The sequence below is a fragment of the Corvus moneduloides genome, chromosome 10, assembly GCF_009650955.1.
Source record: "Corvus moneduloides isolate bCorMon1 chromosome 10, bCorMon1.pri, whole genome shotgun sequence".
In the NCBI taxonomy this organism is placed as follows: Eukaryota; Metazoa; Chordata; class Aves; order Passeriformes; family Corvidae; genus Corvus; species Corvus moneduloides.
Genome location: NC_045485.1, coordinates 18943290 through 19492555, shown reverse-complemented (window position 1 = coordinate 19492555; position 549266 = coordinate 18943290). Strand labels below are relative to the sequence as shown.

The 549266-nt window shown below is 52.2% G+C and overlaps 25 protein-coding genes, 2 long non-coding RNA genes and 2 other non-coding genes across 85 annotated transcripts; 13 read left to right on the top strand and 16 right to left on the bottom strand.

Moving 5' to 3' along the window:
* Nucleotides 1-7313: 7313 nt before the first annotated feature.
* On the top strand, nt 7314-27715 carry SENP5 (SUMO specific peptidase 5). Its single transcript, XM_032120023.1, has 10 exons — nt 7314-7387; nt 13156-14726; nt 17850-17955; nt 18104-18251; nt 18871-18918; nt 20828-20905; nt 24180-24317; nt 26004-26087; nt 27464-27514; nt 27605-27715. The coding sequence occupies exons 2-10, from the start codon at nt 13775-13777 to the stop codon at nt 27713-27715; spliced, it is 1716 nt and encodes a 571-aa protein (XP_031975914.1). The 5' UTR covers nt 7314-7387; nt 13156-13774.
* Nucleotides 27716-118785: 91070 nt separating this feature from the next.
* Nucleotides 118786-130300, top strand: LOC116448939. The gene is made up of 2 exons (XR_004242166.1): nt 118786-127443; nt 128660-130300. It is a non-coding gene; the product is annotated as an uncharacterized LOC116448939 (long non-coding RNA).
* A 14602-nt stretch (nt 130301-144902) lies between these two features.
* On the bottom strand, nt 144903-157272 carry LOC116448696. The gene is made up of 2 exons (XR_004242074.1): nt 157124-157272; nt 144903-145168 (listed from the first exon to the last, which is right to left on the bottom strand). It is a non-coding gene; the product is annotated as an uncharacterized LOC116448696 (long non-coding RNA).
* Nucleotides 157273-157593: 321 nt separating this feature from the next.
* Nucleotides 157594-188401, top strand: EPHB3 (EPH receptor B3). Of its 4 annotated transcripts, none has more exons than XM_032119501.1 (16): nt 157594-157690; nt 174120-174184; nt 174556-175228; nt 182352-182507; nt 182658-182993; nt 183763-183887; nt 184045-184213; nt 184306-184411; nt 184825-184877; nt 185044-185166; nt 185265-185512; nt 185756-185971; nt 186063-186212; nt 186307-186500; nt 186666-186821; nt 187126-188401. In XM_032119501.1, the coding sequence occupies exons 1-16, from the start codon at nt 157609-157611 to the stop codon at nt 187232-187234; spliced, it is 2961 nt and encodes a 986-aa protein (XP_031975392.1). In that variant the 5' UTR covers nt 157594-157608; the 3' UTR covers nt 187235-188401. The 4 variants fall into 4 exon arrangements, with proteins under 4 accessions (XP_031975392.1, XP_031975391.1, XP_031975393.1 ...); XM_032119500.1 differs by having other exon boundaries at nt 184780-184877; XM_032119502.1 differs by lacking the exon at nt 157594-157690 and adding an exon at nt 160742-160853 and having other exon boundaries at nt 184780-184877.
* Nucleotides 188402-210008: 21607 nt separating this feature from the next.
* On the top strand, nt 210009-212438 carry POLR2H (RNA polymerase II subunit H). Of its 2 annotated transcripts, XM_032120138.1 has the most exons (5): nt 210022-210148; nt 210522-210605; nt 211321-211414; nt 211782-211865; nt 211985-212438. In XM_032120138.1, exons 1-5 carry the CDS (start codon nt 210076-210078, stop codon nt 212100-212102), a joined length of 453 nt encoding a protein of 150 aa, XP_031976029.1. In that variant the 5' UTR covers nt 210022-210075; the 3' UTR covers nt 212103-212438. The 2 variants fall into 2 exon arrangements, with proteins under 2 accessions (XP_031976032.1, XP_031976029.1); XM_032120141.1 differs by lacking the exons at nt 211321-211414; nt 211782-211865 and having other exon boundaries at nt 210009-210148; nt 211985-212082.
* A 269-nt stretch (nt 212439-212707) lies between these two features.
* On the bottom strand, nt 212708-214897 carry THPO (thrombopoietin). 2 transcript variants are annotated; one of them, XM_032120137.1, is made up of 5 exons: nt 214681-214885; nt 213769-213896; nt 213600-213686; nt 213231-213395; nt 212708-213127 (listed from the first exon to the last, which is right to left on the bottom strand). In XM_032120137.1, exons 1-5 carry the CDS (start codon nt 214757-214759, stop codon nt 212945-212947), a joined length of 642 nt encoding a protein of 213 aa, XP_031976028.1. In that variant the 5' UTR covers nt 214760-214885; the 3' UTR covers nt 212708-212944. The 2 variants fall into 2 exon arrangements, with proteins under 2 accessions (XP_031976028.1, XP_031976027.1); XM_032120136.1 differs by having other exon boundaries at nt 213231-213686; nt 214681-214897.
* A 7331-nt stretch (nt 214898-222228) lies between these two features.
* On the top strand, nt 222229-229974 carry CHRD (chordin). Of its 2 annotated transcripts, none has more exons than XM_032120135.1 (23): nt 222229-222373; nt 222698-222801; nt 223302-223425; nt 223818-223955; nt 224032-224149; nt 225049-225145; nt 225249-225390; nt 225464-225604; nt 226079-226161; nt 226250-226397; nt 226495-226601; nt 226686-226802; nt 226884-227046; nt 227139-227380; nt 227467-227580; nt 227814-228026; nt 228109-228202; nt 228316-228372; nt 228463-228566; nt 228713-228815; nt 228934-229088; nt 229254-229347; nt 229499-229974. In XM_032120135.1, the coding sequence occupies exons 1-23, from the start codon at nt 222244-222246 to the stop codon at nt 229564-229566; spliced, it is 2856 nt and encodes a 951-aa protein (XP_031976026.1). In that variant the 5' UTR covers nt 222229-222243; the 3' UTR covers nt 229567-229974. The 2 variants fall into 2 exon arrangements, with proteins under 2 accessions (XP_031976026.1, XP_031976025.1); XM_032120134.1 differs by having other exon boundaries at nt 223299-223425.
* Nucleotides 229975-231589: 1615 nt separating this feature from the next.
* Nucleotides 231590-244634, top strand: CLCN2 (chloride voltage-gated channel 2). Of its 7 annotated transcripts, XM_032119888.1 has the most exons (24): nt 231594-232253; nt 236692-236836; nt 237300-237431; nt 237546-237674; nt 238199-238332; nt 238419-238496; nt 238605-238683; nt 239284-239409; nt 239477-239561; nt 239670-239771; nt 239856-239940; nt 240018-240173; nt 240612-240681; nt 240866-240976; nt 241204-241417; nt 241515-241648; nt 241767-241918; nt 242002-242107; nt 242176-242249; nt 242683-242733; nt 243334-243372; nt 243585-243689; nt 243762-243848; nt 243928-244634. In XM_032119888.1, the coding sequence occupies exons 1-24, from the start codon at nt 231699-231701 to the stop codon at nt 244132-244134; spliced, it is 3156 nt and encodes a 1051-aa protein (XP_031975779.1). In that variant the 5' UTR covers nt 231594-231698; the 3' UTR covers nt 244135-244634. The 7 variants fall into 7 exon arrangements, 4 of the variants coding, with proteins under 4 accessions (XP_031975782.1, XP_031975779.1, XP_031975780.1 ...); XM_032119891.1 differs by lacking the exon at nt 239856-239940 and having other exon boundaries at nt 231590-232253; nt 239536-239561; nt 239979-240173; XM_032119889.1 differs by lacking the exon at nt 242683-242733 and having other exon boundaries at nt 243928-244134.
* On the bottom strand, nt 244595-246895 carry LOC116448875 (heat shock protein beta-7-like). Its single transcript, XM_032119897.1, has 3 exons — nt 246426-246895; nt 245473-245624; nt 244595-244944 (listed from the first exon to the last, which is right to left on the bottom strand). The coding sequence occupies exons 1-3, from the start codon at nt 246871-246873 to the stop codon at nt 244756-244758; spliced, it is 789 nt and encodes a 262-aa protein (XP_031975788.1). The 5' UTR covers nt 246874-246895; the 3' UTR covers nt 244595-244755.
* On the bottom strand, nt 246795-252857 carry FAM131A (family with sequence similarity 131 member A). 4 transcript variants are annotated; one of them, XM_032119895.1, is made up of 6 exons: nt 252515-252857; nt 250818-250942; nt 249952-250045; nt 249509-249691; nt 249182-249310; nt 246795-248807 (listed from the first exon to the last, which is right to left on the bottom strand). In XM_032119895.1, exons 3-6 carry the CDS (start codon nt 250019-250021, stop codon nt 248362-248364), a joined length of 828 nt encoding a protein of 275 aa, XP_031975786.1. In that variant the 5' UTR covers nt 250022-250045; nt 250818-250942; nt 252515-252857; the 3' UTR covers nt 246795-248361. The 4 variants fall into 4 exon arrangements, with proteins under 4 accessions (XP_031975786.1, XP_031975785.1, XP_031975784.1 ...); XM_032119894.1 differs by having other exon boundaries at nt 252519-252645; XM_032119893.1 differs by lacking the exon at nt 252515-252857 and adding an exon at nt 251016-251793.
* A 1421-nt stretch (nt 252858-254278) lies between these two features.
* EIF4G1 (eukaryotic translation initiation factor 4 gamma 1) lies at nt 254279-272887 on the bottom strand. Of its 9 annotated transcripts, none has more exons than XM_032119490.1 (35): nt 272806-272887; nt 271626-271686; nt 270247-270355; nt 270063-270149; nt 269731-269763; nt 269111-269131; nt 268392-268565; nt 267951-268050; nt 266093-266205; nt 264930-265022; nt 264782-264848; nt 263538-264419; nt 262454-262542; nt 262064-262250; nt 261557-261690; nt 261167-261304; nt 260803-260976; nt 260526-260723; nt 260121-260267; nt 259790-260026; nt 259604-259708; nt 259040-259193; nt 258835-258932; nt 258635-258737; nt 258413-258515; nt 257483-257739; nt 257275-257390; nt 256927-257099; nt 256666-256791; nt 256493-256574; nt 256168-256266; nt 255919-256053; nt 255749-255830; nt 255532-255672; nt 254279-255416 (listed from the first exon to the last, which is right to left on the bottom strand). In XM_032119490.1, the coding sequence occupies exons 3-35, from the start codon at nt 270319-270321 to the stop codon at nt 255235-255237; spliced, it is 4905 nt and encodes a 1634-aa protein (XP_031975381.1). In that variant the 5' UTR covers nt 270322-270355; nt 271626-271686; nt 272806-272887; the 3' UTR covers nt 254279-255234. The 9 variants fall into 9 exon arrangements, with proteins under 9 accessions (XP_031975381.1, XP_031975384.1, XP_031975385.1 ...); XM_032119493.1 differs by having other exon boundaries at nt 258413-258503; XM_032119494.1 differs by having other exon boundaries at nt 261167-261286.
* Nucleotides 261051-261125, bottom strand: LOC116449129. The gene has a single exon (XR_004242250.1). It is a non-coding gene; the product is annotated as a small nucleolar RNA SNORD66 (small nucleolar RNA).
* Nucleotides 262331-262408, bottom strand: LOC116449128. Its single transcript, XR_004242249.1, has one exon. It is a non-coding gene; the product is annotated as a small nucleolar RNA SNORD66 (small nucleolar RNA).
* Nucleotides 272888-274159: 1272 nt separating the features above from the next.
* On the bottom strand, nt 274160-281426 carry PSMD2 (proteasome 26S subunit, non-ATPase 2). The gene is made up of 21 exons (XM_032119951.1): nt 281260-281426; nt 280476-280532; nt 279949-280113; nt 279580-279701; nt 278981-279205; nt 278719-278877; nt 278303-278447; nt 278054-278114; nt 277644-277790; nt 277367-277473; nt 276849-276976; nt 276685-276772; nt 276250-276412; nt 276033-276134; nt 275800-275945; nt 275501-275584; nt 275200-275368; nt 275008-275102; nt 274739-274865; nt 274533-274651; nt 274160-274451 (listed from the first exon to the last, which is right to left on the bottom strand). Exons 1-21 carry the CDS (start codon nt 281392-281394, stop codon nt 274269-274271), a joined length of 2727 nt encoding a protein of 908 aa, XP_031975842.1. The 5' UTR covers nt 281395-281426; the 3' UTR covers nt 274160-274268.
* A 1395-nt stretch (nt 281427-282821) lies between these two features.
* ECE2 (endothelin converting enzyme 2) lies at nt 282822-291208 on the top strand. Of its 5 annotated transcripts, none has more exons than XM_032119417.1 (19): nt 282822-282934; nt 284622-284711; nt 285087-285231; nt 285419-285634; nt 285709-285833; nt 285978-286124; nt 286201-286266; nt 286439-286627; nt 287042-287184; nt 287300-287414; nt 287667-287777; nt 287969-288067; nt 288155-288232; nt 288399-288502; nt 288840-288950; nt 289257-289324; nt 289975-290165; nt 290247-290342; nt 290467-291208. In XM_032119417.1, the coding sequence occupies exons 1-19, from the start codon at nt 282893-282895 to the stop codon at nt 290641-290643; spliced, it is 2313 nt and encodes a 770-aa protein (XP_031975308.1). In that variant the 5' UTR covers nt 282822-282892; the 3' UTR covers nt 290644-291208. The 5 variants fall into 5 exon arrangements, with proteins under 5 accessions (XP_031975308.1, XP_031975310.1, XP_031975307.1 ...); XM_032119415.1 differs by having other exon boundaries at nt 282825-282934; nt 284625-284711; XM_032119416.1 differs by lacking the exon at nt 288840-288950 and having other exon boundaries at nt 282824-282934.
* Nucleotides 291209-291720: 512 nt separating this feature from the next.
* LOC116448659 (mitochondrial ubiquitin ligase activator of nfkb 1-A-like) lies at nt 291721-295086 on the top strand. Of its 4 annotated transcripts, none has more exons than XM_032119424.1 (5): nt 291721-291819; nt 292267-292404; nt 292627-292714; nt 292792-292912; nt 293665-295086. In XM_032119424.1, exons 2-5 carry the CDS (start codon nt 292291-292293, stop codon nt 294356-294358), a joined length of 1017 nt encoding a protein of 338 aa, XP_031975315.1. In that variant the 5' UTR covers nt 291721-291819; nt 292267-292290; the 3' UTR covers nt 294359-295086. The 4 variants fall into 4 exon arrangements, with proteins under 4 accessions (XP_031975315.1, XP_031975316.1, XP_031975314.1 ...); XM_032119425.1 differs by lacking the exon at nt 291721-291819 and adding an exon at nt 291831-291910; XM_032119423.1 differs by lacking the exon at nt 291721-291819 and having other exon boundaries at nt 291839-292404.
* A 5102-nt stretch (nt 295087-300188) lies between these two features.
* On the top strand, nt 300189-304178 carry CAMK2N2 (calcium/calmodulin dependent protein kinase II inhibitor 2). The gene is made up of 2 exons (XM_032119428.1): nt 300189-300431; nt 302878-304178. Exons 1-2 carry the CDS (start codon nt 300263-300265, stop codon nt 302946-302948), a joined length of 240 nt encoding a protein of 79 aa, XP_031975319.1. The 5' UTR covers nt 300189-300262; the 3' UTR covers nt 302949-304178.
* On the bottom strand, nt 303859-309260 carry EEF1AKMT4 (EEF1A lysine methyltransferase 4). The gene is made up of 3 exons (XM_032119427.1): nt 309051-309260; nt 307925-308208; nt 303859-305530 (listed from the first exon to the last, which is right to left on the bottom strand). Exons 1-3 carry the CDS (start codon nt 309220-309222, stop codon nt 305228-305230), a joined length of 759 nt encoding a protein of 252 aa, XP_031975318.1. The 5' UTR covers nt 309223-309260; the 3' UTR covers nt 303859-305227.
* Nucleotides 309261-309322: 62 nt separating this feature from the next.
* On the top strand, nt 309323-312403 carry ALG3 (ALG3 alpha-1,3- mannosyltransferase). 2 transcript variants are annotated; one of them, XM_032119420.1, is made up of 9 exons: nt 309323-309488; nt 309922-310021; nt 310109-310256; nt 310402-310562; nt 310700-310820; nt 311071-311276; nt 311504-311580; nt 311768-311912; nt 312014-312403. In XM_032119420.1, exons 1-9 carry the CDS (start codon nt 309338-309340, stop codon nt 312201-312203), a joined length of 1299 nt encoding a protein of 432 aa, XP_031975311.1. In that variant the 5' UTR covers nt 309323-309337; the 3' UTR covers nt 312204-312403. The 2 variants fall into 2 exon arrangements, with proteins under 2 accessions (XP_031975311.1, XP_031975312.1); XM_032119421.1 differs by lacking the exon at nt 309323-309488 and adding an exon at nt 309585-309684.
* Nucleotides 312404-312779: 376 nt separating this feature from the next.
* On the bottom strand, nt 312780-327188 carry VWA5B2 (von Willebrand factor A domain containing 5B2). Of its 2 annotated transcripts, none has more exons than XM_032120108.1 (22): nt 324518-327188; nt 321083-321238; nt 320524-320685; nt 319974-320199; nt 319715-319869; nt 319164-319295; nt 318927-319051; nt 318617-318793; nt 318424-318534; nt 318097-318299; nt 317681-317795; nt 317420-317605; nt 317182-317341; nt 316816-317105; nt 315491-315716; nt 315061-315405; nt 314853-314990; nt 314657-314776; nt 314328-314405; nt 314060-314129; nt 313727-313835; nt 312780-313430 (listed from the first exon to the last, which is right to left on the bottom strand). In XM_032120108.1, exons 2-22 carry the CDS (start codon nt 321219-321221, stop codon nt 312822-312824), a joined length of 3876 nt encoding a protein of 1291 aa, XP_031975999.1. In that variant the 5' UTR covers nt 321222-321238; nt 324518-327188; the 3' UTR covers nt 312780-312821. The 2 variants fall into 2 exon arrangements, with proteins under 2 accessions (XP_031975999.1, XP_031976000.1); XM_032120109.1 differs by having other exon boundaries at nt 319986-320199.
* Nucleotides 327189-327575: 387 nt separating this feature from the next.
* Nucleotides 327576-330709, top strand: LOC116449004. Of its 3 annotated transcripts, none has more exons than XM_032120124.1 (2): nt 327576-327678; nt 328834-330709. In XM_032120124.1, exon 2 carries the CDS (start codon nt 328858-328860, stop codon nt 329983-329985), a length of 1128 nt encoding a protein of 375 aa, XP_031976015.1. In that variant the 5' UTR covers nt 327576-327678; nt 328834-328857; the 3' UTR covers nt 329986-330709. The 3 variants fall into 3 exon arrangements, with proteins under 3 accessions (XP_031976015.1, XP_031976016.1, XP_031976017.1); XM_032120125.1 differs by lacking the exon at nt 327576-327678 and adding an exon at nt 327709-327794; XM_032120126.1 differs by lacking the exon at nt 327576-327678 and adding an exon at nt 328291-328378.
* A 164-nt stretch (nt 330710-330873) lies between these two features.
* On the bottom strand, nt 330874-335063 carry LOC116449006 (PHD finger protein 13-like). Its single transcript, XM_032120127.1, has 5 exons — nt 334873-335063; nt 333184-333276; nt 332288-332888; nt 331932-331970; nt 330874-331820 (listed from the first exon to the last, which is right to left on the bottom strand). The coding sequence occupies exons 1-5, from the start codon at nt 334972-334974 to the stop codon at nt 331594-331596; spliced, it is 1062 nt and encodes a 353-aa protein (XP_031976018.1). The 5' UTR covers nt 334975-335063; the 3' UTR covers nt 330874-331593.
* Nucleotides 335064-337259: 2196 nt separating this feature from the next.
* ABCF3 (ATP binding cassette subfamily F member 3) lies at nt 337260-348042 on the bottom strand. Of its 3 annotated transcripts, none has more exons than XM_032120110.1 (21): nt 347928-348041; nt 347584-347731; nt 347430-347509; nt 347054-347109; nt 345269-345387; nt 345031-345153; nt 344492-344758; nt 344207-344287; nt 343603-343662; nt 343247-343303; nt 343020-343042; nt 342387-342442; nt 342053-342253; nt 341821-341897; nt 341534-341578; nt 341071-341203; nt 340388-340476; nt 340096-340187; nt 339413-339545; nt 338969-339056; nt 337260-338152 (listed from the first exon to the last, which is right to left on the bottom strand). In XM_032120110.1, the coding sequence occupies exons 1-21, from the start codon at nt 347998-348000 to the stop codon at nt 337994-337996; spliced, it is 2160 nt and encodes a 719-aa protein (XP_031976001.1). In that variant the 5' UTR covers nt 348001-348041; the 3' UTR covers nt 337260-337993. The 3 variants fall into 3 exon arrangements, with proteins under 3 accessions (XP_031976001.1, XP_031976002.1, XP_031976003.1); XM_032120111.1 differs by having other exon boundaries at nt 345269-345366; nt 347928-348040; XM_032120112.1 differs by lacking the exons at nt 337260-338152; nt 338969-339056 and having other exon boundaries at nt 339525-339580; nt 347928-348042.
* An 857-nt stretch (nt 348043-348899) lies between these two features.
* Nucleotides 348900-376723, bottom strand: AP2M1 (adaptor related protein complex 2 subunit mu 1). 10 transcript variants are annotated; one of them, XM_032120114.1, is made up of 14 exons: nt 376656-376719; nt 366133-366245; nt 362502-362507; nt 360476-360741; nt 358981-359063; nt 355419-355424; nt 354723-354858; nt 354485-354626; nt 353787-353798; nt 352062-352181; nt 351404-351539; nt 350582-350679; nt 350324-350435; nt 348900-350013 (listed from the first exon to the last, which is right to left on the bottom strand). In XM_032120114.1, the coding sequence occupies exons 2-14, from the start codon at nt 366204-366206 to the stop codon at nt 349879-349881; spliced, it is 1326 nt and encodes a 441-aa protein (XP_031976005.1). In that variant the 5' UTR covers nt 366207-366245; nt 376656-376719; the 3' UTR covers nt 348900-349878. The 10 variants fall into 10 exon arrangements, with proteins under 10 accessions (XP_031976005.1, XP_031976014.1, XP_031976004.1 ...); XM_032120113.1 differs by lacking the exon at nt 376656-376719 and adding an exon at nt 375699-375742 and having other exon boundaries at nt 349550-350013; XM_032120115.1 differs by lacking the exon at nt 362502-362507 and having other exon boundaries at nt 349550-350013; nt 376656-376723.
* A 524-nt stretch (nt 376724-377247) lies between these two features.
* DVL3 (dishevelled segment polarity protein 3) lies at nt 377248-410719 on the bottom strand. 3 transcript variants are annotated; one of them, XM_032119763.1, is made up of 16 exons: nt 410498-410719; nt 389436-389505; nt 385900-386021; nt 385401-385507; nt 384689-384824; nt 384340-384433; nt 383891-383960; nt 383459-383598; nt 383185-383261; nt 382618-382685; nt 382208-382258; nt 381937-382086; nt 381048-381179; nt 380651-380818; nt 379829-380041; nt 377248-379542 (listed from the first exon to the last, which is right to left on the bottom strand). In XM_032119763.1, the coding sequence occupies exons 1-16, from the start codon at nt 410662-410664 to the stop codon at nt 379118-379120; spliced, it is 2190 nt and encodes a 729-aa protein (XP_031975654.1). In that variant the 5' UTR covers nt 410665-410719; the 3' UTR covers nt 377248-379117. The 3 variants fall into 3 exon arrangements, with proteins under 3 accessions (XP_031975654.1, XP_031975656.1, XP_031975655.1); XM_032119765.1 differs by lacking the exon at nt 410498-410719 and adding an exon at nt 392983-393126; XM_032119764.1 differs by lacking the exon at nt 382208-382258.
* A 3583-nt stretch (nt 410720-414302) lies between these two features.
* Nucleotides 414303-433059, bottom strand: EIF2B5 (eukaryotic translation initiation factor 2B subunit epsilon). The gene is made up of 16 exons (XM_032119723.1): nt 432892-433059; nt 431633-431757; nt 431078-431263; nt 430804-430981; nt 429523-429603; nt 428794-428871; nt 428401-428713; nt 427605-427750; nt 427177-427315; nt 426625-426726; nt 425876-425983; nt 424901-424991; nt 424008-424131; nt 418714-418839; nt 417106-417216; nt 414303-416027 (listed from the first exon to the last, which is right to left on the bottom strand). The coding sequence occupies exons 1-16, from the start codon at nt 433042-433044 to the stop codon at nt 415962-415964; spliced, it is 2127 nt and encodes a 708-aa protein (XP_031975614.1). The 5' UTR covers nt 433045-433059; the 3' UTR covers nt 414303-415961.
* Nucleotides 433060-449273: 16214 nt separating this feature from the next.
* ABCC5 (ATP binding cassette subfamily C member 5) lies at nt 449274-519860 on the top strand. 8 transcript variants are annotated; one of them, XR_004242161.1, is made up of 40 exons: nt 449274-449379; nt 450562-450736; nt 463392-463552; nt 463799-463954; nt 464690-464837; nt 469506-469739; nt 469849-470022; nt 471320-471467; nt 471966-472114; nt 472733-472840; nt 475077-475427; nt 476896-476967; nt 477097-477221; nt 477814-477886; nt 478433-478636; nt 479303-479446; nt 481169-481274; nt 481963-482147; nt 483195-483341; nt 483662-483791; nt 484322-484475; nt 484590-484718; nt 485915-486101; nt 487054-487143; nt 489453-489642; nt 490366-490525; nt 490950-491028; nt 491638-491751; nt 492804-492968; nt 493661-493744; nt 506627-506767; nt 507415-507566; nt 507989-508105; nt 509275-509510; nt 511793-511906; nt 512921-513033; nt 513728-513836; nt 515233-515460; nt 515733-515987; nt 516562-516873. XR_004242161.1 is itself a non-coding variant. In XM_032120000.1 (40 exons), the coding sequence occupies exons 2-40, from the start codon at nt 450608-450610 to the stop codon at nt 516832-516834; spliced, it is 5919 nt and encodes a 1972-aa protein (XP_031975891.1). In that variant the 5' UTR covers nt 449274-449379; nt 450562-450607; the 3' UTR covers nt 516835-519860. The 8 variants fall into 8 exon arrangements, 7 of the variants coding, with proteins under 7 accessions (XP_031975891.1, XP_031975890.1, XP_031975894.1 ...); XM_032120000.1 differs by having other exon boundaries at nt 463395-463552; nt 515733-515875; nt 516562-519860; XM_032119999.1 differs by having other exon boundaries at nt 515733-515875; nt 516562-519860.
* A 3467-nt stretch (nt 519861-523327) lies between these two features.
* CAPN10 (calpain 10) lies at nt 523328-536144 on the top strand. Of its 3 annotated transcripts, XM_032119728.1 has the most exons (14): nt 523328-523417; nt 523808-524015; nt 525365-525496; nt 525750-525946; nt 527199-527416; nt 527928-528069; nt 529616-529782; nt 530330-530613; nt 531084-531286; nt 531658-531913; nt 532966-533165; nt 533743-533788; nt 535141-535166; nt 535722-536144. In XM_032119728.1, the coding sequence occupies exons 2-14, from the start codon at nt 523872-523874 to the stop codon at nt 535783-535785; spliced, it is 2079 nt and encodes a 692-aa protein (XP_031975619.1). In that variant the 5' UTR covers nt 523328-523417; nt 523808-523871; the 3' UTR covers nt 535786-536144. The 3 variants fall into 3 exon arrangements, 2 of the variants coding, with proteins under 2 accessions (XP_031975619.1, XP_031975620.1); XR_004242117.1 differs by lacking the exons at nt 532966-533165; nt 535141-535166; nt 535722-536144 and adding an exon at nt 532834-532936 and having other exon boundaries at nt 533743-533790; XM_032119729.1 differs by lacking the exons at nt 533743-533788; nt 535141-535166; nt 535722-536144 and adding an exon at nt 532834-532847 and having other exon boundaries at nt 532966-533114.
* Nucleotides 536145-536591: 447 nt separating this feature from the next.
* On the bottom strand, nt 536592-545298 carry LOC116448795 (cytochrome P450 2J2-like). The gene is made up of 9 exons (XM_032119732.1): nt 545128-545298; nt 543953-544115; nt 543295-543444; nt 541725-541885; nt 540667-540840; nt 540291-540432; nt 539432-539619; nt 539158-539299; nt 536592-537419 (listed from the first exon to the last, which is right to left on the bottom strand). The coding sequence occupies exons 1-9, from the start codon at nt 545296-545298 to the stop codon at nt 537241-537243; spliced, it is 1470 nt and encodes a 489-aa protein (XP_031975623.1). The 3' UTR covers nt 536592-537240.
* Between the last annotated feature and the right edge of the window lie 3968 nt (nt 545299-549266).

Sequence of the window (549266 nt, the reverse complement as noted above, 5' to 3'; positions counted from 1 at the left end):
GGAATGTGAAGAATGTCCTTCAGAACTGCAGATGAATAATTGCTCAACAGCCAGAATTTCAGTAACTCTGAAAATCTTCCTTGAACAGAAATTCAGCCTGGAGTGAATCACTGGTCACTGGGGTGAATCTGGAGTGTTTTGTGGTTTTTCCTCTTGTGAGTTAATCCAACTTTATTCCAATTTAACATGTTAGCTAGACAGGATCATTGTGTGGCTCTTAAACCAAATTAACACATTTTATAAGATTCTAAACCACATTCTCTTCTGGACCACAAATAAGTGTTCAAGAAATGTAAGTTAAAATAATTATCTAACAGGCTTTAAATGAACATCTTTCCCTCCTATCCAGAAAAATTTGAGTGCAGAATTTGGATCACTATTCATAAAAGCCTATAGGAATATTTACAGGTATCCTTCTTGAAACAAGTTGAGCCCTTGATCTTTGTAACATCATTGCAGGTGTATTAACTATTATATATATTATTATATATATTAACAGCACTGCAATGCAGAAATGTGAGAAACTACTAAAAATCTCAACTAGGTCAACTAAGGATAATTTTGTTCAAAACAATAGGCAGAGTGTTTTCATAATTCAAGAAAATATTCATTGTACAGGAGAGATGACTTCTGTTTTTAAAAAGGGAATTATCTGGCTAGGGTTTAGCTGAGCTTTTCCAGTGACTGCAGCGTACATGAGGGTAAACATCTGCCTTAGATGGTATCTTCTGGGTCCAGAGGTTACCACCTGAAGTCTCCTATCACATCCCTGTTCTGGGAGCTCTGGAGTCTGAATTGGGATGTCTCTCCGTTGTCTTTGATGATAAGTTAGGGAAGAAAGAAAGAAACTTTCTCACTAAAGGTAGATTCATCTCCCTCACCTTTAACTTGTAGGAGCTGTCTGGGTGTGTCCACAACGAATGGAGAAGGAATGGTTTCTTCACCTGAAGATTCATCTTCTAATCTAGATTTGAGGACTTTCCACTGGAGGAGGATATACTTTGCTGTTCATTTCAGAAGCCCTGGCAGCAAGGTCAGACTGGATGTCTCCTTTTACACAGTCAGTTTTGGTTAATACCACTACGTATTTCAGCACAGTCGGATCCCTGATATTTCTTGTGCTAGAATAACTCCAGTAACACTGTACAGGTTTTGCTTGGGGGTTGTTCTTCTGCATGGTTTTTTGTTTGTGTGGGGTTTTTTTTTTGATTGGTTGGTTGGTTTTTCATATGCTCAAAGAGCACAAGGAATCCTTTAAGGAAACCTGTTTTCCCTTTTTAGTCTCAGACATGAGCAATAATCCACAATCTTAAACCTTCAACATTTATCAGTATGAAGTTCAAGTGCTTACAGTCACTAGCCCTAGGCCAGCCACACTGGATACCTTCCAAATGCAAACAACTGATGCTTCAAACTGCCAAGGTTCCTTATTCACCTGGGGCTCAGCCCAGAACAGGGATCTTTCATTGGACTCTAATGTGAGAGTTTACATTTGTTTTAAAGACACCTACAGAAGAGATTAAAGAGGTTCAGCTCTTTTGGCAGTAGCATGTGGCTTTTTCTACAGCTTTTCCAGGGACTGCGTGGAAACAGAGGTTATGTCTGAACACTTTCAGATCCTTCTATGTGGTCAGGATACTATCTGCTTGGCTTTTAAAAAGTCCAAGGACACAGAATGAACTGATGTCTCTGGGGCAGAGGCTGACAGTAAGTGCTGATCTGCTGTGTCTCTTGAAATATCTAAATCAGGCCATGCCTATGTTTATAAGATGATAGTTCCTGTGTTGGAGTGGCCCCTAGCTTGGGTTGGGGCATTCCCCTTTCACTTGTAACTTCAACTCAGAAAATGGGCACAGGTCTGAATAACAAACTTGTCATCACAAACGTTTTTTGTAGGTGCCAGGGCTCCAAGTATACTGCCTAGATTTTCTTTTTGGGTTGGTTTTTTTTGGTTTTGGGGATTCTTTTTTGAGTAGGGATGAATAATCTATTTCATTTGTCAGTCCTAATTTGAAAAGCAAAGTTCATTCTGTGTCAAAAGCCTTAGGTATGGCAGCCCAGCTCCAGATGATATTGCATAAATGTCTTGATAGGACACTGGGAAAAGCTGACATCCTTGCTTACATCATTTTGAACTCCCCCTTTGACCTTACTTTCTCCTAGCAGATTCTCCCAGGCTAAGAAAAATCCATAAGCACAATTGCCTTTCACTGGTCTGAAAACATGTAGGAAGGCCCCTCCAGCACTCTCATTTCTCTCTGAAGATGGTCTCGGCTTCTCCAGCCTCTCCTGAGAACAAAGGTTTTCACTGACTGAAACATCCTCATTTCTGTCCTACAGTGCATGTTCTCTATCCTTCTCCATGTACAGGTCTGGTGCCACAATAACTGTAGCTATATCCTGCTTTAGAAGGAGTTTGGTAATTACAATAATACTATCATTTGGGGAAGCTGATAATCAAATCTTTGCTGGTTTTTACCTCTTTTTCTTTCAAGTTAAAAGAATTGAAACAACAGCTTGGTCCTTCTTAATTTACTCCTTATTCCATTTCACTCTTTTGTTTCTGATTAAACAACCCCTCACAATCTGATATCAGTGAAAGCCAGCAGAGTGTCAAAAGCAAGTCCCACGTCTGGCTGCCAAGCAAAAGACAAAATGTACCAGTAGGATGCTGTGCAGCAGCAGTACTTCCAGGAGGCAGCCTTCTTCCAGATCTTGTCCCTGGTGTGTCACTGCAAGAGAGAACACAACCAACATGTTTTAACGAAGAATATTGGCAGATGACTGAAATAAAAGAAACTGTGTTTATTCTTTCTGTAACACCATTTGTGTTACCATTTGGACTAGCGCCATTTAGACATGTTCAAGGGGGATTCCCACCTACACTTCCAGCCTTGACCACTTCAGCCCCTGCCTCTGGTGGTCCCTTTGCAGCTCCAGAGAAAAACTGGTGGGTATTGCTTCTCTTTTTTTTTTTTTTTGTTTGGTTAACAGGGTTTTTTTTATCCATGTGGATAAATTCAATCATTCAGTTTCCAGTGAGCCTCATGGATAGTTGTAGTGGCACCATGGGAGACAGTGGAAGGGAAAAGAGATGCAGGAGTAAAAAGAGTGACTGGAAGCAAGAACTTCCTCCCCTGGCTTCACTGCCTAAATAAACATGAGGAATTGTACCTAGAACTAGCTTTACATTACCTGCTGAGCAGCTGGTGAGCTACAGAGCACAGCAGCGGTTACCTGCACATTTTCTGGGTTTCAGAAGTGGGCTCTGCAGCCTGTGCTGGTACCATGACGACACTGCCTGTGGTACCTGGAATAGCTCATTTAAATATAGCCTGTACATGGTCTCCATGAGCTCTAATCTGTGCAGACATACAGTAAGATATAATTATGGATTTTCCAAGTCCAAAGCTAAACACTATGTTAGGGCTGCCTTTCTTTCACTTGCACAGTCCCTTTTGCAGTTATATCTGGGGCCTGTTGACTTTAATCTCTTTGTTTTCAAAACACATCTGCAGGGCAGGCAAGCAGCCCTGTCTCTGTCCTGTAGAGTGAGATCTGAGAACACACTCAAAAGCAGCAAGAAACCCTTGGGACTTTACTACTCCACCTGTTTCAGGGCAGCCATCAGTGCCACAGCAGAGCCAATGGGCTGTGTGGCTCCTCATTCGTCAGCGCAACGCTGGGTATCTGCACTTCACCACCTGAGGGTGGCCCAAGCTATTCTGACTTGCACACAAAGTGGACAGGGAGCAAGAGCATCTTGTGCCCTGCAGCCTGGGATAGGAGGTGACCACTGTGGGGGAAGCACTGTCCTGAAATGCCAGATACAGGGAGGGTTACTCTAGGAGTTTGTAGTGGAGCAGAATATTGATGTCAATGCACACCATTCTCAATCACTAAGCATCCTCTCTCCTTCATGAAAATTAGCCTTCCCTCTGAAATCCTTGTCAATGTTGTAATTATGAAAGTACAGATATTTTAAATGCAGCTGAGTAAATGTGCAAGTCGTGGTGGCTTCATGCTTTAAAAGCTCTGCCTATATTTATATAATTGGGTTATAATCATAGAGGAGGAACTGAAAGCCTCACTCTGCAGTGGTAGAAATGTCAGAGGTGCCCTCACCCTCACCTCTGCCAGAAGTTGCTGTGGGTGAATTGTGCAGGCCATGGAGTAGCCCTAAACAAGCTACCAGAAGTCTGCCTTTAAAATATTGTGGGTTTGGGGTTTTTTAATCAGGTCACTTTGCAAATCCAATTTGGAGTTTGCCGCATACTTTATATGGACTGTCCTTGCTTTGGGGTAACCAGCATGTACTAAGATGTGCAGCTGGAAAATTTGCAACCCCTTAAATGAGGTGTGTGCAGATCTACATGGCTCTAGTGGTATAAGGCTTAATCTTTACCAAGTCCATTAAATTTGGGGGAAGAAGAAATGCCACTTTTACTTTATTGTGAGATAGAAGTCAATGTTTAAAGTCTAGAAGATTCACTTCTGGGATATGCTGAAATTATCTTCTTTTCAGAAGCTGCTGTGCACTTGTCCTGGGAGGAATAAGTGAACAAGTAGAGGTGGAGGCAGCAGAATCCTGGGCAGGGTGTGACCACAAGGGGTGGCCATGGGGAGAGTCAGAGCTTCTCCAGCTGACCAAGGTTCTCCTCATTAACTAGGCAGGGCTGGAAGTACTGAGGCAAGATTACGCAGTGGGGCTGTTTCCTCTCAGGGGAGCTCAGGCTACCTCTGTTGTATTATCGCTTCCTTCCCACCTCTTGTACCCCCTGTGCCATAGAAGCATTAACGTCATGAAACTTCTCATGGCCTGGAAAAACTTCAGACTTCCAAAGTATGGGCCAAAGAGTAGCTGCATTCCATCATTATGTGCATAGTTATGTTCAGGTTAGAGTTCACCTGCTGTGAATGTACCTTTTTTCAAGCTTTTTTACTTTGTTGTAATTTAACAACAATCCTTTCCATGTATTTAATGACAAGTATGTGCTGAGACCTACAGATATTTCTGCCAGTATAGTCTTTACATCACAACTTGAAGTTATGTGAAGGAATGTGCAAGTTCTTTGGAGTGGTCCTTCATTTTATTCTGATTCAGAAGTGGAAAAACAGGCAGGGACAACAAAGAGCAAATTTAATTTTCCTTCTTAAACCCTGCCAGTTCGAATAATCTCTTGCTGAGTTTCCTGATGTGGCTATTCACATTCCTTCGTGAACTCAGACTGGCTGTTAGCAGCCTCCAAATAAAACATGGTTATATGGCGATTTACCTTGGCCCTATTCTTGCTTGGCGGCATGAGACACAGAGAGCAGCCAACTGGTTCGGCTCATACATGTCCTCTTCCAGCAACTGCTTCCTGTACAAGCCCACTGCTCTCCAAATTAATGGGATTGTTGCTTTAGCTCAAGATGTAGGAGATTTAATTCTGGTGTTTGTGTCAGCGATCAATGAAGTCAGGAAATTGCCTTTACAGAGCATTCAAAAGCCCTTTTATTCCGAAAGAATCAAATCCAGGCTTCTGTTAAATGCAGTAAAGGCTGCCATCATTAAAACATTGAGGCTGCAAGTTTGGCCACAAAAATGTTACCGTAATGCAGTTGGTATTCAGTCCTTTCTGTCAGCATTGCCAAGTCTGGCTTTTATTTATTTATTCATTTTCACAAGTCTCATGTTTTTCAGGCATTCCATAAAGGCTCAGTGTTTACAGGCATCTTACTCATCTGAGAGTCTCAGCTTCCAGTTTTCAAGGATCTGCTATTAGCCCTCACGGACAGGGAGGAAGCAGGAACGTGTGATAAGGCTGATCCTCACAGGCAAAACCAGAAGGCTCATAAAACCCCACATTTAAAAAGTCAAATATGATTTTTTAAGAGGATCACATGAACTTGGTCTCTCATTTATGTGTCTCAAGTGCCTGGCGTAGACTCTACTAATGATTGCCTGGGTCAGGCCGTGATTTAAGTGCAGAAGTGCTGTTAGATGCAGAGAGCTCTGCAGCACTCAGATGGATTGGGGGAGGAATCCTCTTTCCATTTATTATACTCCTGTTTTAACTTCATGGCCCGAGCCTTGCCCTGTGCACCCTGTTTACTGTGTGTTTCATAAAGGCCAGAGGACTCATCCTGTTGCTCTGAAACTGCTTAGCCCATCTTTGGCTGGATTTACTGTTCAGGAAGAACAAACGGTTGCTTAGGAAAGCGCTGTATTTAACAAGAGAGCCGGGCTGGACTTTTTTCAAACAAACAAAAGCCAGCAACTCTCAGCTTGGCATGGACTTTGCCATTTTGTTTGTTCCATCACCCCATTGTCTTCTCTATCCCTTCTTTTTTAAAATTTCTTTGTTACAGCATTTCACAACCCACAGCCTGGATACTGTAATTCCTGAAGGAATGCACAGCATAATTAATACTGCATGATCATAAAATAGTTCACCTTGTGCAAAGCCATAGCAGAAAACGATGCATCATGGCTGTTTCCCAATCTTTCCTGCTTCACTGGTTTCTTTTATTTGGAGAAATTCTTTCAGCTTCTCCTCACAGGGGCTACCCAGCGAGAGGAAGTGTAACCTTTCTCCACCCAGCAACAAAAATGCAATGGTTTTGGAGCACTTCCCATTTCCATGATGTCTCTGTACAGTGCAGCACAGAAGCTATCCGCCTGTACCTTCTTCCCCAGGCTGCAGGCAGGGGAACTGGGGTACAGAGATGCTGGATGACCCACACGGGGCAGCACACGGAGAAACAAGCCCTCCCTCGTAGAAGCAGCAGCTTTGCCAGACTGCTGGGGCCAGAGTTAACATCAGAACTTTTTAATGTGGGGGTTTTTATCAGCACTTCCACATATCGAGATATTAATTAATGGGTTATTTTAAAAGGTCAGGTTGCTGAGTTTCTTATTTTGTAAATTGGGTTTTTGAGAAGCACTTCCACAGATCGAGATTATTAATTAACGGTTTATTTTAGAAAGTCAGGTTGGCATTTTTAAGTGTCTCATTTCCGCGGCCGTTCCGGGGCACAGCGGCGGCCCTGAGGTCCCGGCAGGAGCAGGACACCAGGGAAGGTCGGTGTCACCTTTGGCACGGCAGCTCACACACCCCAGGGGCGGCCCGCGGGCGCTTCCCAGCGAACGCGGGCAGGAGGGGGAGCGGCTGGGCCGGGTGGGGCCGAGCCCCGGCCCTGCCCCGCGGGCCGCCGGCCCGGCCCCGCTGCGCTGCGCTGCGCCGGCTGTCCGGGCGGGCCCTGCCCGCGGTGCCGCCCGGCCGCTCCCCGCCCGTCGCAGGGCTGACGCGGCGGCGCCGGCGCAGCTCCGGCCCGACAGCGGCGGGGGTGGAGCGGGGCCCTGGCGGCTGCCGGGCTGAGCCGGCCGGCGCCGCGGGCAGAGGTGAGCGGGGGGCGGCGGTCGGCGGCGGCCCCGGCCCGCCCGGAGCTCGGCCCCGCGGCCGCGGAGCGGCGGGGCCCGGGTGCTGTCAGCGCGGGGCCGCGGGCGGACGGGCGGAGGCCGCGGGGCGCCGCGTGTGGCTGCGCTGCCTTCCGGCCCTCGCTGCGCTCCGGCCTCCTGCCCTGCCTGCCCCGCGCTGTCCGGGGGCTGTGACCGGGCCAGCGGGAGTCGGGGAGAATCCAGGGATGTGTGCCCTGGGCAGCACGGGGAGGCTGTCCCTGGCTACACGCTGTGGGAGTTGGGGGGTTATGGGGTTGGGAAGCTGTAGAAGGGAGTTTTCAGTTGTTGCAAGAGCTTTGCTTTTCCATCACTGGGCTCTCGACCCCGCTTCTCTGCTCCCAAGTTGTCTTCTGCTCCCAAGTTGTCTTCTGCTCCCTGAGACTCCCAGTCCCTGCAGTGTAAGAAGAGCGCTTATCTGCTCCAGTGCTGTTGGCTCTCCCTCAGCCCTTCCAAGCTGTGCTGGCCGGGAGGGACGGGGAGCTCAGCAGCAGCAGCTGTGGGTGCTGAGCCACGGGGCAAGCACAGCAGAGATCTGTTCCTCAGCTAAAGGCTGGGTTTAACTAACGTGCTCTACCATTTCCAAACTCCACTTGTTCTAGCCCAGACTTCTAGCTCAAAAGAGAGATGGATTGCCTTTGGTAATACCCTCATCTTTACTTACCCTTGCATGTTGCTAATATAAGAAGAGAAATCGTCTTTAAAAGCTGCAGGAAAAAGTGTTTAATACTTGTGGAAATACGCTCTCTTAAGGAAGGCCTTCAGAAAGCATCAGGGAGACCCTTGACCTCAGACACATGCACGGACCTCAAATGAAATACCAGTTTCTGTTCCTTTCACAGAGCTTGGACAGCAAAGTTTGACAGACTGTTTCAGCTACTTTCATGCTTCTGCCTTGCAGAGGTGTTCAGGAAGGGACAAAGCTTGAGTCACATTTCATTAAAATCAGTCTAAAGTCTGAAGATTAAAAAATATTTATATCCTTATGCTTTGCTTGTACAAAAGGATCTTAGGGTTCTTTAATCTAGAAAATTTCCATCTGTGATTTGTGACAGTATTTCTGTTAAAAGTTCTGTTATCTTAAGATACATATCTCCATTAATCTAGTTTTGCCTAAAGGAGGATGTTTCTGTAAGTAAATTATATCCTCTTGCCAGAAATAAATCTAGTAGATGTGTAGCCAGCTAGGTGAGACTGTGAGTTAGTTCCCAGAATTGCTGATTGAGAGAAGAGTCCTTGGTAACTGTAGGAGTTCAGGCCTTGCAGTGTGACCGTGAGGTCACCAGCTGCATGACCTGCTGTGTTCCTGTGAGTCAGTAACTTCGGACTTTGGCTATTTCTGTATGGTCTTGTGCTAATGAGTTATGTTTTGTCAATGTGCCTTTCCCTAGGGCTTGCTTCACCTCTGGGACAAATGTTTGCTTAACTGTCAACAGAACTGTGCTGGTCAGAAAAGAAAGAGAAGAGGGGATAGTTGCCAGTGCTGTGAGTCTGCTTTTACATGTGCTAATTGAGTCATTTCAGGCTTCCTGACCTTATCAGCTTAGCTCTGGACACGTGGTGGTTTGAAGAGAGACACCCTGCTCCAGCTTCCTCTCTGTCTTTCCAATTTTGGATTCTGCTTGGGGGAGGGAAGGCATCTTGCACAGACTGTCTCAGCTGCACACCATAGTCTCAGGCTGGCCTTCTCTTTCCTGCTTACCTCCTGTCTTTGAGAGCTGCCCAGATCTCCACTGGGAAAGGCTGAGCTCTGGGTGTTGTAAGAACTGCCTCCCACGGGAGCAGGTGATGCATGAGTTACTCCTGCCTGCACAAGGCCACACTCTCAAGGCTGTTTGCTTTATTTACATTACGGATGCTCTTAAAAACAAGCTTCTTTTATCGAAGAATTTCCACATGACTCTTGACCTACTGGGCACCCTGACACAGCCCTAGATGGCTTGTGGTGATCTAAGCATGAAGGAGCAGCTCTTCTGCAGTGCTGTGGGTTTGTTCTCCACTTGTGTGGACAAACGGTTTTTGTGGTCTGACGGTTGAGGTGTCAGCTAGTAACCTTTGGTAGGGTCTTGTCAGCAGCATTTGCTGGGACTGCCTTTCCCATTTTTGTGCTTTTCAGTTAAAACCTGGGGTCTCTACACCTGCCAAAAATAAGTAGGACTGCCAAGGACTAATGAGTGGTTAAACTAAGAGGCTTATAATGGGTGAGAGATATGAATGTACAGTGTCTTTTACAGTACCTAATTTCACTGAAGGTGATGTAAGTTGCAGCCGTGTAAGTTGCAAATGGAGTGATCTGCTGATTGATCTAAGGAAAATACAGTGTGTGTGTGTGTGTGTGTGTGCGTGCGCTGGATTTGTTTCTCATAAAGGATCGAGGGCCTCATGTTCCCCCATTCCCTTGCAAGTGTGCAGTACTTGATGTCAGATTGCCACAGTCATGTTTGCTTGTAGCTTACCAGAGCTCTTGGGATAAGTATTCTGAAAACTGAGTGGTTCCCAAATATATTTTTTAAAAATTCGAGTACAAAGCAAATTTATAATCAGAATCTGCCATTAATACAGAGATGTAACAGTTTGGGGTTGTCTTCATCCAGTGCAAAAGAGACTGTGCCTTTTAATATTTAACCATTTTCAGATGGTGTGTCAAACACAGCTAAAGGGGTGACTTACGATAAATTTCTTTCACTTTTGGTCTTTAGGACGTTTACATTTTGGGCTTTTTGGGTTTGAGGTTTGCTGGTGTAGTACTGGCAGCATCCCTGTGCAGTGGAGGTGTGGCTTACACTAGCCAGATGACTCTGTTAGTGGTGCAAGTTCTTCAGTTCACAGGTTTTTCATCTGTGTCAATGAATGGGGCGAATATTTCACTTTCTTTTCAGGTTCTTAAACTTTGGGTGGTGCTTGCTTTATTTTTTGTTTTACATTGCTCACTTCAGTTCCTTTTCTAGCAGTGCACTTCTAAGCTTTCCTTTTGTCTTGCTGCTTTATGGTGTCAAGTAAACCCAGTGACACTCCTGTAGCACTGGTGGAAAGTAAGTTATTCAAGCAGCATCTGGAATTAAATATTTGCATATGGATCATCTTTTGTCACTCTGAGTAACACTGCCGTTAGAAAAGGGAACTGTTTCAGCTCCTAGGACTGGGATTAAGTGCTCTTTGGAGGCCTTTGGTTTAAGGGGATCCAGACTCAAAACTGATTACGTTCGAAAAGGGAGAGGGGAGGGCAAGAAAACTTCACTTGGATTAAATGGCTTACTCAAACTTTATTCACACTTTAAGGAGAAACTTTTTTGTATAGAAAAATTTCATAATGTGGAGAAATTGGCGTGGGCATCACAGACAAACATGAAATATTTTTTAATCCTGTAAATTATAATTGAAGCAATTTTAATGATTAAGTTAAAAATGAAATATAAGATCAAGTATGTAGAATAGCTTTACTAACATGTTCCTTTATTTCAGTTTTAAGAAGCTGGATTTCATGACACCAGTGAGCAAGTGATCTATTTCCATTGCTGTTGCAATTGTGTTGAAACTGTGGCACCACTGTTGTCTCCATTCAGGTTTGCCTCAGGTCCTTTTTGTTACCAGGACTTGGCTTTGCTAGAATCTGGTTCAGTGTTTTTCCCGCTGTGATCATTAGTTCAGTCTCCTATGGGTGGAACGGTGGCAGCTGTAGGAATTTCAGCTCCTGCGTAATCCATGGCTGCTCAGAAATCCAGTGGTTGCTCACCCTTGTTCCATGTCTGAGGAAGTGTCCATGGAGGGAGGCTGTTGGGCTTGGCTGTGGGAGAGCAAAGAGAAAGGCAATGACTCCAAACTGTTCAGGAGTGTTCTTGAAAACTGGCAGCTATGTGGCACCTATTGCGGAGCCTGAGAAGATGAAACCTTTGCTTTCATCTGCTGTGCTCTCCTGGGAGCGCTCAGCACTCTCTGTGTTGGCAGATGCCCCTTGTGTATGGGGCTCTGTTGAGAATGTTGAGATTTGGCTGGGTTTGTTTGTTTTGCCTGGATGAAGTGTGGCTGGAATAAGCTGTCCTAGCAAGCCTGTGGTTTGGCTGATGTTTACTGAGGCCACTCAAGGAATGTTTTGTAGGTGCTGCACACAATAGACAGACATGCAGAGTTTGTAGTGGAAAAGCAGGCATAAACTACATCTAGGGTAGAGAAATATGTGAGTGCTAGATGAGCAAGTACAAGAAAATTGGTGTGATGAGATGTTATGTCCTGATTTTTCTGATAACTTAGTTGTGTGGTGAGTAATAGAGGGTTACAAAAGAGCCAGGGCCTGTTGCAGTGCTTTTCTACTGTTAAGCTGTCAGTGGAGGTAGCCAGGTTTCTTTCTAGGTTGTAGGTCCAGTGAATTCTGGACAGTTTTCTGTGTGGTGGGAATATCTTATGCAAGTGATAAATTATATTCTTTGTCCTCTCTGCATTTCCACTCCCCTCTCCTCCACAAAAAAATAATTCTAAAAATGCCAACTGCTGTTCACGTCTAAGATGAGTAGAATGAAAAAATGGAGAAGAGCTTCTTAAATCAGACTTTGAATACCTGGTTTTGCAGGTGTCATTCGTATTTGCCTTAAAAGTCCAATTGTTAATGGTTTATTTTCAATTATAGACTTCTTTTTTTTCAGCTATGCAGCCTATATGTAATGATTAGGACAGACATGGCTAAGGCAAAACTTCTTATAATAGTCTGTCTGTCAGACTTATTCTGACTTACAGAGGGGCAAGACAAAGTCAATTTCTGAATTTGAGAAAAATACAAACTTGTAAAATACAGGATGGGATGTACATGGTGAGGCTGGGGTAATTGACTTGAGGCATCCCATGTTGTGTGTGCTCCTTATGCCTTCCCCTTGTATTTCTGGATTCTTCTAACTTTCAATTAATATTTTTAGCTACATAGTGAAGATAAACAGATATTACTATGCAGGCTTTACATGCTTGTGTAGTCTCAGATACATCCTTATTGAACACTTCGAGATGCAGGTTTTTAGTGGGGAAGGGAATTTTGAAGATGATTAACTGCTGTGCTGCATTGGTACTGCTTTGTTAACACAAAGATAAACACTGATTATAGAAGCTGATAGTGGTGGTGTCATATGGAGAGAGATATTGCTGTAAATACAGAGCAATCCAGGAGTAAACTGTGTCATTCTTTATCTAGTCAGAGAATCAAAATTTCTGTGGCTGTTTGTGCTTTGCTGTTCCTTTAAAGGAAAACTTTGTGTGAGCATGTGAAGTGTTTTCAGAGGCTGCTCACGGTTATTGCACAAGAGTAAGGGCTCCTTTGTACAGCGCTGGTGGGGTGGGGTACCTGCACACACTTGTTGATTACTTGGACTTCAAAGTTTTGTTTTTCAAAAGGCTTTTGAGGCAAGCTGGTTAACTGTGCTTGCCCTACGGCCTGGGCAGCAAGAGAGGTTTAACCTCAGGCTAGAGAGGTGCATGGGATGGGTGGGAATTACCTGTTTATTGCTTTACCTCCAGGGAAGGTAAATGAGAAGAGCCTGTTTACACACCGAACCATTGCAACTATTGCTTGTTTTTCCTTTTGATGCAAGTGAAAATGTCTTAGGGAATCTGAGGTTGTGATTGGAGGAGGGGTGGAATTTTAGATAGGCATGTGGCCTGAGGAATGTGCCTTAGTGTTTTGCTATTATGTTACAGTCCAGATAACACTGACTTAATTTCCCTTATTCTTTCAGCTGGTTTTCAAGATCATAATGCAGCAGAAAAATGAAAAGCCATAAAAGACATCTGCTTTGGCAAAGAAGTCAGCTGTTGGCCGAGTCTGGAAGATGGACCACTGGTTTTGGGAAGCGTGGGAAATACTGCTTCCAAAAGCAATTTTTCCTAACTTAGAAGAAAAGACAGAGTGCTCAGCTATTTGTGAGCTTAAATCACAGCAAACTGTACAGAAGACTGCGGTGCAGAAGGAGGACACTTGAGCTCCAAAGCAGGTGGGCTCCTGATGTGCTTCTAAATGCAGAAACCTGTCCAAAATCTACTGTTGAATCATACAGCTTTCCTTACAAAACTACTGAGAGCAAAAAGATCCTGTCCCTATCGCGAAGCTGAAAACTCGTCTGGAGAAGCAGTAAGGAAACTCAACAATGAATCCTTTCAGAGTGAACATCCCTTGAATGAAGAATTTGAAACTGTTGCTGTTCTCAATAGCATCTCTGGCCATATCCATTATGTCTCATGTGGTTTGCTGGAAGGTGCTGCCTTACCTGTAAAGAAAGGTGGTTTTGTGTATAGTGGGGAGGAGAGCAATAATGAGGGCAACACAGTCCTGGTAGTTTTAAACAACTGTAAAAGGAAATGCTGTTGCAAAGGGTGTGGAATGGAACTTGTGGCCCCTTGACAGCTCTAAAGAGGTCCAAATTTAACCATCATACTGTAAAAAAGAGATTTTTATTTATGATGCATAAGAAACTTTCTATGATTAGGTTTTGGTATAGAATCATAAAATTCCCGAAACTTCGAGCAAGAGGCAAGGCTTGTAAATTAAGAAAAATCAAGCGAAGGTTGGTGCAGAAAGTTACAAGGGACCATCAAGAAACACTTCAGCCAGATTTTGAAAGTGGATTGTGTCATTTGTTTTCCTCCTGGAGATCTAAAAGTAACCGTCTTTGGAAGCGCTACAGCTTATCAGATATGAACAATAATACACCCAAACCTTTAGGAGAGGAGAATGAAATATGTGCACCTGAGATCTGCCACACACAGGATGTGTCTGCTGAGCCGTGTTCTGAGGCTGCAGAATCCAGAGGGCAGGATGGCAGTGTGGATGCTGTCCCACCAGAACTGCATGTTAGAGCTTCTCCAGAAGCAGAAACCTTGCACCAGGTGGAGAGCAACGGGGCTCTGGCAGAGGATCATTGCTCTGACATTGTCATCTCTATGACAGGAAAAGAAATTGCTGTTTCAGATCAAGGTGGTGCAGAATCCAAGGAGGTTGTGGGTGTAGACGGAATGACACTGTTGCAATCCTCCTTGCAGGATTCTGATGTCAGTGATAATTTTGCAAATGGACCTTTATCTATGGAGCTGACACAGAATGAGGACAGCTCTAGCCAGATGGAAGTAGAAGGCTCTTTAAACTTAGACATTTTTAGTTCGAAATTACTAGATCACCCTTACTGTAAAAGTCCTCTTGAGGAGCCTTCACCAGAAAGCACAGGACTGAAATCAGGAACTCGGAAGGGAGGCAAAAGGAACAGTCAGAAAACTTCCCGGGTGGCTGATGAGCAGTTGGCAACGTGGCTTTGTGGTATACCTTTTAAATACCTTAGGGCATCCAGGAGTTCCTGAAAACTGCTGCATGCATTGTGGAGTTTACATGTTGTGTTAATTACTTTATAAAAATGGTTTCTTACTGTGAATTGTAAAGGTCACTTAGCATAACATTTGATGAAGTGAGGCTGCAAAGAGGAGAGCTGCATGAAGGAGGGACAAATGAACGTTTATCTGACAAGCTATTCTAAGATTTTGTTTTAGGGAATACAATGTAGTTTAATTGGAATCTTTGCAGAAAATTGTTGATAGAAATTTTAAATGTCTTATGTGGAATCAAGAGGTTCAAGTTTTTAAGTGGTTGACAATTGTTACTCTTAATTTGGTTTTTGAAAATCCTAGGTATTCTAATGCTTCCTTCTACCTTAATACTCTCTTCTCTTGCTCTTAGTCTTAAATTAAATCACTTAAACTCAGGTTTTAATAGTCAAATATTGTTCATTGTCCCTTAGTTTTCTCTCCAATTGTTCATAAAGTAGGTTTAATGAATCTTATGAGACAATATTTTTTAAAAAGGCAAGAGTAATCTTAGCAAAGGTTCAGCAAAAAGGCTTCGGCGTTTTTTTTGTGCTATGCTGAGCATGCAGTATTCGATAGTCTCTCCAAAGAGGAACATGATAAAAATAGTAATTGGTGTCTTATTTATGCGTAGCAGCGTTCTACACACAGAGTAAGAAGCAGTAAGCTAACACGTTGTGCCATCTTGTACCATCAGTGTAACTTCAGAGGTGTTCTGATAACTTCCTTTGGAGAAATTGGCTTTTTAGGGTCCCATAAACTTGAAGCTGGTATCAACGAGTGTTAAAGGAATTGTTTGAAGTTTGACATGCTCTGATTTTTCTGCCTATCTTTTTGTCCTTCAGTTTTGCAATTGATTTCTCTAATGCAAAATATGAGTGAGACAGTGAATCTCAAGAGAGGAGTTAACTTTCCACATCCATATCTGCAAGTTAGTGTGGGATCTGTTTCTCTGTGACTGGCTTTATGTGATCCAGCAAGGACCAGATGCTCTGTGAGAAATTGAGAGAAACTGTGCTAACCCAGTGAACAGACCACTTCTGCAATGGAGTTTTAAAGTTTGTCCATCAGATAAAGAGATGTAGTCCTTCTATAATAGGCAAGAGCCAAGGTTTTGTCAGGGTGGCAAAGGTTAAGGTTTTGTGGTCTGACAGTATAGTGGTTCTGAGTTTTCTCAGCTGAAAAGCTGTAAAGAAGAATTCTAGTTGTGGTATAACTGTACAGGAGCTCTTATGTGTTTAGGAGTGTTGTTAATAATTAACTGCACCTTAAAAGATAGTGCTAACCTCGCAAGAGTTCCTGGGCTAGAAACATGAAGGAGGTGCAAGTGTTAGGGCTGCTCTTGGGTTTTGTATTTCTCTGAAGCAGCTGAACTTGGACGTTAATGGGCTGCAATGCTTCGTGCGTTCAGAAGTGCTATTAGGTATCAAACAGCCCCATGGTAAATCCTGTTCATGATGGATATCTGATTTTGCCCCAGGGTTGAACTTTGTATTCTCTTCCTTGAGTTACACCAGCCCAAGTGAGGTCGGTATCTTGCTGGAGGTCTGAAGGTCTGCTGCTGCTCTTAGTTGTAATGACAAGAACAATCCTTCCTCTGTATATTAATAAAAAGCCTTTAAAATTTTTGTATATTAAAACAGGATAAGGTACACTCATAAGCCCCATGCATTGTCTATCTAGACTTCTAGCCAGACTGAGAAAAGTCCTCCCTGTCACAGTGTACTGAGATGTAAGGGATAAAAGTTAGGCATGTGGCAGAGTTGCAAGGAAGGGTCTTTTCCCATGAAGAATGCTTCCTTGTGGTTTGATCTTGCTCTTCAATCCTTCCTCCCTTCCTTCTGTTGCACTTCTTGTTACATCTTCACTGCTATTCTCAGCTTATTGTGTTTTGGGTTTTTTCTTGTTCTCCTTTGGTTTTTGTTCTTACTGCTGTTCTTCTGGCACTTTTTCTGTCCAATGTTTCTGTCATCTTGGTTTTTCCTATCCTGATCTTGAAAGTTTCCAGGAAATGTTTTTAAAGCCTTAGTAAGCACACACTGCTCTACCCAGTGATGCTCTCTGCCGTCACACCCCAGCCTCAGAAGAGTCCTGGACTTTGGATCAATGCAGTTTTCCTGGACTCTGATCTCAGATCCAGCTTTCTGTACACATCAGCTTTCTGCACACAGAACACATATTTTCTGCTGCATCTGAAAATTCATTTTCAGAAAGCTGTACAACTTGGTCTTTTTTCTCTTGTTTACTAGCAAGTGTTGAAATCCTGTTCTCCATTCTCTTTCATTCTCAAAGTGGTTTTGGATGCCTGTGTGGAATTTATATCTCCAGCATTCCAGTCTTGTGTTTGAGAAAGAAAAAAGTCTTATTTCCTAGGTTTTTCAATTCCTCCAGCATTCGTTTCTTCGTTACTTCCAAGTTAATATCTTTGTTTCTGGTGGTGTGGTTGCTCAGTGCTTCCCTGGGCAGTGACAGGCTGACAGGGCTGTCTTGTGTCACCTTAAATGCCATCCCTAGGATAAAGGGTAAAGGAGTTAAACTTGCTGGGAGTCTGGCGTCTTTTCTGTTCACTGTGGTGTGGCAGCGGAACTGAGCAGGCTGCAAACACTGCCAGCTCCAGCTGCCTGCATTTGAGGAGAGTCATTCCGCCTGCCATAAGGACAGGATACTGGCTTTTCAGTGAAACCTGTTGCAGGAACTGATGGCTTTTCACGTTGCAGTAAAATGATTTAAAATGCTAATTGAAGTAGGGAAGGGGATGGATTCTTCTCTAGCACTGGTATAATTAGTTTGCTGTAGATATGTATGTATTTAGCAAGAACAGGGGTGATCTTTTCCTGTAAAGCTGAGTGATCAGATTAATACATTTTTATTTTTGTCCTTCTTCCCCTACCCCCGCTTTTATTTAATGTTGCCAATTTGAGCTGAGTTTTCTTAAATATATACTTGCCATGTGTGGTGCTGCATGTTGGTTGGGTGCAGAATGACTGCTGCTTGTACTTGTAAGAACTGAGAGCTTTATTGGATTGGTGAACTCAGAAGGTTTTGATATGTTTGCACTTTCATTTTTCTGGTATATTTGAAGGATTCCTAGATGAAGTTATGAAGAAATATGGCAGTTTAGTACCACTCTGTGAAAAAGATGTCATGGGAAGATTAAAAGAAGTCTTTAATGAAGATTTCTCCCATAGGTGTGTAGCAATATCACATTGTACACCTGGTAAAGGACAAATCACTTGCATTGCTACTGCATGCTCCACATCTAACAGCTAGCAGAACAGAAGTCCATTTGACATGACCTTGACTTGATTTTTCTCTACCTTTTCAATCCTGTTTTAGAAAACCTTTTATAACCAGGGAAATCATGAAGTATCGGGAAAAACATCCAAAAACCTCCACTTGCAATTTCCGGGTCTTCTATAATAAGCACATGCTAGATATGGATGATTTGGCTACACTGGAAGGCCAGAACTGGCTGAATGACCAGGTCAGAGATGCTTGGTGTTTATGTGTTTCCCTAACCCTTTTTAGCCCATTTATATTAGAGTATCAGTTTTATACCTTCTGCTGACAATACAGGTGGACTGTCCTTACTTTACACTTGTCAAGTAAAAGGAGTGGTGGGCAGCTTTTACAGTGACAGGTGCAGTAAGTCCGGAAGCTAGGAGGTGTCACAATTAGACTGTTTGCTTTTGAAGAAATGATGTTGCACTATTTTGATGAAATAGTGGCTACCCATACAGATTTTAGTAACTTTCCCCATCCCCATCTTGAGCAGATTACAAGAATGACAGAGTGAAATAGCAAACTGTGGCCCACAGCCAAAAAACCAGGAAGGTTGCAGAGCTCAGGGCATGCACCAGTAGATTTAAATTGAATTAAACTGCATTTAAGATTGAGGCAGACTTCAAGCAGCCAGTTACAGTCTCTCTCCAGGCTGACCACTATTAGTTGCAGAGTGCTTGTCCTTCAGACAGTGTGGCTTTAAAGGCTCCTCTCCATGTTGCTGGTGTAAGTGGATAGGGGCCTATGTTTTATGGGCACTTGCGAATGTGGGTCTTAAAAAATTGTGATGTATGTATTTAACTATTTACTAACTCTTTCAGATAATTAACATGTATGGTGAACTCGTAATGGATGCGGTCCCTGAAAAGGTGAGGGGGTTTTGTTATTATGCAAATGTATCTAATGAGAGATGGAGAGGGAAGGGTGAAGCTTTGCACACTTCAGATACAGAATCAAGATTCAACTCAATAATGGTCTGAGTAGTTCCATTATAATTTGTTGCTATGGGCTGCTCAGATTTTCTGCCTTTCCTTTTCGCTTTTCAGTGCTGTTGCTCTTGTTTCAGGAACTGACTGTATTAGCTCTGCAGGTGGTCTCTGTGGTAGCCTAATGTCACTGATGTACCTGCAGAAGACATGTGCCCTCTTTTGGCCCATCCCATTCTCCTTTCTTCCCTAAAGGTTTCTGTTTCTATATTATCTGCTTCTAAGGTCCAGTATCCATGTCCTTGCTCACAAGCCTGGTGTTTCAGCTGAAATTTCTGATGAAGATGGATTTCTGCTGAGATGACAAACCATGAGTGCTAGCATCTGAACCATGCACATGTGCTGCTTGCACTCACCCTCCCGCCCACCTCGTAGCTGTGGGGGCTGTAACAGCTCAAGCTGTGTCAGCTGCTTGCCTGGTAAATGTGAATTTGTGTGGAGCTGCTTGGTTCCTTGGCAGTATTGACTCTGCAGGACTCTGTTTTGTGCATCCTCAACAGAATGCTTACAGTTTTGCAACTGCAGTGCCTAGCTGTTGGTGGCAGTTGAGAAAAAGAAAGCAAAAAAAAAAAGTAATCAAGATAACAAAGCCCCCTCCCATTCTGTGACTAAATTTGCAGCAGTGACAATTATAAAAACCCATCTGTTTACTAGCAGGACAGAACAGTTTTCAGGTGAGACCACAAAGGAAGAACCAAACAAAGCCATTCTTAGATGAGCTCTGCACAATGCAACTCTTAAAATCTTCAAGCTCAGAAGAAAGAGTATTGTTGCTTTGATTGGAGGTGATGGTGATTCTTCATTAGTATTCTCCATATTTCCTGAGTGTGTGCTAGGCTTGGGGTATTGGAAATTGTATCTGTTTGCTTGTGTCTGCTTTTTCTTCATAGTGCATAATTGAAATCCTCATGGGGGATTTTGTTCTGGTACCTCAGAATGTGGTTTTGAAGTCTGTAGGCATAGCTAATGGGTGTTAGACTGTTCTCAGATGCTGAATTTTCTAACTTTTTTTTTCAAGTAGCAACTCAAGCCTTCTACCACCTCTACACTAGCAGAATTATTAAAAACAGATGTTGCAGATTTCTATTTGTATTAATCTGTTCCTATAATTGCAAAAAGCTAAGCACAGGGAATAATGGTGTTAATCTGGAGCTAGGGGTTTTTTTTGCATCAGCCTCCATTTTTTTGGTCATAAATGTAGGTTTTTACTTACCAAATGGTTCTGTCATACTTTAAAAATACTACTCAACAGCAGAATATTGTTCTTGTTGGGAACTGGTCATAGTAGTTGAATACCAAAGATGATGTTGTTGGACTAAATCTCATAACTGTTTTGATCAATTTTCTTTTTCTGAGTCTCAGCTTCCAGCAACTAAAACCAGAAGTTACTCCCTTCTCCACCACCCCCACTTTTCCAGTCCAGTGTTCTCTTCCTTGATCTCTGTAAAGAACAACAAAAACAAACTCCTTGTCCTGGTGTTTTTCTCCCAAGTCCGTCCCCAACAAAAAAATTAAACATGATATGCCTGGAGATACAAAAATGTAAATATAAATGCTGCAGTGGCTCACATCATATATTATAGGGAAATAAGGCTTATTTTATTAGCTTGCTGAAGAGTAGCAATAGTTGAGGCTTGGCAAAGCCTCTGTTTGTCCCTACTGGGGTTCAGTTTCTAAACCTGCATTAAATATTGCCTCATTACAAGTTGTTTTGTATAAATTATCCTGGGGGAAGGGGAATGACTGTGCATGAAAATTTCTGTGCTCATTCCTCCTCTCTCTCTGTTTTTAGGTTCATTTCTTTAACAGCTTTTTTCATAGACAGCTCGTAACCAAAGGATATAATGGGGTAAAACGATGGACTAAAAAGGTACCTTTAACACGGTGTTATCAGTGCTTGGGTTCTGCTGGGCTGGCCTCAATCACTAACTTGAAGCTGGGTTACAATATGTTATTTGCAAAGGATGGGTTAGCAAAGGAGCTGTACAAAGTGGGGAGGGGCGTGATGAAAATGATAGTGTGGCACTATCCAAGTTAGTACGGGGATGTTGTGAGAGTGTACTTGGAATGGCTAAATCTTCAGTGGGAGGTTATCTCTTTGTATATGTTCCTGCAAGTTGTTAATTTAACTGCAAGAAATGTCTCTTACTGCTCCTGACAGTGCCAGGTACACTAATCTACAGGAGAGCAGACTTAATTCTGCTTCTTCCTTTTATCTCAAACTGGCATTCTTTGACAGAATCAAATTGTTACCCCGAGTAACACATACCAGGTACTAGAAAGCAGAAAAGAGACCCATGGTTAAAAAGCCAGACTCTTGTTCTCATGACAAGAACAGAATTCATCTTGCTTTCCAGAACCCACACCAGATAATGGGTGTGATATTTTCAGGGGTAGCTAATGCAAAAAGAAGTACTCTCTTTTTTCTTTCTTTTTTTTCTTATGAACATTTGTCCTTTCTAATATGGGAGATGAGGCAAGACTAATCAAAGGCCATGTTTGAATGTATGATCTTTCTGCAGAAGTACTTAAATAGCACACATCTGTGAAATGCTAGAGATGAACTCATTATCCAAATATAAAATCTATTCATATAATTTATTAAAAATCTCTTTAAGGAGAGATGGAATATCAGTGCTTAATATTCCCACATACTATTTTTTAAACATTTTTTTTCTCCAGCAACCCAAGTTTTGTAAAAATCCCCAAAATTAAGGTAGATTCTGAAAGCATCTGTATTGCTGTTGCTGAGAGGTACCCGATGAGAGCAGGTCAATTGTTTAGACATTTACACTTAAATTCCTGAAGAATCTCTCAAGCAAGAATGAGAACTAAGCAGTTTCTGTGGGAAGCGTTCTGTAGACTCCTTCATCCTGCAATGTGCAATTAAGGGGAATTTGTTTCTGCTCTTTAAACACACCAGAGTATTGTGCCATGTTTTATAGGTGTTCTCTCCTGGGATACAGGATATCCTGGTCTGGCTCTGGCTGCAGTGGTTTCAGAGCTCCTGTTGGTGTCTGTCCCTTCTGATCACCCATCAGATTGGCACTCCTGATCCACTGTAATGACACAGAGCTGGCTCTGCTGTCTTGGTGAAGTGAGTCTGGGTTGCCGCCACTCTTCCTGCACATTATTTCTTACTAAAGACCCCACGTTTGGCTGTCTGTTTCTACTCTTCTGCACACTGCAGTAATCCAACAACTAGGGCCACATGAGGACCCTTGAGTTTCGTGTGGCTCTGCTGTTGCTGGACACCACAGAAGATGTAGTTCATTTTTCTTATTCCAGTTTTCCTTTGTGGTCTCAGCTTGCTGCTGGCTGACATCCCTCTGCTTCTCTCCAAGAATGATGGATCGTTGTGTAGCGAGTGTGCTGTAATCCGGTCAGGAAGCAGTTTCTGCAGGTGGGAGCAGGGTCGATGCTTGTCACAATCAAAGGACTGTTGTGAGCCAGGCTCGGCTGATAACTGCTGTGAATGCCCAGACCTTTTTGTCTCTTCAACTTCCCATTGTTACTCAAGAAATAGACTTTTCTTTCCTACAAAAGACCTGCCTTTGCCAGTAGTGTTGCAATTATGTACTTTTCAAATTGCACAGTGCTTAAAAGAAAAGGAAAAAAGCATAGAAATCTTCCCACAGGATGAGTTCATTTAGTTCAGTATTCTATTTTTGCTTATTTTCTGGACTGTGCCACCAAAACCCCAGTAATTAGATACTCATTTGAAGAGGAGCTAGGAGAAGGAGGATCATGAAAGGCCCTGGCTTGGCTGGCTTCCAAAAGCACAAGGGCTCATCTGCCATACAGACACCGGGGGTGTTGCATCTGATCTACTTGTTCTGTACTTCAAGACCTTTTCCCTTGTTTGCTTGCCTGTGACCGCAGTGCATCTGCTACAGAGTTAGCTTTGAGAAAGGATGCATCTGCTCTACCTTCTTCCCCTTCTTTTCTCTGTTCACCAAAGCATTCTGCAGTCCTCTGCCTTCTTCTGGCAAGTCCCAGAGCCTGTTAGAGCAGAAGGAGTCAAACTGCAAACTTGCTGGTTTTGTGGGGTGTTTGTAATTACAGCTTCTCCATAGAATCATGGAATGGTTTGGGTTGGAAGGGACCTTACAGATCATCCAGTTCCATCCCCCTTCCATGGGCAGGGACATCTTCAGCCTTCCAAGCCCTGTCCAGCCTGACCTTGAACACTTCCAGGGATGGGGCAACCACAGCTTATCTGGGCAACCTGTGCCCAGGTCTTACCACCCTCACAGGGAAGAATTTCTTTAATCTAAACCTGTCCTCTGTCAGTTTAAAGCCATTCCTGCTTGTCCTATCACTCCATGCCCTTGTCTAAAGTCCTTCTCCAGTTTTGTTGTAGTCCCTTAGGTACTGGAAGGTGCTACGAAGTCTCTATGGCACCTTCTCTTCTCCGCACTGGACAGCCCCCACTCCCTCAGTCTGTCTCCAAAGCAGAGGTGCCCCAGGCCTCTGAACATCTTTTTGGCTTCCACTGGACCTGCTCCAACAGGTCCATCTCCTTCTTACGTTGGGGGCCTCAGAACTGGACACAGCACTGCAAGTGTGGTCTCCTAAAGAGAGCAGCAGAGGGGCAGAATCTCCTTCCTGACCTGCTGGCCACGCTGCTTGGGATGCGGCCCAGGATGCAGTTGGCTTTCTGGGCTGTGAATGCACGTTGCTGCATTGTGTTGAGCTTCTCATCAACAGCCCCAAAGTCTGTCACCTACCCACAATGCAGCTCTGATAGAAATGAGTGGTGCTCACACTAGACAAGTGTCATTACTGAAGAGATGTAGCTAACCTAAACTGAGGCTCAATTGTATTGCCATCATTACCTAAGAAATCTCACTTCATCACAGGTGTTGCAGTGCAACGTGAGCAGGATTTTGTCACAAGTACAGTAGTCATTAATTCTGATCCTGTACAAGGTTCCATAGCCACTTTCTGAACTGTAACTGTATTTTTGTGCCTGCTAATAAGTTGTGTATTAGGTAAACATGAAGACTGTGGTGAAGGAGTGGAGGGGGCAAAATAAGACTTCAGTTATGGAGTGACAGAGGAAACTTGGATACAATTAATCTCTTGCTTTGCTGTGTTCTGCCTGTGCAACTCTCTCTAATATATGTTGTTCTTTTTGCCAGGTGGACTTGTTCAAAAAGACGCTCTTGTTAATTCCTATTCACCTGGAAGTCCACTGGTCCCTCATTACTGTGAACATCCCCAGTCGAATTATTTCATTTTACGATTCCCAAGGCATTCATTTTAAGTTTTGTGTAGAGGTAAGAGTGACAGCTGTGTCTGCAAAGTTTGAACTGTTTACTTAAACAAAACACTCCCCCTTTGTTTCTGTTCAGCTGTAAACTTTAAATGTTTTTAAGACTGTCGTTGTCTTGCTGTGTATGAAATGAGAATCAGCCTGTCCTGCTGAGGAGTCTGAAGCACAGACCTCGAGGGTCACACCAGAGCTGGGAGTTGAGGTCAGATTGCCTATTGCCCAATTAGCCTGACCGTGTAATCAGCACAGCTTTGGTGACTCTGTCTTGTCACTCCCACAAAAAGCAAGAGCTCAAAGCCCAGGGCCATGGGGAAGCAGACTAACCCCAAGGAGACTGAGGGCATTTCTTTCATCTGTTAAGGGATTTGTGTTTAGGATAAATGATAAATTGTGGTCCTTTTGAGGATAGGTTGCCTGGGTGAGAGCACAGGACTGAAGATGCTGTAGTGTTGCCCAGTGGGGTTTATGTGTTACCGTGCTATTAACAGCGTGTTGCCTTTTTCCTTGGCCTGCACTGAAACAGGGTGTTTGCCTCTGGTTATAACCCAGCAACCTTTCAGGGCTGCAACCTGAACACTGGAGTTAAATTATCAGTCTTTCTGATAAAGAGCAGCCAGGAAATTTTTGCTGGGCTTAGCAAATTGTAATGACCCTCTTACAAAAGCTAATTTTGTCAACTTAATTGCTTGCTTGATGCAGCAACCGTCTACTTTTAACTGTGTAGTTGTTGGCTTACAGAAGAGTAGTAATTATTGTACCCAGGAGAGTTCCCAGCTAGGACTTCTGAATGAAGATAGTATGCCTGCTGGCATTTGCTGAGGATGAAGCTAATGTTTGTCCTGGGAGCAAGAGATCTCATGCTCTCTGGCTTGTGAATGTGCAGCATAAACCAGCCATCTCTCTCGGCAGCCCGACAGTCTCTCCTGCAGCCTTTCAATGTGGTCTCTCCCATCCCTTTCCAGGCAAGGCATTTGCACCTGAATGTCTCACAGACATGAGGAACTTTTATTTTTGCCTGTTCTAAGGTTAGGAGGGGAGCAATACCCCAAAATTCACTGTGATCCGCACACTGAGGTGAATATTCGTGTGCTGCAGTGTTTAAATTGTGTTATAAGTGCCCAGCCTGTTTACAGAGAAGTAGAAGGATTTGCTTAACCCAAGACCATTGTCTCATTTATCTTGCTTCCTTCTCTTCGCTTGTGTCAGCCTATTTTTTTTTCCTGTATGTCACTAAAACTCTCCCTGGAGCTTTGTTGATTAGCTGTAGGACTCAAGCATTTTGTATTGAGATTCCAGCAGGAAAATGCAGTCGTATCAAACATCAGGGCCGTGGTGTCAGCCAGTAAGCCAGGAAAGAACATGTGCCAGGCTGCTCTGTTTTTCTCTGCATGTCTGGGATCACTCTAACCTTGTGCCTGGGTGCCACAGCTAGTCTGGTGTGAAATACAGCAGTGTACAGTCCAGCTGAGGGGAGTTAGAGCTCCCCTTAATAGACCAAAATGAGCCTTGATGGTAGCAGGCACAGTACCCACCAGAGTTCATTTCTTTACCTCTGGATTTGAGCCCAGCTCCTAATGCTCACCTGAAATTTGTCCTCATTGTCAAAAGGATACCAACCAAGCAGTCAGCGTCTCTCTCCTGTTCTTTAGCAAGTGAATAATGTTGCTTTTTTTCCCTTTCCTCTTTAAAGAACATTCGAAAGTATTTGCTGACTGAAGCAAAAGAGAAGAATCGCCCCGAGTTCCTTCAGGGTTGGCAGACTGCTGTGACAAAGGTAAATGGCAGCACTTTGAGCCCTGAGGTCTGACTTTTTGGGGAGATTTCGTGAAGCTGCTTCTAAATTCAAATATTTGTACGAGTAGTAAATGGGTTTATGCTGCCCCTGTGGAGGGTGCTGGGAGAGATGCAGGTAGTTACCCATGGGAATTCCAGCTCTGATGTTCGTTCAGCTCCCACCAGGGCTTTAGCACTCTCTGCAAATGACTTGGGGATCCGAGCCTTTCTCTGGACAATTAAATATATGCGCAGCAAAACCTGCAGCTGGTGTCCATATTGACACAAGGTCAAGGACTGAACGAGCTGGAGACTCAGCTGCACCCCTTCTCCTGAAAGGGCTGTTCTGAATGCCAAATGGATGGGCTTTGGTGAGGAAGGGAGCAGGCTGATGTTGCTACTGCTGGTATTTTATGTTTGCTGTGGATAGAGGGCTTTGGTCTCCAGGGCTGTTTGTGGCACATTGAGTTTGATCATGAGTAAACAAAGTCTGGCAACAATAAAAGGGAATAACTTGTGTGTAGTGTAAATGAGGGAATATGTAATTTGCGTAGCCATCCCATAATGGCTCCAAAGATATAAAACAGGTCATTGCACATTAGACATACTTCCAACAGCTCCCTCCTTGCACAGGTTTATTTTTAGATGCTGATACAATGATGAAATGATTCCTCTCTGCACTCATGCACAACCTGTGCAGTCAGTTGTCCTCCTGCGTTCTGTGAGGCAGAAGATCTGGGAGCTGAGAAAAAACAATTACTTTGCCTCTTCAAGTGCCAGAGACATAATAGCACTAGTGATTGTGACTTTTTAGCTCTGCATATCAAAATTGAGCATGTTTGAGGAAATAATGAAGGTTGAAAGTTATCATTTGAGACTGCCTTGCTCAGTCCTGTTGCCTGGTGATGAGCTATTTGTCATGTTTTCTGAAACCTTTTGGTGTGGCTGGGGGAGGAAAGCCACTGCTGGTAGCATGGATGCTGAGAGTAATCTTCCTCTAGGCCTGTGTGACTTTGCTGATATAGTTTTGTCCTGTGTAAAGTAGATAATGCTGTACAAACATTTATTTAAACTAATTGAGAAGCTGTTCTGTGTAGGTCACTAAAAGAATATAAACTTGAAAGTAAGACTTGTAATTTATTTTCTGTCCTACGCTATATATTTTTCTAAAAATTAGGTGTTATTCTAACAATGTGTAACCTTGCAAACTTTGGGATGAGAACAATTACAACTCCAGTTTCTGGTGCTGCAGAGCAGCTAGCTCTGATCATGAGACAACTGATCCTTATGCTGAATCTCCTTTTGGACTTTAGGCAGGAGTTAGAGAACAAAAGGATAAGGCTCTGACATGTCTCTGCTTGTTTCTTTTCCTTTCAGTGCATTCCACAACAGAAAAATGACAGTGACTGTGGGGTTTTTGTGCTCCAGGTAAGAGTATTCCTTTTTAAAAATAAGTGGCCTGTATTGTTCATGTAGTAAATGTCCTTTTTTTCAACTAAGCCTTTTCCTTTTCCCCAGTACTGCAAGTGCCTCGCCTTAGACCAGCCTTTTCAGTTCTCCCAGGAAGATATGCCCCGAGTGAGAAAAAGGATTTACAAGGAGCTGTGTGAACGCCAGCTAATAGACTAATAAAATGCAGCCAACTTAATTTCTCTGGCATTTCTGACAAGTTGCAGCTGGTGTTTGTGTACTTGAATTTCTGAAAACTTCCATGAATTTTGAGCGATTCTCAGCTGAGTGGTGTGGCCACTGTTGTTACCTCAATTTTTTGCAAAGTTCTTTAATTGGCAGAACATAACAGAGCTGCCATAGAATATTCCTAATGTCCGTTTGATTCTCTTACGTTCTTTCCTGTATTTAATATTTATTATTTCGGCATGCGTATAGGCAAAGCATGCAACTAAAACCATGAAATGGTAGATTTGGTGCACCTTTGAGATGTAGCTAGAAATGACAAATACAGGTGAATTTGTCTGGAAACATAAAGATGCATGATATGTTTTCTGATGCAATAATGCTTTGAATGTATCAAAAAAAAAAATTCAATGCCATAAAAAGAACAGCTAGAACTTATTTGATAGTTCCATTGTCCCTGTTGTGGCTGTGTAATACTGAATACCACGTTTTAGGGTGTCCAAACTCATCTGCAGTTTTAATTATGAAGACCCCTTATTAAAATAGTTCAAGTTGCTAATAAAGTTTGTTCTGTTAGCATTTCTCTGGCTGTCATTATCAGCCTGTCCCTATAGATAAAAAGCAGCCTTTGCACAAATAAAGCTTCAGCACTTGTCTGTGTAATAGCAAGTAAGGAAGTCTTGAGTCAGTCAGTTGGATGGTAAGTTCCTAGATGCTGCAGAAGTCTCCATAATGTGTGCATTAAGGAGAACTATAAAGCTGGCCCTGAAGAGTCACAGCTTAGATAGTAAGATAAACTCTTTGGCTGTAACTGTTTACATCTCAGATGGCTTTGAGTCATTTCTCAGATCCACAGTATGCAGTGAAAATGTACCATTTCTCCCTTCAGCTCTGTCTTCAAAGCTTGTTGTCTTTAACCTCCCGTTGGCTTTTGCTTTTGTTCAAATATAAATTAATTCATTTCTGCTGCATCTGCTGTTTGATTGTCTCAAACATCCCTGGTTTTGTCTGCGTTCAGTAGCACCGATGGGTCTGGTTGGGAGTAACAGTACTTGTGGGTGCAGTGCAAACACAGCGAGGTGAAGTCATCCTGCTCCAGAGGGGTGGGAGGCTGGGAGCCCGGCTCTGAACTTTGCAGGATTGTTGTGCTGGGCAAAGGATGAGTGAGGGAGGTGGATCTGTTGGGTTTGCACCTTGGCCTGTAAACTGATGTGCTCCTTGCTGAAGAGAGCTACTTCTGTTTGAAGAGATTGTTGCCTGGCACTGCTACACCAGCAAATGTCTTTGCTGTGTTTTTCTGCCAGATAAAGGAATAAGCCCAGAGGAAAAGTATTTTCATTGCTAAACATCACGTGCTGCACAGCTTCACTTTGTGTCTGTCCATAGCCCTGGCTTCTGATGGAGGAAAACCACTTTGACTTCCCTGTCTTGCAAATTAATTCAGACTTGAGCTGAGCCAGGTGCAAATCCCTCCTAGATGACGGGAGGGAGAAGGGAAGGAGTGCCAGGCACAGGCCAGGAAGTGGAAGCACGTGCACACTGTGCTGTGCTGGAGAAGGAGTTCCTGCAGTATCCTTGCATGTTCCCACTTCCCCTTGTTGGCAGCTGGCAAGGACTGGCTTAATTTAGCAAGATAAGGAAAGCCTTAAACACTTGGTTAGATAATTTAAACGAGGAACTTAATGAATCAGAAAGAACCTAAGACCCAGACAGGCACGATACCTTTGCCCATTGTATGGTGCAGAGCGCCCCACAGCACGTGGTTTATTTGTGTTTCCCTGAGGTGTTACTGACAGGACAGCAGCACCTTCTTGCTTGCAAGTAGTGGAGGCTGACTTCCATGAAAATTGAAACTTGGGATGTAGTTTCTCCTGTGGGGTAGCACATACAAGCCAGTGCTGCCATTCTCATCTCTCTACGCTGGTGTCACATGAACGGTTCCAATGTTTATTCTGCCATGTGGTGGGACAACTGATCCAGTCTACAACTAACCCAGAGGACGGAGTTCTTACCTCAGTATAACCTGTCGCTGAATGTATATCCCAGTATGAATGAATACACAGAATTGGGTGGCCAGGAAGAGATGTGGAGGTGGTGCCACTTTGGGTGCATGCAAGTGAGGCTTTATTCTCAAGTAAGACTCCTGGCAGAAAGGGAGTGGAACACAGAACTGCATGAGCAAATTGCTTTTATTTTCCAAACTTGAGCAATTTGGTAAGGAAGCTTGAAAGGTGTCCTGTGAGACTACCAACCTGGGAGGCTCAGTGCCTCAAAGAAAGACCCTTATTTTTTTGTGCAAGCTGCCTTGTTGATGGATATTTTTCATTGCGTGGGAATGTGCTGGAACATTGCACTACTGACAGTTGTTTCCTAAGGCTTGGTGCCTGCTGCTGGTTGGTAGGTATCCATCTTGCTCTATATGAGGGATCCTGAGGAGTCTTTAATCACGATCCCTTTATCAGCAGCATCAGCCAAAGCCCAGGGTTTCTGTGAACTGTGTGTCGAACGTGGGTGCTTTGAAGCAAGTGCATGTGTGTCCCAGATCGTTTGAGGGGAGGGGGCTTGCATTTGAATCTGCTGCCTTGTGAACTGGGGAACAGGGTGGGGAAACATGCATGTTGGAAAGTACTTCGTATGTGCTTTCTTGTCATCTAGAGGTTTCCTGACAAGTGTTCCAGTTGGTTATGGGGCAGCACAGAGGAGTTGCTCTTGAGTCTCCAGCTGTGAACACACCAGTGAGGGGCCTCTGAAAAAAAAAAAAAGGAGGGGAAATTGAAAACAGATCTAATGTAAGCAAAGTATGTTGGTTCAGTGCTGAAATTAATCACAGGCAGTTGGAATCTCAGGCTCTGTAATGGTGTATCCTGTGAAACTGGACTAATTAACTCCTCCTTGAGAATGTCTTTGATGCCTTAAAGGAGATGGACTTCATAATCTGTAGTCATTTTACTAGTTCTTAAAACATTCAGAACTATGTACAGTGTTTTTATTATGAGAGGCACATTTATGTGGATGTAGTTATGGCTGTTAGCAATTCCATTAATGTGATCTTCAGATTTTCATAAATCACTCTGAACTGGTTTGGCGGATGCTTAAATTTCACGACTTGTTCCAAAGCGATTGTCTCGCTGTGCTGATTTATACAGTCCCAGAACTGGTGAAGCCTCTGCCTCGTGCGTGACAAATTTAAGCTACCTGAGTTGTAATAAACCTTAAACAGAATTGAAAATGAATTATCAGTTTCCATTTTGTTTGCTTTAATCTATAGTTTTAAATGACTGTGCCCCGATACAAATCAATAAATGCAGAGCGTGGCCTTGATTCTTCAAGGTGAGTAGAGAGATGCCTATTGCTGAGCTGCTGGTACTTGCAGAATGGAGGCTGGACCTTTGTGCTGTCTAATATACCGTTGTTCTGTTCTTACCTGGCTCTCTTGAGTGTGAAGTTGGTATTTTGAATGTTTCACATGCACTGATCACCGAGGCAGACAGGCTTGCACAGAGCTGCTGGCTCGTGTTGAATCTCCAGCGTAGTGCTTAACTTACCTTTACTTTCTCAGGGTTTTGATTGGCATTATCTACTGTAGCATTTACTCAGTTCAACAGGAAAATTTAAACCTTGGGAAGTGCTGCAGAGTTAACTCCACTGAGCAACGGCTGTGCTGTGGGTGTGCTCTTGCATTGAATGAAGCCCATGTTCCTGTGAAGTAATAAAATTGAGTTTTACCATAAACCTTATTTTCTTTCAGCGGTTTGGTTTAATTTTAATTTTAAAAGCAACCAATGTGATGTTTGAGGGAATGTTTGTAGCAGCTTGTTTTGGGATTGTGTTATTAGGAGAACCTTCTCCAGTTGATTAGTTCAATAACTCTGAGCTGAACACTAATGATGCTCTCTGTCTCGCAGTGATATAACTTACTGTGGTTTAAGTTCTGACAACATACAAGATTGGAGATGTCACCCATTGCATAAATAAGGGTGGAAATCTTGCATTAGACACTTTCTTCTATGGTGGCATTTAAAAAACACACATCTGTCAACAGAACACATAGGACTTAAATTGCTTTTCTAGATCAAGCTACACTAATGCCCTTCTTGTATTGCTTGTGGATTTAGCTGTGTAACTATAGAGTTAAATCTTGTCTTTGCCACATTTTACAAAGCTGTACAGCTTGTGAATTTGTGATAATGGTGAGAATGAAGGCTTAGCAAATGTCTCTTTAAGCTATTAATCATGAGACTGGCAACATCATTGTCTTTATTACATTCATAATTTAAAAATCCTATCATGGAGGAGGAAACATGGATGCTTGTTAAATATATTCTTCAGTGGAAAGTACTAAGAAATCAGATCATTAAAGTACAGAATTAGAAGAGACACTAGAGCCTTGCCAGGAACAATAATTACTATTTATATGTAATAGGCACTCGGAGGGAAAAAGATGAGTCTGGTTTGCTTATGCCTGAACTTAATGCGTTTTATGAGTAACCAGCTAGAAGGATTTGTGGATTGAATTTCATTTCAGAGCATGTAATATTACAAACTATAGAGCTAAAAACTGTTGTAAACGGAGTGAAATATCCTGAGAAATCCACTGGTTTGTTTTCTCTCAACACAAGTCGGCAGAACATGTGCAAAGCCGCTCCAGCTCCTGCCTGAAATTCTGATGAATTCTTAATTCTTGGGTTTAATTTCAGCATTGCTGGTAACTCATCTCCCCTAACGTAGCACTCTGAGGTTCCAGACCATATGTAAACACTAAGGTTACCTGGGGCTCTTTACAGGCAACTTTGGGAAGTGGCTGGGAGGAGGAGGGATCAAAAATCCATTGGGGAATCTGTTTGCACCACCTTGTGATAAATGTATTGTGGGAGGAAGGGCAGGGGAGAAACTGAGCATTAAAAAAGATGTATTTAACTGGATAATGTGGGTCAGGTCATGTTTATAGTACATACAGAGCTTGATGCAGAGAAGGAGCCATATTGTTTATGGAAACCCTTGAGATGAGTGGGAGAGAAATGCAGGGAAGAGATGCCTTCTGCAGGGATCACTGCTCTGCACAAGAGGACACTCTGTCTTGCTTCAAGCCCATGCATTTTACATCAACTTAATGCAGGCAGCAACTGCAGCAAAGGAAGAAACTCCCTCTGCAGTGTTCAGCTGAAAATCGCGTTTGTTTAGGGCAGTTGGGGCTTGACAATTTATCCTCAGCATCTCTGACAGCTCCAGCCCATTGAAGAGCTGGCAGGCTTTGCTGCTCCACAGCAGACACAAGGCTGCTCCAAGGGAAGGCACTTACAAATCCAATAGATTCCAGCTCACCTCTCAGGTCTGGCTTCTTGGGGGTTTCAGGTTTGGGGGGGTTGGTGTTTTTTGTCTTGTTTTTAAAGAAGTCTGAAGTACAGAGAGTTTTAGGGTAATTCTTGAATTAGTATATTCACTTTTCAGTCAGGAAACTTGGCTTAGGAGATCTGCTCTCAGTTTTGCATACTGAAATGCTTCTGTTTCACTATTAATGGGCAGAAAAGAGTCTTCAGGACAGAATTTTTGGCAGAGTTTTGGATTTTGTCCTCTGGCAAATGACTCTTCAGGTGAATGTTCTTTTTTCCTTTAGAACATGAATATAGCTAAAATATTCTTAAGTAATATAATTCAATGCCATGAATTAATGGCCACTTACAATTCTTGTAAGCAATTGGTTGTCCCTAGATGGGATGTCCTAGCCTTCAGAACGGACTGGGATGTATTTTGACGGGATCAGTACTATTTAGAAAATGGAGCATTAGGGTCCAGCTCCCAAATTCACCCTTTGATCATTTTACCAGAATGAACATCAGAAACAGAGCATTTAAGTCCTGGTGTAGTTCTTAGCAGGGCTGTGGCTCATGGCCTTTCCTGGGGCTGTGGGGGTTCCTTGGGTGCAGCTTGAGTCAGATGGATCTTCCCAGGGTACTCTTTGGCCACCAGATGTCACGCAAGGACCACCAGAACAGCGTGTGCTGCTGTGCTCCAGCCCCCAGCCGATGGGTTGACCAAGCCATGGTGTCTCCTGGTTGCGTGTCACTGCCACGTCAGTGGTGTCTCCTCACATGTTCCTCAGCAATGTCTGCGCTGCACTTGCAGAAAGAATGTGTGTGCTAAACCAACCCCCCCTCCACCACCTTCCACCCACCACCAAATCCACTGAAAATCCCTCTGTATCAAACATGTAAGTGTTTGGCTCCAGTGCGATTACTCCAGAGTCCCATCAATTTTACAAATTGGCCGAAACATTTTTTTGGTAGAGAAGCCTTGCATACCAGAAGTCTTTAGTCTGATCAAACTGCTGCCCTACCATAGATCATGACTGTTATTTTTATAACTCTGTATTACCGTGGCAAATGCTGGGAGGGGGGAGAAACCACATCAGTAGCAACTTCTGTCTGATTTGTGGTCATATGCTTATAACTTGACATGGTTTTGCAAATAACTAAACAAAACCAGGAATTCGTTTACGGGGGGAAAAAACCTACCCAAAACTCAAAAAAACGGCTGCATCAAGTATCTTGTGTGGAGAGTCTGAATTGCTGACAATTTGGGTCTTTTAATGGAAAATGGTTCAGAGCAGGAACGGGAACTGGTTGCCCTCTGTTAGTGAGTTGGGGCTGTGCTGTGCCTGTCAGCCACTGCCAAACTTTGTGACAGCCTCTGGGCCATGGATTTTTTTGCATTTTTATTTAATTGCTGGTGTCTGCTCAGGCTTTATCCTAAATTTAGTAACATTCAGTGTTCACTTTTCTCTGCAATACCTTTATAAATTCCCATATAATCTGATCTCTAATTTTAAAGCCATCTGTCATTTTTGAGCTGTATATTTTCCAGCATTAAAAAGTCTTGTTGAAAAAAAATTTAAATTCATGGCCTACTGAAAATGCATTTTTCTTTAAATTATTCATTGGTTAAAATGTCTTTGAACTTGTGTTTGTGTAGCTGGTGAGTCGGGGGCAGATGTTGGGATTCCGGGATGGTCCTTGCACAGATGCCGTATCCAGTGCACACAGCAGCAGTGGGACCTTTCTGCACCAACACCTCACCCGGGGACCAGCCTTCAGAGAGGTGTCCCCTGTCTGTCACACGCCATCCTGTTCACTAGGTGGCATTGCTTCCCAGTCTAAAAGCTTCTAAATACTTCATTAATTATGCTAATCCCCGCGGTGGATGGAAAGTGAACTGCACTGCCATGCCTTCACCCTTGTGTCCTTTTTATTCTACTTCGCTGATGGGATTTCTTGGGTTGAGTGACCTGCAGCATCCTCATCCCAGCTGTTGAAGTTCTGGGTCCAGGGAAGGCTTTGGCTTGGAAAACTTGAGCAAGCCTGTTGGGAACACTCTGAAGGTACTGCCCTGGCTGTTGGTAGCCAGCTTTGTGGTGCCCAGTCCACTAAAGTCATCATTCTCCTCAAGTTATTGACCTGGATTATCATATTTATAAAAAATGTGAATGCACTTGCTGGAGCAGGGATGGTGAAGCCTTGCCTCTGCTAGAGTGGGAATAAAGTGTGCTGATGGAGGAATCCTTTCTGATATCCAACCAACCATGGGGGCAGCAGGAGAGCAAGGTGCTCTGGAGGGTAGTGAGCTGCTACTCATCACTTGGGTGTTTTGAGGGAGATTTCTCTTTTCCATCTAGCCCTGCTGTTTTGCATTCTTATGCCCTTCCTTGTCTTCCTCCTTTCCTTACCCCAAGTCTTAATTAAGGTCTGAAACACAGTAGATTTAAAAATCCTGTCTGTTGCCAATGGGAATTAATTGCGGCCTTTTGTAGGCTTTAAAATGAGGAAATGAGTTTTGCTTTTACAGGCTCATTTTAGTAGCAGGAGTACTTGGTTTGCCCGTGGGACACATCAGGAAGGTAGGTGGCAAGGTCTGTGTGAGGTGCAGCTCTCACCTCCATAGGTGTCAGATCCCAGGTGTGTGAAATCACAGGAACCTGCGAGGCTGAGAATGACCAAACCCCCTGGAGGCGACTGATGCAGCTGAGAGCAGGGTGCTGCCCCTCGAGGGAGGGGAGTCCTGCCACTTCCCAGCCCTAAATTCCTACAGTGCTTCCCAGCCTGCAGTATTGATGCCCCTTTCCCCTTGCAAACCGTGGAGGTGCCACATCTGAGTTGACCTGCAGAAGCAGCTCTGTCCAGAGCTGGTCAGGACAGGCGAGTCCCACGCTTGGCTCCAGCACATCCCTGCTTTGCTCTCATGAAAGGACAAGACAAAGTAGTTTTTGAACAAGACTTTTAATGAACAAGCAAGATAAAAATAAATGTAAATTGAAGATCCTGTTTCTCATGTGTATTTTATTAAAGACTACAGAGTTGTTCATTCTTGCTGTGTAGTATAATTGCTAAAACATGATTTGTAACCAAATATAGCTGCTTGCATTAAAAATGGCACTACTTCTTACTAGGGAGGATGATATGGTAAAGGAATTCTCATTTAAACAATTACATAGTTCAATTTTTGTATTCAAAACCTCAGCTTTTTCACTTTTAAAAAAGTGAACGTAACCTTGAGATGTTTTTTAGCTTGAATTTTGTTGGACTGCACTTGGTTGAAGGATGGTATGCAATTAAAATAAACAATATCGTTTTAAAACTGGTTATATACAGAAATTAAACTTGTCAAACCATGTTTTGCAATTTGCAGTGATTGAGTACAAGATAATGAATGTGACAGATTCTGATCACTACAGGACGATGCCTTTCATCATCCAGGGCCTCTGCAGCCATGGAAAGCATTTCCAGAAGCCATTTACAAGACAGCAAGGGCTTGCATTTACTGGTTTAGTACCTACAGCTTTTTGAAATGGTTTGTGTGGCTTTTTTCCTCTGAAATTCTAGAATTTCTACCTCTCACCCTTCCATTGTGGGCTCAGATTTGCCGGGTGAGCAAGGATGGGAAGATTCCCTGTTTTCCCAGTTCTGTCTGAGCTGGGCTGGGTGGAGATCACCTTGCCCTACATGTGGTAGCTGGACTGGAAACTGGTGGCGTGAGGAGATGAACTTCCTGTGTGACAAAATGTGCAGATATTTACAGTGTAGTAAATAAATCCATCCTTTGTTCCAGTCTAAAGACTGACGTGGTGTTCTGGTGTGGGAGCCAAAGCACTTAAGTAACCAAAGGGTAACCAGAAGGTTAGCTGTCTTCTGAAGGCAGGGATGCTGCTTTCTGAGTTTGTAGCCTGCTAAAAATCCTACATCCATGAAACTGATGGGCCTGAGGAGTGAAGGCATCGTGTCTCTGTTTGGATAATAGATTCCACCGAAGTTTTTGCCTCGGTGTGTGCTATGGCACTCAACAACTGGGTTATTTTTTTTAAATGACAAGTAAATGTTTCATCCAAATCACCTGAAGTTGGCCTTTCTAAAATACCTGGTTGTCAGTGATGTGAGAGCAGACAGTCAAGGCTGTGCTATACGTGGCTGGGGTTCCGAGGCCTCCTCATTTCTCTCTTGCCCTCGAAAGGTTTAAATATTTGCTGGCTCAAGCTCAGTGTTGACGGGAAAGAGGATGTGTTGTGGCAGTCCTCGTGTGCAGGAAAATGCCTTTTCAAACCTCCTCTCTGCTGTTTCCCAGGGAATTTGAGAGCCAGTTGTATATCCACGGCTTTCATTCCTAAGTACCCCTCTCATGAGAGCCAGATACAAACTGATTCAGAGATGTCTTTAAAAATCAATAGTCCTGGAAAAAAGTAAACAATTTCCCTCTGATTTGAGATGAAGTCTCCAAGAGCCTGTGGATGTCTCTGGGGAGGATCATCAAAACCATCCTCAGCCCCACTCCCATGCCAGAGTTTTCATCTGGAGGAAAAGAACAATTGCATTTAATTTGAAATGCTCTTAGCAGATGATAACTTTTTTTAGAATTAGAATTAAGATCAGAATTTTTTAGACTTGACGGGAAGCTTTGGATACTTTTAACCTTATCTAAACAAAAACATTGATTTTTGGTTAGATGTCTGCAAAGCCACACTTCTGAAAGCTCATTCAACAGAATGCTTAAAGGTTTTATTTCTATCCCAAAGGTGAAAGAAAACAACTTCAAAATGTCAGAAATGCTGTTACCTGATGAGCTCTGTTTTTTGTAAGGTCAAGAAAAAATGATGGATACAGTAACAAGTGTTTCTACTGTTACCTTTTAAAATATATATGTGATGCTCAAGTTCATAAGCGAAGCCTTTCAGAAGCTAAAAAATAGCAGCATAAGGCCAGAGTCCTTGGTCTGTCCCTCCTTGTTTCTCCTGAAATCGATTTTTGTTTTAAGTTCTTCTGGTGTAAATAATTTTAATGAAAAGGAGAAAATTGCTAGGTGGAGTTTATCATCGGGAATATATAGACTTAGATGGTTTCTTGAATACAGAAGACAGGTGAGCAGAGCTCTGAATGCCCTGGAGAAATAGTACCGAACCCTTTAAAAAGAAAATTTAAAAAAATAAATAAATAAAATCAGTTGTTATCCTGCAAAAGACTGACCTGGTGACATTCTGTGTGAGAGGGCTGGGGCTGTGGGTGCAGACCTGGCACAGCCAGGATGTACCTGGGTGTGTGATGGAGCTGTCCCTGTGTCTTGGACACATTGCAGGGCCAGATCCCTTTCTCACAGCCCTTGAAGCAGAGGCAAAAGCAGGTGAGAAGCCTCATCCTCCCCACTTCATTTTCTTGTGGTCCCAAGAGATGGGGAAGCACATGTTTGTGGGAGGGCAGGGGGAAAAGGGGGATTTGAGCAAAGTCATGATCCATCCCACAATGGATCCATGTGATCCATGATCACTCTTTCTCTGTGCTCCTCATTTCTTCCTTTTCTCCAGCTCTGATAAACACATATCAGTTTGAAGGAAAAAGAGAGAGGAGAGGAAACTCTTGAGGTAGGAAGGCACCACCTGGGTCCCAGCCCATGTCCTTCCAGGAGGGGGTTGCATGCAGGAACAGATGTGTCTACAGAGTTTTGTGCTCTCAAAAACTTCTTTGTGCCTTTGGTCTTTACTGCTGGGAGATGCTCTGAGGTGGTGGTTCAAAATTTAGCTTGTGTGTCTCTTGTTCCACTCCCCCTCACCTTCATCAGGGTCCCATAGAGCATCCTCACCCTCCTGTGCCTCCGTGCCAGCCTGTCAGGGGCCAGTCCCAGCTCCAGCCCTGATCGTTCCCCCCAGACACCTGAATTCCCCTGCCCTGATCCTCTTCCCGGGCACCTCCGTTCAGTTTTGTCACCTCAGCCCTGCCCAGGGCTGTGGTGATGAGCCTCTCCCCGTCCCTGCCTGTGCCTCTGCCATCAGCAGTGACCGTCCCCAGGGCATCACGGCAGGGAGCAGGAACCTCTTTGCTGACACCAGCGGGCGTTCGAGGGGATCCGTAATGCTTTGCAGACAATTTTCTCTCTGTTATTGTTTTAAACTCCATGTTAGCCATTCCTGCTTCCCAGGTTTCCGCGTGTTTCAAATTATTTTCCCCAGAGGCATCAACAGCATTTTTCCAAATTGAATCTCATTTATTTTCTACCCAGGTTTCCAATCTCTCTGGGGCCCTTTGTATTATTTCTCAGTCCGCACTGCCGTGTACAATGTGTCCTAATTTAGTATCACCTGTGAATTATATTACCATGCCCTTTAGTTCTTCTTCTATTTAATGAAGATATTTCCAAGAAAAAAAAATCTAAACTATGTTTTATTAAAATAAGAAGGTAGAGTCTTAAAAACTCCTTTGTGGGCTTCCAATATGAATTCTAAATCTTTTTCAAATGAATCTTCAGCGTTTTAAAGGAAAATTAAAATCTTCCAAATACCAAAGTTTGTAGGTGTAAAAATTAATCAGTTTTTCAATTAGCTGAGACCTCTGTCCCTGTGTAGCAAGCTCTGCATAGTGCACTTTCCCTGACAAAGACACCATCTATGTACTTGCAGCAGATTTTTTTTTTTAAACCAGCACCAAACATATGTTTCAATTCCTCAATAAATTTGTTCCCTTTCCCTTCCTGACCTTTTCAGGTTTGCTCTATGTGGCTGTTCTAGCAAACATGTACACTGTCAGGAATGGTGCTGAAGCAGCATATTTTAATGCAAACTATGCAGGCTTATTCATAGGAAGTGATTTTCAAATTCAGAATCATGAATATTTGCACTGTGAGGTTGATTCTGTTGTAGCTTTTCATTTATAAGCTGAGAAGTGCTGCCTGTTGGTGCCCGGCTGGGAGAGCACCATGCCTCTGTTGTGGGGAATGCACCGTGCTATGGGAGCTGTATGTCCTATCAACACAGCTCAGATTTCCAACCCTGGATAGGGAAATAGCACTGGCAGCAGGCAGTTTGCTGGAGATTCATATCCTAAAATATTTGCTGCATAATTTCTAGCAATTGGCAATTTCATGAAGACTATGATCTGCTTGTGAAGAGAAATAAGATGTAAATTGGATTAATAAATTGTTCTCTGCAAATGCTTTGCTGGCTGCAGAGGGCTTTTCTCTTTGAGAAGTGCTGGGGTCTTCTGTCCTCTGTGGATTGAGGGTGTGACCCTGCGTGCAAATCAATGCTGGGGGAGGCGTCTGAAACACCCCAAGCTTTGGCACGTTCTGGCTGTACTGACCCATCACTCTGCCTCTGGCTCCTGCTCTCTGGGGACTTTCCCCCTCAGCTGGAGATCCCCATGCTGAGCAGGGCTGCACAAAAATTCCTTCTCTGTTTTATCCTCGAGAACATGTGGGCTCCAGGGGTATGTGCCAATTGGGATGGGCAGTGCTGTGTCTCCCCTGCCCTCGGGAGTGAGGAGGGCTGGTGCTGGAGCTTGGAAACATCCGCAGTGTCAGTGCCCAGGCTGAGCTGCCTGCGTGTCGCTGTCCCCCTTGGGTTGCTGTTGTTTGTTTTGGGGTTAAAAAATTAGCCTTGTCCTCTGCAGGTGTAGGGACTTCCCAGGGATGAGGAATCCCCAAGATCCTGGGGCTATGCCACAGACATTCCTGCCACCACCGAGGGGGATGCTCCGGGTGGAGCCGCCGGCTCGCTGCCACGCAGCAGCTGCAGGAAATTAGAGGAGCCTTGGGGCTATTCTGGGAAACACTGAGGGAGATTCCCGAGGTTTCCAGAGCAGAAAATTGGCTCAGAACTGCCTGCCTCCATGCCAGGCAGGGATGATGTGGAGCTGGGCGCGGAGCCCCTCAGAGAAGGATGTTTGATTGACAAATCAATGGGATCCTGCAGGAGCGATGCAGAGTCAGGGACCTCTGAGATGGGTGCTGGAGGGTCTGGCCCTGTGCTTGTGGACTGCTCAGTAGGCTCCAGCTGGATGTCTGGGACATCCCTTGTGTGGCACAGCAGGCTCCCCCGGGATAGCTGGCATGCCCGTCACATGGCACTGTGTGTAGGGCCCATGGCTGATAGGGGACAGGGGGTGTAGGATATCACGTGCCTGTCCCCTGGGTCAGAGAGGAGATGGTTGTTGCATTGCCTTGGGAGGTTCAAAGGTAGTAAAAGAAGAATCTTGCCCTGCTCACCATCACTTTGTGGAAACTTCAGCCCTCGGGATTTTTCCATCTCTGATTCTGACTCTTGCCTGTGGAGAAAATACTGCTCACCTTGTGGACAGGGACATGGTGCCCTCTGATTTCAGCTGAGCTGATGAGGGCACAGTTGTTCAGCCCCCATGCTAATTCCATGGAGCAAAAACCTTGCCAAAAGAGGGGCTAAAAGCCACAACATGTGCAGTGCTGATGTTTGCACTGGGTCTTCTATGTGAGCACATATGGGTGTGGGAAGTACTGGGTCCAGACACCTCCTTGGTAACTTCAGGTCTGGTGAAGCTGTGCTTCTTTAGCTCTACATGAAAGCCACCTTTTGTTTCCAAAGCCACCTTTCCTTTAAGTCCTGGTCATGATAGGAGGCTCCAGCTCAGTGGGCAGTGTTGTGTTACTTAAGCAAGTGTTCAGAGAGTGGCATATCCTTGGGGACAGTGGTGCCTTTAACCCAGGGGACACACCCAGACCTGTGCTCCCCCTCCTGTGCCACAGGCCAAATACCAAATTCTCTGACTGAGCACCCCTCTTCCCCTTTATCAATAATTTTAATCGTTTTAATAATGTCCCGTCGCACGGATAGGATTACGATTAGAAAATGTCAGAGCCTTGTTATCATCTAATTAGAGTCACATTTCAGCAGAATAGAAAGGAAAATCTTCAAGCGCTGCCTTGTGCAGTGAAATGGGAAGAAAGTGATGATTTAAACCAGCTGCGGGCCGGGCCCTGGCTGCAGTCCCGGCTGGGATGCGGGGCATGGCGCAGGACATGGCGATGGGCCCTGGTCAGAGCCCTCTGTGCAATCAGTGCAAACTGCTCCCAGATCACTTTCGCAAAGCGAAAAACTCCGGCACGGTCCAGTAAAAACAATCAGGCTGTCAAGTTTGCCGGCTAACAGCTGAGGGGGTCAGAGCAGCAACACAACACAAACCAAAATAAACAGCACCTCACTCTGCCAAAAAGCCTTTATCACTCTTCTGGGAGAGAGGGAGGCACTTTCAGATGGCTTTAACTTCTCCCTTTTTTTGGTTGTTTGTTTTTGTATGCTTAAATGTGAGCTGAGAGTTAGGATCTCTTTCCGCCCTTCCCCTAATGCCATTATGGAAGGCCGAGGTACTCTTAGGAGAGCCTCTTTGTTTGCCTTTTGCAGGAGGAGGTTGGAAAGGCAGAGGGGAGAGTGGGTGTGCTTAACCCCTTGGAAGCTGCCTGGGGGTTTGCTTTGGCTTAGCTCATCCTTGGGCCTTTGCAGCACAGCATCTCATTTGGGGAGGAGGATGCATGGCTATGGTGAGGGACAGGGCTCTGTCATGCTGCTGGAGTATCCATGGCTGTGTGGGATTGGCAGTGGCACTGTGCCTGCTGGAGTGGAATCTCGGCTCCTCCAGGCCTAATGGCCCTGAGGGCTGCAGCAACCCTCGGATCATATTGTGCAATGTTACTCTGGGCACAAATAAGGGTTCACGAGTGCCACGGCTGCAGGGAGAGTGATGCATGCCCTGGCTCCTTGATCCCTCCGCGCGGAATCCCTTTGGCTGCCCTCCTGCTGGGATGTGCTTGCCAGTCTGCTCAGGGAGCTCATGTCTGGTAGCTAAGCAGGGAAGCCAGCAGGGAGCTATAAAACCCAAACCTTCTGCAGCTGCTGTCAGCCTCAGCCCCAGCATGGACACTGGGAGCTGGGCATTGTGGTCCTGCTGTCATCCCAGTGGGACAAGAACTGGCTGCGCTTGGCCAGATCACAGGGTGGGAGGAGAAAAATGGAGCATTTCTCTCAAAAGAAATGCCTGCTTGTGCCTCACCCCACTCTGTAGGGATAGAACCATAGATTCATAGAATTCAGGCTGGAAAAGACCTCCAAGTTCATCAAGCTCAACCAAACCCCAGGGATGCATCCCTTGCAGCCACGTTACAGTGCTTTGCTCTGGGGAAGCAGCCGCTTGCTTCCCCCATGGGTTTAGCAACATGAACACCTCTAAGGGTCTGGGCTTAACCACCCTCCCTAGGGCCAAAACGTCTTTCCCCAGTGATTCCTGCCTTCAGGAGCCTGGCGAAAGAGCAGAAGGACCACGGCCACCTGCTGTTGTGGTGCTTGCCTGAGGCTGGCCCATTTTGTGCTGGGAACACCTGCTGTGCAGAGGGGGCTGGACCCCAGCACTGACCAGCCCCACGTAATAAATAACAACAGTAAAAATAGCTATCGCTTAAATAGCACTTTACATCCTCAGGATGCTGTAAAACCCCAACTGCTTAATCACGAGACACTCTCTTGATGTTTAGAGTGAACTGATATTTTTGGTCTCAGAGGAGAATATATTTTCTGGTGCCAAGAGCTACAGTGGGCTGTGTCAGCAGCTCTGCCGGGAGCAGGACAGGGCCACAGCAGAGGCAATTAAAGCTCAGGTGTTACACCAGCACATCGGGATGACCCAGCCCATGGCAGGGGCTGCTTCTGAGCCAGCACCCACCACTGAGCCCTGCCTCTCCCTGCCACCGCTCTGCGGCCACCTCCAAAACTCCTGACATTTTGGGATTTGCTATATTTAAACAGGCGGACGGTTTAGCCCTGGCCAGGAACCCGCCTCTGACAGTGATGGCTATTGAGAGTGGCACCGGGCTGCCCCCGCTGCGCCGGGGGCCAGCGGTGCCATTTCTGCCAGGCAGAGCTCCCCCCTTCCCAATTAGGGGTGCTGCTAATTTTAAACGAGCTGCTGCCACCAAGTAGGAGCACTTAAAATATCATCCAGCCGAAGTGCCTGTGGTGAGAGCTGAGGGTTGAGTGTGAAGTGGAATCTCCGGTCCCTGACATTTCAGGACAGGGAGAGCTGTACTCCTCTGCCTGCTGGAATGGGCAGGTTTGGGAGAGGAGGATTTTCTTTGGATCGATGTTTTCCAGAACTTGGGGAGGGAGAGGGAGGTTTCTTTAATCAAAGTGAAAAACAGCTCTGATTTCATTTTAAAACTTGCGAAAACATTTAATTTGACCTGATGCAAAGTGTTGCATTTCATTTTGCATTTTAATTAATTTTGTGATCTTTTAATTAGATTAATTTCAAAGAAAAAAGTGTTTCTCTCAAAACTAGAAATCAGAAGATTTTTAAGATCATTTCTGCCTCTGAAATGCTGCTTAAAAAGCGTCAGAGACTCTTTCTAGAAACCCAGGTTAATTCCTGCCTTTAAAGAGTTTACAAATGTCGTGGGAGTTAAACCTAAGGAGTACTTTAAAAAGGACCCTTGTTCCTCAGAAGGTGAGCACTGCTCCCTGTGATCCTGAGATGAAAGGGGAGAGGGTCTCTTCTCAGACCTTTCCTGCTCCTGAAAACACTCAGGGCACTTGTGGGTATAGAGGGAGCTGGAGCCCATCACTGGCCAAGGCCCTCATGACTTTAGGAAACCCCAGCAATGGCAAAATCTCACACTGCCCGAGTCACTCCTCATAAAGGCACACAGCAAAGGACTCAGGATGGAGCCTCTTGGGATATTTCCAGCTGAAGAGGCTTTTGTTTCCCCGTGTTGCTTAGCTGCTGCAGTGGGCAGTTTGAGGATGAGTTCACCTGGAGAGCCTTCGGCTCAGTAGCCAGAGGGCTGAGCCTCCACCAGCTCCAGTTTCAAGCCCTGCTGGCACTGTGAGTATCCAAGGTCATCTGGCATTGCTCAGATCTTAGTTTTGCTTTAATGCATTGCTTTTTTCAGTCAATTAACAAAATAGAATCACAGATTTTAAAATACATACACGTTTACGTAGTATTATGGCCAGTAAGTCCCACTCTGAGGTCCCATGGGTTTCCTCGAGCCATCTGGGCACACCTAAGCTCGATGCATTCCTATGTGTAGAGGCAAAAAAATTTCTTTAGAGAAAAGTGTTAAAAATGTCAGTGGATGGCTGCAGCTGTGGCAGGGGCTCGGGGACGGACACTCAGCTGCTGCTGTGCCACTGTCCCTCATCACACCAGAGTTACCAGCACCTGCAGGAGACCTTCAGACCACACTGAGCCTTAAATGAGGAACTTGCTTGTCTGCTGACCATCAGCAGGGCTTCTCCAAAAGAGCCCCCTGTCCTGTACAGCTGTGTCACCCCAGAATACTGTTCCCTGCTCAGTGGTGTGCCAAGGCAGCTCCAGCCTCCTCCAGCTGCTCCTGAACTTGTGGTGGGTCTCATCTCCTCAGGCTCCAGGGACTGATGGCATCCACCTGCCTGCTGCTGATGTAGAAGAACAGGCTTGCTCAGATGCAGCCAGATACAACCTCCAACTCCACCATACCCACAGCTCCCATTCAAAAACCTGCAGTGATGGGACAAAGGTGCCATCCTAGGGCAGAAGGACCCCTGGCTGATGCTGAGCCTATGACATGAAGGAGACTTTGGGAAACTAAAAAATTGTTTGGAAATTTAGCAACACTCTCAGCCCCCGTGGAGGTTATCACAGGGCTGTTCCTTTTTCTAGAGCCCTGTTGGTGTTTCACATCTGTTAACTTCAGTTTGTAATTGGATTGCGGGTATCCGTCCAACTCTGTCCAGTTGGGACACTTGGGAAGCAGACAATGGAGGGGCTGCCTGTTGTTGCACATCATTTTTGTACATGATATTGAAAGGAGAACAGGTACCAGATACCTCAACTGCTCTGGGGAAGTTTAGACTGCATTTTGGGAAATGTTAGGGCTGTGCTAGCAGGAGGTAATTTTATGCAGCATGACGGGGCACACAGATGAACTCCAACCCTCGGTGGGCACAGAGCAGGGCTTTACTGAACCCTGTGTGTGCCCTTGGATTGACTCAGCTGGTGGAATATGTTTCCCTGTACCGCTGACCTGTTCCAAGCCACCCCCAGAGCCTTTTCTCCATGTTGGTATTCCTGAGTGTATTTTCTCTGCTCAGTGATTAGAAGTTAGCACTCTGAAGGCTGCAGAACAAAACACTTTCCTTGAGATGGCATTTGCACTTGAAAGGCAGGATGGATGTTCCAGGGACTTCACTAGTTCACTAACTTCTTCTGTACAGTCTCCTGGCTCCGTTCTCACAGTGCTTAATTTGGGGCTCCATGCTCTGATCCCAGTGACCTGCATCTGGCTCGAAGCCAGCCTTAATTGCCCTGTCTCGGGGTGGTTGGGAGAGCCATCCAGCTCCAGCACAAATTACAGTGCTCTGAGGATGGCTGCAATTTCTGTCATGCTGCCCCCAGTTCCTGGGAACTCTCCGGGCAATCAGCAAATGATGTGATTCACGTTCAAAGAAGCCAGATCCACTCCAGCCTAGCATGATATTTTGATTAGTAAGAGGCTGGCATAAGAGCTGAGAGGTTCTTGTGTGTGTGACAGGCTGTGAGCGTTATTCCCCCACTGCACCAGGCTCCTGCTCGCTGCTGTAGCTTTGGGGAGTGAGTAAGGACCAAGTTGGGGTGCACGCTTGCACCTCACCTTCCCTGGGATGGGGTGAGGAGCTCCTGCTAGCCAGCCACTCCTCACAGCCCTGCAGGACTGGGCTTGGTCCCCTTGGGGCAGGTTTGGTGATGCAAGCAGGGCTTAGGTGGCTAAGTTGTGTAACCCAGCCCTGCTTGGCCCCTCCTTTCTTTGCACGAAAATTTACATCTGGAAGTCAGGCTTTGTTTGCCCAGAAACCCAAGCAGTTTGCAGGAGAGTGACTTAGGTCCCCAGATGTGTAGGTGAGATGGGAAATTGCAAATGCTCACACTTATAAATGTGTGTGAGAGCTGGGACGTGCTCAGAAATGCTCACTTTTATCAGCTCTACCTACTTCTGGAGATGCCTGGTTAATTTATCAACTGAGAAGCTCCATCGCGCTAAAAGTCTCATTTCCATATTCTTTCCAGATGGTCAAGATGCCACAGAGACAGTTTCTAAGTAAATAACTTGCTTCTTCATGCTACCTACTGCCAGCCTCCCAAGTAGCTGCCCCAGATGGCTGGAGCATCCGAGACGGTACCTGGGTTGTGAAAGGAAGTGCCCATCCGCATGAATAATAGACACGAGGTGGCTGTGGCTCGGTCCAGCAAATTCTCTGTTTGCAGCCCTGGATCTGGGATGGAGAACTGCTGGGAAGTCACAATGCCCCTTCCTGTGTAGGTCCAGCACAGCTGGGCGGTGCTTTGGTGGCACCAGGATGGGGATGCCCCGTGGCGGGGCTGGGGTGCTGCGGTGCCGGCAGCACCAAGCTCCTGCTCCTTCCGGCTTCTCTTTGCACCGCTGTCTGATCGCGAGTTAAAACCAAAAGGTTTAAAGCATTTAATTATGCTGATGCTTTCCCAGCGGATTAAACAAGAGGATAAATAGACTACAGCGTGTTATTTTGGATTTGATTTTGTTTTTCAAACAAGGGGAGGGGGGCGGGAGGCTGCGGCTCCTTGGCAGCTGTCACACGTTCCGCTTTTGATGGTGTCAGTTGTGTCTGTGAGGAGGTGTTTCTCTTGCCACTGTCAGCATTTTCCGGGGGAGGCTGAATTCATTGATACAGTCTGTTTGCTGTCCACATATTCACAGTTCATGTGTTACATTTTACATAAAGTAAACTTAGCGAGGGGAAAACCTATTCTGCAATTCTTCAAAGCTAATGCACACTAAATATATTCTGACATTGACAGGTATTTCTTATTAAATAGCTCTGAACTGCAGTACCAGGTTTTGCTTAAGTGGCATTATTCTCCCCGAGCAAAGACAGTTCATTTATTAGTCATTCTGAAAACCAAATAACAAATATTATTCTCTAAGCAAACTAAACAAACCATTTAAAAGGGGCCTGTCTGAAATTATTAAAGTACAGTGTCTGAAAAGCAGCTGACATTTTAGTGCCAAAATACCATATGGAGGCTCAAGTGCTTTATTAACATCCTTTGACCTAAGCTGCAAAATCTCCCAACACCTTTGAGCGCCGCGGAGCTGCCTTCCTGCGTGCGAGGGAGAGCGCGGAGGCAAATCTTCCTGCCAGTTCTTCAGATGTCAATTTGGCACACCGAAAAGCGAGGTGCAATAATTGAGGGGCTGGATGCAAGCAGGTCTCTTTTTTCGATTTCTGCCAGAGATACAGTGCAAAATAATTCAACAAAGCTGAAAGTGCAGGCTTTTCACTTACGCCATAAAAAATAAATATATAGTGTTTTTCTTTTTTTCTTACAGCTCTCTCTTTTTCTCCTAACTAAATATTTCCTTTCTTCTAAGCATCAGACATTATTTCTAGCTTTCAGGCGTGCAAAGTAAAAGAGCACGTGCACTGATATATATTTATTTATGGTCTACATGGAGCTGCCTTTGTGTATCCCCAGCTCTGCTCTGAAGATTTCCTTCACAAGCAGGAAAACAATTTTGTGCTGCAGGTCAGACAGAATAACTGATACCGCTGTTTACAGATCTGCACTCACTGGAGAAGCTTATTAAGCCACAGTAGGGTAAGGAAAAGCCTGTTCATCCACACTGGGATGATAAAGCTGTGGGTAAGGACTTACGTGGCCGCCGCGCCAGGCGCCGATGGGAAGGGCCCCGTGAGCACCAGGGAGTTGCTGGATGCCAGGAGGAGATGCTCGCCAAAGGAGCTGCTCGGACAACCTGTTGTAACATCATTCAGTCAATTGTTCTCAGCCTGTTCCACCTGTAAAATGCTTGGGATCTGACCTACTTTTTTTATTTTTTAAACAAATGTTTTCATTATTAATAAGAGTTCATCAGATAGTGAGCGGAAATAAGTTTTAGCCTGAGGTCTGCTCATGAAACATCTCTTTGTGAGCACATCCTTGCTGGCTCTGAAGCTGGGCAGCTTGAGCTGGCAAGGATCAAAATAATATAAAACTTATGCGAAGAGTTTAATAAAAAACCTGCAGATACTGAGCTGATGTATGTTATTAACTTGCTTCTCCGGGATTAGGTAGGTCTGGGTAAATGAGGAGATATTGGTCCAGGTTTGCTTTCTGCCGGTGTTGTCCTAGTGACAGGGGATTACGCGCCGCTGGGGATTAGCCTGACAACATGACACCACCAGGGTAACGATGAACATGCTGATGTCACTGAAGGCATTTGGTCAGGTCCAGAGTTTCTGGCACGAGCTGATGATTCTTCCCCCCATTAGCATCCCGGGAATGCCCAGCTGAGCAGCACATCCCCAGCACTCTGTTTTGTCCATCGGTCCTCTCCTCTCCCTGGCAGGGGCTGTGTGATCCCAGCAGTCGCTCCCTCCTTGCTGACGAGAGTGCACGAACAGCATTTTCAAAGCTGGCACCAGCAAGAGCTGTACAAAAGTGGGAGCACTCGAAGTTCCTCTGTGGACACATGATATGGTTCAATGCGATGCTTTAAATAGCTTCTCTTGGGAGAGAGAGAGCGGGTCAGAAAGGCACAATGGCCACGGCACTGTGCAGCCATCGCCGAGTAATGATATGAGCAGCAGATGCAGTTTGTGCTTTCAAAGGCACTTCTGCCGGCAGCCTGCATTAGGGAAAATGAAAGCCGAGCTGTTCCTGCAGCTCATGAGGGGGTGCAAGGCGTCCACATGACACAGGCGGAATAATTGGGATCCGGGGAAACGCAGCAGAGGGAGCAGCCTGTGCCCTGGTCGTGCTGCGGCCTTGCCACAGCAGTGCCAGGTTCCTGTGGCTGGGTTCCCTTCCCACACTGGTGCCAGGCTCCCAGGCTGCATTCCTGTCCCACAGCCGGTGGTGGCTGCGGGTGAAGCGATGGCCCGCACTGGCGAACGGTGCCAGAACAGCTGCAGCTCCCGCCAGGGCTGTGAGGGAACAACTTGGTTAATCTGACATCGAGAGCAAATGTTGCTAATGAGGAGCCCAGGCTTTGGTAACCATGGCAATTCATGTTCCTGAAAATGCGAAACAAAGTCAGAGAAGGGGCCAATCCTGCTCCCCTCTCTGCTCCAGTGCGCTTTGCATGCCAGGGATTGCCAGAGGAATACCGGGTCCAGCAGCAGTGAGGAGCGAGGAAAGCTGGAGGGCAGGAGCCTGGGGGCCTCATCCACCCATCACTGGAGGAGCTTACCTTGCTCTCAAAACATTGCCCTCCTACTGCCCACTCAAGGGCAGGCCGAGCCCCATCAGCCTGGCACAGGGCAGAGGCTTTGGCTGGTACCAGGATTGCTTTAGCCATGACCCCCCCGGCTGGGAAAGGCAGCAGCACGGCCAGCACGTGCTGCATGGTCACCTCTGCCAAGTGGCAATTCACTGTCTGCTCCTCACACTGTGTCTCTGGGGCCAGCTGGGTTCCCTATAATTTTTATAGAAAACATAAAATGACATCTGGAAGCCTATGGCAGATAGGCTCTCATTCTTCCTCTAAGCAGGAAAGAGCATTGCCCTTTCTTAATATTTCACAAATCTTGTTGTCGAGCTCAGTGGAGAAAAAAAACTGGTAATTGGGTAATCCTGTCTGCTGTTCCAGCTGCAGAGCCATCATGAGCTCCACATATTTTTGGAGAATAAACACAAACTCCAGCCTGTGCAATGGTCACAAAGCCACTTGCAGATACAGGAGCTGAATTGCAGTGCACTGAGCCTAAAGCAAAGCCAGGGCTAAGACCAAAAATATAATTTCCCGGGACAAGACCAGTCTCAGTTCAATGAGCATATGCACCCAGGTGCATCCCTGGGTGTCAGGACATCCCACACAGGTACCCTCAGAGGAACCTTAAATCCAGGCTTTGCCCATTCCCCCAGGGCAGCCAGGGATTGCTGTGCTGCTGGTAGAGGAGGAGCAGGCAGAGAGAAGCGTTCCGGTTGATGAGGCCTTAGGGAAATCCACTGGTAAGCGAAAATCTCTAAAGCAAGGAGGGGTTTTGCCTTAATTAAACTGCAGTGGGCCACTGGTGCAGAAACCTGACAAAGTGTGGGGGATTATTTCAGCTCAGGAATGCAGGAGATGCTACAGAAGCATTGGGTTGGTGGGAGACATCTGTCCAAGGCAGCAGTGAGTGCTGGTGCCAGTGGTGGGGAGCACATGTGCTGCTGGGGAGTGGGGACACCCCAGTGAGGGAACAGGGCTGTCAGGCAAGGCAGGAAAAAAAAAACAACTGGCAAATATAAAAAAAATAGTAAAGCAACAAAAGCGACAACCCACGCAGGTTTGTAACCGGAGTAAAGCTTAGAAGGAAGATCGATTAGGAGCCAAAAACCCCAAAACCCCCAGGCTTTGGGGCAGCCAAGGTTTCCAGTGCTGCACAGGATGAGGCACAGCTGCCGGCTCTCCTGCTGTGGCCCTGGTGCCTTCCTCAGGAGATATCTCAAAGGCACCAGGAGCAGGGAGGGGTTTGCACGATGCCTGCAGAGATCTGCCCCCGCTGCCTGCAGGGCCAAGGTCTCCCTCCCCAAAAGATGACCCCTCTTCTCTCAGCTTTTTCCCTGCTTGCCCCATCTTCCCCCAGCCGCACTCTTTGCTTTCTCTGCCCACCACCCTTTGCAGGATCAGGCACATGTCTCCCCATCTCTTCTGCCCCTCTAATCTCACTCATGTTTAAAAGCTTCAGGGGGCCAGTTCTGCTGGAACAGCTTAGTTTTTTAAAATATTCTCCTTTTTGATGAAGTCAGGGTTTGGGAAGTCCTGGAGGACTGCCTCAAAGGAAGTGTTAGGTTTATGTGCAGAACAAGGCAAAAAATAATAATCTCATTTTACTCTCTTTGGAGCAAGAATTGTCCTCTCTCCCCTTGGCTCCCCTCCTTCCCCATGGCTGGGAAGAGAGAAAAAGCTCCTCTTGCTGCCAGTATGCTTTTCCAGAGCCTGGGGTGTTATTCCCTGTAAGTGTGGCACATCCTTGGACCTGCAGATGCCCCAGAATGTTTCAGGAACTGGTCCCAGTAAGTCACTGCTAGTGTAGGAATAACACCCCAGGCTCTGGAAAAGCATACTGGCAGCTACTGTTCGGTTCTGCTGAAGAAGGAATGAAGGAGGACAAGGAACATAGGGGTCCAAAGTGAAGCATCAAAGCAGAGAAGGCATGAGGAAAAGACCTCAGTTAGGAGGAAAAAGGCAGGGAGGGAAGCAAAGGAAACCTGGGCCTCAGCTGCAGCTCAGTAGGGCTGTAAGAGATGAAAGCTCCTGGGCTGGACACGTCCTGTCCCACTGCCTGGCCAGACAAACAGCAAGGCTTCCAAAAAAGCATCAGCAGAACAGCCACCTACCCTGCTCACATCTCAATGCTTCACCAACCGTCTCACACCACTTACAGTGATGCTGTGCAGGGGCATTTCTGGCATTACCTGCAAGGGCCTGGTGGCCGTGGCAATCAGTGCTGCCTGGGGGCTTCTGGCCGTCCAGGCTGGGGTCCTCCCTTGCTGTGTGTGGGAGCGAGCGACCTGTGCCAGGGACAATGCCCCAGCCCAGGGCAGGGCTCCTGGTGCTGCTCTAAGTGTTCATCATGCTCTTGCTACCTGAGCACACATTTTGGCAAGACAGTCAGCCTCCCCATGACTCTGGGAGCTGACAGCTCTCAAGTGCATCCCAAGGATGAATAAAAAGTGACAGAACAGGTAGTGATTTCTGCAGTCAGCCAGAGTCTCTGCGAAGACGGTCTCAAAACTGTCTCACTGTCTTAGTGGCCAGAGGATGCCTGTCACAGCCACTTGACCTGCAGGCAGATGGTTACTGTCTGTCTAACACTGTCTTTTGGGGCTTGATAGGCACTTCTAAAATGCAGATAGACAGCAAGCCCTCGCTGGGGGAAGGGGGCAGTGCTTGGCAGCTGAATGCCAGCATCAGGATGTGCAGGGCAGGTTGTTGGGGAGCATGGCACGTGTCTGTTATCAGGGGGCCAACTTGATAGCCCCCATCTGTATCCATCCTGAGGCTGGGAGGGCAAGGTCAGAAGGGTTTGCAAAGCCGGATGGAAAAGCAGAAGAGTATCATGGGGCTGATGTCACCTGCCTGTGATGTCACCGCTGTCTTCTTCAGAAGAGCACTTCCAGTGATAGCAGAGCTTCTGCAGTCTGTCTGCCTGCCTGGCACTCGCTCTGTACAGCGTAATTAAGCAAATATATTAATAGATTGGGAGCCGGGGCCTGGGCAATGTTCGTCTGTGACAGACAAATGCAGAGACAAAGCAGACACTCCCTTCAGAAGTCCTGCAGGATGCTATTAGCGGGCACAAACTCGCATCCCATTAATGCCATTGCTGTTAGGCAACGCCGAGTCTTTTACATTTTAAACGAAGCTCCCAGACCAGCTCCAGTCCAGGATTAGCTCCAGGAACCCTGCAAGACTGCGTCTGCACCAGAGGAGCCTTGGGGTGTCCAGGAATACCCTGCCAGTGAAAACAAACATTGCACGGGCTCAGCTTTTGTGCTGATTGCAAAGCCACCCCACAGAGGTGACACAGGACATGAACAAGAGCATGGGAGATGCTGGCAGGGCTCATCTCTGCCAGGGTCTTTTCGAGAATGGTGGTGTTGGTCTAAGTTGATACTCCCTCATGGCCCATTAGTGAATTGAATGTAGCCCATGGGGTGGCCAGCAGGGAAGGACCCTGCCAGCTGCATTTGCAGGGACAACTCCTGCACGTCTGCATCACTTACAAGCAGAACATGTTGCCCATCTCCACTGAAACAGCTCTGCAAGCCCTGAAACTGCCAGTTTCCAATCCCTGCCCTTACATGATGGTCTTAACAAACTATGGCATAAATATGCCAGGCAAGGGAAGGCAGCTTTCACAGAGGATTGGGAATGTCATAAAACAAGGGATGTTTTTTTCATTGAAAAGGAGATCTACTCATTTGAACGGACAGTGCTGCAGAAACAAACTGTTCAGAGGTGTTGGGAGGGGAGGAGAGGGGCACTGCTGCCAAAAACCAAGGGGCTAATTGTGTAAAGCTGGTGAGGATATGCCTTGGTCTGAGCCACCAGTGTGCTAATGGGGAGGTTGCTTAGCTACAGTGGCAATGGTACCTCAGCAGCCCCAGGTAGGGGAGGGAGAGCCCAGCATAAACAGCCAGGAGGAAGAAGGGTCATTAAACTGTTCCCTAAAGACCCCTAACTAGTGCTGGCTGGAGGAAATAAATAAGGAGGAAAAGTTGGTCTGAGTGCCAGGGAGGAAGCCAAGCTGTTCAGGAGATGGCTTGTCTGCTGCCTGAAACTGCCTCTTGTCACTAATTTCAGCTGGAGACTTTTCTGTAGCACGGTCTTCAGCCCTCAAGCATTCCTGGCTTTTTCGTCTCTCTTCCACTTTCTCATTTAATTCCTTCCCCTCGGAGGTGAAGGCTGGGAGCTCTGGTGCTTGGGACAGTGAGTGGGGCCCACTGCAGCTGGGGGAGTGGAAGGGTGCCTGGGGATGGGAGCACACACGTGTTTGCCCCTTCACATGTGCCTCGGGCTTCACAGGAAGAGCAGCCAGGTGGCTTTATGTGACCTTTCCTCTGTCGGCAAACATCATCCAAACTGACCTGAGCCCGCAGCCTGCGGTACACGTTAACAGAAAATCACCAGTGAAGCTCTGCCTGTGTCCTGGTCCTGTCCAGCACTGGACAGTGGGAAGGGAGAAAATCACGGTGAGTGCCAGTGACAGCACCAGCTCTAAACAACAGTTAGGAGGAGAATTATTTTAATGAATACATTTCCTTTCAATTGTATGCGAATAGCGAGATCCCATTAGAACGGGGAAGCAATTAAAGCTAATAAAGATGAACACGCAGCACTGGGCGCATGTGGAATAACAAACAGGGAACAAAGGATTCAGGAGAGAGCTGACTCTAATCCAAATAAATGAGTGGCGATGAAAGGGAAAGCGGCTTGGGTCTCCTGCCGTGAGACACGCTTCCTCCCCCCGGCTCCCTGCCCAGCTTCACCTCAGCGTGGCAGGGAAAGTCATGCTCGGGATCAGGATCGGGCATGGAGGCAGCTGGTCAATGGGATGGTCCCTGCCATGCCATGCCACTTGCCCAGGGGCTGGAGGGGTGGCCATGCTCCCTGGGGAGCATCCTGCTGGATTTTGCATGAAGGTGGCAAATGGCCCCAGGTGGGGCAAGAGGGCTCAGCAGCATTTGGTGGGGCTGCAGTGGAGAGGAGGGGCTGGACTGGGAGGGTGGCAGGAGTGCATAAACTCATGCCATTCTCTGTCTTGTATTTGATTATCGGTGGTGATTGTCCACCCAAATTAACAGCCCTGAACACAACAGGCTCATGACTAGCCTGAAACTATCAGTGCTATGGTGAGATGGAGCATGGAGGAAATAATAGCCTCTTACAATGGTGTATTTACACAGTAGGCTCACAGGAAAATTGGGTAAACTGATAATTACCCAAGGATATTATTGGCTTTGGCAGAGTTAATAATAATTAGTACTTCTCCTTTTCCAGGCTACTTACAGGAGAGACCTTTTATAATCTGCAGAATACAAAGGACCCAAACCACCAAAAACTGCTTCCACGTGTGGCTTTGGGAAAAAAATAACACTATTTCAGCTGGCAGGCTCCAAGGGTGAAAATCACCCAAAGACACTGGGGACCCAGGCTGAGAAATAATAATAATACTAGTAATAATAACAACAGCAACGATAATAATAATAAACTATTTTCTGTATTTGAAAAAAACCTTATGTCAGGACTGCATTTTCCCCAGTCTATCTCATGCAGTGAAGCCGGAGATAAACCCAGCGCTGACATTTGACAGATTCGTGGGATGCTGGAAGCTGCTCTGCTGTTCCTCTCCCAGCGCTGGCAGCTCCTGGTTTGCTTTCTAGCTGCTGCTTCCCGTGGCAGCACAGTACTTGCTCTTCCCATAAAGCAGATATTATCCGTCGCCTCTTGCTGCATCTCCTCCTTGCAGTATCTCCCCAGTGCCTGTGAGACAGCAGCTCTGCACCACGAAGTGCCTGGGGCTGCGGTGCCATGGCCAAGGATGCTGTCACCACTCCCTTCCTGCACCCGAGCCCGGGGCTGAGCACCCAGCCCGCTCAGCAGCACCGAGCGGGACACAGCCCCCCCTCCTGCCCCAGCCTGCTGTGCTGCTGCCCCCCGGGAACAGCCTTTTCTGGGTCAATGCCGCTTGACAGTTTGGGTTAAACGGGGTGAATTTGTTTTGAGCTCGCTGGAAGAGGAGTGTGTGTGTGTCCCCACCAGCCCATGGCCTCCTGGCTGGCTGCTGCCTGGGGGAGAAGAGGTGTGGGGTGAGAGGGATCAGCTGGGTGATAGGTACTCAGAATTGATGTGCGTGATCAGCCATGTGAGCACACCTCCAAAGCCGAGTGCTGGGAGCGATGGCGAGGGAGCTTCCATCCTGCTCGGCTGCGAGAGCGATCGCCTCCCCTGGGTCCCCCACCTCCGAGCTGAGCCCAAATCCCAGCAGCTCTTTAGACATCCCTAAGGCATAGCTTTGCCTATCCCTCCTGCAGCTCCACCTCTCACTCCCCCTTCTGCCTCCCCACATTCCACCCAGCCCTGCCCCTGTGCAGCTACAGTGCCCTCGCAGAGACCCTCGGTGCCATTCCCGCTGCTGCCCTTGCTGCCCTCTGCCCCTGCCTGTGACAGCCCCATCCCTGGCACGTAGGATGTTGGCTGTCTCGCCGGCTGTGGGCAGCCTTCAAATGCTCAGAAATCACCAGTGAAATCCCCTCCTGCCCCAAGCTGGCCCATAAATCACGGCATTATAAAAATAAAACTGTTTTGTGCGTGCATGCACATTTCAGGTTGCCTTTTAAACCTGAACTTGTTTCTCACACGTTGGCAGAAGAACAGAGGGGAGTTGGAGTCAAAAGGCAAGCTTGAAAAATAAACGCATACTTCTCTCTTGCTGCTCATGAAGGGCTCCCAGAGGAAAACAGAGAAAAACAGGGCAGGAAGGGGCCCCGGAGGGGTCAGTGTGCCCATTCCCCAAAGCAAGGGCAAGCTCTTCCCCGCAGGCATCAGGCTGGCTTCTGCCCAAAGACTGGGGTGATGGCGGTGCCAACTTGGTCCCCACAGTCCCTCATTTCCGTTGCCCTCACAATTTTTTCCTTTCTTCCTTTTCCACCCGTTTTTCCCGGCTTTCTTGTGGCCCCACGTTCATCCCCTGTGTCTGTCCCGTGTCCCTGCAGGGCTGCAGCGCTGCTGTGGTGCCACGCCCTGCCCTGGCCATGCCATGTGTGCTCTGCTCCTGTGTGAGCCACCCAAGGAAGAGACTGAAAGTTGTGCTGTCTTAAGCCACAGTTTAACATAATTAGACATCCTGGCTTGAGGGCAGTAATTACTTCTATAATCCTTAAACATATCTTAGAAAAAAATAATTGCCTCCCAATTCAATACCTTTCAAAAAGTCCTTTTAAACAGCGCTGCCTCCTTCAAACACAACTCAGTCAACAGTAATTACAATAAATTATTATAAGTGCTGGAAAACATATAGGAATTAATCTATATGTGCAAACTGCTAACTGGTTCTTGTTTACCCTTCCCTCCTGCCACCCGGGTGCTTCCCAGCTACCTGGCTGCAGCCCTGCCCTCGCTGGGCTCCCATTCTTGGGATCCAGCAGAGCCTCTGCCTGCCCTTACCAGTACCAGATCTGCACAGAGCTCACCCCATCCGGGTTTGGGCTGGACACAACCACAGACAGCTGTAGCTGGAACTTCACAGCCTTGGCTGCATTTCAGAGCCCAGCCATGGGCAGGCATCACCAAATTCTACTGTCTTTTTAAGCATAACTTCGCTCTAACCTGTGAGGCAAAGGTGGCGTGAGTGCTGGCCAATGGATTTGATCCTCAGCTGGGAAAAATAAGGTATAATGCTGCTCAAGCCAAAGGCGAGATCATGATTCACAGCAGCTGAGAATCTGGCCAACAGTGTCAGCAGCACGACAATAACGTAATGTTTTCATTATGCATTGTTTTTTTCCAAATACTTAAAAAATTATCTAGGAATTACTCACACATCCAGTAATAGTTACCAGTCTTGGGTGTTTAGGCAAAGGTTTCTTGAGACAGGGATGGGATTGAAACAGCTTTAGCTATCGCCTCTCATGCTCTGTGCACTTCTCCTATCACTTCTGCTCTCCTCCTCCTCTGTGTACACAGTCCAGTAACCTCTTCCTGACAATCTCCAGATCCACAAAATTGCTCAGTTGGAATTTTGCAGTAAATAGAAAATTGCTTTGCTCCTTTCTCTCAGGACACCACAGAAAATGAATCCAAATGAAAAAGCAAGTAGTGTGTATCTGGTAGACATAAACAGCGCAAGAAAGGCAATTCTGTTTTCCAGCCCTGCTGCAGAGCAAATGACCTTGGAAATAATAAAAAGCCTGGGGCCTGAGCCTGCTGCAGAGCAGTATGAGCCTTTATTTGGGGAAAGGCTGGAAAGGAAAACCGGGAGGAATGGACATGTTGATGTGCAAGTCTCCACCAGCTGAAATGTCTATGCTAGGGTCCATAGCTTGCAGTAGGAGGAGGACAGAGCTCATTAGTCCTTTCAACCTCACCTGGTGCTCCTGGATTGCTTTGCCCACATCATCTCCCTCCCCTCTGCGAGCTGCTCACAGTGTGCCATTCCCAGTCTGGAATGCCTTTCCCTGGGTGGGGTGGTGGGGCACGTGGCCAGGGGTGAGCAGCCCTCCCAACCCCATATTCAGTCATCCCTGCAAACATTTGCAAATGATGAAAGCCCAGTGAGGAGCTCAGGGTAATTCATGGCTGTGGGAGGAAGGATGGGATAAATTTATAATTCTAATTACACGTCAAACCATTGCACCAAGACATGACCAAATAGGAAGCATCTGTTGGGCCTCCGGCTCAGTCAGCAGCATCACCCACATCCACCTGTGGCACTCAGCAGCAAGAGCTCCATGGGTGCTCATGGAGAGGTCAGGAGACAACCGAGGAGTGAGAATGAGAGGTTGAATCTGAGTGTAGTTTGTGTCAGAGGGAAAAGCTGCTTTTGCTGCTGGGGCTGCCAAGGGGATGGTACCATTCCGAGCACGCCCACAGCCTGGCTCTGGCTGTGCTGCATCCAGCAGCGCTGGCCAGGTCATTGTGTGCTGTGAGCCGTGTGCTTTTTCATTCCCGCATTTCTTCAGAAAGAAGGAAAGAAGGAAATAAACAAATAAATATTTTTTTAAAAAAAAGTCCATGGAGGCAGCCAGCAGAAAATATGTGTTTAAAAAAAACAGGTTCCTGGATAAGAGCAAAAGGGCAGCATGTGCAGCTCTGCTTGGCATGGTTTGCTTGGTGCCAGGGACACCATGTCTGCCTGCACTGGAGCAGATCAGCAGCTCTGCAGGGAGAGCACAGGGGTCCCAGGACAGCTTCACCCCCCTGCAACTCCCCCAGCGCTGCTTTGCCCACCATTTATCCAGTACAGAGGACTAAAAGCAATTTGTAATTTCAAGAAATGCCATTGAACTGTAATAATCCCAATATTTGCTCTGTTACTGCTGCTTTTTTAGCCCCAGCTGCTCTCAGGCAGAGCAGGGTGTTGGATCTGCAGTGGTAAAGCCAAATGGAGGCCGGGCTGCTGGGACAGTTGAGCGAGTGCAGCTTGCCTGGCTGTGAGCAAACGACAGGCTTAGGTTTCACTGAGGATGGAAGGGGCAAAGCAGTTACCCACGGGGTCTGGAGAGCTGAGAAATGCCCCGGTGACCTATGCATGTATCTCCCAGAGTGGAATCTCCCTAAATCTCAGAGCTTCTTAACTCAGATGCATTTTTATTTTGTAGCAAACTATTTAATCTGAGCTTCAGAGGTGCAGCTTGCCCCCTCAGAAAGCAGTGAAATGACGAGGGGGGAAAAGGGAGAAGTAAATCCCACCTGTTTCCTGTTTTTATTTCCCCCACCCCCATCGTTCTGTATTTTCTTAGTGTTCCCTGGTTGTTTGGGAGCTCCTGCAACTTGTCCAGAAATACCTCTGCTAGTTCAGTGGCATTTTGGAGCCCAGGAATTTAAGGAGGGCTTAGAAATTCCTAACTCAACTTTCAGCTGACTAAATGTGGGTGAAGGCAGCTTGCTGCTTTTTCAATTAGCGTTTCTCTTTCGTGTCTCCCTTCCCCTCTCCTGACCTCTCTCTTGTCCCCCTCATGCCCAGGATTTGTGGTACCCAGCTTGTCTTCTCCTGCCCCATGTCCATGGACATTTTGTGCATGTGTGGTGGTGGCAATGAGATCCAAACATTCCCTCAGACAAATCCTATGAGCAGCACTGCAGACTTCTGTATCTCTGATGGGGTTTTGGGGACAAAATTTCACTATATTGCACTGTAGAGAAGAAATCCCTGAATGTAGGACTGGTCTGAAGACATCAGCTGGGAGACAGAAGTTTCATCTGATTTTTCCAGGGTTGCTGGGATGTTGCTTTACTCTCCATCATGTCACGAGAGCAGCCCTCAGTTTAGGACAGGAATTTCCTAAGCTCTGCACGTCTCAGTCAGAAGCAGCCAAATTTCCCCGTTAGAATGATTCCCTAAGAAAACAGCCAGGATGGAAAACCACCCCATGAAAGCATGTATCACCTTCCCTGCACCAGCCATCTCCAGCTCCGCTGCCAGGGTTAGCAACGCGGCCAGAAAAATGTTTGCGAGATGCTGCCCCGCTACCTAGAAACCCTTATACATCTGTGATATGATCTGTACCACTCGCCTCACAATACACCAATATATTTTAACTACAACCCGAAATGTTGCAAAAGAACCTTTTGAGTAAGTCTCTTTGGTGCAATATAGATACGTCAAGGCTGATTGTTATTGTACATGTCAGGGCTGTTGAAGTGCAGGATAAAGAAGGCCATTGTGCTCCCACGGAGGGGACAGCTCGGATGATTAATGACTGCTCCCTCAATTCTCCGAAGAAGAGATGGAAGTCGGATAAGGCCTCCGCTGGCGGTAGGGGCAGAGCACCAGAAGACATACCCAGAGTGAAAAAAAGGCCGGGGCTCCGCATGGAGGGGCAGGATCAATAGGCAGCAGCCTGCCGGAGCGCCAGCAGCTCGCTGGCTTGCAGCGGGAGCGGGGAGGTGCTGCCTAACACTGGGGCTTGTGTTTGCTGCTCTCACCTCCTTTCCTAATCCAGGCTTTTTTCTCGCCGCTTTTCTGCCTCCAAAAGTGGCTCTTGGGAAGGCAGATGGTTGCCCATTGAGTAAGGCAAATGGCAAAAATCAGGGAAACTGCAAATTGATCTTTGCTGAACACACACGGTGACTTTGTTACCCACTTTTTGAGCCTCGGCGCAAATACCTCCCGGTCTAATTCTAAGGCGTGCCAAAGTAAATTACATTTAGTTTGCCTTAAATAAACAATGACTCTTCCAGGAAAGGTTTGTCTCTTCTGGGCACTTGCATCATTTATCATTGCTCCACTGTTTTGAGTTGGCTGCCCTTTTAGGGTGAGATGTCTCTTGGTTTTAGTGTGTGCACAGCCATAGAGAGGACAAGGTCTTACCCCAAGAAAAATGTACTGAGAAGATGTCATTAAAGCTAATGAGAGTCCAGGCAGCTGCAGCTCATTAGAGAGTGCCTGGGGCCAATTGTAACTGAGACCTTTAAATATACATCATAGTCAAATAAACAACATCATATTCGATCTGCAAAGTCTCTATCAGTTCCTGCCCAGTCCTTATCGCCCAGCCTTGCATTTTGCTGAGAAAATGTTCCCTGTTCAATAACAAACCCAGAAGCAAGCAAGACCATCACACTTAGGAGTGATGTGCTGAGAAATGGGCATGGAAGAGGGGGTCCCTTCTCCTGAAAGCTAAATTTGAAATTAATTGATTACAAGGGTAGGAGACACTCAGGGCTCAAGCTCTCCACCCTGCCTGTGGGACAACATGGAAAACAGGTCAAAGAAGCTGCAAAGATGCTGAAGACCAGCACATTTTAAACAGTGAGTGAGCAATTAGTTTTTCTCTAGTTCCTTTCTTTGGCTTCAGGACATGACTTTACCGTAAAAGAAAATGAGAGGTTTCTGACACTACTTTACATTTGTTGTCGTTACAAAGCATTTAGTGAGGAATTACAGATTTACAAGCGTGGGGATTTCCTTCTCAATCAGCAGAGCCCCCAGAGGGGCTTCCCATCACTGCCCTTCCCCCGCGGGCAGGAGCCCCTGGGCTGCGCCATGGGCAGGCTGTGGCTTCCTCCTGTCCTCGCCCCACGTGTGATTATTAAGTTCTTATCGCAATAAGGAGTCACTGACACTGGGCTGCTTTCCAGGGAATGCTGCTCCCTTAATAGGCCATTATATCTCAGTAATAAGAGCTAAACTCTTCTGGGGGCATTTAATCATAAATTAAGTAAAATAACACCACCGATCTTGCTTTTCTCCCAGCCCTCGCTAAGTGGGGTGATGCTGTCCATGGATCCTGTCCAGTGTTGGCTTCTGGGCCTGATGCAGGGTGTGCACAGCACTGCCAGAGGGGTGCAATGCCCCTCATGCTGTCAGGGCCAAGTCTGGGTGCCCATAAACAACGCAGATAGTAAAATAAATTGGGGACAGCCTGTGGCTGGGTTCATTGACTCCAAGCCCAAGGCCTAGCTCCCACATGAGATCTCTGCACCCTCACTTGACAAAGGACATCTCCAGTTCCCGTTATGCTGGGGCCTGGGAACCGGGTGGCTCTCATCGTTGGTATCTGCCTGCTTTAGGGTGTCACAGGCAGGATAATCCCTGTGACAGAGCCATGAAGGCAGCACAGATACCCACCTTGGTGGGAACTGCTGTATTTGGGTAGCTGCTGTCCCCATGGGATCTATTCTGTACTGGATAACCCTGATCCCAACAGGGGCCTTGTCCAGATGGAGTCCCTGCTGCCTCCAGCCTCACGTATTGCAACAGGCACCAGCAGAGCCAGAGAGCCAGGGCAGGACGCCCTCCCGATGTCCCACCCTGGGGCAATGGAGTTGCCAGTGCTCCTGCAGCTGTGCCAAATGAGACAGGTACATCTCCATCCCCCCGGAGCAGGGACACTGAGGGTGCTACTGCTGGTGTCACATCATGTCTCCAGCCCTCATTAGAGGCAGGTACAGCTGTGCTGGCCTGGGGAAGCCCTGCAGACACCAGGCTGCTTTGAAATGGAAGTCACAGCGCTTTGGCTTCACTTGGCTTTAAAGCCAATCTGGTGAAAGCAATGCAAACCTTCCACAAAGACACCCCCAGCATCCCCCCACACCAGGTATATTGATTTAATTTGCACCTGTGCATTTCTTGGCACAGCCCAACCTGCAGCAAGCCAGGAGTAAATTCAGTTAGGAGATTTCTGGCATAAAGCTGCCCCAGCTGAGCTAAACCAGCGTGAATCAACAGGAGTTCAGTGGGTTCAGCCTTATGTGCAGCCCAAACTTGGGCTGTAGCTTCGACGCTGCCCTGAGATGGCAGGAGAGAACAGGAGGTGTTTGGGGTGAAGGGTTTTGCTGTGGGTAATTTATGTTGCCTTAGAGCAGCTCTTTGCTGATACTCACTGCCCAAGGGGGGAGGCTCTGGATTACACCTGGCTCCTCCTTATCTTCCCTGCTCTACCACCACCCTGACATCACTTAGGGGCTCCCCCTTCTCCCCTCCCCAGGCCCTAAAGCAGCCTGGAGCATCTGTGCCCTGGGAGCCATCCCACTGCTGATCTCTGCTCAGGAGACGGGGCAGGATGCTGATGCTCATACTTGAGGTTTTGTGCTCAGTTCCTTTCTAATCCAAATTCTCAATTGCTCATAACTTATGTCATTTGGGCTGGAATTTTCCAGACATGATCTCCCCTACAAAGGTGGCTCTTTCCTTTTCTTTTTTTTTTTTTTTTTAAACCAAGGAAAAGCATTCAGCCAAATGGTCTGGCCATGTCCATTTTCTTTTTCTTTTTCCTTTTTTTTTTTTTTTTTTTTTTTAGTAAACACAGACTTTTCTCATTATATATTAAAATTATAGTTACAGAGTCACCTTTCCTGCCGCGGTGTCAGTGGGGAGCAGGCCTCTGGCCGACCGCCGGGGAGCTGGCGTGTGGAGGGGGATCCTGCCGTCCAACCCAGCTCAGTTTTCCCCTGCTCACCCAAACACTGACCCTCCCTAGAGCCCTTCAGGTGCCCTGGGAAACCTGAATTATGACCCTTGAAGAAGGCATTTTGCCCAAGAGCAGAGCAATACTTGTTCCTATTTTAGTGTTTGTTTTCCTCCAGCAAGCTGGAGGCAGGTCGGGAGGGGGCCAGGCTGCTTTCAGCAGGAGCCTTCTGTGGGTTCAAGTTCAAAACCCCTTTTCCTTCCAGATTTTCCAAAAGCACTGATTTCCAAGCAGGGCTGGGAAATATACAGTTGCAGGTATTTCTGACATATTTATGCTGTTGCTCCTTGTCATCTCTCTGTTGTGAGGATCTGGGGGATGGTCCCCATCGGTGAATGCGGTGAACATCCCCACTCGGCTCAGGATGGCCATCAGCGGGGACAGGCAGCACACACATCCAACGCCGTGGCAGTTTTGCAAGTTCCTTCTTTCTTTCTGGTAGCAGAGGGGTTAAAGCCGACAGGGTGAATCCCAGGGGGCTGTTGGGGGGCCATGGCTGTGCAGAGCGGGGCGGAAGCCGCTCCCCCCTCTCCGCTGCTGCTCGCCATGATGTCACCTCCCTGCTCTCCCCAAGGAAGCGTTAAACGAGCCCGTGCGCTAATGGGGCGGTGGGGCCAGGCCGTGCAGGTGGGCAGCACCTGGCAGGGGGTGCCCATGGCTGCGGCTGACAGAGGACCTCAGCCCACAGCACAGCCCCGTCCAGGGCTACGTGCCACCTCCTGGCTGCTGAAATGCCTTGCAGAAGCCAGGGGTGAGATGAGTCGCTCTGCTCCCCATGTCCCTTCTGATGCCTGATGGGAATCTGAAGCAGGCAAAGGCTGGAGAAAAATCCCCATTACGTTTTCCAGGGATGAGTAGGTCATCTGACGGTGCAGGGGTCATCCAGGCTCTTTTTGGGGCGAGGTTGACCGCAGAGCATCCCTGCTGTGCCTCCTCCATCCCCATCCCATTGTGCCAGCAGATGCGGGTCCAGCTTGCACCCTCATGCAAGAATGTCCCTTTCTGCAGCCCTTCTCCTCTGCAGAGAAGAAAGGCGTGCAAAGGAGGCTCCTATGTTTCTCCAATTAATGTAATTAAGAGAATTAAACTTTTGGAGAGAGTGAGTTTTTCATTTTCTTTTTATTTGATTAGGGAAATTCCCGCTGCGCCCTCTGTGCAAACGAAATCCAGGCTCCTTCCCGTTGTTCGGCAGCCCCGGGAGGACACGTTACCTTTCAATCTTGCACACTAATGTGTTTAGAGTTAAAATCCCCCCGCCCCAGGCGAGCAAAGGAAGGATCCCAGAACCTTGATTAAAGCACGGCTTCCTGAGCAAGGATGTGCATGTGGAGCTGCTGGGCCTGCAGTGTGCCCTGCACAGCCAGCCGAGCCTCCCCATCAACACCAGGAGATGCCACCACATCCTGGGGCTTCCAGTTTTCTGGTGGTAAGTCCAGGGTTGTGCAATGAAAGCCAGGGAAAAGCAAGAAAGCCCTGGGATGGGGTGGCTGGTCCCCACATTTCACTAGAGGTCTGTCCTGGCCAGCTTGCCCATGTGAATTCCAGTGCCGTGGCCACATCAGGTGGTTTAGCACATAATACCGAGAAGCAATTATTTTTGGCAGCCTGAATATTAAAAACTCTTCTCCACAAGACTGTATTTAGCTATCAAAGTTACTGAAAAATAAAACATGAGGGAAAGTCTTTGTACAATCCTACCATGAGGCCTCGGGTACTTGTATTATCCCACAAGTGCTCCAAAATTACAAGCCAGCTCCCCAAAATGAAATAGGCTTAAAAATCAATAAGAATTAAAAAATATATTATGTCTTTTAATTTTTCTTCAGCTTTCTGAGCATTTTGGGCACACAGGGGACATGTTAGGCATTAATGAAAGCTGCTTTTCTCATCTAAACACAATTTCAGGTGGTCATAACTTTGAAAACCATGGAGACATCACTGGGTCTGTGGCAGGTACAGACCTGGGCAGGGAAGAGCAATCAAAAAATTGGGGCAAAATGGCTCCTTTAGCACCACTGGGGTTTCCCACAGTTTCTTGTAGCAGGAAGTGTGTCTACAAAGAGCCAAACCTGCTCTTTTTTAGTTTTTTTTCCCCCCAGCAAAAATCTGCTGACCCAAAGTCTGGCTTTCTGGTTCCTCCCATTTAGCATAATGAATTGGAGATAGAGCTCCAGGAGCACCGTCTGGGGTGGGAGGAAACCACAGGACGGCTCGGGAGGCGGCACAGGGCCGTTGTAGCTGTGCCGACATGAGCACAGGTGGCCCAAGAGCGGGCTGGAGGTGAGGCTTGGATTTCCCAGTGTTTGGCTCCTCTCCAGTAAAAACGTTAAAGATCCGCCGCAGAAGATGAACAGGGTTATCTGGATTTAGCAGGAGGCGTTACCTTCCTTTTTGCCTCCAACAGAGGAATGGGAACAGCTCCCTGTGGTCGGGAGGAAAACTTGAAGCTTTAAAGCCCATCAGGTTTCTAGGCTCACAACGAGCTCTTCTGATTCTATCTTTTTTTTGATTAGGTGAAATATTTTTCTCTGTTAATCTCTAATTCCTCCAGCTTTCCCAAGGGTCATTCAGAGGAGAGAAGCTGGAGGTGGGGGAGGAGGGAAAGGTTGGGCAATGCCATGTTGGGAAAATGGCATAGGGTAAGATTTGTGGATGCTTTTCCAGATCCCCAACTCTGTTAATAACCATAAGGGCAGTGACTTGCTGGTGACAGTCCACAGGTACCCTCAACACGTGATTTTGGAGAAGAAAAGCACCCACAGCCATCACCCAGGGACCAGCTGCCCATCACCACAGCACTGGCAAACCTCCACTTTGGGAGGATAACAAGCATTTTTGGCTGCAGCAGCAGCGATGCCATAAAACACCACGAACTTCTGTTTGCAGGCGTCTCCCATCGCTGGTCGGAGCATCTGTGGAAGGGAAAACTTCCCAGCGTAACATCCAGAACCTCTTAAGTAAATAGTCTTTAATGTTGCACTAAAGGGTTGTAGTCTTAATATGTAAAATCTGTTTAGCTTTTTTAATTCTTGGATTGTGCTGTGGAAAGTCCTCCAGAAGTTGCCTGTTGGCTTTTTTCCCCTAGCCTTTGGTCTCGGAGGAGCTGTGGCCAGGAACGCCCTCCCGCAGAGCCGCCGCAACCCCGGGCCAGCGGGAGCTGGTGGGAGATGCCCTGAAGATGGCAGCAAGGCCATGGGCACCACGCAGCCAGGGCTGTGACAACGCGGGGACAGCCGGCGGGTACCACAGCGCTCCGCTAAATGCTGTTTGAAGCAAATATTTTTGCTTTGAAGCGGATGAAGGGAAAAAAAAAAAAAAAAAAAAACTGAAAAGAAAAAAAAAGGGTGTGGAGCTGTTTTGTAACAAATGCCAAAGCGCTCGCCGCAGCTGCAACTTTCTGCTGCATCAGGATGGAGCAGATCACACCCGCTCGCTGCAATCTGCCGGGATGGTAAAAGGCTCATCAGCCCCTCACAGCTGGGTCCTGCCCGCTGAGTGGCAGCTGAGCCTTTTTAACAAGGAATGAAGGGTGGGATGGGTTTCCCCGACGGCTCTGGCTGCTGCCAGCTTCAGGTCAAGGGAGTTATTTTAGGGTTTCTTCCTTTCCTTGTGCTTGTAGCCCTTGGACAGCAAGCTCATCACTGGTCTGTGGCTGTTCCACTGACGGTATGAAGGCAAGTGTGAGATGGAGCCAGTACCCATTTGGCTCCTGGTGGGGCTGTGCGTGCTCTGGTGCCCTGACTGGGCCTGCTGGGTGCTGTGGAAATATGTAAATAAAAGAAAAAGCAATCTTCCCCCAGAGTTCTCCCAGTCTCAAATTAGGGAGGCTGAAGCACTGCCAGTAAATGACAGACTATGGCTGGGAGAGGCAAAAACAAGCATATGGAGAGAGCACCGGGAGGAAGAGGAGGAGGAGGTCGGGGTGCTGCACCCGTGTTTTTGTTTAGACTAGGAGTGCTGCAGCTGAGTTTGTCTCCTGCCCAGAGTGGGGAAGCTCAGGAGAGGCCAGCCCTGCCTCCCCCTGTGAGGGGGAGCAGCAGCCCTGGAGAGTGGGGCAAGGGAGGGGACTGTGGCAGGGCTGATGAAGCTGGGCAGGAGGAGAGTGGCAGCGCCTATGGGGAAAATACCCAGCCTCAGCCATGGGGTTGCAGGGGAATAGGAGGGTTTAACCTTCCAATGGAAAAGTGGGTGTGGGAAGGTGGCAATGAAGGCAAGGAACATGGTGAGCCTGAGCAGTAGGGTTGAAATCATCATCCTCCAGTGCTCTGACCTTCATCTCTGTCTTGCAGCTGAGGGACCTTCCCCACAGCCAGAAACACCCAGGTACCAGGCAAACAGAGCAGCTCTGCCTCCTGCAGAGCTGGGCCAGGCAGAAAGCAGCAGGCTGGCCCCAGAGATGGGGTCCACTTCTGTGTGGAAGCACTGGTCAGCAGACAAGGAGCATTTGGGCCTACAAATCTCAAGGTAAGAACCCTGGGTGGTGTTAACGGCCCTAGAGCTGGCTGATGGAGTGGGGGTTGGATGCTGGGATGTAGGGGAAGGGGATGGGTCCTGGGACCTAAACATCCATGTCTCGGAGGACAGTAGCTGTACAAAGAGAGCTCTGTGTGCCGACAGGCACAAGGAGCCTGCAGACAGGCTGGGGGAGGAGGAGGCTGAGATCATGTAAACATTGTGAAGGTAAGAGATATTGGACCAAGGCACGAAGCACGCGCCGGCAGGCGGCCAGTGACAGCGCCGGATGTCAGTGCACAGGCACAAGGGGCTTCAAAGGAGAAGGCAGTGAAGCAGCACGTCTGGCAGGGGTGGGAGGTGGGCTTGTGGCAGTGTTGCTGCAATGGAAGAACATGGAGATGCGATGTGGGAATACATGGCTGCAAGTGAACACAAAGCCCCAGCACCACTTCACTCAGCCTCAGTATGTTTGAGCAGTTGTTCCTGTGGTTCAGCTCCAGCCCAGGATATGTGATACATTTCCTAAGCCTACTACAGAGGACACACTTGTGAGTTGCCGCTGTGCCTCCTGAACTGTGGCACACTGGTCTCACGCTTTGCAGCAAGTGCCACAGTGAGAGCACCTGAGTGCACAGGGGTCTGCAGTCCCCTCTGTGGAGATGGGGCCCAGCCAGCAATGTACCCATCTGTCCTGCCAGCATCACCCATGTCCCTCCAGCTGCTGGCAGAGTGCAGGCAGCACCATGCTCTTGCTCAGACAAGATCTTTCTGTGCAGGTACAGCTAAGATGACATCCTTGGTGCCTGCCCTCGGTGTCAGCATCCCTGGGGCCCCTGTGAGTCAGCACTCAGTCCCCTCTGCCTGGAGCACTGCCAACCCTGAGCGATGATTTCCAGTGCATGCGGCCAGGTTGTGTGTCAGGAGGATTAATGACAGAGGCTTCTCAGGGCTTTGAGATCTGGGTCTAATTTAAAACCAAAACAAAACTTAGAATTTTAGGAGCAGGGGAGTTGCTGTCCTGGGGCAAGCCTGGGATGCAGCTCGTCACATATCCGATCTTGCAATAACATGTGCCAGGACCTTCAGAGAAGGTACAAGCAAACACCTGGTACACAGGAAAAACCCAGCCTCCCAGGGGTGCTTTCTTCTTTGTCTTTTGCTATTAGTCATTAGCTTATGCTCCGAAGCACATGGCCTTATCTTCCCTCCAGGCATCTTCCTTTTATCTACCTTGACTCATGGAGCTACAGAATCCTCTATTAGCTGCGTAAATGTCAGATCTTCTTTAAAATCTTACAAAACTCTCTGCCTCGTTGTATCTTACAGCGATGAGTTCCACACATAAATCATGTGCTGGTGTAAAAATGAGTTTCTTATCAGTTTTTAGCTTTCGCTCTTTGGATTTCACCGTGTGTCCCAGCAGAGCTTTCACTGTTGCATGAGGGATGGACACTCAATGCAGAGTGAGCTGGATGCCAAGATGAACTCTGTTTTTCCCTGACTTTTTCTGGTAAAGGCCTTAAAGCTGGTGACTGGAAGAGCTTGACAGCAAAGCTCCTGCAAAAAGTCTTCAGCAACTTTTTTGATGGGAAGAGGGGCTGGGACTGGAGCAGCTCTGCGTGCCAGAGGGATGGGAAGTTCAGGCTGAAGATGTCTCCCAGTGCAAAGGCTTGGGGTTGTGCCAGTTTGTGGGAGGTGGAGGTTTGGGAAAGGGCTGCGGGGCTTAGCCAAGGACCAAAGGAAATGTGGAACAGGGGAACGTTTGTCTTGATTTAATTTGACACTTAAACTGAAAGAGTGTGATTTGTAGCTGTGCACGTTTAAAAAGCTCCTCGAGATAGGGAAGTGGAGGCAATAGCAGGTTTGGATGCCAGATCAGATAAGACCCTGTGGGTAATGCCTCTACCTTAGTAATTTTTATTCAGATTTATCTCCACGCTCTTAGAAAAAACCCAATGGCTTGAAATTCTCCACTGCTGACTCTATTTCCAATATCTCTTTTACAGGGAGGCACCTGAACCCAATGTGACATGCACTGTGGTATTGCCCTAGCCTGGGACAGCTCTCCCTGGCCCTGCCTTCCTGTGCCCAAAGGCAGTTCGGTGTCCTGGTCTCTAATGAACACCAAGCTGTGTGTTGTGATCTATTTGAGCAGCTTGGACTGGGAGACTTGGTAGGACAGAGCCCCAGAGCTGATGGAAGGGGGTCCTGGAGGCCCCTACTGTGTGCAAAATCCTGGTTACTGTGTGTTAGATGGTCCATATGGATCCCAATACAGGGGCTGGTTCTTGCAGAAGATGGAGGGAACCGTGTTGGAAGGACCATTGTGCAGCAGAGACCAGAGCAGCTGCCTCAGGGCTCTCTGATCTGCATGGGAGCATTGCTGGGAAGAAGGGAAGCAGGCACAGCCTGGGCATGTGGAGGCATCACCAAGGAATGTGCCCACACCCTCCACAGGGTACATCATGGGGTGCTGGCATGAGAGCCCCATAGGGAGTCATTCCAGCAGCCAGCTCCTGAGATGGGCTCTCTGCAGGTACCGGAGTGGCTGGTGGAGCACACAGAGGCTCATGTAAGTGCTGGCCAGGATGAATGTGTTTGGCACTGACCCTAATCCTTTCCTGCCAATACACTGATTGGAATTGAATTTCCAATATGAACAGTTGTGGGACTCTATCTGCAAGCTGGCGAGGAGAGCTATAGATTTTTATCATGTGTTTCACAGCTATTTCTTTAATTTAAAAAAAATAATAGGAGTGACTGCTGAAAGCACTTCAGCAGCCAAACAGTTGTGGTGGCGCTGGGCAGGGCGAGATGTGGCTGGATGTGACTGGGATGGAGGGAGGGGAGCAGCAGCTGCCAGAGCTACAGCCCAGCACCAAGGCAGGACCAGCTCAGCCCCTGCTGGGTTTGTGGGAGGTTTCTCAGCCCCTCTGGGATGGAGGTGATACTCACTCCTGATAGGTATTACAGCCAAAAGGAGCTTGTCCTCCCTGAAGCTTCAACCCATTGTTTCTCCCTCACCATGGATGAGCCCCTTCCTCCCTGCAGGATCCCTCCACCTGAAGAAGATCCCATCTCCTTCCCCAGGGGGTGGCTGACCCCAGCCAGGCAACCACTCCAAGGCTTTGCAGACCTCGCTGACCCTGGCCAGCTTCCACTGTTCATTTCCCACTCCATTACAGGGTGGCACCCAAAATAGGACATATTCACAGGGGTGACTCTGGCAGGGGTGGAGGGTGCTGGAGGTGAGATGTTCTTTTTGTATCTCCCAACAGCACTCCTTTTTTAATCTTTTTTTGTCGCAGTACAAGGCTCCTGCCTTGTGTTCAGCCTGCAATCCATTACATCTCCCAGCTCTTTTCTGCAGAGCAGCTGCCTTGCCAGCTTCTCCCGTATTTATTTAGGCTTCCTCCCCTCTGCCCTGTATTTGTTCAGTTGAACCTTGCACTTGTCTTGGTGAACACCCTCCTGTTTTTCCTGGCTCTGTCTCTGATTTATGGAGATCGTTCTGAGCTCTAATCCTGCCTAGATGAGTTGCCTGAGCATTCCTAGCTCTGGCAGGCGGCACGAGTTCTCCAGCAGGTGACAAGAGGTGATTTTTGTCCATGCACAATGGTTAAGGACAATCAGTTTCTCTTCCTTCGACCCTTTCCACCCTCATATCTTTAACAAGACTGGTCCGTATGTGGCAAATACCCAGGGAATGCTCTTGCTTGAAGATTAAAAAAAAAAAAAAAAGAAAAAAAGAGGCAGCATGCCCAGGGGGAGGCAAACATCCTAGAGATGCTGGGAAAGGGGCTCAGCATGACACTGCCCTGGCAGAGCCTCCCCTCTGCCCTTGTTGTTATTGCTGCTCCTTTTTTTGTCCTGAGCAGTTTGCAAATATTTTCAGTCCTGCAGGTTGTTTCCATTAAGAGGGAAAAATCAATGAGGCAGCCAAGAGCCTGTGGCTGAGCCTGCTCTCTGCTAAAAATGGACCAAATGCCTCTTTCCTGAGTGCAGCGGGGTGGGTTTGCCTTTTCCCAGCTCTGACCCCATCGCTTCCCGAAAGCTGCTCCGTGTTCTGGGCCTCCCTGCCTTGGAGCTGCTCTGGCTTCTCCTCCCTCAGCTTAGCCCAGCCCCAGCACTCATCCTCGGCTGGGGCTCGGCAGCTCCTGCTAATGGGAAAAGCATTCCTGTTGTTTCATCAAGTCGCTTAATAATTTGCCAGAAATGCCTATTGATTTCTTGCACGCTCCTGTGCAGACAGAGGTAAATAAGAGCCATTCGTCATTGCATTATGTATTGGTAATTAAAAATTACTAGGTAACTTGAACCAAAAATTGAATAATTTGAAGTAAAATTAAATAATTCTAGGTAATCAGTACTAAATGAGACCATTATTTTACTTATCAGTGACTAAAAATTACCAGGCATTTTTCCTCATTTGGATGCTCTCCTTCGCCCTCCATGTCAGTAGAGCCTTTCTAATTTGTTTTAATTGTTAATTTTAATGAGTAGTGTTTTTCTGATAACATTTTAGCGTGTTTTGTTGTTTTTAGAGAGGGTTTTTATTGCATTGCACAAAGCCTGAAGCACCTCAATGTGGGAGCAATTTGGAAGCTAAATTATTATTATTTATTTAAATCAAACCCTCCAGCCTCTTTAACCGTTTGGCTGATTCTGTAATTGCTGTACCAGTGTGATGGAAATGCTCATGGGGCTGGCAAGGAAGTGTCTGGATACTCTTCTCAGCTCTGTGACCATGGCATATCCCCAGCCACCGGTTCTGCTTCCTGGGAAGATATTTTGGACCCAGAGCCGTGCTGTTACTCCAGGTTTGCCCAGCACCTCCCATCAGTGTCCCTCAGCAGTGGTTTGGAGGCACCTGGAGGAGGGCATGAGTAGGATCTCTGTTCCAGGATCTCGTCCCATCCATGGAAGAAGCAAGATTTGGGGGTAGGCAGCGAGACACCAGTTTCAGTTTTTATCTGGTTGTGGCAGCAGGATGTGGCTGGTGCTGAATGGCTTTTGGAAAGTGTGGTGCTTCTTGGATGCGAAGTCACTACAGTCCTTAGGTCAAGGGCATCCTTGATGCTCTTTGAAGCTCTCTCCTGTCCAATTCCTGCCTTGTCCAGTGGGGCTGTGGGTGCACCATCCCCTGGGGCCCCTCGGCTACTTCATGGCACCAAGAGGCAGCCAGGACCTGTGTCGGGTCAAAAAGCTCCACACGGCTCAAGGTGAGCTGGAATTTCCAGGGTTCTCTGACCCTCATCCACACCCATTCTCCTCCAGCTGCTTTCTAAGGGACTCCCAGTGCCTGTGTTTGTAAACTGGCAGGGGAGAGCAGGGTGGGACTGGGACAGCACTGCTGCATTCCTCCTGCCCTGTGCATCTTGAGGAGATCCTGCGGCCGATTATCCTGATCCCTCCTTGAGCCTCCCTTCCTGCAGGGAAGGCCTGGACCTCCATGGTCTCTCCATTCCACCTGGCAAGGGTTTGTCACCTCCCTGCTCCATGGCTCAATGGTTTGTGCGTTCGGACGGAAGGATGCTGGCTGGCTTTGCTGCTGCTGTGTCGCGTTACAGTCCCCTGTCGGTGACAATTTGCGACGCGCCATCGCCCCGGGGCACGGCAGGAGCTCCTGCTCGCCGCTGCGAGCGCACAGATGCCTTTCACACACGGGTCACAGCCCAGGGAACCCCTGCAGGTCTTCGCTCAACCTGTGCCTGTCCTGGAGGTGTTGGTGGGGCTGGGGTGTGAATGGCACAAGGCCAGGCTGGAGAGCCTCTGCTGGGGCTTGGGGGACCCTGCCCATGGGGTCTGGGGGTCTGTGAGTATCCTGCCCTGGGCTGCTCGGTTCCTTAGTGGCTGTTAAAGGGATGAAAATGTTGTTTCATCTGTGGAGGATGAAGGTTGTGAAATACCCTTCAGCCAGCCCTCAGCCTGTGATAGACCCTGCTTTGTGTTGACCAAACAAAACAGCAGATGGAATAAGCAAATAATTTTGGGATTTTTTTTTTTTCTTTTTCTCTTCTTTAATAAAACCCTTTTCTCTTCCCTCCTCTGAAGCTATAACTGGTTGAAAAGCTTCACCTGTTGCTGGTGTCAGGCCTGCCTGTGTTCTTGGAGTCATGGTGCTTCCTTGGGGTGAGCCTGGGAGTCAGGGCAGGGAATGGGATGGAAACACTTAGGATGGACTGAGGATGGGAGTGTGGGGATGGCTGCTGCAGCTGAGGAGCAGGGGAACCAGAGGAGGGGAAGTGTGGACTAATTCTTGCAAGCTCTGACCCTCTCCCATGTGCATGAGATGCCCTCTCAGCTTCCCAAATCCAAAGAGTCCACTGAAATCTCCACAATGGGCTGGGACTGGTGGGGAGATACCTGGACAAATCTGCTGCTGGGCTGTTGCAGGGCACATAGGGACCCCCAGAGTCTCACACCCACTTGCCCAACCTGATGGCCCCAGTCCCTGACTCAGTGGCCAGCCTCTGCGCTCTGATGGGACACAGAAATGCCAAATTCAGACCAAGCAGCCCCAAAACTGCGGGGGGCCTGGTGGAGGGGTGTACCAGGGGTCTGGACAGGGCTTTTTGTCAAGGTCTGCCTGGAGAATCTGCTCCCTGCCTTGTACCTCTCACACCCAGGAATAGTTTTGTGGTACTTGGCATTCATCCCCCTACGCTTAATTTCATCCCATTTAGACCTAGTAAAAACTATTCCCTGCAAGCAATTTATTCAACAAATGTAGCTGGCACTTTCTGTTGCTGAGTTGTCCAGGAAGAGACCACAATTTTTAATGATTTTTTTCCATTCAGTGAATGCTCTTTATGGCAGTATTTGAGTTCAGGATTCTTCATGAATGGCAGTATAGTGAAAAAAAAATATCCGGTGGCCTGTCTGAGCTGCAGTTTGCTATTCACACTGCAAGGTCGGGCACCTTATCGCACCAAGTATTGTTTCTCTCCCCTGAATAGGAGCTCTCGTCTCCCTCAACTACCTCCACTCCTACCCAGAACAAAATTAATTTCATCCTGCAACAAATCTGGCTGCTTGATTAAATGAATCTGTTGCCGGCCCTGAAAGATATCTCAGTGAGCAAAATTTCATTTCTGGTTGAACACCCACCGAGGAAACCACATATACAAGTGGGTGGCTCCCAGAGGAGCTCAGGGCTGTATTTACAGTGCTAACCTGCTTCTGATCCACCCCCCCCTCCTGTTTGTAATGCCCTGGAAGGCAGCTCCTGGTGGTGTAGTAATACCCTGGGCACCAGTGGCTTCTCATCAGGCTCCCCCAACCCCAGTGCCTGCTCCTGGCTGATGCCTAGTCAAGCTTGGCAAATTGAGCTCTTTTAATTTTTCCTTGGAAACCAATCCCTTGAGCCCTTTTTTCCTTTGTAGGGGAATATCACCCCCACATTAATTTCTCTACAATTTCTTGGTGTACTCTGAGGCCCTGAGTGTGTTGCTGAGCCTGGGGTTGGAGGTGTGATGGTGCTGGCACTGCATCCTCATCCTTACCCAGCTCTAAGCCTCTGTTACCCACAAACACTGACTACTCCTGTTGCCATCCCACTCTCTCTCTCTGCCTTGTTTCCAGGCACTGAAACCCATTTTATTTTGTCTAATCAAGACAAACATAGGGGAGTATTCACGGCCGCTTGCCCAGGGAGGGGTTTGCCAAAACTGTCCTATTCTGGAGCATTTTTATAGTAACTGTGTGATGAGGAAAAGATGGTGAGGGCTCACCGTTCTAATTAGGATCATTTCTGTCTTGCAAGAGGGATTGGCGGGTAGTATTTATGGATACGAGTAGGTTCAGAAAAATTCCTAGCACCATCTGTTTGAGAGAGAACAGGAAGAATTTCAATATGCTTTAGACCTTGAAGTGTAATGTTTGTATAACAGGCTCATAAAATCAATTTCTAATAGTTACAGGTACCCCCTCAGGAATTTAAATAGTCTGTTAACAAAGTTATTCCATCTGCCAAGCAAATATATTAAATATGCACGTTCCATACTACATGTAAGGTTGCATGTGCCTTTCTGCTGCATGACGTGCCCTTGGGTCCTACGTGCCGACTTTGCTCCTGGGTTACGCTCAGTCTTTCCTGATGGCAACTCACTGTTCAGTCCCAATTCAGTGGGAGCTCACTCACCTGCCTTTGGCCTGACAATTCACTGTTATGGCCACCTCATTTCTTGGGAGCTGAGTGTGGGGGTTGCTCTGTCCTGGCCCCCTTCCCATCTCCTGCTCTGCTACCCATGGGTTGCTTGTGTGGAGAGAACTGGCCACAGGGGTTAGAAGGGTTGTAGGGGACAGAGGGGTCTGAATTTGCAAGTTCTGAACATGCATGGGGCAGGATAATCCTTTGACACCCATTTTGCAGACTTTTTAAACTGATGTTGCAGCCTGGGTAATGGGCCAGTTGGGTTTTCCTCTGCTCCTTGCTCCTCCGTGGCACCTCGCTTTTCCACAACCCTTTGGATCCATCAGTGCCCTGCTTGGTGCCAGAACTCCAACTGCCTCGTATGTTTGGGAACAGGCTGACAACTCGGGGCATATGCAGGAGAACTGCAAATATGTCATCCTGTTAACTAAACAGTTTGCATTTAACGCTACCCGTGGAGCTGAACGACACCTCACCAGTTCTGCAAAGGTTGTGTTCTCAGTGTGATCGGGAGTGATTTATGGCGAGAGTTAGGCTGTGTGTCCAGAATATCGATGGAGGCGTTTGCTGTCTATTGTGTTTAATAGCTGTTGGGGTCCCTCTTTTTACCATTGTGTCATTTGCTGCCTGCCAGCCTGTGCAGGTCGGCGAGCGCGTCTGCGTCTGGGCAGAGTTATCGATTGCTGCACGTTTGGAGTCGCTGCTGGCTGGGTGCTGGCAGTGGGTGCCTCCTCCAAACAGCTGCACCAGGCACTGCACTCACTGGCCACTGTCCCCAAGTCCCCTTGTCCACCTGCTGCAGCATCACCTCAGGGAATGTGTCCTGGAGGGAATTGATCTGCCCTTCCCTCCCCACCCTGTATCAACAGGAATCAAAGTGAAATGTGAGCTGCTCTTTGCTGGCGAGCGGAGCTGGAAGGCAAAATCTGCACGGTTTTAATGGATTTACCCTCTCCACCCAGAAGGCAGATGAGGCACAGAAATCCCATGGGATTCACCAGCAGTCAGGCAGGAGGTGTCCTGGAGGGAAGAGGCAAAACCCCGCACGTCTGAGGCGCGCCAGGAGACTGGGATTTCCTTCTGATGATGATCTCTTTGTGCTTGGCGGTTTATTCTTCTTTTTTAATTTAAAAATCCACATTCCCACTTCCACATAGCTCGTTATCTCAGGGCGTGTGATGAGGTGTCCAGGGGTCTGTCCCGGCAGAGATGATGCAGAACACATTCGCGCAGGCTGTTGGATCTGACCCCCCTCTCCCTCAGGGAGCGGGTGGTTTTCATTTCAGCCTCTTCCATTAGAAGCTCTAAGGGGAGCTCCATCTATTAACTGAGAACTGCAGGCCTGTAAATTTTGGCAAGAAAGAGTCCTTAGAAGCAAATCATCTGTATTTTCTCAGGGATGTTTGTCCTCCCTCTTTGCATGTACAGCCTTTGCTGGTCAGGAGGCAGGTACTGCCACTGACTCCTTCTCCACATGTGCAGATTGATGGTGTCTGCTCCAGAGCCCGCTCCCTTTTCCCTTTCTTTCCTTCTCAGTTTTGTTCCTTCCCTTTTGAGCTGTTTCTCCTTTGCTTGGGAGACTCCTTTAGCTGCCAAATCCTGATGTGTATCTGTTCATTTCCTGGGGCAAACACATTGATCTGTGATTTCTGTTATGATACTGCAGATTTCTGTTCCCTTTATTCTTTTTATATGTATATACTTTATCCTGCCATCCAGGAGGTGGTTTCTGTGCTATGGAGAAGCTCAGTGTTTCTAGAAAAATGTGTGTTTCCCTGCCTCAGAGCTGTGCCTAATTGCATACAGAGCGAGCGTCCATCTCTCTTAGTTCCAGTGTAATTCTTCGTGGTGTGTTCCTTTGTGATTGTGTTATTCCAGCAATAACAGCCACTCTCCTTCCAGATATTTATTCTTTTCATGAACATCACCATACTGGCAAAGGGTTGGGCTTTTTTTTTCCATCTTAATGCTCTACTTCATAGCTCAAATCGGAGATTTATGCTTCAGGGATCTCAGGGAAGACTTTCCTATTTTCTGCTACCTCTTTCCAGAAGCGCCATCTTTCTATGCTGGGATTTGGAGTTCTTGGACATGTGTTACTGCTGCCGGGGATGCTGTTCACTGCTTTTAGATTTGTATTTACTGTCGTGCTTTGCTCTTTAATACTGTTGTTCTCTGTCTGGCACAGAGGCGAAGTGATGCAAATGAAGGCTGGAGCATTTTGTTTGCACACAAACCAGCCCTGGCCATTCCAAGTGGAGGCTGGCAGGGAGTGGGAGGGCAATGGGCAGCATCTCTCCATGCAGCCGCTGCAGCTCTGGGCATCCCATGAGGGCTGTGATGAAGGGGCAACAGCCTGGGCAGAAGTGGGTGCCCCAGCACCTGGCACAGCAAGGTTAGGAGGATAAAGTGCAGATAAGGCAGGGATGCCTCCCAAATATACCACTTACCTCTATCACACCTCTGCCTGTGCTGAGGATAACGCATTAGTTTTTCATCCTGGAAGACCTTATTTCTTATTATGAGTTAGTTTTACAGCACCCTGATGTGTGCTCAGCACTTTACGGTGCAGGGAAAAAGATGAGGTCCATGTGACAGATTTACCCGGTGTTAAATCCTGACTGAGTTACAAAGGAAAGCAGCAGCATGCCTGTGCCCTGTCCTGCTGCCACAGGGGCTTTGAGACACTTCTAAGATTTTAGTGACATGAGGGAGGTTTTTCTGCCCCACGGCAGCCTTGCTGCCCACTGTGCTCTGCTGCTCGCCCAAGCCATCACTTTTGGCAGGTGGGAGTCTCGTGAAAGCTGCAGCAAGGAGGGCATATGGCACACAGCTCCTGAACAGGGACCAGGGAATGGTGCCATGCCAGGACCATTTGACAGCCTGGCACAGACCCCCTGAGCCACCTGTGAGTGGGGGAAAATGTTGGCATTCAGCAAGGGCTCATTCACTCAGGCTGGCACCTCAGCTGCAGGCTGTGCTGGAGCCAGTGGGACCTAGAGGCTGTGTCAGGGTGGCTTTGCAGCTGGGAGCCATGCTGGAGGAGGCCAGGCTGCCCCAGGGCCATGCCCCATCTCGGGCAAACTCCCTCTGCGCTGCCAGAGGGTGCCTGGGTGTAGCATCGCCTCAGCCTTGTCATCTGGGCAGGAGAGGTGCAGACTGCCTCCCACAGCTCTGGGAACTATGGGGATGCTCATGTGCCAGCAGGGTAAAACGGGAGGCGATGGGCCCTCTGCTCCATGCCCATGGCCAGGTGCTGCTGTTGCCCTCCCCGGCTGCGTGGGAACGGCTCCTGGGGCTGGAGCATGCCGAATTTCACTTTTCAAATGGGGTTTCTGGCACCCGGCCAAGCAGCGTTTCCTGTTGTCAAATATTTTGGCAAACCACATCTCAGCTTTAGTCTGAAGCGTCTTTCGCTGGGGAAACGGTGTCGAGCCGAGCCGCCGGCACGATCCCGGCATGGAGGGGAGCACAGCACTGCCAGACACGTCCTGCACAGGAGCTGCTGGTGCTGGGGTGCCCTGGCATCCTGACTGGGGGGCACTGGGACCACAGCTGGGCAGGGTGACTGGCGAGCAGCAAGAGGACCAAAAAAAGGTGTTTCAAGGTGACTGTAAACGGTTTGTGAAATCAGGCTGAGCGGGGCAAATCGTATTGACAGAATAAGAAAACCCTGAAAAGTGATTTTTCAAGTCTCTATTTTGGTTTTTTGTTCTGAAATTGCCCTGCATTAAGAAGAGAATTAAAAAAAAAAGAAAAGCAAAAAAAGAACAGCTCTAAGTAAACTAGAAATAAGGGGACTGTATTTTTTTTACCAGCTCATTGGAAAAATGAAACATATTTGTTCTGGGTCAGACCAAAATGAGCAAAGCAATCAGTTATCCACAGAGCCACACTGCAGGCTGGCTTTCCTTCTGCTCTCTCTCCTGGGCATCCTTGAAAGAATATCCAATACCTTTTTATGATGTCTGAAAGAAAATACCTCTGAGGAGAGGAAAAAAAAGCAAGGTGTGATCCCAAAAAGTCTGCTTTCACAGCTTGGACAGACCCATCTTTCCCTCCCGCAGCCGCTGCTCCTTCCTTCTGCCTGTCACGTTGTGTGGTTAGAGCATACGTACTCACGGCCCCAGCACCATGATGGGTTCTGAAAGCCTGAGAAATCCTCCCAAAAGCCTGGTTTCCGGCCAAAAAAACCCGAGGTTATGCAAACATACACGGAGCTTGCAAACAGGCTGTGTGTGTTGGATGGAGAGCAGCTTTGTGAAGCAGGTGTGAGCTGATGTGGGAAGAGCCGCGCGGCCTGATGTCTGCACTGAAATCCAGTGTCAGCCCACAGACTCAAACCAGGGCTCTGGAATTAAAGACAAAACAACCAAGGAATGAAAATCGACCCTTGCAGCAGCATCCCAAGCACAATCCCACCGGATCCCAGGCCAGTAGGCAGTGCCATCCGTACAGGTTAGGGCTGTATTTTGCAATACCACCAGCCCACCTGGTGGCTGTGGGGTGACCCCTCCCCAACCCAACTCACCCACCTGCATCCCCCACCATGCTGCCACTACCCTGGTTGTGCCCCCCAGAGCCCTGCAGGACTTGCTTGTGCCTTTGTAGAGATTTAGATGTGAATGGCTCCTCAGAAAAGGCACACCTGTATTCTTGTGCACCAGTAAAATCTCCTAAAAACCCAGTTTCTGTCAGCTGCCAGGAAAAAGCTTATTTGGGTTTAAAATGTGTTCAGAAGAATCATTCTCTTATAAAAAACTGCGGCTGTCAAAGCACCACGGTGAAGTTGCATTTATTACATATTAATGACTCCACATCAGCTGCGCTTGCTTTACAGTACCCAAATATTGGAAATATCAATGTATGAGAGCATTCCCCAATGTGAATTGTCAAACATTCAAATCTTGGGGTCTGGAAGCCCAGCAGAGCCACTGCATTACCCACAGGAAATGCTCCCTGTGCCGGTGAATGCCATCGTGGCAGGGTGAGGCTTGGCCGTCCTGGAGCTCTGCACTCACAACCGTTTGAAAACTGGGAAACCAGTGGTGTGGAAGATGTGAGTCTGGTTTGCTCCATCCCAGAGTTGTCAGCTGCACCAACCTCCCATTTGGATGCTTCTAACAAACATGGGATGAAGAGGCTCATCCCAGTGTGATAACATGGAGGGAGGCGCGCAGTGTGAAAAGCTTTCGGGAAAACGGGACGGAGGTGTTTGCACTGTGGGATTTTTGACACCTGGTGTTGGAAGCTGAGCAGAGCAGAGAGATATTCTCTGGCATGGAAAGGGTCTTTCAGAGTATATCAGCCTTTTTCTGATTGATCCCTGGAGGGACTTGTTTGGGATTGAACCTTCTCCCTTGGGTTGCTCAGTGGAGAGTGTTTGGGATCGTCCTGTGCAGGGCCAGAGGCTGTACCAAATGATCCTTGTGGTTCCTTTCCAACTCAGGATATTCTATTCTATTCTATTCTATTCTATTCTATGGTCCAAGCCCCTCGAGGTAACCTGGCCAGAGTTACATCCTGCCCCTTCACCTCCCTCCTTCAGGGCAGGGAGGGATGCTGCTTGGTTTGGGTGAGTGCCAGGCAGAGCTGATCCCCCTGGGGCTGAAGCAGCAGAAATGGGACTGGGGAAGCTGTGACTGAGACCCTGCTGCTTGTGCCTTTCTCCAGTCTGATAATGGAGACTGAAGCATCTCTTCTCACTCATTCCTTGGCCAGGAGCAGACACTAGGAATGATCTCTTGAGATGGCTTTCTGCAGCCTCCACTGTCCCCACCACCAGGCACCAGATCCGGAAGGAGCACAGTCCCTGCCTCTCCCAGACTCTTTGCTCCCAGAAGGGGAACAGGCAACCCTGAGTTCATCAGTAACGTGTATTTTCCTCACTCATCTCTCCACAAGATCTTGGTGGGTATGGACATGCTTCCCAGTTTCTCTATTCCTCCTGTGTTCATCGGGAAACCTGAGGCACAGTGAGGTAGGAATGTGAGCACAGGCATCTCCTCCAGCACAGGCAGGGCTGCAGCAGAGCTTGGACCAAAACCCAGGGGGTTCAGTGCTTCACCTTGTGCCTCTGCTGTAAATCCACCTTCTTGCACCACTCACTGTGCTCAGCATTAGCATGACATGAGCTTGAAGGAGACATTGACACTCCGTTGGAGTTTTTGGTTTTGAGGTTTTTTTAAAGCATGTCGTGTGGCTGTTATTAAAAGAGCTGCCTACATTTTACAAATATTTCCAGGAAGAAATTTGCCAGTGTCTGGGGCTGCGGAAGAGGGGATGTCATGATGACCAGCATGAGGCTGGCTGCCAGACTGTGCTCTTTATCCATCCGTCAGTCTGTCCCCAAAACCTCCCTTCCCCCAGTGAATTGGTAACAGCAGTGAGCCAGGGTGCCAAAGCCTCTGTGTGCCTTGCTTTCCCCCTCCAGCTTGGCACGGGAGGCCAGTGGCCACCTGCCTCAGTGCACGTTCAATTTGAGGCATTTACAGCATCCCCCATCCTCAGGGACAGTGGTGCCTAAATGAGGACTGCAAAGCTGCCAGGCTGCTGCCTGTGAGCTGCCTGTTCCTTGGGGACATGGAGAGCTGAGCCTTCCTGGGGGATGCCTGCGATCAGCACCGTGCTGATTGTCGCTGAATCTGGGGAATGGCTGGGGCTGGAGGGCTCCTTCCAGGGCACTGCCAGTGAGAAGCAGGAGGAGAAGCTGTGCCTAGGGAAAGGGCTTGTTAAAAAGCTGGGAGGAATCCAGACAAACAGGGGGAGTTGTCTGCAGGAGATCTCCAGGTAACACTGAAGAGTAATGGCAGTTCTCGGTGCCACTGAGAGCCTTGATCCCCCTGGCCATAACTTACACGGTCATGACTCAGTGTAAAGTGCCTCCTGCACCTGCCTGCCTCTATAACAGATAAACAATAATAGTTTGTGGTTAAAATATTGCCCTCAGATGATAATCTGTGGGACATGGTTTATACAGAACAGCTGCACTGGGGGCAGGGGTAACCTCTCCATCCTTGGTGAGAAGTTTTTGCACCCATGGTGCTGGATCCAGGTGTAGTGAGAGGGATTGCTGTCGGATGTAGGGGTTTGCAGTCATCATACCACACCCCAAAGCAGGCAAGGTGCAGGGAAGGGTCCTTTACCATTCACAATAAGAGTGGTTACTGTGCTGACAAATAGAAATGGTATCAGTGAAACCTCAGCAGAAGTCCCACCCAGAAAAACACCAACATCCAATCCATGCAACACCATTTTCCCAGGACTGTTACCTCCCTCCAGGATGGTGGCTGCTTGGGGCTGTGTGACCAGGATAACACTGGAGCAGGATCTCAGCCTGGCTCTTGAGGCTCGGAAGAGGTTTGGGGACAGACAAAAGTCTCCTGCAAGTGGGTGGCAGTGACGCAGGGCAGAGCAATGGTATTGCTGGTATGTCAAGCACCTTGTTTATTGTACCTCAGATGTGTCGCAACAGTGCTGGGTTGTGTAATGGTTTCCAGGAGATTTTCCTGCTTTCAGTTTTTGGAGCTCTCATTCCCAGGGCTTAGTTTCTGCCAGAGGTGGGTTGTGGTAGAGAGAATGAGTTAAAATCAAACTCTAACTAGGTGGGGTTTTGTGTTGAGATACCAGGTGTGTGATGGAGAGAGGGAGGAGACCTTTCTGAATTGCTTTTTCTCCCTTCTCAAGAGCTTACACATATTGGGTGAAAGCTGGGTGCAGCTTCCAGTCTTGGTGGTCTGATGCTACTCCATTTCATGAAAATTGTAGGCCCTGACTTCAGGAATTTTGCCCACAGGGAATTAAATATTTCTTCCTAGCACAAATAAGAGGTAGTATTTGACAAATGGCCTTGCCTTCCCACTGCAGGAGGCTGAGGATCCCGTGATCCAGCCTGAGCATTTCCATGGCACTTCTGTGGCACTCCTCTTGCCCCTGCCAAGTCCCAGCCCTCCTCGACCAGGTTCTGGCACATTCTTCCTTTCCCTTGGCAGGTGTGCAGTTTTTCTCTCCCTTCTCTCCCTGCCTGGGATGTGGAGAGTTTGCACCATGAAATGGGAGTTAGCTCAGCCTCTGCAAGGTGCAAGAGCAGAGAGCTCTGCTTTCCCAGCATTCACAGTTTGGGGCTTGAATAAATCCTCTGAGTTGTCAGTCAGCAAAGGCAAGCTCTTCATTCAGCATGGGTGACCCAGGAGTTTCAGAAGCTTAAAATATTGCACAACTTGGAAGAATTATCACTGGGAAAACTGCTGTAGCACTCCAGGGAAATTCAGAACTCCACCACAAATGCAGAGGAATTCAAGCTTCTCCTTGAAGCGGCTGAAAGAATTTCTCAATTTGGCCATCTTTGTTTTTCAGAATCTCATTCGGCACACTGGCTGAAATCTTCGTGGCCTGGGTTATGCCCCCAGCTCCACGGGCTTTTCTTATTTTTGAAAACTAAATGCTGGCACGGTTATAAGGAATTGAGGGAAGGTCTTAAAATGGAAAATGTTGGGCAAGCCTGCATAGTTTTGGAGCATGCAGCATGGTGAGGGGAACCTCCTCAATGGGGACTTGTGCTGCTGACTGCTGTGCTCAGCTAGACTCAGCACGGATGGGCTCTGAGTGTGGGAGGATGTTCCTGTCCCCACTCCAAACGAGTAATACCAAGGTACCAGCAAATACCAGGGTACAGCAACTCCAAACCTGCTTCCCACTGCATTTCTCTGCAGGGAGGTGCTGGGCAGCACCTAAGCAGGACCTCTCCACCTCACTGCCATGTCCACCTCCTTCCACATCCAGACTTCAGCCCTCAAAGGATGAGTTGCACCACGTTGTTAAGCCCACAGTGAGGTCCCCCTCTGCGCTTCCCTTGCAAAGAATGAAATAACCTGGAAGCTGTTGGCCTCTGGAAGCAATTTAGCATGGGGCGTGGCTATTAATTTAAATAGATTACAGAAATTTGAACTAAGCTGCATATAAATCTTCTGACCAGTTCTCTGAGCTTTGGTCTCTGTTGTTTACACTTTTTTTTTCTTTTTTTTTTTTTTTTCTTTTTTTTTTTGGAAATGTGTTTTATTGATTCCTGAAGCTGTGATGTTTCAGTCAGAGCTCACTGCTTGGATGGCAGGCAGCTTCAGTCTTCCACAAATATTACCTTTCAGAGCTACTGTGAGTAGGGCACAGATGTTGTTAGGTCTCAGGTAAAGCCATCAAAGGTGGACATTCAATCAAGTTTGACATCATCTTCAACCTGAAGGCAAAGGGGTTGGTTTTGATTAGCAGCTCGCGGGGTTGAGCCTAACCCGTATCAGCGCTGCTGCTGCTACTTTACCTGAATGGCAAAACCACAGATGGTAATTATAACCATAAGTGCTTACAGATTTCCTAACAACAAAGATAATTTGTTTGCTCCATGCCTTGTTAGAAGGGGAATTTTGTTCTGGTGACTGGGTGGTTTGAGAATCAGTCGTTGCCCTTTCACCCCTCCGTCCCCAGCTCGGCTGTTCCCCCCAGCTGTGGCCATTAGATGTTGATCCAACCAGAAGTGTCCCGCCAAGTCTGGTCTCTGCAGTGGCCACAGAGACGCCAGCCCAGCACAAAGAGTGATCCTGGCCTGGTGGGGAGCGGGATGCTGTGCTGAGCGGGATGCCCTGGGATTCTGGGCAGGGAAGGACCTCCTTGCCAAAACCCTCCTTTCCTCATCCTATGCACATAACTTCTAGGGCAGGTGGGGTGAAAACTTGCTTTCAGGCTTCCCCTGACAGAGCTGAGCAGAGTAAAGCTCAGCTGCATCCCCCATGCTCACCCCACCACCCTGCCAGGGGGAATGACGAGACAGCATGTGAACAGTCAGGCTTGCACCTCTATTCTGGGAACCACTGCCAAAAACCATGGCTCTCCTCCCTTCTGAAGGTGACCCAGCATCTGAAATCTTGGGAGGAACATGGGGGGAGCTTGTCCCTGTTGATCCCTGACAGCCGGAGGTGTCTCTCCACCCTGCGGCCGCTCTCCAGCGCTGGAGACGGGTTACCTGTAAATTAAACCAGCTGGTGCCAGTGGCTCGCTGGCAGCCCTGGCCCGTGTCCACAGCCATTCCTTAGGGCAGAAAGCCTGTGGGTTCGGCTTGGACCCCGGCTTGGCAGCAACTGAGGGCAGCGTCTCGCCTGGCAGGCAGGCAGGCAGATAACAGCTTTGATTTCTGGGTCTCACTTTAATTATAATGGAAGGACGCGGCTCGTTAAGTGCCCGCTTTGCTTTCCAGCGATCCCTCCCGGCTGCCAAGTGCGCTGGGCTAACAAAAGCATTCCTCTCCCCGCCGGGGCCGGCCGCAGCAGCCCGTATGGCGAGCAGACGGAGGGGATTAATGCACACAAGAACAGTCTGCCCGGCTCCCGGTCCCTGCACACAAGCCGAGACCTCTGAGCAGCCTCTCTGGGAGGAGAAACTACCCTTGAAATGGAGACCTCCTCCAAAAAACACCTTTACACCTTTACACCAGCTCATCTCCACCTCTCTGCCTGACACCAGCAGAATACCTGCAGGGTCTTGCCCCAGTGTTTCTTCTCTCCCACAGCTCAGATCAGATGATTTTTTTTTTCATGCCAATCGTACCTGGAGTTGTTCAAGATGGTGATATTGATCTTGTTCATATTTGTTGCCTTAATGAGTCACAAATTCTGTCTGTGAGCAGAGGTGGTTTGGAGGTGCCGGCTGGCTGCTGCTAACCTGCCTTTCTGGAAGGGTAGGAATTTCAGCAGATTTGGAGAACTGGTGTTTTCTTAGATTCCTAGAGGAAATTACACTAATTGCAACAACCCCCATGTGCCTGCAGCAAGCAGAAGCGATAGGATCTCCCCAAATATCTGCTCCTGAAGCCTGTAACCTTCCTAACAGCCCTTCTCCCACCCTGCAGCACTGCAGGACCCGCAGCAGGTGATCTGCCAGACCCAAACACTTACGGCTGCTTTGAGGCTAAATTGTTCCTGTGCTGGTTCATCTTTTGTCTGTGAATGGGACCGGGGACTGAGCAGAGGTGTCAGCTCGCCACATGGGCAGGGGACTCAGGCTGCTGTCCACAGCCACTCTGATCTTGGCTGTGGCCAAGATTTCCTTATTTTGAAAAGATTTTAATATTCAGGTTACACAAATATTCACACGGTGCATGGGCACGGTGCATGGGGTCACAGCGCAGTGCTAGTGTGGAATTAATATAAATGCTCTATGGGGTATGTCTAAACAGTGGACCCATATTAATCAAGCTTAATATTAATCAGCTTTCTCCTCCACTCAGATCTAGCAAAGCCTCCCCTCCAGACCCAGGCATGGAGCTGGTTTGGGGATGCAGGCTGTTTCCGGACCAGGACAGTGTGCTTCTCACATCTCTCAGATGCTCCTCAATAGGCTTAATTTAAACATTAACTCCCAATTTGCCTCTGGGCTCAGGGCATGGAAAAAATTAGAGCAAAAGGAGAATTTTTCAAGAAGCTCTGAGTGAGTAAAGCAGGGTTATAATAGAAATAGTTTTTGACCTTAATTATGGCTTCTAATGGAAATAGTTGTGCAACCTCAGCAGTGGGGTTTGGTATGTGCAGCAGATCTGAGCCAAGGACGGTGATGGGAGGACAACGAGGGCTCAGTGGCCTTGGCTTCTTTCTCATGGGAGGCTCTCGGAGAGCTGGGCTGAGGCTGGCAAGGGAAATGTTCCTCACTTCCACCAGCCGCAGCTCTGGATCGCTCCATCCAGATCTAAGGCTTTGCCCCATTTCTGCTTCAGACAAGAATGTAGGTGGCCTCCAGTCCCTCATCACCGCCAGCAGAATGTGCAGCCAGCATCCAGCACCTCCGGACAGAGGAGCAGGGAAAGCCTGTGATTCCCTGCTGAGATCAGCCCAGCAAGTCCCAGCACAGGGGCAGCACGGCTTTTCCTGCCCAGCTCTCCCCCCGGGGCAGGGGGAAGCAGGCTGACTGCCTGCCCCCCTCAGCTCCTCCGGGAAAGCCATTCTCTGTGAAAGCTGTGAATGCAAATACAATGAACTCCAGCGCTGTCCTCCAGGGATAAATGATGCCTTTGAGAGCAGAGATACTCGTTTGAAGGATCCAGATTGCAAAATAATGACACAGCATTTGCGAGGGGTGGGAGCAGGACGGGTTAATTACTGAAGAGGAAGCACATCACCTTTGGTGTAGGGTCAAACCTCCTCGCTCTGGAAATCTGCTGTTATTACCCCTGCTCTAACGGGTCACTTGGCACCGCCTGGGAGCAATGACGTGTGCAGCTAATGTGATTTAGAAACCCCTGTTTTGGGAGATAAATGGATGCTGGCCCTTCAAGGGGGCAGGGATTGCCTGGCTCACCTCTTTTTCTGCCACAAAGGCATCCGAGATCTCGGGGCAAAAGGCTTCCTTGTGGCTAGGGAAATTCAGGTGAGATGAGTGGTTGATTAGCATAGTTGCAGGGCTGGAGGACACCAGCCAAAACCACTGCCGTCAGTGGGGCAGACTGGGATGATGGGAGACCCAGAGGGACTTGGAGAAGCTGTGACCTCTTCGTGTGCCTGCACACTGCCAGGAACAGTCATGGAAGATGATGGTGACATCTTGCAAGGGACCGGTCTCCTTCATGTCTGCAGTGGTGTCCGAGTGGGTGGGGGAATGGGAGCCCCTCTTCCCCAGCGTGCTGTGCAGAGCTTCCTGTCACGCTGTCCCCTTGCCAGAGCTCAGCCGGCTTTAGGCTGTCCCCAGGGGGAGCAAAGTCACCTCCCAGAGATACCCATATGTCTCTTCTGGAAATGTGGGTTGATTCCCAGGCAAAAAGGAACATGGGGTGCAGAAAGCCCCATCCAGCCTCCACAGTGTATCATCATGAACGTCCCCATGGTGTGTATCCTAATTTCTGGCTGCCAGAAGTGATCTCACGAGTGTGATCATGAGGACGGACTGAGGCTGCAGCAGCTCTGTTTCACCTCCCAGGCTGGGAGTCAGTGACCTGCTGTATCCCAAAGGCAGCTCCTGTCCTATCAAGAACAGAGGGACTATGCTCCACTCCTGGGCAGGGACCCAGGGCAAGGTCTCCCCACAAACTCAGGACCCAGCAGCCACTGCCAAGGCACATGTCCTTGCATTTTCAGCTCTCAGCTCTTGAAAACTCAGGGAAAACTGACCATTTTGGTCCTCCAAAGGGTGCTGGAAAACCCCGGCCTCAGTGTGGGGGTTGAGTTGTTTGGAAAATTCAGGCTTTGTGCTGAAGATGCAAGCATGTTAGTTCCCCTCCATTGCCCATGTCTCTGTGTAGGCTGCAGAAATAAAGCAAGTGTTTAACATGCAGGCATTTAACCCTTTCAGGATTCTGGTTTATTCACAGCATTAACTAACATAAAGAATCATTCGGTGCGTTTTGACAGCTACTGTTTTAAAGTTCTTATCATAGTTATTTTTTCTTTTATCTCAGTTTTTGTATTGTGTGGTGAAGATTCGTCTCTCTCCTTGCCTAGTTTATCTATAATTCAGGACGTTTTTACACTTAGGTTATAATTGACTTTTCCATGCTGCAGCAACTCAAACAATAACTATTAATATTCAGCAGTCTATAGTGATAAAGATTTCCATTTACTTTCTTTTACTTAACCATGTGAATATACGACATCCTATCTCACACAGGTAATATTGAATTCATTCATATTTACTCTCCATTTTCCTGTATAACAATATTGAAAGAGTGAGCACTGCGGTTTTGGGGACATCTGACTCCCACTCTCAGCTGGCCAGCCCTGCTGCCACAGAGGGGAGCTGACACCAGCAGGTCCTGGTGAGGCTGTGATGCTGCCTGGCCGTTACCCCTCAGGTCTTCCTAAGGCTGAGGAAGAGGGTGGAGCAGAGCACAAAGCACAGTATCTCAGCCTTCCCCCCTGAAGAAGCCCAACCCAGGTGGTGCCACTGATGAGGGCACTGTATTTGCACTCAAGAACAGTGGCCTCACAAACCCAGAACAGTGTTAGAGGGCTGTGAGCTGAAAATGGGGATAATGCCTCAGTACCCTGCCCTAGGAACCCCTCATGGTGTGAGGCAATGCCATAGGGGGTGGGTGTGCAGGGTAGGTTGATGGTGGAAGGAGATAGGAGCTGGGCTGGGAAGGCAGAACAGTTTGTTCTTTAAGGGGATTATGCTGCAACACAGAACCAGGAGCCCCCTGCCCTGGGGGTTACAGCGTGACCTTACACAGGTCTGGTGAGGGAGTCTGAGGACACACCAGGCTGATCTCCCATCCCTTTTTCCACTGTAAAATGCACAGTGGCAAGTTTGGCGGGGAGCCTCTGAACACCAGCACTGCAGCCAAGGCTCTGACCCACCACTGTCACCACCAGCGATAGCAAAGGTGTCCTGGCTCTGCCTCGGGGACTTTATTCTGCTGCACAGCCTTCTCCTGTGGTGCAAAGACACCCCGTGTCTGGGTGCTGCTGGGACCAGTGCCAGGCTGGAGAAGCAGCTGGGAGGGGAACCAGTAGGAAACCCCAAACACACTCACCCTGATGCTGGGCAGCAGCAGAAGAGCTGGCTCTCAGCAGAGAGGATGGGGTGGTGGGAGGGTGAGCTGTCCCTTGCTGCTGGGGCTTGGGGATGGAGCCATGTGCTTTTCCTTTCTGTTGTCCCTCGGAGGCTGCATGCCTTCCCCCAGCCGTGTGGGGCCCTGTGTGGGACCTTGTAGGGGCTGGCACCACCCCTCTGCCCAGGCTCCTGGCACAATGCTGGCACTGCCAGCATGGGAAGCACTGCGCCAGGGAGATGCCCTCTCCTCCCTTCATCTCTCTAACGGAAGGTGGAGCAGGAACAGCAAAGCCAGCAGCAGGCAGGGTATTAACTGCAGCTGTGTCGAGCTGTTGTGACTGAGTTCTTCCCTGTAATTATGAAAAATGTCCTGCACAGGGGAGAAGTGGCAGAGCTGCTCCCCCCTGCTTGGAGAGAATGACTTTCCCAGGCAGCTTTCTTCCAAAAACGAGGGGCTCTTCATGCTCTCCGCCCCAGCCACCCACGGAGTGGGACTGTTCCCACCGGTGCCGTTGGTGAGCTGTTCCTGCACTTCACGGCTAGTTAAGGGCTAGTGGGGTTAAAGGGATAGTCCATTAATCTCGGCCCGCCGAGGTCAGAGCCGAGGGACACACATGCAGCTGGTGATTTATGGGCAGCATAGGCCTGTGCCCCTTCCTGGGGCTTCTGCCAGAGCTGCCCAGCATGGTGGGCACTTGCCAAGCCTGGCAGAAGGGACAGGGGGCCAGTGAAGTGTTCCGGCTGTGGCCAGTGCTGCTTCCACCCTGGCTCAGCCCTGGGAATAACTTACCTTGCAAAGAAGCCTCAGGAGCAGCGCTCCCCATGACAAAGCTCACACCCCAGCCACCTCCACTGCCCTCCCTGCCTCAGTTTCCCCATCATTAGAAGAGTCACAGCCTCTCTGGCCTCGCAGGAACCAATGCCCATTGTACCCTGTGCATTGCCCAGCCCAGTGTGAGGGAGGGCTCTGTGCCACCAGAGCAGCCATCCCCAGTGTGCAGCAGGTGGGATGGAGACAGGCAGCACTCCAGGCACACCGCAGCCACTGGGAGCTGGGGGCTGCCCCTGCGGCACGTGTGGAGATGGGATTCCCTCTTCTTTCATGTTCCTCTTGGCCTCTGATCAGAAGTGCATGCTATCTGCCTGCTATTAGCCTGCCTGCTGCTCTCTGCCCCGGGAGCAATCACAGGGTGAATGAATAAACACAACAGCATTTAGTGAGATCTGAAAGGAGATGTGATGATAATTTCTTCCCTGCAAATTGTAGGCGCTCATGTTTTCAGCGTGCTGAAGGCAATTAGAGCAGAGCAGAGCTGGCAAGACCAGGGACAACGCTGGAGAAGCTGCAACTATGGAACCGTAATAACAATTTAGATTCTGTTTAGATACAAGTGGCTACAAGTCGCGTCTCAATATTGAGTCAATTGACACAGACAAATGATTTAATATGGAGGTTTTTGCCAGAGAGGAAGGAGAGGGACCAACCTTTTAGAGGCACCCAGGTGGGATGGGCATCAGGGACAGATCCAGAGCTTCTGGCAGCATAGAGGGGAGACGGAAAGGGGTGATCCTGTGGGGAACAAATGCCTTTCCTCACAGCTTTTGGCACTCCGGGCTGGCTTATGCTCGGCATCGATTGAGGAGGTATTTTTAGAGGCAGTCTGGTATTTGTTAACCTTCTTGTGCAGGGTGGAACTCACTTCTCAAAAGCATGTGTGCGCGCACGCGTGCGGGAGGCAGGAGAGATCCCGCCAGAGATAAAACGTAAGTAGCCAGCCCCAGCCAAAGGCTGGGCACAGCTGTACAAATATGAGGTGGCCCCCCTCACCCCCCACCTCCTCACAGTCAGTGGGGCTGGTGACACTGGAGAATGCTTTGCTGTCATTAGTTAATTGAGCTGCCGATGTTAAGAAAAGGTTATGTATTTCTCCTGGTAGTTTTTCTTTGTAAAACTCTGACAGGGATCTCTTGCAATAGCAGTGGTAATGTCCCAGCTGGGGAGTCCGAGCAAATCTTCCCTATGGTGCAGATTTTTTTCTTTTCTTTCCCTTCTTTTCATATTTTCCCTTCCATACGGGGGTTGCTCTGCAGAGGAGCAGAGAACCCCAAGCCACCCTGTGCGCCTGCCTCCTGTAAGTGATACCCCTCACTGCCGCCCCATGCAGGGTCTCCCCGCCAGCCTGGGGACCACCAGCAGTGTGGGCCCTTCACCCCCTTACCTGCTCCAGGGAACAGCCCAGGGATCCATGCACAGTGTCTGTTGTTCCCTCACAGCCGGGCACAGATTACTCGAGGGGGAAAGGGGATTGGATCCCGTCTCTGGTGCTGGAAGCACTGCAGAAGTGTTGCAGTTTGCTTCTGTGGAATCTGAGAGGCTTCGCCAGATTCGACCCATGTGCATGGTGCTGTCAGAGGGGTCCCCGAGCATCCATGGTTTGCCTGATGCCATGAAACTCATTTCCCCGCAAGCATTTTTGATGCACACATCTTGAGACCAAGTGCCAGAGACGCGGGAGACAGTCTCCTTCCTCTGCCTTGGCTCCGAGTTGTTCTGCTGGGAGGTTTTCCCAGATGGAGATGGGTCTCACCTGGGATGGCTGGGAGCAGTGAGGCAGGCTGCTCTGCAGGTCGGGTATGGGAGGGAAACGGGGGTGCGGGGTCCTGGGAGCTGCGGCTCAAGCAGCCGGTGTTTGCTGCTGCCACATCCAGCGCCTTGCTCAGGGCAGAGCAGAGCCCCTTGTGTTGCTACCGCAGCAGGAGGGGGTGTGAGCTGTCTGTAGGTGCGAGGATGCCTTTGCTGGAACCACACTGAAGGTGCAATTCGTGCTTAATGACCACTCGAACCCCCTATGCCTGTGAAGCACCGCCCAGGTGTTCAGCTCTTCCTGGGGACAGCAGGACCGGCTTCTGTGATGATTCACCTTCCAGCTGCCGTCCCGGAGCCGCTCTCAGGCGTTCACATCCACATGAAACAGCGGGCTGTCATTATCCACCCCCGGAGCACCGAGGCGGAGGAGCAGGCTGGGCGAGCTCCTGGCTGGGATGGCTTCACCCACGGTGAGAGCAGCTCCAGCCATGAAGCGCGGCGTGGCCCCGGGGCCGGCTGCCGCGGCCATCCCCATCCCGCCAGGACCCACCGCCCCTCAGGGAGGGAATGCATCCTCCCACTGGGACCAAGAGGGGAATGTCAGGGCATGGCAAGCCAGCGTGGAAGCCCTGAGCAAGCAGGATTTCACCGGCACTCCTCCCATGGGGACCTTATACCAGGGCAGCACATCTTGCTACAGCTTTTGCTCAAACAGCTGCCTTCCACCTCCTTCAGGTTTCCACTGAGTCTGCCTAAGCCTCAGTGCTTTTATTCCCCAAAACACCTCCGTTCAGTACTCTCAGTTCCTGAACCAGGTGATGACTTGGCAGTGGATCTGCCAGTGAGACAGACCTGCACCTGCCTAACAGCTGGCAGTGCCCACCCGTGGCAAGCTCAGTTCAACCACCACAACCTGCCCCTGTCCTTGCAGCCACCTTGGCCAAGCAGGGGAGCCTGTAGCTACAGAGCCTTGCAAAATACTTGCCATAAACCCAGTACTGAGATGGAGCGAAACCCATAAGAAGTGTCCAGGTGAAACATGGGGGTGATGCACTGCTGTGCTCCCGCACACTGCCCTGGCATCGTGTCTCCACAGGATGAAATGTGACCCAGGCAGTCGTCAGGTCAACACTGCCGGGGTCAGAGCCCAGCCCAGCGGTGGCTGTGTACGTGGAGGAGGTCACTGACCCCAGCTTCCCACTACTGCCTCTGGTGAAGAGGTCACCATGGCCCCCCCTGCCAGCACAGCGGTCACTGGCTGATCCTTAATTAATCCCAGGCAAAATTAATCAGTTGACATCCGACAGCTGAAGAGCGGATGGCAACTGCTCTGGGGCTGTGCCTCCTCTGAGCAGCAGCACTGGACCCATCTGAGTGCCTCTGGCCCCAGTTCTGGGGGATATAATCAAGATTTCCTGGAATTGTGTCTGACGGTCTTCATTCCCCATAGAAAGATACTCTCCCGCTGCTGCAAAGCAAATCAGTCCTGGGACCACAGCAGCAGCTATTTCAGTGACAGCACTATGTTCCCCACATCATAGGGATGACCGTGCCTTCCCATTTCCCACTACCTCACTCCCTCCTCCTGGCCCAAGTCTTTAATCCTTCCCCCACAGGCTCTGCCAGTTTGGATTTCTAATCACGGTCAGTGCATGCTGGAATTAATGATCTGATCCGATCGACATCCAGGAATCCGTAACGAGACTCTGCTTTAGATTAATCAGTCATTAGGCCAAAATGCCAACACTGTGCCTGAAAACTATTTGTCTTTCTTGCTGCGCTTTCTTTTTATTTCTTTCATTTTAAATTACTCCAACGGGCTCAGCTCTTCCCCTTTTCCTTCTCAGGAGAGGGAGCAGTTTCCTTGTCCCAAGTGCCAGCCCCGGGTCCTGACCCTCTCCTGTCCCTTACATACTGTCTTGGATGCCCTGGCTCTGCTTCCCTGCAGATTAGCTAATTTGGCACATAAAAAGCGGAAAGTCAATTCTGACCTTAAATGCAATGACCAGGGGTTGTTTTGGAAATGGGCACATACCTTGCTGGCACAAGAGCTGCCAGAGGGTGCTAAGGCTCCTGCTCCAGCCCTCAGCCATGCTTTGACAGTCTCCAAGCGTGGGGGATGCTGCACAGCCATGGGGTCTGTGGGGTTCCCACCCACAGAGATGATGGCAGTGCCGGCTGGGCTGGGATGTGGGACGCACATGGTGGGTGCTGCTTCGGAGGCAAGAGGAAGAGCAGCAGGGGTCCAGTTTTGGTGACCTCATTCCTGCAAAGGATATTGGAAAACAGTAACAAGATCAGAAACAGGCTGAGATACGTGGCAGGGCTGAGCTGCGAGACCTGCTTACCGTGAGAAATTTAAGGATCCCAATCAGTTGATCAAAGGAGAGGAGACCTGAGCTGCACCAAGGGAAGATATCTGATAGCAGAGGCTTCTCCAGCTTAGCAGGTAAAGCAGGATGCCGAAGCTGGAGGTTTCAAAGGAGGGGGAAAAATTGAATTCAGGCACAAATATTTATTTGGGAGAAGAATTATCTGCTGCAGCAAGAGAATGCTGCAGGTCCTTCAGGTAGGGGGTCCTTAAATCTGTGGGTGTCGCTCCAATGCTGAGGTCTAATTTCCTCCACACACTAGAGGAACTGATGGGGAGTTTCCTCTGCCACGTGCAATGCAGTGCTAATGCCTGTGGCCTCTGCTGGCTCTGAGACATGAATAAAACAAAAGCACTTCCCAGCTCCTTCACGAGCACCTCTTTGGAGACGGAGGGGGTAGGAGCAGGGTTTGCAGTGCGTTTCCGTGGCTCAGCCTGATCGTATCCCCGTCCCAGCACCCTCCTGCCAGAGAGCTGGGTAAATCTGATAAGTACCAGGGTTAGGCTTTATCCCACTTGAGTAATTTCTGAAACATGACATTTTTAGCCAGACCTGCACCTCTCCCTGGGGAGCTGCAAATGAACCTCACTTCACTTATGGGGAATAGGTGCTGATCTGTCAAATGTTACCAGAGGTGCTCTGGTGGGCTGGGAGGATGTGGGGTCATGCCAGGCAGAAAGCCTGGCTGTGCCCAGCATCCTGGGACAGCGGCAGGAAAGCAGCAGGAATGCACAGCCTGTTCTGGACCCCTGTCACCAGCTTAATTGCCTGATGCTGAGCATGGCTTAGCACTGCTTCTCCTCAGCTGCTTTAAAAGCCAGAGTTTTCTGCTCTGCAAGATCTAAGCATCCTTCAAGAACAGGGCCACAGGCAGGGATGCGGGTGGGTGCTCTCTGCCTGGGAGCCCCGGTGCTTCCCAGGGTGTTCCGTGTTCAGCACCAGGGGGAGGCATTGCCAGGGCAGAGCCTTTGCCCCAGACCTGGCAGCTGAAGGTCTCAGAGATGCCCTCGAGGGCAGCACTGTGCAGCACAGCCATGGGGCTGGACCCCCTTGGAGGCAGCAGACATCCCATGGCCATCCATAATGACGTGGGGATGGGAGAAGGGGATGTAGCAGGAATAAACAGCATCCCCTCTGCAAGGCCCATCTCCCACTCCATACTTGTTCCATGGAATACCCACTCCCATCAACCCTGGGAGCCAGCCAGGCTGCAGAGAGGTAACCCCCAGAGCTGGCCTGCACCCCTCGATCAGGAAAGCCCCCCTTTGCAGCATCAGCCCTGGCTCCCAGCCTGTATTTCCAGCCTCAGCAGTGAAGGCTGGGAGCAGGGGATGCCCCACTGCGTTGGTCACCCTAGGGGCCAGCCTCTTCCCTCCAGCTGCTCCCAGGGGGACTAGGGAATGAAAGGTGCCTGGAGCTTATTCAGTCTTCTCACTGGAGGAGGGGAGTTTATTGGAAAACACCTGGAATCTATTATGCCTGGAATATGGAGTCAAGGTTTTGCCGCCTGCAGGCAGCCCAAGTATAAATAGCGGCAAAGGGTTTGTTTTGACTACTTTAAATTGTGCAGGTTTCGTGCCCTGAGAATTGGGAGTTTGAAGCTGCTCCTAACGTAATAATCCACCCGCTTCCCCCTCCTACCCCAGTGGCCAGGAATCTGCACCTTGTTCTCTTCTCCTTCTCATTCCTCTCTTTGTTTGACTATTTTCCCTATTTCCCATCTGTTTATCACAAACCTCCCTCTTCCTGGAGCCTTCGTGAGTCTCCAAGGAGGGGAGAGTTGGAAATGTTGTTGCACGCAGGGAAGTGAAGGGGAAAGTTTGGAGCTTTACAATGAAAACCAGAGATTGGGGGGGGGCCAGGAAACAAAACCAAGTGCCAAAACACCGTGACAGACCCTCTGTGTGATGGGGTGACCCACCGGTGATGGGGGACAGGTTTCCCCCCAGGTGATGACATGAGCATTGCCACTGCATCCTGGCTGGGAACAGAGCAGGAAGGTTTGGTGAGGAGCTGCTGCCCCACCACACCCAACATCCTCTCCCATCCCCAGGGCTGCAGCAGCATTGTTCCTGCTAATGCCACAGTAATAGAGTGGTATGAGGCTCCTAATGGAAATGCTACATCACTGCCAGCACAGAGTCCTCAGTCCCAGTGCTAATGATTATTGCTACTGTCTCTTGCCGATGCCACCACACTGATGCGTCTGGCAGTTCCAGGCAGAGACTGATGCAGCCTCCACTCGAAGGAGTTGCTATTCCGAATTAGACCATATATCTGTGAGGAAAAGGAGAAAGGAATCTCTGAGGGCCGCAGGCTCACAGAGGAGAGGATGGCTGTCATCATCACTACTGCGTGGAGCAAAGGGCATGGCCACCAAGGTTCCCCAACCTGCTCCAGGCTTCCCCTGGCCCAATGGCCCCTCAGCAACACCATGCTCCCTGCCCAAAGTCAGCCCTCACATCCTGCTCTTGGTGTGGTGCCTGGCTGAATTGCTCTCAAAATGTTTTGGCATCACCTGGTGCAAACAGAGCAGCACAAGAGACAGCGCACCAGGGCATTGTCGCAGCGTCACCCATCCAGTGTGACAGCACCGTGAGTGGAGCCTCTTCTGAGCACACCATGGTGGGACTTACGAGGCCCTGGTGCTGAACCACGGCCCCTGACCTCCAAGGAGAAGCGCCCTGAGGGCTGGGGGCTGCCGCACACGACGGGTAGCAGCTCTTCCCCTGGCTTCAGAGCCATCTGTGCTGTAGACCTGAAAGTCAAACCCTGCTGACAAGCCATCTGGGGTGTCCAAATGACTGCACATGGTGCAATTTATTTTCCTGCTTTTCCTTTTAATCATTGGTTTATTTCATTCATCTGGTGAGAAAACAGCCTTGAAAACCAAGGGTTTATGTCCAGGAAAGAGCTTACAGTGGCCAGGGTGACTGGGCACACCAGAAGCACAGGTGTTGGCTTCTCAGCACCTCCTCACATGTCACCAATGGCTGAAGTCACGCCTGGGGGCTTCGGGGTGCAGGAGCCCCAGTGTGGGGACCGGGGTCAGGCCCTCTGCAGACAGTAACAAAATGCTAATCCACGGGAATAACAGTGGCCACAAACCACCCAGAAGCATCGTGGTGCTGTGCACGTCTGTGCAGGGGGACAGGGAGCTCCACCAGATCAACCAGTGTTGCTGTGGAGATGGAAATAGGGGACTGTCACTTCAAAACATCCCACCACGAGGCTCAGGCTCGCTGGAGGATTTTCCCAGGCTTGGTTTACCCGTTGTACACGTTTCTGCTCTTCATGCTCTTTGTCCTAATCTCATTTAAGAAACAGATTTGGAAGAATGAGGTTGGATGTGAGCTGGGAGCTGGAAGATGCTCACGTTCCTGCTCAGTCTGTGAGCATCCGTGTCCATCACTGGGGACGTGACTGTGCCCCGGGCACAGCGTGTCCTGCTGCTGGGGTTTTCCCAGCTGGTGTTTGCCTGCAGCCATCCCATGGGTTGACCTTGAGGTATCGGCACAGGGCTTCAGTGGCAGGCAAGGCTCAACATCATCCTTCCCTGAGGCGCTGTGATCAAGGACAACGCTGTATCTTTGTGCCGGGAATGCCCATGGAGCCCAGACAAACCCAAGCCACAGGCTATCCCTTCCGCACTGCCCGAACTCTGGCTTCACTCTACAGCTTCCCGAGCTGGCAGCGCTCCCAGCATCCCAGCCCCTCGCACGGACCCTCGAGGCACTCGCCGATGGTTTCAGTGTGGGATGGCACCTTCCCTCACCCCTTTGTGCTGCCCAGCACCCGGCATCTCTCCACCACTCGCCCACGTGCACCCCAGGGTGCGCTGGAGCAGCGGAGCTTCCCGCACAGGACAGCTCTGCCGGTCACTCCCTTATCTCTGGAGCAGTCTCTGCCACTCACACCCGGCCTGAGCATCATGAGGCTGCGACCGGGCCATCGTGGGGAGGGGGACATTGCAGGCTGGAGTTCTGCACCCACGGTGACTGCGCACATGCTCAATCTTGTCTCCTTTCTCATGGAATTAGCGTGACACAATTAAAGCATCTCGTTAGACTGCATTATTTACTCCAAAGGAAGCGTGGGGCCGGCCGCGGGGAGCTGGCAGCTCGGCGTTTCGCACATCATTATGTTCCCCTCACAGCTTTGAAGTCGGAGAGCCGAGGCAGCTCTGATTCCCTCGGCGGACTCCCGCGCGCCCAGGCGGAGGCGGTGGCAGGAGGGCCCCGGGGAAGTCGTGTGGCACCCGCGAGTTTCTTCTTGTCCTGGGTCCTCATCCTGCGAGCATCTCCTGAAGCCATCACCGCACGGTTTGGCACCCCAGCAGGGTGGCTTCTGACCACTCCCCAGGGCTGCAGGGATGGAGACATCTCCACCCACTCCTCCAGCATGTCCCTTTTCCAGGCACCTGGATAGCCCCCCTTGACATACTACCGGCTTGTGCAGAAAGTAAACAAGCCTCCAAAAGCCCTGGTGCCTTCCTGTGCTTCATCCCTGGGAGCACTGGTGTGCTCTCCCCAGAGAGCAGGGCCGGGATGGGTGCACAGGAAGAGCAGGGCTCCTTTGATGCCGCGGGTTTATTTACAAATGACGTGCGATATCCTGTTCCTCTTGGCGCAGTGGGAATTGAGCAGCGGAGGCTGTGGGTTTGCTCGGCCTGCCAGGCCTCCCCAGGCAGCACTGAACCCAAATGCTCCTTCACCTTTCCTTCTTCTCAGGACTTATTCCACCCCTTTTTCGATCTTCCTTTGCCTTTGCTGCTTCTCCTTTTCTTTTTTCAGTGTGACTTACTGCTCTGTGCTGGCAGAATGAATCCTTTTATCCCTCCGTGCCCACGCAGTGGGGCTGGAGGAAGCTGCCTGGGCAGATGGGTCATCTCCAAGGTTAAGCAGCATCTCGGCGTCGCTCCCAGGCATCACTTGCCTCCATCCTCGCTCTAAGGTTGAAGGATCTGCCAGCATGGCTGGCTCTGTCCCGGCTGCAGGGATTTCACCAATCCCTTCTTTTAATAGGACTAGGGGAAAAAACAAACCAAACTGAAACAAAATGGTTTTTTCGCACCTCTTTAACCAGCAGGCTCATCCCTTCTGCTAGGCACCGGCTGCGGGTTGCCTTCCCCGCGGCATTCCTGCCTGGCGTGGGTCCCAGCCAAGGCTGGGCTCCCGTGCGCCCGCGGTGACCGGCGGAGCTGCCAGCGGCAGGCGGGAGGGTCAGAGCAGGGAGGCAGCAGCACACCACGGCAGCAGAGCATAGCAGGGCGGGCACCTCTCTGCTGGGGTGCCCCGAGGGTCCCACCCCTCCACAGGGACCCTCAGCAGGTTCCTTGAAGAGGCTCCAGCGCCGGCGGACCCCTGTGGGTTTCCACCAGCTACCGCGCCTGAGCTGCCGCTGCCAAGTGTTTGGGGGAGAGGAGCCAAGTCAGGCAGTCGGGAGATAAATCTAAGCTCTCTCTGGCTGCACTGGGACTTTGCTCAGGATTAATTGGAGGCAGCGGTTCTCCTCCTGCTCCTCTCCCCCCCACAGGCCCGGGGCAGCCAAGCTGGCAGCCCGGGCTGGCCCAGCTCCTCGTGGGAAGCTGCTGACATGTTTTCAGCATGAGGAAGGTGCGTATGTGCTTGAGCTCAGGCGCAATCACTTGTGGAGGTGGGAGGAGGCCAGGGATGTGCTAAACTATGAATGAGAGCAGATCGGAGACGTTCCCTGCAACCCTGACAGACTCTCTACCTGAAATATTTAGAGGTGCTTGCAAGATGTTAGATCTGGAGACTCAAGGGATTGTGGTTTTTTCCTGAACAAAAGCCTGGCGTCCACCTGAAGTTAAAGCTAATCTAAACAATAGGGAAAAATAAACATCAGGATGTAAAAGACGGACAACAGCCCCAGCAATAAAAAAGCTGGAGTGGAAAAGGAGAGTGGGAATTGCCAGCGGCTGGTTTATTAGCCACACCGCACCAAAAACATCTGACGCATGATACAAGATGCAAAACACAGCCTTAGTGCAGCAGGATAAGGCACAGGGAGATGTCAGTGCTTGTCATCCCAGAGCACTGCAACCCCGCTCCGTGCAGCCTGAATTAATCAGTCTGCCAGGAGCAGCCTTGCTTTGACCTCCGCCCTCCCCTCTGCCCTCCCCAGCAGCTGAGAATCTGGGACTTAAACACAATTTAAGCTCTACCTCTTCCCAAATGCAAAGCCTGGGCTAACTGTAACCATCCTGAGCCTCTGGCAATGCTCCCCCTGCAAATGCTTCAGTACCAAGGGTGCCAGCACGCATCCAGCGGTCGCAGCCCGTGGCTGCCCAGCATCCTCCTCCGGCATGTTATGGCGAGGATGTAATTTCTAAAATAACACGTTACTCTTGCTTAATTATCCCACTTTATAGAAGTCACTTCCGGCGCCAAGCTTGAGTTATGAGATGCATTTCTGAGCTGTTGTCTGGGTGCCAGGAAAGAAGAAAAAGAGAGAGTCAGAGTTATGATTGTTATTGGAGTGTTTTATTTTGGTTTTTAGATTTCTGGATTTCTGTTATAAAATGTATGAACTGCAAAGGAACTGAAATCTTTATGCTCACAATATAATTTTCTCATTTCTAGACTGAAATGCTTATGGCTCTTCTTAATTCTCTTGGAAATATTCTGTGTGTTTATTTTTTTTCCCCAGTATGTTCATGTAACTTCCTCTGGAAGCTCAATTTTTAGTTAATTAACTTTTTTGTCCAGAAATTCCTTAGCTTGGTTTCTTTATTAATAAACCTGGCATTTCCAGTTAAGACCGTAGGTGCGCCTCTGTTAAGTTCCCTTGATTTCCACCAGCTCAAATAGATTTCTTGAAGGGTTTTGGCTTTCCTCTGAGCAGACCCAGCCCAGACAGAGCTTCAAAGATGCTCAAGCAGCCAGAGGAGGTGCAAGTCCTCCATGGTCCGGTGTGATTGGAGTCAGCATAGCCAGGGGGCAGCAGGCAGGATGCCGTTCCATGGTGATGATTTTGGCAGCACCAAAACCTGCTCAGCCAGGAATCTGGGGGTCAAAGGATCTGGCAGTCTGAGATCTCTCTCACGTTCATCTCTGTGGATGCAGCATGAGGCAGAGGGGGAAAAGGGGTGCTTGGAGAATGCAGCTTGCCCGAGGTCCTCCTCCCGAATGGCATCACTGAGTCAGCCGGGCTCTCTCCACCTCCTTCTACTTTGCACGTCCGTATGAGTGTCTAACACCTTTTCACTGTAATGTCATCTGAAGATTTAATTAAGGTGCTGTTTGTTCCCTCTCCCAGATAATTAATTGAAGGTGTTAGATAAAACCAGGCCTAACACCAATCCTTGCTGGGTCTGAACAGCACCTTCCAGCTCAAGATATTATTGTTCCCTTTTGTTTCAGATCCTTCTGCTTGTTCTCAGCCCTGTGAAAAGGCTTATATCCAAACCAATTTTAATTAATTTTTCAAGCAAGATACCACAAGACCGAGATACTATTAAAGGCTTTGCTAGAAATCAGGGTTCATTAGAACACACCCGGCTGCCGTTCCCTCCCCTGCACGTTCTGCCCTTCAATAAAAAGACAAAAGACAAAAAGAGTTTTACCTGCCAGGGCTTTGGTGTTTACGCCAAAGGATGTGCGTGGCTGTAGGGAAACTGATCCCTCACATGCCACAGCAATGAGAAGGCTTTTGGTGGTGACCTTGTGTGTCCTCAGCAGTGCTGAGGCTGGCACAGCCCAGGGCTGGTCCTGGCAGTGGGGGCTCCCTGGGGTGATGTCCAGTGATGTGGGGATGTGGGGATGTGGAGATGTGGGGATTTGGGGATGTGGGGATGCCAACATTGCCTTGGGCAGTGAAAACCCAGCCTCCATGTGTGCTGCCCCGTTCCCATCTTTCATGGCTGCAGTCAAGGCTGGGACCCAAATTTTAACACCTTTCAACTTTGCTGAGCAAACTGCACAGGCCGCTCCAGGGTGACACAGACATTGCACATAATCACCAGCAGTCCCCTGGTCACAAAGCCCCCTGCATTTCTCCTTTCCTTTCACCAGCTTGTCCCAGGGATCAGGGCCAACCAATCCTGACCAGTTGCACCAGCAGCTCTGGGCTCTGGGAACAGGTCTGTGATGGCAGGCAGTGCTCTGTGTATGGCCGAGGGATTTCTCCTTGGAGATGTGAGGAGAGCCCAGTGCAGCCACTCCGCGGAGCACTTCCCTCGGCTCAGCGCTGTTCCCTTTCTCTTCAAGCAAATGTCTCTCTTGAACACTGGAAAGGGCCCTTAAAAATGATCAAAAGAGCCAGAAAGCTTTTGCAATTTCTCCTTTAAATGGAATTTTATAAAGCAAGAAGAATCTCACACTTGTTATTTAAAAAGAGGGCCCTATAAGCAACAGGGATTTTGTAATGAGTCGATTTGAGCATGTTCTTGTGGACCGCCTGGGTGCCTTTACCCTCACCTCAGTGTGAGATTTTAGTGCAATCAGTAGAAAGTGTTCAACAGAAAATGTACTCGCAGCACAGGGCACCCCGGTTTGCTGCACCTTGCAGCCCACACGGGAAGATGGATGCTGTCTGAAGGGGTTTGGTCCCTGGTTCTTGCTTCTCTCCACCAAGATGAGTTTCACAGCATCAGCAGAGTGCTGGGCTGTGCTGCTCCAGCACCTGCAAGGAGTGGCAGCATGCAGGGCAGAGTGGGGCTGGGAGAGGGTGCCTGGTCTGTCCTGATAACCAGGAGGGAGCAGCTTGGAAGACCTGTGTCTGAGGTTACTTTCAATTCAAACACCTGGCAGAGCTGACAGCAAAATGACAAAAATCCCTATTTTTGGTGCTGGTGTATTCCAGCCATGCCCACAGCCTGCCTCTGCTGTCAGAGAAAATGCAAACCACTCTTCCCAGCTCCCCGAACCACTGCCAGGAGGCCCGGAGTATTCTCCCATCCCAGCTTATGTCACTCGCACACTGCATTTAAATGGAACCCTTTCTGTCTCTTCACAAGACTGGCACTGCTTTGCTTATTGCCTATTAGCTTGAGAGGTGAAAACATCGGCTGGCAGAATCAGAAACATTTACCATGGAAAAGAAAAGCTGAAATCCCATTTTCTTCCTGCGGCTTAGTGGGAAACAGCCTGTCAGGGCCAGGCAGGGCCGTGAGTAGCTGCATTCCTTAGGCACCACCCCCACAGACAGCACTTCCCAGCCGTACTGGAGGCTCCCATTGGAGGCTCCCCAGGAAGGACAAGCACCTCAGAGTGCCAGAACTGAGGGACAAAGGGATAAACTGCTCCATATCTTTCCAGTTTCCACCCCCAGTGCTCCCTTCCGTCCACTGATTCCGTGCATCCCCCCTCTTCTGAGGACAATGGCACCACGCAGTCAAAGCCGGAGAAGGTCACACGACTGTCCAGGGACAACGACACAGGAGACCTCTGTTCCCTTCCCTCTTCTCCAATCACACCCCGTTAGTTCTGGGGATTTGGGTTTCCATTAGTGCCTGTTTGGTGGCCTTTCTCCTTTACACTGGCATTTCCACGGCTGCTTAACTTCAGTGCATTTCATTAGCACAGAGGTTTCTGTCGATATTAGAAAGTCACTGTAATCATCAGGGGGATTTGCATGGCTGTTAGCCCAGGAGCTTCACTGTTTGCAAGTATTTTCAGCAGCATTTTTGCAGAAAAAGGTGCCTTTGACATGCACCCTGTTGGCAGAGGCTCCATACCCCTGTGTCCTACTCTGCACTAGTGTGCTGCACTGCCAGCAGAGCAAAGGCAGTGGTGAAGATGCCAGCCCCAGCCAGGAGCTGACATGCTCACTAGGATGCCCATCATACTCGGACATCCTTGCCCACTAAAATGCTTCTGGGATGCCCAGCAGGATGCCCATGCCCATTGGGATGCCCACCAGTGTGTCTGTATACACACACCATGGCAATGATATCCCCATCACCAAGCACTGTTTCCCCTTCCCGGCCTTGGAGCACACAGTCAGGTCATCCTCCCTCTGATCCATTGCTGTCACCCATCTCCTTCCCCCAGCACCCGTTTGTTCCTCATCCCTGCTTCCCTTGGCTGATATTTTGTGAGCTGCAGGGATGGGAAGACAGATGCAGGATGGTGGGGACATGGCAGGGGCAGGGCAGTGGGACAGTGGAGATGGCTTCCCCTTCCTTTCCGCTTCCCTGCGCACTTTGGGGCCGGCCAGCCTTTGGCGGACAGTGCAGTTCTGTTTTGCATCACTGCTTTGAAAAGCCCTCGGAGAGAGCAGTGATTTATGAGAGGTTTCTTGTACAAGGGGAAATAAACCTCTGACCAGACCCAACTGAAATCCACACTGCTTCATTTTCTGTGGAATCAGGATTTTACCCCTATCTGAGGATTTTACTTCTTTCCAAGAAAAACAGCCAGTGACTTTCTCATAAACATCCATGCTCTCTCCCTTTTCAAAAGCCAGGCTGGCTGGGAAGGGCTCCTTTCCCTGCCGGCCCGCATGTCCCGGTCCTCACTCCTCCACACCGGAGCCCTGCGGTTCACAAATCACTGCGTTTCCGACCAGTGCCGAAGCGAGAACATCTGCTGGGAAAGTCAACAGTAATTAATTGGCTTTTAACTGGGAGATAGAGAAGCAGGAGAGAAGCACAGCCCCCTTTAATGAGAATAAAAGGTGTTTAAGTTTAGAGGAGTGCAGAGGCGCCCCGGTTACTTTGTAATGTGATAAGGGGCTGGGAATTTAAACCAGAAATGGAGTGGGTAAGGGGGAGGGAGGGTTGCGGGTGCTCCTGCAAGCTAGTGGAGCCTGGAAGGGAGATGGAACCGCCAAAGAGCTGCGGTTCCTGGAGCAAAGGGGTTCCAGGTGGCAGCAAGAGCAGTTCAGCCCCTGCCTTGCCCCCAGCTATTGCAGGCGGGCTGCTGAGGGTGTGGGGCACAGGGGCTGCAGGCAGCCAGGTGATGCTGGAGCAGGACCGGAGATGCTAAAGGGCAATGAGGGCAGGGCTGAGGCAGGGATGTTGGGGGTGGTGGCAGCAGTGTCGGCATCTCCTGTGTGTGACGGAGCCGACGTGGCTTGTCTGTGTGAGACCAGGTTTGCTGGGACTGTCTGGCTGGGCTGGGGGTGGCTCGGCAGAAACCCCTCGCTGGCTTGGGGAGCTGAGTGTGGGTGCAAGGAATGTGCCTGGAATTTGACTTGGCTGAGCTGGAGAAGAGTTGCTGTGAGCTGTTGGAAGCAGAGACCTTGGCACCCTGGTAAAAATAGCACAGGGAGAGATGGAAGAGAAGGCAGCAAGGGGAAGGAAGGAGAAAGAGGTGATGCTGGGGGTGATGGGGGTTGGGGGTGGAGGTGAAAAAAGCCATGGTGGCCTGGGAGTGAGAGGCAGAAACTGCATCCAGGGATTGCTCTGCTTGCTCTGCATGGGCTGTGGGTAAAACAATAGTGGGAGAAGGGTGCTGAGGCAGTAGCAGTTTTGGAGAAAAGGGGGATAGCTCCTTGTGGGAAAAAAAAATTACCACAGGCAGCTGCAGGTGGATAATTGCAATTATGATATGTGTTAGTGCAATATACCCTCTGCAAAGGTATGGCACCGAAGCTGTGAGGGACAGGCTAGTGTAGGAAGAAACTCAGCTAATTAGTGAAGCAGAGCTCTTTAGGAAGTGCTTCCTCAATTTCTTTTTTCACCCCTTTATTTCCGTAACTACCAAATGGTTTGTTGCTCATCCTTATGGTGAAATCTTCCCTGAGCCTGCCAAGGGAGGCTGCTCTGTGTGGAGCAAAAAAAGAGAAACCAAAGAGTTCTGCTGTGGATAGGAACATTCATGCAAAAGATTTTTAATTTATTCTAAAAGCCTGGCTTTTTTCTTTTTTTTCTGGTACCGAACCTTGGAAACTCCTGTGTACTTAAATCACCTCACCGTCACCGCATCTCACTTTTCCTGCTGGGATCTGTCCCAGTGTGCCCCTTGAGCTGTCCCTGAACAGGAGGGGTGTGAGCTCCTGGCACCCCCAAAGCAGCCCCGAGCCCCCAGCACTGCCAGCACTCAGGGTTGCCGTAGCCCTGCCAGGGAAGCAGAGGGAGAGCATTACCCAGCTTCGCACAGGGGAAATGATATAATTGGAGCTGTTTGGATTTAGAAATTAAAATAATTTGAGTTTGCTCAGAAAGGTTCATGCAACGTCAGCTTCCATCAGGCGGATGAGAAACAGAGGTGCCCCCGGAGTGAGCACTCTGACAGCTCTCCCAAATAACACCCGTTGTGCTGGGACTACTTTGATTTGCCCTGCTCTGTTTGGGGTGATGGCTGGAGGGAGTTTCCTCCCATGCTGGGGAAATCTTAGTGCCCTTTCCCAGAGTGGAGATGTCATCTCCCTTGTGTGCCCATTTAGCCCTGGCCATGCCACAGGGGAGAGCCACCATCCCAGCTCGCTGGAGCCAAGGAAGTATCTTTCTCCCAGCCCCCAGAACCTCTTTGTGCCCCAAGACCTCCAGGCAAGGCAGAAATCAATGTCCTTCTTGTGCTGCAAAAGCCTGGCTAAGCCCTGCCATGCCACTGGTGATTTTGAGGGACCCCAAAACCTTTCAGAGCACTGAGAGTGCAGGACAGATGCACTGAGAAATCCCACTTAATCTGCTACTTCCAGCCTCCTCCTGCTCCAGGGTTGTCTCCCAGCTCTTCCCCACCACCTGCGTTGAGGACACCTTCTCCCTGAGGTCCCTGCATCCTTCCAGGCTCATCACTTGCCTGGTTCCACCTGTGCTTCAAACTTTCCTGGTTCCTGTTGTGTTATTGCTGTTTCCAGCGTGACCTAATTAAGCATCATCTGCAAATGCAATTACTTTGCTATTTATCTTCTCCATCGTTAATGTTCACCCCAAACTAGACCAAGCCTAGTGCTGGTTCCTCCACCAGCCACTGCACCGTGTGGACTCCTAATCCGGCCTTCCTTTGTAACCAGTTAATTCCTCCAGGAATTGTCTATGAGACACAGAATGAAATGCTGTGTGTCCTGCCAGCGTTTATACACCAGTCCCTGCCTCCAGAGAGGGTGCAAAGCCCTGTAAAATACCAACTGGCTTTGACCGCCCTAGTTTGTCCTTTAATAAATTCATCCTTGGCATTGCTCGTGGCTTTGCTCTCCTTCGGGAGCATCAAATGCCTTTTCCTTAATCCCCAATTTTTTTGGCATTCCTTGCCTGGCAGATGAAACAAATTTCCTGGCTGCTAATTGTCAGTCTCCTTTTCCACTCTCTTCCTTTTATTTTTCTTTTAAATTTTGCTTTGTGTTTATTTCCTTCCCTGACAGTTCCCACCAGCCCCCCCAGGTCCTTCACTGATTTGTTACGCCAGCTCGGAATTTGGCCAGCTGTAATTTTATTTTCGGTGCTGGTGGTGGTTTTTAAAGTGGTGGAGGCTCACTAAGTCCGCTAGTGAATTCCCTTAATAATTCAGAAAGCGTGCTGTTCGCCCCGGCTGATTTGTGCACGTTGGGCTTGTCACGGCTTCCCCTACGTACTTTTTATCAGTAAGTGTATTTACAAGGTCTTCATTAGTTCCTAATTGACCATGCCTCTTCTCTTTAGTTATTGCCTTAAAGAGCAATTTAAAAAAGCAATTCGGCAACAGCCATTTTAAAGCTCTTCATTCCTTCTAGTCCCTTTCTCATTTATTATTATCCTTCTGTCTCTCTAGTGCTTCTTTTTCCAATGTCTTTAAAAGCCCTTCATATTCCCTGGAACATTCTGTAGGTTCCAGCTTAATCTACTGGTTGGCTGCTGTCCCTGTGCCTTCACTCCCTTCATGCCCCTGCTTTTGGTGCTTCCCCACTCCTCACTGACCATGTTTATTCTGGGATTTCTCAGCCCCAACCTGCCCCAGGATGAGGTATTTGTCAGAGGGATTTCTTACTCCATCCATGGGCGTTCGGGAATGAGGACTGATGCCATCTCTTCCAGTGTCCCATGCTCCCATCTTGCATTTCCTCCTGGTCCCACCAGCCATGGGGCTGATCCTTTCCCAGCTGTCTTCTCACTTCTGTAATTCACTGCAGCAATTTCTTCTGTCCACCAGCTCCAAGGTCAGTCACATGTTGTGCGAAACCCAGCACTTTCGTCTGTGGCTTTTGGGTTTTTCCACTGCTGTGCTCCCTGAACCTCCCTCACCCCCTTCCTCATGCCATGCCCATCTCTAATTTCCCTCTCCTCCTGCTGCACCATAATTTTGCAGGCTGGGGGACTGGAACTAAGCAAGTATTCCCCTGATTTATTCATACATTCATAGGCTTTAAGGCCAGGAGAAACTGTTAGCTCACTTAGCCCGACCTCCTGTCTATTACAGGCCATTAAACCTCATCCAGTTATTCCTGTACTGAGCTCCATCATTTGTTTGGCTGAAGTGTATCTTTTTGGAAAGGCCCCCAGTCTGGATGTGAAGACAGCTTTATATAATAGTATTTTCTATCCCGCCCTTTATATATTCTATAATGTTTTATTTGGGTTTTGAATGTTGCTGCATTATGCATAGATGCATTTGGGGGAATATCTGCAGTGATATTCAGGCATTTTCTTTTCCACCTCAGCTGCATTCAAACCATTTGCTGAGCACATGAATAGTCCAGGACATCCCCACGCCAGGCGCTGGGAAAGCAGCGCTGTCCCCTGCAGCGGGACCCAGCCGTGACAGGGGCCTCATTGTGCCCTGCACCATGTTCACTGCCCTGCATTAACCCACCCCAAAGAGTTTGCAAGTTTTCATTGCTTTAACTCTGACTTCCCAGCCCTGGTAAAGAGGAAGAGAAGCCTGGTTCTGGTGGAGATCTCCAGGCACCCCATGGTTTAATGTTTTCTCTTTGAAAACTAGTCTTTTCCTTTTTTTTTTTTCCCCCTGTGTTTTGTCTTCTGTGGCTTATGTTCCTTGACATGTTGGCTGGTTTTGATCTTTTTTCTCTTTCTGCATTGCAAAATTGTCAGCTGTGTAACCTAGAAACGGGGCTGGCTGAATGATGCGTTTGCAAATAATGTTTGTTAGAAGTTTATCTCTCTCTCTAGTTTGTGAATCACGCCTGCCCCAAACCTGGTTTCAGGGGAAGTGCTTGTAAGTTTCCATCAGCCAAGTGGGGAAAACAGGGGTTGCTCCCAGTTCCCACATCGATTTCCTCCAGGACTTGGCGCGAATCTCCTCATCATCCTCCTCCACAGCACTCCTGCCTTTCCAAGCCAAACACAGATGTGTCCCATTCCCTTTTCCTTTGGGTTTTTAAGCAGGAGAGCCACAGACTGGCAAGGCTCTCTGTATTGCACCTCTGGAGCCTGAAGGCACAAATTCACACGGGCACCACTCTTCTGCAGGTCATTAATGCCCAGCTCTCCTGATCCCACTGCAGTATCAGCCACTTACAGCACATGCCAGCTGAGCCCCTATCTTAAAATGATCCTTGGGACCTCAGCACGGGGCCAGGCACCTTCTTCACTCCCATTACTGGTGTTTGGGGTAGAAGAGACTCCCAGTAGCTTTTCCTTTGGGTTTTCCTTCTGTATCTCAGCTTTTCCCTTGGCTCCTTTTCAAGGATTTTCAAAGCCACCAGCTTTGCCATTGCAAGGCTGATGTGTGCTCTGCAACCTGTCCGGTGCTTCTGGGCAGCTCCCATCCATCTCCTCTCTCCTCGTGGCAGTATCTTGCTGCAAAGCTGCTTCCAGATTTGGGCTGCAGCCCTTGCCCCAGCCATCCCTCTTCCCTCCCCTCATCTGCAGAGACAATGGTGGCATCTTTGTCCTCTCCTCTTGCAGCACACACCATCATCAGCCTCTGTCTTGTGCTAGGTATGCAGTCCCAGGTGTGTCTGCCTCTGTGTCCATCCTCATTTAATTTAAACACCGACAAATTCTCCTGGCCACGGTGTTCATCTCTCTCATAAGATGTCCAGTTCCTGCAGCCACCCCACAGCTCTCCCTGGCTGTGCACTTAACATGTCCCTGGGCTGGCTGAGCATTGGTGCTGGCTGGCTGTATTTATTTTTCTTGCAGCTGGCTCTGGCTTTCCAAGCAGACATCCACCTGCGCCTTGCTGTCTGCTTGCTCCTGGTGGCTCAAGCCTCTTCAGTTAGGTCACGAGTTTCTAATTGCAAACAGCATTCCTATGCCTTTCTTGGGATGTAATGGTGAAGATATGCTGTGGGCAACAAACAGCCAGTGGCACCTTGGCAGTGCTGCTGCCCGTCCTCAACCCCATCTTTGAGAAAATTCTAATATGTGAACCCCTGGGTGGAGGAACACGGTTTCCTCTTCTGTGCTTCCTCACATCTGCCCACCAAAGCCACGCTCCCTGCCATGGGTAAGGGGCAGGAGGCCATACAGTCCCTCTGGGGCTGTGTAGCTCCCTCTCCACTCAAAAATAGCTCTGCCCCTCTCCACATCATCCCCACTTTGCTCTGTGGGTAACACTCGCATCTCAGCCAACACTTCATACTTCAAGTGCTCACCCTTCACTTGTTGGAGCCTGTTAATCTTGGCAATTAGCTGTTGCTCTGATGCAATTTTCATGCATGCTGTCCCTCTCCCAAATCCCTCTAAGACCCCCTCGGAGCGTGTTCCTGTGCTGCTGCAGCTGCCTCCTTGGCTCCACACCAGCCTTCCGCGGCAGAGCCCGAGCACTGTGGGGAAACCAGGCATTTATTTAGGTGTTATGTGCACTTAGATGCCTGCTCCCTGACACTGCATTCTGCAAATCTGACAAGAGCAGTATGTTGCCCTTCTACCTCTGCCCTCTCATCCTGCTGGGAAGAGGGGAGAGCCGAATGTCTCCTTTCAGTCTGTGCAGCCCGAAGGCCTGATAAAGATTCAGGGTGAGCTATCGCTGGAATGAGGAGCAGGGAGAAATCCGAGCTGCATAATTAGGTACTTTGGGAACTGTATCAAAATGCAGCTGACTATAGATTTCTGTACAGTACGTGCTCTTCTGCATTGACTCCTGCTCCTTCTTCCACTAACACACCAGGAGGGAGTGAGAAGCCCCTTGCCCAGGCCCCTGGAGATGGAGCTCAGCGTGATCCCATGAAAAAGCTGAGCAAGAAGTTGGAGGTGAAGGGCAGGTTGGATGTGGCTTGGAGCCTGGAGTGAGGAAACTTCATAAGCTCGCTTCCCAGCATGCTGTGGGCTGTGACTTTGAACCCCCTCTGTAAATAACCGGGGTTCATGGAGGGACTGTCCAATGCCACCATCAATGTCTATTCCTGGCAGGAATAGCCCGCAGGACCTAGCTAATGGCTTAGGTTAAAAATATGTAATTGCTTAAACTGGTCAAAAATTGCAGTGTGTTTTCCCTCTCAAATCAAGGAAAAGTTGAAATATCAAAAATGTTCACAGAATGGGAACAAAAAAGAGATTAGGAAATGTCAGACTTCACCGCCGACATTTTTGATGGAAATACTTTGACATTTGCAAACTCAAATGTTTAGTTTGTCAAACCAGATGGAAATGTCACACCGAGACAAGTTGAAACATTAATCTGTCTGCTCAGGGGAGGCTGTGATCTCCCATGGGACCCCCTTCCCAGCTGCCCCCCAGGGTCCCAGGAGCTGTCTGTGCCCTCCAGCAGAGCAGGGCTGGGGAATGTCCCTCTGGATTGAAAGCTCCAGTGTAGCTGGGCAGGAAATAACATCCAGAACCTTGGTGGAGGAAGGCTGTCCACGGGGATGGGAAGGAAACAGCAGATTTGGTATTAAGATGCTAATCCAAGAGACAGAAAACCACATCCCTCTCACCTGCTTCAATACAGATTTCACCGTGGATTTGGGCAAGCTGTGTCGTGGTTTCCCCTCTGTAAACTGGAGTATAACTCTTCCCTGCTTCAGCTGGAGGTGGCAGGCTTAAATCCGTTACTGTTTGTGAAGTGCTGGGATGTCAGTAACGGGGGTCCTGTAAGCACTGCAGAGAGCCGTGCCGGCGGCTGGGAGGTGGCTTTATGTGATACACGGTGCAGGGCTGCTGCAAGCCCGGCGGCACTAAATCCTCACTGTGAGAACAGCATCTGAAGGACAGAAGTGAAACATGAAGTGAAAGCACACGGCTTAGCGGGGACTTAGGAGCATGACTGGACTCACAGCTCAGGACTGGGTTTGTCTGGGAGAAGGGAGTTAGGAGCCCTGGTCACCAGCATCCCATGGCCATCAGGGTGCTGGTGTGCCCCAGTTGTGAGGGTGGGTGTAATCCTGGTGAGAGCTGGGCTTTGCCCATCCCACCCACCACCACCTGAGTTGTTTTATTATGTTTTTTTTTTAACCTTCCCTTGCTGGTTGCAGGAAGAGTTTGAGGAGAAAAGGCAGAAAAATGTGTTTGAATTAAGAAACACTTCCTGGAAAAGCAATTCACAGAAGCAGCTTTTATTGTATTTTGCTATTGTCTGGAAAAAAATTGCCAGTATTTTTTATCTGCTCTTACATTAATGTGCTAGGCTGAAGGCTGTAGGTGAAACATGACTCATTGTGTGGACAAACCTCTCATCTTCTATTGCTTTGTGGACCAAAACTACAGGGTAAACCAGCACAACTGTCGCTGCTCTCCTACATAGACATACCTCAGGCACTGGCCTCTGTTAGCGATGCCTTCCTGCTGTTGAGTTTTCTTGCCTATAATTATCAAAACCTTTGAACTATTTAAGCCTCCAATTGCTCTTTTGGGCTCGTGACCCCCAGAGCCACCCTCACCTCGTGAGAGGGCAGCAAAGGCTGTGGCAGAGGCCGCAGGGTGAAGGCAGCCCGCGATGCTCTGTCCCCGCTGCTGTGTGGGCTGTCTCGTGGTGGTTATTAATGCCTCTGCTTTGCTTACCCAAGTGCTTAGATGGTTCAATACATTTTCAGACCTGTCCTTACACTATTGTTGGGAAAGATTCATTAGGACTTCGGCTGGAAATTATAGTGACAGAGCTGGGTAATTTATGGCTTTTCTTGAGGGTTGTGCAATTATTCAATAAGTGTCTTTCCTTCCTCTACCTCCCACCAGCCACTTGTTGGAAATAAATATTGGATTTATTTGCGGAAAAGTAACCATTGACAAAGCTGTGAATGGATGGGAAAAACCCGGCAAGGCTCTTTGGGTCTCTTTGCTTACTTTCCCCTGTGGGGACAAGCGCTCCCTCCCCTGCTCCTGGCTGTGTGTGCGTTGCTTCCTCAGCACTGTTGCCACCGGGTCTTCCCCATCTGCTCCTCACAAGGTCCCTGCTCACCCCAGACTGCCCAGTGGAGTTCAGTTTGGTGTATTTATTGCTTTCTCCCCTCCCCAATCTGTGATGGGAAGCTCCCCAAAGCCAATATTAGGGCTGGAGTGTCCAGGTCTTAAAGCAAAGCTCCCACCAAAGCCCGGTGTCTCTCAAGTGTCAAAGCCATTTCTTAGGACCCTGCTGGCATCAGCCCCCAGCCCTGGGGCCACTCCTGCCCCTGAAGTGCTCCCCTGTTCAGTGACTGATGCCTCTCAACATCTGCATCTCTTTCAAAGGCATCTTAGATCTTTTTCACTTCCAAGCACCCGCTGATGGGACCTGTTAATGCTGATGAAGTCCAGCCCCAGCTCCACGGTTCCTCTTTGCTGGTTTGGGCAGCACCAGAAAGGGGAGAAGCAGGGAGCTGGGGCCATCCCCAGCTGAGCAAAGAAGCAGCTCGCCCGGTCCCAGGAGAGAGACGGCGTCGGGGTCAGGCACCATGTGGACCTCACCAGACCGGCTGATCCCGTTGAACCTGGGCTCTGCGTGGGACTTCCCACCTTCCCAGTCTGCTTCAGAGCGCTGTCCTCTGGGATGGCTGATCCCTGGGAGGGGGGAAGCGGTATGGTATTTCACCTTACCTCGCTGTCAGGAGGTTATTCAGCTGGATAAATGCCTGGCAGGTCTCACTGAGCTCTTCCCCTGGGAGATGAGGAGAGTCGCTCTGAGGGCAATCCCAGCCTGCAAAATCAGGCTCTTGCTCAGCAGTTCCCGACAGAGGAGATGCTTTGCCTCACCTGAAAGACCTCCTTTGTCTGCACTGATCCCTGTGCCTAACAGTGGGCAGGGTTCCTCTGTGTCTGTGCAGCCCCTGGGCTCCTTCAGGGGAAAGTGGGGCTGAAAAGTACCTCTTCCAAAGTGAGACACCCAGGGCTGAGCATGGCACCCTCTAATCCCACTGCAAGAGGGATTTCTATGAGGGGGTGCCATCGATGGAGGTATTGGCACCAGAGCCTTTCCCCTGTTATCTCTCCTGTTGCTTTGTGCTTTAACATTCTGTTTGAATTAGTGGGGCCTGTTCCTCGCAGCGTGCATGACTATGCATTTGTCTACTTTGGATTTCATCCGCCATTGACTGGCCCATCCATCAAGCTCTTTTCAGGCCTTTTGAAGTTCCCTGTAGCCTTCGGTTGTTCCGAACACTCTGTGCAATTTGGGTCCTCTGCCAGGTTTTTCTTATGACATTTTTCATTCTCCTTTTCCAGATCATTAAGGCATCTCTTTAACACCCGTGGTATTGACACAAAAACTTGGGGAGCCTCTCCACGGGTACCATAGCCTTCTGGAAGGTAGCCCTCGTTAATATGTGCTGTTTTGACTCTTTGCTTCCAGCCATTAGAGTTACTTTTTCCATTTGCTTTGCAAGCGTTTAATTCTCTTAATAGTCTCTCGTAAGGGACCCTTGTCAAAGAGCTTTGAAACCCCAAACACATTATGTCAAATAGTTCTCCTTACTTTGCCCTCCTGACAATGGAAGAAAGCATCCTAGCAGATAGAGGCATGAATCCCTTTCAGGAAGCCAGGACTGCTTGCTACTTTCTTACTTAGTTAATTTACGGGTTTTAAAATCCAGCTTCTTATGAGCACCTTCATCTCTAACCACCGATTCAGTTCTCACAGCCCTAAAGAGAGTCGTGTCTCCATGCCTGCCAGAGAGCAGGCTATTTCTCTCACTGGCTCTTTTGTTAGCAGCCAGGTCACTTGGCAAGTGGGAGCCATCAGAGCCTTCGGGTATTTCACTTTCAACTTCAGAAGCTTTGTGCTAGCCAGATTCACACAATTTCTGCTCCTTTGGCATGGCTCTTTGTAGAAATATTTTGTTGTTATCACCTGAAAATAATGGGCATCACTCTGCCAGCCCTGCTAGGCATCAGCTGGTCTAAAAGAAAACCCTCCTTGGCTCTCCTACAGCACCTTAACCTGCCCTGGCTCTTCCCATCACACCCTGGTGATGCCGGTGCCGGCAAGTCAAGTCACGCAGCAGTGCCGAGGGAGCAGGATGGGGCTGATAAGATCCCTGCCGAAGCTGGGCTGTCTCTGAATTACAGGTACAGGGTAAAAACCTGTTTCACCCGCCTTGGGTGATTCATGCCTCTCCACTCCCGTGAATCATCCCGGCTGTTGTGTAAGGCTTATGCTGCTCGTGTGGCAGGGATGTATTTTCTGTGGCTTTTATAAAGTTCTGCACAATTTATACATGTGGCTCCTGCCTTAAAATATTTACACTCTTTATTCAAGGCTTTAGGATTTATGGTCTCTTTACCTGGGACCCTAGGAATGGTATCACCAGCGGGATGATCCTTGGGCCAAGACGCTGTTAATTGTTATCAGAAACAATCCTGCTCTGCAGCAACTCCTGACCACAAGGAAGGGAAAACTGCTGTTTTTCTCTCCAACACCTATACCCATGAATCTTTAAACAGGAGAAGTTATTTCCCCTAATACTGTGCATTGAAGACATTTAACTAAGAATATGTGACAGCTCATCAGATGAGGAAGCAAGATGGTTTGGGGCTGTGGAGGGAACACCAAGTGCCTTCGCTGGGAACAATCCCTCTGCTGGGAATTCCCACAGCTGCCAGGTGGGAAAACCAGCCATGCTTAGTAATGGGGTAACCCCTCTTGTACGCGGGGGTACCCTGTGCCCAAGCAGCCCAAGGAGGAATTTCCTGGTGCAGCCACTCGTATTGGCCAGGGCTTGAGGTTTTGTGTTTTTTAAACAGCATGTGGCGACTTTTGCCTAAACTTCTCCAGACAGACCTTTTGTGCCAGATTACCTGTCTAGCTGGGCTCTTATCGACGTGTTTATCACTGCCGCCTCTCGCTGTCAGCACTGTTTATAGGCAGGGGAACCGAAACCCTATGCTAAGAAATTTCCTCCTCCTCTTTTTTTTCAAATCTGCATCTGTTCCAGACTCCCTTTCATTAGAGACCACATGAAAGACAAAATAATCCCAGGCTATCAGGCACAGAAACCTTCGCAAGGTAAACTCCTCTTTGCTGGTAAATAAGGCACACCCTGGCTGGGGCTCTGCCCTGGCACCCAGGGAGGTCCTGTCCAGCCCCTGTCACCTGCATCCTTATTCCTGGATACCTGCAAGGCCTTCAACACCCGCCAGGGCATTTGCAGACCCACAGTGAAAATCCAGAGTGCAAAGTAATGTTAGACCCCAGGGATTTCTTCCTGCACCTGCATCCCCATTGTTGTGGTGGTGCACAGCAAATGGCCCCAGGGAGGCTTGGGCGGGGGGGGGGGGGGGGGGGGGGGTGGGGGTGGAATGCGTTCCATGCCTTTTTTACCTGTTGTAAAAATATTTGTAGAGTTGCAGCAGGCTGTAGAGAGCAATTTTTTGGGGAGGGAGGAGCAGGGCTGATACCGATTAGGCAGGAAATGGCTCAGTGTGGATGGCATCCATATGGGAGAGCTGATAGATTTGGCGTCTTGAAGGCATCCCTTGATGGATCCACTGATAACCTGGCAGCAAAACAGACCTGGACTCTCTGATTCCCTGCCAGCAGCTGAGCCGCAGCCTGCTTGCTTGGCCTTCTTTAACACCTTTTTGCCATGAGAAATTGTTGCCCTGCCCTGGGGATCAGTGGCCCCATGGTACCCCTGTGGGGCTCAGCTGGCCAGTCCCCACTGTGCTGCCTGCCGGGGATGCTGCTCCAGCTCCTTCCCTTTGAAGGCTCGGTGTGAAATCTGGTCGGAGTTTAGGGAGGCAGAAGGGCAGCTTGCAGAACAACCTGCATCCTTGGGATGAAAAAGCTTCGTTTTGTGGCTCTGGAAAGAATCAGCGCATTTCCAAGCTGGGCTTCTGCCTTCCATTGGAGACAGATGGAGAGTGCAAAACATGGGGAAGGCATCCGGCTGCTCCCGCCACGCAGGGAACCAGCTCACTCTCAGGCGTGGGTCCTGCTCCATGTCTTTCTCTGGGCAGTTTAATTTCATGGCCCACCTTTTGTGCACATCCATGAGGTTCAAAGCCAACATGGAGGTGGTGGGAAGCCAGTGGCCCAGATGTGTCACTGAAGACCCTCAGGGTGACTGGGAACCCAGTGAGGCCTTCCAGTGCCAAGGAATGCTGGTGCATCCTACTCTGTGGTGGCTTTCCTTCCCTGGAAACTGGCAGCAAAAACAAGAGGATTTCAGAGCAAAATCAGTATGTAGCAGGATGATGCCTGGAAAGGAAGCAAGATGGAGAATATGGTCATGTAGCAGAGAGAGGGCAGTGGTCCCTTGCAGAGATAAACTGGAGATTTGGGAAGCAGAAGCCACTTTGTGTGCCTGCTGGTTCTTAGTGCTGCTGAGGGTCTGCAGCCTCCTTCACCAGCCCCGGCCAGGCTGATCAAATACAAAACATGAGACTGAACCCTGGTATGGTTTGGGAGGAAAGTTTTTTGCATGGGCATAGTTGCCTCCTGCATGACTCACTGGGTAATACTTTTGGGGAGAAAAGCTTGTCAGCTGAAGTTATGCTTCCTTCCATGCTTCCAAACAGGTCAAGGGCAGGGGATTGCCCTGACACCCACCTCCTCGAACTCCCCATCCCTCCCTCCCACAAGCACCCCTGGGGTTCCCTGGTGAAGTGTGGCTGGGCTCTCCTGTGCTGCTGACAAATTCATGCCCAGATGAAAAGGAAGCTCTTGTAGCAGAAGGTCAGCTGTGTAATGACTGCCCTAAAGCTGTCCGGGGTTACAGCAAATCTGATGGGTAAAATAGATCCCCCAAAAGTGCAGGCAACCCTCCCACTCACTGGCTGCATTAGCCACAGCAAGAACTGTTTGCTCCCGCTCCAGGGTCACGGCCTCCTCAGGTGTGAGTTGGGACAGTAATTTCCCTGTGGTTATTTCTACGATAACTTATTTCAGGTTTTTATGATGCTTACAAATTGGACAACATCTTAAAACATAATTCAGGCCTTAACTGGCTTTAAATGTGTGTGATTTTACAGGGATGTGTAAAATATTTTTAAGTGTTGGTAAATTCCAGGGATTGGAGCTGTGGGCAGATGGGGAGGCATGGAGGGTCCGGCCCGAAAATGTTTTTGGAGAACCAAGCCAGGAACCAGCAATTGGGAGTTGTTTACAACCGTGAGAAGCTGTGTGGTTTGAGCAGGTTGTAGACCACATAACAAAATGTTTATGGGGAGGGAATCTGCACCTCCTCTTCCCCTTAAAATTGGTTTAATTTGTACAAATTAGCTGTGTAGCCAAGCACTTGCTACTGATATACAAGAATTGCTGTGGCAGGGAGATGGCTCCCAGGTGCTGGAAATAAAAGGCAGCAGATGAACTGGAGTGAAGTTGTGTTCCTCAGGAAGGTCAATCAGCATGGCAGGAACTGGCCATGTGAACGGTCTCGTGCCTTTGAACAGTCCTCCACCAACTCCTTCCTGGTGGGAAGGTGGCTGCTCCACTCCTGCTGTCCCATCAAAGCAGCAGGCGTGGGTGAGAGGCAAACCCGACCCTGAGGACTGTTGGGTAGGGGATGGGTGTGCAGCAGTGAAATATAGGGCTGCAGCCACCCCACCTCTTGCCTGGGGCAGGCACGGGATCTGGCAGAGCCGTGGTAGCTCCAATCTCTCAGGCAAGGCTGTGGCCACACAGGGGACGGGTTTGCTGCCACATGTGTTACACAGTGGTTGAGTGAGGACAGCGTCCCAAGGGTGGCTTGCAGGGGTGGGTAGGGAGGGCTCTGGCAGGTACTACTCCCTTCCCTAATGAGCGGGAGGCACCGCTCTGGCTGGGATTGGATTTGCCAATACTGACAGAAGCAGGGTTGCTAACACAGCACATGGTCCTGCAGCAGAGGCACCCAGGTGGATCATGCTGGTGAGATCGAGCTGGGATATGGTTCTTGTCCTTCACAAGCAAGAAGGTGCTTTGGGTAAGCAAACATGATCCTGTGGCGAGGAGCTAGAGTTGATCAGCAGGCAATGCTCCAGGAATGGTGCTGCTCCAAGCAGGGAGGCAGGAGGACTGTCCCAAGCAAACTGGCTGTTTCAGGTGAAGTCTTGGCGAGCAGAGCTTGGGGAGGTGGGAGCTGCACAGACATGGCACCAGCCTGTGTGCCCTCGTCTCCAGCAGGCAAGGATCTCTGTGGGTGTTTGTGTTTGCAGAAGTAACACTCTTGTCTTGCTCTTTCCTTTCATGAGGGTGTGGGCATTTGACTGAAATGCAATCCCAGGAAAGGCCAAGGATTTTGGCTGTTGCTGCAGGCACATAAGGAAGGTGTTACTGCCAAGTGCTCCCCTCCATCCAGGCGAGAGGTGTTGCGGAGGTGGCTGGAGGCTGCAGGGACACACAGGGAGACGGGGGAACCCCTGGGCAAGGCAGGGTGGCAGCAGAGGATCTGGGGGAGCTCTTTGCAGGTAGTTTGGCATCACAACAGCACCCGTGGCCAGGCTGGCCTGGCCACCAACATCTCCTTCTACCAGACTTGGATGGCTGCAGCTGCCAGTCTCATCACCAAAGCCCACGTGAGATTTCCTGCCTGCATCTCTTCCAAAAAAAGCAACTTCCAGCCCACGGGAGAAAACGGAGCGTAATGGTAGAGACGCTGCGATGATGCATCGTCTCACCGACACCCACCCACGTCTGCGGGAGCAGGGACACGCCCGGGCAGCCCTGGACCCTGCTGCAGGGGATGGGGCATGCAGGGCAGCTGTGGCCATCTGCTTCATTGACACTGGGAGCTTTCAGAACCCCATCAGTGGAGCAGGAGAGAGTGTGTGATTGACATCCCTCCAAAGGAGATTGCTCCGAGAGACACCCCAATAAAGGTTTGTATGAAGCTCCTTGGGGACAGGCAGAGTTGGGGGGTCCTGTTCTCCATGCACAGCTCATGCCCGTGAAATGCACTGAACTCCTCCAAGGCTGCCCCAGGGGTCAGTGAGGGGCTGGGGACCAGCGAGACTGTTTTGGGCTCTGGCCATGTGCTGCCAGCAAGTGCAGAGTACCTCAAACACAGCAGCTGTGCACCCAGCAAATGTGCTGGAGGGAGCCTGGGGGTGGACAGTGAATTTGGGGAGGGCTCCCTCCCTGAGTTTCCTGCGGGGCAGGTTTGCAGGCGGAGGGGAGTATCTCAGGGAGGTAACAAGGTGCTGACAAGAAGCGGTTTGTTTTTCCGGATGGTGTTTCACAGCTCCCTGTGGAGCTGTCCGTGGGGACAGGGGAGCACCGAGGCAGGGGAGCACCCCACAGGGCCGAGGGCTGGTCTCGCTCACAGGAAAGAGCGCAGGAGTTGCTGGCTGTTGGTATGAATTCAGCCCGGCTCCGCCATAAGGAAGTGATTGAAGCTTTCACGATCTGTTTAAGCAGTGACATATGTTTCCTGCAGGCGCGGCGTGCTGCATGCCAGCGGATGAGATACGGCCCTGCGTCCTTGCCTGGCTCTGCCAGCACGGGGTAGGGCTGGCCCCATCCCCACGGCCGCGTTTGATACAGCCACGGCCGTCGCTGCCTGTGTGGGAAGGGGAAATTGCTCACACGGCAAAGGGAAATAAACATGAGGAGACCAGCCCTGACAAAAAAAGCGTGTATTTCTCTGGTCTGAGGCCCCGCTGCAGGCAGAGCCACATGATGCGCAGTGGGGCTGGGGATGAAGGAGGGGAAGCTGGGGCTGCGGTGATGTCTGCAAACTCCGTCTCAGTTACAGGGAGTCCCTCCCTCCCTCCAGGTCTTATCTCAGCTTTCAGCGCTGAGACATCAGAGGGACCAACGCCGGGGAGTCGTGGGGTATGGAAAAGGCCAAACTGCCCAAACCATCGAGCCCAGGTGAGGTACTCTGCCAAATTCAGAAGCAGCCAAAGTGGGCTGAGTGATTTCCCTGGGGAGGGGGCTCTCCTCTGGAAACTGCAGTGGCTGAGCACCCAGGCACAGATACTCAGGCTCAAGCTTGCATGGATTCCAGACCCATCCTCACCTGCACCCCCCAGCTGTTTCTGTCCCATTCTTCAGCATAGGGGAAGTAATTCAGAAGATGAAAGACTGACTGGGAACCTTGGACCAGGAGCATGCCAAGCTCAGGGAGTGCTAGGGATGCCATGAACTAGGCAGGCTGGGAATGACTGAGACATCAGGCAGCTGTGAAACCGTGAGCAGGAGGATTTGGACATCATTCAGGAGCTGGAAGCAGGTGATGGTCCCCAGGTCTGAGAAGGGCGTAGGCAGCCAGGGTCTATGGGAACCTTTGCCAGAAATTGAGGCCATGCAGGGGGCTGAGCTGGAGAAACGGGAGAAGGCAAAATGTTGGGAGAGAGGCTGAGGGCTGCCAGAAGGGATACAGACCCTACTGGGGAGCAAGATCCAGTGGGTGGCTGGTGAGTGAGGCTGACACCCACCCAGACACCCATGCAGCCTCCAGCCTGTCCAAGATGAGCCTAAAGATGGGTTTGTGGCAGAGGTTGTAAACTTGGTGTGAGAGTGAGAGAGGGAAGGGATGAGGAGACTATGTTTGAGCTGAAAGCACCAGGAGCTTCCTCGTCATTCCTCAAGACCAGTGTCTCTCTTGGCATCAGTAGCCTGCTGACCATACTGAGAGAAAAGACAGCCAGGAACAGGGCTTTCCATCCCTTGCTGGGGATTCTGGCTTTAAAACATAACCTTCTTCCTTAGCTACAGGGCAGAGAGCCCTACTGTGCTGCAGGGCAGCACCAGCTCCCTACTTCTCCCATTAGCTGCCACATCCTTCAGCAGTAAGGCACCAGGCAAGCCAGTGCTCACCTTCAGAGCAGCAGTAGTCCATCCTCACTCACCGTGAGCCTTTCCAACAGGGAAGAGCGATTTTATGAAAGGACTTCTGTCCTTCTGAAGTTTTCTTAGAGTGCTTTTATCCCCTCATTGCTCCACATTTAGTGCATTTATCTGCAGGATTAAAGGTATTTCTTCAAGTAGGTGGGAATACCTCCTTGCCTGTGGCTTGCCTGGGTTCAGGAGCCTCCAGCTTGTGCGTGGTAGTGCTAGTGCAAGATGACAAGTGGTACCTTGCTCCAGGAGGCTGCACTGAGTTGATGAGACAGGGGCTGTTTTGTCAAGGATCAGCATCACCCTCATGAAGTTTCATGGCTGCAATCGGCAGCAGCCAGAGCTCTCCCCTCTGCACAGCCAGGGCTTTCTCTGCAGGTTTCAGACATCCCAGGCCCGTGTTCGTTAGCAGGTAGCCAAGGTTTGCTGTGACTCAGTGCAGCAGTTTGCTCCAGCACTGGATTACCTTCACACATTACAAATCAGTGCCGAGTTTCTCCACGGTTTTGGCACTGGGCAGGTGCCTGGAGCACGTTGCAGGGAGGAAAAGGCTGGGGGAGGCGGAGCAGGTGAACTTCACTCTTCCAGCTCTGGAACAAAGCTCCTACTCCTGGTCGTAGCCTTTGTAGGGAGAGATGACGTTCTTTGCCCTGCTGGCAGCACCGCAGCAAGCTCTGCAGTGCTATGGCTCTGCTCAGGCACATGGAGCGTCGCAACAATTGGGGTGCTTTTCTCAAAAGCTGCTCCCTGGCAGGCACTGAGGCAGCCCACACTGAGCAGCAGTTGATCATTCTCCATGTAACTGCTAGAGATGCCTAAATAATTCATTAATGGTTTGGGGAAACAAAAATATTGTGCAGTGAGTAATTTCTTGCCAGTGATGTTGTGCACAGGTGAAGCAGCTCACAGGCAGCCACAACAGCGCGGTATTTGTGGGACATCGTGGGCCCAGGCTTTTTCCCCTGACTTTTTATTTCTTTTTTTTTTTTCCCCATGTGAACTGTCCTGACTCTGTCTCTGCACAAACATGAAGGTTTTTTGCTTCCCAGGGAAGTGGGGTGAGGTGGTTGAAACAGAACATGGGCTGGCAGAAGGGGATGTTGGGAGTGGGCAGGGGCTCATGAGACCATCACAGCCTTGCTTGGCCTGGCTCTTTGCATTGCACACAGGAGCCATGGGGACATCAGAAATTTCTGCTCCCAAAACCTCATTTCCAGCAATGGGACTGGTGGCACCATGCCAGGCAGAGCCCTCCCCAGCCAGTCCCCATGCACTGATGACAAAGAGTTCCAGGAAACCCGTCCCAGACCCAGCGTGGGCAGGGGAAGGGCCCAAGAGCCTCATGCCGATAGCAGTGACAAGGAACTCCTGTTTCTCCAAAGGCATCTGGGAAATGTCCCCGGCTGTCTGTCCCTGGCATATCGCAGTGCCAGAGGCAGCAGGCTGAAAGCAGGGCTCCAGCTGTCTGTGAGCCCAGGGGAAAGGGGCAGGAAATCCCCTGAACTGCTCTGGGCAAGCAGCACCCCAGCATTGGGCTTTGGACATGGTGGGAAGTTTGTGCCCCAGCACTAAGCTGCAACTTGTGTGGGTTTCTGGAGGAAGCCCATGCTGCATCCCCTGCAGCTCCTGCTTGTCACTCTGTTAAATTTCCATTTTAACATGAAAACAGCTGTTTTCATGGTACCTCTGTGTTATTTACAGAGTCATGCATTCAATCCCTGCTGAAAACCATGCTATGCAGTCCAGCAGCGCCCCGTTGTCTTGCAGGTACCGAGTGGGTGGACGGGGAAGTGATGCCAGCCCCAGGGTCAGGCCACCAGCACTCCTCATGCTTTGCCCATGGCCACCCTGGCAGTTCATGGTGAAACCAGGATGATTCAAGGGGGGCAAACCCATCTCAGAGTGTTCCTGGTCCAGAGCAATGGCTGTGGATGAACCTGTCTCCATCCCCGTGAACCAAGCCCTCTGAGCCTGAGAACGGAATGCTTGATGCACATCAAGGGACAGAGACAACAACTGTTGGCTGTGCTCAATGGTGCTTTATTCTTGGCCCAGGAAGCAATGAAAATCCTCCTGCTTTGAAGCCTGAGGAGGCCTTTTTATTATATCCAGGGCTTCTGGAAAAGGAAACTGCAAGTGCTTTCCCATAACGTGATAAAAAGCTCTCCTGGCTGAGACCACGGCAACTTCTTACACGTGAGAGCGGTGAGTCAGTGCAGCATGAGGCTGGGCTCAGTGCTTGCCCAGCCACTGGAAATCACTGATTCTTGGTGTGTATATAACTGGGATTCAAAAGAACCTTGGCGTGAGTCCTGTTGACCTTGCACTTCACCCCAGAGACCTGACAGCTGTGGTGCCTGGTCCATGTAGTGCCTGGTCCAGTGGCCATAAAGCAGTGAGGGTCAAGCAGACCCTGGGCCCTCTGTGCTGGTTGGGAAGCATTGGGGAGGTGCAGGTCATGCAGCAGAAGAGAGTTCACAAGTCTCCCATGTCTGCACCTGAGAGCGGGCAGCTGTGGGCGAGTGCTGGGATGCACGGTGGAACCTCCTGTGCTCATGCAGGGATGCTCCTGGGTGAGGAGGTTGCCAGAGCACCTGTGGCTTCAGGGGGAGAGCCTGGAGTTGCTCCCCATCCTTTCTCACAAGGCTGGGGCACAGTGGGTCCTCCTTGGCACAGCCCCCAGCCTGGCTGGGTAACTCCCAAGTGGTAAAGCTGGCCTAATTAGTCTGTTTAATCTTCTCCCATAAATCACTCCTCCCCATCCCCTGCAGACTATCGGCAGCATCTGATGTCATTAGTTAATTTAAACATGGGAGTTCACACGTTGGCTTATCGGAGCCATCTCCTTTCCCCCCTAAGCGCTTGCTCGGTGCATCCCTGGCTGCTGCTAGATCCGATCTGCGCCCGCTTTGAAGCCGTGATGGGCTGCCAGCAGGCGAGGTGCTGCCTGCTTCCCTGCCTGCTTCCCTGCCTGCTGGCAGGTGGGAGGGGAGATGGAGATCCTGCTTCTCCCCTTCCCCGCGATCCCTGTTTTCTGAACTTCTCCTCTGACTCATCAATTTGATTTGATGTTTTCACCTTTGTTTTACAAATAGCAGTTTGGCCGAGTGCTGGAAGGAGAAGGCAGCTCCGATGCTGCTGCAGCTTCCCCAGCTGCCAGGGGAAGTAATAGAATCTTAGAATCATCTGGGTTGGAAAAGATCACCTGTAAGATCATCGAGTCAGGTGAGTGGGGTCCTGGGGAGGGAGCTGGTGGGCACCCAGTCTGCCCTTGTACCTGGCAGGGATGTGGGGAAGCTGGGATTACTGCAGGTTGACCACGGGGAAGTGCAGGCTTGGCCACTAATGGCATGTACTGCCCACTGGTTGTGCTGTCACTTCTCCATCCTCATTTTCCTCTTCCTCCCTGGGTCTCCAGCCTGATGGGAGCAGGACTCCTCAAGTCTCTGGGGTGGGATGTCCCCAGCTACACGGGACTCAGGGCTTCCTAAGTGAGCTCTGTTGGTTTGGGGGCAATGCTGACAGCCTGGGCACACACCTGTCCTTCCCTCTGCATGGGCAGGTGGCAGTGAGCCCGAGAGTCTTGGCAGGGCCAGCACAGCAACACAAATGCTCAGCTCCTGGTGCAAGATGGGAGGGGGAAAGTGGGGGGCTTGGCAGCAGGAGTGAGATATCTGGACTGGGGAGATCTGACAGGAGCCCACAGCAAGAGGGTCTGGTGACTCCCAGCTGGTTTTCCAGTCTGGTGACTCCCAGCTGGTTTTCCATGGAGCACTGGGAGGTGGGAGTCATCCCAGCCACTGGGTGCCACGCTGCACCCATGGGCAGGAAGCACCCAGGCTGGGAAATGCCTGGCTGGGTGCCCTGCACAGGCAGAGCCCTGCCCACAGAGCAGCCCTGGGCAGCCCCCTCCCACAGCAGCACCCCCAGGGCAGCCCCACATCAGGGCAGCAGCTGGGCACGGCACCCACTGGCACAGCACACGTGGCCCACAGCCCCCGAGGGGGCTCTGGCTGCTGCATGAGCTGGCACCTCAAGCATGGGGTGTGGGTGATGCCCTACACCTGAGGCTACATGTCCTCCCAGTGCACCCTCTGCACCCCTGGGCTCTGCTCCTGTTGCTCCCAGCAGGGTGAGGGACGGCTGCTCACCCTGGGACCTGTCAATCCAGGCTGCTTCCAAGAATGCTCTGTGCATCCCTGGGGCACATTGACTGACAGCACAAAAGAACCACCACAGACAGCTTTTTGGGGACACATTTTTGGCCAGAGCACCCTGAAGCAGCCCTTTTAAAGCATCCTGGTGGTTTCAGGAGGGGACACGGTGCCTGTGCTCCTCGGCTGGCTTTGTGGCTGGCCTCCTCCTCCCACTTTCCTGTTCCAAGGGGGAGCTGCAGCCGTGTTTGGTTTTGTAGTCCAAGCTCTGGATTTATTGCTTCCAGGTCTTCATGTGTTTGTTTACAAAATGAAAGACGGCTGGGTGAGCCTGCTTTCTACTCCTCCGGCCTGCCTGCTGCAGCCCACAGGGGATCTTTCAGTCTTGGGACAACGCCTCCCTTCACGTCTCACGGGCACCCAAACATTGCATGAGTGGGGGACACATCCGTGGGGCTGATGTCCTGGGCAGGTGTTAAACCTGTGCCCTGGGTGTCGAGGATGACAGGGGAAGGCGCGGGTACAGCCCTGTGCACCGCCCAGGCACCACAGACCGTACAGCACACGGGGACGAGGGGCTCTGTCTGGGCGTGCTCGACTTGTCCCCTGTCCCCAGGCTGCCGCTCCCCTTCTGCTGTGGCCGGAAGACATGAGCTCCCGATTAAAGGATATTTCAACCAGACGCAGGGGCTGTGGCAGCCGGGGGAACGCGCAGCAGGAGGGGACGGGGACAGGACGCGTGAGAGACCAGAGGAGAAGCTAATTTACGCTGGAATGTAAATACAGCAGCAGCACGCTGCTCCGCAGGGCGCGTCACCCCCCTCCTGGCTCTGGAACACGGGTTAGAGCTGCCCAGGACAGCTCGGGCCACGTCCCTGCTGTGCCAGAACCCGCATCTCACCTGGGCACTGTGCAGAGGTGAGGAGGAGGAGGAGGGTCAGGGGCTGTTGCAGCAGCCCAGTGCCACTGCTGCTGTTCTTTCTCTCTGCATTGAGGTAGCACAGGTCACACATCCACTGCAGAGGAACGGAGTCTCAGCCTTCCCAAATAATCCTAAGAATCAATAGCAGCGTCATGGATGTGCAGAACAACAGCTCCGAGTTGAGAGGGGAACTTCTCAGCAGGATTAACTCAGAAACCCAGTGACAACACTCTAAGTATCTGTGCTATCTGTGTCCCTGCTGCTCATTCTAGCAGATAGTTCCTATTAATGAGCTTTACTCAACAGCTCTAGATTTGTCTGTAAGAGCAAACTCCAGGGATCAAAAAATAAGGTTTAGGATGCAAATATTCTGCGAGATATCCAGATTTTTTGTGGTTGTTCTTTAGTCCAGGGAAAATTTTTAAAGGAAGCAAGGAGAGATCCTCTAGAATGTAAGACAGAGAAAACTTTTTAAAATAAAAGACCAAATAATGCAAAATCGTGGGTTTGGTTGTTTGGAGGTGCTTTTTTTTAGCTTTAAACCACTGAATTTGGAAAAATTCCCTTCTGCTCACCCAGGGCAGTGTGAGCACAGATGCCCCAGCCCTGGGGAGCAAGTCAGGCTCATCCACTCCTCTCCGGTTTGCAGAATATCACTGGGGAAGCTGTGGGCACACTGATGGGTGCCAGGACACCTCACTACCCAGGACAGAGGAAGCTCAGCAGATGGGTGGTCTGTGGCAGGTGACAAAGAGGCTCAAATAAGTCCCTAAAATATCCAGCCCAGGCTGGCAGTGGGCTCCTCCTCTGTCCCAAGGTTGGACCCCAGTGCAAGGACCTGAGCTCAGACACAGATACTGGGAGAATTCACACACCAAGACAGGTTGTTTTTCAATGTTCTTTAATCTTCCACATGGCTTTTTTTTTTTTTTTTTTTTTTTTTTTTTTTTCATTTTGAGGCAGGAGTACTAACTGCTAAGGATGCATATGGAATTTGAATATGAATGATAAGAACAGCTGTGTATATCTATTATGAATGAACATAAACAGAAATGTATAAACTGAGATTTTGGGGCTTTTGGAAGAATTAGTGCCTTTGTTCCTGGATTTTTTTCCTATCAAAGTTTGAACCAAAGCCCATTAGCCTGGACTTTCCCGCAGCCGACCAAGCCAGGAGCTTCATTTCGTCCTGGCTCTGAGCCATGCTGAATTCTCCTCAACAGCTCACTGAGCCCTAATCCTAACAAATTTACCCAGAGAAGTGGGTCTCTTATTACACAGCCTAATTTGAATGCTTTCCAAGGTTAATTTCAGCTCCCTCTCCCTCTCCAAACACGCCTGCCCCTCCAGAGCCAGCTCCCCCCTTCCCCAGCTCCCCCCCGGCTCCCCGTAAGCGCCAGCCCAGGGGGAGCAGCCCCATTCACCACCGAGATGGTTTTTAAACGAGAAAATAATGGGATGTGTGTCCCTGGGTCCGGACTCTGCCTGGAGGGTTTCTTAATGCCGAGCGGCTTCCTCCGCAAATTAATTGCAACTTTCGTTGGGCAAAAATAGCCCTGGAAGCCCCTTCCCCACGGGCTCTTCCGCACGTGATATTGCTCAGTTCATAATCTGATTCCTACGACTCTATTCCTTCCTTCCCGTCCCCAGCGTGCCGGTGAGTGCCTGCGAGGGTGCTGGCAGGGTGACCCAGCTGTCAGCCACGCCAGGGCCAGGGAGCATCGCTGCCGCCCAGCCGAGACAGCCCTGGCTCTTGCTTTGCAACAGACTGTGCAAGAAAACCTCAGCGTGGGGAAACTGAAACCCGGCCCAGTGCAGGGAGCAGCTGTCAGATCCATTAGGGAAGGGATAGAGAAGGAACCAGCTATGCCTGGTGGACGGCGATTGCAGGAGAGGGGCGGTGGAGGGGCTGTGGGGTGGCAGGGGCTCGCAGCAGGGGGTTAAAAGGGACGGGACAAGGGGCAATGGGTTTAGACTGGAAGAGGGTCAATTTAGATTAAATATAAGGAATGAGTTTTTTACATTGAGGATGGTGAAACACTGGCACAGGTTGCCCAGAGAGGTGATGGGGTGAATGCCCCATCCCTGGAAGGCCAGGCTGGATGGGGCTCTGAGTACCTGAATTGGCTGAAGATGCCCCTGCCCATGGCAAGGGGGTTGGACTAGACGGCATTTAAACCCAAACCATTCTATGATTCTATAAAAGGAAGGATTAGGTGGAAAATTGTACGGAGGAGCCAGGAGCCCGCCTCACCCACCAGCCCACCTGCATGTGGCCCCAGGGATAATTTCTGCTGGCTTTTACCTGCAAGAAGCAGAGACTTTCCCCAGCAGCTGGGCCTGGGGGGTTGTGCTGGGTCATGGTAGGTGTGGAATGGCGACTCTGCAGCCCTGGGACAGGGGTTTTCCACACGTCCTCAGGCAGTGAGGTCCCAGGTGCATGGGGCAGAGTGCCCTGCCTGTCTCCCAGCTGCCCTGGAGCTGAAATTCACCTTTTCTCTCCTTTCCTCACATTTTTCCTCCTTTTACTCAGTTAATGCTTTTATATTTGCTCACTCTGAGCATCACAGGTAGTGCAGTATTTCATCACCCCGGCAGGAGATGGGGCAGGGAAGGGGTTGGGGATGTGCTCTGTGCCATGCCAGGGTGGCTGAGCTGGGCTGGAGTGCCAGTGGGATGAGAACAGCACTGGTCTCTTCCCGTCAGTGATTCCACGAAGATGTCCTCTCTGAAGTACCTCCCCAGGTCACGTCTTCTGCTGTAACGTCCTGCTGCCAGGTGACCTCCTGTGCCTGCTCCCTGTCCCTTGAAGCCCTGCTGCCCAGTGGTCACCTCACTGAGTGGATACCTGTGTTGGATGATTTTGCTCCAGGCATATGAGCTGCATTTATCAAAGCTGAGCCACATCTTATCTCCTGGCTGTTGCTGCCTGCTCCCAGCCTGCGAATCCTGGCTGCAGGGTGTTTGCAGCGGTTCCCCAGCACTGTGGGTTGTGGTGGATTTGGGATGCCAGTTTCAGGGTGAGGGGCACCCTGGGGCAGGTCTTTGGGGTGTGGGTTGGAAGGCCCAGCATAGATGTAGCCCCATCTGCCAGGAGGATGCTGGTCATTGCTATAAGGTCAACCTTAAATCATGGGAATAATAAAAATAAGGCTGCCTGGAGGAAAGGAGAGAGCAAACTGAATCTGAACTGAGTGAAGTTGCATGGACACATCAGCACGACCATTTCATGGAAATCATTTTAAAAAGGGGGGGGAAAATCATCGAGTTTAGATCAAAGGATTTGGGACACAGCAGCCAGGGCACAATCCCATGAGGACACCCTGGGAGAGGACATGCCCACTGAGATCCCACATCCATGAGTTCCTGCTCCTTCCCTGTTGCATTAGGGAAGGTCCAGGGCAACTCTTGACTACAGAAGGTGTGGGAAAAGAGCCCAAAGGATTGAGGGAGATGCTGCTTCATTCAGGATGGGGACTGGTATCTTGTCGCCAGCTTTACTGCAACCAGGTGTGGTGCCTGGTGTGAAGGGAAAGAACATTTGCTTTTAGGGATGGCCAAAATTTACCAAGTTGTGGTGGCAAACACTGAAAGAGGAAGTTTTAGAAGGGAAATAAAACATTAATATTTCAGGGCTTAAGGCAATCCTCAGTGCAAAGGCAGGAAAGTAATTAGTGCTGTAGATGGGGAAAGAACCAGTATTAAATGGAATTGGGGCGAGCGCAGGTTGAAGGGGCTGCAAGGAGGAGGATGGGCAAGGGCTCTCCAGGAGATGGCAAGGAATGAGCCTGGAGGCCCCCAGGAAACACCCCCAGCACACCAAGCCCCAGCAGCACCGTATTTCAGGGGGGGCTGTGCCTGCAATAAGCCAGCCCTCCTCCTCCTCCTCCTCCTCCTCCTCCTCCTTGCCTCGGCTCCGCTGGCCACAGGCCAGGTGAAACGCTCCCCCGAGCACGGCGGGGACTGGTCCAACCCCGCACAGCTCCAATTATCCCTGGCTGGAGGCTTTCCAGGAATCCCATCCCCTCTCCCTCCACCGACCCTGCCTCCCCCAGCCTCCCCCCCTCAAAGCAATTTGACTTTTATAGTAATAACTTCTGAACCCTGGACTGGGGCCGTGCCAAGGAAAGCAGCAGAAAACAATGTGATGGGCCTCGGCAGGCGCGGAAACTCCAGCGACCGAGACCAGCCCTAAAATAACTTTTGAGCGATTGTTATTTATTCTGGGAGAAAGTTCGTTCATTCACAATTTGGAGGGGAGATAAATGAGGGCGGGCTGGGGCTGCCCAGCAGAAGCACATCGTGGCTGTGGATGCAGGGCGCCTGCAGCACCAGGGCAGCTGGCTCACCACAGTCCTCCTGCACATGTCCTGCTGCAAAACCTTCTTTAAAGGTTTTTGAGTTCATCTGAAAGCCCTGGGCTCAGGTGGAGGAGTCCAGCTCGAGGCTGGGGCGTCTGCATGTGCCACCAGGTGCAGGGGCACTCTGTGTGTCTGCGCCTGTACATGTTTCAGTTCCCCAGGCATGCCGTTCAGCCTGGTGGCTGTGCCACGTGCCACTGGCTTGCACACCCGCACCTGGGCTCTGCACGCTGAAGCCGTCGTTGTCCAATGGGCAGCAGGTGGTGCAGGCAAACTCCAGGCAGGAACAGACAGCATCCTGCTGCCAGTCCCGGTGAGTATCAGTGTGTGCACAGCAGCTGTCAGCCAACATCAGCTGGGCAAGCAGCAAGTGGTGCAACCTCAGTAATTCTGCAGCTCTGAGCCGCCACAGCTTCCCTGCAATGCACAGGGGCTGAACCAGAGCTCCCAGAGGAGCCTTGAGCAGCCTGGGCAACCCTGGGCACTTCTGAATCGGGGACACTCTCCAAAGGAGGCAGCCAGCCAGCCAGCCAGCCCTCAGCACTGCCGCGTGTCTGCTCGTGCAAGTGTTTTATGGTCCCTGTCACCACAGGCTGGGCACTCGCTGGGATTTGGAGTGCAGTGGTGACTCTGCCAGACAAGGCTCAGGCTGTGTTACCCTCAGGGGGGTGGCTGGGCTCCCTTGGCAGATTTGGAGAACAAATGCTGGGGAAACCTCATCTGTGCCTGCTGGGTGACAGGAGTGACAGAGACCTCAGCGTGGCTCTGTGGGCAGCTGGATGGGAGGGACAGACAGGACCTGACTGGGTATGAGGGCCTTACCAGCCCTGTGTGCACATCATCACCAAGAGAGATACACATCCAAGACTACCTGCCCACGAGCATCTCAGGGGCAAGGGTTGATCCTGGTCCACTGTGGCATGATGCTGCAGTGACAGGGCACAGCATCACCATCATCACCTACCCTGCACACCAGATCTTGGAAAGTGCACTGTTCTGGGGTGGGAAAACGCCACCATATCCTCTCCCACCAAGAGAACAGCAGCACTTGCCTGAGCCACCTCTCTCCTCCTGCTGCCTCCATGCTGGGGGACCTTGCTGAGAGCCACCAAATATTTCTGCTTTGGAATTGACATGTGGACACATTGGAGCTGGGGGCCTGGAGCTGCAAAAGGGGATGATTCAGTGCTGCCCTTTGCAGAGCGAGGAGGGCACCAGTTCATGTTTAGCAACACAGTCACTCTGGTACTGGATAAACTGTCACCCAGCTGCCCTTGCATGGGGACAGCAGGGCTAAGGCAGGGTCACACACGGGGCAGAAGCAGCCCTTGGCAGTGCCGGTCGGCACACACAGCTTCCTTCATGGCACAGTGCCCGCGACGGTGAGACTGGCCCTGCTGGCCCCATCCCTCATCCTGCCAGGCAGGAAAGGCTCCGGCCCCGTGCCTCCTCGCCTCTCCGCATTCCCTGCCCTCTGCCCCGCCATCACTGTGGACAGCCCCATGCTTGCCAGGTGACTTCCAGCCTCGCTGCTCTTTGGGCTGTCTGAGCAGCTCGTGATCTTGGCAGGCAGCTCGGAGTCCTACCAGTCGTTATTACAATGATTATTTGTGTCTTCCCAGCTCAAAAGGGCTTTCCTCTTACCTCGCCCCTGGCTGGCCTCGGGCCAGGTGAGACTGTGGAGGGAGCAAGGGGAGAGGGCAGCATCCTGCACTGTCAGAGCAGGGGACTGCAGTAGGATGCAGGAGATGGGGCAGAGGGAAGGACAGGTCTTGTCCCTCCTCCTGAATGCTCAGATTGGAAATCAACACCCTCTTGGTTAATTCATTAGCTTTGATTAGCACCTCTGAAGCTCAGACCAGCTAATGGGCTCCCTCCCACTGGTTAATCTCCAAGAGGAGTTCAGCAAGGTTATCTGAACCAGGAATGGCGAGGGAAGGATGGGGATGAGTGCAATTGAATTAGGAAGCTGTTAAATGAAGAAGCCAAACTGAGCCAGAATAGGGCTGTTGCAAAATGTCCCCATGGCTAAAACATGGGGTAAAGCATCATTAAAACACAGGGCAGAACACAGCAGCATGGTTGCACTCATCTGGGTCTGGGCTGGGGGCTGGGGCAGCAAGTGCCTGTGGACACCAGCCCAGCCTGGGGCCTGGGGTCATGTTTGTCAGATCCATCCCATGCAGATCCCTTCACCAACACCTTCATCTCCCTATGTGGGCTGCATCTTCCTCCACGTGGGGGTTCCTCTGCAGCCTGGATTTCGTTGTTGATTAAATTAGCTCAGCAGTAACCTATTTGTGATGATGATGTGAGGTAGCGACCTTCAGTGTTTTCATTAAAATATACATGTATATATTTGTTTTCTGCGGTTATAAATGTAATTCCACAATCCACTGAGGAGCCGGTAATTTTCTGGCGGAGGTGGGAAGTTGCTGACATCTTGTGATACATGACAAGATTGATTGTATTTGCTTACCCTTTAACCTAATAAAGAAAAATAATGTTCCTTAGTCTCACTAATTCTCTATAAACTTGGACATTGCTTTATATCAGCTGGAAGTGCAGGCGCTGAACCGTATCATTGCTGGGGCAGGAATTTTGCTCCCCAGGCCCTCCCCGGTTCCCAGGTGAGGGGGACCAGCATGGCAGCATTGTCCCCAGGAGTGCCCAACACCTCTGGGTCTGAAAGGACTGTGGTGGTCGTGGCAGGGAGGTGGCCTCTGCACCCTGTGCATCCTGCTTGCTGGGAAAGCATTAACCAATTTACTGCTAATCGTGTTATCACCAGCACATCTGAGCAGCTGCTGGGGCAGCACAGGCCAAAGCAAACACGGCCCAGTGCCCTGAGGACACGGAGCAGCCAGAGGCAGCTGCGCCTACTCTCGGGTTTCCAGGTCCCATATCTCCCACCGCAGTGGTCCAGTTGGCCTCTGGAAGGAAGGAGGCTCCACAGGACAAACCCAGCCAGTACTGCAGTGGGCAGGAGGGATGCTGCAGCAGGGAGGGCAGGAGCTGCCCTGGCCAAAATCTGGGCTGGTACCCTGACACCAGTGCCTGGGTGGCCTTTGGTGTGCTGCACAGCAGGCACTGTGCCTGCAAAACATCTGCTTTCCTTCACTGGGAGACGGTAAGAGGTGAAGGAACAGGCTGGGTGTCAGGGTGCATGTGGCAGTGGGTCTGCCATCCCAACACGCCATCTCCTCCACCCTCCCTTCCCGGGGACAGCCCTCTCTGGGGGAAGAAATTACAGGGCAGGGCGAGCAATGCCACTACAATGCAGTTCCCCTCAGTTACCCATCCATCCTCTGGGGGATCATCATTCCTGAGTTGTTCTTACTCAGTTTCTCAGCCCTGCACCTGTCTTGGCTTCTTGGACCTTCTCCACAGCACAGCACACAGCAAACAGGGCACACGTGTGTCCCCAGGTCAACAGCATTGGGGCATTGCATTGCCCCAAAGTGATGGACTGTGCCCATGGCAGAGTGCCCCTGGCCTGGGGGTGTGTGGATGAAAGCTTTCCCCTGCTCTGCAGCGGAGCTGGCAAGGGGCTGCTCACCTGCCCAGCGTGGTGGCTCGCCAGCCAGCTGCCAACCGGCCGGGAATTGCCTTTGCCTTTGCTGGTGTGCTTAAAAATAACCCACTAGCTTGTCAAGGTTATAAAGAGAGAGAGAACAAATTGCTTTCTGAGTTGATTAAACTGCTCAGCGTGGCTGCGCACGCAGCGCTCTCCGTACGGCTGGGACGAGACAGAGTCTGGCGCGTTAATTTGCACTCGGCAGTTCCTGTGCTAATAAGGGCTTGATGAGCTGCCTCCTCATACCCTCATCACCGGCCCCTCTGAGCAATGCTTGACTGGGCCCTGGGGCACTTGGGGCACTTTGTCTATTCAAAATGCCTTTTTTTTTGTTGCCTTTCCGTTGCTTTTGAGCAGTGCCATGTCCGGAGCTGCCCTGGAGCCACTGGACCAAATCTCCAGAGGATTTCAGCAGGTCCCTGCTTCATCCCAGGGCAGCTGAGCCAGTACAGGCAGAAGCACGCTCCAAAATTCAGCTGCAAGGAGAAAAACCCACCCATGGCCACAAATTGCTGCCAGATATTTCTCCATGCCGGTGCAACAGCCGCCCTCGCCGCCGCGCCGCTCAGCATCACCCCATGATACTGCTGCCGCAACGGGGTCTCCGTGCTTGAAAGAGGTTTCCAAATATAACCAGGCCCTTGCCTCCCCCTGCAACTTTCTGGGAAAATCCCTTTCTGCCTAAAATTATCCAGATGTGCTTTACAGCTCGAGGGGAGTTTGTGGGAAAAATACGAGGTTCGCTGGATGAGATGTTTCCTGAAGTGTGGGGCTGGGAGCTGGTTCCACTTTGGAGCAGACCCACGCCGCTCACGCGCCGCCGCTGCCAGAGCTTGGCTTAGTTAGTTAAACCAGATTGAGTTTATCTCTGAATAAGAACTAGGGAATGAAAGCGCTTTTTCTTTTTTCTAATCTTTTTTTAATTCATACTCCGTGTTGGGGAAAGGCAGAAGATTTACTAAGCAGATTGGTGCTTCCTAGCACTCTGGCTCTGCTGTCCTTCTGGTAGGTGTCCTTTGTGGTTTATCTAGTTTATCAGCACTGTGGGCTCCTACTGATATCCTGCACCCCAAAGGGCATCCCAAGGAGCTGACATCAGGGATCCATCCAGGGGCCAAATTGGGGGCCAAATTGTGCAAAGCAACCCAGGGGCTGTGTCCTTCAACTGATGAATGAATTTTCAGTGACGACGAAGCAGCGGTGGGTGCAGACCCTGGGGTAGGGGCTTCACATAAATCGTAGCAATTTGCTGGCTCTGCCACTCTAAATCCTGTCTAATTATACCAAGTGCAGCATCTGACATTAATTTGTTACAGTGTGTGTGTATAGAGCACCAGACATTTTGGGGACGGATTTAAGAGCAGCCCTCAGATCTTTGCCCTTGCAATCCACTGCCAGTCACAAACGACTGCATTTGGCCTCCTAGTTACCTGCCTACAGTGGAAAATTGATTATTTTGAAGTCTAAAATATTATTATTATTTACATCTACAATCATATTACAGATGCAAAATTCAAGGCTGTATTCAAGCATCTTTGGGGGAAATAAAATAAAAAATAAAAAGAAGTATTGGCCCTCTTTGCTCCTAGCTGCCCTTTTCAGTCTCTGAGCTGCAAAATAAGATTGACAGTGACTTCAAGACACCAGCAGCAAAGCACAGCCCGGGTCACAAGCCTGCAGAGCACTCTGGAGGGGAGGATGCCTGGGAACCAGGCTGAGGAGTAGCTGGTGTGGACTGAGCCATGCGATGTCAGGTTTTTAACCAGCTTGCTGGAGCTCTTTGAGGATATTACTGCTTCGCTAGATAAGAGAAATTCAAGGGATGTGCTATACTTAGAGTTTCAAAACACTCTTGGCATCAGTGCAGATCAAAGCCGAATGGTACAGGCAGCATCCCGGAATAGAAGGTGAAAGAGGAAAAAGATTTGGAATTTACTGGGAGGAAAAAAAAAATACGCTGAAACCAACAGCACGAGGCTGCTGAGCTAAAAATAGCAAAGAAGGTATTAGCAGTGGCTCCACACACCAACTGACACACAGCTCTGCTACCCAGCTTGGGGAGAAACCTTCCATCCAAGAAGGAGGTGCTCAAGGAAAGCACACCAGTCCCTGGAGAGCCCACTGCCCCAGTCTGGCTCCCAGCTGAACCCAGTGGGGACCAGTAAGGTTTGGGCAACCCCCAGCAGGGCGTGCTCTGTGTCAGCCTGTCCCCTCCAGCAGCCCATCATGTCCCTGCCATGTCAGGTTATCTGTGCCCCACCAGCAGCTCTTTCCAATCTCATAAACTGGAACAGTGCTGCTTTGTCAGCTCCCACGCTGGTGGCCAGCCACGGCCAGGGGCTTTTATACAATCCTGCTCTGCCCTGGGATGTGGTGCTGCCACCACCGCAGCAGGGCTGGGGCGTTCATGCCCTCCCCACGATGGCACACACCAAGTGCTTCTTCAGCCCTTCCTCTTCCTCACTGCCTCTTGGTGCTCATGGCAGCAGTGACAAGTCTGCCGCTTGCCACCCAGGCTGGCTAGAGGAGCCCAGGGAGGGCAAGGTGACAATCACCACATCCTTGTGTGGTACCCCTGGTCAGGACTGTGCCTTTAGACAAGTTTTTACTACAATGTCCAGCCAGCAAGGAGGAATGGCATTCTTCAAAACTGCTCTTGAAGCACCACAGTTGTATCACAAACCTGCAGCAGAGCCGGGAGTAAAGGGGGAACCCCTCTAAAGCATCAGCTGCTGGGTGACAGGGTTCAGCTGAGGGAGATCACAGCCAGGGAAAGTCCCACGGAGGGACACCTGTGAGTGATAGTTGGGTGGAGCTCCTGTAAGGAGCTCACATGCCCTTGGCTGTGTGATGGGGTGTTTCTTGTGGAACAGTATGATTTGGACTTGAAATGAAGGAGGGGTTTCTCTCATGTGCACTCTTCCTGTCCATCTTCTGCTTGTGGGTTCAAAGGTGAAAGTCATTCTGCCCTCCCTGGGAGGGAGGAGTATTTCTGAAGCCCCTCAAGCCATGGAGCCCCTCCTCTAGGCTAGCGCAACTGAGCTAATTGCAGCCCTGCAAGGGGCAGGCAGGCAGGCCCTGCCACACAGGACACCCTAACTCCAGCTGTGCTGAAAGGGACAAGTCTGCTAGAGCAGAGGCACCAGGGGCTGCTGCCACATTCCCCATGGATCCTGGCAGCCCCTTTGGTGGCTGGGAAAGGACTTAATCCTGTACCCCTGCAGCGATGCAAACACCTCCCCAAAAAGGGCTGGACCCCAGGGTGATGGTGTATACTATTTCTGAGAACAGGCATCCTTCCTCCCAGAGCACCCCTGAGCCAAACCTCATCCCAGGGGTGACAGTTCACCCTGCCACATGCCTGGCACTGGGGCCTGGAGCACAGGGACTGCTCCCTGGGCTAGGGGTGGGTGCTGGAGTGGTGCTGGGAGCCAGCTGTCCTGGCCCCACCACGCGCCGCCGGGTTTCCTCTTGGCCGTGCCAGGCTCCTGCCAGCTGAGTTTGAGGTGAGGCATTAACACTGGTATCTCTGTTAATATTGCTATAAAGCAATAAAGGTAACTTGATTGCGGAAAGGCAAGGAGACCAGCGGGTTTGGAGCCGTTCCACAGTGCTGCTATTAGAAAGCTCGAAATGAGAGTTATTAAATTACTGCCAGGTACTGCAGGTTTTTCCTAACAGGGAGACTTCGGCTTGGCTCGGAAACTTAAGCTCTGGCTTGTTCAGGTTAATTAAAAGAGAGCTGGACATCTTCCAGGGCCTTGCTTCTCATTTGTGATGGCCACCCCCTCCTCTCCAAGGCCTGGGCAGAGTGTGCCACGAGCACCCATGAGCATTACCCCACTGAGGGATGCTGAGGGGGCACTGGGCATCAGCACTGGGCAGGGTTGACAGGCCAGGGAAGCCAGGCTGGATGTCCTGGAGGATGGTGACCTGAGTGTCACTTGCTGTCCCCCAGTGCCTTTGTGCCATCTGTCCTGGGATGCTGTTTCTGGACCCATGGAGCATGGCAGGTACTGGGACTGTGATCCCTGCCCTTTTCCCCAGCTAGGGGCCTCAGGAACCGAACACGGGTAGCAGCCAGAGGTGTTTGTGATGTTCTGCATTTGCCCATTGCCCCTGGTCCCCAGCAAATTCCTGATTCCTTTATAGGGAAACAAGGGGCAAGTACAGTACAGCGAGAGAATGGCTGGTGGGAGGCAGGGGGCAGGCAGGCGAACAATGCCCATGCTGTCCCTCTTCCCACCCTTTTTATTGCGTTGCTCTTGGCATCTGACATGTTCTCGCTGCTGCACAACTGGCACTTAGGGATTTATGTGGCCTCTCATCACAGAGAGCAGGAAACACAGTGCAAACAGGGAAGAGAGGGCAATTTGGGCTGGGTTTGGAGAGGATTGCCTTCTCTGACTGGGAGCAATTTTCCTTTCACCTGTGTTTAGTCATCCCCGCTGCTGCTTTGACTCCTGCCTCAGCCTCTGCAGGTATTTTCCTGCTCCCTCATGGGGTGATGGAAAGTTTTCGGCAGCCCCCTCTCCTTGCCCTGGAGCAGATCACCTGCAGAGTGGCCTTTGTGGGGCTGGGGGTGCAGGCAGGTGGCTGTTCTGCCTGGCCCCCTCTGGCTGGGAACTACAGACAGAGGGGCTGGGGACTCAGGGCTGCACTGACCCTCCCTCCTCCTGCCTGTCTTTGATCCCCTGGTGCCGGGAAGAGAGAAGAGGGTTTACCCAGCAGTAACCCCGGCCCAAAGAGCTCCCATTGTGTTCTTCCAGCATGGCTCTCTCCTGCTCTGCCTGACCTCCAAGCAGTGGAGGACAAAGCCTGTGGCACACCTGAATGGGTCTGAGGTGGGGCCCCCTGGTTTGTCCTGCTGTCCCTGGGGAAATGAAAAGCAGCCAGGGATGTGTGGTGCAAGGAAGGTGCATCCCACTGCCAATCGAGCACTCCAGGGAGGAGGTATGGAGTGGCTCCCAAGTCAGGCTGCCATGGTGGGGAAGGATCCTGTCTCCATCCCCTCCCCAAAGACAGCTTTGGGAGAGCAGGGGAGACTCCCAACCTTGTGACTCCTCCACCCACCCCAAAATTTCCAGGTGGCAGAGGGGTGCCTGACTTTGGGATCAATACCATGGAAGGGCTGGGGCCAGTTGCCCTGTGTCTGAGCACTCCCAAGTCCCCAGCAGGACAGTGCGAGGGGGCGGGTGAAGAGGGGTGCTGTAACTGCCCGCTCTCCCCTGGCAGCACCCGCCCCGCTCCTGCCCTGGCCAGGCTGCCAGAGGTGCGGATAAATGCCGCTCACAGCCCCTTAGTGATTCAACCCCCCAAAACACTTTTTGGACTCATTTTCCCAGAGAGAGTTTAATGGGGTTTGTCGTGCCAAAACCCCAAGCTATGCCTCACTTTCATCCCCTAATGCAAGCCATATATCAAGAGACACTAACAGAGCAGGGAGGGTTTCTGACAAGGGGATCCTGGGAACAATCAGCCAATACCCCCCTCCCCAGCCTGCGCCCCCCTGTTTTGTGCATTCCTGGTAATGTAAATAGAGAGGCGAGCGCTCGCAGCCCTCCTCGGACCCGAGGAGCCCGTCTGGGGACGGCGCCAGCAGCTCTGCTGTCAGTCTGCTCTCGGGGGCTTTGGCTGGTACTGTTTGAAGTGTCTCAAGTATCAGCGTCAGCGTTGTGTCCCTGGGGAGAGCGTCCCCGGGGCCAGCAGTGCCCCCGCACTTCCCTGATGCATACACTCAGCAGTTAGGAGGCGGGAAGATCCAGCTCAGCCTAAATAGGCCCTTTTCCCCCCTGAAAAGCCACCCCTCCTGCCAAAATATCCTTCCTCCTTGCAAACCATGAGATGAGGATAGAGGATGCAGCCCTGGCACTGACAGCATCCTGAGGGGCCCTTGGGGCCCTGAGCCCCGTTGGGATAGCAGCTGCTGGGTCTGCCTCCTTCCATGAGCACCCTGGGGTGCCTCCATCCCCTGGCTCTCATGAGGGGAGAGATGCAGCTTCCTTGCTTCAGCACAGTGGAGGTGGCTGATGCAGCAGGTCAGGGCTCTCACACCCTATTTAGCACAGCATTGGGTCCTGGGGAGCAGGTGGTGGTCTGACACTGGGCACCATCTCCAGGGTGCCCATTGTGGTGTTTTATGAGGCATGGGAAAATCCAGAAGACTAACTTTTCTGCATTTAAACACCCATGTGTTTGCTTGCTGTGCATGTCAACAGCGTGGGATTAAGCTCTCCTGAAGGACGTTGGTCACGTATGGCACTGTGTCACCTCAGAGGGGACCTGCATGCCAGCCTGGACATGCAGTTTTGTTTCCACAAACTTCACTCACCATCCCAGCAGAAACCCAAAGCTTCTTCAGGCAGGGCCAGGGAACCCAACCTGGGTTGAAGGCACACTTCATCCTTCTAAGGGAAAAAAATTCAAGCCAAAAAGCCTCCCCTGGGAGAGCTTCCAAAACAAATCTCAAGCCTTGGCTCACCACACAAAAGCAGGAAACCTCCTGAAGGTTTTCCTTCAGCTTGTCTGGATGAGACTCCCCAACAGCGTTGCAGCCAGGGCAAGGGACATGGGACCCCAGACGCCACCAGTGCCAGTCCCTGACCCTCAGGGCAGGAGGAGGAGACACAGCTGGGACCATCAGGGTGCAGAGGAGGCTCATGTGCTGGGAGCAGGATGGGCTCTGGCTGTGATGTCCTCACAAAATCCCAGGCCATCAGGAGAAATCCCTGAGCTGAGCCCTTGGGACAGGCTATGAAGCTGAGGGCCTTGGTGAGCACAGGCAGCCCATGGGACCGTGTGTGCCTGGGAGAAGCTCTAAGGAGAGAAGGAGATGGGATGACGACAATAGAGTGGGCTCGCAATGAGGAGGAGAGACTCCAGTGGGGATAGGGACCCCTCAGGGCCACCTTCCTGTTCCCCAGCCTGCCAGGCAATGGCAACAGAGACTCAATGGAATGGAGCTGCTCCCCTCCATTGTCCATGTGTCCCCAGCAAGGCTGCAAGGAGGTCTCCCAAAGCAGGGAAGGGGTGTGATACCTCTGAGCTCCCTCCTGACTCGGTTGGGTGTCAGCAATTCAGCTTCCTCCTGACTCTGTTGGGTGTCAGCAATTCAACCAAGGCTGGGGAGAGCAGGAGGAGGGCTGCAAAGTCCTCATGCAGTAATTGCTTAGGAAACATAGGAGAGCTTGCGCCTGGCTGCAGTGGAAGCACTTGTGGGGCAGGAATGGCACTCTACCAACTCACGGCTGAACCAAAGCCATTCTGAGAAAATGCCACTCAGCTCCATGCCAGTGAGGGGTGTCTCCATATGGACACCTCATCTCTGTGGGAGCATTCTCCAGGGACCAGCCACCAGATCAGAGCGGCGCTGATCTGACTGTCCCTGGCTTTGCCCTCTGCCATGCACCCGCAGGGAATCCTGTGATGGGGCCGGCGATGCTGGGTGGCCCTGGGGGACCCCAGGGAGCGCACGGGGGGAGGGGATCTGCAAGGGGTTTATTTGCCAAGACCAGCCCTCGGCGGCCCTGAGCTTTACGAGGCAGCCGATGCGGCTGCTTCCTTGCGAGCTGCAGCAATAAAGCTTGCCGGGGGGTCAGAGGTGATACCGACTGCTCTTAAGTGGCCAAAAACGGTGGTCTGCGATGGAAACTGAACTTCTAGAGCCATAATCAGAACCAGAGGGGTTAAATTCCAATGGCTAAATACCAAGGACTTAGCCTAAACATCTCTCCCATCTTGCTCAGTCTGTCCCAAACAGGATCCTGCAGTGTGTGGTCGGTTGGGCAAGGTCAGGCTGCTGGCGCTCGAGGTGTGTGTGCCATATCTCCCTGCTGCCTTGGGATCACACATTGCCAGGGCTGCCGAATTTCCTCCATCTTGGTGCGCTGTTGCACTGGGTAAACACCTCTGCAGCGCTTGGGAAATTCGGAGCGACCTGCAAATGGATGCAGAGTTAAGGATTTGCTGGTTTCAGAGCTCTCCAAAGCGCCAGGGTGAGGCTGATGCTGGAAACCTGAGCCCTGTAATTGTATTGTTCTGCCCGAGTGATATCTGAAGGGCTGGCTGGTTTGTTTGCGTGTTTGTTTGTAGTGCAACTATCAAAGGAGGTCTCGGCAGTGATGAATGCTGCTTCTAAAAAAGGGCCTGCCCCGGAGCCAGCACCAGCCCTTCTCCGGGTCGAGCCACTACACGTCCCCATAAGCATAACCCGTCCTACCAGTGGCGGCTCCAGAGGCATACCAGCATTCCCGCAGTAGTGGGGGATTGCCTGCCGTGCCTGAAAACAGGTTCCAACATCACTGAACACTTCCAGGAGAACCCTGAGAAGGGCTCTCCACAGGGGCCAAGCAATGGGTGAGAAAGGATATGACCAAAATGTGGCCATGAAGAGACAGAGGGAGTGGGGAAGTTGACAGAAGCAGGGCTGAGTGGATGCACCACTGTATTTCCTCAGTTGTGGAAAGCTGGCAGACACTTCCCTGCCCCCTAGAAAAAGACACCAAAGAAATGCAAACATGACCATACATCCCAAGGTCTGTGTGCCAGCTAGAGCACAGTCCTCGGAGGAGACCTGACTGGACCTCTCATGGGCTGATTTTCCTGTTGGCCAACCCAGTGGGGAGGAGGGAAAGCCCTCGGCAGCATCCACTGCACAAAGCCACCCCCCACCCCAGCACGTGTCCAGGAATCGAGGCACCTCCACCTCACCAGGTCCTGATTTCTACCTCCAGGCTGTGTGAACAGCCACTACTCCCTGTGGCAGGAGGTTAGCAGAGGGCCAGGCAGGCTGCTGAGCGTTAGCATCAGTGTGGTTTATTACGCTCATTAATGATGTGGAGAAGGCAGCGTGTTAAGCAAAAACGTGACATATTTAGGTTAGTTAAGGCTGAAGGACTTTGCTGCTGTGGGAAAGGATTGCACGAAGATATATGACATTCACCATGGGCCTGTGCGAGATGATGCATCTTGGATAGACTAATCAAGATAATTCACATATATTGTCCTAAATTAATTATAGCCACTAAGTACAAGCCCAACATGTCAATGCAGACAGCTCAATTAACAGCTCTTATTCAATATATGCTGATGGTCAAAAGAGCAAAGAAAAGATTACAATGGGCAGAGAGCATGGAGCAAAGCACGGGAAATATTGCAGTACCCCTGCCTAAATAAACGGCTTTGCCAGCACGTGAGGGAACAGAGGGTGAGGGTGATGGGCACAGGGCAGTGTGGAGAGAGGCTAAAAGGGAACAAGGGACCTTCTTTAGCCCTCTCTTCCTGATAACCTCTTAAAAACAGAATAGATCAAGTATATGAAGCAGATTTTTAAATAGCAAGGGAGAGGGGTGGGAAGAAAAGAGCTATTTTAGAAAGCAAGTGGTGTTTGGGTGGAGCAGGAGCAGAGGTTCCCGTTCGTGCAGAGCAGTGACCCCAGGGCTCAGTGCCCGTGTGCTGGCCAGGGTGTGACTGTGCAAGGAGAAAAGATGGAAAGAGGAGAAAGATGAGTCCAGCTCTGTGTACAGTGGGTGAGACAAGGACTGAGTGCTGCATCCTGGCTTGATAAAGGATATGGAAAAGTTGGACAGGGCTCAGGAATATGGGAAACTGCCTTTGAGTGGGAGGTTCAGGCAGGCCCCTGCCTATTTTTCTATCACAGCGGAGGTTAGGATGTGACCCCATTGCAGTCAGCACATGCTGAAGGGAAGGGATTTCTTTCAGTCAAAACCATGGAATGAAACCCAGTGACCAGGACTGGAGCAGGTCTTGTGCCATGGCAGGAACTCGCCACGGCTGGGAGACCCCTCTGTCACCCATTCCATGCAGCTGAGGGGCTTCCGGCAGCCTCACTTCAGTCAGGCTCCCTTTCCCTGGATTCTCAAGAGGGAACACTGACACCAGGTGCCCTGTGCCCTGAGGCAAAAGGTTTCATGCCTGAGCTCAGCAGTGGCTGTGGGAAATCTTTGGGCTGATTTCCCTCCTGCGAGACTCCAGCCAGCATCATGCAATCTCTTTTCATTCCTATTTCATGAGATGTGAAAAATTAATGAGAAACACAATGCGGGGAGGATAAGATGAATATATATATGTGTACATATACTCACACACTTGCCTATATGGTGTTAGAAATAATCAAGGCTCAAATATATAGGGAATGTTGTGGTACAGCAGCCATGAAAATGTGGGGTAAAGAGCAGGAGCACAACAGAGAGTCATAAAAGGCAGACAGAGGGGGTTGAGGGGTGTATAGGATGGGATACAGGTGCTGTCTCCTGTGGCAGCAGGGACCTCCAGCCTTCCCAGCTGGCCCAGGAGCTCGTCACAGGCACACGTGTCTCCCCCAGCTCTTCCCCAGAGTTGTGCAGGGATGTGTGATGCCAAAGGGAGGGCGATGCCAAGGGCTACTCCTCCATTGCCCTGGGGAAGGGGTGAGATCCTGGTGGGTGCCTGTGCTGCAGTGGGAGACAAAGCCCAAGGAAGGCTGAGAAGCAGCATCTCTGGGAGCTGGGGTTTTGCGTCCCTGACCAAACCACCCTCCACAGCCTCTCAGCAGCCATCCAAGCTCGTGCAGCCATTGCTGTGTCTGTGTGCAGTTGAGCCTCTCACCATCCACGGCCACCAAACAGGCAACTGAATTCTATGTGTGAAACCCAGAGACTCTCCCTTCAACTGCACAGAAAATCCCATCACCTGCTGCATCTGGCTCCCAGCCGCTGGCCAGGCCTGACTGGTGCTAATTGGCAGTCATTAATTAGCCTTCCAGCAGGCTCTCACCTTGTGGACTTGCCGACAGAGCCCATTGCAACCTGCTGATGCAAGGAGAGAGCTGGTGTCCCCCTGTCCCATAGGGACTGCTGGAGCCTGCCCTGAGGAGGGGAGAATCCCCCAGCCTTGCCCTAGTCTGGGGGATGGGGACAGGGAAAGGAATGGCTCCTGCTGCCTGCCTGCAGCCCCAGCTCTCTGGGGTTAGGCACCAGAGTCATGGAAAACCAGCTGCCTTCCATGAAGCTGCTCTGAGCTAACCTGGAATGATCCTGTGGTGCAGCCCCTTGGCTGCTATTCCAGCTCAGGGCTGAGCCATGGCAGAATGGAGATGGGGCAAGGGGCAGACACAGGGGACAGGGAGAACTCAGAAGTTGGATGATGATGTAGCTGTGGGTGATGGTTCCTGAACTCAGTCATCAGCATGGTCACACCTTGAGTTGCTCAGGACATGGAGCGCTTGGGAGACCCCTAGAGCCCTGGCCCATGTTGCATGAAATAGATTTGTAGGGGTTCTGCATCCCAGGAGGAGTTGGCCCTCATGGCCCACCCTGACCCAAGGACTTGACCCCTTGTAACAGGAGGGTCTATGCTGGCAGGGTGTGTGGGGTCCCCACATGGGAACACACAGGGATGTATGGCCACACACTCACTGTCACCTGCACCCCAGCCAGGCCCTGTGTCCTGGTGGCACTTGGAACAATGAACATGGGGACTTCATAGCCCTCTCAACTGCATATTCCGCAGGCAGAGCATGTGGGGCCATGCCTCAGCCCCAGCCATGAGCTGGCTTCATGGTAGGACACAGACTGCGTTTGCTCCTCCTGACAGCCTGAGAGCTGGGTGTTTCACTCTTTGCTCCTGCCCTGGATTTCCAGCTTTTGAATTTGCTTCACCCCAAAAATGCCCTATTATAAATAAACCCCCAGGAGTCCTCCTCTGCACAGTGTCCTGCCCAGTGCCAGTTCCCTTTTCCACTTGCACGTGCTCCCACCACAGCAGGGACCACATGACAGGTTGTCATCACCAGCAGGACAAGGTTTGTCACCCCTTGGGTTCGCCCCAGCCTGGCTGTACCTGCACCGGGGTTGGGGACAGGCTGGGGCGCCCGACAGCCAGTCCGGCCCATCCTGCCTTTTTTCCACAGTCGGTGGCTCCCATTTCCCAGGTCTAATTTATCACCTCACTTTTTATAAATGGGTCATTTCCCATCCCCAGCCCGAGAGACAATTGCGATGGGCTCTGGCACTGCGCCACGAGCTCCTTTCAACTTCATAGCGAGTTCATCAAAGGCCCGAGACACCATTTCCCCAAACAGTAAAAGTGTCAGGGAAAGAGGCGTGTTGGGAAGCCTCGGTGACAGCCAAGTGCTTAATTAGTGGTAATGCAGAGTTTACAGCCCCCCTTACCACCTCCCCCCGGCCCCTTGTTTCTGGGAAGGGTGTGAAGGGTTAGACAGGTCTCTCTGCTGCTCGGTGACCCGTGATGTCCTCCAGTGATGTGGCAGAGGGGATGGGGATGTCCCAGCCTGGCTGCTGGGACAAGGAGGAAGACAGGGAGAGATCTGCCCATGTGGCACTCACTCAAGAGCATCCCCATCCCCTAGGTCCCACTTGTCCCACCCATCCCAGCACCCATGGGTGCCCTGGCATTCACAGGCATTCTCTTCTCCATGGCTGCTGAGTGATTGGGGAATATGTGGGAAAGACCCACTGCAGGGTCAGCAGTGGAACTGCTGTTTCCCACCCATCCATCCTCATCCCAGTCACAATCTCCTGTGATGCCTTGCAGTCCCATGAGACCCAGTGGCAGACCACTGGGCTGGTGCAGGGGCTGCATACCACTGTCACATCCCTTTCATTCCTCTCTTTCCTTTCTTTCTTTTTTCCCAGAAACCACCTTCCTGCCTGTCACACTCCCTGCCTCTCTCTGGGCTGTTTTTAATGTATCCTTTTGGCAACAGAGTGGCCGGAGCTGAGCATGGTGACTTTGGCGCTCAGAGGCAGAGCATAAGTATTAACAGAGCTGATGGCATTACAATGTTGGCACTCACTCTCTCACAGCTTCCCTAATAAAGCCTAACATCAGCCAGGACTTTTAGCCACAATGGTGCATTTAGCAGGGACTTGTCTCTGACTCCCACAGCCACCAGATCCATCTGGGGGTCAGATTTTCCATCAGAAGTTGCCAAATACAGGTAAGGATCAGAAAGAAAATCAAGAGATTTGGTGATATGAGGCTTTATCCTTTCTGTACACAGGTGGCCAAGGCTCCCAGGAGAGTGGATCACCATGGGGAGTGGATCACCCGGGGCGTACTGTTGTCACTGCAAAGCCAGAGGTACAGGGAGCAAGCAGAGAGGGCTCTATGGTCACTTGGTCAGCGAAGTACCATGTCCTGCACTAGGATGAAGCTGATCCCAGCCAAAGCAGCACCTCTGTGCCTTGGTTTCCCACCTGTGAAGGTGCCATATTACCCTCTGAGGACATGCATGTGGCCAACAGGAACAAACAAGGTGATGGGCTATACCACAGCACTGCTTGCTCTCCAGGTTCTTCGTTCCCTAGGGCTGGAGCAGTGCTGTGCTGATACAAAGCAGATATAAAGCTGATTCTCATTAGGGAAGAGCACCAGGTTTCGTGGTGGGGCCCTGCTCACACCCAGCACAGCTGTGGTGCCAGCAGCTCTGCCCACTCCCCAGGCACGTTCCCCATGCTGAGTGACAGTGGCATCTTCCTGCCACCACCGCGCGGCACAGAGGCAGGGCTGGCCCAGACCCACGCTGGGATGTGATGAGATCTGTGATGGACCTCATCCCCACATGCAGGACTGTGCCACCCTCTGCACAGAACATTCCTGCCTGGATGAGCCCACAAAGGGACCTGACAGCTCCCTGGCACATCCCACCAGGCCACGGTTCCCTGCTTCGCCTCCCTGGCCTCGAGTTCCTGAGTGCAGGGCTCTCCCCCCGCCACCCTCCTCGGCACGGCTGGGGCCTTGCAGCTACAACCAGGAAACTATAAAACTTTACAGAGTGCGGCTGGAGAGAAACAGGAATTGCTGCAGTGACTGCCAGAAGGGCCAGCATTAGATTCACAAGATTTTCCAGGGCTTGGACTCGCCAGGAAGGGATTTATCCACCTAGGAGGAGCTGTAAAAACTAAAATTAAATTCTTCATCTTGGAAAGGGAGGGGGGAGAGAATGAAGAAACTGCTTGACCTCCCCCCAAATTCTCTGCTGGAGGCCAGGAACCTGGGGGAATGTGGGGCACCCATGGCTGCACCTGCACAGCCCCTGGCTGAGGGGGAACATGGCACTTCGGGGATCCCTGACCCAAACATTGCAAGTGGGTGCTGCTTGTCCCGGGGGCAATGCTCAGCACCCCTCCAGTCTGACCATCCTTTAGGGCATAATCTGGAGGTCTATGTGGGTGCCACGGGGGAGGGCTGAAGTCAGCGTCCTCTCCCTGGTCCTTGTCCCCATTCCCCATTAGTCCACCCCCCATGCTGCCATACCTGCTGCAGGTGAAGATGGTGCTGGGCATGATGTGGGGGCAGTTTGGGACTCCAGCAAGGAGTAAGCAGGGGTGTGCACCTGGCATCCCAGCAGCTTTATTGCAGTGGTTTTCCATGGTGTTCTGGGGTTAGTAAGCAGTTAGAAGGAAAAAAAACATACTGCCCTGTGGATTATAGAGTTGTGCCACAGCATAGTGGGTAGCCATTGCAGCGGACAAAGCAGTACCTGGTTGGGTCAGAAACTGCTGCTTTCTGTTGTGGTGCAGCTGATTTGGGGACCACACCTGTCCCGCAGCTCTGGGCCATCTGAATTGTGGCAACCTTCCCCAATCTGCACTGTGGCCAAGCAGTCCAGGTCTGACCCCCCCCAAAGGACAGCAGATCCCCTCCTGTGCCAGGACCACCAGCTCTCAGCCTGGGGGCATTTTTGGACTCAGCATAGTCCCAGGTGCACCTTTCTGCCCATCGGCTTTCACTGACTTCTCCTCCACGCTGGTGTGGGGTGGGCAGGTCCTCCCACACCACCCTTCTCCTCCCCATCCCACCAGGCTCACACAGAGATGGTGGGCAGGGGCACACCAGGGTCACCCAGCCACAGGCCTGCTGAACCAGCCCTGTCACCCACGGGCTGCTGGAGCAACACATCTCACATTCCTCTACACCTCCTCACCGGGTTTTCCCCAGTATAATGGTGCACGCTAATGCTTTTAGGAAAAGCCCACACTGCTGCAGGCTTTGGGGGTCATTTCCCATGTCAGGGGAACCAGGATGGCCAGTACAGCATCCTGGTCAGTGTGCTGTAGAGATGGCTGTGACAGGCTCTTTTTAGGAATTTCGCACTCTTAGGGCAATAAATCTTATGTCACTGATCTCTTTACAACTAGCTGAATCCTTGGAGCCTCACTGCTGAGCAGCATGGGAAAGCATCCCAACACAGGGAGAAGTCAGGCTGCTCCTCCAGACATGTGGAGGCAAAGATCAAACAAGGCTCACTTGGAAACCTCAGCAGAATTGTGCCAGAGGACACAAAGGATGTCCGGGTCATGCCAAAGCTGCAGCTCTGCCATTGCTGGCTCCCAGGGTGAGCCAGGCTGTGCTGGGGCCCCAGCAGGTCCATCTGCCTGGCTGGTGGAGTGAAGCATGGCATGCCAGCAATTTGTTTTGTACTCAACCTTTCAGGCTGGAAAGCCAAGGGAAACCTGAAGACGTGAAGTTTATGTGCAAAATCCCATCAGCTGAGTGCCTGGCTGTTCACAGTGCCACGTCGCTGGCGTCCTGCCCCGCTGGGACACCCAGGTACTGTTTCGTGAATGGGCTTTGAGGCAATTTTCCTTTTATTCTGATTTTTTTGCCCGCAATAGATTTTACACCAAAAGCATGGAAGCACTGCTGAGAAAGTATGTATCAGGGAATGCTCTTTTGTTGCTTATTCTGGTTTTCTTTCTATTTTCCGCTTGTCACTGCCAGTGCAGGCTCTTAAAATAACTGGCTACTTTAAACCATGCTCCTTTGTTCCCTGGCTGAGCACCGCTGGCTGCCAGCTGGAGAGGGAGGGAGGTGAAGTGTCAGGGCCCTGCAGAGAGTTTTAAAGGAGGTTTGCGGTGATGGCTCCAGTGTGTTACACCCCGAGTGCTCCAAGCTGCTCTCTCCCTTGCTACCAGCAGGGCCCTGTGTTGTGGGATTTCCCAGGGAATCACTGAGTTTGCAGGTTCTCAGCTGGCCGCCTCTCTGCCATCACCCAAACTTCATCCAGGCTTCAAGAGAGCAGCTGTGGGTCTGCAACCCAGCTTTGCAGCCTGCAGGCATCCCCTGTGGATTCCTCACAGTCCCGCCCAACTTCAGACCCCTGCCCTCAGGACTGCCCCTTTCCCACCCCCGCACCGTCTTCTTTGCAGCAAATTGTTTAAACCATGAAAGCTCCTGAGCGCTGGAGGGAAGAGGTGGGATGGAGGCCACACAGCTCCCTTGACCCCAGTTAGTGTGGGAAAGGGCTACGGCAAAACTGGTTAGGAACTGGCAGCCAGCCCCAGGGGAAGCAACAGCTAAGCCTGGGCTTATCCCTCCCAAGCCAAGCGCCAGGGCAGCGGATGCAAATTCCGGGCAGGCCAGGAGTTGCCTGGCACCTCTCCCAGGGTGTTTGCACCTTCATCCTCGGGCACTCTAGGAATGTGGTGTGACGGGGAGAGGGGATTCCTGCAGCCGGGGGGAAACTGGGGTGGGGGTGCGGCCAGCCAGGGCGCTGCCAGCAGGCCGGGCTTCACCACCTGCAGGCACCCGGCCTGGGCAGAGCCCGGCTTGGAAGTGCTACGTCAGAGGCTTGTGCCATGCCTGGGCATGTCCCCACTTTGTTTATTCCTTCAACTTGTTATTTTATTTGACTATTTATTCCTGGCTGCCTTTTTCTCACGGTGGCTGTGTTTATTTAGCACGCCAGGCCTGGAGCCCGCCAGGCTCGTGCTGCTGCCGAGCACAGCCATAACCCGGGCGCAGCAAATGCCACGACAGCAACCCCGTGATGAGGTTTCTCCCAAGGGCCTGGTGGGGTGTTTGCAGTGGGTGGGACAGTGTTTCGAGGGGACAGTGGGCAGTGGACCAGAGGGTGGTCACGCATGCTTGGTGCTGTTGTTGCTGTCGGCACGCAGCCACACCAAAGCGCTCCAGCACCTGCGTGCCTGCCCACCAACACAACCCCGTGGGGCTGTGGCAGCTGCGCCAAGCAGAGAAACTCTGGACTGGAAGGAGGCAGGTTTGGAAAGTGTGAGGGGCCCGGCCTGCAAAGTGATGCCATCCCCTTGCCATCAATGATGCTCCTTGGTGACCCTGTCCCCACCAGCCTCCCAAGGTCCCAGGTGGTCCCAGAGCCCAAATCCCAGTGTGATGCAGAGATGCTAGCAAGCCATTTTGCTCCTCCCTCCATTCCCAGCCCCTGTGTGGTATCTCCCATGGTGACAGCCCCCAAGGACCCAAATCACTGGGTCCTCTTGATGCTGAGGATGCGGCTGCGGCTGGGGGCCGGGGAGCCATGGCAACCCGGCAAGGATGGGGGTTGCCATGGCAATGAGAGGCACAGCATCCGGAGCTGGCTTTGGGCAAGGGATGCTCCAGGTGGGATGGGAAACAGGACCAGGGTACTGCCCCAAGGCTGGGGAATGCCAAAGCCTCAGTTTAGAGTCCAGGAAAGCTGCCCTGCTCTGAGAGCTGCTTCTGGCCCACAGTGCCTGGTGGGGGTGGGCAGATGGAGGCTGCTGGGGTTCAGGCTCTGTGCTTGGCCCTGCTGTGGCCTCACTGTGATCACTGCCACCATCACCTCTGGCTGTTCCCAGGCAGCCCCAGCAGGACGTGGTGCTCGTTCCTGCACAGTCCAGAGGAGCAACCATCTCTGCAGGGCATGCAAGGTCAGGAGAGGCCTCTTGGATTTTTGCAGCCAGGAGGTCTGCCAGCATCTCTTATTATGAGCATGAACCCCAAATATCTTGTCACTCCATTTGGGGGTCACTACCCCTCACCTGGGAATGTCTCTATGCGGCCAGGCTGTGGCACAAAGCAGGTTACAGCCCCTAAATTTCTGGGTTTGGACATTATCTGTTTCCTGTGACTAAGGTGGACACCCAGCTGACCCCATCTCAGGGCTGAGCATGCAAAGGGCCTCTGCACTGGCATTTCAGCTGCAGCCCCCTAAAATGTCCCTAATGGGGCCAGGCTGCTAATTGCCTGGTCAGCAAAGGCACCTGAGAGAGCAGTGGGCTGGGTGAGGGTGCTGCATCACCAATCGATGACCCTGCCTTGCCCCCCCAGTCCCATGGCCACTCGCTCACCAGCGCGTCCCCATCCTGCCGGCCCCATCCTGCCGCAGGGCTGGGAGGCAGCAAGGGGAAAGGGGCGATGGGAGGAGAAAATGGACCTCCCAGCTGGGAAGCACGCGGGAGAGTGACATTTGCCAGACACTGATGCTGCTTTTGATAAAGAGCAGGGGGCAGTTTGCTGCCCACAGGCACCCATGTTTCCCACACCTCCCGGCAGCTGGGGGACAAACCTCATCCCCCAGCCCTGGAGCCTTTGCCTCCCACAGAGCCAGAGCCATGCGAGGCTGGATACCTTCCTTTCCCTTTCAGCCCCAATGGACTGCAGAGCAAGGGGGGAAAGGCACAAATCCTGATTTTTATTCCTTTTTTGTGTGGCATTTGTCAGCGCCTGATGACACAGGGCTGATGCAGAAGTGGACAGTGTCACCTGGACAGCATCGGCGTGGTTGCAACACGCACCCTGCAGCAGACGCACAGGGCCTGCTCTGCAAACACACAAGCTTCATCAGATTTTCCCAAGGGCACATCCCCAGTGCAGGAATGAGCCCAGAAGCCAGGATGACAGCCACTCTTCCTTCTCATGCTGCCTCCCAGGGCTCCAGCACCTGGCAGGCCCTTTACCCCTGCAGAAATAGAGGCTGAGCTCTGCTGCAAGCGCACGCCAGCAAAAGGGGCTGGCGGCCGCTGGCAGCCACTTCCAGTGATTCCACCCTGGAGCTTGTGGCTGGGCTTTAGATCTTTTAAGCCTGCTTCAAACTTTGCACTGGGAGAAGTGATTTGTCTGCAAATGTTATGTGGTTAAAATAAATGCAGAGAATTTTAATCCTGGGAATTTGGAAAGTAGGAGATTTAAAATAACAAAACCCTTTCATATGGCACTTAATCCGAAATTAGCTGGGTTTTAAGTTTTACGGCAGCAGCCGATCATTCCTCGGCCACCTCCCGCTCGGTGTGGGAAGGGGGGGCTCCCTAGATTCCCGGAGCAGGGGGCAGTGGGGGGTGCAGGATGGGCTCTCCCGGCCCTACCGTGCCTCGCCGTGCCAGGGCGGTGCCGGAGTTGTGACGGCACTCTTTTTTTGTTGACGTGGAATGGATCTCCCACAGCTACTTAAGGTTTTAATTGCCCTGTGATTAAAGTTTTCATTACTAAGCAATTAGCACCTGAAATTTTAAGTGCTGAAGTGTTTAACTGCATCCTGAAGCTGCCAGAGGTGAGGGGTGGTGGATGTGGGTGGGACGGGAGAAGGTTTTGAAGTGGGGACCATGAGCAGTGGGAGGTGGCTTCCTTGCTGGGGCCCAGCCGGGCTGGCACGGGTGCTGCCAGCCGCCCCGACCCGCTGGCAGCGCCAAACTCCTGGCAGCACAGGGAGGAGCTCCCGGAGGGGCAAGCGCCCAGGAAGCCTGAGAAGGAGACAGGCTGGAGCCGGCGCTGGTCTGGCGGGGAGCACACCGGCTGGGCGAGCTGGCACCCGGCAGCGCTCCCTGCCCTGGGAACGGGGCCCCACGGGGCTCCCCTTGCACTGGGGATGGCACAGGGGACCCCCCAGCAGCTGCATGGCTGACCCAGGTGCCTGCTCAGATGTCGCCCCTCTGAGTGCAGCCCTTTGGACAGAGGACTTGGAGATGTTACTTGATGCCGTGATAGCCCCACTACAATGGTATCCACCCCAGAAACAAGGGGAAATCCTCACACAGCTTCCCACATCCCCAGCACAGCTGCGCTCCAGGTGAGCAGACAACGGAGGCCTCTTGCAGGGCTTTTTCTTGCATCCATCCAGTTCCACCCTTCAAACACATGTCCCCATACCTACCTTGTGGCGATGCGCTCCTGGGACTGGCTGCCTGGTGAGGAATGTACTCCCTTCTTGTTTGTTTTTAGACTCTTGCTGGGTAATTTCATTTGATGCCCCTTAGATCTTCTGAGAAAATAGGAATAATTGTTCACTAATCACCTTTCCTTATGAAATTGCAGCTGAGGTTGCCGCATGCAGAGGAGGTGAGGGGCGGTGGCTGGCGCGGCGGGCAGGGTGCGTGGGTGCACCCGTGTGCGGGGCCGTGGTCTGACACACACCGTGCGTGTGCCTGTGTGACACGGACCCGTCACCGGAGCACATCAGGGCTGTCTTTGGAAATGGGGAGTGAAAGTCACACTTGCTCCAGCAAGATGGAGTCTCTGGGTGAGAAATTTCTTATGGAAAGAGGGCTGGGCTGGGAGGTTTGTCCTCTGAACCTTCCATGGCCGTTGCTGCTTTTCGAGGTTTTCCTTTCATCTCTGCCACTCCCTGTCTGCACGGGAATGCCTCCCAGGGACACCGTGGGCACCGCAGCTTTGCCGAGCAGGCTGGAGGCTGTTACAAGGCAGAGCATCACTAACTCAGGTCAGTGCTGCAGACAAGCTCCCCTGCCTATCCCACAGCCCCACGTTTCATCTCTCAGCCCATCCCTGTCCACGTCTTGCCAACACAGTGCTCGTCGCAGCCCTATTCGGCTCCAGCCGTCACCCCAAGGTGCCAGGGAGGGGATCAGGGCTGGGTGCATGTGCAGGGACATTGCGTGGCTAGGAGCAGTCCGTGTTTATACAGACATGCATATCCCCCAGCCGCGCCGTCACCCCGTCCCTCGGGGGCCACAGCAGCGCCGTCCTCAGCACCGAGTCCGTGCCCAAGCAGGCGGGTTGGCACTAAAGATCCAGCCCCTGCCAGCAAATACCACGCAGTTACCACAGTTATTTGGTATTGTGCAGGCTTCGGAGCCCTGCCAGCGCTGCTCCCCAGGCTGCCCACCAGCTGCAACACACAGGCAGCGACCGGGGCTCCCTGCCCAGCGAGCTGCCCTGAAATCCTCAGCCCCCCAGCCGGGGCCGCGGCGCTGCAGCCGCCGGCACCAGGGAGCCTGAGGCTCCAGGGAGAGGCCGGCTGGCAGCACCAGCCCAGTGGGAGCGAGTGCGGGCTCATTAATTACAGCGCGAGGGGAGCGACGCGATTGTACGGAGCATCCTCCCCCGGCCCGCGCACCCCCGCTGCCTGCTCCAATTTCTCGTCCTATTCTGAAATAAATTCCTTTCGGGCTGAAATTTGCCAGGCATGGCTTGGCTCCAAGGGGAATTCTTGGAGAAAGTTTAAGTAAAATTGGTTCAGCCATTTTTGAGTTATTCAAGTGTGAATAAGCAATTTCCCCATGTGCTCCGTTCAGAAATTTTGTGCTTGGGTAACTCAGACCTCTGGAATTGCAGAATAAACGAGGTTTCTGCATCTTGCTAAGCCGGCAGGGAGGGGATTTCCCGGGAGTGACTTCACAGGGAGACATCAAATCTTCCCACCCTGAGCCTGGTCTTTGGTTAAGATTCTCAGCATCTCCATCAGCCCCCAGCCCTCTCCTTCCCCACTGATGCTGCACTGTACCCTCATGCCAGCTTTGTCACTCGCTTCTCTGCTGCTCCTCTCCTTGAGTGACAGCATGTCCAAACCAACAATTTCTGCTTCTTTGCTCAAACTTTGGCATTTTCCACGGGTGCAATTCCCTTACTGCTGCTTTGCTCCCCAACCACTTCCTTTTACCTGGAGAGTGTAATGCCCCACTTGCTGCACCTCCTGTCCCTCACAAGGATTTATCACAGCCATATGTCATATGTCCTGTCTTAAATTAGCACACTGGCTCTCTTGGGCATGACTTTTCCTTCAGGAACCATGCCCAGTGGTGCTGGGGCACTGTGGCAGCCCTCAGGGCACAGCATTCTGGCGAGACTCCCCACAGTTCCCGGAGGATGCCAGCATTCCTGCAGTAGGAATCGGTCATCTCCAAATTTTCAGCTGCCCAGGCAGAGCTCAGGTCTATGGCAACCTCTCTGGCCAGGACTTGGGAAGCCAAATCCTTCCAGGACACGGAAGGAAAATGCCCATCCACGGCCCTGGTGGGAGTGTACAGCAGAAGGCAGAGGAGATACAGATGTGCTCTGTGTCTGTCCTCACAGAGGAGAGGTCAACCATAGCGAGCCCTGATAACCTCCCAAATTCCTGCTCCTGCCAGCAGCCGCGGGGAAGGTGGCCAGGAATGTGGTCCTGTGGCCACCCCGCTGTGCCAGTGCAGGGCCAGGGCTGGGCCTGCATGGCAAGGGAGTTTCTGGGGCAGGTTTCTGGGCCAGGAGCGCTGTGGGGAGTTGCCGCTTGCAGATGGCAGGTGTCTGCAGGGACAGCCCAGATGGCTCTGCCAGGGGGACGAGGATGCCCACGGTGAAGCAGCCAGCCATGCACACCACTGGCCCTGGACCTGCTGGAGTTCCAGCCACTCCCAGGGACCAGGGGCATCAGCATTCCGCAACATCAGGGACTTGGGGGATTTTGCTAAGCCCAAGTGAAGCCTCCCCAGGCATCTGAGGGGCAGATGCAGCGCAGAGGGCCAGGACAGGTCGCAGCATGTGTCCCACGGGTATGTGTCTGTCCTGAGGATGTGGAAGTGCCAGCTCCAACCACCAGGACAGTGTGTGTGGATACACCATCCCAAGGGAGCAGACTCTGTCCCAGAGAGGGTCCCAAGACCTTCCCATAGCAAAGTCAGGACAGAGGGGAAAGAAGACTGAGACACCCACAGGTTTGGAAGCTGTGGCTGCATGCACAGTAACCAACACCTTCTCCCACGAGGAATGTGGTGGGGAAGACACCTTGTGGGTAGAGGTGGGGGTCCTGGCAGAGGTGACTTCAAGTGCTCTCTGTATGGTTTCACCTTGGCCAGGATCACAGAACTCATCCCTGTCACCGCGGTGGGAATCATGGTGTGGTGGGGAGGCTTCTGGTACGATGAGATGGGATGGGTGAGGTAGGATGGGATGTACGGGATGGGCTGGGGAAGAATGGGGTGAGATGGGTTGGCAAAGGGTGGGATGCATAAGAGATGGAATGGGACTGTAGAGAACGGGATAGCAATGGGTGGCACGGGTAAACCAGGCTGCCAGTAGTGTGGAAGAGAGGGCCCCACGGTCCCGTCATCACACACACTGCCAGGCTCACGCACTCACCCGCACCCGGCTGGGCGGGGGACAGGGCAGCGCGGGCCGGGGGTCTGCGGGGCAGGCCGGGCGCGCGGCCCCTTTAAGAGCCCAGTTCCGCCGGCGGCCGCTGGGTGGGGCGCGCTCCCCGCCCTGCGCCTCCCGCGCCGGGGGGCGGGGCCACGGGGGGCGCGCCGAGCAGCGCCCGCCCCCTCCGATTCATCTTTCCGCGGAGGCTCCGCCCCCCGCTCCGGCGCCGCCCAATCGGCGCCGCGCTCGCCGTCGCCAGGGGCGCCGGGTTGCCAGGGGCGGGGTGATTGGCGGGCGGGCCCCGCCCCGCTCGGCTCAGCAGCGGCGGCGGCGGCGGCGGCGCCAGAGCGCGAGCGTGGCGCGGCGGTGAGAGGAACCGCGCGTGGCGCCGAGCTCGGGACTGCCCGGCGGGGCCGCCCGCACCGCCCCCGCCATGGCCGCGGCTCGCCCGGGGGCCCCCCCGCCGCCGCCGCCGCTGCTCCCCCTCCTGCTGCTCCTGCTGCTCCCCGGTGGCCGCCGCGCTCTGGAGGGTGAGTACCGGGCGGGCGTGCCCGTCCGCCGCGCCGGGGCCCGGGCGACCGCGCACGGGTGCACGCATCCTCCGGGATGTCCCAGGCCCGTTGTGGCTCAGCTCGACTCGTCGTCGCGCCGCGGATGCCCGGTTGTCCCTGCGGAGAGCTCGTCGCCGCAGCCCCGCTCCTAGCGCTTAGCTGCCCTCAGTAGGTTTCAGAGTCAACGCCCCGTGGAACCGAGCCCGGCGCGGCAGAGCCGCGGCATCCGCGGCCGGCGGCTGCTGGCAGGGAGCGGCGCCTCTTTGGATACTCGGTTCACGTTTCGAGGCTTTTCGCCACGACCGAGAGGGCTGGAAAATTAATATTTCTTTCAGTGGAAGCTCGCGGCGTGCCAGAACTGGTGGGGCCGCGGAAGGAGTGTCTGTGTGCCGTGTCCGGCTCCATCCCTTCCCCGGTAGGGCTCGCCGCGCCCGCTGCCTTAACCCCCGAGGCTCCAGCGTGGGACCTCCGGGGCGAGTGGCCACGCGTGCCGCATCTACCCCCGACCGGGTGTGCGCTCCGCGGCTCTTCCACCCTCGAGTTCCGATGGAGTTGGGAATCGAATGGGGAGTAATTCTCTCCCCCTTGGAGAGTGGACGCAGGTCCGCGGGGCAGCGCCGTTGCACCCCCAGCTTTCAGCGAGGAAAGAGGCTTTTGGCCCCGCTGGGGTACGGGGGTTCCCGGGCGGGCAAGGCGGGTCGCACCGGAGAGAAGAAGGAGAAGAAGGGCCCGGACGGGTTTTTTGTCTCGGCACAAATTGTGCGGGGCTCCGGCCGGAGTGCCAGGGGCGGCGGCGTTCTGGTGTCCGGTAACCGAACCCGCTGCCGGAGCGGCGGGAGGGGGCTGGGAAGGGAGGGACGGAAGGGAAGGGAGATCCCCCGGTCGGAGAGGAGCTGTGGGTGCCCCCGCCCAGGGGCTGCTCGGAGAGGGTGTCGTGCTCGGGCTCCCGCTGCCGTCGCCCCGCGTTGCGAGGCTCGGGCCGCGGCGCCGGGGGTGGCCGTGGGCAGGAGCCCACCCCGCTGCGGTGGATGGGGGACGTCTTTCCTCCGGCGTTGAGCTTTGTAGAAAGTTTGGGGGGTGGTTGTTGTCCGCGTTCCTTTTCATTCTCCCTCCGTGCGATTTTTGTTTTTTCTTTAAAAGGGAAAAAAAATTAAAATTCCTCGTCCTTTGTACGCTGTAGGAAACAGAGCTGTGGGCCTGCCGGGTCCGTGAGCTCCTGGCTAAGCGGGGACCCCGCGGCAGGAGGGGAAGGGAGAAGCGAGCAGCACTCAGCCCTCGCGGGATGGAGGTTCCCGAGCACCCGCCCGGGGATCCCTGCCTTCTGGAGAGGTGCCGGAGGATGAAGTTGTAGGCAGGGAGCCCGGCGAGGCCCCACGCTTGCGGGTAGCCCCTCACAACCTGCTTCCCATCAGCGGTTTGGGAATTTGGGAAGGATAGCTGGCGTGGGGGCTGGCAGCACCGATGTGCATCACCTGGGGACGGTCCCTCCAGTCCCTGGGGAGACAGGGAACCCCAGCCTCTCTGCCGCTGCCGTCCAGGGATGGAGCAGTGCAAAGAGTCTGATGGAGAGAAAATAAACAGCCCCTGCTGAGGAGTCACTGGGTTTTTTCAGCTTCCCGAATGTGTGGAGGGGTCAGTGGCTGAACACACCATCTGAGAGGTCAGGGCCCAGCTGGGTGCCAGCCCGGTGGAACCACTTCGGGGCTGGCTGGCGGCTGCCCAGCAGTTTTTGGGCTGGCCCCGATTCCCCTGGGATTCTTCCTCTCTCTGTCTCTTCCTTTTTTTTTTTTTTTTTTAATTTTTTTTTTTCCCCTTTGCTCTTGTTCAAGCTGGATGGAAAGTTGCAGCTGGCCTGGAGAGGCTTCTGCCTTGCCCAGCTTAGGGAAGCCGCTGCTCGCATCAGGGTCAGCAAGCTCCCACTCTTCTGCTGCGTTGGGCATTTCTGTCCATGCTCAACGCTGCTTCCTGACGGGGACCGGCGCGTTCCAGTGGTTACTGTAAATCTCGTGTGCACGTTTGTTTGGATATTTTAGTGCTGATCATAAATCTGGCGTGGCCATAAATCTGTACGCACGTCCTGCAGACAACAGCAGTGAGCAGTCCCCAGACCCCGGCCACTTTACCGTCCCCTCCGAGGTGCACTGGGCTGGGCTTACAGCTGGTGCCGGGCTGGAAGGGCAGGGGGCTTTGGGGCTGGATGGCGCTCCCCGTTCCCAAGGGGATGGTGGGGAGTTGGGTTTCTTTACAAGGCCCCACGGGGGTGGAGGAGAAAAGCCGCGCTCGGCAGCAGCTCAGTGAGGGCTTTGTGCTGCCGAGGAGAAAATGGTTTCTCTCCAGATCCTGTAAGTGCGCTGGGTTTGTTTGAAGTCACAATGTGTTTTTCTTCTCCGGTTCAGCAGTCCCCGGGCCGGCTGCAGAAGGAATGCTCTATCCGGGGGCAACAGCGGATCCTTTCTCCAGCGCAGGGGTTTGAGCCGAGGAGTTTGTCCCGGCGGGGCTGTGGGAGCAGAGGCCCTGTGGGTAGCGGACGCGGTGGAACAGCATGGGGAATGTGCTGCGTTCCAGGCCCTTGCCCACCATCCAGGGGTAAAACCCCAGGCTTCAAAACACCCTGGCTCAAGGGAGCATGGACAGCCACAGACTGGATCTGCCTGTCGCCCTGGGGGTGCGGGTGGACTGGGACAGGGACTTGCTCTCCCTAGGAGCCACTCTCCCAGGCCATTCCTGCCCTGAGCAGCCACTCTGGATTCAGGACTCCATTTAAACTTGGGGTTTCCCACATGCTTCCCCATAAACTCCCATGCAGAAGCATTGCAGTTTGCTGCACGTAGTCCTGAGCAGACTTGGGCTCTAGTGAAATAGCCAAACCCCCCAACGCAGCAAGATTTCTAGGGGGGATTTTCTTCATCTGGTCTCTGCCCAGTGGCACCTCCCAGACCCCAGCTGGGTGTTACACAGATTGACCACGCTTCTCTCTGCACCGGCAAACCCCTGCTTAATTGACCCCTGTGCTGGAACTGCCAGGTATTTTCTTGGCAGAGAGATTTGCTTTCTGTTTAATTACTTTTCACAGAAATTGCATGTTTCTTGGCGGGGCAATGGGAGAAGTTGGCCCTGCTGTTTTATGGATGCTTGGGGTAGGGCTGTGAGGGAAAGCGGATCGTGGGGCTCCGCAACACTCACTGGATTCATTAAATCTCCCATTCCTCACTAAAAGCTGCGCTTGAGGAAGCCTTCCCGTCCGTGCTCCCGAGGAGGGGAGAAGGGCTTTCCTTTGTGTCAAGTGAAGCATGCAGAGAGCCAGGGAGAGGGAAAACTTGGAATGCCGGGGTCCATTTGCAGCCTCATGATTCTGCCTCAGTGTACAGCGAGGCTGTGGCTGCCGGGCCATGCCTGCCCAGCCCTTGCGATTGGGAATAGCGGCCTCTGGTTTTTAAGGAATGAACCGAAACTCCTTGTTTTGTTATGATGACTTACTGCAAGAGATATTTGGGGAAACCAGTTTGTTGCATTTTATTTCCGTGAGCCGTTTGCTGCTGCTGCTGGAGCAGGGGAGCTTGGTGTTTAATTAAAACAGCCCCAGCAATCTGAATCACAGACTTGCATGTTTTTAAAATTGTAGCTGTTCCTGTTGTGCTGAGTCAAACTGGTTTGTCGGGATTAAGCGTCTCTGCCTGGGAGCCGCGCTGGGGGAAGGGTGCTGGGGCGGCCCCGGGGTCGGAATCCCCACTCTCAGCTGGTGCAGACCACAGGGTGGGTGTCAGCCTCTCCTGGAGGAGAACCCTGGGAAAGGGGGACTATACCCAAGGGCTGCGGTGGAGCTGGTGGTTGCCATTGCCGCAAGCTTCTCAGTGGTTGAAACCATAATGAGCTGCTGTTGTTTCTGTGTCCAGCATGTTCCCATGAAGCGTTTGGGGGATGGTGGGGATGGGGGTGCCCCTCCAAGGCCAGGAATCTCCTTGCAGAGCCTCATGCCCCAGGGGATGGGCTGCCATCTTGAAGGCCAGGCAGCCTGTTGCAGTGACACTCCCACCAGCCTGGGACCGTCCCATTTGAAGTCATGTTTTGGTTTTTTTATTGCATTTTTGTTGTTGTTGTTGTTGCTCCAAACCCAGCCCTGTGCTCTGGCTGGGCGGTGCTGGCAGTGGGGCATGGGCCGTTCCCTCACAGAGCTGAGCCCCAAGTGGGAGCCATTTTGTAGGGAGGGCATGTGGGCATCCTGCCTGTGGAGGGACAGGCTTGGCACAGTTGGTGAAACCTCATCCTCCTGTGCTTGGGGACCATTATCACCCGCCCTCAGCATGGCCATGGAGGAGTCATGGAGCCAAGCTTGGGAGTGGAGCAACGTCCCCTTTCCGCAGGGCTACGTCCCTTTCCCACAGTGCTGCCGTTCCCAGAGGGGCTGCATCCCTCCCCTGGTGCCTGCTTTCCCCTCGGCGCAGCCCAGTCCTCCAGCTTGTGCTCCCTGAGTCAGGAGGTAGCGAGCCCAATGCTGGCTTCGCATGGCTGCCCCGCTGAAGAGGAACGGGAGCCATTTTGGGAAGAGGCTGGAGCACAGCGGCATGGCTGAGCACCGGGCCCATCGGCTGCTCTCCATGCACGTGCCAGCGTGTGTTGGCTGAGGGTCCCAGGCTGGGACAGGGGGGAGGATTTTGCTGGGGGGGTTGTCTTTATTTTATTTTTGCCCATTGCTAAGCCCTGCTGTGCTGCGGGGCCTGGCGTTTCTCATGCATGTGGCAGGAGCTGTTGACAAACACCTGTTTCCCAGCCCCCTCCCCAGGAATGCCCCGGGGGCCCTGCGGGGGCTGCAGTGCCGGAGGAGTGGGCAGCAGGGATGTCCCCTCCCAGGGGAGCCCTCCACCAGGACTCTCCTGCCCAGCAGCAGCTGCAGGGGGATTTGAGCCTCCCTGTTCCTCTCTGAGGTGTGGCTGTTGCGCGGGGCTGCCAAAATCCATCCCTGTCCCGGGGAAGGGACGCTGCTGTCCCCATGTCCCCTGCACCCACTCCTGCATCTCTTGGGTGCTCAGCGCCTGCCCAACAAGGGCTGGGTCGCAGGGGGACCCCGCAGGGAGGGGGGGCATGCACACACGGCGTGCTATCCAAGGCCTTTTTTTATTAATGAGAAAAATGTGCAGGGCTTGAACGATCGCCAGGAACAGATTTATTCTAGTTCCCCAGAAATTAAACCGAAATGAAGGAGCGAGTCAGCCCGGCCCGGCACCCCCTCCTGACTCTGTGCTTGTTTTAACTTTGGAAGAATCTGACTTTGGGGGTGGGGGAGGTGGAGGAGAGAGGGGGGGCAATATTTGGGTTTAAGCAGTTCCAGATGGGCTTGGTGCTCTTGGAGAGCTGTGGAAGAGAGCAGAGAGCAGCGCGGAGATTTGGGTAACTGCCCCAGGCAGTAGAGAGGAGGGAGATCTTGGCAGAAACTCCCACTCTGTGCTGCCGGGATGGGATGGAGCTTGGCAGCCAAGCTACCCGTCTGTGGGGCGAGCCTTTGGATGTGCACCGAGTAACCTTTTTTGGGGAAGGGGTGGGGTTTTTTTTTTCTTTTAAATGTCATTACTCCTTCTCTGGGCACTTTCCAAAAGTACAACCTGGAAAAAAATGGAGCTGGAGGGGGAGAGGGGCCTTTTGGATCTCAGCCTGACGCAAACAGTTGCCCTGCGGAGGCAGGTCTGCAGTACCGACCGCCTTTTCTTCCTTCCCCTGGGGACTTTGGGGCTCTTCATCTGGCCCCACCAGCCCAGCTCAGCTTGGTGGCCCCGTGGGGACATCTGTCCCGTGAAACCATGGCCACAGGGCAATGGGGTCACAGAGAGAGGTGGCAGGAGCGTCCCCATCATAACATGTCCTGGAAACAAGGGTGTCTTTGCAGGCTGATTTGCTGCCTATGTCCTAGTCAATGGCATTTGTGGCTCGAACAGGTCTGGCATCTCCTGATCGGATGAGTTATTTCTGTGGCAGCAGAGGACGGCTGCATGGCCATTCCTGCTGGGGATGGCGACCTATAAATCTGTCCTGCCTGCTGGCCATAGAGCTCCTGCCTGCCTGGCACAGCTGGTTGCATTGTCCCTTTGGCAGAGAGCTGAAGCGGGCAGCCCCTTCCCCTGGGCCAGGCAGGGACATTCCTGTCCCAAGTGGGCAGTCTGGTAGCAAGCAAGGATGAGAGGCTGTCTGTGGGATCTGTCCATTCCCCTTTGCATGCAGCCTGGCACAGCAAAAGCATCTTGTTCTCCTGGACAAGCTGAAGCAGCAAGCACCAGGGTACATCCACCATGTGGGCAGGGATGGCAGCTCTTCCTTGGCCAGGCTGACCCTGGAGTAGCACACTGGGCTCTGACATCCGAAATCCCTATGGTATTAATAGAACAGTAATTGCAGTGCAGGGCTGGGCTTGGGCAGCTGGCTCCCATCCTCTCCCAGCGTTGGTACGGCCTTTCTGCAGGACCAGGGCCTGGCAGCAGGACCTGGCAGGCTTTGGGCAGTGGGCTGCACGTGTCCTTGGCATGCAGCTGGAAGGCAGAAGCTGCTGTCCCAGGCAATAGTCCCAGGCTCCCAGTGCTGTGCTTTGGAAGGGGGTGCTCGCAGTGTGATGCTGGTGGGTGCTGGAGCCCAGCTTGGTGTGGCCCTGCTTGTAAAACAGCAGAAACCTGCCCTTCCCGCCTTGATCCAGTTTGTGACCAGGCGGAAAGGAGCGCCCATCCCTCCCTGCATCCCAGCCGCTGCCACTTGAGCTGCCTTTTGCAGAGCTGGCACCTGTCCTCTCTCACATGCTTCAGTCTGTCTTGCAGCCATCAGGAAACAGCTCCTGGTGAGGAGCACGTGGCCGGAAAACCCTCTTCAGCCGGTTAGCGGATGGTGGGTCGGCAACAGGGCAGAGCTGGATGGAGGGAGCATTCCTGTCCCCCTCCGCCCCACATGCCAGGCAGCTCCCAGTCATCTGGGATCTGGACCTTGCCAATGCAGAAGGTGCAGGACATTGAGATCAGGTGGGGAGGACTATGAGAGAGATGCAGTAGGCCAGTGGCTCAGAGCCACAGGACTGTCTCCTGGCATGAGGTTAATACCCCAGTGTAGGTGTGGGATTGGGAAATGAAGGATGCATCCTTGGAATTGGAGTTTTGGGCCCTGCTGTGAGCTTACCATGGTTCTGGCAGGGCCAGAACTGGCAGTGGTGAATGATGCTGGGACTGGCAGTGCTGCCCACCCCTGGCTGGGCTCTCTGGGCAGGCACTGCCCGGCTTGGTGTGTGCATGCGCCCTGTGTGCGCAGAGGGGCCTTAATCTCAGTTGGGGCCTCTGGGCCCTGCCATAATGCAGAAATAATGAGTCTATTATTAAGTGCCCACAGTACTTCTTCACTCCGGTGGCTCGCCTCCAGCAGCAGGCAGAACCTGCCCCGCTTGAAGTGGATGTGTCATCATTTGCCTCAGCAAATCCGATCTCCTTTGATGATGGGCCAAACGCCCTTGGCATGAAGGGCCACAGCTGTGATACAGGCCCCTTTTTTTTCTTTCTTCCCCTCCTCTCTTCCCTTTGTTCCCAGTTCATTGACAAGTCGCCGGCTTGCTTCGGACCTGGGACAGGTGGACATTGGTGGGCATGGGCAGTCAGAGCCCCCCAGCTGCCCTGGCAAGGGATGGGGTGGGGGCCAGCTCCCACGGCAGCCTCGCGTCTCCCCCCTTGGCGCTGGGGAGCAGCAGGCGCCCTGCTCGGCATAAGGACAGGTTCCCAGCGTGGGCGGTGATAGGGAGTGCTCCAGCCCTTCCCTTGGGCTGAACCGCACTGCCTGGCCTGCCCAGCCTGACAGTCGGGGAGGGCAAGGGTGGAACCAGCACAGCCCCCTGGCCTTGCACTGGGTGCTGGGGTAGACCGGTGTGCAGGGGGTCCCCAGAAGAGATGGGATTCCTGGGGGAGGATGAGTGCATGTGAGCTGTGCAGCATGCTGGCAGTGCTGCCAGCCCCATCTCTGCAGAGGGAACTAGCAGACAGTGCCTGCCAGAACCTTCCCCAGGCTCCCAAACCCCATGCCTGGCACATCCACCATGGGTACCCCCTGACCACCGAGGATGCCTGCTGGTGCCCTGCCTGCTGCCTCCCACCCTGGCTGCAGCCTTCCTCCCTGCTCTCCTGGCTCTTGACCGCATCAGCACGAGCCTCTCCTCCCTGCAGTGCAGCTCCGGCACAAGGGGCTGCCAAGTGCTGAAACCTCCCAGCACGCCACCTCCTGTGCTCCAAAGCTGCTGTCTGTGGTGTGCTCCATCCACGGAGCACGTGGGCTGAGCGGGACGGGAGAGCTTTCTAAATGCAGGCAGCATGTGGAGTCGCCTAGCCTTGGAGCAGGGACATCCCCTGCCTGGGAGGAGGATGGCTACAGGGTTTAGCTGGGGTCGGAGTGGGAAGAACCCTCCTGGAGGAGGAGGAGGGATCTGGGTGAGCTGCATGCTTCAAGAAAACGTGTTGCGGGGTCTCCCAGACCTGACGAGCTCACAGGGTGCTCCCGTGGCTCAGCTTTTGTGTACGGAACGCTTGTCAGCGGGAAAAGTGCAACCTCAGGTTCTCTCCCACAGGCAGCTCTTTGTTCCCAGATAAAGGACCTTACACCAAAGGCCCTTTGTGCCGCTGCTCAGAACAGTGCTGGGATTAATTGTACCGATAGGTGCTTGAATGGAGAGCACGCAAGGCCACTCGCTCCTGGCGTAATTATCTTCAAAACCGAGAAGGAAATTAAAATATGCAGAGAGATGCCCCTTTTGGTGGCTTTTTGACTAGCAGGCAGTCTCCAAGATTTAAAGTGCATCTCTAAACAAGCTGGCATTCCTTCCAGAGAAGAAAAGCATGGCAGTGAGGGGAAGAGGCATCTGGCACTACCGTTAGCAGCCATCATGGTGGAAGCCAAGCCATGTCCTGGGGCAAATGGCCTGGCCATTGATGGCATCTGCAGGAGTTCAGCGTGGGGCAAGTGGCCACATAAGGCCAGTCTGGGCCACTTGCCCCACACTGAGCTCCTGCAGACATGGTGCCATGGTGTGCATAGCTCCCAGAGAGCATGGGTACGTTGCAGAACAGGTTCCTCTGTTTGCAGCGAGGCTGCGTGGGTGTCTTTACTAACTTTTCTCCCTTGCCTTCTTCCAGGATGCTGTGGACTTGCATGAGCTGCCTTCTCCTCATCGGGGCAAAGAGCTGGCATTCTACATTGCTAGCATATCCTGATAAAAGCCATCAGTCCACGTATTCAAAGGAGAGAGCGTTTAAAGTGGAGCTTATTGGTGGAGACGATTGAGTCTTCCCCAGTGGCTTCATCTTGAAAGAATTTTGATATTTCCCCCCCCTTTTCTGGCTCAGCCATCACTGCTGCGCGCGTCTGCCGCTCAACAGCGCGAGACGGGCTCTCTGGGCCTCTTAAGGGGGGAGTTCAAACGTTTTCGCTGGCCTCAGACCATGCATGCTGCATTCCTGAGCCTCAGCACCGGGAGAAAGAGGTCCCTGGCTCCAGATGGGTCCTTGCCAGGGCTTCAAACACCTAGTGAGCTGCTGGGGACTCTGTGGAGGTGATGGGAGGGCTGCTGGTAGGGGACCCCTCGTCTTTGCAGCTCGGGATGTGCTTGGGAGGGGACTTGGAGGGCAGGCAAGAGGCAGCCAGAATGATGCTCACAGCCCTGTCCAAGGAGTAAGAATCTTTCTCTATCCTGGGATCCCACTCTGCCATAGAACTCCTGCTTCGATGTGGAGTCAACCATGGCCAGCTGCACTTGCTGAGCATAGCAAGGCTCCTGCTCCATCTCTTGCTTTTGCCCAGCTGAAGGTAAGGAGAGGACAACTCCCCTGCGCTGCAGACAGTGATAAAGCAAGCCTTAGGGTGACTTCCCCAAGCTGGCGAAATTGGGAGCCAATTTCCCGTTGACTAATGGGACCAGGCTCTTGCTGTGGTGTGCGGGATTGAAGTGGCTTTGACTCACTGTTCAGCCAGCCCTGACGCCGTTCACGTCCCTCCACAGTACCTGCAAACCTGAACCGCGCCAGGAAATCACCGGTGACACCTCTCAGGCCACCTCTGGCACCATGGGCCGGAGGGAGAGAGCAGCTGCTTGGTCCTGAACCACTGAAGCCCAGTGTTTTTGGGAGAGAGGACCAGGTTCAGGGCCAGGCCACGGTGAGAGCTCTGCGACACCTTTAAGAGCTGAGAGCAGTTTCTGCAGCTCAGCTCAGCATGTGCCACCAGACCCTGGATCACGCAGCACAGAAGCCCACAGGGCCTTCCACCCACTGCCTTCACAGTGGCAGGCCGCAAGGGTCTGGGAGGCTCCACTGACCCCACCTGGGTCACTCCTATGGCTGCAGGAAACCCCCACTGCCCTCTGTGATCAGCCTGTTTCCTTTAGCTGAGTTGCTCGGTGATTTTTTTTTTGTTATTATTATTTCCCCTCCCCGCTCTCTCTGTGTGGTTTACGTGGCTCTCACGCCAGCAGCCAGCTTGGCTCTGTCAGTTTTTTCTCTCCTCTGCTGGTCAGATGGCAGATGCTGCCAAATTAGGATGCAGGCAGCGAACCTCCTGTCCAAGCTGAGGTTCTGCCCACGGCTGACACTCGAGGGGAAGGATGCTGCCGGAGGGGACGACTGCTATGGCAAGCGCTTCCTACATGGGACCTGCTGCTGGGCAGGAGAGTTCCCGCATACCTTGGACAGGTTTGGGAAGCAAACACCCACCATGGTCTGGTCAGTCCAAGCTATGCTGTGGCTTGCCACAGCATCCTTATGTCGCTCTACTTGCGGGCACACCCTGCCACCTAGATCCCCATCTCCCCAGCCTGACTCACCGCCACAGCCGCTCATCCATCAGCAGCCCCAGCCCTGAGCAAGCCGGGCATCCCTTCCCCGCTCCTCCTGCAGAAACAACCCCCAGCTGGCTATGCCAGCAGCAGGGCCTTGCACTGGCTGGACCCACACAGAGTATCCACACCGGGGGCTGGCAGCCCCGCACTGTGAGCGCTGAGCACACACTTGGCTCTGCTCACTGCCAGCACGGCATGTCTGGGCCCTCACGGCACCGCTGTGCCCTTATTAGGGCAGCCAGCGCGGGGCCTGTCCCTCTGAGAGGTGTGGGCAGCCCCCTTCTGGAACCTGCTCCCCCATCATCTGGCACTGCCCACCCGCCCTGGCAGCCACCCCACGCAGGGGTCTGGGAAGCGCAGCAGCATCTCCAGTGGTCTTGTGGCCATGCAGAGCCATGCTTGGAATCCTGCTGGCATTCAGTAACTGATGGTGTGGGAAATGGGAAGGGAGACAGATGACGGCTTGGTATGTCCCCTGGGCACGTAGTGCCATGGGACCAAGCAGAGGCTGTCTTATGGGTGCACAGACTCATTCTGCCCATCCTGTGTCCCACCTTCCTGCATTACCTGCTTGGCAGAGGGCTTCTTCCTTCTGTCCCTCTGTTTTTGCCAGATGCCCCTAGTTTGTTTTCTTGAGAAACAGCAAATAACCACTGCCCAGTAACCATCTCTGCACTGGTGTCTGTTGTAGATGGTGCCGCTCTGCACCTCTCCCGATAGGGAGCTGGCACCATTAAAGGTTTTCCTCCTTCTGTCCCCAGTGCCATGTCCACTGCTAGTGCCACCAGCCCGCAATGGGACTGTGTTTGTGTTTGCTCCAGGTGAACAGCCTGGGTGAGAAGCAGGCTCGCTGGCCCAGCTGGGAACCTGGCAAACCACGAGGCCGGTCAGAGAGCCCACGTGTCCCCGAACGTGCTTGTTTATCTGTGCTGTGGTGGCACCCACAGCCTGTGCTCCCAGCCTGTCTGTGGGTGCTGGCTTGGGAGCTGCTGGCGGGTCTCCCTGGGCTCAGACGCGGGAAGAAGGTGTTTACCTCCGTTTGGGCTTCATCCGAAACCCTGCCATGCGTGAATGCTTCCTTCCTCCTCCACACTTCCTCCCTGGCTGGGTCAGCCTGGGGTTTTTCTGGGGTGGAAGGAAAGAAGCTGAAACTGCCTCTTGCTGTGGGGCTGAGCCGTGGTGCTGGTACAACTGAGCTGCCCTGGGATGTCCTTGTGCCCCAGCTGGCGTGAGTGAGCTGTTCCCAGCCTGCTGCTGGGTCTAGGAGAGCCATGGCTCCCTGCCCTTCATCTCAAGCCTGGGTGGGCTGAGAAGTGGACGGATGGATGGGCAGCCCGTGGGGAGCTGCACGGGGTTTGGGATGAGGCCATACTTGCGGCTGGGGAGGGGGATGCCCTCATCCGGGAGGTGTTTTGGCACTGGTCCTGCATCCTGCTCGGTGCAGGCAGCAAAACCCCCCTGAGCACGCCAGGGCCTCCAGGCATTTGCATCCCCCTTCCGCGAAACCCCCCCTAGGCAGGAGAAGATCCAGAGGACCCCGGGGTGCCTGCTCCCCTCCAAACAGCCTGAGGGCCATCCCTGGAGTGGGGCTCACAGGGCCAGCAGCTCACAGAGGGGCCATTGGCCCCTGAGCATGTCAGTGTGTTCTCATCCTTGCGTTTCACTCCCGGTTTTTGCGCGTGGTGCTCGTGCGGAGCCACGCGGCTCTGCCCGGGATTAGCGACAGCTGCCTGCAATTGCAGCTCTTCCCAGACAAGCGTCTCGCTCCCCCAAGGCTGGGGCTGGGGCTGTTTGGGGAATGCTGCCGGGGTGGTTTGTCTTGTAGTCTGCTCCAGGAATGTTGGCCAGACGGTCAAATTCTTCTCCCCTCTTGTAAAATGAGTGATGTGGGGCGTCTCTGGGAGAGCAGCCTGCCAGTCCCTCCTCCTCTGGATAAACCTGCCTGGCCCGCACCGCCCTGTCATGGGAACGGGCCCTTTCAACCCCAGCCACAGTAAATACGCTCCCTGCCAATGCAGAGGGGGAGGGTGCGGACTGGGGCGCCTGGTCTTCCTCCTTTGGCACCCTCTGCACTGGCTGGGAGGCACGTTTGGCCGTGCTAGTGGCTGGGGATGGCAGCCTGTCCCCATCTCCCCCTGGCCACCTGGCTGGCTCCTCGTCCTGCTGCTTGCCTGCTCCAGCACAGCTCTCTGGGGACGCCTCGCTCTTCCTGTTCTCTTGACAGGAGAAGAGAAATCTGGAGTCTGTCTGTGCCGCTCCCTCCTCCTCCCACCATGTCTCACCCCCCAAGTTGCTGTTTTCCACAGAAATGTCAGGCTCAGCTCTCCTCTCCCCCACTCCTCCTGGTTTTTTCCCCTCTAATCTTGGCCTTCATCTCCAATTACTTCTTTTTCTCCTTCCTTTCTCTCCAGAGACCCTGATGGACACGAAGTGGGTGACCTCTGAGTTGGCATGGACAACTCATCCAGAGACAGGGGTAAGTTTGGAACCAGCACTGGTCCTGACCTCCAAAGGGCAGAGCTGGCCCTGGCCCCATGGGAATCATGGTTTCTCACCAGTGCCTTTGTGAAGCTGGCTACATCTTTTCTCCTTCCTTCCTGTGCTTATCCTCACCTGATGAAACCATCCCCTCTTGACTCGGTGCCAGCAGAGCGGGAGTGCCATGGTCCCTGGCCTGGGTTGCTCTTAGTCACCTTGATGACCAGGAGGGTTGTGACGGGTGGAGGTGCAGCTGCTGCTCTTCCCTGTTGACTCTTGCCTGTTCCCCCCCACCCTGTGCAGTTCACGATGTGTCCATGGCACTGACGTCCCTGGCTGGGGATCTAACCCTTTCCTTCTCAATCTCAGTGGGAAGAAGTCAGTGGTTATGACGAGGCCATGAACCCCATCCGCACGTACCAGGTCTGCAACGTACGGGAGGCCAACCAGAACAACTGGCTTCGTACCAAATTCATCCAGCGCCAGGATGTCCAGCGCGTCTATGTGGAGCTGAAGTTCACTGTGCGGGACTGCAACAGCATCCCCAACATCCCTGGCTCTTGCAAAGAGACCTTCAACCTCTTCTATTATGAGTCAGATACGGATTCTGCCTCCGCAAACAGTCCTTTCTGGATGGAGAACCCCTATATCAAAGTGGATACAATTGCCCCAGACGAGAGCTTCTCCAAGCTTGAGTCTGGCCGCGTGAACACCAAGGTGCGCAGCTTTGGCCCTCTCTCCAAGAATGGTTTCTACCTCGCCTTCCAAGACCTGGGAGCCTGCATGTCCCTCATCTCCGTCCGGGCTTTCTACAAGAAATGTTCCAACACCATTGCTGGCTTTGCTATCTTCCCGGAGACTTTAACGGGGGCCGAGCCCACTTCCCTGGTCATCGCACCAGGCACCTGTATCCCCAATGCAGTGGAGGTGTCTGTGCCCCTAAAGCTGTACTGCAACGGTGACGGCGAGTGGATGGTACCCGTGGGAGCGTGTACGTGTGCTGCTGGATATGAGCCCACCATGAAGGATACCCAGTGCCAAGGTATGTGCATGGCAGAGTGATCATGGCTTTTGTCCCCGTGGGTGCATTGCTGTGAAGGAGGTGGTTTTGTGTTGAGCTCGATCTGGTTTTGGAGGCTTTTCCCTGATGAGGGAGCAGGGTGATATCTTAGAGGACTGGTCTGCAGTTTGACTCCGAAGCCTTAAAGCCTTTGCTTTCTGGACTTGTGCAGTGTCTGCTGGGACACACTGGTGTGCAACCACCATTGCATCCTCTGCAGGATGCATCCCCTTGCACGGAACTGCAGCTGAAGGCATGGCCCTCAGCAGGGATCCAGCACATTTAAGCCCTAGAGCATTACCAAAATCTCTCTCTCACCGCTGCTGCTGTATCTAGCATATTCCCTCTCCCTCCTGCAGTGCACATGGCTGGGGCAAGTGATTGTTCTTGGCAAGTGTGATTTCACGCTGCTTGTGCGGAGGCACTCGGAAGCACTGGTGGTGAGCAGGGCTCTGCTGTGGGAGAAGCCATGCTGATGCATGCTCCCCCTGCCAGCACTGAAAGCTTGCAGCAGGGATGGTAGGGAGCAGCACGAAGGCAGGGGATCTGAAGCTCCCTGTTCTTGCTGGAAGGGAAGGAAACATATTCTGCACATGGAGATATTGGGGATGGAGAGCCACCCTAGCAGCAGGATAGCTCTGTGTGAGTCCTGCAGCTCTCCCACGATAGCTTTGGTGTTGCTGTTTAACCCCAGTTCGGGTGTGCTGATAAGAAAAAATCTGTCTGGATGGATGTTGCAGTCCCTTGGGGTGATTTCTTGGGAGCTGGCTTGGAGCTTCTTGGGACCCTGCCCGGGGGTGGCTGGGGTTTAGGGCAGAAAGGTTGCTGTTCCCCTTGGCTGCAGGCATTGCACAGGGAGTGGGATGCTGGCTGGGCCCCCAGCGCTGGATGCCTTGTGCTCACCGATGACGGGATGCTTGGCACCGGCCCTTTGCTCTTGGCAGGGGCCATGTGATTTGGGACGGGCCGTGACGTGGGGCTCGGGCCAGGCTGGCCTCCCTGTTGGCTTTGGGAGTTGACAGCCATGCTGCTGTGGCTAGTTAGGGAGAGCTCAGTATCCACAGGGCCGCAGCTCTGCCGGAGATCCAGAACCTCCAGCACCATCAGTGCCAGCACAGCCCTTACTTCAGTGCCACGGCCCCCTGCATCAGTCTTGTAAGCAGCCAATCTGGCTCCCCCTGAGCAGATGGACACCAGTGCCAGGCATCCATCCACACTTCAAACTGCACTGAGGTCCGTGCTCCTGGGAAGCTGCTTTCCTTCTTGCTTGGACTGGGGGATCTTAGACCATACACAGTGTTGATTCTTTCCCAGCAGAGAGTGGGGTTTGGGCACAAGGTGATGCAGCTTCCAGCCAGCACTGGGGCTGTGCTCAGGGGGTAGCATCCCAAGGCAGGACTGAGAGCTCCTCAGATTACACTCAGGAACCTGGAGCAAGGTCCTGTCTCCACATCCGCCGAGCTGGACAGACCCCCATGTGGCAGCTTTCCCAGCACCTTTGATTTCCCACCAAGCCCCAGCTTCTGCTGCAGCAGGCAGGGAAGCCACGCTGGGCCGTGGGCACGTCTCCATCCGGCAGCCTGCCTTCTCGCTGGGCAGAAGCGGCGGTGTCCTCACGTTTCTCTGGGAAAGTTGCGCTGCGCTTGTAGGATCAGATTTTCCGCCATATGATCGTGTGTTTTAAGTGGAAACAGCTGAAGAAGGGCTGGGAGAAGCTGGAGCTTCAGCTCCTTTTCTCCTCTCGGCTGGATGTTCCCTTACTCCATTTCGAGAGTCCAGCAGCACCGAGAAGTCTCCCAGCCCCTGTGTCATGGGCAGCAGTGTGGATGAAGCCCCCCAGAGCTGGGGTTTCATCACTCCCGCCCCGGGGAGCCCCCGGAGGCTTCACCGCGTGGGCGAGCAGCGCTCCAGAGTGCCAGATGGCATTTTAATAAATAACAATACCCAGTTACTGCTTAGATGGGATAAGCCCTGTTGTAAATCTCCCCCTTTCCCCAGACTTTCAGTGGCCTTTGAAGATCTCCTCCTCCTCTTTATCTCCATCCAGAGCCAAGATTAGAGCTCGCATTCAGACCTGTTACAATGCAGCTTGTATCCCGGTCCCTCGGGAGTGGAGGGCTCATCCTGCCCGACTGAAGACAGTTTCTTTGGCATGCTTTGTAAGGCGATACGCCAGGCTGGTACCTGGCGCTCTACTCCTGAGTTGCCACAGCATTGATTTGGCATCTCATTCTCAGCCTCATTATCTTTATTTAATTAGCACGCGGCCCTTCTGGGGGTTGTGCCGCTTCCCACACACTCCCTGCCATGCAGAGCTGCAGAGGCAGCTCTTGGAGGACAAGGAGAAGCTGCTGGCCAGGGAGGGGGGCAAAGGCTCCCACATGCCTCCACGGGCTGGGATGCACTGCATTCCCACCCCAAGCCCTGCAACCCCTGGGGTTCAGCCTTCCCCCCAGCCCCACCCCTTCTCCTTTTGCTTAGGAGGCACCCAGAGTGTTCAGGGGATTTGGTGTCAAGGAGCTCCCCAGAAATGCTCTTGGGCATGTGCTCCATGATGGATTTGTTGGGATTTGCACCCCTTGTATTGCCGGCTTCACATAAAGACAGAAAGGCTGCTGTGCCAGGGTGAGCAGTGAGCCCCTCCTTGCATGTCCTTCTGCTCATGGGGAAGCCCTGCAGGAGGGCTACAGTGCCCCCACAGCCTGCACCCCACTTGGGAGGGGGGACTGAGTCTGTGTGGTGCAGTCCGTAGATACCCAAACCATAGGAGCAGCAGAGGTGACAGTGTCCAGCATGACACCACACCTTCCTGAGACCCATTTCTGAGTCTTTTTGATCGTTCTTTTCTCATGGCCCCAGGCACTGAACATTTGGGCACAATCAGTAGGTGAGTGCAGGTCAGGCTGGGACCAAAATCAGAATTTTTGCAAAAATAAATTTCCCTTGCAATCAGTGACTAATGAAAACATCACCCTGAATTAAAGAAAAAAAAAATTGCCAAGCAAGCATTGCACTTGCCAACTGTTTGCAGCTTTGCATTGCAACATGGGCTTGCTGCATGAAACCCAGGAAGTGAAACTGCCTGGGATTAATTGCCCGGGCTTCCAGATCAAAGGCAGCAGCAGGGAAGGCAGGGAGAGCTGCCGGTTTACAGCCAGGCAGTTCCACAATGGGTTACTTGTAACACAGTCGAGGAAATCTGCCCCTGCTGTCCTGCCTGTGACCCGCTGTGGCTCAAGAGGCAGCTTTGCTTATTGAAATTTTTTTTTTTCTTTTCTTAAAAAAAAAGAAAAAAATTGTTTTCCTGACTGTTCCTTGGATGCCACTTCAAACCCCCAAGGGCTCTTTCCCTTCTCTCCCTTCAGATTTACTCCATTCACTTTTGGACTGCACTAGTGTGAAATATTTTCACCCAAAGGGTGATTATTTTACTTTTTTTAAAATAACTGCCTTTTAAGAGAGACTTAAAAACAGAGTTACCGCCTCGGCTGTAGCCAGGCTGTTGCTTCCACAGTTCTGCTCCATCTGTAGCCACTTGCGACAGCGGGAAGGGAGCGAGCTGTGCAGGTTCATAAAGCACAGATCGTCCCGAGCAAACCTGACTGCTGCCTCTAAAGAAATTACAGGGTTGATGGGCAAAGGGATATGATCGGTTTAATTTATCTAGGCTCAGGCGAGGCGTTCTACTTCAGTCCTACAGGGAGAGAAATAGCTGGAAGGATGCTGGAATATTGTAGTGTGAATGGGAAAGCAGTCAAAACATGAAACGTGGTAGTTTGGAGCTGGTATTTCCCAATGTGTCACAGCTATCCCTGCCTTCCCCAAGGGAGGGGACCCCAAAGTTTTGGGGATGCCCACGTGGTTTGTTGCTGCTTGCCTGCATCCCATGCAATAATGGAGGCTGCCTACGGGATGAGTCACTGCTCTCTGCTGCTGCCAGAAGGGTTTTATTTCGGTGTTTTTTTCAGCTCCCTTCCTTGAACTTTATTCACCAGGGTGGGAATTGTATTTGGGAATAGTACCCTCCTCTTCCCCCAGCTCTGTGTTGCAGCTCTTCAAGACAGGATCAGGCCCTGGAGGTGGGCAGCTGATGGAAATCCTGGAGGGGCTGCCAGAAGCAGCCGGATGGCCGGGTTTGCCACGCCGGGCGTGCAGTGCCCCATAGGGGGTGCAGGGGCAGCTTTACAGCAGGGCTCTTTTACTGTCCTCCTCCTTCCCACACCCCACACAAATCCCCTCTGTGGCTGATCCCTGCTGTCAGGCCAGACTGCCTCTCCCTCCCATCAAACCAGCGGCTCCTCTTCAGACTGGGGAGCTCTGCTTCGGTTCCCTGACCTGTTATCCTGTGGCTGTCACCAACTGTCATGTTCTCCCCAGAGGTGACCGCAGCACAGCACCAGGAGATGTGATCTGTGTGCAGAGGTTCAGAGTTGTTATTTTATTTGAGGACACTTCAGCAGGAAAAGTGCTTATGCAAAGCTCTCGGTAGGAAGAAGGAAGCCTGGCTTCCCAGCTCCGGCTGGATGGAGTCACGTTCCCACTCCAGAGCTCCCAGGCTCGTTCCGCAGCGTGCCGGCCAAGACAGTGGTTGTTGTACAGGCAGTTTCTTGCAGAGAAGAGATGACACAGCGGCTTATCCACCAGGGGCCTGGGATCAGCTTTCAGCTCGGTTACAGCCTTCAAATGTGGCGGCTGAGAGCTGTCACACTGCCACCAAGGTCTTTATGCTCTGATTTATTAAGCAGAGTTGGAAACTTAAAACACTGGAGTGCATGTGGGCCTCGGTCCCTCTGCTACTCTTCCCCTTCTTAACAAGGCTGGTTCATGGCTCATCCCCCTCCTGCCAAGGTGGTATGAGGATGCAAAGAAATGGCCTTCATCCCTTTTGCCTGCACTGGGCACTACTTAGGGGTGGCAGGCAGCTGCCGAAGGACAGCTCTGCCTGTCCCTTCTTCCTTTGTCTGGGAGGCCACTATCCCCTGTAACGCACTGGGCACCGGCTGGCACTTGGTGTGCGGCAGGCCAAGTGCCCTCATCCCTCCTGCATCCTTTGCAAGCACCTGGCTGTCCTTGGCTGCCATGCCTTGCTTGGGCGGTCAGCTTAACACAAGCTTCACTCTCCCCCCAACAAGCCTGCTCAGGGGGTTTTGACCCTGATGGATCTGGGCTCCTCTCCATAACCAAAGCATGTTTGGCAGCTTTCTGAGCCCAGAGCATTCCTGTCCAAGAGGTTTCAGTCATCTCTCATTCCTCAACAATCTGGTTCCTTATGTGTGAATCTGCATCCACCCAGTTTGAACCGCCTGGGACTCCAGACGGGGTGGGTCTGCCTGTGCCGAGGCTGCTCTGTGACCTCTGGGCCTCTGCTGTCCACATAAAGACACATTTTCTGGTGGCCTGGGTGTCCCAGGCTGGGGAGACAGAAGCCCTCCTGCTGGCCTCCCACTGCTCACCAAGGAGCAAATCTGCGCACTCCTTTGCCTTCCAGCCTGCACAGTTGGGACGGGCAAAGCTTTCATTTCCAAAGGGAAGGCCCAGAGGCTGGGTGAACTCAGGTCAAGGAGCTGGAGTCAGTTGAGCCACGTAGTTGGTCCTGTTTTGACCAAAGAAGAGCCTCCTTGCCGGAAGGCTTGCACCCTGGGAGCAGGAAGCAGCTCCTGACACCCATCCGGGCAGTGGGGCTGGAGAGCAGGCAGTCATCTCTGTGAGGGGCTGCTCTCACGTCCCCCTGGCCTGCACTGGAGCAGGGCTTCTCTCTTGGGGTTGCTGCTGCCCGGTGCCTGGACAAACCAGGGGCCCAGGACAGCACCTGGAGCTGTGTGTGGGGCCCTGCAGGGCTGGCCCTGCAGCATGTGACTCACAGCACTCCACACCCCGTGTGGAGCTGCAACCAGCCGGAAAACTTCCACAGAGAGTGTCGGGAGATGCCTCATAGCAGGAAACTTCCACTTGCCACAGCCTGGTGAAGCACCAGGAAACCTCCCCCTGTTTTCAGGATGATGTGTGACAGGCGTGGGAGGTGGGAGGGTTACGTGCCCTCGGAGCTTCCCTAACGCAGTGGAGCGAGGAGGACGTGCCCTCCTTCGGGGCCATCAGTGCTGATGCTGCCCCAGCTGTGGCAAACAGGGTGATGCTGAAGCAGAGCTGGCACCAGTGGGTCTCTCACCTCATCCAGCTGCAAACAGAGCACAGACTCCACTTCCTTGGGCAGCACTGTGATAAACTGGGCTGTTCTGAGGTGTGGGTCAGGTTCCCGAGGCCGCTCTGCTCCTCAGCTCAAGTGCTGTTAATCCTTTCACGTGCCCCTCATTACAAATAAACACCTTGCGGTGCCAATTGGGCCATATCCCAGGACTTGTGGCTCCTTGAAGGACCCTGATCGGAAGCGGAGGAGGGAGGTGGTAGTGATGCTGAAGCAGCTCTTCAGCCAAGGACCTGCAGGAATGTTTTTATCTCGCTCAGCACTCCACTTGAGCCGACCTCGTGAGGTGCCGCCACCCCGGGACTGAGAAGTGGCTGAAGAGCCTGAGGCGGAAGGTTTGGGGCTGAGTGGCTGATTTTGGGTGGTAGAGGCCTCTCGCAGGGGCTGCTGTGGACAGGGCTGAGGAATTCTTTCCTTCCCAGCCTTATTTCCCCAGAGGATGGAACCAGCACTGTGAAGGTTGCCAGGCCTGGAAAGCAGCATGGCCTTCCTCCATGGAAGGGAGCATGGTAAAACCCTTGGAAAAGGCAGTGAAGAAACAAAACTGACAAATGGACCTCCTGGATGGACCTGCCCTGGCCCGCCATACTGCTGGTGGTGACCAACTCTTCCCACCTCCAGTTACCTTGGACCTGCTGCTGGAGCACAGCATTTCCTGGCAGAGCTGTGCCTGGGCCGGCTGGTGCTTCCAGCTGCCCACTCTTCCCACCCTCCCCAGCCTGGAGCACTGCATCCCTGGGCATGGGTGATGGTGTTGGAAAGGCTCGTAGAAGGCCTGAGGTCTTCAAGTCACTGGTCTAAGATTTGGCAGGGCAGCAAGGAAGGGTCTGCCCACCTGTGGTGGGAGCAGTGAGTGTTTCCTGGGTTCACTTTATAACTCAGGTCTGATTTTCTTTCCTCTAGCGTGCGGCCCGGGAACCTTCAAGTCTAAGCAGGGGGAAGGTCCCTGCTCCCCCTGCCCTCCCAATAGCCGGACTACCTCTGGAGCAGCAATGGTCTGCACTTGTCGAAATGGCTTTTTCCGGGCAGACACGGACCCCGCAGACAGCGCCTGCACCAGTGAGTCCTCCTCGGGGCAAGGAGGGGAGGCAAGGGAAGCTGTGGAAGTGATGGGGATGTGTGTCTGGGAGGGGGGTGTGTGCTGTGCCCATGCCAGCGGTGAGCTGGACATGAAGACACCCCATCGCTGCCCCTCGCATTTCCCTGCAGGTGTCCCCTCAGCCCCTCGCAATGTTATCTCCAACGTGAACGAGACATCGCTGGTGCTGGAGTGGAGCGAGCCACAGGACACGGGCGGGCGGGATGACCTGCTCTACAACGTCATCTGCAAGAAGTGCAGCGTGGAGCGGCGCCTGTGCACCCGCTGCGACGACAACGTGGAGTTCGTGCCGCGCCAGCTCGGCCTCACCGAGCGACGCATCTACATCAGCAACCTGATGGCCCACACCCAGTACACCTTCGAGATCCAGGCCGTGAATGGCATCTCCAACAAGAGTCCCTACCCTCCCCATTTCGCCTCTGTCAACATCACCACCAACCAGGCAGGTCAGTGGAGCCACCAGGGAGCAGGGGCTGTGTCTCGTCCTCAGAGCAGAGTGGAGCAGAGATTTCCTTCTGACAGCCTGGGAGGCTGCAGTCCTTTGTGGTGCCGCCTAACCGGCTCTCTGGACCTGCATCTAATCCCCTGGGTAAACTGTCCTCTCTGTTTAAAGCATGTTCCTAGAGGAGATGAGATCAGAATGCTTGCAAGTGGAGAAGAGTAGGGCTGGCAAATGCTCCAGAGAGCTCTGGATCTCTTAGACCTACCCCAGAGATGGTGTGCCTGCTGCAAAGGGAGGAGGAAGGAAATGAGATTTCTCTCCTGTGTGCCTGGGAAGGCTCAGCACCAGCCCAAGCCTTCACAGGCAGTCAAATGCTCTGCTGTTCCCTCCTTCCTCCCGCTCTGGCCCCGCTCCAGCGTGCTGGTAATCTCCAGCCACTGCACTCTGATCTGATTTCACGGGTCTTGCTGCTGGGGTGGAGCACAGAGCTCCTGGCGAGTGGAGGAGGAGACAGAGCCCCAGTTTGGGCTGGCAGGGCCCTTCCCCAGACCAGTTTGCAGCTAGGCATGGGGTGCTATTTCTGAGGCTGCTCTTGGTGTTGAGATCACACCTCCTTATGGAGACTTGGGGGAGGCCAGTCTCAAAGCTTTTCCATGCCTTTCCACCAAGATTATCCAAGCAGGTCCCAGGCAGAGAATCCCCTACACTATGTAGGATGGTGGAGGGGGAAACGTGGCACAGGTGGCTCATTCCTCTCCTGCCCTCCTTCCTAGCCCCATCTGCCGTGCCGACGATGCACCTGCACAGCAGCACCGGGAACAGCATGACGCTGTCATGGACTCCCCCAGAGAGACCCAACGGCATCATTCTGGACTATGAGATCAAGTACTCTGAGAAGGTAAAACAGGAGCAGCCTTTTCCCTCCTCCAGCCCTTGTAGTTGGCCTTCAGCACCATGGCAAAGGGGATCCCTGCAGACGAGATGCCTGGGGGATGTGGGAGCCAGCAAACGGAGGGTGGCTTCACAGAGGTGACACCCACATGTCTCCCCTACAGCAAGGCCAGAGCGATGGCATTGCCAACACAGTCACCAGCCAGAAGAACTCAGTGCGGCTGGACGGGCTGAAGGCCAATGCTCGGTACATGGTGCAGGTCCGGGCACGCACCGTGGCGGGGTACGGCCGCTACAGCCTCCCCACGGAGTTTCAGACAACTGCGGAGGGCGGTAGGTACCGGCACCGGGCCGCCTCCATCGCCCAGCCCTCCCATGCGTGCCCCGTTCCCAACCTGACTGATTCCTGCTTGTCCCTCCATCAGGTTCCACCAGCAAGACTTTCCAGGAGCTGCCTCTGATCGTGGGTTCAGCCACTGCAGGGCTGGTGTTTGTCATCGTGGTGGTGGTGATTGCTATCGTCTGCTTCAGGTACTGGCTTCTCAGGGAAGAGGGTTTCAAAGCTGGGTTTGGGGGTTGCTCACGTCTGCCACAGAGCTTTCCCCCTCCCCAGAGTGGGCAGAGCTCTGCAGCTCCAGTCACAGAGTGAAGGACTGGACTGGCCACACATGGGTCCCAGAGCAGGGGTCCTGTGGGAGGATTGTGCCTCTGCTTCCCCAGGACGAGCTGGGCTCTGCCCAGGCTCCTGCCATGCGCTCAGCACAACCAGGCCATCTCCTCCCATCGCACCTCGGGTGGAGGGATGGCTCTGCACACAGGCTGCCAGAGGGAAGGCTCTCTGGCATAGGCTGGCCGTGCTGGGATTTGGAAGTTGGCAGTGAATGTCTTTGCCCCATCAGGAAAGGGATGGTTACTGAACACCTCCTCTCGTCTCCTTTGGGCAGGAAGCAACGCAACAACACCGACCCCGAGTACACAGAGAAGCTGCAGCAATATGGTGAGTGTGAGAGCCCAGCAAATGGACTCTGCTTGTCCTCTCCAAACTCCTACCCTGTGCAAAGGGGCAGCCTTTGCTAACACGGGGTGGGCTGACAGCCAGCCAAGTGGCTTGGCATCTGTCACCCATGGTGTGTCCCTACTGCTGATGACTTCTGCCCTTGCAGTTACCCCTGGGATGAAGGTGTACATTGACCCCTTCACTTACGAGGACCCCAACGAAGCTGTCCGGGAATTCGCCAAGGAGATTGACATCTCGTGTGTGAAAATAGAGGAGGTCATTGGAGCAGGCAAGTCCTGGGGCTGGGCACAGCAGGTGCTGAGACTGCTGCCTCTCACCCTGTCCTGTGGCTCACCATGCTGCTCCCCTCTCTCCTTCCCACCACAGGGGAGTTTGGTGAGGTGTGCCGTGGGCGCCTGAAGCTGCCTGGCCGCCGCGAGATCTTCGTGGCCATCAAGACACTGAAGGTGGGCTACACAGAGCGGCAGCGGCGGGACTTCCTGAGCGAAGCCAGCATCATGGGCCAGTTCGACCACCCCAACATCATCCACCTGGAGGGTGTGGTGACCAAGAGCCGCCCAGTCATGATCATCACAGAATTCATGGAGAACTGTGCGCTTGACTCCTTCCTCCGGGTGAGCATCCATCTCCTCCTGCCCTGGGTTGGGGGCTGCAGTGCATGGGGAGGCAGCAGCTCTGAGCCCTTCCCCATCCCTCTACATGGTCATGCTGGTGTCCCCAGGGTTAAGCTCTTCACAGACATAATGAGTGGAAGAAGAGGGGTGGCTCTAGGGAGGAGGAAGGTGATGGTAGCACGTTGGGATCCTTCCTCAATCTGTTCAGGGTGTTGCAAACCCCTCTGGTCTCTCCTCTGGTAGTTGAATGATGGGCAGTTCACAGTCATCCAGCTGGTGGGAATGATGCGAGGCATTGCCGCTGGCATGAAGTACCTTTCGGAGATGAACTATGTGCATCGGGATCTGGCTGCCCGCAACATCCTGGTCAACAGCAACTTGGTCTGCAAAGTGTCTGACTTTGGGCTCTCTCGCTTTCTGGAGGACGACCCGGCTGACCCCACCTACACCAGCTCCCTGGTATGGGACACTCAGGAGGGATCCACCAATTTGGGGGTGGGGGGAGACACCTCAAGTATGCACTAAATCATGGAGCTGTGTATCCTTGCAGGGGGGCAAGATCCCAATCAGATGGACGGCTCCTGAGGCCATTGCCTACCGCAAATTCACTTCAGCCAGCGACGTGTGGAGCTACGGCATCGTCATGTGGGAAGTGATGTCCTACGGGGAGCGACCTTACTGGGACATGTCCAACCAGGATGTAAGTGCTCTCTGGGAAGTAGGGAACTGGGAGCTGTAGGCTGCCTGTGGGAGCCCAGATGGCTCACAACCTGCCTCTGCATATCTCTCTGCAGGTGATCAATGCTGTGGAGCAGGATTACCGCCTGCCACCCCCCATGGACTGCCCCACTGCACTGCACCAGCTGATGCTGGACTGCTGGGTGCGGGACCGCAACCTAAGGCCCAAATTTGCACAGATCGTCAACACGCTGGACAAGCTCATCCGCAATGCTGCCAGCCTGAAGGTCATCGCTAGCGTCCAGTCTGGGTCAGTGACATCCTTGTTTCCAGCCAGGATTTACCCCAATTCCAGGGAACACTGGAGTGGTTGGGAATAGAGCTGTGGGAGGGCAGGGATAAGAAATCTCCTCTGCTTCCAGTTACACCTCTCCATTCCCTGCTCCCTGTGACCTGTGGCTCTCTTGCCCTTTAGCATCTCCCAGCCTCTCCTGGACCGCACTGTCCCAGATTACACCACCTTCACCACCGTGGGAGACTGGCTGGATGCCATCAAAATGGGACGGTACAAGGAGAACTTTGTCAATGCTGGGTTTGCCTCCTTTGACCTGGTGGCACAGATGACTGCGGAGTAAGTCCCTGCTTGGAGGGGAGGAGGGAGCAGACTGAGACTGGGGCTGCTGTACACTGTCCCTTGCCTGTCTGACAGCCACCTCCTCCCACCTGGGTGCATGGTGGTCTGAATTAAGGACTGAGATTCAGCATCCAGTCCCAAGGGAGTTCAGGTTTAGGATTCAGCATCCAGTCCCCTTTGGTGTTAGAGGGAGCACTGGAGCTTGGCAGAGGGCTGTAATGATGGATAGGTTCCTTGCCCCAGTGGGGCAGGGCCACTTGTTTATGTTGCTGAGGGCTAAGTCTTCACCTTTTCCTTGCAGGGACCTGCTTAGGATAGGGGTGACGCTAGCAGGGCACCAGAAGAAGATCCTGAGCAGCATTCAGGACATGAGGCTGCAGATGAACCAGACGCTCCCAGTGCAGGTTTGACCGCAGGGGACTCTGCATTGGAACGGACCAAGGGAACCTGCCAACCAGGTTCAGTTTGCGGTGCAGCCCAGCTTCCTGTTTTCCCCTCCACATGGCGCTCCTCTGCCTCGGACGGTCGCCTGGGACGGGATGGGACGGGACGCCCTTCCCTGGATCGAGGGCACTCATGCTGAGAGGGAGCCCAGCTTTTTGTCCCGTGTCCTGGAACGGCGAGGCAGCAACACATCTTCATATTGAAGATGGATTATGGGACAGAGATGGCACATCCCACTTCTCACCCTGTCTTGGTGCTCATCGGTTTGAAGAGTTGTTCTGCTTCTTGGATTTCTTTTCACCCTGTTTTCTCCCCAGTCCTCACTTCCCTCACCTCCCCGAGGCCACAGACTGTTGACCCGTCTGCTGAGTCCGTCAGACACGTCCGAAGCCTTCCCTAACTCTTGTTCCCCACGTGGAAGCAGCCGGAGGAGGCCGAGCTGGCGACAGGGCTGGGGCCACCAGCCCCAGACAATCACTCCTCTTCTCCAGCCCTGGCAAGCCCTCCGCCCAAGGGTCTGCACTGGAACGTGTCCGAAGGGAAGGCTTCGCTCCCTTTCTTGGCTTTGCACGCCAAAACCCGAACCCAATTTACTATGCAGGGAGTTAGGCAAAAAAAAAAAAAGAAAAAAGGAAAAAAAAAAGAGATATATTAAAAAAAAGATAAGAGGGAGCAGAAAGGGGAGGGAGGGGGACCAGGTGCCTGGCTCCTCATCTCTTACCCTCTTGGTTCTCCTGGCCGGCTCTGGACTGCAGAGCGAGGCCATCAGCACGTTTGCACAGGGACCCTCCGCCCCCGGACCGATGGCAGCCGCGCTCCCCCCGAGGGGCCGGAGAGCGGGGCTGGGGCGGGGGCTGCGCCGGGGGCCACGGCTCCCCCAGCCTCCTCTTTTATGCAGAAGGAGCAGGTGCCGCCGGCGCGGCTGCCCGCTCCTGACACACGCTGTGATTGCTGCCAAAAGACTCACTCACCTTTCCCTGAGGATTCACTGCAGCCCGGTTCCTCCGAGCCGAGGGAGAGACTCCCAGCGTGCCTGAGTGTGCGTGAGTGTGTGCATGCGTGCGTGGGTGTGTGCTGGCCGCAGGACTGTGGGAGGTAATGGGCAGAATAAAGGCAATAAGAATTTTACTCGAGTTTCCTTTGCTCGATCGCGCTCTCATTGGATGGGCCCGGCTGCCTGCAGCTTCGCTGCCCACCAGGGTCATCCTTCTTCTCCTCCTGGCCGACCCCAAACTGGCTGTGTGCCCCTTTCTGCTCCCCCCTTCTCTTGCTGTCACGTTTTCAGGTTGTCCCACAGGGACCAGGCAGTGATGCTTTACCAACCCTGTGGTGCTGGGAGACCCAGCGCAATCCCCATGCGGCACTTAGGGTGGAGGTTCTGAGTCCCAGGTCAGAGCCAGTCAGGAAACTCTATCTAATGTACTAAGCATTTTTTTCCCCCATACCCTCCTCAAGTCAATCTGGAGCTGTGGGAACCAAACAGGGAGTATGAAAGCCACACAGGGAACAGCCATGCTCGCTGCCAATCCCAGTGCCAGAGGGTCCCCACAGCTACAGGGCTTCTCCGTAGGGCGCTGCTTGTCCCCTGCTCCCTCTGGGCAGTCTGGCCCCCAGCAGGAGGGTTGCAGCAGCCCCTGGCACCCCTGAATTACTGACCTCACTCCTCTACAAAATGGCTCTTGAGCAGGGGGGAGTGCACCAGGGTGAACAGACCAGCTGCAGGTGGCAAGGTAACCCCTGGGACAGCAGATCCAGGGGGCCCGTGCCTTCAGTCTAGGGAAGATTTGCCCACAGTAGCCAAGTGGAACTCCAGTTGCTCATCCTGGGTTTCTCAGGTGCCCCTCAGCTGCAATACACCTTGCTAACCGCCTTTTGGGGTGCTTTGCTGACAGTCCAGAGGAGCAAGTGGAGTCTCCCCAGAATGATGGGGTGCACCCCTATGCTCCTCAGTGCTTGGCCCCGATCCCCTCCCTCCCAGGCTGACAGGGCAGGTGCTGTTTTTCCCCTTTCCTTGGAACAGGCCTGCTCTTGGGTTTCTCATTAACCCCGTCCTCCCCCACAGGGTAAACAAGTCCAGGAGGGCAGGTGGCAGCAGGTCCTGCAGCAGGGAATGGTCTCCCCACATCCCACTGTCTCCTCTGCAAGATGTATCTGGGATGTTAACTGACAGGGACACCACAGCCCCATTTTCCTGGGGTTTCCCATCCTGGCTTGCTCCCTACCCTGGCTGCTCTCCAGCCCTGCTGTGGTGGGACCCCAAACAGCAGCGCTGGGCAGAGCTCACCCCTCTCCCAGATCAGGAGAAACCTGGCATTGGGAGGCTTTTAAGAGCAAGTGGCTAAAGAGATGTCAGAGCCTATTTGGGGCTTGCTAACCCCCCCAGCCCCCCCATGCAGAAGCACAATGGGGCACAGGGGCTGTCACTGCCTCCCTTGCCCCCCAGCCCCTGCTGCATCCACCAGCCCTGGTGCATCTCAAACATCCCTATCTCAGCCCTCCATCCTGGCCTGGCTTTGCTTTGAGGAGGAGTTCCTCTCATTTTAAACAACAAACCCTGTCTCCCACCCTTCTCTATGCACACCCTGCTCCCATGGGGCAGGACACAGCATCCCTGCAGCCAGCCCCGGGTCTCACCCCAGCCTCAGGGGTGCACCCAGGGGTGCACCCAGCAGCTGTTCACATCCTGTACCTGCCTCCTCCCTTTCCATACAGATCTGGGGGAAACCTGTGTTCCATGGTCAAAGAAAAGCAACAGCGAAAAACAGCAGCCAGGGAAATCAATGCGAGCGTGCGTTTGTAAAAATATTTTTTAACGGAAAGACTTTTTTTCAATTAAATTATTTAAGGAATTTTATGGAGGTCTGTGGTGCCTGCGTGGTTCTTGGGGGGCTCTGGGTGGCAGGGAGCCCTGTGCTGGGCAGGTGAGGGTGTGTTTGGGCACTGTGTGTGTAAAAGTGGGTCCATGGCAGTGAGCAGGAGGCACTTGACCCCACTGGGTGCAAGCCCAGTCCAATTTCCCCCCAAAAGATGCTCCCTGCCTCCTCCTGGCACAGCCAGGGATGAGGACGTTTTGTGGAGCTGAGGGGACCAGATGATGTTCCCAGGGCTGCCAGCCCTCGGGTGCCACTGCAGGAACATCCTGGGGCCATGGGGATGGGAGCAGCGTGGGGTGGCCAGGCTGGGTGGGGGAAGGCAAGCCCTGCCTGCACCCCTGCCTGTGCTCTGCCTTCGTCCTGCGCTTCCCCCCTCCCAGCCCGTGCAAAAGAGCCTTTTGTGCTGCTGGGTTTTTTCCCCCCTTTTAATTCCTAACCAGGAGATTAAGGGAAGACAAAGGCTACGATTGTTCCCGCTCTGCAGAGAGCTGGAAAGTTCGGGGAGGGGGGATCGTCCCTTTCCAGACAGACCCAGAGGAGGGGGACATGCGCCCCAGGTGGAGGGGCCGGGATGGGGGGAACACCCTGGGAGCGGTGGTGGGGGGTCCCAGGGGCACAGCTGGGGTTAGAGCACACTGGGTGCTAAGGGGGAACCCTGCTGGGGTGGCCCGGGGGCTCAGGGCTCCAGCGGGAGGCTGGGAGGCTCTCTGCAGCGGAGAAGGAGGAGGAAGGCTGAGGAGGATGGGTTGGCCGGCTCGCCGGCTGCTTGGCGTTTTCCCTGCTAACTCTTGGCTGACACCTCAACAACTTGGCAGGGAGAGGATCCCGCAGCCCTGTCAGCCGCCTGGGGCCGGCGCAGCTGGAAGGGATCACGGTTCGGCATGGCCTGGCACAGCTTGGCACAGCACGTCTGTGACCCGGCAGGCCAGCACGAGGCACGGGGCAGTGAGGGCACAAGTCTGCACAACCTCCACCATGCCTTGTCCCCACTGCCACCCTGTGCCCGAGGAAATGGCCGAGCACAGCCGTGCTGGGGGCCACATCCTGAACCCACTCAGCCAAGGATGGGCCGGACGCCGGCCAGGCGGGTCATTGCCTCATGGCTGGAGCCAAGGACACACCATGGCCCGGGAAGGGGCTGTCCCCACAGCACAAGGGACAGGACCCAGCACATTTTCCCATGCTCACAAGAAGCCACGAAACACCCACGAACACCCCAGTTCTGCTCCTTCTGTTTCCCGTTAAGATTATTTATTGGTAATTTTTAAGACCACTTACAGACTCTGTTCACGTGCCAGGACCCTACGCGGCTTTTTCCCAGGGCTTTTTTATTATTATTATTTTTTAAAAAAAGGAATTGTTTTAATCATTTTCTTTCCATTCCTTCCTTCCAGTCTCCTTTGGTTGCTAGCAGAGGACTCGCACATGGTGCAGCATCCCATCCTCGTCTGCTGCCGCCGCAGCCTGTTCCTCCTGCCCACTGCTGCTGGGGCTGCAGCCTCATCCCCTCATCAGGGCTAAGTGTCCCCACAAGGGGGACATGGGGGGACACGACCCCCAGAAGCTGCCAGCCATCCTGGCATGTTCTGGAAAAGGGGACCTGAGGGCCAGGGGGCTGCCTTGGGGAGCAGGAGGCGTCTCTCTTGCAGATGCCTGGGAGCTGACATCGTCTTTGGTAGTGCAGCCAGCGAGCAAATGCACCCCCATCAATCACCCACCGCCTGTCTGCCGTGTTTGGGGAGCAGAATCTGACCCAACACAGGATCAGGAGGCAAAAAGCAGCTTTGGGTTATTAAACAAGACTGGGGCAGTGCCTTGACCCAGTGCGGTCTGGGAAAGGTTGGCTGTTAGGGAGAAATCAGATGGAAAGCAATGGTGGCCATGCTGGTAAGGGCTGGGGCTGGTGCCAGGGGCTGCATTGCTCCCACCACGTGCTGCCCTGGCTGGAAATGTTGGCTCCTTTGGGAATGAGGGGAGCAAAGGACTGCTGCATGGCTGGAAGCAAGAGGTAGAGATGCCCCCGTCCCTGCTACCTTGCCTTGCCCTGGTTTTGCTGGCCAACACCCCTGCCCAGTCCTGGAGTATCACGGATACTGATGCCTGCACCCCACATGGCAGCATCACCCATGCCACTGCCCACCCCAGCCCTTCCTGCGACCTAAATCTGGCATCTTCAGATGAGCAGACCCCTTCGCCCTGTCCCACTCCCCCAACAGCCACAGCCCAGCTGCAGCTGAGCCCCCTTGCTGCCCCTCTCCCGCTTTGATCTCCCGTGGAGCCGGGACCGGTATCGCCGTCGGGGCCGGGGGCCGCCCCGGGTGTCAGACTGGTTCAGCCACACATTTCTGGCTAATGAGAAATTTCCTCTCCCCGGCGCTCGGCCAGGTTTTTTTTTAGCTCCGGTATCGCTACCCCACCTCTGCCTCCGCCACGGCAGGCTGAGTCACGGGGGGCCCCGGGCCACCTCCCGCACGCTGGCTTCGCCCACCGGCACGGTGCTTGCCAGGCCCTAGCAGCACCCCCTCCCCGTGCCTTCCCCCGAGGATGGCATGACCGGGAGCCTGGCAAAACCGAAACTCCGATGACCCATCCTATTGCAAGAGCCAAACACTCCGGAGTGATGGCCTGAACCCGGGCGCTGCTCTGAAGCCGGGGTGGATGGGCTGAGCCGGGGGAGGGGGTCAGTGCAGCAGCGGGTGGGGAGTTCGGCTGCCACACCCTGCTGTGCCCCACCGTCCCAGCTGCCCTGGTCCGTGCTCGGGAGAACCACAGCTCGGGGCAGCTGGGGAAGTTCAAAGGGAAGAGGAAAAGCAGCGGCCCCCGCTGTGTGTGAGGGTTTGGGCTTGGATCCCCACTCCCCATGTCACAGCCTGAAGTCATTTCGTGCCATTAACGGGTTTTCTTGCTCTGAACTCGCTAATGAGCCTGCGTGGGAAGAAGCAGGGACCGAGGGCCTCCAAACTGGGGCAGCGGAGGGAGCGAGTGGCTCCTAGCAGAGCATACTGGGGGGAGAGGCCACCGTCACCCACGCTTTACTCCCTGCATTGAGTCCTGCTGCTTTTGGTGCTCCCCAGCCAGCCCCACTGACCCCCAGCACATCCCTGCCACCCCAGCAGCCCCACACTGGTGCCTGGAAAGAAGAGTGTCTCATGCCACCACCTTACAGGGTGGCTCAGCTTCTGCCACCTCCCTGGTGTAGTTTCCCCCCATTCCGCTGTCCCCATCATCACCCAGGCAGGGAACCAGGACTGCGCCCCGGGAGGATGAAGCTGAAACCATGACCCATCCCCAGGGCAGTGAGTCAGGCTGTGCCAGGTGACTTCTGCTGGAAAGCACCTTCCAGCCCCAACCCCATTCTTCTCCCTATCCCTGTTCCTGTCCCTGTGCCTAACCCCACCCACATCCCACAACGGCACAGAAGGACCCCACAGGAGGCACTGACAGAGAGGAGGGAGGCAAAAAGCCCCATGGAGATGGTGGATGTTTATGTGCACAGCCCAGCATGCAGGGAGCGGAGCAGGAGGATGAGCCAAGCCTGGGCAGGGAGCACTGGAGCAGGAGTGCCGAGGTGTGTGAGCCAGCGTCATCAGACCTGTGCAAACAAACCCGCAGGACTGCAGGGATGGGGCAGAGCCACGCACAGGGATGGGGAGGGCCCGGCCCGGCCCTGTCCCATGACACCCTCGGCTCTGGGGCTCATGGGGTCAAGGACCCAGGTGACGGAGCCGTGGCACAGCACATCTGGGGGCCGGTATGAGGCAGGAGCCAACCCTGACACGGCAATGGCAGCCGTGCTGTGGTCCCAGCCATTGTCCTGCTGCCCCTTGGGCCCAGGTGGCAGGCAGGGGACAGGGTGCACTGGCACCAGGGGTGTGGGTTCCCATTCTCACGCTCCCAGCAGGTGGGCAGTGGGTGATGGACGAGGCATGTCCCGGCCTCTGCGCCGAGATAATCCTGTCCCTGCCGGCTCGCAGTCGGCATTTATCTCGCGCCAGGGCTGACGTCACCTTCCAAGACCCCGGCCAAGGAGGCCTCACTGCTCTTCCTGGCTTTTCCCAGGGACAAGGGGCTTTGGGCCCCTCGCCCCGGGCTGTGAGCAGGTGGATTTATGACCACAGCCATGCTCCGGCATCCAGGGGACAGGAGAGGCAACGAGACCTTTATAGCTTTAATACACCTTTCTGACAGTGAAGTTTAAATGGCCTCGTAAACCCCCTTGTCACCCACCCCCAGCAGAAGGCAGCAGTTTATTAGGGCTGTAATTCTTCTCCTGGCATTCCATCAGTGTCCTTTTAATCTGCACTTGGGGGTTTTTTATTTCTGCTTAATACCAGCAGCTGTAAATGCTGTTAGGGATCGTCTTGTGGAGGGACCCTCCGGGGGGAGACTGGGCACCGGGGCACAGAAGCAATGGAACAGGAGGAGCTGGAGGCTGGGACAGCCCAGTTCCAGCTGAGGGATCAAAGTGGTGAAGAGGAGCCAAATTTTCCTGCTCCAAGCACATGCCTCCTCTGCAAAGCAGGCCCAGGCAGGATGCATCCATGATGCAAGGAAAGCCTTTCCCGGGAACTTTGGGATTTCAGCAGCAGAGCCGGCCGGGAGCTAATCCTTTGTGCCAGGTTTTCCATTTTCATCTCATTAACTCCCGCTCTCTGTGCCGCTGCCCTCTCGGTTTTTCTGGCAGGGAGATAAGTCTCCGTGCTCGGTGCGGTGAATCCTCCGCGCCTGCTCGCCCAACACTCCCAGTCGCGCTGACGCTGGCAGGCAGCTTCCATCCAATTACAGCGGGGTGAAGCTCATTTTAATTGCATAGAGCAACTGGGATTACGCAGACTTTATCTCCTAATTCCCTCTTTATCTCTTAACTTCACACTCACTGCTTGCATTGAAGGCAGGACAGCTTGCGCCAGGGTTTGCAATTTCTGAAGTACCCTTTCCCCTGCACCAACCCCTCACCCAGATGGGGTTGGCCCCAAAATGCCCCTAAATGCTGATGTTGGGGAACCCTCTGTGTCCCGTGGAACTATAGCCTCCAGATATCTCCGCAGCACTTGGGGGGTCAAGCCCACCTGCTGGGGGATGGCACCCATTACACCCGCTGTTTGGGAGGAGGTGTCACACGACTGGTGTCACACGTCACCTGGAGGCAGAGGCTCTCTAGGAGCAGCTGGGATGGGCACGGCATGAGTAAAGGGCTTTTCCTCTTTGCAGCCCATGATAGAAGCACCACTGCTGAGGCTGCTGCAGGGCTCAGGGGGTCCCTGTGAGGGAGGGACAGGTGCATGCCACCAGAAATGCACACTGAGGACAGCAAGCATCTCAGCACAGCTCTAGGGACTCTTGAGGACCCTTTATCCGCTCTGTGCACTTAACCAGGATGAAAGCCCTGCTGCAGGGCTCTGGGGGCTTGTCAGTGGAGTCAAAAGGTGTTTTTTAATCTCTCCAGGTATGAATAGCACCCGTGGGTGCCCAACTCCCCCTACGAAGGGCAGCTCCCGCTCTTCCTCTCTGCAGCAGGAGCAGACAGAACCATGGTACTCTGCTCTTCCCACCTCTATTTATTCACCCCCTGAGACATCCCTGGGTACCCCCAGCCACCCTGACTTGGGCATCCAGCAACACCCTCTTGGCGTGTGGACATGTCCACCCTGACCCAGAGCGAGCTCTTGAGATAGTGAGATAGCCAGAGGCTGCCCCGGATGGGGCACTTGGCAGGGCTGGCTCCGATAACAAGCCAGCAGCTGGTCCCCTCTCCCTGCAACATTTCCCTGTTGGTTTCATGTCCCTTGGCTTCACGGAGCACCAGGTGCCAGGCTCACCCTGCTGCAGGTGGGTAAACTGAGGCAGCAGGGCAGGGGTCAGGTGCCTGGCTTAGCAAGCTCTGCATCAGAACAGCCGGGTGTTAATTAGATACCATTAGCACACGCTAATTAACGTAATTCCAATGACCCACAATTCTGGAGCGTGAGAGCTGCTCCTCGCCCTGTGCCATTGCCGTGCAGAGCTGTGCCCTTGCCATGGCTAGTGGCAGCTCCAACCGGGCAGCCACTGATGCCAGTGCCAGTGTCACGCTACTGACACCCTCCCAGGGCTCCTTCCTGCAGGCTGGCACGCTCCTGGCACCCCCTCCCCAGGCACTGCCAATGCAAGCCAGACCCAGCAGATCAGGCATTTCAGCTGCTGGCAGAGCCACACTAAACCTGTCAGTTTTGACTGCAGGAGTGCCCCAAATAGCCACCTCCTTGGCGTCCCGTTGGCTGCCCCCCTCATGGATGGGGGGCTGAGCATACTGGGGGGGCAGGGGCTTTGGCGCGGGGGCTGTGGCAGCGAAAGGGTGACTCCTAATCCGGCGGCAGCTGCGGGGCCCAGGCTTGCTTGTTCAAGGGATATGGCAGCTCGGTCAACAATCCCTGGCCCGTTTCGGGGGGATTAGCAGCCCCCCGGGGAGGGAAGGGGCCCACATGAATATTGGGCGGGTGGGAACACAGCCCAGTGGAAACAAAGCCAGACAAGAAGGCAGTGGGGAGCAGGCACCCGCCATCCCAAGGTGTCCCCAAAGTGGGGGACAGGGGTTTGGGGACTGTCCCTGTCCCCATCTTACTTTCACACCGCAGAGTGCTGACAGGAGGGAGCTCTGGTTATCATCCCACACCACCCCAGCATGATAACCCTGCGCCAGCATCCAGCCACCCCTCTGACCCCCCGTCCATCCTCATGTCCCACCATCCCAAACCCCAGAGGGAGGTGACATGGGAAGTGACCAAACACTGGCACTCGGGAGCTCCTGGCAAACAAGAGCAAGAGTGTAAACCAGTCCTTGTTTGCCACGGGTTGGCCAGCTGGGCATAATCCAGGCTGGAGGAAGCCATGGGGTATAAGGTCAGCCAGGAGGGGAGTTGGGCTGTTGGGGAACCACTAGGGGTGGTGGGAACCTCCCACACACCCAGGGGTAGTCTCAGCCCACTAAAACACCTGTGGATTCAAACTGGGAGGCTCCAGTTCCTGCCCAAGCAGCAGCTAGGACCCATGAGAGAGGAGGACAGTTTGCCTTGGCGACATCCAACCCTGTGTTTCCCACATGCTCAGCACCCCTCCATTCCCTCTGCGTCCTGCTGTGCCCCATGCTTGGTCCTGGAGTGGGGACCCTTTGCCCAGTGTTTGGGGTTACTGATCTGCAAGGTCTGTGGGAGCAGCCCTGCAGCCCTCAGTGTTTGCTGAGGTGAGCCCCAGGACCGTGTCTGCCCTGGGCTTACCTCCCTGGGGAGCAGAAGCCCTCTCCAGGGCAGCTCCCTTGGGGACTGAGAGAGTCCCCAGGGTGAGTGCAGGTCCCTTGGGGCTACAAAGGCAGGCGAGACTGGGGCGTGCCCCCAGGGAGAGGTCTCCTGGGGGGTGGTCCTTGGGGAATAAGCTCCCACCCATGGGGACATGTGCTGGGTGCATATATGGGTACAGGTACACATGTAGCTGGGTGCTCCCTGGGGGCCCCTCACCCCGTTCCCCACGGGTGCTGGGCAGGGGCCGCTTTTCTGCTCCGTTAGCCACGGCTGTGCCGGCACATAATGACATGGTAATTGTGAGCAGAGGCCCGGCCACACGCACTGCCCGGCTCGCTGGCCGGCCCTCCCAAACCTGGGGTAGCCACTGCCCGGGGGGGTGTCCGCACCTGCCCATGGGACCCCATGTCCGGCTCCATCCGGGACTTGCCCCGGTGGCAATGTGGGGGGGGAAACACCCCAGCCGGCTGTGGTCACCTCCTCGCCTGGAAGCTGGGAAACCTGTTCTTCCCCGTGGTGTTTACACGGGTAAGAGGGGTCCTCTGCCGCTGCACATCGCATTTTCTGCTTGGTCACTTCCATCTGTGTCCCCGCATAATGATTTTTTCTGCTACATTAATTTAACACACTGCAGCGAGCCGAGGCGCTGGGACCCCAGGCTGCTTAATTGTGTCAAAGGAAAGGCTCCTGCTCCCGCTTTCATTGGCAGCCAGGGCTGCTGCGGGGTGGGTGTCCCCGCGGGGGGGTGGGAAGGGGTCTCAGGGTGGTCGTGGGGGCTGGAGGGAGGTGGCGGTGTCAGAGGGGTTGGCGTGAACCCCCCAGTCCTGGGACAGGCAGCAAGTCCTGGCTCAGGCTGTCTGTTGGGGGCTCTGAGGTGAGTGTGTGGGATCCTGGGGACCCTAAACTTCCAAAGAACCTGGCTCCATGGGGTATCTCACATCATCCCTTCGGATGCTGCGGCAGGATGGCAGCGGCACATCCCGGTGCCCAGTGCTCTGCTTGGGGCCGGCAGTCCCCGCCCGGGGCCGGCGGGAGCCAGAGGGTTAAGTGCTGTTTGTGTTGGCTGAATGAGGCGGGAGCCGAACAAGCCCCCACAAATGGAGGTGAAGGGCTGCCCAGACGGGATGTGACAACCCGATTTCAGGGCTGTCAGCCCCAGCATGGTGGGCATTGAGCGGGGACATTCCTCCCCGGCACTCCCTGCTCCCCTGGCTCCAGCACCGAGACACCGACAAAGGCAACGGGCAGCCCCTGCCCACCTCGCCCCACCATCTGGGGTGCCACGGGGTATCCACGGGGCACTGCGGAGCTCGAGGAGCCCCCAGCCACAGGGGGATGCTGGGAGCCCCCCTCGCCCTCCCCGCTGGCGGCCCCGCCATAAGTGGCCTTTGGTATTTGCAAACATTGTGGCGAGGGGCTGGGAAGGTCTCGGCCCACCCCAGCGGGCGCCTTTGTGCTGTGCGGACCCCCGGGGGCTCATTTCCATCCCGCCCGGGCGCTCGCCTCGCTCCTTTCAGTGCCGACAGGCCTCGCTCCCTGCTCCACCAGCGTGCCCGAGCCTGCAGCTGCAGTGCCAAGCGCACAGCTGTGCCCCAGCCCCGCACTGTCCCCATCCCGGGGGTTCATGCCCCCATCCCGGTGTGCTGAGCTGTTGTGTGTGCCACTACCCCACGCGGTAGCTGCTGAGCTGCTCTGTCCTTGTCCCACTGAGGGTCTGCGCGCACCCGCACAGGGGTGTGTCCACCTGTGCACGGGCTGCCACCATCAGGTGTGTGTGTGTGCTTCCCACCTGCACACCCGCACCCACTGGTGCACACCTGCCCACCCACCTGTGGCCAGCTCCCAGCTATGTGTGCCCACTCTGCCGTTTTCAAACCCCCATGCACACCCCCTACCCGCAAGGTCCCCCAAATCCCTCCACCCCAGCTGAGCAGAGTGCCCGCAGCAGGCAGGCAGCTCCATCCAGCCCAGCAGAGCCAGACCCCATGGCACAGGGATACCACGAGAAGCTCTGGGCTCCCCACAGCTCCCAGCATCCTCCCTGCACACCCAGTTGAGGGGTCACCCCATCGCCACCACAGCCACATCCCCCAACAGATGCCAGGGACCCAGCCCAGTGCAGCTGGTTCTCCGGCAGTGCCCGTTTGCTGGAACCGGTGTTTTATGGCCCTACTCAACACCTGCAGATCAATGCCAATCCGCATTTTATTTGGTTCTGGAGTCATAAAGGTGAATTGACCCAGCTGCGCCTCTGCAACTGCTCTCCCCTGCTGCCAGGTGCAGGGTGGAAGAGAAGGGCAGGGACAGGGGACCCCGGGACACAGTGCCCATCCCTCACCGTGCCCGGGAGTGCCCAAGGGAGATGGGGTTGCTCTTTTCTCGCGCTTTTTGTGGCCGGAAAATCTCCTCGGGGGCCCCCGGTGGTGACCTCTTCCTGGGCGCAGTTCTAAGCCCTTTGTAATGGGATTTTGTGGCAGAACCGGCAAATTAGGGGCGAAGTGAATGTGTTAAGCTGCTGGTTTCTTTCTGGCGGTTCCCCCTCCCCAGCCCACGCCGGCCGGAGTTCGAACAAAGGCGACGAGCTCTGCTTTTATCTTGTGTCCCTAGAAGTCAGAGCTGTACAGGGCTGTGCTTCCCCCTCCGGAACAGGCAGGCTGGGACAGAGATGGAGACATGGACGGCCAGAGCTCGGAACTCCGGCAAAGAAGCATGGGAGGAACACGCTGCAAGCGAGTTGTGCCAAAACATTGGCTACGGGGATAAATTTAGGGAAGGGTGACAAAAGAACTCATCTCCAGGTCAGGGAGATACGGCACCAAGGGGTCCTTGTGGCATGGGACCCCTCAGCATCCAAGACAGGGAACAGCAGTGGGAGGGCAGCTAGGATGGGGAAATGTATGGGTCTGACCTGGCATGAAGACGGTCCCTGGGCCATGCTGGGGTTCTGCAGCCACAGGACCCACCTCTGCTTCAAAGTTAATATTGTTACCGAGCAAAGGCTTCATTAACTGACAAATACAAGCCATAAATACTTCTTAAAATCCGACATCACTGATGGGATTGGCAGCCGGCATGTCCCCTTTTGCTTCTTGTCCCCCAACTATCCAGGGTCCCTTTGCCGTCCCTGGAGAGGGCAGGGAGTTCTGGCTGCCCCTCGAAAGAGAAGAATGGGCACCTCCCAGCCTGGGGCATCTCTCCCAGGCACAGCCATCCCCACCAGGAGGTGTCCCTTCAAGGGTGCCCCACCATCTCTTCTACTTAGGGTGAGGGCTGATCCCGTGGGACCTGCCCCGCCGCCTTGGGTATCTCTCAGCACCCTCAGGCAGGAACAAAGTACCGCGGGGCTGGGTGGGAAAGATGTTGCTTTGGCACCCCTGAAGCCCCCAAATGCGGGCAGGGAGCAGGCAGGGGACAGTGTGCTGCCCCCAGGGCCCCCATAAGGGCCTGATTTATTGCTGTCTCCTGAAGGATGCCATTAAGACAGCGTCCGGAGCTGGGAGCACAGCTGCCGGAGCAGATCAGCGGCTGATTAATGTTGGGCAACTTGTTATATTGTCAGATAATTATCCCCAAACTGTATGACTTTTCTGCTAAGTGGCAGCGCTTAATTGCGTTTTTAATTACACTGCCATCACCGCAACCCCTCCGCGGGATGCAGGGATGCTGAGAGCCAGGCAGGAGCGGGGTAGGGGGCCTGGGACCCTTTGCAGAGGGCATGGCAGGGGCATTCCACTCCCACAGAAGCCTCCTGGTGTGGGGGACACAGCTGTGGCATCCCCAAGCCATGAGTGCTCCAGAGAGCAAGGTTTTGGAGTGATCCTTCTTGGCACTCCCCAAGGTGGGGGGCACACAGGGTGCAGAAAAATGGGGAGTAAGACAGGGTGCCCCCCTTGCCTTCCATGAGCTTGAGGGCTCACCATCCCCTGCAGCACCCCCATCCCCATCCGGCTGGGGGCAGCTCGGGGTCTGGCTTCCCCTCGCAGGCAGGGACGGGTCAGGGGTCAATACATTTAAAATTCCTCCTCAATCTCAGACTCCAGAGAGCGGCCGGCGGGCAGCGGCTGCATGGGAAGCACCCGCCGGCACCCCAGGCAGGCACAACACACACGGGCAGAAGCGAGCGGCTGTGTCTGTGTGTGTGAGCTTGTGTGTGCTCACAAGTGTGCGTTTTTGGGGGGTGCACGTGCACAGGGACCACCTGTGTATGGGCATGGGTGTGGCTGTACAGGGTGTGCATGTGTGCATGTGGATTTGGGGGTGTGCATGCACGTGCACGAGTGCCCTTGCATGCACGCCCACACATCTCTGATGTGCATATCTGGATGTGCTGGTGTGCCTCGGTGTCCATGTGCTGCTGTTTGCACACGTGGAGGTCTGTGCACACCTGGGAGCTTGTCCGTGCGTGTCTGAGTGCCGGGGGGAGGAGGAGGTGCCCGTGTCTGTCCGTGCGTGGGACATCAGTGCTGCGTGTAGTCATGTGTGTGTCTGTGTGTGAGTGTCTGTGTGAGTGTCTGTGTAAGTGTGTCTGTGTCTGTCTGTGAGTGTGTGTGTGTCTGTGTGTCTGTATGTGTGTGTCTGTGTGTCTGTGTGTGTGTGTGAGTGTGTGAGTGTGTGTGTGTCTGTGTGTGTCTGTGTGAGTGTCTGTGTGTGAGTGTCTGTGTGTGTCTGTGTGTGTCTGTGAGAGAGTGTGTGTGTGTGTGTCTGTGTGTGTCTGTGTGTGTCTCTGTGTGTGGGAGTGTGTGTGCAAAGGTGCACCTGTGGCTGCACACCTGGGTGTGCAATACCCCTGTGCCCCCATCCAGCCGGCTCTGCCAGTTGAAGTGGCTGCAGTGGTCCTAGCTCTGTCCCCCACCCCAGCCATGCTGGACCTCCCAGGGAGACTCCCCAGCTGACCCTGTGAGTGCCACAGGAACAGGACCCTCAGGGCTTCAGGTGCAGGAGGCACCTGCAGGTCACAGCAACTCCTCTCCCTCACCCGTCCTTCCCCGGGACAGTGATGCTCCCAGTGCTGCAAGGGGAGCAGCCTGGAGAGCACCAGACCCCTCTGCTGTGTCCCCCAGGGCCAAGGGCCAGCTGGGGCTGTTCCTGCTGGGGTACAAGGTGCTGCTGCTGGGCAGCCCCCACACCACATCCCTCCTCACCAGCCGGACACTGGACAGTACCGGGAGGAAATCCAGGGGTTATCGGGCAGCCGGCTGCAGCCCTTGCTGTGGCCTCTGGCCTGAAATTTCCTGGCATGGCCATCACAACAGCATTTATCCTGGGCTGTGCCTTCCTCACCAAGGTGGGGCCCAGCCAAGCTTCCCCCTTGGCACCTTGGGAGTGAGGGGATGTGGTGGATCAGACCCCCCAGATCCCTATCATACCAGTGGAGAGGAAGAAAAATGGATTTTGACGGGGAAGGAGCCAGTCCTGAGCCCTGCCTTGGTGCTCTTCTGTGCCCCCCACTCACACAGGGTAGACAGACTGGGGCACAAATTGGGCTTGGGGGGGTAATAAGCCCCCTGAAAGGCATCCTGGCCCCAGCAGCGCCCCTGCAAGCCCCTCTTATCTTCATGGCAGCCGGATGGGGTCTCACCAGAGAGAGGCTGAAATTTCTAAGAAAAAATGTAAATAAAGGTCCCTGTCCCGCCTGTCCCCCTTATCTCAGGAATCCCGAGCGCGCTGGGCCCTTCTCCCAGCCATATTTCATCCCAGCCATCCCTGCTGGCCGTGAACCAAAGCGGCAATGATGGGGATGTGTAAGAGACTTAAAGATCACAACTGCCTTAAACTTTGTCAAGGCTGCAGAATGGAGGAAAGCTGTGTCTCAGGGCCCACCAGGACCCCAGGACCATGGAAGCCACAAAACACGCTGGGCAGGGGTCACTTTCCCACCCCACAGGGCTGGGGGTTCATAGGATGGTCAGGAAGGTTTGGTACTTCAGACCTCAACACATACTGCCCAGCCATGGGGGTTCCAGGATGGGAAAGCTTTTGGGTCCCCACTGCCCACCTGGTGTCCCCAAGCAGCAGGGTCAGGGCTCGGCCGCTTCCCCTCCCTGCTCCCAGATCAGCTGCTAATGATGTCTCCTGACTCTGCTCGAAAAGAACGTAAATTATTCAGCTTCTCATCACGGCAATTAAATTACCTCGTCATTGCAGGCCATGAATATTTCAGGGGGGCAGGGACTGGGAAGCTGGGGGGGCCGGGGGTGACAGGGCTGGGGCTGAGCCCCATTCCTTGGCCAGGAGATGCAGTGAGTGTGTCCATTCTCAGACCATAGGGGACAGAGAGGGCATGGAGTAGAGGTCGGGGGTCTCCGGGCAGGAGGCTTGGCATCTGGTGCCCAGATGTCTGGGTCCCAGGTGGGCAGTCTGTCCTGTTGCCCTGTCTGTCTGGGTTACTTTCCCTCTGCTGACAGAGGCCAGGTGCCAGCAGCAACCCCTGCCCCACTCCCAGAGCACCTCCTGCATCCCCCATTGCCCCCCTTTTTTGGGAGGACACCTGGGGGTTGGTGGCACTGCAAGGGGCTGCCTCCACCCTAGAGATCCCAAATCCCCCCTGCCTTCCGCTTGCCCCAGGCTGTGCCAACTCCTGCCCGCTACCCTCCCCAGAGCCTGCGGGTTCTCCGTCAGGATTTCTCTTTCCTTTCTTCCTCGCACTGAACAATTAATAATTTATCCCATAATAAAAGAGGAAACAGTTAATGAGATGAAAACAAGCCAGAAACATCTGCTGGGGCTGCTTTCATCGCCTCCCCGGGCCGCCTGCACAGGAAGCGGGGGCGGGAGGGGGACGGGGCCGCCGGGGGGGCCACGGCAGCAGGAGGCTGTCCCCGCACCCAGCCTTCCTTGCCACGGCCCCCTCCTCCTCAGGGACCCCCAGGCCAGGCACTCTCTCCCCACTGCACCATCAAAACCTGGCTGAGAGCTGCCAGGCTCGGGTCACGAACAGCACTGGGGGTCCTGCCATGGCGGTGTCACCCTAAAAAGGGTAGTGAAGCCTGTTGGTCTGATGCTGCCCAGTGACCCAGAGATGTGCCTGGCTGCTGAAGGGGACAGGGTTGTCCCCTCCATTCCCTCTGTCCCCAGCCCCCATGCCCAGATGTTGTTCATTACCAGTGATCTGATCTCCAGTGAGTAGGGCTGCCCCCAGGACCTGATACTATCGGGGTAGCAACGCAACCCCAAACCCTCCTGGGGTGCCAGGGGGAACGCATGGGGATGGGGCAGGGCACCCTGCCAGCAAAGGGGACTGCAGGAATGACCCCATGACTCAGTGCTTTGCTGAGATTTATGGAGTCCAAGGAGAAAGCTTATTTTGGGACCACTTATTTCGGAACTGTGGCTTCATGGCATGTGAGGAGAGGTGTGAGGGGACATGGCTGGGACGCATGGGGATGCAGGGGAAAGGGAAGGCAGGGAGAGGGGACTCTCAGAGCCGGAAGGGGACAGGCAGGGAAAGGGAAGGGGAAGGTAGCAGTGCCCAGAGGCTGCTGATGTACGGCCAAGACCCAGACTGGAAGAAAGAGCCAGCCCCAACCAGCCCCACCATCAGCTTGGTCGTGGGAGGGGACTGTGAGGACCCCATGGAGGCACCCTGGGCTGCAGGGATGGGGCTGGGGTGTGGGTTTGGGCAGGGGCAGTGGGCCTTGGGCAGGATGCTGCCGCCCGCCTCTGTTTCCAATTTAGCTGATCCTCACCCCGATCCCTGCATCTCCCTAATCTGTTTGTCTTCCAAAGCCGTTAAGTTAATTCCAAGCCCAGCAAAATCCCACAGCTTTTATCCCAGCCCACCCTCCAGCTCGGTGGGTCTGGCAGGGGCATGGCAGGCAGCTGCCAGACACCGCCAGTGTCCAGCATGGAGCCCCTTCCATCATGAAGGAACAGGAACTCGCTCCTGCAGGCTCCCAGACGAGGCTCCAGCAGCCCCCAGGTCCCTCCTGGGGCTGGGTGCCGCTAAGGGCCATCACGGGGACAGGCGGGTGTGATGACAGCTGGGGAGATGGCCTGTCCCTCTGCCAGCCTGGACAGGCACCCGGCCCTGCTCTGAGAGGTGCCGCGGAAAAACTGACATCAGCATCAGCTTGGAGGAATTCGGCCTCCCTGGCCCATCCCAGCTGGGACAGGGACAGAGACAGGGGCCTCTGCCATGCTCCACAGCAGACTTGAGCAGGGTGAAGTAGGAGGGGGGTGGTATAAGTCCCCTTCTTTGTTGTACCCCTTCCCAGGGGCCAGGACCCAGAGGGTCTGTGAGTATCACTGGGGTACCGTCACTGGCTCTGCTTCCTGTAAGCATGGCCCCTTTTAAGCTCTGACTGCAGAGAACAGCTAGCTCATGACACTGGTGTCACCCCCTGCACTAGTCAGGGGCAGTGGTTGGGGTTGAATTCCTCAGAAGCCCTTTTTTTCACTTAGGACCTCAGTGAGGAGAAAGAAAGTTCTGATCTCTTCCCAGATCCGTTGGGGCTTCTGGTATGGTTGTAGCCTGGTCACCCCCGGTCCCTTCTGTCCCCCACCCCACAGGATGTGCCTGATGGTGATTAGGAAGTTGTGGAGAGATGGTGACACCCCCCAGTTGCCTCCATGTTGGAGACCCCGACATCCTGCTCCCCTCCCCCAGTCACGCTCCATCATCTCCTCATTCCCAGCCCGGGTAATTGGTGGCCTGGTGACAGACAGGCTCATTAACAGCTTAATTTCGGCTTCATCTCTTCCTGCCCGACCCCCAGCCCAGGTGGGGACTGGCCCAGCAGGGTGCAGGGATAGGCACCCGGAGGCCACATTGCTGCACCCCATGGGGGCACCCGCGGAGCTGGTGGGAGAGCACGGGAGTGCACAACATGGGCTGGCAGCACTGCTCTGGGCAGCCCACATGGCCTTGGCTCCCTGACACTGGGGTGCATGGGGAGACCCCCATTCCTTGGCGTGGGGACAGTGCCACCCTGCTCCTTGCCCCACTGGGATGGGCAGGGATGCCACCATGGCAGGTGCCAGCAGGTGCCGGCCGTTGCCCACCTTCCCGGCCTCACCCTGCCCTTGTTTGCTTCCGTAACGGTGGCGGCCTTTCGGTACCTTTGTGCCGGTGGATAACAGGGATCGCCGCTGCCTCTGAAGTACCGGCCACCAGCCCCACACCCCAAACTGGGCAGCAGGATATGGGCATGGGAGCAAGGGGTCCAGGCCAGGGCACAGGCAGGTGTGCAAGCAGACTGCAAGCAGCAGTATGGGCACAGGGTGCAGGCAGGTTTCCCAACCCCACTGCTCTTCTGCCTTGCCTTCAGGTCCATATTGCAGCCCAGGAGCCCATCCCCAGCACCCCGACACCAGGGCAGTGCCCAAAACCCTGTTCCTGTCCCCCTCCCAGCAAAAGCAGCTGGCGGCAGCCCACGATGGCTGATGTGGGGCCCCCAAAGGCCGCCCCACCGGATGGAGGCCTGGCTGCCTTTCAAAGGCGCTTGTGTTGTATAATTTATCAGCAGGAGATAACAGACAAGCAGCTAACGAAGGAGGGGGGCTGTACCCCTGCTTTGGGGAGCCTGGCACCACAGGCACTGGTGCTGCCAGGATCCATCACACTGGGGCACGGACAGCTCCCTGACTGGGGTGTAGGTTCCATTTTGGTTTGGGGGTGCCGCAAGCAGGGGCAGAGATGGTCCCACTCTGTGCCCTGCTTTGGAGCTGCTGCCTGCCCGGGGGCTCCTGCACAACCAGAGCAAGGGGAGCTTGGGTCCAGTATTTGAGGAGTTCTTCACCCCAGGGGACACATGGACTTCCCAGCATGGGGGAAGGGCAGCAGGCATGGGGGGCACGGGGTAGGGAAGGGCTAGTCCCACGGGCACAGGGGTAGCAGCTGGCACCGGATCTGAGGAGAGTTTGTTTAATCCCAGATAAGGAGGCGACGCCAGGCACCTGGCTGGCAAACGGGCACTCCCTGGGCAACAGCAGCGAAGGCAGTGCTGCCCCCCCAGCACCCACCAGCACCTGCGCCAGGACCGTCTGTTCAGCCCCGGCTGCACAGGGCTGGTGTTAGCCGAGTGCAAGTCCCTCTGGCCACCCACACTTCTGTGGCACAGCATGGCATGGCACGGCACGGCACATGGCACAGGGTCAGCGAAGCAGCCGGCACACGGCACAGCCAGGGCAGATGGGCATGGAGCTCAGGGAAAAGCAGGGTACCCCATCCTCTGCCAACCCTGGCCAGATTTACACCAGGGCCAGCAACCCCCCGGCCAATCTTGCCCCAAGGGTTGCGTGGGCAAGGGGCCAAGGAGTGGGCTTAGGGACAAGGACGGGTCTTGGCACCATGGTCCTGCTACACAGCCAGTGCCCAGGAGGTTCAGGACTGCGCCAGTCTCCTGCTGCCACCCTGATCCTGTGGCATCTGTGGGGCATCTGGAAATCCACCCTGCCTTCCCCATCTGGCCCTGCAGGTGGCTGCATGCCCATGACCCTGCCCAGGGTCGGGGCCCAGGTGTGCCCTGTCCCGCAAGGGCAGGGAGGCAGATGGCAGTGCCGGCTGGCAGGGTCGCTGGGCAGCAGCACTCCTGGGGGCTGCCTCGCCGGCTGGTGAGCACAGCCCCAGCTGCCTGGTGGCCTGTACTGAGTGTGCCAGGTCTCAGCAGGGGCAGACAGGGACAGCCAGGTGGGATTAGCCCTTTGTGTCACCCCGCAGTGGCCCTGAGAGCATCCAAGCAGGAGGCACAGCTGTGCCACGGCCCTCCAGCCTCAATCACATCAGGATCCCAAGGGGTACCTCTGAGTACAGGGGGGCTGGCACATGGACCCCTCCCCGAAAAACAGCCCTGGCCCCCACACTACCCTACCCTGACCGGCTGGTCCCCGCCAGGCAGGTCACGTCCCTCCAGGACGGCGCCCTGAGGATTCTGGAAAGGGCAACTGGTCATACTGGTGAGCCTGGCTGTGGTAGGACTCCCTCCGCTCTGGCACACCCTGGGGGTGTCCTGCCATGTTCGGTGTGTTGCTGCCACCCCCTGGCAACCTGCACAGCCCCGGGTGTCCCCCACAGCCCCTCACGCAGGGGTGCCCAGGTCCCCAACAGCCCAGTCCTGCACCCCAAACAAGCGGGCAGCAGCACGCGGTGTGCAGGATGCCAGGAGGGCACAGCAGCTCTGAGGAGGGGTCCACACCCCGCACCTTGCGCCTCAGGGGTGCCTGTCTATGGCCACATTCTGGCAGGGAGGAGGTTTCTGGCCCTCCCCGAGCCAGGGTGGACAGAGTGGGGAGGGGGCTGCAGGGCTTGGGGGCGTCACCCGTCCATGCGATGATTAGAAGGAGCCGAGGTTCCGTCCCAGCGCATTAAGACTGTCCCCGCTGAGTGCCACCGCCGCGGGGTGACCCTGCCGTGAACCGCCCACGCCCCCCCGACGGGCCACCAGCCCCCTCGCACCAGCACCCCCCTTCACGCCAGTGTCCCCGCTGCGTGTCACCACACTGCCCCGTTCCGCTGCCTGCGCCTCAGGCATGCGTGAGGATGCGCTGGCACCGCGCCACGGAGGGGACGCGCCACGGAGGGGATGTGCCATGGAGAGGTCACACCTGTGTGGGTCTGGGTACCACAGCATCTTGTGACAGGCCTCCCGGTGCGGATGCTGGGACACCTCGGGTCTGGCTACCATCTCGGACCACGACCTGGAGATGTCTGGCTCCCGGGGACATGGGCTATGTCCCCACGCAGCCACCTCGTTGCAGGCGTAAGGGCCACGCACGGGGAGCCATATCCCACAGATGTCCGCGCTAACGACCTCGTGGTCCCCAGGGAGATGGTGGCATGTCACGCACACACAGCGCCGTGCCACCCGCGGCCCCCAGTCCCCCTCACCCCGGGACACCTGCCCGCTCCACCAGCTCTCTCTGTGCCACATCTGGGCGGGCACACGCTGCCCAAAGGAGGTGCAGGGTCCCCACTGCCAAGTCTCTCCTGAGGCAGGCATGAATTGGTTCAGGCAGGCTGGTGGTGGCATTTGGGGAACGGCGGGAACAGGGCTGAACTCTTGAACCCGCACCGGCAGCTCCCGACCAAATGCCAGGCATGGAGCACCCCGCGGCGCCCAACGCGCGAGCAGCTCCCGGCCGTGCCAGACCGCCCTGCTCCCCTCACGGTTCATCGGCAGGACACGGGGGACGGTGTCACACGTCCCTCCCCGCCACGGCTGGTGAGCGAGGAGGAAGAAGCCGGTGGGGGCTGCAGCCCCGTGCTCCATCGCTGGCTGAGTCCGCGCAGCTCATCACACCGATGTCCAGCTGCGATCGGGGGGCTCGGGTGAAGCCCCTCTGTCCCATGCGGCGAGGGTGGGACGCGGGCTGCGAGAGCCCCGCGGGACATGCCGGGCCCCTCCCGGGACATGCCGGGCCCTTCCCGGGACATCCCGGGCCCCTCCCGGGCCAGCCTGTTCCTGCCGCGCGGGGGCGCTGCCGTGCCCGCTCCGTGCCGGGGGCGGGGCCGCGGCGCGCGGGTCCATCCGCGGCCTCGCAGCGCCCCCTGCCGGCCCCGCGCGGCCGGGGGCACGAGGGCCGCGCGCGCTCCCGCCCGCCCCGGCGGTCCCGGCGGGGAATGGCCCCGCCCGCTCCGGAGCCGCTCGCGCCGCGCCGGTGCGGTTACGTCATCAGTGTGCGCCGGGTGGGAGCGGCGCCGGGAGCGGGAGTGGAGCTGCCGCCATGGCTGGGATCCTCTTCGAGGATATCTTCGACGTGAAGGACATCGACCCAGAAGGCAAGAAGTTCGACCGCGGTGAGTTGGGCCCCGGCCCGCTTCTCCCAGTCCCCCGTCCGCCTCTGCCGCCGGCGCTGGTCCCTGTGCCCCATCACCGCGCTGGCCTCTCCGCGTGTTGCCAGCCCCCGGAGCGCCCCGTTTCCACGGGGCTTCCCCAGCTCGGCTGCTGGTCCCCCCACGCCCCCGCGGGCCCGGTGCGTTGCATTCCCCGCCCCACCGTGTTCTCCTCCCTGCCTGTGCGCACCTCCTTCAGTTGTCAGGCTCTGGCATCCATCTCCAAACCCATCCGAAAACGGTTCGGGTGCCAGCCTGGGCTGTGAAGGGGACCCTGTTCCCACCCAGCCCTTGGGGATCTTATCTGTCCTGGTCCCTGACTCTGCTGCTCTCCCAGTGTCGCGCCTGCACTGCGAGAGCGAGTCCTTCAAGATGGATCTCATTCTGGACGTGAACATCCAGATCTACCCCGTGGACCTCGGTGAGCTATTGGGCTGCTAGCATAGGGCGGGTCAGCCGGTGTCAGCTGGGGTGGGCAAGGTCCGAGAGGATGGAGCCAGGAATTGCTGTGATCAAGGAATAAGCTGCCTCAGGCTTCCTTGGGCCCCTGTGCTGTCCCCAGGTCACAGTAAGTTCAGGGCACTCTCAGTGTACTGAGGCTGAGGTGCGTTCTGCTTCATCTCCCTGTGTGTATGTGGGCTCACCTCTGTTCCTTTCCCCACAGATGATGTCTGGGGAAGCTGCCTCAGCTGGTGGTAACCAGGCTTTAAGAGAAATCTCATGAAATTAACTTCTGCAGCTAAATACACTAAATGTGTGGAAAAGAGAGTATTTCCCTCGATGAAACACAGAAGGGCTGAAACGGATACTGCAGGGGCTCATGTACCTGCCTGGGGTCCAGCCAAGTCCTCTGGGACTCGCCCAGTGACTATCTTGTTATGTCCCCTGAAAACATCAACAGTGGTGTCCTCGTGGCTCTGGTTTCCTCCATGACGTGGGGAACAAGGAGACACAGGATCCAGCGTGACCTTTCACACGTTCCCCACAGTCCTGCTTGGAGGACTGGCAGCAGGGACAGAGCTTGTTTAGCACCCCCTGCCAGGGTGGCCCTTTGCCACCACCCTGAGTTCTAGCTGTGTCTGCTGCTGCTCTGGTTGTGCTCTCACCTTCTCACTGCTCCTCTGGCTTCCTCACAGGGGACAAATTCCGCCTGGTCATCGCCAGCACCTTGTATGAGGACGGCACCCTAGATGATGGCGAGTACAACCCCACAGACGACCGGCCGTCCAGGTACGGGGCCCAGCTGGGACCCACGGGGGCGTGGACGAGGGAAAAGGTGAAGTGCTGAGGTTAAATGTCTCAGGTTGGACACTAAGAGGAATCTTCACAGAGAGGGTGATTAAATATTGGAATGGGCTGCCCAGGGAGACGGTGGAGTCACTATCCCTGGAATTGTTTAAGGAAGGACTGGATGTGGCACTTGTGCCATGGTCTAGTTGACAAGGCGATATTCAGTCATAGGTTGGACTCGATGATCTAAGAGGTCTTTTCCAATCTAATTGACTCTGTGACTGTGAGGTGCCTTCTCCCAGAGGACACTGAGCTGGGGGAATGGCCAGGTTTGATTCCTTGCTGACCTCAGACTGTGCTGTTGCAGGGCAGACCAGTTTGAGTACGTGATGTACGGCAAGGTGTACCGGATCGAGGGGGACGAGACCTCCACGGAGGCGGCCACACGCCTGTGAGTGCCTGTCGAGAGTGGGGGAACACAGTGCCCTGGGGTGGGGGGGGGCACTGGGATCTCGGCTTGGGTCTCCCATGGGATTCCCTGCTCTCACTGCTCCTCTCCTCCCACCTCAGCTCTGCCTACGTGTCCTACGGGGGCCTGCTCATGCGGCTGCAGGGAGACGCAAACAACCTGCACGGGTTTGAGGTGGACTCTCGCGTTTACCTGCTGATGAAGAAGTTGGCCTTCTAGCATACTTCCGTGGGCTGCCCAGCCTCTTCAGAGCTGGGGAGGAGGGAGCAGTCCCCCTCCTCATCCCAGTGTCTTCTGACTCCTGCTGGGATCCGCATCTCTGTTTGCAAGGAGAGAGGTGCCTGACATTTGAGTGGACGCCATGCTGGGTGCTCTGGTCTTGCCTGATGGCATCTCCTCACCTCCGCCTGCCTGTGCTCAACAGCCCTGGCTCTGTCCAGGAGCAACCGGACTGGGACAGCTGCCTGCCTGCCTCTGGGGACTGGGGACTGTTCCCTCAGGAACCATCCTGAGGCAGGCTGCCTTGGTTTTGATTAAACTGGGATGTTTTTTACACCTGGCTCTGCTTGCTGAGAGACGAGGCTGGCAGGGAGTGGATACACCTGCGCAGGGAGAAAGGGGGGATCCTGCCACTTCCCAAAGGATGGGGAGTCCAAGCCTGCGGCAGGTGGGTACAGAGAGGAGGAGCGGCGGGGCCGTGCCAGGCGATCCTGCAGCACTGGCAGCTGCTGCAGGAGGGAGCGGGCACCGGGCAGAACTGGGAGCATGTCCCAGAGGAGCCGGCTCCTGGCCCGGGCACAAGGACACACAACCCTTTAGAAAAATAGCTCTTTAATCGAAAAGCATTCACAGTAGAGGTTCCTGCCTGGGTGGGAGCAGGGCCTGTGCCCACTGGCACATGAGTGTCACTGTTTCCCTCCATGGGCTGCGCAGTCGACGGAGAATTGAGGAACCGGTGCCGACCCTTTCCCTGTGGGCATCTTCCTGGGCACTCAGAGCACAGCTTAGTGTCCTGCAGGATTGTTCCAGCATCGCATTGGGGTTGAACCCTGTGTGCAGCCTCACCGGGCCTCGTATGGAGGGTCTTTGCTGTCCCCCTGTCCTTGCTTGCACAAGACCTTGGCCAGGTCTTCGAAGAAGAAGAGCAGCTTGCCCTGTACCAGCTGCCGGTAGGTGAGGAAGATGCTGGTGACGTGGGTCTGCTCCATGGAGTGTGGGGAGCAGCTCGGCTCCCAGTGTCCTCCCTGAGGGGTGAGAGTGGGACAGAGGGGTGACAAACTGTTGCACCCAACCCAGCCCAGCTGGCACCTGTGCCAGGGTGGCCTGGCTCATCTGGGGACGTCTTACCTCCCAGCTGAAGGTCTGCAGGAGCAGGAAGAAGGAGTTGGCATGTCGGTAAAGCTGGCTCAGCTGCTTGGCCCCGCACTCCTCGCTCACCTGGCCCTGGGCCCCCGCCACAGCACCCACTAGCAGGGCCAGATCACACAGGATCTCCCGCCGCTTGGTCTCGTTCTGGGGGAGCAGACAGTGATCCCCAGGGCCTCGTTGCTTCCTTTGCCCACCTTGGGGCTGGATGGGGTCCTCTACCCTCCCTGTGCCACCAGATATGCCCACAAGCATCTTGTTCAGCATTTCTGGTGCTTGTGCCAACCCAAGGTTCCTTCTCCAGTCCTGCTGGCACACCAGTGCCAGCACCCTCCTCCCAGCCCCTCTCACCAATTTGGATTTCCACTGCTGGAAAGTGAAGTCCACCAAGGGCAGCACTGCAGGACAGCTAAGCACAGGCAGGGCCTGGCACTGGCCCTAGTGAGGAGAGATGTCAAGGTGAGGTGCCAGGAACTGTGCATGTCCCTGGCCTTGGGTTTTGTGGGGACTGTATCCTCACCACTCTGGTTTCCATGTCCTTGGCCTCCATGATGTACTTCTGGATAAGCCTGTTGTCACAGACCAGCCGTGTTGGGCTGGCACGGTCCTCTTTGATGTGCAGGAGGAAAGATGTGAGGAGGAGCAGTCCTGGAGGAGATGGGGTTGCCTTATGCACTGTGCCACCCTCCCTGGGCAGTGCCAGCCCAGAGCCATGCCTCCAGTGGCAAGTCCCCTCCCCAGCCCGTGGTGGGGGTGCAGGGGGAGGTGTGAGTGGCTGAGGAGGGCCTGGTACTGCTCTCCATTCAGCCAGCGGGGGGTGCCCGGTGCTCACAGGGGAGAGCCGGGGTTTCCGTGCCAGCGGTGTGTGCCAAGGGGCTGCACGGCCACATCTGCCAGGTTTTTCGGCCACACTTCAGGCAAGGAAGCAGGGCTGTACTCCCTGTGCAGACCAGGGCCAGCCCTCTGGATCCCTTCCAAGAGCAGCTCCAGGCGTCATGTGCACTTCGGGGAATCCCGGCCTGCAGTGTCCCACAGGGAGCATCTGCTCCTTGCTGCTGCCCTGGCTGACTGCTCCCCTGCTGGCACTGCCTTCCCCAGTGCCGCTGGCACATGGCTCTGCCCAGCAACTGCCCATCCTGCCAGCTTCTCTAAAGGCCCTCTTTGCATCCTCCTGCCTGCCTCGCTGCCTGCCCTGCCACTACACCTGTCCCCAAAAGCCCTCTGCACAGCCTGTTTCCCTAGGATGGGCATGGAGAGGTGCTTGGTTGCCCTCGCATGCTGGCAGTGGCCAGGTCCAGCCACCCCAGAGCCACCCTTGGGGTTTGATGCCCATCTGTGGGATTCATCGTGCAGGGGACGCTCTGGCTGTGGGGCCACGGTATCCACTGTCCCTTCCTGCGCACCCAGTCTCCCCTTGTAGCCACACACTCACTGTTCAGCTCCATGCTCGGCTGGGGGCTTCGGCCCTGCATCTTCCATCTTGGGGCCAGCGGCTGCTCCCTGGCTCCCATCCCCCTTCCATGGAGGGCAGCGGTGGCGCGGGCTCCCCGCGAGCCGCCCAGGCGGGCCGGAGGCCGGAGTGGCCCCGGCACAGCACGGCGCAGCTCTGCGGCTCCGGCCTGGCCGCCCAGCCGAGGCAGCACGATTTCCTGTTGTGTCGCCGCTGACCTTCAAGCAAAATCGCAGTGGGGGCCCCGGGCCCGGGGGACGGCTTCCTGCCTCCGGCCGCTTCCTCCCTTGGCTCGGCGCACGGGAAGGGCGTCCCTGGGCTCACCTGCCCCCAGGCCTGAGCACTCAGCAGCCAGCGCCGCGGTGGTCAGTGACTCAGCCGTGCCTGCCCAGGGGGAGAGGGTAGCCCTGCAGAAAGGATGGCGTCAGTGACCCTGCACTGGACAGCCCCGGCAACGTGAGCCCTAATGGGGTCGTGTGGCAGCCAGGTATGAAAGCCACCAAAAACCCTCTCACAGAGGTGGGCCATAATCCTGGTGACCCTCTCCCAGAGTTTAACTTCATCCCTGGTGACTTTTACCCAGTTAGACCCCATCCCTGGTGACCCTCACCCAGAGGCATCCATCACCCAGAGGTGACTTGGGGTGCTGGAGATCCCCGGGATGGCTGTGGTGCATGGGATCCCTCTGAGCTGGGGAGGGTGATGGATCACAGGGGTCACGGCTGGTGCATGGTCCCAGGGCGGTGTCTCCGGGGTATTGGTTGGGGGTGGGGTGGGTGAGGCACCCCCAGATGCCCCTTCGCTGGGTAGAAGCCCCGGGGACCTGTTCAGTACCATGCCCTGGCATGGCTATTGCATTCCCTGGCAAAGTCAGGCCTCGCTGGGCACTCTGGCGGGGGGTGCACACCCCCAAACCCATGTGTACGTGTGCGTGTTCCCATACTGCACACGTGTACACACCCACCACGTGCACCCTCAGACCTCCGTGTACACACGTGCACTTCCCTGGCACGCCTCGGGGCATGTGCTCAGAGAACCCCCCACCCCGGCAGCCCCCCACAGCTTCCCTTTGGGGACACCCCCCTCCCAGCCCACATCCTCTCGGCTCCCGGTCTCCCTGCAGCCCGTGCGTTTCCTTCTCACACCCCGGCTCTCGCACACTCTCGCACGTTCCCACCCCCGTCCCTGTGGACAGCAGTTCCCGGCAGCGCCTGGCCGGGTGACAACAGCTAAAGTAAACACCCCAGCCCCGCTCCACCTGCCCCATGCCCTGCTCAGCCCACAACAGCCCACCTTGCAGGGTGCCTGGATGGGGGGTCTAGAGGGTACCACGACTCCAGGGATGAGACTGGCAGCCCGGCTCGCCTGGGCACGGCTGGCAGCAACGGGACCCGTGAGCACCGGGGTCAAACACCTCCAGGCTTCCCACACACGGCCGTGGTCCGTCTGTGGACGTGACAAGCTGCAGTCATGCCCGAAATCACGCCCATCAGCACCCTCAGCCCGTCTGTCAGCGCTGGCCTCGGGCCCTCCACCGTGCCCATGTCAGTCCCTGCCATGCCCCCGCCATGTCCATTCCCTGTCCCTCCCTGGGTGCAAAGTCATTGACAGTGCCAGGCTGGAGAGATGCGGTGCCGTGCATTCCTTCTTGATTAGGCAAACAAACCCATCAGGGGAAACTGGAGAACAACTGGAAACTGGAGGTCTAATGGACCCCCATGGGCATCCTAAGGTGCCCACAATAGTCACTTTACTCTAAAATATTCCTTTTCAGCAATGCCAGAAGCTGGCAGGCAGCATGAGCCTGTGTCCGTGGGCAGACTGGTATTCATCTGCTGGAAAGAGCAATGCCAGCATTTGCTGCCGTGCCAGAGGGGCAGAGGAGGATGTGGGGGAGAGCCCCTGCTGCTGGCCCCAGCCCGATCCCACGGATGTTGTGTGCTGTAGCGGGAGAGAATGTGGGGGCAGTGAGTGAGGCACAGGGACCACAGAGGGACACGGGGGCTCCGGCCAGGCAGCCAGGGCTCTGGCAGGGGACAGGAAGCCAGGCGGGGGCCGCGGGGCTGCACAGCTGGCCGGATCCCGGTGCCAAGATTCCCACCTCTCCTTACAGGGTGCAAAGTGCTGGGAATCCCGCTGCAGGGACAGCCGTTCGCACCCACTTTGCCAAGGTGCTGAAGACAGCAGGAGGTGCCAGGAGTCAGGGAAGGGGGGGAAGAGGAGGAAGACGCAGGGGTGGGAGGGAGACTGTGGTTCGGTGGCACAGCTGCTGTCGCCGAAGGCCACCCAGATGTGCTCGCTGGGCACCCCCAGGATATCAGTGATAGCATGGGAAGCAAACCTGGCCTTCCAGGGGCAGGGAGGGGGGTCTCAGCCCCCTTTGAAGCCCCCATAAAAGAGTCCGGCATAAAGGAAAGAGAAAGTCAAAGGAACAAAGAGAGCGGCTAATCCCGGCGTGAGCAAACAGCCCCGTTTGCTCAGGGCACAGCTGGCTCCGGGGCCAGGGAAAGGAGCACAGCGGGGCTCTGCGAGTGCCAGGCAGCGGGGGACCCTCTACCCGGGCTGCCCTTCCCCGAGCACGGGCAGTCCCCGGGAGCAGGGTCCCTCCTGGACCCTCCGGGCTTTTTTGCTACATATGCAAATTGCCAATAAACATCCGTGGGCAAATCCTACTCGCCGCGCAACCTGGTCCTTGCACTGCTCCCAGACAGCCGTCCCAGGAGAACACCCACGCTGCCGGGTAAACGGACTTGCAAGGGGCACCTTGGTCGGAGTGCAGCAGCTTGGGAGTGAAGGATGCCAGGGTTTTACCTTTCCCAATTTTCAGCAAGCCACATGCTGCCCAGCACCCCAGCACAAAGCCCTCGGTGCTGCCCAGAGGATGTCCATGGGCAAACCCTCCTTGCCTTGGGCAAGGGCGCCTTATGCCAGTGGCTCTGCTGGCATCTGGGGCGATTCCACCTCCTCTCCCATCCCGCTTCTCAGCCAAGCTTCCCGCTCCAGTGGGGGGCACGGAGTGCGGTGGGGGGGCACCTCGTCCCTCCGCCTCCATCCCACGGAGAGGCGAAGGGGTTAATGCCAGGCAGCCGAGCCGCAGGTGGGCGCAAGAATGAAATTCCTTCTCGCTGTCCTGCGAAGTCTGGGCACAAATATTTGCCTGCATGTCCGGTGGGGAGGGGGGAGACCACCATCGCTTCTGGGAGCTTGCTAATCCCCATGCCAAACAAGGCCCCCACGTGCCCCACGTGCCCCCCCCTCCCCCCCCACCTTCCTCCTGCTGGGATCACCCTGCAAAGCCTTTGAGGAGGGAACATTTGGGGTCAGGGGGATACCAGCACCTCTGGGTGCTCCTATGAGCAGGGAGCTCTATGGGGTTGACAGGCCACTGGGAACAGGCATCTTGTTCAGGGACACTGCCAGGATCAGCTTGGCATAGCAGATGAGACTGTTTTGGGGTCTCCATTCCGCTCCCCAAACCGTGGCCACCACAGCGGGATGGGATGAAGGCGAGAGTCCCAGCCATCCCCGCCATGTCAGCAATGCACCCTCCATAATAAATTCCATGTGTTCACAGACAGAAAAGAGACTTTCCCCTGCTCCATTGCCCCCCCCCCAAACTGCATCCCCCATCTGTACCTGCCACCCCCAAAACTCCCTCCATCTCCAGACTCCCCTGGCCTTCGTCTGGGATGGCCCAGCCCTGCAAGTCACCTACCAGTTGTGCAAATATTGCCGGAACGGCTGTAATCCCTGTGTCCAACATGAATTATGAGATATTTCCACCCATTACGACAGCCCCCCCCCCCCCCCCCGCCCGCCCCGCCGCGTGTGTGTGAGGCCGGGGGGATTAGACACGGCACAAGCCACACTCGGCACAAAGCTTTGGGGAGGCTGACGGCTCTCTGTGTCCCACAACAGGGCGGGGCAGTCGAGGGGGGCTCTTTTTGGAGAGGGGGGGTACCCCACATGCCTTCCCGTCTCCAGGCTCATGCCTGGAGGGTGTGTTGGGATGCCCAGAAGGCAGCGGGAGGCTGTGGGAAGGGGGGCCCAGGGCACGTAGTTGCACCACGACCCCATCCCGGGAGAGCAGAGGCTCCTTCCTGTCGCCCTGAGCCCGGCTCATGTTCAAAGCCGCGAGCAGGCAGCAGCTAATGAGGGCAGACAATGGGAGCTGCGTGGGGCAGAGCTCGGGTGAGGGCCTGCTGAGACACCCCCACGCCAGGCATGGCACAGCCCTGGCACCACGATCCTCTGGAATCCTCCATGGGACCCTCACCACTGGGCAGGGCACGTGCCCACAAAGCCCCTGCAGAACTACACGTTGTTCAGTAGGGCACCTTTGGAGCATCCCACCTGCACTTTGCTGGGACAGGAGACATCCCGTGGGACCACCACCTCCCCACCGGGGACAAGCCAGTGCCCACCCTGGGAAGAGGTGGTGGAGGGGTGAAGATGCAGGCTTGAGGCTGCCCATGGCCAGCGGTCTCCATCGCAGTGCAGCTCCAGCTGCCCACAGCTGGCAGCCCCGTTGGGGACGTGCCGGCGCCAGGCCCAGCTCTGGAGCCTCAGAGGTGCCTTTGTGCAGGGCGCTGCTCCTCACACATATATATGTGCGGGCGCTGGGAAGCAGCTGGCGGGACCAGGACCCTTTCCCAGCACCACCCTTGGCCGGCACCATCCCTTCTCCAAAGGCACAGAGACCCCCGAGGCTCTGTCAAGCCACGTATGCCTTTTGATGAGGGCACTCCTCGGCATTTCCAGGGGCAGCCCAGGCTGTGGATGAGGAAAGCCCAGGCACGGCCGGGGCATCAATTTCCTCCTTGCCCACCGCAGTGGCTATGCCCGCCTCCGCGGGCAGGGATGCTCAGCACCCTCCTGACATGATAGCGCACGCCAGCATACCACCCCGGTCCCAGCCTGGCAGTGCCGGGACGCCCCTGCAGCCCCCCTCTCCCTCAAGCTACCGCCCAGTGCCTCGGATTCCCTCGTGCCGAGGGCTGCAGCCAGGCGGGTTCCCCGTCTGTCTTTCCTTTCCCCGGGAAAGGGGAGGGAGCTTCCCTCATCGCTTCCCCGTGTCCCGCAGACGAGCCAGGAGACTGTGACGAGTTCTGGGTGCACAGAGCCAGCACCGGATTCCTGGCATCGGCGGGACAGCTGGGAGCCATCGCCCGCCTCCTCCCTGCTCAGCCCCGCTCACGTCCCGCCGTCCCCAGGGCCGCTGCTGTGCTGCAGCGGGCACCGTGCAGCGACGCTGGCACAGCCACAAAGACCCCAACCCTTCCCTGCCCTCCACGTCGCTGGATCCCCGGCCAGCGAGGACGTCGGGAGACAGGAGAGGGGACAGGTCAGTGACACCGCTGGGGACAACGGGGAGGGCACAGGACCAAGGGGTGCCGTGCTGCCAGGCATGGTCGCTGCTTGCAGAACGCACTCGCAGGCAGCAGGGTGTCCGGGACAGCCGTGCCCGGGGGGATGCCCGAGGTCCTGGCAGTGTCCCAGCCCTGGCCATGCCAGCGGGCTGTCCTGCCGGGGTAAGCCCGGCTGCTCCTCCCTGCCTTCTGCCAGCTCCTGCCACGGACCAGGTCCCTTGCAAGGCCAAGCCCCCCTGCCGCACTGCCCGCCCCGGGAGAGGTGTCGCTCTGCGCGGAGATGTGTGCCAAACTAGGGCAGGGAATGGGATGGGGCAGCCATGGACAAGCCGGGGATGGGCAACCCCATGCTGGCACTGGGGCAAGGGGCGGTGGGCTGCAGCCCCCCCAGCTGCTCGCTGGGCTGCGGGGAGGCCCAGGAGGAGCCTTCTGGGGAGGCAGGGGCCTGTTGTGCTCCAGCTGTGCCGTGTTTCCCTAGCTACACCGCGCAGCTGGCCGGGTGTTTGCACCGCCCGGAGTTGATTTTGGCAGCCCCACGCTTCCCCCTCCTCCCCTCCCCACCCGCCTTCCCCCTGCCGGGCGCCCGCCTGCCACGCACCCACCACCCGCAGCCTCTCCCTGCCACCCTCGGCGGGGATGGCAACAGGGACATGGGTGACACAAGCTGCCCCTACTCCTCATAGGCTTCCCCTCCCCTGAGTTCATGCCTCAGTTTCCCCAGATGGATGATGCTTTCCCCAAAGTTTTCCATGGTGCTTACTCACTGCCAACCTCTGCCACCCTTACCAGCCCAGGAGTGGGTGAAGAGTGGGACTGGTGCTGGGTGCTGCTCTCGAAGAACCACCCCCCCCCCACACCCTCCAGATGCCCCTTCCCTCCCTGGGCAAGGGAACCTTCCCCTGCAGCCACTGTCATTGGTGGGCAGGACCCAGGGTCCCACTCTGGAGCCTTGCTCTGCCCAGGGTGGGCAGCAGCTGGAGAAATCTAGGAATGTGGAAGGCATGAGCTGGAGGGGGTTGGTTGTGCCTTCGCAGTGTGGATTGGGGGAGGGGGCTGGCTGTTTTGGGAGCCCATGCTCAGGGGTGCTGAGTGGAAGGAGGAAGGGCTGGCTGCAGGGGAACAGTGGATGGCCAGTGCATTGCAGTGTCCTGTGTCCTGGGGTGCCAAGTGGCCTGGGAGTGGACTGAGTGGATGGAGTAGTCCCCAGGATGTCTCATGCCTGGGGAGTGAAGGACAATGAGCCCTGGAAGGGCTCATGACTGAAGGTGGACTGTGTGGATGTGGAGATGCCAGGATGCTCTGTGCCCAGGAGGTGCCCCATGCCGGGAAGAGTACACGGACTGAGGAGACCAGCGTTTGAACGGGTGTGCCCTGCAAACGCCGTATTCCCGAGGGGGGTTATGTGGATGAGAGACTCCGACGGGGCTCATGGCCTTGAAGAGGGGCATGTGAATGGTGGCATGCCTGGGATGTCCAGTGCTCAGGAACACCCCTAGCTCTGTGGAAGGGGTGTGGATGGTGGTGATGGTATCTCCATATAGTGCCCTATATCTCAGAGGATGTTGTGTGAATTGGGAGGGGATGACCCCAGGATGCCCAAAACCTGAGAGTGCCGGATGCCCTGAGGGAGGGTTATATCCTAGAATCATATAATAGACTGGGCTGGGTTGGAAAGGACCTTAAAGACCATCTGGTTCCAACCACCATCCCTCAGGTTCCCCTGGGGCTGGCATGTGAGTAGGGATGCTCTGCACTCGGGGGTACCACATGCCCGGGGAGAGGGGGAGCAACGAATGGGGGGGGATCCCCAGGACATCCCGAGGCCGGGGGTACCCCCTGCCTGGCGGGGCAGCCGCGTCCCCCGGGTGCCGCAGGACGGGACAGGACAGGACGGCCCGTGCCAGGCGGGGGCGGCGGGGCCGGGGCCCGGGGGAATGTGGGGGGGTCGGAGCGCGGCGGGGGGCGCATACCCCCCCGGCTGGCCGCTGCCTGCGCCTCATTAGCGGGGCCTTTGTTTGCACAGGGCTCGCAGCTCCCGCTTGCCCATGCCGCCGCCTATAAAGCGGAGCCGGAGCCGGCAGCCGGGCAGAGGCGGCGGCAGCGCCCGGCAGCGCCCGGCCCCCCCTCCCCGCCGCCGCCTCCGGTCCCGGTCCGCCCGCCCCGGCCGGCCGGCACCATGCGCGCCGCTGCGCTGTTGCTGCTCGCCCTGCTCCCGCTCCGGCCCCTGCCCGGCCGCGCCGCCCGCCCCAAGCTCGCCCTGCCCATCCGGCCCGACACGGATCCGCTGCCCCCCGGCGGGGCGGCAGGTAGGAGCCCCCTGCCCTACACCCCTCCTTCCCCCTCTCCGCGCACCCCCGGTCCTGTACAAGCCGCTGCCGCACCCCCCCCGTCACGCATCCCGCGTCGGGCACCCCCTCCCTGCCACCCGCACCCCCGTCGTGCATCGCATGCCTGCACCCCCCGTTCTCTGGCACCCCGCGTTCCGCCCCGGGCCCCCCGGCTGGCCCGAACCGGCACCGGCAGCGCAGCGGGCGGCGGGGCGGTGCCGGCCGGTCCGGGGCTGCGGCAGGGGGGTGCCCGCGGCCCGGAGACGACCGGGACGGCGGTGAGTGGTAGTGGGGTCTCCGCAGGCTGCGCCTTCGGGGGGCATTTCTATGCCCTGGAGGAGACGTGGCACCCGGACCTGGGGGAGCCCTTCGGGGTGATGCGCTGCGTTATCTGTCACTGTGAGCCGGTGAGTGCCCCCACACACCCCTTTCCCTGGGAGACCCCCCGGCACCCGGCTCTGCTGGGGAGGGGGCTGGCAGGGAGGGAGTTCGACCCCTCTGTTCAGTGCACTCCTCTCCTTCCCATGGAAGAGGGAAGCGGGATCCCTTCAGCCAGCCGGACACCTGGATGTCCTCCCCCGCGGCAGGGGGAGGGGAAGGGGGGTTTAAAGGATCAGGCTTCATTCTTCCTCCCCCTCCTCGGGGATGGCCTCCGGCCCCCTCCCTCCTTCCCTCCGAGCAGTTCCCTGAGGCCGGGGCTGGCGGGGCCACGCACAGCTGGTCAGGAGCCTGGGGGCCGTGGGGAGGGGGCCCGGGTTTGGCTGCCGTACAGGCATCTGGGGACTGTGCAAGGTGCCCAGGGGCTCCAGATGGAAAAAGATGGGGGAAGCCAGGCTGTGCCGGGAGGGCGTGACTGGGAACACCTTGGCACGGCTCTCCTGGGGTCTTCTTGGCCCCTCCACAGCAGAGGAACCACCGGGGGAAGCCCGTGGGGAAAGTGAACTGCAAGAACATGAAGCAGGACTGCCCCGTGCCTGCCTGTCCCCGGGCCACGCTGCTGCCTGGGCACTGCTGCCACACCTGCCCCAAAGGTGAGGAGAGTGGGTGCTTCCTTGCAGGGAGCCCCCCCAGCCCCCCAGCATCCCCCACTGGCCTGGGAAAGGGGGCATTGCACACCCCTTTGAGAAGGGTTAGTCAATGTGTTATGAAAGTCACCAGTGCCCAAAATCTGATGGGCAGGGGGAAGCCCTGATGGGAACAGCCTGAAAGGAATGCAGGGAAGGCGCACAGGGCTAAATGCCCTGCCTGTCCATGTGCCTGTGCACAGCACACCCCAGCTAAGAGCCCCATAGTGACTCACAGGGCACATCTCAGTCTGTCTCAAGAGGGGGGATTTACTATTGTCCCCCATTCCGAGCTCTTGGGCACAAGCAGCCTGGTGTGATGGTGTCCTCCTGTGTCCACCCCATGCCAACCTTGCCAGGCCCCCCAGAGAAGAGCCCTGCACCCCGCTTTGACACCTTCGAGTACTTCCAGGACAAGGAGGATGACTTGGACAAGCCCTACAATGACCGCTCCTACCTCAGCTCTGAGGGCCTGGTTCGCGACGATGCCCGCACAGGTGAGCCACCTGCCCAGGCAGCAGCAGTGTGGGGCACCCCCCATGCTCCCCCTCATCAGCAGCATCCTCTCCCCAGAGTTTGTGGCCTTGCTGACGAGTGGCCCAGAGCCATGGCGCCCCACGTCCAGCGCAGTGGCCAAGGCTCGCTTCACCCTGCTGCGCTCTTCCCTGCTCTTCTCCATCAGCTACGAGCGGTGAGTCCTGCCTGCTGCTGCCTGTCCAGCCTGGCACATCAGGCGGCTCTCTGGAAAAAGGGGGGGAATTTAACAGTGTTTGTGCCCTTCTGTTCCCTTCTGACATCCCTCCCAAGGTGCCAGAGCCTTGCACTGACAGAGTGAGAGATTTGGGGAAGGGGGGGCAATGTGCTGGGCTCCAGCCTAGGTCAGCAGCCAGAATTTCGGCACACCCACAGTGTCGGCCCAGCCTCACCCATTTGCCTCCAGGTCTGGACTGGGAACAAACGGGAACGGTTCCAGGGCTCCCGTGGGTGCAGCTGGCAGAACTACTGTGCCACCCTGCAGGCTCTGCCGGTGGGCAGTGCCTTGGCACTGCTGCCAGGGTTCCCCATCCTTGCCGTGCCCTTCCCGGATGCCCGCCAGCAGCAGAGCCTCTCCTCTCCCTCCCTCCTTCCCGCTCCAGTTTCTTCTGCTCTTCCTCGCTTCCAGGCCCCTTTGCATAGTAAAGTGGTGACTAATTTCCAGCTCTGACAGGGGGAGCCAAGCGGAGCCGAAAATGCTCCTTATTTACAGCCTGAACAGTCAGCTCCCTGCGGGTCCTGCCATGGTGCCTTTCCCGGCAGAGACCCCCATCCTGCTTTGTGCCGGTTAGACACCGCTCCAGGATAGGGGAGTCCAGAGAACTCGTGCCGAGCTGGCATTTGGCAGGACAGCAGTGTTGGGCTAGTCCTGGAATGGGTGGGCAGAGTCTGGCGCTTGGCACCGCAGGGGAACGTCATCCTTCTCCTGCCCACCCCAAACCCCCGGTGACTCCCCTGTGCCCTCCCCGACACACCCCTGTGCCTGATGCTGAGGGTGGTGCCGGGGGAGGGGGAGGGCAGGCACATGGCCCTTGCTCACCCCGCGGATGCCCGCAGGCTGGGGCGGCCGAGCCGGGTGCGTTTCAGTGACCCCGAGGGTAACGTGCTGTTTGAACACCCCGTGCAGAAGAGCGCTGCCCCTGAGGACGGCATGGTGAGAGGGGCTGGGAGGGCAGGGGGCACGGTGCTCCTTCCCACCCTGCCGGGTGTGCGGTGCCCCCCAGCCACCGCCCAGCCCTTCCATCCATCAACCACAGCTCTGCGGGATGTGGAGGACGGTGTCCAAAGCCAATGTCCAGCTCCTGCGGGGGGAACAACTCCGTGTATCCCTCATCACCCGGGCACAGCCGTCTGGAGAGGTCCACGGGCACATCCTCAAGCACCGGGCACTCTTCGCAGGTAAGTCCAGCTCTGGCAGGCACACCCAGTGGGTGCCCACCAGAATGTCCCTCATGCCCCTGTCCCTGCACAGAGACGTTCGGTGCCATCCTGACCTCGTTGGACCCCTTGCACTTGGGTGCTGGGGGCATGGCCATGCTGACACTGAGCGACACGGAGAACAACCTGCACTTCATCCTCATGGCCCGGGGACTGCTGGAGCCTGGAGCAAGGGGTGAGAGCAGGCAGGGAAGGGGAGGGAGGCACTGCCCAGATGGGGCGACATAGAGCTGAGGGGGTGCATGGGTCAGCATCTGTGGGGTCAGGATGGGTGCCTGGGCTGGGTGTGAGGCTCAGGGTGGGTATAGGGGCTGGGGGTGGGGTGAAGGGTGAGGTGTGCATACGTTGTATGTTGGGTGATTTGGGGTGCACATGGTGGGGAGCAGACGGTGTGCACCTATGTGGGGTGACTGGGAGTGCTGGAGAGCATATGGGATGTGAGGGTTGTTGTGCAAGAAGGACAGGTTTGTGACGTGGGTGTGCACGGATTCAGGGGGTGCTGGAGGGAATGGTGAGGGTCCAGGCACACAGGGGCAGGCAGCTGGCAAAAAAGTGCCAGGGGGTTGGAGACGGTAGGCATAGAGGAGTGGGTTTCACAGTGGTTGCAGACCCCTGGTCCAGTGGGTCTACTCCCCTCTGTCATGTCCAGAATCCCCCTGGGTCCCACTGAGGGTCCGCATCCTGCACCAGGGCCAGACATTACGGGAGGTCCACACCAACATCACTGTGGAGGTAAAGCCTTCTGTTCCCCCACGTGCCCCAGCAGCCACGGTGCCCAGAGCACCAAGGCTGATCCATGGCACTCTACCCCCGCTGTCAGGACCCCGACTTCGCGGAGGTGCTGAGTGACCTGTCTGCCCAGGAGCTGCAGTTGCTGGTGCAGGGGCAGCTCCGCATTGCGGCTGAGACGGAGGGCCGGCACGCACGGCAGCTGGCTGGCACCATCACCACCCGCCGCAGCTGTGACAGTGAGCGCAGGGCAGGCACCCTGGGGTGCAGGGGGGTTGCTGTGCTCACCTCCATGCCAATCTCACCCACCCCTGTGCCTCTCTCCTCGGGCTGAAGCCATCCAAAGTGTGCTGTGCGGAGCGGATGCTTTGCTGCCGACCAAAACTGGGGCTGTGGGCTCAGCCAAACTGGCACTGCATGAGAATGGCACCCTGGAGTACCAGGTAAGTGGTGGACACCCATTTCCCTCTCGCGGGTCCCAGGGGTATCTTCCACCCTGGCACTGCCCCTTGGCACTCTACCCACAGGTGCAGGTAGTGGGCACTGCCAGCGAGGTTGTGGGCATCACACTGGAGACCAAGCCCCGGCGGAAAAGCAAGAGGAACATCCTGTTTGACATAACACCCAGCTACAAGGATGGGCTGGTGAGCACTAACCTATGCTGGGAGGGGTGGCATAGGGACTTTGGGTGAATCCCTGTCCCAACCTGCATGATCTCCCGCCAGTGGCAGGCCTGGGGTGCCTGGCAGAGCCCCAGCGCCCGCGATGCCCACATGCTTCTACAAAATGAGCTCTTCCTCAATGTGGCCACCAAGGATTGGGCGGAGGGTGAGCTGCGGGGCCAAATCATCTCCCTGCCCTACAGTGGGCTGCTCGCCCGCTACACAGGTACCAGGGACTTGTGGGGTGGTAATGGGGGGCAGTGGGGCAGCCCTCCCACACACCACCCACCCCCCCCCATGGTCCCTGTCTGTGCGCAGAGATGCCCGTGGCATTGGCAGGGCAGCTGGTGTCCCCCCCAGTGCACAGTGGCGCTGGTGGGCACGCCTGGCTCTCGCTGGATGAGCACTGCCACCTGCACTATGAGATCTCGGTGGCGGGGCTGGGACGGCCAAGCGACGGCACTGTCAGTGCCCACATCCATGGGGTGGCCGAGCTGGGGGAGATGGGCACCCGCCCCCACCAGCACAAGCGCCTGCTCAAGGGTTTCTACAGCACTGAGGTAAGGTGGGCACCTGGTCAGGGCACACTGCAGCAGGGGCTGGGCCAGACCTTATCCCCACCCTGGTGCCCCTCTTGCCACGACAGGCTCAGGGGGTGGTGAAGGACCTGGACGCCGACCTGCTGCAGCACCTGGCCCAGGGCACTGCTTTCCTGCAAGTCAGCACCAAAGCACACCCCAATGGGGAGATGCGGGGACGGGTAGGTCCTCATCGGGACAGGGCACCCCTACCCATCCCAACTGCTGCCTGGGACTGGGTGGCACTGCCTGGAGCGGGGTGGAAGGGCACAGGATCACTCTGTTAGAAGGTCCTAGCAGTACAGCAGTACACATCAGTGTTCTGTGGTCATGGGAGGTCCCTTCACCAGCCCTGACCATGGAGGCCAGCGAGGCACCAGCATGGGAAGTGACCTCCTGCTCATTGCCCCTCCAGGTGCACATTCCCAACCAGTGCCATGCAGGAGGGACCCGCCTGGCCCCGGGGGAGTCCCTGGGGCAGGCTGAGGTCTCCGAGAGCACCAAGACCAGGGACCTGGAGCAGCTGAAGAAAGACCCCAACTCCTGCTTCTTTGAGGGTCAGCACCGGGCACATGGCACCCGCTGGGCACCTGACTACGACAAGAAATGCTCCATCTGCAGCTGCCAGGTACGAGCCGGGGATTGTGCTGGAGGGGCAGCACCCATCAGTAATGCCCCTCCGCAATGAACCCCATCCCTGCTGTCCCCAGAAGCGCACAGTGATCTGCGACCCCATCTTGTGCCAGCCCCTCAACTGTACCCACCAGGTGCACCCAGAAGAGCTGTGCTGCCCCATCTGTGAAGGTACCTGGGGGATGGGCTGGGGGGTTCCTTGTGAAAACAAGGTGGGGGTCCCTCTCGGAGACTTGGCTGCTGGCACCGTGTGCATCCCCTCATGGCCTTCCTCTTCCTTGTAGAGAAGAAGACAGAGCAGGAAGAGCTGAAGCTGGAGCGGGCACGGGACAGTAGCGAGGGTAAAGTCCTTGTGGGCATGGGCTGAGGGGGCAGCTCTGCAAAGGCTGACTCACAAGGGCTGTGACTTCCTCTTCTTCTTCCTCTCCTAGGCTGCTACTTTGATGGCGACAAGACATGGCGAGGCTCCGGCACTCGCTGGCACCCTGTCGTGCCCCCCTTTGGCCTCATCAAATGTGCCATTTGTACCTGCAAGGTGGGTGCAGGTTCCCGACTCGCCCCCCAACCTGGTCTGGCACCTGTGGGTCATCTCAGTTACCAGGCACCGTGCCTGAGGCTCAAACCAGGGCATGGGGCGCTGCCTGCCCTGTGCCTCCCGTGAGCCCCGTGCCCTCCCTGCAGGGCACCACAGGTGAAGTGCATTGTGAGAAGGTGCAGTGCCCACGGCTCACCTGTGCCAACCCTGTGCGCGCCAGCCCCTCTGACTGCTGCAAGCAGTGCCCAGGTACCTGCACCCCTCTCCTGCCCTCCGTTCTCCCCGTGTAGCTCCCGTGTGCCCCCACTGGCAAGGCCACAGGCTGCCCTGCCACAGGCGGGCATCCTTCCAGTGTCCTTTCCTGCAGCCCCAGAGAAGAGCGCCCTGGAGCTGGCTGACTCCATGCAGGCGGATGCGCCACGGGCGTGCCGCTTCGGGCGCCGCTGGTACCTCAACAACGAGAGCTGGCACCCCTCTGTGCCGCCCTTTGGAGAAATGAAGTGTATCCTGTGCTGGTGTGTGGTGAGTGTGCCAGCCTGGGGCGGCACCAGGGGAAGGGAAGGTGCCCCTATGCCAGTCCCCAGGGCTTTGAGAATGGGTGGGAGAGCAGCACCCCGGACACCCACTGCACCCTGAGGAGCTGCTGCACCCCAGCCCTGGTGCTCAGCCCCTCTCTCTGCTCTCCAGTCGGGGGAGACGCACTGCCAGCGCCAGGAGTGCCCCCCATCTGCCTGCGCTAGCCCTGCCACAAGGGACAACCCCTGCTGTGCCAAGTGCCGTGGTGAGTGCAGTGCTCACACATCGGCACCACTGCCCAAACACTCTGTGGCAGCCCCCACACCTCCCAGTCTCCTTGGTGCTGAGCACAACCACCCCAAGTGCCCTCCTGGCACCCACTGTGCCCATCTCTCAGCCCTGCTTTCTCCCCCCAGCCCTGGATGCCCCCTCAGATGCACGGGAGAAGGTCCATGATGCCAAGGTGGAGTCACGGAGCCACTGAGCAGTCACTGCTGCCCGGAGCAGGGCAAGCACTCAGCGCTTGCATGGGGGGGCCCCACTACCTATTGCCCCTGCCCGTGCAGGGCGGGGGGCACAGAGGAGCACAGTGGGGTGCACGTGGCCAGGCCCCCAGCCTGGGCACCCCATCTCAGCACAACTGCAATGCCAGGACTGCCCTACCCGCTCATGCCAGTGGGCAGTGGCCGGGCGCATGGAGGTTGGGGCACCTGCTGCCCTGCCCCTCAAGCCCTCCTGGCCAGCGGGCATCATGCCCATGTTGTACATAGTGTAAAGTCCCTCTGTCCCCTGTTTGCTGCACCCACCCTGTCTCGGCCGGGTTTCTCACATAATTTATGGTGGCAGTGGATGAGGGTCAAGATGTATTTATTAAAACCAGAGCTATTGCCCACCCGGCTCCTGTCTCTTCCTAGCAGCAGCAGGCACAGGGCCGTGCCCCTGCATCCCGTGCTGGACACCAGGGGAACTTGCAGGCCCTGGCATTGCTGTGGTTGGGGATGTATATTAGGGGATATGGGGTATGGAAGCCAATGCCAGGATGAGGATATCCCTATGGGCTGTGGGGTGGCACTGGAGAGGACCAGAGCAGTGTACAGTGCCCACAGCTGGAGCCATGATGCCAACCTCTGCCCACGGAGGAGGTTGCCAACACAGTTGTAGACGGTGCCCGCTGGCACAAGGACACCAGGATTCTGTTCCCCACACCTCCATGGTGGCATGAAGAGCCCAGCCTGGGGCCCCAAGCCAGCTGCCACCCTTGGAGGCCCTGTCCTGCAGCACCCACAGCCAGCCGCGTGCCCAGGGCTGGGCACAGACACCCCAGCAACCCCAGTCATCCCAGTACAGCTGCACTGGACTAAGGCCTTGTGGGGCCCATGGGAGACCCAATGTTGCCACCTGCCCTTCAGTCCCTAATGTGGAGGACTGAGGGATCTCTGGGGCCACTCATACTGTGCTGGTATACACTGGGAGGACTGGGACAGTCAGAGCTATACTGGCTTGTATTGGAACAGTGCCTGAGCTGTAGGGAAAGTAACACTAGGCTCTACTGGGACAGCAGTAAGGCATAGTGGCAAAACCTCAGCACTCTAGGGGGAAAATGTTAGCCTACTGGGGCCACACCCAAGGTGACACTAGGCTAGACTGGAGTAGTGGTAGAGCAATAGAAGAATGGCACTGGGGCACACTGGGCTGGGACAAAGCCCTGTGCGCTAGGCTGGGTGTCCTGCCCTGAGTACACCCACAGGCACACAGGCGCCTGTGCCAGGAGGGTGGCATCACCTGTGGTGGCCTTGCAGTGTGCTGGTGGCCCACAGCCAGGCACGCTGGTGGCAGTGGGCAGAGCATGTGTCCTGGCACAGGGCTTCCCCGCCGGATGAACATCCCTGCTGCCACGGGGCAGTGCCAGGAGCTGACGAGCAAGGAGGGAGCTCCGTGCCTGGGGATACAATGAGCGGGCAACCCATTTTGTCACCTCCCTGCCTCAAACCGGTTTGTGTCGGGCAATGAAGCCTCCCAGACTGGCACAGGACATATCCCAGCCCCCAGCCCAGCAATCGTCACCCACCCTTGGGGGTGCCAACGTCAAACCAGAGGGTGGCACCTGGGCAGTGGGAACTAGCCCATTCCCGATCCCGCAGCACCAGTCCAGCAGTGCCACAGCTCTGCCTGTCCCTGCACCCAGTTCTTGCCACAAAGGTGCCATCCTGTGCCCCGGGGAGGAGGGTGAGAGTGGCCCTGCCAGCTGCCCCGGTTGCCTCTGAGCCCGTGGCGGCGGTGAGACAGAGGTCCCGGCAGCCAGCCTGCCATGCCGGAGCACCTTGCCCAAGGATTGCCAAGCTCTACCCGTGTGCCTCTCTGGAGAGGACTGAGCCTCTACTGCCCAGCGAGTTCAGCAACGAAGAGTGGAGCCCATCTCTCTCCCTGGGGGCTGACAGTCCTGGGACACTGAGCAGCATCACGGTAAGGATGAGCTCCCTGTCAGCTTTGGGGTGGTGAGTCCCCAGAGTGCCAAGGTGCCCTGCCCCCCTTGGGCATTGACAGGTGCCCTCGTGCCCTTCATGACAACACAGACCTCAGGCACTCTGCCCCCACCGATCTGTCCCCCAGCCAGGCATGGCCATTAGCCTGGGGATGATCGTCTGCAGAGCCTCAGCCCAGTCCTCCCACATCTCACCGGGGAGAACCCACGGGGAAGCAGCGCCCGGCCCCACGCCAGCCCCTTGTACCTGTGGGAAGAGGGAGCAACGTGTCCCAGGGGAAAGTTGGCCCGTGGTCACCCTATGCCGGCTTTTACCCTCACCTGCACCCACTGGTTGCCCACGGGTGCCATCCTGGGCAAAGGCCACTGTGGACGGGGCACAGCCATGGGACAGAGTTCCCGGCCGGACTCCCCTCGACCCAGCCGGGCGCTGGGTGCCCGGCGCTGCCGGTGCCGGTACCGGGAGCCGCCGGTGCCGGGCGCTGCCGGCGGAGGCGGAGCGCGGCCGATCCCTCCCCCGGGCAGTGCCCCGGGCCCGCCCCGCGCGGTCCGGGAGGAGCTGCGGCCGCCGCGGGCACCGGCAGCGGCACCGGCACCGGGACGGCGCGGAGCGGAGCGGCGGCAGCAGCGGCGGCACCATGGCCTCCGAGAGCGAGGCGCAGCGGGCGCTGCAGTATGAGCAGACCTTGGTGAGTACCGGGGGCACCGGGCGGACACCGGGGTAGCCCAGGATGCGACAGGGCGCGATGGAGCACCCGGGGGTTTTGGGGGTCTGGAGGTGCTGCCCTGCTCAGGGCGGCAGAACTCCGCGGTGCCCTGTTTGGGGTCCTGTATCCTGTTTGGGGTGTCACTCCCAGTCCCCCCGGCTGTGAAGGAGCCCAGCTGAGCCCCCACTCCCAGGGCAGGACTTCTGCACACACCTCACCACCCCCTGCCAAAAACCCTCCTCACTGGGAAGGGATGCCCACCCTGTGGGGGTCCCAGAGGCGCCAGCCGGGCACGCTCCTCTCCCCCGTACGGCATGTCCCCGGCCCTCTGCCCCCGAGATAACGTATCTCCCCCACCCGCAACCTTAGCCCCATGTTTACAACTCCTTTTCCTCCGAGGCCTCCCCACTGGCACCAGTGTGTCCCGTTGTCCTGGGGTGTCCTCCTTCCCCGCTGTGTCCCCAGTGACTCCACTGCTCTCCACTGCCCACGGCCCCCAGACATCACGGGCAAAGGTGCTTTTCCCTGGCCTCTACTTGGGACGGTGCCCAAGGCGGACAGTACTTTGCCCTGGCAAAGGCATGCGGACAGACAGGGCCAGGGAGGTGTGCAGGGAAGCAGGGACTGTGTGGCCACAGAGTTGTCGTGCCCACGGCTGCCCAAGAGAGTCTGAACAGGTTGCTGTGTGCGGGGCAGGCCCTGCTGAGCCTTACCCACCCAGCATGGGCGCACGGGGCAGCGTCGGGGCACTGCTGCTCTGTATACCCTCTGCATTGCCTTCCCCAGCACCCAAACCCTTCTTCTGGCGGTGCCCCTCAGTGCTCACCCCAAGCCGCCCCTGCCCCGGCGCTGTCAGGTGGCTGCAGGACACCAGCTGGCCATGGGAACCGCGGCTGTGCCGTCATCTCCACGACCTTATTGACCCCACGGTTCTTCCCGGCAGGGCTGAGTCAGGGAGCAGTCGGGGGCAGGAACAGGGGCGAGCTGTGGCGGTGCCTCTCCCCGCCGCCGGCTCCGGACGGCCCCCCTGGGCAGCCTGGTCACGGTGGCTGAGCAGAGAGGCCACCCCAGCCGGGCACTGCGGGGCGGAGGAGCCTGCGGGCAGCGCGTGAGGGGAGAGGCACGCTGGGCTGGCATCAGGACAGCCGTGCTCGGCATCAGCAGACTTTGCCCTCCTTTTCTTTGGGCAGGGTAGCACCCATGGCCTGAGTGCTCCATGGTGCCCATCCCCACGGCCTCTGGGCTCAGTGAGGCTCATGAAAGCACCTGGGGCTTGTGGGTGAGGCTGGGTGCGGGCTCCCGTCCCATAGCCTCACACCTGAGTTGTGGGAGCTGCCTCGGCACGTGCTGGGCAGGAGGAGTGCCCAGCCCTCCCCAGTGCATCTGAGCCACCACCTGCTCCTGCCAGCACCTGCCAGGAGGGTCAGGATGCAGCTGGAGCCTGGCATGGGCTGGTCTGAGCTGGGCAGCCTGGAGACAGCTCCTGCCTGTGCCCACAGCCAAGCCATCACAGCCAGGCTGCAGGGTTGTGCCCAGCCATGCCCAAAGGTCTCTGTCCCTACCACATGCCCTTCCCCTCCCCAGATTTCACCAGCCCTGGGATGCCATGGATCTTAGGGCCCCAGACCTAAAGGTCTCCCCAGGCATCCCACCCTGGGGTCCCCATGCTGGGCAGGTGTCTGTGGGAACCCTTGGCATGCTGAGGGTGCCAGGGTGCACATCAGCCCCAGTGTCCCCCACATGCCAGGCTGTCATGGCAGGGAGCAAAAGGCCCCGTGGGGGGGATTAAGCTTGACAAACTGCCCTTGTTCATTGCAGAGCCTCTCAGGGTGATTAGAGCCCGGCTAAGACGGGTAGCGTGACACACACCCCCTGGCCTCTGCCTGCCCACTGCCAGCCCAGAGGACCCCCCACTCCCTTGCCTTTAAATATCTCCCCTAGGGGAAATTTGGGGAGAAAGGTTGGCCGGCATCAGCCATGAGGAGGTGGGCACCACTGCCAAGCAAGCTCAGTGCTATGGGACAGGCTGGCACGGGGACACGGCAGCACCAGATGCCAGTGCCCGCCCCAGGCGCAGCATCGCCCGGGCACAGCAGGCACCATGGGCTGGCAGTGCCCAAGGGGCTGTGGCACAGCCGGTGCCTGCAGTGCAGGAGCCCAGGACCAACACAGCAGCCTTGGCCCGTGCCCGTGTCCCCGAGTGCCCCCCGCCAGCCCCCCCTGTGCCCGCTCCCTGCCCGCCCGGCACTGTGATTGTTCAGCTGCTTCACGGCAGAGGCCGGAGTCCCGGGGCTGTTTGTGTTTCAAAAGGCCTTTGTGGAAAAATAACCGAAGCGGAGGAGGAGGAGGAGGAGGAAGGAGAGAGCCCACCACTGGCCCTCACAGCCATGCCAGGGCTGTGGGCACAGTAGCTGTGGCTGCTCAGCACTGGGCACCCATGGGGGTCCCACATCCCTCCTGTGGGGCTGTGGCATGGGGTGGGCATGGGGTGGCAGGTGGCAGTGGGGTGGCACAGCCCCTTTGCTCATACTCCTGTTGTTGCAAGTGGGGCCAGCTGCAAAGTGAAGCAGAGGGGGGGCAAATCCCACCACCCCCAACCAGGCTGGAACCTCTGGCACTGGGCATCCCACCGTGTGCCCCAACACCTGGCGGGGCAGTGTGGCAGCCCCTGGCACAGCCCCAAGAGGTAGACACAGAGGTGGTTTGGGGAGCACTCAGCCTGGGGCTGATCTTATCTTGGTTTGGGCTGGCCATGGGTCAGCAGTGGGGCCAGGCAGGCAAGTGCTTGGCAGGGTGACAGCACTCCTGGGGTGACGGCCCATTTCATCTTCCAGAGCAAACAAGCTTTTTTCAAAGGGAGCCTTTGAAAGCAAGACCCCGTGCAGGGCCGGGGTCCTCCTCTGTCAGCCAATGCTGGATTTGGCCCCTCAAGGTGGCCATGCCCTTCCCCCCAGCTCTTTTCCACAGGGCAAGGAGCCACTGAGCCCATGCTGAGCAGGAGTTTGGGGGAAAATCCGTGCCAGGATAGGGTCAGCAGTGGAAATTAGTTCACCCTCCTCTCCCTGCTTACATCCCCACCCTCCCTCCCGCTGCTGGGCACAACCTGGGTATTAGACAGCAGAGAATCCACCCGGCGCCGCTCTGGCTGCTTTCTGCTCTCTACCAAAGGGACCTGGGCAGGAGCGCTGCCCCGTGAGAAGTGCACCTTCATGCCGTCCCCACAGGGAGTTGTCATGTGCCAGCAGGCCAGGGGGCTGCGAACAGGACCCGAGCATCCAGGGTGGGCACTGCTGCCAGCAGCCAGGGCTGGGCTGCCCACGTGCCCAGCGCGGTGCCCACCCGTGGCGTTGCCCCTCGGCCGGGCGCCGGCACGGGCCGTGCCGGGGAGGAGGGCGGCTGCGCCCCGGCTGGGCAGCCACGCGCTGCGCTGGCACGGCACGGCGGGTGGGCACGGCATCAGCATGGGGCTCACGTTGTCCCGACGTGGGAGCCTGGCAGGGCCCCCACGGCCCTGAAGCCTCCCTTTGTGCCGGGCCAACCTCTGGCGCTTGGCATTCAGGTCGTGCGGGGGGAGTGAGACGGAAACCAAGCAACCGAGTCCTTGGCAGTGCCCGCCAGCGCGGGACAAATGCCCCCGGCTCAGTGGGGAAGACAGGCACAAAGAGCTCCTGGCCAGCACAAGGGGCACTGCCAGGGCCACCCCCTGCCAGGGCCAGGCCACGTGCCGCAGCCAGGCAGGAGGCACCCGAGGAAAGGGGGTGATTCCTATGTGGGCACAGAGCCACTCGCACCCCTTTGATCCCTAACCCCCTCGTCACAGCCCAGGGACCGCCCTGGGCCTGATGTTGTGCCCCCTCCTCCTGGAACTGGGGGTACATCCTGTCCCTCTCTGTCCTCCTGCCTCTCTGCTGCCAGCTGAGACCAGCCAGCTCGTGTCACCTGTGGCCTGCCAAGGCAGCTTTTGGGGGGGTATCCCAGCCCTCATTGCTCTTAGCAATGTCGGGGTGTGGTGCCTGCAGAGTGCCGGCACAACCCCAATACTAGCCCTCAGAGAGTCTCCTGGCCAAGCTGGCCACGGTCCCATCACTGGAGGCCCTTCCCCACCCTCCACCAGCACAGTCCGGTGCCTGGGGCACCTGGGCAGGGCCGGAGACTGGTACTGACGTTTCAGCTGCCTGCTTTGGGCACGTGAGCAAAACAATCACTATCGATCCACACTCACCTTATCTGCCTGGCTCCTTCCCACGCCCCGAGGGCAGCCGGGCACTCCCACAGGCACCTCCACCCCTTTGCTTTGGCCTGCCTCACGTGGCAGGCCATGCCAGCATGCCCACTGCTCCCCTGACTCAGTTTCCCCACTCGGGTGCAGGAGCTGGGGTACCAGCTGCCCTGACACCCCTGCCTACTCCTTTTTCCCCAGATGTATGGGCGTTACACGCAGGACTTGGGCACCTTTGCCAAGGATGAGGCGGCCCGGCTGCGGCTGCAGGAGGGGGACACCCCCCGACCCCGCCGCCCCTCCGAGCTGCTGGAGTACACCCAGGGCCGCTGTGCCCCCTGTCGTGGTAAGGGTCATCGGGATATGGACATGGGTGGGCACAGCCCCACGGCGGCACAGTCTGGACACGGCTGCCCACCCCACCACGGCGGTGTGGGTAGAGTTTCTCTGGCTGTCATGGGACACCGGCGCCGAGGACAATGCCACCTGCCCGCCGGGCAGCAGAGACACAATGGCCCGAAATAGCCAGGCACACTGCAGGGCCTGGGGGCCCCCAGCCCCTCTAGCTGGGGCCATGCCAGGGAGGCTGTGCTGCTGGGAGGTGCATGCCCGGCGGTGCCGTGTGTGACTGTGCACAGTCAGCTGGCTGTAACAGCTGGACACAGAGGTGCTCCTGCACCAGACGGTACCAGCGGTGCTGGGTCAGTGCTGCTGGTTGTGAGCATTTATGTTGCTGTCAGCCTGGCTCTGCCACCTCAGTGTGCCCATCCCTGGGGCACCCAGCCCTGAATCCGCCCTTGTGTCCACAGTCTGCGCCTTGCAGTGCCAGCGGTTCCTCATCTCCAAGGTGGGCGAGGACTGGGTCTTCCTCATACTGCTGGGGTTGGTCATGGCACTGGTCAGCTGGGCCATGGATTTCGCCATCGCCACGTGTCTTCAAGGTAAGCAGGTACCAGTGGGTTCCTGGGACCGTGGCAGGGCTGGGAGTGGCCATGCCATAGGGCCATGCCATGTGCCTTGCCACCCACCGCCCATCTGACCGGCTCTTCCCACAGCTCAGAAGTGGATGTACGGCGGCCTGGACACCAACGTGCTGCTGCAGTACATGGCTTGGGTCACCTACCCCACTGTGCTCATCACCTTCTCAGCTGGCTTCACCCAGATCCTTGCCCCCCAGGCCGTGGGTAGGGCATCAGGGGGCTGCCTGCACCCTAAACAGGGTGTCCACTCCCTGGGGCTGTGCCTTGGGAGCTGCCTGGGTGTCTTCCTGGAGGTCCTGGGGGTCTTTCTAGGGACATGGGCTGGTCTTCAGAGGATCTCCTGGGGACTAGGATTTGGATATCATCCTGAGCTGTGGGGTTGGGGGTCTTCTAAGGCCTATGAGAGAGGTCTTCAGAGAGTGTCCTGTGAGTTAAGGGGTGGATGTCCTCCTGGGCTATGAGGCTAGCAGGCTTGGGGGTCTTCCTAGGGCTAAGAGCTGATCTTCAGAGGGTCTCCTGGGGGCTATGAGATTGGAGTCCCTGTGGGGCTATGGGTTGAGCTGTGCCTACATAATCATGGGGCTGTTCCTGATTACTGTGGGAAGTGGCGTCTCTGGGATCTCCCTGTGGCAGTGGGGTGTGGCAGAGCATCAAGGATTACCCCCCAGAACCATGGGGCAGTGTCCCCCCTTCATGACTGTTGGTCAAGGCCATCCCCATGTCACCAGGCTCAGGGATCCCCGAGATGAAGACCATCCTGCGGGGCGTTGTGCTGAAGGAGTACCTCACCCTCAAGACCTTTGTGGCCAAGGTGATCGGACTGACATGTGCCCTGGGCAGCGGCATGCCCCTGGGCAAGGAGGTGAGGGCAGTGCCTGGGGCAGGGTGAGCAGGGGCCAGGGAGTGAGGCTGAGGGCAATATCCTCAGTCCCCCTGTTGTCCTCTCAGGGTCCCTTCGTCCACATTGCCAGCATGTGTGCAGCCCTGCTCAGCCGCTTCCTCTCCCTCTTTGGGGGCTTCTATGAGGTGAGCAAGGCAGGCTGGCCCCAGGAGGATCAACCTGTGCCCACCAGCAGGTTTGGCAGTACCTGGGACTGGGGGGACAGTGCCCACTCACTCCTGTCTTCCTCACAGAATGAGGCAAGAAACATTGAAATGCTGGCAGCTGCCTGCGCCGTCGGTGTTGGCTGCTGCTTCGCCGCCCCCATCGGAGGTAGGGTCACCCGGGGCCCCCCCACACCCCCTGCACCTCCCGCCCAGGCAGCAGGGTCCACCTGGCGAGGCAAGCAGGACCCCCAGGACAGCTGGCCTGGGAGAGGGCAGTGCTGCTCAGCAGGGAGGAGCAAGGGAGGAGCAGGCACCATCGTCCCAGATGCATAACGTCTGCTCTTGTCCTCTCCCCTGCCGCCCTGCGCTCCAGGGAGCTCCCCACTCCAGTCCCGCTGAGCCCTGCCCGTAGGTTGGTGATGTGTCTGACTCTTTCCTTGCCCTTTGCCTGCTGCCCCATTTGTCTGTCTGTCCATCCATGTGCGCCTCACTCCATCCCAGTGCCACCCTTCATGTCGCTGCCCACATGCCTGTGCTACCCTCTCGCTCATGCAGACTCGTGCTTGGCCCACTGTGCCGTGTCCACTGTGCCCAGCTGGGACCAGCCACGTGCTTTGCCAGGGAAGCCCTCAAACTGCCCCGTAGTGTGTCCATGGGGCCCCCCATGGGCTGTGCACGAGTGTGGACTCAGGGTGGGAAGCATGCCAGGCACCGGGGCCCTGCCTAGGTTTCTCCACCTCCCTTGTGCACTTCCCCCCAATGCCAGGCGTCCTCTTCAGCATCGAGGTCACCTCCACTTTCTTTGCCGTCCGCAACTACTGGCGCGGCTTCTTCGCTGCCACCTTCAGCGCCTTCATCTTCCGTGTCCTTGCCGTCTGGAACAAGGATGAAGGTACCTCAGGCAGGGTGAGGGCACAGGGGTCGCCTGCCCAGCCCTACTGACCCCCACCATCCCCCAGAGACAATCACGGCACTGTTCAAAACCCGCTTCCGCCTCGACTTCCCCTTCGACCTGCAGGAGCTGCCTGCCTTTGCCGTCATCGGGTGAGTGCGGCCATCCCAGCACCCATCCTATGGCCCCAGGGGTGGCAGCGGCAGCGCTGGTGGTGCTGGTGGTGGCAGCAGGACACCTCTCCCCTTGGCTCTGCCCAGGATCGCCAGCGGCTTCGGGGGTGCACTCTTCGTCTACCTCAACCGCAAGATCGTGCAGTTCATGCGCCGCCAGAAGACCATCAACCGCTTCCTCATGAAGAAGTAGGTGCCCAGCAGTCCCCAGCAGCAGGATGGTGGAGCTGGGGCTATACCAAAATCACCCCCTGCCCTGTGCCACCCTGCCAGGCGCCTGCTCTTCCCTGCCCTGGTGACGCTGATCATCTCCACGCTGACCTTCCCGCCCGGCTTTGGACAGTTCATGGCTGGCCAGGTACCTGCCATGGGGTGACACACAGGTCCCCACCCAAGGGCCACCACAAGCCCCAGCTGATCCCTGCCCATCACCAGCTCACCCAGAAGGACACCCTGGTGACACTCTTTGACAACCAGACGTGGGCCAAGCAGGGGCTCAGTGATGAATTCGAATACTTGGGCATTCTGGAGGCCTGGCACCATCCCCGCTCCAACATCTTCATCACACTTGTTGTCTTCATACTCATGAAGGTGGGTGCCTACTGACCCTGTCACCCCCAAGGTACCACCAGGAGCTTATGGAGAGGATTTCTTGGATGCCACCAGGGAGATGCCAGATTGTTGCCAGAAAGGTGGCACCAGAAGGCATTGGGTGGCTGCTTCGAGAGTCCACCAATGTGTTTGCTGGGTGGTGCTGGCATGCCATCAAAGAGATCTTGGCTAGGAGCCACCAAGGTGCCACCAGGGAGGTGCTGGCTGCTTGCTCCTAGGTGCCACCAGGGAGGTGCTGGCCAGATGCCACCAAGTACCACCAGGGAGGAGCTGGCAGGGTGCCCCTGGGAGGAGCCCATGCCCCATGGCAGGGTGTGGTGCCCACGTGCTGCTCTACAGCACCTAGATGAGGGTCACAGCAGGGACAGGAGGCAGGGCTGGGTCCGGGAGGGCAACTAATGGGTGTCTGCCCTGCAGTTCTGGATGTCAGCCTTGGCCACTACCATCCCAGTGCCATGTGGAGCCTTCATGCCCGTCTTCGTCATTGGTGAGTCCCTGTACCCTGTGTGGGCACAGAGGGAGGAGGAAGCCACCTCGCAGCCCACACTGGGCACCTGTGGGTGCCTCCAGGTGTCCCTTTCCCTGGCAGCATCAGGCAGAGGAGAGGGCGTGAGGCTGGGCCGGGTGCCAGGAGAGCCCTGTGCCCGATCCCAGCCCGTCTCTTTGGGCAGGGGCAGCCTTTGGGCGCCTGGTGGGGGAGAGCATGGCAGCCTGGTTCCCTGACGGCATCCACGCAGATAACAACATCTATCGCATCGTGCCGGGGGGCTACGCCGTGGTGGGTAAGCACTGAGCTGGAATGAGGACACCATGGTGGGCATGATTTGGAGATACTGCCCCACAGCTGAGGTGATGATCCCCAGAACTGGGAGTGATGCCACCACTGGGGATGGTCCCAAGGGCTCCGGATGTGGTGGATGCCTTAGATGGGGGAACCCAGGGTGGGGACATAGCCTGGTGGGCGATAGCTGACAGCCCCCCTCCCTGTGTCTCCTGGGGGTGGCCGCAGGGGCGGCCGCACTGTCGGGTGCTGTCACCCACACGGTGTCCACGGCCGTCATCGTCTTCGAGCTGACGGGGCAGATCTCGCACATCCTGCCTGTCATGATCGCTGTCATCCTGGCCAATGCTGTGGCCCAGAGCCTCCAGCCCTCCCTCTACGACAGCATCATCCGCATCAAGAAGCTTCCCTATCTCCCTGAGCTGGGCTGGGGCCACCACGAGTGAGTTTGTGTCCCTTGCCCCAGCCCCAAACCCCTCACTAAGCACAAGGGGAGGGGATGGCATCACTCTGAGGCCACTGCTCCCCTTCCTGGGCAGGAAGTACAATGTGCGGGTGGAGGACATCATGGTGCGGGATATCCGCTACGTCACCCTCAGCTGCAAGTACCGGGACCTGCAGCAGGTCCTGCACAGCACCAAGATGAAGAACCTGCCACTGGTGGAGTCAGCTGGTGAGACACAGAAGGGGCTCTGCCGGCATCCACAGCAGCCGTGGAGTGTGCCAGGATGGGGGGGTGGATGGCAGAGGGAATATCAGGAGCCAACGTGGCCCCTTGCTGTGTCTGGCAGAGTCCATGATCCTACTGGGCTCCATCGAGCGGACTCAGGTGGGTGCCCTGCTCAACAACCAGCTCAGTCCCCACCGCCGACTCCTGACCTTGCGGCAGAAGGTGCTGTCCGAGGATGGGCACCGGCTCTCTGATTCCAGCATCCGCTTCCAGGTGAGGGATGCAACTATCCTGGGGTTAGGGATGCCCGGTCAAGGTGCCCCCCACCATCACCCTACCACCCTATACCCCTACAGATCAACACAGAGACCTCCTCGGGCTCCCCTGCCCGCCCCGCACTCCGCAAGCCCCTGAAGCCGGCGCTGAAGCGGGTGCCGAGCAGCCCGGCTGACAGCCCCCCAGGTGAGTCTGCATGTGGCCCTCCTGGCCCCCCTCTGTCCCCCCCACTGACACCGCCTCTCCACCCACAGCTGGCACCGCTGACCACACTGGCATCGCCCTCAAGAGCCTCTTCTGTGCCAACACCTCCGCAGAGCCCACTGAGGTGAGAGCCTGGCCCTGCACATCCCTTCCCATCCCTGCCTGGCCTTGCCTGGCCCTGCCCAGCCCTGCCTGGCCTTGCCTGGTCCCTCCCAGCCCTGCCCAGCTCTGCCCTTTCTTATCACATCCCTTTCCATCCCTTTCCATCATTTTCTATCCCATCCCACCCCATCCCGTTCCTACCCATGCCATGCCATGCCATGCCATGCCATCCAATCCAATCCCATCCCATCCCATCCCATCAGATCCCGTCCCATCCCATCCCATCCCACCCCATCCCATCCCATCCCATCCCATCCCATCCCATCCCATTCCTGCCCATATCTCCTCATCCCATCCCATCCCATCCCATCCCATCTCATTCCTGCCCATATCTCCTCATCCCATCCCATCCCATCCCATCCCAACCCCTAACCTCCGTCTCTCCCATGGGCCAGGCCCAGGCCGCAGCCTATCCCAAGGCCAAACGCGTCCGCCTTTCCATTGTGGTAAGCTGCAGCCAATCGCAGCCTGGGCACAGCTCCTCCCAGCCAATCAGAGCCTGGCAGGAGTTCTCTCAACCAATCAGAGGCCTGGCAAGATTGTGCTTGGCCAATCACGTTGGGCCTATGTCCGTGCAGTTCATTTTGGATGATTACGATTCCATCCAGCCGATCCTGGTGTGCACCACCCCTGTCCCAAACCTTCCCAGGAACTGGGACACAGAGCCTCCCAGCAATCACAGCCACGGGATCTGCCCCACTTTGCTCAGCCAATCATGGCACACCTTGCATTCTCTCCACCAATCACAAGCTTGACTTGTCCAACTGTGGCCAATCAGGGTGTGACCAATGTCCTGTCAACCAATCATGTTACTTGACCTGCCCATGTCCTGCCTGTACCCTGCCTGCTCCCCGCCCATGTCCTGCCTGCACGTGCTGCCTACACCCTTGCCATTCCCTGCCTGTTCCCTGCCTGCATGTGCTGCCTACACCCTTGCCGTTCCCTGCCTGTACCCTGCCTGCATCCTGCCTGTGTCCTGCGTGCAGCCGGTGTGCGGATGCACCGCCTGCCTCCCTCAGGGCTGCTCCAACACACCTCTCTTGCAGGAGGAGATGATTCTGGGTGACAAGATGACCCCAGCAGAGGTGAGGGGTTGGGCAGAGACAGGCAGGACCCTCCTTCTCAGAGGGATCCCAGACATCCCAAAGGGGAGCCAGAGCATGAGGTGGGCATGGGGAGGTAGAGGGGGGATAACGCAGATTTCTCCATAAGACTGGGTGTAGGGAGGATGGGGGGGCCCTTGCTGGCACCTGTGGGGAGGCCGTACCCCTCACCCTGCCCAATGGTACCTCCCCAGATACTGGAGTGGGAAGAACAGCAGCTGGACCAGTTGGTGGACTTCAGCAGTGCCAAGATTGACCCCGCACCCTTCCAGCTGGTGGAGCACACCTCGCTGCACAAGGTGCGCCCACACCCCACCCCAGACCCCCACCCGCAACCCTCAGACCCCCAACTCAGCCCCCTCTTCCTGCAGACCCACACCATCTTCTCTCTGTTGGGCCTGGACCACGCATTTGTCACCAGCATTGGGCGGCTGGTGGGCATGGTGTCCCTCAAGGAGGTGAGCAGGGGGCAGGGAGCCTGGAGGGGCACAGAGTGGCACCTGGAGCTGTTTGCCCATGGGTTTGGGGTCCCCGCAGCTGCGCAAGGCCATCGAGGGCTCACTGACAGGCAAGGGGGTGAAGGTGCGCCCGCCGCTCGCCAGCTTCCGTGACAGCACCGCCAGCACCACCGAGGCCGACACCACCGCCCTGCACCAGCTCTGGGACCGCCACCAGCACCACCACATGCCCCGCGAGGCTGGTCCTGGGGGCGACGATGATGACAACACCCCCAAGGGCCAGTGAGACCCTTGAGATCCACCCCCCCATGTCCCCAGAAGCCACAGGGGCCCTCTGGCAGGTGCCGGGGGATGCCCACCCTGAGCCCACTGATGCCAGGCTCAGCACAGGAATGGGCACCCTCAATCCAGTGCCGCTGCCCCCTCCCTGTTCCAGGGACCAACCGAATGCCCTCCAGCCAGCCCCTGCTCCCCAACTACCTGCCAGCTCTTGGGGCTTCCCACTTCGCTACCTCTTCGCTACCCCCCCAGCCCCTGGTGCCCCCCAGAATGGCCACTGTCCTCTCACCCTCCATGGGCACCACAATGTCCCTGCTCAGGGTGGCATAGGGGGAGAAAGGGGCATCAGGTTGGGGTGTCCAGGGGGACATGGGTGGGCACTGCCCCCTGTGCTCAGCACCTCATGGCTGGGAACAGGGGGTCCCTGCTGCCTCTCTGCCGTGCACATCTCCCCATGTAAATACAGAGATTTTTATATTAATTTAATAAAAGGACTTTATAAACAGAGCTGGAGCACTGAGGGGCTGGAGGTGGAGAGGGGCACAGGCTGTGGGCACCATCTGAGCTTCACCACAGTGCTGGGGTTGGCATCACTCAGGGCAAGGAGCCTTTTGTCACCCAGTGTCACTCACAGCGTGGCCTCACTGCGGTACAGCAGCTGTGGGGGCTGCCCAGGGCCGGCACTGGCGCGGCGCCGGGCAGTGATGACCAACGTGCCAGTCTCGGTGAGGGTGCAGCTCACCGACAGCGGGTCCGTGTCCTCAGGCAGCTGGCACTTGTGGGTGAAGGTGTCACAGACGGTGCCATCCTCAGCCACCTGCGGGGAGGCAGCACCGGTGCAGTGGGACACAATGGGGCATGGTGGGTACACAGCACATTCCCAGTTACCCCAGTGCTTCTAATGGGGTAACTCCCAGTCACCCTGGCTCCAGCAGGGAGTTCAACAGGGAAGATCCCAGTGACTCAGGGGCAATTCCTAGTTACCCCATTGCCAGCAGGAAGCAGGCCCCAGCTGCCTAAGTCTTGGCTTGTGGGGTAAATTCCAGCTACTCCAGTGCCAGCAGGGACCGTTCCCAATTGCCACCTCCAGCAGAGAATGCAATGGAGCAGGAATTCCCAGTTGTCGCATTCTCAGTGAGGACAGTTCCCAGTTACCCCAGTACAGGAGAGGTGCAGTAGGGCAGGAGTTACCTGTTGTCCCATCGCTGGGGCACAGCTCCCATTTACCCCAGTGTCAGCAACAGCTGTTCCCAGTTACCACCCCGTCCCCGCCACCCACAGGAGGGGGTGCCATGGGACAGGACCCCCATGGCCGGAGGGAATGCTGCCCCCTCAGGTGCCTCACCTTTTCTGCCTGGATGGCGACATGGCAGTTGGAGGTGGTCACCACAATGTCAGGGGGCTCAAACTGGCTGACGTCGGCCACCACTTGGTAGGTGTCACCCTGGGCACGCACCCAGGTGCCCAGGCTGCAGGGGTACATGGCACCTGGGGACTCTGTGGGCATTGGAGGGCTGCTGGGCATGGGGCCACAATGCCCAGGGTCTGGGGCACTGCAGGGTGTGGGAGAGTCTGGTGACACTGGGGGAGGGAGGGCTGGGGGTAGCAGGTGGCAGTGGGAGTTTGGGGATATTGAAGGTGCTGGGGGATTGCAGGGGGAACTGGGGGTCCCAGGCGTATGGGGGTACTGGAGGCCTGGAGGGGTACTGGGTGGTCTGGAGGCACCTGAGGGCACTGGGAGATTCCAGGGGCACTGGACAGCGTGAGGACAGCAGGGGAATTGAACAGGAGGGTGAAGACACTGGGGATGACCAGGAAAGCCTGGGGGAGTGGGCTGGGGGAGATGGGGACACTGGAGTTACTGGGGGTGTACAAGAAAGTGGGGGTCTAGCAGGTGACATCAAAGGGTGTGGGGCACAGGGGAGCTGAGGACATAAGGGCAGCCTGGATGGCCTGGGTTGGGGAGGAAAAGCTATGGGGGGGTTCTGAGGACAAAAGGAGGATCAAAAGGGTCTGGAGAAGGGGGAGGAGGCAGCACAGTGGTCCTGGGGACAGCAGGGACACTGGGGTTACTGGGGACTTACAGGGGGAACACAAAAGCACTTGGGGAGTAAGAGCTGCAAGACAGTCCAAAGAGCCATAGGGCACCTGGGGGGCAGTCAGGGTTCCCCCCTGAGCCCCCCCAACCTGTGCAGAGAGGAGGGTCCCAGGCTGTCGCCAGGCACAGGTCTGCTAGTAAACCCTTGGGGAGACCATCCCCAGGGTAGCAGAGCCCCCCCCACCCTCCATGCCCTGTACCTGGGTACCCAAACGCCTCATGTGCCCGTGCCCCAAAGGGTCCATGCCGCCGGTCACCCTCGAAGCGGGGTTTGCCGTGCCCCTGCCCGTAGGCGCTGAGGAGCTCAGCGCGGTACGTGGAGGCTGAGCTGCGCGCTGCCATGGCGCCTGCTGCCCGCGCCCCCCGGGGCCCTGCCGTGGGGAGGGTCCAGCCGCCCGCCAGCCACCACCGCCAGATGCCCATAATTAGGCACCCTGTCCGTAGGAATGCGAGATAAGGGACGAGGCCTCCGTCACCCCGTGGGGCCGCGGAGGGGGATGCATCCCTGCCACCGCTGGCCTGCCACCTCCTTGCCCCCCACCTGCAAGAAGAGGCGGCCGGCGCAGCGCTCGCACAATTTACTTTATTCAAGACCTGGCAGGACGGAGGAGGGGGTGCCACGGTGTGGGCACCCCACGGATACTCCATAGGTACCGCCACAGCGGGGCGGGGGGCTCAGGCAGCTCCCACAGATATGCACATGCGTGCACATGCCCATGCGCTCCCAGGTGTGCACATGCACACACACACAGAGCAAAGCCCCCACCCATCCACGGGCACCCCGCACCCCCAGCCCAGCCCGGTACCGTGGGGAGCATCCGCTGCCCCCGGGAGGGAGGGGTGGCGGGTGGCAGGGAGCCATCAGCATGGTGTCGGGCCTGCTGGCCCTGGCAGCCCCTCGGTGATGCAGGGACAGGAGGGGCCAGCCCCACACCGGGCACCCCGTGGCAGGGAGGGAGAACAGGAGCTGTGTCTGGCGGGGGGTTGATAGGGGTGCTGGGGGTGCAGGGGAGCAGGGGTGCAGAGGGTGCTAGGGGGCACCCCGGGGTGCGGGGACAAGGGACAGTGGCTGGGCTGGGTGAGGAGCAGCATGCAGGGGGAGAGTGGCCCACGAGAACACGTGCCATGCAGGAAAGGGCGTGCAAGCATTGGCAAAAACTGGCATTCCTCCCCCAAACGACGTGCCTGGAACCCCTCACATGGGCTTGGGGGGTCCCCGAGGGGGGGTGCCACCCCCAGCCAGGACAGGGGGGGATGGTCGCCCTTCATGTAGGCACTTGGTTCCCTGCTAGGGGTGAGTGACTTGTCGACAGGGACATCAGTCCTGCTTCCTACCCCCTCTCTCCACCCTGCATTGCCTCATAGCAGACTTGGGGCCCCTGGCTGGGCTGAGCCCCATGCTGCAGGGCTGGCTTGGGGCTGCTCTCCTGGTGGCCCAAAGCCCCCAGCCTGGCAGCCTGTGCCCACCTGGCCCTGCAGTCTTCCCGTGCCAGCCCCATGCATGTACAAAAGGGTAGGAAGTCCCAGCACCGCAGCACACCCACAGCACCCCTGGCACCCCCACAGCTCCCCTCCAGCAGCTCCATGCTCCAAGGCAGCAGTTCACAGTTTTAAACACGGTCCAATAAAAGTTGGCCAGGGAGAGAGGAGAAAAGCCCTTCCCACACCCAAAACCCCCACCACCACCCTGGCTCGGGGTGGTAGAGGCACCACGGGATACTTGGAGAGTTTCAGCCATGCCATTGTGGGGGAGGGAACTGTGCCCAAAAGGGGAGCCCAGGGTGGTTTGGGGAAGAACATGCGAACAACCAGCCCCAATTATTTAGTCTTGTCAGTTTTTGGGGGCACATCTGGACATCAGGGCAGGGGACAGACCCCCCCCAAGCCCTTCCCTGCACCCCTTCCCTGCTCTCATGCAAAAATCCAGGAGGGCAACGATGTGGCCAAGCAGGGCCGGGGCATGGTGGGGGCACACTGGCTGGGGGGGCTGCAGTGGCCCCCTGAACCCCTCCTGCGCCCGGATAGCGAGGGGGAGCAGTGGCAGGGCCTGTCCCTCACCCAGCGTGGGGTCTGGCCAGAGGGCTTCGGCAGGGGACCTGGACCCCCACCAGGAGAGGCAGGGCACCCCAGGAGGCATCAGGGCTCTTCGGCCTCCTCCTCCTCCTCCAGCGATGCCACCCCGGAGGAGGCGACGTCAGAGATTTTCCGGCGGAGTGGGAAGTCCTTGCTCAGCACCACCTCGTCCTCCGTGGGCGAGAGACAGGCTTCGGCGTAGGACACGGAGTAGAGGGAGTCCTGGCACCGGAGCCGTGTCAGGCCCCGCAAGGCACTTTGGCTGGCTGGGGGCGGCAGCTTGGGCAGCAGCAGGTCCTCACCCCCCAGGGAGCCCAGCAGTTTGGCAGTGAGTTCGGAGGGCGACACCATCTCCAGGCTGCAGAGGCTGGAGCAGAGAGTCTCAGGGGAGAGGGTGTGCGAGGAGTCGCTCTCGGGCTCGCAGGAGCCGTGCCGCACGCCCAGCTGGCACAGGTGGCCCTGCAGCAGGTCTCGCAGCAGCGCGCTGGCGGGCATCGTGCCTGTCAGCTCTGTGGGAAACCAGGATGTCTGGGTCAGTCCAGGGCTGAGGGCACCAGGGATGTCAGCTGCCCCCTGCCCTGTGTCCTGCAGGTTGGGAGCAGTCCCATGCCTGCTTTGCACACAAATTGCTGCATGCAGGGCACTGGTAACCATCAAAGGAAAAGCAAAACACTCTCTGGCACCACAGAGGTGTTGCATTTAAGGGTTTCCCCATCCCTGGCTCAGGCACTGTTTGCCACGGTGCCAGGCAGGGCCACTGCCTGTATGGAGCTGGCCAGGCTGGGCAATGTGCCAGCCAACGGGCATCCCATTCCTTTACCCCTCAGTAGTGGGACACCCACACCAGTAGTGGCACAACTTGCCCACTCCCCACAGCACCTACCGGTGGGCTGGGAGCTCTCTGTGGAGGGCATGAAGTCCTCATCGTAGGACTCGTCATTGGAGTCGTCCCCATCCACTGAGGACCAGGCTCGCAGCTTGGCCTCAGCGATGGCAAACTGCTCCGCCACACCTGGCACAGGACAGGCACGGGTCAAACGCATGCAGGGAGGTGCCCCCAAAATCCCACTGCCCTGGCACCTCTCTGCCCATAGTGCCATGGTATGGATGGATGAATGGACAGATGGATGCATGGGGACAGCCCATCCCACCGCCCCTGCCCTGAGCCGCAGTGGGGACCATGCCCACCAGCTGTGCCTGTGGTGCCTACCAGCAGCGAATCGCGCCTCCTGCTCGCCCTCGCTCAGGTGGCAGTAGGAGCTGAAGGCGCTCTCCAGGGCAGAAGGTGACTCCACTGGCTTACACCAGCCCTTCCACTCGATGAGGTGAGCAACACGGCCCTGTGCCATGGCCGTCGGCTTCGTCACGTGCTCCTTCACCACCTGTGAGATGCCTATGGGATGTGCCCCAACGTCAGCATGTGCCAGGGCACCCCAAGTCCCCAACACAGGGCCCATAACCCTGAGATCCAGCACTCCCTGCCTCCAGTCCACAGGACCTGGCACCCCCATGCCCTCCTCTTGGATGCCACCAGTGACCCCTTGGGCTCCCCTCCAACTCCAGACAGGTGACCTCCAGGCTCTCCCCAGAGGCCCAGACTCCTCAGCTCAGGAGAGCCCCCTTTCCCAGATGAGCCCCTGGGTGAGCAGTTACCGTGCAGTGAGGAGCGGGCCAGGGCAGCGATCTCCTGGATGGTCAGCGCGCGCCGTGACTTGGGCAGCATCTCGACAGTGTCCTCAACATTGACCTGCCAGAGTGGGCAGTGTGGTCACAGCCTGGGTACCATTCCCCTTCTGGGAGCCCCATGCTCCAGGAGGGGGCTTGTCCTGCTTGGTTCCCACCCCGGGGACCATTACAGGCATCCGTGTGTGCAGAGGGATGGTCACAGCAGGGCACCTGTGCCTGTGTGCACACTCCCACAGTGTCAGCACACCCGTACGCTGACACTGTGCACACACCTGCACATGCCTCCTCAGGTAACCACATCTACACACACACAGGCACTCAGACACGCAAACTGACCATAAGCACACACCTGCACACTCACACCTGAACTCACTGTACACACACGTGCACCTGCACGCTTGTGTGCACTCACATGTGTACGGGCCCCGTGCTACTTGGTGTCGCACACACGTGTGTGCCCTCCCCAGCTCGGGCACGCACACATGCACGTGCAAGACCACCACAGCCTGGCTCCCCAGCACCCACTCCCTGGCAGCACACACCATGCCAGGACACCCTGCTGTATGTCCCCATTGCTATCCCAGCCATGCCAGGCCCAGAGCCCATGGCCACGGGGGAAGCAATGTGGGATTTGGAGGCGCGCAACAAATTGCATTGCCATGGCAACAAGGCACCGTGGACTGATTTCTCCCAGGATACAGCCCGGCTCATGGCTGACGTCAGAGCAGCCCTGAGCCACTGCGAGCTGGCAGGGCCATGGCCAGAACGGGTGCCCCGCCATGGGGTACCGGCACACGGACACCTCAGCCGGGCACGGCCAGGCTCAGTGGTACCTGGAAGAAGTCTTGGCTGTCGAAGGAGGCCTGGCGCACCAGCCGGGGCAGCGGGCGGGAAACACTCAGGGGTGACAGTGCCTTCACCTCCTTCCACTCCACACACAGCGTTGTGTCCACGGCCACTGCAGGAAGAGCCGAGGCCAACCTCAGCACCTCCGCTTCTCCAGCAGCCCTCTCAGTCCCCCAGCCACTGACCCCATGGTAGCGGCTTCTTGTCCAGTCTGAGACCAGACACAACTCGTTGCTGCAGCACTGGTGACTCACGCCCGGGCAACTCTTCCGCCTGTGTCAGCAGTAACGCACGTCCCCAGCCTGGCACTGGGGACCAGGCACCCATCCCAGCTTGGCAGCTGCTGTGGGAGGGGTGGGGGCAGCTGGACCAGGCCAGACTGGGCCAGGTGCTGGGTGTGTGGAGGGAGGCAGCACTGGGCCATGCTTGCAGGGGGCTGCTGCTCCTCCGCTATGTCCAAAATCCCCCTCTCCAAGGAGGAGGTCAGGAGGGAAAGGAGCAAGAAGGGATAGGGTCAATAAAAGCACCTACACCCATCCTTCACCACAACAGCTTGACCTCCTGGCACTGACACTTCAAACAGATGGATGCCCACACCCTCAGGCACTGACTCCCAAGCACTGGGGATCTCCTGTCAATGCAGTTCCCAGGAAAGGTCAGTCCCAAAGGGGCCAAGACAGGGGATCCCTCAGGAGCCTCATTTCCCCTGCACCAAGGTGGGCACGGCTGACGTAAACCAGCTGTGAGGTGGGATACAGGGGAGCTCATAAGTGCTGCCTCCCACCCATATCTAAGGGTACACCCTGCCTCCTTGGGAAATTGCAGAGAGGATCGCCCCCACTCCCAGCTGTGGGCAGGGGCACCCTGTGGTGACATCCTAGCAACAACACCCCCAGGGCCCCTCCGGCACGTCTGCAACACTCTCAACACTGTCCTAGCCCCCACCAACCCAGCCGCCAGAACACCTTCGGATCACAGCCCCCGTCCCTCCTGCAGCACCCCCAGGACATCTGCAGCACCCCCGCTGCACCCCACACACTGCAGCAAACCCCTACCTCCAATAGTCCCCTGAACAACTCCATCTCTCTCATAGCTAACCCATAACCTCTCAGGACTCTGACCGGCACAACACTCCCTTCCCAGCCCCTTTGCACCCCCATCCCCCAGCTGCCCCCGAGCTGCAGGCCAACTGCTCCAATCCCCCCAGCCTCTACACGTCCGCACCCCCCCCCATATTTCCCTGCACTCCCTGGGCCACCCAGCTGCTCCAGAGCAGCACCCCCAGCTCCCAAACCCCCACCCATCTATAGCCCCCATCACCCTATACGTAGCCAAGTCCTCCAGAGCCCTCAAGCTCTCTGTATACACAACACACTTAGATACCCCAATTCTGAGTACCCCCCCACCTCCGTGACTCCCTATACCCCGCAGCCCTCACAGCCTCCTAAATCCCCATACACCACCAGTCCATCCCCCGGATCCCCCTCAGCTCCCTGCTCTCCACCTTCCCCTATCCCCCAGCGTCCATAGCCCCCCACACCCCTATCGTATCACCTCCAACCCCTCGGCCGCCCCCAGCAGCCCCTGCACGGTCCCCTCCCCATACTCAAGTTCCCCTAACACCCTCCGTACCCTAGGACCCCCTATTCCCCCAAGTCCCCGGTCCCATGCCGGTGTCGCTCACCCACCGATGGTGGTTTTGGAGCCGATGCAGCCCATGCTCCCGGGGGGGCCCCGGTGCGGGCACTACCGCCGGCTCCGCGCCGCCCACATCGCCCCCCGGCCGCATGGGCGGCCCCGGACAGCGCCCGCGCCCCGCCGGAGCCGCTGCCGAGCCGGGCCGGGCCGCGGTACCGAAGCCCCGAGCGGAACCGGAGCCCCGAGCGGTGCCTGCGCCGGGCCGGGAGCAGCACGTCCAGAGACGTCACTGCTGGGGGAGGAAGAGGAGGGAGAGGGGGAGGCGGGAAGAAGAGGAGGAAGAAAAGGAGGAGAATGTGCGGGAGGAAGGCTGAGAAAGAGAAGACGGAGGGGATGAAGGATGAGGGAAAGGGAGGAAGGGGAGAACGGGGGAAAGGGAGGCCGGGAGGAAGAGGAGGAAGGGGAGGTGAGGAGAGAGGTGAAGGGGGGATGAAGGCAGCCGGGGAGGATGAAGGAAGAGGGGGGCTGAAGGAAGAGGAAGAGGGGGACGGAGGAAGAGGAGGGGGCGCGGAGAGGAGGAGGATGGACGGAGGAAGAGGAGGGGGCTGAGGAGGGGAAGAAGGCCGGGCACCGCGGAGAGCGCCGTGCCAGCACCGCGGACAGCGCCGCCCCGCCCGGCCCCGGTGCACCCCCCGGGGGGGAGGGGGGCGAACAAGGGCTGGGACCCTGCAGAAACAGGGCACCCCTCAGCCCCAGGCGTGCCAGCACCTACCCTCCCCCGAGGGTGTGGTGGTGCAGCACACAGCCACTGGCACAGCCTCCCACCGCCATGGAACTGGGCTGGGGACAGGTGGGTGCAGGCTTTGGCACATCACGTCTGACAGCAACGGCCCCTGCAGGAGTTGCAGGCCAGCGCTGATGGGTCAGCTTGTGTTCATTCTGAAACCTACTGATGGTAATTAATGCTGTGGTACCTTTTCCCTGGCACAGGAGGGCACTGCTGGGGTGCCACCCTCTCTCTCCCTTGGCAAGCAGGTTACCAAAACAGCTCAAAGGGCCTCCCTCTCTTGTTACTCACTCATTCCCAGTCATGGAGGGAGTTCCTGCTCAGTCCCCAGCCCCAGGCCTTTCCCTGCCAACTGCTTCCCAGCATTAGTGATGCCAGGGCTGCAGCTCAGACAGATCAGCCTGTAATCTGGGGAACAGCCTCTGGTTAATTATTCTGTACCCTCTGGGCCAGGGCCAGGGTGACTCAGCAAGAGGCAGCCCAAGGCATCAAAGACTGGCCTCCAGCCCCAAGGGGGACCAGCCTCTGTTGCCAACAGGGATACCCCACAAGGGAACCCCAGCAGGGACCAGCTGTGCCCCATCTCCACTCCAACTGCAAGACAAGGCAGGAGGGGGCTGATAGAAAAATGCCCTCCCACACTGAAAGGCGTAGAGGGAACCTGGCACACATCTCCCATCTCCTGTCCCGAGGAGACCATGCAGGTTCCACCACTCGTGCCTGTGGGAAAAGGGACATTTGGGGACATCAGGGCTCTCCTCCACAGCCAGGCTGCTGGCAGGGCTGTCTTGTCCACCACCAGAGACCCTGTGCCAGGCAGTGCCAGCAAGAGGAGTCCAGGGGGCCTGGCTCCAGGCACATCCAACCCCCTTGCCACCCTTCCAGCCCTGGAGTTGGGGTACCTACCTGCCTTGCAGTGACAGGGGAGGCTGGTCCTTGCCCATGCTCAAGGCTGGCACCCCCACACCAGCCCAGGCACAAAGGACATGGAGGGAGGGGGCGGCAACAGCGGCACACGGGGCATTATTTAGCAATGTTCTTTTATTTCCAGTTTTAAGGTGAAAAGATGCCTTTAAATCTTCAATTAAATACTCCATAAAGAAAAAAAAAAAAAAAAAGGCAAAAAAAAAATTATTTACAAATTCACGTGACCAGTAATTGAATCCTTGTTTTAATAATTACACATGCGGCTCGTCACATCCGGCGCTCTATAAATACAGGGGACGCGGATGAGGGGGCCGCCCTGTCGCTTGCCCAATTGTGGCCTTAAACGTTTGGGAGGAGGATGGGGGCTTTTGGGGTGTTGGAGGGGACTCAGCCTGGCCCAGAGAGAAGGGGCCACCCCCCGCCTCCTCCCCGGCACCCTCCCCAGGTGTCAGAGCAGGAGCTGGGGGGGGGAATGATTTATATTTAAAATTTAAAAACCATAGAGGGGAGGGGGTCCAGGCAGTGATGGAGGAATAGAGAGAGGACAGGGGAGGGGGAGAAATCACGCTCCTGTCCCCAAACCAAATTTAATAAGTTTATATATATATAATCTCTCTATATTTCATCAAGAAGGGGGGAGGAGAAAGAGGAGGAGGGAGAGGAGGGGAGAGCTATGTCCCCATCCCATCCCCCCCTCTCCATGACATGAAGCCGGGGGTGCTCTGCCCCACTCCCAGAGACCTGGTGTGCCTGCGCTGGGAGGGGGCGAGGAAGGTCCCCAAGGGGACCCATGGCAGCCACCGCCTCAGTCAGCATCTGTTTATTATCATCGTGACAAACTCATACAGGCCTTACAAACAGAACCAGGACAGAGGAAGAAGAGACAGGAGAGCTGAAAAAAAGAGAGAGGGGGGCTGCAATGGGCACAGCAGGTCACTCAGCCCTGGCATTAGCAAGTCCATGGGGGCCAGGGGTGGGAAGGGTTGGAGTCACTCCCCAGGGTGCCCCACTCTCTCTCCCCCTTTCCTCTGCCTCCTCCTCCTCACAGCTGCTCAGTTGTTGTCCGACTCGTCCTCAGCTTCCCGAAGCCAGGTGAAAAAGGCTGTCACTGATTTGAGCGCCACCCCTTTGCCCTGCTGCTCGGCTGGGTCCTTGCTGGACTCCCACTTGTAGAAAGCCTCCTCCTTGATGACATCCTCGTCGTAGAGGGCATCAAAGAACATCCGCAGCAGGTCTGGGGTGGGGGGACAAAGGGGAACCTCTGCAATTCTCCAGCCACCAGCCACCCTGCTGGGGTGGGGACACACTTGCCACCCCCTCCTCAACCCACCCGCACCCATGATACTCACTGGGAGGCTGCTCCAACTTCACCACCAAGGCTTGCAGAGCGTAGAGTGCCTGGAGCTCCTTCTGCTCATCCCGCAGGTACTTCTGGAGCAGCTTGGCTTGGTTGCGGATGACCATGGCGTCCACGCGGTACGGGTTCTCAACTGCAGGGGACGGGGCGTGAGAGGGGCAGCGTGGGCAGGGGAACCCCCACTGCTCCCACCTCACCCTGGTACTCACAGACAATGGCCAAGTGGCACACAGACGTCATCAGGGCCCTGATAAATGTGTTGGATGAGACCTGCTGCTCGCTCAGGTTGGCCTGGAGGGGGGAGGGTAAAGGACTGTGAGGTGGAGAGGAAGCCAGGAGGGAGCCTCCAGACATTCAGGTGCTGTGTCCCCACCCTCACCTCAATCCAGTCATATATTCTTTGGTTGTTCGGGTTCTCCTTCAGCAGTTTGTCCATTTGCTTGCACAGCTCCTCTGAGGTCAGCTCCTTGCGGCTTGGCATGTCAGAGCTGTCCCCCATCGTGTACTCCAATTTCTGGGGAAGCAGGCAGAGAGAGCTGTTAAAGGCAGCACAGGGGAGCACCACTCTCACACTGCCCAAGGTCCACCCATGGCCCACCTCTGCCCGTCGCTGCCACCAAGCCCCCACCTGCTCTGTGACAAATTTGTTGACATCCTGGTCCTCAGGCAAGAATTCCTTCCAGCTCAGGCCTCCATCCCGCCACAGCTTTCCTGCTGTCTTCTGGCCCTGTGGGACAGACAGTCGTCATCAGCACACCATGCCCTCCATCTCCAGGGAGCAAGATACTGTGGCTTGGCCATGCCACCCCCATGACCCAGACACTGAAAGGGATGTCCCTCACCAGCCTCTCTGGTGGCAGGGGGGTTCAATCCCCACATGGCCACCTGGCCCCCAAGCAGGATGCCAGTCCTTGAGAGAGCAGCCAGTAGCCACACAAGCCCCATGCACTTACCATGCCCTTGCACAACAAGCCCAGCACCTCAACCAGCAGCGTGGTGGCCTTCCCAATGGGCACCAGGGGCTTCGTGATCTCCCTGTGGGGCACAAGAGACCTGGGTGAGCTACCTGCCCCCATGAAGGGGGCAGGTAGCATGTGCCAGCCCTGCTGAGGAGCACAGCCCTCACCTGAACAGCTCCTCCATGGGGATGCCTTCCTCTTGCAGGATGGGGGTGATGAGCTCAGCCAGGTACAGCCAGATGTGTGGGATGTCAATCTCCATGTCCTCTGCAGTCTCCAAGATCTCCCGCAGCCTGAAGAGCAGAGGGAGCTGTTGGGATCCAGCAGGCCCCATGCACTTGGCTAGGAGGGACCTCAGGACACATCTCAGTGCTGAGTCCTACTCAAGGCAGGGCTAAATTCAAAGCCAGGCTGCCCTGGACCCTCACCCTTTGTAGTACTGCTCCTTGGAGAGAGTGCCTGCCTTCACCAGCTGGCAGAGCAGGGCTCCCATGTGCTCGCGGGAGATGGTGCTCCTCTCCAGCGTGGACTCAATGCCATTTTGCACAAAAATGTAGAGCAAGGAGGGGCTGCCTAGCTCCTGCACACACTGCAGGGCCTCCTGCAGGGAAAAGGGGGTTCAGTATTGCCCTACAGCCAGCTCTGGCTCCCCCCTTCAACATCCAGGCACCACCAGAACCCTGCCCAACAGTGCTACCACACAGTGAGGGAAGCATATGGCATGTTAGGGGAACATGTATGGTGTGTTAGGGTGCTTGGCCACCCCCTCCTCTCACCTTCATGTCATTGATGTGCAAGTATTCCTCTATGATTGCCTTGGATTTCTTCTCCAGTTCCTCTTCTGACAGCGTGGGCTTGGTGGATGTTGCAGGAGGTGTTGGCTCTTGTTTAACTGCAAGAAAAGAGCAAGGATCAGGCACCACCTGGGACAGGCAGAGCCGCAGGTCCAGCCATATCCTGGGATATTGCTCCTCCCCAGCTCACTGGTCTCTCGGCTCCGGTCCCGCTCCTCCGTCATGCTTGCAGCCTTGCGCACGGCCTCGGGGCCACCCTGCTTCTCCCGTTCTCGGCTCCTGTCCTCTGTCTCTTTGCTGAAGCTCCTCTTGGTGAGGGCAGACCTGTTCCTGTCTGCCCGCTCCCCCTGGTCGGGACGCTCCAGACGGTCACTGCCCTTCTCCGAACGCAACTCCCGGTCCCCTCTGTCCCCAGCCTTCTCTGACCTGTCACGGCTGGAGCTGCTCCTGGGTGGGAGAAAGACACACACAGCGTGAAGAGCCCATCACCACCCTCCCTGACCCCAGACTGCAGAGCTCTGGAAGGTAAGGCTGTGCCACTCCAATCCCCACCTCTTTTAGGACTTGACCATTCTTGGGGAAAAATTTTCTCCCTATTTCTCCCCAGTTCCAACTCACACCCTTTTCCTTTCACTCTGCTGCTTGGCATGGCTGAGCAGTACCTGCCTTTGTCCTGCTCACACCTTTCTTCTGATGCAGTGTGGCAAAGCTGCCCTTCGTTTTCTGTGGCGTACTGGCACACAAAGCACGGTCCCCAGACAGTGCTCACCCCACAGTTTTCCTCTTCTCCTGAACAAATCCAAACTCCAGCTCTCTTTGGGGACCTCACACTCCAGCCTCTAAGGGACTCCCTTTGGCCCATCAATGTCCATCCAAGGACCCCCAGTCCAGAGCACGCAGGGGTGGTCACCCAAGTGCCAAACAGTAGGGAGGACACCCAGGGTGAGGTCAACCTTCCTTGCCACAAGGACTCACCACTGACTCCCTCAAGGCCCCATCTTGCCACAGGGCAAGTCCAGATACCATAACTTGCCTACACACTTATCAACCACAAGCCTGAATCGGGGGTTCTCCCCCATCCCCAACACACCCATCCAGCAAGGCAGGGCTGGCCCCTCACCTCTGCACCACACGGCGGGACTCTGGGCTCTCGGCAGGCATTGACTGCTGGAGCGCTGAGAAGCGGTTCAAGGTGCTCGTGGCTGGTCGCCCTGAATCAGATGCTGGGCGTGAAAAGAGGGAAGTCTCAGAGTTCGGCACCTTCCTGGTACAGGAACTGCCGGGGGAAGGATCACCCCTCCCACTCTGTCCCACAGCACCCAGCCAGTCCCACACAGCCTACCTGAATCTGCGGGCTTTGCGCCAGACCCCCCACTGCTGCCCTTGCCCCAGCTCAGCCGCCCACCCGGTGCAAAGAGCTGGTTATTGGAGTCGATGGATCCAGGCTGCAGGTGGAGAGAGACAGTCAGACCTGACCCCCCATCGAGCCAGGATCTAGGCCAGGCAGCCGGCTCGGCTGCCACACCACACCCCCAGCCTCACCTTGGTGATCTTCGTTAGCCGGCTGGTGTCGATGGGCCGGTTGCCCTTGCTGATGGGCACTGTGTTCCAGCCATCATCTGCGACCAGGCTACTGCGCCCTGAGCACAAGAGGGACAGTCGTAAGGGGCAGACCAGCCTTGAGCGGCGTCCAGCAGGAGCAACCCACCCCAGGCAAACTCAAGTGCCCCCAAGCCCAGGCACTCACCACTGGAGGATGGCCCAGGGGGTCCTCTCCTCTTGTCCTTTGACATGAGCTGCTGCACTTTGATGTGTTCCCGATGCTCCTCCATCTCTGCTTCCTTGTGGATCTGATCTATGGTTTTGGGGCCCTGGTCTCCTCGCCGCGGCACCCAGCTATTCTGCAGAGGGCAAAGAAGGCGGGAAGAGGGCACTGAGATGGCTGGAAGATGGAGGAAAAGGCATTTCCCCTTCCCAGCCATCCCACTCTCAGAGTCTCAGGTTGGTCTCCTGCCTCAGCCATCATCACTTTCCATGTGCTGTGGCAGCTTTTGGCACAAAAAGGCTCAGTTTCTGGAGCCCCCCTGCATTAAATAGCTGCCAATTACTGTGTGCCCACTACCACTACCATGATAACCAATGGCTGGGGCTAGCATGGTGTCTCTGGGGCTGGCCACAGCTCACGTACCCATCTCTCCCCTAGATGGGACACATGGATTGCTGGCACTCAGAGGACACAGGCCAGCAGCTCCAAGGGACCAAGCAGGGGATGGAGGACAGCCCCCACACGATTGCATTCCATGAACTTTACCCGTCTTAGGTCAATAACATCCTGCAGCATGAAACGGATTCGGGATGATGTCTTTTTCTCTTTGATGATCTTCTCCATCTGATTGAAGTACTGGTCCATCCTAGGCTATAGAGGGACAGAGCCATGATCATATTCCTTCCAAAGGCAAGGCAAGGGAAGGGCAAGGCAGGACAGGGCAAGGAGTACCTTGGCTTTCTCAAAGTCCAAGTCCTTGCCAATAGTCGTAAGCAGGCGGCAAAGGCACTCAAGAGACTCTTCATCGTGGTTTTTGAGCAGCTTCACCACACAGTCATGCATGATGGCCTCCGTCAACATCTTCAGTTTGAAGAGCTCTCCAATGAACTTGATGTTGCCCAGGGATCGTCGTCGAGCCTTGTCCCGCGCCTCCTCCAGCTCATCCTTCATACGCGCCTTCTCCTCGGGCTGCAGGAAAAGCCCAGCAAGCCAGTTCAGTGTCCAGAGCCAGCCCAAGGACACCTATGCCAGCCCTCAGGCACAGACTCCCAGCCCAACTCACGGCACTGGCATCATCCATCTCCTTCTGCCGCTTCTCAAAGATCTCATCGTCGTCCTTGTCCTTCTCAAACTCCTTCTGGCAGCGGTTGAGCAGCAGCTTGCGGAAGTTCACAGTCACTGTGGGCTTGTCTGTTGTGGGCACTTTAAGCTGCAGGGAGAGGTACAAGCCAGAGAAGAAGCATGAGTTGTGTCTCCCCCAAGAGTAGGGCAACTAAGCTGGCACTACTCAAATCAGGAAAAAACCACCTTACAACTTTGTGATGCCCTGCTGAGACCCTGAACTTGGTCCTCCATCCACACACCTGTTTCCCCATTCCACACGGAAGGGCCTGCACACTACTAAGCTCAGCTGAGATGGCCAAAAACCCTTGCCCACTCAGTAGGAGACCGCCCAGCTTCTGCTCACCCCCATAAGGCAACGGCACATGTTAGCATAGGCAACAGAGAAGTTTGGCTCCGAGATGGCCTTCTCGAAGACGAGGTCGATGACACCCTTGAGCCGCTCCTCCGTGTCGATGGACAACTCCATCACCTGCTTCATCAGTTGCTGGAACATCTGGGGCGTCAGCTTGTTGAGGATGCTGCGGACGCGGCGGAGCAGTTCCTGCAACGGCAGTGGGGTCAGCAAGAGCTGGGCGTCTTTCCCCCAGGCCCTCCAACTGCCTGCCCACCCCAGCGCCCACCTGTGTCTTGATATTCTCAGGATCCTCCTCCTCGGAAGCACGTTTGCTGCTGGGTTTCCAGGCCTTCTCGGCCTTGTTCAGCTTGACATCCTCATTGAGGGACACAGTAGCAATGATTTTGCGGGGCTCCTTCCTCTGGCTCTGCTGGGAGCGGCGGGGACCCAACCCTGAGGGCTGACACATGGAGAAGAAACTCAGCTCTCTGCTCTGGGACCACCTGGGCTGGCTCCCAGAAGTCTCCAGTCCGCCTACTCAGATCCTCAACTCCATCACGGACATCAGTGGCCCAGACACAGCGGCTCGAAAGCTTGATCATCACGGAGAGGCAGAGCAGGATGGCAGCAGTGAAGCGAGGGATACTCACCAGGCCCCGGTTGCCCATGACAGGCCGGCCAAGGTTGGCGAAGGAAGGGGTGAAGTCAGGGCTGCAGTTCATGCCACTGAAGCGGATGGGGTCAAGTGCCCGCAGTGGGGTCTTGTTGGCCTGCGAAGGTACACACGGCTGAGGATGCCCGGGGGCAGAGGAGCGGGATGGATCCATCCCCCAGCCTCAACGCCGGGACAAGGAACTGGAAAAAAGGCCCCAGAGGTGCCCCCACACCCACCAAACTGAGGCTCGGGGTCATTGCAGATGCTGCAACAGGACCCTGAGCACAAAAGTAAGTCCCTGCCCTGCTTTGACAAGGCACAAAGAAGAGCCAGACCCCCACCTGACCACCACCCACAATTCCCCAATTTCCAGGGCCGCACCAACCTTGTCCAGCACCACATCTGTGATCTGGGGCAGCCCCTCAGGTTTCTGCATGCTGGCAAAGATGAACTGGAAGCCCAGCAGGAACTCCCGATCATATCGCTTCTTCTCCTCAGGGTTCAGCGGCTTCCATTGCTCTGCAGTGGAGGGCAAGAGGGAGACTCTGATATGGCCTGTCCCACATCCTCCACCACCCTGAGCTGTGGTAGGTCTGAGTCCACACAGAGACCAGCGACGTGGGATATAGACAACCACAGAACTGCCCCCGCCTGGTACACCATGAGCACAATAATCCTGCACGCTTAGAATGCCTGATGCCACCAGCTCCCCTGCCTCCTTCCAGGACCCTCGTGCTGGGAACTCTGTTCCCCACCCCATGCCAAGCTTGAGGACAAGATGGGAGGAGAATGTGAAATTTAGGACAGCGGGACCATGCCACCCACACCTTCCCCACTGCTGGGTCCAGAGGTGGTGGCTGCCAGCAGAGGACTGTGCCAAGGCACAGCTCACCTTCCTTGTAGCCATATTTCTGGCCAGCAGCCTTGCCCTTCTCCGGGGCCAACTTGTCCTCCTTCTCCTCCCACGTCTCTTCCGACTCTTCCTGTGGACGGGCAGGAGCCGCGTCCTCTGCTTCACTGGCAGGGGCAGACGTGGGGGGCTTGTTCTCCACCTCCGAGGCACTATCACCGGTCTGAGACTGCATTGGGAGGGACAGGGACAGCAGTCACCCACAAGAACCTGGTTCTGTCCCCTCCACCCCACTCCTTGGTGTCCACCCCACCTCAGATCCTCATTACCATCACAGAGCATCAGTGGCCCAGACACGATGGCACAAAGCAGAGTTCATCACAGCAGGAGGTGGGACACAGGGTGATCCCCAGACACCCCTGGGACACTCACCTCTTTAAAGGCATCCAGCAAATCCCCTACTGCCTCCTTCTTGTTCAGCTCCTTCATCCTTCGCTTCTTCTTTGGCACCGACATGGCGACTAGGAGGAAAGGCAGGGAGGTGAAAGACAGGAACCCTCCCAGTCCCCCAGGTACTCTTGACACCAGCTACAGGGTCACCAGTGAGGCCCCAGTAACACCAGGCGAGCTTCAAGATGGAGCCACAGGGATGTGGTCCTGCCACCCCATCACAGCCCCCATCCCCAAACATACCCCGATTTACCCTGTGCCTCATCAAAGCCTCCCATCCACACCACTGCCCTAGTGCAGTGCTCCCCATCCTCCTCAGAGGATCCCTGCAGACACACACACTGCTCTGCAGGACAGCCCTTATAGGAACACTCCCATACAAACCTCTGTCCCTATACACGCTCCCCTCCCTGGCACCCCTATACACCAGCACAAACAGATGTGCTCCCCAGAAGCGTATCTGCCCTCAGGTTCCCCTCCTATAGCACCCCTGTATCCCTGCCCAAGGCACTCCACACAAACATATCCTGTGAACCCATCTTCCCCATCACTCCTATGTAACTCCAACACTCCTGTGTAAGGTGCTTAAAGAAAAAACGAGAAACCCCAGCACATCCCCAGAGCACCCCACTTTCCTCAAGCACCCCCATGTACTTGCATAGCCCTACACAGCATGCCCCACAGCTTCCCTGCCAATCCTCCACCTCCCAGTGTCCTCAGTGACTGGTGACAATCCTCAGACACAACCCTGATACACCCACCCTACAGCCCTGCATAAGGCATCACAGAAAACATACTTCCATTCCCCAGGACACATCCCACACACCCCACTCTATACCCACCCCATACACCTCCACATAGATGTACTCCCCAGACATCTCCCTCATCCCACCATCCACAGGCACCTTGTCCCTCTCAGCATCCCATACCCACACATCCTATTGTCCCTAACTCCGTCCCCCTCTCCAGCACCTTCCCTGTACCTCATGCCTAGCACCACACCCATGTGATGTCCCCCATCACTCAACACCCACCCTGGGGCACCCTGAAGCCCAGCATGCCCAACCTTGTGCGGTCGCCTCCGAGGTCTGCGAAGGGGCAGGGGCTGGGCTCAAGCTTCTCTCCTGGGTCTCACCAGGGCCTTCACTCTCTTCCTCCTCCTCCTCTGCAGGCGGGGAGGCAGGGGTGCCAGGCTGGGCTGGCTCCTCAGGCTCTGAGATGGGGCTGACATCTGACTCGGGCTGCTCGTCGCTCGGCTCCACTTTGCTGGTGCCCTCCACCCCATTGGGTAGGGGCAGCTCTTCAGGCTGGGCAATGGGGGAGTCCAGGGCGGGCGCAGGCACCAGCTCAGAGGCCAGCACCGGCTGGCACAGGGGCACCTCAGGGACCGGCTCAGGCATCTCCTCCAAGACCCCGTTGGCCTCAGCAGTGGGCTCGGGGCAGGGCTCTTCCCGGGGCGGTGTGGGGCTGGGGGAGGCGGGTTTGGCGGGCGCTTCAGGGGCCTGTGGTACAACGGGCGGTGGCAACGGCGCGGCCGGCACCAGGGGCACGGCTGGCATCGGGGGAACAACGGGCACCGGCAGCACCTCGGGGGGCACAGACTCCTGTGGGGTGGGCTCTGGGAGGGGAATAGCAACCTCCTCCTCCTCTTCCTCCTCCTCCTCCGCAGCCACCGTGTCCATGCCGGGCGCGGGCACAAGGGGCAGCTCCACAGCCCCTGGCACTGTAGTGATGGCGCTTAACGTCTTTTGCGGGTCAGGTGGCGCCTCGCCCTGCTCCGCTTTCATGTCCGTGTCCACGGGAGGCTCCATTGGCACCAGCGTCACAGGCGAGAGCACCACAGGCTCCACCTCAGGGATCAGGGGAGGGGGAGGCGACGGGGATGCCGACTTGCTGGGCTCCAGGGACACGGGCTTGCTCACCACCAGCGCGGGCTTCGGGCGGTCATCTGCAAGGTGGACGGCATTAACGAATGATCCCCTGCTCATCCCACATTCCTCCCCAGATCCCTCTATCTTCAGAAGAGATAGGGATAGATGTGCCAAGCCACATCACAAATGGCTGATGAGGACAACAGGGGTCCTCCAGTGCCCAACAGACAGCTGAGGTGAGTACACAGCCCACATAAACTCTCCTGGATCCAACAGGGGACACAGGTTCCCAGGTATGCAGGGATGGCCTCTGATCCCACAAGCCTCAGGAGAACCAAGGAACAGTGGGGCTGGCATTTCACACCCAGCAGTGCCAACACCAGGGATCCTTGCTGCAGCCATGCCAGCTGGCGCACCCAGCCCTGGCACAGGCACTTACCAGGCCGGACAATAACTGCTACATGGGGGGTCTCTCCGTTGGCCTGGGGCTCCAAACCGCTTCCAGCCTGAGGGGGGCAAAGAGGGAGTTGAACACGGCCACATGCACTTCTCTCTGCCCCAGCTAGGGAGCCAGAGGGTCCACTTACCTGTGGAGGGGTGGGGGTGGATGAGGTCCTTGCTCCAGACATAATTTCTTCTGTAATGTCTTTGCCACCTTGGTTGGGGTCTCGTATTCGGATCTGCCCAAGAATCAGAGCAGAGTGGGGAAGCTGTTGGCAGGGCGTCGGACACAGCACATGGGCCACCCCCTTTCCCTCAGCCCAACATCCCCAGGGCACCCTTCTCCGAAGAGAAAAGGGAGGTTCATTCACTGCAGTGACCGTCCTGGCCACACAGTCAGGGGACCAGTGGGTGCCACATCCCCTCACCACAGGGCACAGTGTCCCACAGACACTGGCCTGTTCCAGTGCCTTTCAAGCCATCGCAACAGGCAGCTGGAACCAGCAGGTCCCCAGGCCAACATCCATCTTCAGAAGTCAGGGGATCCCAAGGCACCACTGTGCTGGCACAGCGGCTGCAGGGACCCCCCCCTCATTCAGGGGACAGTACAGGGAACTAGCCTCAGCACACAGAAACCACAGCGAGCTCTGTGCCACCCCCGGCACAATCCATACACCCACAGCCTCACTGGCCCCATGCCTGCCACGGGTGCAGCACAAGCTACAGCGTACAGGGCACCGTGCTGTGGGGTGACTGGGGGGTACATGTGAGTCTGGCTAGGACTACAGTGCAGTGCACAGTGCAGCCAGGAGTCTTGCTCTCTTCACCTTCTGAACACAACCTGCCCCCAGAACACCAAGTGCAGAGCTCAACCCATCTCCGATGAGGAAATCCCACCACCCCAATTCCCAGTCACAACCCCTGCCCCCCAGCATGGGGCCATGCTAGCAGCCACCTGGCTCCCAGCTATAAATAGGCCCCATGCGAGGCCTCCGAGCACCGGCATCTCCGGGAGCAGACAGCAGTTGGCAGCCGCGGCACCCCCGCCCTCCCAAGAGCCGTGACTCAGCACAACGCTGCCCGCCGGGACGGCCAAGGTCGCCAGCACCCACCGTGCACCCCAGTTCCCTTGCTAAGCTCCTCAGCCTATGGGGACACAGTCCTGTGCCACCCCTTTTCCCTGGCATGCAGCACCACATCCCATCCCACACACCACCGGCACCTGGGGCTGACACCATTCCCCTCCTGCACATGAACACGCCCTCTTGCATATGAGTACCCCCATGCCTGGAGACAGATGGCTCCTTACCGTCTTCCGTTCTCGTTTTGTGGGGATCGGTGGCTGCTGGCTCACAATGACCTGGGCAGTGGGGACCCCCGCTGAGAACTGCTGCACCCCCTGCGCCGGGTAATACGCACCCGCTGAAGGAGAAGAGAGAGAGTCAGACCAGCCAACCCAGATCCTCCAAGCCCGTCCTGAAGACTCCCTGATCTCCCAAACACAGGGGTCTGTCAGGAGCCTGAAGAGCCCTTGCTGCTCTGCAGCGAACCCCCATCGCATCCGGCCTGGATTGTCCTAACCCGCCTGACAGGCCTGACTGAATTCCTTCCCTGTGAAGCAGAGAGCGTCCCCGCGCCACCCCCACGCCCAGCCAGGCCCCCGCAGGCATCCACCATGCCCACCGGCTCCACGCCACCAAGAGCCCTGCCTGGACACTCGGCCATGTCAGGCACAGGCGTCCTGGCTCTGCAGGTGGCCGCCTTCCTGCCTGCACCCTTATCTCCCCAGGGCCAGCACCAGCCCGAGGGCGGCACCAGGCAGCCTCCATTCACACCCAGGCTGAGGGGCTTGGGCTCCCCGTGCAGCCTGAGCCCCTGGCGAGCCCAGCCCAGAGGAAGGAGCTGTGCTGAGGGCCAGAGGCAGAGCTGGACCCCATCCAGGGCTGGCCCAGCCCTCAAGAGGTGCTCCGCTCCTCCCAGGGCACCCGTGAGCATCACCCCAGAGCAGTGCCACAGGGAAATGGGTGTGTGGGGACAGGCACAGCTGGGTCCTGGCCCCCTCTGGCTCCAGCACCTTCCCTGCTGCACTGACACTGGAAGTCAACCAAGAGGCTCTGGTGACTGCCTCATCCCTGAGTCAGGGACCCTCCCTCTGCTCAGGGGATACACAGGGACGCTGAATGGGCGTCACACGCTGCGATGGGCCAGGCATGGGGGGAAGGAAGGAGACCGTGAGCTGCCTAGCCCTGGGGACCAAACAGGAGACACAATCTGATTCATTCGTCACAGGGCACACCATGCCAGGTCACCCACCCAGTCCTGTGGGCAAGAGGCAAGCTGCTGCCAGCTTCCCTGGGGAGAGCCACAGCAGCCCCAAAGCAGAGGTGGGGGCACACCCATGCTGGAACCTCAAAAAGATACCCAGAGCATGTCCCAAGATTCTGCACGAAGGTGCAGCAGTGCCTTTGCCCAAGCACAGGAGACAGCCACTGCCAGGGGCCACCTCCCTCCTCTGAGGGGCTGGCTGGGCCCCGAGACAAGAGGGAGGGAGGCCGGGCACGTACCTGGCTCAGGAGAAGCCCATCTCTGCCCTGGTTATGCTTTGCTGCTGTGCCGGGGCCAGGCCGGAGGCCTCGGCTCACATTTCTGTGTCTGCCGGGCCTCCCAGGACCAATCAAGCCTAAATATAGTCACAGCCCGGGTGGCCACATGCAAGCAGGGGGAAGGAGGAGGGGCTGCTCACACCACGCTCCCCAAACACCAGGAGGGGGCAGGCATGGAGCACCCCCGCTCAGCTCCTGGGGAGCAGGAGCTGAGGGGGGGTCAGCAAGCACTGAACTGCTCACCACCCTGACAGCAAGTGAGGGGAAGCAGGGGATAAAGTCTGCCCCAGCCCTCCGCCAGGAGAGTTAAATATTAAACGGCCCGAATTTGGAAAAGGACGGGGGTGAATGGACCGGTGCAAATGGACCAGTGGGACACGATGTGCTGCTGGGCAACAGGCAACTGTCCCCCAAAATAACCTGCAATGGAGTCATAGAGTCAGCCACAGTGAGCTGTGCTCAGCTCGGTGGGATGCACAGAGGCCAGAAGCAGGGGAGCAAAAAAATGGGGAAGTGCTGGGACTGAAAGAGCACCGGGGATCAGAGCAACTCCTCTGTCTGTACCGTAAGTCCCGAATTCTGTGGGGCTGGCTCCAGGGTAAAAACTAGGGGCGCCAGGTTGGACCGGGTACTGTTGGGTCGGGACAACATACGTGGAGCGACCCTGCAATAGCAGAGAAGAAGAAAAGTCAGTTATGTCCCCTGCAGGGCACAGACATACCCCCAAAACGCTGATGTAACCCTAGGCCTGCCTGTGAACTAGCTGTACACTAGGGTAGGGAGCAGGACACCAGGTGCCTCAGGAAACTGCTGGGGAGGGGAGGGGACCAGTACCTCTTGCTGCCTCTCTACAGAACCAGCAGCACCCTGCTCAAATCAGTGGGTGCTCAGAGAGTCTCAGGGCCCCTTCTGCACTCCCAAAACAGACCTGGGCTCCAAGCCCAGACAACACCTCCCACCGGTGCCCATCCCAACCCCCTCTCACAGAATCCAAAGTTCCCTCACCTGTCCGGGAATGTAATAGGCTCCTTGGGAAGGTGTGTAGGATATCTGGGAGGGTATCATCATCACCTGGGAAGCAGCCGGATACACATGGGCAGGAGGGCCGGGCCGAGCCGTCGTGTTACTCTGCACGCGGGATGCACTCGCGGGAGGCTGTGCCCTGTTCTGGTAGAAATGCTTGGGGAGAGATAGGGCACAGCGTCAGCAGCAGCTCCAGCACCTTCATCCGCCACCACCCCACGGGGGGGAGACACCACCCCCCCCCTCCCCCCCCACTCCGCCAGGATGCAGCCCCACCTCGGCAGCTCCCAAGGCCACCCCCCACCCTGGCATCTTCCTGTCCCCACGCACCTGCGGGGCCGCCTGAGTCCACCCGACCCAGCTCATGCCCGGCGCGGCCCCGTCCCAGCCCTCCCGGGGCCGGCAGCTCCAGCGCCTGGGGCCGGCCACGGCCGCACGCAGCTCGGCGGCGGCGGGTCCCGGCGTGCTTCGCACCGGCTCCCGGCACTCGCGGTGGATGCTGGGACCTGTAGTCCCGCCATGCCGGAGCCGGACAGCATGTGGAGCTCTCTATTCCCACCCCGGCCAATGCCATTCATCCCAACCCAGACCCAGCTCGTTTGCTGGGCAAGAGCATCCCCGGGAGCAGCAGCTCCAGCCCACCGACGAGTGGGCAAAGAAGGGTCCGCGCACGCGCCCCCAGGGCATGGAGAAAGTGTTACCTGAAGAGACCTGAATCCTCCCTGTTAGCAAGCGCACGCATACAGAGGGAAAAGGGGAAAGAGAGAGACAGGAGTTACTGGCACTGGGACAGGGATAGCAGAGAAAGGGACAAGAGGCCAGGGAGCCCTTTGCCCTGTGCCCACATCCCAGATCCACTGAGGTCCCCTGCAGGGACCTCCCAAGGGGCAGGGATGGGTCTGGTGAGCTCCCAGACAGCACAGCCAAGGATGTCACCAGATCTGTCCCCAGCAGCTCCTCTACACAAGAGGGCTGATGGAGGTCCAGAGCCTTGCACGCCACTGCAGGGCCTTAGAAGACCAAGCAAAGTAGGGAGGAAGAGGAAGATGAGGAAGGGCACAGGCAGAAGCAACAGCCTGGGCCAAAGTTAGCACAGGCACAGCCACATGCTACAGGCTTCATGCAAGGAGGGAACTGGGGAGACACTGCAGAGAAACCTACCCAAAGTCGAGCAGGCATCCCACATTTTCCCCAGACCAGCCTGTCCCCAAGCTCTGGGGTCCCCACATGCTCCCCAGCCCCTTCATGCCCAAGGTGGGTGTTTCTGTGCAGTGTCAGGGCAGGGTGTTCAGCATGCGGGGCAGGGGAAGCGGGTTAGTACCTGCTGGTGAATAGCCCGAGGCCCTGCTGGAAACTGAGAGAGGAGGAGAGGGAGGTTTGGGGCAGGGGAGGAAGGAGAGAAGAGCAGTCACTCGGTGGGCATCCTCGTTGGAGGTGCCTGCCCCCCCACCCCAGGGCCAGGAGGTCCTCAGGTGGCAGTTGTGGTCTGGATCACGGGCTCATTCCCCCTTCACAGGCACACGCCAGCCCTGAGGGGCACCACATTGCTCCTCACACCCCTGAGCTCCATGGTGGTGTGGGCTACTTGGCTAGGAGGCAGAAAGTTGCTGGATACCCCTTATCACCCTCCCCAGCTCTAGGCAAAATCCTTACCTGGCGCGGCTGAGAAGGCGTATTCATTTGTGAGGTCGGTGCTGGGTTAAAAACCACAGGTGCCGTCTGACCAGGTGGGAACGTCGGCTGAAAGACAGCAGGGAGGGAAAGAGATGGCAATGCTGCCTCTGGCACCAGCTGGGGAAGCAAAGCTGGGTCCCCCAACCCGGCAGAGGACGTTTACCTGCGGCAGTCCGGGAGAAGGGGCAGGGTGCGGGGCAGTCGGGGCTCCTCCTGTGGGCTGTGGAGCTTTGTTCATTTCATGGGGTTGTGCATAAGGATCCCCTTGCTATCTGCAGGAACAGGGACAGTGGGCATAAGCTGGAGATAGCAGCACCCCAGGCATCTGTCCCCTGTCCACGTCAGCCCTGAAATCTGCAAATCTCCAGCCCTATAGCCCACCAGTGTAAAGCCAGGCATCAGCCATGCCCCACAGACAACATCCCACCAAGGCATGGACCCCCAGCCACCCCTTCCTGCCCCACTGGGCCACGAGGAAGATGGGGTAGGCAATGCCAAGTCACCCAGCCTGGGCAGGTCCTCACGCCCTTCAGAGCGGAGCCCCACATCATACCTCAAACCCAGCCATGCCCACCAGCAAGACTGACCCACCCAAGATGACCCCACAAAGCCCGTCTGGGCTCTACGCAAAAGTGGACACCAGTGCCCGTGATCTGCCGCCAGCACCTAGGCCACCACTAATTCCGGGGGGCTGGGTGGGCCGGCGGCACCCCGGCGTCAGCCATGCCCAGCTCCACCCCGGCTGACCTACTAAGCGCTTCCCCCGGCCGGCCAAACCTGTTCCTGCCGGTGGTGCCGGGTCCCCGGCATACACCACAAACGCCTACCAGGGAAGGCAGGGAGCAGCTCCCACGTAGCCCCACTCCATCGACATTCCTGCCCATGGGAGCCCGCAGCCCCCCGCTACCACCAGCACCCAGGTAGTCCGGACACCCTCCCAGCTGTCCCAGGAAGGACTTGGCAGCCAGTGCCGCTCTCCCCGCCCCAGTGCAAAGGCCACCGGGGCAGGAAGGAGAGGCGGTACCCCGTACCCTGCCGGGGGTCCCCTGCGCCCCATGGTACCCAGCGAGCCCTTTCCCGGCCAGACACCCGAGGGACCAGCCCTGGTGCCTCCTGTAATCTGACGCCCGGACGCGTCAGCACTGCCGGCCCCCGGCCCCGCTGCGGGCACTGCCAGGCACGTCCCACCAACACTGGGAAATGAGGCACCCCAATCCCCCCAGGGCTGCACCTTGGTATGGGGCTGCCACCCCATCACAGGGATCCCCCGAGCCACAACCCCAGTGGACATGGGCCCTGTCAAGGTTCCAGGAGGTGGCAGGGGCCAGTCTGCACCCCTCAGTGCTCCCCCCGGGCTCCTTCTCACGGGAGACCCGAGCGCCTGGCACAGACAGCCCATACCTGAGCCAGCTTAGCTAGGCCTTGAGGCCAACCACCCCAAAACAGAGGGGGAGGATTGTCTCACAGGGGACAGGGACACCCGGGGACAGCCAGAAGTGGTCTCCTCCACCAGACACAACCGGGAGCGAGCAGGATACTCACCCCCCCGCGGGAAAAACCTGGGCCGGCTGAGCGGGCCTGCAGAGACCGTTCATCCGACTGACTGGGAGAGAGAAGGGAGGGGGTTGAGAGAGAGAGAGGGAGAGAGAGAGAGAGAGAGAGAGATCAGGCCGGGCCCCGCGGGGGGAGCCCGGCCCGGCCCCGGCTCGCACTGACCCGGCTAGCCCAGCAGTGCCGGGGAATGCGGGTTCCGTCCCGGGGGGACAACGTGGTACCGCCGTGGCTGTTTGTAATCAGAGTCGCTGCCGCCTGCCCTGCGCCGGGAGCGGCCGGGCCGCGGCCTGTGCTGGGCCCGCCGACGGGGCGGGGGGTCCTTGCCCGGGAGGGGTGGGTCCGGGAAGGCCCAGCTCGGTCCGAATGAGGGGCCGGGGGAGAGGAGCAGCAGTTCGGGGCGGCGGGAACGCACGGAGGAGTGAGGGACAAGACGAGGATCAGCGGCGGCGGGGCTGGGACAGGCCGCGGCGGGGGCCTAAGAGCGGCCGGCCCCGCCAGGCCCAAGCGCGGCCTCGCCCCCAGGCCGAGGCGGCGGCCCAACCGGCGGCTGCGGCCGGCTCCGTCCCGGGGCGGCGGCACCACCATCGCGGCGGCGGGAGGGCGCGGTGCGGTGCCCGGTGCGGCATCCGGCGGCCCCGCTCCCCCCCGCGGCGGCTGCGGCCTCTGCCAAGGACACGTGTCACTGCCGGCCGCAGCCGCGGCCCCGCGGGCACCGGCGGCGGCACGGGAGGACGGGGGCGGCGGGGCGGGGGCGGCAGGGCTCGCAACACATGCGGCGGCGGCGCCGGGCCTAGGCGGGCGCGGCGCCGGGAGCACGTGTGCGGCGGTGGTGGCGGCGGCCGGTGGTGGCGGCGGCGGCGGGGCGCACCGGCCGGCACGTGGGCGCGGACCGACGCCACCGCCGCGGGATCACCGGGACGTGGGGACCATCGGCACGAGCGGAGCCCGGCGCAGCAGCGAAGCGAAGCACGGGACAGGGCGTGGGAAGGGGGTGACGGCGGCGGCGGGGCGGCACCCACGTGGTGGCGGCGGCGGCGGCGCGACAGGGCCCGACGGAGCGAAGCCCCGGGAAGGGGGGCGAATAGGGCGGCACGCGCGGCCCCGGGACCGGCGGTCCCCCCCCCCCCCCCCACGCGGGGCGCGCGCCCGCCCCGCCCCCGCCCGTTACCTTCAGTCTCCTTCAGCGCGCGCGGCCCGACGCAGCCGCAGCGCAGCGCAGCACGACCATTTCCGGAGCCGCGCCGCGCGCAGGGGGCGGGGCCGCGGGGCCGCGCGCCAGCCGCCGCCGCGGGGGAGGGGCGCACGGGGGCGGGGCCGCCACGCCCGGAGCCGCGCCGGGCCCCGCCCCCGCCCCGCGCGTTGCGCCGACGCCGCGCCCGCCCCGCCGCTGCGGTCACGTGGTGGGGCGGGGCGAGCCCCGCGCGTCCCGGAGGAGGCCGGGGTCCGCATGGCTGCGCCTTCTCCCGACGGCCGCGCCCACCGTCTCGTCCCTCCGCCGCGCACCCCGTGCACGGTCATGTGGCGACTGGGCGCACCTGGCACCGGCACCGTTCGGGACACGCAGTCGCCACGCGCCTGACACCACCCGAGACCCACAGCCACCCAGGGATCGGTACCCGCAGCACTCGCACCCATTCGGTGCTTGGCATCACCAGGACCCGGCCTCACCCAGGACCTCCCCCCACCCAGAACTTGACATTGCCCCGGCCTGCACCCACCCGTGCTCCATCCACCCTCGGCCACATCCGTGGCCGCAGCCCCGTGCACCAGCACCTTCTCGGGACCAGCATCCACCCGGGGTCTGCTCTCACGCGGGACTTGCACCCATCCAGCACCCACCCCTCTCCTACGGCCAGGAGCTGCACCTGCCCAGAACCCACCCAGCACCTCCCACCCACAGGGGACATGGTCCTCACCTTGTACCCTGCAGGATGCAGCACCTTATCCCTACCCTTCACGCATCCCACTCCCCTTGGGACTCAGCACCACACACCCATTCCACTGTCCATCCAGCACCGCACTCCCACTCAGACACAGCCTCCCCCTGCCCGCCCAGCTCGGGCACAGCAGGGTCCAGACATGGTCAAGTTTGGAAACAGGACAGGGCTTTCCTCTTTGCTAAAAATACTTCCCATGTGGCTTCCATCTCCCCCTCCCCAGCTGCTTTTAACCCCAGTGCCCGCTCTGGAGCAGCACCAAATGATGGCAGAGCCCAGTGCATCTGGAAGGGCAGTTGAAAGCTCAGAGTTGCCAGCCAAGACCCCCCACGAGGGCAGTCCCAGTCAGGTACAGGCCCTCCAGGCTAAAGGGGAGTTGCACACTCCAAGCACATGTGGCTGTGCCAGGCACACACACACAGGGCACAGTTAGATGCTGAAATTTACGAGTACCCATGGCACTCCACGACTCTTATGTTCACGCCCCGCATCTTGGGGTCTGCACTGTGCCCAGCTTCCATGGGCCACAGGCACACCCAAAGGGATGAGAGCCCAGCCCACACTTCCAGCACAAGGAGAGCAGCATTAGAGTCTCCGCATAGTTTATTTCCTTGACTCTCAGTAACAAAAACAAACTAGGTTTTTTCCCTCCCCTCCCAAACCACCTACCCAACCCCCCCAGCTTCCCCTTGGCTCAAACATCATAGTTGGGGTTCTTGCGTAGGATAACAAACCCCTCTAGGATGGGTGTCACAGGCACGTGCTCCTCTGTGGCCAGCTCTGCCCGCTCTCCATGTGCCAGCAGCACCGGTGTTGTGTGAGTCTGGAAGCCAGTGATGGTTTTGGGCTTGCCTGCCTGGCCCACCACATCCACAGCCTGTGAGAGAAGAGCAAGGTCAATGCCAGGGACACACAGGGACACCAGAGCACCCCCTGTCCAGCCCTGGCTGCCCCTTACCTGTCCTACCCGAACCGACACGGGCAGAGGCCGCAGCTCCTCGTCGAAGGTGACCAGCATGCGGGGCTGCATGGCAGCAACAAGGCCGTAGAGAACGTAGTGGGACTTGCCCAGGATAACTGGAGGGGAGACAGAAGTAAAGAGGCTGAGCTATGCCCACCCTGTGGGGCAGAGAGGACTGGGGGGACAGAGCCCACACAACTCACTGTTGCGCACATCCAGGAAGGACACGAGGACAGTCAGCAGCCCAGCCACAGCCACTTGGCTCATGAGCTGGCGATCACTGTGGTATGGGCATAGGGTGAGTGTCCCCTTGCCCAGATGAGTCAGGCCCTAGTGTGGCAGAGAAAGCACATGAAAGAATGATGGAGTAACTCCTGGGACTCCCAGCCCTGCCCTCAGGAGGGTGACATCCCCAGGACAGGGACCCCAACCTTCCCCTTCCACACACAAGCAGTGAGCACGGTATCATCACCTGGGCCAACCGCACCATGAAGAGGTTGTTGGGGTCCTTGGCGTGGTACTGGGCCAGCTGCCGCAGCATCGCTGCCAGCCGGGCGTTGTTGGTACCTGGGGACAAGGAGGTGCAGGCAAGAGTAGTGTACAAGGCACGGGTCTCCCACCTTCTCCCCCGACAAACCCCAAACCAAGCTGTCCCCAGGCTTACCACTGCCCACCATGCCCATGGCAAAGATGGAGTTGTAGGAGACCTCGGGGTCAGCGTCGTGGGAGAACTTGCTGAGGGTATCAAGGATGTTGAGCCGGGGATTGGAGACTGAGATAAGAGCCAGGGCCAGGGGCACAGCACGGCGGAGGGTGGGCTCCCCATACCGCAGCTGCACAGAGGGGAGGTGGGTGTTAGACCCAGATCACCAAGCGCAGCAAGCTCTACTGAGATGTGAGGCAATAAACAGTTTCTGCTCCGAGGTCCCTTCCCAGCTCTGTGCTGTCCCCCTGGCGACACTCACCAGGTGGCCAAACGTGCGCAGGCCCATCTCCGCACCAATCTCCTCACCCATGGCAATGAGCGCGATCCCCAACACCGCTACGCCCTGCAGGGACACAGGCACTGAGCATTAGGCAGGGAGCACCCAGCCCAATTACCAAGTTCTTAAATCTCTGTGCCCACCTCAAGCCTAGGGGGACAGGGTGAGCAGGGGATCCTGCGGAGAGCTGTTTTCCTTCAGCTCTGACACCACAATGACCTTAGGGAGCCCTCCAAAGCAAGTTCCTGCTCCAGGAACACACATCCTAGCCATTTCCCCACCTGATGAGCCCCCATGTCAGCTGAGCTCTCCTTCTTCTCCTTCTCTTTCTTGTCCTTTTTGTCCTTGTCCTCCTCTTTCTCCTTGGAGTCAAAATGCTCACTGCAGATGTGCAGGAGCTGTTGCACCTTCAAGACATTCCCTGAGCCTGGAGGGAAAGTGGAGGACTAGGATCAGCAGGCAGAGAGCCCTGGACCTGCTCCTGCCTCCCCCGACCCCAACCAGCCCAACTCACCTGCGTAGGCACAGATATCCACCAGTGTGTTGGCAAAGCTGCGGAATGGCTCTGACACCACCTCCAGCGCTGCCAAGATGGCCTCAATTGCCTCTCCCTTCCCTGTCAAGGAAAGAACAGTGGTTATGGTGGTGTCATGGTGGTTAAAGGACAGTGGTGGAGGGGTGCTCCCAACCTATCCCCCAACCCATGAGCCACTGGCACTGCCCAGCCTTACCCAAGTGGTTCAAGCCCAGGCCAAGTGGCAGCCACCGGGCGTACGTGTCCTTCAGTTCCGTCTCTGATTTCTCCATGATGGTCTGGAGGATGGTCGAGGTGACATCCCCATTGCAGGAGCCCACTGATATCATCCCACAGGCCAGGGCGGTCACACCAGCCACCTGGTGAAGGGGAAAGGAGCCGTGTCATACACAGGGACAGCTCAGAGTAAGCTGGCCTACAGCACTAGGTACCCTTGGTCTCCACTTCCTGTGCAAATCTGGGCTACTGGGAGACCTGATGGTTTCCTACACTCCTAAATCAGCTGCAATCCCATTGTGGCAGCAGCTCAGATAAGGAAAATAGGGTCATGCTCTTCTGGCACAGCATCTGTATTCCAGGGGCACTGGATGGGGAAGCAGGAATCACAGGCAAACCCTGCCTCACCGCCTACCTCCATGCTGGACTTGGAGTCTCCCATCACAGGTAGCAACAAAGTCAGGACATCCTCACGGTTGGAGCCTGCATACGCCAGTCCCAGCCTGCAGAGAGTCCAGAGGGGTGTGAGGGAGGAGCTGCACCCCGTGCAGCACAGGCAGGCTGAGGCCAGGCCCTTACCCAAAAATGGCTCCAATCCTCATGGTGTTGCTGTTGTGGAGGACATAGTCAGACAGGAGGGCCAGGGCAGGATCACACTCATTTTTCACCCCTGAGTTGACGATGCCACAGGCCAGGAGGGCTCCAGACTGCAAGACAGAAGCACCATCACACACTAGCCACCAACACACAAAGCTCCCTGCCAGCCAATGACTGATGTCACCTCACGCATCACACCCACTCCCCAAGATGTGCAAGTTGGTACAAGGTGGGCAACACCACTCTGGATCCAGCTGAGCAGTCCAAAGCTCATAGCTCTGTGACAACAGGAGCCCCCAAGGTGCTTCAGGCAGTCCCCAAGAGATCCACACCTTGCTGTGAGATGCTCAAAAGCCTGGAGCATAGAGCATCCAACCCTTCTCTGTGCAGGAGCTGAGCTGCACAGGGGACCAAAGCAAAGACCAATCTCTAGCCAGCTGCACACCCAGCTCACAGCAGGACTGCCCCACGCAGACACAGAGCCAGGATCTGTCACTGACCTTGATGTAATCCTCTGAGGAGTACAGGTACTTGTCAATCTGCGTGAGTCCCCCGTCCACGTCCCACAGCAGGATCGTGCCCAGCGAGGCTGCAGCACTCAGCATCCCTGTGGTCCCAAGGGAGAAAGGCCCACATCAGGCCTGAACTGATGTGCCCTGCCTGGGGCTTGTGGTAGCCAGGGACATGGGCCAGCTCAGCCACCCTCACCGCAAAAGGGACAGGGTGGTAACCCCAAGCCCAGAGGCACCTCCAGCCCTGCCCAGCCAGCTCGCTCACCATGGTCCTTGTTCTTGTACAACCATTTATTGCCATCATCTGTCAGCAGCTTGTCCTGTCCAAAGGCAGCGTTCACAAAACCATTCACAAAGGAGGAGGCCAAATTCATCCGGGCTGAGTCCACTTGGGAACCACTTCCCCCAAACCCTGTGGAAAAACATCATAGTGAGGAAAGCAGCAACAGAAGCCCTGCCAGCCCTCCATTATGCAGCCATCCCACACCACAGGGGAACAAGGACCTGTCCCACCACCAACAGAAAGGAGAAGCCCAAATTCACAGGTCAGAGACCATGAACAGGCCATCCGCCCACCTCAGGATACACATCTGACCACACAGGCTCAGAGGTGCTTGGCAGCCTCAGGAACTCCCCACAGGCAGGGACGATAAAAGCCACAACACAAGCCCTTACGGTTATTTTCCAGGTGGGTTTTGTAAATATCATCCGGCACTTTGGGCTCCATGATGTCCAGCTGCAAAACAAGGGAGGAGGGGGTTACCTCCTGGCCAGCACATCCTACAATGGCAATCTCTCCAGGAGGTGTCTGGCCCAGAACACAGGGATGAAGGATTTCTTCTCAAATCTTGCCACAGAGCCTGGCAGACAGGGCAGCCACAGCTGGAGGTAGCCCAGGCTGGTTTTCCCAGCTGGGACACTCACCTCTCTGGCTAGGGCCAGGAAATTGCTGTTGAGCTGGACATTGGACATGATCTCTGTTAGGTCCTCATACTCCTCCACATCCTCATTCAGCTCCAGGAAGACCCCATGGCGGCCCAGCATAAAGGCCATCTGCTTCTGGACAACTCTGTGCAGAGGGGAGGAGCTTCCTGAGTGCCCAGAACCGAGCAAGCCCCAGCACGAACACAGGCTCACCAAGCAGTGTGCCAACCTGCCCTGCCCAAGGCATATAGAGATGACCCACTCCTGCCCATCCTCATTTCAGGGACAAGAGTCTCAATCCAAACCCCCAGACATCTCCAGCAGTGACAGATCCAAGCTGTCTCTGCCCAGATGGGGAAACCTTGCCCCAACAGGATAAGCAAAGGCTCCAGAGGGCAGGGAACATCTCTGCTTACACATCTTTGCAGGAAGTGAAGATGTCCTCCACCAGCTCCACATCATTGAGCATCAGAGCCAGGCGCAGGGCTTCAGGGTAGCGATTGAATTTGCGGAAGATGCCCAGGGCACAGCGCAAGAGAGCCGAGTTCTCGGGCTCCGGGACATAGCTTACACAGCTTTAAGGAGGAGACAGACATGAGGGTGACAACCACATCAGGCAATCTTGGCCCAACAGGGATCAGGTCCTGTCCAACACCTCAGCCTGCCAAGCCCCCTCACCTGGTCAGGTAGAGGCACACTTTGGAGTAGGCATTGTCATCGATGTACTTCTCCAGCATGTCCATCTGCTCTATCTCCATGAGCAGGTCACAGGCCTCATGCTCTGCGTTGTGGGCCATGTTGTAGGGGACGATCTCCTTGACCAGAGTGAGAAGTGTGTCCCTCTGAGCCTTGTCAGCTTCATCGATCTCCTGCCACTCCTTGGCCACCTCTCCTGCCAAGTGCCTGCAGGAACAAAGGGGCATCACTGCTACAAAAACCAGTTTCACTGAGCCAAGAGAATGCAGAGCAGCTGCTCCCAGTTAGCCAGGGTTGTGCTGTTTATGGAAGCTCTACATTCTGCAGAGCTTACGAGGGACAAGCCCAGAGGAGGAACAGGGTTAAGAGCAGAGATTTCAGAGGCCATGGCAGCAAGACCTCTGCAGCTAGAAACCCCTGCGAATAGAGCATGAAGTGACACATGTGCAGGTGTGACAGGGGCAGCTGAACACCTGACCAGCTAGTCAAGACACATTCCAGGCCGGCCAGAGCCAAAGCGCTCCAGGAAAATTCCCCTGACCCCTTATCCTTCCCCAAGCTCTGGTCCCACTCAGGCTTACCTGACATATTCATGCCCCCAAGATGCCAGCTCCTCTTGGGAGCCCACCAGTCGGTACTTCAGACACTCACGCTCCCCACTCATGGTCATGGCCAGGACAGAAATGATGTCTGCTGCAAAGCGCTGCAGGAAGAGTGCAGAGCTCCAGACACAGGCCAGGAACAGGGAAGCAGGGGCAACCAGGGACACAACACCCTCCCTGTGCCCACAAACCACCACAGGTGGCAAAGGTACCATCCTGGCAAGTTATAATCCTCTGGAGCAAGTCACAGAGACTGCTGTTAGATCCCAGGGTCCAGAGGGCTCTGGGATCGCCTGCCCCAGCACTGTCCCCTCAGTCACATGGGATGGTAGGGCCAAGAGTTTCTACCTTGTTCTCTCCTGGAGCCATGTTCTCATAGATCTCTTTCAGCTTGCCATAATGGGGCCGTAGGAACTTGAGGGGTTTGGGAACGGAGGTCATGGAGGTGGTGGAAGAGCGGATCTGCCTCCGCAGCTCCTCCAGGGCTGGGCGGTAAAGTGACGTGTCTTTCTCCTGCAGAGGGAAGCTGGCTGTCAGGGGCTGGTTCCTGAGCCACCACCTCGTCAGCCCTCCCCAAACACAGCCACGGCTCTTAGCAGAGCAGCCCCCCACCCTGGGCTGCCTCCTTCAGCCCAAAAGCTGGAGAAGGAGGGCACAGCAGGGCAGAAAGCCTCTTACACACCAGGGATACAGAGGTCTCTTGGGCACAAGTCAGACTGGCAGCAAGGTTGGGGGACAGATCACAGCAGACAAGGAGGGGCCCCACCCCACTCAAGGTAAAATCCCCCCATCTCCACTGCACTAGGAACAAGTGGAGCCAGAGAGAGTCAAATCCTGGCCAGGACTCCTTGCTGAGGGGCACAGCACAGACTTACCCCCAGGCGCTCCACCAGCATCTCCAGCTCATCCTGCAGCTGCTTGTCCTCCTCGGACTGCCAAAATGCACAGGAGAAAGCAGAGTTAAGGGTGCAGAGCACAGTGAATCTCAGTGTGACAGAGGCAGGGATGTCACCCCAAGCCGCAGGGGTACCAGGACAGTGACACACTCATTGCTCAGGGCATCATCCTGTCCCAGTGCTGCCAGGGTGGAGCAGCGCTCACGTTACTGGGGATACCCTCCCAAAGAAACCATCCATTCCTGGGGTGTGAGATGCACCTCCCCCATTACTCTGTGCTGTATGAAAACAACCCATTAGAGAGCAGCACGTCAGATCATGGCCCAGCGGAGGGACACCCCAGTGACAGCAGCCCCTTCACCCACAGGCTGTGTCCCCCAGCCCATGGGGAGCCCCAGAGCCAAGGTCACCCCCATGCTGGGCAAAGCGGGGACCCCTCCATAATGCCCACCGTCACACGCACACCCTGGTTACATCACAGCTTCCCTCACCAACACTCCTCTGAGACCCCCAGGCCCCCGCCCAGAAATGGGAACCCTCAATTGCGTCACGCGGGCACCCCATGACGTCCCGGCGCCGTCACGCGTCCCCGCTGGAGGGAGTCCCCGGAGGGACGCTGGCCGCCCCCGCGACGTGGGATGACGTCCCGTTCCCGGAGGGATGCCGGCCAACCCCGTGACGCGGGATGACGTCCTGCCCCGCCGGTGACGCGGGCCCGAATGGGCCGTGACTCAGCTGCGGCCCGCGGCGCGGCGGCACTCACCAGCTCCTGCTCCTTTTCGGGCCCGGCGGGCGGGTCCCGGCGGTCCCGGCCCCAAGGCGGCGTGGGCTTCTCGTCGCCGCCTGCCCCGGGGCCGCCCTGCACCCGGCTCTGCCCGCCGCCACCGCCCGCGTCCATGTTCGCCCGGCCGCGCTTCCGCCGCACCGCGCCTGCGCAACGCCGTGACGGCACCGCCGCGCGCCGGGGGCGGGGCCAGGGGCGGGGCGGCCCCACGTGCGGGGACATCGGCACCGGCACCGACTCTGACAGTGACACCGGCACCGACACGGGCACCTACACTGACGCCGGCATCGGCACTGGCACCAGCACTGACACCGACACCGGTACCGGCACTGACACTGACGCACCAGTATTGACAGCGGCACCGGCACTGACGCTGATACCGGCAACGGCACTGGCAGCTGGAGAGCCGGGGCTCCGCCACCCTGGCATGGGCCACGCTGCCACCCGACCTGGGCAAGTGAAGTGGCCCCCATATGTCACAGACACCCGTGGGCACCCTGGTGCCCCACTACCTGTGTGCACACACACCCCTCCTGCTCACACGTGCCATGCTGTGTGCCCGGCTCCACAGCTTGGGCACGACAGTCCCGCCAGGCACTCCGGGGGGCACTTTCACCCCCTGTGCAGCAGCACCCCGGGCACCGAGCGGGTGACCTGCAGTGGCGGCCTGTCCCGGACAGGTGGTCACACAGGGTTGGGAACTGTCAAAGCAAGGTGTGAGGTTGTGCACAGCCACGGCCTTCCCCTCGCTCACCACCAAGGCTCTGACCATGGCTGTGCACCCCTGTGTGCGTGTGCTGTGGCATGGGCCTGAGGGTGACATCGGGGCGCCATCCTCTAGGTACCGGGGATGGGGTGTCAGTGTGCGTGTGTGCATCCACCTGTGCGGGCGCCGGTGCACTGGGATGTGTGCCCGGGTACCGGAGCAGGGGGTGCCGCTGCGGCTGTGCACCATTACTACCCGCTGCCGGTGCCAGTGACCAGTACCGTGCGGCGCTGGGGTGCCCCTCTGAGTGCTGAAGACAGGAGCCGGTCCTTGTGTCCCTGTGTCCGTGTGCCGGTGCCCGTTGCGGGCAGCCGCGTGTGAGCCCGAGTTCTGCTGCCCGTGCCGGTGTGGGCGCCGGTCCGAGTGCCAGTGTCGTGAGGGCGGCTGCGGGTGCCTTTGCGGCTCACCGCCCCGGTGCTTTTGCGGCTCTCTGGGGGTGCGAGTGGCGGTGCCGGTGCAGATACCAGTGCGGGTGCCGGTGCGAAGCTCCTCCCGTGCGCACGGCGATCACCTTGGTGGCGGGGCCAGGCCGAGTGGAGCGGAGCGGGGCGACCGGGCTGGGCACCGGGGTCTCCGCTCCAGCCCCTCCCGGGCCGCCGGCCTCCGTCGCCCCCGCCCGGTGCTTGCGGTCCGCGCGCCGCCGATCTCAGCTCCTGCGGCTCCATCCCTCCGGCGCGGCCCCATCTCTGCCCGGCCCCATCCCTGCCCGGCCCCGGTGCCTGTCTTGGCGGCAGCGCGGCGCCCGGTGCGGGCCATGGCGGCGGCGGAGGCAGGCGGCGCTGCGGCGGCAGCGGGGGCCCGGCGCGGCCCGGGCGGGGAGCGGAGCTAGGCGGGAGGCGGCCCGGGATGGCCAGGATGAACGTGGCCCTACAGGAGCTTGGACACGCCGTGAGTGCCCGGGGCAGCGGCGCGGCAGGGAGGGGGGCAAGAGGAGGGGAGGACGGAGGGCAGCAGCGAGGGGCTTGGCGAGGGGGACAGGAGGGGGTCGGAGCACAGGAGAGCCCGGGGGCTGGAGAGCTCAAGGAGATGGAAGGGCTGCGGGGGCTTCGGAAACCAGAGGGAGGGAGGGCGAGGGGGACTGGTGGATTACAGGGGGCGGCGAGAGCCTATGGGATTCAAGGGCTGTGTGGTGCCGGGGCTAAGGGAACTGGGTGGCTACAGGGTCGTTCTCCCCCATGGTGGAGGAAGAAGGACGACCCCCCCCCCCCCCCCCAAATCCCTGCCTGGGATCGGACAGAGGGAACTGGGGTGGTTCAGCACGGCCCCACAAACCCCGCTCCACCGAGGCATGAAGCATACCCGGGGTACAGTAATGCAGCTCATAGGGTGACCCTCAAGACAGCACCTCTGGAAGGGGCAGGGGGCTCTGTCCCCACAGATCTCAGATCTACAGAGGAGGTAGGAAGAGCTCTCAGAAACAGGCTCCTGTCTTGAGGATGCGCAGAGAAGATGCTGGAGAGGGGGTGCTGGCTACTGCCCAGGATGAGGACCACCCAAAAGGGGAAAGGAGGATGCTGAGGGGAGCTGGGGTGGTGGGGGGGCCTGGCTGGCCAAGCTCCTACAGGATGCTGAGCAATCCCTCCTAATGCCAGCATCCTCCAGGAGCCCAACTCGGTGGGGGGCTCCTGCCAACTGTCAATCCCACCCTCCTGCTGCAGCCCTTGGCGATGCCCCCTCCCCATCCCAGCAGTGTGGCAGAGCTGGGCATGAGGCACTCTCTCTGCTTTGCCCCCTGCCCATCATCCGTCTCGCCCCAGCTCCTTCCTGGTCCACGACAGCAGCCCTGCAGGCAGCCCTGGGCATTCACTTTAGTCTGCAGCACGGACTGGAGGGTGAGCTGCAACCCACCCAGGCGTTAACTCTGAAGCCTAAGGATAGCTCACAACTGGCAGCATTGCTGATTCTCTTCCACCAAAACCTCTAGCATTTTCTTCTAGCTTATCCCCCCCCCCCCTCCAATGCTGCTGGCTCAACTCCACCACCTCCCTCTTGGCTGAGTCCTCAGCAGCCCTCACGGCTGGATCTGTGCAAGCTGCCTTGCGAGGTCAGGAGTAAGGAGGACCCTGCCCTGATGGCTGGTACACACTGGAGTGCCCCTTCTCCCCTCGCACACTCTGTCCTGCGTCCTGGTCACCCCCGGAGCCAGGATGGGGCTGGAAGCACTTCCAGATGTTTCAGACCTGTGCACATCTGCATGGAAAGTTCCAGTCAGGAGAGGAGGGGTGAGACAGCAGTACTAGGAAACGGTTGCTTGGTGACGGGGACCATGTCTCCGTGGCGATGTGTCACCTGTCGGCAGGGCTTATCCCACAGCTGCCATGGCTACGCAGAGAGATGCTCCGGTGACAGCCCCTGAGACCCTCATTAGCAGCTCTCCCTGTGCTCCCCAGGGCCACACAGGGCTGGGGACAACCTCTGGGGGAAGCCCAGGCACACTGAGAGGGGTCAGGGGCTGCCTCAGCCCCACTGTGTACTCACTGAGCAGGCACCGGTCCCTGCCATAAGAGCCAGAGGGTGTGGCAGGGCGGGGAACAGCTCCCCCCACGCCCCTGTTCCAGCCCGCTCCCTCCCGTAGCAGATGCCCAACTATAAGCGCGCCACGCTGCAGGACGAGGAGGGGCCGGAGCCAGCGGGAGATGGCAGCGCCTCTCCCGACAGCGTGGAGGTGAGGTCTGCCCCGGCTCCTCCATCCTTCCCCTCTCCATCCTCCCTAGCCCCCCTCCTCACCCTCTGGGGCCTGCCTGCAACCAGGTGGGCAGTGGGAGCAGGGTTGGGAGCCAAGCCAGACCTGGCTGTCCCCAGGGATGTACTGGGAGTCAGCCAAAATGCGGCACAGCGTGTGCCTGGACGATCGTCCTTCCTTGTGGCTCGGGCGGGGATGCCAGCACCCACCACCGGCTTGCCAGGGCTGGTGGGGAGAGATGCCCTGGTCCCCATCTCCTCATGCAGCCACGCGTGCACTGGGCAGCGGCGGGGAGGGAAGGGGGGGCAGTGATGTTCGCCCCCCCATGGTGCGATGGCAGGTCCTGCTCCTGCCCAGGTGGGGTTTCGGAAGGGGCCGGGGACGCTGCTGAGCCGCCTGGCCTCGCGCAGCCAGCTGGAGCTGGTGCTCTGCGCCGTCGCCGTCTCCCTGGCCCTGCTGCTCAGCGTCGCCGTCGTCACTCTGGCCATTCAGTACCGCAGAGGTAGGGAGCCTTGGCAGTGGTGTCCCCACATCCTGGAGGACACGGGAGGATGAGGAGTGCTGGGTCAGCCCAGGGTGCCTGCTCCAGGTGCTCTGCCCATCCTGGGGTACAGACAGGGCTTGGCCCCGCTCCGTGCCTCAGTTTCCCCAGTACACTCGCCCAGCCCCAGGCATGCCTTCCCTGCCAGATCCCTCTCACAGCACGTGCCTGACGGATGCCTGTGTCCGGGTGGCCAGCAAGATCCTGGAGGCCCTGGATACAGAGATGGACCCATGCCAGGACTTCTACCAGTACTCGTGCGGGGGCTGGATTAAGAGGAACCCGCTGCCCAACGGGCGCTCCAAGTGGAGCACCTTCAACAGCATCTGGGACCAGAATCAGGCCATCATGAAGCATCTCCTAGGTGGGCACCAAGGGGTCACAAACACGGAGGGGGTGACCCCTGTGTCACTGGGGCTGACCCACAGCCTCTCGCAGAAAACGCCACCTTCAACTCCAGCAGCGAGGCAGAGCGGAAGACCCAGCGGTACTACCTGTCCTGCCTCAAGGAGCAGAGGATAGAGGAGCTGGGCTCCCAGCCCCTTATGGAGCTCATCGACAAGGTGGGCAGACACCCACACGTGAGCCGAGCTGTCAGGGCTCAGCCCAGCACACCTCCTGCTCAGCTCTTCATGTAACTGGGGAGGGAACAGCCCTCGGGGTTGCATCCCATCCCTCCTTGAGGTGCCGGCTCTGTCTGCTGGCAGATTGGGGGATGGAACATCACTGGCTCCTGGAACCAAACCAGCTTCATGGAGGTGCTCAAGAGCGTGTCAGGCACATACCGGGCAACTCCCTTCTTCACGGTGTATGTGGGTGCAGACTCCAAGAGCTCCAACAGCAACATCATCCAGGTTGGCACCTGGGCACCCAGGGGTGGCAGACACCGGGGGACACCGGAATATCTGTGCCGCCTCTCTCTCCCCTCAGGTGGACCAGTCGGGGCTTTTCCTCCCATCCCGGGATTACTATCTGAACAAGACTGCAAACGAGAAGGTGAGGCTGGGTGCTGGGCATGCTGCCAACAGTAATCAGGGGAAATCCACTGGAATGGGATTCGAGCAGCACTGGGACGAACCTGGCATCTCCATCCTGCCTATTGGGTGCCCACCCCAGGGAGGTGAGATGAGCTGTGGTCAGCACTGAGGCAAGGCTTGGGGTCCCACAGGTTCTGGCAGCATACCTGGCCTACATGGTGGAGCTGGGCACGCTGCTGGGGGGCACCCCGGAGCCCACCCGCCTCCAGATGCAGCAGGTGCTGGACTTCGAAACCCAGCTGGCCAACATCACCGTGCCCCAGGCTGAGCGGCGGGATGACGAGAAGATCTACCACAAGATGAGCATCGCCGAGCTGCAGGTGGGCATGGCCCAGAGCAGCCTGGGGACACCCTTCTGGGATATATGGGGAGACGTCCAGAGGGCACCGAGGGGTCTGTGCCTATTGCTGTCCCCACTCTGGGACACTCTGGGCAGCCCCATCTGCTGCGGGACATGCACTGGGTGTTGAAGAGTAGTGCCCATCCCCCCCAGTTGTTACCATTTGGGGGAACCTGCCGCCTCGCATTGTGGGGTCCAGGGGTCCCCTCCTTGTCCTGCAGCATTAAGAGCAGCAGGAGGGGTGCTTGGGTGCAGAGAAGGATCTGGAGTGGTGAGGGACTTTGGGTCCTTCCCAGAAAACACAGTTCCTGCCCCAGGAGATCCCCTCCATGCTGAGCAGGATGCAGCAGAGCCATGCCAAGCCCCTGGTGCCACATCCCTGTGTCTCCTCCAGCTGCTGGCCCCTGCCATTGACTGGCTGGATTACCTGTCCTACGCCCTGGCCCCACTGGAGCTGGCGGACACGGAGCCTGTGGTGGTGTATGGGGACACTTACCTCCAGCAGGTCTCTGACCTCATCAATGACACTGACAGGAGGTGAGGCTCCTTCATATCCCTGGCGGTGGCCCCCATGGCAGGGGTACCTTTTGGGCTCATCAGTGTCTTGGAGTCATAGATCATGGTGAGCTGCAGCATCTCTCTGCCCCCGCAGCATCCTGAACAACTACCTGATCTGGAACCTGGTGCAGAAGACGGCCTCCAGCCTGGACCAGCGCTTCGAAACAGCCCAGGAGAGGCTGCTGGAGACACTCTATGGCACCAGGAAGGTAACGGAGGGCCCTGGGATCAGAATCCTCTGCCCTCAGCCTGGAAGCAGCCAGGACCTCCTCTGTCCTTCAGATGCCCTTGGGATGCTAAAACCTGGATGCTTCGGAGGGAACCCAGGGACCATCTTTTGGGATGGGGGTTTTGCTGCTGCGCATCTCCCCTCTGATGAGGAGGCAGAGCCAGGCTGGGTGAAGGCAGGGGAGCAGGGGAGTGGGCTGGGGGTCTCACTGACCCTCATCTCACTCCCACAGTCCTGCACACCCCGCTGGCAAACCTGCATCTCCAACACGGATGACACACTGGGCTTTGCGCTGGGCTCCCTCTTCGTCAAAGCCACCTTTGACCGGGACAGCAAGGCCATCGTGAGACTACTTCTGTCCCCATCCCCTCCCCACCACCATCCGCGGGAATCCCGCTCCACCCAAGCCCCAGGGCTGGAAGGCGGGGAGCTGGGAAATGGGACCCCCAGCCCTGGGGAGGTTATATCCTGTCCACCCTGTCCCCACCAAGGCATTGTTGGGGGTAGGGCATCTTCATTCCCTCCCCTCCCCAGGCTGAGGAGATGATCAGCGAGATCCGTGCAGCCTTCGAGGTGTCCCTGGACCAGCTGGACTGGATGGACGAGAAGACCAGGCAGGCTGCAAAGGAGAAGGTGACCCCAGGGAGGGAAGTGAATGGGAAACCTCACCCTACCCAGATAAGCCTCCCCATCTCACTGCTGGGGCCTCTCCCCATGCAGGCGGATGCCATCTATGACATGATTGGCTTCCCTGACTTCATTCTGGACAACAAGGAGCTGGACGATGTCTACGATGGGGTAGGGGGCACCTGGCTTTTGGGGAGAGGCTTCGTCATGCCAAGCTCTGGGGGGGCCCCATGGTAGAGCAATGTCCCTATTTGGGACATTATGCAAAGCCACCCCAGTACTGAGTTCATCCTGGCCAGGGTGTGGACCTGTCCTCATCCTTCCTCTTCCTCACCAGTACGAGGTCTCTGAGGACTCCTTCTTCCAAAATATGCTCAACTTCTACAACTTCTCTGCCAAAGTGATGGCTGACCAGCTCCGGAAACCCCCCAACCGCGACCAGTAAGGGGTGGGCTCGGGGCAGGGAGAAGGATGTGGTCCTGGGTGCCTGGATGGCACTGGTTCAGTGGGGAGGAGGTCACCCTTGTGGGGTAGCACAGCACTGTAGGTCACCTGTAGTAGCACAGGTCACCTGTGGTAGCTGTAGCTTGTCCCCAGGACAGGGTCCCTTGGTAACAGGATGGGGGCAAAAGTGTCAGCCCTGGGCAGGGCCCTGTGGTGGGCAATGGCACAGGAAGGTGCTGGGGTTGGGGTGAGAGGGGATGCATCCCTGCCTGTCCCCTCTCCCTGTCCCATCTCCCTGCCTGTCCCCTCTCCCTGTCCCATCTCCCTGCCCCAGGTGGAGCATGACCCCACAGACTGTCAATGCCTATTACCTGCCCACCAAGAACGGGATCGTCTTTCCTGCTGGGATCCTCCAGGCTCCCTTCTATGCCCGCAACCACCCCAAGTGAGTCTGGCATGGGGGGCACCTCCTGGAGGCATGGGTTGGATCAGGGCCAGCACGCCACAGAGCCTCCCACAGTCACAAAGAAAAGCCCTGGAGAGCTTGAGTGTCCCTCAAGGCTTTACATCCTGCAGTCAACACCACCTGCAAAGTCCCCTTAGGGCCACCAATGTCCCCAACAGGACTGACTCCCAGCTGGGTCCCAGCTGGAGCAGAGTTTCATTGGGTGCCCACACACAGATGGGGTGGGCTGCAACAGTATCATTAACACATCCTGTACTTACCTGGTTCTTTCCCATGGCCCCACAGAGCCCTTAATTTTGGTGGCATCGGCGTGGTGATGGGGCATGAGCTGACGCATGCATTTGATGACCAAGGTGAGAGCCTACAAGCAGCGTCGGCCCCGACCCCCGTCACCTTCCTGTTCCCCCCCAGTCCCTGCCCTTGGCGTGGGGAAGGGGTGCCCTGGGTGCACAGGGGTCCCGCTTTGCCATCCATTGCGTCATGTGTGCTCGTGCCCCCCTGGCCACCCCCCTTCTATTGTCCTGTCTCCCCAGGTGGCACCTGCCGATACCTCCCCCCGGCTTCTCTGTGCAGCTTTCGCTCCATCCGCTTGGTGAGGACACAGTGTCTGCAGCCCCAGCCCCCTTCTCATCCTCCTCCCTCCAGGGCATGGGATGGGTCCCTCTCACATCCACTCTGCTTTGCGCCTTCACCACAGCCCTGGAGCCAACATGGGGTCAATGAGTGAATTGGGGGTCAGAGATCTGGGTTGGCATAGTGGGAATGCAGTGGGGGATGGCTGGGGACCCAAGTACATGGCAGAGCCCCAGGCAGAGCCTGCCCACAGCAGGGGCTGGGGGACACCTTTCCCCCTGGGCGTGGACCCAAGGTGCCAGGTCCCCCGGCATCCCCCGGTGCCATTCCTCCACCACACCCCACTCTGCTTCGGGAACCCCTGCAGCAGAGGGGCTGCAGGGGGACGGCTTCCCCTGGTCCCACCCCAACCCACAGCTCGGTCCTGCAGGACGGGAGTACGACAAAGAGGGAAACCTGCGGCCATGGTGGCAGAACTCCTCCCTGGAGGCCTTCAAGAACCGGACGGCGTGCATGACAGAGCAGTACGGCCACTACACCGTCCACAGCGAGAAGGTCAACGGGCGGCAGACACTGGGCGAGAACATCGCCGACAACGGCGGGCTCAAGGCAGCCTACAACGTGAGTGCCGCCATCCGGAGGGGACACGGACCCCCGTGCCTGTCTGTCCCCCCCCGGCGCTTCAGGCCAGCTCTCCCACAGGCTTACAAGTCCTGGCTGCAGAAGAACGGGGAGGAGAAGCGCCTGCCAGCCCTGGGGCTCACCAACCACCAGCTCTTCTTCGTGGGCTTTGCGCAGGTAGGGCGGAGCCAGAATATGGGCTTCCCGTCCCTCCCTGGCTCCTCGGAGCCACCCCATAGCTCCCCATCCTGCACCGGTGGGTGCTCTGTCCCCATCCCTGAGGCTGCTCCTGCTCCGTCAGGTGTGGTGCTCCGTCCGGACGCCCGAGAGCTCCCACGAAGGGCTGGTGACCGACCCCCACAGCCCCGACAAGTACCGTGTCATCGGCACCCTCAGCAACTCCCGGGACTTTGTCGAACACTTCGGCTGCCCCCTGGGCTCCCCCATGAACCCCGGCAAGCACTGTGAGGTGTGGTAGGAAGGGGGAGGGTGCTGGGGACAGAGGGGATGATGCTCTGCTGTGCCCCCCCTCCCCAGACCTCAGTGGCTGCCGGAGCTGGCCACGGGCAGAGAGAAGTCCCGCTCCTGTGCTCACTCTGCACACCCCACTTCTGCACCCTCCCCGGCACACACGGCCCCACACCAGGCACCCACCGCAGCCCCATCCACAGCTTGGGGCTGAACACGGCCGGCAGAGAGGCTGTAGCACCCCCAAAACGCAGCTCTGCCCCCCCAACCCTGATGTGCTTGAGTCGGGCACAGCTCAGTGTCCCCTGCGCTGCGCCCCCCGCCTCAGGCGGGCAGGTCAAAGGGGCCCCAGAGAAAGCACCAGAGCCAAGATCCCCCTGCTCCTGCCCAACAACCTGCCGGAGATGGAGGCTGGGGGCCACCCGGCTCCGCTCTTCCCTTGTCCTCTCCCAGTCCAGCTTGGCTTCCCCATCCACTTCTGCTGGGACCAGCGGGCGGCAGCGGGGACTCTGGTGCCTTCAGCTGTGGGTGGCTGTCGCCGAGTTTATTTAACGATTAAAAGCAGTTTCCACTTACTCCAGCAGTTCCTGGTCCTTCGCGGTGTCGGGGCGGGGGGAGAGGTGGGATCTGGAGCGGTGGGGGGGTGACTCCAAGGCTGGGGACGCGGGGGAGGTGAGACATCCCGAGGGAGGGGAGCGGGGGATGATATGTCTGGATGGACATTCCCTGAATGAGGGAAGCAGAGGTGTGGGGAGGAACCGCAAGGCTGGTGGGGACGAGCCAGAGCCGCGGGAGTCCCCGGTAAAGCCCAGCCCGGGGGTCCCGCTGCCTCGAGCGGGTGACCCCAACCTGCCCCAAGCCTCCACTCCGAGCCCCCGGGACCCGCCCCGGCCGGTCCCGCCCCGCACAGCGCAGCCCCAGCCCTACCCCGGGGTCTCCCGAACTCCCCGGTACCGGGACCCCGCGGGACTCCGCAGCAACGGACCGAGGCGCTTGCAAGGGCTGCTGGGAGTTGTGGTCCTACCCGCGAGCGGCGGAAGACATGACGGGAGCTGTAGTTCGGCGTGAGGGATGCTGGGAGGGGTAGTTCGGTCACGGAAGGCCCGCCGCCCCGCCGCGAGGGCTGGACTACATTTCCCAGCAGGAAGCGCGGCAGGGCGAGGGTCCGGGCCTGGGCGCCTCGGGGGTACGGGGGCAGCGGGGCCGCGCGCGGCGGCGGGGCCGGGCCAGGATCGAGCCGGAGGCTGGGCCGGGAGAGATCGGTGGGCCGGACCTGGGTGGGAGCCTGGGCCAGGCCCCGGGCTGGGTCACGGGTGCTGGGCCTCGGCCCGATCCCGGGTGCGGGACTGGGCCCCTGCTGGGCCGGGGGTGCGGGGTCGAGCCGGGTACCGCGCACCTGGGGTGCTGGAGGTGAACTATCCCCGCCGGTGCCGTGGGCAGGCTTGGCCCTGGGGCAGCAGAGTCTGAGGAGAGGGGCGGAGGAACATCCCTGCCTTGGGGTCCGGGGCAATGAGACAGCCCCACCTTGGGGACAGGGATGCAGGGACACCCCTCTCTTCGGAACAAGGGCAGTGGGATGTCCCCATCATGTGTGGCACGGCCCCATTCCCCACACAACATGCTCACCTTGCAGGCATTGCCGCCCAAGCCTGGCACCATGGATAAACCCATCACTCCGGGGGAGCTGCTGTGTCTGGGCTCCAGCCTTGCCTTCTCTGGCCTCTTCTACTACTTGTACAGGAGGAAAGCCAGAGTCGTGGCACGCATACAGGTAGCCCTGTCTCTCTTTCCTGCCCACTGTACCTTCCCCACTGCCCTCCACACTTTGATTTGGGTGCACACACTGATGCCTGCAGCCTGCTCCATCCTCTGGTGACTTCATGACATGCAGGACTGAGCAGGCCACATCCTGCCAGAGATCTCCACAGAGCCATTCTTGGCCCACTTGCTACCTGTCCCTGCCTGTGCTCACACTCAGTCCATGCTCTTCCAGGAGGCCCCAAAGCTCCAGGTCGATGACGATTTGCCAGCCCTGGTGTCTGCAGCTGAGGGGAGGTGCCTGCCTTATGTTGCCCTGGAAGGTAAGGACACCCTGTGGCCTTGCACGAGGGACAAGGGTCAGGATCTCTTTTGGCCATGCCACATCCCTTGTCCTTAGGCATAGTGCTGCCAGCCCAGGCTGCACTGACCAGCCACTACCATGAGGGGCTGCAGGGCGTGATCCAGAAACTGCTGCTGAAGGAGCATCGGCTGATCTGGAACAGCTTGGCCCAAAGCTGGTGAGCGATGGGAAGGGACCACAGGAGTGGGCTTGCAGCAGTGAGTCCAGACCCCCATCCTCTGGGGCCATGTGAGAGGCAGCAAATAACTTGGTTAAAGACTTTAGTCCCTATGCTTAGCTCAGTGATGAGAGCTCAGAGCTTCTCTGCGTTGTGGCCAGCAGGAACAGGGCAGCGATCATGCCCCTGTACTTGGCACTGGTGAGGCCACACCTTGAGTCCTGTGTCCAGTTCTGGGCCCTCAGCTCAGGAAGAACGTTGAGCAAGTCCAGAGAAGGGCAGCAGAGCTGGTGGAGAGCTGGAGCACACGTCTGATGAGGAGCAGCTGAGGGAGCTGGGGATGTTTAGCCTGGAGGAGATGCTGGGGTGGCCTTACTGCTCTCTACAACCCCCTGAGAGGAGGTTGTAGCCAGGTGGTGATCGACCTCTTCTCCAAGGCAACCAGTGACAGGACAAGAGGAAATGGCCTCAAGGTGTTCCAGAGAGGTTTAGGTTAGGGATTAGGAAGAACTTCTTCACAGAAAGGACAATTAGACATTGGAATGAGCTGTCCAGAGAGTGGGAGGCTCCACCACCAGGGAATTGGTGGAGATTACATCCTTGGAGGTGTTTAAGGAAAGACTGGACATGGCATTTAAGTGCCATAGTTTAGTTGCTAAGCTGGTATTCAGCTGTAGGTTGGATGTGATGATCTCAGAGGTCAACCTAACTGATTTTGTGATTCTCCACACCCCAACCCTCTCCACTTGCAGGAGCGAGAGCGAGCGGGTGCTCTCAGAGCAGATCTACACCGTCCCCTTCCTGCTGGCCTCACCAGGCCCTGAGGCAGTGACACAGGTGAGTGTGGAGAGCCCACTCCAAGCCGTCTGCCTGCCCCTGGAGATGGTGTACGAGCGGTTTCAGCAGCCAACCCACGGCTTCCGTGACCTGCTGGGCCAGTACCTGCTCGGGGAGAAGCCCAAGGGCATCCTGGAGACGGAGGAGATGCTGCGGGTCGGGGCTGGGCTGACAGGCATCGGGGAGCTGTCCCTGCACCCCGACGGCTCCCTGCACCTCCAGCCACCGGCCCGGGGAGGCGAGTTTTTCCTGTGCCTGGGGGACTGGCAGACGGTGCTGTCGGAGCTGGAGTCGGCGGGCGGGCTCTGGAAGGGGGCAGCGTTGCTGTGCGCGGCCGCGGGGCTGGCCGTCCTCCTGCACGCCCTGTGCCGCGCCTACCGCCGCTCCCGCCCCAGGCGGCAGCAGGACAAGGAGCTGGATGGGGAGGAGGCCGGGGACCGGGCACCCGAGGACTCCTGCGTGGTCTGCCTGTCACGGCCCCGCGAGTGCGTCCTCCTGGGCTGCGGCCACATCTGCTGCTGCTTCCGCTGCTTCCAGGCCTTGCCTACCCGCCTCTGCCCCATCTGCCGGGGGCCCATTGACCGTGTGGTGCCCCTCTACCAGGCCTAAGAGCACCTGGGGGTGCCCAGGGAGGGGCAGCACGAACTCAGCCGAGCCTGGAGCCTGCAGAAATCTCAGCTGTCTCCTCATGTGCAGCTGTGCAATTGCTATTGGGAGGGAGGGGTCTTGGTGTGCCCTTCAGTCTGTTTTAGGGAGGGGGGGAGTTACAGCCTCCTCATCCTCCCTTTGTCTGCCAGGAAAATCTACACAATGCCTGAGCTAAGGAGCTGAGACCCCAGCCCCACACTGGGGCACTACTTTGGCTGCCAGCTGTTGGACTGGTGTCCCTTTTTGAGCCATGACCTCCCAAAAGCCACGCAGGACTTCTCCCTTGTGGTTTTTTTTCCAGTGTGTGGTTTTATGGGGAGGATTATGAGGGCAAGACCAGGGCTGGTGGGACACAGCAGGCACAGTGAAATGGCAGAGACCCAAACCTCAGTGGCATACCTTGGTGCCACCGTTTGTCCTGCCACCCCAATCCATGTTCCTACAGCCACTGCCAAGGCCACACTGGGGACACCCAGGGGCTGGCAGTGAGGAATCCCTTTGCCAGCTGCTCTATCACCAAGAGGGATTTACGTCCCTCTGTCACTCTCTGCAAGGAGAACAGCTTTAGGGTGCCCCAGAGCCTGCCCTCGTGTCCAGCCCCACTGCACAGCTTTCCTGCTCACCTCCCGGACAGGATCAGGTGTGGGAATGACTTGCAGTGATGTGGAGTGATAAAGCCAAGGAGCCGAGCTCGGCCTCGCCTCTTCCTTCGCGCCGTTAAGCTGGGGGCTGGGTAGGTGCTGGGAGCCAAGGCTCTCCCCTTGGAGGGGTGGGCACCACTGCCTCCCCTCCTTCCTCATCCAAGGAGCTGGCCCAGGTTCACAATGGAGCCCAGGTGCATCTCCTCCAGATGCAGCCCTGGATGGGGGGTGGCAGGACACACAGGACCGTTGCCAAGGTGATTGTGCTCCTCGGGTCTCCATGGTAACTCTCCCCTGGACTGCTCCCCATCACTGCCTGGCTGCAGTTGCCCAGGCAACCCACGGGCTCTCCTGGCTCCTGCAGCTTTGGGGCACCCAGGGTTTGGGGGTGGGGGACAGTGCTGGCAGGCCACTGTCAGCCAGGCAAGCAGTGTTGGGATTGGAGGGAGATGATGTGCCCCCTCCCCAGGGCAGTGGCCACCATTGCTGCCAGGCTGGGGGCTTGCTTGGGCCAAGGGTACCTTTGCAGGGTTGCCCCCAGGACTCACAGCCAGACATGAGGCCCCAGAGGACCCAATAAGGCCTCCTGTGACCCACATGCATTTTTGGGGTGGGGATGTGTGGGGGGAGTTCTCTGCCTCCAGCCCCGTTTTTCTCAGCCCAGCCTCTTCCCTGGGCTGCAGAGTGAGCAGTGGGGCCCAGATCCCCCCCACCCCCCCGGCACCGGGCATCCCCCCCGCAGCAGGAGGGATTTCGGGAAGGAGATAAATACCAGATGGGAGAGGGCCGGGCTGCCAGGAACACACTCCCTGCATGCCAAGAGCTGCTGGCGCGAGTGGGCGTGTGGGCCGGGGAGGGCGGGGGGTGCCCCTGCTCCCGGAGACTGCTCACCTCATTCCCCAGGGCCCACCAGCCAGCCAAGGATGGGACAATTAGAGAGGGGCCTGCACCCCCCCACTCCCCTTTGCCCCCAAAGGTGCCCAGGGCAGGGAGCACATCCCTTGTGCTGATGGCACAGAGGGAGGCTGCCACTCTCCCGTGCCGGGGCATAGCCTTGCCCGGGTCCCTGCCGCTCCCAGGAGGCCACCAGCCCGGCAGCGGCCTGGGTGCAGACCCTGCTGCCAGTCCTGCCTGGCATGGCTCCGGGCAGCAGCATGACTCACCCACTCAGCTCATCACCAGCTAGAGCTTGCCGTGCCAAACCCGCGGCATGGGCTGGCACAGGGGCTGGCACAGGGGCTGCCCGGCGGTGCTGCAGCGCCCGCATCCCCAGACAAACCCGCTGTGTGCCTCCCGTGGGTATTTGGTCGGGAGCAGGACAGTGGGGAGCTCACAGTGCCTGGGCTGAGTGCTGCCCAGCCTCTCTCCCCATCACACAGGCCATGCATCCTGGCAGCTTCCCCCTCTCACCCACAGGGTGCCCGTGTGCCAGCCTGTGCCATGGCCTCCGCCCGCTCCCCCCAGGGCTGCCAGCCCGCTCCGCCTGCCTCCCTGTCTGTTGTCATGGTGACCAGATATGTGGTGACAGGCGAGGATGGAGCTTCACACCCCAGCAGGGCTGTTTGCCCAGCAGGGTTGGCTACCCCCACCCTCCTGCTCTTCCCCTGTCACCCCCGGGTCTCGGCAGGGGACCCTCAGTGAAGCCCCTGCCCCAGGCAGTGTGCTGGGGGTGTTCCATCTGCTCAGATGCCAGGATCGCAGCTGTATCCCAGGCAGCTCATGTGAGGAATGGGGACAGTGCCATCCTCCTTCCACCTCCCCTGACAGGGCACCCCCTTCTCAAAGCCAGGCTGTGCACAGAGACTCATTTCAGTAATGACAACCTGTCTTTCTTCCCTGGGAAAGGCTCCATCCCTCCAGGGATAGCCTCATCCTCCCACAGCAGCAGCTGCAGGAACAGCAGAAGATGAGGAGCATGCCACTCTTGCACACTTGCCCTGGGCTCACCCACAGGACAGCTGCCAAGCAGGATGCCTGTCCCCCAACATCTCTGCACTACGGTGACAACGTTCACCACAACCATCATCTCACAAGGCCATCCCCATTGCCTGGACCCAGCCCAGTGCATGTCTCTGCTCCCAAAAACATCTGGACCGTGGCACAGGCAGCACACAAAGCGGCATCCCCACCTGGGCTTTGGCTACTGGGAGCCAGCAGCAACAGCCAGGGATGGGCACATCCCCAGCCTTACCAGCGACATAGTCCCCAGTGCTGGGATGGGGACTCGGGGAGAGCATCAGTGCCAACAGCAGGCGCTCAGTGAGGCCCCCCCAGGCTGTGGCTGCCACTGCTGTGAAACAGAAGTGCCATTTCACGTTTCTTGGCAGGGCTGGAAGCAACACAGATGGAGGTACCCGCACTGGCCTCCTGGCATGCCTTGGCAGCCCCCAGCCCTGTGGCACCAGCCCCAGGTGATAGCACCGCCTCCCAGACCTGCAACAGAGAAAGCCCTGCGTCCTGTGGCTGATGCCTCCTGCTTCCTTTCAGCTCCCTGACATCGTCACTGTCTGCCAGGCTACTGACCCCATTCCTGCCAGGCGTTGGAGTGGATGGGAGCGCCTGCTGGTCCCCAGCTCCAGCTGCCCGGTGTCTCTGCAGAGCATGGGCAGGACGTGCCCCACCACAAGCCGTTTGCACATGCACAGGGTGATTCTCCACCATAAAACCACTTAAACCATCAGTGAATGCAGGAAAACCCCTCACCTCCATCACAGCACCTGGACTAAGCACCCGAATTCCCGCCAAGGGTACAGGGCTCAGGAGCAGTATCCAGGTGTGGAGCTAGGGCATGACAGGTACTGATGAGCTCCCAGAGCATCAGCACAACCTCTACTGCCAGCCCCACTGCAGCTGGGAGTCTGATGCTGTGCCTCCTACCCAGCCCCATATCCACCGGGGGGTGGGGCACACCTGACCCCCAGCCCTTTCATCATACCCAAGGTGTCCCAGCTCAGGGGCTGCTGCCCAGGTTTAAGTAGCTAGGGCAGGAAGAACCACCTGCTTCCCACTCCCACAGCCCTTTCTTTCCAGTGGAGTTGGCTTTGTGTTGGACAAAAGGCTGCAAAGGAAGCAAGAAAGGAGATTACGTGGCTGCTAAAAGACGGATAAGGAAGGTGGGCTGAGAGCCAGGGGAAGGAGGATACTTGTCTGGCTCACCAGGGGGGATGCTACATGAAATGGCAGGGGATGAGGGAGGTCTCTTATGCGCCCCACTGCCAACCCACTCATATTCAGGTCCTTGGTACCTTCCCCTGCTACTCAGGGATGTGTGACAAGCAGCACCCTTGGGGAGCCAGAGACTAGAGCTGTCCCAAGGAGATGCAGAGCCCAGAGACACAGTGTTGCCCTGTCCCATCCACAGCCCAGCTGTGCTGGCACAAATCCAGCCCGCCTCCTGCCTGGAATGGGCAGATGGTAATTCCCACACCCCAAATCCCAGGCAGCCCCACAGAGCTCCCTCCACCCCATATCCAAGTCAAGTAGCTCCCCTGGGTGTGAGTCACTGTACAGATACAGGTGTGGGATAAGCAGGGCCATTCCCAGGGTGACCCCTTTCCAGCCTCTCCCCAGCAGCCTGCCAGGCTGGGAACCCTCCTGGAGTGCTGCACCGGTGCCACTCACATCCCACACAGCCCATCTGCTGCTCTTCCCGCTCACCCCCGGCCCCGCGCGTGCCACGGTCTGCCTGTCCCTGCCCACGGGCAGTGGCACGTGGGCTCAGCAACGGGAAAAGCAGGCCACATCTCAGCGTGGGCCTCTTGCCTATTTTCCCAGGTACCTTTCACAGGAGCAGAAGCTTTCACATGAAAAAGTTCAAGCTGGTTCCCCAGCAAAGGCATGAATAAAGGCATTGCCTTGCCAGGAGAGCAGGCACCACTGTCCCGACCTGGCTCTGGCAGGGGACAGCAGTGACCAATACTCTGCAGATCCAGACACAAAGGTAAAACCATGGCTGAGCCTTCCCAAAATAGAAGAACCTGCCTGCCCTCATGGGCCAGCCCAGCTGATGCTCTTCTGCAGCACCTTTCAGCAGGATGTCTGACTATGGAGATGCTGGAATAGCAAGATGGACCACAGAGCTGTCTGTAAAACCCCACTCTCACTCCCTTAAGATATTCTCATAGGGCTGAGGGCTGTGATCTGACACTGCAACCTGAGCTTAAATAGCCCCCAGCCGCCCTGAATGGGGGAGGTCCAGGGTGAAGCTGCTCAGAACCACCAATGCGAATTAATGCAATCACTGCCCTGGCAGTGAACAATGTAGGAGGAAAGATTCAGCATGGGTCTGGGGTAGAGGTGTGTAGATACAAATGTGGCTCTGGAGGTCACCCCTTGCTGCCCCATAGCAGGTCCCCACAGGGGATAGCCCTTCCCCTTTGCCACAGACAGTCCCCAGGGAAGGGTCAGTGGAACAAGGGGCGTCCCAGGGCACAGCCCCCACGTGGCCATGCTTACAGACACCTGCAGGATCACACCTGTGCAGCCCTGCATTCCTGCAAAGATATGGAATGGGAGGATATGTACAAACACGTGCACATATGGGGGCAAGAGGACTGGCAGGGTTTGAGGCAGGACTGGTGTGGCTCCAAGGGGGAATCCCAACACTGAGGGGGGCTGCAATAGTGGGTGCCTGGATGGGTGTTGGGCAAGAGACACAAGCGAGGGGCTGAGGAAGACCCAGGGTGGGAGCTGGCCTGGAATTCTGAGGGGTTGAGCTTTCTAGGCTCTGGCGTGCTTGGGGACTGGAGCAGGGTGTTGGGGGTCTGTTTGGCATCATCTTTGCATGCCAGGGGAGGGCCCAGCTGTGTCCGGTGGTCCTCAGCTGTCTGACCCGGGGGCGCCCGCCTGTGACAAGGATTCCCCTTTCCATAGGGGCACCCCGTGGTTGGGGGCACCCCCGAGTCGAGGCGACCGCCTCGGCAAGGCTGTGCCGGGGGGAGCACGCTGCTCTGGGGCCGGGGCAGGGGCTGGGGCGGCGGTGTGGTAGGGTCCCCATCCCAAGCGGGCGGTCACCGGGCACCGGCTGTGGGGGTCCCCCGTCTCTGTCCTGTCCGGGCCGGGCCGGGCCGCGGCGCTCCGGAGCCGCCCCCCGCCGGGGGGGTCCCCGCTCCCCCCGGATGCATGACTTCATCCTTCCGCCCGGGTTTCCTCCCCGCCGCCGCCGCCGCCGCCGCAGACCGGCTCCCGGCTCGGCGCGGCGCGGCTCGGCCCGCTCGGCCCCGCCATGTCGCAGGTGCTGCCCTACGGCGAGGACAAGGTGGGCCGCTACGGCGCCGAGCCCGAGGCGGGGGAGCTGCCCTTCAGCTGCCGCCTGCAGGACACCAACGCCTTCTTCGGGGGCAACCAGGGCAAGCGGCCCCCCAAGCTGGGACAGATCGGCCGCGCCAAGAGAGGTACCGCCGACCCCCGCCTCTGCCCCCCACCCCCGCCTCTGCCCCGCGGCATGCCCGAGATCCCCGCATCTGCCCTTCAGCATCCCCGCGTTTGTCCCGGGACCCTCGGATCTGCCCTGCAGCATCCCCGGCATCCCTGACACTGGCTCCTGCATCCCCGGCGCTGTCCCACGGCATCCTCGGAACCCCCACATCTGTCCTGAAACATCCCCGGCACTGCCTCCTGCATCCCTGATGCTGCCCCACGGCACCCCCGGGACCCCCGCATCTGTCCTTGCATTCCCGGCTCTGCCCTGGAATCCCCGGCTCTGCCCTGGAATTCCCGGCTCTGCCCTGCAGTATCCCTTGCTCTGCCCTGCAGCGTCCCCGGATCTGCCCTGCAGCATCTCTGGCACTGCCCCCCGGCATCCCCGGCACTGGCCCTTGCATCCCCAGCGCCATCCCATAGCATCCCCAGGACCAACGACTCTGCCCTTGCTTCCCCGGCATTCCCGGCACTGGGCAATGCATCCCTGGCACCCTCAACATCGCCCTACGACATCCCCAGGCTCCCGATTCTGCCTTTGTATTCCCAGTTCTGCCCCATGGCAACCCCTGTCTCTGCCCCACAGCATTCCTGCGACTCCCGGCTCTGCCTTGCATCCCCACCACTGTCCCCTGCCACCCCTGGAACTGCCCCACAGCATCTCCAGCGTTACTACCCCATTATCCCCAGCACTGCCCCCAGCGTCCCCAGAATCTCCACCTCTGCCCTACATCAGCTCCAGCACTGTCCCCCGGCAACCCTGAGCCTCCCCATCTCTGTGACTGACACCCGCCCCCAAAACCACACGCGCCCCCATCCCCTGCTCCAGACACAGCACTGTTCCCCCAGTGCTGCCCTGCAACAGCCCCCCCTCATCCCGGGACTACCCCTGGGATTACCCTGCAGTATCCCTGGGGCTGCCCTTGGAACTATCCCCCAGCAGCTCTGTGAGTGCCCCTGGGACCCCTCGGAACTGCTCCTCAGCACCCCTGGGACTGCCCCCTCTCATTCTGTATAAACAAGCCTTTATCCCAGGATCCCCAGGAACAGCCCCCCTGGCTCCCTAAACCTCTCTCCTTTCACATTTCTGCCTGCCGCAGAGACCCCCAGCAGCCTGTGGCCATGCTGATCAGCAAATCCCCCTCCACCACTTAACTGTCCCCCCAGGACTCCATGAACCTGTGTCCTGCCCCCCTTACTTTACCGCCTGCCGCAGAGACCCCAGTCAGCATCTCCCCTGCTTCCATCAGGACCCAAATAACTGCCCCCGTCTCCTGCCTGCACCCTGATCTGTCACCAGTGATCCTCCCCAATGCCTTGGGGACCCTCAAAAATGGCCTCTGCTTTTCCTGCAGCCCCCATCCCACCTGCTTGGGGGTCTTCCATAGGCAAACACCCCTCCTTGAGCTGCAGGGACAAGGGTGGGGGGGAAGAGCTCCCCCCCAGCACAAATACACCCCAGCTCCTCAGGGGGTGAGCTGCTGCCTGCTCCACTGCCCCCTTTTGCAGTGGTGGAGGCTGGGTCTAGCAGCACCCCCCGGGGTGATGGGGGGGTGGTTCTCCCTCGGTGCTGTTGGGGAGTCCATCTGCTCCCCCAGTGATTCTGGTGATGGGGGGATGTGTGTGTGGGGGGGTGGTTAATACACCCCCAGAGCATTGATGGGGGATTACTGACCACCCCGGTAGTGATATTGGGGTGGGGGTCTGCCCTCCACCCCTCAGAGTGATGTCGATGGGGGGTACCTGCCCAGCCGGTCATGGCGTGGGGTGGGGGGAAGATGTGTGTGCAGCTCCCTGGTGATGCTAATGGGGGTCTGTCCAGCCTCCCACTGCTGCTGCTGCTGCTGGGGAGGGGGCTCCCCGGTGGGTGATGCTGAGGGGGGTCTCTCTGGAAGGTGACAGTGACGGGGGGCTGTCCAGCCCCCCATGGTGATGCTGACGGGGGTTCGTGCAGCCCGCCATGTTGGTGGGGGGCTGTCCGGCTCCCCCAGCGGTGATGCCGATGGTGAGGGTGGGTGTCCTGCGCAGCGGGTGATGCTGATGGGGGTCTGGCTGCCACCCCCGCCGAGCAGGCGGTGCCCCCCCCCCGCTGGGTCATTACCCATTCCAGTCCTGTTGCTCTCATCAGCGCCTGCCGCAGAGAGGAGGGGGGGGTCCTTCCTGGTCTATTCCTGCCCCCCCCTTCCCTAATCACCCATCCAGAGGCAGCCGGCTGGCTGCAGAGGGGATGCTGCCCCTACCCAAGCCGGGCAGGGGGGTGATCCCCCACCCTTCATCCCGATTACACCCACCTGAACCCCCTTTGCCCCTCTGCCCAGCACCTGGGGGGCACACCTGGAGCCCGAACGGGGTGAAAGCCGGGGTAGAGGGGCAGAGGCTGTCGCGTCCCCTCGCCCACGCGCCCCCCGCCTGTCCCCGCAGTGGTGATCGAGGATGACCGGATAGACGAGGTGCTCAAGGGCATGACGGAGAAGTCGCCGCCGGGGGTGTAAGCCGGGACCCGCCGCCAGGACCCGCCGGCCGAGCCCCGCTCCAGCCCGCCGCCCCGCATGCTGGCTGGACCGCCGACGAGGAGGGGGAGGCCATGCCCGCTGCCCCCCTCCCCGGCCCGGGGGGGGGCTCTGCAGCCACCACCACCCCCCCCCGAGCCATGCACTTTACCCCTCCGCCTCCCCCGGGGCCGGGACAACCCGCCGAGCCCCCCACCCTGGGCGAAGACCCCCCTCCCCGGGGAAGGGGTCCAGCCCCCTGCTCCGCGGCGCGTCCCCCCCATCCTCCTTGGCGGAGGGTCCCCGAATTCCGGGGCGACCCGGCCCCATGAGCAGGGGGGGAGCGCTGCTGTCCAGAGACATTTTTTGCTCCATCGTTTTTTGCATGAGCTTGGTGGCCCGGGCGGCCGGCCCGGGGGCCGAGGGTCAGCCCCACCACTCCGGCACGCTTCTTTTTAAACAGAAACTCCTCATATTTGTATTTTTATATCCGAATCTTTGTTAAAAACGATCTGCTGACGTTGAGATGTCGAAATAACTGCATCGAGAAAACAAACGAAAACAACCAACCAACCAACAAAAAAAGGTTCATATTTTTTCCATAAGAAAAAAAAGACAAAAAAAGAAGAAAAAAACGAGGGGGAAAATTAAAGGGGGGGCGAGAGTTATGGAGGGAGCATGAAGAAAGCCACAGGAGGAGGGAGGGGAGCAAGGACCCCTGGCCCGACCCCCCGCTGGCAGGCAGCAGGAGCACCGGAGGGTTTGGCAGCATCACCGGCCGCTGCAGTTCCCTCCCGGCAGCACCGGGGCAGAGCCCACCGGGGCCAGCTGCGGGTGCCAGGGGGCCACTTCCCCTCATTTGAGGGTGGTGGGGCCGGGGGAGAGTGGGGAGGGCAGGGACCGGCCTGAGTCGTTGTTTTTAATTTTGTACTTTAATTTAATTTTATTTTTTAAGAAGCTTCTCGGGGGGTTCTGATGTGCATGAGAAACTTGTCATCTTTTTCAATAACCTACGAGTGGCATTTATGGAGACAACGACGCAAAAAAAAAAAAAAAAAAAAAAAAAAAAACACAACAAAAAAAACCAAACAAAAAATTGAGAAAAAAAAAGAAAAAAAAAGATACTTGTGTCATGATGTTCTACGAATGATCCATTGTAAATTTAAATGCCATTTTTCACTGTACTGGTGAACAAAATGCAATGAATAAAATACATTCATGTACCCAGGTGAAGCCAGCAGCCGCCTGCTCCTTTCTGTCCCTTCCTCGTGCCAGCTGGTTTTTGGGGTACCTGTGGGATGGGGTGGCTTGGCCAGGGTGGGGCTGAACCCGGAGCCCTTCACTGGCTACTGGTGCAGGGGGAGCCTGCTGGCTGACCCACTTACGCCTTTCGCCTGAAATAGCAGCCCAGCAGCTCGCGCCTCTGTGGTGTCACCGCCATCCCACCCAGGAGGGTCCCCTTTGCCCGCCCCAGGGGGAGTTGGTGCCCAAAGAGCCCCTGCGGACACTGCCAGTGGCACCCATGCACCTGCCACACCAGCACACACGCAGCCAGTCCCGCCCGCACACGGTGGCCCACCCGTCACCCACCCTGGCACACGCGTGTCACCGCACTGCTGGCCCCAGGCACAGGGGGACACGGGCCAGGCGTGCGCAGCACACCGGGATTGTCACCACAGGCAGGAGTGGGGATGGATGGAGACAGAGGCAGATGTGCTGCCCTTCCCGCCCTGTAGCCCCCCCTGCCCCATGCTGGCACATCCCAGCCCGGATCCCTCACTACCTGGGTGGGGGTGACAAGGACACGGTGCCCTTGCACACGCCCATGGCCGGGGAGGCTGGGGCAGGGGTCCTGGTGCAGGATGGGATGGGGGGGGGTGGAGCAATGGGCACTCCCAGTCCTGCCCACCGTAGCCAGTGCCAGCACCCCCATTCTGCCCTCAGCCTGGCTGCCTGTGCCAACGGGAAGGGATGGGGGGCAGGGAGCCACTCCCCGCAAGATGGATGGGTGAAATTAAACCCGATTTGGTTTCATTACTGGCTGCAAAGCCTGGAGTCCTGGGTGCTCTCCAGCTCAGCAAGGAAAGGCCAGGGAGGGGGCACAGAATCACCGGAGCATCCCGCTGCCCCCCGGAGGAGGCCAAGTGTCCCCCTCTTTCCTCCCATTACTCACATCACTGGGCAGCTCACAGAGGGATGCACTGGTTCCCTGTCTGCCACCTGTGAGGATGGTGCATCTTAAGGCTTTATTGGGTGGGGGGAGGTCGGGAAAGCCCCCTGGGTCACAGCTGGATGGCAAGGAGATAGTCCTCATCGTCGTCGGGGGGGGCGGGGGGCAGTGGCGGAGCGGGGGGCGGGGGGGGCTGGTGCAGCCGGCGCCCCAAGGCCACGTCATGGGGGTCCAGGGGCTGCCCTTTGCGCATGACGTAGAGGAAGTAGTGGAAGGCACCGGCGCCCCCGTCCCCACAGGCAGCGTGGCGCAGGGACCAGCCGAAGGCCTCCTGGGCATAGTGGGGCTTGCGGAAGTGGGGCTGGGCGAAGGTGATGGAGATGAAGCAGCCCCCTGGGCGCAGCACCCGGCTCACCTGCGTCGGGAGAACCCCCAGGATGGGGTGGGAGAACACAGTGAGGTTCACTACTTTGGCTCCATTCCCAGGGACCCCATCACCATCTGCCAAAGACGCCTCCCAGCCTTTCCCATCACACCCCCAAATCTCTTGTCCTAACCTTGACCCCCTAAGAGACACCCCCGTTCTGACCTGTCCCCAGGCCACCCACAGCCCGGGGCAATCACAGGAACAGGGGTCTCCCTGCACCCCAAAACTCTTCACTCCCACCCACAGCAGACAGCATGGAAATCCAACCCTGGCATGGGGAAATGCTTTACCCTTCCGAGCACAGGCCCCCCCAAGCACAGCATGGGACACCCATCCTACCCACCCTTCCCCAGACCACCCAGGAGTACCCCCCCCACCAACACCCAGAATCAGAGGGGGATGCGGGGGGTGTTTGATGGGAAAGGATTCAACCCTTTTAATCACCATTTTCTCCCTGCTGGAATTAAGCCCCGCTAACAGGATGGAAAAGAACATCAATTTTCTTGCTTGGCTTTATCCAATGTCAAAAGGCTTTTACGGCCAGTGCCCGCGTGCTCAGCATGCAAAGGCAGTGCCCAGGGTGGGCGGGCGTCCAGCCCCCTCCCCGGCACCCTGCCCCAGGCGGGGACACCCCCAGACCCCCCCGGGCAAGGGCAGAGAGTCACCGCTGCAGGGGACAGGGCTGGGGGCCAAGTGGGGGTTTTCCCAAGCTCTGGTTTAATCCTGCTGGGAAGCTCCAGCTGGGGAGCTCTGGCTGGGGCCAGTGGAGGGGACAGGCAGCCTGTGTGTCCTCCCATGCTGCGGTGGAGGCTTTTGAACCAAACCTTACTGGTTGTGGCCAGGAAAAGGGGAAGGCAGGTCCCTGCATCCCTCTCTGGGCACCTAGATCAGTATCCCTCCTGCTAAGCACTTGAAAATCTGCCCTGCAAAGACCCCACAGCTTCCCAACCTATGGGCGGGGAGGGGGGTCCCCGGAGCTGGGGGCCGGCAGGGATCTCCGGCTGGAACTGAGCAAGGCATCCCGCATGTCCGCATCCCATCCCTCGTTAACAGAGCGATAATGGCCGTTGCTTAGAGACGAGCGCAGGAAACCTTCCCATCCGTCAGCGGGAGCAGGGGGGGCCAAGGGGGGCCGCTTCCCGCTCCAGCACCCGCCACACCCGCTGTCCCCAGTTCGCTGGGACAGGGTGTCCCTGGGGTGTCCCCACAGGCAGGGTGGACTTTCAGGTCCTTACATCCCCCCAGGGAGAGCAGGACAGAGACTGTGAACCTCCCAATGAAGGGGGATGGGGGTGGGAAGGGAAGTACCACAGCCAGACCCCTCTGAAGGGACCCCCAAAGCAGTGAGCAAGTGGGAACACCCAGCGAGTCCCCCTGGGGATGAGGACAGCAGGGACAGGCTGCGGGTGGAAGCTGGTACCCAGAGATGCTGGGGGAGGGCAGGGACTGAGCAGAGGATTAAAAAGGGAAAAAAAAAAAAAGGGAAAATTAAATCCCTGCCGTTTGGCAAAATGACAAGGACAGGCAGCAGCGCTGGCAAGGAGGGCAGGGCACGGATAGCGAGCACAGCCCCACTGCCCTGCCAGGGGTTGCACTCCCTCACAGGCTCAGCGAGGCAAGAGAGGATTGGGAGGGCTGTCAACAGCCACAAGCACCCTTCCAGCACCCCGTGCCTGCACCCCAGGGTGCCAGGGAGGTGCAGCAATTAATTATCCTGGCAGTTATTCCCGCGGGGTGGGAGAGGCTGCCAGGACCCGAACCCCTGCGCCGGGACAGGTTCAATCCGGTCCCGACACTGCCAATTAACGGGGGCCCCGAGGCATTGCCCATCCCCGTGGCAACGCCATGGCCCTGTCGATGCTGATGGAGTTGCCATGGCAACACCGGACCAGATGATGGGGACCCCAGCTAAGGAGATCGAAGCTGGGGCGGGGGGTGGAGGGGGGCAAGAGCTCTCACAGCCCCATGGTCATCACCTTGCCCTGGGCAGACAGGGCCACCTCAGTGTGCCCCCCTAGGTCCCCTAAAGCCACCCACACTAGGATGGGGCCCATTTTTCCTGCCAACGTTTCATATTTAGGATGCAAATAAAGAGAGGGGTCCCCAGCAGGACCCAGGGACACATCCTGCTCCATCCACCTCCCCGGGAAGGAAATGATGGGGTGTAAGAGGGGGCAGTCTCCCACCCCCAGGAGTGCTGGGAGCCCCCCAGGTGCCCTCCTGCAGCACAGCTGAGGGGGTAGCACTGGCTGGGAGGACAGAAGAAACGGCTGGGGCACCCAGGGAAGCAGGCTGGTGAGGAGGCACTCTGCACCTTCCCCCACCCCAAATGGGGATGGGATCCACCCTCTGCACCCCTACTCAGGTCCCCCCACCCCGTACCTCTGCCAGCACCCGGCGCATTGCAGTGGCTGCCTGGGGCGAGACGTCCCAGGGGTCGGTTTCCTCCACCATGAGCACATCGAGGGTGCCCTTCTCCAGCACCACGTCGAAGGAGGCGTCGGGGAAGGCGAGGGCACGGATGTCCATGACAGCCCAGCGCAGGCCAGGGCAGCCGGCGTAGCGGGCACGCATGGCCGCGATGCAGGCGGGGGAGAAGTCGATGCTGGTGACGTCGGTGTAGCCCAGCTCGTGCAGGTCGTGGCTCAGGGCGCTGTTGCCACAGCCTGTGTGGGGCACAGCTCACACAGGGCTCGGGGTGCCTGTGGGGGTGCTGGCACCCCAATTCTGTTCCTCTGGACCAGGGGAGGGTGGGGGTGGGTTGGGGCTGCTGGAGAGGGGCAGGTGATTGCTTTGATGCCAGTTAGCGAGTCTTGGGGTAGTTATTAATTACCCCTGTCCTGCAAGGTGAGTGCTTTGGGCTCCTATCCTGGGGCAGCCCTGCACACCTGATCCCCTCACCTTGGGGTGGGATGCGTGGGGAGGCTGGAGGCAGGAAAGAGTCAGGGGGCGTCCCCAGTCCTCTCTCCCGCAGTGCTGTGGGGCAGGAGCCAGCCGTGGTTCCCAAGAGCCTGCTGGATAATTCCAGTGGGAAATTACGGAACTTCGGTGGGGGGCTTAACCGGGAGTGATGGAGAGAGGGATGGAAGAACTGGTGTCTCAGTAAGACACGGGGAGAGCCCCCCTCCCATGCCCACCCCTTGGAGCCACACCGCTGGGGCTCGGCCGCTCACCGGCGGGGCCCAGTGGGATCCCGGGGAGGGGGGCGGATTTGGGCGCTATTAAGCACAGCTGGCAGCGGCTGATCCGCTAACAAGATCGGTGATTACACCCGCTTAATCCCGCGGGCCCGCCGGCGGATCAGACCGCAGGTGGGATTACGGGGCGGTTACACCCGCCCCGCCGGCACTGGGGCCACCCCGCCGGGCCGGGCCATGCCGGGCGCAGCTCCCGGTACCGGCCCGGTGCCACACCGCCCCCTGGCGGCTAGCGCCGGCGCATCCACCGGCGGGACCCCGAGCCCCGCCCACCCGCCCTCCACCGGGCACGCCCGGCACGGGGCACGTACCGAGGACGAGGATGCGGTCACCGGGGCGTAGCTCGGGTTCCAGCTGCGGGAGAAACCGGGAGAGCCCCCCTAGCCACTCGCGGGTCTGGGCGCCCTCCCGCCGGTACAGCGCGTCCCAGAACCGGCGCCGCCCGTACCGGGGGGGGGCGGCGGGCGCGCGCCGCCGCTCCATGCGCGAGAGCGGGGCGGGAGCACCGGGCGCCACGTGCCACCCGCGCCCCCACGTGCAGCTTCCGGCCCGGGCGGGTGCGCCGCGCTAAGCGCTCCGGGCGGAAACACGGAGCGGAATGGCGGCCGGGCGGGGGGCGGCGGCGCTGCGGCGGGCATGGCGGGAGCGGCGGGCGGCGCTGCTGGAGCCTCGCTACACCCCGCTGGTGGCCGCCTGCCTCTGCCTGGCCGAGGGCGGCGTCAACCTCTGGGTCATCCGCAGGGTCCCCTGTGAGTGGCGGGGCCCGGTCCGGCCCGGCCCGGCGCTGTCCCCGGGGATGGCGGGGCCGGTCCGGGACAGCGCGGGGCGGTCCGGGGGCAGGGACAGCTCGGCCCCGGGGTGGGCGGTGATGGCGGGGCTCGTCCTAGGGCAGCGCGGGGAGCCGGGATGATGCGGGCAGGGGGACAGACCTGCCCCGGCCCCTCGGTGACAGCATCCCCCGGGCAGGGAGATAGGGGTGGGCGGGGGCGCCTGGATGGGGCCAGGGAGGGACACACGGCTGGGCTGGGGGTCCTGGATGTGGCAGGCGGGGCAGAGCCCGGGCTGACAGCATGGCAGGCTAACACAGGGTCAGGCTGGCGGGTTTGGAGCTGGGGAAGCCCCCACAGCCCCTGCAGCGCCCTCCGAGTCGCACTCGCCCCAGCTGACCCCGCCGTCCCGCAGACACCGAGATCGACTGGAAGGCCTACATGCAGGAGGTGGAGGGTTTCGCCAACGGCACCCTCGACTACACCCAGCTGAAGGGTGACACCGGGCCACTGGTGTGAGTGACAGGGACACCCAGCTCTCCGTGACCAGCGGCTCCCGGAGGGGCCGCAGGGCCCCGGCCCTCACTCCCGTCTCCCCACAGCTACCCCGCCGGCTTCGTTTACATCTTCCTGGGGCTGTACTATGCCACGGGCCGCGGCTCCGACATCCGCCTGGCACAATACCTCTTCGCTGGCCTCTACCTCCTCAACCTGCTCCTCGTCTTCCGCATCTACTGCCGAACCAACAAGGTACCCTGAGGCCAGCCTGCTCTGCTGAGCCCTCACCCTGGTGAAACGGGAATAGGGTCAGGGCTGAGGTTTGGAGGAGCTCAGTGGCAGCACGGAGTCCAGGGCAGGCTGCTGATGGCCCTTCTGTGTCTCTGTTCCCTGCAAGGTCCCTCCATATGTTTTCTTCTTCATGTGCTGCGCCTCATACCGCATCCACTCCATCTTTGTCCTGCGGCTCTTTAATGACCCTGTGGCCATGGCCATCCTCTTCCTCGCCATCAACCTCTTCCTGGAGGAGCACTGGTCCTGGGGCTGCCTGCTCTTCAGGTGAGGGGCTGGGAGCTGCTCTCCATGGGGTGCTGGGTGTGTGAGCCAGCTCAGCCCCCGAAGGAGGCTGCGCTCGGCTCAGGGGCTGCCTGGGCTCCCGTGTGGGGTCTGCAGTGGTAATGCAGCTTCCTGCTCAGCCTGGCTGTGTCCGTGAAGATGAACATCCTGCTCTTCGCCCCTGGACTTCTCTTCCTCCTCCTGCAACGGTTTGGCCTCCTGGGCTGTATCCCCAAGCTCTGCATCTGTGCCCTGCTCCAGGTGGGTCTCTGTTTGCACTGGCTGTAGCAGCAGGGAATAATGGGCTTCCCTGCCAGGCTGGAGACAGTGGTGCCAGCATCTGTGGCCTCTCCCAGCAAGCTGGGTGTTGATAAATAATCTAATTCACGTGACTTTCATCTTTGGCTGACTGTCCCTGTCACCACACGTGACACTGGGGTTCTCAGGAGGTAGCTGAGGTGACAGCAACGTGGTGTAGGGCTCTGTGATGGTGCTGGTGTGTCCCTGGCAGGTGGTTCTGGGCCTGCCCTTCCTGCTCGTGAACCCCGTGGGGTACCTGACCCGCTCCTTTGACCTGGGCCGCCAGTTCCAGTTCAAATGGACAGTGAACTGGCGCTTCCTCCCAGAAGAGGTTTTCCAGAATCGAGTTTTCCATGCTGCTCTGCTCCTGGCTCACCTGGCTGGCCTGGGGCTCTTTGCACTGCACCGGTGGCATAGGTGAGACCTGGGGTTCCCCATGGGTGCTGGTCCCTGCCAATCCTATGTGCAGGATACATATCCATGAGTCCCCTGCCCCTGCAGTCCTGGGATTGCAGGCGTGAGCTGGAGGGCAGTTACTGTTCTGTTTTGGGGAATGCACTGCCCAGGTGTTGTGGCTCACAGGGGAACGTTGGGGTGGGAGAGAATTTCAGCAGCTGAGATCGACGTTTGTGCTTCCCCCTCAGTTCCAAAGAGAGCATCCTGACTCTATTGAAGGATCCTGGCAAAAGGAAACCTACATCCCCTCGCTTGACCGTCAACAATATCCTTTGGCAGGGTGGGCAGCAACCTGGGAGAGAGGGAGAAGGCAGGGCAGGGCGGAGCTTGGTTGGGTTCCAGTGCTGTTGTACCAGCCTGCCCTGGGGAAAGGAGCTGTGCTGGACAGCTGGGGAGCTGTTGTGGGGTCACACCTCCAGCCTCCTGCGTTTGCCTCCTTAACGCCCGTGCATGGATTGTCTTCATCCTCTTCTCCTCCAACTTCCTGGGTGTCTGCTGCAGCCGCTCCCTGCACTACCAGTTCTACGTCTGGTATTTCCACACGCTGCCCTACTTACTCTGGTGCACCCCGACCACCAAGCTCGCCCACATGCCCAAGTATGTGCTGGCAGGGAGAGGGAGCAGCCAACTGCTGGGGGTCTGGGAGCGAGGATGGCTGGCGTGTCCCCCATGCTGACCCCCAGCTTTCCCCCCTACAGGGTGCTGCTGCTGGGTGTGATCGAGCTCTGCTGGAACACCTACCCCGCCACAGTCTGCAGCTCCCTCTCCCTCCACATCTGCCATGGACTCATCCTGCTCCAACTCTGGTACGGCACAGCCCCCACGCCAGTGTCACACACCCCTCCACCGAGCAGGAAGCCCACAGCCCTGTCCAAGAAAGCCCAGTGAGAGAGTGCATGGCTGGCTGGTGGGAACTGGCTGCTGGAACTGCCCCGTCTGCCTGCTCTTTTCCCACTTGACACCCAGGCTGCCCACAGCAATCCCAAGAGGGCCATGAGCCCTGGAACTGTGCAAAGGGGGCAGGTGTGGCAACCCCCAAAAGGCAGGACTTCCTGAATAAAGGGGGCTTTGTGTGCCCTTCCCCAAAATCCTTGTCCTGTGATGATGTCAGAACAGCTATCCTTGGGTTTGCCCCATCTGAGGGAAGACAGAGCAGCTTCTAGGGCCCTGGGCACTCTCCCTTCCCAGCCATGAGAGAGGGGTGCCCAGGGCCGGGCAGCAGCCTCTGGGGTGAGGTTAAACAGAGGATCTGCAAAACTGCTTTGCCTCACAGTTTCAATTGCTTTGATGGAGCCCGGGAATCCCTCTAGCACAGCTTTTCCTATTCCCCTGTCTGCTCCCTCCCACCAGAGATGACTGGGAAGGAGGTGACCCCCTCCTAGGATTCTGGTGAGCCCTGGCATCCCTGGCATGTCCTAAATGGAGCAGGCAGCTCTCTGCTCTTAACAGAGACACCAGTGCAGGTGGCTTAGAGCCAGGTGTCTTTATTGGCCCCTCAGGCGGCCATCAGACATTGTTGGGGTTGTAGCACAGCATGTTCAGCTTGATGTTCTCGTCCCAGTGACGCAGCAGCAGGAACAAGTGCCTGGCTGCCCCTTTGAGGCAGCCCACGTCCACCCCCTCGGGCAGGCGCTGTGCCTGCAGCCACGTGTCCGCCTTGGCCGCCACCAGCTCCCACTCCTCAAAGAACCCAGCGCAGCGATGCTCCAGCCACGCCAAGGCCACCGCCGTGGCCCAGCTGGCACTCTCCAGATCCTCCAGCCCCACGTCCTGACAGCTCACGCCGGCCTCAGAGGGGGCAGCTGAGTGGGGCCCGGTGTCGGACTCGGAGCCATGCCCGCTGTCTGCCTGCGCCCACACACCTGCACTGGGCACCTCGGAGCAAGTGCTCCGGGACGGGGGCGAGCTGGGCTGCGGGGCTGTGACGGGCTCCTCACCCTCCTCAACCTTGGGTCCTGCCTCAGGGCTGGTCCTGGCCCCTGGGGATACGGGGCTGAGGCTGGCACGGTGGGAGGCATAGGGGGAGGCCCGGCGCAGGCGGTCCAGGGGGATCTGCACCACTTCAGAGAAGCTCTCGGTGAGCTGGAACGGCCCCCGGGCTTGTTGCAGCTGCACCTGCAAGGAGGGGGGGCAGACAAGTGGGGAGGGCAGGCAGGGATGCAGACCCACCACAGCCCCAAACACTGGGGGCTGCAGGAGTGACCCTGGGGAACAGCAACAGTCTAATGCCCCCCAAAAAGCCAGCCAAGATCCCCAGAGGCATTTAAGGACACAGCAGGGCTGAGCAGGCACCTACTGGGAGCATCTCCCACTGCTTGTGCTGCCAGGCATGACCTGGGTGGCTCAGCTGGCATCTAGCAGGGCAGGTCCCCCCACTGGGATGGGGATGGGCACAGGGAGCGGGCCCTTACCAGTGGGAGGTAGTCGTGGCTCGCATGGTGGCTGGAGTGCTCACTTTCCGGGCTGAGGCACTGCGGGCGCAGCACCAGGCTGGGACCTCTGCGCCTGCTCAGGCTAAACCTGTGGGATGACAGGCAAGGTAACAGGATTGGGAGGAATTCCTGAAAGGCAGCTGGACACCAAACTGCTGCAGGGAATGGGCTGGAGCACCAAATCCCCTCACTTAGGCTGCAGGAGCTGGCAGGGGACATGGGACCACCAGTTCCCAAAAAGTGGCACTGTCCCACTCTCCCCAAAAGTTGCCATTTTTTGGTCCCTTGCATCCCCCCATCCCACAATGTCACCTGGAGCCTGCGATGCTCTCTGTGGATTTCTGTGAGCCCATGGAGGTGGTGGAGGGGCTGGATGGAGGCCCTGCAAGGGGGAAGCATTAAGCACAGTGGGAATATGATGCACCCAGGGGTGTGTCCCACTGCCCAGCATCGGGGGGGAGCTCAGCCCATGTGCCCAGGGTAGTGAGGGCACATTGGATGCTCCAGCTGTGGCAGGGCATCGAGGGTACCCCCTCTCCCACCCTCATCCAGCCCGTGGCCCCCTGCAGCCTGGACACACCGTTTGGATAGTTCTGCTTTTCCCAGCCAAAGGTAGGGGAGGAGATGCTGCCCGGAGACCTGGCGATCTCGTCTCGTTCTGCAAAAGAGCAAAGTCTTGAGGGGTCCCGGGCTCCAGGGACCCTCACAGCTCCCAGCTGCTGTCAGGGGCTACTGTGCTGTCCTCCACACCACACACCCCCCTCCCCAGTATGGGGCAGGTGCCTCGTTCCAGTTATCCACAGCACTCCAGGACGAACCAGCCCCACACAGCCACCAGCTGAGGGTCCCCAGAGACCCCAGTGCAGATCCCTGGGGAGCATAAGTTGACATTAAGGTCTGAGTCAGTACCTGCAGTGCCAGGGGCCTCATCCTGCTCCTCTACATCCTGCTGCTGACCCTGACCCGCTGAGGAGCTCCGGTGGTGCCAGTTCCCTGCTGCAGCAGCTCGTGTCCGGCTGGCTGAGCCAGCTGCAAGGGATGATGCCACCTCAGCCCTCTGTCCCCTTGCTGCCCCCTCCCCATCCCACCAGCCCCTTGTCCGTACCTATGCCCCACACCTCGGGGGCTGCGGGCAGGGCTGCCTGCGTGGCACCGTCCACGGGCACCAGGCGGGTGTAGAGGGAAGGCACGTTGCAGGCTTTGCTGGTTTGCACGGCTTTCAGGCGGAACCGGCGGGCAAAACCTGCCCGGAGCAAGGTGGTTAGAGCGGGGGGGATGCGGGAGCCGCTGCGGGGGTTCGCACCGGCACCCACCCTGCTCCAGCTTGGCTTCCCGCTGCGCCATGCTCTCATTGTCCCGGACGACGGAGCGCGCTGCCAGCCGGTGCAGTGGCTTGTCCCAGGCTTTGGCCACCCGCCGCGGCGGGTCCTCCCTGCCCGGCCCCTCCCGGGGCTGCAGCAGTGACTCCAGCGAGGCTGTCACTTCCCAGGACACCGGCTTGCCGGCTCGCAGCGCGTGGATCACCACCTGGCAGCGCAGGGGCAGGCTGGCATCACCCAGGCTGGGCTGCCCTGGCTCGGGTGCTGGCGAGGCACTGAAGAGGTAGGAGGGCTCCACCAGCATGTCCCAGTCCAGGTGGGTGGGCGAGAGGAGGTTATCTGGGCAACGGCAAAGGGTGGGCTCAGCAAGGCAGGGGCACCCGGCTCCATCCCCACCTCCCTCGTCCCCACAGCCAGCACACACTCGACTCCATCGCACTGGGCTGTATTTGCCGTGGCTGGGGTCCCAGCTCATCCAGCCGCCCCTCCAGGGACTGGTTCCTCTTCTGAGACACCTTTTCCAGGGCCTGGCAGAGCCGATGGGCATCCAGCTCCCCGTGTGGTGTGGAAAAGCTGCGCCCAGCCAGGGCAGCACGTGCCAGCACCTTCTTCTGCCGCGCCAGCTCCTCCGTGCTCAGGGCCACCGTCACCTGCGGTGGGGACAAGGCTGTTGGCAAGCCCAGCACGGAGCCCAGACTGCACTGAGCTGCGATGGGGCACCTGTGCCTCTCCGGCTGCTGGCTGGAGCCTCGGCTGTTGTCAGCCCCAGTGCTCTGCAGGCTGGCACCAGCTGCCTCCCAGGGATGCTCGCCTGGCACCGCAGACATGGGAAGCACCCACACAGGAGTTTGCAAACATCCCTGGGGACTGACTCAGGCTGACGCTGGAGTTGCCAGGGATTTGTGTGTGTGCAGGAAGCAGGGTTAACTAGGATACTCAAGCTGGATGATGTTACAGCAGGATGCATTCCCCAGTGCAGAGTGATGTCCCTGCATTGAGATGCTTCCCCTAAAAGCCATGTCAGGGCAGTGGCACCCATGCCACCTCTCGCCCCGGCAGCAGGGAACTGGGGGGATCATTTACTCTGCAGGGAAATCACTTACGCTTGACATTTCAGCAGCAAAGATCACCAGCTGCGCTGCTGTGCGACAGGAGTGGGTTACCTAAGCCGTGCCATCGGGAAGGAGTGTGTCCTGGTGCTGGGTGACAGCAGGCCTCACCCAGCCTTGGGGCATCGTCACCAGGGCAGCTGCCTTTCCCCATCCCAGCGACCCAGCTGGGTTTTAAACCCAGGTATGAAGCAGCAGGGATGTGGCCCATCACTAATAAAGCATCTGGCAGCATTGACTGAGGGCTGAAGGAGCCAGGCAGGGGCCCAGCCAGCCGGCCGTTCCTCTCTGGCTCGACAAATTTGTTACGTGATGCCAGCCCAGCTATTTTCATTTGGTTTCTGCAGCGTCAAGGAGTCACTGAGCTGGCTCAGTGTCTGTTAGACACCCAGCTGCCTGCTGGCCAGGGACACTGAGGGACCAGCTGCTTGATCCCCAGCTGTCCTGCTTCAGTAGGGCAAAACCACTCAAGGAACATCCCGATGGCATCCATTGCTGATCCTTGCTTAAAATCCAGGCTACAGCACTCCGTTTCCCAGCCCAGTGGGCAGTTGCCTGGGCACAACAGGGCAGCAAGACCTCAGCTAAGCCACGAACAATCCCCACACCATGAGCTCCTGCACCCCATTGGCATCCTTACCTTGGTGCCAGCTGGGGCAGAGGGCAGCGGGGCAGATTTGGTGGAGGACTCACAGAGGGACAGGCTCTTCTGGCCCTGCTGGGAGGTGACATCAGCACCAGGGGCTGACGAGCCACTTTCGGGGGCCACATCCCGGGAGCCAGTGGACTCGCTGCTGGTGGAGCTGCGGGAGAGCAGCCCCTGGCTGCGGTCGGTGCTGACGGAACAGTGTGTCAGGACATACTGCTCCTGGATGTAGGAGGGCTGGTAAATCCGCTTCCAGATGTCTCCCCCAGAAACAAGATCAATACCTGCCCGGTGAGCACACACCCTGTCAGCCCATGGTTCCCACGACTGCCCCCCATCCCAGCTCTGGACCCCACTCACTCCGCTCTGACACCTCTGTACTTCCAGCAAAAACCTCCAGGGAGGCATCCCCAGCTCCTGGGTTGCTCTGGGGTGGCTGGCGGCTCTCCCTAGGACTGGGCACTTCCTGCTGGGAAAGAGAGCCTGAGCCCCGGGAGCCCTGGTGAGCCCCTTCCTGGCCCTAGGAGAGAGAGGACACCAGAATCAGCCCCCCAGCACTGGGACCACGCCGTCCTCCCCAGGCCAGTGCCGGTCATACCAGTGGGCGCCTGTCACCAAAGCGGGCGATGCTGTAGAGGACACAGTAGCTGACAAGGCGGTCACCGGGGTAGAGGGCCGGCAGCTCAGTGGGCGAGAGCAGAGCCTCCATGCTGTCAGGGACGTACCAGTCTATGGTGATGTCGCTGACAGCCGGCTCGATTGCCTTCTTCAGGGACTTGATCAGCTGGGGTGGGGAGTGGAGGCAGTGTTAGACACAGTGGTGTCCCCAGTGCCCCCCATGCCCCCGCCCGGGCATTACCTTGGGCTGCAGCCTCTCAGCCGGACTCAGGAACTCGGCATGGCCCCGGCTCACCTTGGCCATGGCCTTCAGCAGCCGCCGGCATGCCCGCGGGCCCATGCCAAAGCTGAAGCACCTGCAGGAGAGCCAGGGCATGGGATGCCATGGCTGGGCTGGGGCTGGGGACTGGCAAACCCAGTGGTGAGCCCTTTAGCAGGGATGGGCCGGGGGGTCTGACAGCCAGAGTGCTGCCCTGGCCGCGTGCTGGGCTGGGGCAGCCCAGGCAAAGCGGAGCCAACAGGCTGAGGGATGTGATGGGTGAAGGACACCCTTGGGGCAGGTGCAAGTGAGACTTGAGGCTGCATAAGGAGAAATCGGTGGGAACAGCGCAGGGGGTTTGGAGAACACCGAGACCTGCTGCGGTTCTGGGGCCGTACCTGACGGTGCTGGCCTGCCTGCGCACCAGCCGGAGGATCCTGCTTGCACTGCCCACTGCCGCACCGGTGAAGAGGAACAGCTGGCGAGGGTAGCCGTGGTGGAGAGGCTGTGCCAGTGCCCAGCCCAGGGCTGCCAGCAGGTTGGTGCCGCCAGGGTCCGCCCGCAGTCCGCCAAGGTGCTCGCAGGCACGCCGCAGCGTCTCCTGGCCACATGCAGAGCCAGACTTGCAGCAGCCCCCAGCTCACCAGCCCCCACCCTGAGTCAAGGAGCTGGGAGGAGGACAAAGAAGGGCTAGTGGATACGCAGGATTTGCCTGTGATACTCACATTGCTGCAGAGGCGACTGGATGGGAAGAGCGGCTTGATGTCAGTGCCAAAGCTGGCGACGTTGAGCAGTGTTCCTGATGGGAGGCTCTTCAGAGCCACCAGCAAAGCCTCCTGAGGTGACAGCAGGGACCAGGGACAGCTGCTAAGAACTGGCCACCCAGGGAGCACCCCTGGACCCATGGCCGTGCCTCACCTTGACCTTGTCAAGGTCAGGACCACTCATGGTGCTGCTGCGGTCAATGAGGAAGAGGATCTCGCGGGTGACGCTCTGCAGGTCCCTGGGGACGCCCTCCACAACCGGGCAGAAGTTCAGCATCAGCACGGGGTTGGGGAAGATGTCTTTGTGGAAACGCTTCTGCACGAAAGCCACCTGCGAGCCAGGCGGGTCAGAGGCTTTCTCACACCCCCCGGACCATGCCAAGGTCTTCCTCACCCACATCCCACCATCTCCCCCTTCCCTCCTCCCCCTCCTGGCTGGGGCAGCAGTAGCCGTGCCCTGTCACCTGTCTCTCGCCACTGCTGTCCTTCCTGGCAATCCGCACGTAATCCCGGCGGCTCCGTATGTGTGCCTCGTACTCAGGGTATGTCATGGTGCCATCCTCAATCACCAGGTGGGGGCTGTGGGGCTCTGGGGGGCACAGGAGAGTTTCAAGCTACCCCGTGCCACGAGGGGCTGGGGGATGCTCTGGATGTTTTTGGGGTGATGTCTCAAACCCCCCACGGGGACCATCCTCCCTCACCACAAGGGTAGAGGATGATCTCCAGGTCCCTGTCATAGCAGTGGGGCTCAGCCAGGGTGACGCAGGTGGTGGTGGCAGAACTGGCCCAGGGGTCGGCATCAGCTCTCAGGGCATGTGATGGGCTCTCCAGCCCTGCAGAGAAGGGAAGGCAGCAGGAAATCCCTCACAAACCCCCTCCTCAGCCTCCCACCCACCAGGCCCCACAGCAGTTCCTGACAGAGCTAATGGGATTGACTGGGCCAGCAGCCAGGAGCACGTCCCCACCAACCAACCATCTTCCCCTCCTCACCCATCCTCTCCTCAGTGCATCACATCTCCCCAGGGAAGGAGGCTGCTGACCTAGAGCTGCCCAAAGGCACAGGCAGGGTGACTTTGAGGGGTCCCAGCCCCAGGGATGGAATGGGAAAAGGGCTTCTTCACCTGCAGGGAGTGCAAGTGGATACCTGGGGACAGGGCCTCACATCCTCCTAGAAGCATGGAGGGACCAGGGAACACCACCCACATTTTGAGGGGGTTTTACACAACCAACTGATAACACCCGAGCCACCCACCTGCCAGCAAGCAGGGGCCCTTGACCAGCAGCTCAAAGGCAAACTCATAAGGAAAAGGATTGTAGGGTCGTCCCCGAAAGACGTCCACGCTCTCCACAGGCGCCACAGTGGGTGACTGGCTCCGGGCACCTGGCCCCCCAAAACAGCTGGTGGGGCTGCAAGGGGAGAGGGGGTGATGGCTCCTGCCCCCTGCCCTGCTCGCTCAGCATTGGCATCACCCCCCTGGGATGGCAGAGACTGAGGAAGCCATGAAAATCACCATAGGGCCAACCTGTCGTCACACAAGCTTGCCGGCTCGCTCTCAGGGTCGGCGGGGACGTGGGGCGTGAGGATGGGGGGCAGGAGGAGGCGCAGGGCCCCGTCTGGCAGCGTGGGCAGCTCCTGCACTGTGTTCAGGGTAACAGCCAGGCTCTCCGAGGGGCACAGTGTGCCAGTGACAATGATGAAGGTGGAGCGCTCCACGTCCTCATCCAAGACGAGGTGGCCTGGACAGGAGAGGGATGAGAGATGGGGGGAGGTCAGCGAGGCATGTGGGGTTGTGGAGGAAGTCATGAGTGGCCCTAATTGCTCCTAAAGGTGACAGTAGAGAACAGGTGTCATGAAGGCCATGCAAATAATGGCAGAGCTCCAGAAGAGGTGGAGGGAGGGGAAAGGAGACATTGAGATCTCCAGCCTCAGAGACCCCCCAGGCACTGGGGTGGCCTGGCAGGGGCTCTCAGCCCCTCATACTCCCTCACACTTCACCCCTACCCGTTCTGAGCCTCCTGGCCAGGAACACCCAACAGCATCACCCATGCCACAACACTTACCACTGGCACAGCGGCGCAGCCGGCCGGGGCTGGGGCTGCACTGGAGGCAGCAGTCCTGCACCCGGTGCCTGTTCTGGACCTGGAATGTCACCCGCCGGCTGCCCACTGCTGCCTCAAAGCCGGCCACCACCTCTGACTCCTCCAGAGGGTAGATGAAGATGCCTGCAGGCAGAAGAGAGCCCCGAGGCAGATCCCGGCACAGCCATTGCTGTGGCACGGAACAGCCCATGGGAGCCCCGCTGAGAACCTGCCTGACTCGCAGCACGACTGAGATGCACACGAGTGAGATACAGGAGCAAACCAGAGCCTCCTAACCCAGAGGGAGGATGAAACCCCCTCTTCCTCAGTGATGGGAATCTGTTCAGTCTCACTCTCCTCCTGCCCACAGTGTGTGACAGTGGCCCCACCTCTGCTGGCCTCCGCCTTTGCTCCCCAAATTCAGCAAGGTTTGGGGGCCAGGACACGGGTGGGCTGGAGACAGGATGCTCTCCAGCACAAGGGCTTTAGGGGGCCGTGCAGGCAGCCTGGGTCCCTGCTAGGCCTGATAGCCCTCCCTTACCTTCCACAGGCTCCTTGTGGGGGTTGGTGTACAGGAGGTGAGCAGTGATGCTCAGGGAGTATCCATTGGCACAAGCCTTCACCGTGGAGCTCTTCAGGGGCAGAGCCTCCCAGGACGAGAGGGTGTAGAGGCCTGGCATGGTCCCTCAGTGGGCAGCTGTGAGCAGAGGGAAGGCAGGCACTGTATGCTCAGGGACGGGGATCTGCTGGAAGGGGCATCTGCCCACAAGCCATTTCCATCTGCCCAGCCTGCAAGGGTAAGCAGGTCTCCAGCCCTCCCACAAGCCATGCTGCTCTTCAGCATCCACAGAACACGTGGACCTGGACCCAGGTCTCTCCTTGGACCCCCGCCCATCTGCAAACCAGGTCTGGAGCCACAGGAGCCCACAGAGAGGGCAACAAAACTCCTGTGAGCAGTGGTTACATGCAAGCCACAAGCCCTGGCAGACAAGCAGGGTCTCCTGGACAGAATGGATAATGGCCAACCACATGCAGCCCATCTCTCAGCCACCCCAGAGCAGCTCCAGAGCCTCCCCAGGCCATCTCCTGCACTGGCTGGGAGAGAAGCGTCTTCTGCTCCCATCTCCATTCATCCACAGAGGTTACCAGGGTAATTTGTTTAGAAAAAAAAGCCAACCAGAAGGGTGAGAAGCCCACAGTGTAACTAGGACAAAGCAGCGAGCAGTGTTTGCTGGGGGTTTAATAATTAACAACAAGGTCAGTGCTGCACGGAAGAACAGCACCGAGGGGAATGCACTGCAGGGTGGAGCCCGACAAGTGGATGATCATCACCTTCTTTGCCCAGAAATTGATGTGTCTGGGGTCCCACCCTTTGGCAGGAAGAGAGGTGGCTGGGGATTCCTTCCCACCAGGGCACCAACCCACTCCACACCTCTCTTCCCCTTGGGAAAAACATCCAGGAGCAGCATCAGAAATAATTGTCTGGAGTCAAGGCATCTCTCCAACATCAGCCCACCCTGTGCCATCAAATATTTGTGTAAAATATTCGTGTCAGCCTTAGCCCCGGCTGTATGGATCTGGGGACAGTGTGCATGGGGTCTGCACCGCTCTGTATCCCCTGCCTGCCCCAAGCACCCACGACCCAGCAGCAGCGAGGCCCCGCCCCACGCCGTGTGCTGGTGCTCCAGCACACGATGTGCCCGGGGCAAGGACAAGGCCAGGTACAAGTGAGCCATCTGGTGTCCCCATCCAGTGGCCTTCATCCTGGGAACAACTCATAAGAGCATCAGTAATGGGAGGCTTGGGGTGCCCTCAGCATGTGGTCATGAGTGCCTCTCACAGAGCATCTTTGAAAGCAGAGCAGGACTCCATCCTTGGAGGCAGCACTGGGACCAAACTCCCAGCTGGCACAAAGCAGGGGGCCTTGGAGAAGCGCAGAAGTGCATTAGCAATGTGGCTGCATCCCAGGAAAATCAGTCCATTACAGCAGAGGAGAGCCATTTACCTGCTCAAGTGGCATTGCAGGGTTATGCTGACAGATCCTGGCCACCCAACCACACCCCATCATCAACAACCCTCCAGCCTCTGTGCAGGATGCTGCACACACTGCTGAGCCCCCCAGACTGTGTTCCCAGCACATGAGGTGGCACAAGGTCCCTGCACTGTCTGCTGTTCCTCCACACTTGCTGTTCCACAGTTGGGAACACCAACAGCTGGTTCCTGCCCTGACCATAGCGCCCAGACGGGATCTGGAGACCAGGATGCCTCCAACCCAGCCACACTGAGCCATTAAAGACATATTTCTCCCCAAAGCTGTTTAATTTGTTCCCAAGGCACCCAGTTTAATGCTCAGCAACGTGCCCGCTATTTGCTGTGCTGCCTTTCGGCCGGGTCACTGCCAGCTTGTTTACCAGGGACTTACTGGAGAAGCTGTCCCGGCTGCTTTTTATCACTTCTCTTTACATTTACCCTCACAGAGTAAACAGGCTCCATCTGGCCCTGCCACGCTTCGTGCTGGCTGCTCTAAGCCCCATGGTAATGAATAAAACCAGAGCTGATGGTCCTCACCCCAGTATCTTCATCCTCTTTCCCTAGGGCAGCAACTTGTCCCTAGATACCAGCGTGGCATCACCAACAGGTCCCCAGCCCTCTCCCCATCCCCAGCATGATTTCCAGCGCCTTCACAGCCCTCTCTTCTTCCTCCCCTCCACCTACTGCCTGCAGGAGATGGTTTAACCAGCAACAACCCCAGTATAAAAGGGCTACAGCAGGCTGGGGGCAGCTCTCTGTGCCGGCAGCTAAAAACCGTCTGTGAAAGCGAGAAGGAGCTGACTCTTCCCTAGGTCAGAATAAATCAATGCTTCTCTTCTCGCCTGTGGGCAGGCTGAGTTTTCCAGCAAGGCTGCTACAGGGAGGCAGGTGCCTGAGCCCAGTGGACCCTGCTTAGCTGCCTGGGGAGTTGTCAGAGTTTCACCTGCTGCAGCAACAGCCGCCCAAGCTGGGGTTCAGCACAGTCCAGGGGAAAGAAGAGGCCAAACCCAACATGGGCAAACCCAGCGGAAATTTTCATTGGTGACAGATACACAGGCAGGTTCAAGAGAAAGGATGGAAGGAGAGGAGCCCAAGCCTCTGCAAGAGTGCCTGGAGTGAAGAGCCATTGCTGACCCTCCTGCTTCCCTTGCCTCCCCTCCCTGTGAGACATCCCATGGGGCACAAGGGCAGGAGAGCAGGATCCATCCCAACTCCTGGAGCACAGAGAAGGCTATGGAGTCAGGAGGTGATGGTGCTGTTGCCCTACACCCATGGGACACACCACTGCAGAGAGCCCAAAGAGGAGCGAGGGGGAAAGGAATTGCTGGATGGGGCAAAGGACTATCTCCAGCCTGTGGTGCCTCCTGCTTTGTCTGCTGGGGAGTGGGAACAGAGAGCAGAGTCCACTGCACACACAAGCTGGGACTCACACCCTGACTCCAACACTGCATCCAGGACCACCACCTCCAGGACCTGAGCTGCTGCTCTCGCCTCCCCAGAGCCATTAAAACCCCCGGAAAAAAACATCCTTGTGCCAGGGAACAGGAGTTACTTGCCCTCAATGCACCCTAACACAGGCACCTCCCAAAAGAAAAGTCTCAGCCCCATGGATTTCCCCTGACAAGGGCAAATCCTGGCAGGGCAGCCCCACAGAAGGGTCCCAGTGTCCCCCACCACGGGACAGCTGTGGTGTGTGCCAGGGACTGGTTGCTGATAACCTGGAGCATGTTCCCAGCAGTTACTGGAGCCAGCCCTGTCCGGTCCCTGCCAGATGGTGATTTCAGCACTTTTGTGGCCCTGCTGTCTCATCTCCACCTCTCACCCCTCCTATGACCCAGAGCTGCCCCGACAGCGGATGCACAACCCTGGGACACCGAGGAATTGCGGGACACCCTCAGGGTCCCAGGCCACCATGGTCCCTGCTCTGCCTGCCCCTGGCCCTTACCTGGAGGAGGACGATGAGGATGACACAGAGGCTGCAGGCTCCTTTCAGCACCCGCTGGGTCCCTGCCTTCTGCAGAGCTCTCTTCCCTGGGGATGGGTTTCCCTGCCCCTCTGTCTGGGCGGCTGCGGTACCCGGGGGATGAGCGGTCCTTCCCCGCCTCTCCTGCTGCAGGCTCCCTCTCTGGCACTGGCTCCTTCACCGCCCTCGCTCCATCCCTCACTCCCTGTGCCAGCAGCAGAGCTGCTCCAAGCCCAGCCTCATTAAAGAGACACACTCCCTAGTACCGGCACCCCGGGAGGGGAGCAGGGGAATGCTCTCATGGGGAACGCTGGGGGTCTCAGGGGACAGCCAACACCCCCAGAGAGTGACAGGCACCAGTCAAGAGCAGAGTCCACAGCTGTGGGCTGCTCTGCACCCACAGAATAGTCCAGGCAAACTAGGGTACTGGTGAGACCCTTGGTGATGCTGCAGCAAGGAAAACCATGGGGTTTGTCTGACTGGGACATGTAACCACCGCCTTGTTTGTGTGCCCCCCAGACAAATAATGAGGCAAAATAGCCCCCATCAGCCAGCTGAACTCTCCAGTACAAATAATGTGGGCCACAAGTGTCACATCCAGCTTCACTAGGAAAGGTCTCAGCTGCCCTGAGACCACCACAAAATGACTCGGAGCAGCAGGTAGATGCTGAATATCCACCCCAAACCCAGATGTCCTGGGGTTCCACTGGGCTGTCCTCATCAGCCTCCATATGCTGCAGTGAAATCATAGCCCTGAGGAGCTGGAAAGGGGGGATTGAGGGACAGCCCAGCTTTTGGGTGACAAGTGTGACAACAAGCTCCCCTGGGGAAGGCGGAGACAGTCAGGAAATCCCAGCAAAGTCAGGACATGTCTGCTGGCAGGGAGATCTCACAGCCAGGGCACACTGGGAATCCCTCAGCCACTGACAGCCCCACATTCCCAAGCAGGGCCAGAGAAATCCATCAGATTTGGGCTAATCCCTGCCCTGCCTTTCCCAGGCAGCTCCCTGTGCTATAGATAGGACTGTGCTGCTGCAGCTCTTTTTATAGAGCACACCGAGAGGAGTCCCCCCCACCTCCTGCACCGCAGAACCCACCGTCACAGCCACACTGAACCTGGAGCCACTCCAGACACAAACTGGGGCAGAAAAATCCAGCAGCACCACGAGGGGAGCAGTCCCCAGTCCTCAGCAGGTATTTTTAGATCTCACCTCTGAGCTGACCCATATGCCACTACAGCTTCAGCTCCCTGACACAGGTTTCACAGGTGACAGCAACAGAGAGAAATCTTGGTGGAAGAGGCCCTTTGCTGCACACTTAGCATGAGACACACTTCTCCTTCCTGACCCCTCACCCTGAGCTTTAGTCAACAATTATCGGGCCAAGAGGCACTCTGTGCATCCCTAGGGCCCTTGCTAGAGCACTCTGAGCTGTTCCCTCCCCCATGTGAGATGCCCCATAGTATTTCACTTCCCCTCCCTGCGCAGAGAGGAGAGCTGCAGTGTGCAGCTGCTCCCCTTCTCCCTCCTTCATGACCACAGGAGAAGGATGCTAACCCATGTGTTATCCCCCTGTGACAGCTGCCAGCTCTGGGAGCTGCTGGAGGCCCTGCACACCACAACATATCCACACAGCCTGCGATGTCCATGGGACTCCCGCTCCCATCATCACAGCAAGCGCCGCAGCCACTCCAGCCCAGCCCCAGAAAAAAACCCACAAGCTTTGATTTTTCTCTGAGATACCATTTCTAGGCCAAGCTGAGGCAAAAGAAAAGCATCCAAATGCGAGCGCTGGTTCAGTGCCACCAGCCGGGGTGATGGAGCTTGGCCAGCCACAGCATCAGACATCGGCCCAGGCGTGAGAGCAGGTGAGTAACAGCAGCATGTGCAGCGCTGGGGACTCAGCTGAGCCTCCCCCAGCACACTGGCAACCTTCAGCAGGAGACACAGAAGGGCTCCATCCCAATCTGCTCCCAGCAGCATCAGGTATTTGTGTCCCTGCTCTATACTGTCATAGTTTCCCTATAGCAGCTCATCACAGACACAAATAGACCTGGAGAGCCCGGCACTGCTTTTCAGCAGAGTGCTGAGCAAGCCTTAGCATGGGTTAAACCCTGCAAACAGAGGCCCAGCTCAGCCCAGTGCTCAGCATCCTCACACCTCAGTAACGCCTCACCAGCAACTGCAACACAACCCAAGGGACCAATCAGGATCTGAGTATTTATCCCCAAATCACCTGTTCCTTGAGCTGAATTATCACCCATTGATAGGGCTTGCTGGAAGGGGTACAGACCACAGAGCTTTTACAGATGCTCTCAGGTCCCGAGTCGCTGACAAGTCCTGTGAATTTAGCGTGAGTTTAGTTATTTTGGGAAATAACCCAAAACCCAGGCTGGCAGCAACTGCACTCAACACAGCTGCAGCTCCTCAGACCCTGCTGAAGATTGCACAGGCAGAGGGTTTGCCCTCGGGGAGAGAGGCAGGGGTGTCCTGTTTAGCTGCTCCTTAATAAGCAAGAACTAAACCGAATCCTGAGGATGGGTAGCCATAGAGGAGAAAGTAAAAATTTTTCTGGTCAAAATCAGGCACGCTTTGGCTTAACCTGTGTAATATTGGTCTGCCCAGCTGTAGGGAGTTACAGAGGGCCTGGAGGGAGGAAACGAAACAACACATGAGCAGGGTTAGAGACGGCTGGTGGAGACATCTGGGATCCTTGGGGAGAGGCGCTGGGAATGCTGCCAGCACTTCAGCCTGCCTGACTGAAATCTTCCCAGGATGCTGGCAGAGGTAGATGGGGGGCTGGAAGCCCCTGTGCGGCTGGCTCTAACACAGACTCAGGCCACACACTGGTGGCTGCTGGATTTGCTTTCGGCAGGAGAAAACAACGGGGGCTCTCAGCCGTGGGGGATCTCGCAGCAGCGTCCCCGCCGGGGCTCGCTCGATGGCGCCAGGCTCGCTGGAGAAACGAAACCGCATGGATTTGAGGAACCCGAAACTCTCGTGCCGGTGACGCGTGTCTCCGCTTCCTCCACGGCGGCCGAGCCCTCTGCCAGGCTCGGCGGCGCGGCTCTCGGCGGTGCTGTGCCATCCCTGCGCCGGGACCCTCCTCACACGGCAGCACAGCCGCGCAGCGGGCGCTCCAGGGTGGGTATCGCTGCTCCAGCTTCTTGCTGTCGCCCTTCTCCCGAGGGTCTGCTCGCGGTGGGACGTGGCGGTTCAGATCAGCTTGGGCCACCGGAGCTCGGCGGGGGTCCCGTCAGGTCAGCCTGTCCTTTCACAGTGGCGCCCGAGAGGCTCAGCCCTCTGCCCACGGGCGGGGATGGGCTACGCGGGGGCCGGGCTCGGACCCCTGCCCACGGGCGGGGATGGGCTACGCGGGGGCCGGGCTCGGACCCCTGCCCACGGGCGAGGATGGGCTACGCGGGGGCCAGGCTCGGACCCCTGCCCACGGGCGGGGATGGGCTACGCGGGGGCCAGGCTCGGACCCCTGCCCACGGGCGGGGATGGGCTACGCGGGGGCCGGGTTCGGACCCCTGCCCACGGGCGAGGCTGCAGGGCTTGTCCCCAGCCCGGCGTAAAACGTTCGGAGGTGCCGGCGGCGGCGAGATGCGGGGGAAGGCAGGGGGACGCCGGAGCGGGGATGCCGGAGCGGAGAGGGCATGCCCGCACAGATCCCGCGGCGCCAGTGGCCGAGCTGCTGCTTCCCTCTAGCGGGGACCGGGGGCTTGGCCGACGGCTGCGCCCAGCCCAGCCCCACCCGTCCCTCCCGCGCCCCTCGGGCCGCCGCCCTGCAGCACGTGGTGAAGGCGGGACGCGCTTCCGGAGCGGCGGCGGCGGCGGAGCGGTGAGAGCGGCGGCACCGGGCGGGGCGGCCGGGGCAGCTCCGCACCGCGGTCCCGGAGCATGCGTGGGATCCCCGGGGTGCTGCTGGGGGTTCCCCCCCCTCACGCCTGTCCGGCACCCCCGCTGGCCGAGCGGATGTGCCCGCGGGAAACCCGGCTGGTCCCCGGGCAAAAGCGGCTCCTGCGGGCACCGCTGCCGGGTCCCGGCGGAGGTGGCTCTGGGGGCCGCTGTGCCCCCGCCCTATCCTCGGGGCGGCCCGGGCTGGGCTGCGGGGAAAGGGGGTGAGAACGAGCACCTCAGCTGGGCCAGCTGCCATTCCACGTGACACGTGAGCCGAGGGAAGGTGTGGGAGTAGCAGCTCTGGCAGGAACACAGTGCCCTGGAGCAGGCGCAGGGAGGGCCAAGGAAAGGGAAGCGTTTTGAAGATCTGCATTAAACTTTATTCCACGTCCACAGTGTAAGATCCTCTGACTTGTAGCAATGGGGAGACCCAGGAAGGAGTCTGCTGGCACATCATCCCCCCGACCCGCAACAACTGCCTCCAAAACTGCCCCCGCTGCGCCCCCGCCTTCCACCTCAGCCACCCGGGCCAGGGCCACAGCTGCAGGGAGCCGATCCCGAAGCACTCCGGCTGCCAAGGCTACCACCCCCACGCAGGGGCGGGGGACAAAGGCAGACTCTGCTGAGCCAAGATCCACAGCATCCCGCAGAGCCCAGGGAGATGCTGGGGAAAAGAGCAGTGCACCCGCCAGGAGTTCTACAACCCAGAAGAAGGCACCTGATGCCAAGGGAGCCGCTGGTCCTGCCAGAACTGACCTGTGCCCACAGAAGAAGCAGCCTGAGGCTGACCCGAGCAAGGCCTGTGACTGGTTCCTGCCCCCTGTAAAGAGCCAGGACATACCAAGGGTGGAGAAGGAGACCCGGGGCCAGCGGGAAAACCCCAAGTGGTACGAGTGGCGGGAGAACCGCATCACTGCCTCCGTGGCCCCCAAAATTGCCAACAGCAAGTTTGCCAACAGCAAGACAGACAAGGTGCCCCAGTCCTACCTAAAAGAGGTGGTGGGCTCTGGCTCCAGGGTGCAGACCCCAGCCATGTCCTGGGGGATCCGCAATGAGAAGGTGGCTGTGGAAGCCTACAAACAGAAATTACAGAAGGGGGGCAAGCCAGTGCAAGTGGAAGACTGTGGCCTTTTCATTCACCCGGAGAAGAAGTGGCTTGCTGCCAGCCCTGATGGGATCATCAAGGACGCAGCCACAGGGAAGGACCTGGGGCTGCTGGAGGTGAAGTGTCCCTACAAGCACAGGAACAGGACAGTGCGAGAGGCCTGCAAGGACAAGGACTTCTGCCTGGAGGTGGATGGGGATTCCTATGCCCTGAAGAAGAATCATCCCTACTTCACTCAGGTCCAATGCCAGCTGGGAACCACTGGCTTCCAGCACGCCGACTTTGTGGTGCACACCAACAAGGAGACGGCTGTGGTCCCCGTGGAGTTTGACAGGGCGTTCTGGAGGAATACGGTGCCCAAGCTGGAGAAGTTTTACACGGAGGCGGTGATTCCCCACCTGGAGCAGAAGGCAGGCAGCTCTGTCTGGGCCACAGAGGAATAGACCACTGCCTGCCTACCTCAACTGGATACTGCTTGGCTGCATAACTCCAGCTTTGTCCCCTAGCAGAGAAATTACACCCAGGTTAGTTGCTGTTCCTGGACCATTCACAGCCTTGGGACTGAAACGTTGTACCAGCAGGACCCTGCTTGGTAAGGGTCCCCACAAACAGTGCCTTCTTGCTGCCCCAGCCAGGTCAGCACTCAGCCCCCAGAGCCTTCTAGTCCTGTCACCCTCACTGCATCTCCCACCTGTCCCAACAGCATCCCTGATGGAAGCTGGCACACCTCTGGATCTGCAGATGAAGCCAATGATATCTCTGTGTTGGAATTAGAGGCTTATTTTATGGAGAAAACTGGAACCTTTGGCACCTCAGTTGTTGTCGGGACTAATTTTTAACTGCACTCCAGAATGGAAACGGAGACAAGAAAAGTTTGTCAGAGGCCAAGAGCAAAACTTGTCTTTTGAGCCCAACAGCGATGTGCCTTAAGCATCAGAGCAAGGGCACATGGACACCCTTCCTCCCTGAGCCATCAGACCTGCTGCTTCTGCAGAATAACCCACGACATTCCCCGTGAGATGCCTGCAGGTTCTGGAGCATGATTCTCACTGAAGAGATTGTCCCCCAGGCCGTGCACCTCCTGAGGACCTACCCATGGAGCATCCCTGTAAACTGCAGCAGCATGGGGAGGTGGTCATTGCCAAATTAAATATAGATGCACTGGTCTGCTTGTTTCCTGTTGTTTTTGCAGCTTGGGATTTATCTGGGGGAGTAACAGGGCTGAAAGGTGTCCCTGCACCAGGTCCCCTCCCAGCCACAGCACAAGAGAAGCACTTGCTTCCCAGAGGGACATGAGAACCAAGGCCACTGACCTATGCCAAAGCCACCACTGTTATGGCAAAAGTATTTATTATATACATAAGACTCCAGTCACACTCCACAGGGCAAGGACCAGAATTCGCTATAATACAAATTAACTATAATACAAAGTAACTATAATACAAATTAACTATAATACAAAGTAACTATAAAAACATAAAGCACTTTTGGGGCCCAGGCTTTCCACAGGAGGAAAGAGGCACAGGGACGAGCCTGGGGGCTGCTGTGTGACAGGGGGCTGTCCCACACCCTGCCCCCAGCTGTGGTCCCACAGTAACCAGATGTGCAAGTAGGAAAGAACCCAGTTAAGAATTATAGTCATGGGGACTAGCAGGTGGGGGCTGAGCTGAGTGTCACCAGGACAGGAGCGGGGCCTGCATACCCCAGGGAAAGTGCAGAAGGCACATGGGCAGGGCTCTTTGGAGGGGCTGTGAGGAGGAGGTGGGATCCAACAGTTAGTGCATGTGGGGCCCCAGGAGATCACAAACACTAACACACCACCCACAGGGATGCGCATCTAGACCACCCTCCTATCCCCCACACACTTCTGGGATAACCGAGCTCTGTGGCCAATATGATCCTCAGGGAGGAACCGCAGGGCAGCTTTCAAGGGCCAGAGGTGTGAGGGGAACAGTCTGGCCCTGTGTCCCAGCCCCTCCCCTGCCAGTGCATTGATTGTCTAAGTCTTCAGGTTAAAAAGGGACCCCCAGCCCTCCTGCTCTGCAGGAGCTTCAGTCAACGAGGCGCTTGCGGGGCACTGTCCGAGCTCGGTTCGAGCGGCGAATCTCCTGCTTGGCATCCCGGCACCGCTGGCAGATGAAAATGTCAGGCACATTGGATTTGCGGATCTTGGCACAAGAGAGGTGGATCCAGGTAGCGCATTCGTTACATTCGATCATGGGCCTCCCTGCGAAGGGCTTCATGCAGAAGCAGGTGATCAGATCCCAGGCATCATCGTCTGCTCAGGGAGAGAGATACACCGGTCAGACACCACCTTATCAGCTGCAGGTCTGGCTGTAGCCAGACCAGCCAGTTCCACTGGTGTTAAATGGGACAGCCCTCCACTCACCTTCTGCTTTGGTGTTGGGAACTTCTGTGAATTCAACTGCTAAAGTTGCAAGAGGGGGAAAAAAGAGAGAAAAAAAAATAAAGACCAGAAGAGTAAGGCAGCCCTACACCCCACTTCAGACCTGTTTCAGGTCTGCACCACTTGCTCTGCAGAACAGAGCTGCCAAAGGGCAGGTCAGCTCCCTGCCCTCTGCTCTTCAGTCCCCCAGGTCCCAAAAGTATTCCTCTTGCTGGGAGAGGCTTGGGCTATCGACAGACCCTCCTTGTGGCCAGCAAGGATGGCTCCAGCTGACGAGGGACAACGTTTGGCACTGGCTGCAGCACAACAGGGCCCTTTGCAATCCCCCAGACACTTACCACTGAGCTGGGAGGTGTCTCTGCTTGTATCTTCCCCTGTGCTTTGGTCCAAGGTATTACAGGGACTAGGGCTTTTCCTCCCTCCAGAGAAAGGGTCGTGCTCCTTAAGCTGAGGATCATCTGCTGGCTTCTCAGTTCCCTGCGCTCCGTACCTCAAGTCCTTCTCCTCCGTCATCGGCTCCTCCAGGAGGGAGTTGGGCTGGGGGTCCCCAGGCGGGTCCAATAGCTCCTCTTTCACAGGAGACAGCTGTCCTGCCAGTGCAGCCAGCTGCTTCACCCCATCCTGCTCTGCCCCAAAGTCCTTCCAAGCACTCAGCGGTACCCTCTTCTTCACCTCCTGCTCCAAAATGCGTTTCTTTGCTGGTGGTTTCTTCCGTTTGATTTGCTGGGGCCGGACGTTGTAGAAGGCGGTGGAAAAGGCAGGGCTGTTTATTAGCAGGCCATTGTCCACAGCCCCCCTGGCCACAGCATTCCTGCTCTTCCTATTGTCCATTGGGATGTGGCCATCGGAGGAGTGAGATGAGGTCGAGCTATCGCTGTCCTGAGTGCTCCCCGTGCTGTTCTGGGGGCTCATGCTGCCTCCATGGGTCCAGGGCACATACTAGTGGCAAGAGGGGAAGATGAAGGATTAGCATGAGAGACCAGAGCACAGATATTCAGGGTAAGGAGAGAATGACTCTCCTGCAGTGTCTACCCAAACTTCAAGGCCAGGCTGGATGGGCCCTGAGCAACCTGATCTAGTGGGTGGCACCCGTGCCCCTGGTAGGGGAATTGAAACTAGATGATCTTTAAGGTACCTTCCAACCCTCTTTAAGATTAGGAGCTGGGTCTGCACATACCAGGGAGACCAGGAGAACCAGTGTCTTTGTAGAGGAAAACTGTGCAAGCCCGCTTACCTCTTCAGGGTACGGGATGTAGCCTGCATAGGCCAGAACGAAGGTGCAGAACTGGTTGAAATCCTCCACAGTTCTCCGCCGCTTCTGAAGTGGCTGCAACAAACACCACGAGTGGATTAAACTCCCAGGATATCCCAACCAAGCCGATATCACAGCCGGCTCTGGCGGCAGCCCTGGACCATCCGGCAGTTTTACAAGCACGGAATATCGAGGTCACCCAAACATCCATCCTTCCCGTAACTCTTCTTCATCATCTGCCGAGGCAAATGCAGCCCCTTCCCTTTAAACCCAGATGCCAGGCGGGGTGGTGGTGGGGCTGGGCGGAGGGGGGAGGGAGGGCCGGACACACGCGACGACACCGTGACGACATGCCGGGACACCCAGAGCCCGGCAGCCGCCGGCGGAGCCTGGATGAGAGGCTCGGGGCCCCGGTGCCGGCATGTCCGCCCACGGGCGGTGACTCCAGGCTGGGGGATGCTCCCGGGGCAGCGCCCGGCGCGCTCGGGGCTCAGTCCCGCGGGGGGAGCGGCGGCAGGGCCGGGCGCCGTCGGCAGCACCAGCGCCCCCCGGGGCAGCCCCGCACCCCGCGGCCGATCGGGGGGGAGCCGGGGCCGGGCCGCAGCGCTCCCCCCGCGGCGGCGGCCGGGGATGGGAGGGGGTGTCGGGGCCGCCCCCCCGCGCCGCCCGTCCCCGCGCCGGGCACCTGATGGCTCCCAAGATGGCGCCGCGCTGCCGGTCCTGCCCCGGCCGACCGGCCGGGGGGGACCCCGCCCCCCAAAACGACACCCCCGCGCCCGCCGCAACCGCGCCGGCACGGGACCCCCCCGCTCCCCCCGAACCGGCGCGCAGCACCCCCGCTCCCCTTCACACACACACACGAGCGCTCCGGCACCCCCGCAGCCCCCAGCCCACCCGACCGCCCTGCCGCCCCCCTATGGGGACCCCGACTGCCGCCACCGCCCCCCCGGGGCAGCATCCCCCGCCCGTGCCCACAGCCGCCCCCAGAGGACTCCTCTCCCACGCACAGCCCCCGCGGGCACACACAGAGCCGCCCCCCCCCCCCGCGCACATACAGACACTCACACACACACAGAGCCCCCCCCCCCCAGCCCTCCCCCTCCAGCACAACCACCCCCCCCCCCGCACCGAGCGCTCCCCCACGAGGCCCTCCGCGACACACGACCCCCCCCCTAGCACACACGGAGGGACCCACAACCCCCCCTCGCACACACATGGCCACACAGAGGGGACCCCCCCCCCCCCGTACAGCCACACCGAGGGACCCCCCCGTACACACACAGAGCCACACCGAGGGCACCCCCCCTCCGTACACACACACACAGAGGGCACTCCCCCCCCCCCCCGTACACACACACAGCCACAGAGAGAGGACCCCCCCCCCCCCCCCCGGACACACACGCACCCAGGGGACCCCCTCCCCCTTTCACACACGCACAGAGGGGACCCCCCCCCCCGCACACACATACACAGAAGGGACTCCCCCCCGCACACACACAGGGGGACCCCCCCGCACACACAGGGCCACACGAGCCCACCCCCCTTCGCGCACACACAGACGACCCCCCCCCGCTCCCGAAGGCACCCCCGCACCCCGCGGCGGCTCCGCACCCCCGATGCCCAGCACGGAGCCGCCCCGCACCACGATCCGCTCCCCACCGCCCCGCTCACCTCCTCGGGCGCCGGGGACGCGGGGCTGGGCACGGGGCTGCTCCCCGCCGAGCACGGCCCGCCGCGGGGGCAGGGCTCCGCCGGCTGCCCGCCGGCGTTCATGCCGGTGCCGGTGCCGGTAGCAGTCCCGGTGCCGGTAGCAGTCCCGGTGCGGTGCGGTGCGGTGCCCGCCGCCGGTGGGAGCGAGGCTCGAGCGCCGCCCCGGCCGCAGGGGCGGGACCACCTGGTGGCGGGGAAGGCGGGGGCGGGGCCTCGCGGCGATCGTCCCGGTGCGGGGGGGTGCCGGTGAGTGTCCGCCCCTCCCGGTGCCGAACACGGGGGCGCAGCCCGGCTGGACTCGCCCGGACCCGCCGCCAACGGCAACGCGGAGGCACCGCCCACCGCCCGCGCGGGGTCGCGGCTCAGGGAATGTTGGGGCTCGGGGGGAACACCGCGTTCGAACGGTCCCCGCGCGCCGGGGCGGGGCGGCACCCACCGCACCGGGCTGCTCCGTCCGACCCGGCCTGGAACAACTCCGCGGCTGGGGCATCCCCAGCCGCTCTGGCCAGCCTGTGCCTCCGCCTCCCCACACTCCCGGGGAAGACTTTCATCCTAGTATCCAATGTAAGTGTCCCCTCTTTCAGTTAAAGCCATCCCCCCTTCTCTTATCCCTGTCCGACTGTGTAAAAAGTCACTCTTCCTCTTTTTTAAATATGTCAGCAGCAAAAGCCACCCCAGAAGTCACATTTTCTCGTTATTGGATGAGGATGGGCACCCCACAAACAGGTACATAGACAAGGCAAAGATGTTTAATGCTTTCTTCAGCTTTCAACACCAGTGATGGGCTCTAGGGGTGCCTGAGATGGAGGACCACGGCTGTGAGGACGATAAACTCCCAGTCAATCCCAAACTTGTTCCAGCTGAATCCCTTTATGGGGATGGTGTATGAGGCCTTATGGAATTCATCCAAGAGTACTCAAAGAGCTGGTGGATGTCATCATGAGACCTCTCTCAATGATTTTTGAATGCCACAGGAATCTGGAGTTGACTGAAAACTGGCAAACACTTTTCCAGTTTTCTGAAAGGGCAAGAGGGATGATCTCGGGCACTATAGGCCTGTCAGTCACATTTCAGTGCCTGGTAAAATTATGGAGAAGATTATTCTGAGAGTTATGGAAAAATACCTGAAGGACAAGGCAGGCATCAGTCACAACCAGCACAAGTTCATGAGGGGAAAGTCCTGCTTGAGAAACTTAATTTCCTTTAAGGACAAGGTGACTCACGTAGCTGATCAAGGGAAGCCTTGATAAAAAATTTGGAGTTCAGTAAAGCTTTCAATACTGTCTCTCCCAGGATTCTTCTGGACAGAATACCCAGCACACAGATAGATAAATATGTCATGAAATGGGTGAGCAACTGGCTCATGGCTCAGGTTATAGTGAATGGGGTGACATCAGACTGGCAACTGGTCACTAGTGGGGCTCTGCAGAGCTCAATTTTAAGGCCAATGCTCTTCAAATCTTCATAAACAACTCGGATGCAGGACTTGAAGATACACCGAGTTTGCCAACGAATCTGAAGCAAGACAGCTGCATCAGCAGATCCCCCCAACCAGGCAGCCCATAGTAGACCCCATACACAGGCTGTCTTTTGCTGGTCCTGTCCTTGATTTTTACCCACAGGCTCTCAACCTGTTTATGGCTGTTACTCAGAGGCAGATCTTCACTATCTGTCCTTTCCTTAGGAGAGTCCAACACCCCTGCCCCTCCTTTCCATCCTCTCTTCTGAAATCTTGTAGCCCTCCATTGCAGTGTTCCAGTTGTGTGATATGTCTTGCTGTTTCTTTCATAGCAATTACATTACGGTTTTTTATTTGCACCATGGTTTCCAACTCCTCTTGTCACCCATGCTGCATGCTTTGGTGTGGAGACACTTCAACTGGGCTATGGGCCTCTTCACCGTTTGGGAGGAGCTCTGCCAAATAATTCCTTTGAGACGATTTATGGGTATTACTCTGTCGCTTCCTAAGGTGTTGGTGTTTCCTGGTTCCTCTCAGACACCCAGAAATACATCCCCTTACCCTGCTCAATATAATTTAAAGCTCTGCCCCCTTCCTTCTGCCCACCCTGTTTCCCCCCCAAACCACAACCGGATCCGGTACCCTCCAGAGCTGACATCCAACCCCAGCCTCACAGCAGCTCCATGCCCCCAAAGGTGGCCTGTGGCCCCTCACTGCCCAGTGGGACACTGGCACACTCCATCCAGGAGGTCCCAGCCTCACCTGAACCACAGAGCTGCCATTTAATTCAGAGAATCATCTGGAAAGCATCTCCCCCTCACCAGCCTTGCGTTTGGGGCAACACTCCCCCCAAAATCAAGGCCCACAGCCCCCCAAGGAAAGGAGAGCATTGCACCCACTGCGTCCTGCATTTATTTACACCACAACCTCCGTGTGGGTGGGTAAGGAGGGATGCCGGGCAGCCCACCCCCGGGCCAGTTCAAAGGCAAGGCAGGCAGCGAGGCGGTACCGGCAGCAGCACAGGGAAAGGAGCAGGGAGCACACCCAGGAGAGCTGGGCTCTGGCTCCCTCGGCACTATAGACGTAAGCAAGCCCCAGCACCAGGGGGCTGGGGAAGAGGCGGGGGTCACTTTTAGCAGCAAAGGCCTCATTTCCCTCAAAGGCAGCAGGGAGGACAGTGGCATGTGATGGAGCTGGACTAGTGTTCAGGCAGTTAAACAAAAAAACAAAGAAAGAAAAAGGCAGAGGGTGAAGCAAAGAAACACATAGAACAGCTCTTCTGCCCTGCAGAGCACGGAGTTAAACCGAGGGTCGGGATGCTCTGCCTTCCCTCCTCTCGGCACAGCAGCAGCTCCAGGCACAGCCTTCCCAGTGTGGCCAGTGCCGGGCACAGCCCCGGCCAGCAGCAGAGCCCCTGGCCACGCACACCAGACTCCTGCTCCGGTGCTGTCCTTCCACCCGGCCCCGGGAGGGGAGAGCAGTTCAGGTGGCAGTTTGATGGCATGGCTGACGGTCCATGTGGGCAGCAGCATCCTCGGCACTGTGCCAGGCACAGCTGGGATGGATGCCGAGGTGGCCGAGCTTTGCCTTCCAGCCCCTGGTGCAGTCCGGCTCCCACCTCCCTTATAGGAAACCCTCCTTCCGGAACTGCTCCTTCAGGATGTCTCTGTACTGGTCAAAGCCACCCTCGATGCGTGTCACAGTGGCGTTCTCACACACCCACAGCTCCTGGCACACCAGGCGGATGAAGCGCTCATCGTGGGACACCAGGATTATACCACCCTGTCAACACATAAGGGGGAAAATTCGCAACTTAGTGGAGCACAACCCAGGGCCCTGGGCTGGTGGCATGGAGATCTTGTACCTCTGTCCAGCCTGTGCCCACCACTTCAGTTTTCCATCCGTTCCAGGGAAAACTTAACAGTATTTTGCTGGCAGGGAGCTCATCCCAGCCTTTCTTTCCTTCAGGGGGACAGACAGATCACCTATGGAGGAGCCATGTGCAGCAGTAACACATTTAGTCTCCACTCTCAGAAGGCAAGTGCAAGGTTTGTTACTGGCTCTCCAGGTCTCCAACAACTTCAAGGATGGAGAATCCACACAAAGTCAGTAACAGGGAAAAGGCGTCTGGGTAAGGCCATGAGCAACCTCAGCTAAGCTTTTCTTTCACAGGAAAACTGCCCCAACCTGAGCAACAACCAGTGAGATCCAGGTTGATCACATTGGTATCTGGAGGCTGAGTCTTTGGAGATCAGGCATAAAACGTGCCTAAGGAAGATCTGAGCAGCACCAAGGCAGGGCTGGGAGCTGCACACAGCACGTGAGAAGTCACAGTGTAGGTGACTAGTGAGGATGGGACAAGGTGCTCTCTGGGCTACTACTGCCACTCGCAGCCACTCCTAGCCAAAGCCCGCAAGTAAACAATCCACCAGGATGGATGGCTAAGGCAGAAATGTGACTCATTTCCCAAATTCTGTCCTAGACTTGAAATCACTCCTGGTATTTCACCATCCACCTCTGGCTGAGGTACCAAGTAAATTGAGCTGGAGGCTGCAGGAAGTGTTAGAAAAACAGAAGATGTTGTTGGGAGAACCTTACCCGGAACTTATTCAGTGCCTTTGCCAGTGCCTCAATGGTCTCCATGTCCAGATGATTTGTTGGCTCATCCAGGATGTAGAAGTTTGGACTGGAAGAGAAGACAGCTCTGAGGATGCACTGAAACAGGCTCAGGCTGGGTCTGCACTCTGACTGCTACTTTAGCTGCTTAGAGCCACAGCCACTGGAATGTGCCTGGCCCCAGGATCGGTACTGCCCAGCCCCAGGGACACCTTTTATCCCTGGGAGCCCAAAGCAGTGGGAGAAAACCACCTGCCTCCTTTCACACAGTCTCCCCAGGGTGACAACCTCCCTCTCCATAAAAACCCCCAAGGACAAGGCTTCTGTGGGGTAGTAGAAAGTCCCTGGATGCCTGCCTTCCTCCCGGTGAAGCAAGCTCCAGGGATGAAGCCATGCAAAAATTAACAGCGTTTGGGAGAAAATTACCAGGGCATGGTCATCTGGGCAAAGGCCACACGACTCTTCTGACCTCCGGACAGGCTGGCCACAGGACGCACAGCCAGCTCTCCAGAGACACCGTAGCTCCCCAGCTGATGCCGGTACTCCTCCTCCGTCTTCCCTGCAGGATCATGTCACAACACAGCTATGGCACACCTGGTGTGACACAGGGCCGCAGCTGGGTAGCCTGTGCCAGGCCAGCAAACGGGATGAGCTCAGCAGCACTTCCAGGCAATTCCCTCCCAAGCAGGGGGGTTGCAGGGAAAACCTGACTGACACAATCAGGACAAGGGCTGCAGGGCTGGTGACTGACACCAAGTGATGCTACTCCCAAATCCCTGTCACTGGGTTAAGTAATGGAGAAGAGAACTAGAGGTTTTGGCAACTGGGAAAGGGGGATCCAGTGCTCATCCTATGAGTAGGAAAGCAGCTCATTCACCCCCAAAACTTGGCACCAGCCTGAGACATGCAGACTGCCAGCTATTCCTGCTTCTCATGGCTGGTGACCTGAACTCAGCTGGACGAGGGGAGTTATCCCAGTGCTGGCTGTGACCCTTAAGCACTGACAGCACAGAGCTTTCTGCCCAGGACCATGGACAAATCAATGCTCCTCCATGCACAGCAAAGGAGACCTCAACAGCCCAGATCTTCTGGGATCAACAAAAACTCACCTGGGAACTTTCTTGCCAGTAACTCTACAGCACTGATGTTCAAGTCTAGTTGATCCACATGGTGCTGGCTGAAATAACCGATCTTTAGGTTTCTGCAGAGTGAGAAGAGGGATTGGGAGCTGGTACCAGGTGCTACAACCACAGCATTGATAGCTGCAGTGCCATAAGGGGACATGTGTGTGGGTGTGCTGGACCCATCCTGGTCACTCAAGCAGCCACAGCTCCAAAGCACAACCCGGGAGCCCCCAGCTGCACCATTCCTCCCAGTCCCTCAGCCTTTCTATCCAGGTACCTGTGAGTGTGTCTGATCCCTCTGACTGGTGCCAGCTCCCCCATTAAGATCTTCAGCATGGTTGACTTGCCAGCGCCGTTTTCCCCAACCTAGAGAAGCAGCAGCAGCATTGGAGAATGTGATCCATGAAGGCACTTCGGAGAGGGGGGCAGTGATCAGGGAATTTCAGTTTTTGCAGATGATGAGGGGGACCAGGACAGAGCATAAACGGTGACTTCAGCTACCAGGAAGCTGCATTTCTATCACTGACAAGTAGCACTGGCAGCAGTGCCAGATGTTCCCTCCCCAATCCTCAAGCCTAAGGAATACCTGGTCCCAACCTCATTTGCAAGCGTACAGTGTCTGCTGCCCCATCCAATGAAGCAGGGCCCCCACGACATGCTGCTGTCACCTAACAGGAGCCACATATGGACCCAGTCTCTTCTCAGAGGCATCCAGTGAAAAGATGAAATCAAAAATTCTAACTGGTATTAGGAAAAATGTTCCAATGTTCCTCAAAATTAGGATGGTCAAATGCTGTGATAGGACCCAGTGGAATGGAAGAAATAGTCCTCCCTGGGAATATCCAGAATTCAACTGGACAAGGACATGAGCAACCTGACCTATAACCAAAGCTATCCCTGCTTTGAACAGGGTCCGCCCAAGGTCCCTCGCAGCCTCCATTATTCTGCAATCCCACATACCACACAGATGCGGGACTCCAGGTCAGCAGAGACAGAGAGGGAACGAAAGATGTAATGACTTGGCTCATAATAGAAGTCTACTTCATCCAGCTGCAGGATTGGGGGGGAGAACTTCTCAAAGCCATCGGGGAACCTGAGAAGGCAAGAAGAGGTGAGAGACGGCCAGGAACTTCAGAGACTCCCAATCCCCCAGAACAACCTCTGTAACCCCCCAGATGACAAGGAGGGCTCCATACCATGCAGGGCCTCAGGGAAGGACGGTCACGAGAAGGCAACAAAGACCTGCAGCCTTGGCCCCAAGAGGGAACCCAGCCTGAACGAGGGGACCTGTCTGGGTTCCCTGTCAAGAGTGAAGCTGGCCCACACAAAGGGGTGGTTGTCCCAGATGGGACAGGACTCTGGAGAAGCTTATGTCAGAAACAGAGCCAGGTACCCTCCAAACAATGGCTCAAGGGACACTTACCTGATGATCACTTCAGATTCCTTGTCCACAGGTTTCAGCACTGGCCTGCAAGAAAAGGAGACATATAACCAAGGTGCTCTGCACCTTGGGTCTGCTCCCACACCAGAAGCCCAGGTAGAGTCTTTAGCTCTGTGACACCTCATCCTAACCAAAGCCTCTGGACCAGAGACAGGCACCCAAAAAGCCCAAATCACAATTGTATCTGCTAGGTACCCTGGGAACTTCCATTTCTTCCCATGAGCACTGCCCCTTTCCCACCTCCAGCAAGGAGCAGGACAGGCACTCACAGCTTCTCCAACAGCTTGAGCTTGCTCTGCACTTGGGATGCCCGGTTGGCGTTGTAGCGAAAGCGGTCAATGAAAACCTGCAAGAGAGAAAAGCGTCAGAGAGCCCCAAGTCCCCTTCAGCACCAACCACTCTGCTCCACTGCCAAACCTACAGCAACACAACCACTAAAGCAGAGGGAAAGGGACAAGGCTGGAAGAAGAATGCCCCAGCTCCACTGGCTTCTCCCAGTACCTGGATGTGCTCACGGTACTGCTGCTGGGCTTCATACTCTCGCTGCTGGTTCTTCAGCCGCTCCTCCTTGATCTTCATGAAGTTCTCAAAGTCCCCACGGTACATGTCCAGCCGCTGCGAGTGCAGGTGGATGATGTCTGTGGCCACTGCGTTCAGGAAGTTCCTGTCATGGGACACCACGAGGATGGTCGACTGCCAGGTCTGGAGGAGACAGCAAGAGGGAGGCCTGAGCACCATCAAGCCAGAGTACAGGGGTTGGTCCCACCACCCAGGGAGGTGAGGACATCTCCATCCCCCACCTTTCTTTGTATCAAGGTCTCCTGCCTCCCCCTACCTGCAGGTAGGTCTCCAGCCACAAAATTGCCCTCACATCCAGCATGTTCGTTGGCTCTGAGGGAAGGGAAAAAAGCACTGAGGTCAGGAGGGATGGGGATGGCTGGATGGTATATTTTTCCTATAGGAAAGCCTAGTGATCTGCACTGGGGAGGAGGAGAGCCTGGGGAACCTTTACCTGCAGCTCAGGGGACTCCTGTGTAGGGTGTGATGAGGTGGGGCTGAGGCTCAGGCAGGGATGCTCCCCCCACTCCGTATTGGTACTCAGAGCCTGGCGACCCACAGCAGCATCTCACCCAGATTCCCTACCCAAGGTGGGCATGCCCCGCAGTGAAGGGACTTCCCCCAGCACAGATTGGCAGCCAGGGTGCATCCTGGGAACTGGCAAGGGAAAGGGAACAAAACTTGGGGCAGGATGACATGCAGACCTCCTGGTTGGGGCACAGGGCAAGGCTCTGCTGAGCACAGTGAGAGCTGTTCCCCAGGCAGACTTCCCCGCGCCACTGCTGCCAGGCCAGCCTGTCACACAGGGCTATTTTGAGCAGGCAGATAAAGGCCATGGCATGTTCCCAACCCCAGGAAGGGCACAGGCAGGCCCAGCAGTGTCAGAGGGGCACTCACAGTATCAACTTACCATCCAGAAGAAGGAGATCTGGCCTAGGGAAAACAAGACATGGGTATCAGGAGCAGAAAGAGCACAGGGTCGGTGCAGCGTCTCACCACACACACAGAGCTGCAGTGCCTCCAGTGCCCCCCACCCCGAGAGCCTTGGTTGAGAGGACCCCCAGGCAGCACCCCTGCACCTCGCAGCATGGACAGCAAGGGGGCTTAACCCCATAGCATGAAGGCCTGGACACCAACCTGGCAAACAGGGCTCTGGCTAAGGCCAATCTCATTCTCCAGCCTCCAGAAAACTCTCTGAGGAGAGAAGATGCAGAGAGGGGTTACTGTTCAACACAGAACCACTCTGTTTGCCTGTCTGCAGGATCCCTTCTCCCCCATGGCTCTTTTGGCTCTGCTGTCACCCAGAGGCAGCTTGTCACTGCAGAGATTTCAGGCACAACACAAGATCTGTGGTCCAGCAGGAAGGTGGTTTGGCACTCCCAGGGCAGGAGACCACATTGGATGGGCAGGAACAGACCCCTGCTCTTCCTTACAGCCACAGCAGTGCCTGCCAGCCCCATCACTGCCTCAGCGCCCAAAGTTTGGAAACTTACTTGGTTGTCTGTTGTTGCATCTTTGCATTAAAGCCCAGCCCAGCAAGAATGACGGATGCCCTGGGGAAAAGGGGAGAGAACTGGAATCCAGCTACAGCATCCAAAGAGCACAGAACAAGACCTCAGACCCACGGACACCAAGGGAACTCTGTTACATATTTTAAAGCTATTCTGGTGCAGGAAAACTTCCCTGCACACCCAAGAGAAGCACTTGGCTAGAAAATGCAGCCCAGCAGGGGACAGCATCCACATTAAGTCCCAGGAGATTTGCAAGGAGTTTTCATCTCTTTGGCCATGAAGAATCACACCACCACCACCACCACCATCCCAAAACCGTTCCCCAGGCACCAGGAACCTAAGGAGGTCGGAGAGGAGCAGCAGCAACAATACAAGCCATCTGGGGCAAAAAAAAGTCCCTCCAGCTTCAGTGGAAAACTCAACTATTCCTAAACCAGCAGAGCTGTGACAGAGAAGAGACAAAACAGCAGGGAAAACCCCATCCCCACACACTGGATCCCAGGGCCACAGCATCACCCTTCCATATCCCAAACCACTGCTCAGCTCTGACCATGCCAACACAGTGGTGCTCACAGGGTGGTCTCACCTTGCTGGGGCCTTGTCTGCCTCAATCTCCTCCAGCTTAGCATAGATCTCTGATAGTCTGGCACCTTCTGTCCCTTCTCCCCTGGGGCAGAAAAAAGAGGAGTGTGAGGGACTCACTAAGTCAGGGTTTGAGTGCTGGGGGAGGCTGATCTCCCCAGGTAGGACTAAAGTGGGCAAGATGCAGCCCAGCCCTGCCAGAGCCTTTCTTTGGAAGGGAGAAACCTCAGAACAAGACCTCGTGATCAAGCGGCCACAGAAGGGCTGGAAATCCAGGGGACCACCTCACCTGCCAGCACTGATCTTGGCTGTCAGGTCCCTCTCCTCCCGCAGCAGGCTCTCCCTAGTGGTGTCACACTCCAGCACACTCTGCAGCGCCGGTGTCTCATCCCCTGCCACCTCCTGCTCCACGTGCAGGATGCTGATGTGCGAGGGGATGCGCAGGCTCTGGCTGGCAATCATCTTCAGCAGTGTGGTCTTCCCCAGCCCGTTCCTGCCCACCAGCCCATAGCGCCGTCCAAAAGCCAGGTTTAGGTCTGCTCCTGTCAGCAGGACACTGAAGCAAGGGAACAGGCAGGTCCCTGGTCAGACTGTCCCATGGAGAGGGGATAACCGGCAGCCACCTGCCCCTGGTGTATTTCAGGCTGTGCTGGAGCCAAGCAACCACCACAGGCTTCTCCTGCCCAAAGCTGATGGGGTCAGTGCCCACCTTGCTTCCTGATCTTTGCCACACCCTCTGTAATTTTTCAGCTGCTCTCTAATCCAGTCTCAAACACCCATGGTTCAAAATGCCAGCCAGGGTCTGTCCCACGCCCCCAGCGCACTCACCGCTCACCGAAGGACACATCGAAGTTCTCGATGCGCACATCATACGACTTGTTCTTGCCTGAGGACTCCATGCGAGTCTCCTTCTTGCTGGAAGCTTGGCTGGCAGACGCCTCCTCAAGGACTCTGCGGACAGGCAGAACACAGAGAGGGGACTCAACAGGAAAGCTCTGGTACAGTCAGATCCCAGCCGTGCTCAGCAGAGTGGGATGGGGATGTTCAAAGTGCCCTCCATGCTCACGGAGGGCCAGATGACTTCAGGGAATCCCGCTCCAGCCTCTTGTCCTGCTTGGCTTTCAGCTTGGCTTCTGCCTTCTCCAGTTTCTTGGCATTCACCATCTGGGACACAGAACAGAGAGTCTGAAGAAGAGAGAGCATCTTCAGCAAAACCCCCAAAAGCCCAGCTCTGGGAGAAGAAAGATCAATCAGCCTCTCAAGCCTGGAAGAAAAGGAGGGAGGAAGGACAGGGAAACTGGGACAGATTCAAGAGCATTTTGAGGAGGCAAATCAGGCCAGGAAGCTACCTCAGGAATGAAATCCTAAATCAATAGCTCATACACAGGTTCTGCCTCAGCAAGGCAGAGGTTTTGGCTGATCCTATCGTACAGTCAGTTTCTGTAGTTCTAGGGACCTGGATCAGCCAAGTCACTTCAATACCAGCAATCTGCTATCCCAGTGCCTCTTCTGGCATACCCTGTACCCACCCCTGAAGTGCACCATGAGGTATTTCCCTTCCAACACATTAAACGTTAGCCAGTTTGGAACAAACTCTTCTTGAGCAGTGGATCAGAGACAAAGAGCATTTAATTAACCCTGAAGGCAAGAAGGCGCCAAGAGTTTTAACCTGGCTTCTGGTCTTGGCCAGGCTTTCAGCCCACTCCAGCTTATTCCTGCATCGAGTCAAATATTTGTGGCTGACCAAGAACACTCCTAGATATTTCTAGGCAACTCTGCAGGCACCAGAGCACGTTACAGACCTGCATGCCAGACTGAAGAGCATCTTGTTACTAGAGCTGTGACCCCACACCTACAGACAAATTGAGTCACTCTGTAAACCATACAGAGTTCTGAATCTCCCAGTAAGACGTCCTCCCAAGCTTGACAGGCCTCCCAAAGCCACCTCTGAATTGTCTCCAATTTTTCTGAAGATCCTTTTTAGAGTTGCAGACACGAGAGCTGGAAAGTGAACCCAGTCACAACAACTCCGGTGCCAAAACCGGCCACAGCTGCCAGTTTTTGCTTAAGACTCCCATTCAGACACATGGGATTGTGTTAGGTCTCAGCTTCCACATGAAGGGTTCTCATCCTCAACACATTAACCCATGGAAAGGGAGCTCTGTGAGGGACCAGCCTAGCAAAGACATTGCCCACACTGTACAGCTACTGCCGTCCTTGCTTGGTGGATGTACAACTGCACCTCACCCATGCTCAGACTGTGGCACATCCAACACAGATGGCAAACCAGGCTGTTCCTGAGCAGCTACACATTCCATCAATGCAGATGTCCCGATCTTCTCAGGTCAGGGAGTGGAACTACTTCCGAACTTCTCTGCTCCTGATCTTACTTCCCAAACCACAACAACCTACATCCGTCTCTAGAGCTGGGCTTACAACCTCCCCACAGCAGCTCTCCGCTAACTTCCCACCTGTAACGTCCCCACATTCTGCTATTACCCCAGACTTTACCCCTCACTGAATATTCAAGAAGTCATCCAGGGACATCCTATTTTCTCAGTCAAAGGCCTTATTGTAGGAGCCAAAGGTCCTCACGAAAGTCAGAGTTCACTAAGGAATTACAGCAAAACAGATCTTGTCAAATTAATAAGCTGCTAACTCATGTTGAGCCTCTTCACCAGACCAAGGTCAAGAGCTTCCCGAACGACTGAGAGCCTGACAAGGAGGAGCAGTACCCCTGCAGCTGTACTCCTAACCAGGATGCTGCCTGCCTCAGCTGCTCTCCAAAGGTGAGGTGATGCAGCCCCACGTACCAGCTGCTCCCACAAGGAAGGGCACAGCCCTCACTCACCGAGGTTTGGCCTCTCTTCAGCAACAGCCCAGGCAGCAGGTCCGTGCTGGCATCGCCTGCAAGAAGACGGTGGGGTTGGCGAGCACGTGTGGCAGGGAGGCTCCGCAAAGCCCTACCTTAATGACCATCCATGCCCAGACATGACTGATCCCTCTCCCAACAGGATGAGGGACCAAAGGGCATCTCTCCACCTCCACGTTCACTCCAGCTTACCCTGCGGGTGCTGCTGCCCACAGCTCAGCAGCAGAATGAGAAATGCCTGCGAGGGAGAGCCCGAGGCTCCCCTCCCCAAGGTCAGGTGAGCACACACAACGCCTCGAGCCCTTCCGAGCTCCAGCATCCCGATGGGAGGACGTGAGCCTCAGGCATCACTCACCGTATCCATCAGTGATCTGGGAAAGCTGGATGGGGGCATCCAGCAACACCTGGCTGCAGCGCTGGGCTTGGCCATCGTCCCTGCGGAGAGGAGGCAGAGGGTGAAGTGCGTGAATGGGGTGAGGGGGTGCGACGGGGACGCCGGGTGCCCTTACAGCTGCAGGGTGTTGAAGAGGCGCTGGCAGATCTCCCTGATGGCGCCGTCGTCCTTGGTGTCCTGCGACACCTCCCGCAGCAGTTCGCCCACCGCCTCCTCCAGCTCGTCCACCGACTCGAAGTCCGCCCCGCTGCCGTGCAGGATCCCTGTGGGCACACGGCGCCGGCGCTGCACACCCCGCCGCTGTCGCGACAGGTGGCACCCTCCCGCTCCCCCTACCCCAGCCCTCCCCGGCCGCCTGTCGCGATTCGGGCGCTGCCGCCTGTCGCCACAGCGGGAAGGTGTCGCGACATGCTGCGCGGCGGGAGGCCGAGCCACAGCGGGCAGGCCGGAGCCGCTCACCCGTCACGTAAGCGAAGAGCTCGCCGTCCAAGTCGGGGAACTCGGAGCGGAGGATGTCGGCGCAGGACGCCATGGCGGGGCGGGCCCGCCCCGCGGAGCCGCCGCCGCCGCTCGGAGCCGGAAGGGACGGCGGGCGCTGCCGGGAAGGAGGCGAGCGGCCGCCATGGCGCGGGGGCCGCCGGGATATGTAGTCCGGGCCCGACTGCGCCTGTGCATTACGGGGCCGGGAGTGGCGATCCCGGCGCCACGGGCCGGGACAGCGGCACCGAGAGCGATCGGAGCGGCCGGGACGGGCCCAGAGCCCGCTCAGCCCCTGCCTGTCTGTCGCCCAGGGAAAGATGCTTTGGGAGGATTTGGGGTTTTTATCCTCCCTCTTTTAGAAAGTTTCTGCTTTTAAACCACAGTCAAGAAAGACACTGCAGGTTGGGGGTTGGGTTTGAATTTTTTCATCCACCCATGGGGAATGACCACTTGGACACCCTCATCTGCTCACAGACTGAAGACAGAGGGGCTGAGCCAAGGACCAGGTCCAGCTGCTCAGCAGTTGCTGGTTCCTTCAGCTATCCCGCACAGCGCCCACCTTGGCCCCCACCACCAAAAACCAAGTTAAAAGGGGAAATGGCTTTTGAGAATTTTTTCAGGTGCGCACAAGGAAAGGTCACCAAGATTCTCTTAAGCCTGGCTGGGGCACAGGAACCTGACTTACAGAGGGCTGGACACACTCCACCAAGAGTTCAGTTCATCCCAGCTGCAGCCCCAAGGAAAGCCCAGAGCATCCTCCTTTCTCCAGGGAGCTGCAGCATTGGCACAGCTGGAAACAAAAGCATCACTTGTCCTTTTCACCTACTAGCCCCCAAGCAGCCCAGGGCTGGGGAAGCAGCGCAAGCAAGCCCCAAGACACTGTGGCACAGGGCCAGGGCACAGCCCATGCTCTTGCAACACCAGTCCCAAACAGCAGCACAGCCAGCCTTCTCCATTCTACATACTTTATTAGATTCAGAGCTGGACAAATCACAAAGTGTACAAAATGGAGACCACACTACCAGAAGCAGGATTGTGGATTGCAGCAGCATTCCTACGGCCCAGAAGCATTTGGTAGAAGCGTGGAGAGGGCAGGCTGGGTCAGGGGGCTCTTACTGCCAACTGCATTTGAGATTCCCCGAGGACAGACCCTGTTCACATCCTGACAGAGCTCAGCCGACCCACACTCCCTGGGACAGTGGGGCCATGTCTCCAATTTGTTTGGAAAGGACAGACTGGCTCAAGCCAGCAGTGGGAAGGGGTAAATGCTCAAAGGACCTGAAATGCTGTGCCACCCACATACACACCAGCAAGAGCCTAAACCCTCATCCTTTTTGGTCACAAACCTTCCCACGGCAGGACTCTATACTGACAACTTTGCAAGAAATAAGGTGGTGGTGAGATCTGGTGAGCCCACCACCTCCTGTGGTGGGAGCCCAACAAACTCACCACCCCAGACATCTCAGACTGGCCAGCAACATCTACCACAACAGCAATAGCTAGTACAGAAGCCAGGGTAACTTCAACTCAGATTTGTCCAGTCTATGTTTAGGTCTATTCTACGAGTACATATGCACAAGAACTTCAAAAATACTAGGATATGATGCAAGTAGTGAGACACCAACAGAAGAGGAGTTTAATGGTGGACGTTCCCTAGAAAGATCACGAGAGGATGGGAGTTAGACTAGCCCTTGCCCACCCTGGGACGGGGAGCAGGAGGCTGACTGCACCCCTGTGCACAACTGGGTTCTGAACTTCATCTGCAGCGTGGGTGGTAACTGAACACAGGCAGGCGAGTCCGCTCCCGGGGTGAGCCACAGGGTCTTTCAATCTGCATCGAGGGGCCAGGCAGACATCTCTGAATGTAGCTGAAGACTGAGGAGAGGCAGAGCATGGCTTGGAGAAGAGGGAGCCTGCCAGCCTGCTGGGGCTAGCATCTGGTCTCGTAGATCCCACTCCTGCCGATGTACCTCACCCATTTTATCACATCATGGTCACTGTAGTTCAGCTTTGGCTCAAAGACTTTCAGGTAGCGCACCTTCAGCCCAGAGGGTGCAAATGGGACCTATTGAGAAAAGGAAAGGCAACAGAGAGCATTGGAATGGGTGTAAGATGCTCTCTGTACACAAATGCCAGAGGACCCCCAGGCAATGCATCTAGAAACGGACATCAAGAGCCACTGTTCCCTACTCCCTGCATGCATGGCATCAGACTCCTGTGGCTTTAAGGACAATTTTGTTCCATTGGCTTTGCCATCTGGCTGACCTCACCTGTCAGCTTGTGACAGGGAATGCTCAAACCTGTGTAACTCCCAAGAGGGACTGACAAAGCTTCTCTAAGGTTGGCTGCATCCTGAAAGGCAGACAGGCACTCACCTCAAAGTTCATGGAGATGGGAGGCCGAGCCCACTTCTTCTTGTCATTGGTGGGCAGCAGTTCAATCTCCGCGCTGATCTGGGATTCCTTCATTCCAGCCATACGTTTTATCCTATCGGAGAAAGCCCAGAAGTGACAGGGTGCCAGAGTTTATTCTCCTCTTCACTACATAATCTCAGGGCAGGCAGGAGCACTAAACAGACCCTGCCTCCCCAAGGCCTGCCCCTGCAGCACCCCAGCCCCAACACGCTCACTTACTTCCAGACAATGGCATTCTCACTGGCCTTGTACTTCGCCTTCCCTTTCATGCAGATGACTTGCACTCCACTGGTATTGAGGGGTGTTGGGATCCGGACCTGGAAGGCACAGTCTGGTGAGCAGGGGCAAGGACATTGCAGCCTGGGCACTCTGGGCAGTCTCAGATGGTCTGTCCTGGACCCCTTGGGCCTTCTCTTCTCTCTTCCCCCCAGCTCAAGGCCCAGAGAACATCAGCTATCACAAGGCATCTTAGGCTAGCTCTCCCTTTTCTTGCTTTGAAGTACAGGTTCAAACACAGTTCCATAATCCACAACAGTCAATAAGGAACAGGGCAGAGATCTCCATGCTGCAGGAAACCTGGCTAATGTTGGGAAGATCACCTCAGGAAGGATGCCAGGATGGCCATGGCATTGCAGCAGGCTCTGGACAGCCCAGCCTTGCAGCAGTAAGCCTTCTAAGATGGGAACTAAGCTGCAAAGCCATCCCTAGCCTGTCTCACACAGCTCACAGCCTGCTGCCTGTCTGACATACCATCAGATCGTGCAGACAGAAGAACATGAAATTTTCACAGTGGCTGAGAAATTAAGTGAACAGTTGCTGCAGAGATGGAACGAGGCCCCTGCCAAGACGGCTGCGCAAATGAAAACAGCTTCCACCTCCCTATTCTACAGCAGCTCCCTCCCACAGCACAGCAGCACCACACATCTGAGGGGTACTCGGTTCACTCTCTCAGCCCTGTTCAAGCCTGAAGACTCATCACGCCTCATAAACTAGAGGCGTGATTTCAAGGCACAAGATACCACAGGTTTCTTTTCCTCTTACCTCTATCTTCTGGGCCAGCAAGGAAGGTTTGAAATTTGATTTGATCACCACCTTGACTTCCAGCTTGGTCCGACCCACCTCCCGCACCAGTGGGATCACACGGAAGGGAAGGATAATGTCCTTAGTGGTTCGGTATCTGCAGGGGTAGAAGCTACAGTGAACTCTGAGGAGGAGTTAACTCCCTTACGGCCTCCAACTGCATCGCCCTCCTAAAGAGACAGCCTCTGAATATGGCAAACATCTTAGAAACATCAGCCAGAAAGGGAAACATCCCAGAAGGAAACAGCAGTTAAGATCTATGCTGCTGTAGGGCAGCAATGGTTTCTTGAGTCTCAAGTTTTATATCTGGTTCCTGCCAACAGCCCTGTTCAAGGACACCAGTTTTAATCACTAAAAACAACACATATGGCAAGCTCAAAAGTGAGAAAACCCACATCCAAAGCCATGTTTGTGGCAAAGAAAACTAACTACACAGCTGGGCTTCCACACTTGTAACAGACAGATTTGTGGCACACCCTACAGATTCCACTCTGAAAAGGTGGTGGTAAGTGTGTATTTCTTAAGTGCTCAAGGGCTGCAAGTTGGCCTGGGAGCAGCAACACTACTGTAGCAGCAAGCAGATGCCAACACCAGCCTGTTCACCCCCCACCAACAGTACCTCATGAGCTCAAATTCTCCATCTGGTGGAATGAAGCTGATGCTCCTCTCAGAATCAAATTTGCTGAGCCTCACACACTGGTGGAAAGTGCAGTCATCAATGGCAATTGACTGTTTGCCACTAAAAACACAAAACACAGTTAGAGAAGCACAAGCTGCAGCTCTGGTATCTTGGTGCAGTCAAAGTCTGTCCAGGCAGAAACTACTCTACAGAGCATGTTGCCATCGCAGGTGTCCAGGAAATGGGGAGGCAGGGAGAGATTTAGGGGATAGCAGCCTCTTGGCTCAGACTTTCCTTGTTTCACCACCACAAAAATCGTATTTCAGGAAGCTTGTTTGAAAGAATTTTCTCCCTCCTCTCCCCAAAGAGGAGAGATCTTAAAAGAGCACCCTTCTGTCATAGCCAGCAACACAATGCTTGGGGTCTGCCTGCCAGCAGCACTCAGTACTGCAAAGGCAACTCTGCCAACCCAAGTCTTCTCACAGCACAGTTCAAAGGAGAGAAAACACTTTCCTGTCCACAAAGCTATCCCACTGCCACACAGCCAGGAAATGCCAGATTCAGAGTCTTCCTGTTCAGAAATCTCTTCACAGCTGTTCATTTCCACACTACCAGCAGGTGGTCTAATTCTGAACCGAATTGCCAAACCACAATATTGTGACGTACAAGTCTGTATCTCTCCTTAAAATCTACAGAGCTACCACCTGCCCACGTAGGCACACCAGCCTAACCTGCCAGCACTGAACTTGTGCCAGGCACTTAATCCTGAGAATACAGGACCCAGGTCAGCCAAAACCCCTCAGCTACTGAGAGGAACCAGAATTCAGGAGCAACAGAAGAGAGAGCATTGTAGAGAAGGTGCAGCAGTGTATCAGTGGTATCTAGGTTGCCCCAACTGCTGGAAGCAACAGTACAATCATGCCAAGAGAGTGTGAGCACTACAGCAGGTTCAGCTGTCCTAGAACCACCATTACCTACACAAAGGGGAAGCAGACTGACCACAGGCTGACTGGCTGTCTAGCTACACAACCACCAGTGGTGTGGTTTCTGCTTCAAAAGGAGGAGTTAGTCTTTCCTAATCTGTTGCCCAGATGACAACCAATGTTAGCCAACTAATTCCTGTTTCTTTGGAAAACAGTTGGGAAAACCCTCTGCCGAGCACTTCTCCAGGTCTCAGGCAGCATTACTCAGGGTTGGCCTTGCCACATTCTAGATCCCAAAAAGCAACTGGCAGCAGCTGTCCACTTTGGTCACCTTATAAGTAAATGCTTCTGGAGAGTAACATCTCCAAGCTGGAGATATCCACTGGATAATCACAGCTGGAGAGAAGCACCTACCAAGAATCCCTGTTCATCTTACTTCTGTAACTCAAAAAACCAGCATTATTTACTGGCAAAGGCAGTTGGCACAGGAGCTTTGGGACAGTGTACTGACTCTTCAGCCTGTGTAGTTGATATTTTCACTAGAGTAAATCCTCACTGGGCCCATCAGCCACCTCAGGCTCATCCATTTTACTAGCTCAATTCAAGTACAGGAAAGATGGCTTAAAGGTGACAGTGAAGTGATAGCTCTTGGCTTGGTTCTGAGAGAAAAGGCAAACAGCTCAGCTCCATTTACAGGAACCATCATGGAAAGTGTCTGAGATCCAAGTTACATGCACAAGTCACACGAAGCAAGAGACAGGAGGAGAGCAGAATGCACACACAGCTGAAGCAGATTATCTACCTTCCCAATTCACTGGGCGTCAGCAAAAAAAAAAAAACAAAAACAACCAAGAGAAATACAGATGAGTTGCAAGTGGTTAGTGAGAGGAAAGTGGCAGTCCCTTTTCTTTTATCTCTTCACCCCAAGCAGGAAAGCTGGAGAAGGTGTAAGAGCTGTTTTCAGCTTCAATGTGGGTACTGACTGAGGTGCAGCTGGGAGGGAGAGTAGCTGGACTCTCAGAAAGGATGTGCCTGCAACTCACACTGCCACTGATCACCTGTAATCAGCAGGAGGGGCTTCCCCAGTTTCTGTCAGCTGTTCTACTTTGTGAGAACAGTCCAGGCAAAGCAGGCAGAGGCATTCTTTCACTATTTCTTGGGAGCACTGCTACTGCTTTTATGATTAACAGCCTCTGCACTGAGGAGAACTGCTAGAAATACAGATTCTGGGAAAATCCATCTTGGGGAAGTGTTTCCAGGTGCAAGAACTCTACACTTAAAACTGTGAATCTTAATACTTAAAGAGCTGTAGAGGCCCTGTATTGAGGGGCCCTCAGACTGGTAGCTTGCATGACAACTGATCTACCCAAAGTTAGCAGTACCATCTGAAGGGAAGAAAAAAATGCAGTTTTTCATCTGTCAGATCAGAAAAACTATTGAGGGCTGCCTTTTCATAGCAGTCCCTGGTGGCAAGTGGTCACCAGGTCCAAGACCTCTTACCTTTTCCCCGTTTCATCTGCAGTCCCTTTGCCCTGTTTTTCAATGACAATCTTGTCATTCATGCCAAACTTGCACTCTGGCATTCCACTCAGATAACTCTTCATCACCACTCTGCCAGAGACATGGGCACTCAAAACCTGACCTGGTTAGAGAAGATCACAGTTCAGAACACTTTCAAGAGTCACCACTCAGAAACTCTGAGCGAGAGAAGGATGCCAGCTCAACACCTCCTACTTACCCTGTGGGGACATTAAGAGATTCACACTCTCCAGCACATCAAGAAAGAGTTCATTGCGACGGTATTTGATTCCTTCACGTCTCCATCCAATCTGTCCAGTCACCTGGCTGGTGATCTGGGACTGCTCCTCCTTAGTCTGAAGGGAAGAAATGACATCTTAGACATAAATCAATTCCTCTAAATAAATTCAAAGACTAAGAAACCTCAATCTAAATCTAAGAGCAAACACTTGCCATTTATTACACATACATGCATTTGTCACTTAGATACAGGTGCTGTCACACCTTGCATGATTTGGTCATTCCCTCCTCAGAACATAAATTCTATGCCTAACCAAGAACTGGTCATAGCAACAGCAGGGAAAGTTCCTCTGCTTTGTTAGCAAGTCCATTAGGCTACATCTTAGTGCAGAGAGGCAGGGATTCTACCAATGGCATTCAAATCATGTCTCAGACTGTCACATCAATCCACATTAAGCAGAGAAGCTTAACATGTATTGATGTAGCAGTTCACACCCTTATCCAACATGAAACCCCAGGGCCACAAGAGAGCTAATCCCCAATGCCTGTTTCTTAGTAACTGCAGTCATTAGAGTTACATACCAACACTAACCTAATATGCATCTGACGGCACCCAAGCTCTAAGCCTCCAAAAAGCACCAAGGGTTGTGTTGAGAGGCACAGAGAGGTTTCCTACCTGATGCTACAGGTGGGGGGTCCAGTCACACGCAGAAAGTCAAGAAGTAGGTGTATAGTAGCAAGTGCAGTGTAGACAGGGTTAACAGGCAAGCAGGTCAATAGCAAGAAAAGGAAGGAAGGGAGAAAGAGGCAGATTAGGCTTAAGGCTACCTGAGGACAAGAAAAAAGCAGGTCAGCTCTTTGTTAATTAGGTAGCTAATTAGCACAAACAAGATGAGGGGTTTTGACCTTTAGCTCCCTGCAGGAAACCCAGCACTCCAAGCAGTGAAATGGATTTTCAGGCTTGGCCCATTATGGACAATCCAAATACAAGGCGGAGTAGAGCTGGAGGCAGTCAAAATACCACTCCCAATAACGTTTCTATGCAGAGCAAACTCATGCTGGTGCTCCTAATGCAAATCCTGGATGTTTACCATGTCACAGATACCCACACTATGGGAAACACCAAGCACTTTGGGTGCTGTATAAAGCAATATCCTTGTTAATTCTGCTCTTCCACCACGACAACTGCACAACACACAAGTGGGTACTCCCACGGCAGCCTTGCAGTGGGCCCACAGGGTGGCAGTACACGATCTCAGGTTCACACATGCTCTTGCCACAGATACGGTCACTTCCTGAGCAAGCACAGCCATTGTCATATCATCTCAGGGACAGTTTTGCATTCCCCTGAGAACTGCCTAGGTAAGTGCTCCATACAGTATGCGAAGTACCTCTCTTGTCTATCCCACAAAAAAAACACTGCCATATCTGCCTTGTTCAATGCCTTGTTCAGGCTTTAGAGGAACACGCAGATTTATTACCCAGAGCTCTGGCTTCCAAAGGGACACTGATCATGTGATGACATTCCCATCTCCTACAACAGCACCAGCACCATGAACCCACACTTACTCTGCAAAGTGACTGGATAGATCTGGAAGCAACTGCTGAAGTTGAGACCACCCAGCAGCATGAGTATTCCCTAAGGAAGGCACTGAAGGCACCTGGGTCTGGAATTTCTCAGGAGCGGGGGCTTCCCAGAGCTGGACAAGTCAGCTAAAATGGCCCAAGAATACCCACCTTGTGCTGAGCTGTCAGCATGCTGACTAGGCTGAAGACAGCCAGCTACCAGCAGGTTTCCTAGGATCTTCCAGCTGGTGGTGGCCCTCTGCCCACTTTAAAAAGTAACACCAGCATTCTAGCACTAAAGATCATCTATGGCTTGGGGAAACATTGTAACTAAGGGTTGACCAACTCACACGCCCAAAATCACTTGGAGGGGAAGAAAATTACAGTGTACATCTAGTTAACGAAGTCTGGACAAATGCAGATAGAATCTTAAGAGTGAGAACAGTACACGCAGCACAGCTACCTCAAGCTGTAAAAGCAAGGTTTAGCCTCTGCTGGAGGAAGATATCCAAGCCAATGGCTTCATCATTTCTGCTACAAGACATGAGCACACAGCCTGCAGTCCTGCCATTTGAGTAGTGGGTTACTTCAAGTGTAGGGACTAGACGTAAAACTACATTGCATACTAACACCTTTTAAAACTTGTGTGGCACATCAATCCATTCCCAGAGCACACAGCTATTTCCTTGGCAAGCAGTGCAGCAGTTTCAGACACACTTTCAAAGAGAATAAAGCAGATCTTGTATTACAAGATCACCTGCCTGGAAAGACCACTGTAGCCATATAGGGAAGGCATTCAGAGCACAGCAGCTCAGTACGCCTCAAACTGCGAACAAAGAAAAAAAGTCGAGTGTGGAAAGTCTGCCATAAGTGGATTTTGCTCCCTAAATTCCACAGGACACTAGCCCAAGGAAAGCATCAGCAGGAACTAAGCAAAGATAGGGAACACAGATGATAAGACCATTCAGACCCAGATTTTGGTCCTGGGCACCTGTGTGACCTGGCTCCAAGTCAATGAGGAGCTGAAGGTTAGAAATACCAGAGTAGAGAGCAGACAAGGAAACATGGCAGGTACTGTTTCAAGTGATGCCCTTGCCATTCTGCGCCTGCAATGGATTACTTCTGCTTTTTGAACTGGGCTCACAAAATTCCAATACTGAGCAGAAGAACTGCTTACTTGTGTAAAGCTGACAGCAAACTCCTCTTTGTAAAGAAAGGATTAAACCTGTTGTTGAATTAAGCATGATGCTGTGACAGTGGTTTGCACACGAACAGCATGAGAGTTTGTTAAAAACAACAGAAGCAAGAAAAGAGCAAGGGAAGGAAGTGAGGGCGGTGGTTAGTTTTGAGTTTTTCTAGGAACAGGAGCTGACTCAGCTATCTTCAGTGCTGACTGCCCAAACTGTCAGACTGCAGAAGGCCAGAGATTTACGCTTGGACTCGTGATGGGGACTGAGACCGGATGCACTCACATCTGGCCCTATTGCAAAACAGTGTGCCGTTCTAGCGGGAAATATGTTGCTCAGGGGCAGCTTCTCTCTCACCTCCTCTTGAGATGCAGTTAGTCTTGCTACTAGATTAGAAGTTTAAAAAGGAATTCTCAGGAAATCAGTGCTGATGAACTGAGTTGAAACAGAGCCTCCAGAGACTCTGACCTCTGCTAACCTAAACAAGAACAGTCACCATGCAGGCTCTTGTTTAGCCCTTTGCTTCTGTTTGTACCTGAGGCTGAAGCTTTACTCTGCCACAGACTGCTTCAGAATGGACTCTCAGCTTTTTTTTTCATTGCTATGCAGGGGAGAGGACTGAGTTTTAGGCTAAGTCCTCATTACTAACTTGCACAGTTGTGTCAGATGTATAAGGTGGACAATATTCCTTGGGAACATGAGAAACAGACTGAGTTTCCCTTGAATTCAGAGGTTGAGCATTATCTTATGAGACAGGAAGCCTAGTTTTGAGGACTGTACCTGGAGTAGGATTAGAACTAGTTTAAACACATTCCCCAAACCAGTCCAACTAACCATCTTTTTCCCAATACGTCCTTTATCTTCTAACTCCACGTAAACTTTGTTGTAAGGGTTAATACTATGCTAAAAGCACAGCAGAGATTCTCATCTCTAACACAAGAAAGCTCAGGCTGTACTGACGCTGACCTGCAAGGGTATTACAGGCAGAAACAGAGCAACACGAGCTTCCTGACTAACAGCAAGATTCACAGGGCTGAAGAATACTTCATTATAAGGTAGGCATGAAATCCTGACAGCTCAAAGCACTGAAGGCTGGTGGAGAACAGACCTGCTCAGTGAGATTCACACAGAAAAGAGCTACTTCTGGTTCAGCAGGTAGATTTGTTTATCCTCTCGGAAGCTGACACAGAGCAGAGGCCAAAGCCAACAATCATTTACATGCAAGGGACTTAACCCAGCTCTGGGCTCTTCCTCTTGCATCTTATCATGTGCCAGGAAACATGAGGCAACACAGCACAGGGACACCTAAAACAAGGTGCCACTTGACCTGATATACACCCCTGCCAGGGTGTTCTCAATCTACTCAGGCACCCTCCCTCCACACAGGTCAAATGGTTAGCTAGTAATTAAGACCATACTCTCTCAAACAGGCTTAGAGAAAATTAACCAGCAGAGCAGTGCTGTACCCCAAATTCCTCTGATTACCTGACTCTTGATGCCTTGCTGAGTGATGAAAGTCTTCAGGGCCCCTGTTTCAGAGTTCTGAGGATAGCCAAAGTCCAGGATTTCTACAGAAGGGTAAAAGGTTAGTTCAGAGTTTCAAGGTATAAACACATCAACTATGCTAACTATTCCTATAAGGAGAGAGGCAACTAGTGCACAGATACTGCTTATCATATCAACATATTGAATTTCTGGATAAGTTGCTGTAGCATTCCTTATCAAGAGAAAAGAATCATTCTTGCTACACTGAGTTCCCAGAGCAATACTCTGGAGTCGAGGGGTGGTGGAAAACTGTCCAAGTAATGAATTTGCCAGTTTTTAAACACAACCATACCTCAGGACTAAATATCAACTAACCTAGCCATGTGCACAGGGCACACTGAGGAGTTCTTCCAAAAACATCCAAGGGACAATAGAGGGTTTATCCAACACCACAGCAATTTTATCTTTGCAGGGTTTTTTTTTTTTAAAGTTTTGTTCTTATGAAGATATAATAAAACCCAAAACCTAAAACAACAGCTGAGTAGTGGCACTGAAGGATGAGTGTGAGACGGAAACAGATCTTAACTACACACAGTGCACTTAACACCTACTCCCCTCAAAGAGGAAGGGAACAATCCACAAGAGATTCAGAGGGGAAAGAAGACCACTAACATGATACTGAGCAACACCACACTGGGAGGTTTGATCTCACTGTGCCTGCTACGAGACAGCATTGACTGACCAAAGCAGAGAACAGGCAGTCTCTTGGTCTGCCCTGAGGGAACAGGGAAAACATCAGTCACTGTGACCCTTGGCTAAGAATCCCAGGACACACACGTGTGGTGCCTTGTCTGGAAAACACATTGAAACAGAACTAATACAAAAATGCTCATGATACGCGAAACAGGGGCAGCTCAAGGGCAACCTCCACAAGCAGGCTGATATCACAAGCAGCTGAAGGGACACTATTATTAATCTGTGGTGAAATTGGGAGCTGTATCAGTGGGGGAGGTAGGGTTGGGACAGAGAACATTGCGTTTTATTGATTTCCTTCTGTTCAGAATAGAGCCCAAAAGGCAACTTACTAGGGGCAATCAACTTCAGCCCAGGATGACTGCTACCATACACTGCTGGAGCCACCTGAGCACTAGCTGGCCTTAGAGGTGCTACTGACAGTCCTCTTTATACACCTCGGGGTAAGGAAAGCCTGACATCTACACAGGATCCCCATAGAAGCTGAGCTCCAGTACAAGCTGTCTCAGTTATACAAGTGCACAGCTCCCAACACTTCAGGGAAGTGAATCAGCAGAAGGCTATGGGCTTGAGGTACCATCCACATTTGCAGTACAGGTGGCATTAGAAAGCCAAACAAGTAATTTTGAACTCTGCCACACATGTTAAAAATACTTCAAGGATTATTACTACATCATTCTAAACTAAGGATTTCAGAATGACCAAGTGCAATATGCCATAGTAGGTAAGAGAAACATCTCACCATCCAGCAGCTCATAGATAAGCACGAAGTTGTTCTTTATGTTCTCCTCACTGATCTTCCCAAAGTAGGCAGTCATCACGTCACACATCTTGTAGAGAAACTCGAACACCATGGCAGCGTTGACATTCTGCTTGGTGACAGCAGCCAGCCAGATGTTGGAGCGCTTGACATGGAAGAAACTTGTGCGGGCGATGTTGGTGACGGGCGAGCGCACCTGCTGCCGTGCGTGGATGACATTGACGCGGAAGGCGTCCACGGCATTGCGCCTACGAAAGCACCACCAAAGACAAATCAGCACAGCAAACGTGAAACCAGCCGGCTGCACAGTTCTGCTTATGCCATTACAGTCAGACACTGACCTACGCACACCAAGCTCACCTAGGAAGGGTGCCTGGGGATGTCTCTAAGAGGGACAAGTGAAGGCTCTGAGCAGAGTTAGACACTAAATTCTGTACAAGCTCAAGGAGAGAGAGTGCTACTGGTCTCTAGGGAGCTTTGGACTACAGTCTAACTGTAGCCAGAAGGAGAAGCAAACCTCCATCTGGAGTAAGATGGCAAAGAAACTTTCCCTTCAATTAACTTTGACAGCACTCCCAATTGACTGCCATAGCTGGAAACAAACACATTAGCAAGTTATGGCTCGAAGAGTCCAGTTTTGACCAAACACCTAATTGCTGTCTATTCTGCAAGCCCAGGCCTTCATAGTCTTGCCCCAAAGCAAGCTGTAGTCTCTCAAGATACATGTCAATGGCAGTTGCTCCCAGACATAAAACCAAGGAAGAAACAGCAAAACTTGCCTGGGTCACTCAAGAGATATCAGTGCCCAGGAACACTCCAGAAGGGAGCTTTAGTTCTCAGATCCACCTCACCTCCACACCCCACACACCTTGGAGGGCAGGCTCAAAGCAGCAGGAGGATCAGGACCACCGCTGGCTTTCCAGTTACACGTCACCTCAAGACTGCTCTGCTTCAGAACAGGTGTCTTGCATCCAGACTCAGAGTCCCCATAGTGCAGTGTGCCAGCAGTACTGCATGGTCCAGGACTACTTATAGTCAAGGGTTCTGCCCAGTGCTGAAAAAGTGCTGTGCAAGCTGCCCACAGGTGCTGCCATCTTTGATCCAAACTGTCTATACACTAGGAACAGGGAAAAAAACCCTCCTTGCTAAACAGGGATTATGAATGACATTCTGGATGCCAGCTCTTCTTGCACACTGGTCTCCTTATCACGTAACTACAAGTCAGAGTAAACTTCCCAAATTAAGTCCATCAATCCTGAGAATACAGGAAGGAAGCCCAAGTGCTTTATATGACAAGACCAAAACTTAAAGCAACAGTCTACACACAAAGCCAAGGCTCATTTAGTCGTGCTTTATTACTCATACTCTCAGACACTCTGTAGAACAGGGGGTCTGACTGCAGCATCAAGGCCATGGTACTGATTATGCAGAAACATGTTTGAGAGCAGACAGTAGTATCATCCTTGCAAGCAAGGATACAGGCATACAAATGCTTGTAAGCACTGAGGGTTGTCAACAATCCAACACACAGTTCCAAGTTAGAAAACAAAGGATATTCAAAGGAACATATGCTACCACAGCAGGTGTTTGCTCCTTGAAGGTCTGGGGATGTATGTAGAAGTTTCATCAGTAAACATGCTCCCCCATAAGCAAAATTCTGGCTTTGAATACTTCTCAGGTTTTATTGCTCCAGAAGGTTTGCAAGTTGGAGTCAAATTACTATTTCATTTCTACTTTAGTTTTTCCATAAGAAAGTAATTTAATCTGCTATAAAATAACAATATCTAAAAGCCCCAATCCTCCCCTCCAGTAAGCCTTGCAAGGAAAATTCAGCTTGTTCTGGAGCATTAGCCCTCCCAGCCTCAAGTTCTAACCCCCTAGAAGTAGCACCAGAACCAGTCACCAGACTGGTGCACACTAGAGGAGAAGCCTCAGGTCAGGGAGGCTTTGCTAGCACACCAGGTGCCCACTGTGCAGTGCCAGTCGTGGCCTACCACGCGTCTCTTACCTATTGCTACAGCAGCCAATGAGATGGGATGGACAGAAATGGCGCCAGCGGAGAAAGGAGGAGTGACAGCAACAAGAGAAAGGGTTAGAAACACACACACAAGGCACAATGAATCCAAAGAGATAAGAAGAGACCAAACAGCACCCCCTCCCCCTGCTCCTTGGCGCAGAAGGCCAAGGTGGTATTGGATGGACAGTAACAAGCTACAGCAGCAATGAAGCCCTCGCAAGGTACAACACTGACATGCCACAGTCAGGCTGTCAGCATGGACAGACTTGTGTTTGGCTGAATTTTAGGGTAACTGGGCATTTAGTCCAGCTGAGCTGCACCCGTATCACATCAGTGATACCCAGTCTGCTCTGCTAATAAAGGTAGCAGGCCTTGGGGTGGAAAAACCCTGAAGCCTCAATCAGAGGCATCACCTGGGGACCGCAGAGTACCAGGTATCTTCTTCCCAGTCTGCCTCAGGACAGGGCTACAAGTCTGGGTGGGAATTTCTATGATAGTACTTCTCATTTGAAGGTGTTTGGGTCGATGCTTTCTGGTTTGGTCCAGCCAACAGGAAATACAGCAAGTTTGATAGAGCTGGAGCACATCTGGAGAGATAGGGCACATCCTGCAGATTCAGACACTGCTCTATCCAGCTTGCACTTTTTCCTTAAGGATCAAGAGCCATGAAGCTGACATGAGGTATTAGAAGCTCAGAAACCAAACACCTATTACATTTAAAGTGCATGCAGTTTGTCACGTAAGCTGCTCAGTTTCAAATAGCTTAAGTTTTATTACATATCTGCATACTTAAATGCAGGTAGGCTCCCCAACAACTAAGTCACTGAAGAACAAGGCACTCAAAAATTACAGCAGAGCCCTCCATGGTATCCTGAATTAAATGCATGGTGTTTTGCCTTTTTTTTTTTTTTTTAATAAGACTGCTTATACATGCAGCTAGCTGCTGTATGGACAGATGCGCTACATGCACCAAAGCCATTCTAAGTTGCAAGCAAAGAATGTTCAAGTTTTGTGGTACTTCTGCCTTTAACAAAGTCAAAAGAAGGATATCATCATTGTTTGTCACTTTGGTCGTTACATCTGAACTAGTATGTACTTTTTAAGGCCCTTAAACTGTGCAAGCGGAGGTGTTCTCATAACCACAGATGATCTTTAATATCTCCCAACTCAGAAACTGAGGCTTCAGAATGACAAAGGCAATGGCCAAGACCAAGGAGTCTTATGGGTCAACCACTCATGAAGACAGGGAGCAGTTACGCTCATTTCCTGTTCAATTACTTCCCAACAAGAAGGGTGGGTTCAGGCCTCAGCACTTCAGAATTACTGCTTAGGAACTAAGAACTGTGTAGTATGCTAGAAGTCTACTACTCAGTTGTTTGGTTAGAGACAGAACTCCTACAGAGTTGAGTACAAGCTACAGTATCATGGCTATTCCTTTCCCTACCTCCCACTGAGGGTTATGATATTAAAAGCTTTTAAGCAGACCAGACATTAATGCTAATGTTCAGACTAGGAAATTGAAAGATTCTCAGTTTTTTGATTACACCACAAAATAAGACACAGCCACTTTGTAACAACTTTTTCTGCAATTACCCTTCCCTTCAGTCTGTTTAAAAAAATTCAAAACCAGCACTGAAGGCCTGTTTGAGAAGAAATCCAGCACCTTGGGGAGCAAGCTCGGTTAACAGCCAACACCAGCTCCACCTAAGTCACAAGACTGACACTTTCACAAGAACTGAACGGATGATTTCACTCAAGGGAACACCGACTCCTCCAGTCCTAGAGAAAACACTGGAATATTTTTGGCACTCTGCCAAGTGAAAAAGTTAAGATAGGATCAAGCAGGAAATCCCATTTTCTAGCTTTGTCTGGCCAGCCAGCAGGAAGTACTTTATCACGTACTGAACATAAGGCGTTCACTTTATAAGAGAAATGAGCCAAGATAAAAAGCAATAGAATATCACATTAAAAATACCTACTTTGCTCCCCAGTTTGCATCTCCACAGCCATAATGCCATTTAAATTAAAAGGCCTTCTTGAATAAACACCAGTTTGAGAACAATCTTGTAAGTGTTTCAAGTTTGCAAACAATAAAAAAATATTTTTCCCAGAAACTTCAGTGAAAGTGTCCCTAGTCCCCACTTGAAACATTCTTGGAAGCTACCTATAATCCAGACCAGCTTAGGTCAGTCACTGTGATACCAGCTTCACAAAGTCAGTCCTGTCGTAAGAACTGCCATGAAGAGTTTCAGCTAACAAATACTGAAGACTGATGAGAGTTTGTACAGTAGAAAAGAGGCAAAACATCATAACCACTGGCTTTCTGCTTGAGAAATACAATGCTTCCTTGGCTCAGCTATGTGTGGAAGTCCTGGAATAACTCAGTCAACCTTAGAACAGGTACTTTGCCTTAGCTGACCTAGAACAAGCGAAGAGACTTAAAAGCTCATTAGGTGAAGCCTCATTACAGACACTGTGTTGACTACTCCCTCGATGAAACAGTACAAGCCTTGACTAGCTACTAGTTCTACCTCAACTTTTAACCTCCACTAGACAATCCATAACCAAAAGGGACATACTCTTCAGACCAGAGCAGTCTGGAAGCAGACTGGCTTGACAGTTTTTTGTAATTTATGGCAAGAAGTTATTTCACAGCACATCCTACCACTAGTCATTGTGAAGACTTGGTACAAACTACTTTTTCCTAAACTGGCCTGAAGGCTCTCTCTCACTGACCTTTGAATTAACACCTACCACAGCTCTGCTTCTGTTAGCTCTGTCTTAACTCTGCCAACTTAATTACTAACTTCCACCTAATGCCTGATACTAATGGAAAACCCACTAGGAAGAGTACCATTGTGCACAAACCCCTTAAATTTAAGGTTTTCAGCCCAAGCAGCACCATCACTTATGGTTCTCTACAGCACTATCCACTGCCTACAAGACACTGTATTTTTAGTAAGATACCTTCTGGGAAGTAGCAGCCTAAGGATTGCACAGATCCAGTCTAAGTGAGCATCATAACACTTGGGGGAAGTGCAATAAGACACCTACAACCTACTGAAGGTTTTCAGGGCTTCCCACAACTTTAGTTACCCAATGGATATAAGCTTTTCACACACAAGGCTGCCATACAAAGCTGGGGGACAGAAAGCCAGCTATAGGAGTACAGCCATGGCTGTTATGAGACTGCTTGCAGATAAAACTTTCCAAGACCACAGTCTCCTGAATGCCTGTACTTGATGTTAGACATCAGTGCCTGAAACTAATTGAGCCCTGGCTGTAGTGTGTGGCAGACAGTTCTCACATTACTGCTCCTGTAAACTTTAGTGATTACAGTGAGGCAGGCTCCCACACTGGCAGTCCATGTTGCTGAAGCATTTGGAATAATGGCCAGATCTCTACCATCCAAAAGAAAGTCCCAGGTTTGGCTGCAGGCCATCCTTCACTGTAGGTGACCAGGGCTTAAATTTCTTTTTTCTAAGCTAAGCCTAGAGCAGCAAGTTGAGTTGCAGTCTTACATGCATGCACAGCTAATGCAGAACAAAGCAGCTCTGGGTTGTTTACCACAACCAAAATGAGACAAAAATGCAAAGACCAGGGATGCAACAGAAGCACTTACCCGATGTCATCCCGGTAGACGCGAGAGATTAAAACCTCTCCTTTGTGATTATAGATGAACAAGCCTCCGATCATGATGGAACTTTAGTTTTCACTTCCCATGTTGCTTAACACCTGAAGCAAGAAAGAGCATATATTAGTACGCCACACAGAAACCATTTGTAGCCAGGACTAAAGCTTAAAACTGGCACTGAAATAGAAGCTGTCTTACTTCTCATTCCAAAAACCAGCATGGACAGATCTGTCCTCAAGGACAACTATCCAAAACATACCCCTTGAATGTAAGAAAAAACACAAGCCTGGAACTACAAGCAAATCAAAGACCCCTTACTTCTACTATAAAGTGTCTATCTCCCTAATGACTGAGATACAAATCAGATGCAATTCATAACTCTTTCTGCATGCAGTTCACACAAATATCTGAGATGTCACCAAGCCTATCACCACATGACAGGGGGTTCCTAGCAGCAAGCACATCTCTGTTTGTTACCACTTCTACATAGTTTTTACACATCAGTGTAAGAGCCTTTGCTAATCCCTAGCAGCCATATTGAGTCACACTTCAGAATTCAAACTGAGAGTCATTTGGCCATGAGGTACCACTGGAGCGGGAGGTCACAATCATGACTCACTCGAACTGGGAAATAGTCCCTCAGAAGTTACCCTCCTAAACTGCTAATCTTCTCTTTCTTCAAAGGAAGACTGATTTGGAGAGTTACAAAGCTGGTAGACATTATTGTTACAGAAGACTTTTTAAAATGTACAGCTACTTCACCAGATCCCATTCCTGGAGCCTTATGCACTCCCATTCACTTAGGTCAAGGTCAAAATACCCACAGCAGCAACTGCTTGGTTGGCTTAGTCCCAGGAAGAGAACTGCAACTGTGACAGGGCAGGCCTTGGGTGATCACACAGGTACTGCTTAGCTTGGGCACTGCAGAGCATTAGATAACAACCATCTCCACACTGCTGTTTGGGTGGGTTAGCCTACACCCACTGGTATGGGCTGGGTGAAATGGATAGGGAGAGGCCGACCTAGAGACAGATGCTGACAGTGAACTGATACGTGTCTGCTCAGGAATGCTGCAATGACAAAGTTAAAGTGACCCAGCCTTGGATCACTTCAAAGGTCAGGAAAAAAAGGGAATACAAAACCAATACACACATCAGAGGGCCTAGAGGACTTCTGGATTATCAAGAGTAATGTATCCTCTAGAAGTTACATCCAATAAACTACAGTAGCTGCCCATTTGAAGGAACTACTGCAGACGCGAGTTCTGTACTAAACCAAGGTTTATAGTGCAGTCACTAATTTTAATTTCAGCAAGACAAAAAAGGAATTTTAAATTTCCTAAGCCTTTATACCAACATTTTTAGCTACATCTAGTGAGTCCTCAAAGAATAACACTACTCATACTTCTCTGCTATAGGTCTTCAGCTTCCAGACGGCTGCTTCTGCTTATTAAAAGGGAAAAAAAGAGCCAAAAAGTTAATCATTAAGTCAAAATAGAAAGAGACAAGCAGTTTTCCCAAAGCTCAGTAGTGAGCTTTCTAGCTTTTATTCACACATTCTGCTGGTCAAGTATCTCTGGCTACTATCGTGCTGCCTTCTGCCACTTGTCAGTGGCTTCCTGTGGCACTGTCACCAACATTTTTTCATGTCTGAGACTCCATCTAGCACAGAATAGCTTTTCAAATATGGTTTTCTTCCATTCCCAACTGTAACACTTTATAACTTCGGGACACAAGTATTTAATTTACTTCCAGGATAAGTCTCTGTAACCAAACCTATTAAGACAGAGGCAGCACATGGTCCAAGATTCCCATGTAATTCGAGTGGGAAAAGCCTTTGTGGCTGCTCACTGCCTCATGACCAAGGCTACAAACTGTAGTGGCAGCAATATCAGCATCCCCACAGCAGAAGACAATCCCACTGGTCAACTGAACAAACCCAATTGCTCAGATTTAAGAAGTGGCTGTACCACAGACTCACAACTACTTACACAAAGCACACATAGTCCCAACAGGCTTGAAAAGGCCACTTAGAGGTAATGTGCAGAGCTGGAACCCAAAACATGGAGAATTGAACACAGCTGCCCAACAAGACAGGCAGATGCTGAAACATTTGCAAGGTCATTCACACAGGCCAAACAATGAAAAAAATGAGAAACATTATGACAGTGAAAGCAACTTGTTACCCACTCTAGAAAATGCTTTCCTATCTACTAGTTTTTTCATTCCAGATAAGAAACAAGCATGTGTTTTCAGACTGCTACAGTGCTGGCTTCCACATTCAGATATGGACTATTGCAATCAAAGGTGAAGAAGAGCTCCCGTGTTTTCTTTAAGACTTACATTGTATAGAGCAGCTTCCTGGAAGCTTATGCAACTGGGCAAAGCTGGATCATAAGAATCCTACAAACCCTTTCCAGAAGAATCCTAGAAAGCACATCCTTGAAAAAAAATAATCTCTCCTCTTGGGTTTTAATGCTGCTTAAGTTATTTGTTTCACTATTTTTAGTATGAAGGAAATGTCTGCTGTGATGAGCAACAGGATCAGACATGCAGCATATACAAGACAAAGCCTCTTGCCAGCATGACAAGCCAATCACTTTTTGAAAAAGCCTTGATTTGAATATTTACTAGATAACTATAAAGCACGTAGAAGATTGCTGATCAAGCTTTGCATTGGAAATTAAAAGCCTTCTCTTAGGAAGATCTACAAACTTTAAATGTTGACTGAAATAATTATGCCACGCTTTCTCATATGTTAGAACATATTCTGTAACAGCTTTGCTGAAGTTACAGGCAAAAAAATCAGCACTTTTAATTGCATCACAGTACCAAGCAGCAGAGTCAACTGCTTCCTCATCTTACATGTTAGTGAAAGCATGTTAGATAGAGAGTAGATAGACCATGATGCAAATACTTTCAGTCTTTAAAAAATTCTTCATCAATGCAGTGAAATGCTAGGCTTCTTCCTTATACAAAATAAACCAGGAGATGAGCTCAAGCTTCAGACTTCCCATGCAAAGTTAGCTCCTGGTTCCACCTTCATTGGCACATTTAAGAGCTGTATTGGTTCATACTGCAGAGCTATTGCTCAGTGTCTTGTCTCCAGTGTTGCCAACAAAGGGACAGTCAAGTAACAGAACAGGTCAAAAAAACACAAAAAACAACTCTCGAGGAGTTTATTGATTTAAGAGCTCTCGATGGATCTCTTAAAAAATATTTGCCCAGCCTCCTCTCATCAGCAGCATCCCAGGGCAAAAACAAACAAACCACACTGCAATTTTTTATAACAGCTGTACAAAACACCCTCCTTTCTGCCTTAAGCCTCCTTTTTCTTCTTCTCCAAGCTTTGTCTAGCGGCCTCCAGTTCAAGTACAGGAAGAAGCAATTAAGAACTAGCCCGCATACTCTATCTCCAGGCCACTCAGAATTTTTCAAATCTCCACTCCATCACACCTTTTCCAGAATTAGATGTTCCCACCTTATTCAGTTGCTCTTCAAATGAAAATTGCTTTATGCTTTCATCATTCTCAGTGCCTTCCTCTAAACACTTCGCTTCTGGAAGTGAGCATAAAACTGCACAAGTTGTTCAAAATGTAAGCAAAGCACAATACAGACAATGTGATAATCATACATAGCCCACTTTGATCTTTTCCTAGTGATTCTCAATATTTCACTTACACTTTCAAACTATCACTCAGCAAGAAGCTATTTCATCATCTGTCCTAACTCCAGGATCACACTGAAAACACATGCAGTATAAACCCCCTTGCTGCATGCACTCCCATCTAATGGCATCAGAGAACAAGGAAGTCTCAACTACACAAGGTATTTAACACAATTATAAGCAGATCTCCCTTGTCTGATAAACTTCAGCCTCTTGAAGAGTTCCAAGCATCACAAGCACAGACAGCACAATGGCATCTACACAACTTACAGCAAGTTCAGTTCGGTGCAGGGCTGCTCTCTGCCCGCCTTCACCAAGCTTGCCCACGATGGGAGTTCAGGGAACATGGACAACATTCCAGTCTTTTGCTCAAACCTTGCATTAAATCCCTTCAAGACACAAGATCAGAGTGACTACACTCCCTCTCCACAACAGAATTACTTCCATCAGCTCATGGAAGCATGTCCACACAGCTGGAAACTCAAGAGGTGGAATAAGTAGCCCAGAGATCTATGAACAGAGAGGAAAGCTACACAAAGAGCAGAATGCAAAAGAAAGTTGCTTAAAGCTCAGCAAGAAGAATGGCTCTTTAAGATGACAATGGCTATCCTTGAAGTGCCTGCAGTGAAAATAAGCCTGCTTTGTTTTGATCTTCCTTTGTGTTTCAAGTTCCACAGATACTCCTTTCAACGATTTCAAGGTTACATTGTAACTAGAATGAGGATTTTAGTGGTACAGTTTAGACATAGTACAATCTTCCACGTATTTTACAATAATTAATAGTTTTCTTTACAGATCAGCTTTGGAAATGAAAGATCCTAGTGCTTGCAGTGGTTAAGAACTGCAGGGAAGAGGGTCGAAATTAATTTCAGGCTGACATTCAGTGACTCATGGCTGCTGGAATCAGAAGGCCTCAGAATAAAAAATCCAGCACAGGAGATGGGTACATCTGCTCCCTGTGCACTAGCAACATGACTCAGAAAGCATTGCTCAAGCAGCTTTCAATGACTCATTCTGCTCCTCTCCACAGCCAGCCTTTTCTAGGGAGCTTGCTCTACACTGGTTCTGAGTTTCCTCAGCCTAATATCTCTCACTGTCAGACACAGTTTAAGAGCAAAGCCCACCACTTCCTCAGCTGTTTACCACCAAGTGCCTGGAAACCAAGATGACTCTAGCTGAAACCTTTGGGTTAATGATGCATCAACTGCATTTTCAGAGCTTGGCAGCTCCTCTCCTTCTGTTTCACTAGCTTGAACATATGGCAACCTGCTCCACACTGGTAGCTACAGCCCTGTTTTCTACTTACAGTATGGATGGATTTATTCTAGTTAAGGTACAGGGATGATCCACATGCATGTTGAATTCACACCAGTTGGTGAGTAATCACCTTAATTTAGGAGTAACAGCCCTCTCCCAATACACTCTGCATTCTTCAAGCAGCTACTGGGGTAGATGTAACATCTGAATGCAGCTCCTACAAATACTTAAGGCCAGTAGGCTTCCTACCCTCCTGCCAAGTGCTCGCATTCCCATATACTTCCATTTCAACCCATAAATAGAAAAGGAGCATGAAGGGCATCACAGACAGACCACATACTTATATACATGCTTATAAACCCACCAGGAGTTAAAATGACATGGAAATTACTTTTCAGAATGCCTTTTTACTCAAGTGAAGATGAGAGCATTAAAATATACTTTTAGAGCAACTGTGGCAAAGTTACAGCATTAAGACAGCCAGCTACAAAAAAAAAAAAAGTACATGTATAAAAACAAAGGCTGGGATGAAGATTTTAATGCATTTCAGTAGTTACATAACAGAAAAGCAGCAGGATTAGCCGGGCCTACAATGACTGACACGTTAACGTGCACTTTCCTAGGAATCATGTGTACTTGCCTCAAACATCTCAGCGCTCCCACTGTGCAGGGGATGTGCATTAAGCACCCCTCTCTCAAACCACCACGACATGCTGGATGAAGCCCCAGAAGTCAGTCTGCAGCAGGTAAGCTGCAGACCATAACCAAGGGAGTCCAGAGAAAGATAAAGACACGATAAAGCACAGTACCTGAAAACCTACTTTTGCTCACTGATTCTATCATAGATGGAAAATGCTCTGTTTATTAGGTCTGACCTAAAAACAGGTGGTTCTCCAAAAGTCAGACTTGTCCTTTCAGGCCTACATTGTGCCACCCACTTGGAATGCACGGGTGAAGTCAGGAGCACAAGCTCAGGCAGCAGGACCATGTTGCTGGACTGTCAGTTTCACATATTGTGGGATGCAACAAGTGGCTGGACTGGGAGCTACCTAGTGAGATGATGCACTAAACCTGCATTTATCAAGTGGAGATACAGCAGCTCCCTTGTGCAGCATGTGATAGCTCAGCCTTCCTCTTCCATTTCCTCTACATCAATTCTGATTTAGAATAGCTGTTGAAAAATGAACAACATGCAGCATGGAGCTTTCTTAGACTAAACAAGGCACACTAAGGAACCAACTAACCAGCACAGTTTGTTCCCTCTGCAGGTGTTTGTTTGTATCTGCAGCAACTCTTTCAGAACCATCACAGCACACAGTACCAATGCTGTAGTTTCTGTCCAGCGCACTACCCTCCCATGGTCTCTCTACTAGAGAAGCCACAGCATCACACCAGCAGTAAGACACAACTGCAGTATCAGTCATCTGAATTCTAGCCTAAATCCCAGATACACAGATATTCAAATGAGTGATTTTCTCCAATACCTTTGTTCCATAACCTGAGGTCTTTCACATGACACCACACAGGCCATTAACCCTTCCCTGCACCAGGAGAGACAGTGCCAGCTTCAACCTACACCACAAACTTTGGAACAGAGTTCTCTACCTTTTGCAACTGCATCTGCACAAGTAAAAACAAACAAACAAACAAACAAGCTGATCTGGTCAAATTTGTTGCTTAGGAAAAACAGTGACTTTTTAGTCAGTTTTCTGCAGTGGTAAAAGGAACACGGCTGCAGTAACTCCAGTTTCACATCCAAGGCAAGAGATACTTGTTCTAGCTCTAAAAGAATGAGGAACTGTCTAGAAGAAACGTGTCACTAGCAATGTAATGTGCCTACAGCCTAATGGTACCAAAGCCACTATAAATTTTGGGTGTATATTGGTATTTCTGCCTCAAGAAAGCACAAATGCACTTCTCTGAATCCTTCCATGCCAGCTTCTCTAAGTCCAGCATAGGCAGAAGCTCAGGAACTCTTGAGCCAGCCTGTTTGCTCTCAAGGCATCTGCTCAGCAAACCCTCTGTGTCCTCTCTTCAGAGGTGCAGTGGTGACACAGCAGCTCAAGAATAACTGCTCAGGAGCAATGTGACTGCAGCAGTTCTTAGGCTGCCCCTAACAACGTAACTACAGTTTCACATTATCACCCACCCCAGCAGCGCCAGGATTTGATGAGCACCAGTAGCATCACCAATGAACACACTTGTCCATTCATTTTAGGGGGCAACTTATGGGATCAGCTGTTATTTTCCCAAGCCAGTTGTGCGGGTGATATTCTTACCACAGGGATACCTGTCCTGGCACTACAGATGGGGAAAATAAGCCTTCAACCAACCACTGACAGAGCAAGCCACTGAGGCTGGATGAGCAGAGCTCAGGGACTGCTGCTCACCTGAACAGCCCTTTTGGCCACAGCTCTACTGTGAGACAGGCCATGAGCTTCATCGAGTTTCCTGTACCATCAAGTACAGGGTAAAAATAAACACAAGTTGATCAGTAGTGAGCCCAAGACCCAGCCACTTGGACTTTGTCACTCCCATTAAGGGGCTGGAAGTATCCCACAGCACAGACATCACTTAGCTTGAATGCAAACAGGAATGCTGATTTCTGTAATCTACAGAGCACACCCAGGAAAGAGCAATCACAAGTCAGTTCATAAGCTGGTGTAAAAAACCAACCCCTTTAGTAGTCTATTAAAAGACAGTTTGGGTTCTGACTTAACAGTAAGTAAGACTTCTGTGCATTAATGAGCTTATCTAACTAAGCAGTTCAAGGTACATTAGCTGCTGAGTTCTCATCCAGGAAGAAACCAGGAGAGGTATTGAAGCTCTTGAGGGCAAATCACCAGCTGTAACCATTTCTGCATTCCAGAAATCAGTATGATCTTGGACAAGTGACAGTAGTTGAAGCAGGAGGGTGATTAGTCAGGCTGCTCTGGTAAACTGGAGCTGAAGGGAAAACCCATCCTTCCAGGCTAGCCCTAGCCATTATCCTAGCCCTACCCAGAAGACTTAAGGCTCAAAACAATGCCATCACCCCACCAGCTAATCTAAGCACCTAAGCTTTGCTTAGAGGGCTGCATTAGCCACTTTCCAGGAGGCCATGGGCTGCACCTGGTTTTAAACAAGAGTATCTGCAATCACTTCATCCTGGGGAAGACAGGCTGCATAATTTACTTAAGGGGCATACCCTGAGCTAAAGAGCTCCTGAGATAAACCCATCAGTTTCAGAGAAACTGTTCCTATTTTAAACCAAATCCCATAAATCCCCATAACCAGTGGGCAGAAAGAGAAGCACGTTCTCTTACCAGGCTCTCCTACAGCCCACTTCTGCGTGCCATACTGCATGCAGCCAGTCTGAAGAGTAACAAGAGATAAATACTGGGAAACACAAGAAGCTCCCTTACTCCAGCAAAATATCACAGGTACAGCATTTAACACACCTCTCCACCATATTTTGAGCCCAACCTTATGTGAACAGCCCCAATGCCTTCTTCTATTTCTACCAGTTCTACCAAGGCATTTCTAAAGTCAGTTTGAACTACTTGCTTTTTACTCTTGAGCTAGAAACCCGAACAGAGATTTGCTTCCTGTGCGTCTTCTACCAGAAGAGATTAGAGGCACAGAGCGGAGTTTGAGTAAGAGCTTGTATTCTGCACACCACTAATGGTCTAGGTGCCCTGATGTGTCAGCTTTTCTCTCTCTACTCTTACTGGAGAGCAGATAACTGCATTTCACATTCTGTGCCTCTGCCTGCAAGCTTTTAGCTGAGCTGCCAACCTCCTGCCAAGATCAAAATAATACATGACTTGCCAGTAACTTTTGACTCAGTAGGTCACTCACTAAAGGAGAGAAGCAGACTCTGCCTTAGAATCCAGTTATATTTTGGCACCACAGGCTGTACTTCCATCCATCCTTCAGTTAGGCCCAAGAACAGCCTTTAAATACTCTAATGGTCTTCAGTAGAATAAGCTTAGAAAAACAGTGCAAGACATTGTGCTGCAAAAGACAGTCTTGGCTTTACCTTCTCTTGATGCAGGGATGAGGAAGGCAAAGTTTAACTAGGGTCACAGGAAGTTTCTTTATAAAGCCTGTTTTGTTTAGTGACTGTTCCTGCTCCATCAAAAAAAAAAAAAAAAGAGATAGTATCAAACTAGAATGCATTTCCAGTTCCTCGTGTTTCAAAGAATGTAACCCTTCACAGCCTCAAGATTCAACTCTCCAAAAGCCAGGACTGTGCTCTTTCGGGAGGAGGAGGCAGCCGGCCATGATACCCTTCAAAGACACCCCAACGCTCTCCCTGGAACATGGCCATTCTGCAGACCAAAGAACACCAGGTACCTTTGTCACTAGATGTCAGTAACATGGCATTTCCTACAGAAGAGGAGTGATGCCTGCCTTCTGACAGGAAAAATATGTAAGTAGACAGTTTGGCAGCATCTCTTCAGATTTGAGATTGTCCCCCCAAGCAAAACTCACAGGGACACACACAGCTTTTACTATAGGAAAAAATAGTAGCTACAGCTCTGACAGCATTCAAGCAAATGTTGCCCAACCAAACACCACATAAGCCCATATACAGTTAGAAGCCTGCAATACCTAGACTTCCAAGCCACAGAACCATTCAGACTCACCTATCTGGGCAAGTTCCAGGCTCAGATTTTGGCAGCCTGAGGCTAAAACTTGATAGCAGCTTTGTCATACTAAAGCAAGCAGAAAACAGATCATGGATTCACACAGCTTATGGAGAGAACACTAGATCAAAAGCAAGTCACTTCCCAGTGGGAAGAGAAATCAACTGCACTGAGCGATAAACACAGGCTGTGCTTTCCGCAGTTTTACTGAATCCAAAAACCTAGTCCTGGGAAGAATGGATGCGGAAATGCATCCAGAAGAGCCGCTGGATAGGAGCCTGCTTTAAGCCTCAGAATAAGCAGTTCAGCATCAGCAGCGCTGCGTTCTGCCTCAGCAGGTTTTCCAGGGAGGAAGCCGAGTGCAAGCCATGACCCAGCTACCTCACGTTTGGATCAGTAGTACAGGCAAATAATTCTCGGAGAAGTTCCAGTCCGATCCGACTGCAAAAAACCTTTGCTCAGGCTGACCTGACGCATTGGTGCCGGCCTTCCTGTACCACACACAACCCGACCCCGTTCCCACCCTCCCCCGGTGCAGCACCGCAGGGCTGCCACACAAGTATTCCAGGCAGAGAGCTAATTAACAGCTGCTAATAAACCCCCTGAACCCCAAGCAATGTACGAGCGAATGATGGGGTCGCCCAGCACCCACTCAGAGGAAACTGAGAAAAAGCCCTCCCGGGCGGCCCCGCTTCTCTCCCTCCCTCCCGGCTCCGGGGGCACTCCCGCGCCCCTCCCAAGGGCAGCCGGCGGGACACCTCGCCCTGCAGCCGGCTCCTCGCCCCCGGGCCTGCAGACCCCAACCCCCAACCAGCGCACAGGGAGCCGCCACCCCGAGCAGCTCAGCCACCGCCCGGGCGCGGCCGCAGAGCAAGCCCGGCCGCAGGAAGCCGCCCGGAGGAAGGACGAGGGCCACGCAGCCCGGCGGGAAGCGGAGCGCGGCCCGGGGCGCCTCACCTGCCGCTGCCACCGCCGCCGCCGCCGCTCGCCGCCCCGCGCCCAAGATGGCGGCACCGCCCCCCGCGCCCCGCGCCCCCCCCGCGCACTGCAGAGCCGCCGCGCGCGCGCCCCGCCCGCGCCCCGCCAATGCGCATGCGCCACCGCGGAGGGGCGGGGCGCGCGGCGGGCGCGGAAATTACATTTCCGCGCTGGGCATATTGGGAGTTGTAGTCTGTGGCGGGGCGAGGACAGCGGCACGCAGCGAGAGGCTGGGCCCGGGGTGCGCCCGGGCAGGAGGCCGCGCTCGCCATGCAAAGTCCTGAGCTCGCCTCTTCCACAGGGCTGCTGGCTCCCGCTGGCCTCGCGCACAGGCATGCCCGCTTTCCCCCGCGCCAAAGGCCGCTGGAAACGGGTACCCAGGAAACCCTGAGAGCCCCCGCCCAGGCTCCGCTCCGGAGAGACTCAGCCCGCAGCCGCCCTCGGCAGCCCGCGAAATGACAGCTGGCACACTGGCACAGGGTGCGCTCATCCTGCTGGGATCTCGCTTTAGAGCGAAAGGCAGGAGGACGCAGGAGGCTGGGGGAAAATAATGAACGACACAAGGCAGGAGTCCAATAAAACTATGTTTATAAATAAAAACAAGGAGATTGGTGTTGTTTTTATAAAACCCAGCGGGTAGGGCAGGTCAAGGGGTGAGCAGTGGCCAAGGAGGCTGCTGGGGACAGTCTGACTCCAGCGGGAAGAGGGGAAGGAGAAGCTTCAGGGAGTCAGGGAGATGAACTGATGGCATGTGAGAGCTGGCAGAGGGGCTGCAGGGGCACTGCAGACTCCCAAGGAGCAAAATACATTTCAACTCCATCGTATAAAAACCGTGAACACAAGAAAGACCAAAGGAAGCAATGCTATGGAGGAAGCCACGGCGTGGCAGGAGGAGAGGGCGCCGGGGCGCCAGCACCAACAGCAGCAGGGTCGAGCTTGTCCATACCGTACCGTGCTTGGCCCTGGGCATGGGGAAAGGGCTGCCCCAGCCCCAGGCACGTCTCCGAGTACCCAGAAGTGGAAGAAAGGCAGGGAGCACTGGAGCAAACAGACTCAACTGTCCCAGCACGTCTGTGGGCACTGAGCCCAGAGGCCATGGTTCAGGCTGCAGTCTCGTCCCTGGAGGGCTTGTGTGGCCCCCAGGCACCATTCACAGCCCAGAGGGAGCCGGGCTGTCCCGGAGGTTTGTCCTCCCAGCAGCCAGGCCAGCAGCACCAGGCAGAGGAGAACACAGACTTAGGCCCTTCAGAGGACAAATACAAGGGAACCTCCACGTTTCTCCAACGCATGAAAGTGAACCAGGTGTGTCCCACCCTCGCCTTCTAACTCCGTCCAGGCCCTTGAAGGTATCACATAGCTGAGCAGCAGCGCGACAGTAGGAGGGAGAAGGCCACAGCTGCCACCACCAGCCCCAGGCATGGGACAGACCCTACAAACAGGACAGGCAGCAGCACATTGCAGGCAGGAGGGCAAAGAGCAGGATGGAAGGAGCAAAGCTCTGCCCTTAAATCCCCCCAAAGTACCCCAGGGTAGGTGTAGGGCACTGAGTCACGCAAGAGACTGCGCACAGGCACTCACCACCGCTCTGGGCTGGATGCAGAGGTACCGCCCCAGCCCCAAGGCCTGGCCAAGATGAAGGAGGGTCCTGCCATGGGGCAGTGTCAGGCTCGGACCTAGCCCAATATGTGGGCAAGAGAAGGGAGGCAAGAGGGAAGTGGCAGCATCTCTCCACTCCCTGGAGGCACTGAAGCCCTGGAACATTCATGCATTAGCCAAAAGGCAACTACAACGGGATTTAAAATACATATATAAGGCTGGTCCCTGCTCCCCCTCTCAGGGCTGTGGGAAGGGCAGGGCATCTTCCACGAGGGGGAGGAAAGAAGCCATCTTCAGCGCCATGCGTGCCCAGCGCCCCTGGAGCTCCGTGTCCTGCTGTCGGGCCACGCCACGCTCCAGCTCTCCCCCCCACAGGCGGCAGGCTCAGAGAAAGTCAAACACCCCGTAATTCTTTGCTGCTTGATAGAAGAAACACAAAAGGGTGAAAAGAAAGAAGAGATGTTTAGGGTGGAAGGACTGAGGCAGCAGTGACACACGGGCAAGCAGCACAGGGTGCTGGGACGGATGCGGATTAATGGGGTTAGAAAGAGGATGGCAGGAGGGAATTACCATCAGCAATACACAAGTCTGGTGGCGGGATGGGCTGACAGCACCCAGCAGGCCTGCCAGGCCTGTCCACCCAGCTCGAGGAGGGATTAGAATCAAGGTTTAGTTCCATTTATTTTTTTTTTTCCCTTTTTTCCTTTTCGTTATCAAGACAAAAAAGAAAGAAACAAAAAAAAACCCCCAAAAAACAAGGGGTGAAGCCAGGGCTGGTCCTAGGAAACAAACGACAGGGATAGAAGGGAGAAGGAGGGACAGCAGACAGACAGGGGATGGGCGCTTCACATTACATCCACAAAGAACTCACTGGGGTTGCCCATGGCCATTCGGAAGGACTGTCTACTGGCTGTCAGTTCGGGGGGCACAGAGGCCAGGTCACGGCCCGGCGGCGCCCCGGGGGGCCCCATGGCTGACGGCGGTGGAGGCATCAGCAACATGGGGGGGCTGAAGAGAGGGGGGAGGCCGGGAGGCCCGTACGACTGCTGGCTGTGGTGGCTGCGGATGCTGTGAGCCAGGGAGTGCTGGCTGCGCTGGCTGTGCTGGCTGGCTGGCACCGAGCGCTCGCTGGCTGCACGCTCGCGCCGCATGCTGCTCCTCGTGGTGTGGTCCGACTCGCTCCCACTGCCGCCCGACTTCGACTCCCCAGTCTTCTCTCTCTCCTTCCTCCTCTCGCTGCCACTGCGATTGGAACCGCTGCTCCGGCTCCCTGCAAAGCACACGAGGCAAGGTTAGGTGCCAGCTCGGACAAGTCAGGAAGAACGGATGCTCCTCCAGCCAAGGGAGGATTGCGGCACGCTCTGGCACAGCCAGGCGCCAGCACAATCTGTGCTCTCAGTCTCCTTTCAGCAGCAAGTCCCATGACCCTTCCAACATGGCTTTTGCCCTGGCTTCCCCCACATAGGGCTTTGCCTAAGCAGCCTTTTCCTGCTGTTTCCCTGTGCTGAACGGGACACCTGCCCACCTGCAGGCGTATTTTAGTCCTTTTGACTCACCTTCACTGTGCTGGCTGCCTGCACTGCCCCCTCCATAGCTGTAGCCTGGGTCAGGGAAGCCGGGATGGGGGTTGTATGGATGAGGCGGTGGATACTGATATGGGAAGGCCATAGGCCAGGGTGCAGCTCCTGGGTGGGGGAGTGGAGCCAAAGTGTCCTGATCAGAGGCACCGCTGGAGCCATCATGATCATGAAGAGACAGATTAGCCATGTCTGCAAGAAAGCAGAGAACAGGGGTTAATCCAAGCAGAAAAACAACCACGTGTGGTGAAGCAGCTTTCCGTCCAGTCTTGCTGATAGGATATGCAAGGAGACACAAGAAGTTGGCACTCTCTCTGCTAGTCAATGCCACCATTTGTGCTTCCTGGCTGAACAACTGCCAGGCTGTGGGAGTCCAAACTGCCACTCTAATATAGAGACCAGCTTGGTGGAAAAGGACCACATCAGGGCTACAGCTCACCCTGCCAATTCATTCCCCCATCCCTCTTATCTGACCAGAACCCAGTTGCCTGAGCACCAACCCCATGCCAGCACTGAAATTCAGAGGCTGGAGACAGTCAGTAAATACTAAGACTCTGCTATGACTGCCCAGGAGAAAAGATCACATAGTAGGTGACTCTGTCAATGCTGCTTCCAACTTCACTACCTCAGCAGCAGGACAAGGAAGCTGGGATATTCTTCGTTGCTCCCTTAACAGGGTCTGTACAACAAGGGGCCCAGCCTGATGGCAATGGCTGTAGGTGTGTCCCTATGGTGTCAACAGGGCTCTGCAGGACCACTACCCCTCCATCCATTCCCTCCCACCCATGCCAAGAGCCATACTTCCACAGAGGTCCCCGAAGATGTAATAGCACTGCTCCGAGAAGGTGATCTTGTTCACAGTGTGTCGGATGTAGCCAGCCTTCAGCAGATTGCTGGCATATTTGCGGGACTCACGGCGGTCTGTAAAGCCCTCCACATGGTGATAGAGCCAATCTACCACATCCGAACCTGCCACCAAATACAGAGTTAAATTTGGCAAAAGAGAGCAAGACGGTGGCCCTTGAGGCAAGTGAGCCACACTGGAGAAAAGACGAAGTGGGCCAAAAGGTTCAATTTGTGACTCTTGGCTAGTCAACAGTTTGTTTATGGTGACAAAGATGCTCCCTTTGTCATCTGCTTAAAATGGGCCACCCACTCCCCAGTCCCTGCCTCTGCTGCAGGCAGCACAGTCTCTTACCAATGAAGGCATTGGGGATGGTGATCTTCAGCCACATGCGGTCACGCACCTCAAGGCCTGACTCTGGTGAGGCCATGGCTTTCACAATGGTCGCCATGTCACTGTGGATGGACAGGTGAAAGTCATCGAGGCCTGTGGTGTGGATGAAGGAAGGGAGGCAGAGGTGAGAGAGGGCAGAAGATTCAAGAGGGCCAATGGAAGCATCACACACAGGAGGAATGGGCCAGGGAACAATACATCGCAGACAGCCTCAGGGTACATGCTGTGTAACCCCCCTTCCAGCCTTCCCATGTCATCCTTCACATGTCAGCCATCTCCTCTTGGGCAAAGCCCGGGCAAGAGTCACATACTTAAAACAAACTCCTGGCTTGTTGCCTCACCCAAGCTCTCCAGACCCTTGCTTCAGGGGTCTATATACCAAATCACCCCAAACCTTCAGAAAGCAACCGAGAGCCCTGTGCTCAGCAGGACCCTGCCCCACCACAAGGCTCTTTGCACCCAGCTGCCTCCTCCATCCTGCTCTATCTGCTGTCTGGAAGGAGCTCTCAATTGCTCCAGGTACATGCTGAATCCACCTGGCCCCACATTCTCAGCCACTAACCCCTGACTGGTCTGAGCCTTTCCTCTGCACCTGCCACAGCTCCTCATCGCACCCAGGCTCCTCTACTCTCCTCACACAGAAGGCTGAAAAACACGATATTAATTCTCCCAGGCAGAACTCCCACTGATCCAAGTGCCAGCCTGGTGAGAGCTGCCTCCCTCCCAGTCCCTTGGCAGGGCAGATCTGGCCCACCCCAGCTGTCCCCAGGCAGATGTATTGCTCCCTTCACAGCACAGTGAAGGTGAGGAGGCCGTGCAGCGGGTGCAGCACGGAGGCACAAGAACTTACGTTCAGTCTCTGGGATGGAGCTGGTGATGGAGGAGCTGGTGGAAGTGATTGTGCTCATGGATGGACTCATACCGTACGCTGGGTAGGTGCCAGTCATCGCTGCCGTGTGAGACACCCAGGCTGCCGGGTCAATGGGCCGGATGGGCTCACCTGCATTGAAGAAAGAGTCAGTCAGCAGCTGTAAGAAACTATCACCTCATCAAAAAAACCTCTGGGGAGGGACAGGGACTCAGCATAGCCCATTCCATCCCCAGGATTTGCCGGGACTCACCCGGATCGGAGCATGGAGAGTCTGGCCCAGCCCAGATCCGCTGGGGAGCAACTGGGAGAGAAAGAAGAGAGGGAGGGTCAGCAGGAGAGGTGCAGAGGGAGAGATCCCCCTATCGCTTAAGGGGGGTTTCTCTTTCCTCTGGCGCCCCGAGCAAGTGACCTCCCTGCCCCAGTGAAACGCGTCCCCAGCGTGATGTGGGAAGAAGGGCTGGGCTTATGGGCATTTTGGCCTGGGAATAGGGCATAGCAGCCTCCTAAAAGGAGAGCTGAAACTCTATCAAACCCCAATTCAGTGCCCCATGGAGTCACACACACAGGGGAGGAACAAGACAACAACCAAGTAAGTGCTTAAGGCAGGGCTCTCACATGAGCTGGGCACCAGCGCTAAGGGTGGGTCAGCTATCCACTTACTCCTGGGTAACGAGAAGCAGCCCCGCGGACTGGGGTCCCAGCACTTGGCCACTGTCAGGGTGATGGGCCTGCAACAAAAAGGTGAGACTTAGAACCAGAGCACAGTAGCACAAACCCCTGCATGATGGATGGATGCTGTGTGCCAGCTCTCTCCTGGGAGACAGGGAGAAGCTGCCAGTAAAGTGACCTTGCTTCCCTCCAGCTATGGGTTTCCCTAGCGACATGAACAAAATGATGTGACCCTACTGAGGGTTGCTAATGACCCAAATAGAATCAGAGAATCACAGCACAGTTTGTTTTAAAGGATCTTTAAAAGTTATCTAGTCCAACTGCCCTGCAATGAGCAGCGACACGGCATCCCCACAAAAAAACGGGCACAGACCCCAATTCCTTTGGCTGCAATTCTTGCTTTGGGCATGAAAACCCAGGAATCAAAGCAACACCAAAACCCTACGTTCTGAGCTTCTGCAGAGGCACTGGCAGAGGTGGCTGGAAGACACAACTCACACACCCCAAGCAAACACTGTGCAGATGCCCCTGGATGGAAGGAACAATCCAGGTACTCACCCCGGCTTGTGCACAATCTCCCTCAGCACCCGCACAGCATCATCGTTGCTCATGTTCTCAAAGTTGATGTCATTTACCTGCAAACAACACAAAGAGGTGAGTCCCAGAGATGTGACCAGAGGCTGAGCTCCCCACTCAGCTCAGCAGTGACTCAGCTTCCCTCTTCCAAGCACAGCTTCCTGGGTTTAGCCTGCCAAAGTTCTCAAGGAGGCTTCTGGGTCTTTTCTTGCTGCTTTCCCGGGCCCAAAGATGGAGATATGTGGGTGTGAAGTACCTGCAAGAGCATGTCTCCTGGCTCAATCCTGCCATCAGCTGCCACAGCGCCACCCTTCATGATAGAGCCAATGTAAATGCCTCCATCCCCACGCTCATTGCTCTGTCCCACAATAGAAATGCCCAGAAAGTTGTATTTCTCTGCAGGGATGGAAAGAGAAAAAAGTAAGTCACCCCAAAGCAGCAGGCACAAGCAGCCCTAACCTCAGAAAAACCACATACTAATGATGGTGATCTGCACCCCTGTCCCAGAGAGATGTCCTGGGACACACAAACTCTTGAGAAACTGTTGCTACAAGACAAGCCAATCTTCTACAGAATCCATCTCCTCACTCCTCCCCCATGTGTTCTCCTTGCCCCCTCCCCAGTTCCCTCTCCGCGACCCAGTCTCGCTCTGGAAGAACTGCAGGCTCCATGCACACCTCCCACTCACCCATATTCAGCGTGACCGTGATGATGTTCAGGGACATGGTGGAGTCTGTGATGCTGCTGAAGGACGATGACTGCAACGTAAGTGAAACATGAGATGTCCTCCCGTGCCTCAGTAACATTCCCAGCCCTAGCTTCCTCTACTTGTCCTTTCCTTCCTGCCCCTCCTTGTGGCACCACAGCCACCACCCACAACTCCAGTCTTATGCTGGGAGCTTTGCAGAGCCAGAGAACATCAGCCATGACCCTTATGACCTCTCTACAGCCAGGACAAGACCTGTGGTCCCAGCTCTTGAGGCTACATTGGCTTGGAAAAGGTTCACACCACTTTTTGAAGTCTCAGCACTTGGACACCTGTCTGAAGCCGTGCCCACAGCAAAAACAGCTGAATCCCTGAGAGCCCACCCTGACCGGCACTGCCCTCCCCAGGATACCCAGCCCCTCCCTGGGTACCCGCTCAATGCGTGGAGCCTTCTGTTTCCGCCGGCGTCGCTTGTGCCTCCTCATAAGACGGGAAGCACTGCTTTGCTCTGTTGAACTGCTAAACCTGCAGGCAAAAGCAAGAGTCAGCTCTTCTGCTGCCACGGTGGTGGCTCTGGCAGCAAGAGAGCCATGGAAACGGCACAGGGAATAGAGGACTGCAGGGGAGAACATGCACATGGGGGAAAGACAATGGCAGAGGGGGCTGCTAGGTGAGACAGAAGCAGATCTGAGCACAGGATTACTGTGCCCTGCAAAGGCATCTCTCTGTTCTGGGAGTCAGGGGGAAGTTAGTGTTTCCCCAAGATGCAAGCTCTCCTACCTGCTGGTAGAGTCATCTTCATCTGAGTCAAAGAAGCTGGTGGTTTCCAGCTCACTGCTCATGAGTGTGGAGGAGCTCTCGTAGCCACCCAGGTCTCGACGCCGCTCTCCCTTCACTGTCCCATTCACCCTGGGTGCTGTGAAAAGACAAGACTCAGTGGGCTTGAGACAAACCCTTCCCCTATGCAGGGCTCATGGCAACCTCCTCAGAACAAATCTGGCCATCAGTCAATCCCGTCTAGTGCCAGCTAACTCCCAGTCTACCCTGGGATCAGATCCATCTTCTATGAGATACCTCTTCTACCACTACAGGGTGGGGAAGAGGCTGATGGGCCAGCAGGAACAATGCTGCTAAACTTGTGGAAGACTTGCAACTTCTCCTTGGTAGAGCAAGAAGTAGCATGAGTGGCAAAGCTAAAGCACATTCTACTTCTCAGCTAAGAAGACAGAGGCACAAGTGTCTCCTGCTCTTGAGGCTTCTACAGGAGATATCTCCTTTGACCCTAAAGAGTCCAACACCAAGCTCTGATGTAACACAGGTGTTAGCTCCTGCCTCCAGTGTGAGGCTACGGCCCTTCTAAAAGCCATAGAATAGGCCTTCTAAGCTGGGAAGGTTCTGCAGAGCAGAGAAAGCTGCCCCAAGTCTGGAGCTAGTGCTGCCACCATGCCCCAGCCATGCCCTGCAGAGTTCTCACCATGTTACTGCCACTCACCATGCTCAGGCCCATCTGTCCGACGAGGTCGTTCCCTTTGCGACGACACCACTGAGTCTGTCTCTGTCTCATTGTCCAAGTTTTCCCGACTCCCCCCAGTGTTAGGGCTGTGATGAGATAAAACCAACAAATATGTGCAACAGGGAACAACTTGACAAGGCTCTCTCTACCTCTGTCCTGACCAACACAAGGTTCCAGCCATCAGCTGTCTCCTTCTTGAGGGACAGGAACAACCACAGCGCATCTACGAGTGCAGGGCAAAGAACTGGGGATGCTGTGCTGGCTCTTTCCCTGCACTATTTTCAGCATGCCCATGTTTGTTGAGTAATGCAGCTCCACTTCAAATCTGCTCCCAGCCCCACTCTCCTCCCCTCTTGCTGGCTGTCATCCCCGACAATTTGGGTAAGAGTGTCCCAGCCTGGTCTGGGATACTGGTCTCGATTACAGCAAACCCACCGTGTGTCTCTTAGAAACCAGAACAGATGTTCACGTAACTTACTGGAAAGAGGGGGGCCTGGAGTCTCCAATTCCTCCTGTGCGCTCCATGGACGGTGGCAGCTCTGTCTGGTTGTCGGCACAGACCGAGCCAGCATCTGAATGGGAACCCTCTGCAGACACCAGCTGGAGGGACAAGAGACAGAAAAGGAAACTGAGAAAACATTTATAAGAGTGGCCAAAGGAGCTGGCCAAAAGCCTGCCTGGCCCAGGATCTCATCTTTGGCAGTTGACAACAGCAGATGCCCAAGAGCAGGTATGGAATGGGCCAAGCATGTAGCAACATTCCCCCTCAAGGCCTTCCCAGACACTAGCTATTTGTGGCTCAGGAATTCCCAACCCAGCAGTGAAGCCCGGGTGGGTGACAGCCGTGCTTGGACACTCTGACATCCCCTGCACACCCACATCACACACTCAGGTAGCCTTTAGCACACATCCTGCAGCAGGGACTGAATTCCCCGAGTTATCACACTGGAAAAGGCAGTTAAAGTCATTCCTTTCCTCAGTTCTAGCAGTCTCTACACTTCTACCATCAAGCTGTGGGACCCAGCAGGACTTTCACCTTCTCAGCCTTTGTAAGCTGGGGGTAACAGAGCTCAGGGCCAAGGCTGGCTTTGAAATACACTCTTGAAACAGGCTCTTTCTCAGCTTCCATACTTTCATACTTTGCAAACTTTCAGGCTGTGTTCAGCTTATTGGCTTGAGCACAACCTTCGGCCAATCTCTGGGATGCTCAACAGATTCCCCAGTGCAGAAATTCAAGAAAGGGTTAAACCCCAGAGACTCTTTATACCAGACATTCTGTGGGGCAGCCCAGGCACACCAACATCTGTGATTCTGGCTCTATAATAAACCACCAATTTCAGGGCTCAGGGAATGAGCTGGAGCCTCTCCCAGGAGCTATGGGCTCGCCAGTGGAATGAAACAGAGGACAGCCCAAATGAGCTATTCCCCAATATTGCTCCCTGTCCAGGTTTGCACTCTCCCTTACTTTCAAGCTGTAATGTACTGGGCTAATCCCAATAGGGCCAAGCAAGAAAGCAACAAAGAGCCTCTTCCTAGACAGAAGCATTCAGGGACCTCCACAGCAGAGGTGACAGGGCCCAGAAAGGATCTAACAGAGGTTAGGGATGCCCACTGTTGCTCAGAACAGAAGAAACATGAAACATAGGCTGGAAAGAAGCTGATAGCTGCTGTGCAAACCATAATACCCAGTGTAAATGCAGAGGCAGCACTACTGCTTGCTGGTGAGGGAACCACACTGCATGGAGCCAGAAGCAGATGCCAACTCATATGCTGGAGGCACAGCCCATTTATACAGGTCTTGAGTGCTTCCCCGCATCACTGATGAAAGAGTTGTGCCCTGCCCACCTTCAGGAGCTGGGGAAGCCCTGGTAAGGTGGAAATGGTCCCCACAGATCAGAGTAGAAGATAAGAGACATGTACTGCCAGAGACATTGGTAACAGAGACAGGGATGCAGCTGGGACAAGGAAGACGGAGCAGCCTTGAAAAAGCCGGAGCCAAGGCAGCAGACAGGGCAGAGAGCAGCCTCAGGTGTCGAAAGCTGCAGAGCCCGTCCCACAAGCCCCAGGACAAGCCCAACGGCTCCTGCTCTCACAACTGTCTAACCAGCTCTTGTCTCATGCTCAGGTCAGCTTCTATCCCTCCAGCAAGCCCCACACACATGCCTGGCTCTGCTCCTGGCACCTTCCTGGTGACTTGTCTTCCCAGGACACATCCCCCTCCTTGAGGGCCACATCCCTGCTCTGGCAGCCACTGCCCGGGAGCACAGGATAGAAGAGATGCTGGAAGTGGCCAGCATTGCCTAGGGAAAAGTCATGTAACACTCTATGCTTGAAAATCTCAAGGCAACATCAAGCAAATAGATTTGGGCAGAGGGAACTAGCCACAGGCAGCTGTCAAACAGCAGTGAGGAGAGCTGAGGGGGTGTTTCCAAACAGGCAGGATTGATGCTATCTTCCTCTAACACTCCCAAGAGTGGGATTTCCTTCCAGGAAGGTTTTGATAACCATCCTGCACTTTTCCTGCCTCTTTACACTGCCAGGAAATACTCACTTGGATTCAAGCCCCCGTCTTTCCCTGACGCTAAAATTAGTACTGAATTCCTAAAATAGCTACATCCCAGCCTGTCTGTCAGAAGCAGCAATGTGCTCCCCTCTCAGCCCCCAAACCACCCATGGACTAGGAGACTCTCAGCAGAGGTAGAAAAGTGCACAAAGGCCTCTGGAACTGCCATTACCCTTCATGCACAAGAGCTGGTAGTGATGCTCACTCTGGGCACAAGTTCCCTGCAAGGATCCAGCCCAGCAGAGCAACAGCACGGTGGTCACACCAGACAGACCCACATCAGATCTGTGGCACTCACACTGAACAACCAGAGAGCCCCTACAAGGAGAGCCAGCAGCTGCATGGATGCACGGATCACAAGGAAAAGCACACAGGTGAAAAAGGAGCACTGGAATGGGTTTAGAGACTCTGGGACTCCCCATAGGGCAGGTGAAAGCAAAAAGCAGCTGGAAAGGGCGAGGTGGGAAGACATCTTGGGGCAGATGCAGCAGCAACGGGATGGATGCAGAGGAATGTGTGATGGCCAAGAGCCGGACACAGGCTGTTTTCCGAAGGGCCTGGATAACCGCTAGAGGGAGGACGGCAAGCGTCCGGCCCCGGCTCTTTGTGTGAGAGCCCAGCACAGCCTTTCCTCCCTGCTCCAGACTGCACCCAGCTCCCCTGGCTGGAATCTCAGGGGCAGCCGTGTCGGCAGTGGGGCACCTGCCCACCCCTGTCACTGTTTGGTGTAGGGATAGAAGCAGAATTAGGTCTGACCTAGCCTGATTTGCTGAGGATTTTTACTGTTTTAGAGTCTGTTTAGGGGCCTCTGGAAAAAGGCACTTGAATATTTGCTCTGCTCTTGGTGTAGATCCACACCCCCATCAGAACAAACTGCAGCTCAGAAGAGGGAAAACTGGATGATGGGCTGTGGAGACTTTCCCCCCACTAACGGAGGGTCCCTGTGAGGACAGAGGGAAGCATGCAGGCAGGGAGCAGAGCATGTGCATGGCATGGTACTGAGGGAAAAGCTTGTCCTGCAGCTGCCCAGGCAGTACCTTTAGTCTTCAGGGCAGTCAAATCCAGTCCGCTTCACCAGCACTAAAGTCACTTAAGCCCTTTGCGCCAGTCACTGGAGCGGGACTTTCCTTGGAAAGCTGACCCTGCCATAGGGGCACAGGGGTTATGCTGTGGACAGGCCACGACCACGATCTCTGCCAGGCATCAGTTACCGTGAGCTCTTCATACAGGTATCCCACATCGTCCCCGGTACAGGGGACCCAGCATCACAGAGCCCCCTCTCCAGCTGAGGGACTGGAGTGTGGGGATCCAGCTCATCAGCTTTGTGAGCAGCCAGCACACCGACGGTACGGAGCAGTCCCTGTGCCTTACTTGGCACTACACAACCGAACGGTGTTTTTCAGAGAGGGTACAAACAGGCTGAGAGATACCGAAGCAAGGGGCTTGCTTACCCATGACACCACCCGGCCGTTGAAGCAGGGAAGCTTGGCATTGTCATCCGAGATCTCTTCTTTCACCACCCTGCAGAGGGGAGAGGAGGCAGTCAGAGCTGGGTTCAGGACTTCAAAGGAAAAGGAGACTTTCCCAGATGGGTACTTGCACACAACAACAGGCAACCCAGGCTTGGGGATGGAGCAGGAGAGGACTAGCAGCTCTCTCCTGCTGCCAGGCCACAGGTTGCTTTGCCCACAGCCATGACTGGCAGCCTGGAGAGAAGCCAAAGGCAGAACAGCCTTTCTATGTGCATGCATCTGTTTCATCCTCCAGTTCACATTCTAATCAGTAAAATCAAAATTCAGTTGTATATAATAGAATCATAGAATCATTTAAGTTGGAAAAGACCTTTAAGATCATTAAGTCCAACCATTACCCCAGCACTGCCAAGGCCACCACCAATCCATGTCCCCAAGTGCCACATCTACATGACTTTTAAATACCTCCAGGGATGGTGACTCCACCACTCCCCTGGGCAGCCTGTTCCAGTGCTTGACAACCCTTTTGGTGAAGAAATGTTCCTAATGTTCTATCTAAACCTCCCCTGGCACAACTTGAGGCCGTTTCCTCTTGTCCTGTTGCTTCCTATTTGGGAGAAGAGACCAATCCCCACCTGGCTCCAACCTCCTTTCAGGGAGTTGTAAAGAGTGAGAAGGTCCCCTGAGTCTCCTTTTCTCCAGGCTAGACACCACCAGCTCCTTCAGCTGCTTCTCACAGGACTTGTGCTCCAGACCCTTCCCCAGTTCTGTTGCCCTTTCCTGGACATGCTCCAGCACCTCAATGTCTGTCTTGTAGTGAGGGGCCCAAAACTGAACACAGGCTTTGAGGTGTGACCTCACCAGTCCCAAGTACAGGGGACAGTCACTGCCCTGGTCCTGATGGCCACACTATTGCTGACACAAGGCAGGATGCCACTGACTTTCTTGGCCACCTGAGCACACGTGGGCTCGTGGTCAGCCACTGTCAACCAGCATCCCAAGGTCCTTCCCCACCAGGCAGCTTTCCAGGCTGCCTTCCCCCAGCCTGCAGAGCTGTGTGGGGTTGTTGTGACCCAGGTTGTGCAGGACCCAGCACTTGGCTTTGTCAAGCCTCATACAGCTGGCCTTGACCCGTTGATCCAGACTGTCCAGATCTCTCTGCAGAGCCTTCCTACCCTCCAGCACATCAACACTCCTACCTAACTTAGTCATCTGTGAACTGAGTGTGCCCTCGATCCCCATGACAGATCATTGATAAAGATATTAAATAGGACTGGCCCCAGTACTGAGCCCTGGGGAACAGCACTGTGAGCAGCCAATGGATGTAGCTCCACTCCCCACAACTCCCTGGGCCCACCCCCCCAGTTTTCTACCCAGGGAACTGTGCACTTGTCCAAGCCATGAGCAGCCAGTTTCTCCTGGAGAATACTGTGGGAAGTAGTGTCAAAGGCTTTACTGAAGTCCAGGTAGATAACATCCACAGCCTTTCCTTCATCCACTAATCGTGCCACCTTGTCACAGGAGATCAGGTTGGTCAAGCAGGACCTGCCTTTCCTAAACCCATGCTAGGTGGGTCTGATTGCCTGGCTGTTCTGTACATGTCCCATGATGGCACTCTAGATAATCTGCCCCATGACCTTCCCCGGCTCTGAGGTCAGGCTGACAGGCCTGTAGTTCCCTGGTTTCTCTTCCTCACCCTTCTTGTAGATGGGCATCGTATTTGCCAACTTCCAATCAACTGGGACTTCCCTGGTTGACCAGGACTGCTGGTAAATGACAGAGTGACTCAGTGAGCACTTCCACCAGCTCCCTCAGTATCCTTGGGTAGATCCCATCTGACCCCATAGACTTTTGTATGTCTAAGTGGCATTGCAGGTTTCTGATCATTTCCTCTTGGATTACATGGGCTTCATTCTGCTCCCTGTCCCTGTCTACCAGCTCAGGGGGCTGGACATCCTGAGAACAGCTGATCTTGCTATTAAACACAGAGGCAAAGAAGACATTAAGTACCCCAGCCATTTCCTCATCCTTTGTCACTATTTCCCCCCACAGCCAATAAAGGACGGACATTCTCCTTAGCCCTCCTTTTGTTGCTGATATTATTTGTAAAAACATTTTAATTGTCTTTTACAGGAGTAGCCAGGTAAGTTCTAGTTGGGCTTTGGCCCTTCTAGCTCTCCCTGCATGCCCTCACAAGATCCTTGTAGCACTCCTGAGTTGCCTCCCCCTTTTTCCAAAGGTAAAATACTCTTTTTTTCTCCTGATTTGAGCCAAAGCTCCCTGCTCAGCCAGGCCAGTCTTCTTCCCCACTGGCTTGTCTTTCAGCACATAGGGACAGCCTGCTCCTGCATCTTTTGGTTTTCCTTCTTGAAGAATGTCCAGCCTTCCTGGGCTGCTTTGCCCTTCAGAACTGCCTCTCAAGTGACTCTATCAACCAAGTCCCTAATCAGGCCAAAGTCTGCCCTCTGCAAGTCCGAGGTGGCAGTTCTGCTGATCCCCCTCCTTACTTCTCTGAGAATCAAAAACTCTTGTCATGTTGTGATTGGTGTGCACAAGGTGGCCTCCAGCCATCACATCATCCACCAGTTCTTCTCTGTTCACTAACAACAGGTCCAGTGGGTGCCTTCCCCAGCTGGCTCCCTCACCTGCTGTATCAGGAAGTTCTTCCACACACTCCAGCAACCTCCCAGACTGTTTCTGCTGTACTGTATTTCCAGCAGACATATTTCCACCAGTTTGCTTAATTCTAAAGAAATACATAATTTAAGCCTCTTTATAATGATCTGAAAGAATCACAAACTATGCCAGAGATTTCTAATAGATGAAAGTGAAATACATTAAACATGCTGCCTACCAAATGATACTGTTGCTTTTTAATTACGTACATAATATTTCAACATCACTTCAAGCTTTGCAGTTGTGCCATAATGTCATGTCCCTGCATTACACGAACAGCTACATTATTATCAGCCTTCACAGTGAAACACTAACTTTGTTTTTTCCACAAGAGTAAAAAAAAAAAAAAAAAAAAAAAAATCAGTTTTCCTTGGAAAGTAAGTTTATTTTTTTTTTATTTTAAATATCACTGGACCCCTAAATACTTTTTCCACAGAGAATCTGCAATCAAAACAACTTGTGAATTCAGAAGATTCAGTTACTATCTTTGATAAATCAAATACCAAAATAGGCTTTAACAAGCTAATTTCCTTTTCTACTTAATGACAACATTTTAAGCACTCTTATTTAATGCAAAGATATATTAAAATTAGTTTGTGATACTATGTTCCCCCTTCTAAGCTATATCTAAGGTAGCTTGACACATACTGAGCTTAAAATACATAGTAACTAAATAGTGATTAAATTGTGGGGGGGAGGGGGGAATCCAACATAAACAGAACAAAGTAAAGAATGTGAAACCAAGAGAAATTATGTATTAAAAGTAAGTAGATTATAAGTATCTAACACTACTCAGAAGTGGAATTCTATCAACAGCTCTGAAGGGTCCCCAAGCCAGTCCCCAACTCACGGAGAATCGAAGAGGATGCAAAGGTGGGACACGGAGCTGTGACCCATTGGCCCAGAGTGCTATCAAGTCACAGCACACCGGAGTTTGGAGAAACAGGTACTTTGGGCTCCTGGCTGTGCTCCCTGGTGTGCCAACAGCTGCCCCAACCGTCCCCAAAAACAGGACACAAGGCTTGCCAACACTCACAAGGCATCAGCAAAAGGCAAATGAACTGGAAGCCTAAACCCGAGGAGCAGGCTCGCTCCACCCTGCCAGCCCCACTGGTTGCGCTGGTGTCACACACGCTCAGCAAAGGGCTGTCCCACAGGGTGAAAGGCAGCACGTCGACAGCCCTTTGCTGGCAGCTGGCACTCACCATCCCTGACAAAACTGGAGAGCCAGCAAAGGGACTGCACAAAGGCTACCCATCCCCAGAAGGCACAGATGAGGAGGTCACGGTTTGAGCAGTCTAATCCACTCCCAGGATGTGTGTTAATTCCTCTTGCACAGATGGGGAAGCAGGAAAAGCAGGAAAGGAGCAGTGATGATGGATTAAAACCCTGCTAGCTTAACGCTTCTTCAGCATGTTCTGTGCCAGCCTCTGCCCAAAGCCCCTGCAGCTCAGATGAATGCCAAACACAGGCAGTCCCCCTGGGACCCACCCTCTTTGGTGCCCACACCAGCCCTTTCCAATGCAGGCAAGTTGTCGTCTTCTCACTTCCAAGTGCGCGCACACACAAACCCTGCCCTGGCTGCGCTAGCAACCATTCATACTGTCGCCAGCAGCCTGGACTGCATCCAATTCCTAGAGAGAACTTCAGGCAGAGCCAATGTTCAGTGCTACATGCTGCCTGATCAGGGACACAGAGCCCTGCCTGTGGGTGAAAGGACAGGGTGATACATTTGCTTGGTCAAGGTGACCAACCTCTCAGCACAAGTCAACTATTCCACTTTCAGTGGGGACAGAGGAAACCAACCCCAAGACCCGCCCATTCAGCCTCAGCTGCAATGCCTGATGAAGAACAAGCTCCCTCTGTCCTGAGAGCTGGTCCCTCCTCACTCTTATTACCCTGTGGCTGCCCCAGACATCCCAGGGGTCAGCTCCACCCCGGAGCAGTTTTCTCCCTCCTTCCCCAGCCACACGTTATTTATCACTATTTATCACCCAGATGCCAGAGCACAATGGATTATATATTTAGACTCTACAGAGCAAAAACTGATAGTGCTGGAGTCAGGCACATGCCGAGCAGGAGTATCTCTGCAGCGCTGCTCACATCTGTCAACCCTCACACCATCCCAGCTATTCGTGCCCTGCATTCCTTTCCAGCCTCAGCCTGAACTGCAGCCTTCCTCCTCCACTCCTGTCCAGCCTCAGCCCGAGCTGCAGCCTTCCTCCTCCCACCTCTCACCACTCTTCCAGTCACACTTCTCGCACGGACACGACCGCAGGTTCACACGTCAGAAGCCACTGAGCGAGCAGCCTCTGGGGGAGCTGTGAGCAGTGCCACGTTTCTGCTCCACGCTTGCACGGGGAGGCAGCCATGAGATGAAACTGCCCCGCGGATGTGCTGGCAGGGAAAACCATCCCGTGAATGTGCTGGGAACAGCCCCCACCTGATGGGGTCTGAACCCGGGAATCCTGAAAGAGCAGACTCAGGAGGAGTTGAGGCCCTCTCGGTTCTCACCAAGCCTTTCCTTTTGGCTGGAGCCACCAGAGCCCACGGAAAACATCTGCCCAAGGCTGATTTCAGAGGGACTGCTTTGAGTTTATTGTCAGGTTTTGAACGTTCCCATGTCCTGCTGGGGGCTGGGCACAACACAGCTAAGAATGGTTGCCAGGAAAAAACCCTTTTATGTGGAGGCAATCCGAGCCTTGCCCAGGCGAGTGCAAGTCCAGGACCCTCGGTGTAGCTGCCCTGCCCAGAGAATCTCCCTGCAGCCGGCCACTCACCGGCCCCCTTCCCATCCTGGGGCCAGCAGACATGTTGAGGCCAAGCTGCAGCTCAGCGCCTGGCCCGCAGGCCCAGCGCTCCCCAGCACTCATCTGCCTTGAATTTTCCAACAAAGAGACCTGCGGGAGGGAGGAAGGAGGGAGGGTTACAGGGGAGGCAGGCCGAGTGGGCGGATGATTCCACCGCCATCCCCAGTGACACGGGGCCAAGCCGGGGGAAGGAGGAGGAGGAAGAGGAGGAGGGGACGAGGCTCTGGCTGAGCAGGAGCCCGGCTGGGGTGTGTGGAGGGGGCTGCCAGGGCTGACACAAGCAGCACATCTGCTCCCATGCAGCTGGGGGAGGGGAAGGGACAACCCCGGCAGCAGGGAGGGAAGCAAAGGAAACCCAGCTCCATCCCTGGCTCCATCCTTACCCTCCCACCAGCTCCTCCTCTGGAGCCGGCAGACCCTCTCCCCACAGCCTGGGAAGATGCCACGCTCCCAGTTTCCCTCCCGCTGCCTTGCCGGCAGGAGCAACTGGCAGCCTGGAACACTGGATGCAGAGGCGGGTGAGGGACAGGCAGGCAGACGCTGCCTTCTCCAGGGAGTTCCAGCCCAGCTCAGGAAATTAGAGGGTATTTTATATCACAGAGTCATGTCCTAGGAATGAAGGGAAGGTGGGGAACAAGAGAGTGTGCACAGGAGAGAAAGGCGGCCATAAACCCCAAGCTGCGGAGACGGCTGTGCCGTGTCAGACCCCGGCTGCGCACACATCACCAGCGCAGCTGCTGTGCTCCAGCCTCCTCGTTTCCCCTCGGTGGCCTCCAGCCTGGCTGAGGCTGCAGATACAAGCGAGTTTCTAGCTTCAGCCAGCTCTGGTCTCTCCTGAGCAGCAACCACTAGCCACAGCAAGGTCCCTGCAAAGAACTCAGATGGAGTAATACAAGCCCAGTGAAAGAAGAAATCCAAGAGGCACAGACAAAGGCTTCCACAGGATTTGAACCCCAGATTTGGAGGGAGGCTGGAGCTCAGCAGCAATTACTGCTTGTCTCTGGCAGTCCCCCAACTTGCCTATCTAAGGGCTTGCAGCGGGGAAAATACTCAAAGAGAAGAAATCACAGATGTGGTGGCAAACACAAAAGCTGAATCTGGCATCAGAGGGGTCAGTACCAAGAAGGGAGGTAGGGATGGGGACCTCTCAAGCAGGTTGGACAGCTTGATGGCCAGGATGAAAAGTAGGGGATGTGCAAAGATTGAGAAGACAACTGAGCAGTGACAATTTCACACTAAAAAGATACAAAGTTAGTAGAGCAGATGCAAAAAAGTAAGACCTCCTCTGTTTAGTTCAATTATTACGAGGAAAGACCTTTACAGAACAGCAACATTCTTTCCAACAGCGCAAAGCCCAGAAATTCAATTATAAACTATCTTCTGTTACAACATTCCAGAAGTGCACAATTAGGTTGGTCATTCCTGTAACCTTAACAGCCCCCATCTCCTACAGCTCACAAAGGAAGAAAAAAAACCGAACCAAGCAAAAAAACATCAGGAGACACTTCTATCCAATAGCACAAGCTTCAGGGATTTACACACTAGAAATGTGATCTCATTTTCAAGACCTGTAGTACAGTCCCCTTAGGGCAGGGATGTCTTGCTTCCAAATGATTGTATAGATTAATAATGCTGCATAGCAAAAGGAAGCACCTTCATGTTTTACTACCCAAATATGAGCAGCTCCTGGCTCTAGAGCAAAATCCTCATCTCTTCTGCAAGATAATGCTGAAGCCACAGGGATGAGCTCTGCAGCCATTTCACCAGAAGAGAAAACTGGACAAAGCAATTCTCTAGGAAAGCTGGGATTTCAGATGGGAAATACGTGCCTGTTAGACTAAGCCCAGACATGATACATGTGCTTCCCACGGGGATATAATTCACCCAAGGGCTACAGGCCCAACCAAAGAATACACATGGCAGAGATCATACGTGTATTGGCGAGACCTTGGGCTTTGCAGGCAAACAGGATGCATCAAACAGGATTAGAGGATTTGAGCTGTCTGTCTCTGTAAGCCGAGGCACTCTTTGGGTCTCCCTCACAGTATTTTCACCTCCTGTGCAAAGAGGAGGAGTACAAATTGCATGACACTGGGGTGAGAAGGGCTCTCTGAGCATAAATAGACTGTCACTCTCCCATTTGATTTCCCTTCCAAGCCCCCAGACAGGGTATTCTGCACTGCTCCTCTATGCTGCAGCATGGGGTAAAAAGGGAGACACAGATCTGTAAATCTGGTTTAGTTCTGTCAAACCTTCCTCCCCAGAGGAGCTGCTGTCCTCCTGTCTGTCCCTGCACCCCGCGTGAACATGAGCTCCTTTGCAGCACTGTCTTTACCTGGTGTGCTTTTTAAGAATCAAGAAGCACAAATCAGCTGTTAGCAGCTGTCTTACTACCACAGCAATAACACACCTCTGCATTTGAGCTGGAAAGGCCACCCCTGCCCTCCTAAAAAGTCCAGGGAGCACCACAAGGACTCCTCAAAGGTCATTCCATTTCAAGCTACTACCTGCACTCCTCATGAGCAGGCTCTTTCGTTTTCAGAGAATGGTTTGGGTTGAAAATGACCTTAAAGACCATTTAGTCCCAATCCCCCTGCTATGGGCCCACAGCCTCCCTCAACCATGCTCACTTCTGCTGCCCCACAGCCTCCCCATGCACCACCCCCAGCTTGCTGTGCTTGCTCCCCATGGTCAGTCAGGTAAGGGCTGAACAGACATCCAAGATGCCAATTGTTTTCCCTGAGAACCCCTCATCAACAAATCTGCAATCACTCCACTGGACAAACACCAGGACAAGCAGAGCCCCTAAGTTTGGGTTATGCTTGGCTCCAGCTGGACCTGTGCTCAGTCCTACAGGCATCACTCGGTGGGAGATGACAAAGATCAAACCTCCTGTTCGCCTAGCCCACAGACTGGAAAAGGAATGGCATTTAGGAAGGAGCCACCCAGCCTCAGAGGCCTGCCCAGGAGCAGCACTTATCAAAGCAAAGCTACAGACTGATTTCACGGGGAGCCCAGAGCCCTGGCGGCCCCTCCCGCCTTGATCCCAGAGTGACCATCTGGCTGCAGCCCTGCTCTGCAAACAAGCCCAACAGGCCTGTCCTCCACCGACCGACCGGCAGCAGGAAGCTGCACGGAGACTGCAGGAGGCACCTCTACGCTAATTAATCCTGCCCTGCCCAAGAGATGCTTCCAAACTCCGGAAGGACATTTACAGACATCATCAAAGGAAGCATTCTGCAGGCCCCCGAAGGTTCAGTGACACTTTCAGTCTCTTTGAATTGGAAATCAGGACAAACGGGAACTTCCAGCAGAAGCCCAGTCAGGCTCTTCACCCTGCTAGCTCAATTTCAGCTCTTCAATAACTAAAAGCTTCCACAGCCCAACACAAAGATACAAGACAAGTGCAGGGACTCACTGTGAGAAAAAAAAGATTTGAGGTTAAACATCTGCAGAAATGACCTTCAGGGAATGGAAACAATTCCACAGGTACAATAACAGTGGCCAAAAGCTGGGCTTGTATTCAGGATGGGAGAGGAAACAGGCCCAAAGAGGCCTCAGCCAGAGACGTGTATGAGACAGGGTAAAATCCTGATGTGGTTGCTGTGGTTCACACTAATGTTGTGAGACAGCAAGCACACCGGAGGAAGGAGGCTTGGTCTGCTGTGACACTTCGCTCCATCTGGACACAGACAACAGGAAGAGCCCACAAGGCAGAGCTGCAAAACAGCAGCTCCTGCCAACCGAGAGAAAAGGAGAGAGGTGAAAAAAGTGCAGAGGAGGAGGGTTTTTCTGGCTACTGCTGGTAAAAAAATGCAAAGGACACAACACCAGCTTATCAAGAAGCTTGTGAATGAGGTGTTTGGGCCCCACAGGGAGCTCCTTGCAAGTCCCCATGAGTGAGAAGTCACTCCCCCCCTTCCAGGCTGGCTAGAAGAGCAACAGCCTCCTCTGCAATGTCCAGGGACCTCACACTGGTTAAAACAACTGTGAGGAGCTGTAAAGAGCCCCAAGGGCTGCTGGGGGGACAGTGTGATGTTTGCACATACACCACAACCAAGGGAGAAGGCCATGACGCCTGTGAAGGCTCTGCATGCACCATGAGGAATGCAGGACCAGGCCTTCCTTTTCTGGCCCTCAGCTGAGGGACACCAAGTCAGTCCTGCTTTTTCTAACAGCAAGCGAGGCTCCTGCCAAGAAAGCGCTGCTGCTGTGGAATGTGCTGGGCCAGCAGTACAGCTCATTCCTGGAAAAGCATCAACTCAGCGGGAGAGCAAGGAGAGGAGAAGAGGGGGAAATTGGGAAGAGGGGGAGGGTGGGAAACAAAGTCTGAAAGCCTGGACTTCCACACCTGGGGAAGCACAGAGCGGTCTGCTCACCAGCACCCCCTCGTCACGGGCTGCCAGCACAGCAGCCCTGCCCAGCACCAGCCCTATGCTCTAGGACCTTTCTGCCAGCCAGATACCTCCAGTGCAGGTCTGCAACCACACAGACCAAGGCAGATGTCTGTGGGGAAGAGAAGCAAGGTTCATTTCCTCCCATTGTGTCAATAATTAATTTAATTTAATGACAGATCTCCACAAGGAGATGACAAAGCAGCCTCCACATGCGTCTTGTCCTCAAGACACTGACCAGTTCACATTGCTCTCTCCTTGCACAAACAATTTTGCAAGAGTCTCCCCAGGAAACTGGCTTAACCTCCTACCCGATGGGAAGGGGTCTTGAAGCATGACAGGCTGTAGATAGCTGCACCTACTCTGCACATCCAGCTGGGCTGCCATCAGCAACAGCTTTGCTAACTGGGTCTGCAAGACATACAGAGAACCCCCATAAAACCAATAGGCAGTTAATAAAGCTCACAACTAAGTTTCACCACAAAACATTTGCCAAAGACAATGAAAAGGACTCACGCAAAGAAGAGTCTTTCAGTGTTACAACAGCTGCATGGTGGCAAAGACAGAACTCTGTCCCTGATTCCAAGCTATTGCAGCACTCTGAAAAATGGGTAAACAGTGATACTACATCCCTCTGGTCCTAAAATGCAGGAGGCAGAAGAAAACATGAGTGGTCTGAACACTCATAAGAAGCATTTCTGACCATTGCTAGGCCAGGGACACACATTCTTTTTCTTCCTCATCTGCTTTTGATGGTGTCATGCAGGGGATGGTACAAAAAATTCCCTGTATAAAAAACCAGCAAATAGAGCACATTTTAGTAGCCTTTTATATACTTCATCAATTTCATTAACACCAGTCTTATTCACCAAACTCCATTCAAGACATAGGGCCAAACCCTTGAATACAACAAGTAACCTATCAAGCATCCTTTACCAGGCCAGCCAGGCTTGCCCTGCAGTCAGCAAATACTGTTCAACTGCTGGAAGAAAGAGACAAGAAAGGTGCTCCAGTCCTAACCAAACCAAGCATGGGCTGGCACACAACTTACTCGACTAGAGGTCCAGAAAGCAGATGAAAGCCATACAGGAGGACCCAATAAATCAATGTAAATTAAAAATCTTCATAGTTCCCATGAGGTCTTACCAGGACTCACCTCTACACCAGGAATCATCTTCCTTTTCAACAAAAGGGTAAGTTTCCCCTCAGCTTAGAAGAGGACAGTGTCTTGGATCACTATAGCATCAGATCCAACAGCTGCTTTTCTTTGACACTGTGAACTCCCAGGCCTGACTACAAACCCTTCTACATGGGACAGCTGAGTCACATCCAGCTCCAACACCATGCACACTAGCAGAGATGTTACACACCTCTGTGTTAATTAGGAACTGCCCCAAGGAAACCCGGAGCTCACCCTAAACTGATGCAGATGCTGACATCCTCAAAGTCCCCTGACACTTTCAGGATGCCTAGACAAGGAATAGTCTTAAAGAGTTTTCCCAAGTTTAAACTTTTGGCCCCAGCTGAAACAACACATTTTTAATCTAGAAGAAAAATCGACCTCACAGGACCCCCTTCAGGACCTAAAGGTGCATTTACCAGCTCTAGGTCTAAGGTAGGTTTGCCATAAGGGAGTCAGCTCCACACCCAGAACGATGAAAATCTACCCCTCTCAGAGCCACAAAAACCAGTAAGAAAACTCAAATGAACACAGTACAATAGCAAGACTTCATGCATTGAGGCCCTGTATGGACTTCCAGTATGGCCCAGCCCCAGCTGGGGCCACAGGCAAGTCTCTGTGTGAATGGCACTAAGATACTGGTTGAGCTAGGCAGGGCTGAATGAACTGGGACAGCTGGTTAGCTGTATGCAAACACAAGTATGGAGTTTGCATATCCATGACAGCTTCTGGAAAAAGCTTCAGTTTGAGAAGCTGCTGCGCCCTGGGGCCAACCAGGCAACAGCCATCGGCACTGCAGGAACTTTCTCCCTGCCCTGATGGCATCAGGCCACCCCAAAGTTGTCACCCGCTGCTGACACTGCTCTGGCTGTCAACAACAGCAGCACAGCACAATGCAGTGTAGAGGGGACAACCTATTTGCTTGCAGATCATGAGACACGAAAAGACCACGAGTAGGTGGGTCAGAGTAATGCTGAGAGAAAGAGTTGAAGCCCAGGTGAGGGCAGGTTACTGTGCTAACACCAGCTTCCCTGCTATAATAATCCATGCAGAGCCAAAGCTCCTGAAACACAGACCCCTGTGGCAGACTCTTGGCGTCCCCAGAACCAGCCTGCAGCCACCAGCAAACAAGGAAAAGCCCACAAACTCTGTTACCCAGACCTAGAATTCCCAGCCTATCACAGAGACAGCTGCCAGCAATCAGAGGGGCCACATAGCAAATAAATTCCTCTCCAAAGCCTAGGAGCAGGTCAAAAACCAGCAGAGGAAAGACCTTCCCACACGGCAGCCAGTGACAGCTCTCCCAGAAACAGAGCTTTGCTCCAAGTCATGTGAGGAAGCCCTTCCCACTTCAGGTTCTGTCTACAGCCAGGACCAGAAGGACAGACTCCCACTGCAGCAACTCAGTCACTGCTCACACTGCATGCTCTTTTCCTCCAGCTCTAACATCATAGCAAATTTTAGCCAACAAGACACAAGGACAGATACCCCAGTGAGGGGATAATCACCACAAAGGATTTAGTGGAGTAGGGTACCCAAATGCTGCTTCTGCTGCCTTCCATAGCGAGCTGTGACTGGAAAAACAACACCTCTGGCACGTCACCTTTAATAAATAACTGATACAACTACAACAGTCCCAACCCTCCACTGCGATACAGAATTACATGGCACAGGAAGGTCAGCACCAGGCATCTCTGCCTGCCAAAGCTTCCAGAGTTCCAGCCCATTCCTGGATGGGTTTAATGTTAGTGCTACAGTAGTAACAACACATCAATGGAAACAAGTGAAACCAAGAGCTTTGGGGCTCAGGAAAACACTAATGCTTCAACTCTGCAAGTTAATGCAGACCTCGGAGACAGTGATATTCACAGCCCAAAAGCTCACACTCTCTCCTAAGGCCACCAAGGCATTACACAGATAAGCACATGGACAAAGCAGACAAAGTCACAGAGATTAGACTAATTCCCCTATTTGTACCTTATTGAAACGCCTTCCAAAAAGCCTTTACAAAAGGCTTTGGTCCAAAAATTTCCAACGGCAGCCACCAGCAGGATTAAGTTTTACTTAACTTGCCAGCTGCTGCCTAACAAGCCAGCACCAGTGGGACAAACAGTAACACAGCCACGTGGTGCCACATCTCCCTTCTGGAAAACAACCATCCATCCAGCACAGGTCAGAAGGGCAGGCTCTGAATAACAAACAAGGGATGGAGAGAGGAGGAAATCAATAGAAACACCAAAAACACACAGCCCTGACTGCTGCCTCATCAGATGTGCAGCATGATGCAAAGCCAGTGCAACATGAAGGCAATTTCCGGCGGACTCAGTCTCTGCTGTGCTCTGCAAGCCCAGATCCTCTTCATGGGCTTTTACACAGATCAAATATCTTAAACCACAACATTGTTCTATCTGTTTGGATGCAGTCAAGGGTGGAGGAGTAGCAATTCATTACAGCAGGTACCCTCAGCTCAGAACAGTTCAGCAACTGCCATGCAGACATGGAAGAGGCTTCCCACCCCTTTAAGTACACTGAGCTCAAAAAGGACTTCAGGAATTTCAACTATGCTCCCTACACCTCTACACATACAGCTCTCAAGTCTAGATGAAGGGCCTGATGCCCACCCCTGACAGAGGATCGAAGCCAAACCCATCTGTGCAGCAGAAAAGCTCAGGGAAAACCAGATTTTCTTTGCTTATATTCACAGACCCTTCTTTCCTGGGCATCCCCACATGCATTGTGATGAGTAGCTGCCTCCACCTTCGAGAGTTCAGGCCTGCAGGGAGACCAGGAGGGAAAATCACAGGAGAAAGAGGCCAGGAGCATGATGGAGAAGAGGGACTTACTGAAAGCTCAGTCCTCCAAGCACATCAACCTTGGGCTCATGGACCATCTACCTCCACTCCTGCACACCAGCACCTTCCTTCTCAGAGTCCATTATGAAACGCTGCCTCCCCAGCAACATCCTGCTCTCACTGCAGCCACATAGGAAGGAGCATCACTGCTCACACTACCACCTGGAAGACCCAGTACCCACCCTGCGGGTGAGCCAATGTCTGGGATTTGGGAACAGCCAAAATCTAGATGAAATTCTAGAGTTCACTTTAGAAAAAAGATGTATTTCAGCAAGAACCAGAAAACTGAGCAGTGGGGCCACCACTATCATCCCATAACAACAAAAAACACTCAGGTCGTGACCCAAATTATGGTGGTTTATGACACACTTTTTATGGCATTTTGCCTTGACCTCCAAGACTGAGCCATGCTGGAACACAGCTGTACCACAGTCAGGGCACACGGATTTACTTTGCAGCAATTTCTGAGACGTCGAGGTAGGTTTTTGTTCTGTGCTGGAATTTGGAGGACCAGAGCCCTCCACATGATTTCAAAACACTGAACTGCACTAAAACAGCTGCATTCTCATGGCTGAGTAAAGGTTTCTTGACCTTTTTTCTTTTTTCAGAAATCACAAAAGAGGCTTAAAATTAAGAAACATTCCCATCAAACACATAACTGAAAACAATGCCTCTCCAAGAAAAATGCTGGCTTCAACATAACGCCACATTTTGGGAGAAAATACATTCAGTCAAAAAAAAATTCTGACCAGCTCTGGCTGCAAACTAGTTCAATAGCTGTTGTAAAGCTTCATTGTTTGCATAGTACAGACAAGGCCTTAGGGAAATTGGTCTGCAGCCTGATTTGGCTAACTTGGCTTTCCGAACGCCACCCCTGGGCAAAGAAACCAGGCTGTGACTGCCATCCAATGTGGCCTTCAGAGCACAGCTCCAACCACAACTGAGAAAGCTGGACACCTACAGAGTCAGTAATAGCTGGGTCTGAACAGCAGGACACACACGGCCAGGCGCAGACAATACAATCCAGGGAAGCAGGGAACACTGTTAACTAACCATCTCCATCTTCACCTCAGCCCTGGCACTGCTGTAGCCCCCACCACCACAACACTTGGAAACAGCCTCCAGCTGCAGCTCCAGCCAGAATCAGCTCCAGTGTCCATGGGCCACCCCTAGCACGGGCAGCATTACAGGAACTCCCCACCACAAATGCAGACGGTGGTTAGCAGCTCTCTGCCAAATCCTCAGCAGCTCAGGAGACAGAGGCACAGGCTGCAGTAACCTACATGCAAAATGTCTGAAATAACTGCTGGTGGGCCCTTGCTAACCAGGGCAGCTCACCTCACAGCAGGCACAGAAACACATCGTCTGGAGCACAACAGATGTGGCCTCTCGTGTAAAGTGCTGCCCTTCACATGGAAAAGACAGGGACTGACCACAAACTTTTGGAAAAAAGTGATGGCCACCTTCCAGTAAGGCCAATGCTGTCACTTAGACCACCACAAAGGACGTGAGCATGCAAGGGAGTTTTGTAGGCCCTTTCACTCACAGACTTCTTGCCAACCTCTCCCAGCAAGAAATTTATGCTGACATGGAAGCAGTCTCCACCAGGGGCATGGGACAGGCAAAGGTCTTCAGCAGACAGCAAAAGTTTCCAATTAAAAATAAATTTTTAAAATTTCCCAAAATCAAAATAAAACAACTCCCCCAACTCATGCTACAAAGAGCTGGCAGGAAAGGCAGGGGCACCATGCCAGTGCTCACCACTGCTTGGACACTGACACTGCTTATTAAGTTTAGGATCCCTTCCCCAGCTCCCAGCATTTCCAGCCAGAAGGACAGTCACTGCTGGCATCAATTTCAAAAAGACTCTGCAATAAAAATAAATCACTCGGCCTTTCAGAGAGCATCAACGCGTTTCCTCGTGCACATGTGCAGAGATGAGGCCGCCAAATACCAATGGCATCTGACCCCTACACTGGGAATTCCAGCAGCACCCGCTTTGTTCTGCCTCCAGAGCGTTGTCCTAATCACTGCCTCGTACCCAGCTTTGGAGAGCAGGTGATAATTAAGCAGGTCTGGATAAGATACTGGGCCAGTGATTAGTTGGATACCAATTTTCACTTCACAGCTGAGACCAAGGAATCACTCACCACAGCTCTGAAACTAAAATTGGAATGGAGACCCGCAAGAGGGAGAAACCAGCAGTGGTAGGAGGAACAGTACCATCCCACCACTGTACCTCAGACCACTGGTGTCCTCCCAGCAGAATCAGTAGGATGGGGAGGAGTGGTCCCCTTGCAGGAGAATGGGGCCTTTCTGCTCTCCAGTGTAGAAGAGGGGAGGTGGCCGAGTGAAGGTAAGTGAAATGATCACCAAAGTGATTTCTTTACAGGCAAAAGAAATTCAAACTTTCAGGCACACTTTATGGAAAGACAAGGCAGAACTTCAGGCCAGGTGCTAAGGGTTTACCTGGACATACAAACTGCACTCATTAAACTACTTCGAAAAGTTTAGCTTAAACTTTAGCATGCCCCTGTGGGAACACATTTTGATCGATAGAAAATGATCAGTATCAATTAGAAACAAAAAATGAATCAAAAGAAACCACAATTCAGCTGATACAAGAACATTCATAGAAGTTGTACCAGATGAAAAGACAAATCCGTAGTTCAGCTGAGGCAAACATACACAATACCTGGCTGGTAAGAAGGCCACGCTGCCCAGGTACATTTCTCATGAGGGACTTGGGTAGGAGACAACACTTTACACATGACTGAAGCTCATGTCCCAGCAAACTACAAACTACAGACCATCAGCATGCTTGTGCCCTTCCCAACTGCACAGGTGGCCAGAAGAATTTACAGTCCTATTCTTGCAGCACCTCTAAGGAACTGAGAGCTCTGTCATGCTAAGATCCACACAAATGTTTGCCCAAGAAGTTCCCAGTGTAAAGTGGACAAGACAAGGCACAGCTGGAAAATCCATTTTATGGATTAGGAACAAAAAAACAGAAATTAAGAAGTCTGCTCAAAATCCTTTGAAAAACCCGGGAGTGGTCTGATGGAGAACATGGATCTCACAAGTGGTCACAGCACTGCACTGATCTAAGGTGCTCTCCTGCTGACCAGCACACAGCTCTTACCTGTGAAACACTGAATGAAAAGATCCAAGCTGCAGGAAAAAAACCTTCCTTCTCTAATGAGCACAATGTTAGCAGGCCAAGGGTAGCTCCACACTTCATGGTGAGACACATCCACACCAAGTGTCTCAGGTCCAAGAAGAGTCTACCACACCTGTGCACTGCCACACTCCATCCATCAGCTGATCTTCCTGTGCCTCCACTTCTGGGATTAGCAACACACAAAGCCAACAAGGGCACAGATATCTGCACCCTGTTACGTACAGCTGTAGGCCAATGCATCAGGAACAAAACCCTGCAGCCTTCCTGCTGCTCACAACTCCTCTCCCCAGGACCAGGTGCATGAATTCTCATTTCTCCTCCTTCCCACCCAGAAGTGACACCACTCTGGGGTCTTAATTTGGAGCTGAGCACACACTCCTGTCAGCTTGACAACTCCACAGCCACCCACAGGAGCCTCAGTTCACATTTCCAAGGAGATGTAAACACTGAAGCTGCTCCATCACAACTCAGATTCTCAGAGCAAACAAATATTAACAAGATAAACAAAAGAATGAAAAATCCCACACACCAAGACTGAGGCTGTAATACTGCCTTGGGGATGGGGTGAGCTGAAGGGAATACCAGACTGGAGATCCACAGCCTGGAAAAAAGGAGGAAGAGGGAGAAACAGATTCAGGCTAGGCAATAGAGGTGAGAGGAAACATTGGACATCCTGCTCCAGCTGGCCCTGGAAGGTGAGATGCCTTTGTTCCTAATAATAGATGAGAGAAAAAGTTTGGTTTATGCCACAGGGATCCTGCAGAAGGTCCAAAGCAGAACCATGGGACCCGCAGGCCTCCTCCTCAGTGATCAGCTGCCTTAAGGCCATCCACTTCATCTCTCATTGAGGGGCTTTAACCTGGGTCCTACTCCTGGACACTGCCCAGCTGACAGACACCAACGCAGCACAAGCCAGGCAGAAGGCATCCTGAGGGAATTCCCAGAGAGAAGGGGCTGAGAGGAATATATTCGTGAGAGAGAAATGCTCTTCCCCCTCACACAGCTTCTGAATGCCACCATTGTTAACCTTCTAGTTTTCACTAATTGCCCATGCATTTACAGTCAAGCAGCCAAGGTGCCTCCTGCCCTTCTGTCTCTGATTCTCCCTGCAGGCCAATGGCTTGCTTTCTCATGGACATCAATTACCAGGGATCATGAAATTTTTCAGCTGGACTTGATGATCTTAAAGGTCTTTTTAAACCAAAATAATTCTATGATTCTATTTTGTGTGCTGCCTGGGGCTTCAGGGCTGCCCAGAGACAAGGCTGCAGCTGGACTGCTCTGGCTGTTCCCACCATGTTCCAGCCAACCACTAGCACATTCTTCAGCTCTCTGGAAAGGAGCAGACAGCTTTCCTGATGAAGCATCCATGGTGACCCTATGAGAGGCTTGCTCTCTCTGTCACACCCCAGGCACATGCTGCTCCAACTGCACAACTTACTGCCCAGGACTCCTCCAAGGAACGGGCTGCCCACACAGAGCCCCCAACCCTCTCTCAGCTGCATGTTCCCTTTCAGAGAGGTTTATGCTTCCCAAACAAATTAGCTGAACTGGTCACAACAAAAATCTCATCCCATGCATTTCTGACACAACTGAACTTGCAGTGTCTTCCTGAGTGATTTTCCCCTCTCCCTGCTATCACCTACACCAACTCCCTATACTGCTTTATTGGTGAGTTTTGTTAATCTATCATCTACCGCCTCTTGTAGAACCTTAAAGAGATAGAGGAGGATGAAAAGGCACAGCACAAAACTTCACTGCCACCAGACCCCTCTTCCCAATGTGAGATGCTGCTATTTATTACTAAACTTTGTTTATAGTTACACACTCTCCCACCCACATGGCAATGTTTCATTCAAGACAAGTTTGAATTCACTTCAAGAACAACATTTCAAAGGATCCCAAAGCATTTGTTTACAAACAGCATGTATGGAGAATTCACTTCTCCCACCAATGAACAAGGTCCCCTCTGAGATAGGGAGAGGCAGCTGTTTCATAGCACCCAACGCTACTCAACAGCTGAGGGACAGGAAATGATCCACAGACAACTGAAATTGCTGAGGAAATTGATGGAAAACGAGGGCTGGAGACTTCTATTTGCCAGGACAAAATGGACTAAAGCTCTCCACTGGGTCAGGAGGAATTTAGGGAGGCAAAGCGTCCCAGACTGTGGTCAAAGGAGCCACTCCAAATTTCAAGCCTCATCTGAAAGCTGGCATCTCCCAAATTAACGGGAACCTGGGCACTGGGATAATTTGGCAGAGGAGGGGAGAGCACCCCCTGCTGAGACAGCCACACAGATCTCATCCAAGCCCCAAACAGGCCCAGCCCTGTTCAACATGGGGTACAAGCCAAAATCACAGCCTAAAGAAGTATTTGGTGCAGTGAGAAGACACTGGGAAACTGAAAACACTTTGCAATCCCAGCTCCATACACAAGACCTACTGTAAACACTAAATCTTCAGAGAGGGAAGGATCACGCAACTCCTTCAAATACCAAAGTCCTAGGAATGGTAAAGGGTCACATGTTGTGGAAACCAAGAGGGTCCCAAGATGGAAACAGGGATCCTCAAAAAGGCTAAAGGAGAGTCAGATGTAGGAAATCTGGACAAAACAGTGAGGACAACAGGTCTTACAGGGAGCTGGATTCACATGGTACTTGCTCCCCAGAAGAGTAACCAACTTTATGCAGGTAGGAGACAGCAGGGGCTCCCCAGATGATCAGTGAGTACAACAGCCAAACAAGGAACAGAAAACACCTCCAAAGAACCAACCATGATGGGAGGAACCAAAGGTCATCACAAAAGCAGTGATGGAAACACCAGTGTTGCAAGAGAGATGCCCAGCAGGAGATGGGATATCAGGCAGGGCTGCACCCCTCTTCCATACAGATCCATCCCAGAGATCGAGCATGGGACATCTCACTTTGAGGATGGGACATGTACGTGGGTACGGTGGGTCTTGCACACACCCCTTGCTCAGAGACGGGCAGCACACGGAGAGCTCTCACTCCTTCTCCATGAAGGCAGGGGAGGAGAAACCCGGTCCTCTCTACCCATTCTTCCCAAAAATGAGATGCGGAGGACAAAGCTGCCAAAATGGATGACCCTTCCCAAAATGGATGGTAGGAGAACAAAACCGTCCCCAAATCCATTTCTTGGAAAGGGCTGATGGAGGTGGCACTACCTCCACACCGTTTTGGCAGAGGGAGCAAGGGGCACTCTCACCAGGCAGGTACAGTGGGAGATGCCCAGGCCCTTCTGGTGGAGAATGACAGTCCTGAGTAGGATACAACCTGGGAATGCCACCCTAGACACCCCAATGTGGGCTGCATGGGAGATACCACCTCAGGCGACGTGTTGGCCAAACATCCTGAGCACGGGGAGGGGGTGACCCTCAGATGGGGATGATGGTCTCCTCCAGGGGGTGATGGTCTCCACCAAGGTGCCTCTGGCACCTAAAGAAGCAGGCTCCCTCACCGAAGAGGTAGCATGGGGCAGCTTCCCCAGAGCTGATGAGGGATCTGAGGATATGGGGCTGTTCCCGGAGGCAGCACCCAGGGACAACGAACCCCTGAGAATGTGCACGGGGGGGTATCACCACCAGCCTCCCCCAGGTAAGGTCCTGGGGGTGCGTGGAGGGTGTGTTCCCCCACACAGAACCCAAACGGGTCAGCATTCCCATCCTCTCCAACGCAAGGCTATGGGGATGGAGGATGGATGCGGGTCCCCCTCCGCGGGCCGGGTACGAGTGGGGCACCTCCCCACCCCGGGGGTCCCGGGCCCGCCGTCCCGGGGGCGCTCCGCGGGCCGAGGGGGCAGCCGGCCCCGGCCCCAGCCCCGTGCGGGGCGGGTGCTCCCCAGCCGCCCCCCACTGCTCCCCGGGTAGGCCCACGGGGCTCGGGCTCCACGCGTGGCCCCGGGGGACCGGGCCCGGGCCCGCGCTCACCCAAAGTCGTCGTCCATGGACTTGAAGTAGAACTTGTAGTTGGGGCGGTTGAGGAGGCCCTTGAAGTCGCCGAGGGTGACGCGCTCGGCCGGGATCGGCAGCTTCACCAGGTACGGCGTCTCCTGCTCGTCCAGGTGGTAAATGATCTTCGTCTCGGCCGCCGCCATGGCGCCCCTGCCCGGCCGCCAGGCCTCCGCCTCCTCCTCCGCCCCGGCCCGGACCCCCAGACCCGGCCCGGCCCCCGCCCGCGCCCCGGCCCGGCTGCGGCCTCCGCACGCCCGGTCCCCCCGCGCCCCTTGTTCTCCGGGTCCCAGCGCCGCCCGGCTGCACGGCGCAGGCTCGGCCTCGGCCGGCCCCGCCCCGCCCGCCGTCCCGGCCCCGCCGGAACCGGAACCGGCGCCTCGCGGGGCCGCGGCGCGGAGCGGGACCGATCCCGCACCCGCCACCCGCCACCCGCCGTGGACCAGGAGCGTGGGCCCAGATCCCGCCACGATGCTGGCCCGCACCCTGCCCCCAAGGCAGATCCCGCAACGATAGGAGACCCCCCCCCCCTTCATTGGAGCTGACCCCCTCCTTTGGAAGTGATCCCCCTACACACCCATCCACCCCTACTGCTGCTGTGCCCCATGTGCGTGCGTGACTTCTGGGACTGCACACCTCCAGCCCCATTGCCCGTGGGTACTTTGGGATTTATACTTTACATCCACGTCCTCCTATCCAGGCCTGGTACTCCCCGTGCACCCACATTCCCAGTGCCAGCTGGGAATATACCTCTCACAGGCTTCCCACCCCCATTCAGCTTTCACACCCCCCTTACACCCACTGAAGCTGCTTCTGCCGACACCCCAGGCCTTCCGTTCCGTCTCTGCAGCCCTGGTCCTTTATCACACACCTCCCAGCCTTCCCCATGCTCTTTAAATGGCTACATGCCCCTCGAGTACAGCTTACAAAACATGAGGCATATCCGTCTCTACCCTATCCTCCCATGTACAGACCCCTTTGAACTCCCCATACTCTGTCTCCGACGGCTGCCATACACAGGGACAGCCACCCACCCCAGCTCCTCTCCAGCTGTGGCTTCCCTCCAGAGCCCTTGTCACCATCCAACAACTATCCCCAGTACTCAGACCTTTTCCTCACCAAGCAGACTCTCTCCTCTGCTCTTCATGAGCATCCTCTGTTCCACGTACCATGGCCTCTTCAACTGTGCACCCCTTGGCTGTGTGGTTTCTTCCCATCCTCTATCTCTCCAGACCCCAGCATACTCTTAGCTACAGTCATCAGCGCTGTGGCCCCAACCCCTAGGACTTGCCTGTGTTCCACAGCAGTCTCAGGCTGTCTGGTTTCCCCTCTGCACACCTTGCCAGCACCCAACAGGCACCAAGGAACCATCTCCATCAGCAGGTTCCTGGAGTTGTGGCTGAGAGCAAAGCTGGGGTGGATGGAGCTTTGGGAACACCCACCAACAGGAAGGGCAAGAACCGCCTTGCACCATCTGGGATTAAAAGGAACAAATGCAGAGGAAGCACCACACCATGGGCCTGCACAGGGCATGAGACTAGATCAGCCCTCAGCGCTAGACTCCCCTGCCGTACGAAAAGGAGCCAGAGAGATCCTACAGGGAACAGAGCCAAGCTCCTCAGGCAGGCAGGCAGGCTGAGCTAAATAAGCCTCCTCATGCATTAAAGAGTCCTGCAGGCATTGCTAGCAATTACTGGGGCAGCACTGCTAGACTGGGTGAAGAACCTGACATTAAATTGAAAAAAAAAATTAAAAAATCAAGGGAAGTCCTCAGGTAAGCAGAAGTTGTAAGAGGTGTGAGACTCTCCCATGTTTCCACATCACCTCTTGGAAGACTGTCATTTCCTCATGCTTGGAGCTCTGTGGCAAAAGCTGGTGTACCTGGAATGAAGAATCCAGGTCAGGAATGGAAAAGTTTAATTTAAGTTGCTTCTTCCTGTGTCAACCCTGACAGAGCTAATCTTAAAGTTTTTTTGCAACACCTCCCTGCCCCAAAAGCAGGCACATGTGAAACAATCCTCATCTGCCCCTGGCAGAGCCACTGTCTCACCCACCTCCCAGCAGAGCCATGGATGCACCTTGGAGCCTGTATTGTACACATTAGACATCTCTGTTACCAAAAGGGCAATTGTTGGTAGTGCTGAGCTCCCAAGGGAGCACGTGTAGCCCAGGGGAGGGGTGCCACACCCCCCAGGGTGGTAGTAGATGAATCTCATTGCTACAGCTGCCTTTTCTTTTAAAACAGGCCAAGTGACTGAATAGACTCAATGACAGATCGATTTCACTGCTCACAGAGGCCTTGTGCTGTATGACTCACTGAATGGAAGTTAAGAACACAGTGCCAAAGAAATTAGCAGGAGGGGATTGTGCTGAGCACTCCAAGGTCCACAAGGAAGAGTTTCTGAACTGCCTATTGGCTTATTTTTGCAATTATTGCAACTTAAAAATTGCAGCATTGATAACATCGCTTCTCCCTACAGAGTAAACAGGCTCCAGCCATTTTAGTGCATCTCAGAACAGCCCAAAGCAGAGGTGGATGTACTTGAGTTCCATCACTTACACCTTTAAGCAATGCCAAACTATTATCTTCTTTTAAAAGGCTTACTATTGTTAAATGAAGTTATGGGTTTGATACAGGAACACCAGATGACATCCATCCATCCATCCATCCATCCATCCATCCATCCATCCATCCATCCATCCCTGCCAGATGGGAAGTCACACAAGTTATTTTAGCCATAGCAAAATAAAGTACTTACTGCTTACATTGCTCAGAGATGGGTAGCAATGATTCCACATTCCAGATTGCTTTCAAAGGCATTTCTAGTCTTCCAACCAAACAAAAATCTTGACTGAAGCAACAAGCAAGCATCAAGCCCACCCTACACTTCAGTAATGGAATAAATGTTCCTTTAAAAAGTACAACACGTATCAGCCCATAAGGATGCTGCACCATGCCAGAACTCCACCTTGGAGAGTATCAAGTGTCCTAATTTGTTTTCTTTTTGCTACTCTGTTCTTGGCACCTGTAAAACTACCCCACCACACACACCACCAAGGCCTGAAGGATGTGGCCATAGAGCAACATTCTCCCCTTGGATTTTAACTTCTGGGTAAAAAAGCAGCTCATACCATGAAGTTGGAGCAAAGGAGGAAGGAATGTGGAAAAAACAAAAGTGGAATTGTTACTTGGCAGAAATAATCAAGAACTTCTGGCAAAGCTGAGCTATTTACAGCACTACATATTAAATTTATTCTTAAGCCATCTTTACCCCGTAAAAGGAAAAAAAAAAACTTAAAATGTCCAAGGAGATTTTAAAATTACCAAGTCTTGCAGCTGGTTTGTAAATGGTTTTACTAAGAGCTCTATAACTGCCCTTCCCCGTCTCTGGCAGTTCCTATTTCCTAGCATCAGGAGGGCACAATGCAGGACCTATCAGCCAACATTCCCACCAATTCCCATAATGACAAATGATAACAGATTTCTTTGGATTTAAGGTTCATCTTTGCAACATAATTCTGTACAAAACCAAACCTCACCCACTTCAGGATTCCAAGTTCAGAAGTTTTAATGAATTGTTCTCTAGTTGCAAATAGAGGTCATGAGTTACCATTGAACACCTTCACCAAATCAATGGTGTGCTGATTTCCTACCTGCCTATTGTGTGCTTAAAATCTCCTGAGGAAAATGTGGTGATGAGTTATTCAACTTACACATGAAGCCCTGCTCAGGCATGTACAACTGGAGACATACAATTCCAAGTCAAAAAAAACCCAAACAAGCTGGTAACACCAGGATAGTTTTTATTTGCTCCCTGAATTAAATATTGGCAGATACAGAAAATTCGGATACCAACTATTTCCCCAACATTTACAAGACTGAGTTTGCAATGTCAGAAAACAAGGACATTTATGCACAATCCTGGCAACTGATAGTGGGAGTGCACAAGATGGCCCTGCCTGAACATCAGTTTTTGAGAGGCAGTATCCCTGGTCTCCAGCATCCAATGCTGTCCCCTCACTGACAATTGTGGCACCACGGAACGGCCAAGTAAATATCCTGAGTGGGCAGCTCCAGTGCATTTCCCCCTGCAAAGGATTTATTCCATGCTCCTCCTGAAGGGGCAGAGGCAAGGTCAGCACATCCAACAAATAACCCACCTATGAACACAAGCTGATGGTTGCGGTACCCTTTTCACTCTGTTCTTTGAGAGCAGGGGAGAACACAGCACAGTGACGCTTCCAAGAAAGCTGTTCTTAAAGGCCTTGCTGCTGCCACATTTTGTCTGTGCCAGAGGCACACCTGCTGCCTGCCGAGCTGCTCTGCGGCTGCAGAGCCTCACAGTGGGTTTGCAGCACTTTCCCTGCTGTCTGAGGGAAGTTTTCAAATAAATAAACGGCCATGAAGCAAGCAAGCTTATATAACTGAAATCATGTGGATACATAGACCATGTGCTGCTGAAAGAAATACTATTCGCTCCTTTTCATACTGGAGCAGAACTTAGGAACTTGCATTCTCCTCAAAGCACCTGGTGCAGTCAATGCCCCCAGGGCAAAACACAAGTGTAGCTGGTGCAGTGGGAGGAGCCAGGCACCTCTGCTCCCTTTTTATAAAAAAAATAAAGAAACAGACATTTCTCTAAAACGTGTCTGCTAAGCTGGGGGCACACAAGAACGATCACATGCAGGATATGGTGATCCGTACAGCCATCCACCATCAGCCAACCCCACGGGGCAGCTGAGCACACATCACCCTCAGTTCCACAGCAGGGCAAACACGTGGTTTTACCAACTCCACTGTGCAACCTTGTGTTAGATCCTAGCATGGCAGATGGCAAGAGATTTTCCCTTTTGGAAAGATCACAGAAGTGCCTTCTAGGCTGCAAAATGCCTTGGGCGTCCTCAGACAACTGCATCTTCTCCAGGCACAAGAACTTCTGAATTCCAGTCCTGCACTCCAGATCTTAATCCGCATGCTCTTACTCACCAACCTTGCCGGTGTCTCTTCAGCAGGAGTTCCCTTAGCTCCAGAAGCAACAATGACTCCAAATACCATAGCTGTATGACCATTCTTCCACAGCCCTGATGGTTAGATCTACAAGGGCATCGTATGTATTTGCATCTACTCTCTCCCTTTGTATTAGTAACAAGGACCTCCCAAAACATAGCTTATAGTACACCATATCCAGGCTCCAGAGGGATTTTAGGTATCACCACCTCCTGCTCTTCCCTTATGGTTTTTACACTGGGTTGCAACATAAGGTGCAAGTGAGGGAGGGAGGGAAGTGGCAAAGTTGGGAACACACAACTGAATTAATGATGGGATTGTCAGTCACTTCGATGTCATGCCCCACATCTACACACCATGCACTGGCATTGATCTTGCCCTGCCCACTTGGCCCAGGAAGGCAGTGAGAGCCTCTTCTCGTGCTGAGCCACCATGTCAGTCTTGGTCGCCATCAGACGACTCCTCCTCTGCCTCCTCCAGCCACTGGATAAACTTCTGGAGCTGCAGAGAGAATGAAATGTAATCGGGTAACAACTGACACCTAAGAGATGCTGGAAATGCCCAGAAAATACACTGTGTGAGTGAGCATCACTATCATGCACAAGAGAGAAAGTGCTTCCAGGAGAAGCAGAGAAATGGAGGCAGATGGAGGGAGAGAGAGACAATTAGGTGAAAAACAACTGGCGTGACACAGACAAATGCAGACTGACTAAATTCCTGAAGAAGACTCCTCCAGTCAGACAACCCTCCAACACTCACCAAAAAGACAAAAGCTTGAGAGTTTTTCAGAGCTTGAGGGCAAAGAGATGGCAGCTGCACCTTAGCTAAGACATGTTAGGAAAACTCTGCTGGGAAAAAAACTAGTCTCTCAGAAATTGCTATTAAAAAGGCAGCTCATTTTATGTTTTAACTGGGTTTGAACAAGCAGCTGAAAGCACTCCTGACCTATACTAATAGCTGACTTTGCAAAGGTTTTAAACAAAGTTGTTCTTCAAATGGCTTTTTTTCCTCTACTCCTCTTCCAGATCCAGGGAGGAGGACTGGATCAGGGCTCAGCCAAACTGCAGCACAAAGTTCTGCCTGATGGAGGAGGGAAGTTTATATGCTCCTTGCAACAGAAGCCAAATGAAACCACTCAGTACAGCAAATGCTTAGAAATATATGTGAAGGGACTGCTGAGCCAGGAATGAAAGCTTCAAAGGAATTGCATGGGGCCAGCACACAGGGCATTGGCCTAAAGCCCATTTCAAATGGGTGTTGGCTTAGACAAGCCGTGCTGCTACTCCAGAAAGTGCTGGCCTCGTGCTACAGAGAGCCCACTAAAAACAATCCTCATACCACCTCCATTCCTCATCCAAACAGGATGATTATGGCAGAATGCACAGAAATGCCAGTTCTGGAGAACAAATCTGTGTTGCTTAGTGTTCAGTGCACTGCTGTGTTTCTTGGCTTACCATGTGATGGCAGCTGCTCCACAGAAGGTGACAGTGACACCGAACTTCCCTCGAAGTTTCTTTCAGCAGCTGTTGTCTCTCTCTCACCCCCCACCCCGGCCTCTCCAAACACCTTTGGGACTCACCCGTTGGTTTTTACGAAGCTGCTTTCCTTTGTCAGACGTGTCCCGCAAAGAGAACCAATTGAGTATTACATCTTCTTCCAGAATTTCCAGCTGGTAAAATGTCATCAACACCTGCATCAATTAGAAAAGAGCAACAGGCTCTCTATAAACTCTTTTGGGACTAGCTCATGTCCAAGTACAAAGTTTGCACGTAATCTGTGTCTCTCAGCTCTGTCTTCACCAGAAGGCACTCAGTCTGCTTCATTTTCCTTTTGCTGTTAAAAATAAGTGTGTTTCTCCTACCAAGCCTTATGTTCCTGACAGATGCTATGACACAGAACAAGTCGAAGTTCAAGCCCATCAGCTTCAGCTTTGAGGATGCTGGGTATGACTGAGAGCAGTGGGCAACAACGGGTCACAGAGGATGTCAGTTCAAGACATAAGTTCTCTTTAAAGCAACCCAAACACCATCTCCAAAGTAGATCCAACAAGCAACTGATGCAGGCTCACATACAACAGTGACACGTGCAGAGGAGCATGAACCTATCCAGCTCTGCCCCAGGCTCCCTCCTCCTGCCAGCTCTCTCTTTGCAGTGCCTTATGGCAGGTGTCAAAGCAATTGGTCATTCATCAGCTCAAGCCCCTGCCTGGTGAGCGAGGGGCAGACACGACCAGGCTTTCTCAGGGTGCCTTTGTGCTCAGGCAGAGCAGGCACTTCGCAGTCGGTCTCCTTGCAGCAGAGCACTAACAAAGCTGGCTGCCAACTCCAAATATAAAGTGTCACTTCAATTCCCAGCCTCTAGGGAAACCCAGCCCCTAGAACAATGGACACATGCCAAACAATTGCTGTAATTCAAGGACATTTTGGCTCACCAAACTGAAGGCTTTTGGCTCCGGTCCTAAGTGCTTTGCCATCAGCCAGAAGCACTGGTAGCAGAAGTTAGGATTACTCTTTCTTGAGGAACCAAGAGTTAAGCGGGCTCTAGGAGAGCTCTCCCAAAACAGACAGGGGCTTCCTGAGTTGCTGCTAAAGGAGACTTGCAATCCGAGTCAAATGCTCTCCATGTGATAGGGCAGACAGAATGCAGGGATAAAATATTTGTGAAGGACGTTGAGGAGGAATATATGAAAATTCTCAGAAGCAGGGAGACAGATAATAAGCCACACGACAGGTTCCCTTTTTTCCCAATTTCATAACTAGCTCTGCCTGAGTAAAATCCCACTTTTATTCCCAGCTTCTCTGCTTTGCACTCCAACATAGGATAAACCATTTAGCAGTTAGATCCCAGGGACCATGAAGAGATAAATGAAGTAAAGCTCTTCCTAGAGCAAGTCTCTGGCCTCTTCCAGCATCACACAACAAGGGCATCTATGTTGGAAGCTGCAAAATAATAGCTCCCCACAGACTGCAGACTGGTAATTAATACTCACCCTCAGCTGTGCTCCCTCAGAGGCACAGGCAGACACAGAACTATTTTTTTTTTTAAGAAATTGTTATAGATGGATTTTCTACACACCCTCTCCACTGAGACCCCAAAATCCTCTCCCCTAAAGCAGAGAAGTAATGATGTAAATAGGATGCATTCCACTGTGAATCTAGCAAAACCAGATTTGGGAGCAGATACTCACTTTAGCTATTGATGTGCAGAGACTGTCGTGTTCCAAGAAGAATTCCTCAATGGCACATAAGGCATTCAAGTGATCTGATGCTCGTTTTATGTAGTTCTTAAACAACGGAGTCCAGTTCTTCAACAGCTGCAGGGGGAAAACACAGAAGAGCTCCTGAGCTGAGATGGATGGGTGCACTCAGCCCTGTTTCTCAGCTGTTTTACACCAAGAAAGTGACCCAGGGAAGCATTTTATGAAACCATTCAACTGACTGCTTCAGGTATTTGACCCTCTCTGTCCATGAAACAGATGCTTTTAAGTCTCACATGTGAGGACAGAACCTGGTTTTACTAAGCAGCTTTCAGAGTATCTATTAGCTTGTTTTTGCCTCTCTGGATGGAATACCAGATCATCTCAATAAATGTGTTCAATGGAGTCTGGTATTCAAACAAAATCTCTTCACTGCAGACCAATAAGGAGAGATACCTACATGCTATTCACAGCTTCCCCCCACAGAGCAGCTGACATTTCAGTGGAATTTTCCTTCAAAGCAGAAGGACGAATAAGGAAACATAGAAAAAGATAATGCCAAGTTTATTACCAGCTGCATAGAAGTGAACAGTGAAAAACAACCACCCCTAAAACAGGAACACGTCAGAGCAGCCCCTAAGTGCAAATCACACATTTGCTGTGTGCCTAGAGGCTTGTTTGGATCCTGAAGCCTGCTGCAGGGAATGGGTGGGAAGGATGAAGGGCAAGAAGTTGTTACACTATTAGTTGTTCTCTCCTCCAAGGCTTATTTTTCTTGAAGTCTTAAGTTTAATGATTTTAGTGCTGCCTCTTAAAACAATATTTCTGTCTGAGTCACCCACAGCTCTTTCACTTGTACATATCTGGGAAATATGCAGCAGGGAGTTCTGCAAAGCAGCACAGACTGACCTGAATCTGGGATAGGAGATAATAGTTAGATCCCTGTCCATAAAAATTTTAAAGGTATCAGAACTTGGATAAGATACAAAAATTCTTCATTGGCCACATCATGACCTGACCATCCTACAAAAACATTGTAGGAAATTAAATCAGAGTTCCACATCTTTTTAAATGGAGTAATTCAACAGCACATGATCCTGAAACTATATCCCTGGCATGCCTGCACAGATACACTGGTTTGCTGTGCCTTCAGCAGTGTCTCCTTACAGAACACACCTGGTCTGTTTTGAAGGGAAAGTGGCAATTCACAGGGGCTTGGAGTGTGATGAAGAAGCTTTGAGTCACCTGCCTTCAGGGTTAATCAGCATTATTCTGTCCAGGATAACTGAGAGAGGGAGAGCTCCAGGACACACAGCGGAGCTACAATCCAGGCTATGGAGATAGTCCAGGCTGGTGTGGACTACCAAAGGTAGCCTGAGCTAGGAAACAGTGCTCATCTGCTCTGTAGTACTGCACTCCATCACCTCTTCAGACATATTTGCTATGTAACCTTGCTGCAATTTGCATACCTCAAGCAGAAACAAAGAAGGGGATTAGTACAAACAAACCCATCTGTAGAGTGGTACATTGACTGGTTTAAGGAACAACAGTAACAGTACAGAATGATCCTGATCATCATGGTACCACAACAAAACAACTAAGGGTTCTGTGGCATATTCCCAGGAAGTATTTTAGTGTGTAGCAAAACACTTAATGCTAAACACCCTCCCCTCCTCTACAACCATCTCCGCATTTTTATTATTCTTTGGACTCTTCACCTCAACTGCAGTAAAGCTACTGCAAAGTTCCTTCCCGGCTAAGAAACACTTTGTAATACCTTTCTATTAATGCCTTTAAATCATAAGCAGGCACAAATCTAACCAGAAGCTATTGAGTTTCTGAAAGAAGGTTATTTATATAGAAAACACTCCCAACCCCAGGACTCAATCCAGTGTGCCTATTGCTGGAAAAGGGAAAGAAGAAAAAATACACCATGTCAAGTTTAGAATGTGCACTGCACTGTAACTGGTGCTAATGGGGAAAGTAGGACTCAGCCCCACAGAGCCCCCAGTAAAAACATCCTCTAAGCTTGTATGACCAGAGAGGCTATTTTGGGAGTTTCATGAAAATCTAAACTGGAGAATTAGAAGCTTCCAATGTGGATTTGATAAAACACTGAAAAACATGAGAAGTTACCTGACAGAGAGCCCTATGGACAATATCACAACTTTCCAGGCTTTGACTCTACCTGGGTAACTCCTCAAAACAATCTACAATCTGGAGAAAGCAATCAAATTTCTCTGAAAGGTTGATTCATCTTCCATCAAACCCAGTCAACAACACTCTAACATCTTCAAGGATGTTTGTGATCCATCTCTCTTGTCGGAAGGACAGTCTCAATACCAAGATCATTTTACACTTACCACCAGCACGGAACACCATCAGGAAGTACATGCAAAACACGATGGACAAAACTGTAATTCCAGCCTGTTGCACCACAACAGCATCTATGCTGATCACCATAAATGGCTTCAGTGACAGCAGAGACCCATTTGGTCCCCGAATAAGCAATCCCATGGTGTGTTCACATGCACACCATTACAGAATCCCAGTTCTGGGAAAGGTCTATAGTTCTAGAAAAGGTCCATTTCTTCACCATCTCTGCTTTACAACTTGTACAAGAGCTGAACGAGATGCCTGACATACATCAAACTGGATACCTCTATTTCTCAAGCCTCCATGTTTCATCTGAAAATAAAGCCCACGGGCATATCCTTTACCAGATGCTTGTTTCCTAAAATTGCTGCAACACTTTAGAGCTTCATGCTCAGGGGCCAGCACTTCAGACCACATAGTGTGGTTTCAAGACAAACCATACATCATAACTATGGCATTCTCACAATTTCCCCTCCTGAGCTGTCTGGGACTGCTCTACCATAGGTTTTACATAAGCAATCCATCTTACTTCAGCATCTCTTGGTCAGAGTTGAGCTACAAAGAAAGTGAGAAATATAAAACAGGTCTATAAGGTTCAGTGGGCTTTTGATACCCATCCCTCTCAGGATGCAAGTACCCCCACCTCACACAAAGTAACACTTTTCCATAACTGCTCCATCATGAGCAGCTCTCAGCCCAATAGTTCTATTGCCTAAGGCAATTTTGGCTGCACACTTCAGCAGCAACTGCTTTCATTACATACGAACCTCTACCAACCCTGTGCTTGGGATTCACAAGGTGTAAATAAGAATTAGTAAATTAATGGAGTGTACTTTTTACTAACCAGGGAATCACAAGTTGCAGAGAAGCCACTGTTCCAGATGCTGTATGACTTCTGCCCAAAGAACTGGTCTTTTCAGAGCACTGCTGATAAACACACAAAGCTGCTGTCTCAGAAGACCAGTGATGTGTGTTTAATAAGCCTTTGAAGGCTGGTTCACTACATGTATTAGAGGCACATCTCATCTCAAATATTGGGTTATTGTAACAGTGACAAACACCATGTGTGCAAGTGAACACACCTGTACCTCACCAGGACACTGTGCTCCTGCTGAATGCAGTGCAGAAAGTCAGCACAGCAATTCTGCACACAGTGAAGGCACCAGCCGAGGCACAAGCTGTCCCAGAAAAGGATTCTCTAAGAAACTTCCTGGCTGTTCTTTACAAGGGAGCATCTGGAGATACTGGCTGCCATGATGGCCAACTGGTTTGACACCTGGCTTTCTTTGATAAATCCAAGGGTGATTTGTATTTCATAAATGAACACAATTCCCTGCCTAGACAAATGCCACCTGCCCATGACATGAGACATGATCACTCTAAACAATACATTTTGATTATTACTACTTCTCACTAAAGGTGAGTTGACTTGCTCTCTCTGCTGCTAAACATGATTTTCTTTGATGAAAAATATATGGACAAAGTTATGCAGAGAAACTCTTCATGTACTAGCATTGTCTTTAGCTTCTAGGGGTTTGGGGCAATTACGCAAAACCTTATGCATTTATATGCTTCATCCTAGACTAGAACATCTTCTGACTGGGTGCTGCAGTGAAATTCTCCTTTCCCACTCATGCTAGAGTAGGAGCCTAATCTGGAAGACCAAGAGATGCCATATCCCAGCTAGGTAAAAATCCCCCCATCCTATATAGCTACCAATTCTACACAAGCTGCTGTCTAGATGTACTTAGAATCAAACACCTGCTCCAACATTTTCTTCAGTCCTCCTCCTTCAATTCTCTTTTTCTAGAACAGGACATGCTATTCAAGAAAATAGTGTGGAAAAATGAACAAAAGCAAGCAGAATTTAAACAGCGATCAGCAAAATCTCACTAAGCCATCTGGGGAACAGATCAGTTTACATGGATGTTTTCTGCAGAAGGCATCTCCATATCTCCAAGAGGTGAATTAAGTAGCATGCTTACACAAAGGAGAATTAGCTTTCCACCCTTTCCCATCAATTGAAAGCACATACTTCCTCAGAGAAAGGATTATGAGGAAGTCTAGTGTTCCTCTTAAACTCAATCTCCTAAAAAACCAACCAACCAAAAAATAGTCCTAAAAAGAATTGAAGTAGTCTGTCCCAAACATGTGTCAGACCTACTCATTCTGAAACAGCATCTTCATAATCTGTAGAGTTTGCAAAGTTAAATACATAAATGGACTGTAAGAAGGAGACAAAAATACTACAGTGACTTCAGCTTGGGTGAACAAAACCATTAAGAGAAGACTGCTGGCTTTCTAAAACAGATCCTACCCTATTTTGTCTGCCACAAGGCAGGAAATTGAAGTTGGTACACCCAACTATACAATCCATCTCCCTAAAGACAAAGCAGAACTTTATCTTTGCACAAAGACAACAATATTGTGCCTTTGCATTTGGCTGAGAAAAAAATTGGCACCAATTATACTATGCAGAAAAGTAAGACCTTGGAAAGGATCCCATTGGGAAAGGAGCACTCCCCACTGCCCCAGGGACAGGCCTTGACATGGACTGAAACTGGGTTGCTGGAATGCAAGCCTGTAAAGACATCTCTAACAGACCTTCTCTTTTCTCTTTTACAAATGATGCACTTCTACTGTCTCACACAGGCAACAGAAATAACCACAGGGACTGAAGCAGAGCTCCCACATCTACAGTCTCAGCTGAGCTCTTGTCAAGCAGGAGCAATGGTTTCAGTTCATTTTTTCTTCTACAGAAGACCAAGAGGCTCATGAACTCAAGGAGTTCAAGTGGCTCCAGGCTTAACCAAAGAGACTTCTCAGGGAGGAACTACCTGGGGCACACAGAGGCACTGCTACACACTGGGAGACAAGCCCAAAGAAGAGTGAAATGGAGCAGGACTCACAGGAAGTAACGCTGAGAAATAGTTCTGGGAGTCCAGGTTTGCATCCAGCTGCTGCAGTGGGAACTCCAGGATCACTTTACTGAGCACCTGCATCATCTCCTTCAGGCCAATGTTATATGCATACCTACGACGAAAAAGGCAAAAAACCTTCAAGATTTCACACTATCTGATCTCTGCAGACTGTGGCTATTCACAGAGATAAAGCAGAAAATCTGATTTTCATCTTCTCAAGCTATGTTTTATGTGTTTGTTTGGTTTTCCAAATATTCAGACAATAAAGCACCCTGCACTGCATCAGGCCCTGCATAAGGCTGTAAGTCCTGAAAATCTGTTATCACATTGGAACAAGCTGCTGCAGGGACAGCACCCTCACATTTACCAGAGTGCTGTAGGAATGCTCTTGCACAAAAGAAGGCAAACAGGTTTGGATTTGAGAAACACTAGATAAAAGGCACTCTGTGTTCTAGACTTGGTGCTGTAAAAACACTGTGGACAAGCCACAGCACAGCACAGCCCCAGCTGCAGGCAGCTGGCTGAATGCTGCAATGCCCAGAGCAGCAGACCCTGCATGAACTTTCAGGCAGTTGTGCCAAGAACTGGCTTGTTCTCTTCAGTCCACAGTCATTCAGCAGCAATTCAATCTCTTGTTACAGAGCTGGGGCAGGAAAAGCCTAACCACCACCAAGGATGCTAGAGATGCAGCTGCTGCTCTCCATCAACTCCTGCTGTCATTCAGTCATGATGTCTAAGCTGCATTTCTCATGCTCCATACTGATAAAATGTCTAACAACAGGCATTCACGTGGTTTCTCCTCTTCTTTTGACACTTCTGCTGTCAATCCCAACTGTTCAGCATAAGGGACAACAACATCCCTAAGGACATCCCCAACTCACTTGAGGGAGTTGATTTCCAGGACCAGGTTGTCACAGGAAATGTTTTCTTCTTCGCCCCTTTGTAACGTACCCAGAACCTCATTCTGGAAAACTAATACAAGAAAGGTCAGGCAGTTAGAAATGAGGGAAAAGCACAGATTCTTCAAACTGCTCATTACTGAAGGAATGACACCCTTCACAAAAAAAGCATTCTGACACGATATCTGTTTGCTCTCTGTAAGCTGACACAAACCCACAGCAACTCTACTTATAAATAGTGGGATATAATTCAAATCAAGGAAACCACCTACTAGGTATAATTGGTCTATCTGCAGAAACCAGTACAAAGGTATTTACCTCTGCAGCCTTTTAGAGCAGCGTTTTTATTATACTTTCACAGTCTAGTCTTTCCTATTCAGACAAACCTCATCTTCCCCTAACTGAAAATATGAATTCAAATCTAAAATTTATTGGTTTAATTTCCTCTGGGGAGATATTCCAACATGAGAAAGTTTTTGAGTTTTTCCAATTTGGCTTGAACCTCTTTCAAATCCAGGTAAGCTTAACACAACGAAACAGAAAAACAAAACATCTCTGCCTAGTGGCCACTCCTACAAGGACATTTATTTCTCCAGCATGATTACAGTACTAAGCTGTCCACACAGAGAAACTCTGCTGGACCTTGCCATAGTCTCTAAAATTACAGAATGACGCTGCCATTTAAACAGACAACTCAGGGAGGTCTCTTTCACAAAGGTCCAGTGATGAGGAATGAGAAGGATGGAGGCTCTTTTCTCATCCATGACTGCCTTAGGTTAACCCAGCAGCAATACAGGGAATATTAAAGAACTCTGTATAAAATGCAGGAAGTGAGATCAGGAAACAACATATTACCGACGTGCACAAATTTTCCAATACACCCAGAGAAAAGAGCACAAACCTCACACACTGCATTATCTGCAGAGTCACTGTACTTCTTCAGAGCCCACCTCTCACCTTTGATGTCATCCAGCTGAGGGGATGCTGCCCGACTGTCTGGCTCCTCAGAGCCCATGCTCAGGTCACTGTCAGACTCGCTCTCTTCCTCTGAGTGCACAGCTGGGCCTGAGGAAGAAGATGCAGCATTCAGCACTCAAAAGCTGCAACTATCATATGCCATGAGGAACCAGGTGTCCCAGGGACTTCCCAACCAAATCAGCAACTATCTGTCCTTGCAGGGCAGCTTCTATTTACAGGTCCAGATGATTAGGTTTGCTGCAGAGGGAACACTACAGCTGGCACTAGGATAATGGGATTTTTTTGAGAGTCTGCAGGCAGACAATAAAGGACAGGGACAGAAGCAACTGCATTTTGCGCAGACTGCTGACTCACAATGGAGCAATGTCAGCAGACACTGCCACTGGCAGGAAGAAAGCCAGCAGCACCTGGAATAGCCAAAGCATATTCCCTCTGAGGGAGGGCCTGGTGTCCTATAGTGCAGCATTCCCAGCACAGACAGCTCTGTGTGTTGGTGCAAGGCAAATATCTAATAAACATCTTTCACAGAGCACAGGAAGAGAGAATCTGGTCCATGACCTGCTTTTACCTCTTACCTTCCCTCCACACATAGCTGTTACCTGGAGCCACTCTGCTTCACAAAGCTCAAGTCTTGCTCTAGACACAATTACCAGCATCCTACTTGGCTGATTTCCCCAACACACACCTGTCTGTTCACCCCCAAGTAATCACACTAAACTTTTCCTTACCCCACAGGCTTTGTCTCTGCTCGTCTTCATCCTCTTCACTCTTGTCATCTGCTTTCCAGAGATAGCCTCTGCCCTCTGAGCCTACATCCTTTTTATTGTAACCTTAAAAAGAATCAGCAATCAGTGTGATCTGCTTACAGGCAAACCTGAAATAGACTGGTATAACCTGCATATTACTGCCCCTAAATAGCCTTCATCAAGAGGGAGCTGGGATTCCTGCAGATGCATATGGATTTCAGCTTTTATTTTCTCACATGCTTTGACAAGTGACTGACTTACTCCTCCCTACAGCAGCAACATTTGGCAGACCATGTTTAGATCCCTTGACAAACCCATACTGTAGAAACAGTACTTCACAAGGACAAAGCCCTTGGACACAGCTGAGTATCCTTGCTTGCCCTGATGAAAACACATAGGTTCCAGGTTGAATGCAACACTTAGTTCCACCCTGGTACTGCAGTGTCTGGAATGAGGCAGGTAAAGACCCCAAAAGATCATGGAAGACAAAACCTTCTGTATAGCTTCAGTGCATGGAGACAGAAACTCTCATACCTTTCAGTTTCGCTTTGCTCTCCTCCTTGTTCACACCAGAATCATCACTGAACTGGTCATCGTCCTCTTCCTCCTCATCTGGGGGATGCAGAGAGATCACTGTGCCCTCAGAGAGAGTGATGCCAGGACCGACTACTACCTGCAAATACGTAAAACATATCTTAATGAACAACACTCTGACTGCCCCCTAGTACCTCCACCAGCAGCTCCAGACACACTGTTACTAACAAGTGTAAATGAAGATAGCACTGCTGCATTCCATACCATACTGTCCCTGCCAAGCAATGGGAAGAAAAAGGTGGGAGCAGAAGCACAGCCTCCACCTCTGCAAAAAGGCTTGGGGCAGCCCTGTTCTCTGGAATGGTCTAGTGTAAGATTAGCAACCTGCTGAGAGAGGCAGAAAACGGAACAGACATAAATCAGCTCACCTGAGAGGAGAGGACACAGCGGGGCTTTAGCTCTACTTTCTCCTTCACTTCAGCCTCATCACAGACAACAGAATGGTGGATCTCCACGTTATCTGCTATGTGCACTCGGTCCCACAGAACAGCTCCATCCAAAGTGACCTCATCACCTGTTATACACCACCAAGTGCAAATATACTGAGCAAGGCTGTCTAGTGCTCTCTGACACTGCTGAGTCCACTAGGAACCATCTTACTGACTCCCAAGGCCCTTGATGCATGATGGATGTTAGACAATGGGAAAATTTGCCTCAGAGGCCTACATCCACTTCTCACCCAAAGCTGAAAGAGAAATGTGTTCTCTACAGAGACTTGAGAGTAACAACTAACATCTCAGTTTTGGACAAACACAGCCAAATCACTAAAAAAATAGAAAATCCAGCCAAGGCTAAGAAAGAGTGAGCTAGGAGGGAGCAAGGCTAGGAGTAAGTTGAAGGAAACAGCTCATGAAAATGGTGACAGATGACCCTTATTTGCAGGATGTTGGTGGTTGGTAACTCTAGATCAGTAAAGGTCATGCATTCTCTACTGCTGAAACAACTCATTTGCATGAAGTACTTTCCAGCTTCATTATGGTACCCTGAAAACTTCAGTCTATTTCCTCTGCTGGAAAACCAAGTTTTTCTCCTTTCTCCCCATTAGCAGTCAATCAGCACCCACTTATCATCCTCTCCCAGTGCCAAACGCACTTTAAAAACTGAATCCCAACAATGTGTGCCCTGGCCTGGCAAGGCTGGCACATCCCCCATTCTTACACTCACCTATCCTACAGTTCTGCCCAATAACGCTGTTGGTGATGGAGCAGTTGCTGCCAATGACCGTCCCCTGCCCGATGAGCACATTCTCTTCCAGCACGCTACCATGGCCAAGGCTCACATCCACCCCTCGGTAAATGTTGTGTTTAGAGTGGGTGTAACTCTGGTTCTTGTCATCAGTGAAGTTCATCTCCGGAGTGAGAGGATAAACCCAGCGCCGGATGATGTCAGAGCACACAGCTTCATACATCAGCAGGTTACAAATATGAGCACCATACTCTTCCGTCGTTACGTGCATATGGATCTGGTTCCCCAGGACCTGGGAGACAAGCAGGAGCATGTCAGAAGGTTCCCTAAGGCAAAGCAACAGGATCTCCCTTGTAACAACCCTCTCCTTACCTCCTCATTCACCAACAGACCACGCACAAAGTCATCCCGTGTCTGGTAGTCAAAATTGTCTGTGAACAGTTCAGCCACCTGCCAGGAATAAAGTACATGGAAATAATACAGTTAGAGCCAAGTTATACAATATAGGAAAGTGATGCTCTTGCCTTGAATAAAGCTCTGACTCCTTCTGCTAGGAATGCTGACCTTCCCATCTCCTCCAACTACTACTCCTCCAGAATCCATGAACAGATTTTGATTTTCAAAAGGGGCAAAACATTGCTTTAGCATTTCCAAGCAATTTGCCCAGCCTTACTTTGTAGTTTCACCCCCAAAGGAAGGATGCAGACAAGTTTTATCAGATCTGGAAGATCTGTTAGTGAGCCTTAGCTGGAATAACCCTGAATGCTACCCTAACATGGTACCAGCTTGCAAGTACTGACACTTCTCCACAGCACAGCCACCACCTCTGCTCCACAGATGTTATTGTACCCAAAGTGAAATCACTTATTTTCTGAAATAGTTTCATTCTGTGCCAAATCAGCCAGTCTATGGATGCATCCACCGTGTAGCTCTGCCTGGGCTCGAGCAGTGGATGCCAGAAACAGACCGAGCCCCCATGCGTTCCACAGAGCAGCACCACATGATCACCCAGGCCCTCAGCTCAGCCAGTTCTTTTTCAAACCTGATACTCAGGCCACACACACCCCCTGCACACCAGCAGTAAGGAAGGGCAGGGCTCACCTGTGGAGAGCAGATGCTGATATGACAATCCAGCAAGTCATGGCGCACCTCGACGTTCTCAATAGAGTTCTGGAACAGACTCTGAAAGAGGAAAAAATTCAGATGATCTGAGTGCCTCACACAGCACCGAACCCCAGAAGTCTTCTATAAGCCAGGGGCAGTATTGACTGAATTATTTAACTAGCTGAAGTTCTGAGGATCGGAGAAATCTATAATCTACACTAGACCGAATCTTTGCAGACACAGACTGGTCACACAAAGAGCTGTGTCAGCCAGCAGAGACTGCCCCTGCCCTTACACAGTGCAGGTCTCCTAGAAATAGCTTGTACTTTCAACAATCACTTTTCCTCCAGGAGGCTCCTGACCTCAGTCTCTGGGAGCTATAAATGTACAAAAAAGCTTTGATAAATCCAAATACAATTTTTATAGCTGTGGGTCAGTTTTGTATTGTTGGGTTTTGTTTCTTTTGGTCTTTCCTTTTTGCTTTCCTACAGTGATTTGTGCTTCCATTTGAAGACATGAAATAACCTCCTGATTACTGACTGGGGATGAAAATATTATACAATCACAGTTCGGAGCTGAAGAAAGAAACTGGTCCATCTATCTCATGGAGAAAGTGCCTCCACAGACATTTAGAGAGCATTTACCACATTACTAGTTGAACAAACAGAGGTAATAGGAGGTACCACTCCTTGCACCTCTGTTATTCCACCCCATGTCAGGCTCAATGACACTTCAAAAAAGACAGGGTTGTTAAACACTGGAATGGACTGCCCAGGGAGGTGCTGGAGTCCCATCCCTGGAAATGTTCAAGAAATGACTGGACATGCCGTGGTCTAGTTGACAAGGTGGTGACCAAAGGTTGGACTCTCTGATCTCAGAGGTCTTTTCCAACCTAAATGATTCTGTGCAAATGGTCTGTGCATGGTAGCAGTATACGCACCCCAATCTGGCAGCCTCTGCGATAGCACAAATAATCTCCTTGCCTTGTTTCACATCATGAAAAGGAAATAAAGGGCAAAACCTGAACTGCGAGAAATACATCTTCCCCATGTTCAAAGTGAAAAGAGTCACAAACGTGTGTCCCAGCATGGTTTCACCAAGCCTCAAATAAAGATCAAGGGAAAAAAAGCCAGTTTACCCCAAGTTACTTCCTATCATCTGCTCCTCCAAGAGGAGCAGCAAGGACAGTTCCCCAGCCCTCACTGAAGGAGGATCTCCTCCTTGGGTGGGCTGCTTCACCACCACAGCCCTTTTCCACCTGCCAGGTTCCAGACGCACCATAGGAAAGTGGAATCGTTTCAGCCCCTGCGTTCTCTGGTAGTGAAGGACACGGTTTGTGGCACTGTCCATAGCAATAACAATGTCATCCTCCTTGCACCTGGCATGGTGGCCAGGCGAGGACTCCTTGAATATCATCGTCATCACAGACACATTCTTTTCCATCTTACGACGCAACCTGAAAAATGAGGGCAGAACTATGAGAACACTCCTCAGAGAGCCACAACCCGGAGTCTCAGCACACCAGGCAAGCATCCACTCTTCCAGCACCTACTTGTGCTCTTCCAGAGCTTTGGATATATTGAAGTTGGACACCACATCGCCAGTGACAAGGATGAAGTCGGAACGAACAAGGGACTTGGCATCCACGTCTCGCAGCACGTCACCAAGGGAGCGGTACAGGTCCGAAGTGACAAAGCGCACCGTGTTGGGAGACGTGTGCCGGCACCACTTGGATTTTCTGGAAGAAGAAAAAAAAACATCAGTAAGGCATAAAGAGGCTGTTCCTACAGACACACTAGGACACAGTGTCCCAGTGCATGCCACACCTGTAAGGGGATGGAAGAGAATCCTGTGACAGTGAGCCCGCTATTGCCAGGCTCAGGTACACTCAAAAGGTGAAGTAAGGAGCAGTCCCACAACACTCAACCCTTTTATCACACTGCACAACCACCCTCCTAAACAGGAGGAATGGTCTTTTCTGAGATATGCTAGGAGATCGCTACTGAAAGGGAATCTCTTGCAGTTTTCATGAGAAGGATTAGTGAGGCCTTTGAGGCTGTTGGAGGGCAGAATACTTTCCATGATAAAACTAAAAAGAAATTCTTACTGCAAATGCTCTTTTATCTCAGCTGACTTCCAACAGCAGAAAACAAAGGTTTCTTCCACTCCAGTTGCAGTTAGGAACTCCAAGGTATAGTCAATCATGGCCACATTTGCCATAGGTAAAAGAGCCTGAAAAAAACCCCAAACCATAAAACACATAGATAGCTGAACAAACACTCACTACCCCAACATCAGCAACAACCCCTTCCAACTTGAGGATAGAATGTCATCAATAGTACCAGAAACATAAGACAAGTAACTGCTCCACCAGCTTTTTAAAAAATCTTTTAGAGTTGATCTAAACAATAAGAGCTAATTTCTGATCTTCTAGGGGCAGATCCTCAGTTCAGAGAAGAAGGCATAAAAAAAGTGGAGTTATCACTCAAAACTCTTCAAGAAGACTCAGATAAATGACAGAGACTGGGGGGGAAAAAAAGTGCTGATTCCCTGACTCAGGCTTTAACTGCTTCAAGAAAAACCTGTCAGACATGAATGATGAAGCCACAGGAATATGAGTGTCCAGAATTAAAGATGGGGAAAAAAAACCCCAATCTAAAGTGAAGCAAGTACTGTCTTGACTTGAGATTCAACTCACACTTTTAAACTGAGTTACTGAGTCACACCTGAGTGATGGCATACCATTCTTTAATTCATTTTTGGTGCTGTTTCATTTCAGGCCTGAGCTCGCGTGTATAATTATAAGCACCACTAACATTTAATCAGCAAACAAGGTAAGGTAATTGTTCAGACCTAAATTCTCCAGAAGCTTTTCATGTTCCTTTAACACACAGCCTTTTGAGCTGGATAATTAAAGTACTACCCCATCCATTTTTCTGGCCGTATTCTTTCACGGGTTACTGCTGGCAAAGGCCAAGATTCTGTTTCTTTCCTTTATCAGAAACAAGCCTGTCCAAACCCGCTGCCAGTCCTGCACCAGCCACAGACGAAGAGCCAACAGCGCAGTTCGCCACGCCATATGGAAACGCGGACAGCACCAATACAGCAATTAGATCCTCGCTGTCTCTCCAGCGGGGAATAGAAACTCGTACGGGCGAGAACTGTCGGAGCGCAGCAGAGGGCGGGAAAAGCCGCGGCGGGGGCTGCCCAAACCCGGGGGGGGCCGGGGAGCCTCGCCCCTCCCGACTCAGCCCGGCCTCTCGCCAGATCCCTGCCCGCCCCGGCCTGCCGAGGACGGTGCACACCGGGACAGGCGGCCCCGGAGGCACGCGGCGCAGGCGGCAGCACCCAGAGGCGATTTCTCACCCGCGGCCGGTCCTTGGAGATCGGGAAGAAGCGGCGGTTGAAGCTGTCGGCGACCAGCACGGCCTGCAGCGGCGGCGGCGGCTCCTCCTGCGGGTCGGGGCCGCGGGCGGACCCCGCGCCCGCCCCGCGCCGCGCGGTACCGCGGGCCGCCATCGCCGCACGCGGCCGCCGCCGCTTCCGCTTCCGCCCGCGACGGGAGCGGCAACGGGCGCCCGGCGGGGACACAACAGCACGGGGCGGCGCGTCCCGGCGGGAGCGGGGCGGGAACGGGGCGGGAGCGGGGCGAGAGCTCCTTATTGCCTCCCCGTCATCTCGCCCCTCCCGGCATCACCTCCGTGGCGAAGATCCACCGTTGCACGGCCTCAGGAGCGGGGAGAGGCGTTTCATCGCCGTCCCCCGAGGAGGGAGCGGGGCTAGAGCAGCGCATCTCCCTGCCGTGACCGGGCACGGCCGGGACCTGGCCTGGGGAAGGCCTGAATGTCCCCACAGACATCCCCAGGTGGCCTCGGGGTGTGTGTAGTATTTTGATGTGAACCTGGTGATGTCTGGTTTTGGGAACAGTGATGTCTTCTCATACACTTCCTAGCAGTGACGTGTTTGTGCTGCGTTTCCAAATGTCCAAACGCTGCTTCTGCAAAGGACAGACGTGAAGCAGCGCATCATCACACAGCTCACACCTGCCATCAAAAAGCTGTCCCCAAAACCCACAGTCCCCGAGGGACCCCTCGGAACCCGCTCAGAGACCCTTCCGGAGCGGAGAGGAGGAAAGAAGACGTGGTTTCTGAGGATGGGGGTGGCATTTTTCTTCCCGTCAGCTTGGTGAAGCAGCTGGGATGCTGCAGTGCTGGTGCCTGGCTGTCCCCCTGCTTGGACACTGTCAGTTCCACGGACCCTGATCTCCTCCAGCCACTCCTGCCCCAGCCCAGGCTCTGCCCTCACACAGCTCTTACTGTGCTTCAGTACTATCCTCGTCCTCAGAAAGGGATGGGCCTGTACAGCCCTCAGCACAGAAAACATGCCCTCAGCTGAGTCCCTCCTCTGCTGCCTTTCCCTGCCACAGGTCCCAGGGCTGCAGGACTTACCTGGAACAGCTCATACAGCACCACCACCTGCTCATTTGTCACCGACGAAAAGCTGTGTGATAACCCTGCACTCAAAACCAGGGAAACAGGCTGAAAAACCTCCCTAGAGAGCTCCTAACAGGATGGCAGCAGAAGGTGGAGAGTCCTGAGCCTGGCAGCAGGAGGGCCCTTTCCAGCGCTGGCTGCTGCAGGACCTGGTGCTCGCTGCCCTGCCCCATTATCACACTTCTGTCCCTCTCGACATGGGACAGGCATTCACAGCCCCTGCTCTGTCACTTCACCAGCCTCTCTTGCTGCCCTTCAGTCCCCATAAACTGATCCACTGTGACACCCTGCTCTGGTCCTCACTGCTGTCATCTGCTACTGAGTGACAAGCCAAAGACTCAAAGAGTCTCAAATTCAATTGTGGTCTGAGAGAAGCAGAGGGTATTTGCACCCCCACCTCCATGGCAGGGCCCCTGCCAAGGGTGGAAGGTGGCACATGTTTATCAGTCCAAGACACACAGCATGGCATTTCCATCCTGAGGCAGAGAAATTAAGGGAGGCACCACTTAACCTACAGCACTACCCCAATATCACAGGCAGTGCTGTACAGCCCCTGTGGCATTGCTGAGGGGTCTTTAATAAAGGGAAGAAAGCTGTAATAGGCAACATGCAGTATTCCTCCCCACCGACTGAATTGCAGGTTCAGGACTGATGTAGAAAACAAAGTCTCCTCTGTCTCCTGAAGGACTCTGCAGCATTGGGTATTCCCTGAAATTTCCCTGAGTGGTTAAAATGTTCAGGCGTCACTTACGTGGTGCCATCTGTGCCCAGTGACTTGTGACTGAGCCCTTGCTGTGCTGCACCTTGTGACTGAGTCGCTTGACCTTAGCTAGTGGTTTGGAAAAAAGCAGAAAGGATGGACACAGCAAGAAAGAAGAAATGAGCTGCCCATGGGAAAGAAATCATCCCCATCCTTTTCAAAAATAGGTATCTGCATACCCTTGGGAATTCTGTTGTCCTGGCAAAGGAACTAACCCCAGAACAAAAGCTCCCAGATGGTTTCAGCCCAGGGGTTACAGCCTGAGGAGTGATCCAAGAGGTGGATTTGTCATTGCCCGAGGGCAGGACAGCATCTTAGTTCCTGCCTATGTAGCACTAAGTGCATAAACAACACCAGAAATCAGGTCTGATCCAGCCTACACAGCCACTGCATGTGTTGGGACCGGGCACAGAGAGGCTGACAGGAGAATCAGCAGATTATCTGGCTAATTACATCCTGTTCTCTCCAAATGAGACGAGTTTCCAAGACGTTGCCCTGGTAAATTGGCAAGAACAGGGGAAGACAAATCAAGGTAATTGCTAATGAACTAAACTCAAAATCAGCTTGATAAATATTCCTCAGGCTTTGCACACGTATTTCCCTTTGGTCTCACTGGGAACTTGCAGGCCAGCAGCACCCAGGCCAAACATTTTCTGAAAGCAGTGTAATGCCAGGAGAGCTTTTAAAACTGAAATTATCTCATGAAAGTTTAAATGAGACTGAACAGGGTTAGACTGGAGGTCTATCAATTCCAGTATTCCACAGTGGCTGGGCAGGGTGTTGGGAAGACACAGAGACTGTGGGACTTTTCCTTGCTACCTTATCCTTGGATATCCCTGGACAGAGCATCACAGGGCAGCATACACTGACTCTGGGAATGGTGAGCCTGGTGGGGATGCTCTGCTTTCTGGGACATCTTCCTGGTCCCCGTTCCTGCATTTTTAACCCTCTTCTCTTTTCTATTTGCTGTTCTCTCTGAGCATCTGGTTATTTCCTGGCTTTTCCCTCTGCAGACACAATGGCCCATGAGGCATCTCTAAGCTTTGGCAGGTAGCTTCGGATTTGGTCCTATCTTAAATAGCTTTGGGGCCCCACAGGGGGAATCAGGGGTCCCCAGAGTGGTGAGACTTGCAATGAGGAGGATCACAGGAAGTCTGCAGAGAAGAACCATGTACCTAACATGGGGCTGATTTCCCCTCACATTTCCTGCCTGGTGGCCAGCAGCTCTGATGCCCTCAGAGCATCCTTCTGTGCCTTCAGCAGAGCTATGAGACTTCTGTCATCTCAGCTCCAGGTTAGGGATACAATTAGTGCCTAAAGTTGTCGGCGATTGAATCATGGATCCAGACCGGCAGGGAATCTGAATCGTTTATTCAAAGGAGTGAGCTGGTTTTATACACTTTTCTAAGACACAGTATTTCCTTATACGGCGTGACCTATCCCGTGTTGCCACATCAGCAACACACTGTCTGTCAGCTCCCTGGCAGGCTCCTCTCTGTAGGGGTCTGCGTCATGACACCTCCTTCCCCCAGGGTCCGGTGGAGACAAGCCTTTCTGTGCTGCCATGTGTTCCTTTATGCTGCCATGTGCCTCTGCAGACAGGTTTTACAGCTCAAAAACCAATTCTACTTTATAATTCCTCATATAAAGTCAGCTCTTCTTGGCCCCCTCCATGCTGGTAGGGAGCCTGGTTTGGTTGGGGCTATCCACACACAGTGCCAGAGGTGACAGGGCTAGGCCATGAACCCTGGCGCAAAGGAACCCTGGGCGTTCAGGGGAGTGTCCTGAACTTACCCAGGACAGCTGACAGTTACTTGCCAGGTCTAGAGAGGGGTCTGCCTGCCCTAAGCACCCTTGGAGGAGCTCCTGCCCCTGGGAGAAGGGGTAGGCAATGGCCAGGGCATGGACATTGTCCAACCCTCTTGTACATCTGAATGACTCTGTGCCTGACACAAGATTTACCTGAGCACTGAACTAAGTTCTGCAGGGAGAAAGAAAACTGCAGACCACAAGTAAGTCAGTAAGCATGAAAGCCAGACAGATTCTACACCCCAATCCTTCTGTCTCCCTCCCTCCCTCCCTCCCTCCTACGCCCTGGGCTCTGGCCAAGCAGGGACAGCAGGGACACTGACTCACAGGCTATTCATCCACTCTGCTCATTTGGGCTTCTCCTGTGCTTCTCAGCAGAGGGTTTCTGCCAGATGAACTGCTGGGCCTCCTCCACTCTTGGCTCCTGGGTTGACAGGCTTGAGAAGGTTAACCAGACATGAGGCCACCCTGTCTGCATCCCCCTGGGTTTCCAGCTGCCCTGGGGTACTGCTTGCAGAGCTGCCTGGTATTCCTTTCCACCAGTGGGATGCTGGGCACAGCATCGCTCACCTGCTAACAGGGAGAATGCATTACTGCTGCCTGAGCTCTGGGCTGCCACAACTCCCTGTACTCAGCTGCTGCTGTACCAGCTGGGACATGCAATGAGACAGGAGCTGCATCACCGCTTCCCCAGCTGCCAGAATATGGAGACGGGGCTGGAGGGGTCCATTTGCAAGGAGAAAAGCATTCACAGCAGAGAGGTGCTGCTGGTGGATGTTCATCCCATGTCTCTGGATACCACATAGGTATGTTAAGCTGAGCAGGTTCCCCACGGGTGGCACAGGTCTCCCTGGAGAGCAGAAGTGCTCCACTGTTTAGTTAGAGAAGGGACATCCATGCAACAGTCTGTCTGCCACTGACCAGCCCTGCCTGGAGCTCAGGAACCTGAAATGAGAGGGAAAACACAGCAAAGCCCCAGAGTAAACGTCTCTCTAATTTACTTCTTCCTGGGACTTTTCCTGGTCCCAGGCTCTGCCCTCATAGACACAGTCTGAGAAGTAGGATATACTGCCCTGGATAGCTGAGTTTCCAGTCCTTTACCAGCCTTGCTCCAGTTTCTCCTGCTTGCAATGGTTTTTCTTTCTTCACATGGCTCAGCAAGCAATAGCTCCTTCCAGATTTCTTAGGTAGCTCATGGATGAACTCTGTGTGATGTGATTCATCCTTCAGGACACTGCTTCCATTATCCCTCACCAGCAGCTCTCCTGAGGAGAAACACCAGCCCCAGAGTGATGGTGCTCATGTCCAACTAACAGACATGGTCTTGCCCAGGTAACCGTGGTGCAGATGCAGGAAGACCTGTGTGCTGCCATTCTGCTGTCACTGCTCACGCTCTGGCTCCACCCTCTGCTGATCCATTCCTCTGGTCAGTCTCAGAGATTAAGGAGGCTTTGGTCATGGCAAGCACAGGCTCCTCGGTGAGCTCAGTGTGGACACCCTGTCCAGGGGTGGAAAATGAGTCAGTGGCCATCCCGGCTTGGCATGTGCTCCAGCCACAGGGACAGTAGTCCCTGGAGGCAGCCACCCTATGTGACCCCAGAAGCTGCTTAAGCCTGAAGAGCAAAGCACATTTCCCGTGGGGGACAGTGCTGGAGCAGTCACAGGGACAGGCGCTCTTAAGTCACGTGGGGACTGCCTGAGCATGAACACCCTGGAGCAAGGCTCCTCAGTCTGCAGAGTAATATTTCCCCTGCCCTTTCTGTGTTCCTTATTCGCATACAATGTTTTGCATTGCTGCTCTACCAGTAACACCTCCTTCCCTGGGGTCCCTGGCCTTCAAACCCTACCCTAGACCAGGGTTTACCCCCAGCTTTGTGCTCCTGTTTGGCTCTGCACTGAGCCATGTGAAATGGGGTGGCAGCCTCTGAGCAGATTCTTTTTCCCAGTTCAGTGGTGCCTAAGGTGGGAGATAGGAGAGCTGCCTCCTACTTTTCCCAGCTAACCCGTTCCCAGCTCTGATATGTGTGGATTCCTGTAGCAAGAGAAGCTGGGAAGAGCCCTCCCCAAGCAGGTATGTCATGGTAGCCCAGAGAGGCTCGCACCTCAGCAATCTCTCCTAGGAAAGGATCCGTGGACTGAACCAGAGAGAAATAGGTGTGGGGCTGGGTAACCACAACCTTGGGACTGTAGAGATGGGCAGGGAAATGCTGTATTGCACACACAGCAGTACAGAGACAAGACCTGGTGTCACCTGCATCATGAGAAGGGAATCCATGGTGCCAAGTCAGGGCTGCCGGGGGCAAGGAGGCAACTCCCTGTTTCTAAACAGCCAGGGCAAATACCCAGGAGAATGTTGGCTGGCCACTCTCTGACCCAGGCCCTCATTTCCAGAGCAATCTGTCTCCAGCTCATCCCTCCACTCCCTCCCACCCAGGGGCCTTGTGTCACCAGCATAGAGCAGGCACCAGCTGGGATTGTTGCTCTGTTCCTGCTCCCTTGCTCTGAGATGGGGCTGCTCCTCTCCTGTGCAAGGGCAGGGTTATTCCTCATCCCTCAACTTGTGCAGAGGACAAAAAGGGCTCTTGCAGTATTCCCTTCGAAGCAGCCCCAGCTTTGCCTGGAGCTGGGAGAAGATGCTGAAGGAGGAGTTCATCCCTCTGCCTTCTCCCTGCTGCTGGCCCCAGATGCATCATTTCAGGAAGGAGACAGCTCTGCTTCCCACTGCCTGGTCTGCCAGAAGTGAGGGGGAGCTTTGATCAAGGCTCAGCTATCTGTGCTCTGATCACTGCCTTTTCTGCAAGGGCCCTGTTCAGAGGAGAGGGCATATTTCCTTTAACCCTTCTCTCCCTGCGAGCCTGGAGCTCCACAGGAAAGGCACATTTATTAGAGCTTTCAGCCCAAGGGGCTTCACATTTCCACGGATGTCTGGGAACTGAGTGATGTTCAGGAACTGTGCCTTTTCAAGGATCCATTCAGTTGTTCATGCAGCCAGGGTTTTGGTTTAGAAAATCTTTGTGTTTGGGCTGCCTACAGATCTAATTAATAAAGAGAATGAAGGGAAACTTTCTCAGGGGAACTCAGTGGCCCCCTTCCACGACATCAAAGCTGCTGAGAGATCAGGTTATCTTGACAGATGTTGTACACTACAGATCTGGTCACTGAATTTAGGTTTCCCATGGCCTCATTCCAACATTTCTTTTAATGTGCCCCCAGCTCCTCCCCTCATACCACCCCCTAGCCCGCCCCCGGGGGGGATTGAGGGGTGAGCGGTAAGCTCGGGTTAGGGTTAGGGTTAAGGTTAGGGTTACAGAACAAGCTGCTGACCACCTAAGAATTCACCACTGTCTCCTTGCTCTTACCCTGTAACTGCATTCCGGAGGCGGAGGTCCTGATACTTCAAGGGCTTTACATCTCCTGGCTCCCCTTTGCTGCAGTCCCAGTCATGGGGAAAGGGCAGGGGGAGTCTGGAGGCTGGGCTATTTTCTAGTTGTCAGTATTAGGCTGCGTTTGTTATTCTAAGTGTTGTGGGTCTTTGCTTTGAATTAACCAGGCTGCAGACCCTTGAGCTGCTTCCCACTCCTTAAGCGCTGTTCTCTCCCTGCAGCCACGGCTGGGGTGGTTCTTGTCCTCCCAAGTTGTGATGGAGAGCAGCACACCGCAGCTGGAGTGCCTTGTTTCCAGTTGACCTAAGCCATGATTACACAGGGGGCTTTTCTTATTTGTGCCTCAGAACAGCTGGGGGATTGTCCCCGCCTGCAGCACATGGGACAGGCACATGACATGGCTCTGGGTGGCAAAACAAACCTACGCCAGACATATGCCTTCCTTTTCAGGGATTTCTGCAGCCTTAGCAGCCTCAAGGTTTCAGACTGATCAGTATTTCCTTTTGGGGTACATCTTCACTGCAGGTTTCACCATGGCTAACCCAGGCTGTTGCCTAGGCTTTGTCCCAAATTTTTTGGTGGCCCACAATGGGTATCCCCATGGTCCCACTGGTTGAAGAAATAAGAGGAGATCTGAATGAGTGCCATGGCCATCCAGACTGAGACCCAGCCTCCTTGCACTGTGGCTCTAATCCACCTCTCAGGGGCCAAGAGTCAACCAGAACACATATACTCATCCAGTACTCACTGTGCCAGTCCCAGACAAGCCCTGTGGGGGCTAGGGTTAGCAATGCCTCCTGAGGAGCCTGGGGGCTGTGATGGCAGTGCAGGGTGGCTCCTGGCGCTCTGGCAGCACTTCCTGAGGAGCAAAAGCAGTTAGCTCAGCAAAACAAGTTGTAGACAGGGAGTTGTCTGAGGAACCCCCAGGAAACCTTCTGCTCTTTCTGGGAGGGGAAAGCAAGAAACAACTGTCTCTTCTGCTTTCTCCCCCAGCAGCAGAACAGAGCAAGTCTCCCAAGCCCTGATAATTACTCGCTGCTCCCTAGAGTTCCCATCACCTTGCCTTCTGAACACAGAACCGCCTGCCTTCCCCTGCAACCCCAAGCAGGAGTCTCCAAAAAACCCCAGCTTCTTGCCCCCATTACTCCTGTGTGCAGCCGGGCCAGCCCCTGGGGCTTGGCCACCCTGGGACCTGGGAGAGCCCCAGCCCCAGCTGCAGCAGCAAGGACAGAGCTCTGTTTGACTTGCAGCTTCCTCTTTTCCCCAGTTTTCAGCTGCACAGCAACAATCCCAGAGGCCCAACGCTCTCTGACCTTGGCTGTCCTCATTTGCTTCTAAAACTGGCTGATCACACTGGTGAGCTCCAAAATTGGCATCCCAGACAGCCTTTTCTCCACCATGTGGGATTCCAGGCACTGCCAGGGGCTCCCAGCATTTTTAATTATTTTTCTCCTTTTTTTGAAGTCCGTTTCGTTCATGCTGTTTATGCTGTTTGCAGTGGGACAGAACAGCCCTCTCCCCACGGGCTGTTTGCTGTGTGCTTGCTGAGGCTGGCTCATCTGTTCCATGTGTCTGAGAGGGACACCTGAGAGAATGGAGGCAAACACAGGCTGGCTGTATGTCCACTATGGAAAAGCCCCGGGGTTTGAGGACACGTGGGGAAACAGGGGCCTTGACTCCAGTGGTAGTGGCAGTCCCTGCAATGTTGCTTTCCTTACATTCCCATTGTCAGGCACCAGGGAAGCATCCCGCCTTCCCAGGAGTGGGGAAGGACACAGATGGGAGGTACATAATGACCAGCTGAGCTGCCATCAACAAGCATCTCTGCAGAGGATGAGAACAGGTGGTGAGAGAGCTGGTGGCACCCATAAACTGTGTCCTGGAGGAGGAGAGAGCAGCAGAGGAAGGTGTTGGATGTCACTGCTATTCAGCATCACCGAGACCCTTTGCTGGCAGGGTGACTTCACAACAAATAGGAAAAGGGGAGGATTTGGGGGAACAGGAGCGAAGACATGGCTAGTGGCAAGCTCATCATCTGCTAGAAGATGAAAGATGTGGTGTCTGTCCATGTCTGACGTGCAGCTCATGGACCAGTAGCTGCTCAGAGGAGCTGCAGCTGCTGCAGAGAGAGCAGCAGGAGGCAGCACTTTGCACTCTTACACAGGGCTGTCACTGCTGCATCCACACTCATTTTCCCATGGTACATCCTGATGGCGCCCATCCAGCAGGCCCTGCACAGCCACATAAGCAGCCAACTCAAAGAAACCCACATCCCAATACATGCCAGCCAAGTGACCTTGCTGCTGTGCCTGGCTCTGCTGTTTCCATGCAGCTGGAAGCAGTGACACTTTCACCTCAGTGGACCCACAGCTTTATTTTCACAGAGGCAGGTGAGGAGTGGACAGAGGGTGCTTTGCCCTGGCAGCAGACTGTGACCGTGTCCCTGGGAGCCAATGGGAAGGTCGTGGTGCATCATGCCCTGGCCGCCACCTCTGGTTTTTGTGAGGTTTAAACCAGTTCCCCCTGCCACAGCCTACGAATGCCCCAGCCATGGCTGCTTGGCCAACCCAAAAACTGTTTCAGAAAATCAAACTGAACTGAACATAACACTCTGATGTGGCTGTTTCTCTTTGCAATGTCCTGGCTTGGGGACAATCCTGGGCTGCTTTTGGAGAGAGGTTAGAGGAGTTTTTCCTTGCGTGACTCAGGCTAACCAAAGCCACTGCTGCACATCTGCAGCCTATGGAAAATGGACCAGGGGTCCAGCTGAAAGGACCTAACTCCCAAAGCCAAAGTGGTGCAGTTAGAATGCATCCCAGCCCATTAATGCTCATCCAGACATATCTCCAGCTTATCACAGCATTGTTTGTCCTTCCCACTAATTTCATCAACTAACCAGCTATACAACGCAGTGCCCTGTGCCAGTGAGAGCAGGCAGGTTCCAGCCTGACCCGTGCTGCTGACTTCTATCGATTACTCATTAACCGTGGGTGTGGTGCAAGGCGTAGAAATCACAAAAGTTGCTACTTGTGTAGGTCTGCACCGGCTTCTGGTCCCTGGGCAGTTCTTTGCTCTTGAATTGATCTTGTCCTCTGAATCATCAGGTTTATAGAAGAAAAATCGAATGATCAGTCCAGGTACAAACTGCCTTGAACTGGTTTTCTGCGCTGGATTACACTTCGAATGTTGTAACAACTTTGAAACCTTCTTGCTTTAACCTGTAAGAAAATAACAGTTCTGAATAAGTTGCTGCTAATTGTTTTGGGAGGGTTTTATTTGTATCCTACTCTCCCAAAACACAAAGAAAGTAGCATATAAGATACTTTTTCAGTGCTTTCTCCTTCCAGCCTGAATGATGAATTTCAGACCAAATTTAATCTGTGTGATACAGCACAGCATTGCATCTTTTACTCCTGCACTTCTACAAGCATAAATGCTGCAGAAAGAGGGCAGGATGATCAAAACCTGAAAAAAGAAAAATAACACCAAAAGGCATTTGTTGCAAAAGCATGGCTATTTGTAGAAGCTGTTGAGAACAAGAGTAAAACACCGTTAGCTTGGCTAGGAAGGTTCATCCTCCCACATGAACTGACGGGAAGGCAATAGGGTGGTACTGCTGTAGCCTGGAGTGGTATCTCTGCCTGGATCAACTTAGGAGCCTCGTCCTCTGAAACATAATCACAATGTGAACACCCACACTGCCAACAGCTTTGCACAAACATCAAGCAAGTACAGTTTGTTTCCAGGAAAGCCAAATGCACAGGTGTATTAAGATATTAACGAACTCCTTCTCCTAAAACGGGTCAGGAGGAAAGAGGAAGATTCCTCTTTTCTCTAGTTCCAAACACATCATATCCCTCTTGAGTATTTTTCTGGGGAAAGGGCGGGGAAATCATGGCTCTCCACTGTGCTGTGTGAGCTGGCCTTCACTCTCACCAGTTTCTGATCAGCAACACAGTTTGTTCAGCACTGAACCAACATAAAGCACATGAACTTGAATGCCTGAATGAGTCATTTGCAGAGCTGTAAGCACAATGAGACTGCAGTAATGAAAAAGTGAGAGCTCAGAGAGTGTCCATTCTGTGAAACGAGGGATTCCTGGGGTGTTGATTAGGTCTTGAGCATCCCACAAGTTCCTGTGCCTCACACACCCTGAAAATCAGAGCAGCCACATGCAAAACACCGAGTTCCAGGAAATGGTTGGCTCGTGGCGCTGGGTGTTTAATGCTCCAAGTGTGCTAATCCTTCTCTGTGCAGCTATGAGTGGGATGGGGGAAAGGTTTTGGTACCAGGTCCATATGGGGAGGTTATCAGCTCCACACTGTGGGTTTGGATGGAGCCAGGTAGGCATGAATTGTGTATGGTGCTGTGTGCATAGTCTTGTGGACAAGTGTTCATGTCTAGCAGACAGGACAGACAGTTGTGTCTATCCAGGTGTGCTGCAGGCAGCTTGGAGGGCAGCGCTCATGACCCTCTCCAGACCAGTGCAGCAGGATATTTAGGAAGACTCTGATGCTACCAGCACTGAATATGTGCAGGGAGTATTGGTGCCTCTAGTTCTTCAATTGCAAGCCATGACCAAATCCTTTAGATACCATAACTTTCCTTGAATTAAAAGCAACTGTACCCAATTCTTGCTGTAACAATGACCTATTATGCAATGTTATTGGTGATTATTAACGTCATTGTTTGCAGGAAACTGAACTGTGGATTTCAAGCGACAAACCCAGCCCACCGATGTCCCCAAATTGTTTACTTTCTAGTGAGATTGAAGGGAGGAATGATTGAGCAAGACACAGCAGCCTGTGACAGCCCTGTGTAGTGGTTTGGTACTTGTTGTTGACTTCTGTCCCCCTCCCTGGCTCCTCAATGGGATGTTAACTCTGTAGCCTAAGGATGATGGATTAAGAATGACTACCCTCAGTGATCTTCTTGTTGATGCTTTTGCTACAAAAATTTTCTTTCCTCTGGAACTGTGAAAGTAAGTAAGTAAATAAGAAAGTAAGTAAGTAAGAAAGAAAGTAAGTAAGATACAAAGGAAAATGAATAGCAATGTCTCTTTACTCTCCAGTTGTTGGCAACCTATACCTACCTATGTGGGCAGCTTGTTTCAATCTGCCAAGCTGCCCACATGAGTTGGTGGCTCATGTGGCCCAGCTGAGGATAAATTATTGCTTTCCAGAAGAGTGACCTGAAGTAGTTGCAGTGCAATGGGAAATTTTTCAGACTGTTCTGGGAGCTCAAAGTCCTGGACAGGCTGTGTGTGGGAGGGAGACCTGGACATGATGGACAATAAAAGATTGGCCACTGCACAGGGATAGGGAATCATGAACAAGCTGATAATGCAGTCTCTTCAGACCTCCCTGTTTCTGGACTTGTTATGGTTTGGAGTGCTACAGGCTAAATTTGGTCATAGGACTTCTACTTGAGCTGTCCAATTAATCTGTGAGTTCTGCACTTCATGGCTGAGAGCTCTGATCAGCAAGAGAGTAAAAAAGCACTAGCAAGCATAACAACTGTCAGCATGCTCATCAGGAGGGACACACTCAGGAAACTCATGCTGAAAATGCAAGTGTCAGCACCCTGGATCAAGCATCCCAGTGGGAAAGGGTAAGAAGATTATGTCCTCTGTGTATGAGGCATATAGGAAAGGGGATTTGGGAGAGGGGGAAGAACTGCTCTTCCCAATGGTGTCCAGATTTGTGTCAAAGGAAGACACCACCTCAAGGACCATCCACACTGACCAAAGCATATTGTGTTACCCAGCCAGCTTGCAGAGTTCATGGCCCTAAAAGGAGGCATTGGGCAGTTGGCAGGTCTGGTGTGACAGTTCTTCACTCCTGCTAGCTCTCCAGAGGTGAGCTGGTGCTCTACATAATTCCATGGACATCAGTCCAATCGCATTCTGCTGCTTCTTTGGGGAACAGCTTTTCTTTCAGGGTAAGGAGAAAAGCTGTTTTACCTCAGTGCCTCATTGCAATATTTTACCACTAGTAAAACAGTGACTGCACCATGCCATTAGTCCCTCACCCAACCTTTGCAGCCAGAATCTTCTGGGCTCACCAGGCATTTGCATCCCTTCAGCACATAAGAAACTCTCTGCTTCCCAGTCCTGTGTATAACAGGGTTTCACATGGCTGGTCTTAATTGCAATGATATGGACCCGAACATTGAGTGCTGAGCGCAGCCATGCTCCTCAAGCTCAGATCTCCTGAGAAGTCTGTCTTTGTGTCCATCCAGGGCTCAGTTCAGTTTATTCACCTGGGCAGTACATGCTCCAGTTCCCCAAAAGACAGAAGCAGGTCCCTCAGATCCTATCGGGAAGATGTAGTAGGAGAGATAGATGAACAAAGGCCAACACTCCCACAAAACTGAGCCTTGGTTTTCATGATCAATCTGGAGATGCTCCATTTTCTGCTCCAATGGCTCAAATCAGTTTGTTTCAAGCATTGCTTTAGATTTGTTGCTGATGGTTGTTTCGGGGTGGAGTGGAGCAGATACTGGACACCTTTAAGAAAACTAATTGTCAGGTGTTGCTTCCTCGCCCTGGTCTGCAGGCCTTGGCTTTGAAGCTGCTGCTGGCTCTTTGGTCTGGTTCTGCTTTTCTTTTGCAGTCAGGGCTGATTACAGCAAATCCCAGATCTTGAATTAGGGCAAGTTTTAATACTGTACAGGCCTTGTTTATGTAACAGCTGCCATCCCTCAGGGATGAATCCAGGACTCGCAGCACTAAAAGCATTAGCTGCTGCCACTGGAGCTAAAGATGTAACTCCTCTGGCTGGTAGCACCAGTACATTTATAGCCTCTAGAACAAATGCTGGAGGAGACTTGTGACACACTAAAAACTGGGTTATGCCTACTTAAGCATTTCATCCCACTGCCGTACTAAGGGAGTATGTACTCGTAGGACCACAGGTGTGAAAACAGTCCTGATGCTACTGCCAGCCATTGCCCAGAGCTAGTCTGAGTGGAGGGTACACATCATTACTTACCAGCAGTTTTCTACTAGCACTCACACTCATGTCCTCCCTTTTACTCTCAGACCTCCTCCAGCACTGGAGAAATAGAGGACAGAACAAGTATAGGCAGGGCTCTGGCTCCCTTGGCTTAAACAGTCTCTGCTCATCTTTCAGAACACATTTTGTGATGACTTTGGCATAACGGAGTTTTATGTTCTTCTTCCTCCCCAGGCGTGTGATGTAGAGCCTTTGGGCTTCAACATGTCAGCAGCTCAAAAACAGCCAGCCACCTCCAAAAAGCAGCTCTGCTTGCCTCCACAGCCCAGGGCCCAAAGACATGCTCACACTCAGAACAATTTCAGGTCAACAACCTAAAATATCAGGGATTCACCTTGAAGCTTTAACACAGTTTAATTTTCACCATCATTCATACTTTGTCCTTTCTGTTTATGCTGTTTAACTACACAGTTCAGTATTTGGACATCTCCTCACGCCTACACTCCAGTGTGTTTGATGCAGACAAAGGTCAGTTTAATGACTGTTCAGGGACTCACTGTAAATTGTCTCCTGGATTCTGTCTTAAAATCTACATTTTGCTGGGACATAGCATTTATAAAGCATGAAGTGCACCTTGAGCTCCTTCCCCAGTAAAATGCCAGTCAAACCAATCTGAAACTGCATGATTGTGAGCTCTGGGGAAGAGACTGCAGAAGAATGCAGCAGCTACATTTGTTCTTGGCTGCTGTACCAGGGCAAGGTATGTGTGTCTGTCAGTTCCCCTGTCCCAAAATATTAAGGGCACCTGCAACAGAGCTGATTCTCATTTTTTCCAGCAATAGAGTCAGAGGTCTGCAGGATGTGTGACCATATGTGTCAGGGGGCTCTGCAGGGATTCTCTGGTACCTTAAGGGTGTCCTTGAACTGTTACTTGCATGGTCACACCTTTTACCTGTACTGCTGGCTTGTGGGCTTGAAGGGAATATTTTGGTCCACTTTTATTTTCAGATTCCCATCTCCCTTCTTTACCTGAGTTCATTTCAGCATTTCTATCAAACCGACTCTCACAAACATTCCTGACAGGAGAGCAAGGACTGCGGTGCAAACAGGCACTCGTTATATAAACCACTTAAATGAGACATCAGCCAAATCTGGCTGGTGGAAGGAAGATGTCAGCTGAGGACAGGGTATTTAAACGCAGCAGGGGAAAAGCTACAGCTCAGGGTTTGTTAAGGATATTTACAGCCCTTTGTGAAAGGAAACGCAGCTGTGTCCATCTCCTTCTTCACTGACTCCCCCTGAGGCGGGGGCTGGACACCCTGTGTCACACTGTTTTGGGGGAGCAGGATTGCTGGCCCTCAGCCACCACCACACAGGGACACACAGCTGCAGCTTCCATCCCTTTCAGCGGGCTAAGCTTAGCTGTGAAAGCCCTGGGACAAGTTCCCCGTCCCTTTAGGTGGTCTGAACAGGAGCTGGAGTGGCACAGCAGAGGCTTGGCAAAGGAATCACCCCCGGCTCGTCGGGAAGCGCGTCGCAGGCCTGCGGCAGTGGCTCTCGGGGCACGGCCGCTGCGCACAGGAGCCGGCACTGCGGCCCTGGCTGCGGCCAAGGTTAAGCCCCAGATAAGGGCACGTCGCACTTTCCCCGGCCGAGGGGCTTTAGATAACCGGCAGCGAGTCACAGGCTGCTGCGAGCAGCGGGCCGGCCGGGAGGGGCCGACATCCCTCCTGCTCTGGCCGCCAGCACCGGCCGCCGCTCCGCCTCTGCAAACCGGGCAGCGCCCTGCGGCAGCCCCCGCTGCCGGGAGCGCCGCGACGGGAGGGAACCGAGACACCCCTCGCCCTCTCCGGCACGGAGCCAGCCCTTCGGCTCTGCGTGCGACGTTCGAACAGAGCAGACCCCGTTTCTTTCCACCGGCAGTGGCTCGGTGGAAGGACCCGTCCTTCCCGCACCGCACGGTGCCGCCCAGTACGGCACAGCTCAGCACGGCACTGCGTTGTGCTGCGTTGCATTGCACTGCATTGCATTGCATTGCATTGCGCTGCCGCCCTGCCGAGCGGTGAGAAGCGGAGCGGAGAGGTGCGGTGCCCCGCTTCAGTGCGGTGCGCGATGCCCCAGTGCGCCCGCCCCGCCGCGGGGGGAACGTTCCAGACCCCCCACGCTGCGGCAGCGGCGGCGGGACGGGGCTGGGCGGGGCGCGGCGGGACAGGGGCGCGGCCAAGTGCAGCCGGCCCGCGCGGGGCCTTAAGGGAAATGTAGTTCACTGTCCACAGTCAATGAGTGTCCAGTCTGGGGCGCGGACTACATCTCCCGTGGGGCGCCAGGAAGGAGCGGCCGCCGCAGCGCCCGCCCGCAGGCGCAGTGGGGACGCCGGAACCGCTATAAGCAGCGTTGTTTGGGTTCGCGACCGCGGAGCGGCGAAGCTGCGGCGGGGTCGTCGGTGGGTGGAGGTGAGCGGGGCTGGTGCCGGGGGCGGGTGAACCTTTGTGTGGTGAGGAGGCGGCTTTGCCGTCCTCTCTCCTGTCAGGAGCCCGGCCGAGAAGCACCCTCGCCTCGCTCCCGGTGAAGGGGCTGCGCGGTGTCCCTTCCCGCCGCGCTCCGTCCCGCCTCGGCTGCAGCCGGGGGGCACCCGTCCCAGGGCGGGGTGGCTCCCGTATTTACGCCAGTGCGGCGGAGACACGGGGAGGCGGGGGAAGAGCGGAGGGGGGCTCCCCTCGGGCTGCTGGGGGATGTCCGGCCGCGGGGGCTGTCCCGCATCCCCGCCGCGGGAGGGACGCGAAGCCCGCGGGCGCAGCATCCTCGGCCCCGCGGGGTCTGTGGCGGTGAAGGCGGCGATGCTGCAGCGGCGGAGCCGTGGCAGCCCCGCGCACCCCGGCAGAGCTGCTGGTGCAGTCTGACCAGCGTAGTGCAACCCGGCGTCTCCCATCGCCTTAGTTGAAGGCGGGTGGCAGAATGCAATAAAGCGAAGTTATAAAACAGTCTCGCAGTGGGGAGCGATTTTGTCTTCGGTACTCTGGTTCTCCTTCTGACCTTTCAGTGCAGTTTGATAGACTGAGTGGAAACCTGCAGCACTGAAGGCGTGACTCATTCCTGTGCATGGCTGTACTTAAAGATAGCTCAAGCATATGGAGTAAGTGAGCAGTGCTATAGAGAAGGGATGAAGTTTTCTCTGGAGTGTTTGTACTGACTAATTTTATCGAGAGATTGGTTTTGCAAAACTTGTACCCATAAATTATTGGATATATGCAATTTCAGACTCTTAACAAAAGATTTTGGGGTTTGATCTTCCCAGTCAAGTTTCTCTGGCTTTCAGCTAAATGCTGTATCTATTACTTTAATCTGTCAGATTGCATAATTGTGTTTCAGAGATCTAAGGGAGGAAGTATGACAGCACTCTAGTGCATTGAGGATCATTGTACTATTTGATTACCTCAGGGTATGTTTAAACTAGTTCATGAGAAGTTAGTCTTGTGTGGACTTCGAAAATTATGTTATTACAGTCCTGTTGTAATATAACTCTTACAGTTGCTTACTGATTTTGATTTCAAAAATAAACTTTAAAAATAGATGACTAAAAGTAACTGGTGTATTGGGCACAGCACATAATGAAGGGGAATTTAATTATTTTTCAGATACTTGCGGTGAAAATACACGTGTAAACCCTGGCGTTTACAGAAGATGAAAGACATCGACATAGGAAAAGAGTACATTATACCCAGTCCTGGGTATAGAAGTGTGAGGGAGAGAGCTGACTCGGTGCAGCATGAAGAGCAGGAAGAGTCTAATTTTCAGCATTCTAAACTAAAGGTCAGTTTCTTTTTCACTGTTTGTTTTGCAGTCTTTATGCTTATTAAATTGCATGCAGCAGCCTTTTTGCTGTGCCAGCTGTATATAGATTTGCTGCATTGAAGGTCAATAATGAATATTGCCTATTGTGTGGAAGAGGTCATTCCAAGGGGTGCTGTAGCTGTTTTGATAACAGGTCTGAGCACCTATTAAGCATTTTTCACTTTTAAATGTGGCTTTTCAGTAACATTTGAACAAAACATACTTTTTTTCTAGCATTCAGATATTGATGTGAATCAAGGAAATGTTTTAAACCTTTGTGTTTTAGAGAATCATTTCAACAAAGAACAGTGAAGAACTGAGCATAAATCATACACCATTCAGTGTTGGCAGCTGAAAAAACTCTTAATCATGCTGTGGTTGTTTCAAGGATTAATTTTCTAAAGCAGATGTCTAGCTTGACTAGCATGACTTTTTTACTTTTCCCCTCAGATGGAAGTAATTATTATTGAACACTTTCTTGAACATCTGTGTATTTAACATGGTGAGGTACCATCATAATCCTAGTTTATTTTGAGAGCTGGGTCTTGAAATAATCACTGGCTTAGAGTTAGCCTGTCATTGTTTTGAGCTTCTAACTTTTAGAGCTTGTTTTCACTGGGAAGAGTGCATATACTATCAAGTGGTACAGGGGAGAAAAGGCTCAGAGGAATGGAAACACCCACACTGGTGAAAGATATGGTTGGAAACCAATAAGCCCTGCCAGCTGAGGAAGGTTAAAGATATTCCAGTGCTAGCATTCAGGGCAGCTGATATTTTCTTGCATATCCTTATGTTCTTGACCTTTTTTGAAATACTCCAAGGACTGATATAAATATATATATATATATACACACACTGTAGATTTTTCTGAAGACAAACAAAGTTAATAGTGCTTCTGTGTGATTTTTGTAACGATGAGTTCCTTGCAGATGTGTTGCTGGTCATTCCACATAGATTGCCTGTGACAGCGCTGGTGTGAGAGGGTTGGAAATAGGGGAACTTGCTGTATTTGTATGGAGGAATTGTGAAGACTTGTAAAAAGGCTTAATCTTTGCTGCATTGTAGTAGCTGCTGAGATGCTCTGTATTTGAGCTGAAGGTTTACCTTGTTTCACTGGGTTTGAGGGGTTCCCAGTGCTGCACTGCTGTGCTTTGGGATTGGAGATCCCAGCTCTGCAGCAGGCTGAATGCAGCGAGCGCTCGCAGGCCCTGCAGCTCCAGTGTCCCCACAGGCTCTATGACTCAGCACAGTGCTGCTGACGTGTTCGAGCAAGGTAGTGTCTGATTGCATTAGAGCAGGCACTGATGCAGAGCCAAGAGCCCTCCGGAGTCATGGTGCGGATTTTTAACGGCCTTTATTATGTTGATGTCATGGGCTTGCCACCGACCCTACCCTGTCCAGTAGCAAATCTGCTCTGTCAAATTACTGGTGACAACAGTGATGCCATTGGCAGGCAGCTCTGTTTCCTGGCCAGTGGCAGTGGAGTTCAGCAGTAATCATTGCATGTTATCTCTCCCTTTTGGTCTGCATCATCTAATCAGGGTTTAACTTTTAGAGGAAAAAATTCTTATCTTACCTGTAAATTTTTAATTAAATGAAATAATGAAACCAGCATATTTGGGTGGGTTTTGTTGTTGTGGCTTTTTTTTTTTTTCTTTTATGGAGACTGAAAGTAAGTCGAGTCCTGCATGTCTGTACAGCCTGGCATGAAAATCTCTAACTCTGAGCTTCAGGTCAGCTTAGCTCTATTGCTGGTCTTTTTTACCTTTCTCCCACTACCATTTGATATGCTGCCTATGACTACAGGGTAGTACACGCAGATAATTGATTGCAAAACAGGGGTTCTGTGGACTTGTGATGACTGATGTAAGAAAAGGGCTTACCCAAGTTCATACCTTGAACTTTATCTGGTTTGTTCTCTGAGTAGAAGAATGAACTTAACTTGTCTTGCTAGTGGAATCTTCTGGTTCTGATAGGTTGCCCACTTTACTTGGTAGTTATCTTGTTTAGTATGCCAAGGTTGTAGTTAATTTCTAGCTCAGACATTGGTACCATTTTTGTTTTGCTAGCCTTGCATCTCAGGTGTATACAGTCCACAGACACAGACAGCTCTGAATTTGTTGCTACATGTCAGTGAGGTTAAATCCTGCTTACTTGCAGAATACTATGGTTAAGTAAAAGGAGCTGTATTTATAGCATCTTATCTAAGTTAGGCATTCATGTTTGTGTACCAAGTTTTCCCCTTTGTAGTTGAAACAAGCTCTGGTTTCAGCAGCGTACTTGGCTTAGGGAAGAGCAAAGACTTCCCTTTCATAAGGCTGAGCTTTGTTTTGTTGAGCACTTTCCCTCTGCCCGTAAGAAACGGGTAGAAGCAGTAAAGTAAATGGTGTTTCAAGGGAAGAGAAGGGACTCTGTCCTTTGCTACTGTATCTTCTATGGAACCTGGATTGGGTTAGATGCCTAAACTGAGTTGGCTCAGCTGGTGGCAGAGCACAGTGGAGGGCTGATGTGATGAGGGTAAGACCACAGTCCTACAGCAGTTCAGAGGGATAAGCTGAAGTGGAACTGTCATTTGGACAATGGAGTCCAGTGTACCATCAATAGAGATGTGACTCTCAAATTTCTTGTAGAAAATCTGGCTCAGGATTTGAACTAGGTTGACCAGAAAATGACTAAGCTGTAAGCATGATCTGTATCGCCAGGAGTAAGCTGCAAGGAGATGTAGGTTGTTATTTCACCACTAACTTCAGATCTTTGTGGAATGCAGGTTTGGGACTGTTTTGCAGCAGACTTTCACTGCATGAGGTAGACTTCTTGCTAACATATTGCACAGGTGCCTTATAGGGTGAGGTAGAAGAATCCTGTGTGCTCTGGGGACAGTAGTCAAGGGCCAGTGGTGATGGCCACTTCTGGCAGGGCTACAAGGACATTTGGCTGATCAATAATATGACTCATTGGGGGATTTGGTTGCCTATATTGCTGCTTTTTCTGCATCCTTCTTAATTTGAAGCAGAAAAATCTAGTTGATTTTCTGACCATGATCTTTATAGGTGAAAGACATGTTTTACTAATGAGCCAAGGTCCCAGAGCTTTCTTGTATGTCTCTCTTCTTAGCATTGCATAAAGGTTATATTCGGCTTTCCATTTTCTGTCCTGAAACCTCCATTCTCGTGTTTATTTCCTACTGAAAGGATGCTGTAAAGTGTGTTCATGACAATAGCAAAAAAGAACTTGCGATTCTTTCCTTGGACGCTTAAATGGTGCTTGGTCACAGCTTGAAAAATCACATCTTTGAAAGACATGAGCTTTTCAAATAGGCTTCCTGGAATCATAATTGAAATAATTCTGCAATATAAGTAGGTCTAATCCAGCATTTCCTGGTGCTTAATGGGAATGTTGCTATAGAAATATGGACCTCTGAAACAGGCACTTTGGGACTGAAATTTAAAAAAAAAATTATTCAGCTTGCGAATACATATATTCACCTCATGAATAAGCGTCTGCAATGTGTTCTGATAACAATTGATTTTTAAGTCTTTGGAGACCTTAATGTAGCTTACAAAACAGGGGGTCTTAACTACATGTTCCCACTGCATAGTACTGTACTAATTGGGCTTATTGTATGCCTCTGCTGGAGAACTTGTAGGTGCACTTGCTGCCTAGCACTATAGTGAGTAGTAAAAGCTGTTACGTGACCAGTGAGTAATAATTAAGGGATGTTTTGAAATACTGATTTGTACTTACACCTTTAGAACTTTCTGTTCTCAGAATGTGCCTGTGCCCTTCAACTTGCAGCTGAAGTAATTGTATGTAGTTTTTCTCATGGAAGCAGTGTGTCCTGGGGAGGACAGACCCCACTGTGTCCATGAAATATGCTATAAAATAATAGATGAGGAAGAGAAATAATTTGTTCTTGAAATGCTTTTGGAATAGGCTCTTCTCAAATGTAGGTTTTCATGTTTATTTGATGGAATAGCAGGCAATGAAGTTTGCTTCCCTATCCCATTACATTTACAGTGGAGGAGGGTATGAGAACAAGCTGCTTCTATGATACACAGAGCTTCTGAATTTGAGTTCCTATGTTAATGATGCTACAGTACTTATTTACAAATTGTGCTCCAAGCTGTAGTTGGTTCTGGCTGGAATGTACTGTTTAGGATTAATTTCTTGCTGCTGAAGGATAATGACTGCATCTGTGGTAAATCTCAAGTGCAAATTGCTGCATTTCAAGGCACCAGATAGGGGAACTGTAGAGATTGCTTCAAACATGCAGGAAATGTGTTGCTAACTTTAGCTGTCGGAAGCCCTACTAATATTCCTGTCCTTACCTTGCTGTCTTGTTTTTCAGGTTTGTCTCTGACATCTTTTGCCCAAGACAGCAGGGAATGTGATCAGAACTTGCTGGAGTTGATGTAAATCCTTCAAGCACTGATAGCTTTGAAGTGATTTATCACTGAGTATTTAAATAGATCAATTCTGCCTCAACCTCTCTGAAGCATTTGAAGTATCTGAGTCAACTGAACAACGGGTTAAAAATAGGGGTGTGAGTGTGAGCCTGGGTACTGCTGCCTTTGCACGCCGTGCTTAGAGCAGTTCTAGACAGCTTGAATATAAACTTATTTGTAGCTGAAGCTGCTGGATGTATCTGCATTTTTCCGGATGATTGCATATTTTCATAACCAAGTAAACACTTACTTTTTAGCTTTTCCAAGTCAAATGAAAGCAAAATTTTAAAATTTGTTTTTTACAGCAGTTCTATTATCTTTGAAAACTTTGAACACAATTAGACTAGGTGCAGTAACATTCATGGTACTTTCTAAAGATGCATTAATTCCCTGATATCCCCAAAGAACTGAATATATTGGTTACAATCATGTTCTTTTAAGTTGTTTTACCATTGAACTTCTGCTAATAAAGCACTCACTGACAGAGTAACCACAGAGAATCAAGTGATTCTGTCAAGAATCACTTGATAGAAGATCCTAGAATTGTTTATTAGTGTATGCTTTAGGATGACCCTCTAACTACACTGAAGAAAGGGTATCTCTACCTTGTCCTCCAAGATATGTACGCATCACCATCTGAGAAAGGAGCATATCCACAGCCAGTCGTACCAAAAGTTTATCTGAAACTTGGAGGGGGGTTTATGGTATCAGAGAAGCCTTCCACTTAATAGGAGGAACAAAAAGGTGAAATCTATGGTTGGGCAGAGATGTTTTCTAGAGGAACATTGATATTCTGGATAATTTACAGCTTCCTTTGGAACTTGACTGCCTTCCTTAATGCACAGCCATTTTCTAAATCTTAGCCACATTATAAAACCTCAGCTCTGACCACTTGCTGGTATTGTCTTTGACTACTATTGGTTGCTGTTCCTTTGTTCAGAGCAGATTTCTAAATCAGCCTGCTCATGACCAAAAGTGTGTAAGGAGTAGATTAGCTATCAGTGAAGGAAATCTGGCAGTGTCTTTTCCATTGTAGTGTTCTATATTAGTGCTGGAGACATTCTGCCCTATGGCTGTTTCAGAAACTCAGTGTACAGCTCTAAGAGTTGCCAGAAATATTTACTGCACCTATCCCAAACTACTGGTTAGCTTGAAGCAACTTAAAACTCATATATATGCAAGGAGTTATGATGCCTTGGGACACTGAGATGGTAATTAGTTTTTGAAAACTTGTATCCTAGTGATAAGGGATAGTTAGTTGTGCTCTGAATCACATACTGCAAGCAAGCTGTTCCACAAACAAAATCTGTGTTTCAGTTGTTTTTGAGGATGAAGGTTAATGAATTTCGAAGTCAACGTGTTTAGAGCCCTGAGGTGTTTAGTTTGAGCTTCCTAGATTACTGTTTGCCATTTGAGCAAGGTGCCCCTTGCTTTCGGAAGCATGTGTGTGTACAGGAAGGTGAACTCAGTACAAGATTGTTGTATTAGGCTTGATAAATGCTGCAGTGTCAAGGCTTCTGCTGTCACTCGTTGGTGATTCCACTCAATAGAAGTTTTAAGTTCAAAGCCTCCCTGGATGCTCCAAATGTTGTACAAAATTCACCTGTGTAGCTTCTACAGTGACCTGGCTTAAGTATGGCCTGAGTAAAGGTTGTTACTGAAGAACACCCCCAACATACAGCAGGTTGTCAGGGTGGTTCAGGAGAGCAGAGTTTACCTGAGCAAGGCAGGAGCCAAATTCTCAGCCTGTGCTGTGCTAGGTTGATTTGCTTAGTGAGGAGTTGGTTTCTCATATTTGTAGTCAGAGATGTGTAGGGTGCTAATTCTAAAGCTGGTTATTTCCAGTTCCACAGTCTGGAGTCTGCTGGCACTGTGCATGAGCTATGTAGCTCCAGTGCTGGATGATCAATGTACACTGAATGGCTCCTAGGACCTTTGCTTACAAGATTATGAATACTGGTTTGAATGTAAAACAAAACAGGGATTCATGGATACCACAAGCTTAAGCATGTGTGCAGCTGCTTATCAGATGCATTGATAGCAGCTAAAGTTGCAAAATCCTAAAATAAACACTTCATGCTCAACTGTGTGTCTTGGATTGCAGGAATAAGTGGTTTTGCTAGGAAAGAGTTGAGAACATCTCACCTCAGTGCTGATGCTGGCCAAAATTCAAGGGCAAGGTAAAATCAGAAATATTCCTGTAAGAAGCTGATACACCTGTACTCACCAAGGACTTTCTGTGCCTCAAGTGAAAGTGCTCAATATATGTGACTAAAATACTCAGGCTCATCAGATGTGCATACTCTGACCTTGTTTGGCTACAGAGCCTTGATATCAGTACCAAGCATTACTGGGAGACTTCTGTTTTAATCTGAGGATACATAAACTCAGGCTAGCTTTGAAACTATCACGCCAGTGTTAGTACAACTTCTGCTAATCCTGGCTCAGAAAAGTAATGGCAGATCTTGTGTAATCAAGTCACATGTAACTCTGCTAGAGTGAATAGCTGGACTTCAAGCTTTTCCATCTCTGAACTGTTGTGGTAAATCAGAGTTTCTGAACAGTTAATTTGTATCTCTTAAGAGAAATGTGGCACAGCTGTACTTATTCCTGCATTTGGGTGTGTGTTTGGTGCTGTGAAGAGCTGTTCTTCAGTGTAGGATAAGCTGGGAAGGCAGCAGAGACATGAGGTTTCTTTTATACTCCCCTTTTCAGGAGGTTGAAGAAAATGGAGGCTCTGGCTTCTTGACCTGGTTCTTTTCAGCAGTTCTGGAAGTTGTAACCATAGTTTCTAGGCATCTGACACTATCTGATGGTCTAACCTTGGTGCTGTGTGAATTCAGCTGTGCTGTCTGTACTTTGTGATCAATGTGTGCAGGTGCCTAAAGGATCAATGCCTCCTTCCTCACACCCACTGTCTCTGTTCTAGCCCAGTGCCTGTTCCTTGCTGCCTCGGTGTCAGGGAGACAGCTGGTATGGGTGGATGATACACTAAACTAGTCTTAAATAGGCTCATGTTTTAATCAGGCAGGGTATTACAAAGTATCCTAGCTACAGAGAAAGCTGGGAGCCTAATGCTGCAAATCCCCTTGCTAATATTTTTATAGTTTGTATACTGCATCAAATCCAGTGAAAGGAGAAGAGAATTGTCTTAGTAGGCTATAAAGTTCATAGTGCACTTGCTGCTTCACCAAGCAACTGCAGACTTGACAATGTTTGGACCTGCAAACCTATTTAATTTTCAGATGCTCCTGGGTTTGGTGACTTGCAGTCTGGACAACAGTGCTTTAGGGGTTGCCTGTGCTACCTGCAAAAGCATTGTATATACCCCTCACTGCTTTCCAGTGGGATTATACTTGGACTCAGAGGAATTGCTGGGAATAAGAATGTAATTACAACTTCAGAGAATCTTTTCCTAGACTCTTGTTTTATTGTAGATGTGCTTAAGCTAAATGGAACAGTTGATTCTTTTCTTCCCTTCACCTGCCCATACAAACTAATAACTAATCTTGTTTTGCAACACTAATCTTTTAATGAAGTCTTAGGTATTTTTAAATTGCTCTTCATCCTGGAGTTGCAATATGGAGAATACTTTAAGCACTGAGCAGAACTGGTGATCATATAATTCTTTCTCATCACATGCCCACCTAGTTCTGAGCTCTATTGTGCTGGTCTGTAGGTTTCCCATTTGCCTTTCCTTGCTGGGAACTTTAATAAAGGATGAGGAGGCCTGCTGAGCTCTGCCTGCTAAATGCAAGAGGTGGGAGTTCCTGTTCTGCAGTGTTGCCAGCTCAGAGACCTTTACTACTTAAATCAGACAGTTTTAACTTTATGTAATAATAAGTCAACCACAGTAGCTTTTGTATTCTATGTCAGCTGCAAGGATTAGTAAAAATGCAGTTATAGGTCTGTTCTAGTTTCCTGTCAGCTGCCTGGTAGGACCAGAAGAGATGCAGCTTCTTCCCTGCTGTGATCTGAGCCCTGGAAGATGTTCTGCCTTATGGAAGAAGGGACAATAGCTATTTGGTGGCTGGGGTTTGGGTTGTATGCACACATCAAATTCTTCTCTGCAAGATGAGTAAGGGATGGGAAAATCTGTTTTGCTTTGCCTCTGGTCTTGTCTGGTTTTGCAGTTGTATGATGTTACAGTTGTCAAACCAATAATTTGCTACCTTCTCTTAAGTAGGAAATTGTAATAGGACTGTGTGAAAGGCTAGAATCTCCCTGGGTGGCTTTTTCCTTCCCACCTACATGACAGCTCCCTCCTTTCTCTTTACCTGTTCCACATCCTCAGATGCTCATGTTGCCTGCTTAGCAGGCTTTCAGAAGTGTGCAAGCTCACATATTTGAGTTTGCTTGCCTTTCTGAGTAAGGTCCCTCATGCCTTTCTTGCTTCCTACAGAACTTCCGACATCATATGTATATGACAGCTCTGTAGCCTGGCTTGTAAATTTCCTGCATTTTCATGACCTCGGATTGTGGGTTTGGTATGGCTGTCTCTAACTTAATGAGCAAATAGTTTCCCCTTGCCCCTAAAGCACTCATTTTCTTCACCTCACTCAGGCTTTCTGTCATATGTCTTGAGCCAACCATGAAATCTTTCTGACTCTCTCATTACCTTATGTGCTTACCATTGCTATGACCAATTTTTTGACCAGGAAATCATGCTAACAGGTGCTGGTAGGGTTTTGTTGTTTTCCTAAGCTGTAGAAAGTCAGATGGAGCAGGTGTACTCTGTGCTCTGTGGTAGCAGCACCAGCTGTGCTTTTCTTTCTCTGCCCCTCTGTGACCCACCCATGAAGGAAGATCATGTGTGCAGTGATACTTCCTTGGTACTCTCCCTACTCTTGGGGATTGCTCCCAAGATTAAAAGTTTTAACTGTTTTCTTATTCTGTTAATTCTTATAGTCATATATTGAATTGTATCAACTTGTACTCAGGTGTGTCAGAGCTTCATGGCATGTGGAGTGCAGAACTATTATGCTCTGTTAGGAGATGCCTATGGCTGCAGAAAATTTATATGGCATCCACCAGCTATTAATAAGATGCTGCATCAATGGTTGTTCTTGCCCTCTGTCATGTGTTTAGTAAGCCATGATATGCTTAACCCATGTGAGTTTAATTCTCCAGTGTTTAGTCCATTTATGTATTTGAACTTTATAGTATCCTGTGATAGAGAATTCTAAATTTAAGTGTGCCTTGTTCTTTTGTTGTAAGAACAGTTGGTGGTCACTCTCTAATTCTCTTTCTTCAGATTTTATGGACTTCTCAAATACCTGTACCTTTATTCCTTTTTTCTATCCAGCTGAAAAATCTTAGGTTTATGCTATTCCAAGCCCTACTGTTATCATTGCTTAAGGAAACTAAGTTTAATACCCTTTTTGAACTGAAGTGACAAGGGACAGAAAAAAACCCCTAGGGTTTTTTAAGTGGTGTGGTAATGTTTTCTGCTTTATCCTTTGTGTCTTTTGTAACAATTCTTCTTTTTTTTTTCTTTTTGACCTTTTGTTGATGCTGAGTAGTCATCTGCTGTTTCTCAAGAAATGTCTGAATGTGTCTTCCTCCTCCGGTTCACAATGCTTGATTTAGGCTTGTTTTGTTTCTGCGAGCATTTCCTTGGAGTTACCAATACCATGTTGTATCACTCAGTTCATTGCTTGTATTAGCATATTAATAAGTTGATGAATTAGAAAAAGTGTATTTTTATTTATTTTTTAAGTTTATTAGACATTTATTTCAATAGGAGAGCTGGAGCCTGTTGTAGCACATTAGTAATGACTCAAGGCATTGGTTTCCAAGAAAACTGTACACATGCAGGCAATCAGGAAACCTAATCAGAAACCTAAATTAACAGTGTTGGGGTTGTTTTGTTTTTTTACTTCAGTCTTTTGTTCCTGAAGTGCATTGTAGAACAGCTTAGGAGCCTCACTTCTTCCCGATAAACTCTGCTTTGAAGATTTTCTAATCTTCAAAGAGCTGTGCAGAACTGTAGAGTTGTTCTTAAATCTCATTTGTACAATGGTGTGAGGCATTTGTTTCTTGATAGTCTTACATGAGGGATTTTGACAATCTTGCCAAGATGGAGGTGAGCAATGCTGTCGACTAGGGGTTTGTGCTTGTATTTGCCTCTATGGCAAGACATTATAAAGGCCTTTCAGAGGCAGTGCCCTAGTCTTTATCAATGCAGCTTTTACACCTTTGCTGAGAGAATTCTCTTGAGCAGCTCTGGAGAGTTTAATTATTTTTCAGAGTGATTGTTTATGAACATTATCTTTGGACTGCCTAAAAACCTTGCAATTGTACTTACTTATTAAAAAGGTATTGTTTCTAAGTGGTGAAAACCTACTTTTATGCTCATAAACATAGTGTTTTCTGGTTTGAAAGACTTTTTTTTTTTTTTTTTTTTTACTTATAGGCACTTTTGTGTGCTCTGAAAAACAATATTTCTGCAACTAGCTTGTGGCATTGCTTAGAAACAAATGTGTCATCAGCAGCAAGATGCTTGGGCAGATCTGCCCAGGGCCTCTTACGAGGGTAACACAACAAACCAGTTATTCCTCTGCTGTATCCAGAAAAGCAGTGGCGCAGAACTCTTCCCCACTACTGACTCCTTTGGAATATTTGTGGCAGATCCCTTATTAATGCTGATTTGGATAGACTTAGAAAGGCAGTGTTGCCTCAGTGAGTCAGTAATTTAATATAAATTGAGTGAGAAGTATTTTAATTCAGACTTCAAGTTTTGTGTAATTTTGAGTCACTCTGTGTCATAAGGTTTTAATGTTCTTTTGTTTTCTTGTTATTTGGCTATCTTTTGTTACCATAGCTTTAGGTGATAGCTTAGCAAATGTGCATTTAGAGATAGAACCATGGATTGTTGACTACACGCTTAGGCACTATTTAAGTACTTCAGTTAAGTAAATAAGGGACAGATTTATGACATTATCAGTTTCCTGTTCTCATTCTTCACATGGGTGGAAACAGTGTCTTAGTGTGCTATACTATTACATATTAACATGGTACAGGCAAAACCTATGATAAATGGTGGCATTTCCAACAAAAATTGCGTCATGTGGAAGTCAGGAACCAAGTGCTTGCATTTGGTGTTTGCAGATACTATGTTTTTAGGAGGCTACAATGCATTATAGTTGCTTCTTTTCAAGGAAATAAGGTAATTTGGCTCTGATAAGGCAACTAATAAAGTAGAATCATAGTATCTTTGTAAGACATTCTGGAAGATTTTTACCTCAGAAATTACTTTTTTAAAAAAATTAGCTCTACTGCAATAAATTAGAATACAAGCAGGTAACATGGTTCTGCAATAAATGACACATTAAGTTAGCAGAACTGGTTGAGGGCCCTCAGCCAGTACAGATAACAGGTTCATCTCCTTATGTAGTTTTGTGACATCTGGCTGTTCATCAAAAGATTTGTTTGAACTCTGCAACGTTTTGACTATCCTGTATCATTGCTGTTTCTCCTCTTGGATTAGCTTTTAAGTCTGCCTTTCACTGGGGCTGTGGAAACCCTCCCTGAGATAAGGTTTGCCTTTTAAGTAAGTGGTTGTTATTAAAGTTGCTGAGCCATTGAGAAGCTGTGCCTGGGAGCAGAGAAAATTGTCATCTTTGTTCCGTTTAGATTAGGGAAAAAGAGAAAAAACAGGAAACATGATAAAAGGAAGTACAATTCTGCTTAGTGCATATTTGGGTTCTTTTATCTAATCTAAAGTGTTTTTGAAGAAGAGACTTCAGTAGAATTCTGAAAATACTCTGTATTTTCTGTGGATAAGAATATCTAAATTATCCTAAGAGGGTGTAAATTCATCAAGAAAATATGTCTTCATTTCACTGCATAAGCCAGTCATTGATTTCCTGAACTGATGTTGTAAGTACTTAATGTTGTAATTTTTCTCTATTGTATTTCCTGTGGCAGGATGAATCTGGTCTATCCATTTATGCTTTGAATGCACAGACACAATACTGGTACTAATTTATGTTTTACCGATGCAGATCTAGAACCTGTGCCTTCCATGGCTTTGCTGCCAGGATGAAGCCTGTGGTCTAAGACATTGAAATGATTGTGGTTGTTGCACAATAATTTGCAGAAGAAAGAGGTGCAAAATTGCTGGAGTTGGGAGTCATGGACTTCAAATGTAGTTTTGAAGTCTGAATCTGTTGTCTTTCTTATAAAAGCAGATTGAATGCCAGGATGCCTTGGAAGCAGCAGCTCGGGCAGAGGGCCTGCCACTGGACACCTCTGTGCATTCCCAGCTGAGAATGCTGGACGAAGAGCACCACAAGGGCAAATACCACCATGGTCTGAATGCACTGAAACCCATACGGACCACTTCCAAGTACGTCTTTAGGCTACCACAGAACTGATACAGCATTTGCTTTTCAAACCAGTCACAAAGCAGAATCGCAGATGTAGGTCTGCTGACTGGTACTGGAAACATCAGAATTTGTTTAGCAAGTGTGGCTGGCATGGACCATTTGGTACTCTGAGTGCTTTCAATGAGAGGAGGCTTTGTTTTTCTTGAAGATTTACATTTCCTCTTTCATTTTATTTGTGATTTTTTTTTTTTTCTTAATTCTTTTAGACACCAGCACCCTGTTGATAATGCTGGGCTTTTCTCCTCCATGACCTTCTCCTGGCTCACTCCTTTGGCCCACAGAGCATACAAGAAAGGGGAATTGTTTATGGATGATGTATGGTCTTTATCAAGGCATGAGTCTTCAGATGTCAATTGTAGAAGGTAAAGACATCTACTTCCTCATTGTTTTCTTGTTTCCATTTATGATATGTTAGTTTGGAGGCAATGGTATAGTGTTGCCCTAGAAAAGCAGCATTGATATTTTGTTTTGCCTTTCTCAGAATGGTGGAATTCACTTTCATCTTTCAGAGACGACTTTCTCATGCAGCACAGTTTCTGTAGCCTTGCTGATTCCAGTGAAAGAGGATTATATCTTCAGGAGTGTCTTGCAATTCTTCTGATTTTACATGACTTTAATCTGTTTTTTATTAAAACAGAATTTTTTCTCAAGGCTACAGTGGAAAAAGTCTTGTGCTAAGATAATGAGAAGTAATACTGTCAGTAACAAAGTGATTTGAATGTGCATCAGATCTTCTGATCAGGCTAACTGTTGAATCCATCCTCGAAGTCTGTGCTAACCTTCCATGGATAATGAGAATTTCTTCAGTCAGTTCAGCCAAGAAAGGCTGTGACAAGTCAATATACTAAGATTGCCGAAGAGACTCCAGGCAAAGAGAAAGCATTGTGTATTTTATCCCTCTGTCCTATGGAAGTAACACTACACAGATATTTCTCTTCACCTCACAGAATGTACTAGAATGTATTTATTTCTCTTAATATTATTGTCTGTTGTTCTGAGCTAGGCAGCACTTAAGAGTTTTAACAAAGAAGTACCTGTCAGACTGTACCTTCTCTCGTGGTGAAAAATTTATGACAGGAGTCTTCTGTTTTTATTAGGCTGGAGAGATTGTGGCAGGAAGAACTGAAAGAAAGTGGGCCTGATGATGCTTCTCTCCGGAGGGTTGTGTGGATTTTCTGCCGTACCAGGCTCATCCTTTCCATAGTGTGTCTGATGATCACGCAGCTCGCGGGTTTCAGTGGACCAGTAAGTAATATCCATCCTTTTTTTAACAACCCCAGAGGGCTCCATCTCATGGCCAACTGTAAAATCTCAAGGTTTCATTGCAGAATCACTTAAATGTTTTGACTAGCTAGAAATTCTGGGGCAAAATTCCAGAGTGATTCAATAATCCAAGATAGGATTCCTACAGCTGATGGATCAGTTGCTGAATACCCAGGCAAGTTCTTGGAGAAGGGAGGGGGAGTTTAGGTATCCTGGAGGAAGTGGACTTCTCGGTTTTTCTCTTTGGTTTTGAGTATAGTTTAAAGTTCTTCCCTAACTGCATAAGCTTAACTGCATAACTTCCTTTTTTTGTAAGATTCTTATGTGCAGGTCTTCTAATTGTTTTTCTCTTTGAAATTCTGTAAATTTATCTTGGAATAAAATTCAGTCTGATAAAACTCTAATCTTAAATTATTGGCATTAATAACAGTCTTCAAGAAGTGGACCAAAACAATTCTATGAGAGCACTGCTTAAAAACTAATGTGAGCAGGTCTCAAGAAGTCTGTGGGCATAGTCTTTACTGATCCTACAGAGAATGGCCAGACAGGTTTCATGTAGAAGTGTAGGAAACGTTGTTGCCTCTAGGAGCGGCTGCTGTTTGTTGCTAAGGGTCGTATTGAAGATAACAACATGGGACTTGACATTCACACCATTTTTTGTCACCTGTTTGTTGCACATGCTGTGCAGATGTGAAGTTGAAATTTTGACTAAATTTATTCTCTACACATTTCCCTTGAGGAGTAGGAGCAGTATTACTGCTAGTAGTACACGTTTCAGTGTGCTGGTAAGCTGGAGGTTCATTTCTTGGGTAAGTACATTTGGGTACACTGTTAGGTGAAATGTCTTTTTAAAATGTTTTCCTGCTTTTAAATGTCGTATCAAAATGATGTTCTGTTTTTTAAGTCTTAAAGTTTGCCTTGTTTCATGTAATATGAATAACAATAAATGTTTCTGTGATATTGTTTTCTTTGTAATATTTTATAGTTGTCTCTATTATAAAATATACAAACATACTTTGGTAATTAACAATAAATAATGATTAAGGTTTTAACAGCACTAGCTTTTCCCAAGAAGAGCTTCTGTCATTGTTTCACTACAGGGCTTGAGGAGCTGCTTTTATCTTTAGCAAAAAGAACTTGCAGCAGGGTTACCCCTAATTTCTGTAGTGTAATGTTCTCAAATTGTCTCAGTCAAACTGCTGAATGAGAGAGTGTAAGAGGGGAAAGGAGAAAACAAACCAGCTTGATTAGGTTGGGGCTACTGCTGCAATTGATGCTCAATATGGGTAACTTAAAGTTAGCTATAGACAGTTGCCCATTTACAGACAACCTTATTCATTTCTCTGAATAAGGCACAATTCACTTTGATTCTACCATTTGGCATGAAAATAAGTCTTTACCATCCCTCCTCCCTGTTTTTAAAAGTGGCATGCCTCAGGGATATGCCTATGCTGTCTCCTCAAAAGTATCAGTGCTTTCTTGTATTGTTACACCTTTTCAGTCACCTGAAGGTGAAAAGCGAGATCAGGAAAAGCACTTGACTTGACCTCATGTGTTGGAGGAAAATTATAAAAGTGGAGTTAAACACTGTATTAAAATTCAAAAATTTTAATGGAACGTCTATGATCTTGAAATGCCAGCAAATGGCTGTGGCTTTGCTACTCAGCATTGTGATGGTTATAATTGGAAAGGAGTTGTTCAAGACTTCCTGTGTGGACTCTTCTTTGGTTTGGTTTGTTTTTTTTTTTTTGTATCAGATCCTTCAAGGGTCTTCCTCTTTTTTTATTTTGATAAATTTTGCAGCTGGCACAGAATCTAAACCTATAACCTGGTGAGTCAGCTGCACGTGTCAGACTGCCTTGTAATAACCATCAGAATGTTCTAGTACAGGTGATACACTATTTATCTCCAATAAATACTTGCTGCTATTTGATCAGCGACCAAAACTTCCAAGTTCTGGTTGAGGAGCAAAGAAGTTTTTTGATTGCTAAACATAATCAGTTTAACTCCAGGTCTGAACAAGGTACCTGTTTGCAACTGTTCAGAGCTTTCTTCCCATTTGGGAGATGGGGAAACTAGCTATCTTAGTGGAGCACAGCTTGACAGTTTGGTCAGTTACTGGAGGGGGGAGTGGTAAGCTGCAGGAGGTAAGTTTTCCAGTTTCCCAGTTGGCTCCAGCTGCAGCCTACCCCGTGCTGTGGCGTGCTGGCTGCAGCGGGGACGCCGGCTCTGCAGTGGGACCAGTGACAGAAGCTGTTCTTCAGCATTTTCAGGATGGCTGTTTTCTGCGTCAGGATGAGGCATTCCTGCTGGGCAGAGCCACCGCCAAGAGCAAAGGTAAGGTAATGTTTATTCCCTGGGAATGCTTAAGACAGCCGAGCAGCTTGTACCAACCACTACGGTAATAGCCACAGGAGCTCTTCCTCCCCCCCTTAGCTTAGTTTATATTCTGTAATGTTTTTGTTCTGTAAATAACTTTATGCTGGATTCTTTTCATTAAACTGATATGAATTTGAATAGTATTTGTTCAGATGTAAATGTTAATTTTCTGTGACTTTTTTCCCCTCCCTTTTCAAAATTCTTTAATCTGCTGTTTCCTCTTTTCTTTCTTCTGGAAAAAAAAGTAAATTGGGGTATAATGTAAGCTGGTCTCTATTTCATCATGGGAGATGCTGAATCTATAAAATAGTGCTGCAAAATTGCACTAAAGTTTTGGGAGGAATGAGACCCCAGGAAACATCTGCTATCTTTATACATCCTCTCTTGGAGACTTTCAGCAATGCTGTGGTGTGTGAGAAAATGCTTGCAGTCTGCGACCATGCTGAGTTACAGCTCGTGAGGAAAAAGGGGGATTTTCACCCCAGTTGCTCAGTGACTCGGTTGCATATGTTGGATTGAATACTGGAAAAAGAAGTCAGTAATCTCCACAGTAACTGCAAACCAACTGTATGCAGTTGTGATCCAAACAGTCGATGTAAAATTAAATCCAATCAGGAGAAAGTTGGAATGCAATAGATCTGTGAATGTGAGCTCCTCACATTTGTTCAGTGATCGGTATGTAAATTTTCTCAGTGGCCATTCTAGAACCCGATGGACATCTGGCTTTAATTCACACCTGTGAAAAAGAGCAAAATTACTTACAGCATGTTTCCTTGGTTCTGATGTGCAGAATTATTTTCCTCTGAACAGATGAATTTGATCTCCATTTTTTTTGTTATTTGGTGCTGGGCTGTAGCTATCAAAACCTTTGCTGGAGTAGTGGGGTTTTGTTTTTTTTCTCTCTTCAAACTATACAGAACTCTTACTTGCAAAACATGATTTAGCTAAGAGGACTTCAACGGACTATGATGTGAAAGGCTTCTCAAATATTTCCTTTGGTCTCAGATTTTTTGTTGATTTTTGTTGTGGGCAAAGGTAATTCTCTACTCTGTACTATATCAAAAGCACCAGTATCTTAAAACACCATTTGTTGAAAAGCTCTCTAGGAAATCTTTTGCTGTCTGTGAAGCCTTACTGTAGGGTACTTTTGAAACCAGATTTCAGAATTTGTGCAGCCTCAGAAGCCTCCTCTGTTGGCACCTTCAAGTTTGACTTCTTTTGGACTTCGTGAACAAATACCATTCTGTTTTTGTATCTTTATAATTTTGTGTGTAGTTTTAAATCTAGTTTGTTAGAAGCTAAGACTGACTGTTAGATATTAGCCCTTTATAATTATCCTGTATGTGCAGATTGTATGTGTATACAATGCTCTACCTGTTGTACAGTGTTTTGGAGATGTTACCATTTAAGATGACACTTCATTTCAAATAAAAGCCTGTTGTTTCGCAGTTAATAATATTTAATGCTGGTGATTGTGAATTGTATGATGTTATATTGTGACGTTGGACCACCAAGAGCTGGAGTTGGGAATTGGTGGTTCTGGGGGCTGTCCTCTTTCTGCAGGTGATGTTTGAAATGTGATTCTTGAGGTAAAGTGCTTATGTTCTTGGGGGGAGAGGGTATGGGGAGGGATTGAATGGTTAATTTTTTTGTCTTTTTTTTTTTTTTTCTCCCCGACCCCAATGATTTGTGGTATTGAGTACCTTGTGCTTTCTGCTTGTTTTTTTCTTTACTATTAAACTGCTGATGTTTATTTCCAGGAATGTTTTGCAAATGTCCTTCTCACTCTTCCCCTCTACAACTGTAGGTACATTGTTCCTTTTTATCAAATAAGCACGTTTGAAGCAAACCAAAGATAAAATAAAAAAGGTCTTAATGTCACGTAAAGGAATGTTTATTAATGTGTGCAGATGTATAAGTAGTGACTATATTTTAAAACTCTTCTATATGATAATGCATTGCTTTCAGCTAACTGACACATTTATGTTAAGTTAGAAGACACGGAGGATTAGAAGCGTGCTGCGAGGAATATGGTTCCAAATTAAACTCTCTTTACTTACTAAATTTGACTCAGTGCTTGGCTCTCAGCAGGGCTTTGTGTTACAGTACTTCTTGTATTGACACCTTTTACTTCTGGAAAGAAGATGCTTTCTATTTCAAACGGCTCTTTTAAAAGCAATGTAGCCTACTTATTTCTAACTTAACATAAAGTTGTTGCATGGTCTTCTGGGGTGATGGGGTGTTCATGCAAGCTTGCATTTCTTCCTGTAGGCATTCGTTGTGAAACACCTCTTGGAGTATACCCAGCAGAGTGAGTCCAACCTGCAGTACAGCTTGTTTTTAGTTTTTGGCATCTTTATGACGGAAGTGGTGCGATCGTGGTCCCTGGCGCTAACCTGGGCGTTGAATTATCGCACGGGGGTCAGACTGCGTGGGGCTGTCCTGACAATGGCATTTAAGAAAATTCTTAAGCTGAAGAATATCAAGGAGAAGTCTCTTGGAGAGGTAAGCTGCAGCCTCGTTTTGGAAATGGCAGTGGGAAAAGGGATGTGTAATATATTCCTTTGAGACAGAACTGCTCAAATCTAAATGATCTGTTCTGTCTGTTTTTCAGCTCATAAATGTATGTTCCAATGATGGTCAGAGGATGTTTGAAGCTGCAGCAGTTGGCAGTTTGTTGGCTGGGGGCCCTATTGTGGCCATCTTGGGAATGGTTTATAATGTGATTGTCCTGGGTCCAACAGGCTTCTTGGGATCTGCTGTCTTCATCCTCTTCTACCCAGCAATGGTGAGTTGGAAAGAGTTAAGACTTGCTTTGTTTTTCTTAGGTCAGGCAAATGTATAGTTCTGAATAAAAGGTATTGAAATGTGCTAGGTTTAGCCAGTTTATGGCACTGCATGTATTTGAAGGTGTTTATAAGGTAGTGTATGAAGCAGAAATTCAGAAACAGGAAGCTCGAAAGGATAAAATTAGAAAACGAGGGTAGGAAAGCTGGTAGATTTGGTTGAGACTAATATGCATAGCTAAATGAAACTGCAGCATATTCATGTGCTCATGGTCAAGGTTGGAAAGACATCAGTCCTCCGGCTTGTGTATGGGAGCTCAGTGTTGCAAAAGCAGTGTTCTTGATTTCTTGACTCAACATGAGGTGTTGAAAAAGACCACATCTGGCACAGCTTGTTCTTGATGAGGTATTCCTGCCTCTGCTTCTGCTGAGCTGTGAAATAGACTAGTTCAAGCCAAAATCTTCTTGCCTTTAAAATGTCTGTGAGACTGCTGAAGATTTGTCACTGTATTCATAATACATGTTTTATAAGCCATGGAGGCTGAATACTGTGAGGTTCACTGTGGTCCAATTTATCTGGCTGGAAGTAAGGGTGATGTAGTGGTAATTACATTTTAGAGGGGAATGAGGAGTGGTGTTTGAACATGTTTTCCAGTTGTCAATAGCCCTTCTTTATTGATGGGGGGACTTTGAAAGAGTTTGCAGGAGTATGAAGAAGGACAAGGAGCTACAAGTTCCTAAAGTAGTGTGTTGGATTTGAATTTCAGACCAGGAATGGGATGAACGTGGGAGTAGCAGATACTTAAAAACATGTGGAACAACTTTCTGTTTTAGATTAGTTTAGTAAAAATGTTTAAAACTGTTTTACTACCTTCATAGCGATGGCATAGACTAGAAATTGATCTGGCTGGGCAAAGTCCTGATTTGCCTTACAGAACCAGGTTACAAGGTTGGCTAAAATGGGTGCATTTACCACTAGGGTCAACTTCGTGTATCTTTAGGTTAACTTTGTGCTTCAGAAACTTTAAACTGGTACTATTCAATATCGGTAAGAGTGCACACCTTTATTTTAACAAATTTTTGTTGAAATTTGCTGTTGTGAATCTGGTGCTTGGTACAGATGGGGCAGGAGGAAATGGCGTTTCCAGCCCGAGTTTTATGTTAGAGCAGCAGTTCCCTGGCCCTATCCCTGAATCCCTTTTTCAGATTAAAAATTAATTTTCTCTGCTAATTAGGAATTGAATGTACTTGCTTTTTCTGAGCTGCCATTAATGTTGCATGGTGTTGCCTTTGTTTCAGATGTTCGTGTCGCGCCTCACAGCTTATTTCAGAAGAAAATGCGTAGCAACAACAGATGAACGTGTGCAAAAGATGAATGAAGTTCTTAATTACATTAAATTCATTAAAATGTATGCCTGGGTCAAACCATTTTCTCAGAATGTTCAAAGTGAGTTCCCACAGACTATAAATGTCTCCTTTAGTCAGATGCCCCATTGCTTTGTAGCCTGGTGCATCCTGACTTTGTGCTGTAGATGCAGGTGTACGAGCAGTGTAAGAACACTGTCATCCTTCTGGCTGCTCTGTGTTGTGCACAATGGGTTGGACAAACAGACCTGCTTCTAAAATTTCACCTTCTAGTGTAATGATGTTTGTGGCTTGACACTAATACTAAATTTTTAAATTTTGTTCTTCTTCTATCACTTAATAAATGTGCTGGCTGCTCCATTTAAAAAACAAAACAAAACAACCCCCGATACTTGTACGGAGATTTACAGACCATTATAGTTTCCTCCTCTATAATTGCTGTCTATGTGGTTTATGTGATAAACAGTAAAGGGTAGAGTGTTTATCTTACTCAGTATTTATAGTGCTGTGGTACTGTCTGTTGTGTGGATGTCCCCTCTGGATCACAGTTCAAACGTGGTGCTCCTATTTGTTTTTCTAGAGATTCGTGAGGAGGAACGCAAAATCTTGGAGCGTGCGGGCTACTTCCAGAGCATCACTGTGGGAGTGGCTCCCATAGTTGTTGTCATTGCCAGTGTGGTGACCTTTTCTGTCCATATGATCCTTGGCTATGACCTTACAGCAGCTCAGGTAAGCTGTTGAAAATATTCTTTATGCTATTGCTTCCGTATCTTTTCTGCTGATCCATTTCTCATGTGGCTGTGCCCGTGTGGCCAGGCTGTATCTGCTCAAAGGTGTGAACATCTGATGGCTGTGACAGCAGCAGATGTAGCCTTATATTTTGTGCAAAAGGTTCTCGGTGTTCTTTTGTCCTGACCTTCCTCAGAACAGGTTTTGGGCTGAAAGTAAATGAGTCCTCCTGTTTTGCTGTTCAGCTGGGGCATTGGGGATTACTTGGTGTTTTTGTTTTGCAGTGTGCTTGGATGCAAAGAGCACAAATGTCTAAAACTAGGATTTGAATTTGTGCCTTCACAAGTAGTAGGTTAATGCAGAATTTGCTGGCTGCTGCGTTTGTTAGACCTACAAACAGAACAGGTCTGTCTTGGTCTGTTAAGAGCACTAGAGAAGGAGTTGGGTAGATCTAGTGTTTTCTGCTGTTTGAGAATATGTTGAATATTTAAATGGTTATTCTTAGACTGGGCCTCTTCTACAGTTTTGACTTGCTGTTCTGCCATTTCAGCTTTTAGAAGTCTGGAGCTGTTAGAATATTGCATCCCAATGTGATTATTTTTCTTGTCTCATTTTTAGGCATTCACAGTGGTCACTGTCTTTAACTCCATGACTTTTGCTCTCAAAGTAACGCCGTTCTCAGTGAAGTCTCTGTCTGAGGCATCTGTTTCTGTTGACAGATTTAAGGTAAGCAGTCATTTGGCCTCACAGTTTTTGCTGTAAGTGTGGAGTGTTGTATGTGTTCAGTAGCTGCAAAGGGAACACTTGGAAAGTAATATGATTTTAATGGCTGAGAAGTTTTTTCTTTGCACTTAACATTCCAGATTATTTGATTCTACAAGAGATGCAAATCTAGTGAAGCAGATATTAGCAGTTTAAGAATAACACCAGTGTGAGAAGCAAAATAATCCGACTCAATGATTTTACTGTTTTCATGTTGGCCACAGGAAGAGATAAGAGTGAAGGACTCAGTGGCTCCCTGTATAATAATTCTTAACTGTGGCTATTGTCGAGGCAGACATAAAAGCCACACAGGTCGTAATTCATAGTCGGGAGAGGTAGAAAAGATTTTTTATCTTCTTTACTGCTATTCTTATACTTTTTCACAATGGCTGTGGCCGAATTTAAGATTGGCTGCTTAGCAAACAATGACAAGGCTGTCTAACAAGCAATGACCATTCAGACCATAAAGCAATCAGCTATACAAGCAAAAGTATAGTTGCTACATATTATCCACAAGTTCTTCCTTGTACACTCTCAATGTCCCATAACAAGAACCTCCTCCCCTTGTGTCCAGAACATCATCTCTCATTGGTATCTTCTTGGCTTTCTCTGTGGGTTTTCCTAAAGCTGCAGAATTTCGCTGTAATATTCTCACGGGTAAATTCTGACTGGTTTCAGGTCTGATTCTGTGAGATTGACAGCTGGACTGACAATCTCCTCTCTTAACTCCTTCTAAGAGCATCCATATGAAAAGACTGCAACATGTCTACAATGAAATTTCATGTTTTGCTAATAAAACTCTTTTTGAAAATATCAGGTGTTAGGTAAGCAGCTTGGCAAAAAACAGTGGAGTTTTATTTGTGATCATAAAAACCTGAGGTTTTCTGTTTCCAGACCAGATTAAGTGACTGAAATTCCCCTGTATCAGTAAAACGGAGTTGTGATCTGGCAAAACAAATCTATGGCAGTAAATGTAAAACTCTGATAATGAACAATCTTATCTCACCTCATGGGGATTTGAGGATGAATACACTGTGTACTTTATGAACTCAGAGGGGAGGCCTTTATTTTGTCTTGTTTCTTGAAGATAGCAGTGTATTACACATTGTGGAAATTTCCAAAATGGAAAATAGCACTTTCCAGATAGAAAATTTCACAAGCATTGACAGATACATGGATTCTGTGTAATGCATTCATGAAACAACCCTCTATGTGAGAAAAACAGGATCTGTAAAGTGGTTTTGAGATTCCATTGCTTCTGAGCAATTTTGCTTCATCTTCTGAGTCAGCCTAAAATCAGCCTTGCTTAAATCCAAATGCACTAAGGGGAATTTTCTGAGAGGGAAGAGAAGGAAAAGGGAAATTTAATTATATCCCAGTTTGACTATAAACGGTGTAGGAAATGGAACATAAGGTGGGGATACTCTGACATCACAGTAAAAATTTAGCTGACTTTTTTTGCTCTGTAAATGAGTGTGAGCTTTCTTATGAATCTTTGATTCAGCCATAGCAATTGCAAGCATAAATAAGGCTGGGAATTGAGAAAGTTTTAGTCACAAAAGACTGCTTGGTTCAAAACAAATTGTGACAGTGGCAAACACTTTATCTTGTAATTAAAATGTGTGAAAAATGTCTTCCTAATCTGTTGATTGTAAATACTGATGGATGTGGTGGAAAACATGATACAGTGGACTTAGTGGCTTACTTCTTATTGTCAAGCAGCCTGAGATCGATCAGCTACACTTGTGAAAGATGACTTTTTCCCAACAGAAAAGTTGATGGGTAAAGGCTCAAGTTAAAAGCCATTCTGTCTCCATAATGAGTTGGTGTGCAGGACAAGTCAGTTGCTTTGTCTCAAGTGACCTCTCCTCTAAAACCTGTGTTCTGCTCATGTGTTTTTAACCTGGAACATACAGAGCTGCAGTTGCAAACAGTGTCAAAGGAATAAGCTCCTGGCATATCACATCCAGATATGTAGTTCTGTGCAAGTCGAGTGTATCCAAGTGCTTCCACCACATCCAGGAATGCCCCAGCCACTTAGCAGACCTGGAGTTAGTTTACACTAATGAGCTACCTTTTGCTCTTCAGCTTCCTCCTACTATATAGCCTGATGTGTTTTGCTGCGTGAGTGTGCCGTAGGCTTGTCTCCCAGTCTTGATCAGGTGTCTCATCTTTACACCTCTCTCACAACTCCTATCAGAGTTTATTTCTAATGGAAGAGGTTCATATGATAAAGAAAAAACCAGCCAATCCTCACACCGCGATAGAGGTGAAAAATGCTACCTTGGCTTGGGACTTCTCCCACGCCAGCGTCCAGAGCTCACCAAAGTTGACCCCCAAAGTGAAAAAAGACAAGAAAGTCACCAAGAGCAAGAAAGAGAAGATGAAGCTACAGAATGAGGGACAGCAAGCTGTGCTGGCAGAGCAGAAGGGCCATCTTCTAGTGGACAGTGATGACCATCACAGCCCCGAAGAGGAGCACAAAATCATCCACCTGCTTAGCCTTCGGCTTCAGAGGACTCTCTACAACATCGACTTGGAGATAGAAAAGGTAAGAAGAAATGAAAGGAGGAAATCTGAGCTTTTAAAAGGCCTCATTTTGGCTGCCCTTTGGAACAGAGAGCTGTGGGCTGTTTCGTTTTTGCATGAAATGGAGCATATTGCTTTTGTGCACTCCTGTAATATCCATGGCAACTGCAGTATCCAGGATGCAGTGTCTGATCTTGCTGTAAACAGCTGTGCCATTTTAGCAACTAGATCTTTGCAAGCAGCCTGTGAAACAAGGGTGGGCTGTATAGCTTCCACATTCAGCTGAGGGGTTTGCAGCTCCCAGGACAGTGTGTGAGCCACTGAGCTCAGAGGATCTGCAGGGGACCAGGTACCAGTGAGGTGCTGGTGAACAGTGTGTTCCTGCAGTGGTTTGATAATTTTGCAGTTTCAGCTGTATTCTGGGTGAACATTTTAGTTGATTAGGTGTTCCAATGGAGCATAACAGTGCTTTTTATTGAAGAGTGTGCAATTTTCTTCCTGGAGAATTTTTGTGCAGTAGAACAAAAACAAAGTAGAAGCATTTGGAGCTATTGCTCTAAGATGGGTAAAAGCATGTAAGATGTCAAAGAAAAAGCATTGAACTTAATACATTACATCAATTACAGATACAAAAGTTTTGCAGTTGGATGCCGTAATAATGGGATCCATATATTTATGAAAATATTCATGGTTAAATTGTCTTATGTAGTTATACAAATAGAGGGAGAGTTGAAACTATTTTAAACAGTAAAAATACCTATATTTTAAACTGGGGGAGAATGCATATAGTTCAAAAAATTGCCTCAAAAAGGAGTACAATTACTTGAAAATGTAAAGGCTGGTTTTCTCTCAGAAGTGTGCTACCAAGAGAAGGCCAGCAGTGTGTTCCACAAGTGTCTATATACCTTTTTTGTTCACTTTACTGTTTTTACAAAAGGAGCAAAAATAGTTTTGATAAATTAATTGTTTAATGTGGGTATCAACCCATCCATTTTGTTGCAGAGAAATTCTTCAAAGTGACTGAATTCTGGTCTTTTCTTGGTATGTGTTGTTTAGCAAATTGGATCTAAAAGACAAGGAGTTTTACTGGACCCATATATGCTAAATTCTGCTTTTCTTTCAGGCTTTTCCTCTTTACATCTTTCCTTATCACTCTCAAAAGCATCTTGGTGCATTCTGTTCAGGCAGGACTTGGTGCTTTTGGTTTATTGATCCTCTGGGCCTGCATCCCTAGTAAGAAGGAAGCTGATCTTCAAGTACCTTTGTTTTTACCTGTAGAATTGATTTCAGTTTTATTTCATTGTGGGATTGTGTTTACTCTATACAATTTGAGAGTTAAAATGCTGACTCTTGCTTTTTTTTGTCTGTTATGTCACTTTAGAGCTGTCATTCATATCCAGCTGTCCTCTGAGATACTAAAGGTAGTCTGAATTCGGAAAGGGATGAAGAGTGTAAGAAATGAGTACCATAATTTTTTCCTTTCTGTCTAGGGAAAACTTGTTGGAATTTGTGGCAGTGTGGGGAGCGGAAAAACTTCACTTATCTCAGCAATTCTAGGACAGGTGAGAAATCCTGTTTTGAGTGCTTCTGCTCTTCTTTCTCATCTCCTATTTGACTTATTTGTACTCTATAGAGCGAAGTCTGTTCTAAACATGGGGTAGCATAATCTCACAGCTGGTCTGTGATTCCAGATGACCCTGTTGGAGGGGAGCATTGCAGTAAGCGGGACGTTCGCGTACGTGGCCCAGCAGGCCTGGATTCTCAATGCCACTCTCCGGGACAACATCCTTTTTGGCAAGGAGTATGATGAAGAAAGGTTTGTCAGACTGCTGATTTTCATGAAAGCTTAGTAATTCTTGGCCCGAGTGTGGGAAAAATTTAATGCAGAGTACAGTGCAAATAAAGCCTTTATATCCTTCTGGAGTCTGTCTCTAAGTCTTCTCTAAGTCCCACTTAGGATCTTGCATGTGTCCCTGTGGCTGGTGGCTGTCAGTGTACCTGTCACTGCTCACTTGCAGTGAGGCTGGACCTCATCCTGGACCTTTGGTTTTAGCAGCTGCTGTCAGCAGCACTGAAGTGGTATTTGCTCTTGCTGTCCTGGCCTTGCCCTCTTCAAGTACAACAACTGCTGTGTGCAATGTACTGACATCTTCCATGGCCCCCCTGCAGTGGGCGACTTTGCTGTGGCCCTTAGCCAGCTATCCCTGGAAAGAAATTGTCTCTTTATCCTCACAATGCTTCTGAAGTAGGTGATTAATTATTACCCTTGGTTTTCTCCTGGGAATCCAAGGCAGATGAGTTGTTTTAGGAATATCTGCTATTAGTGTAGAAAATGAAATGATGCTGTACTAGCTAAATAATTGTGGGGAAAGTCAGTGTTCTTAACTATTTATCTACTTGTTCTTCAGATACAATACTGTGCTGAATGGTTGCTGTCTAAGGCCTGACCTGGCCATCCTTCCAAATGGGGACCTGACAGAGGTATGTTTTGCTTATACTGAACTGATGAATAGATGGAGAAAAGAGTTTTGGTTTGGCAGACTAAACTGGAGTGAGGGTACATCAGTCTGGGGTGCATATATGCCAAGATGTTGAATGCACTCTCTTGAGCTGAGCTTATCTGTGCAGGCCATGGACTGTTAAGATCTGTACCCTGTTTTTTACTTATGTTGACTGTTTGGGAATTTTTTTTACTGTGTTGTAAATTTAACTGCCTTAACAGGACCTATTTGAACTTGATTTAAAATAGCTGAGAAAAACCATGGCTATGTTAATACATAAAAGGTAAAATAAGCAAAGAAAGTATTGAAAGCACTGCTACATTTCAGGCATATTAACCTTGAGTTTGAATGTATAACACATGTCAAAGTGGACACCTAAACCAGAACATATATATATTAATATATAGTGTTATGGGGGAGTGTATTTATATAAACATATATAAATAAATACTATGGTCAGTTTTGTTCTGGTCATCTATATTGCATGGTGCTGAAGAAATAAAATAATGGGTGCATGTCTCTGCAGATTGGTGAACGAGGGGCTAACCTGAGTGGGGGACAGCGTCAGAGAATCAGTCTGGCTCGAGCCCTGTACAGTGACAGGGACATTTACATCCTTGATGACCCCCTTAGTGCCTTAGATGCTCATGTTGGAAATCACATTTTTAACAGTGCAATAAGGAAGCACCTGAAGTCAAAGACTGTCCTTTTCATCACACATCAGCTTCAGGTACTGAATCTCTCATACTTTTTCTTGGACTTTCTTGAAATGGTTTGTTAATTGGTTACTTCCATACTGGAAATTTCTATGTCCTGACCTGTGACAGGACAACCCTGTCTGTCTATAGAATGTGTGGTTTACATTTATAAACTAGGTCTGCAAATATGCACTGAGAACAGTTTAATTGTGTATTTGATACCAGTGCTGCTTGGTGTCTGATTGGGACTGGTAACACTTGGCTAAAGAAAATCTACCAGTAAAATAAATACCCTGTTCAAAAATGTTTTTGCTAACTTGCTATAAAGCTATTTCATCACAGCAGAAAACACTTGGATTTGGTGTCAGTAAATCGGAATTGATGCATCTGAGGTTTTTTTGCTGTCTTCTCTGCATAGAAATATTAGTGCTTAGTCTATCAGCATTTGCAGCGTTTAAGTATCTTGAGTCATATCTTCCATAAGAGATTGGTTTTGATAGGACACGAACTTTTTGTTTGTGTAGTGTGAGTAATCACAGTGCTCTAGTCAGAGGAAGGCCTCTGAAAATCAAATGTCTGTTATGTGGGAGTAGCTGTGCTGTATGCCAGTGTCTACAAGCTACTGAGAAGGGTTGTGTGGGAGTGTTTGGTTATTGAACATCGTGATAGAGACTTGTTCTTACTGCCACTTTCTCCAGTATCTTGTTGACTGTGATGAAGTGATCTTCATGAAAGAAGGCTGCATTACTGAGCGAGGCAGTCATGAGGAATTGATGAATTTAAATGGGGATTATGCAACTATTTTTAATAGCCTACAGCTGGGAGAAACACCGCATATTGAGGTACTTGTTTATTTTAAAGTGCTCTGAATCTTGGCTATTCTGAGGTGAACCAAGTGACATTGTTGGAAAACTGGAAAATGGCTTCACCCATTTTCATGTGTTGATCTGACCAGTAGATTTCCTATAGAATAATCTGTGCTTCTTTAGCACTTTGTCACGGTTTGTTTTTAGGGAACAAGTACTAGAGAGGACTGTGCCAGTGAGCTCATGAGTTAATCACGAAAATATTGTAGTGTCTCATCTGGTGATGCTCAGAGCAGGAAGTTTGTCTCTCTTATTGTACACCCCACTCCTTAATTTACCTCCAAATTAGCACAGATCTCCAACAACCTTTGAAAAAATTCTTACTGGCTTGTTACTACTTTTTCAATAGTGTGACTGAGGCACAGCAGGTATGACACAACTTGTCAAAAGTTAGATGTGACAGTATTTTGGAAGCATAACTGAAAATACTGTGTTTTGGGGGAGTTTGAGAAAAAAAGTTTTGCCTTGACAGTACTTCTGTTATGAAAAAAGTCTGTAAATGCAAACTTTGGGATGTGCTCTAGTATTTCAGTTGGTGCAAAAAATGTAAATCTAGAAAATAAGAACCATTCAGTACAACATCATCTGAATTTTCAGCATTTTAATTTTTCCCACTCTTCTGCTCTTTGTTTCCCAAAGCTAATCTCTGGAGTAAAGATCTTTGCAATTTGTTTTTTAATAACTTGCCTAAATTTTGTGTGCATTTTCTCTTAGTAAGAAAAGATTAAAAGTGCATCAGCCATTTAGTTTTTTAAGAGATGAGAGGCTCCTGACTCACAAGTTGCAGACCTTTAAAACAAAAGGTTTCTGAGAAGGAAGCATTATAAGAATTACAGATAAAGAAGGAGCTTGGTGACACATTCTCCTGGGAGATCTTTACGAAAGAAGGAAAAGGATATAATTAATTGCTCTGCATATCCTTTGAGTCATGAAGATTATAGTTCTGCCATTTTAAGATTAATATAATGATAGTTAACAAGAGATTCTCCAGTCTTCATGCTTGGCTGACCTTCAGTGTCGCTGTAAACACTAGCTCATGGAAAGACCATTAAATTGTGTTCCCCATGGGATAAGAAGAAATGGATGATCAGTTGGATTCTCTGTGGTTTGAGCTCGTGTGAAGTGTGGGGAAGCAACTCTGAACACGGTGTGTAAGGGTTTTCTTTCCATGTAGGCTGACTTGAACAGGCAGAAACTCCCAGTTATGGGAAGATGGCTGAGTTTAGAACAGTGCTTGTGTGCACTTTAGTGTTTGGACATTGGGTTTCTGGAAGATCAAGTTAACCTGACTTTTCTTAAGAAATCTCTCATGAAATGTCTCTAAGTAGTAGGGTGTTTTGGGAAAAAAGCCTCTTAAAAAAACAGTGAATTATTTTTACAAGGGACAGCGAGATTGTATCTTTCTTGCAGTAGTAGGGACATCATTTCTCTACCATGTACACTCATAATTTTGGAAATTAACCTTGCACTCTACCTGTACAGGTTGGTAGTAGTTCAGGTTAATAGAGGAAGAGAATTTAATCCACCAGAGTTGGCAATCATCTGTAACAGCTGTGATGTTAATATCCTCCTTGATCTCAATGCTGAGCTTTTGAAAGCCTTTGTCCTTAGGTGGCAGCTTAATAGAAGTTTGTGTTTAGATATGAAAACGTCAAAGCAAAGTACTCTGATATGTTTAGTGTTATTGTTTTCTTGCAGATTAATATAAAGAAGAACACAAACAATTCACTGAAAAGGCCCCAGGATAAAAGTACCAAAACAGGGTCTGTGAAGAAGGAGAAAGTTGTAAAGAAGGAAGAGGAGGGTAACTATGTAATCAGATTTCTGGCTGTAATTATTTTATGCTCCAATAAGCTCAAAACATGTGCTTCAAAGTATATTGTTAATGTAGCTCTCAGGTTTGGGAAGCTGTCTCAATCCTAGTCACTTAGTGTGGTTGATAGGACACAGGCAGTGGGCAAAGAACGTTCATTAGTTCATTAAATACAGGAGCCTGTACAATGTTTTTAAGTTCAGTCAGGCTCCTGCTGGTCCAATGCCATCAGCACAAAGGAGCTGGTACTGCCTTGTCTCCCACACCACCTCTCCCTCCTGTCCTAAGAGGGCCATGTGTACAGCTTGGTGCTCAGTCCTGGGCAGGACATGGCATTTATGGATGAAGAATCGGAAGGTTTGACTTCTGTAGTTCTCTGTTTAATGTTAGCTTTGAACTTCAGCGTTTAAAAAGCAATAGTGAGGTTGATCCCAGCCTAACATTTACATCTGTGCTGATGAGGCTTTTTCAGCTGTACCATGACATAAATGATTCTGCAGAAGAAATGTGACTTTTTCAAAAACTATTCGAACCACTGAGTTCTAAGTGTGAAGTGTGTGTTTCTGAAAGTACTCTGCACAATTTGAAAGACTAATTTTGTGTGTGTTCACAAATTTATAGGAGTTTCATGGAAGAGTTTTTTTTCCTCACTCCCTCTTCATCCTCTGTTGTTTCACAGGCCAGTTGGTCCAGTTGGAAGAGAAAGGCAAAGGCTCTGTCCCCTGGTCTGTTTACGGTATCTACATTCAGGCAGCTGGAGGCCCCTTTGCATTCCTCATCATCATGGCACTGTTTGTGATGAATGTGGGCAGCACAGCTTTTAGCAACTGGTGGCTGAGTTTCTGGATCAAGCAAGGCAGTGGAGTAAGTTAAGTAGCGTTTCTACTCTTGTGTCTGATGGGCTGGGGGTTTGCTCTGCTAGACTAATCCCAAGCAGTCCTGCAAGACCAAATGGTGCTTCCTAATTTAAATAAGTTGTAGGGCTCCCTAGGAGGTGGTCTCACTAGGGAGTTAATCTCCAAGAATAAGAGAGCTCCAGTAATAAGAAAGCTATAATAACTCATGTGGTTTAATGCTGCCTTCTTGTTCCTTTTCTTGGTTAGTCTTAAGAAAAGGAAGTGAAAATATGAAAGGGGCCAACAAGCTAGTTTTAGTGTTGTTTTTTGTTTAAATGTGATCTTATACCTAACAGGATAATTTTTGTTAAAATATGGCTTTGAGCCAAATGACTTTTGGAAATTACTTTGAAGATTCTGATGATCTGAGATGGTTTGGGCTTTTTCCCCACTCCCAGGGCTTTGATTGCAAGTCTTGTTGCATTTAAAAATTCAAATACAACTGCAGGACTTTTTTGTGGGGGCACAGAGAGCAAGCTACTAATCTGAGATGAAATAATGAACTGCAGATGGCCAACAATATTAGAACAACCAATGAAGTCCTTAAACATACTTAAAGATCAAAAATAAAAGAGAGAATGAGAATGTACAACAGTGTGACAGTAAAGAATTTATTGCATAGTGGCAGAAAAAAGCAATGGTCTTTAATAAAGAGCTCTATCCAAAGTAAATATTGCTGTGTAATAGGAGTGCTGGTGTGCAAGTATCTGACCTTGTTCAGAAGAACACAAGAAATAAATATGAAATGAGGGATTAGGAATCAAATGAAGTAGGCATTGTGGAAGTATTTTGAAGCATATTGCAGGAAAAAGGCCAAGGGCTACAAATCTGCAAGTCAAGCATCTCTGGCAGGGAAAGCTTTCTGAAGTATTCAATGGTCACTGAAGTGTACTTTAAAGAAGAAATATCAAATATGGTGGGAGAAGACACAAGGCAGTTAAATTCTACTACATGTAATGTATACATGCTTCATCCTTGTCTTAACCAATCCCTGAAACCTTGAATTTTTCTGCAGAACACCACAGTGACTTTGGGAAATGAGACTGTCATAAGCAGCAGTATGAAAGATAACCCTCACATGCATTACTATGCTGGCATCTATGCACTGTCTATGGCAGTTATGTTGATCCTGAAAGCTGTTCGTGGTGTGGTCTTTGTAAAGGTAGGTGCCAGTGCTGGTGTTTAATGTCTCCCCCTTCTCCTACTTCTCCAAATTGCTGTCGCTGTTGTTCTTTTGGTCAGCTCCCAAGAGAGACTTTTGAACCAGAGGAAGTCGATCATGGATTGTGATGTTTCCATAGCCAGCTCTTGAGGCTGCACCATGTTTCTGCTAAACTTCTGCCCAAATGAATAGCTTCCTCCATTGGCTGGAAGCACAGAATGCAATAAAAGACCTCTTATGGTTGGAGAGAGAAATGGAGTAGAATATTTTGGTGCTGCAAACACTGTTTTATAACACTGCAATGTTTTATGCATTGGCAGGGAACTCTCAGAGCATCCTCAAGGCTCCATGATGAGCTCTTCCGACGGATTCTGCGGAGCCCCATGAAGTTCTTTGACACTACACCCACTGGGAGGATCCTCAACAGGTTTTCCAAAGATATGGATGAAGGTATCTCTCACTGTGTGTCCTGTAAATCCCACTTTCAGACCTCCCAGTTAACTCTTGAACACTCTCCAGTCTGTTGCTGTTGGGGTGTTTGTACCCTATGTCTCTGCACTTCCAATAAACAAAGCAGGAACTGGGACATACCCTGGGTTATGATTCTAGAAGGCAGCTGGTAGCTCAGATCCGATCATTCCCTTACAAAGAAGGGAATGTGCAGCTGCTCTTGTACCTCCAGGCTGGACATGGGCTCTCAGCAGTTAATGCAGGGGCAACTTAAAACGTTAGAGTGAGGCTGGTGTGCAGCAGAGGTGGTAATTAGGTCAGAGTTCCATCAGTGCTATTTCTGCCAGCATTAGACTGCCAGCAACTCAGAAGGTAAAAACACCCCAATGAAAATGTACATTTTAAATTTGAATAAGCCAAGAGAAATCACTGTCCTTGTCAGTGATGTACAGCTGGACTGAGTTGTTTTATATAAGTTGTTTTAGCTTTCTGCACTCAAGATCTTCCTCTTTTCCTTCCATCTTCACCAGTTGATGTTCGTTTGCCGTTTCAAGCGGAGATGTTCATCCAGAACGTCATCCTTGTGTTCTTCTGTGTGGGGGTGATTTCTGGGGTTTTCCCCTGGTTCCTGGTGGCAGTGGGACCCCTCATAGTCCTGTTCACAGTTCTGCATGTTGTGTCAAGGTAAGTGCACCAGCTGCTTTGGCTAAAAGTACAGATACTTTTACCTTCAAGTACAACATAGTGGTTGGCATATGGTGGTTCTGCATGAAACTCAAAGTGCTTCTTTCCTTCCAGAGTCTTTATTCGAGAGCTCAAGCGTCTGGACAACATCACACAGTCTCCATTCCTGTCTCACATTACATCTAGCATCCAGGGTCTCTCCACAATCCATGCCTACCACAAAGGACAGGAATTTCTGCACAGGTTAGTCTAGATACTCATCTGGGAATGGTGGAGGACAAAGCTGAGTGCAACAGGTTGGCATTCAGAAGGGTTTATTACTGGGGTCTGATGGATCATTGGTTCTACAAGTGAAAGTTACTTTTCTGGGGGGAAAAAATTGGGAGAACAGAAGAAGGGTAAGGGAAAACTGGGAAGAGCAGTGGTGGGGGTCCCAGGTGAATGCTTTCCTCTGGAATTCTCTGCAGTACAGCAGGTGGTAATGGTGAGGACAAGGTTTTGGCTGTACTTTTCCCTACTAGTATGTAATTTTAATCAGGCCTTGCTTATACTTTCTGTGGATTGTTTCTCATGATGTTACTAGCATTGCTTAAAGCGTGCTAACCAAACCTCAGTGAAAGTATTGGTGAGCTGTTAGTCTCTGTGCACCTGTGTTACTGGAGAGCATTTGTCAATTACTTCAGTGACCATCAGCCACCGTGTTCACTGTGCCTGGTTTTCTCTAGTATAAACTAAAATCTTTCCAACACATGTTTATGAGGGAAAGCGAAGCATTTCTCACGTGAGTGGTAGTTGCTTCCCATGAGAACCTGCTGTAACAGTAGGGTTTTGCAGGTGCAAGGTCATGAGAACAAGGGTGTGGAAGCATAGGGAAAATTGCCTCAGGAGCTCTGCAAAGACGCTGCTACACCAGCAGTTACTGGCTTTGTGAATCTCGGGCGTTTCTCCTTAAATACGCTTTCTCAGCTGTGCATTGTCAGGATTGTAAATTAAGTAGTACTTGATGTGTTTTAATTAGGTGTCACCAATTCTATCAAAACTTAATTTACTTATACCCTTGTGTATAAAATGACACATATTCTGAAGCACTGCTGCTGTTATCTGTGGAGTAATTTGTAGTCATTGAACATCTTCTGGAAGGTCTTGCATAGGTGAAGAATGGTGAAAGTTTGTGTAATGTCCCTGGGTTTGATTCACCTCAGCATAATTCATTGTTGTAGACAGACTGGGTGATTTGACTTTGGAGCGTTTGAGCTAAGTACACATCTGACACTACACAGGAAAGTTTGCAAACCCTGCCATTATGTTTTGGTTTCAAACTTTGTCAGTGATGACTCCTCCCACTCTGAATCCTGATACTGGAACGGGTTTAAGTAGTTCTGATATTCGCAGAACATCAGGCTCATGGAGTCTACTAACCTTTCCTGTGTTTGTTTCAGGTACCAAGAGCTGCTGGATGACAACCAGGCCCCGTTTTACCTGTTCAGCTGCGCAATGCGCTGGCTGGCTGTGCGGCTGGACATCATCAGCATTGCTCTGATCACAACCACTGGCCTTATGATTGTCCTGATGCATGGCCAGATCCCTCCTGCCTATGCCGGGCTGGCCATCTCATATGCTGTGCAGGTGAGTGTGACCACATACTGTAATATTTAACTGCTCTTTTAATGTAGATATTGCTAATGAGCAAACAATGTTCAGCGCTGGCTCAGAGGAGCTGCAGGGCTCGGAGCTCTCGTGTTGGAGTTGCTGTTTGGCCTCTTCTGCCTCCTTGTGGCGGTGAGATGAAGAGCTTAGACACCTCGTACTTGAAGCTGTTGCTCTTGGGAAACGTTTCTAAGCTGCGGGTTTCTCAAGGGATTAATAAATTATGGTGATTTTAAAATGAACTATTAAATTAACTTGCCTTGAACACGTTATTTATTTAGTGCTCAATGCCAAGAGTACTTGTATTAAATATCATAGAATTGTTTAGGTTGGAAAAGAGCATAAGGTCATTGAGTCCAACTGTTGCCTCAGCAATGACAAACCCACCACCAAACCATGTCCCCAGGTGCCACATGTGCACGACTTTTGAATGCATCCAGGGATGGTGACTCCACCACTTGCTGGGAAGTTTGTTTCGGTGCTTGGCAACTCTTTTGGTGAAGAAATGTTTGTAACCTCCACTCTAAACCTCCCCCTGGCACAACTTGAAGTTGTTTCCTCTTGTCCTACTGCTTGTTAAGTGGGAGAAGCGAACAAACCCCACCTGGCTACACCCTCCTTCAGGGAGTTGCAGAGAGTGGTAAGATCTCCCCTAAGCCTCCTCTTCTCCAGGAGCCCCCCCACCTCCCTCTGCTGCTCCTCACACAACTCCAGACCCTTCCCCAGTTCTGTTGCCCTTTTCTGGACACACTCCAGCACCTCAATGTCTGTCTTGTAGTGAGGGGCCCAAAACTGAACACAGGCTTTGAGGTGTGACCTCATCAGCTCCAAGTACAGTCACTGCCGTGATCCTGCTGGGCACATTCATCTCTTGATTCAATAACTAATCACAGCTCTAAAAATTTGTCTTTGTTTTCTTTCACCACTTCAGTTAACAGGGTTATTCCAGTTTACAGTCAGACTGGCTTCAGAGACAGAAGCTCGTTTCACCTCAGTGGAGAGGATTGACCACTATATCAAGGTAGGACTGTAATGCATTCAGCTGCCTGTTGTGAAATTTTGTGTTGTTTGTTACATTGCTGGCCTCAGGCTGCCTTAGTACAGACTGTATGTTCCTGATCTTGGAACGGCACTAAAGCCTGTGCTGTAACACTGCAGAGTGAGTTTGTTTTATGAAGCACGTGTATCAGCACAGGGGGGATGAATGGCCCCAGAGCTGATAGATCATTAAGCTTACAGGTATTGCTGGAGTTAAATAAGGATATTGGAAGTTTGCTGACACTCACAGTAAAGAATGGAGTGTGTAAAAAGTGTAACAGAGGATTCAAAACATTATTTTACAGCAAAAGAGTGGTGTTCTGGCATCCTTCATTCCCAACCTAATGGGATTCCTTCATTTAAGCACAGATAACTGTTTTTTGCTTTATCTACAAGTAATTCTGCTTCATCTTAATAAGCCTACTTTTCCACAGCTGTCTTATGTAACATATTTCTATATGCTTAAAAAGTCAAGGGATTGTTCTTACTGCAAACATCAGAAATGTGCTCAGCTAAACATGAGAAATGTGCCAGGCTAAATGCTTAGCAAGCTGCTCTGATTATCTGTAACCCTTTCTTTGTAACTGGGATTTGTGTGCAGAACTGGGCATAGGTCAGTGGGGAAAGCATAGCCAGGAGAAAGCCTCCTACTGGGTCTGGTGTGTGAGGTGAAAGGCTTTTTCATTTCATGTTCCCTGTGAACTTCAGAGGGAGATATATACATATATTTATTTGGTAAATCTGGGCTATTTAGTTGATATTTGTAGTATTTTTTTAAGCCTGTGGATTTAATCCACAGGCTAAAAAACAGAAGAAAAAAAACCAACAAACCTGCCCACTCCCCCAGTTAAATAAATAAAACCTCTGGAGGCATCTAAGTAGAAAATTTCCACATATGGAAGACTTGGTGACCACACAAGTTGACAGCTCTGCCAAATACTGTATCTCTCTCACTGGGCTGAGATGGATTTATCATTGTCAGGCCTTTAGTGGCAAAATATACAGTTGTAGGCTGTTGTTTGGTGTTTTTTAAGTTATGTCTCTCATTCTATATCACTGTTAAGCAACACTCTGATTTTTTTTTTTTTTTTTTTAAATTCTGATCTCTAGACAGACATTTATGAAACTGTAAAACTAGTTTAAAGCTGAAGTAAAGGGGTGGGTGAGCAGTGAAACACTATTCAGGTCGTGGGTCTTACCAAGGCCCAGGCTTTTTTCGGTGGGGGCTCAAGGTTGCTGTTTTGAGCACCAAGCCCAAAGAGTTGGAGCACTATGGTAGCAGATGGCTGGTTTTTTCTCAAACCCCAGGTGTACAATTAATCTGCCTCTAACTAGATGTTGCAGATGTCCCCAGGTGACATCCCTGTGGGATCTCTCAATGGTCAGTGTAGGAAATGGGTGTCTCCAGAGGGCAATTTATTACCTGTTCCAAGTATTTATATTAGAATGAGAAAAATCACACTGCAGAAAATGCTGGCTTATAGCATTTGTAGGGAGATCTCTTTTTGTAGAGACTACAGAGGAGTTGTCAGGGCCTGGTTCAGTTTTGAGGTGAATCCTGTGACAGGATTGCTGCCATTCTCTTTGAGGGTGCTTGTGCCAAATATGGGAAAGTGACCTTGACTTCACTCTAGACATGCTATAAAGCCTTGTGTTTGGCTTTCAGATGTTCTGCTTTTCTTTTTTTATCTGTGAACTGCTCAATAAGGGGCAGAGTGAAATAGCAGAAGTGAGCAAGCTGGAAGGGACTGACTCAGTGATTCAGTAGGACAGGGAAACATGAGGAGTAAAAGAAAGAGGGTGGCATTTAATGTGTTACTTGGGCATTCTCTTCTGTGTCATCATCAGAGGTGACCCTGGCATGGCACAGCAAATGAGGCATAGAAATGCAGCAGATTTTGCATCCAGTCTTTGGATTCAATAGGATTGTGTTGATAAATTCAATAGGATTGTGTTGATAAATTCAATAGGATTGTGTTGATAAATTCAATAGGATTGTGTTGATAAATAATAGGCCTAAAATACATTTTGAATTCCATTGATGAAAACCATTGTTGTATAGAAGGACTGATGCCATTACTGAAGCAATGGGAGGGAAATTAAGAGTGTGGTCAGTGTAACACAGCAAACTTCTGGACCACTGGGTCCACATCCAGCCAAACAGCTCATCATGGAAGTGCTATAAATGATCTGGGCTGAGTCCATGGGGAAGATCTGCAGAAAGCTGCAGCTGATAATTTTCCTTTGGTGCTTTGTTTACTGGAAACTGAACTTCTGTATTTTTGTTAAAAGACACTTTCCCTGGAAGCTCCTGCTCGAATTAAGAATAAAACTCCTCCTCTGGACTGGCCCCAAGAAGGTGAAGTTGTTTTTGAAAATGCAGAGATGCGGTACCGAGAGAACCTCCCTCTAGTACTTAAAAAAGTGTCCTTTACCATCAAACCGAAGGAAAAGATTGGCATTGTGGGGAGGACAGGCTCAGGTAAGGAAAAACACTAAGCAGAGTTAAATTACTGCTTTTACAGAATAGATTGGGGCAGTCTTATTGGTTCTCCTGTGTTTGACTAAGTTGTTGGTTGCACAGGAGGGGTTGAGCAGTCTGTCAGTGGAGGATTCCATTCATGTGTGCACATAAGCAAGATCCCTGTAGGCAATAGTGAAAACAAGTTTCCATTTAAAGCAGAGGGATATCCTGCTATGCTTGAGCCAGTGTGTTGATCGTATTTAACTCCCCAAGCCACTGACCAGCACAGATTGGTGCCTACAATGTGCTCATTGCACCTTCTCTGACTCTCTTGGAAGTTTTTTGTACTGATGCTGCAGGCAGGTTTGGCTCTGAGCCATCTCAGAGCTCTGTAATGTGAAGAATCCAAACCCCTGTTTGTGAGATGACTTAAATCAACCTCAGAATGAGTTTCTAAATAAATAATTTATATTGTTGTATTGGGTTTTCATGGCAGGGTTTTGGCAGTGGGGTTGGGGCAGGACTCCAGGGATGGCTTCTTTGAGGAGAGATTAGGAGCTGCCTCCACAATTGCTCAGTTTAAATGCTGAACCTCAGTACTTACCAGAGCATTGCTGCCAGGACTTTTTGGTATTTTAAAACTTTTCTTAGATGTGGACAGCTTTTTAAAATGCTTTCTCATCTGAAAGCTGTTATGATTCTGTAGAAACACCAGTCTTGTTTTTCCTGTCTCATTTTTAGGGAAGTCTTCCCTTGGAATGGCACTCTTTCGTCTCGTTGAACTGTCTGGAGGCTGCATTAAAATTGATGGAGTGAAAATAAATGACATTGGCTTAGCAGATCTTCGGAGCAAACTCTCCATAATCCCTCAGGAACCTGTGCTGTTCAGTGGCACTGTGAGGTTAGTGAGACCATAAGAAGGCAAGAAAGGGACTGAGCAGTCTACCAGTTTATACCTGAAATGCCATAGGTGCCTGGTGAGGTGGTAGCTCTCAGGCATCCTAGCTTCTGTTCCGGTTTTGAAACAACAAAAGCACAGATGAATGATTTTACCTGGCCCAGTGCAGCACTGGGTGTGATCATCCTGCATGGAAGTCTTGCTTCCCTTTAGATGTGGTTGAAGTTTTAGTGTCTTTGTCTTCCATCTCTACTCTTGTTTTTTGGCTCTTCTAACCCCAGAGTGCTGGGAGCATCTGATTTCCTTGGCAAGGAAACTGTCAGTGGAAGGCCAGATGTAAATCACCTGTCTGGAAGAATTAGCACACTGCTGCTTTGCCATTCATTGCTGAGTTAAAATTCTGCTTGTTTTCTGCTTCCTCTTCCAGATCAAACTTGGATCCTTTCAATCAGTACAGTGAGGAACAGATCTGGGCTGCTTTGGAAAGGACTCACATGAAGGAGTGTGTAAGTATTATGTACACTGGGAGATACATGTTTGTATTTGACTTCCAAAGCAACGTGTTCTGTTAGTAGCTATGTTAGAGGTATTTAGATAAAGCTTTTTCTCTGTATTTTTTCCCCTTGTTCTCTATGCTTTATTTGACCAATCTTTAAACTTTTTTCCATAATTTTATCACTGATATTTTTGGTTTTTTGAGAACATGCCATGTTCTGTGTGTATTTTTTAGTATGTAGCATAGCAGAGTGCTGCTTCATCACAGGGATTCTTAGGGTGTTAAAACATTTCAAGTGATATTTTTCTGTATGTGCCTTAAGTGTGCATTCTGCATTTCTATTTGTGAGTGTACATGTCGCATGTACAAATTTATAGTGACCTTAAAACCTGCCCTTTGTGAGGCCCTCTGCAGCAAGACTTGCTGCCATGACATTTCCAATTCTTTTTCTTGGTAGTCAAGTGGCAGCTATGGCTATGGAATTCAGGCTGCAGGAATTCCTGCAGGGACTAGGTTCACTCTCGTCTCTTGGTGACAAAGATTGTCAGGAGATCTGTTTGTGTTTATATGATTTTATGCAATTCTGTAAGATTTTTTTTTCCTCTTCTTTCCCATGCAGGTTGCCCAGCTGCCTATGAAACTTGATTCAGAAGTGATGGAAAATGGGGAGAACTTTTCTGTTGGAGAGAGACAGTTACTGTGCATAGCTAGAGCTCTGCTGCGTCGTTGCAAGGTGAGCGCAGAAGGGAGAGAAATAGCTGGAGATACCAAAATTATAGGATTGAACAAGCCTTCTTTTGTGCTGGATTCTTTCTGTCAGAGGAATCACACCAATGATTATTGCAACCCAGAGAGGTGTAAGGTTAAAACAACCAGGAAGGTATTTGTAGCCAGCTCCTGTAATGTCCTGCCATTGGAAAGGTGTTGTTTGCAAGTGTTAACAATAGTGTGTCAGACTGGCCTAATCTTTTATTCCATGTCCTGTTACTGGAGAGCATCAGATTCTTCCCTTCTTCCACCTTTTTGTGGATATGAGCCAAGTGTTTTCCTTCTACTAAAATGTGGTCTCCAAGTAGAGTTTGGGACCATGCTATGCCAGCCAAGTGAAAGGTTTTGCAGGAATGGAAAACAATAATTACAGTGAGAAAGGACTTTTGGATTGAGATTGACCAGGATTCTGGTTTTAAGAACCTTTGTCTGAAATGCAACATATCATAATATTTTAAAGTTCACTCTGCATCTGTTTTTAAAGTCAGACTACTCAGCAGAAGTTACCGTCTCTGCAGTACCTGCACAAAGCATGTCCAGTTCAGCTGTGACAAAAAGTCACTCCAAATCAGTTTGTCTGAGAGTAAGAGAATTCTTACCCAGCATAAGGAAAGTATTAAGCCTAGTCATATTGACTCATTTCAGAAGGAATGTCACCACCAAGCATGTGTCAAATTAGTTTACTGGTAAAATTTGTATTTGAGATTAATCTACTGAATATGAAACTGAAAGTAGGAAAGTTGAGGCCCGGTTCATAATCCAGATGTAGCTCTAGGATGTGACCATAAAATGTAAGTGTGATCCATAGGTCTTCCCAGTGTGATCCTTTGTTGAAGGCAATTACATAAAGAAAACTGAAAGGCTACTTGTAAAAACTGCTTTTGTGCCCACGACTCTGTAAGGATTGCTGATTGTGACAACTCTTGGCCATGGCCATTCTGCCTACTCTATGTATTTTTATATTCAGGAGGGAAGGTGTGACTGTGGGTAACAGCCAGGATTCTGTGCTGCTTTCAGATATTGATCTTGGATGAAGCAACAGCTGCTATGGACACAGAGACAGACTTACTGATCCAGGAGACCATCAGAGAGGCGTTTGCAGACTGCACTATGTTAACAATTGCTCATCGCCTGCACACAGTCCTGGGCTGTGATCGGATCATGGTGCTAACACAGGGACAGGTGAGCAGGGAGGCGTCTCTGCCTCTGGTCTGGTGGTGCCTTGTGTGCAGACTGAACTGAGGGAACAACTGCACTGCAGGGTAGAAAATCCTCTGTGTTTATTTACACAGAGGATTTTGGTAATAATACTCCAACAGAATCAGTTGCTACCTTACTGTGACAAAATCAAAGATGGCAAAATTCTGTTTTCGCACTGAGAAAGTATCATAGAATAATAGTTTATCTTTAAAAATATTTTTGAAATACCCTTTGTAGGTTAGTTCTGAGATGGGTAGTAACATAAACATCCCTGCTGGGCAGTGTCCCATTACTTTGATAAAGCCCTGTGCCATCAAGCATGCCTATGACAGATACTTACCTATTTTTCAGGCTTCCATTTGGGAGTCATAAACAGTTAAATCAAATGTAAGAACATTGGGTGAGGCTCTTAAAGGTAGAGAAGGCAAAAGCCCATAGTGTCTGCCTCTGCCAGAGCCAGCAGAGGTTGCTTGCTATTGGGTTAGTTCCAGTGTTTGAGCCAGTCTGAAGCTTTACAGTATCCATAAATGCATGTACTTTCACTGCCTGGTGTCTCATCTAAAGATGAATGCTGTGTTTTCTATTCTTTACTATCACATCACAAGTCCAAGGGGTGGGAGTCAATTTTCTGCTGAATTTTACTGACATATTTTACCTGCCTTGTTTGGTTTCAGGTAGTGGAATTCGACACCCCAGCTGCCCTTCTGGCCAACGAGAACTCGCGCTTCTATGCTATGTTTGCTGCTGCAGAGAACAAGGTTGCTGTCAAGGGCTAAAATTCAGGGCAAAGTCACTTTAATTTTGGAGAGCTATGCTCCCTGCCTGTGGCAGGCCAGCTCTTCTTCCTCCTCCTCCTCGCAGATTATTGCCTTTTCATCTTTTAATTTTTAGCACAATGTGTCAAGCCAGAGAGTTTTTAAAACCATGTCAGAAGAACTCTTAATGTTTTTATTATTGTATTTATTCCATATTTACTAATTTTTTGTTATTAAATGCACTCTACAAATGGCTCAGGGAGCCATAGTTATAAATGTATCAGAGGCCTATAATGAAGCTTTATACATGTAGCTATATCTATACATAATTCTGTATATAGCCTATATTTACAGTGGAAATGTAAGCTGTTTATTTTATATTAAAATAAGCACTGTATTAATAACAGTGCATATTCTTTTCTATCATTTTTGTACAGTTTATGGTACCAGAGATCTGGCTTTGTTATCGGACGGTATCAGACACTGTTTTGTCTTTTACAGTTCGTCTTTTCCTAGGGCCAGATTTTCTGCGTGTCTGAGTGGAAGTGAAGCTTTGCAATAGTGTCCTTTATTGTCACATCATTGTCTAGCGCAGCAGAGAAGAGCTCTGTGGTGTAACTATTGCATTGTAATTTATCAAAGCTATTTGGGGCATTGCTAATGTTCACCACAGCAGCGGCTGCTGCTTCCCATAATGCTTTTCCAAAGCAGGGTTTTTAGTGATCAGAGTGGGGAACCACTCCTGGGTCACATTAAGGCCTTGTATTTTCTCAGTGTTCTGACACAGTATTTCTTACTGTATCAGCAGAGTTTATTTTAATGCAAGCCAGCCCAAGCTCTTCCTGCTTCGCTGATCTAACACAACCAAAATCTTACTGTTCGTGGAATGATCTGTAACAAATTAATCATAAGGTTCAAATCATACCCTGTATGCTGGCAGGAAAGCCTTTTCAGAGTTGCTTCAGCTGACTGACTCTCTATCTTGAAGCTGCTAACACTCCTCAGAGGTTTAGGTTGGCTTTCACTGGCATGGGTAACACTAACTCTTTGTTCTGCTCACTTATACTAAGATTAATCAACATTGATATTTCCTGTTTCTTTCTTGCACACTTGTTAAGGAAGCAGTCCTTGACCCCACATCTTCTGGAACCTTAAAGGGGTTCCTGTTGATCAGGATGTAACACTGGTGTAGGACATGGTTTTCTTACTGTAAATGACCTACCTCAGGTTACTGGGTTCTGCGTAGTGCATTGCCATGATCACTGTACACCATCCCTGTTTTTCGGGACCTGTGGCCCGGGGGGACACAGTTGCTCCTGTGATAGCTGTGACTTATTGAATGGTCAGCGTTGCATGTCTTTGTCAACTTGGACATTTTGTAGCCTTAGCATGTTTGCAAAATGTCTCATTGAGGCAGAAATCTGAAAAGTAAATAAAACTATTTTGGGTTTTGTAAATTTTATTGGCTTAAGTGGTTTGTTTTGGGCACATAAATAACTTTGCACCTTTCTGAGCCCTGGGGAACAGGTTTGCAGTCTTTTTTGTTTGTTTGTTTTTTCCTCTTGTCATGCATCAAGGTCCAATCTTTCTTTCTTCAGAGTAAAGGTGTTTCTTTAAAAGTGTGGTGGGTGATTTAAAAGCATGGGGGTTGCTTGCAATACATGTATGTTAAGTAGTACAGGAAGTAATAATTTATAGTGCAAGTATTCAAGCCAAGTAGAAGGGCTGAGGTCAGGTGGAAGACCTTCTTAGGCTCAGATTTTCTATTTTCTTTACCTGAAAGCACTACAGTTTATAGTGTGACATGACTGCAAAGTCACAGAAAGAAGCATTTCTACCTACCAGTACCACAGGCAAATCATGGCATTAACAGAGCTTGCGCTGTAGCTGGAAGTAGCACAAAAAGCATTGTTGTGATTGTTCTTAACTCTTCTCCAAAGCAAGAATTAGCTGGCACAGACCTTACCCTGCTCACAGGCCTGGAGTTTGCCCCATGGACTTCAGCATTTCACTTGAAGGAAATGGGCTAATGTACCTGGTTCTGAGTGCTGCTGGAGTCAGTGTGTGGCTTTACTTTACAGCTAAGGCTGAGCTAATGGCAGTCTGGGCAAAAGGGGAGCCATCCTGATCTTATCCTCCTCCTTCTTCTTCCAGGCTGGGACTTCCTCTTCCTTTCCTGATGCCAGCAGTGGCTCTTGTGTGGTCCAGATCAGAAAGCTAACTTGCAGAAAGCAGGAATGCTGTACAAAGGAGACAGGAAGGCACCACCTGGAAGGGAGGTGAAGTGGGGCTGCTCTTTTCAGCAGGTGCTGGCTGTAACAGTAGCATAGGTGTGAGAGGAAACTGCTCAGCGTTCACTGCCCCAAACTGCTGCTTCCCAGTTACACTCTCCTAAAGAGCTGAATCTTTGCTGCAGCTTTGGTGAGCTGAAACAGCTCAGCAAGGTGTCAGACAAGGGCCTGTGATGGAGCAGGTGAACAGTCACCTGTGAACAGCAGGGATTAACTCAACCATTTTGTTAAACCTTAGCTGCAGCATTGTTACTTTGGAATTAAAGACAGAGACTGACAGAAGGAAATGTTCTTTCTATTGTGATCACTTCTGTGCTTCATTTGTCTCACAGATGCACTGAAGTATTGCTGCTCACAGGGGTAGCTGTAATTTTTTTACTGGCTTTCATCCCAAACCACAGGAGCAAGCCGAGGCCTGGCCAAGGGCCCTATCACTGAAGTGGAAGGAAGAAACATTAATATTTACAAATGGGACTGAAATATCTGTATCTTTGGAGCATTCTACAAGAGGTTGATGATGATTGGAAGGTTCAGGAGTTGGATTCTGCTTTAGAATTTATAGTGTGATACACTGGGAAGATTTCATCCTATGAGGAATAGAATAAGATGCTGGGATTGGGACAGAGATTTTGCTTAAAGAGATCCTGCCCAAAATAGCATGGAGATAGCACATGCTTCTGTTCTAGTTTAATATCAACTGGCAACTAAGCCCCACACAGTCCTGTGGGATGGGGGAGAGAATTGGAAGGGTAGGAAGCTAGAAAACTTGAGAGCTGAGATCAAAACAGTTTAATAGGGAAAGCAAAAGCCACACAAGCAAGCTAAAACAAGGTATTTAATTCCCCATGTCCCAGCCTTCTCCATGAAAGCAGGGCTCCATTGTGGGTAATGGTGACTTGGGAAAACAAACACCACCCTCTGAATGTCCCCTCCTTCCTCTCCAGCTTTTATAATGCCATATGATCTGGAATATCTATCTGGTCAGTTATATCTGTCTATATCTATCAGTCTGTCCCTGCTCTGTCCCATCCCATCTCCTTGAGCACCCCCAGCCACCTCACTGGTCAAGTGAGAAGCAGAAATATCCTTGGCTCTGTGCAAGCCCTGCTCAGCAACAGCTACACTATCCCTGAATTATCAACACTATTTTCAGCACAAACCCCAAACACAGCTTGATACCAGCTACTGTGAAGAAAATTCACTCTAGCCCAGCCAAAACCAGCACACCTTCCAGCAAAGGCTGTGGCCCAAGACCAGCAAGTGTGCAAGAGGAGAGAGATTTGTCTGGGATAACTGGTTACTGTATTGTCCTCTGGACTTTCCATTACGTCAGTTTTGCTTATTCTGTCCAAATACAGCGAGTGCAGCTGATCCTGATTCATTATCAAAAGCTTAGAGCCTCTTCAAGAGAATGTGTTCCTGCTCATCTTGTCAGTCTGATGAGTGGACACATTGCACTTGCTTGGGACTTCAACCAAAGCACAGGTAGGATTCTTCTAAAATTACCCAGGAGATAACATGCAGTTAGATTGATGTAATTAAGTGCCAAATCAGGCCCTGAAGTTGTGCTGGCTTGAACACCTGAGGACATTTCACCCTTACCTGTGGTGAAGGTCATGCAGGGTCAGATCCTGAGGTTGCTGGGCTGTGCTTTGCACATCACCTGTAGGCGAAATCCAGGTCACACAGGCCTTAGTGCATCACTGGAAACAAAATTTGAGGAAGCTGAATTTTTTCAAAAGGCAATTGGTATGAGTGAGAGAAGGTATGAGAAGGATAAAAGCAGGATGTTTGATTTATTAAAGAACACAGACAGAAAAGATGGCAGGACAAAGTGTTTTTCTTAGTTACAAGGGAATTTATTGCAATGACGAAATTGCTCTTTGGAGGTTCTTCAAAAGAACACTGAGAAAGTGCACGGTGCTGTACCCAGCAACCGAAGAGCCTGAGTGTTATTTTTTCCTGCAGCTGTAGCATGTGTTCTACTATATATAAAACTATATATGTTTTACACAAAGGTTTTCTTTAGCTTCAGGTTGGTAGACGGTGATTCTGTGTTTAACCCTTGGTTGAGCTGGTAACTGCAGCCACAGTGTGCTGAGGCTACAGTTTGTGCCTCTGGTGTGATGATACAGTGGAAACTTAGCTGGAATTTGGTGCAGATGCTGCAGCCGTTAGTGTAAGGCTTGGGAGGCTTTTAGAATGTACCACTGTGGGTTCATTAAACCCACAACCATGTGAGAAATGTTCCTGTCTTATCCAAAATACTTGTGTTGGAGCCTCATCAGGCAGTAGGCAAAGCATAACAGTGAAAATTAGAGTGAAAATAACTTACAGGAATGTCATTACATGGGACAGAGACTTTACGCTGCCCTTGGGCTGGGGGGAGTGCAAATCACAGTTACTTGCACAGATCTCCTTCCTTCCAGCTTGCTGACTCCTCCTGTTGCCATGCAGAGAAACAAGTGCTGTACAAAGCTGATAATTTTGTGGTTTCTGTCCTTTCCCATTTAGGAAGGCAGCAGTATAGGGTGTGTGATTGATTACCTAGAGTTCTAGGGAAGAGTAAAGTGCATTATATCTGAGCAGGGCTCTGGGGCCAGTTTTCAGTGGGACTTGGAGGCAGGAAACTACAGGCAGCCCAGCTGGGAGGGAAGGGATTTTTAAAAGGGTGTATATGGGGTGCAGGAAGAAGGGAGGCTATTTAGGGTTAGCTGTGAGCTCGATGTGGGGATGTGACCAGGAGGAGTGAGGAAGCCAAAATAGGTACCGGTGGGATGAGGGTGCAAGAATCAGCCCTGCTAGGAGCCGTGGTATGGAGGTTTTGGGGGTGTTTGTCGTGGAGCCAGGAGCGGTGGACGGTGAGGCATTCACTCACTGTGCGGAGGGGACAGAGCTGGCTGTGAGGGGACAGGAGCCACCCGAGCGGGGCGTTGTGGCCATGCCAATGGCCGTCCCCAGAGCAGGAGCGCTGGGAATCGGTGTGTCCGGGCCAGGCCCTGGGGTGGGGTAGGGGGAGAGGAGGGAAGCTCTGCGTGGGCCGGTTAAAGCTGCCCTGTGAACAGGGGAACGGCTGGACGGAGCTGCCGGTGCTCAGGGCAGCACGCGCGGATGCCCACACGTGTGAGTGAGGGAATGAACGAATGAATGAGTGAACGAACGAGTGAACGCTGCTCCCCCGACAGCGATGCCGGTATCGGGGCTGTCCCGACGCCCGCGTTGTGTTCGGCTGCGCCCGGGCCGGGCTGAGGCGGTGCCGGGGGCGGGGCGGGTGCGCGCGCAGCGGGCGGGCGGGGCGGGGCCGCCCCCCAGCGCCCCCCGGCGGCCGCGCCCGCCGCTGCTGTCCGGGCCCGGGCCCTGCGTTCCCTCGGCCGGTCTTTTCCGCCTCCCCCTCCCCGCCCCGGCCGCTCCGGCCGCCGGGGCCTCCCTCCTCCCCGCCCGCCCATGGATTTCACATAGCAGCCGCCGCCTCCGCCGCCTCCTCCTCCTCCTTCTCCGCCGCCGCTCCATGGCGGCTCCGGCTCCGCGGCCGCCCGGCCTGTGCTGCTGCCGCAAGGGTTCCGCGGCCGGGCCGGAGGCGCCGCCGGCCCCGCCGCCACCTCCCGAGCCGCCGCCGGACGTGGCGTCGGCGTCCAGCTCGCAGCTCTTCAGCCTGAGGCACCTGCACCTGGGGCTGGAGCTGCGGCCCGAGGCGCGGGCGCTGGCGGGCTGCCTGGTGCTGGAGCTCTGCGCGCTGCGCCCGCAGCCCCGCGCCCTGGTGCTGGACGTGCACCCGGCGCTGCGCGTCCTCTCGGCCGCTTTCCGCCGCGCCGCGGCCGGGGAAGCGCCCTGCGCCTTCGCCTTCTCGCCCGCCGAGGCCGCCGCCGCCCCAGCCCCGCCGCCCCCGCCGCCCTGCCCGCCGCCGCCGCCGCCCTGCGCGCCGCCCTGCGCCGCCAGCCCGCCCGCCACCGCCACCTTCCTCTCGGCGCCCTGCATCGCCGCCGGACCGCTGCCCCCCGCCGCCCCCCCGGGGGACCCGCCCGCCGGCCCCCCGCCGGCCGCCGCCGAGCCGCCGCCGCCGCTGCCCCTCTTCTCCCAGCCGCCCTGCTCCGCCTGCCCGCTCGGCTTCAGGGTGGACCCCTTCACCGACTACGGCTCGTCCCTCACTGTCTCCCTGCCCGCCGCTCTCCAGCCGCACCAGCCCTTCCAGATCATCGTCCGCTACACGACGGCCGACGGCCCTGCCGTGAGTACCGGGCAGGGGTTGGTAACGTAGGAAACCGGTCCTGGAGCGGCTGGCAGAGCCCTCCCGTGTCGCCCGTGCCTGTCGCACATCTTTACTTCTGTTCTAAGTGACCGTCGGGGAAGCGCCCGGCCCCGCAGCAAAGGCGGTGGGAGATATCTCCCTGCCAGCCCCTCCAGTCCTGTCCCTGGTCCTCATCGCCTGGCAGCGCCAGCCCGCTGGGCAGCAGCATCTGTGCCCTGCCCGCAGGCGCTCTCGGCACTGCCAGCCCCGCCGCACTCAGCAGCGGTGCTCGTACCGACCCAGCTGCTCTCTCTCCTGTCTTCTCCCATCGAGTGGACCCCAAGGCTATTCATCCTCCACCGCAATAGTAATTTAAAAGTTTTTCGTTCTTTAAGGGCATTGCAGTTGTTGGCGAGGAGAGTGAAAATTTGAAAACTGCTGCCTCGACTCAGTCCTTCAGGACAAATTATGTCATCCACAATTCAGGAGTTTCCCTGGGGGTTTTGCCAGCTGCTTACAAAATCAGGCCTTGCGCACCTAGGCTGGTGTTCCAATGAGCCGTGGTCAGGGGCTTTGAGAACAGGGGTGATTCTACGTGTTCCTACAAGTTATCTGCTGAAAAAAGGGATGAGAAATGGCCCAAAACACCCCTTTGGATGTGGCCATGGAGGTGCTTCCATGTCTGTGGATTAGCTTTCTTCAACGGTGAAATGCTTTGTAAATTCTGTCACTTCTTTTAAACTCCCGGTATTTAGAACCACTTTATTCCCGGCCTTTTAGGTGCTGCCTGTCAGACCTTGTGTTTTTAAGAAGTTATGATAGTGAAAATATGAAGTTCCCGCTTGAACATCAGTTCTTTTTATTACTGTACAGTCTGTTCAGGTTGGGAATTAAACTGAGGTGATTTTCGTCACGTGGTTCGTGAATCTATTTACAAAAGAAATTTTTTTTTTTCTTAAGAGTCTTGCAACTTTGTTGCCTCTATCTTGCCTAAAGGAATTGACTCTCAGCCCTCTGATTTGGTGTTGCTGTTGCACTGGTCAAAACCGGTAAACGTGTCGATCTATTTGATTTTTACAATGTATTTAACAAGAGCAGGAATTGAACATAAAAGCTTCTTGCAAAACAACCCACAGGAAGTAAATAGTAGGCCTTTCCTCATGACAGGAAAGTGTTGCTGATTAGAATGAGTTTGCTGGATGTTTCTCTGTCTAATTTTAATACTACATAGAAGATCACAAAAGTAATTTCATCATTGGAATGATCTGGGTAGTCTTACACATTGGCTCGCTTGGAATAGTAAGTTCCACATGAAGATTTTTATTGATGGAAGTTTCCTGTGGTCATAGGGTAACTTTTTAATGTTCTAGTCCTTCCCTAAAAGTGCAAAAACGAAGATTCTGGCGCTTTTAAAGTTCAGATCCACTTGGATATTGTTCCTTTTCACCTCTGGAATTCCTGGCTTTACTATTTCCTTGTACAATGCTCTGTTCAGAAGATTCTGTTCATTATTTTTTTCCTGGGTTTATGAAGAAACCTGTTTCTTTTGTCCGCTCTCTGCCTTGTTTATGGTGAGAAGGCTTTAAAGCTAATTTGGCATTGCTGTGTGCTCTGTAATCGTTCTCAGTCTGGCTGAGCCACACCTCCCAAAGTACATGATAATGTGCTTTCCTCCTCTTGAACAAATTGTTTTATTTTAGACCAGCTTGTGCTTTCCCGAGTTTTGCCAGTCCTGTTGCCAAAGGGGCAGCCTGTCCTGCTGAGTCTATGAAGAAATGATCTCAGTACGATTGGAATACTGATCTGGCTTTGGGAATGATGTGAAAACCACTGGAAGCTTCAGAGCACTGATTGATGTGACATCCATTTAGTCTCACCTTGTATTAATGTGTTGCTTCCTTGGCCCCACATGCAGTCCTGTGTGGATGCTGAGAGCAGGACATTTCTTCCATTCCCTCTGTTGTTGTCTTGCTCCCCATGGATCAGAGGTGAGCTACCTATTCTTTATCCTGTTTTTTGAAGTCTTTATTGTACTTTTAACAGCGTGTCCTGCTTCAGCTGAAATGAAGCTGCAAGGACTCATGTCAAGATTATTGATGGTCACAGCATTAGGGACATGCACTGCCCTTCCCAAGTGATACTGGAAAGCAGAAGCAGGCGTGCTCACTGACATAAACCCTACCATGTTTGCTCACTCACTGTTGTAAGTTTTGGCTGGCAAAGTATTTGTCCTCGAGTAGCACCTGTTGTAGCCCTTCATGTTCAGCATGCTGAACTATTTTGTTTGGATCCAAAGTGGTTTGGTGCTATTGTAGCGCTCTATGTCATTGCTGGTTTTTGGCCCAGCATTGCACTTTAACAGGGATGAGTAACCCATATGCATATAAGGGTCAACTGGCTTATACTCATGTCTTGTAAATATTCTGGCAGTCCCTTTTCTCTGCCAGTGAGGCACAATTTTACGGTGTTAGACCTCTGTCTTCTAAAAGTTCTATTTTCTTTGGCCATTCTAGGAATATATTCTCCTTAGGTCAGGGCTTATTTTCTGTGGGACCTTTAGCATACTTGTGGGACCTATAAAACAGTAAATGCATGTTACAGTGCAGTGTGAATGTGTTGGCAGTAAGATCAGCAGTAGAGATAGTAGTGGGTTTAAAATTGGAAACCTGTTGTCTTGCTATACTTGCTTTGGGCCATCTGGACATGTTATTTGACTATCCCATTATTTCTCGTGTGGAGGAAGGAGCCAAGATCTTTGGTTGTTTGATGGACATTGAGAGACAGCTGAGAGATTAAATCTGCCTTTCACAGAGCATTCCAGCTCCCTGTGCTGTTAGGAAACCATATGCTCAGTACATTGCCAGTTCCCATCAGAGGCAAGACTGTCACAATCATTTTGTATCTCTCCTGGTGTGGGCTGAAGGCACACACTGATCAGGTGTGTTGGGGACAGTGGTCCTGCTCTTCCTCCCCTTCTCCCTCATCCCTTACTTCTTGGTAATACTCTTGTGTGACACTTTCTTTTTTCCTTCCCTAGAGAGAAAAATCTACACCTGTCTCTTGCCCACTGTGTCATTCCTCTGATTTGGCAGCGCACATCTTAACACCAGTGCTATTTTCTTTCCTTAAATGCAAATTCTGGTCTGGGTTCTGGTATAAAAAATTGTAACATTTCCTCATCTTCAGGATTTAGCAGAAAGGACAGTCCTCTTTGTAGTGCTAGAAACTTCCCTGTAATTCCTTAGATTTGTCTTGATTTCTCAGTCCCCATAGAATGACTTGCTGCCCAGGTGTGCCTTGCTGCTGTCACATGCTCTGCATCTCAGGTGTTTTGTTTACTTTGTGATCAGATAGAGCACCTTGTTTGCCTAGAACAGAAGCTGTGGCTTTGCAGCTCTTCCTGCGACCTTCATCAATAATGCATGCAAAAACATGGAGAGGTTTAAGATTAAAAGAGGCTTAGCTAATTGCCTTTGTCATTTGCCAGATTTGGGCAAAAGATTATGATCTAAGTCAATAAAAATTATACTCTTGGCAGGTGCCTTATGAAGTGTGAGAATACGTGGGCAGGGAAAAGCCTGGGCTGCCCAAAGCCTTTGTTCAGCAGAGGAATCATGCAGCAGGTCTTTGTAATTGAAATGCACCACAGAACAGCTTTAATGTGTGAAACAGCTTTCCTGTATACATGAAAAGCTAGATAAAAATGAAGAGCATGATGATGATGTCACATGTATTTCCCAAGGGGAAGTGCAGGAGGGATTTGGATGTGGAGTAGATGCTACAGCCCCAAATGCTGCTCTGTCCCTATGCTCCACTGCTCGCCCCAGCAGCACCCTGGGCCTCGCACTCCTTTCTAGGATGCTGCTTACACTCATTTTCTCCAGCCCGTAGCCCTGCCTCTGTCCAGCAGCATAGCCTGGTCTATTTATATTACAGATCTATTTATATTGTTTCAGGATAACTTTCATCATTGTTCCAAGTGCGTCTGGAAAGAGAGACGGAGGCTTGCCATGTAGCTGCAGACATTAGAAAACAGGGGAAAAAAATACTTCATCCTCTGCAAATGTTTTCCCTCTTGGCTCTTGGGGTTGGTGCTTCACTTAACTTCAACCAAATGTCAAATAAAGCAGGACTGGTTGAAAAGAAGTTGTCCTTAATTTATGGAGTTTCTTGTAAACAAGAATCAGCTCTTGGTTCCCCTTCCCTTCCTGCTTATGTTTTCCTCCTGCACTGCTCAGGGAGAGCTTCCCCTTATCTCTCTGCTGTAAAGACATCGTCAGCCCTTTTTCCTTCCTACTCAAGTGTTGTAAGCGATTTAGGTGTGGTGGTGCCTTATCTCTGTTTTCTTTGTTAGCCTTTTCTGTCTCTCAAAAAGTAAAGGAAACAATCTTTTGAAGATGAGTCTCTTCAGCAGGACCAACGATACAGATTGGAAGTCAGACTTTATGATAAAAGCACAAAGCCACTGATCAGAGGAGTCAAAAAAGGCATTGGGGCAGATCTTTGAAATTTAATTTCTGAGCCTCTTCCCTGGATCATTAGAAAACTACTACCCTGTATTAAAATATAGTATTTTCATTTTTTTGCAAATGTGTGTTCTGGGTGGAAGTTACTAGTTATTGGTGTTTAATGAGATATATGTCCCCAAATGCCTTCTGGAATAGCTGTCTCCAGTTCCATAACGTGGCATTGCAGAAATTATATTCCTTGCTGTGAAATGCAGATATCTATGAGAAATGTAATTCATGGAAATCTGTAGCTGTATAGGTGCCCCAAGGCTGTGGGCAGTGTGCTGAAATGCAGCACGTGAATGTGAACAGACAGGGCTCCTCAGAAGTCCAGCTTTGAGCTTGTTTCTGGTCCTACAGGCTTGAAATAGAAGAGGGCAATCTTAAAACAAATTTCAAGGGATTAATTTTACTTCTAGATAAAGGTTTTTAATTTTCTAGTGCCTCCCACCTAAAAAACCCCCAAACATTTGCCAGTGGAAGTGTGAGACTCCATAGGAATAACTGAAAGCTGCAGACTGTGTGTTTCCTGTCCTTACCTTTCACTGATCCCTGCAGATGCTGCTCCAGTGGATGATTTGGGAGAGGAGCACATTGGCACCTGAGGAAAAAGGTCTAAAGGCAAGGGAAGAAGATACCAAAAAATAACCTTATAGGACAGAAGGAGAGAGAGAAAACTTTAACTTCCAAAAGTTAACTAGGAGGCAGAGCTGTAATATGTTGTTAAAATGTAAGCAGACTTAGTACCCAGGCTTCTCTTCTGTGTTTTGTTGCTTTCCTTGAGGACCAGAACTGAGCTAGTGTTTGCACTAACTGCTGTTCCCTGATCTCAGATTTATTGGTTGCTTTGAGCTAAGAATTCGGCAGACTCAGAAGTTTTATTCCTTGTGCTTGACTGTTTCCAAGACTTCCAGTGGTTCCAATTTTATTGCAAATTTCACAATATTTGATTTTTTCCATCAAAGTTCAGCTCCAGAGTTCTAGGATTACAAGAAAATCCTTATTTAAAATTGCTCCTGCACTTCAAAGTTGGAGGCAGGGAGCATGAGCAAGCACAAACTTTTGAAGTATAAAAACCAAAAGGCAAATAATTGGACTTTTTCTTATTATTCTTAATATGTTCTAATTATTTGCTGGGTGTCTGACTTGTGATTCCTTTGCTATTTGATACTGAAAATTGACATGCTCAGTAGTGTGTTTTGTTGGCTTTCCTTTTGTGAACACTCAGAATCTCCTTATCCATTCTGTAAAAAGGGGCCTCCAATGTCCTTGACCAGATGTTTCTTACATATACTGACTTTTTTGCATAGTGTCAAAATGTTTGATGCTTCAGCCAGGAGGGCAGTGTCAGGGTCAGAGATAATGTTGTGTACACAGTTCAGCTTCAGGGATTTTTACTTTGTGGATTTGGGTTTGTTTTGGGGGTGGTTTTTTTTTTTTTTCAGCTGTTTTACCTGACCCCTTCTACTCCTGTTCATATTGAGTTATAAACATGGAGGTATCCAGAGTACTCCCTTTGACAAGAAGGTTGTGTGGATGTTTGTTAGGGACTTGTTATTAATCAAGTAAATTGATACAACAGAAATAGTGAGTGGCTGTAAGTCACTGTTATGTGTCACCACTCAGTGTTCAGACAGCAGGAAATTTTTCTGAGCATTTCTGGAAAATAAACTGGAGTAGAAAGATGTACAGTTGGAGATGGAAATGTGCCCTGTGGCAGGTATTCATCCAGGCAGCTGAGCAGCTGAGGTGGTGTTTCTCCCCCACAATTGTCTTGATTTCACATTTTGGTTTTGGCAGTTCATCTTTGTGCTGTTGTCCCTTTCCCTCACCTCTTCTTCCCTCTCTTGTGTTTTAACAGATCTGGTGGCTGGATCCAGAGCTGACGTACGGCAGTGCCAAGCCCTTTGTCTTCACACAGGGACACTCGGTGTGTAACCGCTCCTTCTTCCCCTGCTTTGACACCCCTGCAGTGAAATGCACCTACTCAGCTACTGTCAAGGTGAGGGATGGCTGTGAATGGTTCATGGAGCTCTTAGTTGCTGTTAACCTGTGAAAGCATAGTTACATCGTGTATGTACACCTGCTAAAAATATTGTGATTCAGTGTTGTAAGCAATACTGGATTTTTAAACTGTTGGAGTGATTCTGGTTCTTGGACCAGAATCAGGGTAGTGCCACAAACATAACTCTGTTGCCTATCCCACGTGGGTCTTGCCTTCCTTGTCCTCAATGCTGAAAGAGTAATTGTGAAATGGAAATATGAGAGAGAATTTGGCTGGTCCCTTCCAATAGGGGTTATTGATGATAATATTCAACAGTATTGTACTAAATTTTGAAAGAAAAAACCTGAAGTTTTTTGAAAGCAGCATCAAATAATGTTGCATTTTGTATAGACGAAATAATTTAATATGTGGGTGCTTTTGGGGCAGCTGGCATATAGGAGGATTCATATTTTTGGTTGGTATGTTTCCATGGACTGGGCAGATTGTGGTGTAAAAACTTCACAGAAATCTTACATTCTGTGTTATCTAAATTATTGTTTTTAATGTACATCATCAGGCCTACATGAAAATGAACCAGAGATTTGTGATTCAGTCATTCAGCTGTGATTATCTGGTGAGTTGAAGTGTATGATGGTGTCTTCCAGGCTCCAGCAGGCATACAGGTGTTGATGAGTGCCACCCAAAGCTCCTACGTAGAAGAGGAAGGTGTATATCAATTTTACATGGAATATCCAGTTCCTGCCTACCTAGTGGCCCTGGTGGCTGGAGACCTCATACACGCAGACATAGGTCCAAGGTAAGATTTGCAGTGAGTTCATTCTGCATTTTATGTCCCTGTACAGTGCTTCATACTGTAAAGTAGCAAAGATGTTGATAAGAGAACAGTTGGGTCCGTGAGCTGTGAGCACTGAGTTTGAAGTGTAGTTGGGTGTAAAGAAATTCATGGCACTGCACTGGCAAAGATATGTTCCTCTTTCATAAATGTTGCTTACTGTCCCCTGAAGTCATTACAGCTGCTTTCTCGTTGCCTTGTTGGAGTGATTTTTGGTTACCTCTTGCCATGTTCCATGGAGCATTAGCCTAGGAGGGCCTGGGTCTGATGGGAGGTCTCCTTGCACTATTACCATACATGGAAGTGTGGTGAGCAGACAGGCTGTTTTTTCTAAGAGATAATTCAGTTTGCTGAAGTATCACCTGATGTTTTCTGTTTTCTGACAGGAGCAGAGTGTGGGCAGAGCCTTGCCTGCTGCCAACAGCCATCAGCAAGCTTTCTGGCATTGTTGAACGCTGGTTGACAGCTGCAGAGAGTCTGTATGGCCCCTATATATGGGGAAGGTGAGTTTAATCAGTCTCCTGGGAATGTGCAATGGGAACAAAATAAAACAGTATTCAGAAATGGTCGTGCTTTCTCCCTATAGAAGGGCCAATCAGCATTTTAACTGGCACGATTGTAGTAGTTGCAAACAGACTCTGGAGTTTTCTCTCCACAAGTGGCAGGAAGGACCATGGAGGCATGGAGGTGTTTTAGCTGGTTTGCAGGACAGAACTGGAGGTTTCTAAACAGTGGGTCTTTCCTAAGGAGTGAGGGTTTTTCATACTACAGTGTTTTGTGATGCAAGTCCAGCATGGGGCCAGACACCATTTAAAATGTATGGTTGTTTTATTAATCTCATTTATTTCTGCATTTATTGTGGTATGCATGAGTATACTGAAAATCTCAGTACAGACTCATTGAGAGTCCAAGTCTCTCAAACCAACATTAATAGTTCTTGAATAGCTGGACTGTGTGTTAAAAATGAGTGGTTTTGAGAGAATACTTTCATTCTTTGGATGGAAGAAAATGATTATAAAAGCTTCATATATTTCTTTGCTAAAGGTAAGCAGGAAGATCTCATTGTTGTTAACTTATAAAATATTGCTTGAAATAATCTGAGAATGTGGCCCAGTGTGCCAGTGCTCATCACTGGTAAAGAAATTTAGAAAACAAAACAAATATTACTGTTGTGTTCTGAAGCAGACAGATTAAGGTGATTTTGCTGACACTGCATGTATAGGAAATCAATGAATTCATTGACAGCTTCCTAGCCTCTTTCTTTCCTGGGAGTCTCTGGGGACTCAACACCATGTTACACTACTGTTTATAATGTAAACAGTTTTCTGGCTCCCAGATACACAACTTGTGATGAGTTTGTGTGTGTGAAGGGAGCACAATGCTTCTGGGATGTGCTGGATCTGGTGCACATCAAAAGACTGTCAAGTCTTTATGTCCAAACATAAGCAGGTCCTTGGCCAACAAAACAAATTCTGTGATCCTCTGATCAGAAGAAGTAGGCACCACTTGCCCAGAAAGTTTGTTCCTGAAGTCAGGAGAAGGTCTCAGAAGAGCCTTCCCGAAAGAATGAAAAATGTTACTGTGTGTCTTCTGAAAGAAGTAAGTGTTACTATGTGTCTTCTAGCCGCAATTTACTCATCTCCTTTCTTCTTTCTTCTCTCCCTAATTTTAGATATGACATTGTTTTTCTTCCTCCATCCTTCCCTATTGTTGCCATGGAAAACCCATGCCTGACCTTCATCATCTCTTCCATTCTGGAGAGCGATGAGTTTTTGATCATTGACGTCATTCACGAGGTTGCCCACAGCTGGTTTGGGAACGCGGTCACCAACGCCACGTGGGAGGAGATGTGGCTGAGTGAGGGCCTGGCCACCTACGCGCAGCGCCGGATCACCACCGAGACCTATGGTACCGCTGCAGAAACTTCTTGTGCTCCTTCTTACCATAACTCAGAGTTGGCTGCATAGAGTATTTGCATTGGAAGCTCAGAAGTCTGTAGGGAGCTGGTTTCAGTTAGGTTTTATTTCTGGAACACACACCCACACACAGCCCCAAACTTTGTGTTGAACATCTTGCATACTTAGAGTTTGACGTTGTCTTGGCTTTAGTGGGCTCAATATCTGATATGGTATCAGGGGCTTTGAGTGAAGTGTGTTAGCACAGTGCTGTGGGGACTTGGAACTACTTTTGGTTACCAGGCAGATGTTGATATGTCAGAGCAAGGTGAGCAGAGGATGCTTCAGAGAAAGATAAGAAGTCTTATCACAGTTATATTGTGAAATAACTGTCCTGTGAAAAAGTGTTCTTTTAATTCTGATCAGTTAGTAGCTACCTACTGATAAAAAGAATGATGGCAATGGCACTAAAAAAAAAACGTATAGATTTATGTAGCTGTCTGTTTATGTGCTGGAGGCTTCCTGCAGGATTGTAAGCCCTGCCTTTGCTTGCGTCAGTGAATTTCACAGGTCAGTTTTATGGTGCTGTCTTTAGAATATAAGTAGTAAATTATTCCTCTTGCTTTTAAGTTTAATTGGCTTTTTATTGAAGTGAATAATGGGAACGTATGCTTTTCCAGTTTGTCCTGTTATGTTCTTAAAAGCCAGTTCCATGTGTTTTCTCAAGCATCCATTGTAAACAATCTTGGAAAAGTTCCTAGAAATCTTGGCAGCAAAGGTGTTTAGAAGAAAGCATTTGTTTTTATTCATGTATATTGTTTTTGGACACAAGCTGATGATAATTAAGTTTAGGCAAAGAAGTGCTCTGAGCATCTATGGAGATGTTACAATGCATATTATGTGTCTTTGAAAGCTGTTTTATGTTGAGTAATTCTCAGTGGGTACTACTGTCCTAAGTCACATTATACATGGCAGTAATGTGAGTAGGTCAGAAGATATCAACCTATTCATCGTCTTAGTCTGTCCATCCAACATAGAACAAAACGCTTGCTGAATTTTGTCTGTTCTGTAGAACTGGTTGTTTCAAGGAGCATTTGTTAGGAAACTAAAAAAAGGCTTTCCCAGTGCCATTCTTTAGTAAGCTCTTTCTCCATTCTATTTTGTTTCTAAGACAAACCTCTGATCTAAATCTTACAATTTCTGACATAATTTCTGGAGTGTCTCCTATTGATAGTAAAAAGGCATCTTTGTAATGATATTGTTTAGGGAAATTTGAATCCACTGACTACCACTCCTCTTGGATCTTGCTTAATTCTCCCCTCTGTTGCATGAAGTCATTGCCCTTAACACTAGTTATCCTAGTTCTTGCTTTCCCCTGGGAAGCACATCCACTTCTTTGTCTGCTCATGCAGGCTCTCCTGTTTTCCAAACATATCCTGGTTCTTACTACGCACTGGGCTACGTAGGATTCGGATGTTACATTGAGACTGAGGTTGTATCTATGTAACAAACCCTCTGTTTGGGTTAAAAACTTATCAAAGAAGGCTAAAATGTTAATAGCGATGGATGTTAAGTATCTTCTGAATCTGAAAATCCATTTTCCGCAGCTTCTGATGTCTGCAAGGGCGTAGTAAAGATCCCTTGCCTTGGCAGTGTAATACAGCTAGTTTGGTTTGAAAGCATGGAATGCTCTACGCTGCAGTTAGGGAAGAGAAAGGAGTAGTTTACCCAGTCACAACTGTAAAGAGTCCTAATGAGAGGAAGGTGAAAAACTTTTACAAAAACAGGTAGGATGATACATAAAGCTTAAAAAATATACACAGGATCTATAATACAATAACCAAATCCAATCCTTTTCTCTTTCCACTCAAGAGGTGACATTTCCTTAGTAATATCCTTGGCACTGGTGACAGCATGTTTTTGTAGCACTTGATTGCTCCCTGAAAGTTACCTGTACAATAAATTTGTTGTAGTGCTGCTCTCCTTATCTTGCAAGAACTGATAAGATGATGTCTAGGATGTAAACTTTAGCATAGTTTTCATGTTGCTTTGTTTTTCAATGCAGCCCGATGCATCATCAGAGTGAGGAAATACACTGGGTTAGGCTCTGACTGCCATTATTCATTACAAGGATGTTCTGCACTCAAGTTTCTCTGCCATTACATTACTGTGATTCTGTCTCACTGTTCCATCTTTTGCACCTGCAGCAGCTTTTACTTTGTCCCTGTGCTAGTCCTGCCCAGGTCAGGTTTTGCTGATCATTTTCCCATAACTAACAATTACTTTCTGGGGTAGGAGCTGCCTTCACATGTTTGGAGACCGCATTCCGCCTTGATGCTCTCCACAGGCAGATGAAGCTCCTTGGAGAAGACAACCCGGTCAGCAAGCTTCAAGTTAAACTGGAGCCAGGTATTGCTCTTGGCTGAGGCTGCTCTACACAAAATTACACACATCTGTATATCCATGGTGGAATATAGACAAAAGAAGACTAATTTTTACATATCCTTTATGAAAAAAAAAAAAAAGAGAAAGAAGTACTGGTTTGTAAACGAGTCTAAAAATAAATAAGGAAGCTTAGCTTTCAAGCTTTTTTCAAAGTTGGATAACTCATCTTTACACAGATATTGTTCTGTGTAAGAACACAACAGATTTGCTGAGTAGAAAGAATGTAAAAACCTGCCTTGAAAGCTATGTGGGTTTGAAATTCTGGATATGCAAAATAAACTATTTTATAATGGAAATATTTGGAAACATTGTGTAAAATCCTCTGCTATTAAATGTTGCTCTCTTTATGTATTCATTTAAGAACTATGTATGTATGTATTCAGCATGCAGATAAACAAGTACTTGCTCTAAGTTGAGCTGTGCAGAGACTGGTTATTCCCTGAGCCAGATGCATGACTGCACTCCTGATTTACCTGTCTCTTTCACTGATAGTTCTCTAGTTCTGGGGTCACATCTGGGTGGGTGAAGCAGTTTTCAGTCTAGATGATATTGGAGCCAAATGGGATGGAAAAGCATGTGTTGGAAGCCTCAGAAAAGGAGCAGCAAGAAATGATTACCTTATATTGATGTCTTTGAAAATTTGTGGTGTGGTGATTCCCAGAACCTGGCGCTGCAAAAAGAAAAAAAGATTTGTTCTCCAGTTCCAGATCTGTTTTCAGTGACTTCTAGTTTGAAGTGACTTATTCCATTGGGAATTACTACTTACCTTACAAAGATTGATTAAAAAAAAAAATTATTTTTCAGGCTGTGCTTTGGACTGCATCTATTTAATTTACTGCAGTAACTTAAATGTACTGACAACAAGGCTTGTTTTAAGTCACTATGTGTTGCCTTGGTGATCTCTGAGGGGCCTGTATAACTTAAGGGCTGGAAATCACTCTCCTTATTAGAGTTTATCATGTTGTCTTCTCCTTTCAGGTGTAAATCCCAGTAATTTAATGAACCTCTTCACCTATGAAAAAGGTTACTGCTTTGTTTACTACCTGTCCCAGCTTTGTGGTGACCCCAGACACTTTGACTCCTTCCTAAGAGTGAGTGTAAATATGTGTTTTCTTGAGATTTAGAGCTGATTTTTTGTTGTTGTTGTTTGGTTTTTTTCCCCCCAGATTCTGTCACTGTGGCTAATTGTTAAGGGTAAAGTTGAATACAAGTGTGTCAGAGGTGGAGAAATGTTGTGGGCCTGTCTGTCAACCTACATGAATCTGTCTACAAGATTTCTGAGATTCTGAGCTTATGAGGTGCTACATACAGAATAGTAGTATACTTTTGTTATCTCTTGTTCTGTGCTCCAAGTAATTAGAAAGCTGTTCCAGCAGATTGCCTCTGACTGGAAAGATGTGACTTGATTCACTACTAAGAAGTATTAGCTTGGGGTTTTTAAACCAGGGTGACAAAGGGTATGGGTTACTATATTGGGGCAGGTTGGTGCCTGGAACCACACTTGCAAAACCTATTGAAAATTGTCAGCTAATGACTTGTTTTGGAAAAGGAAAAAGAAATGATACTCAGCTGTCAATGTATTTGCAGCTACTCTTTTTTTTTCTTGTTATGGTGCTTCTTTAATTAACTGGGTGAGGAGGGAGGATATTTTTCTTCATTTTTTTTAAACCTTCAAATACTTACTCTCATGTTTGTATTATTTTTGTTGTTGTGGCATGCAGTGGTTCTACGTCAAAAGGAAGCTGTCTTGCTCCTAATCATAATTTGAACTTTTTACTATTTTAGGCCTACATTGAGAAGTATAAATTTACCAGTGTTGTGGCTCAAGATCTTCTGGATTCCTTCCTGAATTTTTTTCCAGAGCTGAAAGAGCAATGTGTTGAGAGCAAAGCAGGTAGGAGATTTACTTAGTTAACTGTGAACACTGTAGAAAACCTGGATGATAAATGTTGTGCTTGGCTTGGAGGATTCATAGGGAAACGCTAAGGCAAACAAAACCGTTTGGCAACAACCAGGTGTTCTTGACAGAATATGTGGTTACTGCCTCTATGTTGGGGAATGAGACCATCTTAAATTGCTGACAGTTTTGGCATTAATTAGCTGAGTGTTCCTTGGTTAACTTTCTCATTAACTCACCTTTCACTGCAGACAGAATGATCAGTGCATGTGAGATTTACACATGCTTAAATGCAAGGAAAAGGTGAACACACTTCGAAATTTCATCTATTTTAATAACAGAAAACATGCTTTGAGAACTGTAACTTTCCCAAGATCCTACCCATACACATAAAATCTCTTCCAGAATGCTTCACTCTCTTTTATATCCCCTATTTATAGCTGTTGGTGGATTTGTGGAAGGTCTGTGGAGTACCAGCTGCTTATTATCTCACTTGCTTAAAGAAATGAGACTCATCCTGCCATGTGTCCATCCCTGCAAGTAGCTATTGAGCCCATTGGTCAGTTTAAACCAGACCAGCAGAGTATAGTTCTTAGGGATACTGGATGCCTACAAGCTTTGTGGAGAGGGAACTGCCTGTGGAGAGGTGTAGATGAGTGAGTTTACTGTGGGAAAAGCTGCAGCATGAGCTCAGCAGCTCTGTGTTTTACTTGGCCCACTGGCTGGCTAATGAGTTAACCACAGCATTTGCTAATTTTTGCCTGGCTAATATTCAGGGGGTGCAGAAGATAGGAGTTCTAGTGTAGATGGCATGGAACAGGAAGTATTGCCCAGAGTTAGGAAAGTATTGAGGTGGTAAAAGGTCAAGAGGAAGAGCTCTGTTGGAAAGCAGGCTCTGCTGCTTTTGAAGAAACTTGGTTTTTTTGTTATTAGTTGTATAAATAAATTTAAATTGCTTGGGTTTACTGGTGGGTAGGAGGAGTTTAGTCAGCCCTCTCACCTCCCCCTTTTTTTTAATAAAGTGTGTTTTCTCCATATTCTTCAGTCTTCCTCAGAATTCTGAGAGAGAAATGTAGGCACACAAATATTAGAGCATAGTTTGAACACAGGTACTTGTCAGCCTGGCTGCCTTAAGAGCACGTGTGTTTCTTGTACCTACTGTACTGTTGAGCTCTAGAAAACTCATGGTGAGGTTTGGAGAGGTGTTGCTGGCAGTCTTCCACCTGTTCCATAGGCTATCCCAATGAGGCTGCTAAGACTGTTGTGTCACTGTAATTATTGGTTGCTGTTGTTAGAACCTCTCTTAACTATGCCAGAAGCAGTCCCGAACTTTGAGGCAGCCAAGCCACCTGCAGAGATCCCTGCTCCACATTTTTGGTACTCCTCATTCCAGGACTGGAGTTTGAACGTTGGCTCAATGCTACAGGACCTCCGTTAGCTGAGCCAGACTTATCTCAGGGATCCAGTCTGACCAGACCAGTGGAGACACTCTTCAAACTCTGGACCACAGAGCCTCTGGACTCTGTTGCTGCTGCCAGCAGTGTTGACCTCACTAAATGGAGAACGTTCCAAACTGTGCTTTTCCTGGACAGATTGCTGGATGGATCACCACTGCCACATGGTGAGTACTCTTACCAGGATAGTAGAAAATTCTCCCTGGAATAATTGATTGAATTCTGAGGATCTCTACCTCTGGTTGACATTATAATTGATGTAAAGTCAGGTAGATGTCCCTGCCCATGGCAGAGGGATTGAAATAGGTGATCTTCGAAAGTATTTTTTCAGCCCAACAGATTCTATGATTCTGTGATTTTATGAACTGTTATTCTCTGATGACCCTCAAAATTGACAAAATAGGTCACAGTTCTTTCTCTGTGTGTGTGCTCTCTTCAGAGGTGATAAAAAAGCTCTCGGAATGTTACTCCTCTCAGCTGGACTCCATGAATGCAGAAATCCGTATCCGCTGGTTGCAGATTGTAGTCCGAAATGACTATTACCCAGACCTTTACAAAGTCCGTCGCTTCTTGGAAAACCAGGTACTAACTGCTGGATTAAAATCACTGCACCTCTCAGTGCATGAGACATGTGCATGAGACATGCGACGTGAAAGACCTTGGAACTTCTGCTTCCTGGCCAAGTGTAGCCCAGGTGTGTTGCGAAGGGGCTGAGCATGGCTCACCTGCTAGCGGTGGGGAGGAATGGGCAGATGTAATTTCAAATGCCTACAGATAATCTCTGCTTTTCTAGCCTGACTCAATACCCTTGTCCCAGCTCTGCCCCATGCATTTTTTTATTGGTTTGTAGCAGCCCTGGCTTTTCCAGACCACAAGTTTTTGCACTACTAAATAATGTGATTATTTGAATAATTACACTTCAAGCAAGGCTAGAGCTCATCGAGTTCTTTTCAGTAGTAGTTATTGTGCAGGAGCAAAAGGTTAATGCATGTGTTCAATGTGGCCTCTTCTATTTGGCCTTTAAAAAAATAGCTCTGTTATTTGTGGAAGTAGCTCAGTCTCAGAAAGCAGATGCTTTTTTATTACCATTCATAAAATCCTTGCATCAGACTTAGAGTAGTCTCATCTGTCTTTTGAAGAAATGTGTTGCTTGTCTCCAGTCTGAAGTTATTCAGGGCTGGGCTGTTGGAGTGTAGCTGAAGACTGTAGAAGAGCTGAACTCCTTGACTTTTACTGAAGTGTTTTTATGCTGTTTTCCTTTTTTGCAGATGTCTCGGATGTACACAATTCCACTTTACGAGGACCTTTGCACTGGCACCCTCAAGTCTTTTGCCTTAGAAATTTTTTACCAGACCCAAAACCAGCTGCACCCCAATTTGCGGAAAACGATCCAACAGATCTTATCCCAGGGCTTGAATCCACTTCCTGCCATAGACACTACAGCAGTCACTACAGATACACCAGCAATGGTGCTTGAGGACAAAGTCTCAGAGGCCACAAATGGTGCCATTTCACTCAGGGATGTCAACGTGTCTGCTTAGATCACCAGTTCACGCCAGCCACGAAGCTTGAAAATGGGGACAGGAACAGAGGAAGGATACCAAGTGTTGCCTCCTTTCCCTCAGCCTTGCAGCTGCAGTGTGTTGTAACTGGATTCCTCTTCCAAAACACAAAGCAAATGTGCCTTCAAGTATCCAGCGTGTGATACTGCCAGGTTTCAGAGATCTCCGCCAGCTGTGTGATGAATATTTTGATGCAGTTTTTACTGGGCTGGGACTCTTGGGCTGTTGCTTCTCCATGGAAAGTTCCCTTTTCTGAGGCTCTTTTGGATGGTTTCTCCAGATTTGTTGTTTGGGGGGGGGGGGGGAGGGAGGAGGTGTTCTTTTTTTTCTTTTTTTTTTTTTTTTTTTTTTTGTCTGAGGCCACTGAGGCATGTCCTACTTGCTGTGTGAATGTTGCTGGGGAATGTGTATGTGTCAAGCTGTCATTGTCCTGATATTTGGGCTAACGTTCTGCAAAGGAGAGACTCAGGAATCATTAGTGGCAGCAAACATGTTTTCATGTTATGCTCCTTCCTGTGACAGAGGTATTGTGATTTGGGAGGAAGGGGACTAATGCTTAAAGAAAAAACTAATTTTAAATAGCTTCTGTTCCCCCCGGCCCATAGGTGGCTAAATAATAATAATAATAATGCTCTTTATATATATAAAAAAATATATAAAAAAGAACAGGGAAGCATTATGATGGATTTGGAATCCTTCTGTAGTTAACCCTACCCTCAGTTTTCCCTTTGCACTCGATGGGACAAGCAATAAAGAAATACATAGGCTTGAATTTTCAAAAAAAGTTCAAATTAGGTTCCCAAATGCCATCAGTTCTGGTACTAGCTGGATGCCTAAATCTTTTTAACTGTTTTGACAAGTCTAGCTGCAACCTTTTCTAGTATGTCAGGATGTGTGGCACATGCATCAGATGCACTCTGTGTGTCTTCTGTTCTGTCCTTTCGGAGGAATTAACAAGACCTGTAATTTTTTTAAGATCCTCAGCAAATCTTGGCCTGTAAGTCAACCATGACAATATCCATGCTAAGATTTTACTGCCCTGAATAATGTTTGCCTGAATAACAGTTGCCCTATCATACAATAGTCTGAGGGAAACACCACCTTTCTTGATGTGAAACTTTTAAGTCCCGCTTTACCTGAGTCTGTTTTCTGACTTATGGTGGGAGTAAGGTGCCATTTCATTTCCCTGGTGTGTTGTTTCTCTGGATCACTGGCCAGCCATGCAGGATGGGGAGACACTGTCTTCCTTCTGTGCTGTTTGGTCTCAGGAAGCCGAGGGCAAAGTGTCCTGGGGTATTGCAGAGTACAGGCAATGATGGTTCTTAGACTCTGTGCCACAAACTTCTTAACATGTGAGTACCCTTGTGCTCTCTTTGAGCTCCCACAAGGCATCTCTGAGCTGATGCATCACCAGGATAGTATGAATAAAAGGCAAAACATTTGGAAGAGGCTCAGCTAACAGAGATGTGAGAGAGAAATTGTTTTATACTTCAGGGCAAATTTTAGCCCTGCTATGGGGATCTGCATAGACAGGAAGAAGGGGAAATTTGGGAGGGTTTTTTTTTTTCTTCACCAAAAGTATCTGTTTACACCCATGTGTGGATGGGGACTTAGGTGCTGTTACTGGATCTGCATTTTCTGGCTTTAAATTAATTTGGATTTCACCATAGCCTTAGCCTGGGCTGAACTGGGATAAAGCAATAATAAACTCAGGCCTCTGTAGTGCTTCATTAGTTTTAAAAATGGGCCATCAGCATTGCTGGGCTTCAGAACTCCAAGCTTTGCTCTTTGCTCCTTGAATGGGATTATCTTTTAAATTCTGTTTTGTTTTCCCAGAAAGGATGGAGAATGATGTTTTCTGCACAAATCTCTTTCCTTTTCATTTGTTGTTCTATTGAAAGAGATTTGTACAAGCTGACTTTACACTTCTGGAGTTGCTGCTGTTGGTGCTGCGTCTCCTGGACCCACTGCCAGCAGCGGCAGCCTGGTCGAGACCAGGAACCACTAGCGTTTTTTGGAATCACAGGCCTCTGTTTTAACACGTTTTATTTAGTGGGAGAATGTTTGTGACCCTGGTGGGAATTTTTCATTTACATGGATGCCTTATGATGATTGTCAAATTAAACTAAGCTTTGTGACAAGTTCAGCCTTTTGGGAAGTTATTCAGCGTCCCTGCTCTAGCTGTGTGGAAGAGCTAACTTGATACATTGTCTTTGTTCTGTCCTTTTCTGGGGTGCAGGATAGAGGGAGTTTGGAAGCTATTTCAAAGCTGCACAGGAAGGTGCTGGGGAGGTGGCAAAAGCAAATAATCAAAAGTAAATATTATCTATTGTTACTAGAACTGACTGAAATGCATCAGATCAGCTCTGTGTTTGCATAGACACATATTAGAGCAGGGAAATGCTGACTGAAGTGAACAGACTGTTTCCTGATTAAAGAACACAAGACGTAAGTTAGTGTTTTTGCTCTCATCTCTGTGAGATCCTATCAAATGGCTTTTTTCCTAGGACTTGTTTTCTGAAACACAGAAGCAGAGCAAGATTTGTTGAAAGTACTCCATGCATCCTCCCCCAGGTACTTCTGTTTCTCCTGTGAGTGAGGAGTGCATTTTTTATCTTGTAGAGACAAAAAATTGGCAGCAAGTTTGTGGAGATAAGCCTTCCTTTTGTTCACAGAAAATAAATTGGTGCTTCAGGCTAGTTTCTGTCTTGATTTGTAGTAGACTTCACATTGACAGGCAAATTAGACTGTGATTAAATAGAAACTATTTATTTGCCTTATCTTTGGTCTGTTCATTTCTGATCTTTTTCAGTCAGATTAGACATCAAATCGGTTTTATTCAAACAGATGCCAAGAGATTGGGTTATCTTTTTTATTTTGAAAATGAAAACGATTACTTTATTTCATTGCAGCTTTGAGCAGGGCAACAGAAGATCTAGAAATATCACTTGTGGGAAAGCTCTGAAGAGACAAACCGTTTAATAAAATGGAATGTTTCTACCTTGTTTTTTTAGCATTTCATAGCCACATTGGTTGATACATTAAATATAATTCTTGTTAGCTACAGTATACTCTGTTAAGCTTGTATCAGGAATTTTGGTGTCATGTTACATTGCAACATTTTAACCACGAACTCCATCAACCAAGAACAATTCTATCAAGTATCCCAAACATTCGACCAAAACTCTCTCATGTTCTTGCACTGCAGTGACCTTGCCCATTGCCTTTTTTGGATAACACAGGACCTTCTGTACATCTAAGCTCGTGTGCTGCACAATTCACTCAGGTCAAGTACACTTCTTCAGTCTGCTCTCCCTGTTTGTCCGAAGATAGAACAACACAGTACAGTCAACACTCTTAAATCGGCACGCTTATTTTCACACTTTTTACTATAGATTGATAAAAGCTTAAAGCCACTATGACCACAATATCAGAAACTGCACTAGAAATCACAGTGTGAGATTTATCAAGCCGCTGTCCTCTGAGACACAGAATTATTGTCAGTTGTGAGGACACAGTTTGACACTGATTTTGTTGAAGCCCCAGGTAAATTGGTTTAGCTGTTGATTACATGCATTCCTGGAATGCATACCTAATGTCTAGTTTGGATTTGTCTAGTTTCATCTTCCAGCTCTGGAAGCTACTGCTTTGTTTGTGAAAGTTAAACTACTTACATATAAACTACTTACTTCTTTCTCATGTAAGTACTTTTTGATTCTTAGTGAATCAAGATTGATTGGTCTATTGCTGCAAGGTGTCTTCCACAACTCAGTGTATTGATTTAGCTTGGGTGGAGCATGATGTTTCAGTATCCTTTTAAAGTGTAAAACACTTTAAAAGTTTCTGAAAAATTACCTCAAATGCTGCTGCATATTCCACATCCACTAAAAGAATTTTTTATTAATATCATCCATCCTGCTTTTCCTGTTAATTACAGTAGTAATTTGGGCACCTGTTAGTGTATGTCTTAACTGGACATAAGAGACTTTTACAGAAAAAGGAGGGTAGAGAAAAGCTATTCCATATTCTAGAGGTGACTTTTCACTCTGTATAGGGGGAGACTAGCTAGTTGCAATAAATGATTGAACCTGTGTGAACATTTCCCTTCAGTCCTCTTCTTGCATGTGCCTTCTGCATGAGAAAACTCAAGTCTTACACCTCTGATTTCTTGTCCAGAGAATTATGGTTATGTTGAACGTAGTATGCTCTGTGCTCCACAAGGAAGGGGTTTTAATATACTAGAGACAAGTCTCTCTCTAAAAAAGGAATGGCATTAGTGGGGTTTGCAGAGCATTGGACCCTTTTCCAAAATTGTATTTACTGAGGTGCAGCATCTTGTGTGCTGTGGTAACCAGGCTGGAAATTTGGAGCTGTGCTCTACCTCTGTGTGTGCCTGAGGTAGAGAGATCTATAACCCCAAACACCCACTCCAAAATCTCCCTTAAGCAAAAAGACATTCTGTGCTGTTTCTGTGATACAGCTCAGATCACTGTCAGCTGAGTATTGCCTGTGACTTCCTAATCCTGGTATCAGGATTTGGACAATTGGAAGAGCTCCCTTGTGAACAGCTTCCATGTGTCAGAATTTGCAGAAACAAACACACACACTGGGCCCAGCCACTGCTTCTCGATTACTTTTACTCCTCTCCCTGTCCTTGAACCACTGGGAGTTGGAGACAAAAGCAAACATGGGATTGATGAAACCCCAAAACTGGAAAACAATAATGAAAATATCAAACACCATTCTAGAGGATCATCTTCATTGACATGGAAATGAGCTGGTTATTTAGCTTGACACAAATCCCTTTTAACTGTTTAAATTACTATAGCAACAGGACTCAGCCCCTCTCAGACTTCTTTCCTCCTTTACAAGGAGAAACGAAGCGAAGCACGTATGTTAAAGTGGACTGAGAAACAGACTGACAACAAGGCAAGTATCATTTTGTCTTAAAATATTATCTTCAAGACATCCTGTCTAAATAGACCTGTGTTTTGTCTTCAGGAACAATTTAATCCATCAGGATTGCCAAGAGGCAACAGGGAAAGTTCTCTGCTGCTTTTGTTCCAAAGAGTTTGGGGTTAATAGGAAAAAAAATCATCAATTCCCACTGGATTAATTTGCCCCTTTCCTTGCAGTGGGGCAAGGAAAGCATGTCAGGTATCTGAGAGACCAAGGTGATATCCATCTCTTTCCTTCTTCTAATAGCTTCATAAATAAATAGATATTTAACTAATTAACTGTTGCAGGTTGGACCTACTGTATTTACAGTTAGAGCTCAACATTTATCCTGCTTGCTAGACTCAGTCCTCCAATGGAATTTATGCAGTTGTGTGATCGCTGTTTCCTAAAGAATGCAGGGGTGAACTCACACAGATCAGAGCCTCACTGTTCCTGACACAGAGGCCTTTTTTTCCCCTTTCCCTCCCCCAACAGACCTCTCCTGTGTCGCTCACTCGCAGCCGCGCAGCTGCAGCTCCCCCGCATGAGCTGTGGACAAGAGGGTTATTCTTACTGCCAGCAATGTTTCCCCTGCTCCCGAAAGGGTCAAAACTTCAATGTGAAAAGTCTTGTTTGTTGATTAAATTTGCAGTATGCGGGGGAGGGGCCTTGTGTCTGTACAACGGGCGTGACCAAGGGGCAGAAAACCTATTTCTGAATGTCAGTGGGTGGACAGCTTCTGCAGTTACCTGAGAGCATTTCCATCAGCTAAGGTTGGCTTGACAGGAGCATTTCTGCATTCATGTCTGATAGAAACCAGTCAGGCCCGTGTTTTCTGTGGATCTTTCTCGTTCAGGTGACCTGTCTACCCAAGGACCAGGTGACCTTAGACTCAAACACATCATCACAGGCAAGTGTGAAAACCAGATTTTTTGGTAAACACCTTGTCCTTCGACAGTGGCTCAGCAGCTTCTTTATTGACCACACCTGAGCACCTTGAGAAACACTGATGTGTAAGGCCCAAACGTGAAAAAGACAACAGCCTCCTTCAGTGTGCCCTGAAACCCAGAACCTTGGTGGGCAGAAGGACAGCCTCGTGGGCCCCTTATTTCTGTTCTTTGTTCCTGACAGAGGCAGTATTTTTAAGGCATTTTTTCTATTTCAATGGCCAGCGGTAGCTATCAAAGTATGAGAAGTAACATACCTCCTTTGTCAGTTCAGCCTGTGGATGATTATATGGTGATAAACTATCTGAAAATGTGATCTTTGCCATTATGTCGGGAAAGCACTCTATGAGGGCCAGCAATGTCTCTGGCTTTCACTGCCACAATCTTCATGAAAACACTTTGGTTTCAGTTTCCTTCGCCCGTCGGAGCAGCTCAGGTGACCACAGCTAGCAGTCACTTCCCCGTTTCCCCCAGCTATTCCCGGCCAGGGAATGCGGAGGATCCCGGGAAATCTCCCCCTCACCCGGGGGGCGGAACCAATACGTGGCGCGCGCAGACGTAGCGCCCGCTGATTGGTCAGCAGCGCCGTCCGTCATGGCAAGGGGTGGGCGGGGCCGCGCGTGCCGGCGTTGCCGGGTAACGGCCGCCCTGGGCAATGGCGGCGGGGCCGCCCCGCGGTGAGGGGGGAGCGGAGCCGGGAGCGGGGGCGGCCGGGCCGACACCCCTTGTGGGGACGGGGGGCTGGTGGGCAGGAGGGGGCGTGGGCGGAGGGGCCATGTTGGGGCTGGGTGTGAGGAAAAGGGTGGTGGGGGGGGCCTTGTTTGGAGGGTGTGCGCAGAGCGGGGGGAAGGGACCTAAATGGGTGTAGGTCTCCTCAGAGGTCGCCCCTTCTCTTGCTGCTGAGCGGTGTAGGGTGGTATCAGGTGCTGGGAGAAGCCAGCAATGTGGTGGTTCCAGGTGCTCCGTGTTGGAGTGAGAGGCTTTCCATCCCTAAATAAATCCGCCTTGCCTGTTGTAATTTCCAATGTCCTGTTGTAATTTCCCAGTAACACTCGCTTTTGTTGCAGGTTGGTGCCTGGCGATATAAAGTCGTAGGAATAGCCGGCAAAACTGCTTAGGATTGTGTTGAAAATGCTGGGAGAGAAAAAGCAATTAATGGTGACAAGAGACCTTTACACAGACCCCACGTTTCCGGCCAGTGATACCTCTATATTCTTTGATTATTGTACCCCGCTTGCCCAATTCAGGGGCGAGATATCTTGGTTGAGACCTAAGGTGAGTTTTAAGGTATAAAGGGCTTATTTTAGCAGAACTGGGCTTTCAGGTAGTAAATGCAAGTTAGCATTGAATGACTGCTTCTGGATGTTTTTTTTTTTGTTTAGAAATACATAAATGATAAAACCAATGTATGTCAGCGTTAACAATACATGAGTAACAGTTTTTAAGTCTGGGTGCTCATTTGTAGGCTTGATTTAAATCCTTTTGTAGAGCTTTTAAATTTCATGGCAGTAGTAGAAATTCAGATATTTTATTATAAATATGTTTCATTATGCAGATAACATACATACCAAGTTGGAATGCAGCATTATGTCACTCCCGAATTTTTTGGTACATTGCATAACTGTCTTGAAAATGGGTAATTGGATTTTAGAATTTTTCAGAAGCCTATGGGGTTTTCTTTTTGTAGTTGTTGATTTCTTTGATAACAAGAAAGAAAACTTCTAAAGTTTATAACTTGTCATATGACTTGTATTGCTTTTAAACATATAGCTGGGTTGCAGAGCAAGCTGTATTAGAGCTAAAAGCTTTAGAATGCATTTCTGCAGTACACCCATTTAAAGTGAAGTATTTATGATACTGCCTTTGTGTGGAGGGGAAAAAAAAGGCTATAAAAATTTAATGGAGGAAAAAAGTATGTTGTCTTGAGTTGTATTTTCTCCCCTGTGTCTGGGGCTCTCTGTAGAACAGTGACAGAGCTGTTGATTATCAGGTGTAATTGGCAAACAAATGATTTCACAGTGTGCAGGTTCCTGCTTTTGTACTTTACACCTTGATTGCTACTGAGGGCTGATGAGTTAATTCCCATCTCTTGCAGTGTTTGTGTATAAGAAAAACCATTTCACAAACTCAGTTTCAGATCTGATTGAGTATTCAAGACTTTGCATCTGAAATTGCATCTTGTGCTACCAACTAATCTATTTTTATGTGTCCTAGGAGAGGTTTTTCCCTTGTTCTAATTTTGAGATTTTTGTAACTTGGGGTGTGCAGTTCAATGTGGATGGCATCAGCCCTGTCGCAGTTGATCATAAGTCTAGGAAGGAGCTGACGAATTATGTTGTCTTTCACTTATTACTGCTTCTGCTAAGGTTGCACCTGATGGTGACAGTTGTGTGCTGAAATTCATGTGGGAACTAGATCTGCATTCACGAAGTACCTGCAAAATGCCCCCACAAGCTATTTATTTGTTATTTCTTACTTAGGCTGTGTCTGAAAAGGAAATTTTCTAGACATAAAAATTCTCTTGTTCTATGAGAGATCTCTGGAGCCGTCCCAGTCCCTGCAACACAGACTTTCTTAGAATATCATGCAGAATTTGGCTTTAACTGCTCTTCTTTTATTTTTAGGACATTTGTTCTTCTCCTCGGTTATTTTCAAACAATCTGCAGGATGTGCAAGTAAAACAAGGAATTTTGGGAGACTGTTGGTTCCTGTGTGCCTGTGTAGCTTTGCAGAAGAGCAAATACTTACTGAACAAGGTATGGAGAAGTTTCATGTTAGAGAAGTTTTCTTCACCTAATTGACATTTGTGTATTGTTCTGGAGTCCCAAGCTGCCAAATGAGTATTGGCTTCATTATGCTCAGTTTCACTGGTTTTATCACATTTTTTTTCTGTATTTGTTACAAATGGTTGATGTTCAGTATATTTTAAACTGGTTTTATTTGCAAAAAGAACCCCAACAAAAACCATTAATTCGTTGTTTGTCTTGATTTTTGGCTTTTGCCTTCCAGGTAATCCCTCCAGGTCAGCCCAGCTGGACAGATGAGTCCTACCAAGGCTGTTTCACGTGCCGGGTCTGGCAGTTTGGCCACTGGGTGGAAGTGACCATCGACGATCGCCTGCCTTGCCTTGGGGGCAAACTCTGCTTTTCCCAGTGTCAGACAGAGGATTTGTTTTGGCTTCCACTTCTGGAAAAAGCTTATGCAAAGTATGTGAACATTGCTATTGATGGAAATAGAAGTACAATACTTGTGTATTTCTTTGCTTACTTACTTTACCTGGCTGCTTTGGGCATAGATCTGAGTGTTGTGGCTCCTGGTGGTCCCATTCTGGCTTGTGCAGAAATTGCTCTTTAAACTGTAGATCTGTAAGGTGTGCTTCCAGTTGCACATGAAGTAAGATAGTCTTAGGGAGGGAATTCTGATCAAAAGTAAGAGCTGCAATGAATTTTCAGGATTCAAATGATGTTTGTTAAGTCATTGTCCGTTAGTTATCCAATTTGTTAAAGGAAGATGAGAGCTCAATGAAAAGCAGAAAGCATGCAGATATTTTCGTGGAAAGCAACAATGTTATGTAAGTTTGTGCTAGTTGAGAATCTAGTTGTGTGAGTTTCACTGCTCTTTTGTATAATTTGATAGTTTACTGTTTAGGAAGAAAATGCAGCTATTGTATGGTTTATGGCACATCAATGGAAAAGCTGTCCAGATGGACAAACAATTTGGAGACAAAATGCACTGGTAAGACAGACATCTAATGTCCCAAAGAATCTGAGCAGAAGATTATGTGGTTGCCAGCAGAGGGCAGAGGCAGACTTTGTGTGAAATTACTTACCCAGCTGTAGATACATTGAGCAGAAGCTGTGAAGCACCAGTGTCATGTTAAAGCTTCTCTGTAGGTTTTGAAATGTAATATTTCTTTGTTTTCTGCAGAGATGTTATTTTTGAATTTATAATTCTATTTTAGTCTTGATTTCTTTTGCTGTATTTTGCATCTGCTACATCAGGTGGGGCAATCTCTTGATCTGCTTAGGTTGTTGAGGGAAGTGCTACTCTGGTTATTTGTGCAGAGTGAATAAAGGATAAATGAAGGGGAAGAAATATTTTTATTTATACAGAATGCAGTTAGTATATCACAAAGATAATGTAGAGCATGGATGATAAGGTACAAATGACTAGTACTAGACAACAGCAGTTTTTTAAATAGGACAGAGAGAATGTAAGAAACTTCCCATCAAACAGTGGAGTATCCAATGGCTTACATATTCTTTAGATGTTGTATTCTGTATAAATAAAATAGTCTGTGCTTTCTCTTGCCTGATTTGGGTTATGGGGTAGGGTACAGTCATGATTGTGATATAGAGTGGGGTTGCAAGTGTGTAGGAACTGTGTTTCTTTTGTTCTTCTGTCTGTACAAACTTTTTCTTGGTGTTTTTTTAAAATTTTTTTGGTTTAATTTTTTAGAGTGCATGGATCTTATGAGCAGTTGTGGGCAGGACAGGTGGCAGATGCTTTGGTTGATCTGACTGGAGGAATTGCTGAAAGATGGACCCTGAAAGGCCCTGGAAAAGATGTGGAGAAAGAGAAGACAGGCATGGTTTTGGAGAAAGCAGTGTTTAGAAGATTAATGAATCTGAAGGAACAGTGTGTAATAAGCTGTTCAGTCCTCAACTCCAGACAAGGTGATAGTAAATGTCTCTATTAGCAGGCTTCAAAGCACAAGGCAGCTGGCAAATACAAGTGCTGATTCTAGTACCGTGCCAGTTTCATGGTGCAATTTTAGATAAGTTTGGATAAATAAAGATTTAAGGATGTTACTGAGTTCAGGATGGGAGGGTGCTTTTGAAAAGTGCTTTCTTATATTAGAATATGGTCAGATCTCAAAAACAGATGCACCCCCCCCTGGATGAACTCCCTCAAAAACAACCTTGAAAACCCCAATGAATTTCAGCATGGTGAATATGTAGGGTTTGAGATCAAGGAGTGAGTCAATACACTTGGAAATGTTACTTTATTTCTCTATGGTCACATTTAAAATGAACTGTTTGGGGTTTCTTTGTGCTGTTCTAATACAGATTTTAAAACAACTTCCTTTTGTTGCAAAATTGCCTTCTTTCACTGGATACTTTAACGTCACTGCGAAATATGGAACTGATTCTTTTGTTTATTTTCAATTTTTTTTTTCCTATTTAGGTGCAAGTGAACTAGGAGAATTTCATGCCTTTATTGTGATAGACAGAGTGAATCTGTCTGAAGTGTCAGGCAAGGAAATCTTCCTACTACGAATACGAAATCCTTGGGGGAGGCGGTGCTGGAAAGGGCCCTGGTGTGAGGGGTGAGCAGTTTTATATTCATTTGGAAAACCATTTGTGATAGTTCTGAAGCACAAAGCTTATCTATGTATTGCATAGGCAAACACTGCTAATAATCTGTAGCAGAGGAGAGAGGCTTCAGTGTGTGTACAATCCTTTAGAGAGTTGGGAGTTCACACAGCTCATTGGTTCTGAGGCTCATCATTTTGTTCTCCTGGTTTTGGCAATCTAAATTTTTTTAATAACCTTTTTGTTTATCAAATCATCATATCTTTTTATAGAGACAAACCTAAGGTGTTGGCTAATTTTCTGTTTCTGATTTTTGTGGTGCTTTTTTGTTATTCTGCCATTGATCTAAGTATCTTTGATCATGTTTGTTTCTTGTCACTCAGCTTTACTTGACTCTTTTCATTTGCTTCTGGCTCAGCTGCAGAAAACAAGCAAAGGAGTAATTATAAAACTAAATATAGCAGAAGGAAGGATTTCACATTGAAGTTTTGACCCTTTGAATGAAGGATGCTTATGCTTGTTGCTTGTGTGCTCTCTTTTCTGTAGATTGGGATAAGTAGGAGAAGCTGGAACTGAGTCCATATAAAGTAGAAATAGAGAAGAGAACTGTTTTAAAGGACTTACAGAAATATGTGTAGCAGCTCAAATAGCAAAGTAGCAAGAATGAAAGGGCAGACCCTGCTAGCTTATTTTGAAAAATGTTAGCATGTTTTGACTGTACAAAAGAACGTGCAATTCTTGACCCAAGCAACAAGCATTCAGCATTAAAATATGTTAACAATGTGGGGATGTTAGTGAGCATTGTAGAAATGCTTTTTTCCCCTGAGTTAGAAAAATAATTTGATTGCATTTATTGAGAGCTTCAGTTGATGTTTTTTGCTTTTGACAGTGTTTTGGTTATACACTTGGTCTCTTGTAGTTTCTTTGTGAAAGAGTAAGTTGCCATGTAGTTGCAAGAGGATAGGGTTTCATTGGGTGACCTTAGAACCCTGTTTTATTCAAGTGCAGAGCTATTCTTTTTTTGTTAGTGAAACAATGGAAAATGTTGAAACTACTAGCTTTTAATGAGCCCTAAATAAGGAGGTGCTTAAATTCTTGGTTTATCGAGACTTGGCAAGCAGATTCATGGGGAAACCAGCTGCTTAATACAAATGGCAGTTTTTGATGTAAAGCATTAAAATTCTTTCAGAACAATCACAGTGCAGCTGGTTTTACTTTTTTGTCTCCTTTTTTAAGCAACAGTTAAAAATCTTTATTTTGTTCTTGGACTTCTTACTGTAATGACTGTTGTAAACAAAGCACCTATTTCACCTAGAAGTCTGTTCTGCATCCAGTCTGGTGTTAGGCTGTTTCTAAGTTTTCTTTGATAAGTTATGACTTGTGTTTCCTGTGATCCCTCTCACTGAACAGCAATGTGTAGAGAAATTTTCAATGCAATTATTTCACAATAAAATGGAGAAGTCTCTTCTTACTGTCCTGCTCCCTAAGATATTTGGTAGAATATTGTTCCGGAACTCTGTTGGGCAACAAGCTGAATGTTAACTTTGGTCTTATATGCAGCGGTCAAGGATGGAACCAGCTAGATCCAGCAGTTGCTTCAGAACTCCTCTCCCAGATCCTAGAGGGAGAATTCTGGGTGGATGAAGAGGAATTTTTCAGGGAATTTGATGAGATTACTGTGGGCTTTCCAGTCAATGAGGAAGGACAACTTCAGAGCCTCTATACAGGTGTGGTATGAGAAAACATGTTTCTCATGCAAATGACATTATGTCAATGGGAAGGATTGATTTGAATTGCAAATGGATGCAACTAGACCATAATTTCTCTTTCTCAATTTTTCCCTCTCCTTTAGATCTATAGGCCTTTTCTGTCTCTACTGAAAAACAGAAGGACAAGTGGAAATTAAAGATATTTAGAGAAGCCATTGATATTTCTATGAATTACTTGCTAGCTGGTTTAGAGATTAGTGTCCTCTGTCTAGAAGGCTGTTATTCTGGACAGCCCTGTGATGTTTTGTTTTTAATGGTAGATACACTTGAGATTTCTAGTAACAGTTTCTTCTTGTAAAAATCATGTCATCGGTCTGTCATTACCAACTGTGGCATTAATTCTCATGCCTTTTGAAGTCTTGGTCATGAATTTCTGCTTTGGGGAGGTGTCAGGCTATGACATCATGTTTTCTTGTGCTGGGGAATCTCTGCCATGTATCTATTGTATAAAATTAAGTAGCTTCCTGTGTCTGAAATCCACACCATGTGTTTTTTGCTTTGTTAGAGAAAGTGCTGTGTCACTCACAGAATCTCTTTGGATCCTGGGTGAGAGGGCAGTCTGCAGGTGGCTGCCGCAACAACAGCAGCTTCCCTACCAACCCCAAGTTCTGGCTGAGGGTCTGTGAATCGAGTGAGGTGTGCATTGCTCTGCTGCAGAAACACAGGAAATACAGCACTGACTGGGCTGGAAGGATTCAAAATCCAACCCGCTTAGCAGAGGAGAATCCATTTTTGACTCAAGGCATACAAGGAAAGAATTACCAGGCTGTGGGATTGCATGTCTGGAAGGTAATACACAAGTGACATTTTTCTCTTTGCAAATAGAAGTTTAAAAGCATTACTGAAACATTTGAGTAAAATCATTCATTTCCCATGGCAGTGATACGATTCAACTGGTCACAGTTTTCTATCTCTGATTTATGCTGGAATGGTTCTGTTTATCTCACAGTTACTGTCTGTACAAACTATTAGTAGACTGGTACTTTCTTCTTATCAGTGAGCACTTGGGATTGTTCCAAACTAGTGCATGACATTTCAGGCTGATAACTTGAAGCCATTCCTAAATTTACTCCTCCTGAGTATTGACTCTTCCTACTTCTCTTTGATGTTCAACTCATCTGCTGATACTCTTGTCTTTGTTTCATTTGTAAATGTATGCATTTAAAAAAATGTTCTAAACAATATTTGATAATTTTTAGTTTTATTGAAAGTTACTCATTTTTCCTAAACCACTACACATCATTATGCATCTATTCTAGGTGGAGAAGAAACGATTTAACCTTCCAAAGACCCTCTCTGCTCCTCCAGTTGTAGGTACCATCTGCCATTCCTACGATAGAGAAGTCCATGTGTGCTGTGACCTTTCACCTGGCTTTTATCTTGTTGTTCCCAGCACCTTTCTGAAAGATGCAGTAGGGAATTTCTTGCTTCGTGTATTTTCAACGGGAAGGATCTCTCTCAGGTAGGTTTAAAACAAAACAGAACATTTCGTATAATTATTGCTTTAAATACAAGTGTAGCACTAAGTGGAAATGTTCAAAATATTTTGAAGAGTTGTGCAGAGTGCCAGGTAACAGCATTGTATTGTCTTTGAATTCATGCAAGTAGTGCCCCAGCTCCTTGTTTTTGTCATGAAGCTGCTACTACATCTTATTAAAATACTAATCATAAGTAGCCAGATGAGTAGCATCTTGACTCTAAACTGCAGCTTAGTGCTATATGCAGAGGCAAAATTTAGTGTTGGCAACTGTTTAAAAGCTGGTCAGATTTGTTTATATTCTGATAGTACATATTTTATACATTTTAGTTTCTTTTCTGTCTTATGTTTGATAGTGAGCTAAAGCCACCACCCACGGATGCTGCCCTCTGTGAAGAACTCCCAGCTGGTGAATGGGAGACAGTGCAGCTGCATGGTTGCTGGAAGAATGGGCTAAATGCTGGAGGTAGCAGGAACTTCTCCTCCTTTCATACCAATCCCTGCTTTCCCCTCTCCATTCCTGCAGGACCGGGAAAAACCACTGTGAAAGTCACCCTCCGTCAGCACTGCCTGGATAGCAAGTGTTGTCCAATAGGTTTCCATATTTTCCAGGTAAGGCTTCTGGTCAGTTCGATTGCTCATTTGCCAAGGGTGAAGGTTAGCCTGTGAGCACAGGGCTCCTTGCAGTTTGCAAGGGACTTTCTTCTTCTAGGAGAAACACAAGCTGACTCTGGGAAGTAATGCCCATGAAAGATATGGAATAACTTACATAGTTACATGGCATAGTAACCAGATAATTAGTTCCACTGAATTCTTACAAGGTTCTGAATTAGTTTTAGCAACAATGAACTCTTGAGGATTTGCAAAGAATTCTCAGTGCCCTAGCAATTGAGGACCAGACCTTTTGGTAATTCATCACGAACACTTAACTTTCTTCATGTCTAATAATTATATGTGCTAGGCAAATGATACTGGATCAAAAGGACTGTGATATCTTGAGCAGGCGATCAGAAGTAAAACAAGATTTGATTTGGTATGGATAGATACAGGTTCTACATGTGTGTGCTAGTGATCAACTGCGTAAATGTAGCCTAAGAAGCTGCTGCTTAAGTAACTATTTTGCAGAGAAAGGTAGCTTCATTTTTAGAACTCATGCTTCAAAAGAAGGTTAAGTGAAAAATCTGAAGCTGGGCATCAGAAGTAATCATAAAACTTCAAATATATAATATGTGAAGAAAGATTGGCATTTTGTATGCCTATAGGAGACTGAGATGAAGTCTAATATGACTTTTTAGTACAGGAAAGACTACTAGATATAGGAAGGACACAGTCTGTTCAGCAAATCCCTGAGGTGAAAAACAACTGCTTTAGGCTGTAGTAGGGAAGAGTGAGGTTAGATAACAGAGGAAGCTCTAGAGCTATGTGAGTAGAGGGTTCTATACATTGTCTACAAACAGGCTAGGAATGATTCATCTGTTCTTAGTACTGCCATCTGGGTTTTCCAGAAGCTTTTCCATTCCTCTTCTCTCTAGCTCTGTACAGCAGAGTGAGTATTTCGAGCGGAATAGAGATGGACCATATCACACTGTAGTGTCACAGGAATGAAACATTGTGAGCCCTGAAACAGATGAAAAGGTAGGCATGTTTACATTCTTTTTTTGCAGGTGCCTAACAGCAGCTGGAAACCACAAACTACTTCTTTTGTACACTTGGAGCCACTGGTGAGCTGTGTACCTCACTGCTATTCCCAGGAAGTCAGCCGACTTTGCAGGCTTCCTGCAGGAAGTTATGTCATTATACCTTCTACATACTTGCCCAGTACAGAAGGCAATTTTACACTGGTCATAGCAACCAAAATAGACAGGTAAAATGATGTTGCCTTCTATTTGCTTTAGTTTTTTTTAATGCATGTATTATAGGATGCATGGAAACAACTGCAGTAACGTGTTCTCTTGATGGAAATTTTTTGTAAAGTCTTTGTATTTCTGTTGTTTTTGCATGCAATGCTTACCACTTTGATTATGTTGGAAGAACGACTAAAAAAGTAGTATTTGTTAAATCTTCTTGCATTAATTGCTGAATATCAGATGTCTAGTGCTGGAGGAGATGACATTAAAGTAATTGATTACCTGTATCATCCATGTTAGGATTTATGTTGAAATTTAACAACACCTTTTAATAATCAGGGTTGTTTTTGAGAAAATGTGATGAGTAGTCAGCCTTATTCCAGGTAGTTCATAACTATGACGTGAAAAACAACAGCTCTGAATTAGAATTGTAAATTCCATAAGACTGCATAGAATTGCAGAAAGATTTGCTAAGGGAAAGGATGTGGAACGAAGTCTGATATAACTTCTCTTTTGAAACTGGGATAAATACTTGATATTTGCAAGATTCACAATGCTTTGTGCAGAAATAAGCGTGGTTTGGGTTTTCAACAGGAAGCACATTCACAGCCAGGAGACACTTGGACAAGTATTACAAGAGGCAAGTGATATATTTTAATGGATGTGTTTTGATGTATTCATTCTTGGTGTCACCACAGATCTGCTTGTTTTAACTATATATTGTATCCTTCCTCCATCTGATTGGTTTTAATATTTGGTGTCCTCTGTATCGTGATTTTAAAATTCTAATGATGTTATAGTGCTGTAAAGGCTTAAGAAAGCACAGCAAAATGAGAAGATCAGGTTTTTATTTGTTTCTCTACAGCCAGCCCATGCAGCATCCCACCATTATAATCCCTCCTGGAGTGCAAGTTGTTTTGATCAAGTTAATGACAGCTATTTCAGATTTTGATTTTGTTTTGCTTGATTAGATAGGCATGTAGTATAAAAAGGTTGGATGTGAATGCTGAGTAACTAATACTTATGGTGTTTTTACTGGGTGCAGAGGAGAACTTTGGTTAAAATTTTTTTAAATTAAAAAATATTGTTTTAACAGTAGTTTAAAGATAGCTGATTTAGTTGGTGGATCAAAACACGCCCTTGATAACGCTCTGCTTATTAGGTGAAACAAGACATCTAAATACTTGGGTCTTTCCCTTTGAGGTTTGAACAAAACAAAAATTGTAGGGAAAACTCTTCACCCAAGTTTAGAAGTGGTTTACTCATTTTCTTAATCTGGGTCATGTTGACCAGTGATGACATTTTGTTCTTAAAGCCACACGGACAGTATGGATTTTGTGTGCTTCACAAAATGGGCACAGACCTGTGTGTACTTTCCATATGGTTCCTGTTACTTTAATATTTAGGAGCTGACCCGTGTAATGAAAGTCCTTTGTTGCCATTGTTTTGGGAACAAAATGTTGCAGGGCCGTTATATCAAAAGGGATCTATTCAAACTTATGTTTCTTTATATTATTTCATGGAAACAGAATCAAAGAAACAAACAGTTTAAATTCTTCAGGACAGTTTCAAGGATCTGGAAATTAGGGTTATATTTTTCTTATCAGTGGGAGAAATTAATGCCTGAATCTAATCTTCAACAACATGGGCTTTTCTGAAGACTGGACTTTAAACTTTCTGGGGTTTAGCTCCTGGGGGATCCAGGCAGTCTGCATCACTTTGGGCTAGTGACTTCTAAGGGATTCATAACAACAGCAGAGCTGGATGTCAGTGTATTTTTCGAAAAGTTTGATTGTGTTCTCTAGTTACTGAAGTGATGGTATTTGTGAATTTTAAAGTTTGTTTTTTTCTAAAGATGTTTCAGAGGAAAAGTTTGCATTTTGACTTGTGTTTCTAAATCTTTCTTTTCTCTGATTCACTTTAATTCCTTCTTGACAAAAAAAATAACTGATGAAATAGCTTTTTTTCTCTGTATTGCACATTTTTTTATAGGTTTCCTTTACAACTGTGATGAAAAGGTAAAGTGGAATTCTTACACTGTCATTTCAAGAAACATCAGAAAGCTGAGGAATGCCTCATCTCTTGCTCTTCTCAGTTTTAAATGGAATAACAAGAAGATGCTCTTAGCCCAACTGTTTTTCACTGGTACCAACTATCGGGCCTGTGATGACTTCTTTGTGAAAAATACCTCTTTTAATCATGAACACTCTGAATATTTGGTCTTCCCACATTTTTTAGAAGGAGCATTGTACAGCAAATTATAATGTACCTCAGTTCTTCAAAAATACAGAGGAAGAATGTGTGCATGTTTCAAGCCCAGCTACAGTTTTGGAAAAAAACCAGAAAATGTACATGTAAGGCCAGGTTGGATGGAGCCCTGATCAGCCTGGTCTTGTGGAATCCCCCATGGCAGGGGGATTGGAACAAGATGATCTTTAAGGTCCCTTCTAACTATAACTATTCTATGATTATGAAATAATATTTTGTGGGGGAAAATAAATTAACCTGACAGAATAACTTCAGGTGACCAACGGGGTGGTGAACATAGAGAAAAACCGGAGTCTTTTTTTCAGGTGGGACATACCTCAAGAACCATCAAAATACCCTGGAGTAGAAAAAGTCCAAGCTCATATCTGACACTGCCAGTCCTGCTGCTGAGCACTTTACCTTGGGCCCTCTATGGAACCAAGCAGATGGTGGGTTCAAAGGAAAGATTTTTTTGCTGAGTTTTTCTTTAATGAACGCCAGAAATAAAAAAGACAAGACTTGAAAAGTTTTGAACTATCCTGTCAGACTGCTTTTGTAAATCTGTAAGAGTGTGTTTTATGGAAGATCTGCCCTCACTGCAAGAAATGTGAAGTTCAAGAGATTTTTCTTAATTTATGTTTGAAAGTGTTTCTTATTCAAGCAGGATTTTTAATGTTCTATTTTCCTCAATAAAGTAACATTGAAAGTTTTAAAATGGCTTTTATTAAAAAGGTGAAAAATGTCAATGATGTCGAGTTTGCGTTTGTTCTGTGGTAGCAAACATTATAGTGTTTTAGAACCCTGGGGTTTTCACTTAGTGGAAGGGAATAATTGGAAATATTTGCAAGGAGAATCACGTCTTTGATTAGTTTTATGTCCCAGAAATATGTAGTATTCTGCTTTTGATTTTAACTACATTCTGCCATAATTTCTGCTAGTTCCTGTTGAACTTTGAAAATTGGAAGGGTATGGGATGCTTTCGGCTGAATTTTAAACTGTCAAAACCTTCCACATCTGTTGATGTGGAAAAAGAACAAAAGAAAACACCGTGAGTAATAAATCTCTACTGTGCCTACTAAAACAACTGTTGACATCTTAGTTTATTTTCTTAATTTCTTGAAAAGCTGTTCCTTTCTCTTCAAATAGGAAATTATTGGATCATACAAGAATCCTTCTAAACAGAAGGAAAGGTTTGTGAAAGTGCATGGACCCGAGTTGTGATGATACTGAGGAAGCAAAAAAAAAAGTAAGGATTTCTAAATGGGCCATGGTTATGAGAGGCCCCACACTATGCTGGTTTCTGTGTGTGTGAAGCTTATGCTACACTATATAATGCTTTGTGGGAGAGTGAAAAGCAAAGGAATCAACACTGTGTGTGTGTACACTGTTACCTCCCGTGAGAAGATGTAAGAAAAGACCTGTGGACTTGGAAGAGTAACATCTTACTGAAGAAAATTTTATTCAAGCATGCTTACTGAACAGTTGTGCCATTTTAAGAGTGTGATACCTGACAGAGCACATATGCAGGAAACTACTTGATACGGGCCACTTCTCTAAAATCCTACAGCTAATCCACTGCTACTGTAAGTGTGAAAATAGATTTTTTTTTTTGGAAATATTGTGTGTTTGTATATGCTAAAGACTTAAGTATGTGAGCTTTGGCAAGTCCACTTATTTTCATTTCAGAAAGTTCAGTAGATGAGGTCAGACCTCCTAAATAAAAACACTATTCATTTGCTGTGTTGAGCTACCTACATTTGAATATGATTGAGATAGTGAAATGTGTTTTCAAAGGATCTGCAGTTATGAACAGGTTGAAGTCTCAGCATTGTAGTGTGTTGCAGACTAGCGTGGAATAGCGCAGAGTTTATATGGATGTGGCTGCAGTATTGCACCCAAAATGTACTCCAGATTGATTTCCTTCACTCCCTCAGGGAGCTGGAATGTAAATGCCCGAAGGAGGCTGGTAAAGAAGATGAACAGTTCAACTCGTGCCATCTGTTCCCCTAGGCATACCCGGTGCCCTGCAGACGAAAACCAAGAGAGTTGGTTGAGTAAAGTTAAATTCTGTAAAAGAATTTCACATGAATTTCTACTGAGCTCCATAAATTCTGTTCATGTAAGATAATTATTTTCTATTTCCTTCTGTAAGGAGAGGAGATGCTTTTGGAGGAGGGAGGGAAACATTTAACTGAGAAACTGTGCATCTCTGTCAAGTGTTTGATTTGGTGTTTTGTTTGGGTTTGCTTGGGTTTTTTCACCCCTGGAGCATGTATGGGATTCTCCCTTCCCGTTGTTGGTTCTTGCTCTGTGAGGGCCATGAATTGCTTCTCAGCTAAGTCAGATTTTAAAAATTTGGATTCCATATACTTTAGAGTCTTGTTTCGGTTGTTGAGAAGGGAGGGGCTGGAGCATTGTGGGATGTGGTTCTGAAGCCAAGGAGAAGGATGGAATCAGGATTTCTTGAACAGAAATTTAGAAGGGTGTATTGGGTCCTTGTAGCCCTAGCACTGTCTGGAGCAGATGTGTGAGCTAAGGGAGTGAAATATGCAGTGATACATAGACTCAGTGACGCATTTTGGCATATTGTTTTCATGGGTTATTCCAGCATATCTATGTATTCCAGACTAAAAAAAAAAAAGAGCTAGATATTCAGAATATATAAATAATCTGATTACATAATCAGAAAACAACCAGAGCAAATTAAAGACATAGTCCTATTTCAGGGTTGAAATGGGAGCCCAAATTAGTTGTCTCAATTAATGGTCATTTGGTGAGTGAAAGAGGTAAGATGATAAATACCTGTTCTGCAAAGATGATTTTAGGATTTACAGGCAATTTAGGCAAATTGTTTTCAAATCTGGATTTACCACATTTAATCTGTGTGTTACTCAGTGTGCTCTTTGCTTTTTCTCTGCTAGAAGTGTGTAATAGTGTAATGTCACTGTAACACAAAAAAAGCCTCAGCTGTTTCCCAGTGGTTTTATTGGGAAATTTTTGGTAATGATATCAGTTTCCTGTTTTGTGTTGCTTTTTTTCCCACAATCTTTGTACTGGGGAAACTGGTAAACTAGAGAAACTTGCTAGAATTGTTTTATACTGTTTTTTTACTCTTTTTTTCTTTTTTTCCCTTGCCATATCTTTGAATCCCTGTGTTTTACACTGTAAGTTAGCTAAGTTGTACATTGTAATATGCTTTTGAAAAGTTACAATTTTTTTGGTTGCCAAATAATATTCTACTGAAAATACTGGATTTTGCTAGTTTTCTACAGATACAAGAAAACCTGGTGCTAGACTACTGAGGTAGGATTTAGGGGACTGAGGTTTCATTTCCTACTTCTTCACAGATTTTTTTCTGTGTATTTTGAAAAATCACATTACTTTTGTCATTGGCCTTTCTGTTTGTAAGGTGAAAATAAATCAATTTCCTGATTTAAGGGAATTACCTTGATTTAACAGGGAATTACCTTGATTTAACACATTAGGAGATACAAAGCTCAGATATCTTTATGGTAGGAAGCCTATGTATGCTGAGGAAAGAGCATTGTGTCTCCCAGCCATACTTATCCTCTGTTTGAATATATGAAAAATACAAATGCACAACAATATTTGTGGATCTTACAGTAGAAGACCTGACTTTAAATCTTTGTGTCAAATACATTTTTATAAATGTATGTTTTTAAAATCTTAGAACTTAGAAATAGTGTTTTTGACCTTGCAGGAAAACACAGCGAACAGGAATATTCAAGGTCAGGGTGTTACCTGCTGAGAAAGGTAAGAATGCCTCTTTGTTCACAAAGTTGCCATCCAAATCAAGGAAATGATCTGGGTTGAACTTCCAAGGGGTTGCCCAGTGCTCAGTATCGTACACCACAGAGTGCAGATTTGGCAACACAAGTGTGCCCTGCAAGAAACAGCAGAGATCTTGTTTCCCATGCGTGCTTGATTCTTTTTTTTTAGATTTTCCTTCTATGTCATATAAATGCTGAATATTAACAGCTCAAAGATTTAAGAAACAGGAGGGTCTCCTCTGTACCTTTTTAATGTGAAAACCCAGCAGAGTTGTACTCCTCAGGCACTGTCGAGGGACCCCAACGGAGGTGACGTTGCTGTAGCGCAAAGCCTCGTGAATCACAGCATTCGTGTAGGGCAGCTTCTTACGGTCTTCATAGCTGATGACATGGGAGGGTTCCAGAACAGCCTCTATCTCTCTTTGAACCTTTTCTGCAGAGAAATGAAAATATCTTTTTTTCCCCCCTGCTTTTTCCCCCCATTTTTTTCCAGCAGATTTTTGTATGAGAATGTTCTGTAGGAGGGAAATAAATTATATTGCTATGAAATGCATTGGCGTGGGGTTTGACTGCTGTGTAGGTTTCAGTTGAGCAAGTGCATCTCCCCAAAGCATAGGATGATGTCTCATTTAAGACAGATCCTACTTGGTGATGAGGGTAGTACAGTTCTGTGTTTCAAAAAATGGATTAAAATTTGAAATGGCAGGTATAATTTCCATTGTTTATAAGTATGCATCAGATCAGGTATCTTTAAAAAACCTTTCCACTTTGAAGGTTAGGAGGAGGCTAGGTTGCATATGAAAGGTCTTTAACTTGTTGTTCTGTCTTGCCAACCCCTTCTAGTGAGGTAAAACAGTGGCTACTACTAATTTCTGCTAGTTTTGCTGGTGAACCAGACAGGGAAGCACCTGTTTGTTTCATTTATTGACCTTCCATTTTCTAGATCTTAACTGCTGATGTACAGCATCCTGTATATCGTGATGTACATCATTTGTGTGCACAACTGAGGGATTTTTTGATGTCTTGCAAGTGGTTGAGCTAATTACACTGATGATGTTCATTATGATGTTGAATGGAGTTCTCTCTGATAGTGTTTTTGCTCACCTTGTATTTCTGGGTATTGTACCATGTAGAGCAGTGCCCAGAGAAGGGTTGTGCTTGTTGTTTCTGTCCCTCCCAGCAAAAGATCAACCACAGTCTGAACCATATTGTCTTTATTGAATGTAGAAGTAGGGTCGTCCTTGGTCTGTAGGGTATATTCACAAGAGGACTATGAAATGGATAATTTCAGACATTTCATCAGTCACATAGAAACTGTCATCGTTTGATGAAAACAGTGAGCAACCCACCAAAACAAACACTTTCACTGCTACACAAATAAAGTGTGCATGTAAAAATCCTTTGGCAGTTACTGAAACAGCAGGTGTTTGTGGTAGGCATTGAAGCCAAGGAAGGGAGAATGTGATAAACAGATACTTACTTTTGTTATTTGAGCCAGGTAGAAGTCAATGAGATCCTGTGGATCACCTGTGTTCTGTCTCTCATGAGCCTGGACCTCCTTCGTGACTAAACTGTGCATGAAGTCGTTGTATGCGAACACTTCCTGGTGAGGCCCTGGGAGACAGTGCATGAGCCATGGGAAAGCATCGTATAGCTGAGGTGTTAAACAGAAAGCAAGGAATGTGAGATCCCAGTTCTGATTCCCTGATAATTGTGAAGTCACTGCAACAAATGGGCAACCAAATTGGGATGAGGGGCAATAGACACAAGTAAAAGAGATTAAATACTGGGAATGTTATTATAGTTTACTTTTTGGATCATTACCTAATAATGTATTACCTGATAATGTAACAGGGGTTCTGAAAATGGGTGGGTAATTGAGTGCTGAATCTGACTCACAAACAGATTTTCTCAACCTTGAATTTTTTACCGTAATTTTTTTAGGCCTCCCTGTATGAAGAACCTGATAGTCTTTTAGAATGCCAGTGTGCCAAAATCTGCACAATTTAAGCAATAGCTAGGGTTTCAAGAACTTAAAAAATATTCTTGATGTGATGAAGTTGTAACCTGTATCTTACAGGAAGGTCAGAATAACTCAGATCTTGATATTAATATGAATTACATGAGAAGCAAGATATCTTTTCAAAAGAACATAAACTTGAAGACTTAGTTCTTATTAACTGCATTTCTGGATTTGCAAGACTAAATGAAAGTTAAATTTTAGAAGTTGCTTTCATTTTGAGAACTAAGAAATGCACAGTGTTCTGCAAATGACTTCTCATTGGAAATCTGTGAAAATCACTGATGATCTAGAATTTTAACTTTAGGACATGATTTACAGACATAAAGAAGGATTAGAAGCCAGTAATGACATATAGAAGGTGTGTATTGATTTATTACTTCACTGTAGCTTGTAGAACAATGGTACATTTGGAAACGGAAATGTTTGTGAATAATTGTCACTGACTTTTAATTTGTTTTGACTTGTCAAGTGCAAATGCACCTTAAGGAACAAGAACAAGAAAATTAGGTTCTTACCCTGCCCCAGATAGTACCTTGAAAATAGATCACAAAATAAATAGCTTTGATGAGTTTGCTGAAAGATTCATCCTCGCTGGAGAAGCGATGACCAAAAACAACAGCACAAATGATATTTGCAATTGCACGGGCGATGGAAGTGTGGGGGTCAAAAGGTTTGCCTGTGAATATGGGAGGTGCTGTGAGAACTTCTGAATAGACTACAACAAGAAAAATGAGGAAGACTTTTTTTTTAATGGTTAAAACAGTGGGGGATCAGACTACTTTTAGATAAATTTCATGTAAATGAAGCCTGGTTTAATACATATTAACTGCATGAATTGTAAGTGCAGGGGATCTTAATTTTCAATCTGCTCTTTACTCTTGTAAAACACAGTGATTATCAGTTTTGAGAAGACAAACATAAAGTCTCTTTTCCTTTCTCTGACTTGTGGTCTGGGCTGTATGGAAACACAAACAATTAGTTAGAGCATATGCCTTCAAATATGGAGGTAGATATTTAAGTTTGGCAGTTAAAAACCAAACCAAAAAACCACCCCCCTCCTCCCCCACCCTCTCCCCGCCAACCACCAAAAATATTTTAGAGTTTTATTTTCTTAGTTTTGCTGAAATGACTTGTCTCTTTTTGGTTTTCAAGTAGCAACTTAACAATCCAACCATATATGTATTTTTTTCCCACAGACTGAAAAGGCAAAGCTCATATAATAGGGTGGAAAACATCTGCCATTGAAAAGGATTAAATCCAGAAAAAAATAAATTGAGTACACATTTCAATGGCAAGGACAACTTTTGAAGTATACTCCTATGGAAAATGCATCCCTGACTTCAGTCCGGTGCTCTTGGTTGTTCTTGGAAAGAGTAAATACATTTATTGAGTTTAAAATTGAGAAAAGATTGCGTGGTAGGTGAAGATTTGGGCTGTACAGGAGGGACTCAGAGTATCTGGTTTTTTTCCTCTCCTACATTTTAAAGATGTGTGAATGTGTTGCTCTCGGAAAAGAGATGGGCCTAGTCCAAGGAGAGTTGGAGAGAGACCTCAGGCAACCTTTCTGTGTTTTCACATCAGTATGGAAAACGATGTGGATGAGGGATTTGGCTGCTCAGAATATTTATATTTAATTGCTTTATTTTGGCAGCTTGCTAAAATTCTATTGGTTTCTATTTCATCTAAATCTTAAAAAGAAGTTTAGCTGGATAACTGAATGATACATTCCTTGTGCTGGGGTTATTTCTCTGCCAAATCCTAAAAGTCTGCTGTCCTAGAATGACTTGTAGCAGGTCACACATTGTGTATTTTAAGGAGGGTTTTTCTATACTCCTTGAATATAAGAATTATTACCAGCTGTGTTGATAATAAACATTTTTTAAACTCTCCTTATTTAAAAAAAACAATTTTATACTACCCACTGTGCAGACAAAACATTTTTTGTAAAGAATGCAGTTAAGAAGCCAGTGAAAGTTCTACTAATATCAAAAATATCTATATTACTTGTAAAAATGTATTGTGAAACTTTTACCACCCTTAATATTTCAGGAAGAGCTCTAAGTGTTGTTCTTCTAGTGAATTTACCTTTTGTGTTTGCAAAGATGTCCACAAGGTGACAGGCCTCTGTTTGAATTTGACGCTCCAAATTGTTCTTACCGTGTGCCAGGCTTCTTATAATTGTCATGCCAAAGCGTCTCTGTTGTTTCCAGGTGTGGCCATTTGTCAGGAAAATACCTGAAAAACACAGAAACACTTAGTTCATTGCTGGGAAGGGAAATCCTTTCACTTCAGAAGGCAAATTTTGATTTAGATTAGGTTATATTTCACTGACAAGATAAAATGATTTTAGAAGCTGGGATTTGGTTTCTGAGGACTTTATGACCTCGGGCTGCTCATAAATGTGTCCTTGGAAACTGAGTGAGTTTTGGTAAGGACAGAACAGCTTTGTTTATAGATATCTTCTACATGAACAGTCCTTTGGTTTAGAAATGATACAATTGAAGGGCAACTTCTCCAGGCAAGTATTCCTTTGGATCTATCGGGAAGGAAAAAGACTGAGTGATGTGCTTTATACAACAAGAAATTTTTGGTTTTTCCTTAACATGCTTAGCTCTGCATGAAACATTTTTGCAATGAAAGCCCAGTTATGCCCTGCTACAGCAGTAGCTGATGGGTGTGCACAGGAAAACCTCTTCCTTCTTTAGACCTTGCTCCTGCCTCAGTCTTGTGTAACATCTTATACCTTTCTCGCCCATCATATCTCTGTAGAAAGGGGTGAGAGGTCTTCCAGAAACTTCTTCTGAGTGGGTGATGATGCCATCTTTTACTGCTTTGTATCCATTCAGTACAACCAGAGGTGTCTGTCCCATCCACAGTGTGTAGATGTTTCCATAGATGTTGGTTAACTGAAGAGTTGATAACAGGAAATTCATAATTATAAATCAGGGGAAGCATGCACTCAAATATCAATTTATTTAAGGGTTTTCTATTGTTGTAACTAAATCCCTTTGTCGGCATGAAATTGAATTGCGTGTTTCAGAAAAAAAAAGTCTTTCTGTTCTTAGTGTGCTTTGGGAACAGAACATAATTGTTCTTTATGGAATAGATGCTAAGGACATCTCTCAGAAGAACACCTCTGGAAATTTCACTGCAAGAAAAACAGCAGGTTACTCTGTCTGCTCTGAATCAAAGAACAAATGAATACAAGCAAAATCCCCGAGCTTTTCTCTTTATTTTAATAATGAGCCAAAATGCTAACTTAGAAAGAAAGCAAAGAAATGTTCTTGCATTCTTTTCTATAGCTTCCACAGGATTTTTCTTATTTTCCTCTGTTGTCATTCATCGTATCATGCTTATATTTTTCCTTGCAATAGTGGGAAGCAAGTTCCTTACTTTTTAAAAATAGTTTTGATTGATTTATAAAGCAGTCGTGCTGTGAACATAACAGCAATCAGATTTTCCTGCTTTGTTTTAGCAGTAACCTGTTTATGGCAGACAAAAAATCCTTTTACTGTGAAAACAAGGAAAAAAAAGAGTCTGTTTAGAGTATGTGTTTGGTCTTCTAATGGAGGTGTTTCAGTGACATTGGTGTCAGGCAAGGGGAGCTCTACTAGAAGTGGCTTACAGGACTGGATATCAACACAGAAACAGAATGAAACTGCCAAAGAAATACCATTCTGTGACAGTGCTCGTGAGAATGTAACCAAAAGAGAGAGGAAAATAGCAAGGACTAAAGCAATGTTGGGGTTTATTGCTCAGAAATATTTTTAATAATGCAGGGTCCTTAGAGTCTTTGAAACTGGCTGGTAATCAAGCTTAAGGTTTAAAAATTAGCATTTTAGGCTGTTCCAATGCAATGTACAATTTAAGTTAAAATAGATTCAGACTGATTTTCAACCACAGAGATTAAATAAATACCTTACTGAGAGTTTCTCGGCGAAGTTTGAAGTCCAGCAGCCACAAATTTCCGATGATGGGGAGAGGAACTGGTCCTGGAGGAAGCTGGGTACGCATCCATTGCAGCTTTAGGAGCTGCAAAATCAGGAGACATACTACTAGAGCTATAAAAATCTCAGTAATCCCCAACATTTTATCAAAATTTGAACTTGTCATTGGGTTTTGGCTTTTCTTGGTCTTGTCTTTTTTTTTTTTTTTTTTTTGTATGACTTCTTCTGAAAATTTGGATTTGTGGAGATGTGTTTCTTCTACTGAATCCAAACTCTTTCTGAGGATATACCTCCTGTAGCCATCTCTCTCTGACAATCTACAGTTTTCCCAAGCTGAAGTCCTTAGAAAACCAAACTATGTGATCCTTTTTAGTCTGCCAAGCCACACCCACTCTTTTTTTATGATCTGTAATTGTGATCTGTCTCTTTTCACTTAGACTTTCGTTTCCTTTTTAGTCTTGAAACTGGGTCAAAGTGCCAATTATTGAACAGTTATCCTAGGTTATCAAGAGTTTTGCGTAATGGTAACAGCTCAGGCAGTTTCATGTAGTTGAACATTGAAATGCATTAGTTATTGTCATTCTGAAATACTACAATTATTGTACGGTTTCTTTGTAGAAGAAGAAGAAACATCTACACAATACCCGAGGACTCTGAGGTGTAAAAGAATGAATTCATACATCATAAAGCTAAATCATTGTCTTTAAAAAGAAAAACAAAAGATAATTTAATAATTTGGAGAGTATCTTGTTTCCCCTTTTATCAGATTCTAGGTTAAATTATATTAGGTGAACACTAGTGAGAGAGTCTTTTTCTATCCATCAGATTATATGACTTGTATTTTCTGATTTTTTTAAAAAAACTTAGTTTTATGCTAAGTTTTAAAATCTTCTGGTGCAAATTTTGGAGGTGAAACAATGCACAGGTTCTATTTGATCTGTGGAAAAGAACAAATAAATGGAAGAAAGAGGCAAAACTTTTAATCCTTACTTTTTATTTTTGTGGACCCCGAAAGTTTATAGGAGAGGTTTGTACGGGTGTGTAGCAAGCTCTAACCTGACACTTAACCTTTCACACTTACTGATATATTACACAGTATTTTTCAATAACTTGTTCAAGAATCCAGCTAATGCTGTCTGTGAGTATAAATTGGAGATTAAGGAAATCCATACAATTGCACAAGTTGCCTGTTTCAAAATTTTATCATAATTTCTCTGAGCAGGCTTGCTGAATTTTTCAGTCTGCCCTTTTCAGCTCAAAAAGTTTCTGCAAAATCAAGATTATTGATTGGAATCAATGTCGGTTATGATCCTGAAATATAAAGGTTTAATGCTGTGCACGGGCTTCTTAAGAACTGAATTAAACTTCAAGAAATCGAGAGTTACAGGTGTGGACACTCATTTCAGCTAGCTTTCTAATGAGTTCAATTTTTTTGTGTGTGGGAGTTAGTAAAAGAAACGTGTTAAATACAACCTTGCATTGTTCAGTCTTAAAAAAAAAAGGTGTAGATGAGAATTTGTTGGTTTGGTTTGGTTTTTTTTTTTTTTGCTCTAGTGGATTGTAATAACTTCAGGTTCTGACAGGAAGCCCAGGGGCAGTTTTGGGGGCTGCAGAGCAGCAGTGACATTGCAGCATTTTCTTGCCTTACTTTCCTGAGCAGCCACCACTTGACTTCTCTGTGCAGTTCCATGCACCTCTTCTTCTTTAGTGTGCTGCATGTATGGATGCTTTTGCAGGAAGTGTGGAAGTGGAGCAGCCATCAGAGGCCAAAGAGCAGGCCTGCATGCCTCTGTTATCTGTTTAGGTTTTTTGGGCAGAGAAATGGAAACAGAAAAAATTGATAAGCATCATTTCCAGCAGCATGTTTCTATGAATCTTACAGTTCAAGAGTTAAATAGACAAAAAATGGAGGGAAGTAGTTTGAAATTCGATAACATCTATGGTTTTGTCAGCCAGTTCTGACAGTTCCATATGTATATCAAAAGTTGCAGTGTTACTGAGTTTTGCTATTGAGCAGTCATTTATCCACCCATTTTTTCAGAGTTTGATGCTATTTGAGACTTTAAAATGAGTTACCTGATGAAAATATCTAAATAACTTCACTTGCTGTTTGTCTACATCACAACTTCATTTCTTCATATGTTTTATTTCTCGTCATTTCATTCAGCCAATCCTGCCTGGTTAAAAGGAAGTGAGTGCTGTTCTATTTCTTATTTGTGCACAGAATCACTTTTTAAATTTGCAAGTTTTTCAACAGTTAAAGACCCCTGAAAGCTGTTGATGCTCACATACCCATCAGTGAGGGTATGATTTATACACTTAAAATTACCAGAATTAAGATGAGTTAAGCCTTGAAGTTGCCTATTAATAACAGTGATTATGATGCAACTTAAGAAAAGAAAACAAAAAGGAAAAAAGGCTTAATGTGAGAGAAATCTGGGTCAAGCTGAGTAAGTCTGGACTCACCAAGAGGATTGGGCTGAGCCTGACCCTTTGAACTCTGTGGGGAGTGTGTTTTCCTGCTGCTAGGTGAGAGCTGTGGGCAAGCTGAAATACAGTGAAGCAAAGTCATTTCACAAAAGCTTGGGCTGGAGCTCACAAAGAGAGAAAAGGCAAGGAAGCTGTTTCAATACTGCATTTTTTAATATTTTCGGTATACATGAGCAGTAGCTCTTCACATGAATCTTGCTCAAACTCCTCTGACACAAATACTATTGCAAGAGCTGCATCTCCAATTAAGATGACAGATATTGTTTGGTTGTTTTGAGTAGATGAGGAAACCTGCTTTTGTAATGAGGGTTTCAGGCCATAGGAGTGGGAAGCAAAGAAGAGCATCTTTAGGAAGGTGTGAAGCAAATGATGAATGTTCATGCTGGGGGTGGGAAGGGTTCCTGGCACACCTCTGCCCAGAGGGTGTGTCATCTGCTCTGGCAGAAAATCAGGGCTTGTTTTGTGTCTGTTGTAGGGACAGGCTCAGCAGGCATTGGAAAACACTGCCTGGTGTTCTTGCTGCCTGGCCTGGCCTCAAGCTAAACAGCACAGGCAATCTAAGCAAGTTTTGGGGTTTGTTTGTGAGTTTGTTTTTTTGTTGTTGTTTTTTCCCCTAGTGGAGACACTAATTTGGATTTTTCTTCTTAGCTGTCCCTTCCTCCCCTGCATTGCCTGATCTTTCAAGAGCTTAATAACAGGAGCAGTTAACTGGTTGGAGGCATCAGAATTTTTCTGAGGGAAGAGAGTTACACTGACACTCTATGTCCAGGCAAGCACTGAGAGAGGGAGAATGTGGCTTAGAGCACAGCTGGAGTTAACACAGGACTGGGAAATGTGAGCAAAAGAAATTCCCATTCTGTGCTTCTGTTCAGTTCAGGAAAAGAGAACTTTGCTTACATGCATTATAAATAAAGTTGGGTGGGTTTTTTCCTCCAACTGTCACTGTTTTGTTGCGACTTGAAGATTGATGAACTCTTTAGGTTGCATAGACAAAGTACTGGAATGGGACTTGAAACTTCAAATTTTGTTCCTAGGTTTGTTCATAGCTTCTCTGTGACTCTCATGAACTTGCTTTATCTCTCTGAGGCTAATCAATCCTGAAGTTCACTTTTCCAAAGAGCTTGAAGGTTGACTAATGAAAGTCAAGTTGTAGATGGCAGGTATGACTGTTTCTGTTCTGTTCTTTCCCTGTATTTTCTTCCCGCTCCTCTGGTCTAAAATCTTCATTAGAAAATAGGGTTTTCTGAGCTGGCTAAACATCTTCCATCTCTGCGAGGAGATCTTGTGACAGTATTTGTCAGATAATAATGAGTAAGACTTGCATGGAGAGGTGCTGCTCATATCTAATGAAGGTATTAGAACCAGGAAAACTGATTTTCCCCAAAAGAACTTGCTTGCAGAAAGTGTCTTTGTAAACATCTGCCTCTACCTGCTTGATCTCACAACTACTTTATTAGTATTTTAGTCCTTAATTTGTGCACCAAAGTCCTACAATTCGTGCACATAGATGGAGTTCATTTAAATTCTATCACTCTGCATTACAATGAATTGTAACATCCATCACTTTCTCCTCCTGTTAGTAATACATAGTCATCCTAATCATCTCAAAGTAAAGCCAGT

What these genes read in the sequence shown, in the direction of transcription:
- SENP5 (XM_032120023.1), top strand. Translation starts at nt 13,775, where the DNA reads ATGCTGTTGCAAAGGGTGTGGAATGGAACTTGTGGCCCCTTGACAGCT. An exon ending in ATTTTAAGTTTTGTGTAGAG is followed by an intron (nt 24,318 to 26,003) that starts GTAAGAGTGACA and finishes TCCTCTTTAAAG; the next exon opens with AACATTCGAAAGTATTTGCT. An exon ending in GGCAGACTGCTGTGACAAAG is followed by an intron (nt 26,088 to 27,463) that starts GTAAATGGCAGC and finishes TTTTCCTTTCAG; the next exon opens with TGCATTCCACAACAGAAAAA.
- EPHB3 (XM_032119502.1), top strand. Translation starts at nt 160,757, where the DNA reads ATGGCCGCGGCTCGCCCGGGGGCCCCCCCGCCGCCGCCGCCGCTGCTC. An exon ending in TGGCCGCCGCGCTCTGGAGG is followed by an intron (nt 160,854 to 174,119) that starts GTGAGTACCGGG and finishes CTTTCTCTCCAG; the next exon opens with AGACCCTGATGGACACGAAG. An exon ending in CAACTCATCCAGAGACAGGG is followed by an intron (nt 174,185 to 174,555) that starts GTAAGTTTGGAA and finishes TCTCAATCTCAG; the next exon opens with TGGGAAGAAGTCAGTGGTTA.
- POLR2H (XM_032120138.1), top strand. Translation starts at nt 210,076, where the DNA reads ATGGCTGGGATCCTCTTCGAGGATATCTTCGACGTGAAGGACATCGAC. An exon ending in AGGCAAGAAGTTCGACCGCG is followed by an intron (nt 210,149 to 210,521) that starts GTGAGTTGGGCC and finishes CTGCTCTCCCAG; the next exon opens with TGTCGCGCCTGCACTGCGAG. An exon ending in ACGGAGGCGGCCACACGCCT is followed by an intron (nt 211,866 to 211,984) that starts GTGAGTGCCTGT and finishes CTCCCACCTCAG; the next exon opens with CTCTGCCTACGTGTCCTACG.
- THPO (XM_032120136.1), bottom strand. Translation starts at nt 214,759, where the DNA reads ATGGGAGCCAGGGAGCAGCCGCTGGCCCCAAGATGGAAGATGCAGGGC. An exon ending in AGGACATGGAAACCAGAGTG is followed by an intron (nt 213,687 to 213,768) that starts GTGAGGATACAG and finishes TCTCCTCACTAG; the next exon opens with GGCCAGTGCCAGGCCCTGCC. An exon ending in TGCAGACCTTCAGCTGGGAG is followed by an intron (nt 213,128 to 213,230) that starts GTAAGACGTCCC and finishes CTCACCCCTCAG; the next exon opens with GGAGGACACTGGGAGCCGAG.
- CHRD (XM_032120134.1), top strand. Translation starts at nt 222,244, where the DNA reads ATGCGCGCCGCTGCGCTGTTGCTGCTCGCCCTGCTCCCGCTCCGGCCC. An exon ending in GCTGGAGCCTGGAGCAAGGG is followed by an intron (nt 225,605 to 226,078) that starts GTGAGAGCAGGC and finishes TGTCATGTCCAG; the next exon opens with AATCCCCCTGGGTCCCACTG. An exon ending in CACCCGCCGCAGCTGTGACA is followed by an intron (nt 226,398 to 226,494) that starts GTGAGCGCAGGG and finishes CTCGGGCTGAAG; the next exon opens with CCATCCAAAGTGTGCTGTGC.
- CLCN2 (XM_032119888.1), top strand. Translation starts at nt 231,699, where the DNA reads ATGGCCATTAGCCTGGGGATGATCGTCTGCAGAGCCTCAGCCCAGTCC. An exon ending in CTTCGCCGCCCCCATCGGAG is followed by an intron (nt 238,684 to 239,283) that starts GTAGGGTCACCC and finishes CCCCAATGCCAG; the next exon opens with GCGTCCTCTTCAGCATCGAG. An exon ending in AGCACACCTCGCTGCACAAG is followed by an intron (nt 243,690 to 243,761) that starts GTGCGCCCACAC and finishes CTCTTCCTGCAG; the next exon opens with ACCCACACCATCTTCTCTCT.
- LOC116448875 (XM_032119897.1), bottom strand. Translation starts at nt 246,873, where the DNA reads ATGGAGTATCCGTGGGGTGCCCACACCGTGGCACCCCCTCCTCCGTCC. An exon ending in TGAGGCGTTTGGGTACCCAG is followed by an intron (nt 245,625 to 246,425) that starts GTACAGGGCATG and finishes CAATGCCCACAG; the next exon opens with AGTCCCCAGGTGCCATGTAC. An exon ending in TCGCCATCCAGGCAGAAAAG is followed by an intron (nt 244,945 to 245,472) that starts GTGAGGCACCTG and finishes GCCTCCCCGCAG; the next exon opens with GTGGCTGAGGATGGCACCGT.
- FAM131A (XM_032119893.1), bottom strand. Translation starts at nt 251,157, where the DNA reads ATGGGTGCCTGGTCCCCAGTGCCAGGCTGGGGACGTGCGTTACTGCTG. An exon ending in CAAGAAGCCGCTACCATGGG is followed by an intron (nt 250,943 to 251,015) that starts GTCAGTGGCTGG and finishes CTCTTCCTGCAG; the next exon opens with TGGCCGTGGACACAACGCTG. An exon ending in AGAGAGCTCCCAGCCCACCG is followed by an intron (nt 248,808 to 249,181) that starts GTAGGTGCTGTG and finishes GGTTTCCCACAG; the next exon opens with AGCTGACAGGCACGATGCCC.
- EIF4G1 (XM_032119490.1), bottom strand. Translation starts at nt 270,321, where the DNA reads ATGAACAAAGCTCCACAGCCCACAGGAGGAGCCCCGACTGCCCCGCAC. An exon ending in CTTCTCCCGGACTGCCGCAG is followed by an intron (nt 270,150 to 270,246) that starts GTAAACGTCCTC and finishes GCTGTCTTTCAG; the next exon opens with CCGACGTTCCCACCTGGTCA. An exon ending in CGCAAAGCCCGCAGATTCAG is followed by an intron (nt 258,516 to 258,634) that starts GTAGGCTGTGTG and finishes TTTCACGCCCAG; the next exon opens with CATCTGATTCAGGGCGACCA.
- PSMD2 (XM_032119951.1), bottom strand. Translation starts at nt 281,394, where the DNA reads ATGGACGCGGGCGGTGGCGGCGGGCAGAGCCGGGTGCAGGGCGGCCCC. An exon ending in AGGATTGGAGCCATTTTTGG is followed by an intron (nt 276,773 to 276,848) that starts GTAAGGGCCTGG and finishes GACTCTCTGCAG; the next exon opens with GCTGGGACTGGCGTATGCAG. An exon ending in CTGACATGGGGGCTCATCAG is followed by an intron (nt 275,585 to 275,799) that starts GTGGGGAAATGG and finishes GTGTCCCTGCAG; the next exon opens with GGCGTAGCGGTGTTGGGGAT.
- ECE2 (XM_032119417.1), top strand. Translation starts at nt 282,893, where the DNA reads ATGGCCAGGATGAACGTGGCCCTACAGGAGCTTGGACACGCC. An exon ending in CCTCTCCCGACAGCGTGGAG is followed by an intron (nt 284,712 to 285,086) that starts GTGAGGTCTGCC and finishes GCTCCTGCCCAG; the next exon opens with GTGGGGTTTCGGAAGGGGCC. An exon ending in AAACCCCCCAACCGCGACCA is followed by an intron (nt 288,503 to 288,839) that starts GTAAGGGGTGGG and finishes TCCCTGCCCCAG; the next exon opens with GTGGAGCATGACCCCACAGA.
- LOC116448659 (XM_032119423.1), top strand. Translation starts at nt 292,171, where the DNA reads ATGCAGGGACACCCCTCTCTTCGGAACAAGGGCAGTGGGATGTCCCCA. An exon ending in GAGTCGTGGCACGCATACAG is followed by an intron (nt 292,405 to 292,626) that starts GTAGCCCTGTCT and finishes ATGCTCTTCCAG; the next exon opens with GAGGCCCCAAAGCTCCAGGT. An exon ending in GCCTTATGTTGCCCTGGAAG is followed by an intron (nt 292,715 to 292,791) that starts GTAAGGACACCC and finishes CCTTGTCCTTAG; the next exon opens with GCATAGTGCTGCCAGCCCAG.
- CAMK2N2 (XM_032119428.1), top strand. Translation starts at nt 300,263, where the DNA reads ATGTCGCAGGTGCTGCCCTACGGCGAGGACAAGGTGGGCCGCTACGGC. An exon ending in GATCGGCCGCGCCAAGAGAG is followed by an intron (nt 300,432 to 302,877) that starts GTACCGCCGACC and finishes CTGTCCCCGCAG; the next exon opens with TGGTGATCGAGGATGACCGG.
- EEF1AKMT4 (XM_032119427.1), bottom strand. Translation starts at nt 309,222, where the DNA reads ATGGAGCGGCGGCGCGCGCCCGCCGCCCCCCCCCGGTACGGGCGGCGC. An exon ending in TGACCGCATCCTCGTCCTCG is followed by an intron (nt 308,209 to 309,050) that starts GTACGTGCCCCG and finishes TGCCCCACACAG; the next exon opens with GCTGTGGCAACAGCGCCCTG. An exon ending in TGCGCCGGGTGCTGGCAGAG is followed by an intron (nt 305,531 to 307,924) that starts GTACGGGGTGGG and finishes CTCCCGACGCAG; the next exon opens with GTGAGCCGGGTGCTGCGCCC.
- ALG3 (XM_032119420.1), top strand. Translation starts at nt 309,338, where the DNA reads ATGGCGGCCGGGCGGGGGGCGGCGGCGCTGCGGCGGGCATGGCGGGAG. An exon ending in GGTCATCCGCAGGGTCCCCT is followed by an intron (nt 309,489 to 309,921) that starts GTGAGTGGCGGG and finishes GCCGTCCCGCAG; the next exon opens with ACACCGAGATCGACTGGAAG. An exon ending in GGTGACACCGGGCCACTGGT is followed by an intron (nt 310,022 to 310,108) that starts GTGAGTGACAGG and finishes GTCTCCCCACAG; the next exon opens with CTACCCCGCCGGCTTCGTTT.
- VWA5B2 (XM_032120108.1), bottom strand. Translation starts at nt 321,221, where the DNA reads ATGCCAGGCCTCTACACCCTCTCGTCCTGGGAGGCTCTGCCCCTGAAG. An exon ending in GACGACAGGTTGGCCCTATG is followed by an intron (nt 319,870 to 319,973) that starts GTGATTTTCATG and finishes CTCCCCTTGCAG; the next exon opens with CCCCACCAGCTGTTTTGGGG. An exon ending in ACAGCAGTGGCGAGAGACAG is followed by an intron (nt 318,794 to 318,926) that starts GTGACAGGGCAC and finishes CCTGGCTCGCAG; the next exon opens with GTGGCTTTCGTGCAGAAGCG.
- LOC116449004 (XM_032120124.1), top strand. Translation starts at nt 328,858, where the DNA reads ATGGGGAGACCCAGGAAGGAGTCTGCTGGCACATCATCCCCCCGACCC.
- LOC116449006 (XM_032120127.1), bottom strand. Translation starts at nt 334,974, where the DNA reads ATGAACGCCGGCGGGCAGCCGGCGGAGCCCTGCCCCCGCGGCGGGCCG. An exon ending in ACATCCCGTACCCTGAAGAG is followed by an intron (nt 332,889 to 333,183) that starts GTAAGCGGGCTT and finishes TCTTGCCACTAG; the next exon opens with TATGTGCCCTGGACCCATGG. An exon ending in AGACACCTCCCAGCTCAGTG is followed by an intron (nt 331,971 to 332,287) that starts GTAAGTGTCTGG and finishes TTGCAACTTTAG; the next exon opens with CAGTTGAATTCACAGAAGTT.
- ABCF3 (XM_032120110.1), bottom strand. Translation starts at nt 348,000, where the DNA reads ATGGCGTCCTGCGCCGACATCCTCCGCTCCGAGTTCCCCGACTTGGAC. An exon ending in AGTACCGTGAGCACATCCAG is followed by an intron (nt 341,898 to 342,052) that starts GTACTGGGAGAA and finishes TCTCTCTTGCAG; the next exon opens with GTTTTCATTGACCGCTTTCG. An exon ending in TGGAGTCCCGCATCTGTGTG is followed by an intron (nt 340,477 to 341,070) that starts GTATGTGGGATT and finishes CTGCTTCTCTAG; the next exon opens with GTTGGGGAAAACGGCGCTGG.
- AP2M1 (XM_032120114.1), bottom strand. Translation starts at nt 366,206, where the DNA reads ATGATCGGAGGCTTGTTCATCTATAATCACAAAGGAGAGGTTTTAATC. An exon ending in TATCTATGAGCTGCTGGATG is followed by an intron (nt 359,064 to 360,475) that starts GTGAGATGTTTC and finishes ACCCTTCTGTAG; the next exon opens with AAATCCTGGACTTTGGCTAT. An exon ending in TCTCTTAATGTCCCCACAGG is followed by an intron (nt 354,627 to 354,722) that starts GTAAGTAGGAGG and finishes TTCTCTAACCAG; the next exon opens with GTCAGGTTTTGAGTGCCCAT.
- DVL3 (XM_032119763.1), bottom strand. Translation starts at nt 410,664, where the DNA reads ATGGCGGCGGCCGAGACGAAGATCATTTACCACCTGGACGAGCAGGAG. An exon ending in ACGGCCGGGTGGTGTCATGG is followed by an intron (nt 386,022 to 389,435) that starts GTAAGCAAGCCC and finishes TTGTCCCTCCAG; the next exon opens with CTGGTGTCTGCAGAGGGTTC. An exon ending in GAGATTGTGCACAAGCCGGG is followed by an intron (nt 382,686 to 383,184) that starts GTGAGTACCTGG and finishes TTTTTGTTGCAG; the next exon opens with GCCCATCACCCTGACAGTGG.
- EIF2B5 (XM_032119723.1), bottom strand. Translation starts at nt 433,044, where the DNA reads ATGGCGGCCCGCGGTACCGCGCGGCGCGGGGCGGGCGCGGGGTCCGCC. An exon ending in TCAGCATCTGCTCTCCACAG is followed by an intron (nt 428,872 to 429,522) that starts GTGAGCCCTGCC and finishes TATTCCTGGCAG; the next exon opens with GTGGCTGAACTGTTCACAGA. An exon ending in GCAGAGACAAAGCCTGTGGG is followed by an intron (nt 425,984 to 426,624) that starts GTAAGGAAAAGT and finishes CTTCTTCCTCAG; the next exon opens with GCCCAGCTGTGCACTCAGAG.
- ABCC5 (XM_032119999.1), top strand. Translation starts at nt 450,608, where the DNA reads ATGAAAGACATCGACATAGGAAAAGAGTACATTATACCCAGTCCTGGG. An exon ending in GATCACCACCGAGACCTATG is followed by an intron (nt 509,511 to 511,792) that starts GTACCGCTGCAG and finishes TTTCTGGGGTAG; the next exon opens with GAGCTGCCTTCACATGTTTG. An exon ending in ACTTTGACTCCTTCCTAAGA is followed by an intron (nt 513,034 to 513,727) that starts GTGAGTGTAAAT and finishes TTACTATTTTAG; the next exon opens with GCCTACATTGAGAAGTATAA.
- CAPN10 (XM_032119728.1), top strand. Translation starts at nt 523,872, where the DNA reads ATGCTGGGAGAGAAAAAGCAATTAATGGTGACAAGAGACCTTTACACA. An exon ending in CTGGAAAAAGCTTATGCAAA is followed by an intron (nt 525,947 to 527,198) that starts GTATGTGAACAT and finishes TTAATTTTTTAG; the next exon opens with AGTGCATGGATCTTATGAGC. An exon ending in ACGGGAAGGATCTCTCTCAG is followed by an intron (nt 531,287 to 531,657) that starts GTAGGTTTAAAA and finishes TATGTTTGATAG; the next exon opens with TGAGCTAAAGCCACCACCCA.
- LOC116448795 (XM_032119732.1), bottom strand. Translation starts at nt 545,298, where the DNA reads ATGTTGGGGATTACTGAGATTTTTATAGCTCTAGTAGTATGTCTCCTG. An exon ending in TGGGTTTTCACATTAAAAAG is followed by an intron (nt 539,300 to 539,431) that starts GTACAGAGGAGA and finishes TGTTTCTTGCAG; the next exon opens with GGCACACTTGTGTTGCCAAA. An exon ending in ATTCTTACCTTTCTCAGCAG is followed by an intron (nt 537,420 to 539,157) that starts GTAACACCCTGA and finishes TTTCGTCTGCAG; the next exon opens with GGCACCGGGTATGCCTAGGG.